At 36.1% G+C, this 576,716-nt stretch overlaps 11 protein-coding genes, 4 long non-coding RNA genes and 8 pseudogenes across 18 annotated transcripts in view; 8 read left to right on the forward strand and 15 right to left on the reverse strand.

Annotated features, from left to right (window-relative positions):
- Positions 1-31,753: 31,753 nt before the first annotated feature.
- LOC147908989 (uncharacterized) lies at positions 31,754-52,834 on the reverse strand. Of its 2 annotated transcripts, none has more exons than XR_015545666.1 (5): positions 50,596-52,834; positions 50,082-50,364; positions 43,035-43,210; positions 42,808-42,942; positions 31,754-31,852 (listed from the first exon to the last, which is right to left on the reverse strand). It is a non-coding gene; the product is annotated as an uncharacterized LOC147908989 (long non-coding RNA). The 2 variants fall into 2 exon arrangements; XR_015545667.1 differs by having other exon boundaries at positions 43,114-43,210; positions 50,596-52,832.
- Positions 52,835-70,144: 17,310 nt separating this feature from the next.
- LOC147908990 (uncharacterized) lies at positions 70,145-210,462 on the forward strand. 2 transcript variants are annotated; one of them, XR_015545790.1, is made up of 4 exons: positions 70,145-70,233; positions 207,299-208,122; positions 208,252-208,894; positions 209,245-210,462. It is a non-coding gene; the product is annotated as an uncharacterized LOC147908990 (long non-coding RNA). The 2 variants fall into 2 exon arrangements; XR_015545789.1 differs by having other exon boundaries at positions 207,299-208,894.
- On the reverse strand, positions 85,888-94,503 carry LOC147908991 (uncharacterized; annotated as a pseudogene).
- On the reverse strand, positions 143,904-174,111 carry LOC147908992 (putative gustatory receptor 28a). The gene is made up of 2 exons (XM_087408236.1): positions 170,891-174,111; positions 143,904-150,390 (listed from the first exon to the last, which is right to left on the reverse strand). Exons 1-2 carry the CDS (start codon positions 171,008-171,010, stop codon positions 150,241-150,243), a joined length of 270 nt encoding a protein of 89 aa, XP_087264362.1. The 5' UTR covers positions 171,011-174,111; the 3' UTR covers positions 143,904-150,240.
- Positions 183,917-191,847, reverse strand: LOC147908993 (uncharacterized; annotated as a pseudogene).
- A 2,117-nt stretch (positions 210,463-212,579) lies between the features above and the next one.
- On the reverse strand, positions 212,580-318,100 carry LOC105152752 (Gustatory receptor 43a). 2 transcript variants are annotated; one of them, XM_087408233.1, is made up of 3 exons: positions 317,727-318,100; positions 249,912-250,245; positions 212,580-217,175 (listed from the first exon to the last, which is right to left on the reverse strand). In XM_087408233.1, exons 1-3 carry the CDS (start codon positions 317,814-317,816, stop codon positions 216,892-216,894), a joined length of 708 nt encoding a protein of 235 aa, XP_087264359.1. In that variant the 5' UTR covers positions 317,817-318,100; the 3' UTR covers positions 212,580-216,891. The 2 variants fall into 2 exon arrangements, with proteins under 2 accessions (XP_087264359.1, XP_087264360.1); XM_087408234.1 differs by lacking the exon at positions 212,580-217,175 and adding an exon at positions 248,619-249,598 and having other exon boundaries at positions 317,727-318,086.
- Positions 282,657-283,836, forward strand: LOC147908994 (uncharacterized; annotated as a pseudogene).
- On the forward strand, positions 283,864-285,755 carry LOC147908995 (uncharacterized). The gene has a single exon (XM_087408235.1). The coding sequence runs from the start codon at positions 285,098-285,100 to the stop codon at positions 285,743-285,745; it is 648 nt and encodes a 215-aa protein (XP_087264361.1). The 5' UTR covers positions 283,864-285,097; the 3' UTR covers positions 285,746-285,755.
- A 10,259-nt stretch (positions 318,101-328,359) lies between the features above and the next one.
- LOC105154225 (uncharacterized) lies at positions 328,360-328,847 on the forward strand. Its single transcript, XM_011069586.2, has 2 exons — positions 328,360-328,627; positions 328,675-328,847. The coding sequence occupies exons 1-2, from the start codon at positions 328,360-328,362 to the stop codon at positions 328,845-328,847; spliced, it is 441 nt and encodes a 146-aa protein (XP_011067888.2).
- Positions 328,848-371,370: 42,523 nt separating this feature from the next.
- On the forward strand, positions 371,371-388,019 carry LOC147908996 (uncharacterized). Its single transcript, XM_087407888.1, has 2 exons — positions 371,371-371,631; positions 387,360-388,019. Exons 1-2 carry the CDS (start codon positions 371,380-371,382, stop codon positions 388,017-388,019), a joined length of 912 nt encoding a protein of 303 aa, XP_087264014.1. The 5' UTR covers positions 371,371-371,379.
- Positions 388,020-405,428: 17,409 nt separating this feature from the next.
- On the reverse strand, positions 405,429-410,888 carry LOC147908997 (uncharacterized; annotated as a pseudogene).
- Positions 410,889-416,949: 6,061 nt separating this feature from the next.
- On the reverse strand, positions 416,950-418,940 carry LOC147908998 (uncharacterized). The gene has a single exon (XM_087407638.1). It carries the CDS (start codon positions 418,938-418,940, stop codon positions 418,386-418,388), a length of 555 nt encoding a protein of 184 aa, XP_087263764.1. The 3' UTR covers positions 416,950-418,385.
- A 63-nt stretch (positions 418,941-419,003) lies between these two features.
- Positions 419,004-420,203, reverse strand: LOC147908999 (uncharacterized). The gene has a single exon (XM_087407634.1). The coding sequence runs from the start codon at positions 420,201-420,203 to the stop codon at positions 419,004-419,006; it is 1,200 nt and encodes a 399-aa protein (XP_087263760.1).
- Positions 420,204-421,631: 1,428 nt separating this feature from the next.
- On the reverse strand, positions 421,632-422,307 carry LOC147909000 (uncharacterized). Its single transcript, XM_087407637.1, has one exon. The coding sequence runs from the start codon at positions 422,301-422,303 to the stop codon at positions 421,632-421,634; it is 672 nt and encodes a 223-aa protein (XP_087263763.1). The 5' UTR covers positions 422,304-422,307.
- A 1,049-nt stretch (positions 422,308-423,356) lies between these two features.
- LOC147909001 (uncharacterized) lies at positions 423,357-424,545 on the forward strand. The gene has a single exon (XM_087407636.1). It carries the CDS (start codon positions 423,362-423,364, stop codon positions 424,442-424,444), a length of 1,083 nt encoding a protein of 360 aa, XP_087263762.1. The 5' UTR covers positions 423,357-423,361; the 3' UTR covers positions 424,445-424,545.
- A 1,185-nt stretch (positions 424,546-425,730) lies between these two features.
- On the reverse strand, positions 425,731-428,503 carry LOC147909002 (uncharacterized). Its single transcript, XM_087407633.1, has one exon. The coding sequence runs from the start codon at positions 428,501-428,503 to the stop codon at positions 425,876-425,878; it is 2,628 nt and encodes an 875-aa protein (XP_087263759.1). The 3' UTR covers positions 425,731-425,875.
- LOC147909003 (uncharacterized) lies at positions 428,258-432,072 on the reverse strand. Its single transcript, XM_087407635.1, has one exon. The coding sequence runs from the start codon at positions 429,663-429,665 to the stop codon at positions 428,550-428,552; it is 1,116 nt and encodes a 371-aa protein (XP_087263761.1). The 5' UTR covers positions 429,666-432,072; the 3' UTR covers positions 428,258-428,549.
- A 34,769-nt stretch (positions 432,073-466,841) lies between these two features.
- Positions 466,842-468,622, forward strand: LOC147909004 (uncharacterized). Its single transcript, XR_015545747.1, has 2 exons — positions 466,842-468,114; positions 468,466-468,622. It is a non-coding gene; the product is annotated as an uncharacterized LOC147909004 (long non-coding RNA).
- A 31,969-nt stretch (positions 468,623-500,591) lies between these two features.
- LOC147909005 (uncharacterized) lies at positions 500,592-502,040 on the reverse strand (annotated as a pseudogene).
- Positions 502,041-518,260: 16,220 nt separating this feature from the next.
- Positions 518,261-519,354, forward strand: LOC147909006 (uncharacterized; annotated as a pseudogene).
- Positions 519,355-520,733: 1,379 nt separating this feature from the next.
- Positions 520,734-521,957, reverse strand: LOC147909007 (uncharacterized; annotated as a pseudogene).
- Positions 521,958-523,291: 1,334 nt separating this feature from the next.
- LOC147909008 (uncharacterized) lies at positions 523,292-525,205 on the reverse strand (annotated as a pseudogene).
- Positions 525,206-576,662: 51,457 nt separating this feature from the next.
- The window catches only part of LOC147909009 (uncharacterized), a 6,701-nt gene continuing 6,647 nt past the window's right edge, over positions 576,663-576,716 (reverse strand). The window contains exon 3 of the long non-coding RNA XR_015545668.1: positions 576,663-576,716. This exon is cut by the window's right edge and continues 70 nt beyond it. This is a non-coding gene — a long non-coding RNA (uncharacterized LOC147909009).

Consider the following 576,716-nt stretch of genomic DNA (forward strand, 5'->3'; position numbering starts at 1 on the left):
TGCGGTAATATGTATTATAGAGTAAGTAAACGTATATTCAGCGCACTCACTAATTCAAGTGATCATCTAAATATAAGCTGTAACCGTTATATTTGAATCCTGATATTTCAAAATTTCTGCTTAAATAAAAATTTACAAATAACTTTTTAACTTAATTTTTCGAGATCTTTCTTGCTATATAATACTTTGATTCGAATTTCAGAACACCCTATATATGTGTATATGTATGTATATGTACATATACAGGTTATAAACTGAAATAACACCCTATTAATCATATAGTGTTATTTCTATAAAAAACTGAGTCCTCTACCATTTTGCAATTTTTTCAATATGAGCAAAATGTCTAAAATCGTATAATAAAACAGTCTAAAATATTAATAATATAAAAATATACATAATAAAGCAGCATTTATGTACAATAATAAATCTAATATGATATCTAATATATTTTAAGATGACACTGTATGATTTAACAAAATATTCAGAACTGCACAGATTTGGAAATAATAACGTTTATTAAAGCATAGCTTGTTAGAAGTGAGGATTAATAATAATAATAAAATACTAAAATATATAGCTGAGAAAATATAATACCTAATAATAAAGAAAATCTGTACAAGGCCCGCAGCGTGAAATTAATTCACAAATCTTTGTGAAAGGAAATTTGCATTGAAAGTGACTCGATTAAAAATCCAGACGTTTGTAATATATTACTCCATTGATATTAGTGTGTCAGTTATTTAACTTTGAACTGTAATGTTAAAAAATATACCAAAGATTACGTCAGTCTGACAGACCACTGTCATATTTCTGCTAATTTTGTAAGTCCTTGAATGTACGCTATGTGTAGTATGTACGTACGTACGTTTTACATACGAGTGACGCGATGTTTAATCATACTCGGGTCAATTTCGGACATCTTGTCGACGTTGATATGGTTCTATTCGTTGAACACGATACATGGCGGTACCGTTCGACGACTGTTGGTTCAAAGAAAAAGAAAAGAAATACGAAAAAATCTCGATTTAGAAATTGAAGTTGAGGTTTCTGGGAACTCAGTGTGTATAGTTAGGATTAAAAGTGGTGCGATAGACATTCAATAACGGTTCGATAGATGTTTGACATTAATTTGAAAGATGTTTTTGACAGTGATTCGATAGACATTCGACGATGGTTTAATCTGTTTGATATTGTCTAAATGTTTTGTTGTATTTCCCTATACTATCACCAGTTTTAGTGGGTACACGATACAATAGTAAAGCATGTTTCGGTGATAATTTAAGTTTAACAATAAAGTGCTAAATTCTTCTCGGTGAAACGTCGATTTACTGCAGTTGTGCCCACGTTAGATACGATTTGGCATAAGTGTAATATAAAATTTTTTTTTACGAAAAATCGATGATCTCAAAATGTTTTGCGGTAAGATTACGCTGTTGGATACGTAAACACAATTTGTTGGCCAGTTTTCCGCAAAATCAAGCGTGCCGCTTCAGCAAACTTGTCGCCAATGATTAATAAATAAAGTGAACATTCGTTTTGATCACCAACTAATGATCGTGATCAACAACTAATGAATATCGTTTTTAGGGAACATGTATGAACACAAATTGTAATAACTAATTTATAATACCTGTAGTTCCATCCCTGATTGCGTTTCAAAGATTGAAAGGACTTATTGCGTGGCTTAAGAATTGTCCTATGTACGTATGTAATAAATTCAAACCGAAATATTTAGGAATAAGATCAGCTTTGATCGGAATATAGGAGTTTTTTTACTTAGATTTAATGAATAAAAATTTATTGATGCTGTCGTGTATGTCAAGGACGCGAGAAACGAACGTGGCTGCGGACTTGCTTCCTGGTGAATAGCGAGAATTTACCTTGAACCCTGGATGCCGTTTACGACAGAACAACATGGAATCTTTATCTGAATCTAGATGTTACTAATATTATACGATTTGGACAACATGTTAAGAATTGCGCGTTACAAAATGTATTGAAAATCATAACGGTTGGTTGCAAAAGAATTTTTAAATAAACATAGTTAACTTTTATTATGTACTCTTTTCTCTTCCTTTGTAATGTATAAACTATGTATAAACGTAGGGTATAAACGTACTATGTGCGTATAAACGTATGTATCAACATATGTATGTATGGTATAAACGATGTAATAAACGTATGTACGTATGTATAAACGTATGTATGTATAAACAAATTGTCCGTATGTACGTAGTAATAAACGTATGTACGTATGTAAACGGTATGTACGGTATGTACGTATGTATGGTACAGTATGTACGTATGTACGTGTATAAACGTATGTAATAAACTTTGTATGTGTGTATAAACGTTGTATACACGTGTACGTCATGTATAAACGTATGTAAATAAACTTTGTATAAACGTATGTATAACATATGTACGTAATGTAAAAACGTATTATAAACTTATGTATAAACGTATGTATAAACGTATATATAAACGATGTACAAATGTATGTACTAATGTTACGTAATGTAGTGTGTATACACGATGTATAAACGTACGTATTGTTGGTATAAACGTATGTATAACGTATGTACTTAAGGTACGTGTGTATATGTATGTATAAAAACGGATGTTAAAATTCGTGACAAAGAAAATACGTAGAAGACTTGATAAAACGTGTCGCAACATATTCGAAATTCTTGGATAGAGGGGGAGGACCTGTCTTCTCTTATCGATTCCAGAAGTATTACTATTTACACGGATGCAATCAGTTTACGATACCGCTTGTACGAACGGCTGAAAAATGTATGCTAAAGAGAGCAGTGCATCGTACGATGTGAAGAAGGAATAACATGTAAGTTTCAACATTCTATGCACAAAAGAAACGTTTTTAAACATATGTATGTAACAGTACGGAACACTCGTGCGGGCGTTTACTGAGGCAGACGTTACGATCTGACGAATACGGGCTACAAATTTTGGAAATGGAATCAACGTTGGCCCACCGAGTTACGTGGAGATCGCCCTGGAGATCATCGCGGACACGAAACTATCGCTGTCTCTCGAAACGTGGAAGAGCCTCTACGAGCAGGAGGAAATCTTACAAGCTGTTTCGAAACGAATACGAGATAATTTTATAAGCGTTGGACCGCTAACCGTCAGTGTTTTCATGCTGAACTATACTACGGTCGTACGTCTCGATTCTTCAATCCGTACGCATTATGAGACCGAAAACGACGCTACGCCGTATGTTTGACTTTACGGGTGTATCGATGTAACGTTCGAACGATTAGCTCCGACTCGTCGATACGGTAGATACCAAGTATACGCGATTGTCCACATCGCATCTGAGAACATTATTGTGATAGCGACATCTTCAATGGACATCAGCTCATCGATTGCGAACTATTAGCTTTAATTTTTAATAAGTACGAAAACCGATGTAATAAGATGTAATAAAACATTTTTTGTTCGCCTTATTTCATGTGTATTGTCTTTTACTTCCCATCCTTTGCCTCGACGCGCCAGGTAAAACCATAAAAATTGAAAAAAACTGTATCATACAAAGAAACTCGTACTCTATAATTCTTCCATCCTTTCTTCACTCGTAGCACGCGCGCTCTATCTTTCTCTAACACGCAGGCCTTTATTATAAGCGATTCTCCAACATCGCATCTGAGAACATTATATGTGATAGCGACATCTTCAATGGACATCAGCTCATCGATTGCGAACTATTAGCTTTAGTTTTTAATAAGTACGAAAACCGATGTAATAAGATGTAAATAAAACATTTTTGTTCGCCTTATTTCATGTGTATTGTCTTTTACTTCCCATCCTTTGCCTCGACGCGCCAGGAAAAACCATAAAAATTGAAAAACTGTATCATACAAAGAAACTCATACTCTATTAATTCTTCCATCCTTTCTTCACTCGTAGCACGCGCGCTCTATCTTTCTCTAACATGCAAGCCTTTATTATCGATACATTTTTAAAGAAAGAAAAATATGTCATGGTCAAATTCAAACCTTTATTATCAATGCATTTTTAAAGAAAAACATGGTCTAATTTTGATAACAAAAAAAGGAGTCCTATTGTGTAGGAGCCTTATTGTGTAGGAGATTAGACCTTTCCCCCTCTTTCCCCCGCGTTAGGTATTCCCCGCGCCTACAAGTACTTCCCCGCACCCCGCATTCCCCTCTAGCCCCATGGCTTAGAACCCGCCTAGTATTCTACTTACATATGGCATAGGATAGATTTAATGGGAAATAAAGAAAGTACATATAATGAACAAAAAAATTTTTATTCACATATTATTACATTATTTTTTTCGATTGATGTATTAAAAACTAAAGCCAATAGCTCGCAATCGACGAGCTGATGTCCATTAAAGATGTCGCTATCGCGTATAGCATTTTTGGACGCGATGTTGGAGAATCGCGTATATCTGACATTGACCGTATCGACGAGTTGGGCTAATCATTCGAACGTTACAACGATCCGTCAAACTCAAACATACAGAGTAGCGTCGTTTCGGTCATCATTATGCGGACGAAGAATCGAGATGTACGAGCATAGCATCGTTTAGCGTGCAAACTCTGATGATTAGCGGTCCAACACTTATAAAATATCTTTGTATTCGTTTCGCAGCACCTTGTAATTCCATTGCTGCTCGTAGAGACCCTTCTACGTTTCGAGAGATAGCGACAGTTGATGTCCGCGATGATTCTCAGGGCGATCTCCACGTAACTCGATGGATCAGCATTGATTCCAATTTCCAAAAATTTGTAGCCAGATAACGTCTGCTCAGTAAACGCACCGCGCGATGCTGTGTACGTACATAATATTAAAAAACGTTTCTTTTGTAGATATGAACGTTGGAAACTTACATATTACTGCAATCATTTTTCGTTTCGTACGATACGTTGCGGTCTTTAGTACATTTTTTAACCGTTCGTACAAACAGGTATCGCAAAACTGATTGCATCCACGTAAATTGCGATGTATATGGTAAATAACATTACAATCCGAAGCGCCACTACGGTCTAAGTATTAAGATGTTGAACTAATATATATATATTCAAACGAATGAATTAATTTAGAAATAATAATTACGTGTCGATATGGTTTGTCGACAATTACGGCAATTAATCTGAATGTAATAAAGGGATTATTACATTTCAGATTAATTGCGTTAATGTCGACAACCATATCGACACGTAATTTATTATTCTGAAATTAATTCATTCGTTTGAATAATATATATTTAGTTCAACATCTTAATACTTAGACCGTAGTGGCGCTTCGGATTGTAATGTTATTTAATATAAACGGCTTGTTTCCTATTATTGTTTTATAAACGCGCGCTGAAATAATGCGTTCTCTCGATACATATCGGTTATTGCGAAAAATATTGCTAGGTCTCGGTAGTCTAAAGGCTCAGGACGGCTCGCACGGAATGCAGATATCCGGTTCGACTCCCGGCCGAGGCAATATTTTTTTCGCAATAAGTTATTACAGTTTTTTAAGATTAATTTGGGAATTTTGGGGGGATTATTACATTTCAGATTAATTGCGTTAATGTCGACAACCTATCGACACGTACTTATTATTCTGAAATTAATTCATTCGTTTGAATAATATATATATTAGTTCAACATCTTAATACTTAGACCGTAGTGGCGCTTCGGATTGTAATGTTATTTATATAAACGGTCTTGTTTCCTATCTTATTGTATCTGGTAAACTTTTAGAATCGAGAGGGAGTAACCTTCCCTCTTTCAAGAATTGCGAACGTGTCGCGACACGTTTTATCGCGTTTTTTTCCTTGTTCGTAAGTTTATCAATGTTGTATCATATCTTTCTATGTATTTTCTTTGTTCGTGAGTTATCAATGTTTACTACTTTATGATTTATATTCGATAGCATCGATGATGTTGATGCTTTTTCCTTAGGACATTCCAATATCTTGCTTTTTTCCTTCGATAGCGGTGGACTTGATGGACTTGGCGACAACGAATGATATCCCTTTCGCTCGATCGATTTTCGGTGTATATATTCTTTTACTCGGTCTATGTCTTAACGCTCATAACTAAAGCTTACGATTGAATGAAAAAAGTCTTATACATTAGCTATATACATTGCATATATGTACTGTCAGATCGGACATGTCGCGATGTGTTTAATAGAAGCGTCGATGTTTTTGGATACATACATACATACATACATACATACATACGTATGTACATACATATACGTCCATATATATATGTTGATACATATATATATATATATGTGTGTATGTATATATTGAACATACTGTATCAACGTAATATATATATATATATGTATATATATATATATATATATATACATATACGTTGATACATGTACGTTCATATATACGTACATACATATACGTCCATATATATATGTTGATACATATACGTTCATATATACGCACATACATATACATTTCTNCATNCATATTTGTATATGTTCATACATATATGTTCATACATACGTACCAGTGTAGAATATTAAACCGGAATTTTTTGTAAAAATTACACATCAGTTGTTTGAAAATGATAAAAATTTTTTATTCAAAATAATCTCCATTGCTATTTATACATTTCTCCCCACCTCTCCGGCAATGTATGAATGCCACGCCAAAAAAACAGTTCTTCTTTTGAAGCGAACTAGTTATCGAGCCATTTTCGTACATTTTCATACGAATTGAAGTGTTGTTCAGCGAGAGCATGTCCCAGTGATGCGAAGATGATAATCGGACGGATCCAAGTCTGGAGAATAAGCCGCATGCGCTAATATCTCCCAACTGAACGCCTCGATCGTTTCCCTGACCCGTTTTGCGTGTGTGATGGAGCATTATCATGAAGCAAAATGATTTTGTGTTGCCTTTTCCATATTCCGGTCGTTTTTCATGTAATCCTCTATTTAAATCGATCATTTGCTGTTGGTAGCGATTAGTGTTAACGGTTTCACCAGGTTTTAACAGCTCATAATAGATTACACCCTTCTGATCTCACCAAACACAGAGCATTGTCTTCTTTCCAAAGCGATTTGGTCTTGCAGTGGATGTCGATGGATGGTTCGCCTGGATTCACCCATGATTTACGACGCTTAGGATTCTCAAAATATATCCATTTTTCATCACCTGTGACGATTCGATGGAGAAATGACTTTCTTTTGTATCTGTCGAGCAGCATTTCACAAGTGGTTTTTCGATTTTCTTGCTGTCTTTCATTCAGTTCATGCGGAACCCATTTTCACACTTTCTTCTGAATCTTGCCCATAGCTTTCAACGAATGGAGATGGCTTTCTGCGTTACATTCAATTGATCCGCGAGTTCTTGTTGAGTTTGAGTATCATCTTCATCCAATAAGGCTTACAATTCGTTGTCTGTGAACTTTTTCGGTGGTTTCCCACGCTCTTCGTTTCTCACGTCAAAATCACCACTTTTGAATTTTTTGAACCACTCGAAACCGTGTTTTACCAAGAGCATGTTTACCGTAAGCTTCGACAAGCATTCGATGCGATTCTGCAGCAGTTTTTCTTCAAATGATAACAGAAAACCAATGCTGTCCGCAAATCATAGTAGGCACAAAACTCGACATGTTTAAGGTTAGAAAAAAATATACCGGTGTATGGAACTTGAGTTGTTGTATGTTGGAAATCTTTCGTCAGCTGTTAGAAGAGATGATGGCGCTGCAGATGCGGTCTTGTGGTCCTTAACTGATAGCTAGTGCCATATATAGGGAAATTTCGGTTTCATACTTCTACCCTGGTACATACATATGCGTTCATACATATACGTTCTACATAACATTCATATATACTGGGTGTCTCAGAGCACCCGTACCACCCTTTTAAAAAAGGGGGGGGGTTTGTACAAAAAAAGGGTTTTAAAAAAAATTTTCAGGTTTTGGGGGGATCTTTGTTTTGGGGGCCTTAAAAATTTTTGGGGGGGGGGCCTTTTGGGCAAAAAACCAAAAAGGGGCCCCAAGGGAAAATTTTGGGCAAAAAAAGGTCAAAGACCAAATTTTTTAAAAAAAAAACCCCTTTTTTCTGACATCACAAATGAAAAAAGCGGAAAATTTTTTTTCCGAATACGGGTTTTCCCGGTCAAAAAAATTCCCCCTTTAAGGGGCCTGGGGGGTCAAGTTTTTTTGGAAAAAGTCCCCAAAATTTAAAAAAATAAAGGATGTTTTTGTACAAAAAATTTTCAAAAAAATTAAAAATTACAAACTAGAGCACCATTGCGGGGAAATTTTTAAAAATTACCTTTTTGATTTTTTTGTGCGTGTTAAATTTTAAAAAATTTTCCCAAAACAAGATTTTGGGAACCCTCGAGGGGCCCCCTGTGTTTACCTTTTTCCCCCGGTACCCCGGGAGGTTAAAAAATGGATTACAACCCCGTGGGGGGGGGTTTTTAAAGGGGGTTTCCCCCCGCCGTCACCTTTTTTGTACGCTTTTGGTTTAAAATTTGATTTTCGAAGGGCCTCCAGGGGGATGAGGGGGGTTTTTCTTCGTTGAAAAACCCCCCCGACAATTTCCAAAAAGGGTTAGAACTGAATGGTTTTCCAAAATTTTGTTTCATGTTTTTGGGGAATGTAGGCTTGGGGTATCCGGGGGCTTTTTTCTTCCCCCCAAAAAAAAACCCAAAAAAATTTGGGAAGATCCGGTGTCGTGGGGGGCCCCTTTGGGCCAATTTCCATCCAGGCCGCAAAATATGCCCGGGTTTGTTGTTGCGAGCAAGGGCAAAGGGGGGGAAATTTCCCCCCCTGTGAAACCCAATTTGACGATTTAAGTGGGGAAATCTTTAAGAAAAAGGGTTCTTTTTGGTAATCGCCCAAAAGGAAAAAGGGTTTGATTTTTTCAAAAAAAAAAAGGTCCGGGCATACGTATCAAAAATTTTCCCCCAAACATTTATTTTCCCGATACTTTATGACGTTTTTCTCCCCAAAAAGGGGGTTTTTTGCCCCAATAAGGAGATTAGGTTTTCCCTTTTGCCGTCCTTTTTGGAAAGGGCATCATAAAAAAAAAATTTCTGGAAAAAAGGGGAAAATTTTGAGTAACCCCCAATTTCAAAATTCTCTTGTTATGATGCCAAAGTGGGGGCCCGGTGAATCATTTGATTGGAAAAAATAAAATTTTTCCCCCAAAAAATTTTAAAAGAAAAGGTTTTATTTTTCCACAAATTTTTCCGGGGCTTTTTAAAAAACGGTAGGTTTTTAAAAAGCAGAAAAAAATTTAAACAGGTGCCCCTATGCACAAAACGGCGATTTGCTTTCCCCTTTTTTAAAAAACCTTGGGGCCCTTTTTAAAAATTTTCCCCCCGTTGGAAAAAGACCGAAAAACCAAATTTGGGGAATGCGGGTAGGGGGGGTTTTCATTTCGCCCTTTTTCAGCTTCGCGAAAAAATTCCCGCCTTTTCTCAAAACCCCCCCAAAAAATTTTCGCAGCTTCTTCCCTTTAGAAGAAATTACCCCCAAAAAAATAAAATTTCCCCCCCTATTAAAAACCCAATACCCCTCCTAGGTAAAAACCCAAAAAAAAAAACCCCAAGTTTTTAAAACTTAAGGAGCAAAAAGGAGAAAAGCAAAAAAAAAAAGTTTTTCGGTTTAGTTTTTTGAGTTCAGTTCGTCAGTTTGTTTGTTTTGTGAGTTTTTCTTTTTCGATTTATCGGAAAAAACCCCCCCGTTTACTTTAAATTTCCCCTTAAATACGTTAAAAATTTTTCCAAAGGATGGATGCCAGGCCCACGCTTTTTTTTTTTTGTCCAAAAAAGAAAAGAAAAATTTCCCCCGGGGGCCCCCGGTAGGGGAAAAAAAGGGGCCCCAAAAAATGGCCCCCCGATTTCCCCGGGTTTTAAATTTTTTTTTGGGTTTTTTTTTTTGTGGGGGAAAAAAAAGACCCCGTATCCGCGAAAGCCCACGCTTTAAAGCATGAAGAAAAAAAACGAAAAAGCCTTCCTTTTAGATCCTGTCAAATTTTGGTTGGGGGGGGCGGAGTTTTAAAAAAAAATAAAAACCCCCTCCTGCAGTTTGGGGGGGCACTTTTAAAACTAGATGAACCATGGTACAAAAAAAAGGTGGAAAAAAGGGGAACCCCTTAAAAAAAGACCCCCAAAGAGGGTTAAGGTTTCCCCCTTGGCCCCCCCCCTTTGGGGGAAATTTGGGGGGAACCGAACAGGCGGCAAGACTGTTTAAAATTTAAAAAATTTGGGGAACTTTAAAAAAATTTTAAGATACAAATAACTAAAGGAAATTTAAATTTACCCGGGTGGACTTTTAGTATGTAAAACCCAGTATTTTTTTAACTATTTTTTTCCAAAAACAAACCCCAAATTTTTGAAGGGACGGGGGTTTTAAAAATAATTTCCCCCCAACCCAAAAGGGAAAATTTTTAAAACCAAAGGGGGGTTTAAAAAATTTGGGGCGAAATTTTTTCCCCCATTTTTTTTGTGAGTAGAAAAGGGGTTTTTTTTTGTAAAAAAGGGCTTTGCCTTGATTTCCCAAAGGGGGGGCCCCAAGGTCAAAATTTTTGGGCCCATAATAACCCCGAAACCTGCAAAATTTTTTTGAACCTTTTTTTTACAAAAACCCTCCCCCCCTTTTAAAAAGGGGGGAGGGGCCCGGACACCCCCGGGTTTTTTTTTATAATATAATTTTTATAATAAAATAAATTTTGTTCATAAATAGGGCAATAGGTTAAAAAAAAACCCCTTTTTTTTCAAAAAAGGCTTTAGAACGTATTCGTCTACGCGGGAACCCCAAAAAAAAACTATTTAAAAAAAAAAGATTTTTTTTTAAAATAATATAAATTTTTTTTCCTAACATACATACCATTAAAATTCATTTTACGTTTAACATAAAAAAATTTATACAACAAAAACGTCATAATACGGAAAAATTTTCAAAAGGGAAAAGGGGAAAAAAAAATACGTAAAAAAAAACGTAAAAGTATTTTTTTTAAAAAATTTTTTTAACCCCAGGTTTTACACAAAATTTTTAATACCTTGTGGGAAAGGCCTTTTAAAAAATTTTTTCCCCCACAGTTTTCAAAACCAATTTGTTAAAGATTTTCCCGTTTGTAAACTCATCGGTTTTGATTAAAGGGTGCAAAAAACAAAAACCCCAGCAAAATTCCCGTTGGCTCGCATCCTTTAAAGGCAGGGTGCATAAAAATTTAAACAGCGTTGGGGACCCGACGTTTGCCCCCGTTTTGGACTTACCCCCGGGAAAACCCTGGGAAAAAAAACCCCAAAAAACGCAAGGGGGTTTGGGTTTATCAAAAAATTTTTGGCCCGGGGCCGTAAAAAGGAATTGGGAAAGATCTCCTTTTTAGCTCGATTCCCTTTTCCATAAATTTTTTTAATTTATGAAACCTTGCAGATCCCAAAAATTTTTGGAGGTTTTTGGGGAGAAGACTGCGACAATTGCGGTTTGTTTTGGGCGATTTTAGTTTTTAAAGGGCAGAGAGCCCTTTGAGGGTTTTGGGGCACAACATTTGGGCAAGGATTTTACTGAACCAGGGGAAAGATTTAGGGAAAAGAATGTTTTTTTGGTTTTCCTTACATTTAAAAACTAACGCCCCGTCCCCGGTTTTCCCCTCTTAAATTTGTTCTGTCGGGGGGAGCAATCGATGATCTCAAAGGGCTATTAGTAAAAAAGTTATGAAGGGGGAAAAAGGCTCGAAATACTCAGATCCGTAAGCCCCTTTGCAGAAATGGCATAAAGTCGTAAAAATCGAAAAATCTGTTTTTATCAAATCCGATTCAAGTCATCGTACCGATAACATTCCGAATTCAGGTAGAGTTTCGCAGGGGTTAATGGCTGTTTGCAGTCGTCGAATCGACTTATAGTCCTCGGATATAACGTTTTTCAATTTGTTTGCATAGCGAAAATGACGCAGCGCGGCTTCTCGAACTAATTGGCCATCTTGGCCACGATGGCCCACGAATGTTGGTTGTGCTTTGCAAGAGCGGAAACTCGTACAGATCCCACGAGTGAAAATCTATGCTCAGATATCATACCACTTTCCAAAGAGCAGCATCGACAGCTTATTTATCTCATTCAATAATACGGCATTTGCCACTGTACTTTGAATAATTCGAGCGTTGGTTCTGTCGCTGGATCTCCCGTCAGACAATTGTCGTTGCGCGCTCGTATTAAAATCAACTCGTGACGAGTGTTGATCATCACGCGTTTGTAATCTTCGCAAAATCCAACAGTACGTAGAGCGTTACACAGAAATTAATGTATCCAGCCGCAGTAGTCTGACATCTCAATCGCCCAATCGCGATATTCCGCAGAATCACGCTTCTGTCGGATGACACTGTTACATAGTTTTTTGAGCTAATTATGCCCACATTTCTATTACGGTCAATCTCTACTCCATTGAGTTCATATCGAATCTCATCGAATATGAACGCGACATAATCTCAATGCCACGCCATCTGGGCCACTTTTTCTTCTTCAGTTTTCCATCGACGTACAGAAAGCTTTCGTATGGCAGTGTGTACAGATCCTGTTGCTGTATTGGTATTCTTATTTCGTTGCTGTACCCGAACGTTGTATTGGCGAACGGGCTGTACGTTTGAGTCTCAATCTTGTCGATGCGATCGTCGAAGATCGGCTGTTCTTTAATGTTTAGGATATCACTTATATCAAATGTTGCGCACTGCGAATCCCAAAGACTTTGAAAATGTAACGTTCGACGTGCTAGCTTTTTCCTCCTGCAACTGATGAGCGAATTATCGAGTTATGACGTCATCGGCCTTGTAAAGAATGTTATCTCTCTGCTCCGTTCCGTTCGCACGCTCATTGTCACCGTTGTACGTGCAATCTAACGGATTGATCTCTTCTCCTCGAAAATCGAGCAATCGTCCGTTCTGGTCGACAATGCGTATCGTTAGATCCGTAATTTCCGTATGATGATCGGCAGATAATGATGTGCGCCGATCTCTCCGATATCTCTAAAAAGCGCGCACACGATACATAATTTCGTTAAATGTGTTGCAGGATATAAGAGATATCCTGGCGACACGCTTTGACGAAAATTATATGTACCGTGTCACGCTTTTACACTCTACGCGGATAACGTTTACGTTCATTATGTTGATCGACACGTCCGATTTGTGCAATCTTCGCGACCGCAGTATACGCTTTGAGAATCCCACAGCGATCCAATGCTGTAGGGCATTGCCAAAGTTTATTCTGTATGCATCTAACTCGCATCTCATGGTGTTATAATTTGCGCAGAGCGTATATCGGATATTCTCTACCCTCACCATTATCGTCTCGGTGCCCTGGTTGTTATTTGTCTCCACGCACTACGTCACGGTTTCTAGTGCGTCGCGTGTGAGGACGTTTCCGTAAAATCACGCGTTTCAAAAATTCATTTATGTCTCGCACTTTGTACGACCCTCGGGAATTGTAATTTCCGAATCGTCTTTGGCGAAATAAAATTTGTTTGTTCGATTCGTTCACGATCGTATCGTGTGATAGTCTTAAAAATCGCCAGACCGAACTCGTAATCTCCGTCAATCAATCTATGGCGGGAAAGTACTTCTTAGTACTTCTAAGTAAGTCTTTCGCCGCGAGGACGTTGCTCTTCCCCCTCAGGGTAAACTCAACGACATGACGAAAAAAGCGTCGCTAATACTAAGATTTCACAGTACCTCGTCGAGCTTTTAATTCACGCGAGTCTACCGTTTTGTAGAAACCGCAGACACATCTGTCCGCAAAAGTTCTGATCATACGTCTGATCATACGTGCTCTATCGTCATAACTCGTTCCCGAAATTCGCATCAGTTCCTTGGGCGATTGAAGATTTCCGAAAATGTCAAAGTACACGATGCGGTTGTTCCTCTACGCTACCCAGTGAGTACTGAGCCTCCGTCGCATCGTCCAGAATTCATCGCTTTCGTTTTGGCGAGCGCCGCTCGTCAGTAACATGTTACGCATAAAAGAACGCCTCTAAAATATCGTGTACGTATGGTGCGCTTTCGCGACTCATTCATTGCACATTGCGCCAGACGGCATATTTATCGTCTTTTAGCGTTTTTTTTTCTTTGCGTTTGTACGGGCCGAGATACAGTCCGCGTCCATATTTGTACAAGCGAGATACAACCCGCGCCCCTTTTTTATCGCGCGGGTCGTGACGTTGCAGCTCTTCGAGCTGATTGCCCCAACTTTGCTATCTTTTAAACCGCTTTCCGCCACACTGGTCGCTCCCGCCGATTAAGGCCCCCGAGGGGCGCCCAAAAAAACCGGTAACGCACGGCCTCGTTTGGGGCTGCGAAAGTACATTTTTCACCCCAACCTTTTTCCCCCCCCCGTCTTTCTTTTTTCTTGGGGTTTTATGCCCATCCCCGGGGGATTTTTTTTTTTTGGTTTTCATCTTTCCCCCAAACCGGCAGCAGGGGCGGCTCTCTCGCTCAACCCGGGAATCTCTCGCGACACGTCCTAGCGCAAAAACGGCGAGTCCCCTTTTGGTCCCCCCAACGTATCTATGGTGGATCATTGCCCCCCCGGGATATGAAATTTTGTCGTGTTTTTGGGCCAACCGGCTTGGGGACAAAGGGGAATTTTATGCTCGCCTTTTTGGCAAATCCCCTTTGTAAACCGAGCGCCCCCGGACAAAACTTACCCAAAGAAAATGTAACCCCCAAAAAGGAAGCCTTTTATCGCTTGATTCGGACCCCCCAGGCTTCCTATTTTCCTTTATTTTTGGGGACCGCCCGATTTTGCGTCCCGGGCCAGGGCCCTTGAAAGTGTTTTCCCAGCGCAAAGGCTGAACCCCCCAAATTTTCCTTCCCCTTTTTCGGAAGCTTTCCCAAGGTGTTGTTTGTAGTCCCGGGGGGGGGGTTACACGCGTAAAAGTACACCTTCGGTATACTTTGCAACTGCTGGGGCGCTCAAGTCTCGAATATCGGAAGGATAACGCGAGAGCTACATTTTGTTACTCGCGATTCGCGGGTTTGCGCAATTTGATATACTAGGCGGGGGTTTTAAGCCATTTGGGGTAGAGGGGAATGCGGGGGCGGGGGAATTTCTTGAGGGGCGGGGGGAAAACCTAACGCGGGGAAAGGAGCGAAAGGTCTAATCCCCATCCTACACAATAGGGCTCCTACACAAAAGGGCTTTTCCTTTTTTTTTATCAAAATTGACCATATTTTTCTTTTAAAAAAGCATTGATAAAAAAGGTTTGAATTTGACCAAAGACATATTTTCTTTTCTTTAAAATGTTCGATAATAAAGGCTTGCATGTTGAGAAAGATAGAGCGCGCTTTCTACGAGGAAGAAAGGAAAGGAAGAATTAAAAGAGTACGAGTTTCTTTTTTTATGATTTCAGTTTTATTTTATCCGTACGATTACTTTAATCGTAGATTTATTACAAAACAGATGCGGACCGTTCTGTATTAATTTGTACCGCCGCCGTTCTGCAAGGTGCTACTAACGGAGCCGAGTCGCACCTTTACACCTTGTTTTACGTACTTTTCCCTTCGTGATCATTGATCTGCCTTGCGCGAAACGATCCTCATATGCACCGTGGACGTGCTATTAGACTTTGAATGTAAAAGGATGTACCTGCAAATAACACCCATTGTCTCAATCAACCATACAAGGATCGCATTCTTCATGTTATAATCCTTTACCAACGTTGTTGCGGCAAAATCACCTAAGTGCACCTCCTAACACGATTAGCAATTACTACGATACGTGGACGTCTCAATCGACCGCAATCGACTTCATCTTCTCTCTGACAACCATTCTCGGATCAAATGTTCGTGGATCTGCAAGGATTCATCGTTAATAAGAAATTTATCGTGAACGAAGTGGCGGTGCTGAAACAGGGGACCGTTCTCACGCATTACATTTTTACGAGTCCCGTGCCATGGAAATTTTTGACAAGATCCGACATTTTGCGCCTTCTGGTTGATTGCTTATCACCATGGATTGCAATGGGAGGACGGGACGATCCCGTACAATGAGGCAAAACGTCTAATTACGATGGCTGTATTTGAAGATGATGCTGTCGTGTATGTCAAGGGACGCGAGAAATGAACGTGGCTGCGGAACTTGCTTCTGGGCGATGAGCGAGAACGCATTTACATTGAGACCCTGGATGCAGTTTACGAAGACATGGAATCTTTATCTAATCTAGATGTTACTAATATTATACGATGTGGACAACATGTTAAGAATTGCGCGTTACAAAATGTATTGAAAATATATAAATGGTGGTTGCAAAAGAATTTTTTAAATAAAAATACATTAACGTATTTATTATGTATTTCTTTTCCCTTCCTTTGTAATATATAAACGTATGTATAAACGTATGTATAAACGTACGTATGTGCGTATAAACGTATGTATGAACGTATATATAAACGTATGTATTATGTATGTACGTATGTATAAATGTATGTACGTATGTACGTGTGTATAAACGTATGTATAAACGTATGTATAAATTCGTGACAAAGAAAATACGTAGAAAGACTTGATAAAACGTGTCGCAACATGTTCGAAATTCTTGGAAAGAAGGGGGAGGATCTGTCTTCTCTCATCGATTCCAGAAGAAGTATTACCATTTACACGGATGCAATCAGTCTTACGATACCCGCTTGTACGAACGGTTGAAAAAATGTACGCTAAAGAGAGCAGTGCGTACGATGTGAAGAAGGAATATAACATGTAAGTTTCAACGTTCTATACACACAAGAAACGTTTTTTAACATTATGTATGTACACAGTACGGAGCATCGTGCGGTGCGTTTACTGAGCAGACTTTACGATCTGACGAATACGGGCTACAAATTTTTGGAAATTGGAATCAACGTTGACCCACCGAGTTACGTGGAGATCGCCCTTGGAGATCATCGCGGACACGAACTATCGCTGTCTCTCGAAACGTGGAAGAGCCTTTACGAGCAGCGAGGAAATATTTACAAGCTGTTTCGAAACGAATACAAGGATAATTTTATAAGCGTTGGATCGCTAACCGTCAATGTTTTCATGCTGAACTATGCTACGGTCGTACGTCTCGATTCTTCATCCGTACGCATTATGATGACCGAAACGACGCTACGCCGTATGTTTGACTTTAACGGGTGTATCGATGTAACGTTCGAACGATTAGCTCGACTCGTCAATACGGTAGATACCAAGTATACGCGATTCTCCAACATTGCATCTGAGAACATTATACGTAATAGCGACATCTTCAATGGACATCAGCTCGTCGATTGCGAACTATTAGCTTTAGTTTTTAATAAGTACGAAAACCGGTGTAATAAGATGTAAATAAAACATTTTTGTTTGCATTATTTCATGTGTATAGTCTTTTACTTCCCATCCTTTGCCTCGACGCGCCAGGAAAAACCATAAAAATTGAAAAAACTGTATCGTACAAAAGAAACTCGTACTCTATTAATTCTTCCATCCTTTTTTCACTCATAGCACGTTACGCGATATCTTTCTCTAACATGTAAGCCTTTATTATCGATGCATTTTTAAAGAAAAATATATCATGGTCCAATTCAAACCTTTATCGATTCATTTTTAAAGAAAAACATGGTCAAATTTTGATAACAAAAAAAAGGGGCCCTATTGTGTAGGAGCCCAGACCTTTCCCCCTCTTTCCCCCGCGTTAGGTATCCCCCGCGCCAACGAGTATTTCCCCGCACTCCGCGTTTCCCTCTAGCCCCTGGATTAGAACCCGCCTTCCTTTACTATTAACTTTACAAATTTATAATTTAAATGAGCATATCCATTTACAAGAACATATCCATTTCAAGAACATATCCATTTTTCTCTAAATTAAATCATTATATTGTATTAGCAAATCCAATAATTCCGTATCATTTTGCATATTAGGTCCATTTTTTTTGTTTTTTTATATGAATCGCTTCCGAAATTAATCTTTTATTTAACCCTTGTTCTTTATTTAAGATTTTGATATCATTCCAATCAAAATCATGATTGTGCTCAATTCTATGTCATGTTATTACAAAGTGTTGTGTGGTGTTCCTATTTATGTGATTCCAATGTTCTTTGATAACGTGTCTTCAATAACCATTTCGTTTGGCCTACATAGGAAGTACCACAATTTTGACAATTAATTTTGTATACTACATTACAATGTAGTAGTGACGGTAATTTGTCCTTTTGTGCTCTTATGAATGTATTAATGAATTTATTAATTCCTACGTAAGCCAAACGAACCACTCTGTTATTTTTCAAAAATCTTTTGAATTTCTCTGTTATTGAAGGCACGTAGGATAAAGTATGTAATTAAATTGTTGTCATTTTCTTTCATTGTATGTTCTTGTTAAATTGTTCGAATTTAGTATGTAGCCTTTCTTGCAGCTCGACATCTTCAAATTTTTTCGGCTGTCCTGGACGTTCTTTGTCTCTCACGTCAAAATCACCGTTTCAGTGTTGAAACCAAATTCTACATGTTCTTTTTGATGGAGTTTCATCATCATACACTTCAGATAATAAACGATGCACTTCAGTTGCGGTTTTCTTGAGGTCGAAGAAGCACATGCCGGAAAAACAGCGGTCAACAATCGATTGAAAAATCTCTTTGACATCGAGAAATGTAACCTGAGAATTGAATTACTTTCAGCGATTTTAAACTATAAAAGACATATGACTTCACTGTCGAAACTCGCTAGCGTGAGCCAGTACCTTCTAGCAGTGAGCGGCAGGAATTAAGTTCACCACCTAATATTATCACATCCAACTTTTTATGAAAAAAACTTTAAGTTCATTATTAACATCTTACTAACTGTTACTCTTTAAAATTGATTTTTAAAAGCATTAGAAAAGGGTTACACACTAAATTCGAACAACTTAACAAGAACATATAATGAAAGAAAATGATAACAATTTAATTACATACTTTACTGTATCCTACGTGCCTTCAACCGAGAAATTCAAAAGATTTTTAAAAAATAACAGAGTGGTTTGGCTTACGTAGGAATTAATAAACTTCATTAATACATTCATAAGAGCACAAAAGGACAAATTGCCGTCACTATTACATTGCAATGTGGTACACAAAATTAATTGTCAAAATTGTGATACTTCCTATGTGGGCCAAACGAAACGATTATTGAAGACACGTATCAAAGAACATTGGAGTCACATAAATAGGAACACCATACAACACTTTGTAATAACATGACATAGAATTGAGCACAATCATGATATTGATTGGAATGATATCAAAATCTTAAATAAAGAACCAGGGTTAAATAAAAGATTAGTTTCGAAAGCGATTCATATAAAAAATAAAAAAATGGACTAACATGCAAAATGATACAGAATGTTGGATTTGCTAATACAATATATAATACAATATAATGATTTAATTTAGAGAAAATGGATATCTTCTTGTTTTAAATTATAAATTTATAAAGTTAATCTTGGTATTCATTTGTTTCCATATTTTATAAGTTATAAATGTGTATCGTCGAGATTGCGTTGGTATTTATTCTGTTTAACTTTCATACTTATAATTGCGTATGTGAAACGTCTTCTCGCACGTTCTCAAGACTTCGTTATAATTACATCGCGCACATATAATTATAACAGATCATTGTTATGCTGAATACGATGTAAGTTTCATCCATTTGATGCAATCAATTTTAATACTTTGACGATTAAAATTCACAAATTTCATACATTAACTCGATTTTAGTTAAATGACTGAATTCTAGTTTGGGTATAGTATAACAAATAAAGTTCTTAATTTTGGATAACAGCCTAACAATGATTCATTGACTGCATTTACCTTATTGTGATGCAACGCATTAATTTTGATTCCGATGAATAATTATTGTTACACTGAAGATAACCTAATCCTATGGTCGAAACGTTTGTAATTGGTGATTGAGATATACATTATTTTTGACTACACACCTACAACTGTGTCGGCTCTCAGTGGCTTTACCATATTCCTTTATAGATAGTATATATATATATATAATTCACATTGAATTATTTGAGCATTAAAGATCCTGCTTCGATTAGTATAGGCTTCTAGTTTATCGATTGTGTTCTAAGATGGTAAAATATGGCATAGCATTATTAAAAATATAAAATTTTCCTTCTATGTTATCGGGTTCCGTTATAATTTATCAATTTCTGCATTATCGACAAGCTGAACGTTGTATGCGCGCGACGCGTCCTTTGTATTACTGCGCGCCTTCTTCTCAGTTCTTTCTGTGCATCTTGTCCGCAGAACTCTACTAACGTGTACGCTACCGCCAACATCTGAGCTGTACAACTAGTCGTGAATACAAAGTAGCGTTTAACGAAACATATTTGTAAAACTGAATCGCTATTCGGCAAGTGAATAAAGAATAATTAAACTAAAAGATTCATGTTGTCTTGATTACGCCACTTTCGAGAAACCATGCCGTAAGTACTATATGAAACGGGCTCTGATCGCGGTCCATTGATGAAGTGCTACATATATGCATATTCATTCGAGCCAAGGTGTACATCCCTTCACATTCATAAACAATTTTGGTCCTTCGAGCCGGATATTTGCAATTGCTCTTCGGCAATTTGCTCTTCACCAATTATGTGTCGAGCTATCGCTTCAAATAAGCGTAGTTTTCTAAGACGCCATTTTCTAAGATATAAAGCCATTGTCTTTATCTGCACTCATCCTGTCCTTTTTCCACGCCGTGTGAGCGAGATGATCTCAGCGGATCAGCTTTAATCCAGTGCTCTCAGCAGCCGATATATTTCGCATCCTGCCTCTGGATCAATCCAACGCGAGAAACATCGACAGCCGTATCATGAGTCGTTGGTGCTATTTCCGCGATAATAAGGACGCAACGCCATGCATTTCTAGCGCATCATATTAGTATAATTGTAGTATTTTGATAAGGAAATCCATTACTTTATCCGCTGATCGGAGTGTTACTGCTTATTTGTTAGATATATACATAACCTCAATAATGAATCTAGATATTACCGCTCTTGAAGCGTCAATCTACCATTAAGGCCTCCTGTACGCGAATAAGAAATTAAGTAGAAAGCATTCAATCTTCCGTAAATCTGTCGGAATTTGACCGTAAATTAAAGTTAGACCAGTATTGGTTCGAGTATAATATTAGAGGTACAAATAAGTTCGTGCGGTTTTTTCTCGAAATTTGGGGTTTTATTGTGAAAAACCGGTTACAATGTAATCAGAGTCACTTCCAATGATAATGCAAGCTCTTCTTGCGTTTGACATGGATCTTCATCGAGTAATGCCTCTAATTCTGCGTCTTCAAACTTTCTTGGACATCCAGCACGGTCTTGGTCTTCCAAGTCAAAGTCACCACTCTTAAACCGTGCAAACCACTTCTGACACGTTCGCTCAGATAGAGCATGGTCACCATAAACTTCCACTAAAATACGATGACTTTCGGCAGCACTTTTCTTCATATTGAAGTAATGCAGTAAAACTCCCCGCAAAAACACTTTATTTGGTACAAAGTTCGACATATTTGACGAAGTAAAAATATTGTTGTTTACAATTCGAACAAATGACACATACTGAACTTAATACCTACTAATGACAGCTATCCAACGCATACTTAGAAATACGGAACGGTGGAATGAAACAGTAGTTACGCCATCTCTTTCAAAACCGCACGAACTTATTTGTACCCATAATAATGTTCAAATGCAGATTAAATTGCAAGATGACGCCGAGAGAATCATGTTCGAAGAAGCTTTTTCAACCTAGCGGCAAGTATACGGGATTTGACGCGAGACACGCTTGCCCATCGTATTCGACAAGGGCTTTACCAACATCATCGAGGGACTCGGAAGTACCCGGAATCGCTCCTTAATATCACATTATTTAAACTTGACTTCCCCAAATTTTCTGGGACAATGAGTAATTTCCTTTTCATGATACCTTTCACGCTATTAGACATTCGAATACATCACTCAGTAACATTCATAAGTTACAATATTTGAAAATCGCTCTTGTTGATGCAAGAAAGGTAAACTCCTTCGAAATATCAGATGCAAACTGCAAAGTTGCGTGGAATTTTTTAAAAGGTACGAGCGAGTTATCATTCAAATTCATCTCTGACACATTCTCGAGTTACCAGTTATGACGAAAGAGAATGCTTTAGAGTTGCAACATATCGCAATAGTGCCATGCGGCATATTCACGCGTTAAAAGCGTTAAAACGTCCTGGTAATCTAAAGACTAATGAATTTAAACGCTTATTCGCGACATCATTCGAATAACAAGAAGAAAATTTCATGTAATGCGTTTGTCAATATAAAATGTTATTATTGTCATAACATTCTACTTACAAATGCAAACAATTTCTAGCCTTATCGATTCTCAAACGAATGGCGAAGCTTCGTGCATGGAAGGTTTGTTTGAATTGTCTTTGATAACTGTCCATGCTGCCAACAAGTGTCCATCAGGAAATTGAAGAACTTGTTCTTGTAAATATAACACATTGTTGCACATTTTAACGTCATCTACCTAAATTTGGTGAAGCCGACAAACAAGAATCTTCTGCGCGTGAGTCAGCTTCTACTGATGCCTTGAATACAATCAACAGTCGTTCATGCCTCAAATATTATTAACAACGAGCATATATTTCTTTTTACTGCTATTGCATTCATTATAAAGACAGTTCGCTATCGGTCTTATCTAGTCTTGTTAGATTCTGGCTCCCAAACTAATTTTATCTCGCATGATTATTTAAATTCTTTAGGATTAGAATCACGTCCAGTGAACATTACCATTTCAGGCATAAACGACATTATCACCAAGCAAATAAAATTAAGTTCGAGAGTGAGCTCTTATTCAGCCGCTATTGATTGCATTGTTACTAACCGCGTATCAGAGGATCTTCCGGTTTTTACTATGGCACGATCAGCTTTTAAATTATAAAACGTTCAATTAGCCGATCCTGATTTTTATGTGTCTTCAAAAATCGATATATTAGTCGGTGCGGAGATTTTTTGAAATCTCATATGTACAGGTCAGATCAATCCTTCTAATGAGTATCCGATACTGTACAAAAGTCAAGATTCGGCTGGATTTTGGCTGAATTTTTTCGAATTTTTTGCAATTCGTTCAAGCAAAAGTGTAATCACTTCATACTTTAATAAGCAATCTCGAGCTGCATAATCAGATCGCTAAATTTTGGCAATTAGATGACATTAACGCCTCCGTTCCATATACAAGCGAGCAGAAATTTTGCGAGGAACGTTTCCTGGAAATGATTAAGGTAGATACATAGTCAAATTGCCTCTCAAGCAAGATGTGTTAGACAATCTTGGTGACTCCGTCGCGTTAAAACGATTTTAGCACTAGAAAGACGTTTTGACCGCGATACGGGCTTAAAGAAACAATATTCCGAATTAATGGCCGAGTACGTTACATTAGGACACATGAAATTAATAACTGAGCAGCTATCAAACGAATTCGAATCTTATTATCTACTTATCATCATTGTATTTAAGAATTCTCCCGCGAGTCCTAAACTTTGCGTTGTATTTGACAGAACTTTTAAAACCGAAACCGGGTTATCATTGATCGACATCATCTTAATAGATCCGGTTATTTAAGATTTCACGCCAATACTCATTCAGTTCCATATCTTCAAATACGTAATAGTAGCCGATATAATTAAAATGTATCGCCAAATTGCAATACATCTCTCACAAAATCGATACCAGAGAGTTTTTTAGCACAATGATGATGACTCCAATCTCGAAGTACACGAATTGACAACCGTTACGTACGGTACATCCGCCTCACCCTACCTTTCTACAAGATGCCTCAAGCATTTAACCGATCTATGCGCGGATAGTTATCCAATAAATTCGTTGCATGTCAGTCATGATTCCTACGTAGACCTATTAATGATGGCTAACACATTGTCAGATACGGCAACCATTCGCGATCAAGTAATTCAATTACTCGAGCAAGGTTAATTCAAGCTTAATAAGTGGGCATCTAATTTTCCTACATTGTTAAGTAGCGTGAGTGATCAAAACGAGGCATTTTTAGCACGTTTCGACTAGAGCATTGCTTTCGTGTTTTAGATATACTTTGCAATAAAGACGATGACACATTCCGATTTTCGTACGAACATAGTCATCTTTCGGAAAACATAATGAAATGTTCAATGCTTCCAAACTATTTGATCATAAGGTGATTCTTCTTTGTTCAATTATAGTAGTCACTAAATTAACAGTACAAGATTTGTGACAATCAGGAGTAAATTGGGACGGATCAATCTCACAAAATATCTACACAAGCTAATTTTAATTCAAGTTGCAACTATCGACCTTGAGTCTGCAAATTCCTCGTTGCGTCGGAGCTTTAGCGAAAGATCCTGATATCGTTCAAATTCATGCGAATGTTCGTTCATTCGACGTTAGCCAGCGCGCCTACAGCGCATGTATTGACCTTTATACTAAGATCGATTATCAAGATTACCATTCAAATTTAATCTGTTCTAAGTCCCGAGTTGCTCCGCTTAAAACTGTGTTTTTGCCACGCTTAGAATTGTCTGCCGCATTTTTATTAGCACAATTAAACGACAAACTTAAATCTTAATGTTCGTTAAATCGAACGACGATTTAAGTTTGTCGTTTAATTGTGCTAATAAAAATGCAGCAGACAATTCTAAGCGTGGCAAAGACACAGTTTAATTTTCTGTGTCTCAGATTCCACTATAATTTTAAACTTGATAGTTTCATCGTCGCACAAATGGTCTGTATTTGTGATGAATCACGTTGGAGAAATCCAACGTCTAATCGAATTGGCGTCATGTAACCTTGTGCGACAATTCAGCGGACATACTTTCCCGGGGACTACTTCCTAATGAATTGATAGAATCTTCTTTATGGTGGCACAGTCCTTCATTCTTAATAACGCAAATAGATGGCCAAGCGGCAAATTTACTATTAATCCTGATGAGATTCCTGAACAAAAACGAATCTTCGCTACCATTACACTAATCAATTGCAGCATTATTAATGATTTACTCAACAAATTTTATAATCTATATAAGGCTTGTTGAATCTTAGTTTATTACCTTCTCGAATCTTTCGCTTTCGACACCATTAACCGTTACGATATCTTCTGAAGAAGTTTCAAATTCTTTACGCGTCATGTGCAGAGTCGTCAAAACCCAAGCCTTTTTAAATGAATACAATGCCTTGAGCAAGCGAATCAACATTAGCTGCTCTAGCGATCTGCTTTCGTTATCTTCGTTCATGGGCGATGACAAATTGATTAGAATCGGCGGAAAATTGAAGAATTCGGCTTTATCATTCGACGTACGTCATCAAATACTTTTGCCGCGAAATGTTTTAACTAAACGAATAATTGAATTCGAGTTCCTGCGCAATATACACTCTGGTGTACATTATGGCCGCAGTCAAGCAACGATTTTGGCCACTTTCATTACGTTTAACCATTCATAAAATAATTAAGAATTGTATAATTTGTTTTAAGGCCAAGCTAGTTTTTTCTGAAGCATTAATGGGCTCGTTGCCTACGCCTAGAGTTAATATTTCATGTTCATTCTCTCACTGTGATATCGATTACGGCGATTCTGTGGCTGCACGAGATGAGATAAACGACATAATTCACGAACCCGTAAGACTTATGTAGCCATTTTTGAATGTTTCGCCATAAAGACGATACATTTTGAACTCGTAAATGGTCTTACTAGTGATGCGTTTATCGCGACTCTTAAGAGACTTATCTCGCGTCGTACCCCAATGTATGTACTCCGATAATGCAACTACATTTGTCGGAGCACAAAAACAAATTAAAGAATTTTGCGACTTTCTTAGAGACGATAAAGCATAGAACTCTCTAAATAATTTCTTATACGACCAACATATTACGTGGATATTTATCCCACCTAATGCCCATCATTTTGGCGGCCTTTGGGAGGCAGCCGTCAAATCGGCTAAGATTCGTCTCGTATCGTAAGCACGATAAATTTTATTTTTGAGGAATTTCAAACGATTCTCTGCGAGATTGAAGCTATTCTAAACTCAAGACCTTTCGTTCCCCTTAGTTCAGACGTTAATGATTTAGCTTTTCTGTGCTCAGGGCACTTTCTGATCACTGCTAAATGCCAATCAAAATTTAAATGGTATAAACACGAACACACTCACACTCTGACAACTGATCGAGCAAAAACGCCAGCATTTCTGACAAAGATGAGTATCTCAATTCCTTGCACCAGAGACACAAATAGAAGACATACAGGGATCAGCAGCTTCAGCTCGACCAGCTAGTCTTGATCAAATAACAAGCTTAGCTCCTTCTCAATGAACTGAGAGAGTTGAAACCATGCAAATAGGATCCGACGGTGTGGCATGCTCGGCCACAATTAAAACGGTGAAAGATTCTTACGTTAGACCGCTGTCAAAACTAGTTATATTATCTTTGTAAATCTGTCATTGCATTACTCACTTATACTTTATTTAATTTTAATTCTAGTTGCAGTACTCTTATTATTACAATTTTCTATTAATTTTCACATTTAATAAGTAGATTAAGTGTAATTAGATTTAGTTCACAACAATATTCACATCCTCATTTAATTAACAATATAATTTGTTTTCATTTGCGAGCCACGTCAATCATTATCTTAAGTTTTTTGTAATTCCAGTTTTTCATTGCTAGTAAATTAAAGAAATTAATTGAAGGGCAGTCCCTTTAAGATGGGCGGTTTGTTAGGGATATAAAAATTTCCTTCTATGTTTATCCGTTACTATGGACTCCATTACGATTCATCAATTTCTGCATTTATCGACAAGATGAACGTTGTATATGCGCGACGCGTCCTTTATATTATTGCGCGTGTTCTCTTGTATTATTGCGCGCCTTCTTCTCGATTCTCTCTGTACGTCTTGTCCATAGAACTATACTAACCGTGTACAGCTAGTCATGGATACAAAATATCATTTAACGAAGCATATTTGTAAAACTGAGTCGCTATTCGGAAAATAAATAAAGAATAATTAAACTAAAAGACTTGTGTTGTTTTGATCACGCCACTTCCAAAAAACTACACCAATAAGCATTGCGTGAAATAGGCTCTGATTGCGGTCTATTGGCGAAGTGCGACATATATGCACATTCGTTCGAGCCAAGGTGGACATCCTTCCACATTCATAAATAGCATTCTTAAATGGCTGCTGCAATCAATTAAAAATTCTATGCCATATTCAGTCAATTTTTTCTTAGAGCACATTACTGTGAATACGCTATCATGGTTACCATATTTTCCTGCTGTCAACGTTACTTAAGATCAACGATGCTGAGAGCAGGAAAATATACATGGTTTCAATATTTTACCTTCCGGAGCCACACTATGAGATACTTCAGATTGATATAATGACCTTAGAAAGTATATAATTATAACTATAATTATGATCGTAAATGTAATTATAATTAAAAGTAATAAAAAAGGCTCTGTACTAATAAGCAAAAGGTAGTATAAAAGAAGGGCAAAGAGCCAATGACGTATATAAAAAAATTATAATTTAGATAAGCAAACTTAATTACAAAACAATTAAAATACAATAAAATAAAACAAACGTTTCAACTCCAATTGAGTCATTTTCAATGCTATCATACAATAATATAAATGTCGTTCTAAATTAAAAATTCGTACATAATCTTACAATATTCTTACAATTCCTTAACAAAAAATTCTTTCTTCTTTCTGTGTAATACGCTATGAGTCATTTTTATCAAGAATTATCAAAGTCATAAGAAAGTTCTGGAAAAGTAACCGTAAACAAAAAGAATTAATATTAATCACATAAAAATTAAAAATATGATGATATACCTTAGTAAATCTGTTAAGAGTCCAATAATACACAACGAGAAAAAAATGTAAAATGTAGTCCATTTCGGGTAATAATAAAAGTCTTTTTAATTTAATAGGTTATTATAAGCAAATTCGCAAAGGTAAGGTAAGGAGCTTCTGACTTAAACGATGTCACAAAACGAAATGTCAAACAGAAAAATTATAATAATATAAATTAAAATTATAATTATCGAGAACGGAAAACGGAAAAATAGGAGGAAAAGGATAGAAGATGTTAGAAAGGAGAAAGAAAATGTATAATGTCAGAATACAAATCCGGCAAAGACTCCGTGTCATTTTGTCTATTAATCCCATGCTTCTGTTTTTTAATATGGACCATTTCTGATATCAATCTTTTGTTGTATGAAGGCTCTATATCTAATATTTCCACTTTATCCCATTTAAAATTATGATTCTCCACCATACGATGGTTGGAAATCACTGATGGAGATTTTGAACTTATATTGATATCAGAAACATGTTCATGCAATCTGATTTTTAATTGTCTTTTAATTTGGCCAACGTAACTGGCATCAATCCTCACAGGATATTCTATAAACCACATTTTGATTCTGAACGTGTTCCAAATCATCCTTTCCTCTCCTTATAAAACTTCTCAATGTGTTAGGAATAGTAAAAGCCAATTTACAGTTACACATATTAACAATAGGTATAAATCTTTCGGATATCGTATTAACATATGGAATCGTAAAGAACCTCCTCCCAGTCATCCCAGTGCCATCCCAGTGTCATCCTTATTCTTATTTAAATTATTAAATTTATTAATGTGATATTTTATTCTATTATGAATAGTCGAAAAAATAAAACTTAACGGATATTCATTCTGTAAAAAAATCTTAATAGCGTCAATCAAATTATTTTGTTGGAATTTCGGCTGACACAAACAAAAAATCTTATCTACGACACCATAAATCACACCTCTTTTATGACAAAGTGGGTGGTGTGAATGGAAATTAAGAAATCTGCCGGAAAAGATTGCTTTACGGTATACATCAAAAATGAGATTCCGTTCATCGATAATTAACATCGTATCTAAGAAACTTATTTTTCCATCACCTATCTCCATGGTGAACTGTAATCTAGTATGTAATGAATTAAAAACATTCAAAATATCATAAATTCTTTCAGAAGGAGCGGCTAAGATAATATCATCGACGTATCGATAGTAAAACAACAGACGACAAGGCAGCATTCCAATAGCCATCTTTTCAAAATCCTGCATAACAATACTTGCAACAACCGGTGACAAAGGTGAACCCATGGAGATCCCAAAAATCTGTTTATATATTTTTTTATTGAAAATGAAAACTGTCGAATTCAGAACCATACGAAAGGCTATCAGAAACTCGTTCAAAGGAATCTTAGTTTTCTTAGATATAGCATCCCACCTCACAACCACACTATCAGATGCCAAATCTATAGGTATGTTAGTGAATAGGGACTACATCCAAGGAAACCAAAATGGAATCTGATTCCAGCCTTACATTTTTAAGTTTATTAATCAAGTCATAGCTGTTTTTTATGAAACTAGGCGTCTCCGGTATAGAATCTGCAATAATGTTATGCAAAAATAATGACAAATTATATAATTGGCTGTTTAACGATGAGACAATAATTCTCAACGGATAGTTTTGTTTGTGTATCTTCGTCAAACCATAAGCCCTAGGAATGACCCCATCAGTCGTACGCAACTTCCGATACGTCAAGTCATTTATTAATCCTTTTCCTTTCCACCTACCATGCAAGTTACGTAAATCACCCGTAAGTTTTTTAGTAGGATCTTTAGTTATTAATTCATATGTATTTTTATCCGAAAGTATCAATTCCATCTTGGATATGTACTCTAATTTATTTTGAGCAACGGTGACATTACCCTTATCAGCTTTGGAAATTAATATTTCAGGATGATCTTTTACAAATAATTTCGTTGTCCTGACCCAATCGAACAACAACTTGTCAATCGAGCCGTTCCTAGGAAAATCATTCCGAAACTTATCCATAATTGAAACACTATTGTTTCTAACAAAATTAATTATATTCTTCCGACGGCCAATAATATTGTTCTCAATATTCTTAATAAATTCTATCAATTTTCTATCAAAATTATGTTTGTTAATAGGAAGATCAAAGCCTTTCCCCAACTGAAACAAACATTGGACCTATAATTGTTAATTATAATTGGTAATTATAATTGTTATAATTATAATTTACATTTATTATAAATATTATATTGTTACGTCCAAACCCTTGAAAATTTGGTCAAGGAGACAATAAGGGAGAATGGAGAGGGTATGGAAGGACAGTCAGACTCAATCTCACAGGTATACGCGCGGAGGCCAACATCTATGAGTCAAATGCACCTTTTCAGTCCCGGAATATGGGTCAACGTCCGAAGGGACGCTATGACACCTGTTCCGCTGGACAGTGCGAACGTCAGTCCTATCTTTTCGGTCAAGGAACTTAATCCCTTTGACCCGGGATTGGACCTCGTGCGATCTCAGATATTCGAGGGAAGTGAATGCGAGGGGTGATATCAATAATAGACAAAGAAACATCTTAAGTTACATTTATTAATAAAATGAAAAATAATAATAAACAAAGAATTTTCTACATTATAAACTTCTCTTTACCTAAAAAACATATACTATCTATAGAAAAAATATATACTATCTTGAGGATGAATGCGTGTATGTGCGTGCGTGCGTGCGTGCGTGCGTGCATGCGTGCGTACGTGTGCAATGAATGTGTTTTTCCATGAGAAACGCGAGAGTGAACTGTAAATAATTATGACTTACTTAGTAGTTGTCTTCAAGATATCGGGTAGGTTCTAGGTGAGTGGCCAAGGAGATCCGTTGTCAGTGAAGAGGCAGTCGCCGTGGCGTATGGCTAACTTCAGTTGCGATTTTACAAGTTCGCACTCGGACGGGATCGCGAACTGACATGATTAGCGCGGGTTATAATGATTTTCGGACTGTCCGAGACAATGAGTAACTAAGTGCGAACTCCACTGACGTGGACTGAATGGTTTAAAATTCTGTACTGACGTGAACCGGGTGCTTCAAGATTTCGTACTGACACTCTGCGCTTCCGCGGGATCTCTATTTATACCCCGAAAAAAGGGTATTGAGCCCTTTGTCTAGGATGCAAAAGTTAGTTGCAATGTCATTCGGGATTTACGATTTTTATAACGTTCTATCGTTGTTGATCTAAAGTACATAGAGTAGTTTCGAGAAGAAGAGAAAGTGATTTATGGTTTTCCTTAAAGAGCCAAGATTGCTCCGAGACGGATGACGAATTCTGTTATTCTCGCGGAAAATATGGCTAGATAAACAGATGGTTACTGTGCACAAAGGTTTATGTGCAGGGCTACCATTGTCTGCTTTTAGATAAAAAATCGTAAACGCATAGGATAACGCTCCCGTGGAAGTTATCCTATGCGTTTACGATTTTTTAAGTGCAACGTAGCGCCTGTTTTTTAAAATGAAATTGTTAGTCAGTCTCGGATGACAAAGCCTAGATTTTTACTATTGCGTGATTTCGGTATATTTATAATATCTTTGCAATCTTGTCTCTTTTCGGGCCTACATTAAGGTTGTTATTCTTTCCGGGTTGATTGGCATTTACGAGTTTTCGCGGCGCCTGTCTGGTTCCTTTTTCAATTCTGTCAGATCGTTATCAGAAGGCGCCAAGTCTCGCAGACGCCAACCATAGTCGCGACGTGGAACCGAAGAAAAAAATCGTGGCGTCTGTGGGACGTAACAATATATTATAATTATTATTATATTTATTGTAATTATTATCATTATAACTATTTAACTCACATATTTATAGTAGAAACACAGCTCTAAAGAGTCGATAATAATTCGTATGTAGTGCACATCGCATTTTCGGCAGAAGATACTTTGACCATTTATATGTCTGAAATTAGCCATGGGATCAAGTTATGTCTATTGAGACATTTGTTCAGAATGACGAAAACTACAACATATCACAAATTCATCCAATTCGAAAGCATTTTTCCATATGATTTGTAACCTCTGTGAAGTTGGAACCTCATTTTTCAAGAAATGAAATTTTGGTCACAAGTTCCGAATGTATTCCGAAGATTTCTGGAGTTTGTATCCAAAATTAAGAATAGTTCCGGCGAATTAATATAAAAAAAAATTGAAAATTTGGGGTATTAACTTCACAAAACGCAGAAAAATCGCGATATCTTCTAAACCATTAATCCTAGCTCTTTAAATGATGATAACTTTTGATAGAACTCTGGAGTGCTATCCAGACCTGTTAACAGAACTGCTGTAATGTTAAAAAAATTTTTGTCCCTCAAATGTGAGAGAATCAGATATTCAAAAAATTACGATATTTCTTAAACCATTAGTCCTAGCGTTCCGAGCGTTCATAACATTCGTTAGAACTCGTGAGGTGTTAGAAGTGTCATCAGAAATGCCGAAATTTACATATTTTTTATCTCTATGATGTTGAAAGATTTTTCTATCGAACGTAAAATTGTTACCGCATTTTTTCCGTGCACGAGTTTTCATGAACCACTACGTGTTTGTGTGTATCCTGCTCTCGGCGGAATTTGATCCCGTGTGCGTGCGCATGTATGTGCGTGTATGTGTGTGAGCGCGCGCGTGCGTGCATGTGTTTATTTGACATCATCGAATATGTCTGATGAATTGTGATTTTGGTTAATGTAATTGAAATCATTAATCGATAACTAGTATATAGAGTTTGTTAAAAATGTTTTTAACTGTCTTTATATATAATAGTTTCAATTCTGCGTACCTACCATGGTACATACGATTAAATGTGGTGCTACTTCTTCATCACCTGATGCTATTTTCTGCTTTTATCATATTATTATATAAATACCAGTATCATATACGAATGCTGTATAATGCTTGTTATTTCTGTGGCTGGCGAATTAATGATATGATACTGTACCAACTATAATGTAATTCTTATCATTCATAATCAATTTTTTGTATAGATCCAAATGCCGCACTCTTTCTCTCAATACCAATGGAAGCAGCATATTGTCCACCCGTGAAGACACTACAATCTACAAGTAAATGCGATTGAAAGGTATACTTTTCGAGAACACTTTCATGGCACTTCTCGCATGTTGAGACTATCGTAATTAGTATCCAGTATAGCGTGTCGCAGTACCGTTTTGTAAAATTATGTTAATGTTAATACTTATTACTAAAAGTTTTCGCAAATGTTCATGATTATAACGATGACACTTTTTACTTATAATTGAACTGAGAAAATTTATGAATAACTGTTCCGCTAGATGCGCGACACTGTAATTGACATTTAAATTCGTTACATTTGTTCGGTAAGTAATTTTAAATATTGGTATACTACTAAGGATTTTCGCGCATTCTTAATAAATATTTTTCATAATTTTAGTACTATATATCGTTGAAATATTTTTAACGAAATTATAAAAATTGTTTTGATCATTAATAGTATAAGTTCCATTGGTTATTATTGCGTTGGTTATTATTTGCTTTAACGAATCAAATGCACATGTTTCGCGAATCACGATAAAATTATCATCTCATCGGAATGCTTTAAGTAAGCTGCCGTTTTTTAATACCGATATAGTAATCTGCTGTAAAATCTTCATATTATCCCAATCTGGACAATCGTCAAGGTAAATAAGTTTTTGTTTTTTATTTAACTTTGAACCAATTTCATCGATATTCAATTCTTTTTTAGCGGTAAAACCCGGCCAATTTTCTACAACATCCCACATATTTTCTTTACTATTCATCGTATCTTGTTCTTTGCATGCTATATTCGTTGGCCAATGATTTACCTTGCAAGAAATTGATATGTATGACGATGAATTTATCGATTCGCATTTGGTAATTCGCCTTTAAATAATCTGTGTTTCAGGTCGGCGAATAATGTTTCAAGCTGAGGACGTAGCTACTATTTCACAATGAAAGTGAGAGCGCATGATACCTGTCCACAAAGGTAAGGAGAAAATTAGATTTTTTAATTTTAATGCAAGTTGTGAATTATAAAACGTATTTACCACAAAACCTGAGACAGATTTCGCTGCAATATTCTCTGCTGATTCATAAATAAATTTCCCGTCCATCCATTTTCAATTAGAATTATCGTAAAGTGTTTCCTCAATGATTTCTTCCTCATAAGTAGCATCTTCAATCGATGATCCTTTGATAACATCATTCACCGATCTTAAATGATGTTCTGAAAAAAGAAGATCAGAATTCTCGTCACTGTCTGTGTCTTTATTTAATGCGACAATGATTATGGATATTAATAACGATTTTATATTTTGTATTTCGCTCATTTTATAAATGTGGCTGATATTTTTTAGATAAAATTATCGAACTTTTGCTACTTCATCGCGAAGACAGTCCCATTTTGAAATCATGCAAATATTAAGAGTACAAATTAGTTCGGTCCGTTTTACAAAAGATGGCTCCGGCTGTTGTGAATGGTTCATAGTGACAGCTGATTTTGGCGTTTTCAGAGAGGTTAGACATCTGCTAATAATATTCAGTTTATATCGCTTTGAGTTTCATACAAAAACCTTGATTTTTACTGTGTTTGAAATGTCGAATTTTGTGTTAACCAAGCAGCATTTGCGGAAGATTTTAATTTTCTGTTTTAATTGGAAGAAAAGTGCAGCTGAAGCCCATCGAATGCTTGTCGAAGTTTATGGTGGCACTGCTCCAACTGTAATAAATCATGTAGGGAATGGTTTCGATGTTTCAAGGATGGAGATTTCAGCATTGAAGACAAGTCTCGCTCTGGACAGCCAAAAAATTCGAAGACAAAGAATTAGAGGCATTATCGAAGAAGATCAGAGTCAAACGAAGAGCTTGCAGAATCATTGGGAGTAACTCAACAAGCCGTTTCTGCACGATCGAGAGCTATGGGAATAATTCAAAAACAAGGAAATTGGGTGCCTTATGTATTGAAACCGAGAGACGTTGAAAGGCGATGTAGGGTTGTATTTCTCATTTTATAAATGTGGCCGATACTTCCTAAATAAAATTGTCGAACTTTTGCTACTTCATCGCGAAGACAGTCCCATTTTGAAATCATGCAAATGTAATGGTTCACATCCAATCTGATGTAGCAATTTGGCAATTTTTCTTGTTTCTCGAAAATGACAATATCATATAATGTTTGCACGTAAGAATGTGTATCCGCGCAATTTGCGAATACTTTCGACACTGCCATAAGAAGAGCCTTGCTAAAGTCTTTTAAAGTTACTTCGAAGTGAAGGTGTAATCAGCTTAAATTGCAAATAGAAAATATGTAATCATTGAAGCATCTTGCTTAAATAACACCATTTGAAGTGCTAATTGTTTCCGCTAATTGTTACTAGCACGCACTGATAAGTATGAAGGCTTTTTTCTTTATTAACGAGCTTTAATTTCTTCGCAAAACTTTCCGTGGCATCAAGTGTTAAAAACCTATTATGATTTTTATTCATAAGTCTTGTAAAATATTTTCTGCTGTTCTATCCAATACATACAGAAGAATGAATATATAAATCGGCGAGTCCTATGTCTCACATTACCTTGACCATCGCGCTGAGCTATATACAGGGCTGGTCAGCTCTGTATATATATATATATATATATATATATATATATATATATATATATATATATAATAACTCTATATATATATATCTTTATTTATATAACACTCTATATTGTATATATATAGTGTTCCACGTAATTGCGATTATGATTTTTCCGGCACTTCCGATGATCTGACAAAAATTAGTTAGGATAAAAGTTAATCAGTTTTGAATCGGCTACAAATCACAATATTAAAAATTTGCTAAATATTCTTTTTTAGAAAAAAAGCAAGATTACCCTAATTTTTTTAAATGGCATTAAATATTTTTTACTTCTTAAGTTATATAATATATTGACGCAAATTTTTCTTCTTTCTAAAAAAGAAAAAAGTACATTATGTACGATCGCGAAAAATTAATGGAAACTTTGGCAAAAGTCAAGAGCTCCTGATGAGAAGGGTAAACCGTTTCCACCATCTAATAGCGTTTATGAAATAGTTTCAGATTACATGCATACTCAAGGTTCTAGTATTAGTACGCCAAAACATATATATATATATACATATATACAGGGTGCGTCAGGCATGTGAGGACATATTGACTATAAAACCAAAATGCGTATATTTCTTAGAAAACTTATTGTATTTTATTGACTTTTTTACAGCAAAGTAAGTAACTCGTAGGCAATACAATTATTCGATAAAATCACCTTCAGCAGCAATAACAGCTTCAATTCTCTGCCGAAAACGTTTGCATGCTCGAATCAAAGGAGCCTTGTCCATATGTGTCATTACTCTGGCAATAGCTGCTCTGAGAGAATCAAGCGTGTTATGGGGATGTTTATTGTTCTCCCGTTCTACAACGCCCCATACATAGTAATCTAAAGGATTAAGATCAGGGGAGCTAGGTGGCCACATGTTTGGGGTTATGTGATTTAGGGGGCAATAATGCCCTGGACTTGCTGCACAAACTGTGATGTTCTAACTGTGTCTGAACGTGCTTTATGTGTTTTGCGCTTGGCAACACTTTGAACATTGCCATTAGATACTTCTAACTCTCGACGAACTTTGTGAACAAACGATCGGGCGAGATTCAAAAATTCGAAGATTTCAAGATCGCTGTGATTCGCGTATATAGCGACGATAACAGCGTGTCTTTTCATTTCATGAGTTAGCTTATTGCCATCCATTTATGATCTGAAAGGAAAAAAGAAAGAAAAATATTGCTGCGAAGTGACAAGCACATATGTGAGTGTCCTCAAATACCTGACGCACCCTGTGTATATATAATATATATATATATATATATATATGTGTGTGTGTGTGTGTGTGTGTGTGTGTGTGTGTGTGTGTGTGTGTGTGTGTTTTTAATTACTATTATTTAATTTAATATATATATATATATAATATTAAATGAAAATAGATCCGGTATGAAAGATTACGTATGTGTATTACATATTTTTAATATTAACGAAGCCGGAGAATCGAAATCAGAAGCAGTAGACGATAGTCCGTTTAATCTGTCTAATATATCAACGACTGAAAATGTAATATTTTCACTCGTTATTTCTAACGATGTATGGAAAGATATTAAATCTATAAGAAAAACATATTGTAATGGTAAGTATGTTTTGCTTCAGTCAGGAAAATGGACTCACGTATTTGCGGCTAAAATATAGAAGCAGAAAAAATTTGTGCGTTTAAGTATGCTAAAGTTTTTAAAAGTAGCGACGCTAAGTACTATGCATGTTTTATAGCTGTATGTACTGAGTGCAAAGCAAAACTCTTCGGGCATTTATTGCAAAAGCCAAAAAAGGATGCAGGCATAATATTCGAATGTAGATTGAAGAATTATCAGTCAACATTTTGGCACAAAAAGAGCGTCAATTAAAAGGACATCTGCGTCAAAAAATGGCGTCACATTTATTGGACGATAAACAAGACGCTAGTACATGGAGAATGAATGAAGCAAAATGCTTAATGGATAATGGCGATCCGATTCTGCCAATGTTATACAGGGTGGGCCATCTATTGGTACGTTTTTAAAAATGCGATCAAATGAGCATACATTGATATTTTTTATTAATTTTTTTTTTGTTGTGAAGCTAAAAGTATCCGCGTCAAGAATGAAAAACGATTTCGTTCATGTGGCTCCCTCTACTGGCCTTACAGTATGCCATTCGGTCACCCCAATTATTAATGACATTTTGGACTACCTCGGCGCCAATTTCACTCAAAACAGTCGTAATATAATGTCATCCACTAACATCCCTTTCTCACGAACTTTCCTCACCAATTTGCGTATAGCTCCTTCGGTGGGTGCTCTATCACGACCCATATTTCTTTTCAAAATTCGTACAGTTTCGGCGACACAGCACTGACTTTGAAAATAAGTTTTTAAAATTTCAAAACGCTCTTCAAGAGAAAACATGTTGTTTCGTGCCGCGGACGGTATGACTAATAAACTGTCAAAATTTCGGGTCTGTAGCTCGTTCGGTGTTGCCATACGACGAAATTCAAAAACGTACCAATAGATGGCCCACCCTGTATAATGCTATAGTGCTACGAAAAGCCAAGCAACAAGAAATAGATCATTGTTTTGAATTAAAGCATTGCGATCCAATTCTAAATTTAAATGTAGCAAAGTATGAATCCTTTGCGGGCATTATACGCAATATAGGTCTTGATCCATTCTTCTGTATGTATTGGATAGAACAGCAGAAAATATTTTACAAGACTGTTATGAATAGAAATTATAGTAGGTTTTTAACACTTGATGCCACGGAAAATTATCAGCACGCATATTTATCAATGCGTGCTAGTAACGGAAACAATTAGCTCTTCAAAGGATGTCAACTAAGCAAGATGCTTCAATGATTACATATTTTCTACTTGCAATTTTAGCGGATTGTGCACCTTCACCGCGAAGTAACAGACTTTAGCAAGACTCTCCTTATGGCAGTGTCGAAAGCATTTGCAAATTGCGTGAATACATATTCTTATGTGCAAACATTATATGATATTGTCATTTTGCAGAAGCAAGAGAAATTGTCAAATTGCTACATCAGATTGGATGTGAACCATTTTGTTGGGAATACAAATTAGTTCGGTTCGTTTTTTTTGTGTTCAAATGCATTTATTTCAAAACAAAATGAATGAACAGATTAATTAAAGTATTGTCCATCGCTAGCTACTACTTTTTCCCAAGGCAATTTTCGAATTCCATCTCGAAAAAATGACTCGTCTTTGGAAGCGATTCAATTTTGGAGCCAATTTTCGATTTCTGCGAAAGAAGTGAACCAGTGATTTGTCAAATCGTGCTGCATCCTTCGGAACAACTAATCAGAAGGAACAATGTCCGGAGAATACGACGGGTACGGTAAAACATCCCATTTGAGCGTTTCCAAATATCTTTTTACGACTTTTGCGACCGAGCGTTGTCATGAAGAAAAATAACTTTATCATGTCTTTGCTCATATTCCGGCCATTTTTCTCGCAATGTACGGCTCAAACAAATCAATTGTAACCGATACCGATCGCCCGTAATGGAATCGCCAGGGTTCAGCAGCTCATAGTAAACAACACCCTTTTGGTCCCACCAGATACAGAGAATGATCTACGAACCATGAATGTTCGGCTTTGGTGTTGATGTTGAGGTCGATGGCAACGATTGATCGAGCTTAGCATAATATTTTTTCTTCTTGTCGTAGAATATCCACTTTTCATCTCCAGTCACAATCCGATGCAAAAAATCTTTTCTTTGTTGTCTTTGAATCAGCTGTTCGCAAGTGAAAAATCGCCTTTCAACGTCTCTCGGTTTCAGTTCATAAGGCATCCAATTTCCTTATTTTTGAATTATTCCCATAGCTCTCAATCGTGCAGAAACGGCTTGTTGAGTTACTCCCAATGATTCTGCAAGTTCTTCGTTTGACTCTGATCTTCTTCGATAATGCCTCTAATTTTTCTTTGTCTTCGAATTTTTTGGCTGTCCAGAGCGAGACTTGTCTTCAATGCTGAAATCTCCATCCTTGAAACGTCGAAACCATTCCCTACATGATTTATTACAGTTGGAGCAGTGCCACCATAAACTTCGATAAGCATTCGATGGGCTTCAGCTGCACTTTTCTTCCAATTAAAACAGAAAATTAAAATCTTCCGCAAATGCTACTTGGTTAACACAAAATTCGACATTTCAAACACAGTAAAAATCAAGGTTTTTGTATGAAACTCAAAGCGATATAAACTGAATATTATTAGCAGATGTCTAACCTCTCTGAAAACGCCAAAATCAGCTGTCACTATGAACCATTCACAACAGCCGGAGCCATCTTTTGTAAAACGGACCGAATAATTTGTACTCCTAATATTTGCATGATTTCAAAATGGGACTGTCTTCGCGATGAAGTAGCAAAAGTTCGATAATTTTATTTAAGAAGTATCGGCCACATTTATAAAATGAGCGAAATACAAAATATAAAATCTTTATTAATATCCATAATGATTGTCGCATTAAATAAAGACATAGACAGTGACGAGAATTCTGATCTTCTTCTTTCAGAACATCATTTAAGATCGGTGAATGATGTTATCAAAGGATCATTGATTGAAGATGCTACTTATGAAAGGAAGAGATCATTGAGGAAACACTTTTGGAAAATTCTAATTGAAAATGCCAATGGATGGACGGGAAATTTATTTATGAATCAGCAGAGAACTTGCATTAAAATTAAAAAATCTAATTTTCTCCTTACCTTTGTGGACAGGTATCATGCGCTCTTACTTTCATTGTGATAAAATAGTAGCTACGTCCTCAGCTTGTAGCATCATGCGCAGACCTGAAACACAGATTATTTAAAGGCGAATTACCAAATGCGAATCGATAAAGTCATCGTCATACATATCAATTTCTTGCAAGGTAAATCATTGGCCAACGAATATAGCATGCAAAGAACAAGATACGATGAATAGTAAAGAAAATATGTGGGAAATTGTAGAAAATCAGCCAGGTTTAACCGCTAAAAAAGAATCAAATATCGATGAAATTGATTCAAAGTTAAATAAAAAACAAAAACTTATTTACCTTGACGATTGTCCAGATTGGAATAATATGAAGACCTTACAGCAGATTACTATATTGGTATTAAAAAACGGCAGCTTACTTAAAGCATCCCGATGAGATGATAATTTTATCATGGTTCGCGAAACATGTGCATTTGATTCGTTAAAGCAAATAATAACCAACGCAATAGTAACCAATGGAACTTATACTATTAATGATCAAAACAATATTTGTAATTTCACTAAAAATATTTCAATGATAAATAATACTAAAATTATGGAAACTATTTATCAAGAACGCGCGAAAATCCCTAGTATACCAATATTTGAAATTACACCTTATCGAACAAATGTAAATGTGAATTTAAATGTCAATTGCAATGTCGAGCATCTAGCGGAACAGTTATACATAAATTTTCCCAGTTCAATTATAAATAAAAAGTGTCATCGTTGTAATCATGAACATTTGCGAAAAATTTCAGTAATAAGTATTAACATTAACATAATTTTACAAAACGGCACTGCGACACGCTACACTGGATACTAATTACGATAAAGCCTCAACATGCGAGAAGTGCCATGCACGAAACTGTTCTCGAAAAGTATACCTTTCAATCATATGTACTTGTAAATTGCAGTGTCTTTACGGATGGACAATATGCTGCTTCTATTGGTATCGAAAAAAAGAGTGCGGCACTTGAATTTATACACAAAAAAAATTGAATGTGAATGATAAGAATTACATTATAGCTAGTGGAGTATCATACCATTAATACGCCAGCGACAGAAATAACGAGCATTATACAACATTCATATATGATACCACTGGTATTTATGACAATATGATGAAGCGGGAAATAGCATCAAATGTGAAGAAGTAACACCACATTTAATCGTATATGCCATGGTAGGTACACAGAATTGAAACTAGAAAGATAGTTAAAAACATTTTTAATTAACTCTATATACTAGTTATTGATCAATGATTTCAATCACATTAACCAAAATCACAATTTATCTGACACATTCGATTATGTCAAATGAACACGCGCGCGCGCGCTCACACACACGTACACGCACGCATGCACACACGCTCGCTCGCACGCGCGCACGCACACGGGATCAAATTCCGCCGAGAGCAGGACACACACAAACACATACACTGGCAAAAAAATAAAAATACACATTAACGTGTAGGGGTCCATGAAAATTCATGAAAAGAAAAAATATAGCAACAATTTTAGTATTCGATAGAAAAATCTTTCAACATCTTAGAAATAAAAGGTACAGGGTGGGCCATTTATTGGTACGTTTTTAAAAATGCGATCAAATGAGCATACATTGATATTTTTTATTAATTTTTTTTTTGTTGTGAAGCTAAAAGTATCCGCGTCAAGAATGAAAAACGATTTCGTTCATGTGGCTCCCTCTACTGGCCTTACAGTATGCCATTCGGTCACCCCAATTATTAATGACATTTTGGACTACCTCGGCGCCAATTTCACTCAAAACAGTCGTAATATAATGTCATCCACTAACATCCCTTTCTCACGAACTTTCCTCACCAATTTGCGTATAGCTCCTTCGGTGGGTGCTCTATCACGACCCATATTTCTTTTCAAAATTCGTACAGTTTCAGCGACACAGCACTGACTTTGAAAATAAGTTTTTAAAATTTCAAAACGCTCTTCAAGAGAAAACATGTTGTTTCGTGCCGCGGACGGTATGACTAATAAACTGTCAAAATTTCGGGTCTGTAGCTCGTTCGGTGTTGCCATACGACGAAATTCAAAAACGTACCAATAGATGGCCCACCCTGTATATAAGTTTCGACATTTCTGATAACACTTCTTCCCACGAGTTCTAACGAAAGTTATGAACGCTCGGAGCGCTAGAACTAACGGTTTAAGAGAGATATCGTAATTTTTTGAATATCTGATTCTCTCACATCTGACACAAGAAATTTTGTATAGTAGTTCTGTTGACAATTCTGGATAGCATCCCAAAAGTTTTATGAAAAATTATTATTTAAAGCGCTATAATATCTTAATTTTTTCTTAACTGCAAGTAAAAAACTATTGTAAAAAAATAAATTTATTTAATCATAAGATCATTTATGTCAAACCATTTCCAATATAGTTTGAAAATATTCCGTATGCCTTTAAAAAAATGAATAAATCAGGTGTATCAATGAAATATATTATATTGCGTATCAATAAAATCTTACATACTATCACATGAAGCAGAAAGGCATCTCTTCAGATGTATTTGCTTTATTTTGTCCTCAGAATTAAGTTTCTGTACTTGACGAGATGGGATTAAATGGACTCAATGTGAACTCAAATAAAGAGCAGCAGTAAAATATTCTGCAATAGACGAAAGAAAAATTGATACTGTAAGTACATGAAACACAATTGCAACACACTTTTTTGCATTCTTTAATTTTACTTCTATTTACTTATTTTTAAAAAATATCATCTTTCAGTTTTTTCAATTTTTTTTTCTTTAATTGTTTTTTTTCCATAAGAATCATTTACTTTTATTTCTTGAAGTTATTTAAGAAGGTAATTGAATGTTTCCCATTCCAAAAGAAGTGCTAAATCCTTGAACATTTTTTTTTAAATCACGATCAAGCTGGAAAATAAAAGTATTTATTTTTGAAAAATAATGCCAGATAATATAGATTATTAACATTAAACTTTTAACGTTGATATCTTAACCCGTTATCGTGCAAATGAGAGCAATTTTTATTAATACAAATTTTATTAATAAAATGAGTATGAGATTACGGATAAGATGAATTCTTTTTAAATCAATGTCATTTTTTCTTTACGAATACTTATAAGTTTCAAACTGAGATTTCATATTGAATAAATTCATCATTTCATTTTTAGAAATTTTTTAAAATCATTACAAACGGTTGAAAAAATGAACAGATCCGAAATACTCTGACTAGTGTAATACATCATAATTTTAGAACTAGATCTACATCCAAAAAATATTTTATACATAAAAAATATTTATTATAATAACTCATATAAGATGTACAAATATTGTTTATACTTTGCAAATAAAACCTCGTGCTAGTGCATTGTCGCGGCAATAACGAAATTGTAAAATACTAGCACACTTGAAAAACGACTGCATATGTCGGCGAAACTCATACAGGTACACTTGTACGCAAAAATTTAAACAAGGTGCAGAATCATAATGCCAATGAATTTTCTCTTATAAAAATTTTTCACTATTTTTAGTCCGTTTTTAACTCGCGCGCACAGTTAGTTTTTGAGTGGAAAACGTACATTTCATTCAATGAGAATAATTTCATTTTTAGGTTGCAAACAGGAACTTTTCCGTAAAAATGAGTTGTTTAAACGTTATTTAGTAAAGATAACGTGATTTAGTAAAGCGTAACCAATAATATGAGAAAATTTGCTCGCTTCTGCCAGGATTCGAACCGAGGCCTAATCTTTAAAGTCTGTGCTACGAAACTGCCACTCTGCTACTGAGCCACAATTTCTATGTCGATATTTGCTTACTTATGTACCGCTTATACAAAAAATTATAATCATTATACAAATTGATTTGGAACAACTCAGGTATCCCTGAAGAGACGTATTCCTGATCTAATTCTAGGACGATTTTTCTTTTACGAAAATTTTGTCCGAAACTTAGTTTTCAAGTTACAGAAGGAAATAGTGTATCACAGGCCACGTAGAAAAGATGAGCAGGAGCGGCGCTCATGGTTATACGCGCGGGATGTATACTGATCGGACGCATTCACACGTTTATAAAAACACGTTCGTGCTCACCTTTCCCCTTTGTCACATTACCCTCTTTATCTTTTACATACTTTAAATATGCTGATTGTATTAATTACACTGATGAAATTGTTACAGAAATGTTGTAAAACGAAATTAGGTAATAATTATGTGCGATAAGCACATTATAAAACCATTATTGACATACAAAATGATTTCGAACAATTATTTCAGTATTGAATTCTAAGAGCATTTTTTACAATTCGATGTGCTGAAATACTTGTTAGACCTAATTATATGTCAATAGGCATTACAATACTTATACAATAATTAGTGTTAAATTAGACAATAATTGCGTGCGACGTATAAATACTATTGCATGCAATGATTGTCTAATTTCACACTTTTACGACAATTTTTCTAACCTTTCATCTGCGCTATTGCGCTAGTAGCATTTATTACTTATGGTGTTATGAGAAATGCGATCGCGCCCTTTTTGGCACCCAAAGAGTTATGAATGTTTAAAAAAAAAACGTAAGCCACATACATTTTAAAAGCTTAATTATAAAAATTATCATTATCTTGTAGGTTCAATGAAACAGACTTCTATTTGACTCTAGCTTCTTGAAACAGACGAAGGAATAAGTTTGGACGCACCCTACATTGCTCGACATAAATGTTCACTGTAATTTACTTTCATCACTCTTAAATATTAAATGTCTTTAAAGTATATAGATACTAAGGATATAGTCAACGCGATGTTGCAAACGTTTTGAAGCGTTTTTTAATTGGTTAGTTTGTAAAATTCTTTCTTCTAATTGGTCCATCAAAAACACTTCAAAACATTTGTAGCAAGACTTTGACCACAGTCCAAATCACACGTTTCCAGTGAGATTCTTCTTTTATAAATTGTATCACGTTTCAACATTGATTACTCAACTATTTGATTACATTCATTTGACAAAACGAGGAATTTATTAATCGATTTATCAGTTAATTATTAACAATCACAAACTATTGATTATTCGACTGAAAATTATGCGTAGAAAGAAACACGTCTGTAAGTCCGTACAACACAGTATACGTTTACGTGTATCAAGCAGCTAGCTGACTTTTGCTGATTTTCTTGATTATTGGTACAGATGATGCAATGAGGGAACTGTATCCACTGGACCCATAACTAAGAAAATAAGTTGTTTACCACAAATAGGGCTGCCATCTGTAAAATCACTAACCTAGGATAATGAGTTTTAAATTCCTGGTTTTTACAGCTAAAATCCTAACATTTTTTTTAATGTTGATATTAATTTTCTCGTAAATTTTGATTATTTAGTACAATATTTAATATTTTTGTATCTAAAAGTACTTTCACAAATAAAATGAAGGTTCAAATAATTATGAAGTATATTTATTAACAATTTTTTGTATTTATTAACTTTAATATGATATTAACAATATCAAGCACTCAACTCTTGTAACGAAAATTGTATTCGCGTCGCAACGCTTGTACCTGCTCGCATGCTCGTTACAATAGTATATCTAACTAGATCTACATTGATCGTTCTAGATATACTATTGTTTACGCTTGCTATTGACGACTGACATGCTAAGTTAATCGAACAGTTATTAAGCCTCGTCTACAACAGTCACACAGGTTGTGTCGCATGTCGCGAGTAGTAGCAGCGAGTTCGCAAGAAAATTTGTCGCATGCCGGAAAAATGTCGTTAAATGAGTGTCTACAATAGTTACAACGATTGTTTTCATACAATTCGACAACAAATTTTGAACGTCAACTGCTGTGCTGTGATTGGCTGAGCTCATGCGACACGCCTGTCGCAGTCGCAGAAAGTTGAAGTTGGTTCAATTCCGTACAAGAGCTCTTGCGACTATATGCGACACTTCTGCGACATTTCATACGACACAGCTTGTGACTGTTGTAGACCTTGTCTACAACAGTTGTTATTCAATAAAAATCACAAACGATTGATTCAATAACAATCACAAACAATTTATTGTATTCGTATCATTTTTATTGTTGTAGACCTTGTCTATGACAATTGTTATTCAATAAAAATGATACGAATACAATAAAAAACCATACAAAATCCGAACCGCATCGAAAAATCCGCCCGAACGTTCCCCGCTTTCAAAACAAGGACAAATCCGGGAAAATCCGGACGGATGGCAGTCTTACAAGTAAACACGTGTTGTATACGGACAAACAGACATTACGATATTTCTTTCTTTGCGTCACCGAATATTCAATTTTCAGTCGCCGAATAATCAATCGTTTGTGATTGTTAGTGATTAACTGATAAATCGATTAAAAAATTCCTCGTTTTGTTAAGTGTAATCGAAAAATGTCGATGTTGAAACAAAACATAATTTATAAAAGAAGAATCACATCAAGGATATGTGTAACTTCCCATAAATAATGAATACTACTAGCGCGATAGCGCAGATTGTTAGAAAAATTATCGTAAAAGTGTGAAATTAGACAATAACTGCATGCGACAAATATTATAATGCCTATTGACATGCGATTAAGTCTATCAAGTATTTTAGTACGTTGAATTGTAAGAAACGCTCTTAGAATTTGATATACTGAAATAATTGTCTGATTTGTATGTCAATAATTTTATAATGCTTATCGCACATAATTATTGTCTAATTTCGTTTATTTACTATATTTCTCTAACAACTTTATCAGTATAATTAAAAAAACAATCAGATATTCAAAAAGTTCAATATTCATTTCAATTTTATTATTCTAATTTATAATTTAACGAAATTAGCATATGTAAAAGATAAAGAGGGTAATGTGACAGAGGGGAAAATGAGAATGAACGTATTTTTATAAACATGTGAATACATCCGATTAGTGCGTCCTGCGCATAATGCGCCCCGCGCGTCTAACCGTCAGCGCCGCTCCTGACCGTCTCCTTTACTCGGTCCGTAATACGCTAATTATTCCTTTTTGTAATTTGAAAACTAAGCTTCGGACAAAATTTTCGTAAACGAAAAATCGTCTTAGAATTAGGTTAGGAATATGTCTTCTCAGGGACATCTGAGTTGTTCTGAATCATCCTGTATATCTTGTTATGTGCGATTACGGTGGCTATATGGTGAGCACTATTATTGTATTTGTTCAAAAATGTTTTCAACTCTTCATCCACTTTAATATGTGGCCATGTTTAAAATCTTTTGTTAATTTTTTAGTCTAAGGCTGACAATCAAACTTTCACTCAGCTTTGCAACTGGTTGGCACAACATGATGGAGATTTTCACTGCATCGTAGCTGTAATCTTGTAATGGTGAATGCGTTTCGACGATATTAGATTTATGTCATTATTTATTAATTTCACGCTCAAAACGTTTTAACATTTTCGCTTTGTTAATATAAGTTTTGCGTAATCGATTTCCAGCGCTGTCTCCTAACACTCATAGTTGTATATATGTTGTTATGATTTATTATTAAGTAAAGGAATCTTTATTAATTGATTCATTGAATTATTATATTATATTTAATCCTAATATACTTTTATCGTAATATAGTAAACAATGTAAAGTTTTCATTCAATTATTTTAAGCATAGTAAATAGTGTAAAGTTTAATTCAATTATCTTAAGCACAGTAAATAATACTTGACAAGTTAAATTTTTGATTGATATGATATATGTGTACCGGAGTTATACTAATTTTAAAACTTTATCTTCTATTTTAATAAAATATTGAAAATGAACTAATAAAAGGTCGAAACATTTATCATTATTATAAAAAATTATTTTACAAAAATCGCTTTCGCTATAAGGCTTTGTGTAGGCCTTCATGCTCCTTATTTAGCAAATTTGATTTATTCATTATAAAAATTAAAATAAATAATGTCAGCTGTTGAATAAATGAAATTTATTCAACAGCTGATATTATATACTATAATTTAATCTACTTTGAATCAACCATTTTGAAGTTATTGATATATTATGGTAAGATTGGTGATTATAGACTAATCAAATAAAATTTTATTATTTTGCTTTATGTCCTACATGTTTTGTTTAGCAGATTATAAGCTATAAATCCGATATATTGATTTTTCTCTAGAAAATTAGTTGATTTCAACGAAAGCTAATTTCAGATATAATTAGTATGAGGTTTTTTTTTAAAGTTTTATAGTCAACATAAAATATGTAAATAAGAAATTCAAGTTTCCCTGAGAAGAAGCATCTCTGATTTGCTGTCTTTTCAGTATTGTATATTTTTCACAAACGCTGAATTTTTCTACAGTGACGATTATGATTAAATATTTAATAATATTTAAGGTACAACTGATGCTTGTACTATTAACGTTAACATATTAAATCTGTACTTGTAAAAATTGGAACAAACAAATTTTTCAATTTTATTTTTAAGAATAAATCGCACAGTAATGTTACTATAATTCTTATTCTTACGGAGAGAGGATCCCTTTTCATTCTTATGAGAAAGTTTCATTCTGTGAGTTAATTTTTAACTGTGATGAGAAAGAGAGAGAGAGAGAGAGAGAGAGATCGCGTCGTCATTCTGAATAAATATCTCAATGGGCACAACTTAATCCTATAGATTGTTTTTGCGTTACATGCCTTGAAAAGTCCGGATTTAATATATAAAAATACAAGTTTCTCGACTCGACATATGTGATCTCTTGATCAAATATGCGTGCGTACGTGCGCATGTGTTAGCACAAGTAAGGCTCCCATGGTTCGTCACTTTCGTAGTATTTGATGCCAAACCCTCTCTGTTGTGTGCATGAGTACACATCTGTATAACATCATGTATTTATAAAATAAGCTATATTTAAATATTCCTGCTTGTATAGCTGTTACAGAGAATACAAAGACAAATACATAGAAAATTACTTTTTAAAAGTAGCTAAAGTAGGAAAAATTTTAATATTTTAGCATTATTTAATTAAGGCATCTATTAGCAGCAACCAAATATTTCGATTATACATACATTAGATGAGTTACACTAATAGAATATTTACAGAATTAAATTAAATAGAAGTTGCATATAAATCTCAGCTTGAATTGATTTAAACTCAATTTAAATAAATTAAATATGCTTTTAAATGAAATTGTATGATTTCTTTTATAAAATATTATTCCCTTAGTTATTCTGCATAAAAAAGTATTAAGATTATCAAAAAATCAATATTTTACAAGATACATTACATTTTTCTGAAACATTTTGACATAAAACATAAAATATTAAACATCTCATAAACTATTAATTCTTTTACAACTATACTCTAATACTTTTGTATACACAGAATAGCAAGATGAATTAATTGGTGTGGAGAAAACACGCAGTTGCTATTAACAAAAATACATAGTTGCACTTTGTAAATTGCATAATTTTAACAGCCACCGTGTGTTCTCTCCACTATTGACTCATCTTATTATTCTGTGTATAAAAGTATTAAGTCACCACAAACATTAATACTTTCCGAGATATTTTATGTTTCATGTAAAAATGTATCAGAATTAGTGTAAAATATCTGATAAACTATTGATTTTTTGATAACTTTTCCTTATACTTTTTATTCAGAATAATAAAGGAAATAATATCTGTTAAGTTTTTCTTAAAGGTCTTATTGAAAATTAAACAGGGAATGCTGATAACACGTATATTTATATTTTTATTAACGTGCAACACCACTAGAATACAGCGATCGTCCGATCGAGAGAGCCTTCTTTCGAAGTACGCACAAGCATATGTCGAAGCTCGGAGCAGAGTCGAGCCTGCGCATTCTCGCGTACACTAATTATCCGGAAACGCTGTGTAACGACGCTATAATGGCGCTACATATGAACCGAATACATAACAATATTCTTCAAATTTTTTTCATTCTCTTATATCTTTTTCTTCCTTATACCTCTTTCCCTTTCTTTCCCATAAATTTTTCAAATTCAATTGTAAATATGAAATAACAGATTAAAATAGTTTGATGGATTTGGATTTTTTCTGTTTTCTGCCTTCCTCTTGGTCACACTGTAATACAAAAAGTAAGTAAATTACTAACACAATTTATGCAATATTTATATTTATATCAAGAGACACAGTAATGTATCGTACTAAATGAACGCGAGACCATGTCTTCACGCGAGTCGGCAAGTTGCAATTTTATATTACTTAATGTTTATGTAATAAATATATGTCTAAACACTTATTTATTTATAGCTAACGCTTAGCTTATTTATAACTAACTTATTTATAGCTTACGCAGATTTGAAGAACAGAAAGAAGAAGCATCATTCTTCGGAAACAGTGGTAATGACGATGACAGCGGTGTCCTTCCATGAGAGGCCGGCAGTGTTATCTTTCGGAGGACCGACAATGGCGGTGGCGACTTTTGAAGGACCAGTAGTGACTTTCAAAGGAACAGCAGTGATTTTTAAAGAGTCAGCGGCATTTTTTGAAGGAATGGCAATGGTGTTATCCTTTCGTTATCCTGGAAGGCCAGTGGTGATGGACTTGATAGACCAGCGGCATCCTTAGGATGAATGGCGGTGATATTCTTCATAGGATTTGCGAAGTCAGTGATGGATAATTTTTAACCTGATTGGTCCAATACTTGTGTAAAAAAATTGCTAAGATCTACATTAAATTTTTTCATAATGACTTGAAATTTTAATATAATATATTATAATTATAAATAAGAATAAACCAAGAACATAATTAATACTTATGTTACGTCTACAGACGCCACGATTCTTTTTTTTCGAAAGAATCGGCTCCGTCGCGACTATGGTTGGCGTCTACGAGACTCTTCTAATAACGATCTGACAGAACTGAAAAAAGGGACCGGACAAGCTCCGCGACCGGACAAACTCGTAAACACCAATCAACCCTGAAAGAATAACAACCTTAATGCAGATCCGAAAAGTGACAAGATTGCAAAAGACATTATAAATGCACTATAAATGCATTATAAATGCACCAAAGTCTCGCAATAGTAAAAATCCGAGCTTTGTCATTAGCCTCCCAACGTCATGCGCCGTTGAGAAAAAGGACATCTAAACAGGCCTTATGTATGAAGCGCCAATCAGCGAAGCGAGTGAAGCTGCGGCCGCGGATAAAATGATTGCTCACTCAGCTCCGCGACGACACCTCGAAGACCTTATCCAGGTTTGCTAAGCAACCTACATGCGTAGTGCTCTGCTACAGCTGAACGCAACCGATTCACCACCTGACCGCGCGCTTCAGGCGGAATCTTAATCGCTGTCCCCCTGGGCCCTCGACACTCCAACGTCATCTCCTCCGCCTCTTATCCTTCCATCCAGCGAACCGGATAGGAAGGAGGCGATATCCTCGCAACTAGGAGCATGACCGATCCTGCGCCCAACCACTCCCCTCAACGATTCCCACGCCAACTCCCTCACAGCGCCATCGCGCACCATTAACATACGATACGCGTGGACAACCGTGAGGACGTCGACGAGGTCAGCGAGCGGCAGGACATCATCCACATCCCCCCCAACGGGGCGGCATGTAGACTCTCTCCGCGCTTGCTCGCTAAGGGAGGTTAAATCAGGATTTAACATGCCTACGGATGTTAAGGTCCTCGGCCGTGAGGGGATCCTTGAACACTCTGGCTCCCCGGAAAGTCAAGCCTGGATAGGATGAAGGTCCCCAGCATCTCTATCTTCTGCCACGGGGCAAGGAGTGAGCAGTTGATAGCGCGCAGGTCCTGACGCACGCCAAGCGTGCTAAGCGTCAGGCGGTCGTCGCGTGGCTGGACCTGTCCAATGCGATTGGATCGATCCCGCACGCGACGATTCGCCGCGCGCTTATAAGATCCGCGGTACCACGGAGTCTCCTAGCGATATGGGACTCCATGATTGTTGCACGATGAAAGTGCGAACCGCCAAGGGTCATACAGCACCCATCCCCATCCGGTCGATGAGGATGGGTGCTGTATGACCTCCTGCAGGACGAAGTTATGCTCATAGCACCCCTCGTCCAGAGCAGAGCTTCCCGCGGGTGACCGCCCAGTCGGTCAATCGGTCGGCCGAGAGCGCGGCGAAGGGTTTGGGGACGGTGTCCTCCAGAGCGAGAGAGCGCCAGTTCTCCAACATGCCCCAGTCTCTTTTTTTGTGTATTAACACAGTGTTGGAGGTCTTCAAGGATGCGGGGACTGCCTCGAGCCGCAGACAGATGTTGTAGAGCGCCGTGAGGAGCCGCACTCCCCGGTCCACCCTACGGAGGTCACGATAGGATACACCGTCGGGATCCGCAGAGTTATTCATACGCCGGAGCCGACAGTCCACCTCTCGCTCCGCGAGCGGACCTAGGACCGCAGATACCTCACGCGGACTCGAGGGGTCAGGGCGTTCGGCTTCCGATGGCAGCCAGGTCTTCCCCACCGCTGTACAACCGCTCGAAGTACTCCTGGACCTGACGTTTAGGCACTTGGCACTGATCGGCAGGTCTCTGGAGCACCTCTTGCACTGCCTTGCGGCGGTTCGCCTTGTACAGCGCAAGCGTTTGGCCTCACGCACCCAGTCCCCGCGTGCTTCTCTCGACGCTCCGGGGTCAGCCGGCACTTACCCCGGTCTACCGGCGACCTCTCTCTCCGGACGTTCACCTCCCCTCACCCCCCCCCCCCGACGCGCATCCGCCTCCTATGAGCGTACCGAACGATCGCGAGCGCGGGCTGCAGCACCAATGCATCTTCCCCGAAGAACGCCGCGACCAAAGCCGCGAACGTCTCCAGATCTGCAATCGTAGCGTATCCTTAGCTTGATCAAGCAGCGCGTCGCGGGCGGCCACCCGCTCACGCCTACGCTGCTTCGTGACAGTCGCAGGCGCCGGGTGATCCCGCGACGGCTGACCGACAGGAGCGTCCGGACGCCGTCAACTTTGATGCTGCCGACCGCCCTCCCCACGATTGGTTCGCGGTGGCACGATGAATGACGCGGTTACTCTTCCTCGAAACATCACATCACGGACATTTACGGGAGTACTCGGATGTTCGACTTACCTTTCCAGCACCATAATCGATGTCTCCCTCCATGCGATCCTGTAGCGATGTCTCGCGACGTGCCTACCAACAAAATGTTACGGGAGTTCGGTCCATGCAAATATTGCCGTTCGTGCAATTGAGATTCAAGCTGGTCTCAAGGCGGCTCGTCGACGCCGCTATCAGCGCAGATAGTGGGGCTATGCGCGGCAAACGCGATGATCGAGGGGCCGGTTGGGGACTCGGAGTTGGAAGGGGATGTAATTTTCCGTTGCTGCCTTCTCGCTCTTCTCCTCACGCTTACCGTCCACTGACCATCCCACTGTTTGTCCCCCTCGACGACGGGTGTGGTAGGTGGCTGCGCCGTGCCTTCTAGCTGCCGCTCCTCTTGTCCCCGCTCAGACTCCGGTGTCGTTGGCCTTGGTAGGGTGAGCGGAGACGCGCTCCTGCCGTCTAAAGATGGTGATGTGACGACCGCCACGCACGGTGACGTTGCTTTCTCCCCGATGGTCGGGAGGATGTTCATTTGGGGGAAACTCGGTGGCGTTATCAGCCTCCCCACGCCACCTGTGAAGCCCGTGGATACTTCCACAGGTCATCGTCACCGTGCAAGTGGTGAGCGTTGCCGGTAGCGACGTCGCAGGCTAGATGAGTGTACGTATCTCGCCTAGGCTCCCCGATGAACTGCCTCTGGTGGTCGGAGACAGGCTGGGAAGCCTCGCAGGGGGCGTCCTCTCCGGTTGGCCTCTATTGATGTAAAGGCCTCCTGTGATTTGCGACGTCGGGTTGCCTGCCGCTCTGGACGATGTCCGGTCCAGAGCCGTCAGGCGTGCATCCAAGGCACTCTTCTCGACGGGAGCGCTGGTAAACCGCCTGGCTCTTGTGACCACTCCCTCTTAGGTATCATTTTTAGGGGTGGTCCGGTCACTTTTTTCCTCCTTAGTCTGAGTCTCCCCACACCGCCGGGCTGACGTGCTCTCCTCCTCCGATGTCGATGATAATATGATATTAATTCCTTTAAGAGGAGGGTGTGGGGAGACGCGCCCCCGTCTTGCCGTGCCTTCGCTCTTCTCAACCGGCACGCTAGTTGCCCGCCTCGTCGTGGTTGAAATTGAATTTCCGCTGTTTGCGGGTAACTTCTTGTATGCTCCCTCTCCGCATTTCTCCTTTGCGCCCGTTGTTCTTGGACCCCCCGCCTCCGGTGATGTTCTCTGCGGGGGGGGGGGGCAAGAGGGAGCGCGCGCCGGTTTGGCCGCGTTTTGCACGTCTACTCATTGAATATCGTCAACAGACAACCTCACAACTTCCACCAACAATACACGCGGTTTACTCACCGTGGCGGTCGTAGGCGGCCTCCTCGTTGCGGCAACCTCACCGAATCTCTTGGCCGTTGTCGTCGTCGTTGTCATTGTATTAGGCGCCTTTTACGACAGTCTTATTTCGGGCTGTGGTGGAAGTTGTTGTGGTCCTCATCGATGGCGGGTCCGCAGTGACTGCCGCATATGAGAGGGACCTTCTCGTCGGTGTTATTGACGTTCTTCTTGGGCCCTTGCCTCATTAGCTGCTTTGGATGGCGATGGGGTGGCTCTGAACGGAAGCGTGAGTTGCCGCGATCCCGATGTCGCGGCATGGCGTTTATCCGTACCCTCAATCGTCTCCGCCAATCGCGTGGTCGCTTTAGCCGCGCGGCTGGCTGTCGATTGACTCGCACAACTGCACTCATCGAGGCTGCCGCGAGTACTTGGACCCGCCGCACTGCGGGAGACACATGGCACTCGGTGTAGTGTGTACACTCGACTTAACATCTCTAAGGGGGTATTTACCGGTCCCCCTTAGCAAATGGAACATTTATAATTTAATGTATCTCCCGGGTGGCACTTTTTCAGATGTTTTGCTAAATGCGGCGGGTCGCTGTATTCGCCCTTTACTTTGCCTGCCCCCTCAGCACCGAAACATTTTACGCATTTGACTCTAGGGGGCAGCGGATAGTCTATGTAATGCATTTGTGGAACTGCCATGACGAGTGTACTACGGGCTTAGTCTGACTAAAAGGGCCTTTAGATCACTTGGCCCCTCGACCAATCACGACGAGCCGCGATTGGCTGGCCCGTATCCTCCAATTATAGTTTAATAAAAAATTAATAAATTTATTTAAAATTAAGTGCATTCGCGATAACAGATCCACTGGGTGAATACAGTATAATTTTCACTAACAGTAACAGTTTAAATAGTTAATTGCACTCGCGGCAGTGTATCAACCAATGATATTACTTGTACGTGGCTGTCTGGTTTTCGGAACGAGTACCAGAGTGGTTTTACGAATGAGCTTTAACAGATGATTTTTGGAACGCACTCCCGATTACGATAGATTTAGAAACTTTAATGAAATTTAACGGAAATTTGAACTTGTAGAATCTTCGAGAATCTTCGCGATGACAGCCACGTACACTGCACACCTAACTTATAAACGCGGCGCATATCACTTAACGAAAATCACTTCTCGACAAAATGCAAACACTCACACTCGAAATAAATAAATTAATTAATTAATTAATCTATAAAATCTCCGACCTAGATCGCGTATGCAGCCGCCGTGACAGCCCATATGCTCCGGCACACGTATGATGCATCCATTGTGTACCATGGGGCGTCTTTATCGCTATTGAAGGGACTTTTGATAGCATTTCAATCTCGTCGATGAAAGATGTCATGGTAAGACACAAAATTCCAGGTGCACTTGTGGGCTGGATTCAAAACAAACTGGAGGAAAACTGACCGTCAGTCATGGTAATATCACTGTTGAGGAGAGCATCAGACTGCTTGCAGGGGAGGGTTGTCTAATGCCTGGTAGTGGACGACGGTAGTGGACGTTTCTCATAAAACTGAAGAAGAAGTCTAGTTTTCAGGTCTAAGGTTATGCAAATTACATGAGATTATGCATGACCATAGATACCAAAAGCAACTTTCTCACTACCTTCAAGGAACGCATGGACGAAGTTTTGATAATCGTGCAAAACTGGTGCTGAACAAAGGAACTGATAGTAAATCCGGAGAAAACTCGGCCATGATTTTCACGAAAAAATGCAAGTCTGAACTAATAAAGTTCTAGGCATAATTATAAACTTTTGAGGCATTGAGGAAAGGAAATAAATTATACCAGCTCAATGATATATCTAAGAGTATATCTGGATCCAAACCTGAGCTGAAAATCACACTTCGAAGAAAAGAGGAAAAAGCTCTACACCTCCATGTGTAGAAGAATCATGGGCAAGAACTAGGGAATAAACTCCAGGGTTACCCTGTGGCTTTACAAAATAATTCTATTACTAAGACTAACATATGCTGCGATTGTCTGGTGGCCAAGAGTGGAGGAAGTGGGGGCGAGACCTGCTCAAAAGCCTTTAGAGGGATACTGCGGCAGAAGCCATGAAAACCACATCAACCGAAACACTAGAAGTGGCACTTAGTTGTCAGCCTTTGAACCTAATGATCATCAGTATAGCAAGTCAAGCAGCATGCAGAATGAAGTGTTAGGAGGAGTAGAAGGAAATCAGGCTTGGCTACACTAAGCAGGATCTGTCCGACAGGCTCCCCTTCACACTGAAGCAAAACAGGATCTCCGATCTTGTCTTGCTTCCCAGAAAACACCGACCGGAGAAGACCTTTAAGGTTCTGATACCGGCTAGGGAGGACTGACAAAATTCCAACTTCTTAACCAATTAAAACGTAGACATATGGTACAATCGGAATACAGGGTCCATTATGAAAGTAATGCGCATAATTTTATTGTGACGCGAATATCCATCGCAGTGGGGTCGGGAAATGTGGTGGAGGAGTCTGCCCTTCCAAGGCAGCCGGTCGCCAGTTTGCTCCGAGCAGTTTGAGTGGAAAGACGTGCCTCCGCGTGAAGTGTCGACTTTGTAACACGGCGCGATGGAGCGTTCGCTTGAACAGCGATACGCCATCAAGTTTTGCGTGCGACTTGGAAAGAATGCAACCGAAACATTCCAGATGCTTCAAGAGGTCTTCAAGGACGATTGCATTTCAAGGTCATAGTCTGGGAAGTGACACAAGGCGTTCAAGGAGGACCGGGAGGAGGTCGCCAACGAACCCCATTCTGGACGCCCAACAACGGCCAGAACCGACGAAAACGTGAATCGTGTGTGCGAAGTTTTGCATTCCGACCGTCGATTGAGCATCCAGTACATCGCTGACACCCTAAACATGTCCACATTTGCGGTACATGGGACAGTGACGGAGAATCTGCAAATGCGCAAGGTCTGCGCGAAGCTTGTGCCGAAAGTGTTGACGGAAGAATTTCGAGTTTCGCGCTGTCATCAATTATTGGATTTGATTCAAAATGAGTGATAATTCCTTAACTCTGTCGTAACCGGAGACGAATCTTGGATGTTCGAGTACGACCCAGAATCGAAAAGGCAGAGCAGCGAGTGGCACTCAAAATCATCCCCCCGCCCCAAGAAAGCGCGAATGAGCAAGTCTCGCATCAAAACGATGCACATTGTCTTTTTTTATGTCCGAGGAATCGTCCATTTCGAGTTTGTACCGCAGGGAGAAACTGTCAACTCAGCCTTCTATCTGGAGATGCTCAAGAAATTGAAACGCCGGGTCGCGCGCGTGAGGGCTGACATCAAAGATGCGATCAAACTCCACCATGACAATGCCCCCAGCCACATGGCCTTCATTGTTGCCAACTACCTGGCCCGGAGCAACACTCCAGTGGTCCCCCAGCCCCCTTACAGTCCCGACTTGCGACTGTGCGACTTTTTTTTGTTTCCCCGTCTGAAGAGAGAGCTGAAAGGAAAGCATTGGGAGTCCGTGGAAAACATCCAAAAGCATGTTACAACGTTCCTAAGAGACATTCCCGTCGAGGAGTTTCAGCGTGCCTTCCAGGCGTGGCAGACACGTCTCCGCAAGTGTATTGATTCAGGGGGAGAATATTTTGAAGAATTTTGAGCATTTGTACCGCTATGATCAATAAATCTATTTTTTCCAGAAAATGCGCATTACTTTTATAATGGACCCTGTATGCGGGACATATCCGTGGCCTTGCTTAGTGGATCAAGATATTTTGTATTATTTAAAGACGAATTCACTGGTTATCGTATGATGAACACTTTACGACACAAATCTGAGATTCCTGACTTATGGAAACGTTTTATTGCGATAGCTGAACGAGAAACCGGATTCAAGATAAAGGTTATCAGATCGGACAATGGCTTCAAATATAATAATCACATCATGAGGGAAATTAATCAAGAACGCGGAATCAGACATAAATTTTCGGCGCCATAATTCCTGAATCAAACGACAGAGCAGAACGAAAAGTTAAAACACTCGTTGAATGCGCAAGGATAATGCTAATCGACAATGATTTACCAGAGGAATTAATTAGAATTTTGTCGTGACATTATGTGTTGTTATTTTATCAAAATTCTAATTGTGTAAAAGAAATACTTGAGATTCATCGTTTGGTTTTTTTGCTGTAAAACAGAATCTGGAAATTCTTGTTCTACACTTTTCTTGATATGACAACTGGCGTTGTAACATTACTGTATGAAGCATCTTCACATATAAAAGAACATGTTTATTTAATTACAACTCTCGACTGTTGAATTTAATGTCAACTAGAAGTAACTCTGTTTTAAGAATATTATTGAATTACTGAAGATGGCCAGATTGTGGCCGAAACGTTTAACGTTTTAATTAATGTAATAATAATTAAATATCACGAACTATAATATTGTGCTATGGTTTTTTATGCTCTTATTTTTTGTATATTTTAATATTAGAACCACGTTAGTTTTCAAGATATAATCTAATTTTTCTTAAAATGAGATTAAATATACAGATTACAATACAGATATACTACAATACAGATTATTAAGTAAATTAAATTTTTAATTTTTTTATTTTGTAATATAATTTAATAAACATAGACTATGACTGCGTAGACTATTAAACGCTGATGTGCTTAAACCATGAGTGTTAATAGCTTCGGCATTAGCACCAGCGCGATTTGCGACTTGCAAATAGCCAAATAGGTTTTTAAGTTTTTACTTTTTAACAAGTCTTAAGTCATAAGAAATTGATTACCAATTACAATCGAATGCGAGAAGAATATTTGACTGTAATTGATCAATTTCTTATGACTTAAGGCTTAAAACATCTATTATAGATCCGGACTAAGGTTTATAGCATAAGGCATAACTCCATAAACCAATCAGAGGGCTGTATTAGCATCTTAAGAAATTACTTAAGATGGCTTAAGATTTGATCAGATTACGAATATACACTCTTAGTCTTATTATATCTTATAATATTATTTTTCTAAGATATTTAAAAAAGATAAAAAAATTTTTTAACTTAAAAAAAAGTTAAAACGTTAACGTTTAAAAGTAACTTAGTTAAGTTAAAATTTAATGCATTTAAAATTAATTAAGTTAAGTTAAAAGTTACTAACTTTTTAATTTTTTTTTAACTTTTAATATTTTAACTAATTATTACTCAAAAAATTTATTAGGTGTACAAATAAGTTTCCGCCGTTTTTTATCAAAAATTAAGCATTTATTGTGAAAGAACGATACGTGTTTTATTGATGTAAGTCAAAATGTAAGTACAAGTTCTTTTTGCGTTTGACATGAATCTTCATTCAATAATGCTTCCAATTCCGCGTCTTCGTACAATTTCGCTACGTTCTTTGTCTTCGACGTCAAATTCACCGTTCTTAAATTTTTGAAACTATTCACGAACTTCTCTCACTTAAGGCAGCCTCACCATATGCTCTACAAGCAATCGATGAGCCTCAGCTGCAGCTTTCTTCAAGAAGTAAATCAAAAGTTCCCGCAAATGACGTTTATTCGGCTCAAAACTCATTTTCGCACAAAAAAAATATATGATGCTGATACAAAATCGCTAGTATTTCAAGGTTATGTTGTTGATAGATGTCCAACCTTACGATATAATGTTTTACAGACAATTTTAACCATAGCTTGCTAGTGGCACCGTCTTTTGTCAAACGGCGGAAACTTATTTGTACACCTAATAATTTATTGTGAAAAATACAAATAATTAAATTTAATTAGAAGATACAAAGAACTTACTTTTTTCGCAATAAGTTTATTACAGTTTTTTAAGATTAATTTGAGGAATTTTGGAGGAATTATTAACATTTTCAGATCAATTGCGTTAATGTCGACAACTATATCGACACGTAATTATCATTTTTGAAATTAATTCATTCGTTTGAAAAATATATATATTAGTTCAACATCTTAATACATAGACCGTAGTGGCGCTTCGGATTTAAAGTAATGTTATTTAACAAAAACGGTCTTGTTTCCTATCTTATTGTTTATAAACGCGCGCTGAAATAATGCGTTACTCTCGATACATATCGGTTATTGCGAAGAATTATTGCTAAGGTCTCGGTAGTCTAAAGGCTCAGGACGCTAGCACGAAATGCAAGAGATCCGGGTTCGACTCCCGGCCGAGGCAATATTTTTTCGCAATAAGTTTATTACAGTTTTTTAAGATTAATTTGGGGAATTTTGGGGGGATTATTAACATTTTCAGATCAATTGCGTTAATGTTGTGTCGACAACCATATCGACACGTAATTATCATTTCTGAAATTAATTCATTCGTTTGAAAAATATATATATTAGTTCAACATCTTAATACTTAGATCGTAGTGGCGCTTCGGATTTAAAGTAATGTTATTTAACAAAGAACTTAATTTTTTACTTTCAATGTTTTTATTTTTTCCAATATTAAAATTTTTTTGTATTTTAACCGTTTAATTTTTTTGCTTTTTTTATTTTATTACACATAACTATTCATGTTTGTGTACGTGTGTATATATTGTATAATAATAATTTCTTTTTGTTTAAAAATGTTTTATTAAAAAGATTTACTGTATATATGTATATATTTCTGGTAATTATTTCTGTGAATTTCAAAATTATAATTCTAGAAAATTAATTTACTCGAGACAAGTAATTTTTTTCCCGTGTAGATATTCATGGTTTTGTTTTACATTTTCTTTGTACCTATTATATTGAATTTATTTATTTGTAATTTTTAATTTAAAAATTTCTCACTAATAATACAATTTTCAATCAGTAATAATGTAGGAATGACTTGCTAAACACGATTTGTTTCGTGATTCATTTAAATATTTTTTTAATTTGTTTACCTGTTATTATGAATTTGATTTTCAGGCAATTTGATTGTTGAAAATTAATAATTCTGGAAACTTCCAGTTTTCACTTTTAACAAAAAAACATAGTTTCACAACAATTAAAGTTCTATGGCCGAGTTTTATCATTTCGGACTATACTTCGAGCCACTACGCAAGTCAGGTTATAAAATTTGCGCACATAAAAATATCTTTTTTTCGAAAAAGGGCAAAAAGGGGTAAAATCACAATGAACAGATAGTTTTCTAAGAAGTTCCTTTGTACATTGAAAAAAAATTTTTTGGAACTCTATGGAACTTTTTTTATATGCCTTACTTTAGATGGATTTTTTACTTCAAAAAAGTGTTTAGAAAGCATTAAATTTTTTTATTTTAATGGAACAAATTTTAAATAATAATAGTAATTTTCTATAACTTTTGAAACAAAAACAAATGCAATAAAAAAGAAACATTGCAATATAAGCATTTATACAGGGTGTCATGAATATACGGCCTCACTCATTCCGAGCAGGTAAAGCAGACTAAACAGAGTAGAAAAGTTCTCTACCATTTTGCAATGCTCGCAATAATTAACAAAATATTAACGTTTAAAGATAGCGCGTCCACTCGAGATGCACCGCGCCGTTCGAGCTTAGAGGTTCACGGCCGTGAGTGAGGCACGCCTGCTAGGCCATCCACGCTCCTCGCGGCCCGCGTGTCATGCACTTGATGGGCCGTACCTTCGGTAATAGTAGATGGACGCGCATATTCGGCTATCTTTAAACGTTGATATCTTGTTAATTATTTCGAGCATTGCAAAATGGTAGAGGATTTTTCTCAGTTTAGTCCACTGTACCTGCTCGGGACGAGTGGGGCCGTATATTCATGACATGTATATGAATATACATTAATTCTCCACAACTTCTAAGTCTACACATTGTTAATGCTCATATAAACAATAAACATTCTTGGTTCTTTATACATTTATACTTGAAATTAAGTTGAAGCAAGCTTTAAACAATAATTAGAACCAATTTTGAAGAAGCTTTTTGCAACAAAAAAATAATTTTACTCTATGTCCCGATTTTATTATGTTTCGACCCACTGTACGGTGGGCTCACTTTTATTTCCTGCCACGTTAATAGACCCAACATAACTTATGCAATCGAACAAGTTAGCAGATATTTATCGCATTTCGACCATTCTTACTGGTCGGATGTTAAACGTATTATGCACACACATGGGAACTATAGATTGTTCCCTGACATACTCCAGTGAAAATAATAATACACAGATATACTGATGCAGATTTTGCAGGTTGCAACGATACATGTACTCAGATAGCACAGGATATTTTATAGACATACATTTCACAAGTTCAGTTTGTGTCCATACGTTCATGGACATAAATAGAAGTTAAATTGGATGTAAAACTTCCAACAGTTGCAAAATAAACAAATATATTATATATACATATATATATATATATATATTATTTGGTGTGTGTGTGTGTGTGTGTCTATATATATATATATATATATATATATATATATATAATATATATACAGGATATCTTTTAAGACAGGGTTGGAACGACATTGGGGGGTGGAGAATGAATCAAAGAGAACAAAAAATTCTTATACTATTTTGAGATCTCGCTGTAGTTTTCGAATTAGAAAAAGAAATGTCTAAGCCAATATGCGATTAAGCCGCGCCGCACGAATTCGTAGAACGGACCACACTCGAGCGGCGGCAGCGGCGGCGCGCAGGGAAGGAGAAGGAGCGCTTCATCGTTTATACTTCTCGTTTGAATTTTTATGTTTTAAAATATTTCGTTATATTTGGCTCTTATGTGTTCTGTACACTCTCCTTAATGTTTTAAAAAAAAATGTATAATATATATGATATTTAAATATATGTACAGGGTGGGCCATCTATTGGTACGTTTTTGAATTTCGTCGTATGGCAACACCGAACGAGCTACAGACCCGAAATTTTGACAGTTTATTAGTCATACCGTCCGCGGCACGAAACAACATGTTTTCTCTTGAAGAGCGTTTTGAAATTTTAAAAACTTATTTTCAAAGTCAGTGCTGTGTCGCCGAAACTGTACGAATTTTGAAAAGAAATATGGGTCGTGATAGAGCACCCACCGAAGGAGCTATACGCAAATTGGTGAGGAAAGTTCGTGAGAAAGGGATGTTAGTGGATGACATTATATTACGACTGTTTTGAGTGAAATTGGCGCCGAGGTAGTCCAAAATGTCATTAATAATTGGGGTGACCGAATGGCATACTGTAAGGCCAGTAGAGGGAGCCACATGAACGAAATCGTTTTTCATTCTTGACGCGGATACTTTTAGCTTCACAACAAAAAAAAATTAATAAAAAATATCAATGTATGCTCATTTGATCGCATTTTTAAAAACGTACCAATAGATGGCCCACCCTGTATTACTCAATTTTTTAATTATTTTCACTCTTTTTTTCCTTGTCTCTATTCGGCGATTTAGAATTATATATGATAAGAAGGCGTGCGGGTTTTCCTCAAATAAGTTAATCAAATTATTAAAATAAAAATTGAATAATAAAAAATTATAATTCTAATCCCCTGAAAAAATGTCTCTGAAAATTTTGTTGTAAATACCTGAAAATGTTTTTCAGGGATTTTCAATAACATTCAAAGCTTTATTCAAGGAATTTCAAGAATTATCAATGATTTCTCTAAAAATTATTTTCGAATGTCTGAAAGACATTCCGCTCTCCGAATTCCACAAAAACTTGAGAATTCAATTATGTCTCTAAAGATAGAATTTTTAATTTTTAATTTTTCACATATTTTCAGCGAATTTTTTGACGATCACTTCTAAATGTCTGAAAATATCTAAATTTCGTTGAAATTCGGAAATTCAATAATGTCTCTGAAAATAGAATTTTAATAGTATCTTACTTTTCAGAGACTTTCAGAAGATTCCTTTGTAATTTCATTTTCAAGGATCTGAAAGTTCCTAAATTTCAAGGAAATTTAATGATGCGTCTGAAACTTAAATAAATAATAAACAATACGCTTATCAATTGAAGAAATAATGTAGCACGTAACGTAGGAAACTCATAATCCACAGATTCCAGATTCGAATTCTACGTCTGTTTTTCAAAATAATTTCAGGTAAAATCATTACATATATCTTGTATGGAACAACTGTTACATAAAGAAATAAAATTTGTTTTAAAATTTATATGATTTAAAATATGAATTTTTTTTCAAGTATTGCATTCAAAATTTTTGTAAATCTCTAACAAATTCTGAAAGTTTATGAATATACTATACAAAATTTTATGAAAACCTATAAAAATCACACACACACACACACACACACACACACGCACGCACGCACGCACGCACACACGCACGCACACATACATTGAAATATTCTGACAAATATTTGAAATTATACCGATAAATTCTCTGAAAAGCTCTGCAACGTATTCGAAAATATGAACATTTTCACGAAAATTTTAAGACTTTTTTCAGAGAAATTCAAAGAAATTTTTTCACCAGGGTTTTTATTTCTTTCTAGGTTTTTTCAACAATTCTAAATTTTTTTTCTCTCGCTTCTACACATCATCACGTAACTTCGAGATCTACATGTTCGTTTTTCCTTACTAGGAACGGAGTGGGAACGAGTCTTCCCCTTTTCCTGCAATTAAGAATCTATCAAAAATGAGTTGTTCAATAGTAGTATGTATACAGTTCAATTAGTGTTTGATAGCTACTCAATAATAGTTTAATAATGATTCGATAACACAAGCCCACAAAAAAAGCACCCTGTGCTGGGGTGGAGATCCAGCTATTCTTATGTATTTTGAGTTGCTGAATATGAATCTGACATCAAAATAGAACCATCCAGGAAAAATTTTCAATTTAGAATGAAAAAATGGGAAAAAGTGGGTAATTGCTCTAGATTTTTTTACTCTAGATTGAAAATTTACCTTGGATGATCCTCTTTTGATTTGTATTCAGCGACTCAAAATACATAAGAAGAGCTGGTCTCCACCTCAGCACAGGGTGTTTTTTTTTGTGGGCCTGTATAATTAAGAACGCTCAACTATTTGTAGTATATACTATTTTCTAAAAAATATTATTAGGTGTTGGAATTAATTCGTAGCGTTTTTTAATGAAAGAATGTTATTTATTTCACATGAGCATTAAAAAATACATTAATGAAAGTACTTCCCATCACTTGTAAAACGCTACGAATTAATTCCAACACCTAATAATTACTAAATTAAAATTATTGCTAAGTCATATCATTAAAAAAAATCATAAAACAAATCCCATATCTGTTTAATAAAATTGTGAGCATAAAGAAAAGAGAACGTGAAAGTTGGAGAGAGAACGCAATGGGAGAAAGAGAAAGCGCGAATACTATGGTATAGGATCGCAACAGGTGGAACACGCAACAATGGGGAGAGAGAACAACGGGTTAGAAAGAGAACGCAACGGATTAGAGGGAGGGAAGAGGGGAGAGCGAAGGAGAGAGAGAGGGTAGAGGGAGAAGGGGGTAGATGGGAGAGGGAGGGGAGAGAGAGAAGGAGCAGAATCCCCTTTCCCCTCTAACACGGACCCCAATGACGCGCATCTCTCTCCCTCGGATCTAGCGTTTGTAACGCATTTCTCCCTCTCTGATCCCTCACAAGTGCATATATACTGTACATAATATTGTTTTGCCGACACCCATGTTGTAGTAAAGAGCACGCGTTGTCAAAATGATTAGGCATTCGTCTATCTGACAAGATCGTCAGATTTGAATGTGAGCTGTCGGCGCGTACGGACGTATCTCTTGATTGCTCCACCTAACATTTTCCGCGGTGTTTTCTATATTCTTCATTAATAAAACACTTTTTGTTCTTCTTCTTAATATTCGTATTATTCATTTCGACGATTCGGGAGTGTGTGTGCACGCGCCCGCGAGCGCGATCTCGTGAATCAGCCGCACGGGCGTAACATGTGTATACGTATATACACATTACAGAGTGAATTAGAATCGGTGTAGTTTTTCTACAGTTTCTTAAAGTTTGCACAATTTTCCGGTTTCAAAGTGATTCCCTAATTGTTGTGCGCAGTGTAGATCATAAAAAAATATCGAAAGAAAGAATATAGATTTATTATATTCTTTGTAAAATTTCCATAACTATTGCATACTTTTCCATAACTTTCCTTATTATGCACAGAAAGAGATAAATAGATTGGAGTAAAGAAAACCATAAATTAATAGTTTTGCCGATGAATTTCAATGCGCCTATTTTGAAAAAAAAAAAAGAATTTTTCGAGGTCGTTCATATAGGTCTCATCAGTTTTTAAGTAGAAAAATTTTTGAATTAGTAAAGTAAATACATATCAACATTAGTTTGTTATTTGCTATAACATTCACAATCTAATCTAATCTAATGTAATCTTTTCACAATGTGTCAGATTAAGACATAAATTATCAGTATTGTTATTCGTATCAAAATTTCCTTCAATCATACGGCTTGTTTCTCTATGTACAACTTACTATTTTCTCAAGAAAACTTTTTCTAATTGTAGGATTATAATATATAAGACGACGGGAGTGATGGTGGGACTCTTTTATATCTGGATTTTATATAGGATGTACAATTTTTTTAGGAAAGCATGTTACACGATGCAAAAATATATGGATAAACTGTTTATAAGAAGACGTATACTACTACAAAATGCGTGATATCAGTACAAACACATCTTTTTATCAAAAAGGTAAAAAAAGGCGCTAAGAATATATACGTGTTTCTTGAATAAAACTTAAATGATACATTACGTATCCTTTTAGGTAATTATGTAGTATAGGGAAACATTTTCTGATGATCTTGACTTTGACATCTGTGATTAAGGTCGTGATCCCGAGCGATCTTCGAAAGGTTTCAGCTCGCGGTCGTTCTTCGTTAAAAAGTTGTTAACAAAAAAATTTTTTTAAATAACGTATTATTTTTACTATACATACAATATTAAATAAAGGGTGTCTCAAAATGACCTGACATTTTAATGTATTAATAAAACATATTATTTATTTGAAAAGTACATGTTTTTAATTTAATATAAAGTACAAACATGGAAGTTATATGTGGAACACAATATCCGATAAATGGCTGCCTCGACTCTGTTTGCAAACGTTCATTCTTTTGACAAAATTTTCAATGACATTTTTAATTGCGGACTAATTTCATTAATGGTACGTCTAATTTCTTCCTTCAACTCCGGAATGGTCTGTGGATCATTGGCATACACTTTTCCTTTCAGAAAACCCCAAAGAAAGAAGTCCAATGGCGTCAAATCGCACGATCTTGGTGGCCAATTCACATCGCCGCGGCGCGAAATAACACGACCATGAAACTTCGTCTGCAATAACTGCATTGTTTCTATGCGTTGCTCGATCGTGTAATTCTCCATGACTAAACCTCAATACTTCCTGATGCCAGTTGTTAAAGGTTAGTACGTTACGTTCGCTGCAAAAAAAATGGCGCGCAATTTAAAATGTCAGATCATTTTGAGACACCCTTTACTATTCTATATAGATTTTGACTTTCCACAAAATGACTCACTCTTCTTCCCCCCTTCCTCCCCCGCAGTTTAAGATGCGCGCGATTTTCATATAATTATACTATTGCGCATAGGTTTCGACTTTCCACGCAAAGCGACTGTCACCCCCCCCCCTCCCCCTTGCTTAGAGTGCACGACTTCCATAATTGTTACACGTGGGTTTCAACGTATTACAATTATGAAATTGCAACAATACAATTATGAAAGTTGTGCGCCTCTTAAGCAGGGGGAGGAGGGGAAGTGAGAGTCGCTTTGCGTGGAATATATCATATAACAGCGCAAAATATTTTCTTTTGATATTTATTATTTTATAATTAGCAATTTTGATTGTTAATAATTTTTTAACGAAGGACGACCACGGACTAAAACCTTTTGAAGATCACTCGGTCTTAACCACATATGTCAAGATCAAGATCATCGAAAAATGCTCCCCTACATAATTACTTTCTTTTATTATTCCAAACCAAGTAACAGCAGTTTTAATACTTTGCCAAAGATAATATTTTCCAAAGATATTCTTATTCCAACCCAAGTAATGCTTTAATTCTCTCTCGAAAATTATTACTTTAAAAAAAAACTATTGTAGCAAATTAAAACCCAAATGATATAGTCTTAACTGATCAAGTTAAATTATATCAAATTAAATTAATAAAACCTAGTAATATTATATCTTTATCATTTACTTGAATCTAATGGTATACATCATTCGTGTAAAAGATTTGATACCAACAACTGATGCAAAGTTAAATTTCACAAAATTTTATGTATTATTCATATAACAGATTTGATATCAACAACAAGCGTTAACAATAAGTTATATTCCATACCAAATTAAATAAAAAACATAATCTAAGTGGTACTGTCTTTAACTTTTTTGTAGAATGAAACCTAAGTATATATATATATATATATATATATATATATATATATATATATATATATATATTTGTATTTCTATTGAAGGATTTTCCTATTCTGATCCAAATGAATTTCATTCTTTTTATATGAAATTTTTATATCGCAATTCATTCAAAAACATTTTCTCTTCGAACCAAAGTTGTAGTTATTTAATTCTCTTTCAAAACATTATTTAAAACGTTATCACAAAATTGCATTATATAGTCTATTCAAGTATTACTACAAAGAATTAAACACACAAGACGTACACGTACTCATGCATATGAACGCACGCATGCATATGCACAAGCGCACGCATATACAGTAACACACTTATACACACGCGCGCTCACGCATATTTGATCGAGAAATTACATATACAGAAAGAATCATGTATTCAAAAATTAGCCACATCAAAAAGACTTTCCCATAAGAATGCGGTTTCCAATAATATATTTTGAATATCTGTGAAAAAATAATAAATTTTCATAGATTACCACTTTATAAAAATCTTAGAAAAACATCTATGTCATATTGTAATTTCTCGCTATATTTGTGAGTTGCAAGAAAATACTTTTTTGTTAGAAAACTTCAAACTGAGATATCGTTGAAATTATCTATCAATGTTCTCGATACATTCAACACAATGGATTTACAACTAATAATACCAAGTCAGAAAGTGATTTTATGTTCCTCGAATCCTTCAAACTATTATTAAAGGTTTGTGACTTGCATTAATGTTACCTTGAAGTATATATAACTTTTCATTGCATGTCATTCGCATTATACTTATCGTCTATCAAAGGTTTGGAAAATAAATCTAAGCTTATGGCCAATTTAACATGCCATTCGATGGAAATGGACCATAGATAGATTGCGTTTGTTATAGACAAGATGCAGACATACATAGACTATAGACAAACATATACGGAAAATTTCACTTCAAAGAGAATAGCAAGATGTACATACCTTGTATAGATTGTATTGCGAAGCAGGCAGATTTATAATTCTCTTTTCTTATATGAGACAAAGTCTGTATGCTATTGATCGTAATATTGTCCATATACTGTTGTTAACTATGTGCACGCGAATGGAAGAGTATTATACGTAAGGCTTTGGTAGCGTAAAGATGTAAGCAGTTTAAATGTAAAAAAAAGAGGAGTGCCGTTCAGTCATTATGTTCTCGCAGGTAAGTATATATAATATAATGGTACATTAATACATTTTCCTTTTTATCCTCAATTGCTATTATTACATACTTATATTTTAAAATAAAAGAAAGGCTCACTATGAAAAGAATTGAATTTATAAAAATATGTATAAAGACTAGGTAGCCGGGCAAGATGTTAATGTTTATATATGATATACAGGGTGATTCAGAACAACCCAAGTGTCCCTCAAAAGAATTTCTGATCAAATTCTAAAACCTATTTTAAACGATTTTTCCTTTACGAAAATTTTTCTTTACGAAGCTTAGCTTATAAGAAAAAATAGTTAGACGGGCAGGAGTGGCGCTCATGATTAGATGCGAGCGCTTTGCGCACATCGGAAGCATTCACACGTTTATTCTCTTTCTCCTGTCACACTATCTCTTTGTCTTTTACATACTTTAAATGTGCTAATTTCTTAAAATTATATATTAGAATGATGAAATTGAAATAAATATTGAACCCTTTGAGTATCTAATTGTTTTCAAATTATGCTGATAAAATTATTAGAGAAATATCTAATTGTTTTTAAATTACACTGATAAAATTATTAGAGAAATATTCTAAAAGAGCGAAATTAAACAATAATTACTAATATAAAATTATTATTGATATACAAATTATGCAATTATTTCATTATGTTAAATTCTAAGTGTTTCTTACAATTCGACGTACTTGTTAGAATTAATTGTATGTCAATAGGCATTATAATATTGTACTTGTCGCATGCAATGGTGTAATTTATGTTGTAATTTCTTACTTTTATAAAAATTTCTCTAACAATTTTATTTGCGTTATCGCACTCGTAACATTTATTACTTACGAGAAGTCTTAAAAGAAACGCGTTCGTGTATCTTATTCAAATAAATATTTAAAAAAAAACGTAAGCCAAATACATATACTTGAAAAGCTTATTATTACTTTAATTATAAAAACTGTTATTACTTTGTGGATGTTCAATGATTCCATTTTGCTCCAACTTTTTGAAACAAACGGAAGAATAAATTTGGATGCACCATAATAGTGCTCAACTTTTTACTGTAAATTGATTTTCATCACTCAAATATTAAATGTCTTTTAAGTAGATATCAAGTCAAACGTTGAGATTCTTCTTTTATAAATTGTATTATGTTTCAACAGTGACATACTTCGATCTTCACTTGATAAAACGAGGAATTTATTTATCAATTTATCAGTTAATCACTAACAGTCACAGACAATTTATTATTTGACGACTGAAAATCACACGAAAAAAGAAACGTGTCTATAAATCAGTACACAGCACGTGTTTACGTGTAGTAAATAATTGACTGACTTTCTTGGTTATGAATGCAATGAGTTCATGTGAAACAAATATAAAGATATAATAAATGTAAAATATAATAAATATAAAAATTCATAATAAATGTGAAAAATATAATAAATGTAAAATATACAATTATAGCATAAAAAATATTCAAGATGAATAGTAGAATATATACAATATATATAGGGATTCTAAGACATTGATCTACAAGAGGAAGCGGGGCGCGAAGAATTTTTCATAGCCGTAGGAGGAGTAGTGCGGGGAAGATCTCCCGTCGACGGTATCATTGTTACGTAAATATTTACGTAAACCGCGATACCTTTGATGCGTACTCCCATGTTGTGACGTCACACATCGTGTTCTCTTGAAGGAGGAGGGAGTGCGGGGTGGAATTTTTCGCGAGCCGCCATATGGTATATTTTTTACCTTTGAAGGTGAGTGGGGGTCCTTTCGCGGACCGCCGGCGCCCTCCCCCCCCCCCCCCGCCCCACCGTGCTATCATGTATATTAGAGTGGATATAAAGAGAGTGGCACTGATGCATGTGCCTAATACTGATTAGCTCTGCTATTAAGTATCTTAATGGTTACTTTTAATTAGAAAGAAGAGGTAAAGATTAAAGAAACATTAAAGAAAGAAGAGGTAAAGATGAGAAATTGCGTCATATAGATAGTAAGACACCAAATGGCGACTAATTGATGTCAGTCTCTTTATATCATTCTAATGTATACTTATTGGTTGCGTTCAGCGAAAAAAGCAGCTTAATAAACGGTAACTATAAACGCAAAATATTCCTAGAATGTTATATGGTTATTATTAAAAAATTAAAATAAGTTATTATAATATTTCGAAAATAATATTTTTTAATATTATGAGAGCATTCTATAGAGGTTATGTGTCCACTTATATAATATCCTGGGTATTATATCTTAATTTCCCTGAAATATTAAAATATTTATAAATATTAATTATTCTTAATTTAATGCAATTTGAATTCACAATCCAGTAACGAAAAGTTCTTATCAGTTTATTTTGTTAAAAAAACGTTTTCGCATGATTTTAAGTACATGTCCAGTTCTACAATTGCGTGCTTAAATTATTTTCAGTCTTTAAACGTCTTTTACTTATACTAAATAGTTTTACAAATTAAAGTAAATTATGTGTAACGTCCAGCTGTTAAAAACTGACAAACCGGCCGTCTCTAGAGCACATACTATAGCTGAGAACATCACGGCTTATACCTGCACAGTTGATCGAACCGCGAGCACAATCCTTTCACCACTGATCACGCCAACCGCGTGAACCGTTATTACCACTCTTGCTATTATAACATATTATCTTTTAAATAAGCAGTTAAAGAAAAGAAACCGCATTCATTTCAAAAACACAACATTACAATAAGGAGGGAGGACCTCTCTTTAACCACCAAATAATAATAGTTAAAGGCAACTGGTTATTATAAGAGTCACATAACTACGCCATAAAACACTCCATAAAATACACGCAGGATTTCCACAAATTAATCGTTGAGATTGAGCTAAAACACCGAAACAGCTAACGACGTCTTGCATTAATTATAGTCACCAATTATCAGAATTGAGTACGGAATATTCAGAATCTCACTAGCAATTCAACTTATCGAATAGATACGCGAAACGTGTATATAAAAACAACAAACTCTACAGCCGACAGTTGCAAGTGCATTTCGATTGTTATAAGGACATCAAGCGACGAAGTCAAACACAGGGATTCACTCGTGCCCATGGAATAGCGATATTGTTAAAATGTAGTGAGTAATTGGCAAACGAAAATCTGTAGAATATTCTAGAATTATGAAATTACCCCTCTTACCGCGAGACGCCACCTCTTTAAAGTATATAAACCGATGCTGCGAGGACTCTTATTTCGTTTATTCTTAGCCCAGAGCGTCAGCTCATTCTGTTCATTCTGTTATTCTCGATTCAATTATCCCTAGCTTATTTTTCCAGCAGTAGTAAGCACAACACGTTCCGACACTTGAAAATTTTCGATCTTAGTAGCCCAGTGGCTAAGTTCCAACGGGGACTTAGAATTTTCATGACACCGCAGTCTCCATACTTATAAAATTCTTATTACTTATATTTCGCTATACTTATAATTTTGCGTAATTTACAATTACTTGTATTTATAATCTTATATATAATTTCGGTATTTGTAAATTCTTCATACTTATAGTTCCATACTTGTAATTTTCGCGCTAAGCGCAATTTCTCTATACTTTTAATTTTTATTGATAATTCGATTCTGCCCTTCAAACTCCGGAAGAGTTGCTCTTGCGTTCTTTTTCGTAACAATAAACAATAACGTTATTACATTTAACAATTTAGTCAATCTTCTCTGTCAATCTTCATCTAGAGCCCGATCCTATCGCGAAAAAAAAAATGGTTGTCGTGCTGCCGAGTGCTGAATCCTCTCTCGAACAGTTCAACCCAGCACGTATCTAGTCTAAAGAATCTCTCGATGTAGGTCGCTCTCCACAGGGTGCCCTGCGCCTTCCTTTCTTCCGCCTTGGCGTGCCTTCAACTCAGGGCTGTTCCAGAGCATCTCCTTAATTATCAGACCTGGGCGCTTGCCTTCGGGCGTCCTTTCCTCTTTATTCCTATCGCAACTACCCTCGTGCCCCCCGCGGATAGAAACATTTCCCTCGCCAATAAAGAAGAAGTCCGTTTCGCCCCTTACTCCGCAGCCTATATTTAATTACATTGTTTTATTTTACGTTAATTATCGAATTCAATTATTTTACGCTAAGTATCGAAGCTACCGAATAAAAAATAAAGATCGTAAGGCAAATCATCGCCTTCTTCTCTTTTTTTTTATTCCTTCCCGGTTCCTCCAAAAAGCTCTAAAGGATGACAACGCTCGCACTAGCGAGGGCGTCTTTGATTCCTAAAGGAACTCGGAAGCGATCGCGCAATATTCGCGAACCCCTTTCGGCCCCCGCGGCAACTATACAGCGGAGCTGAGGCTTCATCTCGCGCGTCCCTCTCCTCTTCGCGGGCCCCCGCTCGATCTTCGGTTCCCGTCCGCTAAATTATGGCAGGACGTGACATTATGTTATAATACTTTTTAATGTTTATACAATATTGCAGTACCATTAAATAAAAGTAACTACTAAATAGTTACTTTTAATAATCATGCAATATCATCAGGAGTGGACATAGAACTTTCCATTAATATTTTGAGAATATTACTTAATATTATATAATTTTATACAATATTCTTAAAATGTTATATTTAATATTCTAAAAAAATATGTAATATTTTTTTCTAAAATATTACTTAATATCAAATAATATTATGCGCTTATATGGATGTGCTGCGCTGCCAGCAGCTTATGATTTCTGCTGAACGGACTTTCCATTTGGTATCATATGTATTGTGATATATATTATATTACATAACCTCCGAACTGAGGTATTCCGTGAGACACCTTAAGATAATTTGAGGTAATTATTTAGATAGAATACGGACTGTGCACTTCCAAAATTAAGCTCATTCGACGCGCAATGGATGCAGAAATGTTATTTGCTTTGGATGATAGCCCTGATATAATAAATATAATTGGAAATACAATAGAAGATTTAGACCAATGGGATAGACGTAACGCAAGGCCTCATAATGAAAATCATTTTGAAATCACAATTCCGCGATTCAGTGATATGTAATTTATCGAACATTTTGGAATGTCGCGACGAACATTTGAGATAAGTATATTGCATATATATATATATATATATATTAGGTGTTGGAATTAATTCGTAGCGTTTTACAAGTGATGGGAAGTACTTTCATTAATGTATTTTTTAATGCTCATGTGAAATAAATAACATTCTTTCATTAAAAAACGCTACGAATTAATTCCAACACCCAATATATATATATATATATATATATATATATATATATATAGAGAGAGAGAGAGAGAGAGAGAGAGACAAATAAGTTTCCGCCGTTTTTTATAAAAAATTAAGCATTTATTGTGAAAGAACGGTAATGTTTTATTGAAAGAATATAATGTTTTATTGAAAGTATTGTTCATCGCTAGCTTACTTTTTCCCATCTTTCTGATAGCATACGGATACCGCTTTGGAAGAACGCTTCATCTTTTAAGGCTATTCAATTATCGATCTAATTTTTGGTATCTTCATATGAAGTGCTGCTCAGACAGGCCATGCGTCATCGATCGAAATAGATGGTAATCGGAAGGAGCAATGTCTGGTGAATACGGCGGGTGAGGTAGAACTTCCCAATTGAGTGTTTCCATGTAGGTTTTGACCGACGCCGCAATATGTGATCGAGCATTATCATGCAGGAGAATAATTTTGTCATACCTGGAGTAGTAGTGGCGCGTTTTTCCTTGGCTCAATCTCATCAATTATATTCGGTAGAGAGCCCCAGTAACGATTTCGTTCGGTTTGAGCAACTCATAATATACGACACCAAGCTGATCCCACCAAATACACAACATGAGGTTTTTTCCATGAATATTCGGCTTGACTGTCGATGTTGAAGCATGGCCAGATGATCCCCATGATTTCCTCTTCTTTAGGTTATCATAGTGGATCCATTTTTCATCACCAGTGACTATACGATGCAAAAAATTCTTTCGTTTATGCCTGACAAGCAGCATTTCACATATGGAAAATCGGTGTTCAACGTTTCTCGGTTTCAGTTCATATGGAATCCAATTCCCTTGCTTTTGAATCATTCCCAATGATTTCAAACGATGTGAAATTGCTTGTTGAGTCGCTCCTAATATAAGTGCAAGTTCTTTTTGCGTTTGGCACGAATCTTCATCCAATAATGCTTCCAATTCCGCGTCTTCGTACACTTTCGGCCATCGCTACGTTCTTTGTCTTCGACGTCAAATTCACCGTTCTTAAATTTTTGAAACCACTCACGACAACTTCTCTCACTTAAGGCAGCCTCACCATATCCTTCTACAAGCAATCGATGAGCCCTAGCTGCAGATTTCTTCAAATTAAAGAAGTAAATCAAAAGCAATGACGCTTATTTGGTTCAAAACTCGGCATTTTCGCATAAAAAAAATATATGATGCTGATACAAAATCACTAGTATTTCAAGGTTATGTTGTTGACAGATGTCCAATCTTACGATATAACGATTTTACATCAGACAATTTTAACCATAACTTGCTAGTGGCACCGTCTTTTTTGTCAAACGGTGGAAACTTATTTGTACTCCCAATATTTGAGATTGGGAAATCATTTTATAGAAATATTGCGTTACTATTATCATTACTTTTTTTTTATTATAAAAAGTATAATTTATTATTTTTTATAATTACTTCATATTTTAGGAATTACTTCATATAATAACTTCATTTGTAAGTGAGCAACAAAATAGAAATGTGTGCATATCAAAACAATTACTATTTTCAATTTGACTATTAGCAAAACCAGAAAGCTTTTTATTAATTGATGTTCGAGAGCGAGACAAAGCGAGAGTGAGAGAGAATTTGAGCGAGAAGACGTTTTCTAGCGAAAGTTCGATCTATGCGAATCTTCACGTAACAGATCACAATCGAACGCGGCGGTTTTCTTGCGGCGGAGCGTCTCAAAGGCGATTGAGCTGAATTGCGAAGTGTTAACTGCGACTGGAAAAGCGAAGAAGAAGGATCACTGTTTCAACCTTTTATCTATTTGATTAAATAAAGGCTTCTTTCTTCAATCGCCTATGAGATTCTCTAAAAATTATAAATTTTGAGATGACCCCATGATTCAGGCAGCGATTGATAATTTTCGATGACGATGGCCAAGCGGTACGCTATTGCCATGCGCGCCCACCAAATCAGCAGTTCTGGGATGTTAACGAGTTATGCGTCACACGAGCGCGCGTGCACTGTAATCGATCCGAATTTTAATTGCTATTTTAGCAGTTGGTTTTTTGTGTACGACATGCGGCTTTGATTATATTTTTAACTTTACCAACGAGAGGTGATTGTCAAGTTTATTTTGGAAACTTCTAGAAACGCTCGTTTGAAATTGTTTTAGAAACTTCCAATCCACATGCGGCACATATATCGATTCCGTGAAATCAATTTTACGGATGCATCTCGAACATCCCGCTCGCCTTGTCACGCAGTGACGAAATTAATACTCACACTCGACAAGCGTACAGATGTCGCGAGTTCGACTAATTATTTGAGAAATCGCGGCGCTTCGGTGGCGCAGACCAATAATACTTGCGCGTGCAGCACACGATATCGCGGAAGCCTGTGTTTACACATGACAGGAGACGTTTTTTAAAGTTTAAAAACAATAAGAAATTATTTGAGAAATATAATGACGTAGACGCGTTCATGTGATCTAGCTATAATATTAATTGAAAAGAATTAGCGGATAATCTTGATTACAAAGTCTTTGCGCAACAGTTGAGAACGTAATCAGAATATTTTCAAAACTAAAACTCGAAAATGTAATACATTGCATTAAGAGTTAAATATATTATTACAAAGAAAATTGTTAAATTTATTGCATTCGTATCATCGAAAATTGCGAAAGGTAGATGGAATTAACGCGAATATTACCGCGATTACACGCGCGTTGACTGATGCGAATACATTGAATAAGATCGCACGGTCTAATACAATATGCGATTTTTATTGCTCTTGCGAGTCCGCGTGTAGAGTGGTCGAGGAAGTGAGTCCATGCAGCATCACTAATTTTACTAGAGGTCGGATGAGCTCGGAAGAGACTGTGCGAACAATTGTTACTCGGATCACACTGTCCTCTCCTGGATGCAGTTTTGTGATGCGAGCTAGAGGCCATCTGCTTGATGGTGATGTCTCTGAAATTATGAGGCACAATGAGCCAATCTGAGAAGCAGTGCTTACCTTGCACCACTTCGAGCGTGAGGTCAAGGAATGAAGGTACTCGTGTGACCACCTTTCCCAAAAATGATCAGCATTTTTTGAAGATGCTGCCAACGAAAGAGAGAGATAGAGAGATAGAGAGGAGAGAGAGAGAGAAAGAGAGAGAGAGAGAGAGAGAGAAAGAGAGAGAGAGAGAGAGAGAGAGAGAGAGAGAGAGAGAGAGAGCTTGTTGCCTTCTCTGTAAGCGACAGTTCTGGAATGGCTAGCAGCAGGGCTCCGATAAGCAGATGTCCTGGAGTGAGCACGGAGAGATCGTCGGGGTCATCAGATAACGCCAGCAAATTCAGGCCTCTACCTGAGCTAAGAGAGTGCTCATCTCCTCGTGGGTGAGTGTGGTGTGGCCGATTACTCTTCGAAGATGGTACTTCGTCGACTTTACTGCTGCTTCCCAGAGACCTCCGAAGTGAGGTGCGGAAGCTGGGTTGAAGTGCCGGATTCCTTCTATGATAACAGCATGCGGCTGACGTTAACGGAAGATGCACGAAGAAGCTCTCGTATCTGTCAGTCGGCGCCAATGAAGTTCGTGCCACAGTCGGAGTAGATATCCGAGCATAGTCCTCTACGTAACGTAAACCGACGAAGTGCGGCCAGGAATGCATCCGTCGTGAAACGGAAACGACTTTAAGATGCGTCGCTTTAGAGCAGAGACACACAAAAATTGCGATGAAGGTTTTCGGACCGGTGCCCACGTCCTCGATTCGTGCGAATGAGTATCGGCCCGGCATAATCGATGCCGGTTCTGAAGAATGGACATGCAGGAGTTACACGTCCTTGAGGAAGATTACTCATTGGCGGCTGTGACTCCTCTCCATCTGGTACACGTGGCGCACTTATGCAACCAGTATTTTACCATGACTCGCTCTTGAGGGATATCATAGTCGCAACAGGCCCGGAGTCAACTGCACTCCTCCATGGAGTGTTCGGCGGTGACATGACGATATCAAGAGGCGTGTGAGATGTGAGTGCAGCGGATGATCATCGGATGCCGCTCGTCTGGAGAGAGAACTGTGTGCTTCAGGCGATCTCCGACTCTCAGTACTCCCAGACTCATCGATGAAGGGATTTAAGGCCCGTAATTGGCTGCGAGTTGCCATCGGGCATCTTTTGCGGTCTTTTGCAATGACCTCGTGCGCATAATGCAGCGCCTGGACTGATCGGATCCATCGTCCAAATGCGGCGTCGAGCTCGTCGAGTGTCAACGTCGACTCCGGACTTCCTTCCGTCGTTGACATCTCTCTTAACCGCAGCCAACACAGACACGCTATGACCCTCAGAAGCTGGTGTAGTGAGGAGAATCGGAGGAGGAGCTCCGGTTTCGTGACAACTTTTGACGTGATAGTGCGAAAGTAGACACGTTGCTCGAGCTATTCCTTCAGTGGAGCTTGAGGTTGTGCGCTGGGCCAGATGGAGTTGTCCTTGAGCAGCCAAGAAGGGCCTGACCACCAGAGTGGATGATCAAAGCTCGCCTGATATTATCCCTCGAGAGGCGCAGTCGGTCGGGTTGTCCTTTCTGGGAACATGATGCCATTATCCTTCTGGAAGCGCCTCCTGTATCATGGACACGCGGTTGGCCACATAAGTCTTCCATCGAGAGACGTAATCCTGAATCTAGTATAGAGTAACCTTGGACCAGACAGTGACTGGAGCTGTGGACGGACTTAAAACAGTGCGCGTATATGCGACTAATTTTGTAATTTTAGCATGGCGGCGGCGCACAGTTCCAATCGCGGCAAGGACACTTGTCTTGATCGGAGCGATCTTGCTCTTTGCCGCTAGAGAACGTTGACACTGTTAGTACTGATGACACGAAGATATACTACGGCTGCATGCCCTCGTGTCGGTGAATCTGTGGAGCTCTACTCTCGTGTTCTCGGCACCCGTGTTTAACCAGCGGTTGATTCAAAGATGTTCAAGCTTTGGGAGTTCCTCTAGGAAGCAACTCCACTGGCAGACGTCTACTTGAGGGAGCGGGGCGTCCCAGTCCAGCCTTTTCAACCACGCTGACTGAAGCAGGATTTTGACACGGATCACTACCGGTGTGAACCATCCAAGCGGATCAAACAAACGCGCGGTCCGAAAGAACCTTCCTTTTGATGAAATTTTCAACGGTACGGCTTCGAATTGAGAATGTGAAAATCGACCGGCTGCCACTGCAAGCCCAGCGTTGCGTGACTCTCGTCCGCGAATCCGCGAGACAATGATCCGCAGGAATACTGAAGAGAATTTCAGGATGGTTGGCGCCCATTTTTTTAGCGAGAACCCGCCCGCCATGCACAGCTGACGGAGCTCGGTTTGTATCTCGATTGCCTCATCTTTAGTGTACGCTCCGGTCACGATGTCGTCGACGTAGCAGTCGTATCTCAGTACGGCGGAAATCTTGCGTCTTCATCATCGGCGAGCTAGCGAAGTGTGCGGATGGCGAGAAATGGCGCGCACGACAGACCATATGTCACTGTATCTAACCGATACTCGCGAACCGAATCGCTGACTGAGTGATGCCAGAGAATGCGTTGATAATCTCTATCCTCAGACGCCACAAGAATTTGGCAGTACATTTTTTCAATGTCCGTCACGATCGCGGATCGATGCCACCGCCACTGGGTTAACACATCGGCAAGCGATGGCAACAAGTTAGCGCCGACTAACAGCTGAGTATTCAGTGACTGCGCCTTGATACAGCGAAAGACGTGATAGGATGAAAGCAACAGCGATAACTCGAGCTCCATTGATCCTAGATGTAAGACTAAGAGACACTTTTTCGCGACAGGAACCCGAGGGTGAGCCGTCGATTCCAAAGATTGAGATTGCCGCGGGATCGCGGCAGGTGTAAGCGCTGGACTAGCGCCTCGGAAATGAAGGATACTTCCGATCCTTGATCGATTAAGACTCTAACCGGGTGTAGATCCCCGTGGCGGTCAGCGACAGTAATTCTTGCGGTATCGAACAGAATGACCTTGCATTTTTCGTCTTGGCGTACAGCAATCAACGTGCTTACGTCGGCAGGCTTCGGAGTGACGCTTCGTGAAGGAGCGAATGTCTCGCCTTACACGTAAAGCATGTCTTTGTTGACTGACACTTCGCGATTGGAAGCGAGACAGTTGTAACACAACCAGTGTGTTTCCGCGATGAACTTTCGTTCGAATACGGATTTCACCTTGAATTGTTCGCACATCATTACATTATGCCTACACAGAACACAGCCGGGAGCGTCGACTGTACGTTTAGCGACGTGCGATTTCGCGATTCGCGGTGGATCTCCAAAGACCTTTGATTTTGCGGCCTTGAGAGTCAGAGTTCGCTTGGTAATGAAGTCCATCAATGTATCGTGATCTGGCAAATCCGTGGAATTACTCGTGTGAGATTCCCACTCTAGGCGAAGAGCTCGATGATAAAGTGATTGAAGAAGTTGAAGCCATGTGAATTAAGTGGTCTTCCTATGCTTTCTTGACCGTTCACGGCACTGTAAATTGGCGGCATTGTAAATGCATTGTAAGCTCCTCAGCGGTATCGCTTTTCATCTTCTACATTGCGGTAAACGTGCAAAAATTGGAGCGCAACAATTCCTTTTTGTTCTCATAATGTTTACACAACAGCGCTCACGCACGAGAATAATTATCTCCGGTTACGGCTAACAGACGTATCAATGCTTCAGCGGACTCTTCTAGGCAATGCGTCAAGATGGAACTTCTCTACGTTTGAGATAGACGGATTATTACCGACGATGGACAAGAATATGTCTCGAAATGATGGCCAGTCTTCAAACGCGCCCGAAAATGATCGGATTTTCAGACGCGGCAGCGCCGATTTGAAGAAATCGTTTCCCGATTAATTCGCAGGAGCTGTATTTGACTGCTCAGCCTTAAACTTTGTCAGGTAGTCGTTCAACAGGCTATGCTGCTACACGTAAGTAATTTCAACGGAATCGGCGAATTGAGACGTACTGTACTCACTTTCATGGAAGGCTTCCTTATAATATGCTCGTATAAGTTCATGCTGTCTTTCGAACTTCGTCCATAGTACTTGATCGAGAAGCGCTAAGCGGGTTTCGATGGCGTGGAGAGTGATGTTGGCCATATCCATCTTCTTTAAATTTGCCACTGATCTGGTCATGCAACCGTGGATGTCACTTTGAGCGGTCAGCAAGGTATTTATTTCCCCACTTATGATTCACTCACTTACGTTCTCTCTTTGTTCTTTTAGATATTACGCGCACTGAACGCGACAACGGTATTCCCGAAAGCAATAATCGGCGAAGGCGAATCCGGCTCGAAGGACCAACAATGTTCGAGAGACAAAGCGAGAACGAGAGAGAGAGAGTTTGAGCGAGAAGATGTTTTCTAGCGAAAGTTCGATCTATTCGAATCTTCACGTAACAGATCACAAGTCGAACGCGGCGGTTTTCTTGCGGCGGAGCGTCTCAAAGGTGATTAAGCTGAATTGCGGAGCGTTAACTGCGACTGGAAAAGCGAAGAAGAAGGATCATTGCTTGTTTCAGACTTTTATCTATTTGATCGAACAAAGGCTTCTTTCTTCAATCGCCTATGAGATTCTTTTCAAAATTCTAAATTTTGACCTCATGATTCGGGCAGCGACTGGCAATTTTCGATGACGATGGCCAAGCGGTATACTATTGCCATGCGCGCCCGTTAAATCAGCAGTTCTGATTGGGATGTTAACGAGTTACGCGTTTCGCGTCACGCGAGCGCGTGTGCGCTATAATCGATCCGAATTTTAATTGCCGTTTTAACAGTTGATTTTTTGTGTAGGTATGACATGCGGCTTTGATTATATTTTTGACTTTACCAACGAGAGGTGATTGTTAAATTTATTTTGGAAACTTCTAGAAACGCTCGTTTGAAATTCTAGAAACTTCTAACCTACATGCCGCACATATACCGATTCCGTGAAATCAGTTTTACGGATGCATCTCGAACAGTTGATGATAGATTTTATTTGTCAAAAAATACAGAACATCAAATTTTTAAGAATATTTTTAATATGTTTTTGGCATAGTTTTAGTATGTCACAATATATAAGATGAACAAATGTAGCACAATGTCAATGTCTAACGTTTGTATTTTAATTGAATTTTCTATATTTATATACAGAATTATAATTAAAATTATAATTCTTCCTGGGAGTAATCGGTGCCATAGATGACTGTCATATTCCTTGTAAAGCTCCAGTAATGAATGCAAACGATTTTTATAATCCAAAAAAGGGTTTCACTCAATTCTTCTTCAAAAGACTTCTAATTTCGCATAATATGCATCTAATAGGAGACTCAGCATATCCCTTATTGTGTTCTTTACGCTTAGACACCATTTCGAGACAATAGGCACTTGACACGTCATCACATCACTTCACAAATTACATATAATATAAAATTCTATCAGATCAATTATTAAAAGAGTTTTTGCTCTACTAAAAAATTGAATTTAGGAGGTTAAAATATTTAGACATAGGAGATTTTGAATTGGAAATTCAATTGGAGATTTTGGATTGGGAAATGATAGCAGCAGCATTTAAAATTATGTTACATAATTTCAAAAAACATAAAGACAAAGAATTATGAGCCGAAGATTAATCATTATAAAATAAAAATTTTTTAGATCGTTAATAAATAAACATGTCATCTAGTTAAAGTGTAAACTTTAATTTGTCGGTAACAAACAAAACAAAACGTTTCGATTCCTGTTGAATCATTATCAATGTAAACAAAAATGCTGAATATTACATAGCTAAGATATATAAAAATTAAAATTCGATCTCGATTGCAGTATTAATAATTAATCTCGCTCAATGTAAAATAAATGTTACAGGAATGTTGTAATCGATAACCATGTATTCCTCTGGATTGTGTATGTAGATTATAGACAAACGTAACATGTTTCTATACACATATATATATATATATATATATTTTATATATATATATATTAGGTGTTGGAATTAATTCGTAGCGTTTTTTTAATGAAAGAATGTTATTTATTTCACATGAGCATTAAAAAATACATTAATGAAAGTACTTCCCATCACTTTCTACTACTTTTGACCATCTTTCGGGCAGTGAATAAATACCGCGTCGGAAGAACTGTTCATCTTTAGATGAAATCCAGGAATCGAACCATTTTGTACAATCTTCGTAAGATGTGAACTTCTGCTCGCACAAGCTATGAGCTAATGATCGAAACAAGTGGTAGTCGCTAGGTGCAATATCAGGAGAATACGGCGGGTGCGGTAGCACTTCCCATTTAAGTGTTTCCAGGTATGTTTTTACCGGTTTTGCAACGTGTGGGCGAGCATTGTCGTGCAGCAAGATGACTTTATCGTGTCTTTCGAAGTATTCCGACCGTTTTTGCTTCAATGCACGGCTCAAGCGCATCAGTTGCCGTCGGTAGAGATCTCCAGTAACGGTTTCATGCGGTTTTAGCAGTTCGTAGTATATGACACCCTTCTGATCCCACCAAATACAGAGCAGGAGCTTTGAGCCATGGATATTGGGCTTTGCCACTGATGTTGATGGTTCGCCGGGCTTAACCCATGACTTTCTGCGCTTTGGATTGTCATAATGGATCCACTTTTCGTCACCGGTAACAATCCGATGCAAAAAACCTTTTCTTTTCTGCCGTTGAAGCAGTTCGCACGTGAGAAAACGTCTCTCAATATCCCTTGGTTTCAATTCATATGGGACCCAATGTCCTTCCTTCTGGATCATGCCCAAACTTTTAAGACGTTTTCCTATTGTTGAGAAGTCAACTTCCAATGACGTAGATAATTCTTTAAGTGTTTGACATGAGTTTTCATTGAGCAGTGCCTGCAAATCGTTATCTTCAAATTTTTTCGGCTGACCAGGTCGCTCCTTGTCATCCAAGTCGAAATCACCAGCTTTAAAACGTGCAAACCACTTCCTACACGTTTGCTCAGCCAGAGCATGTTCACTATACACATCCACTAAAATACGATGAGCTTCAGCTGCACTTTTGTTCATATTAAAGTAATGAAGCAAAACTCCCCGCAAAAACACTTTATCTGGCACAAATTTTGACATATTCAATGAATTATACAGTATTGTTATTTATGATTTCAAGAAAGGTTATGTACGGCAAATGACGTCCTATGATAGATGTTTACAATGTATACAGAACTATAGGTAACAACGAAATAGTGTACTGCTTGTGCCATCTCTTGTAAAACGCTACGAATTAATTCCAACACCTAATATATATGTAAATATATTATAATACAAGTATATATAATACATTATTTACAATATTTTATCATATTGTTATTATAAATATGTATTTATAATAAATAAATATGTGATATTCACCAAAAGTAATGTTTTAGTACTATTTTTTAGAATCATTTATAATATGATACAAAAAAATATATCCGTAATATCTCGCAAGTAAGTATCTGAATACGATTATTAACTGCAACATTTCAAAAATATTTTCTGCGTGTATCGGATTACATCATGTTTACATGAGTAACGTTTACGAAAAGTGTTTAACGTATTTATAATATTAATAATAGGTAATTACTCAGAATAGGGGAGGCAGCTCCGATGACTTTGACTTTGACATATGTTGTCAAAATCATGACCCTGAGTGACCTCCAACAAATTTCAGTCGTCGCTCATCTTTCGTTCAAAAATTATTGTTTGAGATCGGTAATTCGAAAGAAAAGCAAGAATTCTTTCAGTCGACCGACATTAATTGTCATTGAATGCATGCATAAATTGAGCTCGTGATTTCATCTCGAGCATGATCTTAATCCTCGTTAAAATCATCGAATTCGTCGTTCTTTGTTCTTTTTAAAAACAATTCGTTACACGCAAACAAGTTGTCGTTACCGGCAACGGACAATCGAAAGTTCTAGAACGATTCAATTCGCGCACGCGAGCGCCGCGCTCCGACGAATACGTCACGCGCTGTCACCAATCCCACGCACGGATTTTCTGTCGCGCATGACTGTTACGTTGAACGTCGCTAGAAAAGAATCCAAAGCGCCAATCAATTTCGTACACCTAATGCCACGTAATAATTACGATTGTGGCAAATTTTTATTGGATTTTTCCCAAAAAAGAAAGCTCAGGCCGAAAGCAATAAATGCTTCGATCTCGCCGTCCTCCTTCTTACTTGTACAAGTTCTTAGAGTCTAACAGTTCTTAGAGTTCTTAGAATCATAATCTCGCTTCGTAAAATCGCCGTGCCAACCGCTTAGTGAAACCGCTATAAAACGAATCTTTCGAGAAGTGCCGAGAAAAATCGCCGAGATTTTTCATCACCGCGATTCCAAATACAATTTTGGAAAAGGTGACCGCATTTGATATTTTGTTAATCTAATATTTAATTAATTATATTTTTTGACTCTGTAACTGATTATATTAAAGAAAATTCTTTTGTTAAATTACAAAGAAACTGAGTTCTCTTTACTGTCGTGCATCATACCAGCCGTGCGCCGGTCTCTCATTCGAATCTTTCCGCGCGGTGCGCTCTCGCACAATTATAAACAAAAAAAATTTTTTAAATAATATTTAAAAGTTTTATTTCTACTGTACATATACAGTATTAACTATTTTATTCTTTCATTTAATGGATATATAACCTAACCCTAACCCAACTCATTTTGTATTTTCGCGTGGAAAGTTGTACATTCAAGAAATTTTACTAGGTTACAACTTTTCGCACGAAATGAGGGCCACCTCGCATCAAAAATGAGTTGGATTAGATTTTTTTAACGCGAAACGACTTTATAATATTATGATAAAATACACTTGATGTTGTTGTATTAGAATAACATTTATTGAAAATTTCAAATGAACTTAATTACTATTTTCTTTCATCTAATTAATGAAATTACTGAACTTTTTGGAAATTGAAATGTTAAATCAAATTTTGATAAATAATAGAAAAATATCATTTTAAACGTAAAAAAACGTAATATTTCATGAAATTAAAATATTAGGCCATATATATTTAAATTAATCTTACATTTTGTGTTCATGCGTGCAGGCATGTCTATTGGTATATATGTATATGTGAATGCTCGCATATACATAAAAAATAAAACAATTAAATTATTAACCTCATAAACTGTATCATCTCATATCACATACACATTAGAGTGGTTCTTAATATATGATAAAAAAAAATTCAAAAATATGAACTGCTCACCCTCTTAGTTTGTTACATTATTTAAGTAAGAGATTATTTTGTGCCAAAACTGGATAATTTAGTGCAATATTTAGAGATCGCGCAGGGCAGACAAAAATAGTCGAATAGCAGGTTAAATTTATTAGTATATTTATTTGCGTGCAAACGGCAAATTTCTGTTTATAAAAATAGTAACAGACTTATATTCAAATTAAAATTCTTGTTGAAGAACATCTTTCTTACAATTGGTAAAGCGTTTTCTGTGTTCATTAACAACTTGCAGGAGATACTGAAATTGCTCCTCCTTTCTTGTTATGATCTTATTAAATTCTCCAATCAGAGCTACACCTTTCTCGGCATTATCGTTAATTACTTTGAGACTATTGACCATATCAGCACCTCTTACATAGTCGTAATTTTCTTTTCAAACACTGGGGTCGTCTTTTAAAAAAAAGTACTTATATTCAATTTCAAGAAAAATAATGGTATTCTGTGTAACCAATTGATTTACGATTGTTTCAGATCATTTTATAGATTCTTTGAAAATTTGTCGTCTTTTTTCAAATTCACCAGTTCTAGGATTCTCTTTTAGAGCCATTTTCTTTTTTAATTCTAATGAGAGATTTTTGTCAAAAAACGATTAGTTCTTCTGACAGATACCAGAGATGATTCAAAAATTTCTTTTTCGTTACTTTTGAAACAGTAACGTATCTTCTAATTTCTATAAGTTTGCTAGAAATTCCAAATTGGTTGCAGGGGCACATGCAGCTTTAGTAAGCGAAAACCATGCTTTAATATGGACGCGAATTAAAAACAGACATACTTCTTGAAGGTCTTTCTTTTCTGCGGCTGTCAGTTTAAACTGTTGTTTAAACATGTATATTTTCAATGAATAAATTTTCAATGGCTTTTGCCATCCATCTGGCATGATGCACCGGTCCTGGTGTCTTAAATACAATATAAAACCAGTAGGTTCTTCTCTCAGAAAAACAACAGCCAGGGATTCTAGGAATTTTCGGTAATCGGATCGTGGCTGGGAATCTTCTTCTAGTTGTTTTAAATAAAATTCTAGAACGTCGGACATCAGAATATACAACTGAATATGGCATCTTCATTTATAGATGTTAAAAATTGGATTTTGTCGAAAAAAGACCAGACTGTTTGAAATCGTTTGAAAATAGCAATATCTGGTCTAGAAGTAGGAACTTTCATGGCTGCCTCATAGATTGATTTTAAAATGATTTCAAATATATGATGATGACAAGCTAGATATAAAAGGCAATTTCCAATTTTTGTTCCAATATAGGACAAATTCCTTGTAATCACCCGGTATTACTCGAAGTGATATCAAAACACACTCCACTGACTTTGTTACAAATATTCTATTTGGTCAATAAACCGACTATAGCTATCACTCTCCTGTTCCAGAAGATAGTTTTGATTTAGAACTGGGGAAAATGTGAATCAACTTCTAAAAGTTGATCCACATTTTCCCTAGTTACTATTATAGGTAGGCGATCAACAATCTCTTTCCCATTAATGTCTTCTAATAGTTTTCTATCCCAATGCACCACAAGGAAATTTAATGCAGTAAACTTGTCTTTTATTTGTTTTGATAACGGTTTACGTATAATAAAACGACGACATTGGATAGACGATCGATTGAAGTTAATATCTGCGATATCATGTCCTACACTTTGAGCTGCAGCAGTAAGAACAAATGTGGCTTTTCTATTATTCACTTTTGTTCGATCTAGCGCAGCTGCAAGTTTTGAAGTTACAATATCAATCTTATAGCTCTTTTTTTAATTTGTGTAGAAGTAGATGCAATAGATACTTTAAATAAATCAGTGTCATCATCTTTACTATTAATTGCGCTAGAATCAGAATCACTGATGTCACTATTGTTACATAGGCAACTTTATCTATGGGAGTACAAATTAATTCGGTCCGTTCTCCAAAAGATGGCTCCGGCTGTTGTGAATGATTCATAGTGACAACTAATTTTGGCGTTTTCAGAGAGGTTAGACATCTGCTAATAATATTCAGTTTATATCGCTTTGAGTTTCATACAAAAACCTTGATTTTTACTGTGTTTGAAATGTCGAATTTTGTGTTAACCAAGCAGCATTTGCGGGAGGTTCTAATTTTTTGCTTTAATTGGAAGAAAAGTGCAGTTGAAGCCCATCGAATGCTTGTCGAAGTTTATGGTGGCACTGCTCCAACTGTAATAAATCATGTAGGGAATGGTTTCGACGTTTCAAGGATGGAGATTTCAGCGTTGAAGACAACCCTCGCTCTGGATAGCCAAAAAAATTCGAAGACAAAGAATTAGAAGCATTACTCGAAGAAGATCAGAGTCAAACGCAAGAGGAACTTGCAGAATCATTGGGATTAACTCAACAAGTTTCTGCACGATTGAGTCATATTATGGGGAATGATTCAAAAACAAGGAAATTGGGTGCCTTATGAACTGAAACCGAGAGACGTTGAAAGGCGATTTTTCACTTGCGAACAACTGATTCAAAGACAACAAAGAAAAAGTTTTTTGCATCGGATTGTGACTAGCAATGAGAAATGGATATTCTACGACAACCCCAAGAAGAAAAAATACTACGCTAAGCTCGGTCAATCGTTGCCATCGACCTCAACATCGAAACACCAAAACCGAACATTCATGGTTCGAAGATCATGCTCTGTATCTGATGTGACCAAAAGGGTGTTATTTACTAGCTGCTGAACCTGGCGATTCCATTACGGGCGATCGATATCAGCTACAATTGATTCGTTTGAGCCATTGTGAGAAAAACGGCCGGAATACGAGCAAAGACATGATAAAGTTATTTTTCTTCATGACAACGCTCGGCCTCGCAAAAGTTGTAAAAACATATTTGGAAACGATCAAATGGGACCGCATCCGTCATATTCTCCGGACATTGCTCCTTCTGATTACTGGTTGTTCCGAAGGTTGCACACGATTTGGCAAGTCACCGGTTCACTTCTCCAAAATTGAATCGCCTCCAAAGACGAGTCATTTTTTCGAGATGGAATTCGAAAATTGCCTGAGAGATGGGAAAAAGTAGTAGCCAGCGATGGACAATACTTTAATTAATCTGTTCATTCATTTTGTTTTGAAATAAATGCATTTTTGAACACAAAAAAACGGACCGAACTAATTTGTACTCATAATAAAATAGATATAAAATACAATATTCTACTGTGTCAATTGACGGATTTCTTACCTAAAGTTTTGTGTTTTTCCTGATATCTCTCTTTGCGCTTCTGTAAAATTTTATTTACATCTTTTTACATTTCCACCTTAAATTTCTATCTTCTCCAACCATACTACGTCTACGGTCGGGTTCTCTTTGTAATAGCAAAAAGGCCTGTCTGGCCTCTTCGTTTTTGATTAGTTTTAATGCGTCTCGATGTGCAATATCCCAGATCATCTTAGACATGTTGGTACATTTTCGATTTGTGTTTTCTTCTTTTGGAATTTTTTTTTAATTTAATCCATTTATTTTCTTCTAATTTAAAAATTAGATATTGATCAGATTGCAAGGATATTAGCTTTATCTCAGAAAATTTTTGTCTTGGCTATTACAAATCTTGCACTTTCCCTGATAGTGTTTATGAGAATCTTATGATGATAAAAAAACACTTAAATAAAACTCTTAGATAAAACTTATTTCACGGAAGGCAATTTATTTTCAGTTATTGCCTGCTCTTCATGTCCTATTAAATACACAGCAGTTTTTTGTCTTGTTGAAGAACTCATTATAAAGCAGTACACGTACAGGAGCACGACCATCTATCTACTTTAACTGTTTATAACTAGCCATCAAACAATCGAATATCGAACTAGGAAGTTATAGACAAAACTCAACGCATAGTCAGTTTGATAAATAACAACTAAATTTCTGTTACCGACATTATCCGTACCATCTAACAATGTTTATGTTTACACCGTGCATTTAGGCCGCGGCCTATACACTAGATGTTCTTGTTTATCCTGTGGATTAAACAAAGACATTCATCGTATAGGTTTGCGGACTAAGCGCATGGTATAAGCCTTTGAACTCGCTGCGCGACCTTTAATTGTTTTGCTATTTCTTGAACTTGTGCGGGAGTTTTTTTTTGTAGCTAATAATATTTTAGAGGGGTAAGAGCTTAACATTTCGAAACTAAAATAAGGGTCATTCTAATACACATACAAGTATACACATTATCTTTAAATACACATACAGAGTATTTATTTTAAGATTCATTTCAAAAATAAAATTGTAAAAATATGACAAGAGAGAATAGAAGGCAGAAATTAGAAATGTCGATATAAAATAAAAATGTTGATAATAAATAAATTCAGTAATTGAAAAACTATTTGTATGCATTCTGAATATGAATGTGTATACGAATATATCGAATATGATTGTAAGCATCTATTCATTATTCGATATATTTAAAAATGTGTTAATTAATGTCATTGAATATATTCATCAACAATATCGAATATATTTATCAATGAATATGAAATATATTTAAAATCGATATTTCTAGTCGAAATAAATCTCATAAGTTTTATTTTTGGCCTATAAAGTAAAACGATTTTTTATTTCATATTATTGTTGTTATTGTTATTATTATTATTATTATTATTATTATTATTGTTTATAGCGTTGTAATTTTTTGCATTTTCATGGATTAGTCGCAGATTTGCTTGTTTAAATCAAGTTTTAAAAATTTCTTCAAATTTAGCTTCTGTAACTGTGAGACAAGTTTTCCTTATAGAAACCGAAATATAACAATAAAATTTAAAAAATAATAGACTATAATTGGAATATGGATAAAATAAATATCAAATAATAATATTGCAATTGTTTGAGATCGGTAATTCGAAAAAAAAAGGTAAGAATTCCTTCGATCGATCGACAGGAATTGTTATTGAACGCACGCACAAGGCGAGCTCGTGATTTCATCTCGAGCCTGACATTAAGCCTCGTCAAAGTCAGGGATTCATTGTTCTTTAGTCTTTTCAAAACAATTCGGTACACGCAAACAGGCACCGGCAACGGACCATCGAAAGTTCTAGAACAATTCAATTCGCGCACGCGAGCGCCGCGCTCCGACGAATACGTCACGCACTGTCACCAATCCCGCGTACGGATTTTCTGTCGCGCATGACTGTTACGTTGAACGTCGTTAGAAAAGAATCGAAAGCGCCAATCAATTTTGTACAACTAATGTCACGTGATAATTACGATTGTGGCAAAATTTAATTGGATTTCTCCCAAGAAGAAAGCCCAGACCGAAAGCAATAAATGCTTCGATCTCGCCGTTCCTCCCGAGCAGATTGCTTAGATAGTTTACACCGCTTAGACCGTTTACACCGCTTAGAATTCTTAGATTTCTTAGAGTTCTCACTTCTAAAAGTTCTTCGAGTTCTTAGAGTTATAGTCTCGCTACTATAGCGCTTCGTAAAACCGCCGTGCTAACCGCTTAGTGAAAACCGCTATAAAACGAATCTTTTCAAAAGTGCCGAGAAAATCGCCGAGATTTTCCATCACCGCGATTCCAAATACAATTTTGGAAAAGGTGACCGCATTTGATATTCTGTTAATCTAATATTTAATTAATTATATTTTTTGACTCTGTAACTGATCATATTAAAGAAAATTCTTTTGTTAAATTAAAAGGAAACGAAATTCTCTTTACTGTCGTGTATCATATCAACCGTGTGCCGTTCTCTCACTCGAACCTTTCCGCGTGGTGCATTCTCGCACAGCAATAAATATCAAATAATAATATTGCAACTTACTTTTTATGCAAGCAATAATTTTTAAATCTTTTAATTTAAAATTTTATTTAGTCCAAGAGCATTTGGAAGCAAGAGTATTTGTAAATAATTTCTGCGACATTCTTTTCATTGCATCTTTTGTTGAAGTATCTGATTATATAACTAACATATTAAACTACAATAATATAAATATTAATAACATTATTAACATAAATGTTTTTATGAACTGTATGTATATAGAGTACTCCCATTTATATGGCCCTTTATTACTCATAAATTTATAAAGATGAATCTAATAAATACAGTCTCAAATTAAAGAACCGTATTAGTCGCCCATAAAACTGTACACCAAAATAATTTATATAATTTGTAATATGATTTTGTTATATCATACATTGTTGAACTTTTACATCGTAATATTTACTTTATCATGTAAAAATTATGTACATCTCTCCGTTTCTCATAAATAATTATTATCAATAATTACTGTAAAGCTTACAATAAAGCATTAATAATTTTTCTCAATAATTACTATTTACAATAAAGTAAATTTAAAACATATAATTTGAAACATATTTATTAAGTCTATCTCTCTTTGTTACTGTACGAGAAAAAAGAATGGTCTCCGGTCATTTATATGAGAGCTTTGCATGCACGCGCGCGTGTTCTTAATATAAAATTGATAAAACTTAAGGTAGTATAAAAGAAGGGCAAAGAGCCAATGACGTAAATAAAAAATTATAATTCAGATAAGAAAACTCAATACAAAAACAATAAAAATACAATAAAATAAAACAAACGTTTCAACTCTAATTGAGTCATTTTCAATGCCATCATACAATAATATAAATGTCGTTCTAAATTAAAAATTAATACATAATCTTACAATATTCTTAAAATTCCTTAACAAAAAATTCTTTCCTCTTTCTGTGTAATACACTGTGAGTCATTTTTATCAAGAATTAACAAAGTCATAAGAAAGTTCTGGAAAAGTAACCGTAAACAAAAAGAATCAATATTAATCACATAAAAATTAAAAATATGATGATATACCTTAGTAAATCTGTTAAAAGTTCCATAATACACAACGAGAAAAAAATGTTGTCCATTTTGTGGTACAGTAAAAAAGTCTTTTTAATTTAATAGGTTATTAAAGCAAATTCGCAAAGGTAACGAGCATCTGACTTAAACGATGTCACAAAACGAAATGTCAAACAGAAAAAACATTATCGAGAACGGAAACCGGAAAAATAGGAGGAAAAGGATAGAAGATGTTAGAAAGGAGAAAGAGAATGTATAATGTCAGAATACAAATCCGGCAAAGACTCCGTGTGATTTTGTCTATTAATCCCATGCTTCTGTTTTTTAATATGAATCATTTCTGATATCAACCTTTTGTTGTATGAAGGCTCTATATCCAATATTTCCACTTTATCCCATTTAAAATTATGATTCTCCACCATACGATGGTTGGAAATCACTGATGGAGATTTTGAACTTATATTGATATCAGAAACATGTTCATGCAATCTGGTCTTCAATTGTCTTTTAGTTTGGCCAACATAACTGGCATCACAATCCTCACAGGATATTCTATAAACCACATTTTGACTCTGAACGTGTTCCAAATCATCCTTTCCTCTCCTTATAAAACTTCTCAATGTGTTAGGAATAGTAAAAGCCAATTTACAATTAAGCATATTGACAATAGGTATAAATCTTTCGGATATCGTATTAACATATGGAATCGTAAAGAATCTTCTCCCAGTGTCATCCTTATTCTTATTTAAATTATTAAACTTATTAATGTGATATTTTATTCTATTATGAATGGTCGAAAAAATAAAACTTAACGGATATCCATTCTGTAAAAAAATCTTAATAGCGTCAATCAAATTATTTTGTTGGAATTTCGGATGACACAAACAAAATATCTTATCCACGACTCCATAAATCACACCTCTTTTATGACAAAGTGGGTGGTGTGAGTGGAAATTAAGAAATCTGCCGGAAAAGGTTGCTTTACGGTATACATCAAAAATGAGATTCCGTTCATCGATAATTACCATCGTATCTAAATAACTTATTCTACTTCATCACCTATCTCCATGGTGAACTGTAATCTAGTATGTAATGAATTGAAAACATCCAAAATATCACAAATACTTTCAGAAGGAGCAGCTAAGATAATATCATCGACGTATCGGTAGTAAAACAACAGACGACAAGGCAGCATTCCAATAGCCATCTTCTCGAAATCCTACATAACAATACTTGCAACAACCGGTGACAAAGGTGAACCCATGGGGGTCCCAAAAATCTGTTTATATATTTTTTTATTAAACATGAAAAATGTCGAATTCAGAACCAAAAAACAGAAGCATGGGATTAATAGACAAAATGACACGGAGTCTTTGCCGGATTTGTATTCTGACATTATACATTTTCTTTCTCCTTTCTAATATCTTCTATCCTTTTCCTCCTATTTTTCCGTTTTCCGTTCTCGATAATTATAATTTTAATTTATATTATTATAATTTTTCTGTTTGACATTTCGTTTTGTGACATCGTTTAAGTCAGAAGCTCGTTACCTTTGCGAATTTGCTTATAATAACCTATTAAATTAAAAAGACTTTTATTATTACCCGAAATGGACTACATTTTATATTTTTTTCTCGTTGTGTATTATTGGACTCTTAACAGATTTACTAAGGTATATCATCATATTTTTAATTTTTATGTGATTAATATTAATTCTTTTTGTTTACGGTTACTTTTCCAGAACTTTCTTATGACTTTGTTAATTCTTGATAAAAATGACTCACAGCGTATTACACAGAAAGAGGAAAGAATTTTTTGTTAAGGAATTTTAAGAATATTGTAAGATTATGTATTAATTTTTAATTTAGAACGACATTTATATTATTGTATGATGGCATTGAAAATGACTCAATTGGAGTTGAAACGTTTGTTTTATTTTATTATATTTTTATTGTTTTTGTATTGAGTTTTCTTATTTGAATTATAATTTTTTATTTACGTCATTGGCTCTTTGCCCTTCTTTTATACTACCTTTTGCTTATTACTACAGAGCCTTTTATATTACTTTTAATGATAAAACTTACTAATAGAAAAAATAACTCCATTTCAATAACATTGACATTGACAATTTATTTAGTAATAATTCAAACAATGACTTGTGAGTATGAGAAGAGCCACTATAACGATTTAAGTTAGCTGTTGATATAAGATATGAGAGCAAGTCAATAAATTCTTAAAAAATTTGTCAGAGGGCACCCGCAGTGTTATGTCACATTACTTTTTGACAAATAGCATCTTTCAGCTGATTACTCAAATTTTGAACGGAATTCATCGCGTGGTTTCATTTCTGTAGACGATTAAAGCGAACAATCTTTGTATTTTTTGCAAAATGGAAAAACGAGTTTCGTGATCAAACGTCTATATATGAAAGGTTTAACGTCGAAAGAAATCCAAAGCCGAGTTGGATAAGGTTCATAGCATATCTGCACTAGTGTTTGCGACTGTACAATTGGGTGAATGAATTTAAACGTCGTACATCTACATGTGATGCACCTCGTTCGGGACGTCCAATTAAGACTGCTACGCCAGAAATCATTAAAAAGGTCCACGATATTGTTTTGACTGATCGACGAGTAAAAGTGCGAACTTGTTGTGGCCACAGGCATATCACATGGCACAATGATTTCAATTTCGCACGAACAATTGGATATGAAAAAGCTAGCTCTCGGCAAGATGGGTGCCGCGTTTGCTCACTATGGACCATAAGTGCGACCGTGTGACGATTTCAAAACAATGTTTGGAGATGTTCCAACGTAATTCAGATGAATTTCTGCGTCGATTCGTACTGTGGACAAAACATAGATCCATTATTTCACACCGAGACGAAGGAACAGTCAAACAATGGACTTCACCGAATGAAGAACCAGCTCCGAAGAAGGCAAAGACCGTGAAGTCGGCCGGAAAGATGATGGCCACAGTTTTTTGGGATGCACGAGGTATAATTCATATCGATTACCTTCTCGAAGCAAACACGAGATCAATGGCGATTACTATGCAGCTTTATTGGACCGTTTCAACAACATTTTAAAGAAAAAATGTCCCTATTGGCAAAGAAGAAAATGCTCTTCCATCAAGACAATGCATGGGTTCACACATGTCCGGCACTGATGGCCAAATTCAACGAATTCCACTACGAATTGCTTCCCCATCCAGCATATTCGACAGATTTAGCCCCCTGCGACTATTTCCTGTTTCCAAACCTGAAGATATGGTTCGGAGGAAAGAGATTTACCACCAGAGAACAGCTCATCGCTGAAACAAAGGCTTATTTTGAAGAGTTGGACAAATCATATTATTCGGACGGCTTGAAAAAGTTGGAGAATTGTTGGATCAAGTGTATCAAGCTGAAAGGAGACTATGTTGAAAAATAAAAATGAATCGATAAAAAAAAATGTGTTACTATGTTTTTCTAAAAACTTATTAACTTGTCTTCGTACATCCATTTCATTTTATGGGGATTTCAAGCAACGCGATTTAATACGTAGTCTGCTGAAAAAGTTTCAATCTAATACTTCCAGTGGCGCCAACATTCTGCTACTATCATATCCGTAAAATTAGACGTTTTTAACCTATAATTCGGTCGACAGTTTGTACCCAAGCCAATTAGTTTTGTTTGTATAATATTTTAAAAGAAGTTATTTTGTGAGAAAATGGAAATTTCACGTGAAAATTTTCGGGCAATGATTTTTTACGATTACAAATGTATTATAATCTAACTACGAAACAATGCATTGATCGACTTCATTTGGCTTTTGGGGATGAACTCATCATCCAATAGGACTGTTTATAATTGATTTTTATGACATATATTATAATTATTTTTTATTGGTTGTATCTATTTTCTCGACGTCAATGTCAGGAGTTGCTAGAAAATGTACAGCTATTGATAGTTTTATAAAATGATTACGTTAAGATTTATTTGATTATCTTACGTAGTACTATGAGTCCAATATATAATAAAAATTAGCGATATTTAGTGGCTTTCATGAGATCAAGCTCATCCAAAGCTCTAGGTCGATACACTTGATCCAATGATTTTCCAACTTTTTCAAGCCGTCCGAATAATATGATTTGTCCAACTCTTCAAAAGCCTCTGTTATGGCGATGAGCTGCTCTCTGGTGAATCTCTTTCCTCCGAACCATATCTTCAGGTTTGGAAACAGAAAATAGTCGCAAGGGGTTAAATCTGACGAATATGCTGGATGGAGAAGCAATTCGTAGCGGAATTCGTTGAATTTGGCCATCAGTGTCGGGCACGTGTAAACCCATGCATTGTCTTGATGAAAGAGCACTTTCTTCTTCGTCAAATGGGGACATTTTTTCTTTAAAATGTTATTGAAACGGTCCAATAAAGCTACGTAGTAATCGCCATTGATCGTTTGCTTCGATGGAAGGTACTCGATATGAATTATACCGCATGCATCCCAAAGTCTTCGCCTTCTTCGGAGCTGGTTCACTCAGTGAAGTCCATTGTTTTGACTGTTCCTTCGTCTCGAGTGTGAAGTAATGGATCCATGTTTCGTCCACAGTAATGAATCGACGCAGAAATTTATTTGGATTACGTTGAAACATCTCCAAACATCGTTTTGAAATCGTCACACGATCGCGCTTATGATCCATAGTGAGCAAACGCGGCACCCATCTTGCCGAGAGCTAGCTTTTTCATATCCAATTGTTCGTGCGAAATTGAAATCATTGTACTATGTGATATGCCTGTGGCCACAACAAGTTCGTACTTTCACTAGCGATCAGTCAAAACAATATCGTGGACTTTATCGATGATTTCTGGCAGCCTCAATTGGACGTCCTGAACGAGGTGCATCACATGTGGATGTACGACCACGTTTAAATTCAATTGTATATAATCGCAAACACTGGTGCAGATGTACTATGAACATTATCCAACTTGGCTTTGATTTCTTTCGGCATTACACCTTTCATATGTAGATGTTGTTAGTTTGATCACTGCTCGTTTTTTTCTATTTTGCACAAAATATAAAGCTTGTCCGCTTTAATCGTCTACAGAAATGAAACCACGCGACGAATTCCGCTCAAAATTTAACAGTAATCAGCTGAAAGATACTACTTGTCAAAAATGTGACATTGTGGCTATGTTGCGGCTGCTGTGCCTAATGGCACCGAGCATGTCTGGGCGCCGAGGATGGACAACTAACGGCGAAGGATAATTCCGGCGGGAAATCGTTAGGTTTGCGAATGAATGTTACTCATTGATTCTGACTCATATGCCATAAGGGGGTTTAATACAAACTTGAATAATTATTTAGCAAATGTAGATTACAAAGATAGAGACGTGATTGCGTGCGTAAGGTGGTTCGGATATCGGCATTGCATTGCTAGGTTAGAATGCGGGAAATTAAGAAAATATACACTATGAATATTTATCCAATGACGCTACAATTACCGAAAGACGTGAGCAATGATCTCGCAGTGAACACAAAGTGATTTCGAACTTTACCGAGTCTTAACTTACTAACTATCGCAGAGGCTTACACGAGGTCCGCACGCAGAACGCTATGACACCAGAGAGAGCGAAAGAAGGGACAGCCGGAAAGAAGAACCAATTCCAGCGCCACGCTCACAGTGCCGCAAGTAGCGCTCGCAACGCCGCAACATGTGGCGTTGCGAGCGTTAGTCGCGGCGCTGCGAGCGCCAGTGACGGCGCTGCGAGCGTCAGTGGCGGCGCTGCATGCGTCCGTCGCGGCGCTGATGCGGTCGTTCTTTCCGTTTCTTCTTCCGTTCACTCTCTATGGTGTCATGGCGTGCCGCGTGCGGACCTCGTGTAAGTCTCTGCGATAGTCAGTAAGTTAGAATTCAGAAGTTGAGGTTCCGAATTACTTTGTGTATTCCGCGAGACCGATACCGATCACTGTTCATGTTTGTGATAATTGTTAGCGTCATCAGATAATTTCTTAGAGTGTATTTCCATAGTTCTTGTATTGTAACTCCGCGACACAATGTCGGTATCCGAGCCGTCTTATACGCGCAATCACGTCTCTATTTTCTAATCCATATTTGTATTTAGTATTTAGTTATTTTAATATTAAGTTTGTATTAAATCGCCTTATGGCATAAAAATCAGAAGCAGTGAGTAGCACTCATTCTCAACTTAACGATTTCCCGCCAATTGTCCTTCGCCTTTGGTTGGTAATCATCGGCGCCATATTGCATAGCAGTCGCTCCAATAGCCACAAACATGACACTGCGAGTGCCCTCTGACAGATTTTCTAAGAACTTATTGAGTTGCCCTCGTATATATTGAAATATGATGTATATCACACATATATATAATATTTTAACTTTTTTGTAGAATATGTTTATGAAGTCAGTTGAAAATATTAATTTATCACAATAATAAAATGTAAATAGTCCATCTAATGGACGTTCATCGTTGATTTTACTGGATCATCTATATATCGTAAATCTTTAATGAACATCTATTATAGATCTCTAATGGACATCTATGTAACTTTCATCATAGAGATTGATGTCACATGAAGTTATAGAGGTTATGTGAACGTCTAATAATGTGCTCCGTGTGGGATCTTAGAATCTGATTTCTCTTCTAACGAAGGCTCAAAAGCTTTGATCCAAATGTTTGAAGGAATTCTTTTCCGAAAACTCTCCAAAAATCCAGAAATTAAATTTCCGTTGACGAAAATCACGTCGAAATTACCAATTAAGGTCACTTTGTTTTTGATATCTATAGTAAAATTGATCTAAGCAAAAGTCAAAAATATCGATATAATGTAATCGATCGAGTAAGAATGTAAAAATGTAGAAGTTTCGATATAATAACGCCACTAAGAAATTCTTTATCATAAGTATTATAATTCTTTAGAGTTTTATTTAATTTCTTAGAAAAGGATGCAATGGGTTTATTGACATTATCAATAAACTTGTTCTGCCCTGCCGAAAACCGATTAAAACCGATTAAAACAAAAGTAATCTATATTGATCTTGCACTGAGAATAGGATATTGAAACCGATTGAAAATAAATAAATCGGATTTAATGCGCTTCATACGGATTATAATTAGATCATATGAATCTGTTTCAATCATAAATTCCCCTATTCCATGAATGAAAACGAAATCATATTTAATACAATCTGAATCCAATTTCGTTGTGATCAACGAAAGTAATTTGATTCAATCAGAATTTATCCGATTTTGCAGATATTGAAATCAGTTTTAATGAAATGATAATCCGATTTTCTCGCAACCGGCAAAAGTAATCCTATTTAATCGGAATTTCTCCGATTTTGGATAATAATGAAATCGGTTTTAATGTAACGAGAATCTGATTTTACCGTGATCTGCAAAAATTATCCGATTTAGTCGGAATTTCTCCCAATTAATGGTTGAAAATTAAATCGGATTTAATGCAACGTAAATCCGATTTTGTCATGACAGACAAAAACAGTTCGATTCAATTAGAATTTTTCCGATTTTTCGATAAAAATTAAATTGTCAATATACGTATTTTTATTTGTAAAATTTTATTTTCATCGTTACAAGTACATCTAATAAAAACAAAAATTAAATTATGTCTCCAATAAACAAAGAAATGCTATTAGTCTAAAATAATTCGACCAAGAATCATTTTCAACTTTAATGATTCCAAAATTATTTATATATTCCATTTCTTACAAAGTACGCGATAAAAATACTTAATATTATGAACATATGTTATTTGGCTATTTGGAAACGAGTGTAAGTCGACTTTTATTGCGGATACCAAAAAAATTGATCCCGTTGCATTAAAACAGATTTCAATATCGCCCATAAAATCAGAAAAGTTTTGATTGAATCTGATTACTTTTGCTGGTAAGAGGCAAATTTAATTACATTTTACTTATGATTACATAATTATGTATTAATGATCCTTAGATCCGAGTTTATTTTCATCTCCGAAATCGGAGAACTTCGAATTCAACCGGATTAATGTCGTCTTTCCTAGCAAATAGAATTAAAACCAATTGAATCGGTGTTTCTGTAATTGAAATGGATTGAGCCATTACAAGAAAAATATGCGATTCGAGCGATCATTTTGGATTACATATTCATCCGATTAGTTGAATTTGTTTGGATTGATAACAATATGAATTAGAACGTAATGAATTCGGATCGGAAACAATCCGCGAACGTGATATGAAAACCGATTATTATTCTTCCGGAATTGGAACCGATTATTTTTTAATCCGAGTGCGGATTGAACCGATTAAAACTGATTACAACCGATTAAAACGGATTACATTTTAATCGGTTTTAATCGGCCGTTTTCGGCAGGGTAGTGATGCGCCAACTGCAAACTCAGAAGCATCACAAGTTAATACCAAAGGGACTTGTGGAGCAGGATGTGAAAGGGAAATTACACGAAGAAGTTTTCTTTACAATTCAGAAAAAGTGGCTCCGATTCCTTAGTCCAAGGAATAAGTCTTCGGTCTCTTCGCGAATTGTTTTTTAAAAATTCCGTAAGTAACTCTTGACGACTTGCATTCTTAAGACTACGACGATAATAATTAATAATTCCGATAAATCATCATAAGTCATAAATCGTCTTAGGCTTTGGATAATCAATGATTGATTTTAACTTTATCAATTAATGATTCCGATAAATCATCGTAAGTCACAAATCGTCTTAGGTTTTGGATAATCAATGATTGATTTTAACTTTATCAGCAATATGCTTGATGCCTTGATTTGACACAAGGTAGCGAGAAAAGAAATCTCTTTATGACCGAAAATACATTTAGCGACGTTACTTGACATTCCAGCTTGTAACAGACGAGTGAAAATGCGTAAATGGACAAAATGTTCTTTTTCATCTTTGGAGGCTATAAGAATGTCATCCAGATAACAAAATGCGAAATCTAAGTCATTGAGAAGTGAATTTATTAAGCGCTGAAAAGCGCTTTGAGCGGCGTTACGTAAACCGAACGGCATAACTGAAAATTCAAATAATCCAAATGGTAAACCAGTCGTAACCGCTGTCTTCACAGGAACCTGGTAAAACTTTGACCAAATCAATCTTGGAAAAGATTTTCCTACCATGAAGCGCTGAAGTAAAGTCCTGAATATAAGGAATAACGATTAGGAACAATAATAGAGCACAATAATCACCGCAAAATCTCCAGGTATTCTGTTTTTTTTTTTACGTATTATATGTAAAGGTGCCGCCCAAGAATTGTTTGAAGATCTGCAAATCCCGAGCTCTATCAAAAACTTGAACATGTAAACCTTCCTTGACAAACTTAAGTTTCTCAGAAATGAATAACAGAAGGGCTAAGAGCCAAATTTTTCATATATTTAAATTTTTAAAAACACATACATTTCGCTCTATTTGTCAGGTCAGCAATTTGTCCATAATGATAATAAAATTAATTGAACATGTAGAATAATTTCATAAAATTGTGCAAGCCCACATTCTCAATATGAAGCGATGTGTTCTTATTACGGACAAATTATGACGAATAGAAGAATGTAACTACGAAGATGACTGAAAGCATTGCATTTTTGCGATTGAAAATAGATATGAAGAAATAGGGCCACCATTTTGCGTAATTATAATTTGCAGAAATTGTATTTAACCGTTTTATGATTTTTATTAAATTTACGTTAATTTATCGACATGTATACACTGAGGATGATCTAACAAATAGGTCGGAACGTATATATTTTTAAGAATTTAAATATACGAAAAATTTGGCTAATTTTACCGAGGCAAGTGGAATAAAATGAGTAGTCTTGGAAATTTAGCTAATAATTTATGGTATGATGAATTAGGAGAAGTGAAGCAAATTGATAACTGCGTAACTTCTTAAACTTTACCAAAATTCTTCAGACTTGTGGAGTCAATCAAATGTCTGTTCTTTTTGGTCTTCGTTCATGCTTCAAAGAAGATTTGAAAGCTTCCCCTGCTGAATTCCACTCTGCGGATATCTGATGAATTTTTCATTGAAGACAATTTTCATGCTGATCCTGAAATCTTCTAGAAAAAACATAGAATCCACATGACAGGAATATCAGAGCTATTCCTGTCACCGCTACAAGAAATCACCTTTTATCCATAAAAATCTTTACAACTATACTCATGCATGGATTCGCGAAGATGCTGTCAAGAAATCTCTTCAATCATCTTATATTGAACCTTTTCCTGTCATTAAGTGTTTCCAATCATTTATTTGCTATTAATGTTTCAGGAAAGGTTATCAATATTTCTACAGGACATTTGAAGTCGGCTTTTCTTCGAGATAGATCCTTCGGTCGCACCAGTTACTACGGTCATATCAGTTCCTTCTACTATGTCGGATTTATCAATTCCTTCTACTTCCTTCTACTTCTTTTGAAAGACCTCTACATACTTATTCCGCGAAGAGGAAAGTACAATTAAAACTTAGCACTGATCACTGACAGTGATCTATTCGTTACTTCGCAAGAATTAACTTGATGATTTTGCTTAGGAGGCGAAGGGGGAGTATTGTGCCGTTACTAAACTTACGCTTCTACACTTTCACACTCTTACTCTATTGATTATATTAACGACTCTATTGATTATTATATCGACTTTTGATTTTTGTTTGTCAGATCAATTTTACCATAGAAACCAAAAACAATAAAATAACATCTTTTATATCATTCATTTTTTTTTACTTACTTTCTGTCCATCATCGAAATAACATGGTCAATAAAAGAGTTTGTCAATTTCAAAGGAATCGATATTATTTGCGGATATCTATATAGAGCGAATGCTACAAAGTATGTACATTAGAGGTATGTACATCTCATTGCAACTTCTACATGAAAAGATGGATCACATAAGTGCTGAAAAGATGGTGAAGAATAAAATTGTAACAGGCATTAAACTAAGTGATCTTGACAGATTCGAATATGAGGCTTACGAACGGAAAACAATCAAGAAGGACTTTTCCGTCTGTTGCACTTCGGAAATTAGAGGTAGGAGATCTGGTGCACACAGATATGAGTGACCCACACGAATCAATGGAGCACGATGATTCATGATTTTCTAGGATGACACTAGCGAGCTACATACGTTTTAAAAATATATTTAAAACGTACATGTTGGACGTATTGAAAACATCCAGATTAGATGGATATTTTAAAACCGTTTTAAAGACATCCAGTGTTACCATTTTGGATTTTTTAAAAACGTCCATTTTAGGTTCCCATGGACTGAAATTGGACTTAAATTAATATATTAAACAAATTTTAGACACAATCAAGACAAAATGATTCTTATATGGGTATAATTATTAATTAATATTTTATTTCAAAATACACATAATAAAATTATGATCAAAAAAAGTTTTTCCTTAAATTCGGGAATTAATTTTATAGTGTTTCGAAACGGTCACCTATTCGGTTGCATACTGTCATCCACTATCCTTGATTTCTGAAATCACTGCATTTCGATGATCCACACTTATATAAACATGGATGTGTAGTTATAATACATCTGTTCAATATGATCTTAATAGAAATTAATTATCAGTTCAACTGAACATCCAATCAGTTACTGTCTAATATTTAAATCTTAATGTTACAATGACTATTTTCAGATTAGGAAATCATACGCTGTACTTTCACAGTACTAGTTATTAGGTTGGTGCATATGAAATGTCGGATTTTCTTTATATGAACGTTTGTCTCCCTGTTTTCGTTATGTTTTTGTTTTTGGCATAACCTCGTTTATAGTCGGTTATTGTCCATTGCCAGAATCACATTTCAACAAAGAAGATTTTCTCAAAAGTGTTCCACTTTGTTATTTGTTTTGAATTTCGTAAGGATATGAATTCAACCGATATTCATGTAATTTTTTTATATGAATATAAACTTGGTAATAATGCTGCAAAAGCTGCACGCAATATAAACCAGGCATTTGGAGAAAATATTGTTAACGATCAAAAAGTGCAGCGTTGGTGTGAAAAATTTCGGTCTGGTGATTTTTCCCTACAAAATGAACCGCGTAGAAGACCCAAAACATCTGTGAAAAATAATGCTCTGAAAGCATTGGTGGAAACGAATCCAACTGTATCTACAAAGGAACTTGCTACCAGAATGAAAGTTAATCATACAACGATATTGCGACACCTTTCTGAAATTGGCAAGGTGAAAAAAATGGATAAATGGGTACCGCACGAACTAACCGAGCGAAATAAGCTGGATCGATTGAACGCATGCTCATCATTACTAACCTGATTTCATCGAGAGCCATTTTTCGATCGGATTATTACTTGTGAAGAAAAATGGATTCTTTATGACAATAGGAAAAGGTAGCTTAATAGGAATGAGGCTTCTGCTCATACTCCAAGGCCATCACTTCATCCACGGAAAATTTTAATAACAGTTTGGTGGAATGTGACTGGAGTAATTCATTACTCATTCCTTCGAATTGGGGAGACAATTACAGCCGAAAAGTACTGCCAGTACATTGATGAAATGCATGAAAAATTGAAAATTATACGCCCATCACTTGTTAATCGGCATGGTCCAATACTTCTCCACGACAACGCTCGGCCGCATATGTCATACAAAACAATTGCGAAAAAAATGAATTAAATGAATTAAAATATGAAATTTTACAGCACCCAGCTTATTCACCGGATGTTTCGCCAATCGACTTTCATTTTTTTAAACATTTAGAACAGTTTTTATGGGCTAAACAGTATGAAAATGAAGACAGAAAATGAAGACTGAAAAATTCCATATCAGAGTTTATTGATTCTAAAGATCAGAATTTCTTTAAGACAGGCATCTATGCATTAAAATCTCGTTGAGAAAAGTTGTATTGAAACAAATGGAGCATATTTTGATTAAATAAATAGCTTTTGAAAAAATATATGCAATTTTATATATTCACTTAAAAATCCGACATTTCATACGCACCAACCCAATATCATGTATATCCTCTTCGACTAGAGATTTCCACAGTTTCTCTCCTGTCGATACGCCGTATTGAAGTACAGGTTATGTACTATAATGTACCTAAACAGTATACAGGGTTGACCATATTCGACGGAAAGATCTGGCAAACACTGTAACTTTTGACAGAGATGTTAGATCGAGTAACGACGTTTCCCATGATTGAAAAAAAAAACATCTTTCTTACAGTATAGATTTTTGTCCTTGAAAATTTTCAACACAACACAGATGTCCTAGGGACGTCCATGAGACGTTCAAAAGACGTACAAACATATTAACAAAAGTGAAACTGCTCGTGCGATTTTAAAAAAATTTTCACTTGTCAGCGAAAACAACGTCGCGAACAGATTTAGAAAATTTTTTGCATGAGATAAACATTTTTTAAATATCCAAATGTGATATATTTTGTACGCTGAATAACATACGTTTTTAAAACATTCGTACTAAGTCCATGGACATTCGTACTAAATAAAAATCAGATTTTGCCGTCCAATGGACGTTGCGTGCTGTCTGGTACATGGTCTATAGTACATGCTTTAAGAAGCGAAGAAGAGGCTTACAGAAAAGTACTTGATTATTGTGTCTATGTTAGAACTCATTTTAAAAGAGAAGTTAAGTTCGTAAAATGCAACAAAATGATCGCAAGTTTGTTAATGAAAAACTCAAGAATGTCTTAACTAGTGCAACCGCACTCACGAGCGTGGCGCAACTTGTCGCACATTCGCAGCTAAGGTTTTCGTAGGTAATCGGATGACAGGTGGCGTTAAACGAAACGTGACAGAAATGCGTCTTCCCGCGGCCGCTCTTAAGGGCGGCACATAATCACAAAACAATAGTTGCGCGCCAGGCACAAGCGAACGTGCCACTCTTTCTAGAAATTACGCGATATTCTCTTTATGCCGTTTTTAATGAGCTGCGAATGTCGACGGGCTCTCAACCGGTAGCTCAGCCTCGAAAATGGTAGAAGGGGCGGTTCGTGGTCGAGGATAGCAGATCATTTGGAGGAGCGAATAGGAGCGAGAATAAAGTACACACGAATTAACAGTAACAAAAATAACAAATATATTAGATGTTGGAATTAATTCGTAGCGTTTTTTAATGAAAGAATGTTATTTATTTCACATGAGCATTAAAAAATACATTAATGAAAGTTCTTCTCATCACTTGTAAAACGTTACGAATTAATTCCAACACCTAATATTAAATGAGTCTTCGACTCACATTTACATCTGGCGATACAATCGAGATAAGCTCTACTTGAGCGCGATAACTGGTTTACATAGGCCCCGAGGTTTTACGCTAGGCGTATCAACTTCGTTAAATTCTCGCGACACGAGCTCACGCCACACAGGAGTACTTTCGCGAATTATACGAACCATACTTCATCGCCTCGCAAGTACTAAGGAATTCGGCAACGATTGTAGCGTGGACACGGCGTGACCTCGTGCGCGCTCGCGGGGCCTCGCGCCGCTCAGCTGAGATGCAGAGAAGGCTCGAATACGTGCAAACTCGACACTACGCAGTCTCGATACGACAGAATACGCACAATTATCAATTGCTATTATAAATTGTTGTTAATGGTTATGACACAGAGGACCGAATAAACATGCAAATCTTACGCTACAGACGCTCGAGACGACACGATACGCGATAATACTACGGCACGTATAATACGGCAACTTCGACGCAATATGATCCGCGATAAAAAGAAACCGACAACGAGTGATGAGGCTATGACCTTGGCGGACGCCTTAGAATTATTCCGACGACAAGGACCGTTCCGGGAGGCGACACGCGTACTTGAAATCCCCGAAAGTCTACCGCACGGCAATGCCACGTGCATTCAATATCATACACCCGACAGAATCCCGATAAAACGACGCCTCCCGGACGCGGCAACCGGCGACTTTACAGGGGTTCGCGGACGTCCTGCATCCTCTCGCGTGCTTTCGCCAAGCGGGCCACAGCTCAAGTGTCGGGCGCTAATCCTCCCGGGCGCACGCAGAGTTCGTTATCTCCGCGAAGGAGCCTTATCGTGCCTGATTGGCGCGTAGCTCCGCGGCTCCGCTAATCGCGGGAACCGCGTCATGCCCGTCGCATGTCCTGGCGCGCGAAATTCGAGAGATCGCGAGTCTTTTTCAGGTCGCCTCGTGGCCTCGAGGTGCCTATCCGGGGCTCTCGCCGTCCTTGGGGCGTAGAGTGGCCTTCCCCATCATGCCATACCAACTCTCGATCCGCTTTGCGCCTGGAAGTGCGATAAGAAATGCCTTGTGATAACCAAAAGGACGTAACAATGAAGAAAGGATATCACCTGCGTGCACCGGGGTCAGGTGTCATGCACCCCCGGCGGGTCTGTCAGCAGCGGTCGTCTCTTGACTCCCAATCCTGGTCGTTCTTCCTCCTCTTCTCTCCGGTGAGGTGGCGTCATTCAAGGTCGCGGGAGTCGCCGGCCTCTGTAACTCTCGGTACGGGAATACAGAAACGGGAAAACGAAAACGACAGCGCGGAATGTAAGGTATACAAACGACGTCGCGGGAAAAGCGCAGGTGCGTCCGTCCCCAAAATGTGAGAGGACTCAGGACGCTATACTGCACTGTTCGGTTAGGCCATGCGGCCCTTGTGACGGACGTAAAACATCACAACTAGAAATGGAACGGTTGTGGAATTAACTGCCTTATAATCCAGAACAGAACAGCAAAGCAGAACGCGAGGTTCAAACTTTCACAAAGATAATCCGGTCAATGTGGATGTTGACTATCAAAAACACTATAAGATGAAACGATGAATACAGCAAGGATATCTCAGAAATATGCTTGCACATTGAAGAATAGTAATCAAACACCTTTATATAGTGTTACGTTTTGATGACTACACGATTCTTTTCTTTCATGGAGAAAATATGTTTTTCTCTCAAATGCGAATAACGAGGTCAATAGCATGGCGGATCGAATATTAATTTTTGGAAAATAATGATTAGCGTTCCATTGAAAGCACGTGCAGTAACCTTATGACTCACAGATAAGCCTGATCACATATATTCTGACTCATATATAAAACGAAAACGCTCTAATCATTTCCTATTCTTTCGAAATAATTAGAAACCTTTGAAAAAAGAGATGAATCACTCATCTAAAGTCCATGTACCGATATATATATATATATATATATATATATCGGGATGTAATGCAATTCGATACATGGACTTTGGATTTATATATATATTAGGTGTTGGAATTAATTTGTAGCGTTTTTTAATGAAAGAATGTTATTTATTTCACATGAGCATTAAAAAATACATTAATGAAAGTACTTCCCATCACTTGTAAAACGCTACGAATTAATTCCAACACCTAATATATATATGAGACTCTTCGGAAAAACGCAGTCAGTCAGTCACTCAGTGATACATCACTGAGTTCCGATGTAATTCCGAAACCATAGTGCGTGAAGATCGACCGTAATAAACATCTTTCTTAAGCCGGTCTCCTTCAACCTTCAAGACCAACTTCATCGGGGGCCAGCACTACCAACCCGTTTTTCGATTCGAAAGATTCATTGTCGTTGCCCTTTTGTTTAACCACATAGATGAGTAATTAATTCCTCAATACATCGGAAACATTTTTAGTACGAAACGAACCATCACAGAAATTTCTGTTTTTCTACTCCCATCCATTTCCTATCTCTCCCATAAAACCATTCTTTTCCATTTCATATTTGTTCGAAATGATTAATTATATTACTGGAACGTTTCGAGCAGGCTATACTCATTTCATCTGATTACATGAACCGGTAAAACGCTTCTCATAATTCTCTTTGGACGTAACAGAACAATGAAAATTGGGAGTTTGTCCGGGACGTAAAGCGGTCTTCGGAAAGGGTAAGGAACACGAATTCTTCAGACGATAAATCTATAGAAGAGAGAGAGAGTGAGAGAGAAAGAGAGAGAGAGAAAGAGAGAGAGAGAGAGAGAGAGAGAGTATTTAACATGTGATACTTGCATTTAAGCTTACCTCACACAGCTCCCATGAGCGTAGGATTGGAATACGTCTAATCAGCGCGTCACGGCTATGGCGAGACTCCTAGTCGCGCTCGCGGGATATAGGTCCTAACAAGCAACTCATTGGTTAGAACGAGCGACTATCCACGCTCTACCAGTTATGCAGGCTGGTTCCCGAGCATGTTACACAGGTCATCCGTCGGGGTCAGAGGCCCCTACTCAGCATGTAGCTACCAACCACTACTACCCCTCGAATCCTATCCATGATTGGGTGCGGGAAATTGCCACAGTCCCCACGGTACCAATCTAGATCATCGGTCGAATTGTCATAGCCTAGGCTATTCCCAATTTGCGTCGTCTACACGCGCGATACTGGTCGGCTAGCGCTTCGGGTGCCGCTGCGGGGAACGCTACTTCCCGGAGACGCTCCACAGGAATCGCTCAGCAACTCGACCCCGGGCCTAACCTCGAGATAGGTAACCGCTGAGCTTTCAACTGATCAGCATCCTCCCTGCGTAACGATAAGTCTATAGGAAACCTTTATAAAACTGCCTCGGTGACTCAATTGAATCCAAATCAAATTCACAAGACACAGTATACACTTCCTCTCCTTTTTTTTTTTTGATAACGGAGGGGAAGTGTCTGACGCATACCCCGGACCTCGGGGGAGAGCCCGGGGTTATGTGGGGCTTGCACCCAGAAACCCCTCCGGGTGTCTTTAATTGGCCATAGCTGAGGGGCTCCCAGGAACGCGTGCAGCATACTTCTGGGAGCCCCTCTGGCCGGTCGGCTTAGGTGCCGACATCCTTACCCGCCCGGGGATTTTTATCGAAACGCCGACCCCGGGCGTTGCGAGGCACTGACTGCCCCGGACGCTAGGGGGGACACCACCCCAGCGCCCGCCGTCCCGTTTGTTGTTGGAGGGCGGAAGTTGGAGATCCCGGCCCCCGCCAGGATCCCCAGTCTCCCAAGGGGCGCCAATCTTGAGAGTTTGGCGCCCCTCATGCCTTGGCGCCGCAAGAGACACTCCCGCGGCGCACCCCCCGCGCGCGGCGGTGCAGGGCCACTGGCCCGGGCGTGCATTCGACGCGGCCGGGGGATGATGAGCCACTACACCCCCCGCGCAGGGGGTTAACTAATGTCCGGCGGCGATGCGACCCTAGGGTCGGCAATTCGCCGCCGCTTCACAGCGCCCCGCGTCCGAGACGCGGGGCCGTTGTTGATGATGGGGGTGGAGGAGGAGGGACCGTCAGCCCCCCCCCCACATACACCCCCGTCATCTTCCTCCTCGTTCACTCAGGTATGGGGGGAGGAGGTCGCCGCCGTTCTCGCCCCGTGAGGCGGTCCCGGCAACGAGTATGTGCGAGCGACCCGACTGAAGCCGGCGCCCGCGTTTTCCTCCAATACCATCGTCTCGCCCATCTCCCCGCCCCCTTCGTCGCCTCCGCCGCCCGGGGGCGGTGGAGGAGGGCTACGGCCACCCGGGGCCCGCTCTCTCGTTCTTTCTGCCTCCTCCTTCTGCGACATCACTCGTTCGCAGAAGGAGGAGAACGCCTTCCATGCCCTCTCCCCACCGACTATCGCTCTGACGACAGCCGGCAGGGAGAGATCCCCTCAATCTCCTGGACCAAGACACCGCGCTCGGCCGCCCATGCCGGGCAGGCTTCGAGCGTATGCTGCGCGGTGTCCCGGTCCCCGTCGCAGTGGTGACAACGTGCGGTCGGCTCCTTACCAATGCGATGCAGGTACTCCCCGAAACATCCGTGTCCGGTGAGCACCTTTTTTTTTTTTTTTTGATAACGGAGGGGAAATGCCTGACGCATACCCCGAGCCTCGGGGGAGAGCCTGGGGTTATGTGGGGCTTGCACCCACTAAAACCCCTCCGAGTGTCCTTACCTGGCCTTGCATGAGAGACTCCCAGGAACGCGTGCAGCATACTTCTGGGAGTCCCTCAGGCCAGTCGGCTTATTGCTGACTTCTATTCCCGCCCGGGGATTTTTATGGCGTCGTCTGAGAGACGACGTGACCCCGGGCGGTGCTTGGCACCTTCGACTTTATTCGGGCGCTGGGGGGACACCACCCCCTGCGCCCGCCGCCCCATTGGTTGGTGTTGGGGGGCGGGAGTTGGGGATCACGGCCCCCGCCGCGATCCCCAGCCCCCCGAGGGGCGCCAATCAGAAGTTTGGCGCCCCTCATGCTTCGGCGCCGCGAGAGGAAATCTCGCGGCGCACCCCCCGCGCGCGGCGGCGCAGGGCTCCCCACCCGGTCGCGCATTCGACGCGGCCGGAGGATGATGAGCCACTGCACCCCGCGCACGCGGAGGGTCATCCTGTTTCCGGCGGCGGATCGACCCTAGGGTCGGCGATCCGCCGCCGCTTCACTGCGCCCCGCGTCCGAGACGCGGGGCCGTCACTGATGATGGTGGCGGCGGAGGTGGAGGGTTCACTGACCCCGACACTCCCGCACACCACCCCACCGTCCTCCTCTTCACTCCTCTCATCTATGGGGGAAGGAGGTCGCCGTCGTTCTCGCCCCGTGGGGCGGTCCCGGCGGCGGGTACGCGCGAGGGGTGACCCGGGGCGCGAGCGATCCGGTTGGAGCCGGCGCCCGCGTTGACCCCCAACGCCACCACCCCTCGCATCTCCTTCCCACCCGGAGGCGGCGGGGGCGGGAGAAGGCCCCGACCTCCCGGTGCCCTCTCCCTCTGCCTCTCAGCCTCCTCCTTCTGCGACATCACCCGATCGCAGAAGGAGGAGAAGGCCCTCCAAGCACTCTCCCTGCCGACTATCTCCTTCACGACAGCCGGCAGGGAGAGATCCTCCCCTATCTCACGGACCAGGACACCGCGCTCGCCTGCCCAAGCCGAGCAGGTCTCCAGCGTATGCTGCGCGGTGTCCCGGTCCCCGTCGCAGTGGTGACAACAAGTGGTCGGCTCCTTACCTATGCGACACAGGTACTCCCCGAAACATCCGTGTCCGGTGAGCACCTGCGTCGCGTGGAACGATAGTCCGCCCCATCCCCTGCCTACCCATTCCTCGAGGCAGGGGAGGATGGCCTCCACGGTCCGAGCGCCCGTTGTTGGCGGGTCGTTTTCGAGAGTGGAGCGCCACTCTTCGAAGACCCGCCGACGGGCGTTCCTTCTCAGTCGGTCAGTGGTCCTCGGGGTAACGATCCCCCCTCGAAGCCGAATGGCCTTCACCCCGGCGAAGGGGGGATCCCCGCGAGGACCATGGCGGCGGCGTACGACACCGTCCTGTAGGCCCTACAGATGCGCAAGGCCAGCCGCCGTTGCACGCTGTGCAACTTCTGCTTTATTCGGCGGCTGGCCAGGGCCTTCCCACTCCATACCGGGGCCCCGTAAAGGGCCCCGGACAGGACGGCGTGCATATAAGCCCGCCTGACCGACCCGTTCGGACCGTGGAGGTTGGGCATGAGGCCGAGCAGAGCGTCTGCTCGGCGGCCCAACCGCGGGGCTAGCTCGTCGAAGTGTTCGACGAAGCCCCAGCGACTATCCACGGTGAGGCCCAGATATTTGATCGTTGGCCTCACCGGGACGCGGACATCGTCCACCACTATATGTGCCTGAGGGGGCACCCCGCTCTTTCCATCGTGGAAGAAAAGAGCTTCCGATTTAGCGGGGGCCACCCTCAGGCCCAACTCCTTAATGGAGCCGACCACGCACGCCACTGCGACGTTTGCCGTACCGACGGCTCTCCCCCAGGTCGTGGCCCCGACCACCACCAACGTGTCGTCCGCGTAACAAACGTGGCAGCCGGGGGGTAGGGCCGCGCGGAGAACGTAGTCGTATGCGACGTTCCAGAGTAGGGGTCCCAACACGGACCCCTGTGGAACGCCGCACGACACATCCCTCCGCTGCTGAAGTCCCGTTTTGTTATGGAACTCCAGCTGCCTGTCCCGGAAATAGTCCTCTATAATAGCGACCAGGTAGGGGGGCAAGAGGTGATGTCCTCTCATCGCCCCCACTACCCGGCCCCATGGGATGCTATTAAAGGCGTTGGCGATGTCAAGGGATACCGCCAACGCCACCTCCCCTCCCGCGGTCATCTGCTCCGTGAGGGCCCTGACTTGCCTGACGGCGTCGATAGTCGATAGACCATCCCGGAAGCCATACTGATCGCGGGATAGATTGGGACCATCCCGGGACAGGTGCCGGACGATGCGGGCAGCGATGACTCGCTCCAGCAATTTCCCCGCATCGTCCAACAGGCATAACGGCCTATAAGCGGAGGGACTCTCCGCTGGCTTGCCCTCTTTACGGAGGAGGACAAGCCTGGCCCTTTTCCACGGCCTGGGAAATATGCCGTCTCTGAGGCAGCTCGTGAAGAGCCGCCTCAGACGGCTGCTCACTATGAGAGCCGCGGCGAGCCAGACCCTTCCGTGTACACCAGAGGGTCCGGGCGCCCGCGGCTCCCCTTGAGGCGGGCGAAGGCCATCACCATCTCCTCCCGGGTGACGCCCAGCTCCTCCGTCCATTCGGACGGGGGGCCGACCCTCTCCGGTATTTCCCTTTCCTTATTGGGAAAGAGGGCGGCCACCACATCCTCCAGGAACTGAGTGTCCAGGGTTTCCGTTATCGGGGGGGCCCACGGACGAAATTGCTTCGTCACAATTTTATAGGGCCTCCCCCACGGATCCCTGTCAAGGGAGGAGACGAGGTCGCGCCATGCGTCGGCCTTCGCCCTCCTAATGGCCGCTCTAAGGGCGCTCCTAGCTTCACGGAGCGCCTCGGCGGCCACTTCCACCTCCTCGTCGGTGCCCCGTCGTCTGCGGCGGGTGAACCTCCGTCGGGCAGCTACGGCGGCCCGTCGTAGCTCAGCTATCTCCTGGGACCACCAGTAGACTGCCCTCCTCGCCACAGGATGGCAGAGGGGCATCGACGCGTCGCACGCGCGCGACATGGCGTCCCCGAGCCATTCGGCCTCCTCCTCCACCGAGCGGGCCTGGTTGGGTTCCGGCCACGTGGAGGAGAGGAGGCTCACCTCGAGGGCGCCGGGGTCCAACTTGCGCAGGGCCCATCGACGTTCCTTCTCATGTAGGCGGCGTCTTATCGACACCTCCGTGAGGGTGGACACCTGCTCCATGCGGATCAGACGATGATCCGACAATTCTCCTAAGGAGCTGGCGTCCACGTGCCAACCACGTATCCTGGCGGCAGCCGCGGGGGTCGCCCACGTCAGATCGACAATGGACTCCCCCCGGGCCCCCACGAAGGTACTGGCACGGCCTCTATTCAACAAGACTAGGCCGTGCCTCGCCGCCCACAGCAGGGTGATGTCGCCCCTGGAGTCGGTGGATGGGGAACCCCACTCTAACGCATGGGCGTTGAAGTCCCCACCCACCAGTACTGACCTGGGGGAGCGTCGTCTGATGTGCTCCCCCAGAGACTCCAGGGCGTCCTCATATTCCCTCCTCGTTAGTCGAGGAGGGAAGTAGCACCCCGCTACATCGATGGGCCCCCACTCTACCAGAGCGAACCCCTTCGCCGCCGACATTGGAATCATCGGCGGGGTGTCGCGCGCGTGCCGGCTGACCACCGCCACCCGTCCCAGGGAGTCCCCCGCCCAGTTGGGGTGACTCTCCGGGATATGGTATGGGTCTGCGGCAATGGCCAGTCCACCCCCCCACTCGGCGAGGCACTGCATTAGCATGCTTTGCGCCCCGGCCGAGTGATTGAGGTTAACCTGAGCGAGGACGAGGGACATTAATTGTTGTTACCTCGTTCCTCGCCCCCACCGACGTTGGATTTGTCGGCCACGTCTGCGACCGCCGTGGGGGGTGACTCCTCCACGACGGCCATCTCAATGTCGGCCACTGTTACGGCCGACGTTGTCTCTGCGGTGGTCGCTGCCGCCGCGGGGGGCTGTCCCGCAACGGCAGTGAGAGGGCCACTGGGCTTCTCCCCCCCCCTTCTTGCCCTTCGCTTTAGCGGCGGCGCATCCGGTGCCGCCGATGCGGTGCCCCGAGGGGCGGCCGAGCTCGCGGCACGCGGGGCAATCGACCTTAGCGCGGCACTCTCTCGTCGCGTGGCCGATGCCCCCACACCGGTAGCAGCACCCGGAGCGATCCACGGTGCTTGTGCATTTGGCCTGGACATGGCCAGCTTCCAAGCACCGGAAGCATTGGAGGCTCCGGGCCGGCAGACTCCCACCGGAATTTAAGATGGGAGAAGTCAGCAGGGCCACCCTGCAGCTCGACCACCCCACCTTGACTCGTGAGGCGGCCACTAATTGTTTGGCCGCCTCTACGGGGCACCGCACCCAGCAGGTGCCCAGCCCGTTGGGGGCCCTGCTGACTTCTCCCACCTTAAATTCCGGTGGGAGTCGCTTGCAGGCCCTCGCCAGATCCTGTGCCACCTCAGTGAGAGTGGCCGAATCATCGAGTCCGGTGACCCGGATCTCGGCCGTCTTCGATGGGCGGGACACCCTCACGTCGTCCCTGTTTGCGAAGACGGCCGTCAGCCTCTCGGCCAGCGCGTTCGCCTTGACTCGACTCTCCGGGCCCCGGACCTCCCAAATAAGGGCCCCTGTGATGGCCCTCCTGGGAGGACGGAGATCCTCGATCCCCACGTCCTTGAGAGAGATCGAGGTTCTTGCCTTCCCTACCACCTCTTGGTAGGAGGTAGGGTCGGCGCAGGTCACCACTATGGCCGCTGAACTTGGCGGCCTCAATTTCGGGAGCGGAGCCTTCTTGCCGGAGGCTGGAGGCCTCGCGGCAGTGCTCCCCTTCATCGCCGTCCCGCCCTTTTTCCCACCGTTCCCCTTTTTATTGGGAGCGGGGGCCACGGGCGCCCCGGCGCTCTTCGCGCTCTTGGGGAAGGGCCGGGGCGGCTCCGCTTCCGCCTTCTTCGCCTTGGCGGCCGCTCTCTTTGCCCCCCTCGAAACGACCTGCGCCCAGGTCGCCTCGTTCGCGTCCGTCTCCGTCCCCCCGTCCACAAATGTTTTGGGGACAGCCGGGGGCGGTAGATTCGCCTTAGCGGCGGGGGGAGGCGCGTTGGCTGCGCTCTCTCCCGTCTTAGGAGCGGCCTTGGCGGCCCTCTTCGCCGGTGTGGCAGCGGCCAGACCGCTCCGCGGCTTTGTTGACGGCGCCGTCATCGGGGCGATCCCCATCTCCCGCAGGAGACGGGGCAGGAGCCGCTCGATGCGGCCCTCCTCATCATCGACCCTGTCGGCATTCTCCCTCCTTTTATTTTTCGATGGGGGTGTCTTGCCGACAGGGGCGGTCCTGTCCGCGACGGCCGCCATGGGGTCCAGCTGCTTGCTAACCCCCTGCAGAGGAGGCCTGAAACATGGGGATCTCAGGTCCTCCTCCGTGACCGTCACGCGCGGCCTCTCCGCGGGAGCAGTCCTTCCTCTAGTCCTAATTGGACTGCGGTCGCCAGCCAGGCTATCGGGACCCGACCACTCCATGATCGAGTCCCATTCCATCCCCGGCACCCTATCCCTGCCGGACGTGCGGCGGGAGGTGGACCTCCCCCGGCCGTGTTCCAGTACCGCGACCCTGGAGCGGAGGAACACCAACTCTTCATTCAGCCGGCGTCTCTCCTTCACCCAGGCGGGTCTGGAGCATTCCTCCGTCTGATCTACGTTCGCGGCCAGGCTGCTATCACCCGCCCTCGTAAAGACTGACGTGAGGGCTGCGGACAGCTTGGTGTATGCTGTCCACATATCCCTCACTATGTCGCCCCTGATGTTCTTTGATCGCTCAACCGACTTAGCAATGGTCGCCAGTTCGCGTGTTGCGACCGCGGCGACTGCGCAAATCGGTTATTCGTCGAACTCGAGGGCGAGTTCGAAAGCCTTCTCTTTGGCCTTCCTGGCCGATGTGGAGGACGGCTCAACTTCCGGATCTAAAATCGTCCGGTGGTCCTTTCTTAGCTGCCGGGCTTTAGCCTTTTCGGCCTTCTTTGCCATTGCCTCGGCAGTATATTTCCCGACATGTTCGGGATTTAGAGCTGGCCTCCCCCTGGACCTTTTTGTTGACTCCCCATCGGAATCCGAGGAGGAGACAACACATTCAGCCGGCCGTTTTCGGCTGTCTCCTCCAAGGGAGCTCAGCGAGAGGACCGTAGAACCGGCCCTCGACAGCGCTCCCTCGTAGGCGACCGCCTCGGCGCGCGCCCCGACCCTGCTGCTCGCAGGGCCGGGACGTTGTTTGCGAGAACTGTCGCTCATAGTTGAGCGAGCGTCCGCCTCTACACTCTGAAGCGAGCGTTCTCCCTCCACATTATGTTGAGAATTTATATTGTCCATTAGATTGATGCCCACGGCCCGCAGCGGCTCCGCCAGCCAGGGTGTACCCTCATCCCTCCCCCGAAGAATCAGGAGAGGGGGCCCCGAGTTCCCCCGGGGGGCTAGCTCGGGTCCCCGGAATGTATCATCGGGGACACTGGCCTCCGGCCCCTTACTCCCCGTGAGCGGATGTGGTGCGAGCCCACTCGCGAGTTTCAGGGGTCCCTCGTCTCCGATGTCGAGGGCACCGCTGCGGGTGGCGCCACCCGGGGCGGCTCCACGGACGGTTCAGGTCACGGAAGCAGCGCCCCTTCCGGACCCTAGCCGCCGTGGCGACCAGCGTTGTTTGCGCTGCCCGGTGTCCCGCTTCGGAAGGGACGCCGCGGACGATCGCGGAGACACCGGGCACAATACTCGACGCCCCCCCCCCCGGCCCCGACCTCGGAATACGTCCGAGCGGCCCGGAGAGGGCGGGAGTCGCGCGCCCTGCCTCGGAATACGTCCGAGCGGCCGCGCGACCCCCCACCAGGAGAGACGGGTGGTTCCGCGACAGACCGAAGTCCGCGCGGCCCCGTCCTCCCCTACGGACAGAGTCCGCACCTCTCGAGGCGGGAGAAGTCCCCGGTGCAATGAGCCGAGGCTCTCGGAGACCCCATCCCCCTCAGTGGCATGAGCCAGCCCGCAGCCAGGAGCACCCAGCATACGGGCCGTCTCGCCTGTGGGAGCACCCGCGTCGACCCTTTTGCACGCAAATCCCAAAGGAACCACCCCACCTCACAGGAAGGAGGGGAGGGCCCCACGGGGGTCTACGTGCAGTGGGGGTCGAAATCCCACATCACGCACGGGAAGGGAGCAATCCTCCCCCTGACGGTACCGTGCCACCGGGCGATTGAAGTCAGGGCCGCCAACCCCTACCGGCACACTGGGGACCCGTCCCGAAGGACGAGACCCCCAGGAGTCCCTCCCACGAGGAGAGGAGACCCCCTTGGGGTGCCGGACCCGGTGTACAGACTCCCCCCGTGAGGAGGGAGTCCGTACAGGTCCGGTGAGCACCTGCGTCGCGTGGAACGATAGTCCGCCCCATCCCCTGCCTACCCATTCCTCGAGGCAGGGGAGGAGGGGGAATGCAGACCCCTGCTGGCCGGTGTGTGTCGTCGGATTCCCGAAGGAAGAGCCGCGACGATCCACCTCCCCTACCCGTGTTCCTGCATCTGAGTTTTTAAGCTGGGGGGAATGCAGACCCCTGCTGGCCGACGAGTGTCACCGGATACTCGGCTGAGCGTATAGCGAACACCTACGCACGCTCATCACCACCGAGCAGGGCCGCGACTATCCGTCTCCACCTACCCGGCTACCTCCGGTTTTATATTAAGCAGAGGCGAGGTACCTCCTCTGCGTCGGGCCTGCAAGTCCCTCGTACGCCACGAGAACCGTAGGTACTAAGGCGACTCCGGCCCCGCTCCCTACGCGCCGTCCCTCTAATCAATCCCAGCCAGACCCTCGCACCTCAGTTTCCTCCACTACGCCTCCGTTATTTATGCAGGGGGAGTAAGACCCCTGTTGGCGGTGTGTGGCGCCGGCCCGGGTCCTTTGAGATGAACCCGTGCCTCGCCGATCCTGCCCCTACCCGTGTCCCTGCATCCGAGTTTTCAGGCTAGGGGGAATGCAGACCCCTGCTGGCCGGTGTGTGTCAACTGCAGCCCACGGTAGGGCCGGTGACGAACCACCTCCCCCTACCCGTGTCCCCGTCTCCGTTTTATATAGGGGGAGACGGACCCCTGTTACTACCGGCGCGCACGATAACTATGGAGAAGCGTATCTCCCTTTGCTCGGGTACTCGGAATACGTCCGAGCGGTCGCGCGACCCCCCCACCAGGAGAGACGGGTGATTCCGCGACGGACCGAAGTCCGAGCGGCCCCGCCCTCCCCTACGGACAAGTCCGTACCTCTCGAGGCGGGAGGAGTCCCCGGTGCAATGAGCCGAAGCTCTCGGAGACCCCCTCCCTCTCAGTGGCATGAGCCAGCCCGCAGCCAGGAGCACCCAGCATACGGGCCGGCTCGCCTGCGGGAGCACCCGCGTCGACCCTTTTGCACGCAAACCCCAAGGGAACCACTCCACCCCACAGGGAGGAGGGGAGGGCCCCACGGGGTCCACGCGCAGTGGGGGTCGAAACCCCACATCACGCACGGGAAGGGAGCAATCCTCCCCCTGTCGGTGCCGTGCCACCGGGCGATTGAAGTCGGGGCCGCCAACCCCTACCGGCACATTGGGGACCGTCCTGAAAAGGACGAGACCCCCAGGGGTTCCTCCCACGAGGAGAGGGCCCCCCTTGGGGTGCCGGACCCGGTGTACAGACTCCCCCCGTGAGGAAGGAGTACAGGCTGCTCTTAGTGCCGCAAGCGACCCGTGGGGGAGCCCCCTCACCACGACAAGGTGGCAGCCCGCGAGGGGGACACTTCCTCTCCTTTTTTTTTTTTTTTTTTATAACGGAGGGGAAATGCCTAACGCATACCCCGGGTCTCGGGGGAGAGCCCAGGGTATGTGGTACTTGCACTCACTAAAACCCCTCCGAGTGTCCTTACCTGGCCTTGCATGAGGGACTCCCAGGAACGCGTGCAGCATACTTCTGGGAGTCCCTCAGGCCAGTCGGCTTATTGCCGACTTCTATTCCCGCCCGGGGATTTTTATGGCGTCGTCTGAAAGACGACGTGATCCCGGGCGGTGCTTGGCATCTTCGACTTTTTTCGGGCGTTGGGGGGACACCACCCCCTGCGCCCGCCTCCCCGGTTGGTGTTGGGGGATGGGAGTTGGGGATCACGGCCCCCGCCGCGATCACCAGCCCCCCTAGGAGTGCCAGACGTGTGTTTGGCGCCCCTCATTCTTCGGCGCCGCGAGAGGAAGTCTCGCGGCGCACCCCCCGCGCGCGGCGGTGCAGGGCTCCCGGCCCGGTCGCGCATTTGACGCGGCCAGAGGATGATGAGCCACTGCACCCCGCGCGCGCGGAGGGTCATCCTGTTTCCGGCGGCGGATCGACCCTAGGGTCGGCGATCCGCCGTCGCTGATGATGGTGGCGGCGGAGGTGGAGGGGGACACTTCCTCTCTTGCCAAACCCTCTCAATCCACTACTGGGGACGTTCATCTAGATTTTAATAAAATCGATATTACACAAGATATTTCAACAAATTTCTCCAAACTTGTTGTGCTCGATTTCTCCTCTTCTTACGATTTCAGATGAAACAATTCAAACCAAGGTTTAGTGTTATGACTATCCCTAAAATAGAGAGACCTAACGGAATAATGACGCACTAACTTATTCGTTACATTAAAATATGCTGTCGAAGCCGTATCTTTTTCGATGATAAAAACATCCCTTTAAATTATTAGGTGTTGGAATTAATTCGTAGCGTTTTTTAATGAAAGAATGTTATTTATTTCACATGAGCATTAAAAAATACATTAATGAAAGTACTTCCCATCACTTGTAAAACGCTACGAATTAATTCCAACACCTAATACTTTATCGAGGGATGCGAGGAAGCAAAATCCATGTTGAAGCTGAACCGCAATTCACAAAAATCATAAGAACGAGAATTGTAAATGAAGCGCGCCATACTATACAAGACCAAGACTTTAACAGCGTGACACAATTAACCAAATATCTAAAACAGATTTACGGCACTTCAAAAAATATATATCAATTGCAAGAGGGGTTAGGCTGCGTTTATTAAAAGAATGAGGAAGACATAAACACATACGCGAATCGGGTGAAGATTTTAAAACAAATAATGGAGGCCTATAAAATTTCGGGAAATGCCTTTTGCGATCAAAATATTAAAGTATCTTTAAAAAAGGACATATGTAAGTGTTTTATTAGGGGATTAAAACCAGAAATTGAGCAAAGGATGGCAAGAAATTTAGGTGTTCAAGAAAGTAGCTGATGCATTGCGGATAGAAAGGGAGTTCCATTCGATGACAGATTTATGATGAAATCAAGAAAGTACATCGAGTAAAGCACCAAATATTAATAAATCACGAGAAACTTGTCAGATTTGTTATAAAGGACATTTGGCTTCAAACTATAGAAAATTGACTAATTTTGGAACAGAGATTTTAGTATGTCAAATCTGTAAAAAACGCGAACATAACACTGATAAATGTTAATCCTCAAGTACCCTTCGCGACCCTCAAGCACGACAATCCATTAACATTCTGCAAGGAAATAATATTATTTGTCAATTATGTTCTAAATCAGATCATAATGCTAAAAGTCAAACAAATAATAACAGTAATCAGAGTAAGTCCCCTTTAAATTTTCAGTGGTTTGGTAAACCCGGTCATTCAGCCGACTGCTGGAAGAAACAAAATGAACGTAATTCAGAAACTAAAACAAAAATCGTTTGTCAAATTTGTAATAATTTTGGACATATTGCTAAAAATTGGTGATCTAAGATAGGGCTAAATGCGACACCCTCAGACTCATTATTTTGCCGATACTGACAAGGGCATCTCTTCGAAAGTGAGCTAAGAAACGCAATCAAAGGAAAATGAATGAACAGGGAAACTCCAATGGCCCCTCGAAGCCGGATGTGCCACAGAGGACTGAGCGAGTCTCACATCCATTGACATTAAAGAAAGCTCAGTAGGCAAAAACACGTTAGAAATACGACTTGTAACCGTAACCCTTGACAAACACAGCCGCGTATCTGTTTAAGTAAATCTTTGTAAATCAGAATTCACATTATTTTTATGCTAGATACCGATTCCGGGCCAAATATAATTAAGGAAAATTTTGTTCGCAAAAACAGTATTATTAATTACAGTAGCCAATTAAAATTAAACAGTATAAACGAATACTCCATCTATACTCTTGGAGAAATCTTCCTATCCTTTTTGGGAAATAAAGTAGCCTTTCATATTGTAGCAAGCGATTTTCCTATTTTGCAATCCGGAATATTACAGGGTGGGCCATCTATTGGTACGTTTTTGAATTTCGTCGTATGGCAACACCGAACGAGCTACAGACCCGAAATTTTGACAGTTTATTAGTCATACCGTCCGCGGCACGAAACAACATGTTTTCTCTTGAAGAGCGTTTTGAAATTTTAAAAACTTATTTTCAAAGTCAGTGCTGTGTCGCCGAAACTGTACGAATTTTGAAAAGAAATATGGGTCGTGATAGAGCACCCACCGAAGGAGCTATACGCAAATTGGTGAGGAAAGTTCGTGAGAAAGGGATGTTAGTGGATGACATTATATTACGACTGTTTTGAGTGAAATTGGCGCCGAGGTAGTCCAAAATGTCATTAATAATTGGGGTGACCGAATGGCATACTGTAAGGCCAGTAGAGGGAGCCACATGAACGAAATCGTTTTTCATTCTTGACGCGGATACTTTTAGCTTCACAACAAAAAAAAAATTAATAAAAAATATCAATGTATGCTCATTTGATCGCATTTTTAAAAACGTACCAATAGATGGCCCACCCTGTAGGTAACGATTTTTTCAAATAGACTTCCTCAAAAATTGATTACGCGAAGGGATATATCAGGAATTAATATACCTTTCTTTTCTATAGAAACTACCACGATCAGAATCTTTATTTTATGTGAGAATAAAAAATCCAGAGATAAAAATAAAATATATACTAAAATTAAAAATAGCACACGGAATTTACCTAGGAGATACTATAGTAGAGAATGCCTCTGGAAAGGCATATTTGAACGAAGCACATTAGACGAAGAAGTTGAAGTGTAAGTACTAACCTTATGCCTTAAACCTCTAAATGAATTATTCGACAACGATCAAGCATTAAAATACAAGATGATTAAAGAGAAATTGCAAACATGCCAATTTGTTTTATTCATCCAAAAGATATTCAAAATCTCAAAGACATTAGTAACGACAGTTAGTTCAAATGATAACAACAACGAAATTATGAATGAAAACGAAGTTTTCACTAAGACAAAAAGAAAGAATGACAGAAAAATAAAAGGAAAAAATGAAGTATTTAAAGAAAAGAATGAGAATAAATTAATGAGAGGAATTAAAGAATCAAGTCAAAATTCTACACTAAATATTCATTGAGAGGAGGATTTCCACATCTCCGAAATTTAAAAATCTTAATAAAATCCTTGGAGAAGGAAGTTATCAAATCTCTTCTGAAAATTTGAATAATTCTAAAATTCTTGGAGAGGGAAGTTATCAAACCTCTCCTGAAAATTTGAATAATTCTAAAATCTTTGGAGAGGGAAGTTACCAAACCTCTCCTGAAAATTTCAATAATTCTAAAAACCTTGGAGAGGGAAATTACCAAATCCCTCCTGAAAATTCAAACAATTTTAGAATTTCAGAGGAAAATTTCCGTACCTCCCTGGTTCTATTCCTGTCGACTGCAAGGAAGTAACCAAACTTACAAAAAACCTTACTATACAATACGATTCGACTTTATTAAAGGGAGTCAAAAGAAAAGAGCTCCTCTCTCGAAAAAATTAAATTATCAAGGGTTGAAATACTCGCAAAAAATGATATTCATTAAAATGATTCCTTTCACATTACTATCGGTAAACTTCTAGAAAGGATGCAACCATACAATCCTTATGTAAATGTTCGTAATTTCAAAAGAAACAAACCATCTTTTAAAATCCTAACGCACAAAATCAATCCCACAAAAAAGAATGGAAAAAATTATTCGCAAACGCATGTCGAATCACAAGGAGGGAACTAATCAGTAACCTAGAAACGAAAATATGAAGATAATTTCACGCGAATGCTTAGTAATGTCAGAAGAAACTGCAAAGGATAGATTCACGGAAATTACAGAATTGTTGCGTTTAGAACACTTAAATCCTCAGAAAGAAACAAGTATAATGAAATTTGTAACTGACAGCCAGGACAGATTTCACATCCCTGGAGAAAAGTTGACAGCAACAAATATTATAACATCAAATACCTACAACGGATGACTGACCTATAAATACGCGACAATATAGATTCCCGCAAATTCATAAAGAAGAAATAAATATGCAGGTAGAAGAACTGTTAGAAGGAGGCATTGTAAAACCTTCTCAGTCACTATACAATACATCTGGATTGTGTCAAAAAAGGAAGATTCAAAAAGGAAATGTTGAAGAATGATTCTGAACTTCTGGGCATTGAATGATAAGACTATTGGCAATGCCTATCCTGTTCCTAATATCGTCGATATTTTAAATCAGCTAGATGGAGCGCAATACTTTTCGGTATGTGACTTAGCCTCCGAATTCCAGGACCAAATAAAAATGGATCCTGCATATAGCCATAAAACAGCATTCGTAACTCCATTCGCTCACTACGAATAACCGGATGCCTTTTGAATTAAAAAACGTTCCCGCTACCTTCCAGCGAATGGATTTGATATTAACAGGGAGAAGAGCTATTCGTTTATATGGACGACATTGTCATCTATGCCGCCTCATTAGAAGAATACGAAAGAAAATCTAATTTGCTAATAAAACAGTTACGTAAAGCTGATTTAGAATTACAAATGCAAGTTCTTGAAAACTGAAGTTACTTACTAAGGATATGTAATTAGTAACGATGGAGTTAAACTCGACCCAAAGAAATTAGAGGCTGTATGACAATTTTCAAGGCCAAAACACCAAAAAATATCAAACAATTTCTTGAATTAGCCAGATATTACCAAAGATTTATATCAAATTTTTCGAAATTAACCAAACCTCTTACCAATTTATTTAAAAAAATGACATCAAATTGGAATGGACGTTAGATCAAGAAGACTCCTTCCAAGCATTAAAAGAGAAATTGTACGAAGAACCTACAATATCCCCACTTTTCCAAACTTTTTATCCTAACTACTGGTGCTTCCGAAATAGCAATTGGATGCATCCTATCATAAGGAGCAGTAAATAAAGATCAATCGATAGCATACGCTTCGCGAGCTCTAACCGAAACCGACATAAAATACGATACTGAGAAAATACGATACTGAGAAAGAAGCATTAGCCATAGTATACTGCGTCAAATATTTCAGACCTTATTTATACAGACGGAAATTTACTCTAGTTACAGATTACAAACCCCTTCTTTGGTTTAAAAATGCACAGGATGCAAACATGCGAATACTTCGCTGAAGGTTAAAATTAGCAGAATACGACTACGACGTAGTATATGGTACAAAGCGGGAAAAACTAATGTAAATGCGCCGACGCATTATCAAGAAATCTTGTAGGTTTCAGTGAAGCAAATTGCAATATAATTAGTCACAATAAACCTTTAAACCCTAATAACTCTGAAGATGCAGAAACAATTTCTAAAATGCTGGAAGACTCCGACGAAGAAGACGAGGATTACACGCTATACCTTTCAGATGATGAGGAGAAAGATCTGACCTACCGATCAATGACGAACAGCCTGAGGAAGATTTAGAACCTCCCTCTAACCAAAAAGACGTGTGAAGAAACCAACAAAATTAAAGGGGAAAACGATAATGTAAAATCTCTCTAACGATATTAGCTAACAAACTCGAAGTCAAACAAGAAGCAATAAAATACAACAGGAAAAACCACAGAAGTTACAGCAATATGAATTACAGAAATCGGAAGAAATTAAGTAGAAAATAGAAACGACTCCCCAGACAAAATAAGCAGTAAAGAAGAAAAACCGGAAAAAGAAGAAAAAGACGAAGAAATGAGAGACGAAAACAAGGACGGAAAATCAAAAAAGAAGGAAAAACCTACTCATTAACCACCAAGTAATAAATAGAATAATATTGGATTCACGCAACTTATTATTTTTGCGAAAGGATAATGTAGCGTATTTCATAAAAACTAACGGAAAAACCTTTAGACTCCGGTTCACAGAAGTTATCTGAAAGAAATGAATTCTATTTAGGAAATCTCGCCTCAGGTAAAGCTTAGGCCATAAAATATAAAAAATACTATCATATAGCATTGCCTGTCAGTAAAGGACAACGCGAAGAACCAACTATGACTCTCACCCAGATTTCTGCAGCAATCAAAGACTTATGGATTGCCGCGGAACTTAAAAACTCTTAGAATTGCGAAAACAGATTATGTTAATAACCCTGAAACAATATTAAAACCTTTGCCGATTCACCGATCAAATTAATTATAAGCAAGTTAAATATTCACCAAAAGATCTTCGTTCTAAGATCTTCGATAATTGGAGAAATTCATTGTTTATCTACGGGTGGACACAAAGGTGTTACAAAAACATGTAACAGAATAAAACATAAGTACTATTGGAAAAATTTGAAATCCGACGTTCAACGCTACATACAGCAATGTTTGCAATGCCAATTAAAAAAATTAATACGAGTAAAAACCAAATAACCTATGATGATTACTGACACAGGGATCTTCATTCGATAAGGTAGTCATGGATATTGTGGCTCTATCTAAAACCGAGAAAGGAAATAAATATATATTAACGTTACAAGATCAGCTAACTAAATTTTGCATGGGTATATCCTTGCCGCTGAAACTGTAGCAGAAGCCTTTTGATTTGTTAATAGATTTATTTGCATATAGGAATACCCAAGGCGATATTGACAAATCAAGGAAGAAATTTTATTAGCGAGTTAATGAAGAAAATTGCAAAGTAATTCAGGATTAGTAAATTGCGCCTTCTACCCTCAATCAAATGGATCATTGGAAACATTTCATCATGCGTTAGGCAAATATTTAAAACAATATGCCAATGATCAAAAACAATGAGATAAGCTTAGCAATATTTAATTATAACACCAGCATCCATAAAGCCATCAAACATACTCCTTATGAATTAATATTCGGCAAAATAGCAAGAACGCCGTCAAATGAATTGTTAGGCCTCGAAGAACAAATTGGCAAGTTATGACGAATATTTGATAAATCTAGTTACGCAGTTTCACACCATCTAAGGAAACGCTCGTGAAAATGTAGTAGCAGCCAAAATTAAATCCAAAAAACATTATGATAAGAAGATTAATCCGAAAATATTTAAACCAGGAAATTATGTTTTCCTATTAAAAGGACCAAAACTGGGAAAATTCGGGGATCAATATACAGGACCTCACGAAGCGATAGAAATATTAAATCGGAATAACATAAAAATTAGAATAAAGAAAAACAATCGAATAGTACATCCTAATAGATTGCGAACCTCTCACATAAAATCGGCTCTCAATAATTAATTCAAAATAATAATAACAAAATAAAATTTCAGATAGATTCCCGGATGATTGGACGAATTACGACAATAGCATTATTAATAAGTTGGACTCAAGGAACTTACGGGATAATAGGGTACGATTGTGGATCACCATTAGCAAACATAATTACAATGTCATTACTTAATCGAAGAGTGTAATATACCACCGCAAAGGATGAACAAGACCCTAAAATATATACAACTCATCCAAATTAACGAATTCAAATCCGTGAGAATAATCCAATGTAAAATAGAGATAAAAAAATGTGAAATGTTCTCACACTATGGATGTAACATGTTGTGCGAGAGCGAATCAGAGCGAGAGCGCTGACGTGAAATTTTTAAAGTGATGCGGCGTTTGTCTAACAATATTTCTTGCGACTCAGATCCGGCTCGAAGGACCAAAAAATGTGCGGGAGTGCATCGCGCGGAAAGATTCGAGTGAGAGAACGGTACAAGGTGATATGATACGCGACAGTAAAGAGAACTCCGTTTCTTTGTAATTTAACAAAAGAATTTTCTTTAATATGCACAGTTACAAATTCAGAAAATATAATTAATTAAATATTAGATTAACAGAATATTAAATGCGGCCATCTTTTCCAAATTGTAGTTGGAATCGCGGTGATGGAAAATCTCGGCGATTTTCTCGGCAATTCTCGAAAAGATTCAATTTATAGCGATTTTCACTAAGCGGTTAGCACGGCGGTTTTACGAAGCGATATAGTAGCGAGACTATGACTCTAAGAACTCTAAGAAGTCTAAGAACTTTAAGAAGTAAGACCTCTAAGTTTCACTAAACGGTTAGCACGGCGGTTTTTACGAAGTGATACAGTAGCGAGACTATGACTCTAAGAACTCTAAGAACTTTTTTGACTCTAAAAAGGAGGACGGCGAGATCGAAGCATTTATTGCTTTCGGCCTGGGCTTTCTTCTTGGGAAAAATCCAATAAAATTTTGCCACAATCGTAATTATTACGTGGCATTAGGTGTACAAAATTGATTGGCGCTTTGGATTCTTTTCTAACGACGTTCAACGTAACAGTCATGCGCGACAGAAAATCCGTGCGTGGGATTGGTGACAGCGCGTGACGTATTCGTCGGAGCGCGGCGCTCGCGTGCGACAATTGAATTGTTCTAGAACTTTCGATTGTCCGTTGCCGGAGCTTGTTTGCGTGTACCGAATTGTTTTTAAAAGAACAAAGAATGCCAAATCGATGATTTTAACGAGGATTAAGATCATGCTCGAGATGAAATCACGAGCTCACTTTATGCGTGCGTTCAATGACAATTACTGTCGGTCGATTGAAAGAATTCTTGCTTTTCCCGAATTAACGATCTCAAACATTCCCGCCCGCCTCGTTATCTCCGTGACGATATATGTATAGAAGTTACCTCGGGCGATGCTTGTTCAATCGAAAGTGATTACTAGCTGCAAATTTCTTTTAAGAGGGCGAACATTTGATTTACGCGGTAAATAATTTCGTTGTACTTGCTGTTCCGGACTTTCAACCTGAGGACACGTGTATGACACAGCACGTCGGAGCACACGTACTTGCGTAGGTACTTGCGATGCGATGAACGCATTGAGATTACAATAAAAAAAAACAGTAAACGCGTACATAAAACAAGCGATACAATACAATGATTCCGTGGAAGAGCTTGAACTGTAAACGAGAGTTATATGACAAATAACATTGAAGCAATGATTTACACGCGAAGGTACACGCGATCAATTCAAGCTCTCCTTTACATTTGATGCATTAGCGTACGAGATAAATGCGTTAGCATCCTCTGGCAATAAAACTAATTTGACCAAAGGATGAGTTAATTCGGATGAAGCGGTTTTGACTGTGACCACTCGCACTACGCCGTCGTCTCCAGGATGTAGCTGCGTGATCCGTGCAAATGGCCACTTATTTGGCGGTGAGAGCTCGGAACGAATGATGCATAGCGATCCAATGCGTGGTGGCAAAGCGTCCTTGGTCCATTTCGGTCTGTGTAAGCCGGAGTGTGTAAGTACTCGCGTGACCATCTCTGCCAGAAGTGGTCTCGCATTCGCTGGATAAGTTGCCACTTGGAAAGCAAATTTTCCTTCTTGTCCGACAGGAAAGGAAGGCTCAGGAATGGCCAGCAGTGGTGCCCCGATGAGCAGGTGACCTGGTGTCAGAGCCGTGAGGTCGTCGGAGTCGTCTGAGAGAGCATGCATGGGTCGAGAGTTCAGGCATGCCTCCACCTGTGCGAGCAGGGTGCTCATTTCCTCGAAGGTGAGCCTGGTTTCGCCGATGGTTCGGCGCAGGTGATACTTAGCAGATTTTACTGCCGCCTCCCAGAGTCCACCAAAATGTGGTGCCGAAGGGGGGTTAAAATGCCAATGGATCCCCTCTGATGTAGCGACGTGTGCGATCTTTCGTCCTTCTGACGAGGAGGCTCGGAGCATCTCTCGAAGTTGCCGGTCGGCGCCCGAAAAATTGGTGCCGCAATCGGAGTAGATGTCCGTGCACAGTCCTCGGCGAGATGTGAATCGACGGAGAGCAGCCAGAAAGGCGTCGGTGGTGTAAGCTGATACAGCCTCGAGGTGAACGGCCTTGGAGCTAAAACAAATGAAAACCGCGATGAACGCTTTGTGAGCGCTGTGCCCACGCCCTTTGCTCGTCCTGATGAAGATAGGCCCGGCAGATAGTCGATGCCACGTGAAGAAATGGTCGTGCAGGAGTCACTCTTCCTGGAGGAAGGTTTCCTATTTTCGGTTGCGGAGTGGCAGCCCTCCACCGAGTGCATGTCACGCACTGATGCAGCCATCGCTTGACCACCGCTCGGCCTTGTGGAATCCAGAACCGGAGGCGAAGCAATCCCAGGGTCATCTGAATTCCTCCGTGGAGAGTACGGCGATGGTAGGCTTCTACCAGCAGGTGAGTGAGCCATGACCTTGGAGATGATATAGGATGTCGCTCGTCGAAAGACAGCGCTGCGTGCTTGAGGCGTCCTCCGACTCGTAGGACTCCGTGTTCGTCCAAGTACGGGCTGAGGGTTCGCAGATGGCTGGATCTCGCAAGATCGCGTTTGTTTCCGATAGCAGTCATCTCCTCCTGATAATGCCGTGACTGCCATACGCGAATCCATTGAAGGAGTGCTGCGTCGAGTTCGGCTAGGAGAAGCGCTGACCCGTGGAGCTGATTGTCCATAGATCCGACTGAGCGACTGCGGTGACGCCAACGCAAGCACCTCAGGAAGTCACTCTCAGCAATTGGTGTAGTGACGAGAACCTGAGGAGTTCTTCCGGCTCGTGGTTGCTCCTGATGACTGCTTCGAGTGTGGTGGCCCGTTGCTCCGGTACGTCCTCGATGGGCTCCAGATCGATGCTTGGCCATTGCGTCGGATTCCCGCATAACCATGCGGGACCCGTCCACCACAAGGGATGGCTGAGGAGCTCGCGTGGTGTCAGTCCCCGGGAGGCACAGTCGGCAGGGTTGTCCTTGCCCGGGACGTGACGCCATTGAGCCTCTGGAAGTTGCTGATGGATTCGTGATACTCGGTTGGCCACGTAAGTTTTCCAGCGAGAGGCGTGACCTCGAATCCAGTGGAGCGTGACCTTGGAGTCTGACCACAAGATCACTGGCGATGCAGCTAAGTTTAGCACAGAGCGCGTGTGCACGAGTACACTTGAAAGTAAGGCGGCGGCGCAGAGTTCGAGTCGCGGGAGAGAAACAAGTTTGATCGCGACCTTGCTTTTGGCTGTCAATAATCGAGTTTTTGTTTGGTTGTTTGCGGTGATGCGGAGGTACACCACAGCAGCGTAACCTCTTTCGGACGCGTCTGCGAAGCCGTGTAATTCAAGCTGAGAGCTCGTGTCGCCGGTGCTGAGCCAGCGGCCGACTCTGAGCGTCTCAAGCAGTGGAAGTTCTTCCCAGAGCCGCTTCTACTTTCCAGTGATGGTTGATGGCAATGGTGCGTCCCAATCTAGCTGTTGCAGCCAGGCCGATTGAATTAGAATTTTTGCTTGAATGGTTACTGGAGCCAGCCATCCGAACGGGTCGAAGAGTCGAGCGGTCTCCGACAGCAGACTTCTCTTGGTAAACGCGACGACGGAACAGAGAATTCGTCCCTGGTTGGATACCAGCGCAATCCCAGCGTTGAGTGGTTCTCTTGTTCCCACGACCGCGAGTCTCTGGTGAGGCAGTACTCTGGCGGAATGTCGCGAAGAAGCTCCTGGCAGTTGGCGGCCCACTTTTGGAGAGAGAACCCGCCCGCCATGCAGAGGTTGCGGAGCTCGACTTGGAGAGCGATAGCATCGGCTTTGTTATGCGCTCCGGTTACGACATCGTCGACCTAGCAGTCGTGTCGTAACGCATCTGCGCCTCGAGGGAAACGCGATCCGTCGTCATCGGCGACCATCAGCGTGATCGGCGGTTGAGCGGTGCACAAGTTCGGCTAGCTCATGATCTGCGGTGCACTGAAGCGAGTGGCGCTGTGCTGAGTTGGTTATTTGGTCGCAACCTCCCGATAAGATCCAGCCGAGCAGTGTCTTTTGAGCGATAGGCGCTTGGGGGCCTCCCTTGCGGAGACCATCCTGGAGAATGATTGAGCATACTTCCGCTCCAAAAAGTAGCTCAATAGAGTCGTTTGCTGCGTAGTCCGGATCAGCCAATTGGAGCCCCTTTAACTGTGGCCACTCCATTCTGATCCTTGCGTGAGAGCCTTGGTAAAGCGAAAGACGCGGCAGAATAAAGGCTCCGACGGTGAAGTCGGTCCCTGTTGTTAACGAGGTCACCTTGAGCGTCACCTTTCCCCTGCTGGGCTCTGAGCTTTTGCCGCTGATGCCGATGACTTCGATTGCGGATCGAGAGCGTGGCAGGCGTAGGCGCTGGACCAGAGCCTCGGAAATCAGAGAAATTTCCGAACCTTGGTCGATGAGCACGCGTGTGGTATGCCGATTGCCGTGACGATCAGCGATGGAAACTCGCGCAGTTGCGAGCAAAATAGCCTTGTGATCGTTGTCGCGGCGCACTGCCGACAGTGAGCTGACCTCTTGAGGTTTCGGTGAAACGTACGCGTCGTGTAACATTGAGTGGTGACGAGATTTGCACGTGGAACACGTCCTCGTCGACTGGCATTTTGCGAATGTATGAGAGCCGAGGCAGTTGAAGCACAGCCTGTGAGTTTCGGCGACGGCCTTGCGGTCGACCGCGGATTTTTTCTTGAATTCTTCACACACCATCATGTGGTGTTTATCCTTGCATAGAACGCATTGAGAAGATTCGGTGTATTTTTTGACGTGATGCGACTTGGCAGATCGCGACGGGTTGTCGGAGATCTTGAGCGATTTTGGTTTGGCGGCTTGGAGAGTAACATATACGCACCCAAATAAGCCAATTATACCGAAGTGTACTTCAACAACAGTGTAATCTCGAACAGAAAATATTAAAAAACGCTCTAGCTCTCGCCACTCATTCACCAGATGCTTTCGCTTATCACATAATGCAAGGACCTGGCTTTATTGGCCGGAGAAGTAATACATAGGGCCCGTTGAGGTAAAATTCGCCTCAACTCAAAAATGTTATGATCAATTATCCGTGATTAGAAATAACGAAACAGTTTCTAACACCACAAACTCACATCCTGATGCGACAAGGAACGCAGGAAGGACTTGTACCTGCCATGTATCTTCTAGGAGATTCATGGTATCGGTTTACGCTTCGGACAGTAGAAACTTTACCACCTGTCGTACTCAAATCAATGACCAAATCAACTTGGAAATATATCAGCCTCGGATCGCTCGCCACAAGCGGTATATATTCAGATAATGACCTTACGAGATCACATAATGTTTCCAGCCGAACGACCATCTGTACTCAATATCATAGTACGAGGAATGATGGGACAACCAGGATTTGTGAATAGAGGTTCGTTCTCTAACTTATTAGATGAAGCATCAATAGAAAAGATAGCCATGTCTGCCTGGAAAAAATTTTGGAACAAGTGTTTTGGAAACGTTAGCGCTGGAATAATAGAAATATATATAAGTACAAGAATCATAAAACTAGTATTAGATACAATCGTACATGGATATTCTCTGCATACTGTATACGGATGGTCAATGTTCTTAAGGAGCCATGTAGGATTCACTTAGCAATCTTTTACTATACCTAGGAAAGGAAAAATGTACAAACTGAAGAACATAACTGCTTTAGCTCCCGTCGGAATCTAAAGGAATAAAAAATTCTGAAGTACGAGATGATACGAAAACAGAATCCAACTATCCCCCTTTTTCCCAAAGAAGCCTTCACCTATATCCTTGAGCTAAAAAAGTAAAATAAAGGGAAATCTCCTCTGCCTATTAAACTTCTTCTGTCTCTCCTCTCTAAAATAAAAAAAAAACAAAAAAACTGCCCAAATTATAATTCTTTTATAAATAATAATGGAGATTACCTGCATAAACATACGACTTCTAACACGTAGCACATTGAAAGCATATAATAAAAGTGGATTCACCCACAAAATTTTGGGTTCAACTCCATAATAATCACGAGGACTTCAAGGAGCTAATGAAAGAACTTACTCGTCCGATGACGCAATGTAGCCAATCCCTGTCCTTATTACCCAATCACCCTGGACGAGATGGTTGTGGTCCAAGAAGGACGAAAGTGGAAAAGAGATGTCCTCATCCAAATTCGAATGAAATAGCAGTTATCGCTCTAAGAGCCTGGGGGCGCATTATCGCGATCCTGTCACGATCTTTGCATACTTGAGGATAAATTCCGCAATCTAGAATGGCAAGCAATTCTCTGCGCACTCGCTTACACCTGACCTGACCTTGCAAAAAGGACGTAGTTCCGACGAATAAGGCAGCTGATCCAATTTCTAATGGAGCGGCGCGAAGGATGGATCAGCATCGTGGGAGATATAAACAAAGAGGCTGCACTTGTAAAACTAGAAATAAGAAACGAGTGTGACAGAGAAATAAAAAATGTTATGGACATTTTAATAAGTCTAGGTCATACACAGTGAGAAAATGCTAAAAACTCTACAGCCCTCTGAATCGACTATATTAAGAAGAAACTAAAAATACTTTTATCCACGACCGTTCAAAATGTACAAATTATTATAATACACGTATTAACAGAATAACACAAACAAACCCCTAAAAAAAAAAAATATAATATATATATATATATTTATATGGTACATATATATATACATATACATGTATATAAGTATATATATATATATATATATATACACACAGTGCGACAAATATGTTCCCGGACACGAACCACATCTCAGCAACCAGTGGCGACATCTGTGAGTTCAAACATGCATTTTAAAGGTTGAACATTTTGCTATCATCTGTCAAAGTTTTATTCATTTTGGTTGACATATAATGAAGATATGACAGTTCATGTTAAACAAGATTTTGGTCGAGGTAGAAATTTTAATATGGAACAAAGAGCAGTGATTAAATTTAACGCAAAATTTGGTAAAAGTGCATCAGAAACATTCCGATCGATACAACAAGTTTACGGCAGGTCAATGTCTAGGTCATACAGTTGTTTTTGAGTGGCATAAGCGTTTTTTGGAACGCAGAGAGACCCTTGAAGATGATAAAAAATCAGGACGGCCAATTTTGGTTCGAATATCCAAAATGATCGAAAAAATACGTGATTTTGTTGCAAACGATCGCAATGCATCACTAAAAATGATGGAGGAGGCTTTAAATATCAGTAGAGAAACGATTCGAACCATATTACATGAAGATTTGAGTAAAACGAAGGTTTGTGCGAAGTTTGTTCCACACGCATTAAGAAGCGATCAAAAATCAGCGAGAATCGTTCCAGAGACATCGTTGCAGCAAATAAGCCCCAGAAAATAATCCAAACTTCCTAAAATCAATTGTTACGGGTGATGAAACATGGTGCTTTCAATATGATCCAGAAACTAAGCGTCAAAGTGCGGAATGGAAGTCAAAAAATTCACCACAAGCAAAAAAAGTACGAAAAGTTCCATCAAAAATCAAGACAATGCTCATCACATTCTTTGATAGCAAAGGTATTATCCACAAAGAGTTTGTTCCAACTGGCCAAACAATTACTGGTGCATATTATCTCGAAGTTTTAAAGCGATTGATGGGCAGAATTCATCATATTCACTCCGAATATCGTGATCCAGAAAATTGGTCTTTGTTGCATGATAATGCACCGAGTCACACTTCATTGATTGTCCGTCAACGTTGGCTCGAAATCGTGTCTGTGTTAAACCATCCACTGTATTCATATGATTTGGCCCCCTGCGACTTCTCATTATTCCCAAAATTGAAATTGAAAGGACGCTTTTTTGATGACATTCCGACCATCCAATCAGCTTCTACACAGGCACTAGAGGCAATTCCGCAAACTGAGCTAGAACATGCATTTGAATCACTATTGAATCGCTGTAACAAGTGTATTGAAGCCAGAGGAGAATATTTTGAATAATAAAACCAAAAAATATGCATATTGTTGTTTCAATTATGATTTTCAGGCCTTGTCCGGGAACATATTTGTCGCACTGTGTATATATAATAATAAAGTTTAATTAGTAGGAAAAAGAATACATAGTATATATATATATATATATATATATATACATGTATATATATATATATATAATAACAACATAAGTTTTATATTATATATTAGAAAAATATATATTAATGATAGTCTTAATTAGTATTAGTTATTGAAAACATTTTTTTTTATAGTACTAATTATTGAAAAATAAAAAAAATAATAACAATATCAAGTTTATAAAGCAGTTAGCTATGTAAGAAATAATAAATATAATTGTAGTATACAGGGTTGGCCATATTCGACGGAAAGATGTTTTTTTTTTCAATCATGGGAAAAAAACACAATTTTTACAAGTTAAATTTTTTAAAAGTTACAGTGTTGCCAGATCTTTCTGTCGAATATGGCCAACCCTGTATATTGTATATATATGGATATAATTCAAAGTCACTTTTTCAAAAAAAAACTATATATATATATGAATAATATTCATATAAACGCTTATGCGCCTATGCGTTACCTTTTCCAAAATTGAAATTATCAGGTTAAATTACAGTACATGAAATGCCTGCATATCTCTACTTCTGTTGCATCTTTGGTCAATGAGAAGAAAAGTTACCTGTATCAACCAGAGAAGAGGATCAATGGGACGCCTATCGATATTTGATGAAACTCCGGTACGTTACTGCAATGGTAAGGCATGTATACCAACACACCGACGCCTTCTTTAAAATTTATTGCTACTGCTATGAAAATATGGTGGTCGGAAAAATCAATTCCTGTCTTTGCACACATGATAATTCACGAGGATTCTATACATAACCAGACAAACGACCTACGGTACAACTATTATACAGCTACAGCCTGCAGAAGAATGCCCCAGCTGTCATCAAGATTTACACATACTGATAAGGCACAATTGAATGGGGAATACCAACGGTATCCCCACACATGATCTTTGGGCGGCTCCTAATCTAATGTAAGCATTTCATCTAGGCTTTGATCAAATAGTCTTCCCGCCCAGCGGGATTTCTGTAATCTCACGAGAAACCACACATCATACATGCACACGCACACATGCATACATATATTCACATATGTATATATATATATATATATATTTATATATATTTATATATATATATATATATATATATATATATATATACATGGTGCATTATGAAAGTAATGTGCATGATTTTATTGTGACGCGAATATCCATCGCAGCGGGGTAAAGTGGGTCGGGAAATGTGGTGGGGGGTCTGCCCTTCCAAGCCAGCCGGTCGCCAGTTTGTTCCGAGCAGTCTGAATGGAAATACGTGCCTCCGCGTGAAGTGTGTTTTTCGACTTTGGAACATGGCGCGATGGAGCGTTCGCTTGAACAGCGATACGCCATCAAGTTTTGCGTGCGACTTGGAAAGAATGCAATCGAAACATTCCAGATGCTTCAAGAGGCCTTCAAGGACGACTGCATTTCAAAGTCACAGTCCGGGAGGTGGCACAAGGCGTTCAAGGAGGGCCGGGAGGAGGTCGCCGACGAACCCCGTTCTGGACGCCCAACAACGGCCAGAACCGACGAAAACGTGAATCGTGTGTGCGAAGTTTTCCGATCGTCGATTGAACATCCAGTACATCGCTGACACCCTAAACATGTCCACATTTGCGGTACATGGGATAGTGACGGAGAATCTGACATCAAAGACGCGATCAAGCTCCACCATGACAATGCCCCCAGCCACACGGCCTTCATCGTTGCCAACTACCTGGTCCGGAGCAACACCCCGGTAGTCCCCCAGCCCCCTTACAGTCCCGATTTGCTCCGTGCGACTTTTTTTTGTTTCCCCGTCTGAAGAGAGAGCTGAAAGGAAAGCATTGGGAATCCGTGGAAAACATCCAAAAGCAACGTTCCTAAGAGACATTCCCGTCGAGGAGTTTCAGCGTGCCTTCCAGGCGTGACAGACACGTCTCCGCAAGTGTATTGATTCAGGGGGAGAGTATTTTGAAAAATTTTGAGCATTTGTACCGCTACGATCAATAAATCTATTTTTCCCAGAAAATGCGCATTACTTTTAGAATGCACCATGTATATAAATGTCTACAAATAAACGTAACTAATTATCTTTTATTGACAGTGATTATCATTTATTTCGCCGCTCTTTCGATTCACTGCTTGACAAAGATCGTACAGGTCCAATCCCTGGTCGAAAGGATTAAGTTCCTTGACCTAAAAGGACCGACGGATGCACAATCTCAAGTTGGGTTGCATATCAGTAGCGTCGCATATCAACGTTGATCCATACGTGGTACATAATCAAATGCGTCCGACTTGTGGCACCCGCTTCAGAGCGATAACTACAAGAGCAGTGTTAGTTGCGTCCTTCCTTAGTCCCCTCCTAACTCCTTCTTCTAATCGAAATAAAAGAATCTTGAGACCTGGACGTAACAATGGTTTAATAAGACTCTTAATCTATCAAAACTAGAAATATTTTACTCTGATTGTTATGAAAATATTTCAAAAGTTAAGCGTCGGAAATGGTGGAAAAAGAGTGGAAACACGAATTTTCGTCGGCTATCAAGGTAGCAATAATTTTATTTACGGTATTTACGATCCGATTAAATTTAAAGTAGGAGTAGCGACAACGATGACATTTAGTCACAAGGAAGAAGGTTTCGGTTTCACAAACATGAAGTCAGTAAATAAAGCGAATGGTAATACTAATCCAATAGCTCACCATGGAATGAATGAAGAAGAATCAACTCTTAAAGAATCAGTAGAAGCAGGCAGAAAAACGGAAAAATTGTCCAAGATGTCAAAAGACATAGATATCACAATGGAACTTTGAGACCAAAGTACTTTTAAGAAACTTGACAGATATGCGTGTAGTATCGGTTGCAGAGCCAACCATTTACGCTGAGGCAATAAGAGGACCAGATACAAATAAATGGAAACAGGTTATCTATAAAGAGATCGAAGCTCTCAAGAAGAACTCGACGTGGAAAATCGATGGAAATTCAAAAGTTCAGGGGCCTATAAATTGCAAATAGGTGTTTTAGATTAAGCAAACGTCAGAAGAAGAAGATTGTATTAAAGTAAGGTTAGTGGCCAGAAGCTTTACACAGTGAGTTGATATTCACTACGAGGAGACGTACGCTCTGTAATAAAGTAAATATCGATGTATTTAAATATTCTTTATTGTATCATCAATACGTTCTCTTCCAACATACTTAACCTACAAGCTCTGCTTTCCCTCGCTTCGCTTCTCTTCTCCTACCATATCGTTCTCTACCACTCAACTAACTCTCCTACATTTCTTCCTTCAAACAAACAAAAAACAAGAAAGACTATCTATATCTCATTACAAAAATTCGTCATATGGTTTTGGACGATTTCTTATCCTCGTTGATTTTCTGACTCCCCTCCTTTTTTTTGGTCTCTGTGCCGTTCTTGTCCCCTTGGTATTTCTTTTTGATCTTCTCACCCTTCTATATATATTGAACTTATACAGAGTGTCTCAGACCACTCGTCCACCGTTTCTATTATATCTCCGCAGGATAAGATCCAATAAAAAATATGTTCAAATCAAAATGGGGTTTAAAAAGATCTATTTATTGATCATAGCAATTTGACCTTGGGTGATTTTGCCAAGATCAGATCAAAGTCACATCGATTTTTTAAAATGAAATATCCTACTTTTTATTCTAGAATCTAATAGCCGATGTCAAGAGTTTTCCCTAAAACCCTATAATAAAGTATCTTTTGATTAAGTAAATCTTGAGTTATGAAGATTAAAAGTTACAGTACCGCCGGCATTAGCATTACCCAAGGAGGTACCCCGTGGAGGTTGCATGATAGGATTTACACCTTTTGTGTATGTGTGTGTGTGTGTGTGTGTGTGTGTGTGTGTGTGTGTGTGTGTGTGTTCTCGCGCGCGCATTTACATGCGTGTACTTGCATATGTTGGTGTTTCTGAATAAGTAAATGTTTACTTGTTTATGAGAGATGTTCAAAATGACCACCGTTTTCTTACTAAAGTTCACTGCGCGACAGCTTTGTTGCTTTAATAAGCACCCGATTTATTCACACGCAACCGCTCTCCGCGCACAATCTGTTGGGACCGAACTCAAACATTCGGACTCTAGTAATAAATATTGAACCTTAGAAGAGACTTTCCTATGTTGTTATAAAAATGAATCACAGATAAATAAATATTCACTATTTCGTTTTACTTCTCGAAGTTTTCATAAATTTATCCAGCTATGTCTTATTCAAATGAAGAAGCATATGATATGTTGCTAATTTTTGGTGAATGTCGAGGTTCATTTGCTGCTGTTGAAAGATTATGGCGATAGTGTTTTTCTAATCGGAATCCTCACTCGCGGAAAGTCTTTCCACGATTGGCTAATTGAATCAGAATTAGTGATGTCGTTCAGCCTCAACATAATAAAAGTAGACAGATCCGCCGTCCAATTAGAAATGAAAGAACAGCAGAATGCATCAGCAGAATTGAACCCTCATGATTCTTTAAGACGTCGAGAAAGGGATTCTGGTATTAATCGTAACATTATCTGACTCATTTGAGAAGAAAACAAATTAAAATCTTACAGAATATCTGTTCAATCATTGATTCATGATGATTTTGAATAGAGACTTGCATTTTGCAACTGGATAAGAGAGCAACCACCAGATTTTTACCTCAAAATTTTATTTTCTGACGAATGTACATTCAAAAGTGATGGATCTGTCAATAAAATTGCATTCTTATTGATCAGAAGATAATCCCAGCTGGTTAAGACAAATAGATCATCAACATATTTGAAAAGTTAATGTTTGGTGCGGCATTATTGGAAGTCAGATCATAAGTCCTACTTTCTTTTAAAACAAGACAATAATAGATATTCAGTTTTGTTAGAAACAGAACTTCCTGTCTTATTAGAAAATTTTTCATTGAGATTACGCCTAGACATATAGTTTCAACAAGATGGATGTCCACCACTTACATCAAGAATTGCCCGTGCAGTATTAAACACTATGTTTCCGAACAAATGGATAGACAAATGGTTCGATCAATTATCCTCGATTATCGTTCTTGATTATTATTTATGGGAAAGGATAAAAGACTTGGTATACCGTGAACGTCCAACTATTAGAGATACATTCTGTCAAAAAAGTACTGGGAATTGGTCAATAAAACACAAAATAGTTATTATTCATTCAAATTTCTTGTATCGCCTTCAAAGTAGGCTCCTTTCGAGATAATACATTTATGCCAACGAATAATCCAATCATCAAAACATTTTTTTAACGCATTTTCCGGAATCGACTTCAGTTCTCGCCGCGAATTCTCTTTTATGTCTTCTATCGACTGAAAACGAGTGCCTCGAAGTGGTAATTTGAGTTTTGGAAAGAGAAAAAAGTCAGCCGGAGCCATATCTGGTGAATACGGTGGTTGTTCGATGATATTTGTTGAGTTTTTGGTCAGAAATTCGTTCACAATGATAGCCTTGTGAGATGGTGCGTTATCATGGTGCAAAATCCATGAGTTTGTTTTCCACAAATCTGGCCTTTTTCGACGAATTTGCTCTCTCAAACGCCGCATAACGCCCAGATAATATTCTTTATTTACCGTCTGACCTTCTGGCAAAAATTCCGAGTGCACAACACCACGATAATCAAAGAAAACAGTTAACATCACTTTGACTTTTGATCGACTTTGACGTGGTTTCTCACCACATCTCGACCGCTTTTCAATGCACTGTACCATTCATATGCACGTGTTTTTGATAAAGTCGATTCACCGTAAGCCTTCTGTAACATCTTCAGCGATTCGGCACACGAAATTCCATTTGCAATACAAAATTTGAGACAAATTCTTTGTTCGATCTTTTCATTCATTGTAAAAATCGCAAAACACACTTGAGATGAACTGATAAAATCGAGCACTATAATCACATTAAATGACAAATGGCACTCCAACTCCGCGTCAGTATAGAGAACAGTTATGCCAACTTAGCGACAAAAAGAATTTTGACAATTCCTTTAAGCGGGTTTTTTAAATGATCAATTCCCGGTACTTTTTTGACAGAATGTATAATTCGTAGAATAACTGAAGCAATTCGATCCTTGGATGCTAATGAAATTTTACATGCAACTAATTCCTTCCAAAGCAGAGTAGATGCTTGCATCATAGAAAACGGTGGTCATTTTGAACATCTCTCATAAACAAGTAAACATTTACTTATCAGAAATACCAATATGTGCAAGTACACGTATGCACATAGTGTGCGAACGCGCGCGCGCACGCACACACGCACGCATGCACGCACGCACGCGCACACACACACACACACACACACACACATACACACACACACATACACACACAAGGTGTAAATTCGATCGGGCAACCTCCACGCGATATACTTTGGATAATGCTAATGCCGGTGGTACTGTAACTTTTAATCTTCATAACTCGAGATTTACTTAATCAAAAGATACGTTATTATAAGGATTTGGAAATCTCTTGATATCGGCTATTAGATTTTAAAATAAAAAATAAGATGTTTCTTTAAAAAAAAATCGATGTGACCATGATCTGACCTTGGCAAAGTCATCCAAGGTCAAATGATCAATAAATAGATCTTTTTACACCCCACAACTTTGGTTTGAACATATTTTTGATTGGATATTATCCTGTGGACATAAGAAGGGTGAACGGGTCGTCTGAGACACCTTGTGTACACTATACTAATATTTATACATGTACATCCTTTATGTATCATTTTATATTATTTAAATAATAAAATTTTATTTATTAATTGTAAATTTAAAATATGCATAAATTTTTCAAAAATGTCGACTTTCGATAGTTCAAATAATTATACTTTTTTGAGTGAATCATATTGTAGTCCTTTTTTTTGTTAGTCCAAAGGTTCAATTAAAAAATTCTTACGGATTTTTGCTTGAATATTAAATTTAAAAATTTGAAAATTTTTTACCCAAAGTAGTCATTTTTTTGCTAATTTTTCCAATAAAATTTCTATGAAGCATTGTAATTAATTAAAAATAAAATATTGTTACGTCCTACAGACGCCATGATTTTTTTTTCTCTTCGCCGCGACTATGGTTGGCGTCTGCGAGACCCGAGCGGGGCCTTCTGATAACGGATTGATAAAATTGAAAAAGAACCGGACAGGCGCCGCAAAAACTCGTAAACGTCAATCAACCTAGAAAGAATAATAACCTTAATGTAGGCTCGAAAAGAGACAAGATTGCTAAGACATTATAAATGTACCGAAGTCACGCAATAGTAAAAATCTAGGCTTTATCATCCGAGACTGATTAACAATTTTATCTTTCTTAAAAAAAAAATAGGCGTCATATCGCACTTAAAAAGGAAAAAAAAAACATAAACGCATAGAATAACTTCCAATAGGAGCGTTATCCAGACTCGGAACTGACAATGATAGCATGGTAACCATCTGCTTATCTAGTCACATTTTCCGCGAGAGTAACAGAATTCGTCATCCGTCTCGGAGCAATCTTGGTTTTTTAAAAAAGAAAAAACTATAAATCACTTTCTCTTCTCAAAACTACTCTATGTACTTTAGATCAACTACGATAAAACGTTATAAAAAATCATAAATCTCGCGTGACATTTACAACTAACTTTAGCATCCTAGACAAAGGCTCAACACCCTTTTTTCGGGGTATAAATAGAGGTCCCGCGGAAGCACAGAGTCAGTACCAAATTTTAAAGCATCCGGTTCACTTCAGTATAACTCGCGTCAACCAGGAATCGCCAGTTGAGATTCCGTCCGAGTGCAAATTAATCGTAACTGAAGTTAACCATACGCTACGGCAACTGCCCATCGGACGCTCTTCGCGGACGCCGGATCTCGTTGGGCTCGCACATAGACTCTCTACTCGATATCTTGGGGCAGCTAAATAGTAAGTTGTAATTATTTATAGTTCACCCCGCGTTTCCCCGCATGGAAAGACTCAATTATTGAGCATTAATGTACATACGCGTATTCCAATTTTAATTCGTCGGTTCATAGTGCGAACCAGCAAGAAACGCGGACGACTCCCCTATAACCGAAGGAGTAGGCGGAACCGCTCCCCAGGGCCACCCACAATCGCGCCGGCACAATCGACTGTCGAACAATCAACAGAAATCTCTTACTCGCCAACGCAACCGTTGGACTTCACCTCTTCTCCTGTAATCGACCTCGATATCCAAGAAATCCTTGGTTATTCTCCTCCTCCTCTCGAGGAACGATTCCCTCCTCCTCCTCCTCTCGAACAACGATTCCCTCCTCCTCCTCCTCTCGAGCAACGATTCCCTCCTCCTCCTCCTCTCGAACAACGATTCCCTCCTCCTCCTCCTCTCGAGCAACGATTCCCTCCTCCTCCTCCTCTCGAGCAACGATTCCCTCCTCCTCCTCCTTTCGAGGAACGATTTCCTCCCCCTCCTCCTCTCGAGCAACGATTCCCTCCTCTTTCTCCTCTCGAGGAACGCTTCCCTCCCTCTCCTCTTTACGAACAATGATTCCCACTCCCTCTCCCTCTTTCAGATCAACTCCCGCCCCTCCATTTCGGCTAAGTTCCGAGCCGATCAACAGGAATCGGATGTTCCAGTTCTATACGCCCCCCTCCCACGAAGGGGACAGACTAGTAACCGTGTATATCCCCGGAAATTCCGCACCTTACACCGTGTTGTTTAAACACCTCATCCCGATGTGCTCCTGTAATATGCTTCTCGCTGCCCGTACCCTCTAACCCTTTCTCATCCACACACACACACACACACACACACACACACACACACACACACACTTATACGCATTCACAATGTATGTATAATATGTATTTTTCTTTGTAAAAATGTAATAATGTACAAAACTCTTTGGTTATTATTTTAATAAATGTAACCTAAGGTATTCTTCTGTTTTTATTAAAAATCACTCCTCGTATTCACTTCCCTCGAATACTTGAGATCGCACGAGGTCCAGTCCCGGGTCAAAGGGACTAAGTTCCTTGACCGAAAAGATAGAACCGACGTTCGCACTGTCCAGTGGAACAGGCGTCATAGCGTCCCTTCGGACATTGACCCACATTCCGGGACTTAAAAGGTGCGTACGACTCACAGGTGTTCGCCTCCGTGCGTATACCTGTGAGATTGAGTCTGACCGTCCTTCCATACCCTCTCCATTCTCTCTCATTATCTCCTTGACCAAATTATCAAGGGTTTGGACGTAACAATATTATTTATTTGATTCACATTTATTTATTTTTGTCTGACTTGAGGGTCTGACTTAATTGTTTACGTTTAGAAAATTATAGTATTCGCAACATGTCGCTGAATAAGTTCGAAGTAAACGTTATAATGAAGATACTGATACTTTTTAAATTTTTTATTGGAAGGTGAACTTAGAAATGGCAACTTGTACAAAATCGACAAGATAAAAATGATGTCACAATAAATCATACTCAATTCAGGTTAATCTCTTCATATCGCTATTATTTTTTTAGAATTCTAATATTAATATTACATGAAATATATTTAATATTACACGGAAAAGATGATTTAGAAATAACAAGCTCAATTTTTATACAAAGAAGAATGGATATATCAGGATACGAATAATATCCTTGTGATGCCCTTCATGATGCTCTTACAAGGACGGACATTGACCTATCTACGAAAAAATTTCTCCACAGTCACTTCATCTCATCTACTTTAAGATACCGTAATAATTGAATATAAATTTGAATGTTGGTTTTTGGCCACTTTTTCTGTGCTCCTGATCCACTGTGCACCGGTTACGACGAGGCGTGAACATGTTCATTTCTGTTTTACCTCCTCATTTCAGATAAAGAATTTCATATACTGTCTTAAATAACAGGAAAGATAAACAATGAAAAAGAGTGATGTATTAAATAAGATATCCTAATAAGAAGAGGTGTATTAAATCTCTTTAATATACCTAATCCGAAACTTTGGAGATGTAGAGACGCGAGAAAAAGCGACAGACAGGTCATATATTCTACCTAATATTTTATGTCTGTTTTTCATACTTTTTCCCTCCCCGCGACGAAGAATGTTTCGGTCCCAATTTCCCTCGATTTTTTCATCCACAATTTCAGACTAACATCCTCCATATCGTCAACCCTCTCTCCCCACAATACTGTCTTTTTTGCTCGCCAATCATAGCGTGAGCTAGTATAGAATGAACTAATCAACGAATGGATAATTATGAAGTGGGCTAAAAAATGCACTGTTCAATTACTTCCCATCTTTCACCACTGATAAATCAGATCATTTTTCTAGTTCATCTATGCCACGCCTTTGACACTAAAGGTGTAGTGGAGGGAGTCTTTTCACGCCTCATTGCTGCTCACATACTACTTGTATACATTGATAAAACTGGGAGAACGATCGATGTGTGCATGAAAGAATATTAATGGGATATCAGATAAACATGATGAAACATGTCACATAATCAGCATTGGTAAAATACAGCATGAATTAAAACACTAAATATTGGATGAAATTATCTTAGCTACAACGTCATCATATTTTTCAAGGGAGTACAGCGTGTCTCTAAAATTTACAAATATCCATACTTAAACAGAAATATATAACGTAAGTAAAATGTGGAAGACCGCTTTTCTTCCTCTCCTTTAACGGCATTTATATAAAGATAGTTCTCCGGAGAAACAGCTCATTATCAGCGCGTGTCTCATTCTGATGGAGTAAATGGTAATGTTTATGAAACGTTGGCATTAATTTTTATATGCTTATATGCGCGTTACATTGTGCACTATTTTAATATCGACTTGTATTTAAAACGGGATTACAGATCTTTGTACTGATGATGGCTGGCCTTTCATGTTAATCTCTTTATCATTTGATCATGTTGTGTAACATCTTCCTAGACTTATCGAAAAACTCGTCCATTATTTTAATAAAATGACAAGTTTATAATTTTGCTCGATTTTGATGAAATAATCCAACAATTTTATTATGTGTCAGTAAGGATTGCTGTAATCAGTTATAATATTTTGTTTTTTTAATATTATCGCTATACTAAACTACATCTTTCGCGTTAAGGATGGAGGACTAGAAAAAAACAGAACAATTGTAAAAACGTCTGTACTATGTGTAATTTTTAAATAGCAAACTTTATTTTTTGCACACTAACATTAGCGTGCGTTTTTAACAGCTATTTAATATTTTCTTAATAGATTTATTTAGAGATTTTTATTTTGTTTCTCTTTCATATTTATCATTGTATTATTCTTTTGCGTAAAGCATATAGTCACTTAAGAAATTAGTACGTAGTAAGCATGTTATACATATATATTAGGTGTTGGAATTAATTCGTAGCGTTTTTTAATGAAAGAATGTTATTTATTTCACATGAGCATTAAAAAATACATTAATGAAAGTACTTCCCATCACTTGTAAAACGCTACGAATTAATTCCAACACCTAATACATACATATTTATATTCTTTATTTTATTATTTTGATTTTCTGATATCAACCTTCCTTTTTGATACAGCGTTAGACATTTATCTCTTAATTAATTAACATTCTTTCAATCATGAATATTTTTTAAATAAATGGGCGGCACGTATTAACTTTTAGGAAACTTTATTATAAAATCAAGAAACATAAAGAAACAAGAATAAAAAAGAAGCTGTTTGTCCCAATTTAGGAGGATATCCTATCTTCCTGCCGAGAAGTTATGAAGCGTCGAGGCATTCTTCAGCATTTGCGTGGCGTTCTTTAAGATGTTGTCGAAATTATCTTTCGTATCATCCTCTTTTTGGAACTGTATAAGTATTACAAGATATGTTGTAACGGCACCAGCTATCTAAAATAATTATATTGTTATTCATTTATATCTTAAAATTAGCCCGAGTGGAAATTATGACTTGGTGCTGTATGAGCCTCATCTAGTTTTCCATGAGTTAATGTAGGCGCTATATGTTGGAAGGCTAGCCTGGGCTATACTGAGATGTAATAGCAATAATAGCCAGTCCCAATATTAAAAACTATCTAAGCCCTGATTCGCGATACAGTGTAGCCTCAATGTTGAAAAATTATCTAGGTCCTGACTCACAAGATGGTACTGCTGAAATTTGAGAAAACTGTCTAAGTCTTGGCTCGCAGGGCAGTGTTGCTTCAAGATATTAAATCTGTCTAGTCTCTTTCTAGGAAAAGACAGGGTAACTTAATTAGATGTAAAATTAATAAAAACAAAGGTGTAATTTCGAATGACCCCCGCTCGCAATTGATCTAAAATATTACATATAAGTTGTTTTTGATATAAGAAATAAAAAACCTATATTTTCAATTTCAGGAAATGAAAAATAATTTTTTTTATACGACAATATTTTTTTACTAAAATCCGAACCGATTAAGGAATACTTTCACGCGAAACGATTCCGACCACTACTCCATGCGGAGCGATTCCCTATCTTCTCCCCTGCTTAGGGGCGTATGACTTTCCACACGCTACACAAGATCTATGAATAGTCGTAAAATAAAAAAATTTTTTTTTCATTTCTCGAAGTTGAGAATATGTACTTTTTATCTCTCAAATTGAGAAGAATTTATGTATTAACTTAAAAAAATTTCAAGTTACTCGTGAGCGTGAATCATTCGGAAATATATTCAAAACGAATACCAATTTAAGATGATTGTCAAATTTTTAACATAAGATAGAATCGGGTATCATGAGCAGGTAATATAAGCACCCTTTATATTTCTGTAACGGTTGATGCTAGTAGTCCCAAAAGATGCATATGTCTTTGCAACATTCTAATATGCTGCAAAGTCTGGTCTAAATTTATATATGTCGGATATTTATCACATTAAACAAGTTGATACCTTATTTTTTTATTTCTTATGATTTTTCCTCTAACTTTATAAAGTTCCCAATCTCATTGAGAAAAAATATTTTGTTCTGCATGTTACTATTGGGTCATCTAAAAAATATCCGCGATTTTTTGTCACTAGATGTGTTGACCATCAACACCATCTAGTGACAAAAAACCGCGGATACTTTTTAGATGACCCAATATTTGTAAAGTAAACAATATTGAGCCATTCTTACTTCATAAAGTCCCGAGATTATTGATTTGTTAGACACGGAAGTTTTTACACGGGAGTTAGACATGGGATATCCAATCAAAAGATAATGTTTCTGAAAAAGTTTTTAAAAATATTTAAAAAATATTTTTAAAACCGTTAAAAATAATGTTATTGGGAGTTAAAAGGGGGTTAAGCATCCCTTTTTTTATTAAAAAAACATTTATTTGTAACGTTTGAAGAAGCATTTTTTAACGTTTAAACATTAACTTAATGTTTGAAAAAATATTTCTTTAACATTAAAAAAACGTTTTTTAATGTTAAAATTATTTGAACAAAATTAGAAAAAATAACAATGTAGAATTATTTCTAATTTATTTTTTTTTTATTGACAGTGTCTAAACATTAGACAATTAATTTTATTAATTAATTTTAAATCCGTATAACAAATCAAACTAACCAAGACTCCTTATAAACCAAAGAAACTGGAAAGAACACGGGCAATAGGAATCAAGCGCAGAAGATCGTCGCGCAAATAATATACTTATAAAGTGTGAAATTTCTTTATTCACTAAAACGCGCTTACATGTTTCGGTTCACTTGTAAGACTTCTTCAGAGACAACATAAATTAAAATATATAAAATCTGTGAATAAAAGTTATTCTGTCATGATGAGCTCTTCTATATCGAGAATTTTAATATCAGAATTAAAATCAAAAAGAGTGAAAGAAAAAGGAAAAGAAAAGAAAAAAGAAAAAAAATTAGGAAATATCGTAAAATAAAATATAGAAGAGAACTATTTTATCAAACAATTTTAAGATTACAATTAATTATCTAGCAAATATAAGAACGTTTACCATGCTCACAAAGCCCATATCGCAAATATACTATAAACATAATTCAAGAATCCTTCACCTCCTGATAATGTTGGCCAATCAGTATCAGATACAGTGAGTCACTTTTTGTACAAGTAGACGTGTTCCGGATATGGTTATTATGCATCGTGATTCTTAATCTCAGCTGTCTACACGTCTGTCCCATATAACTTGCATCGCAACTCTTACACGAGATCTTATAAACAACATTCAACTTCTTGTCACGCGGTAAAGAGTCCTTATGCACCCTAAATAAATTCTTGCAATTTATTAGTATTATAAAATTCATACGCTCGCTATTCTCGCTAATCTACTAAACTTCTCAGTAATACCATGAACAAAAGGAACAGTGAACCACGAAGGCTGCACTTAAACCCTATTATCATTAACAACATTCTTCCTATTACTAGCCATAATAATTTTCTTTGAACGATTGTTAATATTCTCAAATATAAAATTCAATGAATAATCATTCTCTAACAATATTTTAATAACGAAATACAAATTATGGAAATTTAGAATTCGAAAGCAAAACTACCCTATCAACTAATCTCGCGATTGTATCTATTTTTTGAGAAACCGGGTGCTGTAACCAAAAATTCAAATATCTACCCGAAAAAGCTTGTGATATCAATTGAACTCTATCAACTCATTATTCCTAATCACTGTAACATCCAAAAAATTCAATCTATCACCTCCTTCCTCCATAATGAACTGAAGCTTAAGATGCTGAGAATTAAAAATATCAAGAATGGAACTAACCGAAGACGCAGGTGCCGCCAATAATATGTCATCAACAAACCTACAGTAAAAGAGCAACGGAAACCGAATCAAAGACAAAATTCTAATCTCCAGCTTTCGCATAACTAGATCCGCGATGACGGGAGACAACGGAGAACCCATAGGAGTCCCGTAATTCTGCCTATAAATAACACTATATAAAAACAAAGAAAGTAGAATTTAAATCAAACTGAACCGCTTTAATGAATTTCTTCTTCGATAAATAACAATCCCTAGAAATAAATCGCCAATGGTCTTTAATACAGTCCATCGCATAATCAATGGGGATGTTAGTGAAGAAGCTCACAATATCCAGTGACTAACTGAAATTCATCACTTAAACGTCTACCCTCAAGCTCCTTAACAAGTTTAAAAATATTTTCGATGACTATCCTTAGAAATCATTTTAATGATAATATTATGAAGAAACACTGCTAACAAATACAAAGGGCTATTTATCGAAGAAACTATTATACGAAAGTCCTGCTTATATATCTTCGGAAAAGCGTAGGAAGAACTCCGTCATTACATAACAAACTTCTATATGTGGAATTATATATACTTTTTTCCTTCGAACTAACTAATAAAGCGCGTAAGCCCATTACCCTCCTCTTCGTCGGATTCCTTTCAACTACCTCATAAGTATACACATCCTGAAATATCTCATTTACCTTGGAAATGTACACCTATCTATCCAATGCTATCATCACATTCCCCTTATCTGCACGATTCAAAATAATCCTATCATTCTATGTCTGACACTGACTAGCCAACATTATCAAGAGCCGGTTCTTGAATTATTTTTATAGTAATGTTTGCTTTGTGAGCATGGTAAGCGTTCTTATAATTGTTGGATAATTAATTATAATCTTAAAGTTGTTTGATAAATTAGTTCTCTATATTTTATTTTACGATATTTCCTAATTTCTTTTCTTTTTTTTTCTTTTTCCTTTTTCTTTGGCTCTTCAAAAACATGTAAGCGCATTTTAGTGAATAAAAAAATTTCACACTTTATAAGTATATTATTTGCACGACATCTTCTGCGCTTGACTCTTACTGCCCGTATCCTTTTCAGTTCTTCGAATTAATTTTAATTTTTAATTATATTTTAATCTTTTTCACTTACAGGGCGGTTTTGAACCTGAGAGTTATGAGTCTCGAATCTTAGTCGCCACTTATAACTATCGATGCATACAATTCTTATTGTATATATATATAGTACACTTAACGCAATTATATTGTATTAACTTCTGTTCCATGATTATTTTATCATTCCGATTCGTTTTTTATTAATTTGGATTTTAGAAAATAATACTTTTTATATATTTATAGTAAACGTCAGATAAATGTTAAATAAATGTTTTTTTAATTATATTTTAAATAAATAAATAACAAAAAATAAATATTTATTAAACGTCACATAAACTTTTAAAAAAATTTAATAAATATTAAATAAATGTTTCTTTAAACCATCATTTCGAACAAAGAATTGATGTGAAACGAATATTTACTAAATGTTAAATAAACGTGAAATAAATGTTTCTTATACGGGAAATGTTTTGACTGTTCCTTCGTCTCGAGTGTGAAGTAATGGATCCATGTTTCGTCCACAATAATGAATCGCAGAAATTCTGGATTACGTTGAAACATTTCCAAATATTGTTTTAAAATCGTCACATGGTCGCGCTTATGATCCACAGTGAGCAAACGCAGCACCCATCTTGCCGATAGCTTTTTCATACCCAATTGTTCGTACAAAATTGAAATCACTGTGCCATGTGGCCTCAACAAGCTCGCGCACTTTCACTCGTCAATCAGTCAAAACAATATCGTGGACTTTATCGATGATTTCTGGCAGCCTCAATTGGATGTCCCGAACTAGCTGCATCACATGTGGATGTACGACCATGTTTAAATTTTATTAATATTCACCTAATTGTATACAGTCGCAAACGCTGGTGCAGATGTGCTATGAACATTATTCAACTCGGCTTTGATTTCTTTCAATATTAAATTTTGCATATGTAGATGCTTGATCATTGCACGAAACTCGTTTTTTTCCATTTTGCAAAAAATACAAAGGTTGTTCACTTTAATCGTCTACAGAAATGAAACCACGCGATGAATTCCGTTCAAAATTTGACAGTAATCAGCTGAAAGATGCTACTGTCAAAAAGTAATGACATGACACTGCGAGTGTCCTCCAGATTTTCTAAGAATTTATTGATTTGCCCTCGTGTGTGTGTGTATATATATATATATATATATATAAAAAATATAATCATATATATATAATATAATTATATATATATATATATATTTCAATTTTACATTTCTGCATAATTTCTTATAAGAAATTTTCTGTTCTCATATTATCCTTATGGATGCTCATACAGGGTGGGCCATCTATTGGTACGTTTTTGAATTTCGTCGTATGGCAACACCGAACGAGCTACAGACCCGAAATTTTGACAGTTTATTAGTCATACCGTCCGCGGCACGAAACAACATGTTTTCTCTTGAAGAGCGTTTTGAAATTTTAAAAACTTATTTTCAAAGTCAGTGCTGTGTCGCCGAAACTGTACGAATTTTGAAAAGAAATATGGGTCGTGATAGAGCACCCACCGAAGGAGCTATACGCAAATTGGTGAGGAAAGTTCGTGAGAAAGGGATGTTAGTGGATGACATTATATTACGACTGTTTTGAGTGAAATTGGCGCCGAGGTAGTCCAAAATGTCATTAATAATTGGGGTGACCGAATGGCATACTGTAAGGCCAGTAGAGGGAGCCACATGAACGAAATCGTTTTTCATTCTTGACGCGGATACTTTTAGCTTCACAACAAAAAAAAAATTAATAAAAAATATCAATGTATGCTCATTTGATCGCATTTTTAAAAACGTACCAATAGATGGCCCACCCTGTATTAACCTACTCAAAAGGTAATATAAGTACTGTGCAGGTAATAAGAGCACCTGCCACCATTTCAACATTTGCATTAAAATAATCAATTTCAATACTAATAGAATAAGATACATAAAACATCAACAAATCTATCAAATGATATGTATAAGATTGTTTTTTTTTTCATTATGCTAGATATATCATAATGTTTCCTTAAGGTGCTCATAATACACGATCCTATCTTATAAATATATATACAAGGTATCTCACAATTCGTGACCGAAACTTTAGTAACATATTCCTGACTTAAAAATTGAATTGATTAATTCATATACATACTATTTATAAGAAGACATTGAACAGACGTTAAACTACAAAATGCATGAAATATCAATATAAATTTGCCTTTTTAAAAAAACATAAAAATGCGTTGTGAATGTGTGCTTTTCAAAAAAATTTTATTAAATTAAAGAATAAATCTAAGTTCCAAGTAATAATATTTTTATTAATTTATATATGATGAAACTTAAGTGATACGTATTTTTGCATCTTTGTCATCAAGTTAAAATCTCATAAATACGAATTCTACTTGATTTAAACGTATCAGGTATATAAAAGATTTGATATGAATAATGGGCCAAATTATAATTTTAAAAAATTGTTATCTCACTCAATCCAAATCATATATGAACCTTGAACAAAATTCAGATGTATAAAATTAAAAAATGCAATTCAAATTGCGTTATTGTACTCAACCCAAGAATTATCGCAAAGAATTAAGGACGTACATTACAAAATAAAAAATTTTTAATTAAATAAAAAACTTTTATTTAACAAATTGGAAAAATAAGGAAAACCATTGTGAGTTAAAATAATATCACTCCATACATACGCTCGCCCTCGCGCGCGCACACACACATGCTCGCGTAGTGTATTCCTTGATAACCACAGGGTAAATTATATTGCATGATTTCAATTATGCATAAAAAAATAGGGATTTGTATATGTACGAAGGAGTCATAATCGTGCGGATTAAAATTAAATGTATATCATATTGAGATTTAGTTTATTTTTGGTATTTAAATTTGTTTGCGTAATATAAAGCTATACTCCTGTAATCTTTATATGAAACAATATAATTTGTTTTATAAGTCTAACTTTTAGATTAAATTGCTGATTTTCCTAACTTAGTCGAGCAGCGCCAAACTTTTTGCAGTATAAAAGTATTTTTATTTCATTAAAATTTTTTTTATTTTGTACTATTACATCCTTAATTATTTGTGATAACTCTTGGGTTGAGTAAGGTAATGCAATTTGGATTTCATTTTTTTAATTTTGTACAACAGAATTTTGTGTTCAAGGTTCATATATGGATTGAATGAGGTAACAATTTTTAATAATTACAATTATAATAACCTTTTCAACAAGTAAACGTGTAATGGTAAAGAGTTATTTTTCAAAATGATTTTTATAAGCTTATCACAAAATTAGTCAGTTATCATGGCAATCATAAGAAAACTGCAACATTGTTAGCAAGTCATTTCTATAAACGATTGTAACGATAAAATTTACGGCGTTACTTTACTTCTATCCCTGCATTTTTTATACAAATATATTTCTATAAAATATTTCTCTTCAATTATTTATTCATTCAGATGATTCATACAATATAAATCATAGAAAAATTCTTAATTGTAGAAATTTAAACTTTGGGTTGCCTGTTTATCAGTATTTTAGATATAACGCGGAAGTATTGATCAATAAAATAATTTGTAAAGCACGAGCATGAAATTCAATTTAAAGGAGTCATAAAGCCTAACTATGAGTACAAATATAAGTTACAGTTAGAATTATTTTTTTCGTTAACTTTTAATTAATTTTATTCCTTTTTTCAATCTGTAATTATTACTAAACATAGATCTGTGGCATACGATACTTGTTTCCCTGCTTTTCCCAACATTTTTTGCAATTTTCGGAAAGTTCAGCAGTCATCCATTACACCCATCCTTATTAAAAATGAAATAAGGAATTCAACTGCAATGATGCTTTAACATTTATTGTCAAGGTTATGTCCCTGAGACCATCGGACAGTTTCAGCAATTCATTATTTATTAAGAAGATATTAAAATTAAAATGAACAATTCACCTCCGATGACCTTGACCCACTCATACATTATGAAGGTCATCACACCGAACAATCTTCGAAAGGTTGTAACAGAAATCTACGTTACAAAGTTATTAAAACAAATAGAATGATCTTGTGTACTATCATGATCCTGAATGACCATTTTAGCAGTCAGTTTTAGCAGTCGATTAAAGAGTTATTAAAAAGTAAAGTAAAAAGATTGAGATTGCCATCTGTCGATGAAGTTCGAGACGTAAATCCATGGGCCAGATGACGACGATAATGGCAATGTTCACGTTTCTTAAATTTTGAACAAAATTTTCAACATGTTGCAATATCTCCGCTCGTAAGATAAATAGAAAAAAATGCACTTTCATTATACAGTTTGAGTACTACCGATTGACCATACATAGAATTTGATTGGTACGGCCATTATTGAGATGTAATAATCGAGATCTCAGAAAACTCATTGTTCCGCGTAAAGATACCCGATACTGTCTTGCGCTAAAATGCTACACGGCGAGACACTACCGTGTCTCTGGGTAAGGCAAAAATCCTAATACCAACATGTCAAGATTATAATAGTTTTTAAATTAATTCGTTATATTTATTATTTTTAATATCCTATAATATTTTTATGTTATATGCGTTGCATATTTAATTATTTCCTATGCTTAAACATGATTAGTGAAATATTTCAACATAATTGTATACGTTATTACTTCAATCCAAACATGAGTTGAACGTAGGTGTAGGAACATTCGCTTGTGTGATGTATCGTCCCTGAGCACGCGAAATATCAGCTTTGTGATCAGTTAACTTTAACCGTTATTAATTTAAAACCTATTACAGCCACGATAATTAGATATTAGGATTTTTTTTGTCTTATTTTTAAGTCAGGAGTGTTATTAAAATTTTGATCGCGAATTGTGTGGGACACCATATATATATGTAGTTATATATTAGTTTTCATTTTCCATACATTATACGTACAAAAAGTAATAAAACAAACTAAGATTAAAAGTTACACTTTATTGAATTACAAAGTAATAATGAATTATATTTAATAATATGTATTTAATAATATAAAATATTCAATATGAGTAATTATTTAAGGGAATCCTAAAGTCACCTGCATTACCGACTAAACAATCATATAATTTTTGTATAACAATTACTTTTTTCCTCTTTTGTTGATTCGAAGATCCATTTTCAAGATTAAATCGTATTCATCAATACGTGTTTGTGAGGAGTCTATGCTGAGAACGATAAAATATTTCGAAATTGAAATTTCTTAATCCAATATAGCGCTTTAGAGCTATCACATCGTGTCAACATTTGTTTCGTATAAGAGCTGTGCAACTCTGCATTGTGTAATTTTGTACAGATTAGAATATTATAGCATGAAAAAACAACTTTGGAAATTCTTGAAATTCTTAAAATTAAATTTTAGACGTCTTATTAAAACGTTATAGTTATACGAAAATTTATTTGTGTGTGCAGCATGCGTGAGTGAAATATTGATGTAGTGATTTGTCAATGATACATAAATCATCTGCGTGTAAATGCTATTTATAGTAATCGTCTTTAGGATCCCTTCCACAGTTGATCTAATCGCCATTTGTTTTTCTTTTATCGATATAACTGATGATTATTCCAGTCCTTTATTAAAGTAATGCCTATAACTAAAAATATTTCCTTTTGAGTAATACGTTTCCTATGCTAACTTTACATTTTATTATACTCATAGATTATTTAGTGAAGGTAAATCAAATATAAATCGGAATTATTTTTCTGCGCGCCGTGAGATGAATGAAAAAAGGTATCTTCTAAACATTACAGTTAAGGATACCTGATGAAGGTCCTTCTCCCGTAGAGGGACCTTCATCCTACATTATCGTTCCTTTAGTCAGTCAGTATCACGATGTCAGTGCAAGAAGTACTCTCATCTGTTACACAACGGATTATTATCAAATTTCTTACGACAGAGAGCGTAAAACCGTTCAAAATTTTGAGAAGGCACAGTTCAAGGACAACACCCTTAAGAAGACTCAAGTGTACGCGTGGCACAAACAATTTTTAGAAGGACGAAAAGCAGTTGAAAATGAAGGTAATCGACGTCCGTTTCAGTTGGAAAGGTTATTGCTGTATTTTTTTATTTCAAAGGAGTTTTGTACATTGACTTTCTTCATAAATGTCATACTGTGAACGCTACTGCCAATATTTGGACTTCGTAATACTATTAGGTTGTTAACTTAATTCCTGCCGCTCACTATTTGGGGATATCGGATCCAATCCTTATAAAAATTTTCTATAATTTTTAGACCTCATATGGGTTACTTTTAGCTGGTTTTTAGCCCGTTCCTGCCCTTTTCTTACATTCACAAGCACTCGCGATGTATCGCGAGGAAAGATAACGAGTATAAACGCTATGCATATGAGTATTTTTAAGAAAATTGCCCGTTTTCAAAATTGCTCGTTTTTCCGCTATGAATATTTTTAAGTGGATTATTCATTTTCAATACTCATTTTCCCGTTGGAAATATTGTATCCACTAACGTGTCCATGGAAGCATTGTCTAAACAGCAATGGGAGGCGTACCGTCGCCCGACGCGATGTCACATCTGCGAGAAACCATTCGCGCCGGACGATACGCGGGTCCGCGATCATTGCCACCTCACCGGGCGATACCGCGGTCCAGCAAATTGTAATCTGAATTATAAAAATTCGTTCTATACTCGGATTGCATTTCACAATTTGTCGGGCTACGACGCGCATTTTATAATTAAAGAAATTGCAGCATATGACGGACACATAGATCTCTTTCCTATAACAAAAGAAAAATACATTTCGTTTACGAAACATGTTCAAGATACTATCGAAAAAGAACCTCGAAATTGCGTGAAATTACGATTTATCGATTTGTACAAGTTTCTAAGTACAAACCCCGATAAATTGTATCTTTATCGTATCTCGATAAAGATAAATTAAAAATTGTACATTCCGAATTTTCAAGCTCAGCGCGGAAAATTTTGATCTTTTCATACGAAAAGATGTCTTTCCGTACGAGTACGTTGACTGCGTCGAAAAATTGGATGAGCGATGTTTGTCACCTCGCGAATTATTTTATAGCTCGCTGACAGGCGATACTGAATCCGAGAGCGATTACGCTCACGCAGCGAACGTCTGAAAGCAATTCTCCATTCGAACGCTCGGCGAGTACAGTGACCTGCACTTGAAAACCGATGTCTTGTTATTGGTCAACATTTTCGGAAATTTCCGCATAGTTGTGTCGCGTATTGCAGTCTCGATCCCGCGCATTACTACACATTACCGAATTTCAGTAGTGCTGAAACATACGCGCATAAGATTTGAATTGTTCACTGACATTGATATGGTCATATTCATCGAGCACGGTATACGCGGTGGTTTCAGTCAATGTCCCGTGTAGATACGCGCAGGCTAATAACAAGTACATACATTCGTACGACTCATCGAAACCGTCGTCGTACTCGACGTACTACAACGTTAACAATTTATACGGGTGGGCAACGTGTTAACCATTGCCATAATTTCTCGATACGCCGAATTTCCTGTAGGGAAATACCCTCTTTGCCATAAAATAGACATTATCTATAGTTTTATAGATTGTATTTTCGCTGGTCATGAGAACGAAAAATATAATCGACACGTTGTCTTAGTTACCTCACATGATGTTCTATTATGTAAATTTATCAGTTATTATGTACTCTATACACGTCTGTTCATTTAAGTTCAATTAATTGTTATAATTATTATTGTTTGAGTATTGTTTAGTTTTTGACTGCGTCCATCATAGTCAAGTTAATAAGTTTTTAAAAAAACATATAGTAAATATATAATAGTAAAACACATATTTTTGGTCGATTCATTTTTATTTCTCAACATAGTCTCCTTTCAGCTCGATACATTTGATCCAACGATTCTCCAACTTTTTCAAGCCGTTCGAATAATATGATTTGTCCAATCCTTCAAAATAAGCCTCTGTTTCGGCGATGAGCTGCTCTCTTTCCTCCGAATCATTTCTTCAGGTTTGGAAACAGAAAATAGTCGCAGGGGGTTAAATCTGACAAATATGCTGGATGGAGAAGCAATTCGTAGCGGAATTCGTTGAATTTGGCCATCAGTGTCGAGCACGTGTAAACCCATGCATTGTCTTGATGGAAGAGCACTTTTTTCTTCGCCAAATAGGGATGTTTTTTCTTTAAAATGTTGTTGAAACGGTCCAATAAGGCTGCGTAATAATCGCCATTGATCGTTTGCTTCGACGGAAGGTAATCGATATGAATTATACCGCGTGCATTCCAAAAAACTGTGGCCATCACCTTTCCGTTCGGCTTCACGGTCTTCGCCTTCTTCGGAGCTAGTTCACTCGGTGAAGTCCATTGTTTTGACTGTTCCTTCGTCTCGGGTGTGAAGCAATGGATCCATGTTTTGTCCACAGTACGAATCGACGCAGAAATTTATCTGGATTACGTTGAAACATCTCCAAACATTGTTTTGAAATCGTCACACGATCGCGTTTATGGTCCGCGCACAGTAAGCAAACGCGGCACCCATCTTGCCGATAGTTTTTTCATACCCAATTGTTCGTGCAAAATTGAAATCATTGTGTCATGTGATATGCCTGTGGCCTCAACAAGCTCGTAGCAGCGTAGCAGCATTAATTGGACGTCCCGAATGAGGTGCATTACATGTGGACGACCACGTTTAAATTCATTCACCCAATTGTATACAGTCGCAAACGCTGGTGCAGATGTGCTATGAACATTATTCAACTCGGCTTTGATTTCTATCGGCGTTAAACCTTTCATGTATAGATATTTGATCACTGCACGAAACTCCATTTTTTCCATTTTGCACAAAAATACAAAGATTGTTCGCTTTAATCATCTACAGAAATGAAATCACACGATGAATTTCACTCAAAATTTGATAGTAATCAGCTGAAAATGCTACTTGTCAAATAGTAATGTGACACGATACTACAAGTGCCCTCTGACAGATTTTCTAAAAACTTATTGATTTGCCCTCGTATGAGTGCGAAAAATAGAACCTATTTTTTCTTTGAATGACTTGTCTTGACGTTTTATCATGTAAGTCTAATTATTAATTTATTATTTATTTTGTATATCTATGCAATTCGGTTTTTATAATTTAATACAGTTTGGTTGGTAATTATTTTGAAAATACGCTTGGACTACATAATTTCTTATAACTACACACAAGACACGGCCACATGTCTTTTCGATTTTATAATTGCAAGTTTAAATGTTTATTATCAACGTTTTTAATTGTATATTAATTTAATGTGATTGCGATATTGAGAAGGATTCGCAGTAGGATCAAAACATCTGTATATTATGTATTAATTAAATAAATTCTTGATGTTTTTGGAGGGTGAATCGGAAACGGACAAACGAAGAAAACAATATCTCAGCACTTCAGATAATGAAAAAGATATTATAAGAAACTTTATTGTGGATAGACGAGTTATAACTTTTTATCATTGAGTATATGTATAATAAGATGAATGCCATGTACAGAAAGAAAGAAAGTATTGCCCTCTCTCTTGCGCTAAGCGCGCCATCCAACATCACTCCCACTTGCGCGTAAGAACCTGCAAAATATCTGTTATGTCAAGTTTATTTCATAAATAATGGTACTATTCCTTTGCCAATGCTTTAGTCATTAGCAACATTCTCTTTTGAAGGAACGTATTGTATTTTATGTCTCCTTGCTGAATCTTCTTGCGGATAAAATGAAATCTGATATTGATATTTTACAATACAATGATACTCAGGGTTTGATGATAATTTCTGAGCTTGATTGTCGACGTACACCTGCATAGGCTGCTTGATTGTCGATGTACACCTGCGTTGAACTTCGTTCAACATTTTTGTGAGCCAGATCGCTTCCTTCGTACATATGCTAGAGCAATATACTCTGCTTTCATGATGCTTAATGCTACAATTGGTTAACGTTGGCTCATCCATGTTATTGCTGCTCCATTTAGTTTAAACACGAATCCTAATGTAGAATATCGTATCTTTATGTCGCCGGCATAATTGGCATCTGTGTAGCCGATTATATTGAGGCTTTTTTTATTATCGAGAACTAATCCAAAGTCTCTTGGTCTGCTTAAATAACGCATTATATGTTTTACTACCTTTCAGTGTTTTTTATTGAAGACTGAGATATAAAGCTCATTAGACTGACTGCGAAAGCAATATTGGGACGATTAACTACTGTTGCGAACATTAGAGATCCGGTGACTTCGGCTTGTCATAGCTTTCCTTGTTCATTTCATATGTTAGTTGCAAACCAGTCGTGGGTGTTGCAGAGGCTCTTGCGTTACTCATTTAAAATGTGTTGGATATATCTTCCTTATGATGAGACGTTGATCCCTATTTCTTTTGATTTACATGCCGACGAAAGTGGTCACTTCTTTGTATTTAAAGGCTTTATTAAGTTTGTCAATTATTCTTGCAAGTATTTCTTTTGACGACGACATTATCGGTCGTCTACATAGATCATTATATAAACGATTTCGCCGCGACTATATTTAGCAATGAATACGCAGGGGTTAACTTCGCATTACCTTGAATCCAAATGATTGTAGTATTTCGCAAATTTGCAATTCCATCATCGTCCGGTTGTTTGAATCCATAAAAGGATTTTCTAAACTTGCAGATTTTCTAAATTTTATCAGGGTGCGAATACTTCTTGGTAATCAATCCCTTTTTGTTGTCGAAAACCGGGCGCTATGAAGCAGGCTTTATAGTATTCGATCTCGCCATTCGATTCTGTCTTTATTGTATATACCCATTTGTTATCGATTATTTGTGTTCCCTTGAAAAAATCGACCAATTCCCATATTCCGTTTTCTAGAAGTGCATTCATTTCTTCATCTATTGCTTGATACCATTTGACCGAATGCTCCGAGGCAATTGCTTCTTCAAAATTGACTAGTGCATTAGCATATGCGTTATATAATGAGAGTTGTCCAATTCGCGTGTTCTGATTCTTCTTGTTGCGACTTATCTCTTATTTTCTTCGGTAGTATTACTTGTCCTTAGCGGCCGTATTCAACTGGTGTTGAGCGATCCCTCTCATCTAGTGCTATTGATTCGAGAAGCCCTGTCCTACGGTTTATTCTTTGATCGATAACGAAGTAACACATTATTTATCTCTGTCATTTCTTTGTGTTCCGGTATTGCAGTTGTCCCTATATTCGTTTCACTATATTCTCCATCTCCTCTTCTTTGTGGTGTCTGAATGATGTCCATCAAAATCTTCTTCGTGGGCGGAGTCATAGAGGTCCTCATCATCTTCGTCGCTGTTATTCGGACATTCCGTAATGATGTTCGATGTAACCCAGAAATCGTTTTAATAATAGCTCATGTATATCTTACAACATGATGCCATCACATATGTATATGTTATTTGCTATTACTCACATCGAGCGACATCTCATAGGCGATATATTTTTTATTCTTCTACTATAACAGTTTTGACACACTTCGGTTCCAGTTTGAATTGATTGACTTTTGGCATTTGAACAAAAGCGATTGATCGAAATATACGATGATTTATTATATTTCTGGTTTCTTGTTATACCCTGCTTCAAAAGATGTTTTCAACTTCTGATGCTTATTAGTTGTAAAAGATATGCCGCACATATAACAGTTCCTATCCACATTTCCTCATCCAAACCATAGTGATAATTTTTTATGTCGGATCCCCTTTGAATCATTAAATTCCTTCATCGCTGCATTTATGAATTCGATGCCGTAGTCTGAGCGCAGCGCTTTGACTCGATGACCTATCTCGCATCGTTGAATAAATTTCTTCCATGATTCGAACATATCGCTTTTATGTCGAATTGGCTAAATCACTCGGAATCCTGTGTGGTCATCTTTGAATATGACGAAATATCTTGAGCCTCGTGGTGACGGCTTGGGGAATGGCCCGTATACATCTGTGGATCAATTCGCCCGGTTGTGATGCTCTTTTATTGTCCGATGAGAAGTATGGACATTTCGCCTGTTTACTCTGTTCACAGATATCATAAAAAGGATTAATGATATTTGTGTCATTTACCTTAATATCGTCCACGGCGCCACTTTTGATGGTGTTTATTACAGCATTCATGTGAAAGTGACCAAAATGTTGGTAGCAAATATACAAATCATCCGTTTGTGCGCTATATCCTGACGTGATTTTGGCTACAACAAACTGTATTATGTAGAAATTGCCATCAAATATTGCTGAGACGTTAGTTCTACCGTTCTTTGTAAAATGGATAGTATCCGCTGGTTTATCCACCGAATATCCTTGACGTGTCATTGCTGTCAGTGAAAATAAATTTTTATCCAGCTCCGGCAATATAGTACATGTTTAATTTAGCATCCACCATTTACATGGGTTCGAATGTCAATGCGGCCTTGACCAGTTGACCAGATATTTGTCTTGTCTGCGATGATGATTCTTTGTCGCTCCATTGATTTGAACCTTATTCTCGCTTATTTGTCATTTGCATTGACGCATCGCTATCACAGATTCAATAATCCATGTTCATATTGCTGGCTTTTACGACTGTGCTTATAAAGGCTGCTTTCGTGTGTTTCCATTTGCATCTGATTATTCTTCTTTGGATCCCTTGTTTTTGTATTTTGGACACGCTTGAAATGATCATGCTCATCACAAATCCAACATGTTCGGTCTGGTTTCTGATTGGATGAATCATATTTCTTATTTTTATTATCATAATTACTGCGTTCTCTGACCGCTATTCTTTTTTCTCTGCCCCTGTGCTCTATATGCTGCACATGCATCATCGCGCATTGCCATCGTTGCATCTTCCTGTAGAAGCAGTTAATGTCGTCATTGTTTTGCGATTTGCTTCCATTAAATTCCATACCATCATAAAGCCACGATATTTGTTTGGCAAATTACATAGTACCTGTGTAATGACACAATTATCAGTAATTGTTTCACCCAAATCTTTTAATTGTTTTATTATAAGTTCAATATTTGATATGTGAGTTGCTATAGTCATAACGTGTGACCTTGAACAAATTCTAGCCGTCACTCGTTAAAAAGTTGTTAATAAAAAAAGTTCATAAAAAAAATGTTGTTTTAAAGCAAAGAATTTGTGTAAAGCAGACATTTCTAGAAAAAGAAATAAATATATATTATCACACACAGAAGTTAACTAGACTAACTTTTGTAGAGAGGTAATTCATGTAATTTAAATTCTCTACTTTTAAAAACACAAATTCCCTGCTTTAAAAGCACAAAGTTATATAAGAAATTATATAAAAAAATATTTTGCGCTATTAAAGCAGGGAATTTATTTCATTGGAACGCAGTCGTATACAAAAGTTAGGTTTTATTGATAAACTTTTTTTGTAATAACTTTTTAAGGAATAACGAGCGATAGCTAAAATTTGTTCAAGGTCACTCGGAGTCATGATCTTGATAACGTATGTAAAGGTCAAGATCATTGGAGACTAGTCCTCTATAGTAAATAATTACTCCATGTTCTATTAAAAAATATTATGAATAAGATTAAATTAAATAAATTTAATAATAGTGCTAACATACCTATGATCAGGCAAAGTAATGCGAGATGTAATGACGAGGAGAGAGAACATTTTTGTTTGAAATAATTATAATGTCTGTCATCATTAGTCTATCATTAGTTGTAGATATATTTATACTTATGAAGAAGACAAAGAAAAAAAAGGTGGTAGGAGAAGAATTATATAAGGGGGGATGATGACACAAAATCGATAAGTAACTAGCCGGCAATCGCTCCGTGTCGTTTTGTTTTAATACCGAACGATCGTTTTTTTATGTAAATTATTTCAGAGACCGATCTTTTAAGAAAGGCTCAGAATCGAGAATCATAACGTTACCCCAATCCATGATATGGTCATTATCTAGTTGGTGCCGTGACACCACTGAACATGATTCTATAGACTTTTTTATATCAGCTTTATGTTCTTTTAACGGGTCTTAAGTTTTCTTTTTGTTCAACCTACATATGAGGCGTTGCAATCAAGGCAATTTATTTATATTAAATTTTAATGTTCTTCCTTGTTCAGTGCGTCTTTACCAGTTTTAATAAATCTATTTAAAAAATTGTTCGGTTTGTAAGCAATTTTAAAATCAAATTTGTTAAAAACGGTTTTAAATTTTAAATTTTCCTGATACGCCTCTAAAATAAGGAATTGTAAAATATCTTTTTATTTCGTCAAGAAAATTATTTTTGTTGCTGTTATATTTTTTTCTCTCTGAGGATCTCAGAGAGAGAGTTTTTATATGATTGTTAATTGTTGCAAAAATCATGTCAATAAGATATCCATTATTCAGGAATATTTGGATCATGGAATGTATGTTTTTTTCCTGAATTTTAAGATGAAATAAAAAGATTATTCAGTCAAATTGTCCAATGATTACTTCTTTTTTGTGCTCGATAGGGTGGTTTGAATTGAAATTAATATTTTAAAAAAACTTAAGACCCGTTCAAAAGAACCTAAAACTAATATAAAAAAGCCCATAGAATATTCAATGGTGTCACAGCATTAATTAGATAAGGACCATATCATGGATCGGAATAACATTGTGATTCTTGATTCTAAACCGACCTTTTTTAAAAGATCGGTTTATGAAATGATTCACATAAAAAAATGATTGTTCGGTATTAACAAGCAAAGCGACACAAAGCAATTGCCGGCTTATTACTCACCGATTTTATACCATCATCTCCCTTATACAATCCTTCTCCTACCACTTTTTTTTCTCTGTCTTCTTCATAAGTATAAATATATTTACAACTAATGACACAGACAGATATTATAATTATTTTAAACAAAAATGTTCTCTCTCCTCGTCCTTACATCTCGCACTACTTTGCCTATCGTAGGTATGTTAGCACTATTATTAAATTTATTCAATTTAATTTTATTCATACGTCTTAATAGAACAGGGAAATTTTGTGATATACAGCAATCGTTACTAGACCAAATACACGAGGATTAACTCGACGAATTAATCGATCGACATTGGCTCAACTCTTGTTAGAAAATCTAATATTGTATGATATGCGTTCATTTTTGTAATTATTTTTATCTTGTTAAAAATTGTATCGATCTTGTTATTTTATTTATTTAATTATTTTACATACTAAAGATGACCACATCTTGGCCGAAACATTTATATTTATTTATGCTATTAGGTGTTGGAATTAATTCGTAGCGTTTTTTAATGAAAGAATGTTATTTATTTCACATGAGCATTAAAAAATACATTAATGAAAGTACTTCCCATCACTTGTAAAACGCTACGAATTAATTCCAACACCTAATAACTTGATGAATTTTTAAATATATGACTTTCGCTAACGAAATTCGGCGTTTGGCTTTTTTATTCTTTTATTTATATATTGTATATTTGAGTCACGTTTAGTAAATTTAAATTAAAATATCTGTTAAATAACAATATGACTACACATAATACTCTTGTTGAACCTAAAGAAAATACTGGTTTCCTTCTTTCTTTATCAATCTCATTCTCCAAACGACAATTGATGTAATTCTTACAAAAATTTAATTAAACTCCGTCGCATATTTGCTTATATATATTTCTCAATACTTATATCTTTTTTATATAAAGAAATATTTCTTCTAACTGATTCATCATTATAGATTGATTACTAAATTAATTTGCTTGACTCAAATTAATCAAAGTACTTATATAAATTATTTATTGTTTTCATTTTCACAATCACGTTATTTAAAAAAAATGACAATTATTTATATATTATATATATAACATCAATTTATACATATTTATACGACTACATTTTCCAACAGAATTTTATAAATATAATGTCTGATACTTGTCACGATAACGAATATCTACTATTATAATGAATTTTTATTAAGGTGGCCTGTTACTGCGTTACCTTACTGTGCCTTTCTGAATCTACGAAGGACATTTAACATCTGCAATTTTGTTAAAATTTATAACTAATGCCTATTTTTAAATAACTGACTATTATTGCATTAAATTATAAAGTTTCAATTAATGTTGATAATGACCCGATCGGAACCAAAACATATATCTTTTTGTTTTTGTTTTTGTATGTACTATTATTACATGTCATTAAAATTTTAAAATTTTAAAATATTCGTTAGGCTCCTAGCCTTTTTCGTTCTTATTATATAATATAATTTTAAAGGAAATTACTTTGATTAAGATATTTATTTATCTTCCCTCCAAAACAAATCAATTTTGGAGAAGGAACGACAGGAATTAAATTAACCACCTAATAGTTACATTAAAATATTACTATTATTATCCTGGCTAGCGATAGATAGGTAATTTTCATCTTGGCACAATTCTATCTAGTGCCTAAATACTAGATAGTGCCCGGCTAGATTTCTGATATTGCATGCTACAATATTCCTTACGGAATCTAATATACAAATCGTCCAAACACATTTCCACCCGGGAATATGCAGAAGAATGATATATTATTTCTTACTGATGTTATAAGAGTTCGATCCAGAGTGAAAAGTCCACACGCTGAGAATTCTAACGGACGGTGTAGGAGCTGAAGTGAAAATATCTCTAATTGTTTCCTGCTTTCTTTGTCGCAACTCATTGACAGTAGCTGGCTGATTAAAACGGCTGTTTTTTTTCCCTGAAGATGTATTAACCATATATAAAGATGTATTAACCATATATAAACTTATGGAATTGTAATTATAAAAACAAACTGTATATGCTCAAGATACATTGGATAATTTTAACTTAATATTGTTAAATCATGTTGAATATACCCAGATAGCACAAGATATTCAATGAATATCCATTATTGATTCAGGATGTACATAAAATATAATATGTATGTCCATTAACGAACAAAAGTATATTCGTGTAATAGACATATATGAACATTCTATGAATATCTATAATATATCCATGTATACGAAATCTACCAAAAAGACATTAATGCCATAAAAAAAGAAGTGAAATCAAAATAATATTTTAAGTATATCTATTTAAAAAGTCCCATAGAACACAATTCTCCGAGCGGCATCTTGAAGGCATCCATGATGTAGACGTCCTTTGAACATCTTTTAAGGCAATGTTGTATAGAATAATTTCTCATAATTATAATATACTATATAAAGTACAAATGACATTTGAAGTATATTAAGTATAACAACAAATTAAAATCAAAGAATGAAATGCAATAGATAGTGTTATGAGAGGCGCAGAAACTGAAAAGGGATTTTTATATCGATAACAAGTAGAAAATTGTGGACATAAAAATAAAAAATGAACAAGATCTCTAGCAGCAACAGCATACTTGATGCGCCTGTCTTATTCATAATTCAATTCATGCAAATAATTCAATAAATATTTTATTATAATTATAAACTATTTTTCGCAAATTAAAGAAATTTTACGTACGTGTATATTCAAATTATTATTTTAGTATTGATAAATTTCATATTATTATTAAATTTCATATTATTATTTAACAGATACACATATTTTTCTATAAGATAAAAAAAAATTTTTAATACATTTTAATACTAAATTTTTAACTTTTAAGAGTCGACAGGAGAAACTCGTGGAGATTTCTAGTCAAAGATGAATTTTTTTATACCGAAATTACGGTTAAAAATATTGGATGGATCGCGTTTTAATTGGGATATTCATAATCAGAAAAGCTCCTGAAGATTCGTACAAAGCTGTTTTTTTGTAAATAGAAAAATAAAAATAAAAATTTGTAAAAATAATAAAGAGAAAAATAAAAATTTGTTCTGATATTTCACTCGATGTGTACTATAGTGCAGTTGAGATGTATATGATCTAATTAATAAAAATTTTCAAGAATCAATTTGCAAAATCTGACTCTGTACGAGCCTTCCCAGCAATATAACAAAGAAATTTTAACAGGTTTCATAAGGAAATATTATTTCTTCGAGAAAAAAAATGAGTATAATCTAGATCACTAGAACTGCACGTTCTACTACAGCTGATTGCTAATCATAAGGAAATTCTTGAACATTGAATTGAACAAAGAAAGGTAATAGGTTTCCTTGTTTTTCTTGATGACATTGACAATTCTCGTCATCGGCGTGCCGAGAATGGCCGAGAACGAATTATACAGCATGAGACAATCTGTTGAAAAAAAAAACTCTCTTTCGATCTGTCATGCTTGGTAGAAATGATCGAAGACTGAAATGTTTTTTCAATGATTTTTTCAATCTCGGCCGCTCGGTGTATATCAGTATAAGGGCATTCGAAATAAAGAGTATAAGTTTTAATAAATTTTAGTAATTATATACTTTTCCCATTAATGTATAATAGCAAAAATGATTTCAAAACGCAATAGTTTATGAGATATTAATTATTTACGATTTTTTATAGGAGTTATATACTGCGTTTATAAACAGACTCTGGAAGAGAATTTCATGTGATTCTGTGCGTAAGATGCGAGATCAGTATGCTGAAGATCCCATGTTCTAATCCTACGTTTTTTCTCTTTTTTCACATATTTTTTCTGAAATAAAGTTATTAATAAACATATTAGGGTGAGCATATTTTCATATAATTATTGAATTTATTCGTACTTACTTTTAAAAGTTTTAAATCAATCAAATATAGTCAACAACCAAAATATAGTCAAACGTTAGAAAGAATATAGATAAAATTATTAAAATCATATCAGAAGTTGGACACAATATAAATAAATTAATTTATTAAATCTTCATTATGTATCAGTGAGTAGTAAAAAGTTCAAATCAGATATATCGGACTTATACTTTGTTGAAAAGCGAGAAAAATTGGAATCATGAGTTAAAGTATTTATAATTACGTTATATGAAGTTAGATGATGAAATCAACTACTTTATTTTATCTCTTTCCCGGCATGTTATTCTTGTTTTACATCTAATAAACAGAAGATGGAATAACAGAAATAGCGATAATGTCTTCCTGAACGCATTCGTCAATTTCAATTTCTGTTTAAAACTTGTTCTGTCTGTGAAAATAATTTCAGTATCAAGAGAATGGCTTTTTATCTCAACACATAAATAAAAGCACGTGTACGAGATAAAAAGCTAATATTTTACAATGAAAGTAATAAACTAAACACATAAACTAAACACAATAAAAGTAATAAACTAAACACATAAACTAAACACAGTATAAACTAAATTACATATTGAATTAATTAATCAACATTTGATTATATAATGTATGAAGAGAAATTATTGTTTAATTATTAAAACAGGTTTTAATTAAAAATATTTTTTGCATTAATGCACTAAGATCCGATTGCACCAACGTTATTTTAAGCAAAACTTAAAACTCTTTGTTTGCAGTGCAATAACCTTAATATCACACTGTAGTTTCGATTTGAAAAAAAATTGTTTATTGTCTATGTACAATATTTTGTTTATCTTACAATTTCTCAGTTACTTATCACTTAGTTATTGTTAATATTATTTCGAATACGCCTAAGGGCTGTCACTCTGAGTCGCCTAGTCGGATACTTTTGCGCATACGCCTGGGGGCTAAAGCCCTAGTTCATGATACCTTGCAACGATGCCTAAGGGAAAACCCCGAGTCACGAGGATAATACTTGCGGACACTAAGATCGGACTGACTGGAAATCACTTCAGCATCTTAAACGTATGGACTCGTGTTCAATTGTCAGAGTTACTACCTCTTCGTGTTCTCTCGAAAGACTGACTTCTCCAAATTTCATATGATCCTCCTCGTATTTATCTATTAGGGGTACAAATAAGTTCGTGCGGTTTTTTCTCGAAATTTGGGGCTTTATTGTGAAAAACCGGTTACAATGTAATCAGAGTCACTTCCAATGATAATGCAAGCTCTTCTTGCGTTTGACATGGATCTTCATCGAGTAATGCCTCTAATTCTGCGTCTTCAAACTTTCTTGGACATCCGGCACGCTCTTGGTCTTCCAAGTCAAAGTCACCACTCTTAAACCGTGCAAACTTCTGACACGTTCGCTCAGATAGAGCATGGTCACCATAAACTTCTACTAAAATACGATGACTTTCGGCAGCACTTTTCTTCATATTGAAGTAATGCAGTAAAACTCCCCGCAAAAACACTTTATTTGGTACAAAGTTCGACATATTTGACGAAGTAAAAATATTGTTGTTTACAATTCGAAGAAATGACACATACTGAACTTAATACCTACTAATGACAGCTATCCAACGCATACTTAGAAATACGGAACGGTGGAATGAAACAGTAGTTACGCCATCTCTTTCAAAACCGCACGAACTTATTTGTACCCCTAATACGATTGGTGGATTTCGACCAATCAAAAGCGATGGCGGATCGGCAACTCGCGACAAACGCGATAAAGGATCACAGACGCCGCGATCTACTTAATCTTCGTCGCGTGGTGTCACGTTTGTCCATCGCGCTAGCCGATGATATATGACCATTATTTAAGACTCTAAATAATCTTTGAAGTGTTCGACCTCTTTGGCGGGAAGAATCGCATGGTCGTGCATGGCAATAATTTCGTATTACTCAACATACTCCCCCCGTTGGGAGGGTACCGAGCAACATACGCAGATCTAAATCTTATAATTTATACGCTTGGCTTTGTAAATGAGTCTTTTGTCGCTACGCTTTTGACTATATAGTTTAACGCATTACAATAGCATAGTACTTTTCTACGATATACATAAATTATTGCTCAACTGGTAATAAGCACAAACAATTTGAAGCTCTTTTCACTTTTCTAGTGGCCGTCTTGAGAGTGACCGCTCGTATTACACCGTCGTCGCCTGGATGCAATTTTGTGACTCGTCCTAACACCCATTGTGAACAGGGCAGATTTTTGTCCTTTATTAGAATGATGCTTCCGGCAGTGATTTCCGGACCATCCTTGTTCCATTAATTTTCATTTGGAGTTCGTTTAAGTATTCGAGACTCCAGCATGCCCAGAAGTCTTGTCGCTCCTTTGTAATATTGCCATGTAGACAATCTGTTAGCTGGAACAGACGACAAGTCGCCCTCCGGCAAGGTGGTTGATGGTTTGCCAATCAAATAATGCGATGGAGTCAATACCAGCATGTCATTGGGATCGGAGGATAGGGAGATAATGGGTCTCGAATTAAGGATTCCCTCGACTTCAATTGTGAAGATGTTCAGTTCTTCAAACGTAAATAAGCTATCTCCGATTATGTGTTTGAAATGATGTTTAAAACGTTTTACTGTGGCCTCCCATAGTCCACCAAAATGTGGAACTGTTGGTGGGATAAAGTGCCACACGATACAACTCTAGCGGATTTGCTCATCACAGCATTATGCTCTTTGGAATTAAGTAATATGTATATCTCTTTCAACTGATTGTTAGCCCCCACGAAATTTGTACCATTGTCGGAATAAACGTGTTCCGGCATCCCTCGCTTCGCGATGAAGCGCCGCATTACTGCCAAAAAACTTTCCGAGGTCAAGTCGCTAACAATCGATGTGCACTGCCTTTATGGCCATACATACGAATTTGCACACGTATACTTTTATTCGTGCTCGATTGCGATATTTCCTTTGTTTGATGTGAAACGGAATTCACCACAGAACTCGATCTCGGTATTCGTAAATGGTATTGCTACGTGCACTCGGACGGCTGGAAGATTTCTCATTTTATATTTAATGATGTTGGCATTAGTTCAGAAACAACGTATGCACGCGCGTATAATTCTCCTTACTTGATTGCGACCGTCAATTAGCCAAAATTTGTGTCGTGTGAATAAAAAGCGTAGTCTAAACGCCTGCATGGAAATATTTTTCATATGCTTCGCGTATTGATCAAATAATATCTACTCGGAAGCAAGATTGGATGTTTTTGAGAAAACGTTTCGATTTTTATAGACGTTCACCAACTCGAATTAATCCGTTTTCATCTATGAATGGACTTAAGTTCATGAATTTGCCTTTGCCCGTCCTTTGTTTTTAAATCCCTTAAGTTCGCTCGAGAAATGTACGGATTAAATGATCTTTAATATTCGTACTTTAGTCTCATTGATTTCCTTTCCGCATAGCGGCCCTTATACTTATTATTGAGTCGAAAACGAAGACAGTACGCAACAACTCTAAGTAATTTAGAATACGACGAATATTTTTCGAACATTCACAAGATCATTATGTGTTGCTATTAAGCACGTATTTCCTTTCAGTTCAGAACTCTCGACCATTCGCATAATCTCGTTAGGCCATTCATCTTCGTTCATACTCAACCACGATAGTCCCGTGAACCATGTGCTATTTTGTGCAAGAGTTTTAGGTAGTTGGCTCCTTGATAAGGCATCTACTGGATCATCTTCTGACCTTATATGCTGTCATTCATTCAATCCAATACGCTCTTGAATTTCCGATATTCGATTGGCCGCGTAAGTTTTGAGAAGATGAGGTGCAGTTTTCAACCAATGTAAAACGATAATTGAATCGGACCAAAAAACTATCTTATTTGACATTATCTGCAGTGCATCGCTTGCTTCACAATACAGACGTGCTAATAACAACGCGTCGCACAATTCAAGTCGCGGTATTGTAACAACCTTTAACGGTGCGACTTGTGATTTGGAGCATACTAATCTCATGATTATGATTCCGTTTTTAACGCACGAGCGAATACAGACATGCACCATATCCGATATTATTGGCGTCGCAAACCCGTGAATTTGGATGTCGTAGTAGTCTTCTATCAATACCTTGCGATCGAATGAAATTTGTTTAATAATTCTAGCTGCCTGTTAAACTCTAGCCATTCTGAATATATATCTTGTGGCATGGATTCGTCCCAATGTAAGTTACGCCGTCATATATCCTGCATCAATTTCTTAATGCATAAGATGACCGGACCCAACAGTCCCAAATACTTTTAGTAGTAAAGCAAGACGGGTTCTAACCCACGGGGCTAGAAGGGAGTGCGGGCGCGGGGGGTACTCGTAACACGGGGAAGGAGGGAGAAAGGTCCCGGCGCTATTGATGTTACGTAAACATAGAACCCCGGTCCTTATTTTTGTCGTCACCCGCCGCTCTCTTTTCAAAAATGCATCGGTAATAAAGGCTTGCATTTAGAGAAAGATAGAGAGCGCGAGGAAGCGTGTAACGTGCTATGAATGAAGAAAGGATGGTAGAATCAATAGAATACAAATTTCTTTTTTTTTTTACGACACAGTTTTTTCAATACAGTTTTTCCTGGCGCGTTGAGACAAAGAATGAAAAGTAAAAAAAAAATATATATGTAACAATGCGAACAAAAATTTTTTATTCACATCTTATTACACTGGTTTTCGTACTTATTAAAAACTAAAGCTAATAGTTCGCAATCGACGAATCCAATCAATGATGTCCATTGAAGAATGTCGCTATCACGTATAATGTTCTCAGATGCGATGTTAGAGAATCGCGTATATACTTGTATCTACCGTATCGACGAGACGAGCTAATCGTTCGAACGTTATATCGATACATCCGTTAAAGTCAAACATAACGTCGTTTCGGTCATAGATGAAAAATTGAGACGTACGAGCGTAGCATCGTTCAGCAAGCAAACACTGACGGTTAGCGGTCGAACGCTTATAAAATTATCCTTGTATACGTTTCGAAATATCTTGTAAATATTTCCTCGCTGCTCGTAGAAACTCTTCCACGTTTCGAGAGACAGCGATAGTTCGTGTCCGCAATGATTTCCAAGAGCAACCTCCACTCGGTGGACCAACGTTGATTCCAATTTCCAAAAATTTGTAGCCCGTATTCGTCAGACGTAACGTCTGCTCAGTAAACGCACCGCACGATGCTCCGTACTGTGTACATACATAATGTTTCTCTATACACAAAACATTTCTTTTGTGTACAGAAATAGAACGTTGAAACTTACATGTTATATTCTTTCTTTACATTGCACTGCTCTCTTTAGTGAAGTACATTTTTTCAGCCGTTCGTACAAGCGGGTATCACAAGACTGATTGCATCCGTAAATTGGGACATATATGGTAATACTTCTGAAATCGATGAGAGAAGGAAGGTCCTTCTCCTCTTTCCAAGAATTTCGAACATGTCGCGACACATTTTATCACGTCTTTCTACGTATTTCCTTTGTCACGAATTTATACATACATTTTATACAAACGTTCATACATACGTTCATACATACGTACGTTCATACAAACGTTTATACACTACAAAGGAAGGGAAAAGAAATACATTAATAAATACGTTAACGTAATTTTATTTTAAAAATTCTTTTGCAACCACCAGTTACATATTTTCAATACATTTTATAACGCGCAATTCTTAACATGTTGTCCGCATTGTATAGTATTAACAACATCTAATCTAGATTAGATAAAGATTCCATGTCTTCGTAAATTGTATCCAAGGTCTCGATGTATATGCGTTCTCACTCATCGTCCAGAAGCAAGTTCTACGTTCGTTTCTCGCGTCCCTTGACATACACGACAGCATCATCTTCAAATACAGCCATCGTAATTAGGCGTTTCGCCTCGTTGTACGAGACCATCCCGTCCTCCTATTGCAATCCATGGTGATAAGCAATCAACCAGAAAGCGCAAGACTTGTCGGATCTGGTTAAAAATTTCCATGGCACGGGATTCGTAAAAATGTAATGCGTGAGAACGGTCCTCTGTTTCAACACCGCCACTTCCTCCACGATAAATTTCTTGTTAACGATGAATTGTTGCAGATCCACGAACACTGGCATGGGCATGTTGTCGAGAAGATTGCGACGTATCGTAGATTTTATATCGTGTCAGAGATGCATTTAGGTGATTTTGCGCATAACGTTGGTCAATGGATTATACTGAGCTACACGATCGTGTGTGATGAGACAATAGGCTTGTATTTGCGGGCAAATTCTCCTTGCAGTCAAATTCTATGCGTATGTCCACAGTGGCACTCTTGACGGATTCGTTTTGTCGCGAGCAATCAATGATCACAAAAGGTCCTTTCTCGATAAATGAGAGCATTGAGTAGCGTTTCGAAGCAATCGATTCCATAATGTGCTCTACGAAAACGCGCGTACATATCCAAATAGAATGGCGTATCTCGTTTTGGCAAAATCCAGATTTAAATCGTCGTACGGATAAAACGCCGAATTTAGATAAAGTTTCACGACGGAAAATCCGTCGCTGGAGCGTTCTATGAGTACGAATTGCATCGCGCTATTCATCCGGACTTGTATCTCGTGGAGAAAGTACTGTACAGGAAGGGAAACAAGGTATACATTGTTACATCCCGATAAAATTCTCTTATTCTTTATAGATATTCGTCATAGATATACGATTTATACTTTACTTTTTATCTTATCGCTAAGTTAATATTTCCCTATTTTATCTTTATTTCGAAACCGAAAATTCCTTTTCTCTTTTATAAGAGAGTATATTTAGTTTCTTTATTTAAACAACTAACAGATAGATCACGTTATATACTTTTATGCGTCATACAAATTATCTACAGATTATTCTAAAGAATGTCTAAGAATATCACACGATCTTTCTCAAAGAAGCCCTCCTATAAAATAAATATAAAAGCGTACATTAACATTAATAATAATGTATATTATATTAGCGTTTAACGATTAAGTAATTAGCAGTAAAATAGAAATCTTCCTGAATACAAGAACGAATATCTTTTTTTTCCCTTTTTCTTTTTCTAATAAAGTTAAATTAATTTTAAACATATGAATGTAGTGAATTCGCCTCGCATAAAGGATATTAAGGAAAACCGAATTTTTATTACTACAAATTGTTAAAACTCAACTATATCTTATTAAGAATAAACTTGTAGAGTGGGGAGTAGGGCTTACGCGGAGCCTTGCTGCCTTATCTCAAGGAAAGCGCGAGTATAGGTTCTACCAAATTTTGAAGAATTTCGATTGATTCTGAAAGAACACTCCCACACTCATTTTCAGAATATAAAAGGAGCTGTCAAAGACAGAAACTCTCTCTTCCTTTTTTCCGGTAAATTTATCAGTCACCCAGCCAGTCAGTCAGTCGATTATTCAGACAGTCAGTCAGTTAGTTACTTAGTTACAGTTACAGCTACAGTTATAGTTATACAATCAAGGTGAGAACTATCCTCGCGCTTCATCAGAACCTCACTTTTCTTTTTTATTGTTTTGCTTATAACATTTACTTATTTCAATAAACGAAAATATTGAATCGAATTTATCGACGGACTCTCTAAATCTCTAATCGGTTATATACAAGTACACATACATATATGAATCTTCTCAGTGAACCGCATCCTTATCCGCACAACTTAATCTCCGATCCCCGAGTAAAGTGCTTAAATACATTGACTCAAAAACGGAGAAAATCTCAACAACATTAGACGTAACAACATCAAATGGCTGGGATTCGATAGATCGCACAATTCATGGATACACAAAAACAATGTTATTTGATAAAATTTTGATTCATATATTTTATTTCTATATATAAAAAATCAATATAAGCATATAAACATATATTTTTTATTACTTCCCATTCCCCTTCGTTTTGCAATATACAGATATAAAATACGTATATAAATGTATGATACATGAAATGAAAATATTAGTAATACTTAATAAATGATACTACATAAAACATAATAGCAATATTTATATATATGTAAAAAATATACATTACGTGTAAATTATAATAATAGTACATAATAGTAACATGTACACTGTATAAAAATATTTAAAAATGTAGAAAAAACATACACGAAGTGTATTAAATTAAGATAATACATAAAGCATAATAGTAATACATATATACTGTATGAAAATATAAAAAAAAATGTAAAAAGCATAATAGTAATATAAATGTTGATACATATATATATATATATATATATATATATATATATGTATATATTACAAAGGTATCCGCCAATGCCTCCACGATAACGTCTCCGTCGAGTCCGGTACGACGTATCGTTTGTCGTCATATGGACTCAGAACGATTTTTTATTCGGATATCGTGTACTCGTGCAGTTTAGATCGTATACACGACGATTAGCGACGAATCATTTCGATCTCTTCGTTCAAACACCGCGTGTAATCGTCGAACGTTATCGTTCGCGCTACGACGTTACTCTTTACGCCTTTCGCTTTTTTAGTTTCTCTCTTGCCGTTCATCCTCACCACGTACATCTTCGCTCTGAGACTAACGAATTTAATCATTATCACACCGTTATTTTCGTCCTTCATCAGACCGGGTACTTTTTTGTTCGCGAGAGGCGTACCGTACGCGTTGTCCATCGGATAATCGCTCGTGTCGAATCTAGCGATATCGCGTTTCATAGTCTCATAAACGTCTTCGCACTCGACGCGGTATACAAGACTGTCCGTGTCGGTGTACATAATTTTACATTTGTCGCGAAACAGTGATAACATATACTCGTGATGAAATTCGTACAAGCAGACTTTCGATATGTCGAGTATACACATACCCACGTAAATCGGCTTGTTGAACTTCATCTCGAGTCTGCGCAGTTCGACGGCGATCAAATTTTCCGCAAAGATGGTACGGCTGTGGAAATTCGGTTTTACGATCATCATTGCCTTCGCGCCGTACCGTCCGTCCCATTTTGTTAATATGTAATATTACGTCAATGTGGTTGCGCACATTCTCCATAGTTTTACCCAATACCGCGTTGTTCATTAATTTATATAAATTGTTCTCAAAATCGTTTTTAGTGCGAGTTCTGAAATTTGTATTGAGTTCAATATAATCGCGAAGCCATGGAGATTGCGCGAATTGTAGTACTCGATGAATCTTTGTTACGAGAAGACCGAGTACATTGCTGTAGATTGCGGTAGTGGATGATGTAACGCTGTTTATCGTACAGCGTCGCTAGAAGTTTAGCCTCGCGCTTATCGCGCGTCGGACAGAACGACAGATCAGTGTAGATGTTGGTCGTGTAGATGTTGTGGATACTCGAGATCGACTTCGAGAATGTAACCGATGGGTGAATCCAAAGCAACCGTACTCACGTCAAAGTTCGCAGCGTCTTCGACCCATCGAAATTCGGTGTATGGCAATGATTGACACATCGCCCACCCATATAATTTGTTAACATCGTAATATATCAAGTACGACAACGGTTTCGGTGAGTCGTACGAACGCATGTACTTGTTATTAACCTGCGCATATCTGCTTGAACATTGACTAAGGCCGCGTATACCGCTCGATGAATATGATCATGTCGATGAGTAACTCAAATTTTATACGCGTTTGATTTAACATCACGTCCCACGTAAAATCAGGCAATGTATAGTAATGCGTAGGATCGAGACCGTAATTCGCGACTAACTTTCGCGGAAATTTTCGAAAATATCGGCCAATAACAAGACATCGGGTTTCAAGTACAGATCACTGTACTCGCCGAGCGTTTGAATGGAGAATTGCTTCCAGACGTTCGCGGCGTGAGCGTAATCGTTCTCGGATACTGTATCCGTTAACGAACTGAAAATGATTCGCGGTAGTAATCGCGTGTCCCGTAATTTTTTGACGCAGTCGTATTTCAACGCAACGTATTCGTACGGAAAGACACCTTTACGAGTCAGTAATTCAAATTCTTCATCCATAGTGTTGAAAATTTGGAACGTATGATTTTTAATTTGTCTCTGCTTAGAAACGATGCCAATTTATCGAGGCTTGCAATTAAAAATTTGAAAGAATCAATGAACCGTAATTTTATGCATTTTCGCAAGTCTGCTCTCTCGGCGGTATCTTGAACATTGTTTAGTGAACGAAATATATTTTTCTTTGGTTATCGATAACACATCATCCTTCGTACGCGGTAGTAATTTCTTTATTTATAAAGTGTGCGTCGTAGCCCGATAAATTGTGAAAAACGATCGGAATATAAAAATTTTTATAATTAAGATTGCAATTTGCATGCGCTGGATCATAGTATCTACCGGTGAGATGACAATGATCGCGAACCCGCGCATCGTCCGGCGCGAACGGTTTCTCGCAAATATGACAACGCATCGCGCTACGATACGCCTCCATTGTTCTTTCGACAATCTTTCCATGGGCACGTTGGCGGATACGATATTTTTCACTCGATGCACCAAATCGTTGAGTTGTCGCGCGAATCACGCTATACAGTCTTTATCGCGACGGAATCGATATGACGATAACGTCGTTGTACGAACATCATAGTCATCATCTTATATAGAACATCTTATATTAAATCGCAGTACCTTATACTAAATACCTCATGCCGTTGATACATGTACGACGCAAGTCCTTACTTGTCAAGTTCCATCTTCCGTAGAACGCACTCCAAGTCAGCGTAGATGATGAATGGGACGCGCTGCTTATTGCAGTGGTTCTCAAATTCGAGTCATTTGTCGTTCCACGTTCGGCAGTCGGATAGTGGAGTTGTTGATCTTCTCGCAGTCCATTACGTGCGACTCCAATTTTTCGTACTGAAGTATCTGAAAAAAAAAATTATTATTATTATCATTATTTTATTAGTAAGACGGAAAATTATAATAATTTTTTCATGTATACTTACCGATCGCAGAAAAATTTCTTATTCTTTTTCCCACTAATCTGTGAGCTCACGAGACGGGATAGATTTTTCATCCACGCAAAATGTCCAACACCGTCATTGCGTGGATCTTGCACATACATTACGTTGACATGTTTCTCCTTTTCATTTGTGAGTCGCAGAGGAAGAATCTGTTTATTCTCGATCATATACGTTGATTGAGCCGCGTTCAATCATTCGAATTTAGAAATGTCTTTTACATTAGAAACTCAATGTTTGTGAGATTCAATACTGTCGTGTTGCGGATACGTAATGCGGATACGACGATTCGTTATACTTTTTAGCCGACACAGCGCGATGCCCACCGACCACGCAAAGCACGCATTGTCCGTCGTACGCACACTGATCACCGCTCGTTTCGTCGCTATTTCCCACGGCACTTTGGTGTGACATCTCGCGCGCATGGGATTTAATTTGTTCACATTGAAAGTCAAATTCAATATACGTGACAATGCCCACCCGCTGTCGTGTTCCTGGAATTCTTCGAGCGATGCTAGGATAGGCTCGATGACACGCCGCTCGTACCACTCGCGCAAATCGGTGTATCAGTATATCTCGCTGTTTTTTGTAATTGTTCTTATTAGCACGTTTATCCTTCGTACCGAACTCATCATTGAACGCGGTGTTCACTTTTACACTACCGTGTCTTTCTATAGTGTCTCGCACACGCTCGAGCACTATTTCTCTCGCGTCTTCCAAAAACCGCCGCGGCTCAATATGATTAGAGTTTATCACAGCACCTGTCAATATATGGCTTTCAAACGCGATGTCGATCTCTCAGACGAGAGATCTTTCGTCGCGACTCGCGTACTCGCCACTCGTGTACTCGCCACCAACGTGTACGAAACGTCGCTCCAATTGCAATTTTGCACCCGCGAGTCGCGCGACCCTCGCCACCACGGATTGTCTGCGTCCAACGGTGAGATGTGGACGCTTGGCACGACAAAGTTCTTCGAGCTGCTCGATGCACTCGTCGCATCGTTGCCACGCGAAACACTCCACCAGAGTAGCGACCTGGCCGCACTGCTCCAGCAATTCGCATTTCACTCGCTTATGATTTTCCATGTCTTTTTTTACAATCTTTAGATCACGTTACACTCTTCCACGGAGCACTTGCACGTAACTCGTTCACACACGTTACAGCACCGTGACATATCTAGAATGTCATAACGTTCTAATACCTTTTCATTATGTTTGTTTGCGAAAGTGCACTGTTCACATTCAAAACATTAATCGTCGCATCGATCGAAAAACAGTTTTAGCGCAAGATCGCGATCACAAAACTCCATCCATATATTGTTAATAATCAGTAGTTCGATGCTCTTTTCATTACCCGCGGGAATCTTAGTGCATATGCACCAATCTTGGCTCTTATCTGCGATTTTCTTCGCTCAATAATAATCGTTCTTTTTTACATTGACATTTCTATTTCACCAATGTCTCTTTTCATACTCATCGTCCTTGTAACATTTGTCTCATAACCGTGGGTACACTTTCTGTCGCGCGAGTAAAGACTAGTCAGAAACGGGCTCTCTCATAACTATTCCATGTTTTCCACGTATATCTATTCTCGATCGCATAAGAATTGCACCGGCGATATATATTCGCACACCTATGTCTCTTTTTTGCAGATGTCGAGAACATATAGCACATCATCTACATTACAGTCTTCCCACTTTTTTTCCAGGGTTGTGTTTCGCTCACAATACTATTCGCAATAGTTTTTTTTTTTCAGTGTGTGCAGTGTGAGCACTTGTTGCACGGAAATATAAATGTACATTGGCACTCTGCAAGACCGACCGCTTAGCGCATCAATATAACCGATATCGTGCTTCCTTACAAGATATATTCCCACAACATCGGTGTCAGCCAAATGGATGCATACTGCACATACAGTTAAAGCACCACCCGTTGTATAGCACTGGATCGTGCATTTAGTACGGCCGTTCAGTGCACGGATTTTTGAAAACGGCACAAATTTCTCTGCGTAATCCGTATCGTGCTCGCTCAAATCACTAGCATAGCCATCGTCTGATAACATTTCTTCAGAATCTTGGTCCATTATTTTTTCAAAATCCATTTCTTCGAGCACTTCGAACACTTCGTCTCTATTATTCGCGAACTATTCCGGATCTACGTTTCGAATATACTCGATTACGTTGGTTATGTTCGCACGATGGTTAGCCATACTTATGCTTATTGTCAATAACCGAAGTGACCGATTCGTTCGTCTTCCAGGATACCAACTGTGCTGTCGAGCACTTGTGATCTATTATATAATATATTACATATTTTATTACGTGAACTCCAAGATTTCTCCGTTTCGTGAAAATTTCGGCAAAAAGACAGTACAAAGTATCAACATAAAACTTGAGCTTTAAGTCATCGATCGGCGAGCGTGATAATATTCAAAAAACGTGCCATTAGAAAATCTTTCCAACGATATTGGAAACATAAACAAAAACATAGATCCTTAGAATCGCGGCAATAAAATTTACGACAAAGATTACAAACCATATAGAGAAAATCCTATTTATACACGATCGGTTCAGTAAGTACAAAATCTAAATGAATCTTCTGTAGATAAAGACTCATATTTCCAAACGTGTAAAAGCAAGTTGAAGAGTGTTTTCTCGTCAACAACAGGAAGTTGGTAAAATAAATGAGAAATCACAAAGCGTAGCTTTTAGTTTTTTAGATTATCGATCGTAAAATTTAAGTAAATATTTTCTAGACGAGAGAACGCAAGTTCAAGTAATAAAAGAGAAATCGATGACAAAAAAAAAGATGCGTTCGACTTGAAGTACTCGCGAATACCTGTACATCCTGTCATTTACCGCAGAAGAGTTATGTTTTTTATTTAGCAGCCGAAAAACATTAACGCGTGGAGACATGTCACTGATCTGATAGTATAAACAGTATATATTGCTTTTTTCGTTCAATAGTAGATATTAGTTACGAGCGATAAGATATAGATCGAGTAAAAAAATATATACGTCGAAAATCGACCGAGCGCAAAGGGCCGTTCCTTGTCCGCCAAGTCCACTATCGAGGCAAAAAGCGAGATATTGGGAATGTCCTGGTAAAAAAGCATCAAAATCGTGTTGCTTATCATCAACGTCATCAATGTCATCAAAATATAAGCCATAAGGTATCTTATTTAGAGTGACTAATACTGATGCACTTTGTTCTCTTCTGAAAAAAGCGAATAGTGATTAAAAAAATTTTTCGTTCTCTTTTTCCAGAAAGCGCTGCTAGCGATGTTTGACCCACCGATCGCATTCGCACGCTGTGGACCACAAAAAAAATATAATAAAAAATGAGAAAAAATCAGTGTAATAAGTGTGAATAAAAAATTTTTGTTCGCATTATTATATATTATTATGTATTTTCTGTTACTCCTTTGTCTCGACGCGCTAGGAAAAACTTTATTAAAAAAACTGTGTCGAAAAAACTGTGTTGAAAAAAAAAGGATACTTGTACTCTATTGATTCCTTTCTTCCATCTTTTCTCTAACATGATCTTAAGTGTTTCATGTGCAGCGCAAATGATAGCCTCGTTATGACAAAGAATGCTTCTCAGCGTCAGTCTTTGCTGAATCTTGTCCGCGCGCAAGACTAACAGAAGAGTTTAATATATTGCAACATGAGTGATTTTTTCCCCAACGTGCAAAAGTATTTTACCATTAATGCTAAATAGTAAAATACTTTTGCATGTTTAAGTGATTGGGTGATAGTGAAAGTGATAATATTGTGATTTAAAAAAAAAATTTCGTCAAATTTTCCAGGATATTTTTCATAACAACGATAAGTAATTTACAGGATTTGATTAGGATCCGTTACGAGTATCTCGTTGAAGGAATAAGTTTTTTTCTTTTTATTTGTATCAAATATTTTAGTGCTTCTAACGTCTTTTTACTTTTCTTTTTTCCAGTACCTTATGATCGATAACGAGCCGCAGATCCGGCTACAGTTGCGAAACGAGGTAGGGGTGCAAATTATCCTCTCAGTAAGTATAATAAATAGATTTATTTTCTAATTCACTTTTTATAATACTTCTTTTAAATTCACTTTGTCCATTTTTCAGAGTGTACCTCGTTATTATATTCAAATAAAAGGATTTATCAATATCGTCGCATGGCAAATGGTACGAGCTGACAGACAGCGGGACCGGGAGGAACAAGTTAACATATGGGAGGAAGATGACTTCTTCCTAGCTCAACTGTTCAGCCTCCGACCGTACAAGCCCGATCCGGAACCGAAAGATTGGAATTGTAAGTATTATAAATTTATATTATATGTGAATTTCTCTTCTTATATGTTGCATGCTAATGTAACACTTTTTGTTTTACAGAAACGATGACGTCTCAACACCATATGTTTAAAAAATTTTTCATTTTTATTTTTATTTTTCTTTAAATTAACATTTTTTTAATTTTTTATTTTCATTAAAAAAAAATTTTTTTTTAATTAAAATTTTTTTATTTGTTATAATAAAATTTTTATGTGGTGTGAAAAAAATATATGTAAATTATATTACTCGGATTTCGCATCTGTTTATTTCCTTCTTTCCTTCTTATTTCCGTACTGCTAAATTACGCACGACGGCATCTTCGCACTAGACGGTACTGTCACGACCGTATTAAGCGTTCTCTTTTTAAATTATTAAATAAAAATGTATGATAAAATATTTTCGCGTGCAAGAAGATATAAAGAGAGACAACGCGGCGGCGAGAAAGATGACGAAATATAAAAAAAGAGAGATGGTATATGCGGTAAGCGTATGCAAGCCTTTGTTACCGATGCATTTTTGGAGAGAGAGCGGCGTTACGAGTATCTCCCGCACCTACGAGTATCTCCCGCGCCCCACGCTCCCCTCTAGCCCCATTAGAATTCGCCTTGCTTTACTACTACTTTTGCGATCTCAGACAGTATGATTCGTTTCGTTAACCCTTCGGTAATCTCAACATGTCGAATAGCGTATTGTATCATCCGGTGTATTCCACGAAATGCCTAAGGTCTTCAACGAACGATCTGTCTCAAATTTTGCGTGGAGCACGCTAGTTGCTAAATCTTTAATGATTCGCTAGTCATTAGAAGCTCACTGCCTTATAGTAAAGCCTCCCCGAGATAATAAAGCGATTATTTCGTTTCTACGGACTTCATTTCACGGATTTCATCACTAGTGTTTGCTCCAGTCAGCAAGTCATCCACATATAAATGCTCTTTAATGATTTCGATCGCCCTAGAGTAGGCGTGACGTTCGTCGTCAGCGAGTCTCTGAATAACATGGAGAAAAGGTGATGAAGAAATACCAAACGCGAGTATGTCAAGCTGCAACGTTTCAATCCGATTATTTCTGCGAATCCGCTGATATCAACATCCTCATGTCGATAATAATATCTGAAGATATATTTTTTCGATATCAGCGGTGATGACCTATTTGTATACGTGAAATCGAACTAAATGTCCAAACAACTTGTTCTGAATTGTGGGCCCGACTAAAAGCATATCGTTTAATGATACGCTGCTACTCGTCTTAGCTGAAGGCCGTGAGGCGTCGAATACTACACGAACCTTAGTCGAACTTGTTTCCTTAATGACCGCGTGATGAGGCATATAATAATCGTCATTCTTCGGATCTTTAACTATATATAGTTCTCCTTTAAGTATCCGTCCAATATTCGTATATTCATATTTTAAATTTGGATTTGCGTCGAATTTACGTTCTAATGAGCATCAAGCGTTTAAATGTCATGCTTCGCGATTCGCCGAGTCGGTTTGTCGGATTTACGAAATGGCAATCGAACTATATATCGTCCTTCACTGTCGCAAGAAACAGTCTTTATAAAATGATCTTCATATTCGGTCTGTTCCAGAGATTGTGATTTATTTATTACGTTAACTTCTTCGATCGTCCAGAACTTCGCTATTTGATTCTCGTCAAACTGCACGTTTCTCCTCCGTTTTAGAATTGCGATGGCGTTTCGCCGGCAACCAACGTTGACGCGTGAGACGCGTTTTTTGAAGGTATAATTCTCTTCTTTCGCATGATAAATTAATTTAACCAATTGAGAATAAAGTTAATGCAGCAGCGGAACCGATTATTAAGTCGATAGAACAAATGGAATTCCGGATTCGCCAGCCTTATATTTGCAGATATTTTTATCAAATTGGAAAGATTTCGGATAGCTAAATCGGTTATGGTTGGTATTGTCAAGCAAGATAGATTTTTGCAAAAATTATTGCGTATTGATCGTACTGTGACTACAATGCCCCTTGATTCGGTGCTTATACTATTTATAGCTCCTATCGAGAACGAATGCGTGGGAACCGGCATGTCTAAATATCTTACAATAGATTCGGAGATAAAATTTGCAGTGGCGCAAATATCTAACAGAGCTCAACATTTTATGAGTTTGTTCTTACGGTCAGTAACATACACCATCGCTCGTCAATAGCTGCGATGTAAACACGTATGAAAGAGTCGCGAAACTCGTCTCCTTATTGCCGTACGAATGTATAATATTAGTCATTCGGCCTTATTAGTAGTGTTGTTTGATTTTGCTGCAGTCGATTTATTCACCGTCGTATAATTATTTGTGCGCAATAATGTGTTATGCTGTTTTTGATAAATCTTACAGTTAAAAAATTTGCATGGACTGTCGCGATGAGAACGTAGACAATTATAGCACAACTTCGCGTTTTTTACCGCTTCGATACGTTTCTGTACGGATAGTTGTTTAAACGGTCGCATAAGTAAAGTGGATAGCGTTTAAACTTACATATTACGATTTCGTATTTATCATGAATGTATGATTCGTGGAGTGATTTCGCCTTTTTTTGCGGGAGATTCGCCCTTGGCCCTTTCCATATCTGTTGCCTTCACCTTGTCGCGTCTTGATGCATAAACGGCGGTTCTATATACAAACTCATACATTTCCTCGATCTTCGGAAATTTGTCTCTCTCAAGTGTTGCCTCCTACCTTCTTAACGTCTCTTTCGGCAATTTATTTTCCAACAAATGGATCAACATCTCCGACCCAACGGAAACTCCCAAAATATTTAACGCGACATGTTGCTGCATATCGTCAACCAAACGAGTTAAGCACGTCGTATTCTCTCTTTCTAGTACCGTAGATATCGTAGTATATCATTTAATATTAACGAAAGGTGCGAAATCAAAATCCGTTTTACTTCATATAATCTTTCTAATAATTCCCACGCTTTAATGTAATTTATTCCGTCGATTTCAAAAATTCTTATTTTATTAGCTGCTTCATCTTTCAATGCTGATTTCAAGTAATGAAACTTATCGACATCGGATAAATCTAATTGTGAGCCTATATTAAGGAATGAAATTTTAAACGATAACCAGTTCTCGAATTTTCCATCAAAAGTGGGAAGCGTCGCCTCAGGCTTGATTCGCCGTTTCCTTGCAATCACTCTATTTTCTGAATCATCGACCCAAGTTTCGTCACTGATGCCATTGTTCGAAGTGTTCGAGACGTTTATAAGATTTTCGACTTTACTTGCGATAGCATAAAACCGTTCTTGAATACTTAAGAACTCTTCTTGATGCGAATCATTCAGATCCGTCACCGCGAGCTCGTTAAATTCCTTGAACGCATGGTACAAATGCGATTCGCATTATTTATTGCGTCGCGTTATCTACTTTGCCCTTGAGGTTTGTAAGGAAGGTAATTTGACTTTTCAAGGATGTTCGTTTCTGAACGAATAACTTCTCTCGGCCATTATCACGTGTGATTTGACATAAAAATGAATGACTTATGTTAGCGACAGGACTCTTTACGTATAGGCACCGCAATCGAATCTCGCTTGCTAGTAAACCGTGTCACCGATGTTAGCTACTATCCGGCTCGAAGGACCAATGTTTGCGTCAGTGCAATCTTAATATGACACTGTAATTTCGATTTGAAAAAAAACTATTTATTGTCTATGTACACTGTTCTGTTTATCTTACAGTTTCTCAGTTAGTTATCACTTAGTTATTGTTAATATTATTTCGAATGCGCCTAGGGGCTGTCACCCTGAATTGCCTAGTCGGACACTTTCGCGCATACGCCTGGGGGCTAAAGCCCTGGTTCACGATAACTTTGCGACGATGCCTAGAGGAAAACCCTGAGTCACGAGGATAATACTTGTGGACATTAAAATCGGATTGACTGGAAATGACTTTAGTACCTTAAACGTACGGACTCGCGTTCAATCGACAGAGTTACTACCTCTTCGTGTTCTCTCGAAAGACTGACTTCTCCAAATTCCGTGTGATCCGATCCTCCTCATATTCATCTACGATTGATGACATTAGAAAATAATAACACATAATGTCACGACAAAATTCTAATTGTGCAAAAGAAGTACTTGAGATTCATCGTTTAGGTTTTTTGCTGTAAAACAGAATCTGGAAATTCTTGTTCTACACTTTTCTTGATATGACAACTGGCGTTGTAACATTATTGTATGAAGCATCTTCACATAGAAAAGAACATGTTTATTTAATTACAACTCCCGACTGTTGAATTTAATGTCAACTAGATGTAACTCTGCGTTTTTAAGAATATTATTGAATTACTGAAGATGGCCAGATTGTGGCCGAAACGTTTAATGTTTTAATTAATATAATAATAATTAAATATCACAAACTATAACTTGTGCTGTGGTTTTTTATGCTCTTATTTTTTATATGTTTTAATTATTTTAATATTAATATTTATTTTAAGAGTTTATTTAACTAGTTCAGCCAGTACAGAATATTTATAAAATATTTTATAATAATATTCTATGAACATTCCATCTGATGAATTTATTTTCATTGTAAAATTCATATTCTCTCTCTCTTTCTCTCTCTCTCTCTCTCTCTCTCTCTCTCTCTCTCTCTCTCTCTCTCTCTCTCTCTCTACTTATTTTACTATAATACTATAAAACATCATTTTACTATAAAACATCAAAAGCTTTAAATTTGAAATTACTCTGACACAAAGCATTTTTACTGTTTGGTCTATTTGAATATAATCTTTTCATAAAATCTGTTATTAAATTGAATTTTCTTATAATTAATTTATTTTTATATGTATACATAGATGTACTTCAGAACATTCAATTTTGGCTAAGATACATTAATCATTTGATTTTATATAACGTAATTATAAAAACTTTAACTCATGATTTCATTTTTTTTTTGCATTTGAACAAAGAAATAGTTTGAATTTTTTACTATTCACTCACACAATGAAGATTTAATTTGTTTATAATATTTATTTATATTGTGTCCAACCTCTGATATGAGTTTAGTAATTTTATTTATATTCTAATGTTTGACTATATTTTGTTTTTGTTTGACTATATTTTGGTTGCTGGTTTAAAACTTTTAAAGTGCACGTAAATTTAATAATTATATAAAAATATGTTTGCTCTAATATGTTTATTATTAATTTTATTTTAGAAAATATATATGAAAAAAAAAAAGAAAAAAAAGAACGTAGGATTTAACCGTGGGATCTCCAGTTTACTGATCTTGCACCTTACGCGCACGACCACGCAGAGTTCTTACACATTGCGTTTATGAACGTGGTATATACCACGCATGGCAAATTATAAATAATTAATATCTTGTAAACTATCGCGTTTTGAAATCAATTTTGCTATTATACAATAATGAGAAAGGTATATAATTACTAAAATTTATTAAAACTTATATGTTATCTCGAATGTCATTATACTGATATACACCGAGATTGCTGAGAAAGCATTTTTGGTCTTCGATCGCTTGTACAGCGACCAGAGCGAGAACATCGGGCTTTCGCTCTCTTTCGCTGTCTCGTTCGCTCTCGCCAGGAGTCACATTAGTGTTCGTACGTATATGAATACACAACCGCATAAGAAGATGGAGATTATACTTTCTGAAGTTGGCAGCCTTGAATCCAGAGCTTCAGGGTTCTACTACATGAGGTCTCCAAAATCAAATCGGACTTGGCTCGTTATTCCTGTCGACCCTTAAAGTTTTTTATTGCAGTAATAGAATTTGAAATTTAATACATTAGTATTAGCAGTTATTATTCGACATGATATTACTGGTCTTTGATTAAATTATACCTGATTCTCATGAAAATAGAAATCTGAAAATTATATTTTGTCTTAATAAAAATTTTTTAGAAATAGTGCACAACTCATTTGCGGATTAGCGATTTTATTACCAAATATAAATTTAAAAGCGAGTTATACATGAAATTGGGACTTATATGTATTCCTTGTAACATATTTCGAAATTATATTGTCTATGTGGTAATATCTTTTTATAAGTAGATTGAATTAGAATGAATGTCATCCATACTTTAGTATTTTATAATTATAAAAAATTCTATATTGTCTTAAAGAATGTCCAAAGAATGTCTACATCAGAAGCACACGCCATCAAAATGTCGTTCGGAGAACTGTTCTATAGGACTTTTTAAATAGATATACTTAATATTTTGGATAAATATATAGTTTAGGGGAGCCTCTTCAATAACCTTGACCTTGACATATGTTGTCAAGGTCATGACCCTGAATGATCTTGAGAAAGTTTTAACCGTCGGACGTCACTTGTTAAAAAGTTATAAACAAAAGAAATTTAAGAAATAACGTATATAATATCTCTTTTCTACCATATAAAATACAAATATTCTGCTTTAAAGTATATTTTACAACTTTTCATGCAAAGTGACTCCCACCCCACCTTCCCCCCAGTTTGAGCGCATTCGACTTTCACCTGAAGCGATTCCCACCCCATTTCCCCGCTCTGCTTGGGGACTCACAATTTTCATCTGAAGAAAATATAGGCGAAAGTCGTGCGCCCCCAAGCAGGGAGGAAGGTGAGGGAGGAGTCAAAATTTTCATTTTACATAGTAAATATGTGACGTTATTTTTTAAACTTCTTCTGTTTATAACTTAACGAGTGATGTCCGACGGTTAAAACTTTCTCAAGGTCACTTAGAATCATGACCTTGACAACATATGGACAAGGTTATTGGGGAGGAGCCTCCCCTAAACTACATATGTATCTTATTTTGATTTCTTTTTTTATGACACTACCTTTGATATCTTTTTTTCTGCAAAATAAACTTGTCGCCTTTTTTTACATTTTTAATGTCTTTTCCAGATTTCACAAATTTTTGCTATGTATTATTAGGTGTTGGAATTAATTCGTAGCGTTTTACAAGTGATGGGAAGTACTTTCATTAATGTATTTTTTAATGCTCATGTGAAATAAATAACATTCTTTCATTAAAAAACGCTACGAATTAATTCCAACACCTAATATTTTCATTATCATTTTCATATATTTATAAAATGATTTGATATAAAAATATTGCAAAATATACACGATATCTTTTTTTACATTTTTAATGTTTTTCTATTTAATATTAATTTCACGAATTTTTGTTAAATTCTTGTTATAATACACTTCGCAGTAATAATACACTTTATATTCATATTTAAATGATAATATTATAATAATAACAACGATAAGAGTAATAATAAAAATAAAAATATTTGAAAATAATTAAGAAAATTATGTCTTTTTAGTAAGTATAATATTTATCTCACTATAATATAATATAATATTTGTCTCACTTATTGTTACTTACTTTTCCACGTAGATTAAAAATATTTGTTGTATATTGATCAATCTCTATTAACTCATTGCGCTCTCATTCGATCTATACAAATACTACGTGAAGTTTGCGAGATAGCCACTTTCTTTTTTTATTCTCGTTCTCTTGAATATTTTTTAGTGACAACTTCGACAGTAATTAACACGAAGTGCTATCGCACGTTTTAAACGTTATAACATTTTTAATGCAATTTTTCCGTATTTGTTGTGCAATGTAAAACAGATGTGAAAAGGTGTAGAAAAGGTGCGAAAAAGATGTCAAAAGTGTGGGAAAATGAATAGATAACATAGACAAATAGATAGATAATGTAGGTAGGTGATAAATACCATAAATACCCAAATAAATAACATAGATAGATGAATAAATAACATCAGGAGGTGGATAGATAACATCGATAAGTGGATAGATATTATAACATCGACAGGTCGATAGATAATGTAGATATATAAGTAGATATATAAATAAATAATGTACACAGATGAGATGTGAAAAAAAGTGCGGAAGAGTTGCAGAAGACGTTGTGAAGACGTGCGGAATAAATGCAAAAAAAGTAATAAATGCCGATAAGGTTGGTGCGGAAATGGTACTTAAAAGGTGCAGAAAAGATGTAGGAGAATTGCAAAAGAGGTGCAGAACAAATGCAGAAAAGATGCAGAAGAGATGTAGAAGTGGTGCGGAAAAAGTGCAGGAGAGGTAAAAAAAGTTGCTGAAACGGTGAGAAGAGATACGGAGAAGTGCAAAATTAATACGAGATGAGTGTAAAAAAGATATGGTAGAGATGTAGACAAAGTGCAGAAAAGGACATAAAAGATGCGGAAGAGATGCGAGAAAGGTACGAGAGGAAAAACGTGTAGAAAAGGTACAATAAAAGTGTAGAAAAGATGTAAAAAATATGTGGAAAATGTGTTGAAAAAGTATAGAAAAGATGTAAAAAAAGTATAGAAAAAGCGCAGAAAAAAGTGTAAAAAAGTGCAGAAGAGATGTAGAAAAAATACAGAAAATTGCAGAAAGTGCAGAAAAAAGGTGCAGTAAAAAGGGACAAGATTTTGCGAAAACGACGATGACACTGTTATCTTAATTGTAAAAATCTATGTTTTTTTCCAATGTATGCATTTTTTTATAACATCAATTTGTTTAAACAAAACAATAATTTTTAATTATATAAGCGAGTTCTTTCCTGTAAAGGATACGCTGTAGCATTTTTTTCATGACATAGTATTATCCCCTTCATATATATCTATCTTCCTACGATTTATTCTTTGAAGCCTTCAGTTAAGATTGAGAACATATTTTTGTAATAGGTACATTTTATATATATATATATATATATATATATATATATATATATAAAAATCGCGGATACTTTTTAGATGACCCAATATATATAATATTGGGTCATCTAAAAAGTATCCGCGATTTTTTGTCACTAGATGGTATTGACCATTAACACTATCTAGTAACAAAAAACCGCGGATACTTTTTAGATGACCCAATATAATGGACAAAAGTCTCTAAATTTTGCATGATTAAATCAGCTGAAATGGAAGATAACGGAGATTCCATTGGGACACCAAAGGACTGTTTGTAGAATTTGCTATTAAAGCTGTAGTATGTGGAGTTAACCAAAATGATTGCATTGAAAAATTCATCTTTTGATAAATTAATTTTCATTAAGAAAATGCCAATGATTAACATTTTTGATCACTAGGTCTACATGTATGTTTGTAAAAAGTAAGACGATATCCAAATCATGATATCAACACCAAGTCATTAGATAAAAAATCTCGCACAAAATCATAGGATGTTGACACTCGGTGAAATTGGCTGAAATTTGAGTATGTTATTGTTATGCTCGTGTTTTGCCGACGCCCATGGTATAGCGAAGAGCACGCGTTGCCGAGATGATTAGACATTCATCTGTCTGACAACAAGATTGTCAGATTTGGATGTGAGTCGACGCGTACGGATGTATTTCTTGATGACTCCATCTAACATCTTTTGGTGATCTGTTCTGCATTAATAAACACTTCTTGTTCTACTTTTTAACATTTGTTTTTAACTGTTGATTTTGGCGGTTCCGGAATGCGTCCGCGAGCGCGATCTCGTAAATCGACCGCGCGGGTGTAATATTTTGGGGCTTATCCGGGATCGAGAATCTCGACAGCGATTAATGTTCCATTCACCAGTAAATACGCGGAGCCGAGCGCACATGAAGGATTCGGAGAAAAAGACAGAAGCGACAACTCCGCAGACTATCCGACGTAAACCCGAAAACGCCGGAGACGACTCTGCAAGCCGTTCTCCGTGAAATACAGCAACTATGTGAGGAACAGAGACGCAAACAGGCGAAACTTGTGGCGGTTTTACATCGACAGGAGGTTTTACATGCGGAGATTCGTTCGCAGGAGAGCTTACGAGCAGCGTCCGCAACAAATAATCAGATAAGTCCCTTCATTCTTAACGGGCTCGCGAATTCATGTACTACTTCTTGCCGCCGGCGGAGACCGCTCCATTTTCGCGCGTGAATATTGTGATGTGCGTACTCCGTCTCGAGAAAAAATGGGTTTCAAGTTAAAACCAGATACGTTAGTGTGCCTTTACACGAATTCTTTTCTCAATTCAATTTGATCGCGCGTGCGAACGATTGGTCTGAAGAGACAAAAACTGTCATCTTAGTGTCGTATCTGAGGGGAAAAGCGCATGCGATTTTAGAAAATGTAGAGAATCTAGAAATTTTAGAAATTTTGCCGAACTAAAATAAAAATTAGAGTTGCGTTTCGGATAGAGTCAATTGGCACAGAACTATTATTCACAGTTTATGAATAGAAAGCAGAAATTCGACAAAAATCTGGCTATGTTGGGCGCGGATATTGAAAGATTGTCGCAGTTCGTCTATTCGGAGTGTGCACATCCGATTCGGGATAAAATTGTTTGTGCCCAATTTGTCTCCGCCTTATCGAATAACTTCATGAAAAGAACCCTCCAGTTGGAGGAAATGGAGGAATCTCTTAGACTAGCGGTTAAAAGGGCTGTAAAATTAATTCATGAAAATAATTTTGGCAATAAGAGAAAATATTTCAACGAAAAAAAAAGAGAACAAATTAAAGATAGTAAAGAAAAAAGGACAGAGAAAATAATAACAGGAATTTGTTTAAAACCAAAAACGATACGAAAGTCAGTAATAAGAGGGAATGTTGGGAATGTAGTAAGGAGGGTCACTTTTGCTCTGAGTGTCCGGGCAAGACGAAGACAAGGAATAGTCGAGCTGGTCGGGGCAAGCTCGACTAAAGTAGAAATAACTCTGAAAAATAATTATTTTATGGTTAACCAATGTTCTTGTAATGTTACTGACAATGTATGTATTAATGATTATTCTTTCAGGTTTAATAAAATTTAAAATAAAAATGATTGTGCTAACGATCAATATTCTTTGATTAATAATTTGTATGCTAATCTATGTCTTTTCAGGATGAATAGAATTAAGCACAATTTACGGGAATTTTGCTGTAAGAATGAGGCAAATAAACCTTGTATTTTTAGAATCGATATGGGCTCCGATATTTCCATAATAAATCAAAGCTATCGAATCGGATGTATTAAGATTAGAAATAAATAATTGCAATATCAAGGACTCCATGGGAAAACAGATTATAGTCAAATATAAAACTATAGTCAAAGTTCGACTTGCGAAATATTTCCTGGAAGTTTCAATGTTAATTGCTAAAATAAATGATGATTGTATTTTAGGAATCAATTTTCTCAAATTATTTAATTTGTAAAATATCTTTGATCCCATTTTTCTCAATTTCATTTGATGAAATTGATGCTAATTTTGATTGTTACCGCATTGAACATGTTGTGACGAGTTTAATGTCTTTATTTAAAGAAAACTTTCATTATTTAAATGAATCTGAAAGAAAAAGCTTTGCCAAATTTCTAAATGAATTTCATTATTTGCTAATGAGATTTTTGTAGAAAATTGTAAGTTCGGGGAGCACATAATAAACATGTAAGATCTTTTCCCCATAAAGCAGGCTTCTCAACGTAATCCAATGAGAGGGGAAATGAATAAAATTATTTCGGAAATGAAAGATCAAAGAGTTATTGAAGAATCTAATAGGATATCATTAGTGATGTTAGTTAAAAAAAAGGAAGGAACAATAAGGTTTTTTGTGAACTATCACAAGATAAATGCAATAATCATAAATGTGATTCCTACTCATTATCCAGTATAGACGATATCCTCAATCAATTAGCAGGTAACGTTTGGTTCACTATTTTAGATTTAAAAAGTGAATATTGGCAAATAAAAGTTCGTCTGGAAAATAAAGAGAAAACAACATTTTCGGTAACGGTTTATGGCAATTTAGAGTTATGCCTTTTGGATTATGTAATGCTCCTGCAACATTTGAAAGAGTAATGGAACAGATTTTCTGGAAGAGAATTTCTTTATAAAATTTATTTAGTTTATCTCGAAGATATAATTATTTTTGAAAAAAACTTTGAGGAAATGTTATTAAATTGTAGACAGATTTTTCTCCGGTTAAAAGAGGTAAATTTGAAAGTAAATCCAAAGGAATTTTCTTTAAGTAAGGAAATTAAATACTTAGATCATGTAATATCAACAGAAGGGATCACTACGGATCCAAAGAAGATACGTGCCATCTTGGACTATTTGACAAAGTTTGTTTCTGAGAATTAGGAGGATTGAGACTGAAGTTGTACAATATAAGCTGCGCGATAATGACTTTTTCAATTACACAGAGAGAATCCGAGAGAGAGAGAGAGAGAGAGAGAGAGAGAGAGAGAGAGTGATCTTGAGATGGATTCGTGCGAGCGATAAGGAGGAAAGAGAATCGGAGGACCTACATCGAGAAGAAGTTCGTCGGCGATCCTCAGAAATGAGAAATCTCAACGGTGGCTTCGCGACGAAGGCGGGTAAAGGAAAATTAGAATTTTTTTTTTAAGAAGACCGCCCCTCTCGCGGTTTTTGAACCATGGTTTTTCCGCGGTAGGCAAATGCCGAGGCGGGATTGGGGGTAGAGGTACTGCGGTACAGTCGGATCTCTCCCCTATCCAAAAAAAAGAAGAACCAAGTACTCAAGGCTTCAAGAGAAAAGGCAAAAGGATCCTAGAATTTCCTTTACGAAGATGAAGGGTTCCGTTTCTCCGGAGGATTAGCTATCCTTTCATTGATCAATGCGTAAAAATCGACGTTTCATATGTGTCTGTTTGTATATCAATGGTACATTTATGATTTTAGTTTTTCGCCCTTTCTCAGAGTTACCCGAAATGAACGACGTGGATGTAACGGGCGTTTCATTCCTTTAAGGTGCTTGATTTTTGTGAATTCTCTTGCTTCTCACATTTGGGGTGCTTGATATTTTTTTGTACATGGAACTTCACACGAGGAAATAAACATTCGGGTCGTAATAATCAAGCACTTCGCACATGAAAGGTAAATGAAATCATGCATTTCAAATGATACGCATGAGAGGAGTCGTAAAAATCTAGCAAAATCTAAATACATAATAAAAATGAGTGCATAAAATAAAATTATAAACGGCTATAACAAAAAAACTGGTCATTTTCAAACTTTATGCTTATGAACACTTTTGATCAGTGAGAACTATAACATACTAAAATTTCAGCCAATTTCATCGAGGGCCAAAATCCTATGATTTTGTGCGGGGTTCTTTAGTAAGATTATTCACAAGTAGAAAGCTGTTTTTTATGTAATCGTAAGATTTTTCTAAGTTAGCATCCAAAATTTTATATAAAAAGTCGCAAGATTATGTAAGGGATTCCTCTATAGGCAGTCTCATATTTTTAAATAAAGAAGCATTTTAGACTAAGAAAAGAATTACAACAAACGATTAATCTCAGAGTCTATTTATATTAAAGAATAGGAAAATGGTTTAAATTTACAAGAGTATACTGAAATGTTAGATTCTTTATACCCTGATTTATTTTAAAAAGAAGATTTTTTTCAAGTTTTATAGTTAATAATTTGTTTTTATAATTGTTTGACTTTTTTCGTTTTCCTTTTATTTATTGTATTATTCCTCAAGTTAGTAACGACAATTTCGTTTTGATCTCTTCACACACTTTTGAAATTACTTGTCTTATCTGACCATCGTCAATATGTAATGTAAGTTTATCCAATTTCTTTAATATTTTTTGTGTTAGTATTTTATGTCCTTTATTTTTTATGTTATTGTATTGTAGATAATGTAATTCGTTTGAGTATTCAGTTAAATACGACAGAAAAGTTCTATATTTATTATATTTGACGAAATAGTAAGCGGTCTGAACTTATTTAAATTTACACAATGAAATTTTTTCAAAAACTACATTGAAGATGATTCAATAATAAGGATCGAAATGTAATTCTATTTCATTCTGAAATATATGGTATTCTTGCACATCAACAACCTGTGCTGGCTTGCATTGGCTTTCTACCTTCCTACAAAAATATACTTGACGGGAAATGCTACCACGACTCCTGATAAATATACAAATAAAGGATATATAAGTAGATGAATGTTATGCTGTATTAATTTATATACATCAATTGATATTTAGAAATGTGCTCTTGATGTATATCGGATGAACAAACATTTATGGATCTGCCAAGTACATTTACTGACGGATATGGTATATACACTGTACGTTCACGTACATATCGGAATGTCCATATGTGCTCTTATATGTACATTGTACATACATTTCGAAATATGAATAAATCGCTTTGTCATTATCATTTCCTAGCTTATTTAACAAATATCAACGCATGATTTTAACTTTTTCTAATCTTGTTTCTAATCTTCTTATGATTCGCAGCGATGATCATTTAACTATTCAACTAAGTGACGATGATGCTTCGCAAGTTTGAATTTGAAGAGGTTCCCGTAGCTGCGGACTTAGATCTTATTCAATGTGAATAATTTTTAATTTTATGTGGACATCGCTGAGAATGGCTTGAACTGAAGCTGAAACGTTTGATTTCATCATATTTATTGTAAGGTCTTCGAAATACATTATTAACGTACAACGCTTTAATTACTGCGTCTTAATTTTTGTTCTCAATTGTTTGTCTGTTAATATATGTCATTGCTTAATCTCTTTATGTATTAATAATATGTTAGTAAAGGCACAAAATTAAGAATAGTTATTGTAGTAGTATAGCGTTGACGATGACTTGCTCACATGCGTGCGATTAGCTCAACGTTAGTGTATTAAACTATTGTTCTAGGGATCATAGGTTCAAATCTCACCGATGATGTGTCTTCAAAAATTAATTGTAATTAATAAAACGTATAGGATATATATAAAATAATAAAGATAAATTAAATCAGAAAATTAATAATCACCATGTAATAATATTAAAAAATTATTTTTTTACTAAGATAAAATATATTACCAGATAGCGTACAAATATATACTGCATACACATGTAAACATAGTGAATATCAAATGGATATTCACAAGAACTTAAATACTACCAACTGCGCTGATTAGTCTGCGACTCTCATTACCCTTTTATTTTTAGCCCTCAATTTTATTGTTATTTATTATTTTAAAGTTTGAAAGTCCGATTTATATAATATTTTTCGTAATTTATATTAAGAAAATTTTGAAATAGTTTGGATATTAGTTTGGCTAATTTAATTGATATTCATAACAAACGTGGTTTATAAATCAAAACATACAAAAAGAGGAGCAGAGAAACAAAACCACAGCACTAAATATTGTTTGTGAAATTTAATAAATCATTACATTAATAAAAAATCTTTAGACGTTTTGGCCACAATCTGGCCATCTTCAATAAAATATCAGTAAAACGCAGAATTTACATACATCTGACATTAAATTCAGCCGTCAAAAATATAAATGTGAATAAATGTGTTCTTTCATCTTGTGAAGGTACATCATACAACATGGTTGCAGCGCCAATTATCATATTGCAAGTTATGTAGAACAAGAATTTTCAGATTCTAATTTAAAAATTAAACTATTATTGATACCTTCTAGTCAATTTTATGAGGATTAACAAATCGTTACCTATTTTACAGACAAAATGATGAATCTTAAGCACTTTCCTCACGCAGATGGAAATTCGTCATGACATTGTGTATTATTATTTGTCCATATCGTCATATGTTACCGCTATTTATATGTATGTAAAATAAATAAATAGTAATAAGTCTCTGTACGTATAAAACAATATAGTACACAAGAAGGGCAAAGAGCCAGTAATGTATAAAAGAATTTTAATTAGCATTAAAAATTCATATAAACAATTAACAACAAACGTTTCGACTTCAATCGAGTCATTTTCAATATAGTCTTGATATATCAACATCTTTCTAAATCAAAAATATGCACATGCTATTACAATATTATTATAATTTTTAAATATCAAATTTTTCATTACGTGTAGTATGCTGCCAGTCATTTTTATCAAGAATCAAAGTAATCACAAGAAAATTCTGGAAAAGTAACAGTGAACAAAAAGAATTAATATTAACTACATAAAAATGAGTAATAATTAGTATAATAATGTATTTTGTCAGTGATATCGGTAATGTGTTAAGAGTCCATTAATAAAAAAAGAGAAAAAAACGCAAGTAGATTGTAGTCCATTTCGTGGTACAATATAATAGTTTTTTTATTCTATAAATTATTTTAAGCAAATTTGCAAAGGTAACGAACATCTAACTTTCAGATAACGAAATGTCAAGAAAAAAAACATTTATCGAGAACGGAAACCGGCAAAATAGGGGGGAAAAGGAAAGAAGATATTAGGAAGGAGAAAGAGAATGTATAATGTTAGAATACAATTTAGGCAAAGACTATGTGTCATTTTGTCTGTTTATTCTATGTTTCTGTTTTTTAATATGGACCATTTCAGATAACTTTTTATTATATGAAGGCTCTATATCTAATATGTCCAGTTTATCCCATTTAAAGTTATGATTCTCCTCAATACGGTGGTTAAAAATCACTGATGGAGATTTCGAACTTATATCTAAAACATGTTCATGCAATTTGGTCTTTAATTGTCTTTTTGTCTGGCCAACGTAACTAACATCACAATCCTCACAAGATATTCTGTAGACTACATTTTGATTATGAAAGTGTCCCAACTCATCCTTTCCTCTCTTTATGAAATTTCTTAATGTGTTAGGAATGGTAAAAGCCAATTTACAATTAAACATGTTAACAATAGGTGTAAATCTTTCAGATATTATATTGACATATGGAATCGTAAAAAATCTTTTTGTGTCATCCTTATTCTTATTCAAACTACTATTAGGTGTTGGAATTAATTCGTAGCGTTTTTTAATGAAAGAATGTTATTTATTTCACATGAGCATTAAAAAATACATTAATGAAAGTACTTCCCATCACTTGTAAAACGCTACGAATTAATTCCAACACCTAATAATATTGTCAATATGATATTTAATTCTATTATGACTAGTCGAGAAAATAAAACGTAAAGGATATCCATTCTGTAAAAAAATATTAATAGCGTCAATCAAATTATTTTATTGGAATTTCGGATGACACAAACAAAAAATCTTATCCACAACTCCATAAATTACACCTCTTTTATAACAAAGTGGATGGTGTGAATGAAAATTAAGAAATCTACCGGAAAAAGTTGCTTTACGGTATATATAAAAAATAAGATTCCGTTCTTCAATAATCAATATGGTATCCAAAAAACTTACTTTTCCATCAATGCCACTCTCCATAGTGAACTGCAGTCTAGTGTGCAACGAATTAAAAATATCCAAAATATCATTAATACTCTCAGAGGGAGCAGCTAAGATAATATCGTCAACGTATTGATAATAAAATAACAGTCGATAGGGCAGCATTCCGATAGCCATTTTTTCAAAGTCCTGCATAACCATATTTGCAACCACAGGTAACAAGAGTGATCCCATAGGGCCAAATAGAAGAATTTAAAATTTTCTTTTCGAGTATGCTGCCATTATAGCAAACTATTCGATTATTCGCACAAAGTGCGTGAAGTGAGGTGATAGTGAACTATGACAAGAAACGATCTCTCTGTTACTATAAACGAAAAGATCTGACAGACAAATCCGGCAATTTTGGCGCTCAATAATAGCTTATGCTTTGCCTAATGGCAATAACATAGAGTAGTTACGTTGGTTAAAATTTTAACTAATTTTTTATAAAATACAATATATCGATTATTCTAATGGAGATGCCGAAAAAATTATGAAGCGATATCCACGATATTAGAAATCGGTCCGAGACCTCGGATGAAGAAAGAATTGACCAATCGCATTAGTCATGTAACCAATTTGTTCAAATGTAATTTGTTAATTCTTTCTCTGTCTGAGATTTTGGATCGATTTCTAGCATCATAGATAATTTTAATAATCAGGAAAACGTATGAATAAGAAAATAGAAAATTACTTCAAAAAGTAAGAGTTAGATTCTTATTTGGACATATTCAAAAGTAAGTGATGCAAATGCAAATATGAAATTGGCAAAATAATATATCATTGGGAGGCGCAAACAAAAACGCGACCGCATATTGTACATGTATAGTTGCAATAATTGCATAATCTCATTCTCTTTCTTTTCCTTGTAAACTCAGAAATTGACGAAGAAGCTTTCTTGCTCTTAGAAGATATAAATAACTTGATAACAAAAGGTTATGCGTTTTGCGTAAAAGAAAGGTTATGCGTTTTGCGAGTTTCCAGATCCATTCTTGGAATGTCAAAGTTTCGTGAACCTTGCAGTCCACTTCATCAGGGCGAGAAGCAGCCTGATACTGAGCTGTTCCTCCGGGCCGTTCCTTCTTTCATATTACACTACTTGTTGGAGTGGTAAAGGGAAAGAAGAGAATTGTGTGTGGACGGGGGAGGGGAAGAATTGGGGGAAATTGGTCGATCTTCAATAACTGGAAGAACGGTTTTCCATATTTTATTTATATTGTAGCCATTATCTCTATTTAGATTGTTAAGTTTACAACATAAATAGAATACGGAAAATCATTCTCTCGGTTATTGAAGACCCACAAATTTCCCCCTCCTCTCTCCCCCAACTCACAATTCTCTTCTTTCCCCCCATCACTCCATCAAGTAGTGTAATATAAAAGGGACGGCCCGGAAGAACAGCTTAGTATCAGGCTGCTCCTCGCCCTGATGAAGTGGACTGCAAGGTTCAGGAAACGTTGGCATTCCAAGAATGGATCTGGACACGGAGGAAACTCGCGAAATGCATAATTTTTATATAGAAAGCACCCGTGGAAGTCTCAAGAATACTTATTAATAGAATTTTTTTCCTGCTGACTGTTCTAGGTAATTGTTTCTCAATTGAATAATGCCTCTTTGCCTCTTTAAGCTCTATTCCTTTTAATACGGAGACTGTGTTTAATTTAGAATTTCAGTCTCTTATTAATAAACTAAGCACTTCTACTTTACAATTTTCACACATCTCCTGTTCACCTTCCCATAAAATATCCAAAGTGTGAGTTGTATTTTCCAACGTGCATATAGTATAATATGCTTATGCTGTCTTCACATCTTAAAAATTATAAATTTTATTTAAAAAATGATGTACTTTTGTTATTTTGAACAGTATATTGAATAAGTAAGGAAGGTAATGTATCTGAAAAAGTCCAAAGAATGATCTGAGGCAAAAAGACAAACTGAGACTTGCGGAAGAAATTATGAATTTACTGGAGATGTATAATATATGTAAGTACAATTTAATAAGTCTGACTTTTTAAACATTATTTATAATCAATATTTTAATGTTTTGTTAAACGTGTATAATCTGTAAATTTTTTCCCTTTATCTCTGTTCAGAATAACTCCAGCTCGGTTTATATAAATTCGAACAGAGATTGAGAAAAAGTTTTCTGGTGAAAGTGGATGGAAGTTATTGTTTTCTATTTTCAAGTGAATTTGGAAATATCTTTCTTTTTTATTAAATTTACAGAATGTTTAGTATATATCATATTCTAAAGAATCGAAAAGAGGTTCTCTAGGCTTTGTATGACAAACATTGTTTATTAAATAGACTATTAGTAAAAAATAGCCTAAGAGCAAGTCAAATAGGCTCTAAGCCAGCTGAAATATCAAATCAATTTGAAGATAAGTGTTAAAGGAAAGTATAATAAATGAAAAGCATGTAAAATTTGTTTGCTCAGGTTGCTTTTATTGTTGTTTTATGTAAATCGTTCTATGTAATAACAATGTGTAACATGTGTTATTAGTCACCGAAAAAATGCAGGAAGTGAATGCAAAATCGAATTCAACCTTAGAAATATTATTGTTGTAAAGTGGACTTTAACTTATCAAATTAGACATAAGACTTTAAAATCTGCCACCGCTTTAGACCAAATAGCTAATTATTTTAACAAATAATAAAGTTTTGAAACAGCCTCTAAATTATATCTTGGTAAGTGATTTTTTTCGTATGAAAATCTTTGTGTCCGATATGTGCATGGCCACTACATAAACAGGATCCCATTTTAAAGGATCCACTCAAATATTTCAGAAACACCATGTTAAATTAAGAATGTTTCAGACAAAAGTCATATCCTAAAGGAAGCAAAGAAGTATCTTCCCGAACATCGAAACCACGTAAAAGACATTTCCACGGTAATCAATTCACAATAAGCAAGGCGAAACAGTTGAAGCAAGTGCAAGTGCAAGAAAACTCAATAGCACCAGCAGTGATCGTTTGGAATCCTTACAGATTGATTACTATAAATTTACTGTATTCACGGTTCTCTCAGATCTCGTAATTTGTTCTGAATGTAAAAAAAAGTGAAGTTTGAGAAAGCTTTGAGCAAAGGGAAAAGAAGAATCGGGACCTCGGATTCAAGCTTGTGATATTGTGCCGTTGTGGTCACCGAGATATAAATTCCGGACCGTTGATCAATACTGGATATGAATTAAATCGTATTTGTTATACGTCTCTTAGGTACTGGTAGGGAAGGGATTAATTTATTCTGTAAGCTCATGGATATTTGTGACGGATTATCTAAAAGTTCATACAACAACATTATAAAACATATGTACATTGCTACAAAAACAGGCAAGAGCAGCGCAGCTTGGATAGCACTAAAGAGGCTCGTATAGCCCGAAAGGAACAACTTTTGCAGTAAAATGAGTTTTATGAAGAAGCAGAAGGACTATTGTATGAGCCTGGGATTGCTGACTAGCCAGTAAGTTGATGAAAACCTTTCTACTACTCGAAACACTTTAAACTCATTTTTCTCAAAACTATTTTTTCAAAATTAATGGGAAATCTCATTCAAAAATTATTGCACTAATCACTTTGAAATTAAGCACACATTTTAATAATATTTATAATTCCTAGTTAAACCTAAAAGTATCACAAAATAATTATTTTAAAGTACTTTTTCAAAGCAAAATTGAGCAAAAATTTTGCTAAAAATTTCTTTTTTTTCACAAACGTGTAATTTCTTCAATTTTCAATTTTTTTCACTTTTTTTAGGTTTAACGAGAAATTATAAATGTTAGTAACAATACCTCTTTTGTGTTTTTGTTTCAGACCATCACAAAAAATTGGAGAAATCCCGCCATTTGACAATTCGTTTCGCGACCTTCGGCACAGACTATACTGTAATTCCGCCATTTTTTAATTTTTTCCAAAAAAAAACGTTAATGTAGAAAGTAACAATAAACTGTATCTTAAATTTCAAAATAATCGGATGATCTTTTCTTTAAAAAAAAATTCACTAAGTTGCCTCGTTTTCATTTGCCTAAATGAATTTTCCCTCTCAATCACCAGATAGAGTCGTTCTTTGGTTCTTACGCGAACAATTGCATATGAGCAAATGGGATCGAATCCGGATCCACAGATCGAGTCAACCGCAACAAATCACTCAGCGCTCGACCTATAACAGTTGACGATCGAGCAATATCGATATAATAATTAGTATGTAAGTTTCACGGCAATGACTGCCATGCACCGTGTCCGTAACCGTTCAATCGGCACAGCATAGCGCGGCGTTACGCGAATGATTGTTATTTGTACTACGTTTCACCAATCAATTTAAAAAAATTATATGTTAAAGTAGAAAATCTCAAAATATTTTCGTGAAAATATAAAGGTGGTCACTAAAATACAATTAAAAGTAATAAAAAAGGCTCTGTATTAATAAACAAAAGGTAGTATAAAAGAAGGGCAAAGAGCCAATAACGTATAAAAGAATTATAATTTAGATAAGCAAACCTAATACATAAAATAAAACAAAACGTATAATAAATAAAACAATTAAAATACAATAAAATAAAACAAACGTTTCAACTCCAATTGAGTCATTTTCAATGCAATCTTACAATAATATAAATATCGTTCTAAATTAAAAATTCGTACATAATCTTACAATATTCTTACAATTCCTTAACAAAAAATTTCTTCTTTCTGTGTAATACGCTGTGAGTCATTTTTATCAAGAATTAACAAAGTCATAAGAAAGTTCTGGAAAAGTAACCGTAAACAAAAAGAATTAATATTAATCACATAAAAATTAAAAATATGATAATATACCTTAGTAAATCTGTTAAGAGTCCAATAATACACAACGAGAAAAAAATGTAAAATGTGGTCCATTTCGTGGTACAATAAAAAAGTCTTTTTCATTTAATAGGTTATTATAAGCAATTTCGCAAAGGTAACGAGCATCTGACTTAAACGATGTCACAAAACGAAATGTCAAACAGAAAAACATTATCGAGAACGGAAAACGGAAAAATAGGAGGAAAAGTATAGAAGATGTTAGAAAGGAGAAAGAGAATGTATAATGTCAAAATACAAATCCGGCAAAGACTCCGTGTCATTTTGTCTATTAATCCCATGCTTCTGTTTTTTAATCTGGATCATTTCAAATATCAACCTTTTGTTGTATGAAAGCTCTATATCTAATATTTCCACTTTATCCCATTTAAAGTTATGATTCTCCACCATACGATGGTTGGAAATCACTGATGGAGATTTTGAACTTATATTGATATCAGAAACATGTTCATGCAATCTGGTCTTTAATTGTCTTTTAGTTTGGCCAACGTAACTGGCATCACAATCCTCACAGGATATTCTGTAAACCACATTTTGATTCTGAACGTGTTCCAAATCATCCTTTCCTCTCCTTATAAAACTTCTCAATGTGTTAGGAATAGTAAAAGCCAATTTCCAATTAAACATATTAACAATAGGTATAAATCTTTCGGATATCGTATTAACATATGGAATCGTAAAAAACCTCCTTCCAGTGTCATCCTTATTCTTATTCAAATTATTAAACTTATTAATGTGATATTTTATTCTATTATGAATGGTCGAAAAAATAAAACGTAACGGATACCCATTCTGTAAAAAAATCTTAATAGCGTCAATCAAATTATTTTGTTGGAATTTCGGATGACATAAACAAAAAATCTTATCCACGACTCCATAAATCACACCTCTTTTATGACAAAGTGGGTGGTGTGAATGGAAATTAAGAAATCTACCGGAAAAGGTTGCTTTACGGTATATATCAAAAATGAGATTCCGTTCATCGATAATCAACATCATATCTAAAAAACTTATTTTTCCATCACCATGGTGAGCCTATCTCCATGGTGAACTGCAATCTAGTATGTAACGAATTAAAAACATCCAAAATATCATAAATACTTTCAGAAGGAGCGGCTAAGATAATATCATCGACGTATGGGTAGTAAAACAGCAGACGACAAGGCAGCATTCTAATAGCCATCTTTTCAAAATCCTGCATGACAATATTTGCAACAGGTGACAAAGGTGAACCCATGGGGGTCCCAAAAATCTGCTTATATATTTTTTTTATTAAAAATGAAAACTGTCGAATTCAGAACCATACGAAAGGCTATCAAAAACTCGTCCAAAGGAATCTTAGTCTTCTTAGATATAGCATCCCACCTCACAACCACACTATCAGATGCCAAATCTATAGGTATATTAGTGAATACATCCAAGGAAACAAAACAGAATCTGATTCCAGCTTTACATTCAAATCATAGCTGGTTTTTATGAAAGTAGGCGTCTCCCGTATAAAATCTGCAATAATGTTATGTAAAAATAATGACAAATTATATAATAGGCTATTTAACGATGAGACAATAATTCTCAACGGATAGTTTTGTTTGTGTATCTTCGTCAAACCATAAGCTCTAGGAATGACCCCATCGTCGTACGCATCCTCCGATACGTCAAGTCATCTATTAACCCTTTTCCTTTCCACCTACTAAGCAAGTTACGTAAATCACCCGTAAGTTTTTTAGTAGGATCTTTAGTTATTAATTCATATGTATTTTTATCCGAAAGTATCAATTCCATCTTGGATATGTACTTTAATTTATTTTGAGCAACGGTGACATTGATAGAATTGAGAGATGGAATTGAGAGAGCTGTCCACCTGTTGTTGCAAATATTGTTATGCAGGATTTTGAAAAGATGGCTATTAGAATGCTGCCTTGTCGTCTGCTGTTTTACTACCCATACGTCGATGATATTATCTTAGCCGCTCCTTCTGAAAGTATTTATGATATTTTGGATGTTTTAATTCGTTACATACTAGATTGCAGTTCACCATGGAGATAGGCTCACCATGGTGATGGAAAAATAAGTTTTTTAGATATGATGTTGATTATCGATGAACGGAATCTCATTTTTGATATATACCGTAAAGCAACCTTTTCCGGTAGATTTCTTAATTTCCATTCACACCACCCACTTTGTCATAAAAGAGGTGTGATTTATGGAGTCGTGGATAAGATTTTTTGTTTATGTCATCCGAAATTCCAACAAAATAATTTGATTGACGCTATTAAGATTTTTTTACAGAATGGGTATCCGTTACGTTTTATTTTTTCGACCATTCATAATAGAATAAAATATCACATTAATAAGTTTAATAATTTGAATAAGAATAAGAATGACACTGGAAGGAGGTTTTTTACGATTCCATATGTTAATACGATATCCGAAAGATTTATACCTATTGTTAATATGTTTAATTGGAAATTGGCTTTTACTATTCCTAACACATTGAGAAGTTTTATAAGGAGAGGAAAGGATGATTTGGAACACGTTCAGAATCAAAATGTGGTTTACAGAATATCCTGTGAGGATTGTGATGCCAGTTACGTTGGCCAAACTAAAAGACAATTAAAGACCAGATTGCATGAACATGTTTCTGATATCAATATAAGTTCAAAATCTCCATCAGTGATTTCCAACCATCGTATGGTGGAGAATCATAACTTTAAATGGGATAAAGTGGAAATATTAGATATAGAGCTTTCATACAACAAAAGGTTGATATCTGAAATGATCCAGATTAAAAAACAGAAGCATGGGATTAATAGACAAAATGACACGGAGTCTTTGCCGGATTTGTATTTTGACATTATACATTCTCTTTCTCCTTTCTAACATCTTCTATACTTTTCCTCCTATTTTTCCGTTTTCCGTTCTCGATAATGTTTTTCTGTTTGACATTTCGTTTTGTGACATCGTTTAAGTCAGATGCTCGTTACCTTTGCGAAATTGCTTATAATAACCTATTAAATGAAAAAGACTTTTTTATTGTACCACGAAATGGACCACATTTTACATTTTTTTCTCGTTGTGTATTATTGGACTCTTAACAGATTTACTAAGGTATATTATCATATTTTTAATTTTTATGTGATTAATATTAATTCTTTTTGTTTACGGTTACTTTTCCAGAACTTTCTTATGACTTTGTTAATTCTTGATAAAAATGACTCACAGCGTATTACACAGAAAGAAGAAATTTTTTGTTAAGGAATTGTAAGAATATTGTAAGATTATGTACGAATTTTTAATTTAGAACGATATTTATATTATTGTAAGATTGCATTGAAAATGACTCAATTGGAGTTGAAACGTTTGTTTTATTTTATTGTATTTTAATTGTTTTATTTATTATACGTTTTGTTTTATTTTATGTATTAGGTTTGCTTATCTAAATTATAATTCTTTTATACGTTATTGGCTCCTTGCCCTTCTTTTATACTACCTTTGTTCACTAAAATACATATATAGTCAAAAAAATTCATAGAAAAGTCAAAAATTTTTTTACCGGTTTTTTTATTTATCACAAAAATCACAAAAAATTTTGTTACAGTTACTTTTTCTTCTATGTTTACCTTCAATATTTATATCATATATTTTTTTCATTAAAATCGGTCCAGCCGTTTTCGAGAGAAATCACTATTTTTAGTTTGCTTTTCCCTTCCATAACTCTCACAAAAATGCAATTTCAACTTTTGAGGGAATTTTACATCTCATAGGTGTCTACATTAATTTGAGCTCAATTGGTACGGGGCAGATTTCACATACTTATTCCGCTATACTCTTTTGATTATTTATTTTTTGATAAATAAATATTTTTTGATAAATGTAAAACATTAATAATTAGAAACGAGACCACTTATGTATGTACACCGGTTAACTACGAGAAACGCCACTTTCGGTCAAAGTTAAATATCGAACTAATTAATATGTTACGTCCAGACTGCACAGTTCTTTTCTTCGACTAGAATTTTCGTCATCACCATAAAAGTTATTAACAAGTAACACCATCTGTTTCTATCATAGGGAGTTACAATAGTGGCGAGTCGAATAACATTCGCCTTTTTAAGACTAATAATCCACTCGGGACGAAGTTGTTGGGTTAAAAATTTGAACCAAGTGCCGAATAGACGGACTTTATTCCGAGGGACAGAAGAAGTAAATAGATTAAGAATTACAAGCAGTTGTCGATAATAAATTACACATGTGGCTCTAAACTATTGAACATCCGTCAAATGATCGATGACGAAAGTTGTCTTAGACATATATGCCAGTATCGCATTTCACAACCGATATCCTTAATCCTAGATTAGACCAGTATCATATACGAGGCCTGCACTCGGCACCACTAGCTTGCAAATATAAAAAGAAGGCTTTTTATAGATAGACAGCTCCATCTTCGACACGAAACTCTGTCAGTTCGTGATTATACAAATCATCCAGCTAGCCGACACTCTGCCGGTCCGCAACCACTACACCGATCTTGGCGAGCCGCGATCAATTCGAGCGATCTTATTCGTTTACTTCGTGACTCAAGTAACCGAAGTTACTCTCCAAACCGCTGGATCAACTCTCCCCTTGGACAATTACAGAGACCTTTGACAGTCATTCTCAAAAGCGTAACCTTGCAGAGCAGCAGTAAGTCCCATCTCGACATATATATATATATATATCCGTATACTCATCACGAAACCTAACCCACGCTAAACCATAGTGCCATGCTTAAACCGTTCCTACAAAAGTTGGCTTAGAAGCCGGGCCTCCGTGAAGCGGGGACCAACTCTTGAACCAAGCATACCAGGAGCACCTTGAGAGCTCTCGAGATCGGAGTTGCCTAGCCGAGGACGCATTGCCTCCACCAACTTCGCCACCACTGGCTTCGCCGGCTATACCTGCTCACTTAAACGCGTTAGAGGTGATACCTCCTCCTTCTCCTTCACCTCCCTCTCGAACTCCTTCACCTCCTCTTCGATCTCCGTCACCCGCGTTTTCGGACACTCTAACAGAACGAATTTTCCCCGACATCCTCCGGTAACACCTGATTCATCTGTCATTTCCATCCCACTTTCCCTCAGAGGAACTCCGTCTCCGACGACAGCGTTCCTAGAAGAAATTCTTCCTTCTAGATCCTATTTCCATCCAAGAGAGTGACTCGTTTGAGTCACTCATCAGACAATTTTCGCACCTATTGCCGCACCTATTGCCGAGGGAACTTTTACGGTCGGTCCTCATTATTTCGATGCAGACGAAATCCAGCATGGAATTACCGATCAATCTTCTCTGTATTCCAATCTTCCTGTATTCCAGTATGTATTCCAGTATTTATTCCGGATTCCGCCAACCCTTATTTAGTCCCGGTGGAATTCTTTTATAATCTCTTTCCTTCTTCTTTCGTTATTATCCAAGAAATAGAATGAACAAAAACCAATGTACTCTGTTTCCCCTGAATTCTCATTCTCTAATGATTTAATCCAACTAACGTAATAAAATTTTAAATAATTGTTAAATAGTCGTCAAATGTTAATTAGTAAAGATTATTGCATCGATTTGTAATATGTAAATTAGTTGTAATAAATAAACTTATTGAGGTATAACCTTGTTTTTTATCTTCTGTTTGATTGACAATGATCAGGAACAATAAACATTACTAATAATTTTATATCTTTCTCTCGTTCTTTAATTTTAAAATCCTAAAAACATCATAGTCGTTTAATCTTGTCCTTTTCAGAGATCGCACGTGGTCCATTCCCGAGTTAAAGGAATTAGATTCCTCGAAATTCTGACCGACGATCACACCGCTCGTAGAAAACAGATGTCAGCGTCTTTTCGGGACGTTGACCCATATTCCGGAAGCGAACACAAAAAAGGTGCGTTCGACTCGCTTCTGTGCGGATATCTGTGAGACAAGAGTCTGACCGCGTCCTACCAGATACCCTTACCATTCTCGCTCCTCTTCTCTCCAGTAGGATCATAAAATTAAAATCTCTACGGGTTTGAACGTAATAGATATATATTCTTTAAATTAATTTATCTTAGAAGTGTAACCATGCCAATTACAATTGGACTTTCAACGCAATCAATCTAAAAATATTAATGATCTCCCATATTTAATTAGAAATATCTTAAAATCTTTGTAAAGAATATATTGCAAAAAACATTATCTTGGCCAAGGATCTAATCCGGATCTCCAATATTCCGTGTGATCGTTTTCATCGTTGGTCATGAAGGCTTAAGTAATATTGTTCGCAATAACCAATATATATATAATAATTAATTCATTATTTCAACGTTATTTTTACGTTAGCTTATTGTATAAATTTATTGATTCTGCGCAGTAATTTTCATGCCTATCTCCTTATTATGTATCCATTTTTATCTTGTATTTATTTAAATTATCAGTAATCTGTTATTAATTTTATTTATAAAATATTTAAATTATTTTCCTTTCAGAAAATAGAAAATATCTGTCGATTTTTAAACTATGAAATTTCATTTTTAACTGTAATATTTTTAATTACTTTTAACCGTTGTAAATTGTAATTTTAATTGATTTATTTACAATATTTATTTAAATTATGAACCGACCTGTGTTGTAGCAGCATACGTAGGCTGTACGATCATGTATAATCTCCAGATATGAAAGATGCACCATAATCCTTGTACCGCAAGAAAAAATGGTTCACGTCTACCATAAGCTTCCATTATTAAAAAATACGGTGTAATGATTAAATGTATTAGGCAGGTGATTGTAATCATAAGCGCAACAACACCATAAGCAGTGTTTATGAGCATCACTATGTCACATAATGATGCATGCACTGTCATCAATTGGGAGATGTCCATGAAACTTTTGCCATCTAGAAAAAAAAATTACTTTAAAGAAACATTCTAGTTTAAAGGCTTCACTTTTAAGATTACTTCTGAATCAAAATAAAAAAATTATCAATGCTATAATATAGACGAATCGAAATCATTATATCACTTCGTTTTTGAACTACGTTTTTTAAACAAAAGCTAAAAATAAAATATTGAGAATATAAATATAAACTAGAAAATGTTTTCAGATAACATGACAGTTTCTATAATGCTGTTTGAAATTTCATTTTTTAAGGCTTATCTCAGCCATATTGAATCGTGACATCATAAGCAAAAAATGCGACACACATTCAATTTTTTGCATAACATTTCTAAACAAAGAGAATTTAGTTGAAACAAAATGTTGAGAGTGCTTTAAAAATTGGTCGAGGGTATCCTTATCTCTACTAGTAGTCAGTAATAATCATAAAAAGCACGTAAAATATGATTACTGGTTTCTACTCAATGCGTATTCGTAGCCTATTATTTTTAGGAGCCTTTCCTTGACTATTTATTAATTGTTAGGGAAGTTAAGGGGATGTCGGATCGACGGCTAAATTTGATCGAGGTCGACAGACTTTTTTAAATTCCAAATTTGATAATAGTGACATTTTTCATTTATTTCTTATACTTATTATATATTATTGTATCTCGCTCAAACGCATCTATCCTTATCTAACATATTGCAACGCTATCTCTTAGAAAATCGAACACCTACTGTTAGACACAATTATTGCTTTGCTTACTATTCCGAGAATTTATTCAGCATTCGTATATACGTCATTTGAATATGATATAAATCTTACTATTAAGCTGGACCTTCCCATCAATGCAAATTGAATTCAGACATAGTTAAAAATTTAGTATTATTTTGTTGCTAATTAGTTGCTCTAGAGCGAATTATGTTGTCCCAATCATTTAGCAGTAAAAAAAAATGGGTGGGTCCATCTTAATGACAAACTATACCTCCCATAATAAAAAAATATATACAGAGCTATAATATCAAAAAAACAAATACATCAAATTTTGTTGCTTTTTCAAAAACTACAGAGTTTGTTACTCACATGTTTTGGTACTAAAATGTTCCTTGTAACATATACTATCAAAATATGATCATTTTCAATTTTGTTGCTAACCATGGCACACGAAAAATAATTATGTGAAAACATGTGAGCAGCTAACTCTGTACATGTAGTTTTTAATCATAACGCTGCTACGCATGACAATGCAGTTTTGATTATTTATCGATATTTGTTTAATGTAATTTTTTTGATATTTCTTTGCAGTATCTTGGAGCAAAAAAGCAACAAAATCTGTTGTACCTTTTTTTGATATTACAGCTCTGTATATGTATATTTTTTAATATGGGGGAATCCAGGTTGCTATTATGTTAGACCCATCCATTTTTTTTATTGCTAAACGGTTGAAGCAACAAAATTTACTCTAGAGCAACTAATTAGCAATAAGATACCACTAAATTTTTTACTATGCCCGAACTCAATTTGCGCTGGAGGATAGTCCAACTTAATAGAGGTATAAATCTTTCTTTTGAAACTTTAAACCTTACAAGTGAACACAACGAAAGATCCCTCTCTGATTTAAATGAGGTTTTAGTATGTTTTATGGATAAAAATAAGAGATACGTATTTTTTTTATACCGGCTGAGCATCTTAAATGGGAGGAAACCTTGAAAAAGATCGGTCTTTTTCTTTCAAAGCGAATATTTTCGAAACTATACGAGATAGAAAAAATTTTTTGAATAAAAATTGAATAATTTTAAGAATACTTTATAACTACAATAAACAAATTTTTTAAAATTATTTATTTAATGCTTACTCCCACCTCCATCCTTGTTTTCAAAAATTTTTTAATTTTTACATATCGGAAATGAAAGAGCATCGTTAAAAATAACGATGTATTAAAATCTAGTTCCGAAAAGTAATTTTTCAGATATGAACAAAATTGCCTCTATATACGCGCTCCATATTCGACTTATACCGCGTTGGCTGCGCGTGATATCGACGAAGGCAAATATAACACAATTCGTCATAGTGCAGTATCAGTACAGCAATGTCTATTGAAATAAGTTTTTTAAATAATAATAATAATAATAATAATAATAATAATAATAATACCAACAATAGCGACTCTGTTAAATTGTTAAAATCAGTCAAATACTTTTGAAAATATATAAAAGAATGTACGAAATATTATGGGCAAAACTAAGCAGAAATAAAGAAATTATTACGCTTATAAAATTTTATTCATTTCATTTTTATCGTAGAGCAACTAATTTTAGTGATCAATGTTGACATGAATAATGTATTAATAAGGCGATGCTATGCAGAAAATAGATTTGCTGATTTTTGTCTGCGTACGTTGTTGATACATAAGTATAAAAAGGAGCAAATCGTTGCAATGAAATTCCATGCTTGATTTCGAATAAGTATACTGATTGCGGATGGCACTACGCTAGTAAGTATACAGTATCTATTTTTGAAGTTGTTCGCGTCGAATTGACAGGGAGCGAGGAAATTTAACAGCACAATTTAGTTCGTCTTAAAGAGATCAAGTAATGTAATTCAGACAACATTTTTTATTTAAACATCTCCAGATACAGACAAGGATCTGATTGCGCATTAAATCACACTAAAGAGACGTCGACGAAAATTACTTATTCGCGATTGTGAGACGAGCTTCTGCTAATATACGAGGCGAGAACAAAGAGCAAGAGCTCGCTTCGCTCGCGCTAATGTATAGACAATAGCCTTTCTAGAAGGGTCTGAAGGATTACGCGGCGAAATAACAATTTTCGTTTTTACTCGATCTTTCTAGAAAAGTCATGCTTTTACAGTTTAAATTATTTGGCTGCTTTGCCTGTTTAACCGCAACGCGGCGACTGACAATTGGTTCTGAGAGGCCTCGCCGTCACCGTTCATTAGAGCACTGTATCGATTGATGAAGTCGATTCCGCATGTCATAGACGTTGGTTCGCATAGAGCACGGTAATTTTAAGTGCGATGATCATTCTTCTTTCGACATCTCACCCGCCTCGTCCGATGCCTCCTTACACTCAACGAATTTATGCGATCCGCACACAACTTCAGTGTCGCATGTCACTGGACTCTGCAAACGAATGACGGCGCGGTAATCGGTGAAACTACAGTCACGCACGAGCACGTGGACAATGATTGAATTGTCTAGTCAGCAAATGAGATTGCTAGAATTTCGCTCTCAATACGGATCGAGTGCCTCGTGAGTGTGGTCGGACCGCAACGAAAATGCCTTCAGACGAGAGAGCCGTGTGACTGGTGATTGACACCAGTCTAGTGTGTTGTGTTAACATGACGAGCGATAAAGGAAGATTTCGCGAAGAATAATCGCGACTTGTTGACAGCCTGTGTTCGCGATTGATCTCAATTTAAAGGAACCCTACGATTATTCTTTTTCATTGACACTATGCAAAGGATGGCCGTTAAGCTACTTGAGTATGAGTCTCTACTTTACAAATGAAGATTTTTAACAATATTAACGTACATAGGTATACTACTTCTGGATCAATTCGTGTTAATGCATATACATATATGCGGTATGTATGTATGTGTATGAGAGGGTCCGAGAGTGAGGGGAAATACGTTGCTAGACGTGATGTTCAAGGAAGGGAATCTGACGCCATATGGCGAGGGGACCGAGAAAGAGGGAATCGATGTCACTGAGCGAGGAAACCGTGGGAGAAAGACAGGAGACTGTTGTTATTCTCTCTCTTTCACCCCATTATAAGGTCCCCCTTCAACTCGTTGTGGCCCTATACTTACTCTCTACATGCTTTCTCTTTCTTTTCCTCCTGTTGCAGTCCCATACCTACCACATTATTCGCGCGTTCTCTTTTTCCCGTTGCAGTGCTTTTTCCCTATACCTACCGTCTTACTCATGCTCTCTCGCTTCCTCTCGTTGCAGTCTATTCGCGCTCTCTCTTCTTCCCTCGTTGTATTCTTCCCCTCGTTGTCTTTTCTTCTCGATTTTATTAAGATGTATTCATTTAATGATTTTTAAATAATATGACTTAGCGTCTAAATGTAATCATTATTTTTTTTATTAGGTGTTGGAATTAATTCGTAGCGTTTTACAAGTGATGGGAAGTACTTTCATTAATGTATTTTTTAATGCTCATGTGAAATAAATAACATTCTTTCATTAAAAAACGCTACGAATTAATTCCAACACCTAATAGTTGTGAGCTCCTTATCAACTAATATACGGAGTATGACGAAGGAATGATGTAGGGACAAAGGAATAATTTTATACATAGAGTAATATTTATTAATATTTATTTCAATAGTCACATTTTTTTATTCGTGTAACGTAAATGGTACACAATTTAATCCAAAGCTACCAATTCACATTCTATAAGGGAACTTTTATCACAAATATTGTGCAACATATTTAACATCGCGTTTATTAGTAACACATTCTTGATGTAAATATGAAATAAAATATTTAAATTTCTCATTCGTGTTATACACATTCTGAGATAGTCTTAAATATATATGCTCGACACAATGTTCGCGATCAAGCATGAAAAGTGAGGTTAATGGCATCATATACGAGGGCAAATCAATAAGTACCCGTGTTTCAAGACAGGCGACATTGCAAGTTGGTACTATATACTACCATCTTTCAAACGACGCCACAAAATTTCAGAGTGATTCATGCAATAGTCTTGATTTGACAGCAATTCATAGTGAGCGTGTTTGATGTTTCCCGATACAATGGAAAAAAAGCAATATCGATCTGTAATTCGTTTCTTATTTTCGGATCGAAAAACGTGCAAAGAAATAAAAAGTTGGATGCCGTCTATGGGAACTCTTCCATCTATGACAACCGTCAGGTATTGGTTCAACAAATTCAAACGTGATCGTTCGTCTGTTTTTGATGAGGAGCGCCCAGGCCGTCCGGCAGACGTGGTTATTGAGGAAATCGTTGAGAAAGTCCATGATTTTCGCTGATCGCCGAACGAAAATGCATGAAGTAGCAGAGGCTAGTATCATACGGAACGGTATTTAATATTTTGCATGATAACTTGAGAATGAAAAAGCTGTCGGCCCGATGGGTGCTGCGATTGTTCCGGCAATGCACCGGCTCACTCCTCCGCAGTCGCCACAGCCAAATTGGTCGAATTGAGCTACGAATTGCTGTCACATTCACCGTACTCTCCGGATTTAGCTCCCTGTGACTTCTTCTTGTTTCCAAACTTAAAAAAAATGGCTCGATGGAAAGAAATTCATATCCAATGAGGAGGTCACCGCCGAAACAGAGGCCTATTTTACAGAGTTCGACAAATCGTATTTTTCTTAGGGGTTAAAAAAATGGCAGAAGCGTTGGGAAAAGTGTATCTTCCTAAAAGGAGTTGATGTTGAAAAATAAAAACAATTTTTGTGAAAAGCTTGCGTCTTCATTACTAACACAGATACTTATTGATTTCCCCTTGTACAAACATTTATCGCATAATGATAATTTTACTTTGTATGTACAATTTACAAAATTCCACATTCAGACCTTGAATAGTTAAGGATGATGACGTAATTACAGATCGCAAGAGCTGCTCAATATCCTCGCGTCTGTCGATGCCTTCCATGTTGCGTGAGGCAGGATTATCCAGTTATCTCGAGTATCACCAATTGCAATTTCCACATGGGATACAAGTCCTACGCTGATTCCTATGTTTAAATATTTATAAGCCGCAGGCGTTAATGAGTATCTCCTTCCCAAGATGTAAGGGATATAGCGAGGTTTCAAATGAGAAGATACACTGTAAAAAGAAATAGAAAATAAGCGATACGCAGAAAAATATATAATATATAAAATGTGTGCACAAAATTTTTTATGTAATTGAACACAAACTTACTGTCACCTGCATGCTTCATTCTGTTGAATCGGAACGTAATAGTTCATAGCTTGAGATTTTTTTCTCGGAGAACTTAACGATAACTGTCCGCCTGAGAGACTGATGCGATAATATTGTCCTTCTTTTAAATAGTACTCCACATTTTTTTACATATCCCAAAATGGGGACTTTTTTTTTTAGATACTTCGAAGAACTCCATTGGAGTGGCACGTATCATAAGAATGAACTCTGATCATATCGAACCTTGTTTGTCTAAAGTGATCATATCAATCTTTCTAATCGAACCTTTTTATCGAACCTTTTTTTATTATGCCAACAATATAACAAATAACGTACATCTCACTCTACGTTCCCACACTCTTTTTAAATAAAAATTTTTAGCGTATCGCTGCAATTGCAAAAAATTGCCCTTCGAAAACGTTCAAACACTTTAAAAATACGTTAAGACACGCAGCATATTAAAGAAATAATGCGACAATCATAGTATATAAAAACGAAAAGATACACTCAGCAATCGAGTTTGAAGTTTCTTTGGTGTTATATCGGTATTATATGTTTGTGTATGTTTAATGAAAAAACGAATTTCGCACCTCATGAGAATGAAGTGATGAAAGAAGAAATAAATGATCAACATGAAGAAATGTCTGACCAGGAAATGTCCGATGAAGATCATGTTCTGTCAAATGATTCGTGTTGTCGTTTCGGCAGTGACATGGAGAACGATGATGATACAATTGAAATAATATATCAAGATTTAAATCGAGCTCAAGTAAATACCTTACGTCCTGTGAAAAAGATATGCTACATTGATGGTCATGGAAGATATTGCTCATCATGCATCGTAAGAATATATGATATCAATTTTCACATCTTTATGCCGTTCGAAAACATAATACCGACGTATGTGTGATTTTCGAAGATTATTCCTGTTTGGAATGCAAAGATTTTTTTTAAATGATGCCATGTAACATCCTATTTGCACACAGTGATACAAGATGTTGTAAAAGTTTTGTCAAAGATACAAAAATAGATTAAAAAAATATACATTTTTCTCAAAAACTTTTTTAATGAAAAGACTGTGAAAAAAAGGATATTATAATATGGAGCAAACGGAGCGTAACAAACCACTCAGTTGAATACGCGAGAAAAATTTCTTGCGTGAGAACAACGATGCAACGATTTCATCGACGGAGGAACATAGCAGCATTAAACATCCGCGGTTACCGATCGTTGATTGCTCGTATCGCGCGACTCGAAAGTTTAAAGGATTCGGTGCGTGGACGTTTCATGCAAGTGGGTGCCGGATACAGCGCGGGACTCAAATGGCGCGAGATAGATATCGCGTTCGAAATCCGTATACTGATCGGCGCGATAATAAACTTTGGACACATCGAACCTCGCCAGTTTCTTGAAGACGCGAAAAAAATTGTGCTTGATCGTGTGCAAATTGTTATGCAGAAACATAACAATATTAAAGTAAACATCGTGTTTAATGATAAATTTATATCAGGTGATAAACGCGCAAATAAACATATCAGTATGAAAAACTATGAACTCTTTAAATCGTTCGATTTACAAGAATGGTACGCGTCGCGCATTGTCGAGCCCATCTCTAGCATCTCTCGAGGAATTTCAGGAGCGCGATAGCGGGTGGACGCTGCCGCGTATCTTAAATTTGACTATTAACATAAATAAGTACAATCCATTGCATGCGGGATGCCACATTGAGTTACCGAGGGAAATTAAAATGAAGAAAGCGATAATCAACGTGCAATCTTTAGACAATGCGTATTTTGCCTGGTCGGTGATAGCCGCTCTCACTCGGCTCAAAGTAATACAAATCGAGAGTTATCCATATTATACGATGGTATTAAGACATCCAGTTTCCAATAATATTGAGTCAAATTAAAAAATTTGAAAATCTCAATGACATTTCCATCAACGTGTATGACTTCGAGAAGCAAAAAGAAATAACGATTCTTCCTTTACTGCTCACCGATATGAAGAAAGACAAGTACGTCAATTTGTTTTACATGCAGGATCCACAGAACAATAACGCGGAGCATTTTGCATGGATCTGTCTCGCCTTGCGAACTTGCAACTCAGCAAGAAAGAGCGTAAGAAGTATTTTTGCGATCGGTATGTATATATATATATATATAATTTTTAAATATATATATATATATATATATATATATATTTAAAAATTACATAAAAATTTTTTATAATACAAAATGTTCTTTGAAAAAATAATAATTATACGTTCTTTTTTTCAGATGTTTACACTATTTTAGCTCGAATGCAAAATTGGAGATCCACGCAATAGACTGCAAAAAACTAAACAACATTTATGTGCCATTAGATTACGAAGCGAAGGCGACAAGTGGTTGAGCTTCGGCAACTATATCAGGAAGGAACGTATCCTGTTCATAGCCTATCTACGCCTTGGAATGCATCCTGGAGAAGTCAGAGAGGGATATCGAAACGTCTAGCTACACGTACCAGCATTATCGGGTATTTAATTTAGCATATTATGTTTGCTGTTCATATGACGATTCGTTGTGTATATATAAGTTCTGTCGCGGAACGATTGCGTCGCGTGGTTCGCCGAGGAATTTAAAAACTTAGCACATAAAATAATGACTATCTTGTTCACTAACGTTCCCATGGCAGATTTTACGCGATGATATGATAAATTTTAACAATGCTACGCAATGCCATATGTGTGAAAAACCGTTCCATTAGATGACACGCGTGTACGCGATCATTGCCACTTGACCGGGCGATACAGAGGTATCGGACATTCAAAAATTGCAACTTGAATTACAGAAATTTATATTGCATTCCCAGTTTTTCATAATTTATCGGGATAAACGACACGCGTTTTATTATCAAGGATATATAGTCAGATTATTATCAAGGATATATACACTGTCGCGTATAAAGGACGAGTAGATATACTTCTTATAACGAAAGAAAAATAGATTTCCTTCACAAAATGTCGACGACACTGCAAATAATAAGAAAAAATGTATAAATTTTACTGATTCTTATAAATTTCTCAGTACTAGTTTAGAAAAATTGGCATCCTATCTCGATAAAGATAAATTGAAAATTACACGGTTAGAATTTTTCAACCTCAGCGCGAAGGATTTCTTCTCACATAAAGGCATATATATTTCCGTACGAGTACATTGACTGCGGCAAAAAGTTAGAGGAAACCGAGTTACCATCGCGCGAATTATTTTATAGTTCGTTGACAGATGATACCATATCCGAGAGCGATTACGCGCACGCTGTCAACGTGTGGCAGCGGTTCTACATTCGAACGCTCGGTGAATATAGCAATCCGTATTTAAAGACAGACATTTTGTTGTTAGCCGACGTTTTTCAAAATTTCCGTAACAGTTGCATCGCGAGTTACAGGCATCCCGCGTATTATTATACACTACCGGGCTTTACATAGGATGCGATGTTAAAACATACATGTATAAAATTCGAACTTCTTACGAACATCATGTTCATTGAACGTAGTATACGTGGAGGTCTGAGTTAATGTTCAAACAGATATGCACGGGCTAACAATAAATACATGCAATCGTATGATCTATTGAAACCGTCAACGTATCTTATGTACGAGGGGTATCCAGAAAATAAGTTCTGTTTGTATTATACGTTTAGTAAGGTCGATGTATGAGCGAGCTGGCAACACAGCATTAAAGAGGGGAAGCTACCGAATAGAATGAGCGGTGTTCGGCGTCAGTAGCTCGTGAAACACGGTCAGGAGAGGTTATCAAAATGGAGTCCTCCACTTCGCGTCCCGCCACCTCCATTCCGATTCCTTCTCGAGTTGTTTTGCGCGGCATCATTCAGTTTCTTTTTGCTCAAGATTTTAAATCGGTTGATATTCACAAACAGCTTGTTTCTGTATATGGAGAGAGTGTGATGAGTGAATCTATGGTGCGGAGATGGGTCCGAGAATTTAATTAAACGCTTCCAAAGCGACGAGGAAGTTCAGACAGCTGTAACTAACTGGACTAAAGAACTGGCGGGAAGTTTCTATGCAGAAGGGATTTCGAAGCTTGTTTCCAGATATACAAAATGTATTGAGATTGACGGGAATTATGTAGAAAAAGACTAGAAGTTGTCAAGTATTATCCATGTAAATTTTAGATTTTTTCAATAAAAACTTTATTTGTAAAAAAAAAACGGAACTTATTTTCTGGATACCCCTCGTACTTTGACGTTAACAATCTGTACGGTTGGGCAATGTGTCAACTATTACCATACGCCGATAAGTCGATGTAGAAAATTTTGATGTTACGGCCGTCGCGACAGAATCACCAACAGATTATGTTCTCGAGGTACGCTTAGAGTATCCGCAACATCTTCACGACGTTCACACAGACTTACCATTCTGTCCGACGCGCGAGAAACCATCCGACAAGCGAGAGAAGAAGCTTCTCGCTACGTTGTATGATAAGAAGCATTACGTAATTCATTATCAATCTACAATAATGTATTCGTCACGGCCTCAAAATTGTAAAAATTTACGCGTACTGCAATTCGCACAATCTCCATGGCTTCGCGAATACATCGAACTCAATATGAATTTTAGAACTCTTGCCAACAACGAGTTTGAAAAAAATTTATATAAATTAATGAATAATGCTATATTTGGTAAAATCATGGAGAATGTGTGCAACCACGTCGATATGCGACTCGTAACACGTTGGGACAAGAGATACGATGTGGAGGCAATAATCGCGAAACTAAACTTTCATAGTAGAAGCGTTTTTTTCGAGAATCTAGTCGCTATAGAAATGCGTAAACTCGAGATGAAATTCGACAAACCGATATATTGTACATGGGTATGTATATCCTCAATCCAAGACATGTTTGTACGAATTTCACCACGAGTACATGGTACTGCTGTTTCGTGAAAATTGTAAAGTTATGTACACTGATACGGATAGTTTCATTTACTACAAGTACGACAACGTCTACGATATTATGAAACGTAATATCAACAGATTCGACGCTAGCGATTATGCGACAATGCGTATTGTATTCCGCTATCTAATAAAAAATTCCGGACTTAATAAAAGATGAAAACAACAGCACGATCATGACCGAATTCGTCGGGCTTAGAGCAAAAATGTACGCTATGCGCATCGATGGGAAGAAGGATACAAAGAAGGCAAAAGGAGTCAAAAGTAACGTTATAGCGAGATCAATAACATTTGATGATTACATGCAATGTCTAAATAACGAAATCGAAATGAAGCACAGGCAATTATGCATAAGATCGAAATTACACGAAGTATAAACGATATCGGAAACGAAAATTGCTCTAAGTCCGAACGATGACAAGCGACATTGTGCCAGATTCTACAGACACACTGCAATGGGGATATTATAAAATATTACTATATAAAAGAAAATAGAAATAAGTAAAATGAGTCTTATTTTTTTTATACATTTATGCATTTGTAATAAAAAACTTGTTTTTCATATGTTTATATTATGTATTTTTTAATTTAAAAAATCTCAATTATATATTTGCATATTATAATAAATACTGATATATAATTCGTAGAAATACATTTATTTATAACACATTGTCTTTATGTATCCATGAATTGTGCGAATTATCAAATCCCATTTCACGTAAACGTCATTCCCCTTTTTGTGCTACACTTTTTCAACTAGATATATGGGATTAGCGACGCGAATTCATACTCGTAGAATACCCTAGCGATCGGTTTTCCGCGACAATCTTCCAAAAGTACGTCATGAGATTAGTTTTCTATACTTTGACGATTCTAAACACCTCCAATTTAGCGGTGTTATAACCTTTCTCAAAGATCGTTTTGAATTTGCTCACACGTACCGAGTCATCCACTTTGAATCGCGGAAGTGTGACGGTCTTTACATTACTGTACATCATGTTTAAAAGTTTGTTGGCGATTGTGGGAGTCACATCAATAGGTCGCATACAGATAGTTCGATGTTTTCGTGCATTGTACTTTGACACGAGACGCGGCAGCAAATCGATCCATTTGTAATTTCCATTGTACGTAAATTGTTTCCATATGGTTTTACAATGTACAATTGAACCATTCGTCGACCGACGTCTTCATTATGGAATATGTTGAATAATGATTTATGTTGTGTTTTTGTGTTGTAAAATTCTTTTGCCATATCGGTTTGCAAATTTTTCGGGCATCTTCTATCGTCTCGAATTATCTCAGCTATCATTGTATCTCATTTCCATTCTTTGTTTTGAGCGGTACGGCCCATGCATGCTTACTCAACACATCGATAACGGTAAGAATGTAGTGGTAACCTTTGTTGAATCGTGTGTAAGAGCGCATTTCGACCACATCAGCCTGCCACAAGTCATCGTATTCATAAATAACTATGACACGTCTGCGTGGAAAATTTTTTCTCGTTGGAGCGTGCAATTCTTCTATCAGTCGCCAATTTTCAAGACAGGTGTTTGGCATTCCGATGGGTTCACCGTTATCTCCGATAATCGCCGACATTGTAATGCAGGATCTAGAAGAAACAGCACTTAAAAAATTGTCAGCACCTTTGTTCTATTTTAGAAATGTAGACGATATTCTGCTCGCGCTTCCATCTGATACTGTCGATGACACTTTGAACATTTTTAACTCTTTACGAGATTGCAACCTTGGAAGTTGGTACAAGTGGCAGATTGAATTTTCTTGATTTAATGCTTGTTATAGATAATCAGAGAATTATATTTGACATTTATCATAAAAAGACGTTTTCCGAAAGGTTTCTTAATTTCCATTCAAATCATCCTCTGTGCCATAAAAAAGGTACCACCATCAGTTTCATTGATAAAATTATCTTATTATCATATCCATGGTTCCAACAAAAAAATTTGATAGATGCTATTCATATTTTCTTAAATAATTGTTATCCTCTTTCCTTTATTTTCTCTACAATTGAACGCAGATTAAAGTTTCACAAATATAACAAAGATACTACACATTATTCACGTAATAAAGACAAATATTTTACGATTCCTTATGGTAAATCTATTTCTGAAAGTTTCCTTCCCATCTCTAGTATGTTTCATTGTAAATTAGATTTTTCTATTCCCAACACATTAAAGAGCTTCATAAAGAGAGGAAAAGACAAGCTTGATTTCCTATCCAATCTAATGTTGTTTACAAGACCTCATGTGATGATTGTGAGGCGAGTTATGTTGGTCAGACAAAAAGAAAATTGAGCACGAGACTACACGAACATATCTCTGACATTAAAAAGAATACAGGTTCTCCTACTGTCATAATTGATCATCGAATCAATTTTGATCATAATTTCAAATGGAATGATGTGAGAATTTTGGACTGCGAATCTTCTTACAATAAGAGATTGATGTCTGAAATGATTCATATTAAAAGACAGAAACAAGGCCTTAATAGGCAAAATGATACCGAATCTTTATCTGATACTTATTCACAGATCATCCAATCTCTTTCTCCTTTTTAACTGCTTTCCCTTTCCTATCCATTTCTTCTCTCCCTACTTTCTCTCCCTTCCACTTTATTCTCTCCTTCTTATGTTCCCCTTCTTTTTCCTTTCAACCTTCCTGTCTTTATATATCGTATTTTATCTCTTAGCTTCCTAGAGAAATAATTAATTTTGATTTCCCATCGCATTGCTTAATCGATAACACATCATTTTGACACACAAGGTATTTATTATAAATTTATTTGTTCTAAACTCATTATACATATACAACGAACGTCGGCATTTTACTCTTTTTCTATCATCATTATTATTTCTTATGTGCTTGTCTTATAATATCAAAGATAATTTTTGCCTCTTTCTTTTAATTTTAACTTATTACTTATGACTTGTTTTGTACTTTTCTTTTTATTGTTTGCGACTCGATTTGTACTTTTCTTATTATTTTTATTTACTTCCGTCGTTAATTTATTATTATAATTTATACTTGCTAACAGAAACATGTTCGTCTTTATACGCACACACACACACGGTTCGGAGGAGCACATTTGTGTCAACTATAATCGTTTGTTTGATTTCCTCTCAATTTGGAACGAGTTTTATAGTTAATATTGCATCTGAATGCGAATTTTATTTAATTTCTTATGTTTTATCTACGTTACAACTCTATTATTAATTTATTTGTCACATTGAAAGTGATCCAACAAGGATCGAAACGTTTGTTTTGTTCACCTTCTGATTGTCAAATTATAATTTACGTTTTTAATTTCATGACATGTTTTATTTTATTTTTTAACTATTTATACAGTTTGTCATTTTATGTTGATTGTTTTTAGGCTCGTAGCTCTTTTTCCTTTTACTTATTTCAAGATTTTTCTTCTCAGACATTTTTTTTGTCGTGATATACAATGTAAAAAAATGTTACAAAAATCTTACGCAAACGTTATTGATCAATGTTTCAACGTCGATTAAAATTATTGCGTATTCCCCGTTTCAATTTATAATAAGGCCAGCTTCACGAAGCTCCTCGATAATAGATAAGATTTCGTTATCATGGGCATTGTGACCTGCCTGACGCATGGGCATTGCGAAGCCTCAAGCAACCGAAGACGATCCACAAGTTCGTTAGGATCGTCCCAATAAATATAATCGATTTTATTTTCATTTAGGGCCATGATGCGTGGTATTGTACCTTTTCCTACTTTTTTACCTAACTTATTGTTTAATTTCTTGACGCGTGGCATGCCTATTCCAACTTGTATTTTATCTAACACCGTGTTTTATCTAACAAGCGTGTTATTATATTCTTATATTTGTACTTTTTGCTACCCATTATTGAATTATCCGCTTTATGACTGCGGCTAAGAGCATTCGTTGCAGTATATTTTTATATGCTAATTTATAATTCTCTGTGAAATTAACCGCTATAGAGTTGAAATATATACCGAAAATTATTTTGTTACAAAAATTTAACAATTACATAAATCAACTGTAGGACAGATTACCTGAGCATATAAAAGAGAAGTTGAAAAGCTTCAGAAGTTCAGCAACATCGTCGGTGCTTCAAACATTATAATTTGCCTTGTCATCGCATATCGATGGTCCGACACCATTTATAAAATTTGCTGCGAATATCAACTACAACAAAAGGCTGCGGCTTTTTAAATCACGCGATAAACGCACTTTTATTCGAATTACATATCCCCGGATATCAATTTTGCGGTCCAGGAACGCATTTAGAAAAGCGACTGATTAGAGGCGATCGAGGCATTAATCCGTTAGCATGTCGCGAACATAACATAGCTTATTCACGGAACAAAGATCTCGCGAAACAACACGTAAACTGATAAAATACTCACCGAGAAGACACGGAAACGTTACTGCGACAGATTCGACTCTCGGAAAGAGAGCTGCTGCAACTGCTGTTTGGGCAGTTATGAAAGCCAAGAGGAAAATCGATATAGGTTTGAAAACAAAGAAGAAATCAACGAAAAAGCGAATATTTCCGATAGCGAAACGCGGAGGTTTCTTATCTATTTTACCGCTGCTAGGAGTCGTCGGCTCGCTGGTTGGCGGTGCGGCAGGAGTTGCAAAAGCAATAAACAATAATAAAGCCGCGCAACATCAATTAGAAGAATTGAAACATCATAATCATGTCATGGAAGGTCATGAAGTTTACTTTGCTCTGTACAAGCGTGAACAAGGAATCTCAACAGAGAAAACTAAGAAAATTAGTAAAAAAAAATAAAAGAAACGATAAAAATGCCTAAGGGTACAACTACCAACGTAGAATTGCAACAACTGGCAAAACTTATGCGCATTCCATATTTTAGAGGTATTTTTATGCGTACTACCTTACCAACGGGCGGAGTATACTGAACGAAAGCAGTATCGTAAATTTGGATAATGCCGAGGGACCAGGTACTCATTGGGTGACGTACGCGAAGTGAAGAGGTGCTGTTTACTTTGATAGTTTCGGCAATCTTTGAAGGAATTGTTGCGATATTTGGACGTAATGCAAATCGAATATATTCGCACGCGTTATCAACATTACGATTAAAGTAATTGTGGACAACTGTGTCGGCAATTTTTACAGACGGTTGACAGTTGATCAATTTAAGAATTGACATTGCACTTTTTCAATTCAATATTCATTCAAACATGTCACTGATATTTATGCTTACCAATAAAAGTAGCATCCTCGCGGCCTGCTACTTTCCGGCCGTAGATTTGAGTGATGGCGATTACGAGCTTGATCTGACGGACTTTGAAACTTATCATACGATATCTAATGTAAATTCATTGAATAATAAATTTTACTTTGATGATGACGACAAGGTAATTGTCATTCCGGAAAGATCATACGAAATATGTGATATAAATGAGTACCTAAAACATGCAATTTTACAATCTCGTCCCAACAATACTGCGAGAGAGAGAGAGAAAACGCTTCACAAAGAGGATGAAGAATATCTATTGATTATCCGCGCTAATAACAATACAATGAAGAGCAAAATCAAATTTTCATCAAATCTCACAATGTTGGATCACTGTTTTCATCGAATTGAGTGTTGGATTTTCATCAAATCGAGTGTTAGAACCACGTCTGTGGCATGAATCGGATGAATCGACAAATATCATCAACGTAAACATCATTCGCATTGAATGCAATGTGACCGCGGATACATACAGCAACGATAAGTGTGTGCACGTGATAACGAGTTTTCTCCAAGCGTGCCGCCAGGATAAGGGAGACCGGGGCTAATAGATTTTTCGAATTTTTACAGACAAAATTAAGAGACTTATCGAAAAAATGAATTCTATACCAGATGCTACATATATTTGACTATCTAATATTTTAATAACAAGAGGAAACTGATAAATAATATGAGAAAAAAATGCATTTTTCTAATGCATTCCATTTGATTCAACTAGCCCTGGGACCGAGGTAATTCGATTAAGATTATTAAAATAAAGATTAATGTATTTTAAGCTACATCTTTGGCTATATATTAATAAAACTTTTATAAAAATATATTTTAAACACAAACATTCACTTCGCAGGGCAAACAATACTTCTTTTTGCAAAATTTGTTCATTTCGTGCAAAAACACGTCGAATAAGCCTAGTTTTCGAGATTAGACATGAGGGAATTAAACTTATAACATTTACCACTGAGAAAAATCTCTTTAAAGGAATAAAATTTTGAGTAAGTATTATAAGAGTCGTCACTAAATGAGTTATACAGTTCCATGCTGTGGTTAATCTACTTCCCATCCGTTCATTTTTTAAAAACATTAACAATATACTGTTACGTCATATAAATACTACTGTGGGCAAAAAGTATCGATAATTTCAAATTTAAATTTCCCGGGGTTTCCGATAGGGACAACCGAATTTATTTTGAAGTTGGCAATTCTGTCAGTGACAGCTGCGCCAAGGTACACGTCAAAATAGTCATTAGTGTTTGAGATAAGCGTCTGTTTGTAAGCACGTAAAAAGTGATTTGTCGTTTTTTGAAATGTCTGAAATTATGGAACAACGAAGTGCGATAAAATTTTGTGTCCGGAATGGAATTTCTGCAGCCGAAACGTTGAGAATGTGTCAGAAGGCGTACGGTGATGGCGCTTTGTCACAAGCAAGAGTTTTTGCATGGCACAGAATGTTTAAAGAGGGCCGAGAGAGCGTTCAAGACGAGCCACGACTATCGTGGTGTGGTTCACTTTGAATATCTTCCGACCGGCCAAACTGTCAACAGCCAATACTATTTGGGTGTTATGCGTCGTTTGCGTGATGCCGTGCGCCGAAAAAGACCAGAATTGTGGGCCGACAACTCTTGGCTCCTTCACCACGATAATGCGCCGTCGCACACATCACTCGTAGTTCGTGACCATTTCGCCAAAAACTCAACTCATATCATTCCACAACCACCGTATTCGCCTGACTTAGCACCATCTGACTTCTGGCTGTTCTCAAAACTCAAAAGGCCACTCCGTGGACACCGTTTCGAGACGATTGAAGAGATAAAAGAAAAAACGACGAGTGAGCTGCGGGCCATACCTACAGACGACTATGCGGCATGTTTCGAAAATTGGAAAAAGCGTTGGCACAGTTGCATTGCAACCGGGGGGGACTACTTTGAGGGGGATGATACGAATGTGGATGAATAAATAAAGAATTTTTGAAAAACAAACAAATTATCGATACTTTTTGCCCACAGTAGTACCACGATTCTTTTCTTCGGCTCCACGTCGCGACTATGGTTGGCGTCTGCGAGACTCGAGCGGAGCCTTCTGATAACGGTCTGACAGAACTGAAAAGAGGGACCGGACAGGCTCCGTGAAAACTCGGAAAAGCCAATCAGCCCGGAAGGAATAACAATCTTAATGTAGGCCCTAAAAGAGACAAGATTGCAAAAGACATTATAAATGTACCGAGGTCACGCAATAGAAAATCTAGGCTTTGTCATCCGAGACTGATTAACAATTTCATTTTAGAAAACAGGCGCCACGTTGCACTTAAAAAATCATAAAACGCATAGGATAACTTTCCATGGGAGCGTTATCTAAAATCAGGCAATGGTAGCCCTGCACGTAAACCTATTTGTGCACGGTAACCATCTGTTTATCTAGCCGTGTTTATTTTCCGTGAGAATAACAGAATTCGTCATCCGTCTGGAGCAATCTTGGCTCTTTAAAGAAAAACGTAACTTCTTTTCTTCTCGAAACTCCTCTAACGATATACTTTAGATTAACAACGATAGAACGCTATAAAAATCTCGCGTGACATTGCAACTAACTTTTGCATCCTAGACAAAGGGTATAACGCTCTTTTTTCGGAGTATAAATAGAGGTCCCGCGGAAGCGCAGAGCGTCAGTACAAAATTCTAAACCACCCGGTCAGTGAAGTTCGCGAATTAACCTATTGTCGCGGGCAGTGCGAAAATTATCAAAACCCGCGCTAATCATACTAGTTCGCGGTTTCATACGAGTGCGAAGTTGTGGGCAAATCGTCACTGGAATCACTGCGACTGCCTTCTGACGCTCTCCACGGACGACGGACTTCCTCGGTCACCTATTGGAAGCTACCCAATATCTTGTGGACAGCCAGCTAACAGTAAGTAGCCATTCCTTCCGGTTCATCCCCTCGTCGCCCCGCATGGAAACACATTTATATTCACTTATCCGCGTTTCCGACGAAACATACACATATTTAATTTTAACCTTTCGATTTGTAATGCGTACTAGTACCATTAAAAAACAGAGACAAATCCCTTATGTCCGGAGGAGTAGGCGGAACCGTCCCCTTGGCCAATCCACAATCGCGCCACCACAACTGATGATCAATTTGGCAAGGTCTCCTACTCAACGTTAGAACCGACACAACCCTTAGATCTCACTTCTTCTCCTGTCATCGATCCTGCTATTCGGGAAATCCTAAATTATTCCCCTCCTTCTCTCGAGGGACGATTTCCTCTCCCTCCTTCTATTGAAGAAGGATTTCCTCTTCCTCCTCCCTTGGATAGCTTCCAACCCTTCCTTTTCAAGTGAATCCCGAGCCGATCGACTGGGATCGGTTATTCAGGCTATATTCGTCTCCCTCCAATGAAGGGGATAGATTAGTCATAGTTTACATTCCCCATCCCTTACACTCATCCCGATGTGCTCCTGCAACACTTTCCTCGCCTCCCATACTCATTAATCCTTTCCTCTTTTCCACACACACACACACACACACACACACACACACACACACACACACACACACACACACACACACACACACACACACACACACATGCGCACGCGCATACCTCCATAATGTATTAAGTATATTCTTATGTAAAAAAAAAGGAAGGAGAAGTTTATCATGTGTAAAATTTTTTTTAAATTCCTTCTTTTTATTATTAATAAATGTAATTTAGTATATTTCCATATCTTTTATTGAAATTACCTCTCGCATTCACTTCCATTTAATACCTGAAATCGCACGAGGTCCAATCCCGAGTCTAAAAGATTAAGTTCCTTGACCCAAAAAGTAGGACTGACTGTCCATCGGAACAGGTGTCATAGCGTTCCTTTGGACGTTGATCCATATTCCGGGACTGAAAAGATGTGTACGACTCACAGGTGCTCGCCTCTGCGCGTATATTTGTGAAATTGAGTCTAATCGTCCTTCCATACCCTCTCCCTCATTGTCTGCTTGATCAAATTTCCAAGGGTTTGGACGTAATAATACGATAACAGAGACACATAAACAAAAAAAATCTATTGGACTTTATTAAATAAGAACTACCTTATTATCTAAGTAGAAATCAAATATCTCAAACAATCATATAGGATAGTAAAACGAAAACTTTAAGAATAAAAATATTTACTTAGGTGTACGATTTTTTAAAATTGTGGCATAACTTCTATCATAGATGTGTTCGCAATAAGATATTACAGCAGACTTAGTGGCAGTCGCTGCTCAGACACGTTTCCGCATGTCTCGAGTGTTTTATTTTTAATGTAGATTATTCTACTTACCCCCTATATTCAACTAACCCCGGTCTCCGCTATAAGATATCAGAAAGACCTACGCAGATCATTTATCTTCCGATCATTGTACGGATCATTACGAATCTAATGCTTCGCATTGTGGATCGGCCGATTGTTCGATTTTCGAGGAGAGGAGATCACCGTTAGATTGCATATACAAGCATCTCACATTATCGTTGTCATATCAACATCGATAAAGTGATATGATAACGATAACGTGAGATGCTTGTTCTAAACGAGCAGGCGAAACAAACTTGAGACATATTTTTATATGGCCAGAGAGACAATTCAATAGACGGCAGCGATCAAAAACATTCGATCGTTCGATAGAAAAAAACTCACTTCACTTTGCTTCCGCTGTTTTTTTTCCGAAATTCGAGGATTTATTGTAAAACTGGTTATACATTTATGATTCAAAGTATTGTCTATCGCTGGCCATTACTTTCTCCCATCTTTCGGGCAGCGTACGAATCCCGCGTCGAAAAAACTGGTCATCTTTTGAGGCGATCCACGAATCGATCCAATTTTTTACTTCTTCATAAGACCGGAAGTGCTGGTCAGCCAGGCCGTGTGCCATTGATCGAAACAAGTGATAGTCAGAGGGAGCAACGTCTGGAAAATACGGCAGGTGGGGTAGGACTTCCCATTTCAACGTTTCCAAGTATGTCTTGACCACTTTCACAACATGGGATCGAGCATTGTCATGCTACAAAATCACTTTATCGTGTCTCTCATTGTATTGCGGCCGTTTGTCTTTCAATGCTCAAACGCATCAATTGCGTTCGATATTGATCGCCTGTGATTGTTTCAGTCGATTTTAACAACTCATAATACACTACGCCGAGCTGGTCCCACCAAATACAGAGCCGTGAATATTCGGTTTAGCCGTCGATAGAAGCATGGCCGAGAACTCCCCATGATTTTCTGCGCTTGGGGTTATAATGAACCCATTTTTCGTCCCCAGTCACAATGGGGAAATCCCTTCCGTCTTTGCCTTTCAAGCAGCTGTTCACAAGCAAACGAACGCCGTTCAACATCTCTCGGCTTCAACTTGTACGGCACCCAATTTTCTTGCTTCTGAATCATTCCCATGACTTTGAGGCGTTTTGAAATGGCTTGTTGAGTCACTCCCAATGATCGTGCCAATTCTTCTTGATTTTGACACAAGTCTTGATCAAGTAATGCCTCCAATTCTGCATCTTCGAAAACTTTCTCTCTTCCACCGCTATGCCGGTCTTCGACATCAAAATCACCGTTTCTTGAAACGTTGAAACCACTCACGACACGTTCTTTCACTATAGCAGCCTCACCATAAGTATTTGAGAGCATTCGATGAGCCTCAGCCGCAGATTTCTATTGAAGCAGAAAATTAAAACCTCCCGCAAATGACGAGAATTTGGCTCGTAAACTGACATTTTCAATCGAGAATAACTTTATGATGCAGACACAAATCGACTAATGTTTCTGTGGGGTTATGTTGACAGATGCCCAAGTTTATCGTATGCTGTCTATAATCTATTTATTACGATCACTTACCGCTAAAGCCATCTATAGGAAAAATATAGGCGGAAGCAAAGTTGTACACCTAATAAATTTTTATAATTATTGAGCTTTGTCGTACGAAATATCTAAGATATCTTGAATATTGAAGGCGAACCGATCTTTGATGATCGCATCGTCAAGTTCGAGTTCACACGTACAATCCGTACGTCAATACAACGTTTGGACGAGCTAAGGATATCCATACAACAGTAAGATTTATACACGTTACCATGTGAAAGCATTCTCTACGTCGAAGGTAGATTCAAAGGAAGAAAATATATAAAACCAACCAAAGCTTGGATGTAATTGCGTGGCGTTCATGTTTGATGAAATTCGATATGAACTCAACGGTATGGAGATCGACCGTAGCAGAAACGTTGGAATGACTAATCTTATGAAAGGTTATACAACATTTTCTAGTGAAATTACATATAGTTTACATAATGCGGAATTTCTTGGCTTTAGTGATACCGCGAAAAGTCTAATGACAATGGATACTTTAATTTTTTGTGTGTTGCTCAGCTTGTGCTGTTGTTGAGCTTTTGCAAAGATTACAAACATGTGGTAATTAACGCTTGTCTTGAATTGATTTTGATACGAGCGCGCAATAACAATTACATAGTGGGAGATTCAGCGACAGAGCCGACACTTGAATTATTCAAAATACAAGTAGCGAATGCCTCACGTTGCGTTGAATGAAGTTAATAAACTATCCATGTTCCTTGGAAAGTGAATGATATTTAAATATGAGTTTCCGTTCTTGGTACTATGAGTATCCCCTATTATCGAATACGAAACATTCCTGGGCCATCAAGATTGCGACTCAGCTGGAGAAACCATGATACGTTATATTTGATCTACAAACTGATAAAAAAAATATCATGACAGCACATAAAACTTACTTCGACACCTATAAATTACGTTTACTTTTCATACATGTTAAAGGACATCAAAAACGTAAATGATTGGCTGATATACTCAATAGTGACGACATGACTATTGAAACCTTGAATTGATTACGAAGATACAGAATCTTTGAATAATAAGTATTACTAATAATATGCATTGTGGAAAACATGCTAAGGATTATGCGTTAGAGAATGTATTTAAAATATGCAACTGGCGGTCGCAACGTCAAAAAGAATTGTATCAATTTGGAAAAAATAAAGTATGAGATTTTTTTAAATACCTTTTAATTTCTTTCCCCTTTGCCAGTAATTAAGAATCAATTAATAATATAATAACTATTCGGTAGTACGATTCAATAAATATTCAAGTTAGCGAATAAGAAAGCGCGTATCACGTTTCGCCATTTGTCTTATACTATTAAAAATTAATTTTTTGACTGAGATATATAATTCTAACAATAATTTTAAAATTATTTTTTTCTATAAATGATATCTTGCAAAAAAATGTTTGTTTTTCATCGTGCTTTCGGATGTGGTACTTTTTTCATATACTTTTGATCGAGAGGCAATGCTAAGGATTCTTTTCGAATGATATCAGATATCCAGAAATCAACTATTTCGATTGAATCAACTAAAAAATCCTTCGAATATGGATAAGCAAATCTTGGGTTAATGCTATAAAACAGATCTTTCAATGCACCTAAGTCACGTACAATTTTTTTGCTATACCTACATTTTCTCGTGCAATCCTTAGCAGTCAGTCGGTTAGTGTGTCAGTATGTCAGAAGATTCTACCGCTGCAGCACTTCGAAACTGTAAAATTATATATTGTGAAAAATATGTAACTTGCAAGAAATACTAGAAACACCCAATTATATACGAACACCCGGTTCGGGGGGTGAGTCTTAGATATATATGTGATTTTTTTCAGTGTGATTTTTTTACTTTTAGTATAATTTTTGATTCTTTTTAATTTAAGGTGCTAATGATTGACAATGAGCCTGTTAAATGGCTACACCTAAAAAATGAATTAGGGATACAAATAGTGCCTCTGGTAAGTAAAACTGTGCATTTATGTACACCATTTTTTTATATAAATGTAATTTTTTTAATTAATGATATATATTTACTTTTATCAGGACATTCAGCCTTCGGGACATAAAAATACGAGGATTCATTAACATAGATCACCGGCGAAGTGTTCGATTGTCGAGATTTTTTGACAAGCAAGTACTTGACGAGCTCTAAGAGGAGTACCCAGAAGATAATTTAAATTAGGTACCTTTCGACGTATTTGATCTCCATTACTTATCGGACTTCGTCCATATGAAGTCGATGAGCCCGAGGAAATGTGAGATTAACGATAAATATCTTATTTTCATTATTATATTTAAAATATTGTATTTAAAATATTATATTTAAATATAAATTAAATAATATTATATTTAAATATATTGTGAGTACAAATTAATTCAGTCCGTTTTCCAAAAGATGACTCCGGCTGTTGTGAATGATTCATAGTGACAGCTGATTTTGGCGTTTTCAGAGAGATTAGACATCTGCTAATAATATTCAGTTTATATCGCTTTGAGTTTCATACAAAAACCTTGATTTTTACTGTGTTTGAAATGTCGAATTTTGTGTTAATCAAGCAGCATTTGCGGGAGGTTCTAATTTTCTGCTTTAATTGGAAGAAAAGTGTGCAGTTGAAACCTATCGAATGCTTGTCGAAGTTTATGGTGACACTGCTCCAACTGATAAATCATGTAGGGAATGGTTTCGACGTTTCAAGGATGGAGATTTCAGCGTTGAAGACAAGCCTCGCTCTGGACAGCCAAAAAAATTAGAGGTACTACTCGAAGAAGATCAGAGTCAAACGCAAGAGGAGCTTGCAGAATCATTGGGAGTAACTCAACAAGCTGTTTCTGCACGATTGAGAGCCATGGGAATAATTCAAAAATAAGGAAATTGGGTGCCTTATGAACTGAAACCGAGAGACGTTGAAAGGCGATTTTTCATTTGCGAACAGCTGATTCAAAGACAACAAAGATAAGGTTTTTTGCATTGGATTGTGACTGGAGATGAGAAGTGGATATTCTACGACAACCCTAAGAAGAAAAAATACTACGCTAAGCCCGGTCAATCGTTGCCATCAACCTCAACATCAACATCAAAGCCGAACATTCATGATTCGAAGATCATGCTCTGTATCTGGTCCAAAGGGCCAAAAGGGTGTTGTTTACTATGAGCTGCTGAAACCTGGCGATTCCATTACGGGCGATCGGTATCGACTACAATTGATTCGTTTGAGCCGTGCATTGCGAGAAAAACGGTTGGAATACGAGCAAAGATATGATAAAGTTATTTTTCTTCATGACAACGCTCGCCCTCATGTCGCAAAAGTCGTAAAAAAATATTTGAAAACGCTCAAATGGGATGTTTTACCGCACCCGCCGTATTCTCCGGACATTGCTCCTTCTGATTACTGGTTGTTCCGAAGGATGCAGCACGAACAAGAATTCAAGAATAGAACAAGAATTTCCAGATTCTAATTTAAAAAATTAACCTATCATTAATATCTTCTAATTGTATCGAATTGTGTCGAATTGTATGAGAATTGAATCGTTACCTGTTTTACAGAAAAAATGAATCTTAAGCACTTCCTTTACACAGACGGAAATTCGTCGTGACATTGTGTATTACTATTTATCATATCATATATGTTACCACTATTTATATATATATGTGTCAAAAGTTTAGATTGTTCTAGAATTATTTATTAAGTGTGAGAGAGATCTTTCTTTAGAAAAGGCAGATAAACATCGGGCAAACCTTCACTTTGCTTATTGATTTATTTGGCTTTTTATATACATCATTTCAGAAATTCTTCTTTTCAGTAATGATTGTTCTGTATCTAAAATTCTGATATTATCCCAATCCAATTCGTGCATCTCATTCAATTGGTGACGTGAAATCACGAGGTGGATTTTCTTATGTTAGTCTTATGTTCTTTCATTCGAGTTTTTAATTTCTTTTTTGTTTGGCTTACATAAGAAGATGCACAATTTAAACAATTTATTTCATAAACTACTCCGCAATGGTTCCTCTTTATACAAAGGATCTTTTCCAGTTTAATAAATCTATTCAATTTATTTATAGGTTTGTAAGCAATATTAAAGCCCTGAATATGTGATAGTTTTTTAAATTTTCCGATACTTTACTTAAATATGGTATTATAAAAAACTTTTTCTTTAAATTAGAATTAGAATCGCTTTCATTATTGTTATACTCACTATTTTTATCTGAATTCGTTCTATTTTCTAAAATTTTAATTCCGTTTTTTATTGTTGAAAAGATGAATTTAAGAGGATAACCATTCATTTTATCTCATCCAAAATTTTAAGAAAAAGACATCTCTGACTTAGTTCACACTCTATTAATGAATGGTTATCCTCTTGCAACATTGTTGTACGATGCACCTTCACAAGATGAAAGAACACGTTTATACATAGTTATATTACATGACGGCTGAATTAATATCAGATATATGTAATTCTGCGTTTTAAGAATATTTGTGAATTTATTGAAGATGCCCAGATTGTGGCCGAAACGTCTAATGTTTTATTAATGATAATTAAATATCACAAACAATATCTTGTGCTGTGGTTTTATACTCTTCTTTTCATAAGTTTTCAAATAAGAAACGCACAGTTGTTGGTTTCATGTACAAACATATGCTATTTAATGTTAATTTTACGTTATTCGAATCATATAGTTTAATAAGTTTCACATTTAGATCTTGAATCGGTGATGAGACTGTTGATTGCATTAATCGCTCGATATCTGCATGTCTCTCGATAACCGTCTTCCACGTAGCATGAGGTATGAACATGCGGTTGAACATAATACGTATAAGCAAAATATTTTATAAAATTAAATGAACTTACTATCTCTTTCACGCCTCATCCTGTTGGAATTAGAACATAATAGTTCATGGCTTGAGATTATTTTATTTTCTCGGAAAATTTATAATTAACAATAGCTGTCTTAACTCTGTTGGAGCTATCTGAACGACTAATGCGATAACGTTGCCCAGATCTCTTCCTTTCCACATTTTTTTTACACACTCTAAAATGGAGATTTTTTTTATATACATTATAGTTTGAAGAACAATTGCGACGTGGTCGAAGGGTACCAAATTGACACATATCATAAGAATGCACTCTAACAGTATTGAATCTCTTTTATCTAAGGGATCGGCGCCAACGACAATAAAGTCTTTCTGCTCTTATTCTCTTTTCAAAAATGAATTTCGAGAAAAGAAATCGAAATATTTAAAAAGAAATCTTATACTTTATTTTTTAAACTTGATACATTTCTTTCAGACATTGCGACCACAAGTTGTATATTTTAAACATATTTTGTAACGCACAATTCTTAACATGTTTTTCACAATATTAGTAATATACAGATTAAATAAAAAATCTACATCTTCGTAATCAGCATCCAAGATTTCAATGATCAAGTTGTCGCTATTGAGTATATCAGTCGGCTATTCGCGTTTTTTAAATCCTTTAACGTATACGAGAGCCTTATTGTCATCATTCTCTTCCACATCAATTACAGTCATTATAATCAAGCGTTTCACCATGCTGTACGAAATCATCCTGTCTTCTCATTGAAATCCATGGTGACAAGCATTCACAAGCCAGGAAGCGCAGTTCTTTTCGGATTTTGTCAAGAAATTTCATGGCATGGGACATGTAAAAATGTAATGAGAGACATGTAAAAATGTAATGAGAGGCTCCGTATATTCTACTAGAGTTTCTCAACATCGTCACTTTCTTCACGATATATTTCCTTCCAACGACAAATCCTTGGAACAAACAATCAAATTAGGCATGCATTAAGAAAGCGCGTTTTTCTTATGTTATTGTGTTTAACGATATTTCAAAGAGAGATTTTAAATCGATTCCAAACACATATCCCTTTGTTATACGTTATGTATTTTAAGATCTATTTACATGTTTTCTTTTTTTTTTTCAAAGCGCATTTTCTCAAACAGTCGTCTAGTACATCTTCGAAACCTCGTTACATACCTCGTATCTTGATGAGGAAATATGCATTGACATCATACAAATTCCTGGATATTGGGATTGTTGTAGGATCTATATCTCATGCGCAAATTGCGATTGGTGATAATCGAGGCAACCGCATGTTCATGTTATGTGGAAAACATTTATTGAGAAATATCTTACAGATATCGAGCGATTAATACAATCAATATAGTCCCATCATCATCACCGATTCAAGATCTAAATGTGGAACTTGTTAAAGTACATGATATGAATAACGTGAAGTTAACATTAAACACATATTTGTACATGAAACCAACAAATGTGCTTTTCTTATTTGAGCTTGAGCAATGTGTTGAACATATATTCTACGAACTGAGTCAATACGCACGCATATTAGTAAGAAATTCTAATATTTTGTATCATTTTTGAGACAAAATTTTGTTACTAATAAAAGCGATGCTGCAAACACTTTACAAAATTTATGATAAAAATTCTATTATAGAACATGAACTAATAGTCTATGGTTTAGATTATATTGTACATACTGCATTACATAATAAATAAATGTATGTTAAAATATACATTCTTTTTTTCTAAAATTATTTTATCCTTAGTATCTTTGCCACTTCTTTGTATCTTTGTAATAGTAGTATTGAATTAGTTAATAAGAAAGCACTCTTGGTCATTTGTATTACAATGATAAAAAAAGAATATTATTGTAATTATTGTTACTAGGTTATATTATTAAAAATTCATAAAAATATTATCATAATTAGTTTTTAAGTCGTATCATTAAAAATCATAAATACCATCTATTTAATTAAATCACGTGCAAGAAAAAAAGACAACGTGGGAGAGAGAGAGGACAATAGATTAGAGAGAGAAAGAACGAAACTCCCTTCCCCCTCTAACACGGACTTCCGGTGACGCGTTTCCCTTCTCCCTCGGACCCAGCGTCTGTGTGGCACTTCCTCTTCCCTGACTCCCACACACACACACACACACACATACACACACACACACACACACGTATACGTATACGTATACGCGTCTAACACATAGTGAGTTAGAATCTATAGTTATCCTACTCAGGTTATCACATTGTATGTAATTGTATTTTAAATTATTTTACTGAGGAGGATCTTATTAAAGGTTGAAACGTTTGTTATAATACATTATATTTGTGAAAGAAGTTTGTAATGTAAGAATTGGCATAAGCGAACTAGTTAGGCTCGAATAGCTCCTAATAATTTATATTCAATTTAAATTATATTTAATTGAGCCAATAAATATAAGAATTTAATATTCTGATTATTAATTGCTGTATGTAATTTCTTTCTTGGATGTAATTCTCAGTCATTAAATAATTAATCAGTAATGATTAATAATAACGAACTGATAAATTGGTTTGTACATTAATCAAGTATGCGTGAAACGTATGTTAATTATAAATTATAATTAATGTAAAAAATATAATTAATGTGAAATACAAAAATTCGCGTAAATGTAATCATGAAACGCATCAATAAAATTGATGCGGAAAACAAAAACTTATTGTTTTTGGTGTGGACTTATGAGAATTCACGATTACGAAATTATCCTGCCTTTTTCCAGCTCAGCTGCGGTATAAAAACATCTTTACAAGGTAGATAAAAAAAAAGTAAAAGGGGGCGCAAAGAAGAGGAAATATAGTACGTGCGCGTATCATCATGTTACGCGTTTTACGCAGCTAATCGGAACTAAGCGCCGCCTCTGCCTTCTGTACGCGATCCGTAATTCTCGTTCACCATTTCTGTTTATAATTCAAAAACTGAGCTACGCATAGAATTTTAGTAAAGGAAAAATTGTCTTAGCATTATGTTAGGAATACGTCATTTTAAGGACAATAAGGTTGTTTTAGGGCACCCTGTATATCTTCAAAAGTATTTGAGTAATTTTAGCAATTTAACAAAATCATTATTGTTGTTGGTACTATTATTATTTAAAAAACTTATTTTAATAGTCATTTCTATAGTGATACAGTGTACACTGTGACGAATTGTGTTGTATTTGTCTTCGTCGCTATTTCGCGCAGCCAACACGGTATGAGACAAATACATATGGAGACGATTTCGTTCGTATATGAAAATGATTTTTGAAACGTGATTTTAATACATATCATTATTTTCATCGTAAAATGCTCTTTAATTTTTTATATGTAGAAATATAAAAATTAAACAATAAGTAATTAAAAAAAAATTTTTTTTATTAAAATTATAAAATACTCTTAAAATCATTTAATTTTTATTGTAGAAATTTTTTTTCTATCTCTTATAGTTTCGAAGATATTCGTTTCGAAAGAAAAAGACCGATTTTTTTCAAGAGAGGTTTTCTGTCCCTTTAAAGTACGACTCAGCCGATATAAAAAAATACGCATCTCATATTTTTGTCCATAGAACAACATACTAAAAATTCAAATCGATGAATACTTAAATCGAAGGGGGACTGTTAGTTGTGTTTCCATGTTAAATCCGAAAGAAAAACTCTTATTGAAATATTATTTTGATTTTATACTTTACACTTTATATGACTTTCAATATAATGACAGCAACAATTAAGGAAGAAAATTACGTGACAACTTTCGACAATGCTTTACGTCCATAATTAACAACTCACCGACTTATGTAAATCTAGTTTTATCATGTTTTATTATCTTAATTAATTGAAGACCGGTATTCCAAAACGAACATGTATTTTTGAAATAGATATACAAATCATTTCTTATTTGGTTTAATTGTGTGTAGTATCCTTCAACTTAAAAAGGCTCGATTATTGACCTTGTTTATATGTAATTGTCAACTTTCACATAATACGAGCTTCTTCAAATAAAATAGAGACATTTTTATTATATAATGGGACTCCGTGTTATTAATTGAGCCTGTTAAAAATTTTGTCCACCTAGCCGTTTTTTAGATATGAACATAATGTTTCTGGCCAACTCGATGGTTCAAAAGATACATTATAGTATCTCCTGCGTCCAGTACGAACCCGTATACTTGGCACGAGAAACTATCTATCTTTTGATAAAGAAAAAAATAAATAAATAAAGATGTAAGTTAGATATTTAACTACAATATGTTAAGACATTTCAGAGTTTATTGAGATTCTTGAAGTAAGGATTGATAATAGAGGGCAGTGAGGACAGATAATAATTCATAAATGAGTAAGGATGCGTTAAGTTGTGTTTAAAAAAACTGGGACGTTTCGAGATGTGATTATGATATTTAAAATAGTGGTAGGGGTTGGGAATAGAGGGATGGGATAGGGGGTGTATATATGGATGTGATAAGAGTATTGTAAGCCATACCGGGAAGTGTCAACGTATTTTGAAATTTCTGTAGTAGATGAGAGAGTAGAAGAAATTCGGATAAATAACGAAAATGTTGAATATGAGTATGGAGGGTGCATGGGAGTATGTGTGGATGTATTCGAGTAATAATTATCTGAAGAAGTGATGTCCGCGAACACCTTGAAGACGGTTCTTAATTTTAATTTTACTCAATTTTTATATAAAAACTGAAATATCTCCCTTAATATCATCGCAAAAAAAGATAGACACTTTCATTATACAATTTCAATCCTCAAGCTGTAGATCGAGCCTATTAAAAATTTTATCTACCCAATCCTTTCTTTGATATGACAATAGTGTTTCCATCTTGACGAGTCGGGTAAAGATACACTGTAATGTCTCCTGCGCCCAAAGGACGTGAGGCATTACCGTGTCTCTTGATAAGTAGAAAAAGTTATGATTTATGAAATCGGATGAATAATTTCCAGAACAATAAATTTCTCACATACAGTTAAAAGACTGTGTGAAGAGAATTTCTAGATATTACAATAGAAGTGTAACCTAAATTCATTATGATCAAAACAGAGAGCTAAATAAGCAATTTTACTACTCTGACAAAAACTCACTGAAGTGACTCAAGATTTTTTCTCCCAAAATTCAGGTACCCAAACATTTGAGACCTGCTCATCTCGATTCGATCTGTATTTTCGGATACCCACACACTAATTTGATAAAATACATGTACGGGCGAAAAAGGAGCTTCTTTCTAAAAAGGAAAAATTTATCCATTTCTTATTTAAAATTATAATTAGGTGTCTGTGTTAGGTTATATTATATTTTTTCGAGATAGGATACAGGAATAAGGGTTCCATTCACGCATTTACTAAAATATGCAAATATTTAAGTAATATGATACTTTCATTACGTAAAATTCAAATTACAAAGTAAAATACGTACATACTTTTATATTCATAGCTTTATTTGTTAATAACTTTTTAACAATGAGCGACAGATAAAATTTTATGATTGTTGCTCGGAGTCATGACAACATAATCAAGTTGATCAGTTGATTGTATCTGTTAATATAAATAATTACGGAAAAATATTCCAAAACGTTCCTATAAAAAATTTTTGAAGATTATACATAACTCTGTCCTCTACATTCTTTTTTCAAAGAAAATATGTTATTGCTAAAGCAAAATATGCAATAATACTAAAATAAAAAATGTTTAACGTTCTTAAGCTTAGCAAACATTTCTAAATTACAATGTTTCTAACTACAGTATTCTCAAATCTTTTGGCATATTAAAAAATTGTTTTGTATGATACACAATTTATTTTGTGTTCAATTGTTGTATCTGTTGAGCTTTCTTTTTATTTGTTTTGAAAAATAATTTTGAATAGATAATCATAATAATGAGTAATGCGCACCTAATCCAAGATCCTTTTTAAATTGATCTGTGATCCTGCCACTGTTAAAGATGTTCTCAAGGTTTTTATTAAGTCTGCAGAATCTCTGGCTCACATTGTAGACAACAACGGCGTATTGAACTTCCATCATGATGATGACTATGTACATAAAGTACAAGGGAACATAATTGATTGGACCTTTGTCGTTCAGTTTCCTGTTTAGTTTTGTTTCATAATTCCATATGTAGATATCGAGGCATGAGTTGATGATAGAATAGAGAAGACTGCAGAGTGTCAACAGGATTGTATATCGTCGGATCTTTTTCGGCGAAACAATTCCTAGCTTCTCATCGCACTTTATCGGACGAATTGAATATCCATACGACATAAAATATTGAGAATGTTTTAAGAAAAATATTTTTTTAAATATCACAAGTATTATTTTAAAATGTTTTGAAGATTTGAAAACATTTTTAAATTGTTTTAAAACATTTTGTGGTGATATTTAAAAACATTTTAAAAACGTGTTAGAAACTTTTTAAAAAATTATTTTTTTATCACTTAGAAAACGTTTATAAAAATATTAATAATATAATCTAAAATATTAAAACAATTTCAAAAATTTTAATCAAATTTTTTAATTACTTGATTTCTTACGGCATGAAGCTAATTACTACGAGTGCGTTCCGTTTCCAAGGCTGTACTCCAAAATTTACTGTCAGTACTGAATGAAAATCTTTTTAATTTATAATCTAATTTACGTTACTTGAGACATATATTGAATCGTGACGTCATAAGTGAGAAATGACACATTAATTTTTCTTGCATACCATTTGTAAATATAATAAAAAGAATTTAGATTAAACGAAATGACAAGGTCGCTTTAAAATACTTGTAAAAATGAGCAAAGATTCTCCTTATCTTCCTTGATAATCAATAAAGAATCGAAAAAAACTTATGAAGTGAAAATAGGCTACGTATGCGCACTGAGTAAAAACTAGTAAACGCATTTTACTTGCCTTTTTACGATTATTTATTGACTGTCAAGGAAGATAAAAATAATCTTCGAAATAATAATATTAAGGGGATTCTGGGACACAGAAACCAGCAAGTAACGCTTGCGTCACAGAGATGACGGGCGCAGGGGCCTACTCATTGTCCAATAAGAAAGCGTGACAAGTTTCCGCCATCTTATAAAATATTAGCGGGTATTTGAAGCAAGTTGAACAAATTCTTAAAAAATGTATATATAAATGTATTATAAATGTATTTTGATAATATAAACATAAATGTAAACAGACAAAAGTAACAAACAATAAATATATATACAAAAAAATATAAATATATATTAAAATTATTTGATAGTAACTCTACGGTTTGTAAATGTACATTTTTTTGTTATACTTTCTTTTGTGATTTTCGGCCGAAATTTGTTTGTAATATTTAATAAATCATTACATTAATAAAAAATTTTTAGACGTTTCGGCCACAATCTGGTCATCTTCAGTAAAATAACAAATATCAGTAAAACGCAGATTTACATAAATCTGACATTAAATTCAGCAATCAAAAATATAAATATGTATAAACGTATTCTTTCATCTTGTAAAGGTGCATCATAAAACGTGATTGCAGCGCCAATTATCATATTGCAAATTATGCAGAACAAGAATTTCCAGATTTCTAATTTAAAAATTAAATTATCGTTAAATTATCGTTAATATCTTCTATTTTATAAGGATTAACAATTCATTACCTGTTTTACAGACAAAATGATGAATCTTAAGCACTTTCCTCACGCAGATGGAAATTCGTCGTGACATTGTGTATTATTATTTATCCATATCGTCATATGCTATTTATATGTATGTCAAAAGTTTAGATTATTCTAGAATTATTTTTAAGTGTAAGAGAGAGATTTTTCTTTAGAAAATGCAGATAAACATCAGGCAAACCTTCAGTCTCTTTGCTTATTAATACTACTTATTTGGTTTTTTATGTATATCATTTCAGAAATTCTTCTTTTGAATAATGATTATTCTGTATCTAAAATTCTAATATCATCCCAATCCAATTCATGCTCAATTCAATCTCATTCACTTGATGGCGTGAAACCACTGTCTTATCGGAGGTGGACCTTCTTATGTCAATCTTATGTTCTTTGATTCGAGTTTTTAATTTCCTTTTTGTTTGGCCAATATAAAAAGACTCACAATTCAAACAATTTATCTTATAAACCACTCCACAATAGTCCTCTTTACATACACGATCGTTTTCTGTTTTAATAAATCTATTAAGTTTATTTATAGGTTTGTAAGCAATATTAAAGCCCTGATTATGTGATAATTTTTTAAATTTTTCCGATACTTTACTTAAATATGATATTACAAAAAACTTTTTTCTTAAATTAGAATTAGAATCGTTTTCATTATTATTACAATCATTATTTTTATCTAAATTAATTCGCCGTCCGATACATACAATTTTTTATACATATTTTCGATGTATCCCTTGTTTTTTCAATTTTTTAATAAATTACTAATTTCCGTTGTAATTTTGTTAATGGGATCTTTATTTACTAAAATGTATGTGCTCTGGTCATTCATTAAGAATGTCATATATTTTGCTTCTATAAATTTCGCGATTCATAATTACTGTTGTGTTACCTTTATTCGCTCTAGTAACTAGAATTTCAATTCAACAATTATTGTAGTTTAACATCTAAAGAATTAATGCCAAAAATGGCATTAATTTTTTAGATGTTAAATTAATGAGACAAGAAGGAAGAATTATCTTCGATATTTATAAAAAAATCAACTAATTCAAGGAGATATCTTAATTATTATTCGAATCATCCATTAGTGCATAAAAGAGGTGTAATCATCAGAAAATTAAACAGAATATTGTTGTCCCATCAGAAATTTCATGAAAAAAATATTTCAGACTTAGTTCACACTCTGTTAATGAATGGTTATCCTCTTGAATTCATCTTTTTAACAATTACAAATAGAATAAAAGAAAATAGAATTAAAATTTAGAATTTAGAAAATAGAATTAATTTAGATAAAAATAGTAATTGTAATAATAATGAAAACGATTCTAATTCTAATTTAAGAAAAAAATTTTTTGTAATACTATATTTAAGTAAAGTATCGGAAAAATTTTTAAAATTATCACATAGTCAGAGCTTTAATGTTGCTTACAAGCCTATAAATAAACTTAATATTAGATGTATAAATAAATTTCCGCTGTTTTTAATCAAAAATTAAGCATTTATTGTGAAAGAACGATACATAATGTTTTATTGAAAGTATTGTCCATTGCTAGCCACTACTTTTTCCCATCTTTCTGGTAGCATATGGATACTGCGTTGGAAGAACGCTTCATCTTTTGAGGTTATCCAATTATCGAATTTTTGATATCTTCATATGATGTGAAGTGCTGCTCAGACAGGCCATGCGCCATCGATCGAAATAGATGGTAATCGGAAGGGGCAATGTCTAGTGAATACGGCGGGGTAGAACTTCCCAATTAAGTGTTTCCATGTGGGTTTTGACCGGCGCCGCAACATGTGGTCGAGCATTATCATGCAAGAGAATAATTTTGTCATGGCTGGAGAAGTAGTGGGCGCATTTTTCCTTGAGTGCTCGGCTCAATCTCATCAACTGTGTTCAGTAGAGAGCCCCAGTAACCATTTCGTTCGGTTTGAGCAACTCATAACACGACATCAAACTGATCCCACCAAATACACAACATGAGTTTTTTTCCATGAATATTCGGCTTGGCTGTCAATGTTGAAGCATGGCCAGGTGATCCCCATGATTTCCTCTTCTTTAGGTTATCGTAGTGGATCCATTTTTCATTACCAATAACTGTACGATGTAAAAAACCCTTTCGTTTATGCCTGACAAGCAGTATTTCACATATTGAAAATCGGCGTTCAACATTTCTCGGCATCAGTTCATATGGAACTCAATTCCCTTGCTTTTGAATTATTCCCAATGATTTCAAACGAAAATTGAAATTGCTTGTTGAGTCGCTCCTAATGTAAGTAAAAGTTCTTTTTGCGTTTGGCACGAATATTCATTCAATAATGCTTCCAATTCCGCGTCTTCGTACACTTTCGGCCTTCCGCTACGTTTTTTGTCTTCGACGTCAAATTCACCGTTTTCTTAAATTTTTGAAACCATTCACGACAACTTCTCTCACTTAAGGCAGCCTCACCATATGCTTCTACAAGCAATCGATGAGCCTCAGCTGCAGATTTCTTCAAATTAAAGAAGTAAATCAAAAGTTCCCGCAAATAACGCTTATTCGGCTCAAAACTCGGCATTTCTGCACAAAAAAAATATATGATGCTGATACAAAATTGCTAGTATTTCAAAGTTGTTGACAGATGTCCAACTTTACGATATAATGTATTGCATCAGACAATTTTAACCATAGCTTGCTAGTGGCGCCATCTTTTGTCAAACGGCGGAAACTTATTTGTATACCTAATAGATTTATTAAAACAGGAAACGATGTATATGTAAAGAGGATCATTGTGCAGTTTATAAGATAAATTGTCTGGATTGTGAGTCTTCTTATGTTGGCCAAACAAAAAAGAAATTAAAAACTCAAAAAATATAAGGTTGACATAAAAAGATTCACTTCCGATATGTCAATGTTTTCACGCCATCAAGTGAATGAGATGCATGAATTGGATTGGGATAATATTAGAATTTTAGATACAAACTAATCATTATTCAAAAGAAGAATTTCTGAAATGATATACATAAAAAACCAAATAAGTTGTATTAATAAGCAAAGAGACTGAAGGTTTGCCTGATGTTTATCTGCATTTTCTAAAGAAAAATCTCTCTCTTACACTTAAAAATAATTCTAGAATAATCTAAACTTTTGACATACATATAAATAGCATATGACGATATGGACATATAATAATACACAATGTCACGACGAATTTCCATCTGCGTGAGGAAAGTGCTTAAGATTCATCATTTTGTCTGTAAAACAGGTAATGAATTGTTAATCCTTATAAAAATTGAAGATATTAACGATAATTTAATTTTTAAATTAGAAATCTGGAAATTTTTGTTCTACATAATTTACAATATGATAATTGGCGCTGCAACCATGTTTTATGATGCACCTTTACAAGATGAAAGAATACGTTTATACATATTTATATTTTTGACTGCTGAATTTAATGTCAGATTTATGTAAATCTGCGTTTTACTGATATTTGTTATTTTACTGAAGATGGCCAGATTGTGACCGAAGGGTCTAAAAATTTTTTATTAATGTAATGATTTATTAAATATCATAAATAATATCTTATGGTTTTATGCTCTTTTTTTCGTAAGTTTTGATTTATAAATCACGTTTGTTACAATTACATTGTTTGTTAATTATTCGTATTCTTGATGTAAGTTCGCGTACAAATTAAACATAATGATACTTCTCGTGGTATTGTCATATTTGTTATTTTTTCTTCTACTTTATGTGCAATTATTTTAAAAATTCTTGGACTCTTCTAAGTGAAGTTCCCATGATAATTTTGAAATTCTTTGTTCATTATTTTTGCTATTTCCAATAATTCAGAAAAAGGACTTATTAATCTTCCTTTTGAAATGTAGTTAATCCAATCATTTTGTGGATTAACTATCATTTCGAAGTGCCTAAATGATTGTACTTGTTTGCAAATCTAGATGCCGCGTAACCGACAATATATTTAAGTCTCTCTTCTTGAATAATGTCAATAGCATTTCCTTCTTCAACTTGATTTAATAATGCCAATTCTTGTAATGTAGGGGAATAAGTAAATGAATTAATATCTGTAACAAATAAAGTGTTGCATGCATAAATATAAAATCGTAAGAACTTCTCTCGATACTAATTTATTCAATTATTTTTACAGTTAATGAATCTAAAATATAAAGTGTAAATACAGAATAGATTGAATTACACTACTTAATATGTTATTATAAATAATTAACGATAATGATTAATATTTATAGTTGTTACAAGATAAATTTAATTATGACTATAAACGTTCTCATGAATATCTACAATGTAATTACACTACCGCTAAAATTAAATATATAATTTATTTTCAATAAAATAATAGCACATTTGAAACCTGACATTACGAATTAATTACAATTATATATTTTACTAAATTAATGTACAATCATATTATTAAAATGTATAAAAGTAATTAATTATATTTAAATTTCCTCGAATTAATAAATATATTTATCATTAAGAACAAATAATCTCACCATAAGCAGTATTTTCTTTAAAAGAAGTATTTATTTCATCATCATGAGGTGAATAATCTTCAAAATTAGTTACATGTTCAATACTGAACTCGACATCATCGTCAATCAGCATTTCATTTAAATCGTCAGTAATATTACTAGTGAGACACATTTCGTCTGTGGCAGAGTCATGTGATTGCTTCCCTCAGTGAAAAAGTCTGTAGAATGTTTCCCTAAAATATATCACCGGAGTCTATATCGAATATCTACCGTCGGCTTATCGTTCGCTGCTCCCATATATTGCTCGTATATAAGAGAACATATTTTCTACAACATCTTGATTCAACTGGTTAGTTACTATATCTGCGAATCATTTGCGAATGAATCTTCCTTGAATCTCTTATTTAAATTACAATAGAGATTTTGTAATGAGTTACATATAAGAATTTTTTTTTGAAAAGAAAGCAGAGTCTATCGACTACCAACTCTGATGACTTTCACTGTTGACGTGACTTCAGCAAGAGTATTATTCTGTTGCACAATATTAACGCCATATCCATTTAGTTCAGAGTGATTTCCATATTTGCAAACATTAAAAATGTCAAACCAATCATTAAAAAGCTTTAAAAATTTGGCTGTTACAGTCTATTCTAGACAATTGCTCGTGAGTCCTTGCGAACCGCACCACTCAATTGCAGCTGCATTTATAGCAGAAAAAAGTATGTGTGACGAGCTTAACGTTCTGGCGTTGTGTTCCTTAGACATCTAAATGATTTCGACTTAAACGCAATTTTTAAGTCGCCTGTTTATCTGTAATAATCTTTCCAAAGATTCTAAAGTAATGAAATGTCCATTTACATGCAATCCAGATGAAATGATTTCTTAGTAATTTCAATAGGTGAGGAACGTCAAGGAAATGAATCTTTACATTTTCGTCGCACGGATATTGAAAATACGTGTCCTCTTTTTCTCCATCCATTTTTAATTTTTTTAATAAATTGTAATTTGATGGTCCTAAATCACAAGTCATTGTCAAAGACAGTTTAGCCACCATTATGAAATTGAGTGATTATTTCTAATAATATTTCTTTCGTAAGATCTTGATCGAAAGTATAAAAGATAGGCTGTTTCCATTTTTTAAACAATCCTCGAGCCACAACGACACGGCATTTTTTATGAGGTCCAATTACTCTCTCTTATTTTCTTTCAATAGCTATTATTTTAGTTTGATAAATAAACTTTATCGAAACAAATCATCATTGCTTTCGCCATATCTATCATACTTTGATTTTTGCATTTCATTATTTGCAATACGTCTTTCAAAATACCTTCGCCAATGTTAAAATTTGCTACCCATCTCCGAAGAGTTGACAATGCCGGAAGAGGAATTTTTTTCGTTTTCTTCAAATATCTAAGCTTTCGGATCTACACTTCTTAAGGATATTGCAGCCGCGATATCTTCCAAAGACCGAGTCATTTTTTGCGTAGGATTCAAGATCATCTTGATTTATCCTGACGTGAAGAAAGGGCTTAACATTATCTTGGAACTTTTTCTTCATCTCTTTTTTAAAAAGTTTATTCTTCCGAGCCAGTTGTTGTTGAAAAACTTTATTATTTAAAAGTAACTCTGCATTTTCCTGCATCAGCTGTTGTATTTTAGCATTGTCATAAGAAACTTGCGATGAACCTTTACGATAGAGAAATATTAGAAAATTAATTATTACAATTAGGTATATTCACAATATTAAAAAATTAATGTTTAAAATAATGTTTATAATAATAATATTTGTCCAGAAATTTAAAGTACTTAGGTATATAATATATCTGCGTGGAAAGTATAAATTTGAATTTCAACATTATTTATTATATAATATATAAATTATTGATTATTACAAAATATGTAATTTTTGGAATGTTTTGAAACTTTAATCAAAATGTAGCTAAATAACATAAAACGAAAAAAAAGAAAAAAAAAAAATATATATATATATTATATATATATAAAACATAAGAAAAAAAACATACCAAAATTATCGTCGTTTCTAGAGCAATGCAATTGAACTTGAAGAGCATAATATTATTTCACTTATAGAGTACGATGATGCAACAAAACTCTCTGACTTCGACGCAACTGGACTCACAGAGCTCAATGTAGCACAATCTACAATAACTTGTACAATGTGTGGCAACATCTGTTCCTTTAAGCGTATTCAATATGTTATTATGTAGAACACACAATATTCTTTAAAAGTGAATCAATGACTAGTGCCACATATATATAAATACCCAAATCATTCTCCACAATTGCCTGAGCCTCCTCTATAAATTCCATTCGAATTGCATCTGGTTTTAGTTTCCTACTTTTCACAGGGCTATAAGCAGGCAATATCCTATATATATTTACGAAGTATCCTTATATTGCGAGGAATCAAAGTGTTTGGAATTATATAAATAAATTATAAATAATGTATTTTTTTAATTCTGTATTTTATTCATCTATTATTTTCTATAAAGAACATGAAAACCTGGATGAGAACCTGAAAACAGGATCTTTATGTGAAAATATTCAGTTCAATAGTTCTATTCTGTAACTCCTACAAGTTTCGTTATTGTTTACCATGATAAAAAATCTGCGCAGCAGTATCATAACGGTGTCAAAATTTGCCTTACGAGTTACAGAATAGCCAATTTCGACAATCAACTTCATATGAGTGTGATTTTGACTTCTAAAATATGCGAAGAAAGCATGAGAGAATTAATTTTAATTTTATAAGAGACATATTATAAGAGATATCAATTTGAAATAATTTTAATTTGTATATCTTGAAAACTAACGTGGTTATAATATTAAAACATATAAAAAATAAGAGCATAAAAAACCACAGCACAAGTTATAGTTTGTGATATAATATTTAATTATTATTACATTAATTAAAACATTAAACGTTTCGGCCACAATCTGGCCATCTTCAGTAATTCAATAATATTCTTAAAAACGCAGAGTTACATCTAGTTGACATTAAATTCAACAATCGGGAATTGTAATTAAATAAACATGTTCTTTTCTATGTGAAGATGCTTCATACAATAATGTTACAACGCCAGTTGTCATATCAAGAAAAGTGTAGAACAAGAATTTCCAGATTCTAATTTAAATAAAATTGTATATATTAATATCTTCTAGTCGTAATATAAAGAAATAGAATCATTACCTGTTTTACAGCAAAAGAACTAAACGATGAATCTCAAGTACTTCTTTTGCACAATTAGAATTCTGTCGTGACATTATGTGTTGTTATTTGTCCTATCATGTATTTTACCACTATTTATATATCTGAGTCAACAGTTTAGAAAGTTCTAGAATTATTTATTAAAGGAAAGAGAGATCCTTCTTTACAAGAAGAAAATAAACATCAGGCAAACCTTCCGTGTCACTTTGCTTATTGATACCACTTGTTTGTCTTTTTATATGTATCATTTCCGAAATTCTTCTTTTCATTAACGATTGTTCTATATCTAAAATTCTTATTAGGTGTTGGAATTAATTCGTAGCGTTTTACAAGTGATGGGAAGTACTTTCATTAATGTATTTTTTAATGCTCATGTGAAATAAATAACATTCTTTCATTAAAAAACGCTACGAATTAATTCCAACACCTAATATATTATCCCAATCTAATTCGTGCATCTCAGTCAAACGGTGACGTGAAACCACTGAAATTTCGGAAGAAGGTTTTTTTATGTCGGCCTTATGTTCTTTAATCCGAGTTTTTAATTTCCTTTTAGTAACTCTGCGTTTTTAAGAATATTATTGAATTACTGAAGATGGCCAGATTGTGACCGAAATGTTTAATGTTTTAATTAATGTAATAATAATTAAATATCACAAACTATAACTTGTGCTGTGGTTTTTTATGCTCTTATTTTTTATATGTTTTAATTTGAATTTGTATTGTAAAGATATTAAAGATCGATGACCTAACAGAAGGTCAAAACGTCTATATGTATATTATGTTTTGTTATTAAAAGATATTGTTTTTATCGGATGTTTTCACATTAAGATCCTATGTACTTTCATGCTTCTTATAGAAAATAATTAATTTGTTCATAAAGTAATTTTATTTCATATTTTATTAATCTGTAGATATTAATACTAATACATACCGATTTTTGTCTACGTTTTCCTTATACAACACTTTCCATTTTTCTATCATTTCATCTTTTTTTGGAAATGAAAAAATACCTTATACCGATATTTTTGGTATTTCGCGAATTGTTTTTGCACTTTTTTACTGCACACGACAGCATTTTAACATACTATAAAAGCTCCGAAACACTACAAAGACTGCTCCGAAACATATAACCTCTGCATGGTACTTTCAATTATCAAGTTGTTAATGAACCAATGGTAATTTTAAAGATGGCGGAATCTTGTCATGCATCTCCTCCTGCGCAAAACGTGCGCAGACGAAAATGCGTTCGAGGAATGAACACATCTTACATCATGACCTACTCAACTTTATCCTCTTTCTCCTTTCGAATAATCTACGACTCATTTACCATTTGGGATGACGTTACCGCTATGACTCATCTCATTTACCAATTGACTTACATGGACGCGTCTTCCTCAGCTTCCTCGGCGAGAGCGTCTTCATTCTTGATCTCTTCCGCGGGAACATCCTTGTCGTCATCATCCTCCTCTTCTATCATCACCACTACTTCCATTATAAATTTTTAAAGTTCGATTGAAGATATTTAATAATAATTATTGGTTTGTTCTTGCACTAGACTGCTAGAACTTTCTTTCTTACTTTCAATAAATATCGAACATAAATTTATCTTCTTTAAATACCAAAAGTGTACACTAATTGAACGACAGAGAAACCAGATCTTATAATAGAATACAAAAAACAAGACTGAAGCCGAGAAATATCTTTCGCTGTAGCGAGGCTGCCCAGAGTTTATCTACAAGCAGCCATTATATATAAAACAAGTTAAAAGTGCCGCCACGAGAAGATCGGTGTTGGTTCAGAGGCAATTGCCTTTATGTATAAAGCATCCAGCTATCAAATGGCGTCTTTAAATATATTGTTTTTAGGGAATTGGCGCCGACGCTGTGCGTGTTATCTCATACTTATCATTTTTTCTCTCGATACATTGCCATCTTATCCTATTTCCATTTTTCTTTCCTAAATCATTTAACATGTTACGTATCCGGGCGATGACATCATCAGTACAATTTAATATAACAGAGAAGAATGCAACGTTTGCAATTTCACAAGCACTGTTTTTTCATGAGCATTCGACATGTCGCGACATGTTATGAAATGTCCGGGCGATGACATCATCAATGTAATTTCGATGTAATTGCAACGTTGCCAAATAGTGCGCATAATGAGATACATCCCATCCGTTTTGCTCCTATACTCGCCAAAGTATTGACGGTCTCTCTCCTACTATTGGAGTCCTATACTCACCACAATATTCTCTTTTCTTCTCGTTATATTCTCTCCCACGTTCTCTTTTCTTCTTGCTCACAATTTTATTAAATAAATATGGTATTTGATTTACAATTTTTTAATGATATGATATAGCAATGATTTTAATTTAGTAACTAATTATAATTATATCTTTAGTAATGTAATACAAATAGCTGAGCGTTCCTAATTATCAAACTATTATTATATAAACTATTATTCAATAGCTATTGAACACTTATTGTACTACTGAACAACTATTATATTGTATTACTAATTGATTCTTAACTATAGAGAAAAAAGACTCGTTTCCATTCACGATAAAGAGAAACAGGCGGTTCTAACCCAGGTCCTCTGAGGAGGGCGCGGGGCGCGGGGGATATTCATAGGCGCGGGGGAGTAGGCGCGGGGAGTACTGATAGGCGCGGGGAAGAGAGGGGAGGCGCGGGAAGTCCCGGCGCTATCGGTGTTTACTGATATGATGAGTTCCAGCGCTATCAGTGTTTACTGATATGATGATACGTATCGCCATGTTGTGATGTCACGTATTATTGGGACCGCCGCCACCCAACACCCTATCGCCGCAGGCATCAGTGCCACCACCGCCGCCGCGTGGACCCCGCGTCCACCCTAAAGTGCGTTTCGAACTGTCGAAAAAAAAAAATGCGTTGCGCCATCACCCCAACACCTTACCCCAACATTCACCCTAAAAAATGCGTCCACTATAACGTGGACTTTTGTCTAGAAGATCGGTGGCACATCATCGATGTATCGGCTGCTACACAAAGCGCCTTCAATGAGGGATAGATGATGAAATCATACTGCATTCTTATAGTTCTTTCTTTCAAGAAAGTCAGAAATGTTGATAATGATATTTATCTAGGAAGAACCGTGAGATCGGGTGACAAGTCGCGATGCGTTAAAAGAGAGAAACTGATAACGATATTTTTTGTAAGAAGAGATCGGTGACACGTCGCCGATGCTGCAACCCAATAGGGAGGGTAGACAAAAGGACAAAGAAGTCGCAAATAGAATATATAATGGGTCATAAGCGCGCGGCATCTCAGTTGACATTTTTAAAAATTACCGAATCGCAATAAGTGTAATGCGAAAAGTATGGCTGATATGATACAAACGAGGACATGGATGATGTAAATGCAAAAAAGTTATTTGAAGCATTGGAAATAGAATTTGAGGACATAATGGACGATGTAGAGTTCGAGAATATCGGTAACATTGAGGAGAGAATCGACGTAGCAGAATATATTAGAAATGTGGATGAGGAACAGTTCGCGAATATTAGAGACGAAGTGTTTGATGAAGTGGAAGTAGACTTTGAGAATATAATGAACCAAGAGTCGTCCGACGAAGAAATACTATCTGACGATAATGGATATGCTAGTGATATCAGCGAATATGAAATGGATCACGTAGAAAAATTCGTGTCGTCTCCATAAATTCGTACATTGAATGCTCGAACTAAGCATTGTGTAATCCACAATTATTATACAACGGGTGGTTCTTTAACCATATGCACATCATGCATGATTCGTATAGCTGACATTAACGATGGAGGAATGTATCACGTCAGGGTGCATGAGACCGGTTCTTTCGGTAGGCTAGACGGCAGGTCGTGCACAAATTGCAGATTACCTTTGTACATTATATTCTCGTGCAGCATATGTCCACTTTGCACACATTAAAAAAAAAACATGGAAAACCACGAGCGAGTGGAACGCGAACTGCTGGAACAGTGCAACCAGGTCGTTACTCTGACGGAGTGTTTCTCATGGCTGCAACAGTGCGACGAATACATCAAGCAGCTCGAAGAACTTTGTCGTGCCAAGCGTCCGCGCCTCACCATTGGATACAGACAATCCGCGGTGGCGAGGATCGTGCGAGTCGCGGGTGCAAAGTTAGAATTGGAGCGACGTTTCGTACACATTGGTGGCGAGTACGCGAGTGGCGAATATGCGAGTGGCAACGAACGATCTCTTATCTGGCGAGAGATCGATGCCGCGTTTGAGAGCCGTATATTGACAGGTGCGGTGATAAACTCTAATCACATCGAGCCGCGGCGGTTTTTAGAAGACGCTGGCGATGTAGTGCTCGAGCGAGTGCGAGACGCTGTAGAAAGACACGGCAGTAGATATACTAGGCGGGTTCTAAGCCATGGGGCTAGAGGGGAATGCGGGGTGCGGGGAAGTACTTGTAGGCGCGGGGAATACCTAACGCGGGGGAAAGAGGGGGAAAGGTCTAATCTCCTACACAATAAGGCTCCTACACAATAGGACTCCTTTTTTTGTTATCAAAATTAGACCATGTTTTTCTTTAAAAATGCATTGATAATAAAGGTTTGAATTTGACCATGACATATTTTTCTTTTCTTTAAAAATGTATCGATAATAAAGGCATGTTAGAGAAAGATAGAGCGCGCGTGCTACGAGTGAAGAAAGGATGGAAGAATTAATAGAGTATGAGTTTCTTTTGTATGATACAGTTTTTTCAATTTTTATGGTTTTTCCTGGCGCGTCGAGGCAAAGGATGGGAAGTAAAAGACAATACACATGAAATAAGGCGAACAAAAATGTTTTATTTACATCTTATTACATCGGTTTTCGTACTTATTAAAAACTAAAGCTAATAGTTCGCAATCGATGAGCTGATGTCCATTGAAGATGTCGCTATCACATATAATGTTCTCAGATGCGATGTTGGAGAATCGCTTATAATAAAGGCCTGCATGTTAGAGAAAGATAGAGCGCGCGTGCTACGAGTGAAGAAAGGATGGAAGAATTAATAGAGTATGAGTTTCTTTTGTATGATACAGTTTTTTCAATTTTTATGGTTTTTCCTGGCGCGTCGAGGCAAAGGATAGGAAGTAAAAGACAATACACATGAAATAAGGCGAACAAAAATGTTTTATTTACATCTTATTACATCGGTTTTCGTACTTATTAAAAACTAAAGCTAATAGTTCGCAATCGATGAGCTGATGTCCATTGAAGATGTCGCTATCACATATAATGTTCTCAGATGCGATGTTGGAGAATCGCTTATAATAAAGGCCTGCATGTTAGAGAAAGATAGAGCGCGCGTGCTACGAGTGAAGAAAGGATGGAAGAATTAATAGAGTACGAGTTTCTTTTGTATGATACAGTTTTTTCAATTTTTATGGTTTTACCTGGCGCGTCGAGGCAAAGGATGGGAAGTAAAAGACAATACACATGAAATAAGGCGAACAAAAAAATGTTTTATTTACATCTTATTACATCGGTTTTCGTACTTATTAAAAATTAAAGCTAATAGTTCGCAATCGATGAGCTGATGTCCATTGAAGATGTCGCTATCACATATAATGTTCTCAGATGCGATGTTGGAAAATCGCGTATACTTGGTATCTACCGTATCGACGAGTCGAGCTAATCGTTCGAACGTTACATCGATACACCCGTTAAAGTCAAACATACGGCGTAGCGTCGTTTCGGTCATCATAATGCGTACGGATGAAGAATCGAGACGTACGACCGTAGTATAGTTCAGCATGAAAACACTGACGGTTAGCGGTCCAACACTTATAAAATTATTCTCGTATTCGTTTCGAAACAGCTTGTAAATATTTCCTCACTGCTCGTAGAGGCTCTTCCACGTTTCGAGAGACAGCGATAGTTCGTGTCCGCGATGATCTCCAAGGGCGATCTCCACGTAACTCGGTGGGCCAACGTTGATTCCAATTTCCAAAAATTTGTAGCCCGTATTCGTCTGATCGTAACGTCTGCGTCAGTAAACGCACCGCACGATGTTCCGTACTGTGTACATACATAATGTTAAAAAACGTTTCTTTTGTGCATAGAATGTTGAAACTTACATGTTATATTCCTTCTTCACATCGTACGATGCACTGCTCTCTTTAGCATACATTTTTTCAGCCGTTCGTACAAGCGGGTATCGTAAACTGATTGCATCCGTGTAAATAGTAATACTTCTGGAATCGATAAGAAAAGACAGGTCCTCCCCCTCCCCCCAAAAAAATTTTCGAAATTTTGCGAACGTTTTATCAAGTTTTTACGTATTTTTTGGTACAAATTTTAAAAAACTTTATCATATTTTACAACGTACAAGAAATACTTTTTATAAATCTTTAAAAACCCCCCTAGTCTTTATAAAACTTTTTACACAGTAACTAAAAGTACATACATTTGTACTATTTTAAATGGGATCATACGTTTATAAACGTTTATACTACGTTTAAATACGTACATAGTTTATCATACGTTTATAAATACTTTTAAAGGGGGTTTATACAAGGGTTTTTTTAATAAAACCCCAAATACAACTTTTAAAATTTAACACGTAATATTTAATAAACGACATACTATATAGAATTTTAAAAAAGGGTACCCTTTTTAAAAAAAGTACTACGACATGTACATTGTTTATAAAACATACTTTTAACTACGTCAATTTTTAAAACATACTTTTACATACAAAACAACTTTTTATACAAAGTTTATACGCACATCGTCTTTTAAAAATTTTTAAAAAAACTTTTTAAAAATTTAAAAAGGAAAAAAAAAATAAAAAAAAAATTTTGTTAATTTTTTATTTTAAAAATCTTTTGAAACCCCCCGGGTTATATTTTAATATTTTTGAAAGCGCAATTCAACATGTTGCCCACACTTTAAAAATTTAAAAATCTTTTTTAATAAAGTTTCCATGTTTTCTGTCGAAACGCATCCGGGGTAAAAATGCATGTTTTTCCGCTCTCATCCAGAAGCAAGTTCCCCCACCCGGGTTTTTTTTTTTTTCGCGCCCCTTGCCCATACACACGCTCAAAAATTTTTATTTCATTAAAAGTAAAAAAATTTCCCATATTCGATCAAAGCTGATCTTATTTCCTAAAATTTTGGGTTTTAAAATTTTTTTTACAACGACAAGACAATTTATAAGACGCAAAAAAAGTCCCTTTTAAAATTTTAAAAAAAATCATGGTGGAACTACAGGGGGATTATAAAAAAAATGTATTCCCCTTTTGGGGTTTTTAAAGTTCCCAAAAAAGATTTATGTTTTTACACGATTATTATTTTTTTAAAAGGGGGTTCATTTTTTTTAAAAAATTTTGGGACAAGTATTTTGAAATCGGAAAGTTATTTTGCAAAAAACCCAAAAATTTTTTTTACGTACCAAAAGGTAATTTTCCCCCCAAACTGTTGAGTTTTATCGTTTTTTTGTGAAAAAAATTTTTTTATTACCTTAGGGAAAAGTATCTAACGTTGGGCAAACTGCCAAATCGACGTTTAACCGGAAGAATTTTTGCATTCCCCTTTTAAAAAAAAATTTCAACCAAAAAAAATTTACTATTGTTCGGTCCCACTAAACAGTTTAAAAATTTTTAACTAACCCCTCAAAAATTTATGAAAAAATTTTAAAAAATTTTAAAAATCGAAGTCATCGAACCTGTCAAAAACATTTTTAAAAATTAAAATTTTTTAAAATTTATCGAAGTTATTGGGTCTTTTCGCCCCCCTTTTAACCCCAATTAAAACCCCATGATTTTTTCCCAAAAAACCCCAATTTAAAAATTTAAATCAGATTTTTTGTTTTTTCTTTTTTTTTTCTTTGAAAACCCAAAATCGTCAAGGGGACCCCCCCATGAAACGGTTTTAACAAAAAGAACCCCTTCAAGCCAAAAGATGCCCAAAAATTTCCCCAGTAAGATAAACACGCGACCCCTTTTGTAAAAGTCGTACGAAATATACAATAGGACTTCTTCATTTTAAAAGGGCACAAATTACAGAAATTTCGGGGGTTGTGACGACGAAAATTTTTTGGGATTTTTTTTAAAATTATTTTAAATTTTAAATTACCCCTAATATCAAGGATAATATATTTCAACTTGGGTTTTTTTAACGAGCACTTTAATTTAAATTTTTTTCCCTTTTTTAAAAAAATTGTAAAAAAAATTTTACGCTGCGGGCCCCTTTTCGATTTTCTTTTTTTATTGGGGGGTTTTTTTTTCCGCTATATTTTTGGGATTTTTATTATTTAATTTAAAACCCACTTTAAAACTATGTTTTTAATAAGGTTTTTATTTTCCAAAACGGATTTTTTGAATTTTTTTGTTAAAAACATCCCGGGGCATCAAAAAAATTTTAGATTCATATTAGATTTTTTTTTAAAAAAAGCGCTTTTATTATTTATTTTTTTTTAAAAATTTTTTAAAGTTTTATAAAATTTTTAAAACTTTTTGTTTTTTGGTAACTAAAAAAATTTGAAAAAATTGCAAAATGCTAGGGGACCAGTTTTTTTTAAAATAACACTATATAAATTAAAAAAAGGGGGTTTTTTCAATTTTTTAAAAACCCGTTTTAGTACATTTTTATCATATAACATATATGGGGGGTTTTTGAATTCGAATCAAAGTTTTTTTAAACAAGAAAGATCTCAAAAAAATTAATTTTAAAAATTTTTTGTAAATTTTTTTTTAAAAAAAAATTTTTTGAAATACGGGGTAAAAAATAACGATTTTCGCTTTTTTTGATGAAACTTGAATTAGTGGGGGCGCGAAATTTAAAATTTTTATTTATTTTAAATACTATTACCGCATTTGCAACTACGGAGGTAGCCCTCTAAGATACCCTGTAATTAACCTTTTTTAAAACCCCTTTTTAAAAAAAAATTTTGAAAAAAAAAAATTACAAACTTTTTTTTTTAAAATCTTTCGAGAATTTCTTGCTGTGTACAGGCTGGGAAAATTTTCCCCGCAAACATATAAAAAAAAACAAAAAAAATTCTAAATGGTTTTATTTTTTTTGTGTTTTGTTTTTTAAAATTTTGCCTTAGATCGCTTTTTTGCATGGGGGCCAAAAACCCCAAATTTTAAAAGTTTTTTTTCATTGAGACGAACCCGAACGGAAAAATTTTTAAAACATGTTTTGGGACTGGCGACTAAACGTCCCAAAAGCATCTTTTTTTTAGGTTTTGAAAAAAAAAAAAATTAAAAAGTAAAAAATAAAACAAAAAATAATAAAATGCCTTTTTAGGGATAAAAAAAACATTTAAACGTGTTTGGGAAAGCTGGCATGTCATGATGAAGGATAAAGTGATGTTTTCGGTTTTTTTAGAAAATTCTTTTATGTTTGAAAAACAAATTTTTGTTACTAACGTTTTTACAGCCTTGACCAAAAAATTTCCGATTGCCACCCCCCGGGGAAACTGAGAAACAGCAACCGGGGGTTGCACACTGCGGAACAAAATTTTGGGGGGGGTTTTGATTCTTTTTGAAATACCCCAAAGTGGTTTGGGTTTTTTATTTGGGCCAACAACCCAAAAGGTTTTTTTTTTCCCCATAACGTTTTGTAAAAACCAAATTTATCGACCCCCGGTTTTGAATTTTTGAGTTTTTTTGCTCCTTTAAAAACCCGGGCCCCTTTTTTGAGCTTCGTAAAAATTGTGGGGATCCAACATTGAATTTTTTCCGTAGCTGCAAGTGCCCCAAAAAAAATCGAAATTATTGTCTGTCAATAAAAAGGAGCCTGTTTGCAGTTTTAAAATCCGGTCTGCCAATCATTTCACCACAGCATAAACATTAAGGGCAAAAACAGACGGGGAGACGCCTTCAGGATCGTTAAAAAAAGGTTCCGGGAATTCAAAAAACCAAAATTTTAAAAAACCCCCTTTGGGGGGGGGTTTTTCCCCCCCAAAAAACCCAAAGGGAAGCAAAAATGCTTTTTTTCGGAGTTAGATTAAAATTTTAAAAAACTTGCCCGTTTTTTTACAAAAAATTTTTCCATTTTCCACAAAAAATTTCTTTAAAATACATGAAAAAAAAATATTTTTTTTGGGGTTTAAAAAACTGCAATTTTTTAAAAAGAAAAAATTTTTTAAATTTTTAAGGGGTGTTGGGGCAGAACTTTGGGGCCCCACTGGAAAAATTAGTTGCAGAAACTTTTCCACCCGTTACATTTTTGATTCGCGAACCCTGTAAATTAGAAAAATTATTTTTATAGTTAAACGGGCCAAAAAATTTTTAATTTATCTTTTATATTAAAAAAAATAAATAAATAATACCCAATTTTTGGGTTAAAAAAAAAAACCATTTTTAATAGATGTTTTAAAGTAATCGGGTTCACGCGGTGTACAGATTACTAAAGCCTCTTTTGGGAAAATAATTTTTTTTTTTTTTATACCCCTTATAGGGATATTTTATTTTTTTTTTTAAATAAATAGTAAAAATTTTGTAGTGCATGAAATTTTTTTAAAAAAATTTTTTAATCATACATTTTATCCCCGGGTGTCCCCCGAATCGAATATGTAAAATTTGGGGGAAAAAAGTTTCTGAAATTAATACTTCCAGTGGCCCAATTTTTGTACTATACACCCGAAAAATTAGCTTTTAATTTAAATTTTTTTGACATTTTTGTCCCCGCCAACTGTTTTTGCATATTTTTTAAAAAGAAGTTATTTTTGGGGAAAAGGGGGAAATTTCGAAAAAAAAATTTTAAAAATTTTTTTTTTAAAAATTACTAACTCCGAAACAATGCTTTAAACGACTTCATTTTTTTTTGGGGGATAAACCCCATCCGGATTTTTAAAAAATTTTTGGGAAAAATTTCCAGCGGAACCTTTTTTTGAAAAAAAATTCCCCGGGGAAGGTCGTTACCACGCTTTTTGCCTTTAATGTTGTTTGCGGGGCGTAAAATTTAAACGAGACCGGATATAACATATGCGGATTCGGGCCCCCTTTTGGGCTTGAATGAGAAACATACGTTTTTGCTGACACTTGGGGTCAAAATTTGCAATCGGGCCCCCAATTTGACCGAAGCCAAAAAAGGGGGGGTTTTAAAAAGGAAAAAAAAGAAAGCCCCAAGAAAAAAAACCCCGGGGGCAAAAAAAATTTTTTAAAAAATTATTTTACGGGGAAAAAACAGGATTTTGGATTTTTGAGCCCAAAAGTAAACAACAATCCAGGGGGGGGTTTTTCCCAAAATGAAAAAAAACCCCCAACCAAATTTTTTTTTTTCCCCATGCTGTCAAAAAGGGTGCTTTTTTTCTTTTTTTTAATACCGGCAGTGGCAACGGATTTTAGAGGAAAAAAGGGACTGTAAATACAGTTTAGTAAAAAACTTTTTTGTCGAAATCTAAAAATTGCGAAAACAAACCGAATAAAAAAATTTTACCTTCATCAGACAACCCCTGTCACACAGCACGTCAAACTGTTGTTTTTAAAAAACCCCAAAAAAATGTGCTTTGAGATTTTTTTCGTTTTCCCATTTATCATTTGATTTCTTTTTGTTCTCAAACATAAAGAAATGCGGGGTTGGCGATTTGGTCCCAGTCCCCGAAGCAGGGTTTAAAATTTTTTTTCACGTTTCTGAGGTTACAGCTCAAGGAAAAAAATGCTTTGAAAATTGGTTCGAGCGTATGAAAAAAAGTCGATCAAAGGCAAAACTTCTAAAAACAAACTACTAAAACAAAAACCCTTTTTTGAATTTTAATGTTTTTTTTTTTGTTTGCAAAAAATTTGCCACCCCCAAACTACGCAAAAAATTTCGAAAGTTTAAAAAGGAAAAAAATTTTTTAAAATTTTTTATTTTTAAAATAATTTTTTTAAATAATAAAGGTTAAATTGGTTAATTAAGACTATGTTAGGGGCTACCTACCGTGATTTTAAAACGGTAAATTTTATTTTTAGAGTAAAAAAAAATATTTTTTGCGAAACTCACTAATTAAAATGATCATTAAATATAAGCTGAAAATTTGTTATTTTGAACCTGATTTTTCCCAAAATTTTTTTAAAATAAAAATTTAAAAAAAACTTTTTAATTTAAATTTTTTTCGGATTTCTTGCTATTAATACTTTGTTTTAAATTTTGAACCCTTATAGGGGATATGTTAAAAATTAAAAACAGGTTAAAAAAAAGAAAAAAAAACCCAATCAATGGTTATTTCTATAAAAAAATGAGTCCCCTAGCTTTGAAATTTTTTTTAAATCTTTTTAGTTTTCAATGAGAAAAAAGCTAAATCGTAAAAAACTTTTTAAAATTTTTAAAATAAAAAAATTCCATAAAAAGCAAAAATTTAGTCAAAATAAATCTAATAGATATTAAAAATTTTTTAAAATGACATGTATGTTTAACAAAAATATTCAGAACGCACAGTTTTTGGGAAAAAAAAAACTTTATTAAAGCATAGTTTGGTTAGAAGTGAGGATTTAAAAATAATAATAAAAAATAAAATATATGCTGAAAAATTAAAAAAATAATTAAAGAAAAAAAATTTAAAAAGGCCCGCAGGGGGAAAATTTAAAAACCCCAAACCCCTTTTTGGGAAAAGGGAAAAAAAACATTTAAAATGCCGATTAAAATCCAGCGTTTTTAAATATTCCCATTTTAATTTTGTCCCTTTTTTAACTTTGAACGTAATGGGTTAAAAAAAAAACCCCAAAATTCGTCAGTCGACGACCCCGTATTTTCGCAATTTTTTAAGTCCCAAAATGAGAAAGACCCAGTGTAGTATGTAGTACGTACGTTTTTTACGATTTCGCGATGTTTTTAAAACCGGGTCAATTTTGGGGGTTTGCGCCCTTTAATGGTTTTTTATTGGGTTTAAACGATACATGGCGGTACCCTTTTTAAAACTGTTTTGGGGTTTTTAAAAAAAAGAAAAAATACGAAAAGTCTCGTTAAAATTGGGAATTTAGGTTTTTGGGGGGGGAATTGTTATTGATTAAAAATGGGGCGATGACATTCAATAACGGGCGATAGATGTTTGCATAATTTGAAAGATTTTTTTGCATGTTTGTAGAATTTGAGATGGTTTTAAAAACTGTTTGATAATTGCATAAAAATTTTTTTTTTGTTATATCCTAAAATGTGTTAGGGGTCCCCGTACAAAATAAACATTTTTTTGGTTGATTTTAAGTTAAAAATGAAAAAAACATAAAAAATTTTCTCGGGAAACGCGATGTAGGCTGTGACCCTTTAAAAAGATTTTAAGGGGGAAAAAAAAATTTTTTTTACGAAAAAAAAAATGATTCAAAAATTTTTTTTGGAAGTTATCTGTTGGGGGCGTTTAAACACAATTTTGAGTTTTGCTAAAAAAAAACGTGCCCCTTTACAATACTTTTGCCCAAGTTTAAAAAAGTGAAACCCCCCTTTCCCCCAACAGAATTGACAAAAATAAGATATTTTTTTGGGCATGATGAAAAAAAATGTTCATAATTTATTACCCTGTATTTTCCCCCCCCGTTTGGGTTTTGTTTAAAAAGGGCTTTATTTCGGGTTATGAATTTTCTTTAAGTTTTATATAAATTTTAAAGAAAATTTTGAAAAAAATCAGCTTTTTCGAATAAGGATTTTTTTATTAAGAAAAAAAATTTTTGGGTTGTTTTCCGGGCCGGGAAAAGCGTGGTGCGGAAAGCTTTGGATGATGGCGAGAAGCTGGAATTTAGACCCGGATGGTTTCGAAGAAACTGGAAAAATTTTCTATTAAATTTCTTTTTAAAGGGGGCCGTTTAAAAAATTTTTGGGTTCAAAAGATTGAAAAAATAATGGGTTGCAAAAGAATTTTTTAAAAAAAATACGTTACTATTTTTTGTTTTTTTTTTTCCTTTTTAAGGGTTTCCTATTTAAAAAGATGATAAATCGTTGTTGGGGTTTTTAAAAAGTATAAACTTGTTGTTTTTAACGAGTTAAAAGTTGTGTATTTAAAATTTGGGTTTTTTAACCCTTGGGAGTATCGTTGGTAGGGTTTAAATTTGTAGATGTTAACGTTTTTAGTAGTCTTTTTTGTCGTATGTTTCGTATGTCGTGTTAAAGTTGTATTATGTTGTGTGTATCGTATGTAAAATATGTCTTTTATCCCTAGTTCTTTTTTCCCCCTGTTAAAAAAATGTCGTTTAAAACATGTTAAGTAGTTAAAATATTTAAACTTATATTATTACCCGTAAAGGGGGTATGTACGTTGGGTTTTTGTTAAACGTTGTTAAACGGGTTTTTGGGATAAAAAAAATTTTTAAAAAGAGTTGTACGTGGTAAAAATTTTGTAAACGAGGATAAATTTTGGACGAAAATACGTAGAAAGACTGTAAAGTGGCGCAACATACGAAATTCTTGGTGGGGGGGGGGACCGTCCTTTTTTATCGTTCCGGGGTTTTTATTTTCACGGTGCCCCCAAAAGTTTTGTACCCGGACGAGGTGAAAAAAAGTTGGGGAGCTGATCGCGAAATTGGGGAAAAGGTATAACGGATTTCCCTTCTTGCCCCCAAAAAAAAAGTTTTTAACATTAGTTTTAACAACGGAAAATGTGCCCGGGGGGTTTCTGGCAGACGGTCGCGAAAGGGGTCAAATTTTTTTAAAAGGAAAACCCTTGGCCCCCGAGTTGTGGGGGCGCCCCCCCAGATCATCGCGGGGGGAAAAAATCGCTGTCTCTTTAAAAAGGAAAAGGGCCCTACGACAGGGGGGGGAAAAATTTACAAGGTTTTGAAACGAAAAAGGAAAATTTTTAATGTTTGGGCCGCTAACCGTCGTGGGTTTTATGGAATATATACGGGTAGTTTCCCCATTTTTTTCCGTACCTTTTGATACCCAAACGGGTTTTGCCGTAGGGTTTTTCTTTTTTGGGTGAAAGAGTAACGGTTTGAACGATTTTTTCGACTGTCGATCGGTAGTCCAAAAACCCATTTTCCCCAAAAAGCACTGAGAACAAAGTGTGCGAATCTTAGGGGGTCGTCCGTTGGAACTATTGCTTTTTTTTAAAAAAAACAAAAACCGGTAAAAGAGTAAATAAAACCCCCTTTTTTTTCGCCAAATTTATGTTAAATTTTCTTTACTTTCCCCCTTTCCTCGACGCGCCAGGGAAAAAAAAAAATTTTTAAAAAAAATGTACAAAAAAGAAATCGCCCCCATAATTTTTCCTTTCTTCACTCTTGCACGCGCGCTCTATCTTTCTCAAAATGCAGGCCTTTTTTAAGCATTTTCCAAAATCGGCTTGAGAAAAATATATTTTGGGGAAAAAAATCTTCAATGGAATGTCTCGAGCGAACTTTATTTTAGTTTTTAAAAGTCGAAAACCGGTAATAAAAATTTTAAAAATTTTTTTTGCCTTTTTATGTGTATTTTCCCCTTTTTTTCCCCTTTTTTTCCTCGACGCGCCCGGAAAAACCATAAAAATTTAAAAACTGATCATAAAAAAAAACCAAACCCCCAATTATTCTTCCCCCTTTTTACCGAGCACCGCCTCTCCCTTTCCCTAACTGGGTTTTTGCGTTCCCACCCGCATTTAAAAATTTATATAGCGTCTTAAAGGACTCACTATCATTCGAAATTTTTAAATTTTTAAAGCCCAAAAAGTGAAAAGTGTAAAAAACATTTTTTTGGGGCCCTTATTTAGTGTTTGGGGGTTTTTTTTCCCCCCCTTGCCCGACGCGCCGGGGAAAACCCTTTTAAAAAAAAAAATGTTAAAAAAAAACTCTCTCTTTAAATTTCCCCTTTCCACTCGTAGCACGCGCGCCCCTATCTTTTTTAAAAAGCCCTTTTACGATAAATTTTTAAAGAAAGAAAAAAGTTTAGGTCCCAAACAAACTTTATTTCAAGCATTTTTTAAAAAAAAAATGGTCCCAATTTTGATAACAAAAAAAAAGGGGGTATTGGTGGACCTTTTGGTAGGAAAACCTTTTTTCCCCCCTTTTTTCCCCCGGGATTCCCCGGCCCAAGTTTGACCCCCTTCCCCTTAGCCCCCTGGTTAGAACCCCCAGATATCACCAGGCCCTGAAAATGAAACCGCGTTCAGGCGGTTTTCGCGAAAGGGTAAATGCTAATAAAAAATAATTTCAAAGAACAGCGAGATATATCGTTTTAAAACCCCCTGGAGTGGTCAGCGGGACGGTCGAGCCTATCCCAGCATCGCTCGAAGAATTGGAACGCGCGCGGGGGTTTGGGGTTTTCGCAAAACCCCATTTATATGATTTTTAAAAAGCATAACCAATGCAGGGATGTCCAAAAAAAATCCCGGAAAAAAAGGGCGAAAGAGCGGTGGTCAGGTTTTTTCGCGGAAAGCATGTTTGCGGGTGGTGGTCGCCGCTCGTACCCCCCGAAAGACAGTAAAACCCGGGGAAATAACCCCAAATTCAACCCCAGTATTAAATCTTTTGGGGGGGGCGAATTTTCCCCGACATTAAAAGACTTCCAAAAATTTTTAAAGGTTTAACGCGAATCGCAAGTCTACGCATCGAAAAAAAAAGGTTTTTCCCTGAGCTATAAGGGCAAGAAAAGAAGCATTTTAAACTCCTGTTAAATTTCAAATTCCCCCAACAAACATTAAAACTTTTCGTGGGAAAAAATCCCGCCCTTTTTTGATCCCCAAAAAAAAGGAAAGAAAAGCAGGAAAAATTTTTTTGATCGGTAAGTATATAAAAAAAAAAAACCCTAAAAAAAAAAGTAAAAAAAAAAATGAAAAATTTTTTTTTATGTAGGGTTATTACTTCGTTTTTTTCAAAAAAATTTGGGTTTTTTGAATTTGGGTGCCCAAGATCAAAAAAAGCGGCCCCCCGAATGCCGAGCGAGGGGGGGGAGGGGCCGAATTTTTAAAAATAAACAAAAAAGAACGAGTACCCTTTGTCTCGCCGATTGGAATGGTCTTTTGAAAAAGAATCCCACAAGGAAAAATGCATCGTCGTACCGTATCAACAGGGTTTTGTATAGGTACTACGTGCGAGTGCGACGATGGGGATCGTCGTTCAAATTCCGTCCGATGAAACGTTAGGTGGGGTTTACGCGAAAATCAACGATTTGGCCCCATCGGGGGAAAAATATCTATCCGCCAAAGTGCCATGGAAAACCCTATCTAAACAGCAAGGGGGATTTTGTTTGCGACGCGTTTCACATCGGGAGAAAACCGTTTTCCCCCGGGGAAAGCGGGGTTTTTCCCAATTTTTTTTCAAACTCACCGGTTTTTGTGGTTTCCCCCCCCCATTCGAAAATTTTAATTTTTAAATTTTTAAAAAAATTGTTTTATTTTAGTGTATTTTTTAATTTTTTGGCTCCGACATTTTATAATTTTAAGGGGGAAAATTTTAAAACCCCTTTTTTGGGGGCAGTAGATTTTACCCATAACTAAAAAAAAATTTCATTTACTAACTGTCGATGCACCAAAAACAAAAAAAGAAATTTTTGAAAAATTTCAAAAATTAAGATTCAGATTTTTTTCAAATTTTAAAAAAAATCTGATAAAAGGCGTCGTATCTCGACAAAAATAATTAAAAAAATTTTACGTTCCCAATTTCCCAAAATCAAAAGGGAAATTTAAACCACACGAAAAGGTGTCTTTCCCTAATTTCATTGATTGGTCAAAAATTTCAGGAACGCGCTTCCACCCCCGCGAATTTTTTTCAGTTGTTTCCCGGGAACGTACCCAGAGCGATACTTCACGTCGCCCAACCCGGAAAAAGGGTTCCCATTCGAAATCGCGAGACAGTGAAACTGTACTTTTTAAATGGTCGTTTTGCAGCATTTTTGAAATTTCCGCAAAAGCCAAACCCCGAGTTACTTTTTGATCCCGGCTTATTTTACTTGCCCGGGTTTTTCCCCCGGGGCGCTGCGAAATTAAAAGCCAAAGATTTGAGTTTTCCACCGACATTTATATGGGGTTTGTTCATCGAGCGCGGGTACGCGGGGGCCCCCTCCCAAAAATCCGCAGATAGGGCAGGCTAATAAACCCAAAAAGTATTTTTTTTACCATCGAAACCGTCGTCGTCTTATGTACTACGTGTGGGGAAAATCTGTATGATGGGCGTGTGTAAATTTCCAACAAACCCCCTTTCGGTGGGGGAAAACGCTGCGAACTTTGGGGTGGGCGATCGTCCGGATTCAACCGGGGTTTATTCCGGGCGACCCCGAATATCCGCAGCATCTACAGACCGACACAAAATTTTTAAAAAATTAAAACAAAAGGGCGGACGAGGCGCGGAGGAAAAGATGGGGGGGGGGGAAACGAATTTCAAGCTGCACTTTTGGGGAAAAATTTTTGATTCTGCAAAAGCGCAAATCGGGGGGAAAAATTTAAAAACCGTTTGGGGGTATGTGCTACCAATCGAAAGTTTTTTTGTACAATTTTTACGGACAGTCCCGATTTCGCGACAAGCAAGATGTCCCGCCCGGTGTCCTTTTTCTTATAAAATGCGCAAGTTAGGAAAAATAAAACGCGATTCGCAGTTTGAAGAGCGTTTCCCGGCGAAAAAAAGCGTAAAATGCCCTCCGAAAAAAAGTACCGGGCCCCCGAAAAAAGGGGGGAAAACAAGGGGTTTTATGACCAAATTTTGGGGGTTTAAAACGAAAGACGCGGGGGAGTGGTGGCAAGGATTTTAAAAGGGAAAGGGAAAAAGAATAAGTGTAGCGCGAACGATAAGATTTTACGCGGTGTTTTTAAGAAGAGTTTTTAAAAGATCGCCCTCTCGGTTTCGATCTAAATTTCCGAGGTGCAGTATCTGCGAAAATTTTCCCTTTAGCCCAAAAAACAAAACGATTTGTACGGGGCCAGTGGTTTTCCAGGGGGGGTTGGGGATACTTTTAATACAAAAATGTATTTAAAGGGGGGCCCTTTTGGTACTTTTTTAAAAAGCATAAAGGCATCATTGATTTTTTTATTAATTTTTTTTTTTTGGGAAACTAAAAAAATACCGCGTCAAGAATGAAAACCATTGTTTTGTGGGGCCCCCCCGGCCTCATATGCCTTCGGTACCCCAATTTTAAGAATTTTTTAATACCCGGCGCCAATTTCACCAAAAAAGTCGAATTAATTTCCCCCAAAAACCCTTTTTTTCCCGAATTTCCCCCAAATTTTTGGAAGTCCCGGGGTCTCTTCACGACCCATATTTTTTTCAAAATTTCATTGGGGCCCAAAAAGCATGATTTGAAAAAATTTTTTAAAATTTTAAAACGCTTTCAAAAAAAACTGTTGTTTCGTGCCGCGGGGAAAAACAATAAACGGGAAAATTGGGGGGCTGTAGCCGTTCGGTTTGCCCCGCAAATTAAAAAAAAAAACCAATAGAGGCCCCCCCCGTAGAACGAAAAGTTTTATGTGGGTAAAAAAAAAAAAAAGGGGTTTTTATATTTTTCTTTTTAATTTTATTGGAAAAAAATCCGGGGAAAAATTTTACAAAAAAATTTTTTTTTGCATGGGAAATTTTGCACACAGAATTGGGGATTAGTATTTGTATTGTTTTCCCCGTCCAAAAAACCCCACTCTGTGAAGATCTTGTGTTTTTGCGCTTCGCGCCCATGCTTTGATTGGGGCATTTTCGGGTTTAAAAAGGGGGGGGGAATTCTCAAAAAAATTCTCGTTAAAAGCCCCGGGGGAAGGGGGGGTTTTCCCGGGGTTTGCCGCCTCGAAATTAGTTCCCTCATCCGTCCAAAAAATTTTTTTGCCAAACATAAAACCATTTTAGTAGGAAAAACCCCTATACATAACTTTCCACTCTTCTTTTACCCCGCGCCCCCTCAGGAACCTGGTACTTTTTATCTGAGCCCCAAAAACCCGGTTTTCAACGCCCCCGACCCTTCCCACTTTGGGGCCGATTTTAAACCCCTTTTTTGGGTTTTAGCGAGTCTCCGCGTTTCAAAACGTTTTTCAAAAGCTATGTGGTCTCGCCCGGGAGTGGGGTTATCGCGTACCGTGTGCGACGTCAAAATTTTTCCAAGCCGGGGGAAAGCTCAACGTCTTTCTCGTTTTTTCCCCCCCTTTCCCCTCCTCCTTTCCCTTTTCCTCTTTTTTTCCCTTTCCCCTTTTTGGGTAGCCCTCATCATCGCGAAAAACGCGCCGGGGTGTAAACACGGGGGGAGCGGTTTGATAATAGTTAAAAGGGCTGTTCAATCCCCTTCCCCTCGATTTTATCGTTTTAGGCGCGATTTTTTTTTGGGGTGTCGCCCTTTTCCCTCCCCTGCGTTTTTTCCGTCGGTACTCAGCCGGGTTCGTCTGGGGCGAAGTACAAAAACACTAGCAGCAAGTACCCAAAAAACTCGTTAAATTTTTTTTGGGGATCCCCTTTTAAAAGCACTTTTGGTCTATTACAAAAACCATTTTTTTTTTTGCCAACAGTCAGACCCGCAAAAATTTCTTGTAAAAAAGTCGGTTTCAAATGACTTAAAAACGTGTTTTAAAAGTTGAAAAAACCTGTTTTTGAACGGGACAGCAGATTGCTTTTTTTTTTCCCCGATTTTAGGATCCTCGGTACTCTGACGGGATAAGAGTCAAATTCGGGGCCATCAAAATTTCTTCACCGCATCCTGTTTTTTGCGCAATTCATCAAAAAAAAATAGATTTGGGCGCGCCTCGTTCGAGGAACGATTCGCTATTTTGGGAAAAAAACGAAAAAACTTTTTCATCGATGAGAAAAATTTTAAAGAATCGAATTTTGGGTGTTCAAATTTGGGAAAAACGTACCTTCTCGAAAGTACCCTTGGACCCCAAAAGAAAATTTTAGGAAACTTTGGTTTTCCAAATAAAAGGGCCAATGACCGGTATGATTGGAAAAGCTTTCGCCGGCTTGGCTTTCCAAAATAATCCCAATTTTTTGGGATTTAACCACAGTTTGTGACACTTTCTTTCGGTTGCAGCAAAAAAATTTTGCTCCAAAAAACTACGCCCCCCGGGGAAACAAATTTTTAAAAAAGCGTGCAACCGCAATCCCCCCGAAAAATGATCTCGCGCTGTTTCCCTTTCCCAAAATATCAATTTTGGCCCCCGGCAGTTACAATATATACGGGGGGTATTTTCCCGGGGGGAGGGAAACACGAAACGTTGGGCCCCAAGGGGTTTCCGGAAAAACACGGAAGCAATTCGGGGGTTCGACAAACGTTTATCGTCGCGCGACGAACACTACAATCACCTGGGAGGGGGCGCCCCACAAAAGGCCCCCCCAAAAAGATAAAAAATTTTTAGGATTTTCGACCCCGGCAGTCTGCAAAACGAGGGGGTTAAATTTTTTAAACCTTGGGGTCGGGTTACGGTTACCAGTTTTGCGGTGGGCACTTCGACTTACGAAACAGTAAACAGAGAAACGCGGGCATAAACCGGGACGCGACCCGTGTCGGGGGAACATGGTATTGGTATTCTCGAAGCAATGATCTCCCCGGGTAATAAACGGCGGACAAGGTACTCGACGTTTAAAAGGCTGGGACGCGTCGTCGCGGAGATTCGGCTCTGGGCGAGAGAGGCCGCTTGGGGAGCTACCGTTGGGCAGCGATAAAGCCAAAACCAAGAAACGGCCAAATTATGGGCATGGAAAAAAGAAGAAAAAAAAAACGACCGGAAAGAAAAAGGTGGGCGAAAAAGGGATACTTCCGATGGCGAAAAAGAGCGGTGCGTTTTCCGTTTTTACCAAGTTAGGCGCACCGGATCCTGATCCGGGGGCAGCCCGCGTGTCGAAAGCGGGTAAACGAAGCAAAAAAACCCTGCGACGTCAGCTGAAGAGGGGTGCAAGTCATGACGCGCGAGGAAAAAGGGTCGGGGACTTTTTTTTTTTTCCCCGTACTAAAAATATGACGCGGACTGTATCTCGCTCCTATAAAACCTGGACAGGGCGTAGCTGCACGAAAAAAAACGTCAAAATCAAAAAACGGCTAATAAAATGCCGTCTGGCGCAACTACCAATGTACAATTGAACGAGCTCGCGAAACGTATGCGTGTACCATACTTTAGAGGCGTTTTCATGCGTAACACGTTACTGACGAGTGGTGTGCGCCGAAACGAAAGCGATATCGTGAATCTGAACGATGCGACGGGGCCTGGTACTCACTGGGTAGCGTACGCGAAGAGGAACAATCGTGTATTTTGACAGTTTCGGCAATCTTCGACCGCCTAAGGAACTGGTACGATATTTCGAGAACGGTGCTACGACGATAGAGTACAATCGCACGTCTTATCAGACGTACGATCAAAGTTTCTGCGGACAGATGTGTCTGCGGTTTCTACAAAGACGAGCGTGAATTTAAAAAGCTCGACGAGGCGCTATGAAATCTTAGTATTAGTCGAACGCTTTTTTCTGTCATGTCGTTGACGCTTACGCTGAGCGGAAAGAGCACCATCCTCGTGGCGAATTACTTTCCCGCTATAGATTTGAGTGATGGAGATTACGAGCTCGGTTTGGCGATTTTTGAGACTTATCACACGATACCGAACGTGAACGAATCGAACAACAAATTTTATTTCGTCAAAGACGACGCGGAAATTACAATTCCCGAAGGTTCGTACGAAGTGCGAGATATAAATGAATTTCTGAAACGCGTGATTTTACGAAAACGTCCACAATGCGACGCACTTGAAACCGTTGATGTAGTGCGTGGTGACAATAACAATAACACTGATGATAATGATGATGATGATGATAATGATGAGGGTGGAGAATACCCGATTACGCTTCGCGCAAACTACAACACGATGAAATGTGGGATTAGATGTGCGTACAGAATAAACTTTGACAAGTCCAACAGCATTGGATCGCTGCTGGGATTCTCGTCGAAGCGTATACTGCAGCCGCGAAGGTGGCACGAATCGGACGTGTCGATCAACATAATGAATGTACGTTATCCGCGTAGAGTGTAACGTGACCGCAGCATACAGCAACGGCAAAAGCGCGCACACAATACATGAATTTTCGCCGAGCGTGGCGCCAGGATATAAGATATCGGAGAGGCCGACGCAAATCATTTACCTGCCGATCATCGCACGGAGCATTACAGATCTAACGATACGCATCGTCGATCAGAACGGATTGTTCGATTTTCGAGGAGAAGAGATCACCGTTAGATTGCACGTACGACGGCGACAGTAATAACGTGAGCGTGAGATGCTCGTGCTGAACGGAACGGAGCGAGATATAACGCAGAGAGATAACGCATCCTTTACAAGGTCGGTGACGCCACAGCTCGACAATACTCGCTCCAGTTGCATCAGGAAAAAGAAGAAACTCAGCGCGACAAACGTTACATTTTTAAAGTCTTTGGGATTCGCGGTGCGCAACATTTGAGATGACTGATATCTTAAACATTAAAGACGAGCCGATCTTCGATGATCGCATCGTCAAGATTGAGACTCACACGTACAGCCCGTTCGCCAACAGCACGTTTGGATACAGCGACCAAATAAGAATACCCATACAGCAACAAGATCTGTACACACTGCCGTACGAAAGCTTTCTATATGTCGAGGGAAAACTGACGAAGAACAAAGTGGTCCAGGGTGCTCATGTGGCATTGGGAAATAATTGCGTCGCGTTCATTTTCGATGAGATTCGATATGAACTCAATGGTGTGGAGATTGATCGTAATAGAAATGTGGGTATAACTAGCACGCTCAAAAACTATGTAACAGTGTCATCCGACAGAAGCGTGATTCTACGGAATGCCGGCTGGGATGCGCAGACTACTGCAGCCGGATATTTTAATTTCTGTGTACCGCTCTACGTACTACTGGGATTTTGCGAAGATTACAAACGCGTGGTGATCAACGCTCGTCACGAGTTGATTTTAATACGAGCGCGCAACGACAACAATTGTCTGACGGGAGATCCGGCGATAGAGCCAACGCTCGAATTATTCAAAGTACAGTGGAGAATGCCGCACGTGTTATTGAGCGAGATAAATAAGCTGTCGATGCTGCGCGCTTTGGAGAGCGGACGATATCTGAGCATGGCTTTTCGCTCGTGGGATTTGTACGAATTTCCACTCTTGCAGAGCACAACCAAGCATTCGTGGGCCATCAAGACGGCTACTCAACTCGAGAAGCCGCGCTACGTTATTTTCGCTATGCAAACAGGTCGAAAAAATGTCATGTCCGAGGATGTAAGTCGATTCGACGACTGCAAATTAACCAAATTAACTAATGCGAAACTTTACACGAATTCGGAATGTTATCCGTACGATGACTTGAATCTGGATTTTGACAAAAACAGATGTGCGATTCTGTACGACTTGTACGTGCGTTTCTGTAAGGGCTACTACGGATACGAGTATCTCGAGCCGAGTCTCACCTTTACAACTTTTTTATGTAATGGCCCATTCGTGATCATCGATTGCTCTCGACAGAACGAATCAGTCAAGAGTGGCACCGTGGACGTGCAATTAGACTTTGAATGTAAAGAGAATGTACCCGCAAATATAACAGCCTATTGTCTCATCATACACGATCGCGTGGTTCAGTATAATCCATTGACCAATATTGTGCGCAAAATCATCTAAGATGCACCTCTAACACGATATAAAATCTACGATACATCGCAATCGACCGCAGTCTTCTCGACAACATGCTCGTGCCAACGTTCGTGGATCTGCAAGGATTCATCGTTAACAAGAAATTTATCGTGAAGGAAGTGGCGGTGCTGAAACAGAGGATCGTTCTCACACATTACATTTTTACGAGTTCCGTGCCATGGAAATTTTTGACAAGATCCGACAGGTCTTGCGCTTCCTGGTTGACTGCTTATCACCATGGATTGCGATAGGAGGACGGGATGGTCCCGTACAACGAGGTGAAACGTCTGATCACAGCAGCTATATTTGAAGATGATGCATGCTATCGTGAACGTTAAGGGACGCGAAAAACGAACGTGGCTGTGGAACTTGCTTTTGGACGATGAGCGAGAACGCATGTGCATCGAGACCTTGTAGTTTACGAAGACCTGGAATCTTTAACCAAGCTGGATGTTGCTAATACTATGCGATGTGGACAACATGTTCAGAATTGCGCGTTACAAAATGTATTGAAAATATATATCTGGTGGTTGCAAAAGAATTTTTTAAATAAAAATACGTTAACGTATTTATTACGTATTTCTTTTTTCTGTTCCTTTGTAATACATGTACTCGTATGAATGAACGTATATGTATGAACGTATATGTATGAACGCATATGTATGTATGTATCCAAAAACATCAATGCTTCTGTTAAACGTGTCGCGACATGTCCGATCTGACAGTAGTACATCTGACAGTACATATAATGTACATAGGCAGTATATTAGACTTTTTTCATTCAATCGTAAGCTTTAGTTATGAGCGTTAAGACATGCATCGAATAAAAGAATATATACGTCGAAAATCAATCGAGCGAAAGGGATACTGTCCATTGTCGCCAAGTCCACCAAATCCACCGCCTTCGAAGGAAAAAGCGAGATATTGGGAATATCCTGGAGAAAAGGCGTCAAAGTCGCCAACGTGCTCATCACCAACGTCATCGATGCCATCGAAATATAAATCATAAAGTATAAGCATTGATAAACTCGCGAACAAAAATAAAAAATAAAAAAAAACATAGAAAGACTCGATAAAACGTGTTGCGACAGGTTCGCAATTCTTAGAAAAAGAGGGGAGAGTTACCCCCTCTTCGATTCTAGAAGTTTTATATATATCGCAATTTACGCGGGTGCAATTAGTCTTGCGATACTCGCTTGTACGAACGATTGAAAAAAAAAATGTACTTCGCTAAAGACAGCAACACATCGTACGAAACGGAGAAGAACTGCAATAACATGTTAGTTTTAACATTCTATACACAAAAGAAAGAAGTTTTTAACATTATGTATTCTATACACAGCATGGAGCATCGCAAAATGCGTTTATTGGGCAGACGTTACGATCTGACGACTACGGGCTACAAATTTTTGAAAATTGGAATCAACGTTGGTCCACCGAGTTACGTGGAGATCGCCCTGGGAGATCATCGCGGACATGAACTGCTGCTGTCTCTCGAAATGTGGAAGGATCTCTACGAGCAGCGATGGAATGTTTACAAGATGCTGAGAAACGAATACAAGGACAATTTTATAAGTGTTGGACCGCTAACTGTCAGCGTTTGCATGCTGAACGATGCTACGCTCGTACGTTTCAATTCTTCGTCCGTACGCATGATGATGACCGAAACGACGCTACGACGTATGTTTGAGTTTGACGAATATATCGATGTAACGTTCGAACGATTAACTCGACTCGTCGATACGGTTGATGTCAAGTATACGCGATTCTCCAACATCGCGTCCAAAAACGCTATACGCGATAGTGATATCTTTAACAAACATCAGCTCGTCGATTGTGAGCTATTGGCTTTAGTTTTTAATACGTAAAAAAAAGAAATGATGTAATAATATGTGAATAAAAAATTTTTTTTGTTCATATCATTATATATATGTACTTTCTTTACTTCTCATCCGTCTATCTATCCATCCATCCATTCATCCTATATCTCGACGCGCTATAGCGATAACTTTTCGTGACGGCACTTATGATCTAAAGTGTTTTATATACAACTGCCCCCCTATAGATCCTAGGCAGGCTCGCTTCTCAACGGCGAAGATCGATTCTCAACGTCAGTCTTTGTTCTGCTTTGTCCGCGCGCAAGACGTGTTAAGACGTGAGTGATATTTTTTTTTCCCCAATGTGCAACAATATTCTATTATTTTAGCGTTAATGATAGAATATTGTTGCACATTTTCTGTGATTAAGTGAAATGATAATTTTTTTATTGTGCAGTTATAACATGCAAAAACAACAAAAAGTTGAGGAAACTGCCTCCTCCTCCTCCTCCTCCTCCTCTTTCTTAGAGGATATTCAGAATAATATCACAGTTGATCTCACCGAATTAAATGTAGATCAATTAGGAGTGTTCAATCGCCTCATTGCCAAGGTGGATGATCTCAGGCATATGTGCATCAATAGAGTTGCGGTCAAACACCTCATCGGCAATCTCGATAAGGCTGTGAAGGAAGAGGAAATGGAAAAGGAAATGAAAGAGGAAGTAGAAGAAGAAATTAAAGAGGAAGTGGAAGAAGAAACTAAAGAGGAGAGCGTTTCCTCCTCCTCTTTCTCAGAGGAGAGTCAGAGTGATATCATAGATCTCACTCAACTACACGTAGATCAGTTAGAACTGTTCCATCGCATCATTGAGATTGCCGATGAGGTGGACGATCTCAGGCATGTGCGCATTAATAAAATTGCGCTCAAACACCTCTTCGACAATCTCGATGAGGCTGTGGAAGAAGAAGAGGAAGTGAAAGAAGAGGAAGTGGAAGAAGAGGAAGTGGAAGAGGAAGAGGAAGTGGAAGAGGAAGAAGGAGAAACTGAAGAAGAGAGCGTCTCCTCCTATTTCTTAGAGGAGATTCATGATAATATCATAATTGATCTCACTCGAATACGCGTAGATGAATTAGGACTGTTCTATCGCATCATGGAGATTGCCGATGAGACGGACAATCTTAAGCACGTGAGCATTAATAGAACTGCGTTCAATTGTCTCATCTACAATTTCGATGAGGGTTTGGACGAAGAGGAAGAGGAATAAGAATTCAGCGGAAGATGAGGAGGAGGAGGAAGAGGAGGAGGAGGAATAAGAGGAGGAGGAATAAGAGGAGGAAGAAGAGGAAGAGGAAAAGGCGGTGGAGGAAGAAGAGAAGGAGGAGAAGACGGTGGAGGAAGAAGAAGAGGAAGAGGAAGAGTACTAAGAATTCAGCGGAGGATGAGGAGGAGGACGGAAAGGAAGAGGGTGTGGAGAAAGTAAGAATTTTTTTTTTTATTATATAGGTTTTTTTCTTTCTTTTTTTCTTTAATATTTCTTGTTCGCGTTATAATATTGCTACGCATTTAGGGAGTGGACTCCGCAGTGACTGCCTGAAACGCATTTTTGGGATAGACGCGAGGTCTGCGATGATGGCCCGAAACGCACTTTAGGATGGACGCGGGGTCTGCGGCGGCAGCGGTCCCAATAGTACGTGACACAACATGGCGATACGTATCATCATATCAGTAAACACTGATAGCGCTGGGACTCATCATATCAGTAAACATTGATAGAGCCGGGACTTCCCGCGCCTCCCCTCCCTTCCCCGCGTCTACCAGTACTCCCCGCGCCTACTCCCCCGCGTCTATGAGTATCCCCGCGCCCCGCGCCCCCCTCAGAGGACCTGGGTTAGAACCGCCACTATTATACTATTAATGTGCAGATTTCAAAGTTATCGTGACAAGCAGATGATGTCATAGAAGAGAGCGAAAAAAAAAGTTTTAGGATTGTGGAGAAAAAAGAAATAGAGAATAGAATTACAATCTTATTATATTTCATATTAATATTTAATTCAATTTTTATTTTAATAATTTGATTAACTTATTTGAGGAAAAGTTGCGCGCCTTCTTATCACGTATAATTCTAAACCACTGAATAGAGGCAGGGAAAAAAAAAACTGAATTTTAAAAATTCAGTAATATATTTAAGTATCATATTATACATTTTTTTACAAAACATTAATTTATTTCTTACTTTAAATGTAACGCAGTGTATACAATTTTCTTCTGAAACGCACATTACTAATTCACACTCCATGACTGACGTTTTATTATAAACTTCACGCTATCTCTTAAGGCATCACATTTGTTGTTACAATAATATAATTTTGGCGTATAGTAGTCAAATTGTTGAAATATATTTTCTCATACTCAATTTTATTAAAAAGATATGGTATTTATTTTAGGACCTTTATAATGCGATTTTACAATAGAATGATACAAGCACAAATTTTATAATATTTTAATGGTATAAGCCGAACGCGCTTTCTTATTAATTTAATATCAAGAAGATATGGAGAAAGAATGATGAAGAGTTTAGGAAGAAGATAAATTTTCAAAGAAACATATTTTTTAATATAGATTTATTTATCTAATATTTAATGCAGCATGTACAATATAATTTAAACCATAGATTACTAGTTCAGATTCTATAATAAAAATTTTATCAAAAATTTTGTGCAAAGTGTTTTGAACGCATCGCGTTAATAATACAATTTTGTCTTGTTCTACCATTAATTATTACAAAATCCTTTCTCTTAATTGTGTTTATGGATTCAAAAGTACTTTCCCATAATTAAAATATCGACAACAACGCAATTCGCCAGCTACAATAGAATATGAAAAACAAAAAAAATGGAAGACTTACAATTTTGTTATCGGCTTCTAGTCAACACGTCACAATATGTGCTGCATAAAATAGTTTCAGACCTTGCACGTTCATAAAAAGTAGTTGGCGAATTGTAGAAAATTTGAAAGAACAATGCTTTTAGAAACGAGGTAGGGGTTTTAGTATATGAAAAAAACATCGTCGAAAATTTCGTTTGTATATTACGAGTGAAATTGATGTGAAGCCATGAAACCGAGCAGTATTTTAGTTCCGCGATATTCCGACAGCTTTTGTTTTTTCTCTGTCTCACTCTGTCGTACTTCTGTTTCGATAATTCGTTCTGTAATTCAAGAATGTGATTTCTATCTATTCTAGGGCATTTTATCCAATCAAAAGCTACCACAATTAAGACTATCTTCGTCTTCAGGAATCAGAAGACGAAGATAGTCTTAGCCTTGGTTATACAACGAAAAAGCGCCACTGGTTTGGCATCATCGCCGATGCGGTAAGAACTCACAATTCCTTTTCTAAACAACGATTCTGATATATATTCTTACATATGTTATATATTCCTATATATGTATGCAAAAATATGTTATTATAATATTATGGCGTTTTCAGCTGATAATTTATTGCTGGTTTATACAATGATTCAATCCATTTCTGTAGTTGAATAGCGTACTTCGTTTGCATCCGATAAAAGGAATAGCGCTTCTTACTAAGTCGACATTTCGATATTTCCGAATCGAGTATATAATAATTTCAGACCTTGCATATTTAAAATAAGTAGCTGCCGATTTACTTAAAACCTCAAAGAACAATACTATGCTTGCAGAAACGAGTTATGAACTTTAGTATAAGAGTAATGAGTATTCGAAAATTTCATTTATGCTACGTCTGCTACGAGATTGCCGCTTGCCATTCCGACATCCGAGCAGAAATGAAGCTCAGCCGAAACATCGCGTTCCGAGCCCTGATATATCTGTATGTATATGTAAACAAAGTTATTTGGAAAGTTTAGATACGTATTGTATATATATACACGCATGCACGCACGCGCGCACGTACACATACATGCACTCATATATGTGCGCGCGTGCGTATGTGTGTTTATCATATATATATATATATATATATATATATATATATATATATATATATATATATATATATACTATATATATAAACATACATATGCATATATATGTATTTTATATATATATATGCATATGTGTATCAATAATTTACTAAATAAAATGTAAAAGATCTTCATTTGCATATGTAAATAACATGATACGTTTTTTGTTTATGAAGAAATTATTTCATTAAAATTGAAATAACTAATATCATATTTATTTTACTATTATTTTTCCTCTCAAAAGAAAAAACTTTGACTTGAGCGTAAGAACGTTTTTTGATATGAGCCTGAGTAGATCGATAATTCAGATCATTTCTATGATTCAGCGACGCACTTTTCATGACAGCGCAAAAGAGAAGCAAAAAAGAATAGAAGTTTCGGTTGTAATCGGTGAGGCTCCGCACGTGAAGATGAGCTCGTCGAACAAAACAGCGAGTTTGTCCTTCAGAGTCTGTCTCTCTCTCTATGGTCGAAAATGCTTTCTGGAAATTTCGGCCGCTTAACATGTTTATTAAGAGGAGAAGGAACATTATAGATAACGTATAAGTTTTAATAAATTATACTAATCCTATATCCCTCCAATATATGTATAATACCAAAAATAATTTCAAGACACGATAATTTACGAGATATTGACATTTCCATGATTTTTCATGAGCGTTATATATCACGTTCATAGAAGTGGTTTGCAAGACTTCAACATGATCTCGCGCGTAGGGTGCGAGATCTGAATATTAGAGATCCCACGATCGATTCCTTATTTCTTTTTTCGTAATTTTTTTTTTAAATAAGTGACATTGTTAATAAACACATATTACAGGTCAAATATATTTTTATTTAATTATTGAAATTATATGTGTATTTCTAAAAGTTTTAAACCGACAATTATAGCAAAAATAATTCGACGTAGCATGCGTCGAATAGATAAAAAACCAGTATTTTTATATATAAATGAAATCTTTACTATTATATCTATCTACCTTTAGAAAAAATCCGAAAAGAAATTTTGTTTCTGTAATAATGTTACGTTTGATGTCGATCAGTACTTTCTGTAAAATGTTTTTGAATAAACTTCCGAAAACGTCCAACGCCTGATTATTATGAAATTTGGCAGAAATACTCCATGACGTCAAATGAATGCCTCTAAATGGATTTTCATTGACAAAAAGGTTTAATGTAAAAAATGTTTAAATAAAGTTATATACGTATACCACCTAAATGCATTACCGTTACATAGCTCGCTGTAATAGGGCTTATAATAGGAAGTAGGGGGAAAGAAAGATGAGAGTCGGAGGTGAGAATCGTGCGCCTCTTTGCAGGGGGGAGAAAGGATGAGAGTCGAAGATGAGAGTCGTACGCCCCTGAAACAGGGGGACGGGGAGGTGAGAGTCGTGCGCCCCTGAAGCAGGAAAGGAGGAGGGATGAGAGTCGAAGATGAGAGTCGAAGATGAGAGTCATGCGCCTCTGAAGTAAGGGGGACGGAAAGAAGAATCGAAGGGGAGAGTCGAAGATGAGAGTCATGCGTCCCTTTGCAGACAGGAAGGGCAGATGGAAGTTGCTTCACAGCGAGCTATGTAACGGTAATGCATTTAGGTAGTATATAACTTTACTTAAACATTTTGTCGATGAAAATCCATTTAAGGGGATTCATTTAAATTGGAGTTTTTCTACAATTTTATGACAATCTGGCGTTGGACATTTTCGGAAGTTCACCCATGTTTTTTTTATAACTATCAACCGAATGTATGAAAATTCTGATAATAAATCAAAGCGCAAAAGTGCGATGATTAATATAATTATAAGGATAATATCAATATAATTTTATAATTTACTATCAAAAAGCCTTTACATTTGCATTATACAAACAATTTATTATTTATCTATTGAAGTGATTCGATAATTTTTCTATAGTTGTTGGAGTACGTATTAAATTTTCGGTCGGAACAAAATGTGCAACTATTTTCGGTGCTCGGAAATAAAAGTTAAACATTTTGGGCCGACTTTTGAAACGTCACCTTTTTTTCCCCCGCCGTCATCGCTTAACGCTCGACGGCTGAGCCGTTGCACTGAATCGCACGCGGATGTGTATCTCAGGAGCATTGCACTATAAGAAATATGCTGCGACCGTAACTTCCAGCAAATTATCAATCCTTTCCTTAGTCGTGATGTCTTCTTTATTTAACATGCCTTCTTTATTCACACGTTGAATAAAAAAGACATCGCGGAGTTATTGGAGATAAGTTATCATTCCAGTTTAAAATTACGCATCTCGTTCTGTGTGTCGACTCTTATTAGCCTTAACGGGATTCTGGAGCGACGGCTAAACTTAATCAAAGTCGATATTACAAGTTTTCATTTCCAATGTATAAGATGCTTATGCCCTCTGAGTTAATATGATACATGCAGGAAATTTGATCGATTATTGACATTTTTATTCGATTTCCTACATTACCATCTTAGCAGAAACGAAAACATACATTAGGCACAGTCCCACAAATGTAAAATTTATTTTATTTTGGAAAATTTTCCAATTTTAGAATTGAGAAAAAAATAAACCGGAATTGAAGTTAATCTTATATTTGTAGAATTGGGCCTTAGAAATACAATTGTATTATGTACACATGCAATGTAGACCGTTTCCAATATATACCACCAATACTAAAAGTCTGTAATATATAGTACATAAAGTACAGATTTTTAATTAATAGATATATCGATACGAAATCGTAGTAGCACTTTTTTCTTACATCCAATGCCATTTTAGATTACGATAATATATTATCAATAAATGAATACGACATTGCACATAATGTAACTCTTTTTGCTCTGTCTAATAAAAAGAGATAAATACTTATAGTACTTACATGTCGACTTATATATCTAATTTAGAAAATTATATATATATATATATATATATATATATATATATATATTATACTATGATAATTCTAACATTGTTGTAACATAACATTGTAAAAAAACATTATTAATGAATGTAAATTATAATTATATTTTATATGTATTATGATGTATATATACAAAATAATGTACTCAAAATATAATTTTAATATTGCATATATAATTAATTCACTAACATGTTTATATGTTTTCACTAATATGTCAACAATAGAATAATATTTTTTGTGTCATTGTGTGTGTACACATACATTATAATACACATAAAATGTAATTGTAATTCGTATTCATGAATGTCTTTTTATATACAACATTAGAATTGAATTTTATATATCATTATACACATTATCATATTATATATCATTATATTATTATACATTATAATATAAAATTTTAATATTGCATAAAAATGAATATAGACAATATCTGCATGAATATCCATATATATATATATATATATATATACATATATTGTCGATATATACATATATCGTGCAACACGAGTCCATGTATTGACTATAATACATGTTACATCTTGACTAAATCCTAAAATTATATTGATCATAGGAAAAAGATACTACGATTATACCGATATTGATTGCGAGTACTGAAAATACATAACTATAGATTTTCAGTATTGACAGTGTACATTGACACATGATCCTAATAGCATTTTTCCTGTTGTACAATGTCATTTTAGGTCAGGATGTAACATGTATTAGCTATACATAGATATATTACATATACAATATACGTAGCTATTCCATTTCTTGCTACGTTTAATAAAAAGATGTAGAAGTTAATCATGTTAAAACATTAGTAGTGTGTACTTAAATATAATACACATATAGGCAATATTACACAATATATGTATACTATAATGTGGAAATATACATATGTTGTAAATAGAAGTTATCAATGCAAAACTATTTATGCATTCTCTATGTTTAAATATGCAGTATTAAAATTGTATACATATAATATATATATATATATATACACACACACACACACACACACACACACACACATATATATATATATTAGGTGTTGGAATTAATTCGTAGCGTTTTACAAGTGATGGGAAGTACTTTCATTAATGTATTTTTTAATGCTCATGTGAAATAAATAACATTCTTTCATTAAAAAACGCTACGAATTAATTCCAACACCTAATATATATAATGCGTATATATGTACATAAATTGAAGACTTATCAGAGGATTCGTAATTTAATTATTTTTTTTAAGATGTTACGTCTGATCATCTGCGTTTGACTCTCTTAGCTTTGATTTATGTTAGTTGTATGTATATTCTGATATTAAAAATATAAAAGCATAAATCACTAACATCTATACATTTGACCATAAAAAAATATATCTCTTTTTATTAAACGTAGAAAAAAGAGAACATCAGTACACCTTTTTGTTACACGTAACAAAAAGAGAAGTAGTTACATACGAATGTGAATATGAATTAGAAATTATATTTTATATTTTGTAATGCGTGTACACCATAATGCACATAAAATATAATTCTAATATTCACTAATATGTCTATATTATATCTGCATGAAAAACTAAGTATGAGTAACTTCTATCTCCTTTTATTATGGGCCTTCTATAATAAGTTACCATTAGTTACAAATCAGAAGTTAGAAGCAAAAAATTGATCAATCACAATCGTCAATTTTTAGCGTCTGACTTCTGATTTATGACTGATTTATGGCTTATTATTGTAAAAGGCCCATTAAACATAACAAAAAGAAATGGAATAGCTACATATGTATGTGCAATGTATTTATGTACTGATAATACATGTTACATCTTAAGTTAAAATGGAATTGTGAACAAAGGAAAAAGTGCTATACATTTCACATTTCTTGTATACATGTATTTCAAATACATGTTTGCATTCGAAGATATATCTGTATCACAGTGTTCATTTAGTAAAAATATATTTATTGTAACTTGCTGTTAGTCAACGTATATATTGATCTATCTAAGTGTGTACATTTTCTAAAGCACTTTGAATATGATATACTTTTTATAATCGTACAGCGTCATATGAAAATTATGATTATTGACTGTGAAATGTATATATAATATATATATATATATATATATATACATTTCACAGTCAATATATATATATATAAATATATATATAGCACATATATATATATATATATAGCACATATATATATATATATATTAGGTGTTGGAATTAATTCGTAGCGTTTTTAATGAAAGAATGTTATTTATTTCACATGAGCATTAAAAAATACATTAATGAAAGTACTTCCCATCACTTGTAAAACGCTACGAATTAATTCCAACACCTAATATATATGTATAACTTATATACAATATTATATAAGGTATCCAAAAAGACTCCGGATTTATGAGTTGAACATAAAGATGACTATAATATGATAGTGAAGGAATATGAATTGTACTTGTATCGGCATACATAGTACGCCAAAATGTAATACGTTGACCTGTGACTATGATTTACGTTTTACGATTCAATTACGGCCATCCTTGTGCTATAAAGTCCTTACATAAGACTTACATAAGTTTTTGAAAAAAGTTTCAGACAAAAGTTGTAAGATTTTAAAGAAGCTATTTACTGATATTCAATTCTTTTTTCTTCATTAGTTTCTCTGTTTCGATCGTGTCAGCAATCAGTTTTTGATTCCATCATGAAAATGCATCTATTCACATTTCTTTAATTGCAGACGCAAAATTCTATAAATTGATTCCGCAATTGTATTTCACCAAATTTGATACTCGAAATGCTTCTGCCAGCAAATTAAAAATAGTCAGCCAACGATGAACGCCTCTGACATTGGATCATAATTAGGCAAAGCACAATTTATTGTTATAATATTTAATAACATTACCATCCGAAGCGCCACTACGTTCTAAGTATTAAGATATTGAACTAATATATATATTATTCAAACGAATGAATTAATTTCAGAAATAATAATTACGTGTCGATATGGTTGTCGACATTAACGCAATTAATCTGAAATGTAATAATCCCCCCAAAATTCTCCAAATTAATCTTAAAAAACTGTGATAAACTTATTACGAAAAAATATTGCCTCGGCCGGGAGTCGAACCCGGATCTCTTGCATTCCGTGCGAGAGTCCTGAGCCTTTAGACTACCGAGACATTTTTTCGCAATAAGTTTATTACAGTTTTTTAAGATTAATTTGGGGAATTTTGGGGGGATTATTACATTTCAGATTAATTGCATTAATGTCGACAACCATATCGACACGTAATTATTATTTCTGAAATTAATTCATTCGTTTGAATAATATATATATTAGTTCAACATCTTAATACTTAGACCGTAGTGGCGCTTCGGATGGTAATGTTATTTAATATAAACGGTCTTGTTTCCTATCTTATTGTTTATAATATTTAATCATATTACTTGTATGATAAATAAAAGTGATATTTTCACGGACATAAAGATACAGGGTGGGCCATCTATTGGTACGTTTTTGAATTTCGTCGTATGGCAACACCGAACGAGCTACAGACCCGAAATTTTGACAGTTTATTAGTCATACCGTCCGCGGCACGAAACAACATGTTTTCTCTTGAAGAGCGTTTTGAAATTTTAAAAACTTATTTTCAAAGTCAGTGCTGTGTCGCCGAAACTGTACGAATTTTGAAAAGAAATATGGGTCGTGATAGAGCACCCACCGAAGGAGCTATACGCAAATTGGTGAGGAAAGTTCGTGAGAAAGGGATGTTAGTGGATGACATTATATTACGACTGTTTTGAGTGAAATTGGCGCCGAGGTAGTCCAAAATGTCATTAATAATTGGGGTGACCGAATGGCATACTGTAAGGCCAGTAGAGGGAGCCACATGAACGAAATCGTTTTTCATTCTTGACGCGGATACTTTTAGCTTCACAACAAAAAAAAAATTAATAAAAAATATCAATGTATGCTCATTTGATCGCATTTTTAAAAACGTACCAATAGATGGCCCACCCTGTACTAACCTTTCCCATTCTAGATTTATAGCGTGCCTTCTAACAAGAAACACATATCACAATAACCAATTTTGGCCTTATAGATTGCCTTCCAACAAGAGACACAGTGTGACACGATGCATCATTATAGTTTTGTTCGCCAATACAAGGATGAGATAATCACTGTGTTGTACTGAGTAAGTCGCTTAGAAAGCATCCGTAACCTTCTCTTACCAAAGGCAGACAATTTTCTGCTACTATATTTTTTCTATTTTATGAATACAAAATATTATATAAATATATATATACATATATATACATATATATGGATGTGTAGAACACTACTACACTACACTGAATTGTCAGTACTGTTGCGCGGCAACGATACTGTGTACGCGGTCATACTGGTTACAGCTGATTAACTCGTATAACGTCGTTGTTTTCTACGCGTACAGCGTCACGCAAAATGATACATGTATGTATACATATACACATACATATAACAAATTTTTACTTTTCATCTTAAGAAAAAAGATACATAATCGATATCATGGTCACATTATCTTCTTCTTAACGATTAATTACGAAAAGGCGTTCACCGTATCTAAAACTACGTTATTGCAAATACTCTCTATTATCTTTGAAGTTCTATTATTGATACGTCATTTAAGTGCATTCTCCAGGTTTATTCCACCAAAAAAATACAAATAGATGACAACCAGATTTATGACGCGGTAAAGTATTGTAAAATTCTATATTACATTCTGTGGCACAAAAACGTGCTCAGTAGCTCTTTGAAACTGAATGTATCATAAAAATAATAAATTAATATTTTAAGAGTACATTACATTCAATAAAATGCATTTAGTTATTACTATAATGTTCAATCACCATTATTAAGAAAATATTATGTAGGAAGGAAAATATTTGAATGACAATTTGTTGGAAAGTATGGTCGCAGCATGTTTTTTATATGTACTATGACGCTCTTGAGATGCACGTTCGCGCGTGAGCGGTATGTGAGCGGTTCGGCCGTCATTGCCGTCAAGCGTCGAGCGGTTGTGAAGGAAAAGTAGGCAGCACTTCAGAAATCAACTCGAAATACGCAACTAATTTCGAGCATATTGAAGTACATGTATTAGGTGTTGGAATTAATTCGTAGCGTTTTTTAATGAAAGAATGTTATTTATTTCATATGAGCATTAAAAAATACATTAATGAAAGTACTTCCCATCACTTGTAAAACGCTACGAATTAATTCCAACACCTAATATATAATTTCTATAATTTTATAAAAAATATATTTGGAGTAATATGTTTATTAATAACATTATTTATTAAAAAAAATTATGATAAAAGGAAAAAGCAGGATTACTTGATCATAAGATCTTCAATATTCTGATTTTGCATCCAACGCCTGAGACTTCGCTAAGTTCTTCACCTCGACGAACGCGGTACATACAACACGAAAAGTCGTAAACTACCATATATCTCATCAATATTTATGTTTTGAAATCATTTTTGCTATTATACGTTAATGAGAAAGATACGATTAATATAATTTAATAAAAAGAAAATGAAAGAAGTTTAAATCACAAACTCGGTTGCCATTTTTCCGTTTTTTTTTTTGCCAGACTTCGATTGCTTGATCTAATATTCAATACTCCAGCAGACGACAAAAATTGGGGATTTTCACATCTGCTGGAGTATCGAATTATTATATATTAGTCCAAGAAATCGAAATCTGTCCAAAAAAAAGAACTGGCAACAGTATTTGTCATTTTAAATTCTTTCAATTTCTGTTGTTTCGAGAGCAAGACAGAAAAATAATAAAAACGGTTAGAAACTCCGATTGTAATCGGTGAGTCTCTGCGCGGATATGCCGAACTGGGCTCATCTAAAGCAAAACAATAAGTCTGTCTCTGTCCTTATCTCTATGGTCGCTTGTTTCTAACGAACGAAAATACTTTCGGAGATCTCGGCTGCTTGGCGTGTATCATAAGGGGGAAAGAGACATTCTATATAATACATAATTTTTATTAAATTATATCCCTTTGTCCTACGATTTAAGTTTACAATGGCCACAATTAACAGCCTAGAACGTTTACGTTTGACCCGATAGACGTATCACAGCTCTTACCAATGATACTCATGTTTGACCCGATTTCTTTATCATGAGTCTCACACGATATAGTAAGTGAAAAGATTAATCATATACCTTTCTCATTAACGTATAATAGCAAAAATGATTTCAAAACGTGATAGTTGACGAGATACAGTTTATGATTTTCCGTGTATTTTATGTACCGCGTTCATAGAAGCGATTCGCAAAAACTCAGCGTGGTCTCAGGCGTTAGATGCGAGATCAGAATGTTGAGGATGTTCGATCCTGCTTTTTCCTTTTTTCCATAATTTTTTTAAAATAAATAACGTTATTAATAAATATATTACTCCAAATATATTTTTATAAAATTATAGAAATTATATGTGTACTTTAGTGTGCTCAGAACTAGTTACACATTTCGAGCCAATTTCTGAAGTGCTGCCTATTTTTCCTTTACAACCGCTCAACGGTCGACGGCTGAACCGCTGGATCGCGCGCGAACATGCATTTCAGAAGTGTCACAGTATAAGAAACATGCTGCGACCATACCTTCTAGCATGAAAATTATCATGATAACATGACAACATTTTAGCTTGAAAATTATCATGAAAATATTTTCCTTTCTACATAATTGTTATTTTCTTAATAACATAGTGATTGAATATCATATTAATAAGAAAATACATTTTACTAAATATAATGTATAATACTTTTAAAATATTACTTTATTATTTTTATATTCAGTTTTCTTTCAAAGAGCTACTGACCACTCTTATGTGCCACAAAATGTAATATATTTTAATATAGAATATTGATAATATCAATTTAAAGGTTCGACATAGAACGAGATGCGTTATTTTAAACTGGAATTATGACTTAACTCCAAAAATTCCACGTCTTCTTCAATATGTGAATAAAGAAGGCATGTTGAATAAAGATGACATCACAGAAGACTAAGGAAAGTAACGGATTGATAATTTGTTGGAAGGTACGGTCACAGCATACTTCTTAGTGCAACACTCTTGAAGCTCAGCCATCGAGTATTGAGCGACGAGCATTGAGCGACGGGGAAAAAGAAAGCTTCAAGAGTGCAACATTTAACACTCCAATAGCTATAAGAAGAATACTGAATCACTTCAATAGATAAATAAAAAATTATTTGTATATTGCATATAAAGGCACATATAAAGGTTTTTTGATTTGTTAATTATAAAATTATATTGACATCATCATTATAATTATCTTAATCATCGCACTTTTGCGATTTGATTCATTATCAGAATTTTCATACATTTGAATGATAGTTATAAAAAAATCATTTCACAGAAAATAGTGATCGATATCAAACGTAACATTATTACAGAAACATGATTTCAGTTTGGATTTTTTCTAAAGGAAAACAGACCTCATTTACATATAACAATATTCATTTATTTGATGTATACTACGTCGAATTATTTTTTGCTATAATTGCCACTTTAAAACTTATAGAAATACAATATTGTATAATTTCAATAATTAAATAAAAATATATTTAGTCCCTAATATGTGTTTATTAACAATGTCATATATTAAAAAAAAAAAAATTACGAAAAAAGGAAAAAGAAATCGATCGTGGGATTTGTAACATTCAGATCTCGCACCTGACGCGCGAGACCACGCCGATGTCTTGCAAATCACTTCTATGAACGTGATACATAACGCTCATAGAAATTCATGGAAGTATCAATATCTCGTAAATTATCATATTTTGAAATTATTTTTGCTATTTACATAAATTGGAGGGATATAGGATTAGTATTAGGTGTTGGAATTAATTCGTAGCGTTTTTAATGAAAGAATGTTATTTATTTCACATGAGCATTAAAAAATACATTAATGAAAGTACTTCCCATCTCTTGTAAAACGCTACGAATTAATTCCAACACCTAATACAATTTATTAAAACTTATATGTTATCTATGATGTTCCTTCTCCTCTTAATTATACACGTTGAGCAGCCAAAATTTCCCAGAAAGCATTTTTGGTCGCTCGAAACAAGCGACCGTAGAGAGAGAGGGGATGGTGGAGAGGGGAGAGAGAGAGAGGGAAGGAAGGAGGGAGAGAGAGGGGAGAGAGAGGGGAGAGAGAGAGAGAGAGAGAGAGAAACTCTGAAGGATAGATTCGCTGTTTTGTTCGACGAGCCCAACTCGGCGTGCGGAGCCTCACCGATTAAAATCGGAGATTTTATCCTTTTTTGTTTTTTCTCTGTCTCACTCTATTGTACTATTTCAATAATTCATTCTCCAATTCAAGAATGTGATTTCTATCGATTCTGGTTTGGCATCATCGCAGTAAAGATGTATGATTCTTTTCTAAACAACGATCCCGATATATATTTCTATATATACAAAAATATGTTATTATTGTAGCGTTTCCAGCCGATAATATATTGTTGGTTTATACAATGATTCAATCCATTTCTGTAGTTAAATAGCGATACTTTACTTGCACGCGATAAGAGGAATGGCGCTTCTTATTAAATCGACATTTTGACATCCGAGTCGAATAAAAAATGTGCTGTATACAATAACTTCAGACCTTGCACGTTTAAAATAAGTAGCTGGTGATTTACAGAAAACCTCAAAGAACAATATTATGCTTGCAGAAACGAGTTATGAGCTATAATATAAGAGCAATGAGTATTCGAAAATTCCATTTATATGCTACGAGATTGCCGCTTGTCGTTTCGACATCTGAGTCGAGTAAAAAATGTGCTGTATACATTAATTTCAAACTTTGCACGTCTAAAATAAGTAGTTGGCGATGTACAGAAAATCTCAAAGAACAATACTATGCCTGCAGAAACGAGTTATAAACTTTATATAGATATATAAACTTTAGTATAAGAGCAATGAGTATTCGAAAATTTCATTTATACGCTGCTACGAGACGCTTGTCGTTCCGACATTCGAGCAGAATCGAAGCTCAACCGAAATATACATCGCGTTCTGTGCCTTTATATATGTATGTGTAAATATTTCATATGTGTAAATAAAGTTTAGACATGTGTTGTACACATACTCACACACACCCACACACACACACACACACACGCGCGCGCGCGCGCGCACGCACGCACGCACGCACGCACACGCGTGTATGTATATATACGTAGGCTGCTGCAAAAGTTTCTACAAACAATATAAAAAAAAACATGTAAAATTCGGTAAATGGCTTTATTGTTTTTCAAAGTATTCGCCTTTAAGATCGATATATTTTTGCATACGCTCGAACTAATTTTCGAAACATTTTTCCACTCTGAGGCTGTAACCTCAGAAATCAGTATACGAAATGTTTCAACAACTGCTTCAGGCGACTTAAATCGCTTACCATGTATCTTCTTTTTAATGTTTGGAAAACAAAAAGACGAAGATTAGGTGATAAATCAGGTGAATACGGACAATGAGTCATCAATTCGACATTTTTACTGGATAAAAAATCAACGGTTTGACATGCTGTGTGACAGCTGGTGTTGTCATGATGAAGGATGATGCGACGATTTCGGTTTGTTTTACGCAATTCATTTATGACTTCTGGCAAACAAATTGTTATATACCAATCAATATTTACAGTCCTTCGATCCTCTAAAGCCACGGTTGCCACATGTCCGGTATAACTGAAGAAACAAGCAATCATTTGCTTGGCAGCACTGCATGAACGAACAACTTTTGTTGGTTTCGGTTCATTTTGAAATACCTAAACAGTGGATTGTTGTTTACTTTCGGGCTCATACGAATAGATCCATGTTTCGTCCCCACGATAACGATGTTGTAGACCAAATTTGACCGATCTCGGTTGAATTTCTTGAGCATTTCTTTGCTCCATTTACACGAGCCTGTTTTTGAGGTCAAATTGTGTGGGATCCAACAATTGCAAAGTTTCCATACGATCAAATGATCATGCAAAATCGTATGTATTGCTTTCATGTCAATGCCTAAGGATGCCTGAATCTCGCGGTATGTCATATGCCGGTCTCGTTCAATCATTTCACGCACAGTATCAACATTAGTGATAACAACAGACGTGGATGGACGACTTTCATGGAATTCGTCACAAAGAAAGGTACGTCCACGCTGGAATTCGGCAAACCAATTATAAACAGTCCTATTGGATGGTGCTTCATCCCCAAAAGTCAAATGAAGTCGATCGATGCATTGTTTCGCAGTTAGATTACATTTGTAATCGTAAAGAATCATTGCCCGAAAATTTTCATGCGAAATTTCCATTTTCTCACAAAATAACTTCTTTTAAAATACTATACGAACAAAACTAGTTGGTTTGGATATAAACTGAATTATAGGTTAAAAACGTCTAATTTTACGGATATGACAGTAGTAGAACATTGGCGCCACTAGAAGATTGCAGAAACTTTTTCAGCAGCCTACGTATACATATACATATATACATATACTTATATACATACATATACTTATATATATACATATACATGTTATTTTATATATATGCATCAATAATTTATTAAATAATATGTATGTAAAAGACAAAATAGTGCAATTAGAATAATTATCTTCATTTGTGTTCATATGTAAATAATATGGTACGTTTTTTATTTATAAAAAAATTATTTCAACAAAATTGAAATAACTAATATCATATTTATTTTATTATTATTTTTCCTCTCAAAAGAAAAAATTTTGACTAGGGTATGTAAGAACATTTATTGATATGGGCCTGAGTAGGTCGATAATTCAAATCATTTCTATGATTCAGCGACGCACTTTTCATGACAGCGCCGCTGTCGGAATATCGAGGAACTAAAATACTGCTCGGCTTACGTCAATTTCATTCGTAATATACAAACGAAATTTTCGGATACTCTTTTCTCTTATATTAAAACCCCTACCTCGTTTCTAAAAGCATAGGATTGTTCTTTCAGGTTTTCTGCAATTCGCCAACTACTTTTTATGAACGTGCAAGATCTGAAACTCTTATATGCAACACATATTGTGACGTGTTGACTACAGAAGCCAATAACAAAACCGACAACAAAATCTTCAATTTTCTTTTTCGTATTCAAATGTAGCTGGCGAATTACATTGTTGTCGATACTTTAATTGTGGAGAAGGATTTTTCGATCTATAAACACAATTTAGAGAAAAGAGTTTTTAATAATTAATGGTAAAATAGGACATTCCAGCATCCCCTTAAATTGATATTATTAGTATTTTATATTAAAAGATATTACAATCTGTGGCACATAATCGTGGTCAGTAGCTCTTTGAAAGAAAACCGAATGTATAAAAATAATAAAGTAATATTTTGAAAGTATATTACATTCAGTGAAATGTATTTACTTATTAATATGATCTTCAATCATTATTATTAAGAAAATAACAATTATGTAGGAAACAAAATATTTTCATGATAATTTTTATGCTAAAATGTTGTCATGTTATCATGATAATTTTTATCTGGAAGGTATGATCGCAGCATGTTTCTTATGATGTTTCTATTGTGACGCTCTTGAGATGCACGTCCGCACGTGATCTAGCGGTTCGGCCGTCGAGCGTTAAGCGGTTGTAAGAGAAAAGTAGGCAGCACTTCAGAAATTAGTTAGAAATGTGCAACTAATTCCGAGCACACTGAAGTACACATATAATTTCTATAATTTTATAAAAATATAACATTACAATCCGAAGCGCCACTACGGTCTAAGTATTAAGATGTTGAACTAATATATATATTATTCAAACGAATGAATTAATTTCAGAAATAATAATTACGTGTCGATATGGTTGTCGACATTAACGCAATTAATCTGAAATGTAATAATCCCCCCAAAATTCCCCAAATTAATCTTAAAAAACTGTAATAAACGATGATTAATTGTAATAATGATTAATTGCGTTAATGTCGACAACCATATCGACACGTAATTATTATTTCTGAAATTAATTCATTCGTTTGAATAATATATATATTAGTTCAACATCTTAATACTTAGACCGTAGTGGCGCTTCGGATTGTAATGTTATTTAATATAAACGGTCTTGTTTCCTATCTTATTGTTTATAAACGCGCGCTGAAATAATGCGTTACTCTCGATACATATCGGTTATTGCGAAAAATTATTGCTAAGGTCTCGGTAGTCTAAAGGCTCAGGACGCTCGCACGGAATGCAAGAGATCCGGGTTCGATTCCCGGCCGAGGCAATATTTTTTCGCAATAAGTTTATTACAGTTTTTTAAGATTAATTTGGGGAATTTTGGGGGGATTATTACATTTCAGATTAATTGCGTTAATGTCGACAACCATATCGACACGTAATTATTATTTCTGAAATTAATTCATTCGTTTGAATAATATATATATTAGTTCAACATCTTAATACTTAGACCGTAGTGGCGCTTCGGATTGTAATGTTATTTAATATAAACGGTCTTGTTTCCTATCTTATTGGTTATAAAAATATATTTGGAGTAATATGTTCATTAATAACGTTATTTAAAAAAAAAATTAAAAAGCAGGAAAAAGGAACAAGCAGGATCGAACATAGGATTCATTTTAATCTCGCAGCTAACGCTCGAGACCACATTGAGTTTTTACGGATTATCTCTACGAATTATATTACGATTATAATCGGAGCTTCTATCCATTTTTGTTTTTTCTCTGTCTCGCTTTATTGAGACAATGGGAATGAAAGAATTTTATATCACAAACACGGTTACCAATTCTCCGTTTTTTCTTTTTTGACAGAGACTTCGGTTTCTTGGACTAATATTCGATACTTCAGCAGACGTGAAAATCTCCAATTTTTGTAAACTTTTCACATCTGCTGGAATATCGAATATTAGTTCAAAAAACCGAAGTCTTACAAAAAAAAACGGAAAACTGGCAACTGTGTTTGTGATTAAAATTCTTTTATTTTTCTTTTATTAAATTATATTAATCATATATCTTTCTTATTAATGTATAATAGCAGAAATGATTTCAAAACATAATAATTAATGAGATATAGTTTACGACTTTCCATGCGCTATGTACTACGTTAGTAGAGATGATCCGCAAGATCTCAATGTGATCTCGGGCGTTAAGTACAATCAGAATGTTGAAGATCTTATGTTCAATCCTGCTTTTTCTTTTTTTCATAATTTTTTTTTAATAAATAATGTTATTAATAAATATATTATTTCAAATATAATTTTTATAAAATTATAGAAATTATGTATGTGTACTTCAATGTACTCGAAATTAATTGTGCATTTCGGGTTTTTTCTGAAGTGTTGCCTACTTTTCTTTCACAACCGCTCAACACTTGATGGCCGAATTGCTGGATCGCACGCGGACGTGCATTTCAAGAGCGTCGCAGTATAAGAAACATGGTGCTGCGACCATATCTTCCAGCAAATTATCATGAAAGTATTTTCCTTCCTACATAATTGTTATTTTCTTAATAATGGTGATTGAACATCATATTTATAAGTAAATGTATTTTACTGAATGTAATGTACTTTTAAAATATTACTTTATATTTTTATGATACTTTCGGTTTCTTTCAAAGAGCTATTGATCATGCTTTTGTGCTACAGAATGTAATATAGAATTTTGTTTTACCGCGTCATATAATTGGTCATCTGTTTGTATTTTTTTAGTGGAATAAAACTGGAGAATGCACTTAAATGACGTATCAATAAGAGAACTTCAAAGATAATAGAGAGTTTTTACAATAACGTGGATCCAGATACGGTGAACGTCTTTTCTTAATTAGTCGCTAAGGAGAAGATAATGTGACAATGATATCAATTATGTATCTTTTTTCCTATAGTAAAAACGTGAAAAGTGAAAATTTTTTGTATGTTGTGTATATGCATATACATATATATATATCACATATACATATATATATATATATATATATATATATATATCGTTTTGCGTGACACTATACGCGTAGAAAACAATGGCGTTATACGAGTCAATCAGCTATAATCAGTATAATCCACGTTCACAGTATCGTCGCGCAACAGTACTGTCAATTCAGTGTAGTGCAGTAGTGTTCTACACACACACACCTATATACATGTGTGTGTGTGTATATATACGTAGGTAAATCAATAAATACCTATGTTTCAAGACAGGCGACGTTGCTGATGCAAATTGGCATTACTATCGTGTACTACCATCTTTCAAACGATGCCATACAAAATTTCAGAGTGATTCATTCAATATTTTGCATAATAACTTGGGAATGAAGAAGCTGTCGGCCCGATGCCGCGATTGCTCACAATGCCTCGGCTCACTCCTCCGCAGTCGCCACAGCCAAATTGGTCGAATTACACTACGAATTGCTGCCGCATCCACCGTACTCTCCGGATTTAGCCCCCTGTGATTTCTTCTTGTTCCCAAACTTGAAAAAATGGCTCGGTGGAAAGAAATTCACGTCGAATGAGCAGGTCATCGCCGAAACAGAGGCCTATTTTGCAGAGTTCGATAAATCGTATTTTTCTGAGGGGTTACAAAAATGGCAGAAGCGTTGGGAAAAGTGTATCCTCCTAAAAGGAGATTACGTTGAAAAATAAAAAAAATTTTCGTGAAAAACTTGCTTCTTCATTACTAACACGAGTACTTATTGATTTGCTCTCGTATACATAGGGTGCCACTTAAGATGAGACGGGGCTACATTGGGAATAGAGAATAGATCAAAGGAAACAAAGAATTCTTACACCATTTTAAGATACTCGCTGTAATTTTCGAATTAGAAAAGGAAACGTCTAAGCCAATATGCGGTTAAGTCACGCTGCGCGAATTCGTAGGACGGTCCACATTCGAGCGGCGGCTGCGGCAACGGTGCGCAAGAAAGGGGAAAAAGCACCATCCTACGAATTCGCACGACGCGGCTTAATCGCATATTGGCTTAGACATTTTCTTTTCTAATTCGAAAACTACAGCGAATATTACAAACTGATATAAGAATTTTTTGTTCCATTTGATCCATTCTCCGCTCCCAATTTGGCCCCGACCCATCTTAAGAGACACCCTATATATATGTGTATATATATATATGTATATATATATATATATATATATATATATATATATATATACATATTGGGTCATCTAAAAACCGTGGATACTTTTTAGATGACCCAATATATTTATATAGTGTTTTGTGTTCACAAAATAGAAAAACTATAGTAGCAGAAAATTGTCTGCCTTTGGTAAGGGAAGGTTATGGGTTTCTAATAAGCGACTCACTCAGTACAACGTAATAATTATCTCATCCTTGTTGTATTGGACAACAAGATTGTAATGATGCACCGTGTCATACCGTGTCACACTGTGTCTCTTGTTGGAAGACACTCTATAAAGTCAAAATTGATTAAAAAGTTACTGTGATTGGTATATTTCTTGTTGGAAGGCAGCTCTATAAAACCAGAATGGGAAAGGTTCATATCTTTATGTGAAAATATCACTTTTATTTATCACTATCATATGCAAGTGATATGGTTAAATGTTATAACAATAAATTGTGCTTTGCCTAATTATGATTCAATATCAGAGGCGTTCATCGTGGGCTGACTATTTTTAATTTACTGCCAGAGGCGTTAATCATGGGCTATAACAAAATGCTACAGCCGTAAATCGTGTTTTGGCTATTTAGATAAATGTTAGAGCGTTCATCGTGGGCTGACTATTTTTAATTTACTGGCAGAAGCATTTCGATTATCAAATTTGATGAAATATGATTGCGGAACCAATTTGTAGAATTTTACGTTTGTAATTAAAGAAATATGAATAGATACATTGTTATGATGGAATCAAAAGCTGATTGCTTGACACGATCGAAACAGAGAAACTAATGAAGAAAAAAGAACTGAATATCAGTGAATAGCTTCTTTAAATTCTTATAATTTTTGTCTGAAATTATTTCCCAAAACATTATGTAAAGGCCTTATAGCACAAGGATGATCATAATTGAGTCGTAGAAACGTGAATCATAATCATAGGTTAACCGATTATATTTTGGCGTACTATGTATGCCGATACAAGTACATTTCACATTCCTTCACGATTAGTTATAGTCACCTTTATGTTCAGCTCCTAAATAAGGGGTTTTTTTGGACACCCTATATAATATGTATGTTAATACATATATATATATGTGCTATACATATATACAACATACGTTACACAGTCACATGCATAATTTTCATATGACGCTGTACGATTATGAAATATCATATTCAAAGTGCTTTAGCAAATGTACACACTTATAGATCAATATATACGTTGATTAACAGCAAGTTACAATAAGTATATTTTTACTAAATGAACACTTTGACTGTGATATAGATATATCTTCGAATGCAAACATGTATTTAAAATACACGTGTAATGTAATAGTACTTTTTCCTTTGTTCCTAATGCCATTTTAACTTAGGATGTAACATGTATTGTCATAAATACATTGCACATACATATGTGTATGTAGCTATCCATCTCTTTTTATTATGTTTAATGAGTCTTTTACAATAATAAGCCATAAATCAATCATAAATCAGAAGTCAGATGCTAAAAGTTGACGACTGTGATTGGTCAATTTTTAGCTTCTGACTTCTGATTTGTAACTAATGATTTATTGTAGAAGGCCCGTAGTAAAAAGAGATAGAAGTTACTCATACTTAGCTTTTCATGCAGATATAGACACATTAATGAATATTAGAATTATATTTTATGTGCATTATGATGTATACACATTACAAAACATAAAATATATTTCTAATTAATATTCATATACATGTGTAGCTACTTCATCTCTTTTTGTTACATGTAATACATAGATTTAAAGTCTTCTATATAATAATTGTTTTTCTCAATATTAGAATACTGCATGTGTGTGTACTATGATGTGTGAATATCTACATGAATTAGAGCTAGAAGTAATTTATACTGAGGTATTCATGCGATATTCCTTATGTTTATTTATACAAAATATTGCAATTAAATTTTATGTGTACATATATACATATTATATTATATATGTATACATATAATTTTAATATTGCATATTTAAACATAAATAACTTTCATAAATAACTTAGCATTGATAACTTCTATCTGCAACATGTATATATTCACACATTATAGTATACACATATGCAATATTGTATAATATTGCCTATATGTGTATTATATTTAAATATACACACCACTAATATCTGTATATTTTATCATGATTAACTTCTATATCTTTTTATTAAACGTAGCAAAAAATGGAATATCTATGTATATTATATGTAATATATCTATGTATAGCTAATACATGGTATATCCTGACCTAAAATGACATTGTATGACAGGAAAAATGCTGTTAGGACCATATGTCATGTACACTGTCAATACTGAACATCTAGTTACTGATCATATAGTTACGTATATTACATATTTTCAGTACTCCTAGTCTATATTGATACACAGTCGTAGTATCACTTTTTCCTATGATCAATATCATTTTAAGTCAAGGTGTAACATGTATTATTGTCAATGTATGGACGTGTTGTATATATTAGGTGTTGGAATTAATTCGTAGCGTTTTTTAATGAAAGAATGTTATTTATTTCACATGAGCATTAAAAAATACATTAATGAAAGTACTTCCCATCACTTGTAAAACGCTACGAATTAATTCCAACACCTAATATATGCATATATATATAATATATATATACATATATATATATCTATATAATATATATATATATATATATGCATATATATATATATATATATATATATACATATATATATATATATATATATATACATCTGGATATTTATGCAGATATTCTCTATGTCCATTTTTATGCAATATTAAAATTTTATATTATAATATATAATGTGTATAATGATATATAAATTTAATTCTAACGTTGTATATAAAAAGACATTCATGAATATGAATTACAATTACATTTTATGTGTATTATAATGTGTGCACACACAATGACACAAAAAATGTTATTCTACAATATTATTGACATATTAATGAAGACATATAAACATGTTAGTGATATGTGCAATATTAAAATTATACTTTGGGTACATTATTGTGTATATGTACATTATAATACATATAAATTATAATTATAATTTATATTCACTAATAATGTTTTTTTATATGTTACAACAATGTTAGAATTATCATAGTATAATATACATACAATTTTCTATATTGGATATATAAGTCGACATGTTAGTAATATAAGTACTATAAATATCTATCTCTTTTTATTAGACAGAGCAAAAAGAGTTATATTATGTATGTGCAATGTTGTATTCATTTATTGATAATATATTATCATAATCTAAAATGATGTTGGACGTAAAAAAAAAGTGCTACGGTTTCGTATCGATATAACTATTAATTAAAAATCTGTACTTTATGTATATTACAGACTTTTAGTACTGGTGGTATATATTGGAAACGGCCTACATTGCATATGTACATAATACAACTGTATTTCTAAGGCTCAATTCTACAAATATAAGATTAATTTCAATTCCGGTTTATTTTTTTCTCAATTCTAAAATTGGAAAATTTTCCAAATAAAATAAATTTTTGTGGGACCGTGCCTAATGTATGTTTTTGTTCCTGCTAAGATGGTAATGTAGGAAATCGAATAAAAATGTCAATAATCGATCAAATTTCCTGCATGTATCATATTAACTCAGAGAGCGTAAGCATCTTATACATTGGAAATGAAAACCTGTAATATCCTTGATTAAGTTTAGCCGTCGCTCCAACATCCCCTTAAAAATGATACAAAATTTGGAATTTTTCACTATGCGAACAATAACTTACTTTATTAGTTTATAATACAGATATCGATATATTGCTCGAGCTCAAATAAGAAGAGTAGGGTTGTTGATTTGATGTATTATACAACAAGCATGTATTATACAATAACAATTTTACGTTTTTCGTATCACATACTCTAACATATTCTACATTCAGATCTTGAATCGGTGGTGAAGATGTATGAAAAGTTGTATGAGAAGATGCGCTATAGAAAAAAGAAAACATAATAGTAATAAGTATATATAATAAGTAGACTTTAGAAAAATATATAACATATAATCTTCTTGATGCTTCCATGGGTGCTTTCTATATAACTAATCTGTGCTTCGCGGGATTTTTCCATGTCTTGGTCCATTCTTGATGTGCCAACGTTTCGTGGGCCTTGCAGTCCACTTCATCAGGGCGAGGAGCAGCCTGATACTCGTATCCCTGATGAAGTGGACTGCAAGGCCCACGAAACGTTGGCACATCAAGAATGGACCAAGACATGGAGAAAACCCGCGAAGCACAGATTAGTTATATATAACATATAAATTATATAAGCAAAATTTTATAAAAGTTAAATAAACTTACCTTTCGCATGCCTTCTCTCGCATGCCTCATCCTGTTGAATTGGAATGTAATAGTTCATAGCGTGAGACATTTCAAAGATATACCCTGATACAGTAGAAGCAATATGCTCTATGTAGTAGGAGAAGTCCATTGATTGAGCGATTGATGTAATAAGACTTACGTATCATAAGTCTCTTTCTTTAAAAACTTTTTTTAAATAGTAATCTCCATCACAAAATTTTAGAAGCTTTGCATTCGACTGAACCTTCAGCGTATGAATCAATAATTTCAGCTGACTGAATCAATAATGTCGTCATAAGTCCTTCTCATTAGTTCTCACCATTTCACATTTTCCAGCAATATATCCAAGCAATATATTATCATTAAAAATAATTATTTTCGCATCAAAAGTTATTTCAATTTCGCTTCTATGTGTGTGCGATTACACAGATATCATAATTATATTTTATGACGTCAAAGTAACATATGTTCCACAACGTCTATGTGTGGATGAGCTGTATGTTCCAGTAACACTATGAATCGTTCAATGACATGTAGGAAAATTTAAATTTACGTAAACATCAAACTTTGAATCACACTCATTGATATGATATTTTTATTTTTTTTACTTTTTATTCATTTATTTTTTCTTACGGACGATGTATTCAATATGAAATTTTACAAATATAATGTTAAGTATTCAATGTAATGTTATAATGAGTAATATGTTTTCATACAGACGTACGCCACCGTTATCCAAGTTATCTTAATTGCAAAGAATTCGTTACTCGCATATCTTTAATGTTAAAAACATTATATTTTTTTAAAGGTATAACAAAAAACCACATTGTTGATCAACTGATCTCTTAGATAAAAATAAATACTTTATTTCTTTGAATGTTTGCATAGTAAATAACGAGCGACGGCTAAAACTTGGAGGTCACTCAGGATGACCTTGACAAGTGATGGCGAGATTAAGGTTATCGAAGAATGCTCCCCTATTCGGCATATTTACCAAAATATTTATTATGATAAAATAAGTAAATTTTAATTCCATTAATTAGATAAATGAAATCCTATAATCGACCAAAGCTGATCTTATTCTCCTAAATATTTCAGTATGAATTTATACAAGCACTAGAAAATTCTATAAATTGTGCAATAAAATCCTCTCCAATCTTGAAACGCAGTCATAGCTAGAACTATAATAGTATTAATAGTATTATGTTAAATAAAATATATTACAATATAATTGTGTATTATAAAATTATATTGTGTATTTTCATAAATATCTCCTTGAATAATGATGCTCACTCAACAGTTGGTTTTCAATATTATTTAAAGCGCGAACTATTTACATTTTATAATAAGAGCTTTATCATAAATTTTGTGAAAACTATCTCCAACACTTTACTGATGATACAATTTTTGACGTAAAAAATAATTTAATTTCTTCATTCATATTGACACAGTTCAAAGTAATCGTAGTCCACGCAATGTTTCAGTTCGAATATAAAAAACGTAATAGTACGTACGTACGTACGTACGTATTTAATGTGCATACGTGCACATTGAATATATTTTGCTGGATCTCTTATGGTCGCAGACGTTCTCTCTCGCATCTGTGTCGTCTCTCAACCTTCTCGCACTGCTATTGTATGCTACCGATTTGCTACTTGTCCACTACTATTGTATTCGGTCTTCAATTTTCATTATTAATATAGTTCAAATTTATGCTATGTTATGTTATGTTACGTTTGTATTCTGCAGCCCAACATTCGTACTATATTATAAATTTGTTTTATGTTCGCTTTTGCACTTTTTATACTATAATTACTCTCATTACTCTCGTTTTTAATAGGCGTTAGAATAGCACACTTAGCTAATGCCTTATCATTTTGTAAACCTGTCGCTTAATTTTTCTCTTTTAATTATGTAGTTATCATGTTTTTTTGTTATTTTATAAATAATGCACAAATAAATTAAATTAAAAATTAAATTAAATTAAATACAATATTTACAAACGTACGCAAACACGTACATATTGTATGAACGTATTAATGAATGTATCAATTTTTTTAACATACCGTTCGAAAGTGAATAATTAAAATACCATTAACACTTGAGTATTACAAACATCTGGATCTTAATCGGATCACTTTCAATACAAATATAAATTATGATGTTATATATTATTTCTTGTTACAAACTATAAGATACGAATCTGGCAATGATTGTATCATATTGTTTATTTAATCCCTGCAATTACTTTTTTCACGTGGATCTTTGAAATCTTTTTGATTACAGATCTTGTTACAATACGCGTTGCATATAATGCAAAATTGTCAACTTGGTACATGTCTGTACATGAAGCCGTTAACTGTGTTTCTTATATTCGAATTGAAACATTGCATGGTATATTTTGCATGTATATTTTGAATTGTGTCAGTATAAAATTAAATAATTTTTTATGCCAAAATTGTGTTATCAGTAAATTCAGTGTTATAAGTGCTTTTCACAAAATTTATGACAAAGCTTCTATTATAAAATGTGAATAATTCGGGCTTTAAATGATATTGAAAATCAACAACTGGTGAGTGAGCATCGTTTTTCAAGGAGACATTTATGAAAACACAATTATAATATAACATTTTATTTAACATAATACTATTAATACTATTATATTCTAGCTATGACTGCGTTTCAAGATTGGAGAGGATTTTATTGCACAGTTTATAGAATTGTCTAATGTATTTGTATAAATTCGTACTGAAATATTTAGTTAATAGATCAGCTTTGGTCAATCATAGAATTTCATTTGTCTATAATAATTGAAGTAATTAAAATTTATTAATTTTTAAAAAAATATCTTAATAAAAAATATCTTATACGATTTATAGCATATACATATGCATACATATATTATTTCTTGATAAAGTTTATTTATAAGCATGTCAAATCAAAGACAAAAATCTTTTATAAAAAAATTAATATTTTCTGTAATTAAAATAATTAAATTTTATTATAAGATACACGTAAAACAAAAAATGAAGAGAATAAAAAAAGGGATTAATAATGTATAACTGTATGAAATATATTTAAAAACAATATAGCTAATGTCACGAATTTACAGTTATATCAGTACATAGAAAGTTTATGATTGATCACAATAATGAGACAGAAACCATATTGCGATAATTTAATTAATTCTGTTATAATAATAAATGATTGTCCTTATTAAGCAATTATTTGATATTGTAGCATTTTGAACATAGACCGTTCAAACATTCAAACAAAGTATTTATTTTTATCTAAGAGATCAGTTGACCAACAATGTTGACTTTTATATATAGATGACATTTGATAGCTGGATGCTCTATACACAAAGGCAATTTTTTCTGAACTAATGACATCGATCTTCTCGTGGCGGCACTTTTGACTTTACTTGTTTTATATATAACGGCCGCTTGTAGATAAACCTCGGACAGCTTCGCTACAGCGAAAGATGCTTCTCGGCTCCAATCTTGTTTGAGTGCACGAGGTGGTGTGGTTTTTTGTAACTTTTGAAACTTAAAGAAGATAGGTCTATGTTCGATATTTATTGAAAGTAAGAAAGGAAGTTTTAGTGCAAGAACAGACCAATAGTTATTATTAAATATCTTCAATTGTTGAACTTTAAAAAATTTATGATAAAAGTAATGGTGATAAAAGAGGAGGAGGATAATGGCAAAGATGCTCCTGCTAAGGAGGTCAAAGATGAAGACGTTCTTGCCGAGGAAGCTGAGAAAAACGCCTCCATGGAGGTCGATCCATTGACGTCAACCCAAATGGTAAATGAAATGAGTCGTAAATTATTTGAAAGGAGAAAGAGGGGAGTTGAGTAGTTGGGTAGGCCCCTGCGTAACGTAATCCCCGCGTTGCGAATGCCACCTACTAGTTACTGTATCCGTGTCCCAGAACCTTCCTAATATTACTACTTTTCGACTATTTTTACAAGTGTTTTAAAGCGATCTCATTATTTCATTTTATTCAAATTGTCTTTGTTTACAAATACAATTATACATACAAGAAATACATAGCATACAAATACATAGCATACAAGAAAAATCAACGTGTCACTTATGACACATTTCTCACTTATTACTCAGTATAGAGTGATTACTCAGGAGTCTTAAGTATTTTGTTTTATATTTTTGAAAATTGTTTCTTAATTTTAAAAACAGATTTTATATTTTGTTAATAAAATAAATTTAGTTCTTCTAATATTTTCTATATTAATAGAAATTTTATACATGTATTATGTATATAATAAATAAAAGTAAGCGCAATTACAAATTTTGTATTTTTTATTTTACAATACTATTTTAATAATAAAACTAAGTAAGTAACATTTCTAAAAAATTTCACAAATATTATTGAATATATTTGAATGAAAATTTTTAAAAATATTTTTAAAAATATTTTTTTTATATGATTTAGCGGACACAGAAGTATTTTTAAATATTTTTTTATTTATTTTAAAGTACTTTAACCTTTCTAAAAAATATTTTGAAAATATTTTGAAAATATTTTGTGCTGCATGAGTATGAACATCAATTGCAATAACAATCCTAATGAAAAATTGTGAAAATTTGGCTGCAAATGACTGAAAGCATTTTTCAGGTATTTTTAGTAATATTGAAAGACTTTCTCAAGAAAACTCAGGAATTGTCAACGAATTCTCAAAAAGTCATTTTTAAATGTCAAAAAATATCTAAATTTCATTGAAATTCGGAAATTTAGTGATGTCTCTGAAAATAGAATTTTAATTTTTTTTATTTTTTAGAGATTTTCAGAGAATTCTCTAAAAAAATCATTTCCGCGTGCCCAAAAATCTTTTAATTTCGCTGAAATCAAGAAATTCAGTGACTCGGGAATTCAGTGACGTCTCTAAAAATTGAATTTTCATGATTTCACTTTTTAAAAACTTTCAGCGCGTTCTCTGAAAATCATTTCCAAGTATCTGAAATTCCCTGAATTTTGCTGAAATTGGGGAATTTAATTATATATCTAAAGAAAATTTTCATAATTGTTCACTTTTTAGAGACTTTCAGTAAATTCTCTGAAAATTATTTCTAAGTATCTGAAATTTCGTGAGATATTTCTGAAACTTATATAGACAATAAATAACACACTTGTCAATTGAAGAAGTGATATAATACAGGAAACTCATAATCGAGAGATTCCAAATTCGAATCCCACTAGGTAAATGTATATTTCAAAATAATTTTAGATGAAATCATTACATATATCTTGTATGGAACAACTTCTATTAAAAAAGAAATAAAATTTATAAATCTTAAAATATGAATTTTTATCGAGTATTGAAAATCTGAAAATCTCTGACAAATTCTGGAAGTCTTTGTATTGTAAAAAATTTTATGAAAGTCTTTTTTAAATATCACTGAAACATTTTGACAAATCTTTAAAATTATACTAAAAAATTCTCTGAAAAACTCTGCCATGTGTCCGAAAATATGAACATTTTCAAAAAAATTTTCATACTCTTCAGAGAAATTTTTTCAGCAGAGAATTAATTAAAAATGACTTACATCAACTAGTTTATCAATAATAGTTTGCACGTGTTTCCAGCATAGAATTGAACCGATGATAGAAGCGGCTGTCAGACTCATTATACCCATTACATCGCTGGTAGTAATAATTATCGCATTCTGTGACTTAAGCCGAGTGCTATGCTCCCATCCATCTCTTAAATCGCGCCAGAAACCCCAGATCTCGGCACTGATTAGACATACCAACAGGCACACACTGCAACGTATTATTCTTATTATTTTACTTATCCATATAAATTAACCAAAATAATTCAAAAATCCATATAAAATAACTTTAGAAAAATTAATTTAAATGCAGGAGAATCGTTGTATCGATCTCGACTGAGATCTTGCATGATGAGAGGATTAGCTAATGGGATTGGTAGAACAATAAAATACTATACTATTGTATCTTTCAGTGCAACAAAGGAAAAGTTCTTTTTGCTTAAAATGTTAGATGGACGAGAAGCGCTCCGAGAAGAAAATGGAATTACACGAAAGACTTTGAAAAACAAACACTTTTAGTAATAAAAACAAATATAGACTCAAATGAATATTACTTATAACTCTAATGAATAACTAAAAGAAATCACTTATAACTCAAATGAATTAAGATGCACATTCTATGTTTCCGTTTTTGCTTAATATATCGATTTCTTAATGCGTCAGTCATGTACTGAGGATAAAACTGAGGTCGAAATTTCGGAATCTACGGAATTTTTTGAATAAAATATTTTTACACATCCTATGTTGATTCATATTACATTTATTAATACATTTGATTAACCCACCTTCAAAAATTTTTAACATTTTATTAGATACTAAATAATTGAGCAAATATATATACACTTTAGATTACTTACTAATTTAAGTGTCTTTAAGATATGTTGTACGGTAGAATGTCCTGAATGATTTCCCACAAAAATTAAGTAGGGGACTGCATTGGTTTAGGAGATACAGTTCCATAATATCTAGAGGATGATATTAGTATTAGAGATACATTACGAATAATGAAGTTTGTATATGTCATTCTAATCTCTTGACGAATGTAAACGAAATCAGAATATCACAGAAAGTCATAGGTATTTTGTAAACATAATTCTCATAGTTAATTAACAGCTTTTAATATGAGACTATACAAATTTCTAGATCTTGTTAATGATGAAAATAAATAGTAGTCTTTGTTCCGCGTTATAAAGTGTATGCATGGAGGCGGTACGTGCCGTCTACATTTTTAATCTTGTACCACCAAAAATTGGCGGTACACGTTGAAATAAAAACCCCACGTAAATTACGAGGTGATACGTAAATACCACCGAGTATAAGAGTTAAAATGGTATCTCGAATTCAAGAGATATCTATTGTGAGGAGATAATTATGCGGTACAAATGTTCTAGATGATTTGGAGGTACAAATGAAGAGCATATATGTACCTGAAATATTCCAACTCTTTCTTTTCTCTCCCAATCCGCTTTTGTTCTTTTAAAACGGCTGATGATACAGAGAATGAAATATAATTGTCACAAATCGTGGATATAAAGTAAAGCAGAAAAATCGTATCTAAACGTAATCGTATCTAATCGTATCCATATATCAGCCTTAAATTTTTCTCTGCATTTTCTTATCACCATGACTTAAGACTTATGTTTCTCTACGTTATCAGCTGTTTTGAAAGGACAAAAAAAGTCCTCCTATAAAAATATTTCCTATTAATGTGGTAATAATTCGATGTAACTCGAAATGTCATTTTTAAATGATATTTCAAATTACACGGAATTATTACCACATTAATAGGAAATATTCTTTTCTATATAATGGGAAGTATTTTTCCCGGTAAATTCGCTGGAAGTACAAAAATTTGTACCTCGAATTTAGAAGTACTACGCGATACAAGATTAAGAGTGTATTGCGGCATTATACAGCTCTCGCTTTGTATATACTTTACAATGCAAAATGAGGACTACCCAATACTAAAATATGAGATGGATAAGGTTATATTTTTTTACGGGCAGTGTCACTCGTAGGGGGGCACGTACTGCCAACACGTATATATTTTTTAACGCGACACGAAATCCACCTAATCTCTCCTTTGCTAAGGGGCGTATGAGCGTATCTTTTTACACGAAGCGAAGTCTACCCTCTCTCTGTCTAGGAATGTACGACTTGTTACGCGTTCATAATAGTATATTTTCTATTCTAATAATGTCACCTACATATTACATGAAACTTTAATTTATCATATCTCCTAAACTAATGCAGTCCTCATTTAATTCTTATGGGAAATCACTCTGTGCACTCTCCCCCGCAAACATATCTAAAGGATATTTAAATTGGGGTGAGGTATACTCAAAGTATACATTTATCAGTAGTAAGTAGGAAGATAAGTAACACACATGTCAAAACAAATCCCCTCCATGTCTCCCATAGATGTAGCCTAGATGGGTCCGTTTGGAAAAATGGCATGCTCTGATTAATCGGTTGATGAAGGGTGATAGTAATAGGATAATTAAATAATGCGTTCTAATTGGTTCGTTCTAATTAACAAAGATCTGATTGGCTTGCTCCATACCTTCGCACGAGGTGATTAAAGAAGAAAGTGGTAGAAGACTTCCGACAAAATGAAAGGTGAAGTCCGAAAAGATAGCGAGTGAAGATTGGGACCGCAATATTTTTCATCATGGGGAAGGAGTACAAGATACGAACAACTGAGATAGCAGGTAGTTTTATAGTAATTATTTTTTGTTGGCACGACTCAAATGTCTCCGACGTATTAACGTTTTAATGAAAGTGTTTTTATTATTTATGAGAACTTTTATAAAAATTTTTGAGTCTGGAAGACTCTTATTTTTGCTTGGAAGAAAGTAAAACAGGCACGAACATATTCAACTGATATGACGCGACATCTTTAAGCATTACTTTAAAAAAATTCTTTTTATGCCATATGTATTTAAAGTACGTTATTTAAGTCTAAAATATGTGAGAAAATGTGTCTATTATAAAAGGAAGTGAGGTGAGGAGTAAGAAACAAACAAAATTTACAAGTGCAAAACGTTTATTTAAAAAAAAAAGAAAGGTATATTACATGATATAGCTAATTTATTGTCACTAGATACCAAGATTACTTATTCTTCCCCGATATATATCGGGGATACTAAGTTCCGTACTGTTTTCTCTTACAAACTTTTCTCTATCAAAGCTTATAATTCCTTTCCAGATTCAATAAAATCTCTCTATCCTCCTTTCGTTCCGCTGCCTCCCGTTTCATTGCGACATTCACAGCGATATTCAAACGAGACTGATGTAATTGGTGTTTGCGGGTATGCGTGTATATGTGGGTGAGTGTATGTGTGTGTGTATGTTTTCAACTATTAGTTTACCTCTTATTGTTGTCTTATTCTGGTTTTGTGTTACTAATAAGCTTTGTAACAGCAATTTTGCCTAACCATTTGCAAGCTACTATTGTCTATGGTATTTAATGTTTATGTTAACTATAGTCTATTGTATCATACTTTATGTCTATTACTTTATTAACATGTAGTCTTTTTCATATAGCTTTGCAATAAACTAAATTAAATTAAATTAAATTAAATTATTAGGAGTACAAATTAGTTCGGTTCATTTTTTTGTGTTCAAAAATGCATTTATTTCAAAACAAAATGAATGAACAGATTAATTAAAGTATTGTCCATTGCTGGCTACTACTTTTTCCCATCTCTCAGGCAATTTTCGAATTCCATCTCGAAAAAATGACTCGTCTTTGAAGGCGATCCAATTTTGGAGCCAATTTTCGATTTCTGCGAAAGAAGTGAACCGATGACTTGCCAAATCGTGCTGCATCCTTCGGAATAACCAGTAATCAGAAGGAGCAATGTCCGGAGAATACGGCGGGTGCGGTAAAACATCCCATTTGAGCGTTTCCAAATATTTTTTTACGACTTTAGCGACATGAGGCTGAGCGTTGTCATGAAGAAAAATAACTTTATCATGTCTTTGCTCGTATTCCGGCTGTTTTTCTCGCAATGCACGGTTTAAACGAATCAATTGTAGCCGATACCGATCGCCCGTAATGAAATCGCCAGGTTTCAGTAGCTCATAGTAAACAACACCCTTTTGGTCCCATCAGATACAGAGCATGATCTTCGAACCATGAATGTTCGGCTTTGTTGATGTTGAGGTCGATGGCAACGATTGACCGGGCTTAGCGTCATATTTTTTCTTCTTGGGGTTGTCGTAGAATATCCACTTCTCATCTCCAGTCACAATCCGATGCAAAAAACCTTTTCTTTGTTGTCTTTGAATCAGCTGTTCGCAAGTGAAAAATCGCCTTTCAATGTCTCTCGGTTTCAGTTCATAAGGCACCCAATTTCCTTGTTTTTCAATTATTCCTATGGCTCTCAATCGTGCAGAAACGGCTTGTTGAGTTACTTCCAATGATTCTGCAAGCTCCTCTTGCGTTTGACTCTGATCTTCTTCGAGTAATGCCTCTAATTCTTTGTCTTCGAATTTTTTTGGCTGTCCAGAGCGAGGCTTGTCTTCAACGCTGAAATCTCCATCCTTGAAACGTCGAAACCATTCCTTACATGATTTATCAATTGGAGCAGTGTCACCATAAACTTCGACAAGCATTCGATGGGCTTCAGCTACACTTTTCTTCCAATTAAAGCAAAAAATTAGAACCTCCCGCAAATGCTGCTTCGTTAACACAAAAAAGTCGACATTTCAAACACAGTAAAAATCAAAGTTTTTGTATGAAACTCAAAGCGATATAAACTGAATATTATTAGCAGATGTCTAACCTCTCTGAAAACGCCAAAATCAGTTGTCACTATGAACCATTCACAACAGCCAGAGCCAGCTTTTGGAAAATTAACCGAACTAATTTGTACTCCCAATAACTTTTTTAAAAGAATACATGATTGAACATGACAGCATACAGCATGAGAATTTACAAATTTACGTTTACAATAAGAAAACAGTTTTATGAAATAACTGTACGGTTATTGCGTTTATAATCAAAGAAATAGACTAACAATAAGAAAGGCTAAGATTATAACCGTTACACATAAAATGTAGAAATATACAGCAGTATTGCCTACAAGTTTGACAAAATTCTTTATAACATCGTCATATTCCAATGATACGTATAGGAGTTTTGGGGCAGGCGTAAGAGAAATCTTGAATTTAAGGGCAGCATGCCGTAGCTATCGAAATATTCCTGTTCTGTGTTTATCGATCAGTAGAAGGCGATCAGTGTTGGCTAGGTCGATCGTAATAGTCCATGTTAGCGACAATGAGAGTCGATCTTGTCCATACTCTCGGCAGTCAGTCGAAAGGATAGATCCTCGCATGTCGGACACTGAGATGATGTAATGCGTTTAAAAGTTCCAGCAAATACATAATATCATCGTAGTAGAGCGTGAGAGAAGAAATGTGAATAAATTCAAAATTTATCTCTTTTGCCGGCGTGTGCGATGTGAAATTCTCAAAAATAATCGACAATTGCAAGACACTAGTGTTAGTTTTATCTCTATTAGTCAACGGGTCGAATTTTGAAAGATCTTTTTTCTCGTCCTCTATCGCTTGTCTCTTTTTTCTCCTCGTTCTCGCTTTAGTTCGCGTTATCTTTCCTTCACTCTTCAATGTTGCAGATTATATTATGTTTCTGATTTTTGAATTGAAAAATTTTTGCTACCTTTTTTTTGCTGTTGACGTCGCTCTCGCTCCAATTTTCTGAGAGAAGACTATCGTAACTTGAATTGCTGCTATTTCATATAGTTAATCAATGTTTCAATCTATAAGCGTTGCATAAGGCACAATGTAACGTTGGTTCGAAATCCGTGATGCGTACAACGTTGTCTTCGACATTCGAAATCTGGTAGATTTTTAAAAGCCGGAAAAGTTCCTTCCGGATTATATATATAATACGTGCCTCCTCTTGTTCTCTACTATAAATGTAGCGTGCATGTCGTGTAACGTTTCGCAAATGTATCGTAAAGTATTTACGATTGACATCTCCGTCGAACCATTCGATTCCGTGTAAGCCAGTTGTTTTCTCGTCTTACTCTCTCGGGTAAATCGCCAAAAGGATAAAGTGAAATCATAATCCAGTGTCTGGTAATCCTCACATTAATCGCAAGAACCGCGACTTCTTTCGGAATAAAATTTTCTTCGGCATCGCGAAAATCTTCTATGTCGATGACTATATCCATTATGATATTCGAATTTTCGCTACGCTTTTTACGTCACGAAATGTCAGCGTCGGTGTTACGAGCAAGACTGAAGCTTTTTTCGTCATCTTGTGTACAATCAGATGAGAAAAAAGAATGTGTAGTCGAGCAGAAATTTTCTCGAAAGACATAGGATTAACTGGAAAAGTTGACAATGACTTGACGCGAGGATTCGATTTCTAAAACATTATTAAACTCGGCATAGACGATATACAATTAACAATTACGGAAAGAGTCTTTTCGAATCTCACTTCTAATCGTAAGCTTCCGTGATTCACGAGATCTCTGCGCAATTAGCGGATAGATCTGGAGTAAGATCGAAAACAAAAAGAGTGTAACCATTGGCGTAAGCGTCTGTACTTATAGAATTATCCTCGTTCAAAAAGTGAATACGGTTCCGGAGAATAAGGTGTGATAAGCTGCAATGCAGAGCGATTCGTCTTTCGAAAAGTTTGGCTGTAATGATCTACTGGGAATTTGCATACCGTCGACGTACAGCGAAAAGAAATTTATTCCGTAATTTTTGAAATAAAACGGATTTAATTTTCTATCGCTGTTAAACTCCTTATTATCGATAAATCCGATTATTCGTTTCGGCAGCTGTCCGAGTATTGCATTGTCGATTCCCCTACGATGCTGGCGTATTGTGAATGTTTTAACTTCGACTCTCATAAGGGGATACTTGGAGGTAGTTTTACTCAGAATTCTAGCGTGTGCAAGTAACACATCCGGACTTATTTTTGCTTTTCTTACTAGTAGACTGGCAGCAAGAATGCATATTTTTTGTATCGTTTTATTCTCCATAAGGGAAAACGAATCTTTCGAGTAAACGAATTTTATTCTAACTTCCATTCCATTAATTAAAAATTTATCTTGATTGAAAACGTCGCAGTAAAGGTGGTTCATGAGACATAGCGTATGATTTCCTTGAATGCATTGCGCGCGTCTCTTAAACGAATATTTAGATTTGACGAGTTTAACGTACCATGTAACCGGAAATATCCATGTTCCATAAGCAACAGATCAAGTGAGAAGTTTTTGAGGGTGCAGCATAATTTAATAACGTATCGATGTACGCACGATAAGCGTAAGTGTTTGGTGGCACGAGCTTTTGATTGAAATATATGTCGGTTTGGTGAAACATGGAATGCAATAAATGATTTACGGATCCTATCTTCACCACGTCGTCAGGTGCGACCGATGTGCTCTCCCAGCATTCATTTTCTACACGTATGCGAAAGCTCAATATGATGTGAGTGAGATCCAGATAGTCTTCACGTCCGGGTATGACAAATTCTATCGCGGGCGAGTTACGGGTTTGTAATAAATCTATTGCGAGCTCTCAATGCTGGTTTGTGTAGGAGGCAGAGAGAAAAGTTCGAGTTCACTCCTTATACACTCGCTTGAGTGAGTATGAAGAAAAGACATACTTTTTCTCCAGTCGCGAATTCCTATCTCAATTAAGAGACTATGTCGGATACATTACATTTATATTCAATGTTTTCTAGCGAATAATTTTTTGGTTTTTCTTCCTACACCATGAATTTTCTTTTTCTTCGTCATTTTATTGCTTTTCTTCCTTGTGGTACTTCTTGATGATTTTCTTTTGACCGCCCGACGTCGTTTACGATGTACAACTATTTCCGAGTGGAAACTAAAGTGACGCGGATTTCGCGGATATTTTATATCTCTTCATCAGGAAACTTATTTTTTCTTTGGTTTTTCTCTTCAGATTATCTCCCGAAACGGCTTATTATTTCGACGTCTTCTATTATATTAATTCCCACACGTAAAGCTTCTTTTTCGACAGCACGTGCACCTTTATTTAGGTAAGATAGATATTTTTCTGAACAATTCACCGAGAAAACTTCCGATTTCATGTCTGCATTGGTAGGGCGAACCGACGTGGAATTCCTTCTCGGCTACCGGTGCCGCGTATCAAAATTCTCCTCATATTCCATTGCGAATTTCTAATTAAAGATTGCCACTATCGACAAGCTCACGTACACGAAAGAAAGTTATTGCTTACGTTTAAATTGCAGCGTCACTATCAGCGTTCTGAATTGGAATGGAATTTTTTTCCAACATGATCTCTTATATCTATAATACTTCAATCGTTCTGAAATTCGTTTTTCGCAGTGATATCGATATAATTTGAAAATAAGAAATGCTTCACTAAATTCGCACTATGTAATTATAACTGCGTATCTTGATTGGTATTACTCTGATAAGAGAATGCTGCTGAGTACTATACGCGCGATCATTTGCGGTCCGTCGAATTGTGATAAAACCAACATTTTCATAAGCTTACTTGACGTTTTCATAAAGGGGAGCGCAAAATAAAGAAAGCGGTATAGATCACAAGTACGGCGTTTACCTACATAAGGATAGGCTAATGTTTGGCAATAAACGTGGATGACGTGGACAACATAATTATCGACGGCGTACGATACGCCGGTACACCTGGTCTACGAGTTGATTTTCAAGAGAATTCTCGACGATGCTTTCTACACAGAAAACGATATGCACAAGAGCATGCTGTTGGAGACGAACGCGCAAAAACACAAGTACTATACTTCGCAGGATCGATTATTGAGTAACAGGGAATATAAATACAAACACGTAATCACGCCGTTGATGTCGATCACACCCAAGAAACAGAAGAAGAAATCTGGAAAGTAATTACCTCATGCAATGAACGACAACGCGATCGATTACGTGCACTGGGATGATCTCAACGAGCTGGTGGACTGTCTACAATTGCTCGACACTTCGCACCGAACAGGCAATAATGCTCATGACAACGAGATGTCGATCATCGAGGAACTTTGCGAAGCTGATTATTATAAATTAAATCGCGTATCCATGAAACGATTTAGTCGAGTAAGAAAAACCAGTAAGAAAAAATACATTATTTTCTTGCACTTGTTGTGTGTATTAAGTGTCGAATCATGAAAAAGAAATCTAAGAAAAAGAGAGAGAAAATTAGCTCCGAGAGACGCCAACTCGTCGAGGAATTGCGCGCTCCTGCGAGAAGAAATTTTCCGCGAAGGCGCATCATAGTCCGGGGATACGATGATCTGTGGCAGGCTGATATCGTTGAGATGCGCCCGTACTCGGGCTTCAACAGAGGCCACCACTACATATTCACCGTCATCGATGTGTTCAGCAAATACGCGTGGGCCATACCATTCAAGAGCAAGAGTGGAAGCAAAACAGCTGACGCTATCGCTGAGATCGTTCGAAAGAGCAGAAAATGTCCGAAAAATTTACAAACGAATATAGGGAAAGAGTTTTACAACGCTGATATGAAGAAAATTTTGAAAAAGCACGATGTGTCAATTGTGCGAGAGCGAACCAGAGCAAGAGCGCTGATCGTGAAATTTTTAAAGTGATGCGGCGTTTGTCTTTCTCGCTACTTTAAATCCGGCTCGAAGGACCAGAAAATGTGCGAGAATGCACCGCGCGGAAAGATTCGAGTGAGAGAACGGCACAAGGTGATGTGATGCACGACAGTGAAGAGAACTCCGTTTCATTTAATTTAACAAAAGAATTTTCTTTAATATAATCAGTTACAGAGTCAAAAAAATACAATTAATTAAATATTAGATTAACAAAATATCAAATGCAGCCACCGTTTCCAAAATTGTATTCGGAATCGCGGTGATGGAAAATCTCGGCGATTTTCTCGGAAAGATTCGTTTTATCGCGATTTCACTAAGCGGTTAGCACGGCGATTTAACGAAGCGGTATAGTAGCGAGATTATGATTCTAAGAACTCGAAGAACTTTTAGAAGTAAGAACTCTAAGAAGTCTAAGAACTCTAAGCGGTGTAGACGGTATAAGCGGTGTAAACTATTTAAGCAATCTGCCCAATCTGCTCTGAGGACCGGCGAGATCGAAGCATTTATTGTTTCCGGTCCGGGCTTTCTTCTTGGGAGAAATCCAATTAAATATTACCACAATCACGTGGCATTGGTTGTACAAAATTGATTGGCGCTTTCGATTCTTTTCTAGCGACGTTCAACGTAACAGTCATGCGCGACAGAAAATCCGTACGCGGGATTGGTGACAGCGCGTGACGTATTCGTCGGAGCGCGGCGCTCGCGTGCGCGAATCGAATTGTTCTAGAACTTTCGATGTTCCGTTGCCGGTGCCTGTTTGCGTGTACCGAATTGTTTTGAAAAGGCTAAAGAACAATGAATCCCTGACTTTGACGAGGCTTAATGTCAGGCTCGAGATGAAATCACGAGCTCGCCTTATGCGTGCGTTCAATAACAATTACTGTTGGTCGACCGAAGGAATTCTTACCTTTTTTTTTCGAATTACCGATCTCGAACATAATCATTATTCCACATATTCGACGTTGAAATCGTCAGTCGAGCGGTTCAATTGCACGCTCAAGAATGACATATGGAAGATGTTTATGTTCAACAGCAATTATATTGGCAATTAAGTGGGTCGACGAGCTGCCGCGTCTCGTGTCAGATTACATCGCGCGCAAGCATCGGCATGTGACCCGTCGACGTAACTCCCGCGATCGCCATAAGATTCTTGGACACAGTGCGATAAAGATCGCGGGTTCTGCAAAATTCAAAGTAGGCGATTCGATACGCGTGAGCAAGTACAAGACGATTTTTGAGAAATTTGGTTACGCCAAATTGGACCACCGAGGTGTTTACAATCGTTAAGATACCAATCCTGTAACCTATTTACTCGAGGATTATCGCGGAAAATCGTCGCTGTAGCGTTCTACGAGTTGCATCGTGCTACTCATCCGGATGTGTATCTCATGGAGAAAGTATTGCGCAGGAAGGAAGACAAGGTGTACATCAAGTGGCTGGAATTCGATGGATCACACAATTCATGGATACACAAAAACAATGTTATGTGATAAAATTTTGATTCATATATTTTATTTCTACATATAAAAAATATATCAATATAAGTATATAAGTATATAAACGTATATTTTTATTACCATTCATCTATGTTTTACAGTGTACAAATATAAAATACGTATATAAATGTACGATACATGAAATGTAAATAATAATAATACATAATAAATAGTACTACATAAAACATAATAAATGTTGACACACACACACACACACACACACACACACATATTACAGGTATCCACCAATGCCCTCACGGTAACGTCTCCATCGAGTCCGGTACGACGTATTGTTTGTCGTCGTATGGATTCAGAGCGATTTTTGATTCGGATATCGTGTACACCTCGTGCAGTTTAGATTGTATACACGATTGACGACGAGTCATTTCGATCTCTTCATTCGAACACCGCGTGTAATCATTAAACATTATCGTTCGCTACGACGTTACTCTTTACGCCTTTTGGCTTTTTAGTTTCTTTCTTACCGTGCACCCTCACCGCTTTGAGATCAACGAATTCGGTCATTATTACACCATTATTTTCATCCTTCATTAGACAGGGTACTTTCTTGTTCGCGAGAGGCATATCGTACGCGTTGTCCATCGTTCGTGTCGTATCTAGCGATACTGCGTTTCATAGTCTCATCCTGGCCCTCGACACGGTATACAAGACTGTCCATGTCGGTGTACATAATTTTACATTTATCGCGAAATAGTGGTAACATATACTCGTGAAGAAATTCGTACAAACAGACTTTCGATATGTCGAGTATACATATACCCACGTAAATTGGCTTGTTGAACTTCACCTCGAATTTGCGCAGTTCGACGGCAATCAAATTTTCCGTAAAGACGCTACGACTGTGGAAATTCGATTTTGCGATCATTGCCTCGGCGCCGTATTGTCCGTCCTATTTTGTTAATAACTTTACGTCAACGTGGTTGCGCACATTCTCCATAGTTTTACCAAATACCGCGTTGTTCATTAATTTATATAAATTTTTCTCGAAATCGTTTTTAGCGCGAGTTCTGAAATTTGAATTGAGTTGTGCGAGAATGCACCGCGCGGAAAGATTCGAGTGAGAGAACGGCACAAGGTTGATATGATGCACGACAGTAAAGAGAACTCCGTTTCTTTTAATTTAACAAAAGAATTTTCTTTAATATAATCAGTTACAGAGTCAAAGAATATAATTAATTAAAAATTAGATTAACAAAATATCAAATGCGATCACCTTTTCCAAAATTATATTTGGAATCGCGGTGATGGAAAATCTCGGCGATTTTCTCGGAAAGAGTCGTTTTATCGCGATTTCACTAAGCGGTTAGCGCGGCGATTTAACGAAGCGGTATAGTAGCGAGACTATGATTCTAAGAACTCGAAGAACTTTTAGAAATAAGAACTCTAAGAAGTCTAAGAATTCTAAGCGGTGTAGACGGTATAAGTGGTGTAGACTATTTTAGCAATCTGCGCAATCTGCCCTGAGGACCGGCGAGATCGAAGCATTTATTACTTCCGGTCCGGGCTTTCTTCTTGGGAGAAATCCAATTAAATTTAGCCACAATCGTAATTATCACGTGGCATTGGTTGTACAAAATTGATTGGCGCTTTCGATTCTTTTCTAGCGACGTTCAACGTAACAGTCATGCGCGACAGAAAATCCGTACGCGGGATTGGTGACAGCGCGTGACGTATTCGTCGGAGCGCGGCGCTCGCGTGCGCGAATCGAATTGTTCTAGAACTTTCGATGTTCCGTTGCCGGTGCCTGTTTGCGTGTACCGAATTGTTTTGAAAAGGCTAAAGAACAATGAATCCCTGACTTTGACGAGGCTTAAAGTCAGGCTCGAGATGAAATCACGAGCTCGCCTTGTGCGTGCGTTCAATAACAATTACTGTCGGTCGACCGAAGGAATTCTTACCTTTTTTTTGAATTACCGATCTCGAACAGAGTTCAATATAATCGCCATGGAAATTGTGTGAATTGTAGTACTCGATGAAATCTTTGTTACGCGAAAACCGTACGCGTGACGAGTACAGTGCTGCAGATTGTGGTAGTGAATGACGTAACGCTGTTTATCGTACAGCGTCGCTAGAAGTTAATTAGCCTCGCGCTTACCGGAAATTTATCGCGCGTCGGACAGAACGGCAGGTCAGTGTATTGATCGTGTAGATATTGTAGATACTTGAGATCGAGAATGTAACCGGTGGGTGAATCCAGAGCGATCGCGCTCATGTCAAAGTTCACAGCGTCTTCGATCCATCGAAATTCGGCGTATGGTAATGATTGACACATCGCCTATCTGTATACAGGATCCATTATAAAAGTAATGCGCATTTTCTGGGAAAAATAGATTTATTGATCGTAGCGGTACAAATGCTCAAAATTCTTCAAAATACTCTCCTCCTGAATCAATACACTTGCGGAGACGTGTCTGCCACGCCTGGATGGCACGCTGAAACTCCTCGTCGGGAATGTCTCTTAGGAATGTTGTAACATGCTTTTGGATGTTTTCCACGGACTCCCAATGCTTTCCTTTCAGCTCTCTCTTCAGACGGGGAAACAAAAAAAAGTCGCACGGAGCCAAGTCGGGACTGTAAGGGGGCTGGGGGACCACCGGGGTGTTGCTCCGGGCCAGGTAGTTGGCAACGATGAAGGCCGTGTGGCTAGGGGCATTGTCATGGTAGATCTTGATCGCGTCTTTGATGTCAGCCCTCACGCGCGACCCGGCGTTTTAATCTCTTGAGCACCTCCAGGTAGAAGGCTGAGTTGACAGTTTCTCCCTGCGGTGCAAACTCAAAATGGACGATTCCTCGGATGTCAAAAAAGACAATGAGCATTGTTTTGATGCGAGACTTGCTCATTCGCGCTTTCTTGGGGCGGGGGGATGATTTTGAGTGCCACTCGCTGCTCTGCCTTTTCGATTCTGGGTCGTACTCGAACATCCAAGATTCGTCTCCGGTTACGACAGAGTTAAGAAAGTCCGGCTCATTTTGAATCAAATCCAACAATTCTTGACAGCGCGAAACTCGAAGTTCTTTCTGGTCTTCCGTCAACACTTTCGGCACAAGCTTCGCGTAGACCTTGCGCATTTGCAGATTCTCCGTCACTATCCCATGTACCGCAAATGTGGACATGTTTAGGGTGTCAGCGATGTACTGGATGCTCAATCGACGGTCAGAATACTTCGCACACACGATTCACGTTTTCGTCGGTTCTGGCCGTTGTTGGGCGTCCAGAACGGGGTTCGTCGTCGGCGACGGCCCTCCTTGAACGCCTTGTGCCACCTCCCGGACTGTGACCTTGAAATGCAGTCGTCCTTGAAGGCCTCTTGAAGCATCTGGAATGTTTCGGTTGCATTCTTTCCAAGTCGCACGCAAAACTTGATGGCGTATCGCTGTTCAAGCGAACGCTCCATCGCGCCGTGTTACAAAGTCGAAAAACACACTTCACGCGGAGGCACGTCTTTCCACTCAGACTGCTCGGAGCAAACTGGCTGCCTTGGAAGGGTAGACCCCCCCCACCACATTTCCCGACCCATTTTACCCCGCTGCGATGGATATTCGCGTCACAATAAAATCATGCGCACTACTTTCATAATGGACCCTGTAAATTATTAACATCGTAGTACATCAAGTACGACGACGGTTTCGATGAGTCATATGAACACATGTACTTGTTATTAGTCTGCGCGTATCTGCTTGAACATTGACTAAGGCCGCTCGAACATGATCATATCGATGTCGGTGAGTAACTTAAATCTTATACGCGTATGTTTTAGCATCGCGTCCCACGTGAAACGAAGCAATGTATAGTAATGCGTGGAATCGAGACCGTAACGACACAACTTTCGCGAAAATTTTCGAAAATGTCGGCTTATAACAAGACATCGGTTTTCAAGTACAGATCACTGTACTATACTCGCCGAGCGTTTAAATAGAGAATCGCTTCCAGACATTCGCAGCTCTCGGATACTGTATCGCCCGTTAACAAATTGAAAAATGATTCGCGCGATGGTAAGCGCGTGTCCTGCAATTTTTCGATGCAGTCAACGTATTCGTACAGAAAGATACTTTATGAGTTAATAATTCAAATTCTTCATCCGATAGTGTTGAAAATTTGGAACATACGATTTTTAATTTGTCTTTGCTTAGAAACAACGCCAATTTATCGAGGCTTGCATTTAGAAATTTGAAAGAATCGAAGAACTGTAATTTTATGCATTTTCGCGAGTCTGCTCTCTCGGCGGTACCTTATACATGTTTAGTGAACGAAATATTTTTCTTTGGTTAACGGTAACACATCTACATGTCCTTCGTACGCGGTAGCAATTTCTTTAATTATAAAATGCGCGTCTTTACTGTATGCGCTACTTTAATTATAAAATAGCCCGATAAATTGTGGAAAACGATCGGAATATAAAACAAATTTTTATAATTAAGATTGCAATTTTTGCATGCGCTGGACCATGGTATCTATCTCTACCGGTGAGATGACAATGATTGCGGACCCGCGTATCGTCCAGCGCGAACGATTTCTCGCAAATGTGACAACGCGTCGCGCTTCGGTACGCCTCCCATTGTTTTTTCAACAACGTTTCCATAGGCATGTTGGCGGATATTTTTCACTCGATGCGCCAAATCGTTGAGTTGTCACACGAATCACGCTATACAGTCTTCATCGCGATGGAACCAATATAATAATAACTCGTCATCGTACAAACATCGCATGTAATATACTATATTAAATACCTCGTGTCGTTGATACGTGTACGACGACGCATCTTCCCTGTCCATCTTCCGTAGAACGCACTCCAAGTCAGCATAAACGATGAATGGGACACGCTCCTTATTGCAATAGTTCTCAAATTCGAACCACTTGTCTCTCGGCAGTCGGATAGCGGAGTCGTTGATCTTCTGCAGTCCATTACGTGCGACTGCAATTTTTCGTTCATAAAATAACAAGTATCTGAAAAAAACAAAAAATTATAACTGTTATCATTATTTTATTAGTAAGACGGAAAATTATAATAATTTTTTCATGTATACTTACCGATCGCAGAAAAGTTTCTTGTTCTTTTTCCTAATCTGCGAGCTTACGAGACAGGATAGATTTTTTATCCATGCAAAATGTCCAACACCGTCATTGAGTGAATCTTGCATGTATAGCACGTTGACATGTTTCTCCTTCTTTTCATTGGTGAGCCGCAGAGGAAGGCTGTTTATTCTCGATGCTATACACGTTAATCGACACCGCGTTCAATCATTCGAATTTAGAAATGTCTTTTAAAGTTATTGGAAACTCAATGTTTGTGAGATTCAATACTGTAGTATAATGCGGATACGACGATTCCCGATCCGTATACTTTTCAGCCGGGTACAGCGCGACGACCATCGACCACGCGAAGCACGCATTATCCGTCGTACGTATACTGATCACCGCTCGTTTCGTCGCTATTTCCTACGGCACTTTGATATGACATCCCGCGCGCATAGGATTTAATTTATTCACATTGATAGTCAAATTCAATATTCATTCAATTCAATATTCATATACGTAACAATGCCCACCCGCTATCTCGTTCCTGGAACTCTTCGAGCAATGCTAGGATAGGCTCGATGACGTGCTGCTCGTGCCACTCGCGCAAATCTGTGTATTGGTATGTCTATTGGTATGTTCTTTGTAATTATGCTCTTATTAGCACATTTATCCTTCGTCGCGAACGCGGTGTTCACTTTTACACTACCGTGTCTTTCTACAGCGTCTTGCACACGCTCGAACACTATTTGTTCGCGTCTTTCAAAAACCGCCGCGGCTCAATGTGATTAGAGTTTATCACAGCACCTGTTAATATACGGCTTTCAAACGCGGCGTCGATCTCTCGCCAGACGATGTTTCGTCGCGACTCGCGTACCCGCCACCAACATGCACGAAACGTCGCTCCAATTGCAATTTTGCACTCGCGAGTCGCACGATTCTCGCCATCACGGATTGTCTGTGTTCAACGGCAAGACATGGACGCTTGGAACGACAAAGTTCTTCGAGCCGCCCGATGCACTCGTCGCATCGTTGTAGCCACGAAAAACATTCCACCAGAATAGTGACGTGGCCGCACTGTTCCAGCAATTCGCGTTCCATTCGCTCATGATTTTCCATGTTTTTTTTTTTAATCTTTAGATCACGTCATAGTGCTCTTCCACGGAGCAACTTGCGTGACTCTTTCACACACGTTGCAACATATCGCGACATATCTAAAATGTCATAACGTTTTAACATTTTTTCGTTATGTTTGTTTGCGAAAGTACACTGTTCATACTCAAAGCATCTATCAGAAAACAGTTTTAGCACAAGATTCTTATCGCGATCACGAAACTCCATCCATATATTGTCAACAATCAGCAGTTTGACGCACTTTTCATTACCCGTGGGAATCTTAATGCATATGCACCAACCTTGGCTGCGATTTTCTTCGACCAATAATAATCGTTCTTTATTACATTGACATTTCTATTTCACCAATGTCTTTTTTCATACCCATCCTCGTAACATTTGTCTCGTAACCGTGGGTGGGAACACTTCCTCTCTAATATTCGCGAACTGTTCCGGATCCACATTTTTAATATACTATGTTAACTATATTCTCAACATTCACATGATGGTTAGACATATTTATTCTTATTATCAATAACTGAAGCGACCGATTTGTTTGTCTTCCAGGACACCAACTGTGGTGTCGAGCTCTTATGATCTATTATATATTTCATTACGTCCAGTGGACTCCAAGATTTTTTCTGTTTTGTGAAAATTTCGGCAAAAAATAGTCGTTAGTACAAAGCGTGAGCATAAAACTCGAGCGCTAACGGTCACTGATCGGCGAGCGTGACAATCGTTCAAGAAACATGTCATTAGAAAATCTTCCTAACGATATTGGAAACATAAGCAAAAAATATAGATCCTTAAAATAAAATTTATCAGATCCACAGCAATAAAATTTACGACAAAGGTTTCTCTACAAACCATGTAGATAAAATCCTATTTATACACGATCGGTTCAGTAAATACAAAATCTAAATGTGGATCCTATATAGATAAAGACTCATATTTTCAAACACGTAAAAGCAAGTTGAAGGGCATTTTCTTGTCAACAACAAGAAGTTGGTAATATAAATGAGGGATCACAAAGCGTAGCTTTTAATTTTTTAGATTGTCGATCGTAAAATTTCAGTAAATACTTTCTAGACGAGAGAACGCATGTTCAAGTAATAAAAAAGAAATCAACGATGAAAAAAGAGTGCGTTCGACTTTGCCCTTGAAAGGGAATACTCACCTTTGTGCGAATACCTGCACATCCTGCCTTCCACATTTACTGCAAAAGAACTATGTTCTTTGTTTAGCAGCCGAAAAACATCGGCGCTTCTCTTAACGTGTGGCGACATGTTACTGATCTGACAGTATATAAACAGAGTAAATAGCTTTTTTTCATTCAATAGTAAATTTTAGTTAGGAGTGGTAAGACATTGGATCGAGAATAAAAAAATATATACGTCGAAAATCGATTGCAGCGCAAGGGGTACCATCTCTTGTCACCAGGTTCGCCAAATCCACTACCATCGAGGGAAAAAGCGAGATATTGGGAATATCATAGTGAAGAAGCATCAAAATCGCCAATGTGTTCCTCATCATCAACGTCACCAATGTCATCAAAATATAAGGTATAGCATTTAGAGTAACTAATACTAATGCATTTTATTCTCTGCTGAAAAAGCGAATAGTGGTGAAAAAAATTTTTCGTTCTCTTTTTCCAGAAAGCGCTGCTAGCAATGTTCGAGCCACCGATCGCATTCGAACGCTTTCGATCGCGAAAAAATATAATAAAAAAATGAGAAAAAAATCAGTATAATAAGTGTAATGTGAATAAAAAATTTTTGTTTACTACATATGTATTGTATTTTCTTTTACTCCCCATCCTTTGCCTCGACGCGCTAGGAAAAACTGTATTGAAAAAACTGTGTTGTAAAAAATAAAGGAGATTTGTATTCTATTGATTCATTTCTTCCATCCTTTCTTCACTTATAGCACGTTACACGCTCCGTCACGCGCTCTATCTTTCTCTAACAGAGAGCCTTCGTTACCGAAGCATTTTTGAGGAGAGCGACGGCGGATGGCGGTGGGTGACGACAAAAAATAACCCGGGGTCCTATGTTTACGTAACATCGAGCCGGGACCTTTCCCTCTTTCCCCGCATCTACGAGTACCCCCCGCTCCCCGCGCTCCCCTCTGTATATACAAACACATAATTACAACATTTTAGTTTAATTATATGTAAATTTTTCGTCATCATTTTTATTGTAATAAGAACCCCATGGGTTAGAACCCGCCTTGCTTTACTACTAATATTTAATAGCATCTGCTCACAGTAATTTGTGTTCTGTAAATATTATATTATTAATAGATATTATGTTTAATATTTTTTAAGAAACTGGAAGTTAATTAATTATTCTAATAGAATAACTGATCAAAAGTTCTCATAATTCTAGTTTTATGTATGTATTAATATACGTACATGTCCTGCAAAAGAGCTCATATCATAGCTATGAGTATTTTATTAACAATATAACCTTATGTTATAACAATATAACCTTTTACCTGATGCATTCGCTCATTAACAAATTTTTGTCACGAGAGATATCGATACATCTATATGTAACGGAAGTAAATCCCTTAATATACGTACAACGTATTAAAAAATATTTATAATCAAATTAAATAAATAAGTAGTATATTTAACAGAAATTATCGATTCTTATTACAATAAAAATGATGACGAAATATTTACATATAATAGTAAACTAAAATGTTGTAATTATGTGTTTGTGTATACAGAAATTGAGATTAATGAAGATTTTAAGACTAATTTGTAATTTAAATTAATCGATTAAAGTAGATTACTAGTAATATATAGTTTAGCATATATAGATAGTAATGTACGCTTAAACAGAAATTTTACGAGCTCTTATTACAGTAATAATGATGATAATTAGATCATGCTTTATATTAGAAGTAAAAGTATATTGTTTCGGACAAAAGTATATCTCCAAAAGATTCCACGAAGAAGTTTCAACATTTTATCAGTTATAATTAGATCATCAATTATAATTAGATCATTATAATCAATATCAGCAGCAAAAGTACAATGCTTCGGGTGAAGTGTATATCTCAGTCAAAATTGTACCAGAAGACGTCGCGCTCAAAAGATTCCACTTTAATATTTTTATCTGTTGTCCGTGTATCATTGACACGCAATTAAACGTATATCATATTATGGCCAAACGGTGGTATATCGATAGTGCAAATATAAAAGGAACAATCTACAAACCTGGCAGCAACACTGTGCAATGAAACCGCGCCGCGCGAATTCGTAGCATGGCCCATCGCGCCTCACTCCATGGCAATAGCGCGCAGGGGGGGGGGGGAGCGAGGAAAAGGATAGCGGCGCGGCTGCACCGTACATTGGCTTAGATATTTTCTTTTTTAATTCGAAAATTATAGTGAATATCTTAAAATGTTATAAAACTTTTTTGTTCCTCTTGACCCATTTACTGTTGGTGTCTTAAGCATGAGGAACCGGAAGAACTTCATAAAAAAAAGCGCATGAGATGCTGTTTTGACAATATACAACTAAAGTCCTAGTAAAGTTAAATAACATTTACAATACTTTAGTTGTAATTTAAAAAAAAAGATTAAAAAAATAAATCATATATATAAAATTATAAATCTGAAGAAATTTAAAAAGCAATAAAAATAATGTAGATAATAAAAACAATAAAAAAATAGAAACAATAGAAAAAATAAAAATAAAATATATAAAATAAAAAAAGGAGTGTAATGTAGACTGCCTCCACGTGGTGCACTCTGGGAAACATAGAAAAATTATAAAATTGCTCTTTTTATGGCTAAATGATCTACAGACATAAAAAACAGAATGCAGGACCTTCTCTACTCAATTAACAATTTTTTTATTTAATTTAAATTTGAAATTTTTTTTTAATGTTTAAAATTCTAAAATTAATATCGTAAACAATATTTTTTTAATTAAAGCGCAAATAACAAATTTTAGTGATAAAAATTTTTCCGCCATATTGGATTCTCCATTATGGATTTCGAAAATTTGACTTCGGATTCGGATTTAGTAACCTTAAAAACTTTACTACTAATGTCATCACAGTTCTTAAACTTTTTCGTCAAAACATTTTTGGCACAAAACGTTTTTGTTTGTGACTACGCAGAGATTATCTTGGTAAAAAAAACATACGGCATTAAAAAAAATATATTTTAAAGATAAAAGTTTTTAGATTGTCGTAAACGAAAGTAGAAAAAAAATTTACTTCGCTAGCAAAAAAATCACAAATATGTCAAAAAACATCAATTTTGACACTTTTAGCTCTTTTTGCAAAAACCTAACATGATAGAGCAGTTTCATTGCCGAATTTGTATTCAACGCGCGAAAATTCATCGGAAATGGTATCTTTTATTCAAACAGCAAAAATCATGTCGATCAATGTAATTGGATATTTTCGGTTAGCCATTTTATACAGGCTGATTTTGCGCATAAAATTCTCGCGAATATTTACATTTCTGGTCAATGACATTAAAATCTAAGCGTTAGATTTTTATAATAAAAGATTTTTAGACATATCCAATGATGACATTGATGTAATCTGATATCACAAATTGCAGCGTCTGCAAATTTGCAAATTTCAATATGAGTTTGTCATCGTAATATAAAAAATTTTTTCGAGAACATTTGACATGTTTTGCGATGACAATGATTAATATAATATAATACAAATGCAACATTGCCAAATAATAATACATATAATATGATGTAATTGAGATGCGACGTTGCCAAATAATATATATTATATATAATGTGATATGATGCAACGTTGCCGAATAATGAAACATTTGCTAATATACAGCTGCTTTTTTAGCGTAATTAAAGATTTTTTCAAGGATAACAATCATTAATGAAGTTCAAGATTTTATCTGAAGACACTGTTATATATAGTGTCTCGGCGCTAAGCTACGCATAGCGACACTGTCATGGCTATTTTACGCGAGATCGAGATTATTGGATTTCAATAAGGGCTAAACCGATCAAATTCTAAATGTGCTCAATCGATTGCAATCGATCAGGATTTATAATGAAAGTGTTTTTATTTTTTCTCTATGTGCTCTACGAGCGGAGATATTGCGACGCAAAATACAAATTTGAAACTTTTATTAAGAAGTCGTCGTCATCGCTACGGAGTGGGGGTAATGTCCTTTTGGAATTTTTGGCACAAGAGGCAAATGTGACACTAGCAATGCATTGTCATCATACATGATCAGCGAGCGTTGTAGCTGCGACAATTCTGCACATTTTACACATTCAACACTCTGCAGAGATTAGAAGTTGAAATTATTGTTACGGTCATGCGATCGGGGAAGAGTTGAATAAGTGCGATTGTGGCTAAAGCTATATTATATTGGGTTCCGGTTACCTCAAATATTGATAAAAATACTTTTAGTTGATGTATTTTCGCGTAATTAAATGTCTAAGTTATCCAAATAATATCAAGATTGTCATTGAAGAACTGTGACCACATTTGTACGACACTCTTAATTGGGTTTAATAATAGATGAAAACACATCCAATCGATGCATTTTCGCATAAAAGTAAGTAAAAGTTTGACAAAAAAGTGTTGCTCTGCCTCCGTGAACCGTGGTTAGTCATTGAAATCGATGATTATTATTCAGATTAAGAAGTTGGTCACACCGATAAAATATTGCGATATAAACATACACTGCAGACACTGCAGTACAATTTTCATTCCTCTGCTTTATTTAGATCTACCGGAATAGCGGCTCACATTAATTCCGCATCCGCAAGTTCCGCTCAATGAGACATTGGAAAATGAATTCCTGCGGATCGGAAATCACATATACATACAAAGATATTGCTGACTATGTTTTGTGTACTAATTTTAATTTTGATTTGTATTTTCGTCTTTCTGTATACTATGTATACGACACTCATGTTCTGATCATATTGACCTTCATATTTATTTGGAGACTTAATTAATTACCTTTAGGATAATATTCAGATTCCCACCTGAGTGCTACCCAGGTCACTTTATTATTGTTCATCACTTTATTATTGTTATTTATATCACTTTATTATTGTTATTTATCGAAAAACAAGGATAACATAACACCCGGAACATATCCAAATGGGAATCCGAGCATACAACATGTTGATTAAAACCCTGCGCACAATAGAAAGAATAAGGAATTAGGAATAAACGATTTCAACCTATCAGAATTCCGATGAATCCTATTTTTGATAGGTTGAAATTATTTATTCTTTATTCCTAATTTCTTATTTCTTGTATTGTGCGCAGGTCCTAACTATGTGCTTGTAGGAGATAGCTTTCTCCGTTTAAATCAATTTAACAAGGTTAATTTTTATGTTGTACATGTACTCTCTGAGTGATTGATTTATAAATAAGAACCAATCGCTCGATAAACAAGCTGCATTCCGAAACCCATCGAAAAAAAAATGTTGCAACCTTTCTGTGACCAGCTGTACACAGAAGCATCGACGGAATCTGCAAAAGAAATAAGGCCGCAGCACAGACTTTTGCATAATGCATAAACGAATCAACTAATCAGAACCTTTCCTTTCCTCCCATTTTATGGAAAAGAAGAATTTCACAATTGGTTGATTCCTTTATGCACTATGTATTATGCATTATGCAAGAGTTTGTACTACGATCAATAAATTTGAGCAACAGAAAACAGCAAAATCGACGAAATAAAGCCACGATCAATTACAAACGTTCTGCAGTTTTGTATCTCATGGGAGCGCACTCTGAGGATGCGGTTCCATGGTGCCGAATTGGAAGAACGCTCGTGATTGATCGTGACTTCATTCATTTCCGTCGATTTCCTTCCGCTAAAATGTGTTTTCCAATATCCCACAGCGGAATTTCCGGAATGCGCAATTAACGCTGACCAATCACAAGAGCCTTCCCGTAGATCGCTTACATTAGATACACCGGAATAACGTTTGTCATTAAATTGACTCGCATTGATTGCACATTTGCAAGTTCCATGGGAGTTCTATGGGACATAGGAAAACTCCTGCGGGTCGGAAATCACACATATATATAAGAACATTGCCCTATCTTCATTTTGTGTACCCATTTTCATTTTGATTTACATTTTCGCTTTTCTATATACTGTATATACGAGATTCGTGTTCTGATCATATTGATCTTCGTATTTATCTGGAGACTTAATTACCTTCAAAGTTATGTTTAGATTCCACCTGAGTGCTACCCAGGAGTATCACTCCATTCTTGTTATTTATCGAATGTTAAATAAGAATGACATAACATTCGGAGAACATCTAGGTGGGAAACATGCCTCAGCATGTTGATTAATCATACGCTTGTAGGAGATAGTTTTCTCCATTAAATCAGCTTAACGAGATTAGTTTTTATAAGTATACATATACAAGTAGTACATGTACAAGCACACTTGCAGACATCGGCGGAATCCGCAAAAGAAATAAATTTGCATAACAGAAAATGGCGAAATCGGCGGAATGAAGTCACGACCAATCACGACCGTTTCGTCAATTCCGCATTGCGCCAATTCCGCATTACGCCAATTCCGCACTATGGGACCGCACTCTGAGACTATCAATTACGGTCAAAGTTAGTTCACTCTATGTAATTTTATTTATGGTTGACACCAAAAAGTTCGTTTCTTTCTAGCGCTGGCGGGTCACGATTAAGCTTGATCGGCGTTGATTGGCCATTAAAAATTCACTGCTAATGCAAAGAATTGTGTTTAAAGCAGTGAATTTAGTTTATTTTTGTTTTCAAAGTAACCCATCAAACGAGAATGGATTGAAATGGATTCAAATGAATTCAGATTTTCAGAATACGGATTCATGAATGTTAAAATATATCCCTTTCAATCCTGAATGCATTTTTATTCATTTACAGGAATTGCATAAAATAAATGTCTATGCCTTTCAATCCAAAAATAATATTAGCATTTTCTGTGCATCGTGAATATTACTCAATTCAGAATTGTGAATAGAAAGTATAGTTTTGTTAATTCAGTTAAATTCAAAAATAATATCAGCAATTTCTGTTCAACGTGAAAATTGTTCAATTCAATATTCTGAAATGCAGTTTTTCAATCTAATTGAATAAAAGAAGTTTGTATTTAAAAATAGACCATAAGTGCTACTTAAATTATTTAAAATTATAAGTAAGAAATTTTTCGTTTTAATCCAACTAAGTTCAAAAAAATTATAACATAAAAATAATTGAGCTATGTTCATTTATTTATCTTTGATTAGAAGTAAAATGAATGATCGATGAATGAACACTCGCAAACCTTCGAACACTGCCTGAATATTAGGCTAATCACGCGACATCGGCGAAGCGAGATTAGATTATTCGACACTTACCCAATATTGTCTCATAGTAATATAAATTGTTTATATTTTATTATATCTGTTAAATGATGATATTTTTATTATATCCATATAATTTCGTTACTAGTTTAGCTGAAGCTTGTAATTGAAGTAGAGAATAACATATTTACCAATTGAAGAAGTGGTGAAGCGGGTAACATAGAAGATTCACATAATCCAGAGGTCTCAGATTTGAATCCTACTAAGATACTGACTGATTTTTTAATATCAATTTGAAGTAGTTAATTTCAAATACAATTATTATAAATGTCTTAGGAATAAAATTTGTAACCCTTAAAGATGAACGTTTTTTTCCGAATATTAAATTAGTGTCAGCTCGGATCCAATCCATTTCAATCTATTTTCGTGGATTTAAAGTATGCATTAAAAAAATTTTAATCCATTTAATCCATTCTCGTTTGCTGGGAATGAATTTTGTAAAGCAGTGATTAAACAAGTGAATGTGTTTTTAAAGCAGTGAATTTGTATGAGTTGTATTGAATTTTAATCGCTCTTCTGTGGTGATTTTGAGAAGGTCTTCATTAATAAAAAGTACTCCAATATATGTCTTCGTAAATGTTTTATGTTAAATTTGATTATATAGTTTCTTAAAAAGAGTGACCGCGAAAATCACCCGTTTTTGTTTGGCACTCAATTTTGGAACTGAACTGTCCAGTCAGAAATAATTCCTCGAAAAGACATCGTTTCGATGGAAAAGTTGTTGATTCGAAACTTGCATCGAAATTTCAACATTTTCGAGTAAAAAATAAAAAATTATATAGAGAGTGCAATGAGAATTTGATACATTTTTAATATTTTTAATATAAATATGTGATACATAATCTTATATTTTGAATATTTCCGTTCAAAGATTGAATCGACATTTTTTTCGATTTCATTTCAACAATTGCAATATCGCTTTAATCATAAAAGCTTTCTTAAAATTTTTCAGAATTTATAAATAATTTTATAACTTTTTAGAAAATTCTGGAATTTTTTTATACGAATCGGAACGTTTTTTACAACTGTCGATAAAGTTTACATCTTTTTTTCTAATAATTCTTTGTATCTTATTTTATTGTTCTACTGCTGAATAACATTATTTTTATTTGTACTTCGTAATTTATTTAATATAATCTTAATACGTCACTTTTGTATTGAGGAATTTTAGGGAATAATATCTCTTACCATAAATGCTGACAATCTATTAACTGTTTCTTACCATAAATGAGCACGAAATCAAGGGAAAATATTATTGATTCTATCAAAATCTAGCTAAACTAATTCTAGCTCAAATCGATATCGAAATGATCTCGATTTTAAAATTAATGAAATTTAAATGTTGGTCTATCATACAAATTTCCAATATCATTTGGAAGTATAAAAATACTACTAGTGTCATTGCTACTGCAGTAGTATTACTACTGATACGCAATAGTGTCAAAGCTGAGCTAATAGTGTTACTACTGTAGTAATATACGACGACATATGACGTAACATAGAACTAGTTCCAGTAATTGTAATATTATTTGGTATAAAAAATTTATTAGAGTAAAAAATACACACATATGTATATATATCATTTAGAGCAATTAGTGTTACTTCAGCTAATAAAAATAATATTTTACAGTATTATTGAAAATAAGTTATTATTATCATAGATATCATCATTTGTACATTACTACTATATTTAACATTAATTATATTTTTTTTGTCCACCTCTTTCACAACATCTTTGAACAGATATGTTACAACTATACATCCATTAGCATTATAAGTGTTTATAGTTCCTCGAAGGACTTCTTCTAGTTCCCATACGATCACAGAAATGAAGTATAGTAAGCGGAAGTTCGGATTCTGATGGGTGACCGCGCATGCTGAGTGCACCATAAAATTAGTTCTCGAATTCATAAAATAAATTTCTTTTTATTATAATTTTGTCATGTATTCTCTGAAATATGATACTAATCAATGATACTTATTTTATAAAATAAATATAAATAAAATTTCAATGAAACTAATGAAATTTTCTCCATCACTATTACGCTATTAGCGACACTACTTGTCGAATTTACTGATTGCATTAGTGACTAGTATTATATTTATATGCTGACTAGATCAATTCAAGATTTTATTTCCAACTCAATTGAAACCAAAAATCCATCGAAATCAATAGAAATTTCGAAAACTTTCGATTTTTATTTCGACATCGAAATGACCTCTTTTCGAGAAATTATTTCTGACTGGGTGTATGCCACAAATTTTACCTTATATTCAGACATTAATCACAGAGAGATTTAAAAATGAGGTAAAATATATTATCAGAGCAGAGAGGGGTGGAATCAAACGGATTTTCGCATAGACGTAATATATGACTTTCCTCTCCAGATATGATAACGATTGTTACCTGAAACTTCTTTGTAATTAATATCTCATTGCAGAATAGTATTTGTCACACAATTCAAAAACTTGAGGGCTTAAAAAACAGGCGAAAAGAACCTCTTTTTTTAGGTCACTTTTTATATTTGTATTTGTAAAGGTTAAGTTCAGATTGCTATTTTAATATGTTTATGATGTTATAATTTTATTATTCCAACCTAAGTAATAGCAACTTTAATTCTCTGTCCACTTAGTTGACACCGATTCGGCTTAATCGAGTTGGTGAAACCGATCCTTTGTATATAATACTAAGTATCCAACTCAATTAATAGCAGTTTTAACTTTTTTTCAAGGATATTTTTATTGAAGGTCTCTTTATTCCTATTCCCTTCAATCCTAAATAATGGTAACTTTAATTCTCTGTCAAAAATTATTATTCTTCGAAAAAAATTAATGTGAAATCAAATGAAAAATTAAAATTCAGATGCTGCAATCATAACTGAAGTTAAATTCTATTAAATTAAAAAGTAAAACACAAATGATACTGTTTCTTGTTATTTACTTAACTCTAATGATATGTATCACTCATATAAAAGATTTGATATCAACAAAATTGGCGCCAAGTGAAATTCCTCAAAATTTTATTTATTATTCATAAAAAAGATTTGATATCAACAATTGGCGCCAAGTTAAATTCCATGTATTTCGGATACTTATATAAATAATATTAATGATATTTCTATAAAAGATTTGATATCAAGAACTGACGCAAAGTTAAATCCTATTTCTTTATATCATTATGCCAAATTAAATAAATAATGAATATTAATGTAATGATATGTATCATCAATGATATGTATTGGGAATACAAATTAGTTTGGTCCGTTTTTTTGTGTTCAAAAATGCATTTATTTCAAAACAAAATGAATGAACAGATTAATTAAAGTATTGTCCATTGCTGGCTAGTACTTTTTCCCCATCTCTCAGGCAATTTTCGAATTCCATCTCGAAAAAATGACTCGTCTTTGGAGGCGATCCAATTTTGGAGAAGTGAACCGGTGACTTGTCAAATCGTGCTGCATCTTTCGGAATAATCAGTAATCAAAAGGAGCAATGTCCGGAGAATACGGCAGGTGCGGTAAAACATCCCATTTGAGCGTTTCCAAATATTTTTTTACAACTTTTGCGACATGAGGCCGAGCTGTCATGAAGAAAAATAACTTTATCATGTCTTTGCTCGTATTCCGACCGTTTTTCTCACAATTCACGGCTCAAACGAATCAATTGTAGTCGATACCAATCGCCCGTAATGGAATCGCCAGATTTCAGCAGCTAATAGTAAACAACACCCTTTTGGTCCCACCAGATATAGAGCATGATCTTCGAACCATGAATGTTCGGCTTTGGTGTCAACGGCAACGATTGACCGGGCTTAGCGTAGTATTTTTTCTTCTCGGGGTTGTCGTAGAATATCCATTTCTCATCTCTAGTCACAATCCGATGCAAAAAACCTTTTCTTTGTTGTCTTTGAATCAGCTGTTCGCAAATGAAAAATCGCCTTTCAACGTCTCTCGGTTTCAGTTCATAAGGTACCCAATTTCTTTGTTTTTGAATTATCCCCATGGCTCTCAATCGTGCAGAAACGGCTTGTTGAGTTACTTCCAATGATTCTGCAAGCTCCTTTTGCGTTTGACTCTGATCTTCTTCGAGTAATGCCTCTAATTCTTTGTCTTCGAATTTTTTTGGCTGTCCAGAGGCTTGTCTTTAACGCTGAAATCTCCATCCTTGAAACGTCGAAACCATTCCCTACATGATTTATCAGTTGGAGCAGTGTCACCATAAACTTTGATGGGTTTCTGGTTTTCTTCCAATTAAAGCAGAAAATTAGAACCTCCCACAAATGCTGCTTGGTTAACACAAAATTCGACATTTCAAACACAGTAAAAATCAAAGTTTTCATATGAAACTCAAAGCGATATAAACTGAATATTATTAGCAAATGTTTAACCTTTTTGAAAACGCCAAAATCAGCTGTCACTATGAACCATTCACAATAGCCGGAGCCATCTTTTGGAAAACGGACCAAACTAATTTGTACTCCTAATATATAAACGTATTGATATCAACAACTGTGACGCCAAATTAAATTTTACTACTAAAATAAAAAGTAAAACCCAAGTACTATCTTTATTATTATTTACTTAATCCAAATGGTATTATCTTCAATTTTTGAAATGAAATCTAAGTATACGTATATCTTATTGAAGGATCTTTCTATTCCAATCTAAATGATTTAAATTCCTCTTAAATGAAATTATTATGTCATAATACATTCAAAGACATTTTCTCTTTCAACTGAAGTAGAGATTATTTAATTTTCCTTCAAAATATTATACAAAACATTATCACAAAATTGCGTTACTTTGCTCAATTTCAGTATTATTACAAAAAATTAAAGCGTTAACCGAATAAAATGAAAAAATTTAATTTAAATAGAAAAATTTAAGATGTAAAAACACTTGGCGTTGCTCGATCTCGATATAATAACATAGTAAAATATGAATGTGATATTTAGAAAAATAAGAAGCATTCCTAATAAGAGTTAAAGCATCTAACGTGTGTACATATGCGAATGAGATATACAGTCGTATAAATTATGAACGTTATGAATATTAAATTTAAGTCTAAGAAAAATAAATTTCGATTTGTAAGGCGTTATGAAAGAGAAATAAATAGTAAACTTTATTCTTATTTAGTGTAAAATTCAGATTACATTTATTATTACTTTTATTATTACTTTTAAATTATAATTATTTTTCATTATATAAATTTATTTTTATTAATTACCATTCTAATTTTAAATTGTTTTTATAGTTTTTCTTATTCAATCTAGCAGCGCCAAGTATTTTTATATAAAAAATTTTATTATTCAAATTAAATTTTTTTATTTTATACGGTTAACGCTTACAGATGATACATATCATTAGATTAATATTCATTATTTATTTAATTTGGCATGGTACAAAAAAATGAGATTTAACTTTGTGCCAGTTCTTAATATCAAATCTTTTATAGAAATATCATTAAAGTTAATATTATTTATATAATTTGCTATCTGAATTACATAGAATTTAACTTGGCGTCAATTGTTGATATTAAATCTTTTTTACGAATAATACATAAAATTTTGTGGAATTTCACTTGGCGCCAACTTTGATGATCAAATCTTTTATACGAATGATACATATTGTTACGTCCTATAGACGCCACGATTCTTTTCTTTCGAAATAATCGGCTCCACGTCGCGACTACGGTTGGCGTCTACAAGATTCGAACAGAATCTTCTGATAACGGTCTGACAGAACTGAAAAGAGGGACTGGATAAGCTCCGCGAAAACTCATAAACGCCGATCAATCCGGAAGGAATAACAACTTTAATGCAGGCCCGAAAAGTGATAAGATTGCAAAAGACATTATAAATGCATCGAAGTCACGCAATAATAAAAATCCAAGTTTTGTCGTCCCAGACTGATCAACAATTTTATTTTAAGAAAACAGGCGCTTAAAAAATCATAAAACGCATGGGATAATTTCCCATGGTAGCGTTATCTAAGATCAGACTCGCGGCTGACAATGGTTGTCCTGCACGCAAAACTAGTTGTGCACGGTAATCATTTGTTTACCTAGCCACATTTTCCGCGAAGATAACAGAATTCGTCATCCGTCTGGAGCAATCTTGCCTCTAAAGAAAAACAAATAAATCATTTCTTTTCTTCTCGAAACTCCTCTAAATACGTTACTCGCGATAAGTAGCCACCAATGGATGCCCCCGAAACGGAGTGTTTTTTTTTGGCGTTATCCAATTACACTTTTGCACCCGCGAGTCGCGCGATCCTCGCCACCATGGATTGTCTGTGTCCAACAGCGAGACGCGGACGCTTAGCACGACAAAGTTCTTCAAGCTGCTCGATGCACTCGTCGCATCGTTGCAACCACGCGAAATATTCCACCAGAGTAGCGACCTGGCCGCACTGTTCTAACAATTCGCGTACCACTTGCTCGTGATTTTCCATGTCTTTTTTTTTACAGTCTTTAGATCATACTCTTCTATGGAGCACTTGCACGTGATTCATTCACAATACTATTCGCAATAGTTTTTTCAATGTGTGCACTGTGGGCACTTGTTGCACGGAAATATAACGTATGTTGGTAGTTTGCAATTTATGCAAGACTGACCACTTAGCGCGTAAATATGTCTAATATCATGCTTCCTTACGAGATACAATCCTGCGATATCAGTCTCATTCAAACGAATCATGCATTCTGCACATATACGTAAAGCACCACCCGTCGTCGTCGTATAATAACAATGGATTATACAATGTTTAGTACGGCTGTAGTGCATTGGATTTCTGATGATGGCACAAATCTTTGTACGTAATCTGTATCACGCTCGCTCAAATCGTTAGTATAGCCAGCGTCGTCCGATAATGTTTCTTCGTCGGAATCGATTTCTTGATCCATTAGTTTTTCGACGTTCACTTCTTCGAGCACTTCGAACACTTCGTCTCTGATATGTGCGAACGGATCTGCGTCTCTGATATGTTCCGGATCTGCGTTTCGAACATATTCGACTGCGTTGGCTATGTTCGCATGATGGTAGCCATATTATGCTTATCGTCAATAACTGAAGCGACTGATTCCTTGGTCTTCCAGGACATCACTGTAGTACATCGAGCACTTATGCCCTTTTATATATTTCATTACATCCAATGGACTCCAAGATTTCTCCGTTTCATGAAAATTTCAACAAAAAAAAAAGGAAAAAAACAATCGTTAGTACAAAGCATGAATATAAAACTCGAGCTTTAACGGTCACCGATCGGTGAGTGATAATATTCAAGAAACATGCCATTAGAAAACTTTCCAACGATATTGGAAACATAAACAAAAAAAAAACATAGATCCTCAGAATCGTCAGATCTACGACAAAATTTACGACAAAGGTTACAAATCATGTAGAAAAAATCCTATTTACATAGGATCCACATTTAGATTTTGTACTTACTGAACCGATCGTGTATAAATAAAGACTCATATTTCCAAACGTGTAAAAGCAAGTTGAAGGGCATCAACAATAGGAAGTTGGTAAAATAAATGAGGAATCACAAAGCGTAGCTTTTAATTTTTTAGATTGTTGATCGTAAAATTTAGGTAAATATTTTCTAAATGAGAGAACACAACTAATAAAAGAAAAATCGATGACAAAAAAGGGTGCGTTCGACTTGGAGTACTCGCCTTTGTGTGAATACTTGCACATCCTGTCTTCCACATTTACGTGGAAGAGTTGTGTTTTCTTTTGGTTTTTTTTTTCTTTTTTGTTTTTTGTTTAGCAGCCGAAAAACATTGGCGCTTCTATTAACGTGGCGACATATCACCGATCTGATAGTATATATATATATATATATATATATATATATATATATATATATATATATATGCCTTGACGCGCCAGGAAAAACCATAAAAATTGAAAAAACTGTATCGTACAAAAGAAATTCGTACTCTATTAATTCTTCCATCCTTTTTTCACTCATAGCACGTTACGCGCGCTCTATCTTTCTCTAACATGCAAGCCTTTATTATCGATGCATTTTTAAAGAAAAATATCATGGTCAAATTCAAATCTTTATTATGCATTTTTAAAGAAAAACATGTTCAAATTTTGATAACAAAAAAAAAGGGGCCCTATTGTATAGGAGCCCAGACCTTTCCCCTCTTTCCCCCGCGTTAGGTATCCCCCGCGCCAACGAGTATTTCCCCGCACCCCGCGTTCCCCTCTAGCCCCTGGGTTAGAACCCGCCTTCCTTTACTACTAAAGTTAATCTTGGTATTCATTTGTTTCCATATTTTATAAGTTATAAATGTGTATCGTCGAGATTGCGTTGGTATTTATTCTGTTTAACTTTTGTACTTATAAACATTGCGTATGTGAAACGTCCTCTCGCACGTTCTCAAGACTTCGTTATAATTACATCGCGCATATATAATTATAACAGATCATTGTTATGCTAAATACGATGTAAGTTTTATCCATTTGATGCAATTAATTTTAATACTTTGAATACGATTAAAAATTCATAAATTTCATACATTAACTCGATTTTAGTTAAATGACTGAATTCTTGTTTGGGTATCCAGCTAAGTACAACAAATAAAGTTCTTAATTTTGGACAACAGCCTAACAATGATTCATTGACAGCATTTACCTTATTGTGATACAATGCATGTGATACAATGCATTAATTTTGATTCCGATAAATAATTGTTACACTGAAGATGACTTAATCCTGTGGTTGAAACGTTTGTAATTGGTGATTGACATTATTTTTGACTACACATACAACTGTGTCGGCTCTTAGTGGCTTTATATTTCTTTAGATTTAATCTTTGGAGTCTTGTTTAATTTTAATTTTAATTATATATATATATACTATTATATATATGCATATATATCATTTTTATAATCTTCGAACTACGTGCCGAATTTTCCGGACTTATAAACACAATTAAACTGCTATAATAATATCATGAATTAAATTAACAAGCAATTCTTAATAATTAGATTCAATCAGACATCATATTAGAAAGATGTTAATGTGTTGAAAAACTGTAAATTAATTTTTTGCGAAAAATTGATTTATAGCGAATTATTGCAAAAATTCGGAAAACCAATTCGGCGTGCAGTTCAAATAACTACAAATATAGTATATATTCATGTACATGTATAATATATGTACATGTATAATATATACTGGGTATATATCCCAAAATTATCGCCAAATATTTAATGAGCAGATAAAGCGGACTAAACTGAATCGAAAAATCCCGTACCATTTTGCAATATTTCCCCAATAGTTAATAAGATATTAATCCTTAAAGTTAACTAAATACACATGCCCGCCCACTACTGCGAAGTATAGACGGTTACCGATCGCTTGGCGTGGACCGTGGGGAGCGGGGACTCCCTGGCAAGAGCCGTGCTGCGCACATCGTCGCGAGCCACCATAATTCGGATGGCTTGCCAGGTTATCCCCACTCTTCACGGTCCGCGCCAAGCGATCGGTAACCGTCTATACTTCGCAGTAGCGGGCATGTGTATTTAGTTAACTTTAAGGATTAATATCTTATTAACTATTGGGGAAATATTGCAAAATGGTACAGGACTTTTCGACTCAGTTTAGTCCGCTTTATCTGCTCATTAAATATTTGGCGATAATTTTGGGATATATACCCAGTATATATTATACATGTACATATATTATACAATCGGTAAGCGTATACACTTCGGACGTTTAGGATATCCTATTTTGTTGCGACAAAATTTTGATCACTTATATTGATAAATTGCATTTTTCAATTTTCGACACATGTGTGTTATATAAATACATTTATGTATTTTACGTATATTATAGAGACATATTTTTGCAATTTAATGATTAATTTTTTAATAATGTTTACATAAATATTACACACAGCATACTACCCTTTGTTTCGGAAAGAATTTAATCATATTTACCTTTATATGTTATTAATTTGACAGTTGCTGCTATAGCTTATTTTGTTTTTTGTTTTACATAATTTATTTTTAAATAGGTATATAGGTTATTTATTAATTGACAAAACAAAAGGAGTTTTTGATATGTTTTACAAAATCGGTTTTATTGATTGTAAGTACTATTTTAATGAAGATTTTTTTATTTTACTAATTAAACTAACTATGAATTATTCTATTTAAAAAAAGTACTTTCAGAGACTCCATGAACATACTCTGATCAAACTAAGAGTAAGTGAAGAACTCTATTCGCATATGCTCTTTATAGGGATTCACGTCATTTTTTCCTTACGAAACCGATACTGCGTACTACGCCACTTGTCTAGTAGAATATACGTATGCTACAGGGCCTCAACATGATCATAACCGAGTCGCGAATCATGAATTATAGTTGTATGTCAACGCACAATGTTTTGGCGTATTTGTATGCCGTATCGATCACATTATGTGTCGATCTTTTGTGATCGATACAGATAAGCCAAAACATTGTGCGTTGACATACGATTACGACTCACAATTCGCGACTCGGTTACGATCATTATTGTGCTAAGATCCACAACCGGCGTACGTATATTACGAGTGCCGCCAAGCAAGCAGCGAAGTATGCAGCGAGATGGACTCGTTTTCCGTAAAGAGAAAATGATGCGAATCTATAAAGAGATGTATGCGAATGGAATGCATCACTTATTCTTAGCTTGATTAGAGTGTGCTCTAGAGCCTCTGAAAATACTTTTTTTGAATAGAGTTATTTATGAACAATTTTATTTAACTAATGTTAGTTTCATGTAATGCATTTCATGTAATTCATTTTCTGCATTTTGTATCATACCGAGGCGCGGATATACCCTTGTAAAAAAAGTACTACTGTACATTGCGCAGTAGTGCTCAGTAGTATTTTTCTACAAGAGTTTAACATTCTAAAAGACATTTTAGAATATCTTAACATTCTAAAAGACATTTTAGAATATTTTAGGATATCCACTGGATAAAGACAGGATGAAATTTTTTATCCAGAAACATCCTAATAATGATATTTAAACAATGATGTTCTATGAACGTACGTATAGAATAAGCGGATATATAAACATCCTCAATTTATCCTAAATACTTCCTAAGTTTCTTCAGGTACGTACTTTAGATATTTGAAAATCTCTCGACATACATCTATAGGATGTATCTAGGATCAAGTTTTGCTGTTTGGGATATGATTCTTGTTTACAATCTAATTTGCTACAGCAGCTAATCATTTTTTCCAGAGTATCTAGCACTTCATCTTTTATTATTTTGGGTATATTTAATATATCATTTTAATTGACTGAATTCTTATGAAAGATTGACAAAAGCAAATGAACTGAAAAGCGTTATTATCAACTTCAGTTACGCACGTCCGCATACACACGCACGCAAGCATGCACACGCAAATCAGATATCCTGCCACGTGCACATCGTTGATCCAAAGTAACGCTGAAAGTATGAAAATATATATAGTTTCAATATTTTACCTTCCTGAGTCATATGAACCTTTAGATTGATACAGTGACTTTAGAAAAATATACAATTATAATTATGATCATAATGTAATTACAATTGTAATTATATTTATTATAATTATTATTATATATATCTTAAATAAAAGTGGTTATAATTTTAAAAATTAGAAAACAAGGAACATAAAAAACCACAGTACAGGTTGTCGGTTGTGATAATCAAACTTACATCATCTTACAACGCTAGTTTTCATATCCGGACAATGTAGAACAAGAATTTCCAGATTCTAATCAGAACAAAATTGTATATCGTTAATCTCTTATACTCGAAACATAAAGCATAGACGCGTTACCTGTTTTACAGCCAAAATAGTTTTTTGGCTGTAAAACAGGTAACGCGTCTATGCTTTATGTTTCGAGTATAAGAGATTAACGATATACAATTTTGTTCTGATTAGAATCTGGAAATTCTTGTTCTACATTGTCCGGATATGAAAACTGGCGTTGTAAGATTACCGTACGATGCATCTTCACATAAATAAGAACACTTTTATTTTATTTTAACAACCGACTGTTGTATTTAACTCAACTAAATGTAAATTTGCGTCTTAAGAAGATTTTTAATTACTGAAGATGGCCAGATTGTGGCCGAAACGTTTAATTGTTTATTGATTGATATGTTGTATTGATACGCGCTTAAAAAATTTTTTTCATTGATGTAAGTTTAATTATCATAACCGACAATCTGTACTGTGGTTTTTTATATTCCTTGTTTTCTAATTTTTATTATTATATATATTATATAATAATTCTTGTATTTATTATAATTATTATTATTATAACTATTTAACTCATATATATTAGAAACAAAACTCAAAGGAGTCGATAATGATGCGCATGTAGTGCATATTTTCGATAGGAAATATTTTAATTGCTTATATCTCTGAAACTAGCTATAGGATCAAGTCATGCCCATTCGAGACATTTGTTTAGAGATACAAGAACTACAACATTTTTTATAAAAAAAAATCAAAAGCACTTTTTGACCAAAAGCACTTTTTATGATTTGTGCGGGGCCCTTTCATTTTATTTATATATTATATAATTTATATATATAATTTATATATTATATAATTTTGACCTCAATATATCTTTCTTTTTTTCTCAATGCTTATTTCATACAGATTACAACGAAGATAGATTGCTTTCTTTCTCGCTTTGAAATGAAGTTGTCAATCATGTTTAAGTTTTTTGAATCTCTTGTAAAATTGAATGTATTCCCTTGTAAAATATATTAAAAATTTTATATCTTATTTTTTTAGGTGCTAGGAAATATTGACCCAGCTATTCAATAAAGGCGTGTTGTGACTTTAAAACTTAAAAGTAGGATTCAACCCTTTATTGTTCTCGGACTCTATCATAGAACAAAGCTTGTTATCTGATTATTGATGACATGAAATATCAATTTAATAATGTGTTGAAGGCCTTCGGTCAGTGTTTCAAGGCAATACAGATTTTAATGACCGAATATTTATATGAAGCAAGAGATGTACGGCTTTTTATTCAATAAGCTCTGTATCGTATCTCCATAAGGTATGATAAAAAAATTCAGTCAGTGCACTTGTCAAAATCTTTGAAACTCTTCAAACAAGAATTTTAAATTGAACAAAAATGTAACTAAAGCCTATTGTTTCAATTAAAGTTCAATTTAAATTTGTAATTCTATGTTTATAATTCTTAATGTTAGAAAAAAAATCTGTCTGTGATTATAAGATCATTTTGTAATTGATTACGTGAAAGTGACTTTTACATACAAAACAATATTTCCATTATGAACAATAAAATTAACACACAAATTTGAGTTTATATATATCACGTAATCAATTACAAAATGATCCACACATCTCTTACTTCATATATATAAATATTCGGTCATTAAAATTTGTATTGCCTTGAAACACTAATCGAAGGCCTTCAACACATTATTAAATTGATATTTCACGTTTTATAACAATAAAGTGCATCTTAGAATAAATGAGTAATTTAAATCTCTGATCGCACATATCAAAGTTTAGAATGTTTAGTATGAGTTTAGCATGAGTATAGAAGCTCATATTGCTCTAAGATGTTCTGCATCTTATTGTTATAAAACTTATTCTTCCTTACGTGCATTCAAAAGACATTTACTTAAATGTTCTTTCTTACAAAGAATTGAGTAACCTTAAAAATTGTTCACAAAAGCAAATTCTTTTGATACTTTTCATATTAAAGCAGAACAGTTATTCAAATTTCAGATGTCGATATGCATTAACATGTTTTTGAATCTAATCCAGAAAGTAATTCAATTTCAGTTTGTGATGTCAAAAAAGCTTTAAGGGGATGCTGGAGCGAAGGCTAAACTTAATAAAGGTCAATATTACAAGTTTCCAATGTATAAAATGCTTACGCCCTCTGAGTTAATATGATCATGCAGGACATTCGATCGATTAATTATCGATATTTTTTTTCTGTTTCCTATATTTCATCTTAGCAGGAACGAAAACATGTATTAGGCTCGGTTCCACAAATGTAAGATTTATTTTATTTTGGAAAATTATCCAATTTTAGAATTGAGGAAAAAATAAACCAGAATTGAAATTAAGGAGTCGACTCCTGGCCGAGGCAATATTTTTCGCAATAAGTTTATTACAGTTTTTTAAATTTGAAAAATTTGGGGGGATTATTAATATTTCATTGATTGATTGCGTTGAAAATCCGACAACCATATCGGCAAGCAATTATCACAATTTCTGAAATTAATTCATTTATATGAATATATATAATAGTTCAACATCTTAACCGTAATGGCACTTCGTATTTAAAGTAATGTATTTGGCAGAATTCCATCTAAAATTCCAAAGATATTCTCGGGAGTTCTACATGCGCAGGAATATCTGCATAAAAAATTATACTTCGATTATATTGCTAACTTTAAATTATACTTCCAAACTAATATTAAGTATAGTAAAAAGAAATCTTGTCTACGCGTGATACAGATTACTAAAGCCATCTATTGGAAAAATAATGGATTTCTTTTTACTATACCTAATATAATATATACCTGTAATTATATACTCTCCTATCCTTTTGGCCAGTATACTGTGATCCTAGATATGATAACAATGAGATGGATAGATGAAAGCCATCACTAACAAAAACATATGAGAAATTTTGCGCAATGCCAGGAAGAGGTGATGCTGCAGGTAATCCTAATTGGCCTAATTGGCTGAATCTAAATGAGCTTTTAAAGAGCTTGTTTCACTCTAGAGCACTGATATGACTGATATACTATTAATGTCAATATCAACATATATGAATCTTAAATTTGCATCTACAACATTCATAAGCACTATACTAAATGTAATGCCTTTGTAATTATAATAATAGGATCCTGATCATAAAGGGGGATCAATTATCACATGTTTTCATCTATTGCGTCAATGCAATTAAGGAAATTCCACTTATTTTCAAAATCTTGAGCTATCATTTTCCATTTCAGTTCATTGGATGGAACTCTCAGGAATCCATCTTTAAGTACAGTCATAGGCAGAAAGGCAGATGATTTTTTGTAGATGATTTTTTGAACGCAGAAATTTTCATAGTGCAATTCATCATTTATCGATGCATGTAATGAGTAATTATGATAGTTATTAAAGTCATATAGAATTGAAGTATACGTAAAATCAAGGACGTATTTTGTATGCCGCGAAAAAATACTAATTGGATATCACCAGATAAGTTTATAAAAATAAACCAATTAGATAAATTTACTTTGTAAATTTATTTACATTTTTTACGCGAGTTTAACATTAAAAATTAATATTATAAATTAACATGTAATGAAATAATAACATATACATAATATAATTATATATCATATAATAATTTTGTATGCAAAATGTAACTGTTCGGAATTCTGAATACAGAATAGTATTTTCATTTATAGGACATTTTTGTGAATAATATATAGAGATGGCCAATTTGACTGAGTTTCATCCTTATTTGTTTTCTCATAAATCTTCCTGTTTCAAAAGTTTACGTATAAATCAAGCGTCTTTATATTTAAATTATATGTTAATGTAATAATTATAATTTTTTTACGTTTATAATAATTAACAATATTTTTATAATTAATTAAAAATATTATAGTATTTATTATTGAAATATTATTGATTAATATAAAATATAAACCTAGAAAAATTATAATTATTATATTATAATTATAATCATTATATATTCCGAGTGGATGCAATCGATTGATCATACTTAGAACTTGATCGGTTCAGCCTTTTTTCATTATTGGGATCCAATAATCTTGATCCTTCACAACTCGCTCGCTCGCGTAAAGGAGGCACAGTAGTGTCGCTGCGCTTAACTTAGTGCCAAATACTGCTTTCCTTTTGGCGGGTGATATCCACGGTCGTCATTCTTGCTTCCGATAACTTTTGTTCTCCGCCAGAAGAAAATGCGTCTCAAGCATGGCGTTCCTTTCTCCCATGATGCTTCTGTAATTATGTTACGATAATTACAGAGCTCTAACGACATCGTAACAAAAGAAATACAGAAGAACATTATCTGCGTATACTGGATCCCAGATGAAGCGTTTTCAAAACAGTAGCGGTTCTTCTCTCTTCTCTCTAATAGTAGATCCTCCTTCGCTCATTGGTGATAAGACGACGGAAACAAAAAAAATGATACAATCACCGATTACTGTTCCTTATCGCGAAGAAAAATCTAGATTCAGAACAAATTAGAAGAGTATTTTATAATAAGCAATCAATCAATAAAAATAAGCAAGCAAGCTCGCTTGTGCGCTCACCCTTTGAGTCGGGAGAATGGCGGTGTTTCCGTAAGATCCTAGCGAAAATACCAATAGTAACAGACAAAAATTGTCATGTTACAATAAATACATATATTATGATAGCTAAAAATACAATTATATTTTAACTTTCATACATATATGTCCTACTTGTACATATATATTCTAATTAAGGAAAAAATTATAAAATTTTAGTAGTAGTAATAGTAATAGTAGTTTAATGTTCTAGTATAACAGTTCTAGTAGTAAGTTTAATAATAGTTTTCATATTGAGAAACAATAAATAATTCAAGGTTATTAATTAATTGTTATTTACTCGACTATCCTTTGTTTCATTCAACATTATTGAAGATCGCACCGGTCCGATCTATGGTTAAAAGGATTTAGTTCCTTGACCTAAAAAAAGGATCGATAGATACACTGCTTCAAATGGGATAATAGCGTCTCTATCGATGTTGATCTACATCTGAGATTCATTCAGGTGCTTCCGACTCATAACACGTCTCAGAGCGATAACTACAGGAGCGGTATCAGTTACATCCTTTCATATCTCCTTTTAACTCCTTTGTTTCCCATAAAATAAAGAACCTTAGGATTTGGACGTAACTGATATGAGTCTAATTTTTTTGCATTGATGAGTTTGAGTTTTGGATAGGAACTCAAATTTGACAGGCCTGAATTAGAGAGTGGCAAACTCAAATTCCAACGGAGCATTTGTGGACAAACAATGAACAAACGTTTGCAAGAATGATTGAGATTTTTCAATATTGGCTAATGAAGTTGGCTCCCTAAAATTGAATTTTCTGTAATTTTTAAGAGAAAAGCAAACGAAAATTCAAACGGGGCATTCGTGGTCAAATGATGGGCAAACGTTTGCAGCAAAAAGGAAATTATGGATTTTCCAATATTAGAGAGCTAATTACATCAGGTTATGTTTAATTGTGTTTATGTTGCATCATTTTCAAGCGTATATTCTGCTTTGTTAAATATAATTATGTCTTAATATTAAGTGATTAATTGTTATCATTACTAGTGAATATGGAAGTGGAATAATTCAGAGCAATTTTTTATAAAAGTTCTCATTGAGCTTTAAAGAAACAGAAATGTGTAGAAAAATCAATAAAATGTTTATTCAGGAAACTACAAACAAACGGAGTATAATGATTTTAAGAATTTTGTAAGGAGATGGAAGTCTTAAAAATGAGAATGTCCGATGGCTTGCAGTCATTGATAATTATCTTGAAGACAATTATTAAAGCGGATTCATTAAGAACTCAAAAAATTGCACAGGAACTAATTAATCAATAATTTTTGATCAATTAATATTTGTTTGTCATTTGAACCAATTCAGAAAAGTAAAAAACCAACATTGTTTTTGCAACCTAATATATTTTTATCATCTTAATACAAATGTATATGCATACTATAGTCAACCCTCCAGTAATACGATTGATTTGTACTGTGTTGTATCGAAACCGTGCTAAGGGAAATTTAAAAGTGATGTAGATCGAGGAAATGAATTCCATGCTATACCTAAACTGCAGCAAAATAATATTCGAATTAGCAAAATAATATTCGATTTTGATGACCAAATCAAATTCATAAAAAACAGCTATGATTTGATTAATAAACTTAAAAATGTAAGGCTGGAATCAGATTCCATTTTGGTTTCCTTGGATGTAGTATCCCTATTCACTAATATACCTATAGATTTGGCATCTGATAGTGTGGTTGTGAGATGGGATGCTATATCTAAGAGAACTAAGATTCCTTTGGACGAGTTTTTGATAGCCTTTCGTATGGTTCTGAATTCGACATTTTTCATTTTTAATAAAAAAATATATAAACAGATTTTTGGGATCCCCATGGGTTCACCTTTGTCACCGGTTGTTGCAAGTATTGTTATGCAGGATTTTGAGAAGATGGCTATTGGAATGCTGCCTTGTCGTCTGTTGTTTTACTACCGATACGTCGATGATATTATCTTAGCCGCTTCTGAAAGTATTTATGATATTTTGGATGTTTTCAATTCATTACATACTAGATTACAGTTCACCATGGAGATAGGTGATGGAAGAATAAGTTATTTAGATACGATGTTAATTATCGATGAACAGAATCTCATTTTTGATGTATACTGTAAAGCAACCTTTTCTGGCAGATTTCTTAATTTCCATTCACACCACCCACTTTGTCATAAAAGAGGTGTGATTTATGGAGTCGTGGATAAGATATTTTGTTATTGTTATCCGAAATTCCAACAAAATAATTTGATTGACGCTATTAAGATTTTTTTACAGAATGGATATCCGTTAAGTTTTATTTTTTCGACTATTCATAATAGAATAAAATATCACATTAATAAGTTTAATAATTTAAATAAGAATAAGGATGACACTGGGAGAAGGTTCTTTACGATTCCATATGTTAATACGATATCCGAAAGATTTATACCTATTGTCAATACGTTTAATTGTAAATTGGCTTTTACTATTCCTAACACACTAAGAAGTTTTATAAGGAGAGGAAAGGATGATTTGGAACACGTTCAGAATCAAAATGTGGTTTATAGAATATCCTGTGAGGATTGTGATGCCAGTTACGTTGGCCAAATTAAAAGACAATTAAAGACCAGATTGCATGAACATGTTTCTGATATCAATATAAGTTCAAAATCTCCATCAGTGATTTCCAACCATCGTATGGTGGAGAATCATAACTTTAAATGGGATAAAGTGGAAATATTAGATATAGAGCCTTCATACAACAAAAGGTTGATATCAGAAATGGTCCATATTAAAAAACAGAAGCATGGGATTAATAGACAAAATGACACGGAGTCTTTGCCGGATTTGTATTCTGGCATTATACATTCTCTTTCTCCTTTCTAACATCTTCTATCCTTTTCCTCCTATTTTTCCGTTTTCCGTTCTCGATGTTTTTCTGTTTGACATTTCGTTTTGTGACATCGTTTAAGTCAGATGCTCGTTACCTTTGCGAATTTGCTTATAATAACCTATTAAATTAAAAAGACTTTTTTATGGTACCACGAAATGGATTTTACATTTTTTTTCTCGTTGTGTATTATGAGACTCTTAACAGATTTACTAAGGTATATCATCATATTTTTAATTTTTATGTGATTAATATTAATTCTTTATGTTTACGGTTACTTTTCCAGAACTGTCTTATGACTTTGTTAATTCTTGATAAAAATGATTCACAGCGTATTACACAGAGAGAAGAAAGAATTTTTTGTTAAGGAATTTTAAGAATATTGTAAGATTATGTATGAATTTTTAATTTAGAATGACATTTATATTATTGTATTATGGCATTGAAAATGACTCAATTGGAGTTGAAACGTTTGTTTTATTTTATTGTATTTTAATTGTTTTTGTATTAAGTTTGCTTATCTAAATTATAATTTTTTTATATACGTCATTGGCTCTTTGCCCTTTTTTTATACTACCTTTTGCTTATTAGTACAGAGCCTTTTTTATTACTTTTAATCAAATACATAAATTACTATATGAAATATTCTCGGAAGACTGTATTGTACGAGATCTGTCGCAATTTTTGCACCGTGTTACATCGAAACCGTATTCTTGGAATACCGTGTTATAAGAGGGTTGACTGTATAGGTGTCCCATTTTAATGTTCCACTCCAAATAACTTTTTTATTTTTGATTTTAGAAAAAAATGTTTCGGACAAAAGTTGTATGTATGGTTTTGAGAAGAACGATAAGATGATATCATTAGTTTAATTTTGAATAATTGCTTGAAGGTCATGTGTAAATTACCTTCAATTTCTTACATGGAACTATTTTTTTTATTGCACATTCTTGTAGATCATATCGCGAACTTTTCAAAACACTATAATCAAGTTCATTTTTATTAAGTACTTTTTGAGTTACAAGACTTGCAAGTTAATATCGCCAGCATTAGCATTACGCAAAGTGTCTAACCGATGACTAACCTCTTAAAATGTCCCAATATTTGAATAAGCATATAAGCCAACGCTGGTTTTTATTGCGAATACTTAGTATTATTTATTCACATCATAATATAATAAGATCTAAACATTTCGACCATTATTAGATCTTCAATAGTTTTTTTATTATAAATACAATGTTTATCTAATTCGTTAACTTTCTTGTCATTCTTTTCTCTCTCTCTCTCTCTCTCTCTCTCTCTCTCTCTCTCTCTCTCTTTCTGTCTTATAAATAATTTTCCTAAGTCTTAAACTCTAACTACATTTACATTAAAAAAATTATAGCAAGTATAAATTATAATTGCGAATAACAATTGCGAATATTAATTAAGATTTCTTGATTTGTACTCGCCGTTTATCTTCGCACAAGTATGCTTCACTGACAGTATATTATTCAGCTTAATTTATAGATAGTTTGATGTTGTCATAAAATGGTGTTATACATTAGTATTTTATTTATACGTGTGTACAACAAATTCATGCACTGAATTTTATTTTGCCAACGTGGTGATGTTGTAAGCTTATACAGTGATGCAACGCGTCGGGAGAAGTCATATGTCCTTAGTAAAAATTAGATCACGGGTGAGATCACGAGAGAGATCTCTGTTTTTCGTGTCTGTTTTTATTAATGTACTTTTAGTCGTGTGTTGGCGGAATGGAGCGAGACGTTTTAACCGACTAAAGAACCATCAAATTTCTTGTAAAACTTAGCAAAACGACCAGGAAATTCTTCAAATGTTGGAAATATGAATCTGCCATGAAGAATAGAACTGTGTATAAATGGGTGGACCGGTCAAGGAGAGAAGGGAGAGCGTCGATGACGACGCACGGGCGGAGCGTCTTTCAACATCACGTGTCGATAAGAACATTCAACGTGTTCACGATTTGGTGAAGACAGACCGTCGAATTATCACTAAAATGATTGCAGAAAAATTTGGAATAAGTAACGGTAGTGTTCAGATAATTTTAAAAGAAGATTTAAACATGTGAAAGTTATGTGCAAAAATTGTTCCGAAAGTTTTGACTAACGAGCAAAACAAAGACGTGTTGACTGTTACAATGACTGGATCAAAAATGCTCAAGATTCAAATTTTCTCAAAAGGGTGATAACTGGAGACGAATCCTGGATTTACGAGTATGATCTTGAAACAAACAGGCAGAAGAGTGGAAGTATCGTGATTCGCCTCGCACTAAAAAAGCGCGCAAGAATCGCTCGAAAATTAAACTATGCTCATAGTTTTTTTCGATATTTATCATGAATATGTTCTAGAAGGTGAATCTGTTAATGCAAAATTCTATGTTGAAGTCTTAAAGCATCTACGTGAATGTGTGCGACGTACACGACCCGAATTGTGGGCGGAGAACGCATAAATTCTGCATCAAGACTGCACTTTCGCACACCGCGTTCGTTACGCGCCAGTTTTTGGCCAAAAGCAATATAACTACCATAAACCAACCTCCCTATTCACCTGATCTAGCATCCTGTGACTTCTACCTGTTCCCTAAAGTAAAAAATATCATGCGAGGTGAACATTTTGTGGCTGTTGATACTGTAAAACGAAAAACGATGAAGCTCCTGAAGGAACTGACAAAGGAAGACATGCAGCACTGCTTCCAGGAATAGGAGAAGCGTTGGCCCAAGTATATTCTGTCAAGGGGAGAGTACTTCGAGGGTGACCACATCTCCATTACAGAATAATTTAATTTGGATTTTTGATGAACCGAGTGCACGAACTTTTTGTACACACCTCGTATTGCAACAACCATGGTAATTCTTTACATAGAAATCGTCATTTCGGTAACATCACATTAAAACTTGAACCTTTGTCTATATTCTATTAAATCGTTATATTAATTTTTAATATGAAAATTTAATATGAAAATCAATAATATAATACAATAAAATTAGTTAAACTTAGATTAATATAATTTATATATAATAGAATTTTTATAAGAATGTTATTAAAGTTAAATTAATCAGTTAGTCAATTTTAAATATTAAAAGGACAAACTTAAAAGAAAAAACAGTCATTATTAATTTGAAAAAATATTATAATATATAATCATTAAAATGAAAACCTAATTGTAAAATAATAACTTAAAATAGTTGTTTATAACATACCCGTATAACCTGATCAACATTATTGCCTATCTATAAATTTCTTCGTTAAACTCGCAAAATTGTAACGAAGAGCAGCACAATGTTGACAGCAAAACGACTCGATTACATATGTATCGTTGACAATACGCAAAGACAAATCATCCTGTCATCCCCCACAATTATCATTGAAGAGGGATGTATCTTCCAATATTGGAAGATAGATATTTGGAAACTTCTCCGTATCACTCTATTTAAACTATCTGCTTTTTTATATGTATTTGCTAATATTATATGCATTTTTGCTAATAGTTTTTTACAATAAAATAGTTTCTTATCTAATATTTCTATTGCTTTCCATTTAAAGTCATAGTTTTCTTCTAATCGATGTTCTGACCGATAAATTTCCAGTCGTTTTGTCATTAATGTCATTTTGATGTTCTTTAATGCGAATTTTTAAATTCCTTTTTGTTTGTTCAACATAAATGCATTCACAGTCTCTACAATTTATTTTATTGTATATACAACATTATTAAATGAAAGCGGTTCTAATTTATCTTTATCTGTTCTAATGAATTTAGTTAATGAATTTATCGGTTTGAAAGCTACATTGAAATTATGCTTTTTACTTATATATCTAAAATTATCAGAAATGTTATAATGGGGGATTGTGAAATATTTTTTTGGAATTATGTTATTATCCTCGTTGTTATTATGATCTTTTATAAATATGATTTTTAATTGTATTGTTAATGACATCAAATATAAATTCCAAAAAACAATTCCATTGTTCAAAAGAATGAAAATGATTCTTTCAAGTTTTTTCATGGAATTTTGGTTTCGATAGAAACAAAACTCTATCAAGCAGACATGATAATCCTCCTTATACGCAATAGGATAATCAAAATGATAGTATAAATATCTCTCAGAATTCGTTGATTTTCTGTACATATCAAACATAATCCTTTCTTCCTCAATTTTATGTTAAGGAAACTAATCTCGTCATCCCTACCTATCTTTATAGTGAATTGCAATCTTATGTGAATAGAATTAAATAGATAATTTCGTCAATTTCAGTTGTTGGTGTAGTAAATAAAATATCATTTACATATCTAAAATAAAAAGGGAGATAAGTTAAATGGATGACATTTATTTTTACGTAAAAATGAATTCTTGGTGCAAAAATGAAAATAAGAGAAACAAATGACCTTGATCTTAACGAATGTTATTTAGGACATGATTCTGAACAACATTTAAAAAATTTTAAGAGTCATTGGTCAAATACCTTGGATAATGCTAACGGCGATGCTGTAACTTGCACATCTTATAATTCAAAAAATACTTAATGAAAATAAACTTAATTATAATGTTTTGGAAAGCTCTCGAGATGATCTACAAGAATGTGTAATAAAAAGTAGGAGGTTCAATTCAAGAAATTGAGGATAACCTTCATGTGATCTTAAAGCAACTATTCAAGGTTAAACTAATGACACCATCTTATATCCCCCTCAAAATTATACAATTTTTGTCTAAAACATTTTTTTCTAAGAAAAAAATAAGAAAGTTATTTGAGATGGGACATTAAAAGGACTTTTATAATTTTTTTATTTATATTCTTGTAAAATCTTTTTATTTACTTGTTACGTCCAAGCCCTTGAAAATTTGGTCAAGGAGACAATGAGGGAGAATGGAGAAGGTATGGAAGGACGGTTAGACTGAATCTCACAGGCATACGCGCGGAGGCGAACATCTGTGAGTCGTATGCACCTTTTAAGTCCCGGAATGTGGGTCAACGTCCGAAGGGACGCTATGACATTTGTTCCGCTGGACAATGCGAACGTCGGTCCTACTTTTTCGATCAAGAAACTTAATCTTTGACCCGGGACCTCGTGCGATCTCAGGTATTCGAGGGAAGTGAATGAGAGGGATGATGTCAATAAAAGACAGGGGAATACCTTAAATTACATTTATTAATAAAATGAAATATAGTGGAACAAAGGAATTTTATACATTATAAGGCTTTTCTTTACAAAAAAATATACATACTATAGCTTGTGGATGAATGTGTGTGTGTGTGTGTGTGAGGGGGGGGGGGGGGAAAGGGTTAGCGGGTATGGGCGGCAAAGAAAGTGTTGCAGGAACACATCGGGATGAAGTGCTTAAAGGACGGTGTAAGGTGCGGGATTTCCGGGGATATACACGGTGACTAATCTATCCCCTTTGTCGGAGGGGGACGTATAGAACCGGAACATCCGATCCCAGTCGATCGGCTCGGGATTTAATCTAAATGAGAGGGGCAGGAGTTAGGAGCTAGAGGAGGAGGGGGAAGGAATCGTTGCTCGAGAGGAGGAGGGGGAAGGAATCATTGCTCGAGAGGAGGAGGGGGAGGAAATCGTTTCTCGAGAGAAGGAGAGGAATAACCAAGGATTTCTTGGATGTCGAGGTCGATAACAGGAGAAGAGGTGAGGTCCAACGGTTGTGTTGGTGAGTAGGAGATTTCTGCGAATTGTTCGCCAGTCGATTGTGGGGGCGTGATTGTGGGTGGCCCTGGGGAACGGTTCCGCCTACTCCTCCGGTTATAGGGGGATCGCCCGCGTTTCTTGATGGTACGCACTACGAACTGACGAGTTAAAATTGAAGTACGTTCGTTGGAAACGCGTGCATATGTATTCATGCACAATGAATGGGTTTTTTCATGCGGGAAACGCGGGGTGGACTGTAAATAATTACGACTTACTTAGTAGCTGTCCCCAAGATATCGGGTAGGTTCTAAGCGAATGGCCAAGGAGATCTGTCGTCAGCGAAGAGTGTCCGAAGGGCAGTCGCCGTAGCGTATGGCTGGTAACTTCAGTTGCGATTTGGTTACAAGTTTGCACTCGGACGGGATCGCGAACTGGCGTGATTAGCGCGGGTTATAATAATTTTCGGACTGCCCGAGACAATGAGTAACTGAGCGCGAACTCCACTGACGTGGACCGAATGATTTAAAATTCCGTACTGACGCTCTGCGCTTCCGCGGACCTCTATTTATACCCCGAAAAAAGGGCGTTGTGTCCTTTGTCTAGGATGCAAAAGTTAGTTGCTAAAAAAAGTTAGTTGTCACGCGGGATTTATGATTTTTATAACGTTCTATCGTTGTTGATCTAAAGTACATAGTTTCGAAAAGAAGAGAAAGTGATTTACGGTTTTCCTTAAAGAGCCAAGATTGCTCCGACGGATTCTGACGGATGATTATTCTCGCGGAAAATATGGCTAGATAAACAGATGGTTACCGTGCACAAATAGGTTTACGTGCAGGGCTACCATTGCCTGATTTTAGATAACGCTCCCATGGAAAGTTATCCTATGCGTTTTATGATTTTTTAAGTGCAACGTGGCGCCTGTTTTCTAAAATGAAATTGTTAATCAGTCTCGGATGACAAAGCCTAGATTTTCTATTGCGTGACCTCGGTACTTATAAATACCTCGGTATTTATAATGTCTTTTGCAATCTTGTCTCTTTTAGGGCCTACATTAAGATTGTTATTCCTTCCGGATTGATTGGCATTTACAACTTTTCGCGGAGCCTGTCCGGTCTTTCTTTTCAATTCTGTCACACCGTTATCAGAAGGCTCCGCTCGAGTCTCGCAGACGCCAACCATAGTCGCGATGTGAAGTCGAAGAAAAAAAATCGTGATGTCTGTAGGACATAACATACTTATACATCTAATTATTCATTTAGACAATAATTAGTCGTTTTTAGGATTTTGTGTAGTAATAATTATCAGAATAATTAATTTTGAATTTTATCTTGTCTATAAGAAAGTAAAAGAAATCAAAATAATTTATAAAAATTAAATATTTTACAAACAGCCATTTACGAAATATGAGCCATATTTTAAATTATAAACTTATAAAGGTTTTTTTCTAATAAATGTCAAATGAAGCTGTTGAACTTCTACGCATAACTGCATTTTTTATAATTTACATAAAATAGATAATGTCATTTTGTATTTACGATTATAAATCAGTAAGCCAGGAAATTAATTGGCAGGCTGCATGCGATCCGCGAGTCATAAGTAGCGCATTTCTACTATAGCCAATCAAAAATACAAAAATCTTTTTTTGCTCTAAATCTTAAAGTATTTCTCCAGCTACAATCACGCTTTAATCGCATACAACCTACGAACATGCCTCTCTGCGTATGCTCTTTGAAGAGAGAAACTTTTGAGACGAGCATACACACGCATAAATGTCGTATATGTGTGCACGAACACTGGTCCGCACTCTAAAGACAGTTGAAATGTGGCAACATGTCGGCGTGCGAGCAAGAAAATTCTATTATAAATTTAAACTACTCTAATTCAGAAACGGCTTCCCCATTTTTTTTTTATAAGGTTCCTATAATATTTCTACAGTACATATTTATTTTTATAAAAAATTTGTAGAAGATTTTCGTAAAGTATTAAAACATCACTTCGACAAAGCTTGATATAGAAGTTATGTGTTAAAAGAAGAAACTTTGAAGGTGAATATCTCCATTTGGGCACCACTAGATCTTTGAAATTTTAACTATATGTAAAAAAATTAATATGTAATAAAATTATTAATTATACACTTTAAGAGATACTGCGTCGATGACCTTGACATATATTGTTAAAATCATAATTCTGAGTGACCTCCATCAGGTTTTAGGTGGTCGTCCTTCGTTAAAAGTTATTAACAAAAGAAGTTCGAAAAATAGTGCCTCTTTTTTATATGAAACAAAAATTTTCTGCTTTAAAACTTATTTTATGACTTTCGACGCGAAGCAACTTTTACACTACCTCCTCCTTTGCTTCAGGGGCGCACGATTATCACGTGAAGCAACTTTCATTCTATCCTTCAAAGGGCGTACAACTTTTCACGCTTCCTTTAGCAGAGGGGAAGGTGAGGTAGGAGTCGTTTCGCGACATAGAACGTCATGCGCTCCTAAAATAGGGAAGGAGAGGTAGGGTGAAAGTCGCTTCGCATAGAAGTCGTGCGCTCTTAAAGGGTTAGGGGAAGTGAAAGTCATTTCGCGTAGAAAGTCATAAAATATATTTTAAAGCAGAAAATTTTTTATACAAATAGAAAGACTTATACAAATTAGACTAACTTCTAAATATCTCAGAAGCTAGTAGCTTTTAATACTATAAGTGGCAGAAATGAACTATTATTTCTCAAAAAAAAGTTTTTTGTTAATAAATTTTTAACAAAGAACGACCACCACTTAAAACCTGTTGAAGGTCACTCAGAGTCATGACCTTGATAACATATGTCGAGGTCAAATCATTAGCGCATCCCTTAAAGTGCACAATTATCAATTAATTTAAACATAAAATCCAAATTTTAAAAAACTGTGGAAACTCAATATCTCGAAGAAATACCTTAAATGTTTTGTTTAGCAAGTTATGAGAAAATCAGCTGATTCATTAAAAGCCAATTTCATGTAAGTTCAGGGTTCATGTTACTTTATTCTTTCCTTCTTATTTAAGAAAATCAATTTGTTTTAGATTTAAAGCCTTTTGACAAGATCTCTTTGAAATATTCAATGCAATAAGATGATTGACAAACAATTACAAGCATATCGCACATACCAACGTTTCCTCCAAACTCTACTCAGCATTTGTGGTTGTTGGTACATGCCTACAAAATCTGGCAAGTCTACATATTACTGGTCAATTTGTACGCTTTTAGCGATGATCACATATACGATAACAAACTTAAATATGAGCTATAATCTTAGACATGATTTGAGAAATATGATGAAAGCCATAGGTATAACAACAGCTGGAGTTAGCGCCATTCTCAAGGTATGATAAGAGGAATTTGCTATTTATTATTTCAAATTTACTACATAAGAAAGTATTATATAAGTATAGAAAAACATTTATATTTGTATTTATATTTGTACAATAAGTCACACATACATAGGGGAGACCAGGACTATAGGAGTAGGTAGACTTTTTTTCCTGGATAAGGATAATCTTCATAGACGCCTTCATCCCATCCTCGCACTATGAAGGGGAAAACACCCCTCAGGAATTGACTTAATCCGAGACTAATGTGGGATTTAGTACATTTTATATCTCCCGAAAGGAGTGGCAAGGCGACCATCTACTCGTTAAAAACCCAACTGCGACCGTCCTTTGACCCGTATTTGGAAAGGAATTGGGAATCACCAGTGATATATAATATTTCCGATCCCCCTTCCAACGCAAGAGCGTTCCGTTATTTTTTTCCTTCCTTTTTCCTTTTTCTTTTTTTTCCCTCTCAGAGACGAAGAGGTGAAGGGGAGTGAAGGGAGCGCCCTCTTCACTTACGTTATGAGTGAGGAGAGCAAGGCAAGAAGTCCCGCTCCACAGTGGAGCGAAATGTAAAATTCCCGGACATAGCCTGAAAAAAAATTTTTTTATTTCGAATATTTCATCATTAAAAATATTTACTAAAATGATTCTATTTTTCATTCCTATATTGAAATTGACATTACAAAAAAAAACCGATAGATAAATAAAATTAACACAATGTCATGGCTTATTTCGAGCTATAATTAAATTAACTTTAAATTAATATAATTAACAAATATAATTAACGGACATTTTGGCTTACAAAGCCTTCTTCAGTGTTACAACGCAGAAATACAATCTTACATTAACGAATAAAGAATAACGGATACAAAATTTAAAAACCCTCAATGAAGTGTCAAAATATAAAAAAATATAAAAGAATATACAAAAATATAAAAAAATATACAAAAATTCGAATGTCAATAAGTATCCCGCCAGATGACAAAAAGAAACATTTGGATACTTCAGTCAACAGTAGATTAATTATGTTCATCGATAAAATAGATTTGCCAAATTTCTCGGTTGAGATCGAGTTTGTCACAGACTTGTATCACGATTTGAGAATTCTTTACGAGAGAATTACGAGTATTTTATAATATTCTGTAGAATAAATAGATTTAAGATAATATATTATTAGTGAGAAAAAGAGGTACAGAATCAAATAATAATTTATGGTAATTTGTATAAAATACTGTAATCTAAACTCTCCATCAAAGATGGTTAAGTACAATAAATTCTTTACAATTTCGGATTTCTGCATATTTTATGTTGATGATGTCTTTATGATTGCACTTAAAGATAAGGTCACTCAAATTTTAAATTCATTCAATAATCAGCATGATAAACTTAAATTCACTATTGAATAAGAAAATCATTGTCTAAATTTTTTCGATTTGTTGGTTATCAATAAAGACAATACTATTATTTTAGATTGGTACCATAAGAAAACATTCTCGGGTAGATATTTATCGTTCTATTCGAATCATCCCGCATGTCATAAAATAGGGACTATATATAACTTAGTTGATAAAGCGATCTTATTGTCAAATTCTATATTCTATAATAAGAACATATAATAGAATTTATAATAGAGAATTTGAAGGATAACGGTTATCCCCTAGAAATGATTTTTTATTATATTAACAAAAGGATAAAAAGTCTGGCTTGTAAAAAATCGATGGTTAATAACACGATGGTTAATAACACGATTTCAGATAACGTTGAAACTGATGGAGTTTTGAGAGAGATAATGGTTTTCCCATATATAAGATCTATTTCTAATAAAATTACTAAGTCTATTAACAAATCCAAAAATATGATTGGCTATAGGTACTTAAACAAGCTTAATAAATTTATTAAAGTTCATAAGAACAAAAATCAACATGATAAAAATAATAATGTCATATAAAGTAAGTTGTAATAACTGCGATGTATCGTATGTTGGCCAAACGAAGAGACAATTGCAGATCAAAATTAAAGAACATCGCAATAATATAAAATTAGACCGGTCCAAGTACTTAGTAATCTCGAAACATATCACAGAAACTAATCACGACTTTAATTGGAAGAAAGTTAGTATTCTTGATTTTGAAAAAGAATTATCGCAAAAGAAATATTTCTCAAATGATACACATTAAAGAACAAAAAAATGGTTTAAATTTAATGGAAGATAATGAGTTATTGGATATTTATCTTTGGATATTTATCTCTTATTTTAACATACTTGACGATATACGAGAACATGAATGATCATAGTTTTGAACAGACTTGTTTTTATATTCGATTTTATTGACTTACTTTTATTTGACCTACACTTCACATTAGTTAATTTTCAAACGAGCAACAGTCAATATCTTTATTGTACTTAACCGAATCTTTGGAGAGTTTAGATTACAGTATTTTATATAAATTACCGTAAGTTATTATTTGATTCTGTATCTCTTTTTCACACTAATAATATATTATCTTAAATCTATTTGCTCTACAGAATATCATAAAATATTCGTAATTAAAAAATTTTCAAATCGTTTGATATAAGTCTGTGACAAACTGGATTTTCGATCTCAAAATTCATAAAAATAAATTATTAAACATTTTATCGATTTGATCAAGAGATGTGGACCTGATTCAATTATAAGATAATTATATAAATAGATTTACCTCGCAATTTAGGCTATATTATCAGATTAGTATTACTATATTAAATAATTTTTCTATATAGTTTATAAAAAATATTTTTTTTTATGTTTCATTGTCCTCTATTGAAAATTTTAGTCATTTATTACAATATTTAACAAAGGTTTTAAAAAAATTCCTGAGCTTGCCCGTTCTATACTCCAAATTTTAGATGAAAGTATACTTCTAAAGTATACTTCTAAAAGTGTGTATACATGGTAAATTTAGATGCATTTAGATTCATGTTTACAAAATACACTACCGTTCATCAAACGTGTTTACATAATTATCTTATAATTGAATCAGGTACCACATCTTTCTACTAAATTGATAAAATGCTTAATAATTTATTTTTATGAATTGTAATTATTTACCGGTTTTTTGTAATGTCAGTTTTAATCAGAACATTTTAGTAAATATTTTTAATGATAAATTAATTGTTCAAAATAAAAAAATTTTTTTCGGGCTATGTCCGGAAATTTTACGTTTTGCTCCACTGTGTGCTCCCTCCTCCTATTACTCTCACCATGGACGGGCTGAGCGCCGGCGCCTTCTTTTGGGGGACGGCCGAAGCCGTCTGAGATCTTCGTGAGAGGGAAATTACATCCTTCCTTCTTATTCGTTCCGCCTTCTCCTTTTGCACCTTCATTAATCGAGTGCAGAAAGAGAGAGATCGCATTCCACGTTTCGTCCTTCTCGACCATTTTAACGATGGCCGGAAGGAGTAAACATGAACAATTATGTCAATTCATGGTGCTTTCCACATTCTAGGCTAAGTATTCGGCCAAAGTGTGGTGCGCCGTGTCCTCCGCTAGGTGACAGTAGAAGCACACTACAGTATGCTCCTTAATCCAGTGCAGCCATGCTCCGTGAGAACCTGCACTAAATGATAGGACAGCTCGCCCTGTTCACCCAACTCTTTAGACAGAGCTAGATGGTCCCGGTGGTCTCGCGGTCGAAGGAAGATTCATTGAGGAGCCGTTCCTCTCAGTTCCTTAGCGTCCTCCCCTTCTTACGTTCTCTTATCATTTCAATAACTTTATCCAGATTAATTCTCCCCCTCCTCCTAATTTAAACCTATAAATACAGATCTCGGTGCGTTCAAAAGCCACCAGATCAACTGAGTCATGACACACAAGGGCTGTGACTGCGACACGGTACGGTAGACCCGGATTATCCGCGCGGCGATTCGTATAGAATAAACTAAACACTTAATGTGCGCATTTCCCTCCATATCCTGAGCCCACACCGGGACCATATATAAGATCACCGACATCATGTTGCAAACAGACGCTTTATCTTGGCGTCTAGACCACCGTGAATGGGCAGGAGACGAGCTAGCGCGACCACTATCTTGCCTGCTCTAGAGATTATCTTTTCGAAGTGTTTCAAAAATCCCTATAGCCCATCCAATATGAATTCCAAGTACTTTACTTTAACTGGCGGCTCACCTCAATGCGGGCTGTCCCAATTTGTACCTCCGTTACAGCTTCTATGGCCTGTTTTCTGAGGAGCTACCCACAACCCTGCTTTGATCCGCACTATCTTTGATCATCCTGCAACCGCAACTTCTGTCGCAGCTCCTAGTCCTTTCAACCAAGTGCCGTCTGCGTAGATAAGGTTGCAATCAATAAGAATGGGGTGCGGAGGATCGACTCCTTCGGAACTCCGGAGGATAGTACCTTGTCCCCTGTCTACCCCAGCCGATCGGTGTAGATAACCTTTCTGTTTCAAAAATAGTTTCAGAAAATCCCTCTGAAGTAGTCGGGAAGGCCATAATACTTAGCAGTTCTCCCGACCACTTCCGAAGGGATGGAGTTGAACGCATTGACTATGTCGAACGAAACATCATCCTCCTCGGCAATCTGTTCCGCGAAGGAATGGACCTGCAGAATCGCATCTGCAGTGGACCGTCCCTCACGAAACTCAAACTGGTTTTTCCTGAAAATCAGGACTCTCCCAGGATATATGTTGAATGATTCGGAAAGCAATTATTTCTGAACTTTTTCCCTACTTCGTCCAGCAGGCAGATCGGTCTGTGGGCAGACAGGGAGTCTGCTGGCTTTTTTGTGCAAGAGAAACAACGAGGACCTCTTCCATTCGGAGGGGAGCGACCCGACTTAAGGAAGCTTGTAAATAAAGTCCGAAGGCGCGGACTGATTTCATTCATAGTCAACTTCCAGATTCTTCCCGAAACTCTATCCGACCTGAAAGCTTTGAAACTGCCTCCTCGCGGTCTTCATCTCAGCTACCGTCACCCCGCATTCCTCCCTCCACCCCGGGGGTGGGCTTGTATAGAGAGAAACACACTCTCTCCTCGTAGGGAACAAGATGTTTACTATCTGCTGGAAAAACACGGATAGGAATAGGTAGACTAATCGAGACTACATACAAAATAAAACTAGATACGCGTAAACGTGTCTGAGCACGCAGTAGCGATTGCAGTAGCTCAGTTTGTTCCGATATCTCGTTGCGTATGCATCTGTGGCAGAAATATTCCCAATTTTGAACAATTGTACAGGTAAGTAAATATTTTCATTCTTAAAGTTTTTTTGTTTTATAATCATATGTAGTTGTCTGAAATATTTGATTTCTGTTTAGATAATGAGAGTAATACACTTAATACAGTGCAACAGATTATTTTTGTTTATCTGTTTTTGTTATGGTGTACTATTAATTGTTATCGTATACTGTTAAAAGTTTTTAAGAAAAGAACGGATGGGGCTAGTAGATTAATCATACCATGGGGCTATATATTCATTTGATGATTTTTATAATGACTACTTTCAAACATTTTGGAATGAAATCTTATTCTAAAAGAAGGAAAATACACCCAATTTAAAAAAAAAGTGAATATATAATATTTTATTTTTTGATAAAGAATAACAGCATTTCATTTGTTTAAAGAAATTTATCTCATTATCAATAGTAAATATTATTTGTTCAGTCTCCTTACGTCCAATCTCGATAAAACTACGCTCATTCGATGCATTTTTGCATGAAATGAATGAATCTAGCAAAAAGAAGCATTGCTCTTCCCCGAAGAGCGATATTAATCGTTAAATTTGACCAATGTTAAGATAAACAATCAATCATTCGCTGCGATCTCATATGAGCTATAGTCTCTCGTTGCGAATTCAACACGTGCGATGCTCCCGATCCTGCAATGTTGGGGATTGGTAGCCTTATAATCTTTTGACGCTTATCTCATCAGTACGTCCTTCTCAGTCTTACCGTCCTTCGATCTATGTTATTCTTATTCTTCTTCTTCTTTCTTCTTCTTATGTTAGAACTATTACCTGTGTCTATTGTTCTGCCTTTGTTACATCTTTTATAAGTGTAATGTCCAATTCTCGTACCAGTGTTTGGATGGTAGATAAATTCTGCTTGATCTGTGCACCTTTACCCATTCCGCTCTGGGTTCCCATTTTCTCTAGGTCTATTCCGTCAATGTGGTCTCTCCATTGGAGTCGCTTTCGTCCACCTCACTATATCTTGGATTTCATATTCCTTGCTTATTGTTTTGTTTCTTATCTATTCTCTAAGGATTACGCTTTTAATAGTCCTCAGTATTTTCATCTCGGTTGTTTTTATTATTTTTTTAGTCTTTGATGTTTCTACTTTTGTTTCGGCTGCATAGGTAAAGATCAACTTTACACAGATCTTATATAGATTCTAACTTTGCTCCGTGCAATCATATACTGATTTCGCCATATAATGTTCCTGAGGCAGATATCCTTGCAACTTTATCGGTCTGCATTCGTCTCTCTCAGTAATATTCTATGCCGTTTCTACTCCTAGGTAGTTGAATTTCGTGACTTATTGGGATGATATTATCATCAGCTATTACCTTGTATCGCACGGATCTTTTGCGATCGTCATTGCTTGGGTTTTTTCGATTGATATAGTCATGTTAAATTTCTCTGCTGTCAGTTTAAATCTGCACAGGAGTCGCTGTAGGTCGTTCATCGTTTTTGTCAAAAGTATGGCGTCATCCATGTAGCACAATATTCTCTGCGTGCGATCCTCCATTCTGTATACTCAGCCTACTTCGTTGACGCTTCGGATAATTTTGTCTATGATCAAGTTAAAGAATGTGGGTTAGGCTGTCGTCTTGTCTGATGTCTGTTTGGTGACCGAAACTTCTTTCGTTAACTCATGATCTGTCTTTATCTTTGTTTTGTTGCTGGTGTTGAGCTCCTTGATTATGTCTAGATAGTTAATTTTCCTTTATCTTAGGATAGCGATTACATTCCGTAGTCTTATTCTGTTAAATACTTGTTTTAGTTCCATGAAGAATACAAACATTGACTTGTTGAATTCCACTTTTCGATTAGTTGCCGTAATATAAAATTATATATAGTGTTGATCTGTTCGGCCTGAATCCTTACTGCCTTCACAAGTACTTTATTAGTAACTTTTTTCATTAAGATTTTTGTGGGAAGTTTTACTACAGAACTTAATAGCATTATGCCTCTGTAGTTTACGGGATTTACACTTCATGCCCTTTTTAAATACTGGCACCGTAATGCTGGTTTCCATTCCTTTGAAGTCAGGCATGTATCCTTGATGATCCGGAACAAATGCGCTATCTGAATCGCTAGCCGTCATACCTAAAAACGTAAATCACCAGGCATTAACAACATCGCAATTTCATTGATGATTTACGTTTTTCAGCTTATAGTTGCTTCCTCTGATGTGATCATATCAATGTCGATATAATCTTCCGTATCGTTCGTAGTTTCCTCTGGCTCCTTTCCAATACCCTCTTGCTGGTAGAGATTTTCAAAGTGATCTAGGTTTCTGGTTTGATGGAGGTTACGTTTCATCATTCAGCCCTTTGTTTCGTCCATTGCTGAAAATAGGCTTCCTCTAATGTTCGTCATCTTTTCCTATCCTGCGCCGTGCCAATCCAATTTGTTACTATTCTTATCGGGTCGACGGTCCATCGAGTTGATAATCTTCTTACACTTCGCTTGTCCATTCTCGGTCTCTATTTCAAGAGTCTTTTCGTCCATCGTCAATCTTTTATTCTCGCTACGTGTCCAGCCTATCTCTATTTTTGTTTTATTATATACTTTATAATATCTCTAATCTTAGTTCTTTTTTTATCATATAATTGATTTATCTTTTATACAGATACATATTTAAATCAACCGTTTATGCGTGTGCGTGTGCGTGTGCGTGTGCGTGTGCGTGTGCGTGTGCGTGTGCGTGTGCGTGTGCGTGTGCGTGTGCGTGTGCGTGTGCGTGTGCGTGCGCGTGTGCGTGTGCGCGCGTAAAGTAAACTGCAATTTCGTATGTAAAGAATTAAAAATATTTAAAACGTCATTGATAGTATCAGATGGAAGTGCAAGAATGACATCATTAACATATCTAAAGTAAAACAATAGTTGTACTGACAATTTTTTAAATGCTATTTCTTCCAGATCTTGCATTACATTGTCGGCGATTATCGACGATAAACCCATGTACCGAATACTTGTTTGTAAATTCTGTTATTAAAAGCAAAAAGTGTTGAATCTAAAATAAATCTAACTGCAATAATAAATTCGTTTTTTGAGATATTTGTCTTCGCCGAAATGTAAACCCATCTCCTATCGATGCTATTTAATGCTAGCTCAACAGAAATATTATTAAAAAAAGATACTACATTTAACAAAATCAAAATATATTCAAAATCAAAAACAGTTTCTATTTCCGAAAGTTTCCATTTCCTTCAAGTCTCTATTTCCGAAAATTTTCTTCCTATTTCCAGTATCTATTCCATTGTAAACTTTTCTATCCCTAACTCATTAAAAAGTTTCGTAAAAAGAGAAAAAGAGAAGCTTGATTTTCTATCCAATCAAAATGTAGTTTATAAGATTTCATGTGACAATTGTGAAATGTCACATTTCGTTATTTGACATCGTGAAAGTTAGATACTTGTTACTTTTGCAAATTTGCTTAAAATAATTTATAGAATAAAAAGACTATTATATTGTATCATGAAATGGACTACAATCTACCTGCGTTTTTTCTCTCTTTTTATCAATGTACTCTTAATACATTTATTGATATCACTGACAAGAATTTTCTTGACTACTTTAATTCTTGATAAAGATCACTCGCAGCGTACTACACAGAATGAAAAATTTAATATTATATAAGATATTTTAATATTATATAAGATATTAAAGAATTATAATAATATTGTAAGATCATATGCATATTTTTGATTCAGGGCGATGTTGATATTTTAAGACTACATTGAAAATGATTCGATTGGAGTCGAAACGTTTGTTAATTGTAATTGTTTTGTATGAATTTTGCTAATTTAAATTAAAATTATTTTATACATTATTGGCTCTTTGCCCTTCTTGTGTACTACATTGTTTTATACGTATAGAGTCTTATTAATATTTTTTAATTTTTTATTTTATTTTTATTACTTGCGACTCATTTTGTACTTTTCTTTTTACTACTTGCGACTCGTTTTGTATTTTTTTTAATTATTTTTGATTTCTTATTCCTGCGAAATTTTACATTACATTTTGTACTTTCTAACTGAAACATGTTCGTCCTTAATTTACATACACAATCCAGAGGAATACATTGTTGTCGATTACAACTTTCTTATAATTTTCATTTTATGTTGGAGGGAGATTTATATTTAATACTGCGATCGAGAGCGAAATTTTATTTTTATTTATCTTATCTATCTATAATAATATTTCCACTGTTATTTTTGTTCACATTGAAAATGATCCAACAGGGATCGAAACGTTTGTTTTGTTTTACTTGTTACCGGTCAAATTAAAGTTTATATTTTAACTTGATGACATATTTTATTTATTAATTGTTCAAAAAAATTTTTTTAATATGATAATTGTTTTAGGCTCATAGCCCTTTGTCTTTCTGTTTATATACCTTATAATTTTATTCTTAGAGTTCACCCAATAATAGTAAATTTAAATATTTACTATTAATTAAAAATTTTTAATGTGATTTAATGTGGCTGATCACTTAGTATAATCGAAACGTTCCATGTTATTTATACGACATTCAATATTAATTTGTGATGTAAAGAAACATTATATATATTTTTTAAATTAGATCTTTCTTTTATTCGTTTTTTAATTTATCTATTATCTTTCTCTTTTACTTATCTTTCTCTTTAACTTATCTCAATATCTTTTTAATCTTAGTTCTTTGTCTCAGATCTTCATTTTTCACTCTGTCCTGCATAGTTATTCCTAATATTGAGCGTTCCATTCTACGTTGTGTGATTTTTAATTTAGTTGCCGATGATTTAGTATCAGAGTTTTTGCTCCGTATGTTAGCAATGGCATTGATCAAACATTTTTCTTTTCAAACATACCGATAATTTGCTTTTAAACGTTTTTCTATGCTTTCCATATGCTACTCAGCCCAAAGATATTCTTCTCTGCAATTCGCATGTTTGATTGTCTCTGCTGATTTTGATTTCGTGACCAAGATATATATATATATATATATATATATATATATATATATACATTTTGCAACTATTTCTATTTCTTGTTATTTAATGGTGATATTATAACTAGGAACTAGGTTAGTCATTATTTTTGTTTTGCCAGTACTTATATTTGAGTCAACTTTTTCTGCTGTTGCTTAGAGCTCCATAGTCATTTCTCTTGCTTTTCCCAAATCATCGGCTATAATAAGAATATCGTCGATGAAGCGGAAGTTGCTTAAATATTCTCCATCGATTTTTTCTTTTTATATCAATTATTCCTTTATTATGTCACTCTAGTGTTTTAAATGCGTATTCCAGAATGATGTTGAATAATTTAGGTGACATTGGATTGGCCTGTCTAACTCTTCGTCCAATTTTTATGTGTTTATTGGTGTGTAATTTTGCTGTTGTTGCTTGTTGATAAATATTATGGATAATTTTTGTATATCGATAGATTTGACATTCCTTTAATGTTTTAATGTTTTTAATATTTATTTTGTTCTATTGTATTGAAGGTTTTCTGAAAATTTACGAATAACAACACCAATGGTCTATTATACTCCATTGATTTTTCTATTAATACCTTAAAATTATAACAAGTTATAAGACAACAAGTATGGAGAACAAATTAGATTTATACCAGTCAAGAGAGCAAGCTGGATTCCGTTCAAATTTTGGAACCAATGACTTTCAGACTCTAGATAGATCGTAGATGATCGTTGATTCCAAAATTTGAATGGAATCCAGCTTACTCTCTTGACTGGTATAAATCTAATTTGTTCTCCATTCTTGTTGTTATAATTTTAGTAAAAAGTTTATAAAGATGGTTCAATAGGCTAATCGACCGATAATTCTCTAAATTTGTTTTATCGTGTTTTTTATGGAGTAGGATCATCACCGCATTATTTCACTTACAAGGAATGATGGTATTCTGGAGACATAGGTTAAAAAGTGCTTCTATTTTTTTGTAGCTATTTTGATAGCCTCTATGACGATCTTATCATCGCTGGTGACTTATTATTGTTCATTTTTTCTAAGAGCATGCTAGATTTCTCCCCTAATTATTTCGGGTCTTCGAATCCCAACACTCCTCTTTTTGTTGTTATGGGTAGTGTTGAGTTTTCGTTTCTGCGATTTTTATACAATTCTTCATAGAATTTCTCCACTATTTCAAATAATTTGTTCCTTTGTTTGTGTTGTTGTGTTCTATTTCATTATTTCTGTTCTGGAGCCTCACTACTTCAGTTTTGCCCTTAGCCAGATTTTTTTTTAATACTTCGAAACTTCTGTTCTTTTCTTTAGTTTGTCTGATTTTTTCTAGTCTATATTGTCGAAAATCCTCCCCTTTGGTTGTTCTTTTATTTATCTCTTTGAGTTCTATTTTGCTTCTTTATTATTCCTCAGAAGTTTTTTTTTTCTATAAGCTTTTGTGTGTTCTTATTTTCTATTCTCCTTTCTTTCCTGGACAGTATTCCTTTTGAGTTTCTTGTATGGTTTTCCTTAGTGTATTATTTGGTGTATCTATACTATAACTTCTCCTGTTAGTTTGTTCTCTAATGTTGTATTGATATAATTTTGGAACTTTTCTATATTTTGTGAGATCTTCTATTTATTTTTTGTATCATTTGTTTTTTATATCTTTTTCCCTAATCGTATATTTAATGTAGCTCTTACCATTCTATGGTCGCCGCTCGTAGCAAACTGATTTAATACTGTAACGTCTTGAAATATTTCTTTTTTGTCAGTGATAAAATAATCTATTTCATTTTTTATTATTCCGTTTGGGTTTTCCTTTATTTGTGTTTTTTCTTGGAGAAAAAACTATACATTTAGTATTGTCCATTTTCCAATAGGAATTCTAATAATTGTTTACCTCTTTCGTTTTTACCTTCTGTCTCGAAGTTTCTTAATGCTGTTTCCATTGAGTCTGTTTTTAAATCAATTTTCGCATTGAAATCACCGTACGTAATTGTGAAATGACTAGATTCTTTTTCCATTGCTTTTAATATATCATCGTAAAAAAACCTCTACTTCTTCGTCTGTGTGTCCGTAGGACATACGCAATGATTTTCAAATTATATCTGCTATTTAGTTTTAAAATCAAGTATGCAACTCTGGTAAAAACATGTTTTATGGTTGATATATTATCTGAAAATCTCTTATGAATAAAGAAGCCTACTCCTTCTACTGATTCGTTTTCCTCCCCTGTATGATAGAATTTGTGGTCCAATCTTAATGTTATCAGGTTTTGTTTCCTCACCTCGCTAATTCCAATGTCCCATTTGATCTTTGACAGTTCCATTCTTCCTCTTTGAATCTTTTCTCTGAGACCAGTGATCTAATTTATATATTGTATGTTACAATCTTTAGGTTGATAGTCCTCTTGTTTTTAGGGAGTTTTTTGACAATAATCAAGTTTTTGTCCCCCCCCCCCTCCGTCCCCCAGAATTGGATAGACTGAATAATCAGTGTGAGATGGATTCTTTATCCTACTCACCTAAGATAATTTTGTTCTTGAACTTGACATCTTCATTAGTGGGGTTTTGGCTATTTCTCGCCATGCTGGCCAGACGGATTGATGAGGGATAGAGGATATAGGGAGGGATGTGTGATTTATATATATGTGTATATATATATAATTTAAGTGTGTTATATATATGTGTATACATATATATATAATTTAAATGAGAACTCGCTGCTATTCAGTGAGTTTTAACTTTTAGAGATGATCGTTAGAGGTCCGATTTTAATTGTAAGTGGATGTCCTGTGGCTAATTGGACCCAAAGTGGGCTTGACCAAGCGATTTAGAGACACTGGATTTCGATCGAATGACTCGAGCGTATCACAATTAAGGGAGAGAGGGGAGAGTTGAGAGATCTGATCGCGGATCATAATTAAAATCAGTTGAAAAATTTGGTCGCGGACCGGCAGAGTCGGCTGATAAAGTAACTTTGACTAGTATCGAACTGACAGAGTTTCTTGGTTAAATTTTGACTGACTAGTCGCGGACCGGCAAAGTGACCTTCCGTAGCTGAATTTTGGCTGAATCCGCATTCGCGAAGGGCCTGCTTTTATATTCGCGAGTTAGTAGTGCCATGTGCAGGCCTCGCGTATGTTAATGATCTAATTTAGGATTAAGATTAAATGTGTCGGTTGTGAATTGGATACTGGGATATATTATAAGTGTTTAAAATGAGTTAGCCTTTTCCGTCATTTTCGATCATTTGCCAAATGTTCAATTAAATTTAGAGCCAAATGTGTCATTTATTACAGACAATCGCTGTTTCAGTTTGTAAATCTCTAATCTATTTACTTCTTTTGTTTCTCGGGATAAAGTTCTTTTATTTGACACCTAATGCAAATATTTAATTCAATGACTTCCTCCCGGGTAAATTATTATTCTATAAAACCGATTATTATTTGGCTCGTCACTATTGCAACTTCCTATGGTAGAAACAGATCTACAGGTAATACTTATTAAGAACTTTTATGATGATGACGAAAATTCTCATCGAAGAAAACTATGAAGTTTGAACGTAACAATCGTATTATATAATATATCGATACAATATTGACGTATAATAATTATTCAATTCTGGATGCTTTTCATTGATTGCTCTTTTAAGTCCTATTGGGAACAGTATTGTTAAAATTAATCATTTGATTTTGCGGAAACAGTTCGTAATACACGATTTCTTTCCCATACCAAATACACAACATGATTTTTTTTGTATGGATGTTTTGCTTCGATATTTTGCGATGGTTCATTTCGCTTTCTCCATGATCTTTTGTGCTCTATATTATTACGACTTTTCGTCGCCCGTTCTGTTTTAAAAAATTGAAATGGAAAAGTGATTTTCATTGCATTTCAGTAATAAATCACTAATGGAGATGCGGTCCAATACATTTTCTTCGCTTAATTTGTGAGGTACTCAAATATCGTATCGAGATGTAGCCGAGCATGTGTAATTGATTCAACAACAACGGTCTTTTGAGATACATTGATCTGGTATCTCTTCTGCCGTATAACGTTGATTATTTTCAATTAATGTTTTGATTTGATCATCATTCACCACCAATGGCCTATCTTACCATCTTTACATGTATCACCATCATGAAATTTCGCAAACCAGTTTTGGCACAAGCGTTTACTTATAGCGTTTTCCCGTACACGATGCATTTTTTTGTTTGCGTCGCATTTTTCCCTTTGCGAAAATAGTAAAGCATTAAACATCGAAAATACTGCTTGTTTTGTTCCATATTTACAATGTTGCCAAATGAAAATTACTAAATAGATTTTGAGATAATTGACAGTTTAAGATATGCTGAAAACCAATTGTTTAGAAAAAAATGTGATATCAGATATGGAGTGAAGATAGTACTAAATATAAATAATTTCTTTCTAATGATATTTACAAAATACAAAACTACTTTTTACTCAATTATAAATTTGTTAATTATTAATTCATTATATATAAATTCATTATATATACAAAACAAAAAATATTTCAAAAGGAAATATTCGAAAAAACGAATTTTGTCAAAAAAGTGCCTACTTTGAAGCCTGATATCTCTAGAAGTATTAATCGTATTGAGTTGAATCTAATCCCATTTTTTTCAGAAAGGATGTCTACTTAATTTATCTTATGTCACTTTTTACTCTCCGATTCACTCAAAACGACGTAAAAGGCAATAACTGAAAAAGTGCCCATTTTTTGCCTTTTGTTCAAGAAATTTCACTCATCTTCAAACCTCTGTATCTTCAGACCTTATATTCATAGCACAAAGTTCGTTAACTTATTTTATAAAAAATTTTAGCAGCAATAAAAAAACTCTGTTGTCATTTTTTGATATCTTTTCTCGTTTAATCGAAAAATAAAAAAAAAGCTTTATTGATAAATTACTTCCAAGTGCCTCCCTTAACGTTGTAGCACTTTTAAATTTAATCGTTTTATACTTCGAACTGTTGATTAAAACATGAAAACACTTGTTTAGAATTTCTTCCTTTTTTAAAACCTCTGGCAACTGGCCGCGATGTGAGCGCGATTAGACACATTTCAGTTGAATACAAGCTACTCATAGTACTATAGTTCTATAGTTGGGACTATAGAAAGTTCCTAGGCACCCGGTTGCTATGATTAGTAATATCTAATCGCATCGAGATAGTATTGAGTCGCAGTGACTCAAAAACTTTTCTAATTATATAAGGCCTTTAAACATTACATTATAAAAAATTTTGATTTTTAACAATTAAATGTTCAATATCTTAAATGTCCAATTTATTTATTGAGATGATTCAACTTAAATATATTTTTAGATTTATATCGGTCTAATTTAATTGTGTATCTAAAAAGTCATTCCTTCCGTCTAAATATGATTTTAATAAATATCATTCCTTAGTAATGTTTCATAAAAAGGAAGAAGTTTTGATTTAAAATTTAAAGATTGTAATTTATAATATTAAACATAATACATCTTGTCTATCAAAAATCTTTGTTATTGCGCAGAGAAGAAATATGATTCTCTGATTTTTTTAAGGTGACAAGCTTCATGATACATCGCGGTTCTTTGATAAATTATCACCGGACACTGAATAATCTTTTTGAGGAGGAACTAATGCAAAATGAAAAAATCAGAATGATAATATTTTCGCCTTTGCGCACAATGTACACAATGGCATATGTATACTTCACCGTTATGACAGCATTGGTCTTGACACATTTTGCGCCTTCGTATATCATTATAATCCGCCACTTTCTTCTCCATTTTCATTTAACAACGAACTACACATTGCCATTGACTAAGGGATTTGGATATTTCTGGACAGTTCCCGATAACTTTTTGTATCATTTTCATCTGCTTTACGAGACAAGTATGGTAATACTCAGTTGTACGACGGCGACCAGTGTTGACAGCATGTTTGGCTTCTATGTTTATCAATTTACTTCGACGATAAGAGCTATGACATTCAAACTCACAAATCCACCGCTGACCGAGACGTTTTCGAACCTGTTGAGGATATGTGTGGCAAAGCATCAAAGGTTACTGCAATGCCGCCAAACGCTGGAATATGTCTATGGACCTATTATCTTTTGGCATATTATCATCAACGCAGTGCATCTCTGCGCTTTGATATACGACACAATGCTAGTATGTAAATATATTAGTTGTTATACAAGAATCGGTGTTAATAGTTAATCCACATTGTGCTATATATGATTACAATCGTTCGCAAGATATAATAAATATCACTAATATTACATTATAAGTGGTAATATTATATATTAGGGGATTGCATTAAAAGCCGCTGGTTTTTCTTTGTATTTGAGCACTTATTTCAATAACAAAATATATGAATACCTCAATCAAAGTATTTTCCCTCGTAAGCTATGACTTTTTGCTACTTTTCAGGCAAAAGTTGAATTCCACGACGAAAGAATGATCTGTCTTTTGAATCAATCCATTCAGCAACTCAATTTTCGACTTCGCTATAATTATGGAAGTGTATATCTTCCAGAGCATCGATCGGTACAGATGATAATCATTTGATGCTAAGTCCAGAGAATACGTGCGGGAGAACCTCCCATTCGAGATTCATCAGTGTTTGTTTCACGGCTATAGCAATATGCGGCCGAGTGTTATCATGAAGTAAAATCACCTTTCGACGATTTGATGCAATTGATGGTCGTTTTTGCATCAAATTATCATTTAAACGTTTCAATTGTTGTCGATAACGCTCGGCGATGATTGTTTCGTTCAGTTTAAGCAGCTCATAATACACGACACCCTCCATATCCCATCAAATACAGAGCATTGTTTTGTGACCGTGGATATTTCGCTTTGGAGTCGATATTGATGGTTGGCCAGGATCAACCCATGATTTTTTGCGTTTTGGGTTGTTGAAAAAGATCCATTTTTCATCGGTCACGATACGTCACAAGAAACTCTTCTTGTTATGCTTTGCAAGCAAAGAAATTGAGATGTTTAAACGGTTGGTAATGACATTTTCGGTCAATTCATGTTGCTGCCATTTTCCTTCTTTCTGAATCTTTCCCATAGCTTGTAAACGTCGTAAAATAGTTGATTTATTGACTTTGAGTTGTTGAGACAATTCTTTGAGTGTTTGAGCTGGATTTTCTTCCAATAGAGCTTGCAGTTGTTTATCTTCGAATTTTTTCGGTTGATCTGTTCGTTGTTTGTCGTGAACGTCACAATCACCACTTTTGAATCGTCGAAACCAGTCTCTACATAGTGTTTCCGATGGAGCAGATTCACCATAAATTTCCGCAAGCAATCGATGAATTTCAGCTGCACTTTTTCTCAAATCAAAATAGTGTAGAAGTGTACACATCGGAAAAACAACTTATCACGTTCCATTTTAATTCAGTTATAGAAAAGCACATATAAACAAGGATAATGTCTGTTGACTGAATTTTAGTAGGAAATGTTCACACTTCAAAATGATAAAAGTAGCAGATGTCTCTGACCATAGCATACGCAGCTACTGTCATCTAAACGTGAACAGTGGCTTTTAATGCAAACCCTAATATTACAATATTATAAGTGGTAATAAATATTACTATTATAAATAAGATTAGAAATAAGACCGTTTATTTGAGTACATCATCTAAATACGAGAAACGCCACTTGACGGTTGAATGTTAGATGTTGGACTAATACGTTCCTTAAATGAATTAATTTAATTCGTAATAAATAAATATGATTATGATTATCAAATAAATATGATTATTATTGGATTATTTTCAGCGTAATCCATCTGAAATGTTAGTAATGCCCCAAAATTTAATTACATACATATTAAAAACCTGTAAATGACTCATTGCAAGAAATATTATTTCGGCTGGGAGCCGAACCAGAATCTCTAACACTCCGTACGAACTTCATAAGCCTTTAGTCCACCGAGGTCTTAGCGATATCCTTCATAATAATCAATATATATAAAGAGTAATGCACTGAAAGGCAAGCGTGTATAAACAATAATAAGATTGGAAATAAGATCGTTTATGTGAATACATCTCCTAAATACGAAAAGTATTATTCAATGATCAAAGTTAGATGACCTAATACATATATATATTCTTTAAAAAAATTTGTTTAAGAAATATGATTGCACACCGTTACTATCGAACTTTCAACGCAATTAATCTGAAATATTAATAATCTACCTAAATTTTATTACATACATCTTAAAAATCCGTAAAGAACTTTTTATGATGCCTTTTAAGATGTAAGGCTTTAAGAGTACGTAATTATATTTGAAGGGTTTATTAATATTTCAGATGGATTACATTGGAAGTTTGATAGAATTTAGGAGATGTACTCACATGAATAATTTCATTTACAATATTATTATTGCTTACATACACTTGCTTTTCCGTGTATAACTTTCTATATATATTGGTTTTTGCAAAGAATATTGCTAACTCCTTGGTAGTCTAAATTGGCTTAGGATGCTCGCACGAAATGCTATAGAGATCCGGTTTTGACTCTCGGTCGAGGTAATATTTCTTGCAATAAGTTCTTCACAGGTTTTTAAGATGTATGTAATTGAATTTGGGGACATTATTAATATTACAATTCGATTGCGTTGAAAGTTTGACAGTAACAGCACGCAATCGTATTTCTGAGATAAATTCATTTAAAGAATACGTATATTAGTTTAACATCTAACTTTAACCGTCAAGTGAGACTTCTCGTATTTATATATTATTAATATTACTAATATTATAACTTATACCGTTGCATTATGCCAATGTGACATCATTCTATTCTAAATTTGGAGAACATATACAAATATCGAAGAAAGAAATGTCATAGATTTTTTGTGAAGTCTGTTATATAATTAACATTTTGACTGCCATATTACTCACATTTGAATAATATGTAAAATTCACGAGAGTCCTGGTCATTTTTTTCTGAGTGATAACAAGGAGAACATCAGATGACGATGTCGGAGATTTTGATGCGCTTTTTACAGGTTGTTCTTAAGCAAAAAGAAAATGATATGGCTTTTTCATTTGCTCATAGTTTTGAAAAAATTGATTTTTTAAGTAGGTTTTGTAGTAATTTGAAATACGTATTGTATAGAAATATCAATATTTTGTTAAATTTCATTTTACTTTATCAAATGTTAAGGATAAAATTACGTCTGGGTGGATGATTCCGAATCTCGGATGATGATCTGAACACTGTATAAATATCAATTATAAATATCAATTATTGTAATTTACTAGAATATGTAATTAGCGAAATAATTGCCAATCTGTATATATCAAATAATCTGTTCGCAAAAATGTATGCATTAGTGGAATTATTCATAAATTAACAAAAAGGAGAGCATAAAACCACAAGATAGCACAAGATATTCTTTATGATATTTAATACAATATAATTACGTTTATAAATTAAACGTTTCGGCCACAATCTGGCCATCTTCAGTAAAATTACAAATATATATAAAACACATAATTTACATAAATTTAACATTAAATTCAGCGTTCATAAATATAAATATACATCAACGCATTCTTCCTCTTGTAAGAGTACAACGTGAAGTAAGTGTAAAACGTGATTGCAGAGCCAATTATTATATTGCAAATTATGTAGAACAAGAATTGCCAGATTCTAATTTAAAAAATTATAATATCGTTAATATCTTCTAGTCAATTTGATAAGGATTAACAATTCGTTACCTGTTTTACAGACAAAATGAATCTTAAGCACTTTCTTTACTCAGATGGAAATTCGTCGTGACATTGTGTATTATTATTTGTCCATACCTTCATATATGTCCGCTATTTATATGTGCGTCAAAAGTTTAGATTATTCTAGAATTATTTTTAAGTGTGAGAGAGATCTTTCTTTAGAAAAAGCAGATAAACATTAAGCAAATCTTCAGTATCACTTTGTTTATTGATACTATTAGGTGTTGGAATTAATTCGTAGCGTTTTACAAGTGATGGGAAGTACTTTCATTAATGTATTTTTTAATGCTCATGTGAAATAAATAACATTCTTTCATTAAAAAACGCTACGAATTAATTCCAACACCTAATACTTATTTGGCTTTTTATATATATCATCTCAAAAATTCTTTTTTTGAATAATGATTTCTGTGTCTAATTCTAACATTATTCCAATCCAATTTATGTATCTCATTAACTTGGTGGCGTGAAACTACTGACATATCGGTGGTGGATCTTATGTCGACCTTATGTTCTTTAATTCGTGTTTTTAATTTCCTTTTTGTTTGGCCAACGTAAGAAGACTCCAGACAATTTATCTTATAAACCATCCCACAATGGTCCTCTTTACATAAGCGATCTTTTCCTGTTTTTATAAATCTATTAAGTTTATTTAGGTTTGTAAGCAATATTAAAGCTATGACTATGTGATAATTTATTAAATTTTATGCCAATACTTTACTTAAATATGGTATTACAAAAAACTTCTTTCTTAAATTAGAATTAGAGTTGTTTTCATTATTATTCCAATCATTATTTTTATTTAAATTGATTCTATTTTCTAAAGTTTTTATTCTATTTTTGAATGTTGGAAAAATGAATTCCAGAAGATAACAGAATTATTAATTAACAGAGTGTGAACTAAGAGTATAATTGCTTTTAAAAGCAGATTTTTGTTCGGAATTGTTTAATTCGTATCATGATAGGATAAGGTTCATAGTAGATTTTGACGACGAAAATGGCATTAATTTTTTAGACGTTAAACTAATGAAACGAGAAGAAAGAATTATCTTCGACATATATAAAAAACCAACTAATTCAGGGAGATGTTTGAATTTATTATTCGAATAGTGCATAAAAGGGGTGTACTCATCGGGCAATTAGACAGAATACTGTTTTTATCCCATCCGAAATTTCATAAAAAAAATATTTCAAACTTAGTTCGCACTCTGTTAATTAATAACTCTGTTATCCTCTGGAATTCATTTTTGCAACATTCAAAAATAGAATAAAAACTTCAGAAAATAGAATCAATATAGATAAAAATAGTGATTGGAATAATAATGAAAACCTCTCTAATTCTAATTTAAGAAAGAAGTTTTTTGTAATACCATATTTAAGTAATATATCGGTACAAAATTTAATAAATTATCACATAGTCATATTTAATATTGCTTACAAACCTATTAATAACCTTAATAGATTTATAAAAACAGGAAAAGATCGCTTATGTAAAGAGGACCATTGTGGGGAGATTTATAAGAAAAATTGTCTGGAGTCTTCTTACGTTGGCCAAACAAAAAGGAAATTAAAAACACGAATTAAAGAACATAAGGTTGACATAAGATCCATCACTGATATGTCAGTAGTTTCACGCCATGTTAATGAGATACATGAATTGGATTGGGATAATGTTAGAATTTCAGACACAGAACAATCATTATTCAAAAGAAGAATTTCTGAGATGATATATATAAAAAGCCAAATAAGTAGTATCAATGAGAAAAGTGACACTGAAGATTTGCCTAATGTTTATCTGTCTTTTCTAAAGAAAGATCTCTCTCACGCTTAAAAATAATTCTAGAATAATCTAAATTTTTGACGCACATATAAATAGCGGACACATATGAAGATATAGATAAATAATAATACATGTCACGATGAATTTCCATCTGCATGAAGAAAGTATTTAAGATTCATTTTGTCTGTAAAACAGGTAACGAATTGTTAATCCTTATCAAAGAATAGAAGATATTAATGATATTATGATTTTTAAAATTAGAATCTGACAATTCTTGTTCTATATAATTTGCAATATAATAATTGGCTCTGCAACCACGTTTTACGATGTACTGTTACAAAAGGAAGAATGCATTGATGTATATTTATATTTATGGACGCTGAATTTAATGTTAAATTTATGTAAATTCTGTGTTTTATGGATGTAATTTTACTGAAAGTGGCAGATTGTGGCCGAAATGTCTAATTTATAAATGTAATTATATATTAAATATCACAAAGAATATCTTGTGCTATAGTTTTATGCTCTTCTTTTTGTTAATTTTTCATTTATAAACCACGTTATAATTATAACGTTATAATTGTTATAATTATATATTATAAATTATTCATAATTAATAATTCAAAATACATTTTATTAATTATTGATAAATGAAATTAATTTTTAATTTCTTTAACGAATCATAATGTTATATTCATTACATTAAAATTAATTAATAATTTATATAATACAGAGTGCGTCATCAAAATCCGAACAAATCGAACAATTCCTTGTCGTGACAGCCTCAGAGAGCCTCTTTAATGTGTATGATTTGTATCGAAGGTCCTCCTCGGCAATTCGACGCATTGTTGGTTCGCTTACACCAACAATCGATGCTAATTTTCGCAACGATTGCCTTGGGTCATCCGAAATCAGTGTTTGAGCCCTTTCAACGACTGCAGGGATCCTCGCGGTGCGTTCTTTCGAGTGACTCTTCCTCGCTGGCATACTGGAACCTTCGTTGGACTGTTCTAAAGCTGTATATTTTGCCACAACGTCATAAACAGTGGATCTCGGGTATCCAAAGAACCGAATTATTTCCGTTGCTGAGCGGCCGGCGCGAAGGTCTTCGATGATCGCGGCTCTTCGATTATATTCCGCACTTGGTTGCAACATCGCGGCCATTTTGAGAATATGACTGTTTACTAGAAGCATCAGGCTTTCTTGGACGCCAATAACAATCTCTGGCGGAGGCACAGTATAGCGGAAAATTTGAATTGAAATTTGTCCGGATTTTGGCGCACCCTGTATATTTCAAATAATGTAATGTTAAATAAGCAATTATTATTTTCAGTAATAATTCATTAATTATCAATTGTCAATGTAATAAATTAGTAATAGAATATTAGAATTAATCGTATTAATATCTTCTTTTGTGATGCATTTTTCCAAAAGTAATTCTTCATCTGCTTCGAAATGAAAATCACGAATTATTTTTGTTACAAATTCTGCAATTTTCTTTCCAATAATCTCTGCTCTTTCACATAATTTGGAACTTTCCACTTTTTCAGCCAGTTGTAGTTTGTATAACATTTGACCACAAATTTTCAGCTCATCAATTATATTTTGTTTTAAGAATGACAAAGATGTTTTGTCTTGGCAATAATCGCATTTTCTACTCTATTAGCAAATGCGATTTTATCATGAACATTTATTCCATGATAATAAATTTTATTGAAATACTTCTTTAGTTCGAAAAATTGCTGCGCGCGCGAGTAAGTCGAATGCTTATTGAAGTGAGCAACATTTCGACTTACACACGGTCTACTTACCACGTTCAGAATCATCATCCGAAATTTAGAATTATCCACTCAGGTATAATTTTATTAATATTTAATGAAATAAAATGAAATTTGTAACGATAATAATATTTTTATATACAATACATTTTTCAAATTATTACAATAATTTAAAAAATCGATTTCTTCGAAACTATGAATCAATGGCTAAAATAGCCGGACACGTATAGTTTTTCTTCGCTCAAGAACAGCTCGTAAAAACACATCAAAATCCCCGACACCGTCACCTGGTGTGTTCCTCTTGTAAGTATTTAAAACATACTTAATCTAATAAGAACGATTTTACTAAAAATTTAAAACATTAAAGAAACAATAAAAGATAGGATAAGACTATCCAAGAGTACGCACTGCTTAAAAGTATGCATTAAACAATACCGCAACTGTTACATCACTGCAGTTGTAATACATATAATAGAACGTGTCTTTTTGGTAGCTAATTTGTGTATAAAAGATAACTATGCTGCATCGATAAAGAAGATATATTAAAATAAGGAAACAGATAAAGGGCTCAAATAATTAAAATTAAAATAAAGATATATTAAATTTGAGAAACTACCAAAGACTCCAATGAATCAATTTAAAATGTGAAGCCTCTTAAAGCCAGCATAGGATGTACAGTCAGCAACTAAAAAAGATTGCAACACATTATTTCCAATGAGCTTCGGAATGCAGCCTACTCATCGAGCGATTAATTATTACTTATGGTTTAATCAAGTAAAATAAGAACCAATCACTCAGTGAGTAGATTGCATTCCGAAACTTATTTAAATAAGAGTGTTGCAACCTTTTAGTTGCTGTACGAGTGCAAATTATATTTTATTTAAAATACATAAACATTTCGGTTTTTTTACATTAAATTTTGTAATTTTAACTATTTTCTTATTGTAGGGGAGACCGGAGCTGTGATATGGGGTTGATTGTCAAAATGCTTATAACTCAAACAGGATGTAGCAGAAAAATTTTTTAGATTGCTGATGTAATATTAATTTGTTGTGTAAAATGATTTGTACCACAAGCATTGTATATATTATATATAAAGATTTTTAATAAAATGAAATTGATGAGTAAATTTTTCTTATTTTGACATTATTAATCGTAATATCTGTATTCACAGAAAATTACATGCTTAAAAGATCTGTGCTACAATTAATTAATCATTATCCTGATAAAGTTTGTAAATACAATCTTTTCTATTAAAAATGGCAGTGAGGGGTAGATTAAAAACAAGATGAGGTAATTAATTTTAATATCTTTAGAGAACATAGGTGCGCAACTAAGTTCCCGCTGTTTGTCAACAGATGGCTCCAGCAGTAAGTGCTGATCGATTCTGACATAACCTAAACGTCATGAACCAAGCTTAGACATATGGTAAACAAACCGCTTTGAAACATTAGTGATTTTGTTTTTACGTCATATTCCTTTGGTTGTGTGAAAATGTCTGATTTTGTTCCAAATAATCGTCATATGCGGGAAGTATTGATTTTCTTCTTTCATTCGAAGAAAACGGCGGCTGAAGAGAGCTGCATAGAGAGCTCCAAAAAGTTTACGGAGATGCTGCTCTAAGTGAAACAACGTGCCGAGATTGGTTCCGTCGTTTCAAACGGTGATTTCGATGTTGACGACCGTCCGCGTGAAGGAAGGCCAAAAACCTTCGAAGATGCTGAATTGGAGGCATTGCTCGAGGATCCGTGCCAAATGCAAGAAGAGCTTGCTTCAGTATTAGGAGTTACCCGCCAAGCCATTTCCAAGCCATTTTTTCACAATAAAGTTGCATTTTCATCAAAATAACAGCGAGAATTTAGTTGCGCACCTAATATTTTTAGGGAATATACTTCCAAATATCTTATATTTCATATAATATACATATGATATACATATAGTTTTTTTATTTTTCATACAGAAACTATGTATAAAACTAGGTATAAAAATAAATTACATATTTTATAATTAAAATAATTATTCTATTTGGATTAATACCATAATTACTACTATTTCTCAAAATATAAAACTAATATTAAAATAAAAATTTTATTTTTTATGTGTTGTCCATAACAAATATGCTACTGTCAATCCTAGAACATGTGACAATCACCCCAGGACACGTGGTTAATTATCACATTTTTGCAGTTTCATTTAAAATTAAATAACATATTTTTACAATATGATGAATTTATGAGTAATATATTTTTAAATACCTAAAGAATGTACAGGTATACAGGTATTATAACGTACATAATACTTTAAAATCAGGCATCCCCTTTTTTTTTAAATCACTAATCAAAAACTGTAACAACCAGCCCTGGTTTCTCCTATTTGTCAAAAATATGTTGATCTATTTTTATATTAAATTGCTTTGTGAATCTGTATTATTTATGTTGTGTGCATACATGTCGGTTTTGTATTTAGTGATATTTACTTTAAGGAGATCAGATAATTCGGAGGATCACAAAATCGACGATTGTTCGTGAATTTTTTGTGAAAAAACAGTTACAAGTATCAATTTTACAATACAAACGATAAACTAGAAGCTTATACCGGTCGAAGCTGGATCTTTAATGCTTAAATAATTCAATATAAATAATATATTATAGAACCGTATGCGATAACACAAACATACGTTTGTGATAACACAAACTATAAAATTAAAATCTGTAACTAATTAATTCTTATTGCGAAAAATATTACCTCGGCCGGTAGTCGAACCCGGATCCCTTGCATTCCGTGCGAGTGTCCTAAGCTTTTAGACTACCTAGACCTTACAGATTTTAATATAGTAGTAATTTACAAATTTTAATGTTCAACATTATTAAGATCGTTTCGAAGATGCGAATAAGCATCAAAAATTTGTTAAATTGCTAGCCAATTTATCTCGTGATATTACTATGGTAGTTTAGTAGAGTTAACGTTTTCAAGACCGAAAAATTGTTTTGGTGCGCGTACATACGTAGTCCCCATATAATGTATTATATATTATATAAATATATTATATATTATATAATATATTATATAAATTCACACAAGAATCATACAAGCATTTAAGATCTAATTAAACCGTTTAAGGCTTTGATTTCTATAGTTTAAATAATTCAATGTGAATTATGCATAGGTATACTATATATGGGGCATTTCATAACTATGTGAAATTGGCTCCCCAACTTTTAAGAAAATTAATTTTTTATAGCTCATTCGATTGCTCGTCGGTTGCACATTTTGAATTTTCGTGTGCATACTTCTAGTTAATAAATTTTTTAAAAAACAATTTGGGGGGGGACTAACTTCACATTAGCCCCCTAATTTTGAGCAAATTGAATCGAAAAGATCTCAATCGATTGATTTTCGTTTGAACACTTGTAGTTTAAAAATTATATCAAAGTGTAATGATATTCATTTTATTACCAATTTAAACGTAATATTCCTGTTTCGAATTTATATAGCGAAGTCGAAACAATAATTGTCAATAACATTTATCTGAAAAATGTAATTTTTGCCGAGTGAACACTCAATTTGATACTCAACATTTTTTTTTAATAACTTTTAAAGCGTGCGAATGAAAAATAGACTAATTTCGGAATGTACAAATGAAAATCTATCTGATTCATGCCATTTTGAGCATAGTAGGTGCGATTTAAACTTATTTGTTGCTTTGAATCCTTCTCGAAATTTTAATTGTTAATAACTTTTTAAGTAAAGATGTGCAAACAAAAAATCTAATTGTTTCGGAATGTGCACGAAACGAAAACCTATTGATTAGTATTTTGAACTCCATTTTATTAAATTCAAACCGCGGAAACGAATTTTTACGTAGTATGAAGTTGGCCCTCCAACGCTCATTTGTTAATAACTTTTAAAATAAAGGTGTGCAAACGAAAAATCGACTTGTTTCGAAATGTGCAAACAAACATCTATTGATTGGAGATCTTTTCGATCCAATGTGCTCGAAGTTGGGGAACTAAAGTTAGCCTCCCAAAACTGTTTTTTTAATAACTTTCTTATTAGAAGTGTGCAAACGAAAATTCAAAGTGTACATAAATGTGTAAACGATGTGCAATCGAATAGCTATAGAAAATTAATTTTTTCAAAAGTTGGGGGGCCAGCTTCACATGGGTGCATATCATGTCAAGCCAGCCATCCATTTTACGAAATTTTATGGATTTCGTTCATATTGCTTGAGCTTGAACAATTTGATGAATAAAGACTCTATGTCGAATAATAGACCCTTAGGCTAACTGATTACCGAACTATAGGGCCATCAATTTTTGGAATTTTGCAGCGCTTTTTTCGCTTGTCGTTAGTGGGTATGAAAGACAAGTTTGAAAATGAAATATTGACATTTTTTTAGAAAATTGAATGCTTTTTCACGTGAAAATACTTTCTTTTTTTAATCAAACCTAATCAAACCGTTTTTGACGATTTCTGTCCGTTTTTAAGTTTTTAAAATGACGGTGTGATTAAAAGGTCAGTTTCGATTTTCTTTTAATATAACTTAAAATGTAGCTCCAGATCTCTATTTTGTTACTTCAAAAGGACGTAATGGGACACGCATTCGTTTGGGAGTAAGCGCTCGGAAAATGAGGCAATGTCGCTTCGTCACCCTGCCGGCGCGCCATTACACTCAGCCTAGCCGCTAGGCATGGGTCGCTGTTAGGTCCTTATCATATTTCTGTACATGCACATAAGTTTAAAAAACAATTGTTCTCTGCATTTAACAGGGTCGAGACTGTCTTTAAGGAATATCAGTAGGTATACTGTAGCGATTCTAACTACGGTCCTTTGAAGGAGTTGTGGGGCGCGGAGGGTACTCGATGACGCGAGAGGATACTCGTAGGGAAAGATCCCCGGTTGCCGACATCGCTATTTATATAAACAGTCATAACCAGAATCCTATGTTTATATAAACATAGGATTCCGATCGATGGATTACATAAACGTGACATGCGTGATGACGCTATGCGTTTCATATTTTCTTCGTCACCTGCTGCCGCCGCTCGCCGCCTTCCGTCAACTTCTCTAAAAATGCAAAGGTAACAAAAGCTTGCAAATACATACTTCATATACTTCCTATCTCTCTTCCTCTTATGTTTCATCATCTTTTCTGCCGCATTGTCGCTCCCATTGTATCTTGTTCTCGCAAAAATATTTTATCATACGTTTTTTATTTAATGAATTAAATAGAGAAAACGCTTAATATGGTCGTAATCGTTACAGTACAGTCGAACGCGAAAATGATAGCAGCGCGCGTAATATGATAGCGCTGCGAAAATAAAAAAGGATCGAATAATGTCATATACTCAGATATATAGTTTAAATATGCATTTATTTTTATATATAACGTAATTTTACAATATATAATTCTTACAATATTTATAAGCAGGAAATTAATTTAAGGACATTAATTTAATTTAATTTAGTTAATAATAAATCGAATTTTAAACACCTGCTTCCGACTAGCAATAAAATGTACATTTATTTTTCACACTGTTTACAATATTATCTAAAGCATAAACTATTAATTCACACTCTATATTTGATATTTATTATTTTTATTAAATTTTGCGCAAAAGATACAGCATCACATTTATATTCGATGGTACAATTTTCACATAAAAGTGTTACAAAATATTTAAATTTTTCATTGATGATATGCATATACTGGCACAGTTCAGAGTATACGTTCTCGACGCAATGTTAAAATTTGAATATTAAAAGCACGATTGACGGCTTCATATACAGACATGTATCGCGCAGTGTTAATTTGACCACATTCACACATTTTTACGATTTCTATCATAGATTTTGGACTGACAATGATGAAGGTTCGATTGATTGCACGAACTGCTCAATATCCGCGCATCTTTCGATGAAAGTTCGCTACATTGCACGAGACAAAATTATGTTGTAACCCTGGTTGTCGCTAATTGCAATTTCCACAAAATTTAAACATAGGTCTCATGACATCCAGGTATTTGTAAGCTGTAGGAGTCAGTGTAAATTTTCTTCCTAATGTATACGAGGTGTATGATAGGTGTATGATTATTACAAAAAGATGTTCTGCAGAAGAAATAATATGTATATAAAAACTTTCTTCTGCATCTTTATATATATATATATATATATATATATATATATACACATATATATATATATATACATGAGTTTAAAAACAATTGCTCTCTGCGTTTAACAGGATATATTGTAGCGGTTTTAACTGCGAGGGGTACTTTCCTCTGAACTAGGATACACGATGACGCGGGGGGTACTCGTAGGCGCGAAGACGTAGGTCCCCAGTCGACAGTGATGTTTGTATAAACATAGAACTCTGATCGATGGATTACATAAACATGATACGCGACATTCCGCTATGTATTCCGTATTTTTTTCATCACCCGCCGCTGCCACCCGCCGCCGCCCAACAACTTTTCCAAAAATCTATATCTATATAATAGAAAAAAAAGGAAAACAAATAAACAAACTGTAGAGAAAAGGTATAAAAAAAAATGTATAAAATAAAAACTTATTATTTATAAAACTCTTTAATAGGAACGTAAAATCTCAAGGAATCGTACATGCTTGGAAAGCGTTGCAGTAGCGATCCGTCTGAACGACTGATGCAGTAACATTCGCTCTTTCTAAGTTTCCCCTCCACCACATTTCTTCAGGAATGCATACGGAATTATTCAATCAACATAAGCGAGAGATAAAAAATGCAAGCACCTTCTAATAAAAGATTTTCTTTTAATGACATTCGACGTGTTAATACGACATGTTTCGCGATGATATCATGAATGTAATTTTGATACATTGCGACATTGTCAAATAGTATGCATAATGATATATAAAATTTATAGATCGAGATGCATTGCGACATTGCCAAATAGTGATGTCCCATCCGTTGTAGTCGTATAGTACTCGCCATAGTATTCGTGCTCTCTTTCTTACTCATTGTGGTTCTATACTTATAGTATTCGCGGTCTTTCTTCTTCCCGTTATTTTCTCTCCCACGTTCTTTTTCCTTCTTGCTCACAATTTTATTAAATAAATATGATATTTGTTTTACGATTTTTTTATGATATTACTTAATTTATTAGTTAGATTATTTTATATATAATTTAGCAACTAATTATATTGAGAGTACAAATAAGTTTCCGCCGTTTGACAAAACACGGCGCCACTAGCAAACTATGGTTAAAATTGTCTGATGTAAAACGTTATATCGTAAGGTTGGACATCTGTCAACAACATAACCTTGAAATACTAGCGATTTTATATCAGCATCATATATTTTCTTTTGTGCGAAAATGCCGAGTTTTGAGCCGAATAAGCGTCATTTGCGGGAACTTTTGATTTACTTCTTTAATTTGAAGAAATCTGCAGCTGAGGCTCGATTGCTTGTAGAAGCATATTGTGAGGCTGCCTTAAGTTGAGTGATTTCAAAAGTTTAAGAACGGTGAATTTGACGTCGAAGACAAAGAACGAAAGGCCAGAAGGCCGAAAGTGTACGAAGATGCGGAATTGGAAGCATTATTGGATAAAGATTCGTGCCAAACTCAAAAAGAACTTGCACTTACATTAGGAGTGACTCAACAAGCAATTTCACATCGTTTGAAATCATTGGGAATGATTCAAAAGCAAGGGAATTGGGTTCCATATGAACTGAAACCGAGAAACGTTGAACGCCGATTTTCCATATGTGAAATGCTGCTCAGGCATAAACGAAAGGGTTTTTTTGCATCGTATAGTAACTGAAAAATGAATCCACTACGATAACTCAAAGAAGAGGAAATCATGGGGATCACCTGGCCATGCTTCAACATTGACAGCTAAGCCGAATATTCATGGAAAAAAAACTCATGTTGTGTATTTGGTGGGATCAGCTTAGTGTCGTGTATTATGAGTTGCTCAAATCGAACGAAACTGTTACTGGGGTTCTCTACCGAACATAATTGATGAGATTGAGCCGAGCACTCAAGGAAAAACGTACCCACTACTACTCCAGGCATGACAAAATTATTCTCCTGCATGATAATGCTCGATCACATGTTGCGGCGGTCAAAACCTACATGTAAGCACTCAATTGGGAAGTTCTACCCCAACCTCCGTATTCATCAGACATTGCCCCTTCCGATTACCATCTATTTCGATCGATGACGCATGGCCTGTCTGAGCAGCACTTCACATCATATGAAGATACCAAAAATTGGATCGATAATTGGATAGCCTTAAAAGATGAAGCGTTCTTCCAACGCGGTATCCGTACGCTACCAGAAAGATGGGAAAAAGTAGTGGCTAGCGATAATACTTTCAATAAAACATTATGTACAGTTCTTTCACAATAAATGCTTAATTTTTGATAAAAAACGGAAACTTATTTGTATTCCAATAATAATATTTTTAGTAATGTATTAGGTGTTGGAATTAATTCGTAGCGTTTTTTAATGAAAGAATGTTATTTATTTCACATGAGCATTAAAAAATACATTAATGAAAGTACTTCCCATCACTTGTAAAACGCTACGAATTAATTCCAACACCTAATAATGTAATAACAAATAGCTGAGCATCCCTAATTATCAAATCATTTTAAACTATTATTGAGTAGTTATCGAACACTTATTGTACTACGTCGTCTTACTGAATAGCTATCATATTATTAATTAATTCTAAATAACTATAGAGAAAAAAGGTTTTTTTCTACTTGCGGTAAGGAGAAACAGGAATGTGCGGGTTTCAAAGTTACGTGATAAGCAGATGGTGTCATAGAAGTGAGTGAAAAATATATTTTAGAAAACCCAGAGAGAAATAGAGATTAAAATTATAATTTCTTATTATTCAATTTTTATTTTAATAATTTGATTAACTTATTTGAGGAAAAATTGGACGCTTTCTTACCGTATATAATTCTAAACTGCCGAATAGAGGCAGGGAAAAAGGAGATTGAAAATAATTTAAAAAGTTCAGTAATATAGAAGTATCATATTATACATTTTTTTTCTATAAAACATTAATTTATTGCTTACTTTAAATGTAACGCAGTGTATACAATTTCATCTGGAGCACACATTACTAATTCACACTCCATGATTGAAGTTTCATCATAAACTTCACGCAATCTTTTAATGCATCACATTTATTGTTATATAAATAATATAATTTTGGCATATAATAGTCACAAATTTTTCGTATATATTCTCTCGCACGATTTTATTAAAAAGATATGGTATTCATTTTATGATGCACTTTCATGATGCAATTTTACAATAGAATGATATGAGCACAATTTTAATAATATTTTAATGGTATAAGTCGATCAACTGGACGCGCTTTCTTATTAAGTAATTTATTTTTACAAAAATATAATGTTTGAGATCGGTAATTCGGAAAAAAAGTAAGAACTCTTTCGATCGACCGACAGTAATTGTTATTGAACGCACGCATAAGGTGAGCTCGTGATTTCATCTCGAGCCTGACCTTAATCCTCGTCAAAGTCAGGGATTCGTCGTTCTTTAGTCTTTTTAAAACAATTCGGTACACGCAAACAGGCACCGGCAACGGACAATCGAAAGTTCTAGAACAATTCAATTCGCGCACGCGAGCGCCGCGCTCCGACGAATACGTCACGCGCTGTCACCAATCCCACGTACGGATTTTCTGTCGCGCATGACTGTTACGTTGAACGTCGTTAGAAAAGAATCCAAAGCGCCAATCAATTTTGTACAACTAATGCCACGCAATAATTACGATTGTGGTAAAATTTTATTGGATTTTTCCCAAGAAGAAAGCCTAGGCCGAAAGCAATAAATGCGTCGATCTCGCCGTTCCTCCTGCTTAGAGTTCTTAGAGTCATAGTCTCGCTACTATATCGTTTCGTAAAACCGCCGTGCTAACCGCTTAGTGAAAACCGCTATAAGACAGATCTTTTCGAGAAGTGCCGAGAAAATCGCCGAGATTTTCCATCACCGCGATTCCAAATACAATTTGGAAAAGATGATCGCATTTAATATTCTGTTAATCTAATATTTAATTAATTATATTTTCTGAATTTGTAACTGTGCATATTAAAGAAAATTCTTTTGTTAAATTACAAAGAAACGGAGTTCTCTTTACTGTCGTGTATCATATCAACCGTGTGCCGTTCTCTCACTCGAATCTTTCCGCGCGGTGCATTCCCGCACATATAAAGAGGGAATGATGAAGAGATTAGGGAAAAGATAAATTTTCAAAGAAATATGTATATTTTTTAATATAGATTTATTTATCTGCGATTTGTTTATCTAATATTTAATGCAGCACGTATAATATAATTTAAACTATAGACTACTAGTTCACATCCTATAATATAATTTTTATCATAAATTTTGTGCAAAGTGTTTGCAGCATCGCGTTTATTAGTAATACAATTTTGTCTTAAAAATGATACAAAATATTTGAATTTTTTATTAACACCATGCGTACATTGACTTAGTTTATAGTACGCATGCTCGACACATTGCTCGAACTCAAATAAGAAGAGTACAGTTGTTGGTTTCATGTACAAGCATGTATCATACAATGACAATTTTACATTTTTCGTATCACATACTTTAACAAGATCTATATTCAGATCTTGAATCGATGATGATGATGATGGGACAATTGACTGCATTAATCGCTCAATATCTGCACGTCTCTCGATGAATGCCTTCCACATAGCATGGGGCAGAATTATGCGGTTGCCTCGATTGTCGCAGATCGCAATTTCTACATGAGACGTTCCACGACGATCCCGATGTCCAAGAACTTATACGCTGTCAATGTCAATGTATATCTCCTTATCAAGATGAGGTATGTAGCGAGGTTTCGAAGATATATGAGAAGATGTACTGTAGAAAATAGAAAAAATGTATGTAAATAGACCTTAGAAAAATACATAACGTATAAAATGTATAATCAAAATTTTATAAAAATTGAATAAACTACTGTTTCTCGCACACCTCATCCTGTTGAATTACGTAATATTTCATAACGTAAGACATTTTCAAGGGTAGTATATACTCTGATACAATAAAAGCAATCTGCTCTATGTAGTAGGAGCGATCCAAAGAGCGACTAATATAATAAGACTTATGTATCGTAAGTCTCTTTTTTTAAGTAGTGAGCCCCATCACGAATTTCTAGAAACTTCGCATTCCACAGAATCCTCAGCGTATGTAGTGAGCTAACTGACTGAATCAGTAATGTCACCATAAGTCTCACTAATTAGTGCTCATCGTTTCACATTTTCCAGCAACATTTTCCAAGTTATCATTAAAAATTATTATTTTATAACATTATATTTATTTTAAATTATTATTTTAATCAAAAGTTACTTCAATTTCGCCTCTATATGTGTCAAAAGTTACTTCAATTTCGCCTCTATACGATTTTACTTTAATATAGATATCATAATTACATTTTATGACATTGAAGTAATATATGTTCTACAATATCTATGTATGAATGAGCTTCGCTGTATGTTACATTAGTAACATCATGAATCGTACAATGACATGTAGGAAGATTTAAATTTACGTAATCAAACTTCGAATCACACACATTGATGTGTTTATATATCTGTTATGGCTTGGTACACCATGTATTACTGCGATTAAGCACGAAATCCAAGTTCTTTATACTGCGACTAAAATGCATGATCGTGGAGCAATATTGTTTATTAATTTCACACAGAATAACGTAAACGTACAATTCTTTTTTAACATTTAAAGTATATTAGGTATATAACTTTGCTTCCGCCGTTTTCCTATAGATGGCTTTAGCGGTAAGTGGTGTGTGGCGTTGCGAGCGTTAGTCGCGGCGCTGCGAGCGTTGGTCGCGGCGCTGCGAACGTTAGCTGCGGCGCTGCGAGCGCCAGTGGCGGCGCTGCATGCGTCCGTCGCGGCGCTGATGCGGTCGTTCTTTCCGTTACTTCTTCCTTTCGCTCTCTCTGGTGTCATGGCGTGCCGCGTGCAGACCTCGTGTAAGTCTCTGCAATAGTCAGTAAGTTAGAACTCGGAAGTTGAGGTTCCGAATTACTTTGTGTATTCCGCGAGACCGATACCGATCATTATTCATGTCTGTGATAATTGTTAGCGTCGTCAGATAAATTCTTAGAGTGTATTTTCATAGTTCTAGTATTGTCCGCGACACGATGCCGGTATCCGAGCCGTCTTACACGCGCAATCACATCTCTACTTTCTAATCTACATTTGTATTTAGTATTTAGTTAGTTAGATATTAAGTGTGTATTAAATCGCCTCATGGCATAAAAATCAGAAGCAGTGCGTAGCGCTCATTCTCAACCTAACGATTTCCCGCCATTTGTCCTTCGCCGTGGTTGGCAACCACCGGCGCCATTGCGTAGCACGTGATCCAATAGCCACAGGTGATCGAAATAAATAGATCATAGACATTATACAATAAACTTGATCATCTGTCAACATAACCCTATAGAAACATTAATCGATTTGTGTCTGCATCATAAAGTTATTCTTAATTGAAAATGTCAGTTTACGAATCAAATTCTCGTCATTTGCGGGAGGTTTTAATTTTCTGCTTCAATATGAAGAAATCTGTGACTGAGGCTCATCGAATGCTCTCAAATACTTATGGTGAGGCCGCTATTAGTAAAAGAACGTGTCGTGAGTGGTTTCAACGCTTCAAGAACGGTGATTTTGACGTCGAAGACTGGTATAGCGATGGAAGAGAGAAGGTTTTCGAAGAATTGGAGGCATTACTTGATCAAGACTCGTGTCAAAATCAAAAAGAATTGGCACGATTGGGAGTGACTCAACCAGCCATTTCAAAACGCCTCAAAGCCATGGGAATGATTCAGAAGCAAGGAAATTGGATTCCGTACGAGTTGAAGCCGAGAAATATTGAACGGCGTTTGTTTGCTTGTGAACAGCTGTTGAAAGGCAAAGACGGAAGGGATTTCTGCATCGCATTGTGACATTGGGGACGAAAAATGGGTTCATTACGATAACCCCAAGCGCAGAAAATCATAGGGAGTTCCCGGCCATCTTTCCACGTCGACGACCAAACCGAATATTCACGACTCCAAGGTCATGTTCTGTATTTGGCGATTTTAGAATTCACTTGTATGAAGAATTCTGAAAGAAGATGTAAACTTTTCGAATATTTCTTAGTATTTCTGAAAAATTCATATAAAAATTATGAGAAAAATTTTCACCAGGAAACTGTTCAATGTTTAAAATTCATTTGACAATAACTATTAGATGTAGAACTTTGCTTCCGCCGTTTTTTTTCCGAAATTCGAGGCTTTATTGTAAAAAACTGGTTATACATTTATGATTCAAAGTCCATCGCTGGCCACTTTTTCTCATCTTTCGGGCAGCATACGAATCCTGTGTCGAAAAAACTGATCATCTTTTGAGGCGATCTACGAATCGATCCAATTTTTTACTTCTTGATGAGACCGGAAGTGCTGGTCAGCCAGGCCGTGTGCCATTGATCGAAACAAGTGATGATCAGAGGGAGCAACGTCTGGAGAATATGGTGGGTAGGGTAGGACTTCCCATTTCAACGTTTCCAAATATGTTTTGACCACTTTCGCAACATGGGATCGAGCATTATCATACTGCAAAATCACTTTATCGTGTCTCTCGTTGTATATTGCGGCCGTTTGTCTTTCAATGCTCGGCTCAAATGCATCAATTGTGTTCGATACCAATCGCCTGTGATTGTTTCAGTTGGTTTTTAACAGCTCATAATACACTACGCCGAGCTGGTCCCACAAAATACAGAGCATGACCTTGGAGTCGTGAATATTCGGTTTGGCCGTCGACGTGGAAGGATGGCCGGGAACTCCTCATGATTTTCTGCGCTTGGGGTTATCGTAATGAACCCATTTTTCGTCCCCAATGTCACAATGCGATGCAGAAATCCCTTCCGTCTTTGCCTTTCAACAGCTGTTCACAAGCAAACAAACGCCGTTCAATATTTCTCGGCTTCAACTCGTACGGAATCCAATTTCCTTGCTTCTGAATCATTCCCATGGCTTTGAGGCGTTTTGAAATGGCTGGTTGAGTCACTCCTAATGATCGTGCCAATTCTTTTTGATTTTGACACGAGTCTTGATCAAGTAATGCTTCCAATTCTTCGAAAACTTTCTCTCTTCCATCGCTATACCAGTCTTCGACGTCAAAATCACCGTTCTTGAAGCGTTGAAACCACTCACGACACGTTCTTTTACTAATAGCGGCCTCACCATAAGTATTTGAGAGCATTCGATGAGCCTCAGCCGCAGATTTCTTCATATTGAAACAGAAAATTAAAACCTCCCGCAAATGACGAGAATTTGGCTCGTAAACTGACATTTTCAATCGAGAATAACTTTATGATGCAGACACAAATCGACTAATGTTTCTATAGGATTATGTTGACAGATACCCAAGTTTATTGTATAACGTCTATGATCTATTTATTTCGACCACTACTTATCGCTAAAGCCATCTATAGGAAAACGGCGGAAGCAAAGTTATACACCTAATAATATCCTCACAAATGTTTTTTGCGATGACTGCAGCGGTAACTATTCATTGAGCAATTGATGTATTAGATCTCTCTTTCCTTCATGCGTTTTCTATTTCATTATTTTCATATATCATTTATTTTTATGTTTTTATTTTTTTATACATTTATTTTTTCCTGTGGATCAATGTGGAATTTTACTTTACAAATATGCAAGTTAATTTTCAGTGTAATTACTTATATTAAACTATGCAATGACACACATATAAGAATGCACTTTGACGATATCGAATCTTTTTTTATATCTAAGGGATCAACGTCAGCGACAATAAAGTCTGTCTGTTCCCATTCTCTTTTCAAAAATGAGTTTAGGCAATGTATTAGTAGGTATTAGTAGATATATTAGTAGGTATATTAGTAGGCGGATTTTAACTGTGGTCCTCTAAGGGGGACCAGTATCGCTGTTTATGTAAACAATGATAACCAGGGTCCTATGTTTGTGTAAACATATCGACTTCGGTCGATAAATTATATAAACATGATACGCATGCTGACATTCCGCTATGCATTCCGTATTTTTTTCGTCCCCTAGCGCCATCCATTGCCGTCGTCTTCTTCAAAAATGCATCGGTAACAAAAGCTTGCATACACTTACTATCTATCTTCTTCTTATCTGTCATCATCTTTCCCACCGCGTTGTCGCTCCCGTTGTATTTTGTTCTCGCGTGCAAAAATATTTTATCATACTTTTTTTTATTTAATAATTTAAAGAGATCAAATGCTTAATACGGGCGTAACAGTACCATCGAGCGCGATGATGCTCGACGAGCATAATTTATTAGCGCGGAGATAAAAAAGAAGGAAAGAAACGAATAGATGCAAAGCATAAATAATGTAATTTACATATATTGCTTTCGCACTACATAAAATTTTATTATAATAAAAAAATGAAAAAAAATTAATTAAAAGAAAAAAAAATAAACATAAAAAATTTTAAAAATTTGTGGGGTTGACGCCATTGTTTCTGTAATGCAAAAAGCATTACATTAGCATGAAATATATATAAGAAGAGAAATTTACATATAAATTTATGATACTTATAATTCCAATTCTTTTCCACGCCTTCCACTTTCTTCTCTTCCTCTTCCTCATCCTCTTTTTCTGCCTCATATTTTTCCTCTTCCACAGCCTTTTCCTCTTCCTCTTTCACCACCTCTCCCATTCTGAGGAATGTCATAAATTCAGGAGGCAGTCTCCTCTTCCTCATCCTCTTCCTCTTCATCTTTTTTCTCCATAACCTCATCGAGATTGTCGAACTCAATTTTACTGATACATATTTGAGTGAGATCATCCACCTCATCGGCAATCTCGGGGGAATAATTCTATTTCATCGACAGGTAATCGAGTTAGATCAATTGTTATACTCTCATCATGTTGAATGATGGAACCCGTGGAAGAGGTGCAGGCAGTCGCCACAACTTTTTGTTATTGATCACCCATCATGTATAATATAACTGCACTGTAAAAATAATTTTTTTACTTAATCACGTAAACGTGCAAAAATATTCTATCATTAACGTTAAATAATAAAATACTTTTGCAAGTTTATAAAAAAAATTATTCACGGTGCAAACTCTTCATTATATTTAATATGCTCGCGCAGAGATTCGGCAATGACTGACGCTAAGAAGCATCCTTTGCCATAACGAGGCTATCTAGGATACATTTACATTTGCGCTGCATACGAAACATTTAAGATCATAATTGTTTGCAGAATATAGAACTATAGAACTTTAGACATAAAAAATGCGTAGGTAACAAGAGCTCGCATGTTAGAAAAAGATAGAGCGCGACGATGTCGGTGTGTGTAACGTGATATCGAAGAACGGACGGAAGAAATGAATTAATAGAGTAAAAGTCCTTTCTTTTATAACGCAGTTTTTTCAATACGGTTTTTTTATTAGTACATCGAGGCAAAGAATAAAATGGATGAGAAGTAAAAGAAAATAAATATGTATGTAGTGATGCAAACGAAAATTTTTTTATTCACATCTTGTTACACTGATTTTTTTGTACGTACTAAAAATTAAAGCTAATAGCTTGCAATCGATAAGCTGATGTCCATTGAAGATGTCGCTATCGCGTATAGCGTTCTCAGACACGATATTAGAGAATCGCGTATTTTTGACATCGACCATATCGATGAGTCTAATCGTTCGAATCGATATCCGTCAAAGTCAAACATACGGCATAGCGTTGTGGAAAAATCGAGACGTACGAGCGTAGCATCGTTCAGCATGCAAACACTGACGGTTAAGCGGTCCAACGCTTATAAAATTATCCTTGTATTCGTTTCGAAACATCTTGTAAATATTCCCTCGCTATTCGTAGAGGCTCTTCCACGTTTCGAGAGACAGCGATAGTTCGTGTCCGCTATGATCTTCAAGGGCGACCTCCACGTAACTCGGTGGGCCAACGTTGATTCCAATTTCTAAAAATTTGTAGTCCGTATTCGTCAGATCGTAACGTCTGTTCAGTAAATGCACCACACGATGCTCCGTACAGTGTACATACATAATGTTAAAGAACGTTACTTTTTGTGTATAGAACGTTGAAACTTACATGTTATATTCCTTCTTCACATCGTACGATGCACTGCTCTCTTTAGCGAAGAACATTTTTTCAACCGTTCATACAAGCGGGTATCGCAAGACTGATTGCATCTGCGTAAACTATGATGTATATGGTAATACTTTTGGAGTCGAAGAGGGGAGGCAGGCCTCTCCCTCTTTCTTAGAATTTCGAACGTGTCGTGACACGTTTTATCACGTCTTTTTACGAATTTTATTTGTCACGAGTTTATACATACGTTTATACATACGTTTATACATATGTTTATATATTTATTTGTACGTTCATACGTACGAATATACATATGTTCATGCATACATATGTTTAAACGTACGTTTATACGTACATACGTTAATACATATATACGTTCATACATTTATACATACGTATGTTCATACATACGTTTATGTGTACATACGTACGTTTATATATATGTTTATACGTACATACATACGTTTATACATACGTTCATACATGTATTACAAAGGAAGGGAAAAGAAATATATAATAAATACGTCAACGTATTTTTACTTAAAAAATTCTTTTGCAACTACCAGTTATATATTTTCAATATTTTGTAACGCTCAATTCTTAATATGTTTTCGTATAGTATTAGTAACATCTAGATTAGATAAAGATTCCATGTCTTTGTAAACTGCATCCAAAGTTTCGATGTACATGCATTCTCGCTCATCATCCAGAAGCAAGTTCTACAGCCACGTTCGTTTCTCGCGTCCTTTGACGTGTACGATAGCAGCATCTTCAAATACAAACTTCGTAATCAGGCGTTTCGCCTCGCTGTATGAGATCGTCCAATCCTCTCATCGCAATCCATGGTGATAAGCAATCAACCAGGAAGCCCAAGCCTGTCGGATCTTGTCAAAAATTTCCACGGCACGGGACTCGTAAATGTAATGCGTGAATACGGTTCTTTGTTTCAACACCATCTCTTCCTTTACGATAAGTTTTTTGTTAACGATGAATCCTTGAAGATCCACAAACGTCGCCATGACGAGCAATTTTTCGAGACTGCATATCACTCCAGTTTTTCTCTGTCTTTGAAATTCTAAATACATGTTGACGTTACAATTTACATGATCTTGCGCAATACATTGGTCAACGGATTATACTGAGCCACGCGATCGTGTATGATAAGACATTAAGCTGTTGTATTTGCGAGCACATTTTATTTGCAGTCAAATTCTATGCGTACGTCTACAATGGCACTCTTGACGGATTCATTCTGTCGCAAGCAATCAATGATCACAAAAGGTCTTTTCTCGATAAATGAGAGCACGTTGAGTAGCATTTTGAAGCAATCGATTCCAAATATTGTCTACGAAAACGCGCGTACATATCAAATAGGAGGGCCTATCTCTTTTTGAAAATCCAGATTTAAGTCGTCCTACGGATAATACTGAATTTAAATAAAATTTCACGTTACTCAAATTATAATCGTCGAACACATTAACATCTGACATGATATTCTTTTGACCGTCTGTCGAGCAAAGATAACGTATCATAGCTTCTCAAGCTGAGTCGCCGTTTTAATGGCCCATGAATAACTTAAAAAAACTAAAAATATTATTGTCATATTCTGTAACAGAGCTTACTCATACAGATCCCACGAGCGAAAACTCAGATAACGATAGCTTTCCAATGCTCGCAGTATTAATAATTTATTGATTTCGTTTAGCGCAACGTGAAACATCCACCGCTGTACTTCAAATAATTCGACCTCAAACGCCGTCACGAGATTTCCCACTAAGCAATTGTAATTGGGGGCTCGTATCAAAACCAATTCGTGATGAGTGTTGACAATCAGGCGTTTGTAATCTTCGCAAAAGACGTGCTGAGCGGCACGCAAAAATTAAAATGTCCTTCCTCCGTATCAGATCTAGAGTTACATTTATCCTTCAGTGCAATCAAAGCTTTGTCGTATGTCATCGACATGTAATTTTTGAGTGTGTTAGTTATGCTCACGTTTCTGTTGCGGTCAATCTCCACATCATTGAGTTCATCAAATTTCATTGAACATGAGCGCCACGCAATTATTTACAAGCGTCGTTGACATCTGATCGTTTTTTTTTTCACCGTCAATCTTCTTTCAACGTAAAGAAAACTTTCGCACAGCAACGGGTACAAATCCTGTTGCTGTATAGATTTTCTTATCTCGTCGTTGTACTTGAATGTTGTGTTGACGAACGGGTTGTATGTGTGAGTCTCAATCTTGACGATGCGATCATTAAAGATCGGCTCACCGATAATATTCAAAATATCAATCATCTCAAAAGTTGCGCACTGCGAATTCTAAAGATTGTAAAAATTTAACGTTCGACGTACTGAGCTTCTTTTTGCTGATGCAGCTAGATGAGTGAGTGTTATCGAGCGGCGATGTCATAATGGAGGCCTTATAAAGAATTTATTATCTCTCTGCGTGCTCTCCACTCCGTTCAATACGTGCATCTCACGCTCGCGTTATTGCTATCGTTATCACACGTGCAATCTGATGGTGATCTCTTCTCTGCGAAAATCGAGCAATCGTCCGTTCTGATCGACGACGCGTATCGTTAGATACATAATGCTCCGTGCGATGATCGGTAAGTAAATGATCTGCGCGGGTCTTTCCGACATTTTACATCCCTGTGTGGTACGCTCGACAAAAATTTGTGTGTATTGTGTATGCACCTTTGTCGTTACTATACGCATCCGGTCACGTTACACTCTACGCAGATAACAATTACGTTCATTATGTTGATCGGCACGTCTGATTTGTGCCATTTTCACGGTCGCAGTGTATGCTTCGACGAGAACTGCTATTAGCAAAGATTCAATTCTGTTAAGCTTGCTAAAACTTATTCTGTAGGCGCATCTAATCTCGCATTTCATCATGTTGTACTTTGCGCGGAGTATTATCGGGTATTCTCCACTCTCGTCATCGTCGTCATCAATGTTATTTTTGCTATTGTCATCACTATATCAATGATTTGAATTGCGTCGGGGCGCGAACGTTCCGTAAAATCGAATGTTTCAAAAATTCATATCTGTCTCGCACGAACCCTAGGGAATTATAATTTTTGTGTCGTCTTGTTCGTTTACATTCGATATCGTATGATAATCCCAAAAATTGTCAGGCCGAGCTCGTAATCGCCGTCACTCAAATATATGGCGGAGAGGTAGTTCGCCGCGAGGAGGCTGCTCTTCCTGCTTAATGTAAATGTCAACACGACATGATGGAAAAAGCGTTCAATCAATACTGAGATTTTATGGCATCTCGTCAAACTTTTTAAATTTACGCACGTCGATCGTTCGTAGAAACCGCAGACACATCTGTCCGCAGAAGCTCTCGTCTGATATGTGGGATCGTATCTCTATCGTCGTAACATCGTTTCCGAAATATTGCTCCTTCTTGGGCAGTCAAAGATTATTAAAACTGTCGAAGTATACGACGCGGTTGTTCCTTTTCGCGTACACTGCTCAATGAGTATTGGGTCCCATGGCATCGTTAAGATTCACGATACCGTTTTTGTCGCGCGCCGCTCGTCGGTAACGTGTTACGCATGAAAACACCTCTATAGTACGGTACGCGCATACGTCTCTCGAGCATGTCCAATTGCACGTTGGTAGTTGCATTCAAAGGTATTTTTTTTGTCTCTTTGGCGTTGTGTTTTCTTCGATGCTATGCCTTCTCCGCGTTTGTAGGGACTGAGATACAGTCCGCGGCCCTGTTTCATTGCGCGATCGTGACGTTGCAGCTGACGTCACATGGCTTTGCTATCGTTTACCGCTTTTGTTGCTCCGCGAATCAAGGACACGACCGCGCCCAACATTGGCAAAAACGGTAATGCGCTGCCTTGTTTCATCGTCGGTAGTATCCGTTTTTTCATTGTCTTTTTCCTCGTCGTCTTCTTTTTCGATGCTTTCATGCCCATGCCGATCTTAGTCTTGGCTGTCATCGCTGCCAGTAGATATACTAGGCGGGTTCTAAGCCATGGGGCTAGAGGGGAATGCGGGGTGCGGGGAAGTACTTGTAGGCGCGGGGAATACCTAACGCGGGGGAAAGAGGGGGAAAGGTCTAATCTCCTACACAATAGGGCTCCTACACAATAGGGCTCCTTTTTTTGTTATCAAAATTAGACCATGTTTTTCTTTAAAAATGCATTGATAATAAAGGTTTGAATTTGACCATGACATATTTTTCTTTTCTTTAAAAATGTATCGATAATAAAGGCTTGCATGTTAGAGAAAGATAGAGCGCGCGTGCTACGAGTGAAGAAAGGATGGAAGAATTAATAGAGTACGAGTTTCTTTTGTATGATACAGTTTTTCAATTTTTATGGTTTTTCCTGGCGCGTCGAGGCAAAGGATGGGAAGTAAAAGACAATACACATGAAATAAGGCGAACAAAAATGTTTTATTTACATCTTATTACATCGGTTTTCGTACTTATTAAAAACTAAAGCTAATAGTTCGCAATCGATGAAAGGCTTGCATGTTAGAGAAAGATAGAGCGCGCGTGCTACGAGTGAAGAAAGGATGGAAGAATTAATAGAGTATGAGTTTCTTTTGTATGATACAGTTTTTTCAATTTTTATGGTTTTTCCTGGCGCGTCGAGGCAAAGGATGGGAAGTAAAAGACAATACACATGAAATAAGGCGAACAAAAATGTTTTATTTACATCTTATTACATCGGTTTTCATACTTATTAAAAACTAAAGCTAATAGTTCGCAATCGATGAGCTGATGTCCATTGAAGATGTCGCTATTACATATAATGTTCTCAGATGCAATGTTGGAGAATCGCTTATAATAAAGGCTTGTATGTTAGAGAAAGATAGAGCGCGCGTGCTATGAGTGAAGAAAGGATGGAAGAATTAATAGAGTACGAGTTTCTTTTGTATGATACAGTTTTTTTCAATTTTTATGGTTTTTCCTGGCGCGTCGAGGCAAAGGATGGGAAGTAAAAGACAATACACATGAAATAAGGCTAACAAAAAATGTTTTATTTAGATTTTATTACATCGGTTTTCGTACTTATTAAAAACTAAAGCTAACAATTCACAATCAATGAGCTGCTGTCCATTGAAAATGTCGCTATCACATATAATGTTCTCAGATGCGATGTTGGAGAATCGCGTATACTTGGTATCTACCGTATCGATGAGTCGAGCTAATCGTTCGAATGTTACATCGACACACCCGTTAAAGTCAAACATACGGCGTAGCGTCGTTTCGGTCATCATAATGCGTACCGATGAAGAATCGAGACGTACGACCGTAGCATAGTTCAGCATGAAAACACTGATGATTAGCGGTCCAACGCTAATAAAATTATCCTTGTATTCATTTCGAAACAGCTTATAAATATTTCCTCGCTGCTCGTAGAGACTCTTCCATGTTTCGAGAGATAGCGATAATTCGTGTCCGCGATGATCTCCAAGGACGATCTCCACGTAACTCGGTGGGCCAACGTTGATTCCAATTTCTAAAAATTTGTAGCCCGTATTCGTCAGATCGTAACGTCTGCTCAGTAAACGCACTGCACGATGCTCCGTACTGTGTACATACAATAATGTTAAAAAACGTTTCTTTTATGTATAGAACGTTGGAACTTACATGTTATATTCCTTCTTCACATCACACGATGCACTGTTCTCTTTAGCGTACATTTTTTTTTTTTTTTTTTTTTCGACCGTTCGTATAAGCGGGTATCGTAAGACTGACTGCATCCGTGTAAATGGTAATACTTCTGGAATCGATGAGAGAAGATAGGTTCTCCCCCTCTTTTCCAAAAATTTCGAACATGTTGCGACACGTTTTATCAAGTCTTTCTACATATTTTCTTTATCACGAATTTATACATACATTTATACATACATTTATACACACGTACATACATACATACGTTTATACATATGTTTATACATACGTTTATACATATGTTTATACATACGTTTATACATACGTTTATACATACGTTTATACATACATACATACATACATACGTTTATACATACGTTTATACACACATACGTTTATACATACGTACATATGTTTATACACACATACGTACGTTTATACATACGTTTATACATTACAAAGGAAGGGAAAAGAAATACATAATAAATATGTTAATGTATTTTTATTAAAAAAATTCTTTTGCAACCACCAGTTATATATTTTCAAAACATTTTGTAACGCGCAATTCTTAACATGTTGTCCACATCGTATAATATTAGTAACATCTAGATTAGATAAAGATTCCATGTCTTCGTAAACTGCATCCAGGGTCTCAATGTAAATACGTTCTCGCTCATCGTCCAAAAGCAAGTTCCACAGCCACGTTCGTTTTTCGCGTCCCTTAACGTACACGATAGCATCATCTTCAAATACAGCTGCTGTGATCAGACGTTTCGCCTCGTTGTACGGGATCGTCCCGTCTTCCCATTGCAATCCATGGTGATAAGCAATCAACCAGGAGGCGCAAAACCTGTCGGATCTTGTCAAAAGTTTCCATGGCACAGGACTCGTAAAAATGTAATGCGTGAGAACGGTCCCCTGTTTTAGCACCGCCACTTCCTTCACGATAAATTTCTTATTAACGATGAATCCTTGCAGATCCACGAACGTTGGCATGAGCATGTTGTCGAGAAGACTGCAGTCGATTGTGGTCGTATCGTAGATCTTATCGTGTTAGAGGTGCACTTAGGTGATTTTGCGCACAACGTTGGTCAATGGATTATACTGAATCACGCGATCGTGTATGATGAGACAATAGGCTGTTGTATTTGCAGGTACATCCTCTTTACATTCAAAGTCTAATCGCACGTCCACGGTGCCACTCTTGATTGATTCGTTCTGTCGAGAGCAATCAATGATCACGAATGGACCATAACGTAAAAAAGTTGTAAAGGTGAGACTCGGCTCGAGATACTCGTATCCGTAGTAGCCCTTGCAGAAACGCGCGTACAATTCGTACAGAATCGCACATCTGTTTTTGTCAAAATCCAGATTCAAGTCATCGTACGGATAACATTCCGAATTCAGGTAAAGTTTCGCATTGGTTAATTTGCAGTCATCGAATCGACTTACATCCTCGGACATGATGTTTTTTCGACCTGTTTGCATAGCGAAAATAACGTAGCGCGGCTTCTCGAGCTGAGTAGCCGTCTTGATGGCCCACGAATGTTTGGTTGTGCTCTGCAAGAGTGGAAATTCGTACAAATCCCACGAGCGAAAAGCCATGCTCAGATATCGTCCGCTCTCCAAAGCGCGCAACATCGACAGCTTATTTATCTCGCTCAATAACACATGCGGCATTCGCCACTGTACTTTGAATAATTCGAGCGTTGGCTCTACCACCGGATCTCCCGTCAGACAATTGTTGTCGTTGCGCGCTCGTATTAAAATCAACTCATGACGAGCGTTAATCACCACGCGTTTGTAATCTTCGCAAAATCCCAGCAGTACGTAGAGCGGTACACAGAAATTAAAATATCCGGTTGCAGTAGTCTGCGCATCCCAGCCGGCATTCCGTAGAATCACGCTTCTGTCGGATGACACTGTTACATAGTTTTTGAGCGTGCTAGTTATACCCACATTTCTATTACGATCAATCTCCACACCATTGAGTTCATATCGAATCTCATCGAATATGAACGCGACACAATTATTTGCCAATGCCACATGAGCATCTTGGACAGCTTTGTTCTTCGTCAGTTTTCCCTCGACATATAGAAAGCTTTCGTACGGCAGTGTGTACAGATCCTGTTGCTGTATAGGTATTCTTATTTCGTCACTGTACCCAAATGTTGTATTAGCGAACGGATTGTACGTGTGAGTCTCAATCTTGACGATGCGATCGTCAAAGATCGGCTCATCTTTAATGTTTAAGATATCAGTCATCTTAAAAGTTGCGCACCACGAATCCCAAAGATTGTAAAAATTTAACGTTCGACGCACTGAGCTTCTTCTTGCTGACGCAGTTGGATGAGCAAGCGTTATCGAGCGGTGATGTTACCAGCTTTGTAAAGAATGCGTTATCTCTCTGCGTGCGCTCCGCTCCGTTCAATACGAGCATCTCACGCTCGCTGTCGCTGTCGCACGTGCAATCTGACGGTGATCTCCTCTCCGCGAAAATCGAGCAATCGTCCGTTCTGGTCGACGACGCGTATCGTTAAATCCGTAATGCTCCGTACCGTGATCGGCAGGTAAATGATCTGCGTAGGCCTCTCCGATATCTTATATCCTGGTGGCACGCTCGGTGAAAATTCGTGTATCGTGTGCGCGCTTTTGCCGTTGCTGTACGCGCCCGCGGTCACGTTACACTCTACGCGGATAACGTTTACATTCATTATGTTGATCGACATGTTCGATTCGTGCCATCTTCGCGGTTGCAGCATACGCTTCGACGAGAATCCCAGCAGCGATCCAATGCTGTTGGGCTTGCCAAAGTTTATTCTGTATGCACATTTAATCTCGCATCTCATCGTGTTGTAGTTTGCGCGGAGCGTAATCGGGTATTCTCCACCCTCACAATTATCATCAGTGTCATTGTTGTTGTTGCTGTTGTTGTTGCTGTTATTGTTGTTGTTGTTTTTGTTGTCATCATGCACTACGTCAATGGTTTCAAGTGCGTTGCGGTGCAAATGTCTCCGTAAAATCATACGTTTCAAAAATTCATTTATGTCTCGCACTTCGTACGAACCTTCGGGAATTGTAATTTTTGCATCGTCTTTGCCAAAATAAAATTTATTATTCGATTCGTTTACATTCGGTATCGTGTGATAAGTCTCAAAAATCACCAGACCGAGCTCGTAATCGCCGTCACTCAAATCTATGGAGGGAAAGTAGTTCGCCGCGAGGACGGTGCTCTTCCCGCTCAGCGTAAGTGTCAGCGACATGACGGAAACAGCGTTCGACTAATACTGAGATTTTACAGCACCTCGTCGAGCTTTTTAAATTCACGCGCGTCTACCGTTTGTAGAAACTGCAGACACATTTGACCGCAGAAGCTCTGATTGTACGTCTGATAGGACGTACGATTGTACTCTATCGTCGTAGCACCGTTCTCGAAATATCGCACTAGTTCCTTGGGCGGTCGAAGATTACCGAAACTGTCAAAGTATATGACGTGGTTGTTCCTCTTGGCGTATGCTACCCAGTGAGTACCCGGCCCGGTCGCATCGTCCAGATTCACAATACCGCTTTCGTTTCGGTGCACCCCGCTCGTCGGTAAAGCGTTACGCATGAAGACACCTCTAAAGTATGGTACGCGCATACGTCTCGCGAGCACGTCCAATTGCACGTTGGTAGTTGCACCCGAGGGCATTTTTATCGTCTTTTTGGCGTTTTTTTTTTTTTCTTCGCTGCTACACCCTGTCCGCGTTTATAGGGGCCGAGATATAGTCCGCGTCCATATTTGTACGGAGCGAGATACAGACCGCGGCCCTGTTCCATCGCGCGGTCGTGACGTTGCAGCTCCTCGAGCTGACGTCGCGCGGCTTTGCTATCGTTTACTGCTTTCGCCACGCTGGCCGCTCCACCAATCAAGGACCCGAGCGCGCCCAACATTGGTAGAAAAGGTAATGCACCACCTCGTTTTGCCGTTGGAAGTATCCGCTTTTTCGTTGTCTTCTTCCTCGTTGTCATCTTCTTTTTTGATTTCATGCCCATGCCGATCTTGGTCTTGGCTTTCATCGCTGCCCAAACGGCAGCAGCGGCAGCTCTCTCGCTCAGAGCCGAATCTCTCGCGGTGACACGTTTCCGCGCCTCCTTGGCGAGTACTTTGTCTGCCGCGTGTCTATCGGTGAGATCGTTGCTTCGAGAATATGCAATGTCGTGTTCTCGGCACGCCGCGTCCAGCGGATTTATGCCCACGTCACCTCTGGCTAATCGCTTCGTAAGCCGAGTGCCCGGGCCGCAAAACTGGTAGCCCGGAATATGTAACTCGAAAGGAAGCGCGTTTATCGTTCGATTCAACAGACTGCCGCCCGACGCTGACATTCGTTACAGTCCTTTATCTTAGGTGCGGGACCGTCGATGTGCGTCCTCTGCCACGGCTGATTGTAGTGCTCGTCGCAGCGACGATACGTTTGAACCTCCGAATCCGCCTTCACGTGTTCCGGAAGCTTGTCCCACACGTAGTCGATATAGTCACCGTACACGCGTAAGAGTACAACCTTCGGTATATACTGCAGCTGCTCAGCGTTCAAGTCCTGAATGTCGAAAGGATGACACAGCATGAGATACATTTTGCTACTGCGCGACTCGTAAATTCGCGCGCCTTTAAATAGTCGTTCGAGAGCGCGTAGCCTTAGTGTGAGCATGAAATTCGTGCCGCAACCGTTGTCGATACGCGTCACGAACTGTGACGTGAAATCGCAAATGATGGGAGGCAGCGTGGAGAAGCGCAAGCACGGCGAAATGCTGCCGAATACTATACGCGCGATCATTTGCGGCCCATCGAATTGTGGTAAAACCAACGTTCTCATAAGCTTACTCGAGAGCCCGAATGGCGTGCGTTTCGAAAACGTGTACGTCTACTCGAAATCGTTGCAACAGCCAAAGTATCGATATCTCGAAAATTTGTTTACGTCTATTGACGAAATCGGCTATTTTACGTTCTCAAACAACAGCGACATCGTTCCACCGAGCGAGGCGCATCCAAATTCTATCTTTATCTTTGATGACGTGGCATGTGACAAGCAGGATGCGGTGAGAGAATACTTTTCGATGGGTCGCCACGCGAACATCGACTGCTTCTATCTCTGTCAGACATACGCGAGGATACCTAAACATCTGATACGTGACAACGCGAACCTGCTGATCCTGTTCAAACAGGACGGTACCAACTTGAAACACGTTTACAATGATCATGTGAATACTGACATGTCGTACGATGAATTTTTCACGTTGTGCCGCGACTGTTGGCAACAAAAATATGGATTTCTAGTGATAGACAAAGACAGTAAGCTCACAAACGGACGATATAGAAAAGGATTTAACGAGTTCGCGATACCGTAACGTGACCAGTCGTTACCGATACTTAGCCAGAGACGAACATGGCGAATGTGCGCGAGCGTGAAAAAATCGCGAGGGAGATCGAGAAGACGAGTGAGTCGATCCGCAAGAAACATCGCGCTCTGAAAACCGGTAGAATCGAGGAGGGCATCGCGTTGGACAGACATTTTAAACCTCTTATCGAACCGCTGCGACTTTTCGTCGACAACCCCAGCATGCGCGCTACAAAAAGAGAGTCGCACGATGAAGATGCAACGTCTGCCTCTAAACGTGAGAGGAAGGATGAAGAGGAACAAGAGAAGGAGAAGGCAGAAGAAGCGAATGAGACGTTCGAGCGTTCCACGACTCTGCATAAATCCAATGATCGATCGCACGATCGCGCACAGTCGATAACCTCCACACCATGTGCCAAAATCGTACCGACGATAGAGTCGTTGGAGAATGTTTTCGAAACGACGGAAGACTCGCTAGCGACGAAGATTCAAAATCAGCTGCAAACGTCGGAAGGTCGAGAGGCGTTACGAGCCGGCTTGGGCCCACTGGGGCAAAAGTATGTCGAGGCTGCCCTGAGGGGAGTGCAAGATAAAGAGAGCGGTATAGATCACGTGTACGGCATTTACCTACACAAGGATGGATTGATGTTTGGCAATAAACGTTTCGATGTGGATGACGCGGACAACATAATTATCGATGGCGTACGATACGCCGGTACACCTGGTCTTTACGAGTTGATTTTCAAGAGAATTCCCGACGATACTCTCTACACGGAAGACGATATGCACAAGTACAAGAGCATGCTGTTGGTGACGAACGCGCACAAACACAAGTACCATTCGCAGGGTCGATTATTGAGCAACAGGGGATACAAGTACAAACATGTAATCGCACCGTTGATGTCGATCACACCCAAGAAACAGAAGAAGAAATCTGGAAAGGGATTACCTCATGCAATGATGACATTGAATGATAACGCGATCGATTACGAGCACTGGGATGATCCCAACGAGCTGGTGGATCGTCTACGATTGCTCGACGCTTCGCACCGAGCAGGCAACAACGCTCACAACAACGAGATGCTGTCGATCATCGAGGAACTTCGCGAAGCTGGTCTTATTATAAATTAAATCGCATAGCAATGAAACGATTCAGTTGAGTAACATCAGCGAGAAAAAATACATTATTTTCTCGTACTCAGTGTATTACACGTCGAATCATGAAAAAGAAATCTGAGAAAAAGAGAGAGAAAATTAGCTCCGAGAGACGTCAACTCGTTGAGGAATTGCACGCTCCTGCGAGAAAAAATTTTCCGCGTAGGCGCGTCATAGTTCGGGGATACGACGATCTGTGGCAGGCTGATGTCGTTGAGATGCGTCCGTACTCAGGTTTCAACAGAGGCCACCATTACATACTCACCGTCATCGATGTGTTGAGCAAATACGCGTGGGCCGTACCACTCAAGAGCAAGGGTGGAAGCGAGACGGCTAACGCTATCGCTGAGATCGTTCGAAAGAGTAGAAGATGTCCAAAAAATTTACAAACGGATATGGGGAAAGAGTTTTACAACGCTGATGTGCAGAAAATCTTGAAAAAGCACAATGTTAATCATTATTCCACGTATTCGACGTTGAAAGCGTCAGTAGTCGAGCGGTTCAATCGCACGCTTAAGAACGATATGTGGAAGATGTTTACGCTCAACGGTAATTATAAGTGGGTCGACGAGCTGCCGCGTCTCCTGTCAGATTACAACGCGCGCAAGCATCGCACCATCGGCATGCGACCCGCCGAAGTAACTCCCGCGATCGCCGAAAGGCTCTTGGACACGGTGTACAGCGCGATAAAGATCGCGGGTCCTGCAAAATTCAAAATAGGCGATTCGGTACGCGTGAGCAAGTACAAAACGATTTTTGAGAAGGGTTACACGTCAAATTGGACCACCGAAGTGTTTACGATCGTTAAGGTGCAGCGTACCAATCCTGTAACCTATTTACTCGAGGATTATTGTGGAAAATCCGTCGCTGGAGCGTTCTACGAGTATGAGTTGCATCGCGCTACTCATCCAGACGTGTATCTCGTGGAGAAAGTACTGCGCAGGAAGGGAGACAAGGTGTACGTCAAGTGGCTGGGATTCGATGAATCACACAATTCATGGATACACAAAAATAATGTTATTTGATAAAAATTTTGATTCATGTATTTTATTTCTACATATAAAAAATATCAATATAAGTATATAAACTAAGTATATTTTTTATTACTTCCCATTCATCTTCGTTTTTGCAGTATACAGATATAAAATACGTATATAAATGTATGATACATGAAAATGAAAATAATAGTAATACATAATAAATGATACTACATAAATCGTAATAGTAATACTTATATAAATGTAAAAAAAAAAAAATGCATTACGTGTAAATTATAATGATAATAGTAACATGTACACTGTATGAAAACGTAGAAAAAAACATAATAGTGATATAAATGTTGATACACACACACACACACACACACACACACACACACACACACACACACACACACACACACACATATTACAAAGGTATCCGCCAATGCCCCCACGGTAACGTCTCCGTCGAGTCTGGTACGATGTATCGTTTGTCATCGTATGGACTCAGAGCGATTTTCGATTCGGATATCGTGTACACATCGTGCAGTTTAGATCGTATACACGATTGACGACGAGTCATTTCAATCTCTTCATTCAAACACCGCGTGTAATCGTCGAACGTTATCGTTCGCGCTATGATGTTACCCTTTACGCCTTTCGCTTTTTTAGTTTCTCTCTTGCCATCCACCCTCACCGCGTACATCTTCGCTCTGAGACCAACGAATTCGGTCATTATCACACCGTTATTTTCGTCTTTCATCAGACCAGGTACTTTTTTGTTCGCGAGAGGCATACCGTACGCGTTGTCCATCGGATAATCACTCGTGTCGAATCTAGCGATATCACGTTTCATAGTCTCGTAAACGTTCTCGCACTCGATGTTGTATACAAGACTGTCCGTGTCGGTGTACATAATTTTACATTTGTCACGAAATAGTGGTAACATATACTCGTGATGAAATTCGTACAAGCAGACTTTCGATATGTCGAGTATACACATACCCACGTAAATCGGCTTGTTGAACTTCACCTCGAGTTTGCGCAGTTCGACGGCGATTAAATTTTCCGCAAAGATGCTACGGCTGTGGAAATTTGGTTTTGCGATCATTGTCTCCGCACCGTACCGTCCGTCCCATTTTGTTAATAATTTTACGTCAACGTGATTGCGCACATTCTCCATAGTTTTACCGAATACCGCGTTGTTCATTAATTTATATAAATTTTTCTCGAAATCATTTTTTGCGCGAATTCTGAAATTTGTATTGAGTTCAATATAATCGCGAAGCCATGGAGATTGCGCGAATTGTAGTACTCGATGAATCTTTGTTACGCGAAGACCGTGACGAGTACATTGCTGTAGGTTGCGGTAGTGGATGACGTAACGCTGTTTATCGTACAGCGTCGCTAAAAGTTTAGCCTCGCGCTTGCCGGGCGGCTTATCGCGCGTCGGACAAAACGGCAGGTCAGTGTGCAGATTGTGTAGATGTTGTGGATACTCGAGATCGACTTCGAGAATGTAACCGATGGATGAATCCAGAACAATCGCACTCACGTCAAAATTCGCAGCGTCTTCGACCCATCGAAATTCGGCGTATGGCAATGGTTGACACATCGCCCATCCGTATAAATTGTTAACATCGTAGTACATCAAGTACGACGATGGTTTCGATGAGTCGTACGAACGCATGTACTTGTTATTAGCCTGTGCGTATCTACTGGAACATTGACTGAGACCACCGCGTATACCGCGCTCAATGAACATTACCATATCGATGTCGGTGAGTAACTCGAATCTTATACGCGTATGTTTTAGCATCGCATCCCACGTGAAACCAGGCAATGTATAGTAATGCGCAGGATCGAGACCGTAACTCGCGACACAACTTTCGCGGAAATTTTCGAAAATGTCGGCCAATAACAAGACATCAGTTTTCAAGTACAGATCACTGTACTCACCGAGCGTTTGAATGGAGAATCGCTTCCAGACGTTCGCGGCGTGAGCGTAATCGCTCTCGGATACTGTATCGCCTGTCAACGAACTGAAAAATAATTCGCGCGGTGGTAAGCGCGTGTCCTGCAATTTTTCGACGCGATCAATGTACTCGTACGGAAAGACACCTTTTCGTGTGAGTAATTCAAATTCTTCATCTGATAATGTTGGAAATTCGGAACGTACAATTTTTAATTTGTCTCTGCTTAAAAACGATGTCAATTTATCGAGGCTTGCGTTTAGAAATTTTAAAGAATCGATAAATCGTAATTTTATGCAATTTTTCTGAAAATTCTTTTCATTTGTGTCTTTGGTGCTATCAACATTTTTAGTGAATGAAATATATTTTTCTTTAGTTATCGGTAATAAACTTACATGTCCTTCGAACGCGGTAGCAATTTCTTTAATTATAAAATGCGCGTCGTAGCCTGATAAATTGTGAAAAACGATCGGAATATAAAATGATTTTTTATAATTTAAATTACAATTTGCATGCGCTGGACCACGGAATCTACCGGTGAGATGGCAATGATCGCGGACCCGCGTATCGTCCGGCGCGAACGGTTTCTCGCAAATATGGCAACGCGTCGTGCTACAGTACGCTTCCAATTGTTCTTTCGACAACGTTTCCATGGGTACGTTGGTGGATACTATATTTTTAACTTGATGCGCCAAATCATTGAGTTGTCGCGCGAACCACGTTATGCAATCTTCATCGCGATGGAACCGATACAATGATAACGCGTCGTTGTATGAACATCGCACGTAGTATCCTATACTAAATACCTCGTGCTGTTGATGCGTGTACGACGACGACGATGCATTTTCCCTTTCAAGTTCCATCTTCCGTAGAACGCACTCCAAATCAGCGTAGACGATGAATGGGGCGCTCTGCTTATTGCAGTGGTTCCCAAATTCGAGCCACTTGTCGTCCACGCTCGGCAGTTTGATAGCGAAGTCGTTCATCTTTTCGCAGTCCATTACGTGCGACTGCAATTTTTCGTTGGTATTGAAGTAGTGCATGCATCTGAAAAAAGAAAAAAAAATTATAACTATTACCATTATTTTATTAATGAGACGGAAAATTATAATAATTTTTCATGTATATTTACCGATCGCAGAAAAATTTCTTGTTCTTTTTTCTACTAATCTGCGAACTCACGAGACGGGATAAGTTTTTTATCCATGCAAAATGCCCAATACCATCGTTGCGTGGATCTTGCACGTACAGCATGTTGACGTGTTTCTCCTTCTTTTCATTGGTGAGTCGCAAAGGAAGGACCTGTTTATTCTCGATGCCGTACACGTTGATCGACACCGCGTTCAACCGTTCGAATTTATAAATATCCTTTAAAGTGATTGGAAACTCAATGTTTGCGAGATTTAGTACTGTTGTATAATGTGGATATGACGATTCCCGATTTACATATGTTTCTGCAGGGTACAGAGCGGCGACCACCGACCACGCGAAACATGCATTGTCTGCCGAATGAACACTGATCACCGCCCGTTTCGTCACTATTTCTCGTGGCACTTCGATGTGACATCCCGCGTGCATTGGATTATGTTTATTTACATTCACTATTAAATTAAGGATTCGCGACAATGCCCACCCGCTGTCACGTTCCTGGAATTCTTCGAGCGATGCTAGGATAGGCTCAACGACGTGTCGCTCGTACCACTCGTGCATATCGGTGCAACGATATATTTCGCTGTTCTTTGTAATTATGCTCTTATTGGCACGTTTATCCTTCGTCGCAAACTCGCCATTGAACGCAGTATTCACTTTTGCGCTACCGTGTCTTTCTACTGCGTCTCGCACACGCTCGAACACTATTTCCTTCGCGTCTTCCAAAAACCGTCGCGGCTCAATGTGATTAGAGTTTATCACAGCACCTGTCGATACACGGTTTTCAAACGCGGCGTCGATCTCTCGCCAGATGAGAGATCTTTCGTCGCGATTCGCGTACTCGCCACTCGCGTAGTCGCCACCAATGTGCATGAAACGTTGCTCCAATTGCACTTTTGCACTCGCGAGTCGTGCGATCCTCGCCACCATGGATTGTCTGTGTCCAACGGCGAGACGTGGACGCTTGGCACGACAAAGTTCTTCAAGCTGCTCGATGCACTCGTCACATCGTTGCAGCCACGCGAAATATTCCACCAGAGTAGCGACCCGGCCGCACTGTTCCAACAATTCGCGTACTCGCTCGTGATTTTCCATGTCTTTTTTTTTTTTTTACAGTCTTTAGATCACACTCTTCTACGGAGCACTTGCATGTGATTCATTCACAATACTATTCGCAATAGTTTTTTTCAATGTGTGCACTGTGGGCACTTATTGCATGGAAATATAAGGTATGTTGGTAGTCTGCAATTTGTGCAAGACTGACCACTTAGCGCGTAAATATGTCCAACATCGTGCTTCCTTATGAGATACAATCTTGCGATATCAGTCTCATTCAAACGTATCATGCATTCTGCACATATACGTAAAGCACCATCCGTCGTTGTATAATAACAATGGATTATACAATGTTTTGTATGGTTGTTCAGTGCACGGATTTCTGATGATGACACAAATCTTTGTATATAATCTGTATCAATCTCGCTCAAATCGCTAGTATAGCCAGCGTCGTCCGATAATGTTTCTTCGTCGGAATCGATCTCTTGATCCATTAGTTCTTCGAAGTTCACTTCTTCGAGTACTTCGAACACTTCGTCTCTGATATGTGCGAACTGTTCCTGATCTGCGTTTCGAATATACTGGACTGCGTTGACTATGTTCACATGATTAACCATATTATGCTTATCAATAACTGAAGCATCAGTAACTGAAGCGACTGATTCCTTGGTCTTCCAGGACACCACTGTGGTACATCGAGCACTTATGCACTTTTATATATTTCATTATGTCCAATGGACTCCGTCCAAAATTTCTCCGTTTCATGAAAATTTCAACAAAGAAAGGAAAAAAAACAATCGTTAGTACAAAGCATGAACATAAAACTCAAACTTTAACGATCACTGATCTGTGAGTGATAATATTCAAGAAACTTGCCATTAGAAAATCTTCCCAATGATATGGGAAACATAAACAAAAACATAGATATCCTCAGAATCGTCAGATCTATGATAAAATTTATGAAAAAGATTACAAATCATGTAGAAAAAATCCTATTTACATAGGATCCACATTTAGATTTTGTATTTACTGAACCGATCGTGTATAAATAAAGACTCATATTTTCACTGTATTATACAAAAGAAACTCGTACTCTATTAATTCTTCCATCCTTTCTTCACTCGTAGCACGCGCGCTCTATCTTTCTCTAACATGCAAGCCTTTCATCGATTGCGAACTATTAGCTTTAGTTTTTAATAAGTACGAAAACCGATGTAATAAGATGTAAATAAAACATTTTTGTTCGCCTTATTTCATGTGTATTGTCTTTTACTTCCCATCCTTTGCCTCGACGCGCCAGGAAAAACCATAAAAATTGAAAAAACTGTATCATACAAAAGAAACTCATACTCTATTAATTCTTCCATCCTTTCTTCACTCGTAGCACGCGCGCTCTATCTTTCTCTAACATGCAAGCCTTTCATCGATTGCGAACTATTAGCTTTAGTTTTTAATAAGTACGAAAACCGATGTAATAAGATGTAAATAAAACATTTTTGTTCGCCTTATTTCATGTGTATTGTCTTTTACTTCCCATCCTTTGCCTCGACGCGCCAGGAAAAACCATAAAAATTGAAAAACTGTATCATACAAAAGAAACTCGTACTCTATTAATTCTTCCATCCTTTCTTCACTCGTAGCACGCGCGCTCTATCTTTCTCTAACATGCAAGCCTTTCATCGATTGCGAACTATTAGCTTTAGTTTTTAATAAGTACGAAAACCGATGTAATAAGATGTAAATAAAACATTTTTGTTCGCCTTATTTCATGTGTATTGTCTTTTACTTCCCATCCTTTGCCTCGACGCGCCAGGAAAAACCATAAAAATTGAAAAACTGTATCATACAAAAGAAACTCGTACTCTATTAATTCTCCCATCCTTTATTCACTCGTAGCACGCGCGCTCTATCTTTCTCTAACATGCAAGCCTTTCATCGATTGCGAACTATTAGCTTTAGTTTTTAATAAGTACGAAAACCGATGTAATAAGATGTAAATAAAACATTTTTGTTCGCCTTATTTCATGTGTATTGTCTTTTACTTCCCATCCTTTGCCTCGACGCGCCAGGAAAAACCATAAAAATTGAAAAACTGTATCATACAAAAGAAACTCGTACTCTATTAATTCTTCCATCCTTTCTTCACTCGTAGCACGCGCGCTCTATCTTTCTCTAACATGCAAGCCTTTATTATCGATACATTTTTAAAGAAAAGAAAAATATGTCATGGTCAAATTCAAACCTTTATTATCAATGCATTTTTAAAGAAAAACATGGTCTAATTTTGATAACAAAAAAAGGAGCCCTATTGTGTAGGAGCCCTATTGTGTAGGAGATTAGACCTTTCCCCCTCTTTCCCCCGCGTTAGGTATTCCCCGCGCCTACAAGTACTTCCCCGCACCCCGCATTCCCCTCTAGCCCCATGGCTTAGAACCCGCCTAGTATATCTACTGCTGCCCAAACGGCAGCAGCGGCGACTCTCCGCTCAGAGCCAAATCTCTCGCGGTGACGCATCCTAGCGCTTAGGCGACTATCTTATCCGTCGCGGTGAGATCGTTGCACCGAAAATACGCAATGTCGTGTTCTCGGCACGCCGCGTCCATGCTCGCATCACCTTTGGTTAATTGCTTTGTTAGTCGAGTGCCGCAAAACTAGTAATCCGGGATGTAACTCGAAAGGAAGCTCATTTATCGCTCGATTCAACAGACTGCCGCCCGACGCTGATATTCGCTACAGTTTATCTTCGGTGCCGGACCGTCGATGTGCATCCGCTGCCACGGCTGATTGTAGTGCTCATCGTAGCGATGACAGGTTCGAACTCCGGATCCGCCTTCATATGTTCCGGAAGCTTGTCCCACACACGGTCGATATAATTCACCATAAGAATGACCTTCAGTATATAACAACTGCTTGAAGCCTTGAATGTTGAAAAGATGGCACAGCGCGAGATACATTTTATTACTGTGCGACTCGCGGATTTGCACGCCTTTAAATAGGCGGTCGAGAGCGTACAGTAGTGCGAGCATGAAATTCGTGCTGCAATCGCTGACGATACGCGTCTCGAACTGCGATAGGAAATCGCGAATAATGGCAAGCGGCGTACAGTGATTCAGAAAGCATAAATTCTTGGACATTGAATGAAAAAAATCAAGTATATTAATCATTAAGGAGTCAAAATATTTATTTAGTTACGTATATATATATATATACCTATTTCACTTTTTTCAAAATTATATGGCATCTAATTGGAAGAAAAGTTAGTTGGAAACATCTAACTTCAAACATTTTTAAGTTTTTTTTAATTGAATAAAATGTGGAATATTGTTCAACATAAATTTATTACGAATATAGATTGTTTCCTAACAAATGTTATACCATTTTCTTCGTCTCATAGAATACCATACTTTCTTGTAGTACGAATTGAATATAATCACTTTTAGATATCTTACCTTATTTTAACCATGGTTTTAAAAAAAACGCCTAATGCTGAAGAAAATTAAAATTGGAAGATAAAGTACATGTTTTGAATAGAATAAATGCGTCGACATCAACTGCACTTAGGCGTTATCTAGAAAAACGCTTTTAAAGTTGCGACCTTGGCTTATAGATGACGCATGGCGGCGCGGGCGCGTCGTGCGATAGGCGTGAGCCACATTTATCGAAAAAGTCAGATGTCAGTTATTGCAATTTTTATAATTTTGTAAGTGGATGAGTGAGCATGAGTTTTTATTTTTTCCTAGGTTGATGTTGAAAAATTATGAATAAATCATAGGATTATATTACCTCTTTATGTTTGATGCAATATGTATTCTTTACTTTATTTGTACTACTTACAAATTAAGTTTAATTGTAAGCATTTTTTACTTTTTATTTACAAAAACCAAATTGATGTAATTTAAGACGATCTTAAAATAAGAACCAACTATGAATACCAGCAGCCTTAATCTACTTATTTATTTCTTTATAGATCTCATTTTAAAGATAGAGTTTTGTTTTTCACAATGGATTCCATACCTTATTTGGAGTTATTTCTTATGTTACAGGATAATAATACAAGACTGAATCATTATAAAGATCTGTTGAAACGTGTTTTAGTCAAAACAAATTTCAATTTTGCAGAAAATGCTGAAATATATTTGCAAGAGCCATTGCGGAAATTTTGTGTTCAATTATACAAGAAATGGACTACACCTCATCGTATTTACAATAAATTTGTAACAAATAATAAATCGTGGCTAACACACTCGTTTCAGTTACTGAGTAAAACATTAAAGTCAATTTCATCAGAAATGGAATTATGTGAACTCTTGACATCAATATCGACAACTGCTGCACCGCAACGTGTTAAACGATCACATAAAAAATTCTTTTTAGAACTGTGTAATAAGCAAAAAAAAGGTGTGCGGAAACATTACAAAAAGAGAATTCCGCAAATAAGTTGATGTTCGCAGCAAAAATGAAAATGCAAGTTCCTGAAAATCGAGATATTGTTAAAGTCATATTCCTCTTGGAAAATCCAGATCAAGCGTCAAAAATATGAGAATTTTGCGAAGGAAAATATATTGAAAGAAAACCTCTTTATTCTAAGAGGCGTCGGCAATAATGCTAGCACTGAAATTGTCTCAAAATATTGCATTAAGAAACCTATCAATAGAAGACGGGATGAATCGGTATCCTTCATATCATAAAGTTTTGTTGACGAAAAAAGATTGTTATACTCCACAAAAAGATATTACTGTTACGCACAAATTAAATTACAAGCTCTGTTAGATATGACCACTCAGAGATAAGCTTGTAATATTGAAAGGCATGAATTGCAAAATTTAATTTTAATATACTTGTATAAGTGGAGGTTTGACAGAGCAAGTGGTCAAAGTCTATAGGAGAGATCGGAGTCAGTTGAATATAGGGTAAATAGAATAATCGAGGCATACATTAAAAACAAAACACGCGAGACATACGTAAATCTGAGCACGCAATAGTGACTGCCGCTAAGTCTGCTGTAACATCTTGTTGCGAACACATCTATGAAAGAAGTTATGCCACAATTTTAAAAAATCGTACACCTAAGTAAATATTTTTATTTTAAAATTTTTGTTTTACTATTGTATATGATTGTCTGAGCTATTTGATTTCTATTTAAATAAGTGTAGTTTTTACTTAATAAAGTCCAACAGATTTTTTTGTTTATGTGTCTCTGTTATCGTATATTGTTAATGTTTTTAAAAAATGAACGGATGGGGATAGTAGACTAATCACACCATGGAACTATATGACTCATTTAGTGACGACTCTTATAATACTTACTCAAAATTTTATTCCTTTAAAGAGATTTTCCTCAGTGATAAATGTTATAAGTTTAGTTCTCTCATGTTCGAGTTCCAATCTCGAAAACTAGGCTTATTCAACGTGTTTTTGTTCGATGAAATGAATAAATTTTGCAAAAAGAAGTATTGTTTGCCCTGCGAAGCGAATGTTTGTGTTTAAAATATAATATATTTTTATTTAAAAGTTTTATTAATATGTAGCCAAAGATGTAGCTTAAAATACATTAATCTTTATTTTAATAATCTTAGTCGAATTACCCCAGTCCCGGGGCTAGTTGAATCAGATGGAATGCATTCGAAAAATGCATTTTTTTCATATTAGTTATCAGTTTCCCCTTATTATTAAAATATTATTAAGTAGTCAAATATATGTACAATAGTAACAGGGGTAGAATTAATTTTTTCGATAAGTTTCTAAATTTTGTCTGTAAAAATTCGAAACTGAAAAATGAGTTTATTAACTCCGGTCTTTCCTACAAACAAAAATTCACTGAGATATCATAACAACTATAGCAACAGACAGTTCAATTTTTATGTTCTGTTTAGTACCTTTGAGATTAGTTAATGATCAAAGTGTTCTTTGGGAAAAAATGCACAACCTTCATCGACGAAATATTGCCGATCAATTAAATTTCAATGTATTTCTGAAAATACCGCAATAATTAAGGCAGATATGATTGAATTCAGACAGAGATAACAAATTTAACTCCAATTCACATTGGCGAAAATATAAAAGTAAGCTATCAATTATTATTAACAATGGTTGATAATAAAATTTGCTCCACCTTAACAGAATCTTCTATGAAATGCTACATATGCGGTGCTATTCCTAAAGAGATGAATAACTTGCATCTCATTTCTAAAAAACTTTTGGAAACAAAACACTATAAGTTTGGCATGTCCTCTCTGCATGGATTAGGTGTATGGAGTTTTTGTTGAATATGGAGATGATCTTGATCTCTTGCGGATCAAGAAACATAGGGTTCTGAAGACCAATAGAATCGAAGAGGATATCGCGTTAGACAGACATTTTAAACCTCTTACCGAGTCGCTGCGATTTTTCATCGACAGCTCCGACGTACGCGCGACAAAAAGAGAGTCGCGCGACGATGATGTAGCGTCTGCCACTAAACGTTAGAGGAAGGACGAGGAAGAACAAGAGGAGGGAAAAGAAGCGAGCGAGACATTCGAGCATTCCATGGCTCTGCATAAGTTCAATGATTGATCGTGTACAACCGATAATCGTACCGATGATTTTGGCACGCGAATTGTTGGAGAACGTTTTCGAAATGATGGAAAACTCGTTAGCGACGAAGGTTCAAAATCAGCTGCAAACATCGGAAAGTCGAGAGGCGTTGCGACCGGTTTGAGTCCGCTGGGTCAAAAGTACGAGGTTGTCTTAAGGGGAACGCAAGATAAAAAGAGCGCTATAGATCACATGTATGATGTTTACAACTAATGTTCGGATGGACTAATGTTCGACTATAAATGTTTCGAGATAGATGACTCGAACAACATAATTATCGACGATGTACTATACACTCGGCCTTTACGAATTGATTTTCAAGAAAATTCCAACGATGCCCTCTACACGGATAACGATATGCATAAGTATAAAGCATGCTGTTGATGACGAACGAGCACAAACACAAGTACCATTCGTAGGATTGATTATTGAGTAATAAGGGATACAAGTACAAACACGTAATCGCGCCATGGATGTCGATCACACCCAAGAAACAAAAGAAAAAAATATGGAAAGGGATTACTTCGCGCAATGACGCTGAACGACAACGCGATTGATTACGTACATTGGGATAATTCCAGCGAGCTGGTGGATCGTCCACGATTGCTCGACACTCCGCACTGAACAGACAACAGCGCTCACGACAACGAGATGCTGCCGATCATTGATGAACTTCGCGAAGCCGGTTTTATTATTAATTGTGTATCGATGAAACGAGTCAGTCGAGTGACACCAGCGAGAAAAAATATATTATTTTCTTATGTCCTATGTATTACACGTCGAATCATAAAAAAAAAGTCTGACGAAAAGAGAAAAGTTAGTTCCGAAAGACATCGATTCGTTGAGGAATAGTACGCTCTTGCGAGAAGAAGTTTTCCGCAAAGTCGTGTCAAATTCTGGGTATACCACATCCTGTGGCAAGCTGATATCGTTGAGATGCATACTCGAGCTTCAACAAAGGCCATCACATATTCACCGTCATTGATATGTTGAGCAAATACGCGTGGGTCGTACTACTCAAGAGCAAGGGCGGAAATGAGATGGCTAGCGCTATCACTCAGATCGTTCGAGAGAGTAGAAGATGTCCGATAAATTTACAAACTGATATGGGGAAGGAGTTTTACAACGCTGATGAGCAAAAAAACTTGAAAAAACACGACGTAAATCACTATTCCACGTATTCGCGTCAGCGATTTAATCGCACGCTCAAGAACGACATGTGGAAATTGTTTACGGTAATTATAAGTGGGTCGACAAATTGCCATGTCTCAGATTACAACAATGCACAAGCATCAGCATGCCGTCGTAACTCTCGCGAAAGACTCTTGAGCACAGTGTACAACGCGATAAAGATCGCGGGTTCGGCAAAATTCAAAGTAGGCGATTTAGTACGCGCGTGAGCCAGTACAAGACTGTTTTTGAGAAGGGTTACACGCCAAATGGAACCACCGAGGTGTCTACGATTAAAGTGCAGCGTATCTATCCCGTAACCTATCTACTCGAGAAATATCGCAGAGAATTCATCACTGGAGAGTTCTATGAGCACGAGTTGTATCGCGCTACTCATCCAGACGTATATCTCATGAAGAAAGTACTATGCAGGAAGAGAAACAAGGTGGATGTCAAAGATTTGAAGAATCGCACAATTCATGGATACACAAAAACAATGTCATTTGATAAAATTTTGATTCATATTTTGTATATTTATAACAAATATATTAATATAAGTATATAAACATATAAAATATATTTTTTATTATTCCTTCCATCTCCGTTTTGGAGTATACGGATATAAAATACGGATATATAAATATACGATACATGAAATAAAAAATAACAGTAATACATAATGAATGGTACTATATAAAACATAATAGTAATATTTATATAAATGTAAGAAACATACATATTGCTTGTCGTTGTATAAACTCATAGCGATTTTTCGATTCGGATATTGTGTACACTTCAGTTAGATCATATACACGATTAACGACATTTCGATCTCTTCATTCAAACACCGCGTGTAATCATCGAATAATATCGTTCGCGCTACGTTTCTTTTTACGCCTTTCGCCTTTTTAGTGTCCTTTTTGCCATCCATCCTCACCGCGTACATCTTCGCCCTGAGTCCAACGAATTCCTTCATTATCACATGTTATTTACGTCCTTCATCAGACCGAGCACTTTTTTTTCTTCACGAGAGGCATATCGTATCCGTCGGATAATCGCTTGTATCAAGTCTCGCGTTTCACTGCCTCGTAAACATTGTTGCACTCGACGCGGTATATAAGACTGTCTGTGTCGGGGTACATAATTTTACATTTGTCGAGAAACAGTATATATTTCGTGATAAAATTCGTACTAGCAACATCGTGGCCATTTTGAGAATGTGACTGTTTACTAGAAGTATCATGTTTTCTCGGATGTCAACAACAATCTCTGGCGGAAGCACAATATAGCGGAAAATTTAAATTGAAATTTATCCGGATTTTGGTGACGCACCCTATACATTTCTATCGTAAGCGGTAGCAATTTCCTTAATTATGAAGTGCTCATTGTTGCCCGATAAATTATGAAAAACTATCAGAATATATAATGAATTTTTATAAATAAAATTACAGTTTTTGAATGCGCTGAACAACAGTATCTATTAGTGAAATGGCAATGATCGCGTACCCGCGTGTCCGGCGCGAACAGTTTCTCGTGATAACGCGTCGCGCTACGATACGCCTTCTATTGTTCTTTCGACAGCATTTCCATGCACGTTAGTGTATACGATATTTTTTACACGATATTTTTTGCGCTAATTTTTGGAGTTGTCGCGCGAACCACGCTATACAACCTTCATCGCGACAGAACTGATATGCTGATAATGTTTCGTTGTACGAACATCGCACGTAGAATCCTATATTAAATCTCGTGTCGTTGATACGTGTACAACGACGCATCTTTCCTGTCGGGGATGTTCCGTCTTCTGTATAACGCACTCCAAGTCAGGGTAGACTATAAACGGCACTCATTTCTTGTTACTATAGTTTCCAAACTCGAACTACTTCTCCTCGCTCGGTAGTCGGATGGCGCAGTCGTTCATTTTCCCGCAGTCCATTACGTGCGACTGTAATTTTTTATTCAAATTGAAATAATGAAGACATCTGAAAAAAACAAAAAAATTATAACTTGTTTAAGGAATCATGCGCTCAAGATGGAACGCGGGTCCTCTCGCGAATTGGGAGCGCTCCGAGCGCCAACTCTGCGTGACGTAACGGAGCATACAACGAATCTTGGAGCACCCCGCCAACGATGCTCCCAGACAATTCAAACTAGAGCGGCGGTGATCGCAACTTCACAAATCTAACGATGTCGACCTTCTCGAAAGATTATAATGACGACATATCGGGTGCTAGGAAAGTCTGGATCTTTTCAGAAGATCGACGCTTATAAAACACTGCGAAAACAGCCGCCTCCGCTCCAGTCGCACAGTGGTACTTGCTACCAAAGTCTCACTCCTTGCACTTCGCGTCTTTCCGTCTATATCTTTCTGTATACAGTTCTGAACATCGTCGGCGAACAAAAGTAAGTGTACGAGTTTATCGATGTGAAATAAAGTGCTCAGAGATCTCACGCAAATTCTCCCTTTATTGCGCCTCACGTCTCCTGACGCCAGGATTCCGATTCTTTTTATCGAATAACGAGTGCATACATTTTCTGGTCCTTCGAGCTGGATACGGTCGTAACCGGTCAGCATGCTCGTACGTTCGCGGTGTTGGTTCAATGCAGTGTTGATGTGTTTCGAAAGCTTGTGCCTAAAACGAAAAATGGAGAAGTTAATTGACGGACAACGAGAACTCCATGGACACATCGTATCGTATGCGCGTACATCCATGGACGCGCATACATATGAAAACCTGAAAAAAGCAGGCGTGGCCAAGATAACCGCTTTGCTGATCAGAGCTACCCTGAAAGTGTTGCCGACTCGATAGACTAACTTTGAGGCCCGCTATGAGAAGCTGATCGACGAGTTCAGTGCTGAGCTCAAGACGCACGAGTACCTAATAGCCGATTTCCCGATGATGGTTGAGACCGTCTACTACAGCGCACCAGACTAGAGGAGTCATTGATGAAGAAAACGTCCATCGAGAGGTCGCAGCCCCTGTCCGGATCGGGAGCGTTACGCAGTATGCTGCTTCGGATCCACTTGCCTCAGTTTTTTGGCAAGTTCGAGGATTGACTGGCTTGGCGAGACATATTCGTATCCATCGTGGTCAAGGAGCTACACTGTCTAAGGTAGAAAAGATGCATTACCCGAAGACGAGCGTGCGGTGGAATGCAGAGCATCTCGTACGTGATTTACTGTCCACAATTTTGACCGGGCGTAGTTCGCACTCACTGATCATTACAAGAACGCCTATTGGTTTGTCATTGTCTCTCTTCCTATCTATTCCAAAGATGAAGAGCGATTCATTGGCCGACTTGCGACGCGTCTTCCATGACATGGTGTCCGTAGTCGGAGCCCTGGAAGAAATTAAGAGACCCATTAGTGATTGTACTGACGTATTCGTGCATTTGGTGGCTGAGTTGTTTAACGCGAAAACTCGAAAGGAATGGAAGATTTCTTTGCGAAAATTTTCTAATCCGCCATCCTATGCGGATCTTCTTCCTATGAGGCTCTCCTCGACGCTAAGGGGGATCCCTCCTCAACTGGGAAACCGTCCGAGAAGACCGGCTGCGCCCACGCTCATCACGTCAAGAGGAGAGGTCCAAAATCGCGCCGCACTTGTCCTATCTGCCAGAAAGAGCATTTATTGTGGACCTGCTAGAAATACAAGCAAAAGTCAGCGAAGGAGCACAGAACGTTAGTGATATTCATAAGCTATGCTTCAACTGCCTTGGTCCATCGTCAAGTAGCAAGTGCTCTGCTCGGCATCATACCTCGCTGCACGAAGCGAGTGTGACCATTACACCGATGTCAAGCGAATCGACTCTACCCTTACGTCTAACGCGTCTCCGACAAAATGTGTGTCCGTGCTGTTGGCTATCGCCTATGTGATGGCTTCCAATCGGTTTGGCGCACACCATCCTGCGCGAACGCTGATCGATTCGAGTTCGGAGATCTCGCTCATAATTGAGTCCCTTGCGCAGCGTCTTCTCCTGTGTCGTACCGTCGCGACGGTCAAAATTTTCGGCGGACTTTTATCGGGAGCGTCGCGTGATCGTGTTACGTTGACGGTTTCTCCGTGTTTCGATGGTACCACGCTCCACATATTCACCCTCGTTCTACCGCGTCTTTCTATGTATGGAGAGCCGTTTGATGGCGGCTGGTCGCACATCGACGGACTCGAACTCGCGGGTCCGGAATTCGTCAAGCCTCGGAGTCGAAGTCTACGCACGCATTATCCAGCCTTGTTTACGGCAAGGAAGATCTCGTAAACCAGTCGCCCAGTAGATGCAGCTGGGGTGGCTAATTTTGGATTCCGTCGGATTTGAGCGTACCTCGTTTTTGGCGACGACACTGCAGTGCACCCCGCTCGACGAGTTAACGGCTCTGGTTCAATATTTCTGGGAGCAGAAGGAATCCACAAGGCCCGTCTTATCTCTTTCTCAGCAGAGGACTGCCGGTGTGAAGTGCACTTACACTCCTGATCCGAGCGGTCGCTACATAATGCGTTTTTCAGCACGTGACGAGATACCGAACCTGTTATCAACCCGGCGTTCAGCCTCCTGGATGATAGATGCCATGGGGCGGTGCTTCTAGCAAGACAGGGACTTCAAAGAACACTACGAAGCCTTCATGCGCGAATATCTCGCACTCGGACACATGTCCCCGGTCGGACCTCCTGCGACGAGCGATGATCGACGTCTGTTGCTACTTGCCGCATCACGGCGTCTTGAAGAGATCGGGCGACGCGACGAAGATTCATATCGTATTCAGGGATTGGCGCGTACCCCCATGACGACATCCTTGAACGACAACCTTCTGGTAGATCCAAATCTGCTACCAGCCCTCGAAAATGTGACACGTTGGCGATGTCACCGCTTCGTCATAGCCACCGACATTGAGAAAATGTACCGGCCAATCTTGATCTTTCCAGAAAGTCGGTGCTTATAAAATTCTGCGAAAACAGCCACTTCCGCTCCAGTCGCACAGTGGTACTTGCTACCAAAGTCTCGCTCCTCGCACTTCGCATTTTTCCATCTACATCTTTGTACAGTTCCGAACATCGTTCACAGCAAACAAAAGTAAATATACGATTTATCAGTGTGAAATAAAGTGCTCAGAAATTTTATGCAAACTCTCCCTTTATTGCGCCTCATTACATCTCCTGACTCCAGTACCCAATCCTTTCTACCGAATAACGAGTGCGAACACAACTGTTGCTATTATTTTATTAGTAAAACGAAAAGTTGTAACTTTTTTTATGTGTACTTACCGATCGCAGGAAGTTTCTTGTTCTTTTTTCTATTAAGTTGCGAGCTCACGGGACGGACAAATTTTTTTATCTACGCAAAGTGCCGAGACTGTGGTCGTGTTTATCTTACGTGTACAGCACGAGGAAGTATCTGTTTATTCTCGATGCCATACACGTTGATCGATACCGCGTTCAAATCTGGAAATGTTTTTTAAAGTCATTGGAAATTCAATGCCTGCGAGATTCAAAACTCGTATATCGTACAATATCGTGTAATACGAATACGATATGCGGATATTTCCACTTCGCATTTCTTTCTGTGGGTTACAGAGCGGCGATCACCATGCGAAGTATGAATTGTTCGTTGTACGCACACCGATCACTGCTCGTTTTGTCTATTTCTTGCGGCATTTCGATATGACATTCCGCACGCATAAGATTTAGTTTACATACATTAATAGTCAAATTCAATACGTGACAATGCCCACCCGCTGTTGCATTCTCGAAACACTTCGAGCAATGTCAACGTGGGCTCAATGACGTGCCGTTCATACCACTTGCGCAAATCGATGCATCAATATATCTCAATGTTCTTAGCGTTTATGCTTTTAATGTCACGTTTGTTGTTCGTCGTGAACTCGCCGTTGAACGCGGTGTTCACTTTCACACTATTTTCTATAAATAACGTCTCGCACACGTCCGAGTACTATTTCTCCCGAGCACTATTTGTCTTTCAGAAACTACTGCGACTCGATGTAATCCGCGTTGACCACCACACCGGTCAAAACATGATTCTCGAACGCGGTGTTAATCTCTCGCCAGATAAGAGATCTTTTGTTGTCATTCGCGTACCGACGAGTTATCAACGTGTACGAAACATCGCTCCAATTGCGTCTTTGCACCCGCTAGTCACGCCACCACGGATTATCTGTGTCCAACGGCGCGGATGCTTGGCACAACAAAATTCTTTGAGCCGCTCGAAGCATTCATCGCATCGTTGCAGCCACGCGAAACACTTCACCAGAGTAGCGATCTAATCGCACTGCTCCAGCAGTTCGCATTCCACTCGCTTGTGATTTTCTATGTCTTCAGATCACGTCGCACTCTTCCATGGAGCACATGACTCGTTTACACACGTTGTAAACGTGTTTTTACATCTAGAACGTCATAATGTTGTAACAACTCGGCATTATGTCTCTATGCAAAGATACATTGTTCATATTTAAGACATTGATCATCGATTTCGTCACGAAATAGATTTTTTAGAGAAGCTATCTGCACCCAAAAAATCTACAAACATAAATTGTCAATTATCAGCAGTTTAACACACTTGTCACTATCCGCGGAAATCTTAATGCATCTGCAACAACGCTCGCTCTTATTCACGATTTTCTTCGCCCAATAATATCCTTTATTACATAGAAATTTATATCCCGACAATATGTCGTTTCATAGTCATCGTCCTCGTAACATTCGTCTCGTAACTGCGTACACTCTATATCGCGCGAGTAAAGAGTCAGAAATGGAATCTCTGATAACGACTGTTTCTCTTCGCGTATATCTAATTCTCAATCGCGTAGAAACTTCACTGGAGATATTCGCACACTATTTATGTTTCTCTTTCGCTGATTACCGAGAACATACAGCACATCATCTACATTACAGTCTTCACACATATTTTCCACATTTCGCTCACAATACTATTTACAATAGTTTTTCAATGTGTGCAGTGTGAGCACTTGTTGCTCGAAAATATAGTGTACATGCACTCTGTAATTTGTGCAAGACCGACCGTCTAGAACATCAATATAATCGATATCGTGCTTCCTTAGCAAGATATATTCCCACAACGTCGGTATCAGCTAAACAGATCATGCACATACAGTTAAAGCACTACCCGTTGTATAGTAGCACCGGATCATGCAATGTTTATACGGCTGTTTAGTGCACAGATTTCTAGAGACAGTACAAATTTCTCTGCGTGATCCGTATCGTACTTGTTCGAATTATTAGCATAACCAGTATCGTCGGATAACATTTCTTCATCGGAATCTTGATCCATTATCAAAGTCTACTTCCAAGTCTTCTTGCATTTCTATTATAAACACTTCATCTCTAATATTCGTCAACTTTCGGATCCACGTTTCCAATATTTTCAACTACGTCGGCTATTTTCAATGTTCATACGATAATATATAACTATACTTTTCACACTGCTCTTATTGCGACCGATTCGTTCGTATTCCAAGACTCCAACTGTGAAATTAAACGCTTATAACCCATTATACGAGGGCAAATCAATAAGTTCTTAGAAAATCTGTCAGAGGGCACTCGCAGTGTCATGTCACATTATTTTTTGACAAGTAGCACCTTTCAGCTGATTACTGTTGTGCGAGAGCGCACCGCGCGGAAAAATTCGAGTGAGAGTTCGGCGCACGGCTGGTATGATGCACGACAGTAAAATCAACTCAGTTTCTTTGTAATTTAACAAAAGAATTTCTTTAATATATTCAGTTACAAAGTCAAAAGATATAATTAATTAAAGATCAGATTAACAGAATATTAAATGCGGTCACCTTTTCCAAATTGAGTTTGGAATCGCAGTGATGGAAAATCTCGGCGATTTTTCTCGGCACTTCTCGAAAGATTCGGTTTATAGCGATTTCACTAAACGGTTAGCACGGCGATTTTACGAAGCGAGATTATGACTCTAAGAACTCTAAGAACTTTTTGGAAGTAAGAAGGAGGACGGCAAGATCGAAGCATTTATTGCTTTCGGCCTGAGCTTTTCCTTTTGGGAAAAATCCAATAAAATTTTGCCACAATCGTAATTATTACGTGGCATTAGGTGTACAGAATTGATTGGCGCTTTGAATTCTTTTCTAGCGATGTTCAACGTAACAGTCATGCGCGGCAGAAAATCCGTGCGTGGGATTGGTGACAGCGCATGACGTATTCGTCAGCGCGCGGCGCTCGCGTGCGCGAATTGAATCGTTCTAGAACTTTCGATTGTCCGTTGCCGGTAACGACAGCTTGTTTGCGTGTAACGAATTGTTTTTAAAAAGAACAAAGAACGACGAATTCGATGATTTTTAATGAGGATTAAGATCATGCTCGAGATGAAATCACGAGCTCAATTTATGCATGCGTTCAATGACAATTAATGTCGGTCGACTGAAAGAATTCTTGCTTTTCTTTCGAATTACCGATCTCGAACAACTGTCAAATTTTGAGCGGAATTCATCGCGTGATTTTATTTCTGTAGATTAAAGCGAACAACCTTTGTATTTTTTTCAAAATGGAAAAAAATGAGTTTCGTGCAGTGATCAAACATCTACATATGAAAGGTTTAACGCCGAAAGAAATCAAAGCCGAGTTGGATAATGTTCATAGCACATCTGCACCAGCGTTTGTGACTATATACTTGGGTGAATGAATTTAAACGTTGTCATACATTCACATGTGGTGCACCTCATTTGGGACGTCCAATTGAGGCTGCTATGCTAGAAATCATCGATAAATCCACGATATTTTGACTGATTGACGAGTGAAAGTACGCGAGCTTGTTGAGGCCACAGGTATATCACGTGGCATAGTGATTTCAATTTTTTATGAACAATTGGGTATGAAAAAATTATCGACAAGATAAGTGCCACGTTTGCTCACTGTGAATCATAAGCGCGACGGTGTAACGAAAACGTTTCAAAACAATGTGGATGATTGGAGATGTTTCAACGTAATCCAGATAAATTTGTGCGTCGATTCATGTGGACGAAACATGGATCCATTCACACCCGAGAGGAAGGAACAGTCAAAACAATGGACTTCACCGAGTGAACCAGTTTCGAAGAAGATGAAGACCGTGAAGTCGACCGGAAAGGTGATGGCCACAGTTTTTTGGAATGCACGCGGTATAATTCATATCGATTACCTTCCGTCGAAGCAAACGATTAACGACGATTACTACGCAGCCTTATTGGACCGTTTCAACAACATTTTAAAGAATAAACGTCCACATTTGGCGAAGAAGAAAGTGCTCTTTCATCAAGACAATGCACGAGTTCACATGTGTCCGGCACCGATAATCAAATTCAACGAATTCCGCTACGAATTGCTTCCTCATCCAGCATATTCGTCAGATTTAGCCCCCTGAGACTATTTCCTGTTTCTATACCTGGTTCGGAGGAAAGAGATTCATCAGAGAGCAGCTCATCGCCAAAACAGAGGCTTATTTTGGACAAATCATATTATTCGGACGGCTTGAAAAAGTTAGAGAATCGTTGGATCAAGTGTATTGAGCTGAAAGGAGACTTTGTTGAGAAATAAAAATGAATCGATAAAACAAAATATGTTTTATTATGTTTTTCTAAAAACTTGACTTGCGCTCGTATATTTGATTTGTGACTTCTTTGTTCCTTTGCTTATTGAGCCACACTTTCTTTAAAAGTAAATAAGGCATCATCGCTAACGGTTCTAGTTCATATTTTTCATATTTCAGTATGTTTATATGAATAACATCAACGCTTCTCTTAATGCGTCACAACATGTATTCTTTTCCCAGAAAAAAATCGTTACCGACATTTTTTCGAAAAAATTTGAAGGCTGTGAGAACGCAATGTGATTTCATACCTTCTCACAGAAGTACCACTTTCATTTTACTGTAGAAGAGTTGTGTTTTGTTTAGCAAACCGAAACATCGGCGCTTTTTTTAACGTGTCGCGACATGTCACTGACCTGACAGTGTATATAAACATTATATAAAGCTTTTTTCATTCAATTGTAAACTTTGACTAGAAGACATGGATCGAGTAAAAGAATATACTTGTATATATAATAAGAATATATATGTCGAAAATCGATCGAGCGCAAAGAGTATTATCCTTTGTTACCAGGTCCGCCAAGTCCACCATCATCGAGGGAAAAAGCGAGATATTGGAAATGTTCTGGCGAAAAAGCATCAAAATCACCATCGTTCCTCATATCAATCTATATCTTATCAACGTCATCAATTCCACCAAAATATAAGCCATAAGATATCACATTTAGGGTGACTAGTGCTAAGAGCTGCCGCACACAAAATTCCATAACAGTAAATTGCATTTCAATCAGTTGAAACTCGCCTTATTGCGAGGTTATGGATAAGTTTACTGTTATTTCCATTTTCATTATATTACGTAATCTAAAGCAATATCCTGATTGGCTCATCGGCTTAAGTTTACGTATACTGTTACGGAATTTTGTTTGCAGCAGCCTTAATGCATTTTATTTTTTGCTGAAAAAGCGAATAGTGATCGAAAAAGCTTTTTGTTCTTTTTATCCAGAAAGCGCTGCTAGCAGTGTCCGAGCGATGTTCGAACGCTATCGATCACAAAAAAAATGTAATAAAAATGAGTAAAAAACTCGATGTAATAAAACTGTAATGTGAATTAAAAAATTTTCATCATTAAATATGTACTTTTTTTATTCCCGATTCTTTGCCTCGACGCACAAATAAAAAACCGTATTGTAAAAACTGCGTCATAAAAAAAGAGGAAGGAAAAAAAAGGACTTTTACTCTATTGATTCATTTCTTCCATTCTTTCTTCGATATCACATTACGCACTCCGATCGTCGCGCTCTATCTTTTTTCTAACATGCGAGCCCTTGTTACCTACGCATTTTTAGGGAGGACGATAGGACGATAGTGGCCCGCGGTGATAACAGCGAACGGTGGGTAGTGAGCGGTGGCGGGTGGCGGCTGTGAGCAGCGAGTGGCGGCGGGTGGCGGTAGGTGACGAAAAAAATACGGAACGCATAGCGGAATGTTAGCATGGATATTATGTTTATGTAATCTATGGACCTATCGTCCTGTTTACACAAACATAAGTCCTGGTTATCACATGTTTATATAAACAGCGATATCGGCGATCGGGGATTTTCTCCACGCCTATGAATACCCTCCGCGCCCCCCTCAGAAGACCACAGTTAAAATCCGTCTAATATACCTACTAATACATTGCTTAAACTCATTTTTGAAAAGAGAATGGGAACAGACAGACTTTATTGTCGCTGATGCTGATTTCTTAGATATAAAAAAAGATTCGATATCGTCAAAGTGGATTCTTATATATGTGTCATTGCATAGTTTAATATAGACAATTATATTGAAAATTAACTCGCATATTTGTAAAGGTAAATAAAATTCCACATTGAATACATCATCCGAAAGAAAAAAATAAATGTAATATATAATAAGATAGGAAACAAGACCGTTTATGTTAAATAACATTACTTTAAATCCGAAGCGTCACTACGGTCTAAGTATTAAGATGTTGAACTAATATATATATTTTTTTCCAACGAATGAATTAATTTCAGAAATTACGTGTCGATATGGTTGTCGACATTAACGCAATTGATCTGAAATATTAACAATCCCCCCAAAATTCCCCAAATTAATCTTAAAAAATTATAATAAACTTATTGGGAAAAAATAATTTAAAGTAATGTTATTTAAAGTAATGTTATTTAACATAAACGGTCTTGTTTCCTATCTTATTGTTTATAAACGCGCGCTGAAATAATGCGTTACTCTCGATACATATCGGTTATTGCGAAGAATTATTGCTAAGATCTCGGTAGTCTAAAGGCTCAGGACGCTCGCACGGAATGCAAGAGATCCGGGTTCGACTCCCGGCCGAGGCAATATTTTTTCGCAATAAGTTTATTACAGTTTTTTAAGATTAATTTGGGGAATTTTGGGGGGATTATTAACATTTCAGATCAATTGCGTTAATGTCGACAACCATATCGACACGTAATTATCATTTCTGAAATTAATTCATTCATTGGAAAAAATATATATATTAGTTCAACATCTTAATACTTAGACCGTAGTGGCGCTTCGGATTTAAAGTAATGTTATGTATAATAATATATAACTTTCTTCTGTAGAATATCTTTTTGTAATAAACTCTATCATACACCTCGTATATATTAGAAAAAAAATTTACACTGAATCCTTCAGCTTACAAATATCTGGATGTCGGAATCATCGTGAAACCTGTGTCTGAGTTTTGTGGAAATTGCAATTGGCGACAACCAGGACAACATAATTTTGCCAATATAACGAACTTTCATCAAAAGACGCGCGGATATTGAGAGATTCGTGCAATTAATCGCACTGTGGGGGATTCTTAATACCTCACTAGCGCAGCGAGTGTAGAAAGCTTAAGGATTTTGTAGGCAACGAGTTGCCTAGCAGCGTAAAAATAATAAAAGAAAAATTATAACAGATCGATTAAGGCGTTTCTGTACGGTCATATTAATTTGTGCTCGTATAATAAAGATTATTAGTTACCAGTTACAAGAAAAGTCTCGATCATTATTTCATATATCACATCACACGACAACTGTAGGCTTGTCTAGAGAATCTGACTTATCAATTGAGTCACATATTCCCACAGCACCTTCATCATTGTCGTCCAAGATCTTGTGATAGAAATCGTTAAAATACTTGATGTGAATGTGGTCAAATTAACACTGCGTGATATCGGTATATGAAGCCATTAAACTGTGCTCTTCATGTTCAAACTTGAACATTACGTCGAGAACGTAAACTATGAGCTGTGCCAGTATGTGCATATCGTCAATGAAAAGTTTAAATATTTTGTAACACTTTTATATGAAAATTGTACTATCGATAAATGTGATGCTGTATCTTTTGCTCAAAATGTAATAAAAATAATAAATATCAATATAGAGTGAGTTAATAGTTTATGCTTTAGATAATATTGTAAACAGTGTGAAAAATAAATGTACATTTTATTGCTAATCGGAAGTAGGTGTTTAAAATTCTATTTAAAATTAACTAAATTAAATTAAATTAATGTTTCTGTTATAAATATTGTAAGAACTATATATAAAATTATGTTATATTTAAAAATAAACGCATATTTAAATTATATATCTGGGTGTACATTATTCGTTTCTTTTTTATTATCACAGTGCTATCATATTACGCGCGCCGTCAGCATCTTTGTGCTCGACACTTTGACTGCGACAGACAAACCGTATTAAGTATTTTCTCTATTTAAATCATTAAATAAAACACATATGATAAAATATTTTTACGTGCGAGAAGAAGAAACAACGGGAACGACACGCGGCGGGAAAGATAATGAAACATAAGAGGAAAAGGAATGGTAAGTATATGCAGTAAGTATATATGTACAAGCCTTTGTTACCGATGCATTTTTGGAAAGGGTGGCGACGACGGCGGCGGATGACAAAAAAGATACGAAACGCATAGCGGAATGTCACGCGTATCCATCGATCGAAGTCCTATGTTTACATAAATATAGGACCCTGGTTATCACTGTTTATATAAACAGTGCCGGCACCGGGGACCTTCTCCGCTGTCGAGTACCTCCCTCGCCGAGTACTCTCCGCGCCTCCCTGGGTAGGGACTACAGTTACAACCGCTATATTATACCTGCTATTGTAATACCTTGCCCGCATTACAATTGTTTAATTTTTTTATTTTTTACTTTTTATTCATTTTGTTAGTTTTATTATTGTAGTTTTTTGTTATTTTTATATTTTGTTATTTTTTATTGTTTTTATTTTTTATTTTTTATTTCTTTTTTCTGGAATATTTTCATATTTTATCATTTATTATAACATATTATAATATAATACAATACAAGTAATTTTTAAGTGAACTAGTTTCAATTTTAACTCTGATCGCATTTGCTTCTTGCGAATTAATTTGACTTATTGTTTTAACTACTGGTTATATTCTTGTTAAACAGTCGCATTTGAGAATGTGTGTTGATACATTTTTATTGAGAAACTCAATATGTTTAAATAATTTTATCATTATGGACTAATTGCGACCAATATAAGGGAAGAATGTAACTGAGAATATTACAAGACTGAAAGCATTACATTATTACAACAAAAGATGGATATTGCAACAGAAGATAGTTATTGCAACAGAAGATAGGTATTACAACAGAAGATAGATATGAAGAAATGCTACCAACATTTTGCGTAACTATAATCTGTAAAAATTGTATCTAAGCGTTTTATTAATTTTGTTAAATTTGCGTTCTCTACATGTATATACTGAAGATGATCTAATAATAAGGTCGAAATGAATGTTCTAAAAATTCGAAATACATAAAAATCTAGCTTGTAACCCCTTCTTATTATGTTATTTATTGATTATAAATAAAAACAAAAAAAAAATAAACAACAAAAATAACAAAAAACTAATAAAATAACAAAAAGAATAAAAATTAAAAAATAAAACATTAAAGAAACAATTGTAATGCGAGCATTACGGTAATCTTTAAAGACAGTATCAACCCAGTTAAATGCAGAAAGCAATTGTTTTTAAACTTATGTGTATGTATAGAAATGTCATCAGGGCCTAACAGCGACCCATATGGGCGACTGGGTTGATGGCGCGTTGGCAGGGTGACAGAGCGATATTGCATCACTTTCCGAATTCTTATTCCCAAACGAATGCGTGTCCCATTACGTCCTTTTGAAATAACAAAGTAGAGACCTGAGTCTACACTTTGAGCTGTTAAAAGAAAATCGCGAGACTGGTTTTTTAATCATGCCGCCATTTAAAAAATTTAAAAACAAACAGAAATCGTCAAAAACGGTCTGACCGGAAAGAAAGTATTTTCATGTGAAAGAGCGCTCAATTCTTTATAAGAAAATGTCAATATTTCGTTTCCAAACTTGCTTCACTAACGACAGGTGAAAAGAGCGTTGCGACAAGATACTCCAAAAATTGACTGCTCTATAGTTCAGCAATCAATTAGCCTAAGGGTCCATTTTTCGGCATAGAGTCTGTATTCATCTCTTACGAAAAAAAATTCTCAATTTATTGTTATATATGTGTTATACATATTATATATGTGTTAACACTCAAATTTAGGTGTTTACCATCAAAGTTGAGTGTTGACGTCACTTTGGCGTCACTTAAGCGTTGAGCATCATTGTTGAATATTAGTTGAGAGTGATCATAAGTATTCGGTGTTGTCTTGGTATAGACACAATATTGAGTGTCAGTTAAGCATTGAGCATCAATGCTGAGTATCAATTGGATGTGTGACCATTAAATTCGGTGAATAGTTTGGTGCATACATCATAATATATATCGAATTTGATGGTAACATCCAATCGCGATTTACTCATGACACTCAATAGATGAGTGTAAATCTTAAATGGCTTAGTAATCTTTGAGTGTCATTTTCGAAATTGAATGTAAGTATTACTTGAATATTAATCTTTATGATATATTGAGAATTAACGTTGAAATGTTGAATATAGATGCGCCGCCAGATTCATTTATGAAAGAAATATATTTTAATACTATACGTATGAAATATCTTTTTGACAAACTTTATCTAGAATTCGAAATACAGGGTGCGGCAGAGAAACTTACTTTTTTTAAAGGTTAATAAAAACGAAACTATTGCAGATATCAGTATAATTCTTTTTTCCCCTTACAGATCACCTCATCAAATTTTTTTTCATGCACTTTTGAAAATTACATCTATCAAATGACGACCGCCGTTGTCTATGCACTGATTGAGTCGATTTCTGAAGTTTCGCGTCACTCTCTGAAGCATGTCCACCGGTATTTCGGCGATGGCGTTCCGAATGTTTGTCTTCAGGTGAGCTAGGATCTGTGGTCGATCGTTGTAAACGATAGACTTCAAATAACCCCATAGGAAGAAGTCGCATGGAGCCAAATCTGGAGAGCGCGCCGGCCAAGGGAGATTGCCTCTGAGAGAGATGAAACGGTCAGGGAAGTGTTCCCTCAACAATTCCATCGAGGCCCGTGCTGTGTGGGCTTCGTCTTGTTGAAACCACACATCCCCGACGTCCTTCCAGATGTGGAAGGAAAAATTCTTCGATCATCTCCCTGAATTGCATTCACCGTGACAGCGCGCTCGTTTTCCTCAAAAAAATAAGGACCAATGATCCCGACCGACGAAATTGCGCACCAAACGGTAACACGTTCACAATGGAGAGGGGTTTGGTGAAGTTCATGTGGATTTTCAGCACTCCAGTAGCGCATGTTCTGTTTGTTGACACAGCCGGAAAGGTGAAAGTGAGCCTCGTCGCTGAAGAACGTTACCGCGTCGTGGGGAAGGCTTTCAAGGAGAACTTCACATGCAGTTTGGCGGACCACGAAATCGCGGTCAGTCAACTCCTGCACAACAGTCAGTTTGTACGGATGAAATTGGAGTTCGTTGTGAAGGATTCGTCTCACAGTTCGATCCGAAAGCCTCAGAGCAGCCGCATGTTTGCTAGCAGAACGGCGGGGGGACTGCAAAAATGACTGTCTCACTCTCTCAACATTTTCCGGAGTCCTGGCCGTTCTTACAGCTCCTAACCTGCGTTTAACGACGCTGCCAGACTCCTGAAATGCGGTAACCCACGAAAGAATCGAATTCCGGCCGGGGATTGGACTGCGAGAAGGAATAATGAAGCGCGGTCGAAAGGCACGTTGAGTGGCGACAATGGAGCGGCCATTACCAAAGTATGTCTCGACGGCGAACGCGCGATGCTCTCTCGCCCAAAGCATGATCGAGATTGGCTCTGGGGGAACAAAAATTGAGGACCTATCCTCTCGGACGCACCCCCTCCCAGCCTCCATACCTCCCTACCTTCACCCCTTGCCGTTTGGCGCGTTTTTCAAAAAAGTAAGTTTCTCTGCCGCACCCTATATTATCCGAGTGCCCCCATGTATTGTTTTATCCTTGTTGTCCAATGTGAAACAAGGATAATATAAAACACAGCATCCAGATGATATTTCCAAATGCAGCCTAGATAAAGTTTGTCAAAAAGATGTTTTACGCAGTCCTAAAGATGAAGCCTTATTAAGATATATCACAGTTATATACTAACATTCAGTGTTCTTGGATCGAAACAACAGTTCCCATACTATTGCAGTGATCAAGCATCCTTGGATGGAGTACGATATTGGGTGACTGCTTAGAAAAATAAGGAAATTAATTCCCAAATGAGAGAGAGAGCTTTTCTTTTAATTATAATTTTAGTCGTGTGTATTTCGAAAAATATGTTGCAAATTAATAATATTATTTTAGAAATAAAACAGATTAAATTAATTTTTTATAAAGCCATTTATTTTGATGGTTTTCTTTGGATGTTAACCTTTAATTGGGTGTAACCTTCAGTTGACGGTCGAAAATTACATCCAAATTTGAGCGTTCTTTTTGAGTGTTTAACGCTCAAAATCGAGGGTATTTTTTCGTAAGAGATGTGATTAGATTGTAAATTTTCGGCGTTCTGGATATCCCTTTATTTTTTATTAAATATACGTTTACGAGTTTTGGATAGTATAAAAGCAAGTATACGAAAATATATAATTAAAAAAAATTATATTTCAATATAATAAATAGTAGAAATTTTATAATTTCAGTCTTCGAAAATCACTTGGCCGGGGCGGATTTATTGATTTAGAGCAGTGCTCAGCATTAAATGCATATTTCGGGCCGATTCTGGCGCGCGACCTTCACTATCGCTCGAGGCTCAGTGGCCAAGCCGTTGGGCGCTCACGTGATGTTCAGGCTTAGGAGCGTCTCTGTAGCTTAAACGTGCGGAAGTCGTACCTTATGTTATTAAAGAATATTTTTTTTGCAAAATAATTTTTATTTCTTAAAAAACTCAAACACTAAATTTTATAAAACACTTTGTCATAATAATTCTTGCCTACCAGAAACTATTCAATAATTGTTATAAATTTGCATCGAGAAGTTTTTCTATAACAGACTTGCGAAAATTGAAGGCAGGAAATACGTGAATCTGGAATTCTGTGTTTTCTATACAAAATTTCAGGTAACAAGGATTCTATATCGTAATAACTATTTTCTTCTATAAGCGAATATAATTTTATCATTTTAAATTCTTGAATAACGATTAATTTTTAACATTCTCTTTAATGTATGTAACACCGTCTTTATGTAATTGTTTAACATTCTTTTTATCTCGTCTACGCGTGATACAGATTACTAAAGCCATCTATTGGAAAAATAATGGATTTCTTTTTACTACACCTAATATTTATATGTATAATCATGTAATATGTATAATCATCAAATAATATCTTAAATATATAAATAAGTAAAAATGTTTGCATTCAAAAAGGTTAGAATAATAATTGTTCTAACAGAAATTAGAATAATAAACAGGTCAGAATTTGACCCAGAGAATATTGATTATCAAAATTTTTACAAACAATTTATACAATTTATACAAAATAACAACGTCAGAAATTCATAAAGAAAAGAGAAAAATGCGAATACTTCTAACGCAGAAATAAATATATATATCAAAGAAAAAAGTATATATTAGGTGTTGGAATTAATTCGTAGCGTTTTACAAGATGGGAAGTATTTTCATTAATGTATTTTTTAATGCTCATGTGAAATAAATAACATTTTTTCATTAAAAACGCTACGAATTAATTCCAACACCTAATATATATATAGTGTGTACAAAAAGTAACGAACTCATTAAATATCCTGAAAAGTAAATATTTCTGAGGAAAATGTTTTTTCATACAAAAGACGTAGGGTTTTAAATGATCTATTTATTGATTTTATCAGTTTAGCTTTGATGCTATCAAGATTAGGTTCGGGTTAAATCAATTTTTTAAGCGAAACATTCTATTTTTTATTTCAAAATCTAATAGCTGATGTCAAGTGCTTTTCAAAACATTATAATAAAGCCTCTCTTCAATCAGTACCTCAGATAATCAAACTTATCGAAAAGAGAGAATAGATCTTATAAATTTTTGCTGCAAACCTTATTAGCAAATGGGTTGGCACCAAGATTTAATATATCAAATAATGTCGGCAATCTATCAGCAAATATATAACAAAATTTGATGTCACAATTTGATAGCAAATTGAAAACAAAAAATATGAGCATATGTATTTATACAATTTGAAATAATAGTGTCTATGAAAGGGCAATGAGCTTAGCATGTGTTGACAATACAAATAAATCTTTACTTTCATTATTTGCAATATTGTAAAATAATTATTCAAACGTTTTGGTTCTGACAGATCCTCAGTGGACAAAAACTTATAAAAACATATATATACGCTATTCTATATATCTTTAATTTTTTTTTAGTTTTAGGTTACGTGCACTAAACGTGCTTCATTCCAACTTTGCACCCGCGAGTCGCGCGATCTCGTCACCGCAGATTGTCCTTTATCCCAATGGTGAGATGCGGACGCTTGGCACGACAAAGTTCTTCGAGCTGCTCGATGCATTCGTCGCATCGTTGCAGCCATGAGAAACACTCCACCAGAGTAGCGACCTGGCTGCACTGTTCCAACAGTTCGCGTTCTACTCGCTCATAGTTTTCCATGTTTTTTTTTAATGTGTGTAAAATGGACACATGCTGCATGAGAATATAAAAATTTTCCGAACTTTTTCAATAGGGATAGGTCGGGTGGCGCCATCCGTGTGTTCGATTGCGCGTTTGAAAGGTACATCCCTAGCTGACTTCCAGTAAAAATTTCATGACATTTGGTTCAGTGGAAACGAAGTTATGGCGTCTCAAGTGTCAGTATGTTGTATACATCGGTACGAGAATGAACTTCGAACAAAGAGCCAATATTAAGTTTTGTTTTAAACTTGGTAAAACATTTACCGAAACTCATAATTTGATGAAACAAGTTTATGGTGATAATTGTGTAGCCCGTGCCAGTGTTTATGAGTGGTATACGCGATTCAAGAACGGTCGTGAGGACATAAATGACGACGCACATACAGGTCGCCCAAAATCGACAATTAACGAAAATTCCATCGAAGTTTTTATGATTCCAAGGGTATTGTGCACAAAGAATTCGTTCCAGCAGGCCAAACAGTTAATGCTGTATTCTATGTAAGCGTTTTGAAGCGTTTGGTGCACCGCATTCGTCGTATTCGGCCAGAATATCGCGAAGGAGGAAGTTGGCGCTTGTTACACGATAATGCGCCATCTCACCGTTCGACACTTGTCACTGATTTTTTGACTAAAAATCACATTTTAACAATCAACCATTCCCCGTATTCGCCTGATATGGCACCTTGTGACTTCTACCTATTCGGCAAAATGCATTTGTCCATGAAAGGAAAGCGGTATGTGGACGTAGAAGACATCCAAAGGGCTTGTACCACTATTCTGAAGGACGTGCCTTTGAACGACATAAAACACTCATTTGAAATGCTTTTAGATCGTGCCAAACGTTGTATTGAGTCCGACGGGGACTACTTTGAATAAACAATTTGAATTTGAAAAAAAAAGTAAACCGTTGTTGTTTTATTTCAAAAGTTGGGAAAATTTTGGGACGCACCTTGTATATATATATATATATATATATATATAATATATATATATATATATTAAATACAATTACTAAATATATACTTTCTAACAATTCAATGTACTTTTAAATGCAACAATTTAAAAAAAAATTATTTTTTAAAGATTCAATCTTATATAATAATATATTATTATAAAAGAATAGATTTATAAATAAAATTATTTTTAATTTTTATTCATAAAATAATATATTAATAGATCAATTTTAGATCAAAGCAGAATTGTAAGATTCGTAACTTGTTTTCGTAAAACTCGTAAGAACTTATAACCAGTATTGTAATTTTATGCGTATATGGTATATCGTAAGATATAAGCTTATTCATAAATACAATATTTATTCGATTTCTTGTAAATCTTATGGCTGTTTAAGTAGAAAGCTGTTTGTAAAAATATATAAAGGTATAAACATTTCAAAATTCTTATAAATGTTACGAGAATATGTTATGAACCTTACAGTTTATTTAAAATTTAGGTATAAATGTCAAAGAAATAATAACAAAGTTAATATATATATTTTAAAAATATTATATATTTAGAAAATCTAAATGCATATATATATATATATATATATATATATATATATATATACATGTATATTTTGTACATAAAATTTAAATACATATATAATAAAGCATATAGAAAACTATACAAATTTTACTTAAGACATCTTTTCAAGTTTTCATGTATTTTACTGTTTCGACGACAATTACTTACATATGAGCATAGATTATACGGAAGTGTTAATAATTAATTTTTGAAAATGATATGTTGTAATATAACTTTATTACACATAATTGAATTCGTAAAAAAATAATCTTTAATTTGGTAAAAAAAATTTGAAAATTTAAGAAAATTATGGATAATGGGGATATTTTATTAAATAAAAAAATAAACAAAAATTTTTTTATCTCTAATTTTAAAGTACTCTTGAAACCATACAACTTTTGTTTAAAAAATTTTCTATCTTTTATACTTCCGACAATATTCGCTTTAAAAAAAATACCGTTTTTTTTTAAAGGATGTTTTACTCCTTAAACATGAATTAGCGCATGTATAAAAAAATACGTGTCTCTTAGATTTTTGTGTTTAACAACATATCTCATGGAGAATCAAATCGGTTCCGGACAATTGTGGATCTTCCCTTGTTAGAATGTTATTATATAATAAACTGGCCGAAAAATATATAATTTACCTATTTTTTTTAATTTACCACTTATTTTTAACCTATCTTCTATAGTGATTTATTCGACTTTCCAGGCAATGTGACTTCCACCTCACCTCCTCCCTGCTTAGAGACACGATTTTCCACGCAAAACGAGATCTATTCCTAGGCAAGAGGAAAAGTGGGATAGATTTCATTTCGCGCGCGGCTTGGAAAGTCGTGCGTTCCTAAGTAAGGAAGAGGAAAAGTGGGGTGAAAGTCGCTTTGCGTTGTAAAATGTATTATCCCCTAAAAATATAACCTAATCCTGAAACCGATTCTAAATTTCGTTTCATGCTTTAATTTGATTTCGCAGAAAATAGATAGCCAAATGGATAAGACAATTAAGCACCAATTGACCGTGACAATAGAAAAACTTCCGATACAAGATGTTAGTCGGACGAGCCGATTCAATCCGGTCAGGCTAGTATGGAAGAGAAATGACCACAGTTTTTCTCGACGGACGAATCGCAAAACGCGACGAAGAAGTGCCCACAATGAGCCAGTTAATTCAGCGGGAGAAAGTACAGCCAGTCGAGCCATCTAAGGCTTCATGCCAGGCTGAGCCAGATACTGAGACATCACAGAAGGCCAGCAACATTGTTGCGTAGTAACAGAGACATCAGGAGTCAATAAGCAAACCAGTAATTAAGTTTATATCTTGATTTATAGTTATTGTAATGGTATTTCCTTTGTATTTTATGGTTAACGGGGATCAAATAATAATACGCCATATTCGACTGTTTGCTCTAGCGTCTGCTTGTGTATCTGTGTCATCGTGCGTTAGATCCGCCTTGTCTCTCTCAGCCTGATCCGATCAACCTCCGAGACAGCGCACGTAACTTCTAACTCGAGTGGCATTTAGGTTACGTTCACACAACAATTATACTATTTGATATTTTATTTTAAGTTTTATATTTGTGGTTTACAATAGATTGAGCCAGTTCATTTGTTTGAGATGAACGTAAATAGCATGAAGTGTAAGAAATATTATTTATTTTATATTTTCTTTTATATTTTTTTGAAGAAAGCGAAAGTAATATATAGAAGATAGAATCATATGTTCTCTTTATTATTAGGTGTTGGAATTAATTCGTAGCGTTTTTTAATGAAAGAATGTTATTTATTTCACATGAGCATTAAAAAATACATTAATGAAAGTACTTCCCATCACTTGTAAAACGCTACGAATTAATTCCAACACCTAATAGATAAGATGTAAAGGTCAGAAGTGATTGATAGAGGTTAGAAGCCCTAGGTGACAGATCATAATTTGCGTTTACGTTTATAATGACTTTAATTTTAGATTTAAACTTAAGTCAAGGGACAGTTTTGTCGTATTTAAGGTCGATTGCATATTTAATTAAGGAAATAGCTTTTGTATTTCTTGTATTTTGACATTAACTGTCAAAATCCAGATAATATTAATCACAGGGTTTTATGTGAGAGATTTAATTTTAGTTAAGAGATTATAAAACCTTAATTATATTTTGTTGTAATAAACATGTATGATCATTTTATAGTTTATTTGCGTTTAATGTACTATTGATGGAAAAATTTTATATAATTTTATGTTTGGTATAAGATTACTTTCCTTTGCCTATTCCCATTTTAAATATTTAATAAAAGGATTTTAGATGACAGTAGAGAGTGATCGAAGAGTTGCTAATAAGATATGTGTTTTATTTTGAGTAGATTGAACCAGAGCAATTACGGTCCGTGTGAAAATAATTGTCATGTAGATAAGCGATCCAGACGACTAGAGGAATCGCCGTCATGATGCCCCAGTCAAAAAACATTTGGTTGAATTTGGATTAGTTGGATAAGTCACTAGATACTTAAGAGGGCAAGAAGGAGAAACACCCCAGCGTTTGAACGGCTATGACACGAGGAGTTCGTGAGCAGCGATCAAAGAATACGGATCGTTATGCATAAAAATTACGAATTCGGGCGTATTACGTAAATTTGCTATGTCTCAAGATCTCCATCGTCAATTATGACAAAATCGCGAATTATAATCGTTTCTGCGAGCATCGGAACAACACGAGAACACGACTTTCCACTCAAACGAATAAAATTACGAATATTGTGTCATTATGCGTAGTGAATATCGCGGACGTGCGGATATATCGACTCCCTGTTCGGCACACAAACATTGATTCTGTACACGATTATAAGTGTTAGAGCGATTCGGGCATAAACATCGAGCAATTAGTTCGAAGTTGGATTTATTAGTGACGAGGTTATATCCACGAACGTATATACACGAAGATATCGTACTGCCCGATTGCACGTATTTTTTATTATTCTTTCGAATGATCATATTCGTTATAGCTTAGTGACAGTTTTATGTTGAGTTTGAATAAGCAGACGTTAAGTGTATTTTTTTGGTGAAAGTTCTTCTGACACAAATCCTATATTCAATTCCCATAAGTGTAATAAATACAAGGGTAATTAAATGAAACTTGATGCTAAGCGAAATAAATTTATTAAATAAAATCCAACGTAGTGCCTGCATCCACACCAAAGTGTATCGTCGGATCAAGGATCCGGTTGAAGAGAGCAGTACTAGCATTCCATAGCAAGAGGGCAACTAGTTTATCAGAGGCGCAAAAATATAATTTCCAGGGCGCACAGCTTATTTACCTTTCTCGTAATAACGGAGAAACGGGATGGCGACCATTTACGTCAAGTTGAACCATTATGGTAAAATTTTAATCAAAAGTCCGGCTAGAATCCAACTCATATTTTAATATTGGGTGGCCCTCGCTTTGCGTTGTAAAGTGTACGCATGGGGAGGGGAAAGGAAAAATTATATATTTTTCGACTTCCTCTGATTTATTATTACTATCTAAGTCGTAACAAAAATATTATCAACATTGCAGCTGAAAAATGTCGAAATTCGGAAAAATCCCCATTCTATTTATATGGGAGTACAAATTAGTTCGGTCCGTTTTCTCCCAAAGATGACTCCGGCTGTTGTGAATGTGTTCATGCTGTTGATTCATAGTGACAGCTGATTTTGGCATTTTCAGAGAGATTAGACATCTGCTAATAATATTCAGTTTATATCGCTTTGAGTTTCATACAAAAACCTTGATTTTTACTGTGTTTGAAATGTCGAATTTTGTGTTAACCAAGCAGCATTTGCGGGAGGTTCTAATTTTCTGCTTTAATTGGAAGAAAAATGCAGCTGAAGCCCATCGAATGCTTGTCGAAGTTTATGGTACTGCTCCAACTGATAAATCATATAGGGAATGGTTTCGACGATTCAAGGATGGAGATTTCAGCGTTGAAGACAAGCCTCGCTCTGGACAGCCAAAAAAATTCGAAGACAAAGAATTAGAGGCATTACTCGAAGAAGATCAGAGTCAAACGCAAGAGGAGCTTGCAGAATCATTGGGAGTAATTCAACAAGCCGTTTCTGCACGATTGAAAGCCATAAGAATAGTTCAAAAACAAGGAAATTGGGTGCCTTATGAACTGAAACCGAGAGACGTTGAAAGGCCATTTTTCACTTGCGAACAGCTGATTCAAAGACAACAAAGAAAAGGTTTCTTGCATCGGATTGTGACTGGAGATGAGAAATGGATATTCTACGACAACCCCGAGAAGAAAAAATACTACGCTAAGCCCGGTCAATCGTTGCCATTGACCTCAACATCAACGCCAAAGCCGAACATTCATGGTTCGAAGATCATGCTCTGTATCTGGTGGGACCAAAAGGGTGTTGTTTACTATGAGCTGCTGAAACCTGGCGATTCCATTCAACGGGCGATCGGTATCGGCTACAATTGATTCGTTTGAGCCGTGCATTGCGAGAAAAACGGCCGGAATACGACGGCCGGAATACGAGCAAAGACATGATAAAGTTATTTTTCTTCATGACAACGCTCGGCCTCATGTCGCAAAAGTCCTAAAAAAATATTTGGAAACGCTCAAATGGGATGTTTTACCGCACCCGCCGTATTCTCTGGACATTGCTCCTTCTGATTACTGGTTGTTCCGAAGGATGCAGCACGATTTGGCAAGTCACCGGTTCACTTCTTTCGCAGAAATTGAAAATTGGCTCCAAAATTGGATCGCCTCCAAAGACGAGTCATTTTTTCGAGAATTCGAAAATTGCTTGAGAGATGAGAAAAAGTAATAGTCCAGCGATGGCCAATACTTTAATTATCTGTTAATAATAATCTGTTCATTCATTTTGTTTTGAAATAAATGCATTTTTGAACACAAAAAAACGGACCGAACTAATTTGTACTCCCAATATATAATTTTCAAGAATACTATTTATATAATATGTATAATATGATATATTAGAGAGAGAATTATATATGTATATTAGAATTTAAGGAACATTATTTTTGTTTTTCATATACTTATGTTCTTACTTGATTTGTGACAGCTAGACCTTCTCTTCCGATTGTTGCTCTTTGAGCGTCCTTACTACGTGGTCTTAAAAATCCCATATAAGTGATTCGTAAATACATCCAGGTGAGGAAGGAATTTACAACCATTTGAGGAAAAGACGCTATCATCCAACTTGTAAAACTAATTCCTTCAGCCTCTGGAAACGTACTTTCATAGATTCCTTTGAAAGTAAGATTTGTGCCAGTTCCCACTAATGTTCCTGTACCGCCAAATGTCGAACAGTAAGCCGCCGCCAATAAATACGCTTTTGTTATTTTCGTTGGTCTTATTTCACTAAAAAAAGACAGCTATATATTATAAAATGTTTATGTCTCCTTTTAGAAATGTCTTCTTTTAGAAGAATATTATTTCTAAAAACTTACTATTTTTTTATACTGCAAAAAATTATATTTATAAAATAAATCTTCACATTTCTAATATGGATAATACAGGTCTACAAAAAATTTCGTTTTTTGATCCAGAAACGACAGTATGCTAAAGACCTTCATGCTAAAAACTTTCACTACATATTGGATACCATACTGTCATTTCTGGGTCAAAAAAAGAAATTTTTTTGTAGACCTGTGTTATCTATATTAGAAATGTAAAGATTTATTTTATAAATATAATTTTTTTAGCATGCTAAAACTAAATCCGTAACCCAAATTGCTCCATTACGTCAGAATTCCGAAATATTCTAACCTAAATATACCAAAAGAGCATTTTTAGATTAAAGTTTGTTGTAAATGAGATATAATGGAGAAATAGGGGCTGGGGATTTGAATTCAATATGAAAAAAATCTACGAAAATTACTTATGATTATAAATGGGTCAACACGATAGAATGAAAAAAAGAAAGATATATTGCAAGTATGTTTATCGGCCTTAGGGAAGTATCAGACTACGCATTGATGATTACGATTGCTCGGTATTTCAATCAATTATGATGGACCTGCTACATTGTGATTAGTTGAAGTTTGACTGGGCAAACCGTTAATTGTAATCGTCAATACGTAGTTTGATACGGGCGCATTAAGGCGCTACGTATGACAACATTAGCAGATATTATACACATACATGACATATATAAAATTTGTAATGAATGTAGTCAATATTTAGCGAATGTGTGCCAAGTTGGCATATATAAATATCGTTTATATATGCCAACTTGGCACACATTCGCTAAATATTGACTACATTCATTATAAATTTTGTCATACGTTGACCACATCGTCTGGAGGCACTTTGAATGAAGGCCGGTGAATATATTCGCATTATATTTTTTTTTTATTTTACTGTGTTGGCTCATTTATATGATTTTCGTAGATTTTTTAATGCTAAATTCGAATTCGCAGCCCAGATTTCTCCATCACATTACTTTTACGAGAAATTTAAAAAATGTTCGAAGTAGGCCTTTTTAGCACTTTTAGGTTAACATATCTTGGAAATTTGACATGATGGAGTAATTTCGGCTATGGATTTGATTTTAGCATGACAAAAATCTTAGAGATTATATGCTGTTTTTGGATTAAAATTCATGTCGGTCTGTGTAATTCATTTATGTGTTTATATATTATAAAAAAGATGTTATTTTGTATATATAAAGCGTGTGTGTCCGATTTTTTCCCAAAAAGATATAAATAAAAGAAATTGTGTTTTTTATAAATTTTAACGACTTAGATAGGATAAAATTATTAAATAGTTCGTAGCGAATACGTTGAAAATTGAACATAATGAATTTATTCGATGCGCAGCATCCTAAAGTCGGGATCTATTCTTGTAGGTATGCCCGTGATATTGCACGCAATGATATTGTACAGACATACGGGAACTACAATTTAATGCTGGTTCCGAATGGTAGTACAAAAGGTTTTCTCGATAATAAACACCCTCAGTTTGCTGGAAAAGGAGCAACAAGCGCATGAAAATTTCTTGATTTGTTGAGAATTCGAATCCCCTAGTGGATTCGCACGCTGTCCATGCTACATTCATACTCGAATTCACATAACTCAATTTTTGAAGCATTCTCCAAACGTTACAAATAAACTTTTTTTTGTAACTTTACTGTAATCAAGAAGTTAAAATATAATCAAAAAATACTATTTTTTTATTTATAAATTTTGGGCAAAAATTAGCCATTTTTGAACATTCTCCTTTCTATTATTAATCAAACTTTAATTATTTTTATTTATATCAATTAACTACTACTTTGATTAAGAGACAAAGTTATGTTTCATTGACATTAAACGGCCAGACAAATTATATTTATGCAAAACAATTTAAGAATATTTTATCAATAAAACATTTGGATAAATCATTAAATCATATTTACAGTTAATCCAACTATTAGTGAAATATCTATTATATCATAAAAATTTTTTTTTTATGTATTCTGAAAACAGAGATATATTAAGTCCAAAAATTATGAAATTTTCATTTATGATAAAAATATTAGAAATTTGTGCGATTGTAAATTTTAATTATATTATTAAAAAAGCTTGCTATTAATATTGGATGCTTATTATTAATAATTATAAAAATTAAAATTTATGTAGACAAGATGAACATCAAACTCTTTGCTTTTTACTTAAAAAATATTTTGTTGATTTATTTCTTTATAAAGTCTTTTGCTAGAATATATCTAGTTATGTACGTCTTTAAAAATTTTTATAAAAGTACAATTTGTAATGTTATTTATCTTGGCTTCATATATCGTGATACAGTAGAGCTATATTATAATTTACTAAATAAACAATATTTTTAGTATAAAAAAATGATAACGAATGTATTATACAGTAAATGTAAATATTTATAAGAAATATACAATGAATATACAATCGTAAAACTGCTAAAAAACACCTCGTTATTAACACTTGTCGCAATTCACGAAAAGTCAAATATCTTAAAATGAAAAAATCACAGAGAAGCTTTTGTCCACCCATTTTATAATAAAGCGTAAAGATAGATCTTTACATCTGCATTTGTTTTTTTTCTGACAGAATTGATACTTCGCGCACATTTTTGTCTTACTTTCAGAGTTGCAGTTTGATCAATCATCATCAGATAAAATTAAATATAAAAGTATTTGGAAGGCTTAACTTCTGAGCTTAAAAAAATGTAATGATTTCTTGCAAAAATATCGAACTTTCTTATTATGTAAAATTTCATTGTATAGAAACTTACTTTTTCTAAAATGCTTTTTAATTTTAAAGTCAAGTCATTGTTATGGAAAAAAAATTGTAAAATGTTTGTTATAATGCGCTTGACTCAGAATAGAAAATTTTTCAAAATTTTTTTAAAAGCTTTCTCCGCGCGCAATTTCAAAAGTTTTCACAGAAAAAGAAGTTTTACATAAAACATGTTACGTCCAGGCGGTTATTTTTAATGAGAGACCGCTGTCAGTTACATAAGATATTCCTTATATTGGTGTCGCAGAGTTAAAACTTACCTTCCGTTTAAAATTAAGGGGGGAAACCACAGTAAAAGTTTGAAAAAATCGAAAAAATTTTTTTTCGCTCATAAGGTGCTTTAGGGTCTTAAGAATAACATACCAAAAGATGGAGTGCCGCAAAAATTTCGGAATACCCAAATTTTCCATTCTGCGGCAACGCCTCTCAGGTATGCTCCGAGCGCCTTTTGTGATTCCGACGCGCGCTGTAATTTATGAGTACGGGAGCAGGTATAATGGCAGTCGATGGAGAAGGAACTTCCCTCCGAAAAGTCTATAGTACTTAAGAATGCCTATAGGTATCACCATATGTAATATACATTCAAAGAACACGTGTGTAACGTTAGTAAACCGAATGTCAATTGTTGAAAATTGACATTCGAGAGGCAAACTGATCGACGAACTGTCAATATATTTCGGGTTAGCTATTCGTAGAAATTGCGAATCAGTCGAAAAAATGAAGACAGCTATATGGACCACATTACTTCACAAAATATCTACGGATAATCATCCCCAATACGACGATTGCCCGACTGGAGAAAATTCATGGTGCTCGTGGCAAAGGGCGAAATCTTCTAACACTTTGGCTACCTATACGCACAAATCACTAATGTCTGATATAGTTTATGAAGCAATTAAGCCGAACAATTCACTACGGATGATCTTCTCACTCGCTGCATCGGGGGTTTTACTCAAAACAGCAATGAGAGCTTCAACTCGACAGTGTGGGCGATGGCTCCGAAAACTACGAATTCCGGCAAAATAATCATCGACATTGCTACGAACATCGCTTCGTGTGTTTTTAATGACGGATTAATATCAATTTTACATATAATCCAGGTCATGGGCATGAAAATTGGCCCAAAAAGTCACGAACTATGCATGGACTTGGATGAGAAACGCATACAGAAAGCGGAACGATCTTTGAGTGAGGGCGCAAAACAGGCCCGCATCGATCTGAAAACAATTCGAAAGGCTAAACAAGAGCAGGAGATAGATGAAGAAGGCCAATTGTATGGCGCAGGCATCGCAGATTAGAGGTATATAAAAATATTATATGATTTTACAGTACTTAAAACTTTAAACGCGTTTTTCTCGAAACCACTTTTTTTAAACTGTGCGGACACATAACTCGAATAAATCTTTACAGTAATAAGAATAAATCTTGACAGTATATTCAGAATACCTTTCTCTATGGAAGTGCGTAGGATTTTTTTTTATATTACATGGTTTTTTTTATCAACAATTTTATGGCGTTTTTTTTTGTTAAATTTGCAAGTTTTCCTTAAAACGTGCACCATTTTGCGAAAAATTAATATATCGAAAAAATCCTACGTACTTCCATAGCTATTGATATATAGAACCTAAAAAACTGTCATTTTTTGTTCCAGGTCAAAAATTAAGGACTCTAGATGTCCGCCCATGGTCCCTCCTTCAAAAATAGGCGCCATCGCACAAGTGCGGCACAGCCGCCATTTTGTACCAAAAATGTATGAAAAAATTCTTATTTGTATTTCATTCATAATATTATAATGCTTATTTTACAAATTTTTGATTGATCATTTCATTGAGCCAAAAAAAATTCCCGAAAATATATTTACTTTTTCGTGCTCTACTGTGGTTTCCCCCCTTAAAATTTCGGAACATAGGAGTCACAAATTACAAGGAACGCGTCAATTTAAATGCCTTAGATTTGAATTAAATCGATAAATAAACATATTTCATGGATACCCTGTCAATAGTATAATAATGCTGTGGGAATTCTAACTCGGGAATTCCAAGGGAAATGCGAGACGCGGGGGATTCTTCGGAGGTGGGGGTATGATGTCATGCGGAGTGGCAGTAAGACATCACGGATTTTGGGGACTGCACGTACAAGACAACAAAAAACATTACAAAAAAAAGAATATTGCTATGAACCAAAAACAATATGAAAAACAAATAGTTGTAAAATGAAAAGTGTTACAAAGGCTATTCGCTGGTATATGCTCCAACCGTTTTTCGGCCAAGATATGGAATGTAATTTTTAATGTAATTTTTTTAGAAACAACATTTATTAATTATTTTAAATAAATACGACCAAGTTTCATAATTAATTGAGTGCCAACATCTGGCTGCTATCGAAATCGATGAATATTAAAACGCAATGTCTCCCTCCCTTAATAAAAGAGTCTCGATCGTTTATCCTTTTTTTTTTAAAGGAGATATGACAATCGAGTGATAAACGACTGCGCTATCCGACTACTGAGCGATGACGACAAGTGGTTGAGTTTTAACAACTATAATAGAAAGGAACAAGTTCCATTTGTCGTTTACGCTGATCTAGAATGCTCCTCGAGAAAACTGATAGCGATCAGGAAGCATCTACGCGCACGTATCAACATCATCAAGTATTTATTTAATATAGGATACTATGTGCGCTATTCGTACGATTCGCTATCAAAATATCGATTTCGTCGCAATCCGGATTGCGTTTCATGGTTCGACGAAAAATTGAGAAGTTTAGCACATTACGTAAAAAAAAATTTTAGCAGCTAATCCCCATGAAAACTTTATGAAGCGCAGAGGGAGACATTGCGTAGCGTGACGCATTGTTACGTGTGCGAAAAGCCTTTCGCGCTAGACGATAATTGAGTAAGCGATCATTGCCATTTAACCAGTCGTTACAGGGATCCCGCGCATTCAAAATGCAATTTAAATTATAAAAACTCATATTTTACTCCTATAATTTTCCACAATTTTTCAGGCTATGACTCACATTTTATTATCAAAGAAATAGCTACAGTATATGAAGGTAGTATAGATTTATTACCAATAACAAAAGAAAAATATATATCATTTACAAAAAATGTTAAAGATACCGCTGGAAGATCAGATTCGCGAAATAACATAAAATTACGGTTCATTGATTCTTATAAATTTTTAAGTACCAGTCTCGATAAAGTATCCTTCCTCAATAAAACTGAACTTCGAATGAATTACAACAATGAATTTCAAAATTTGTCCGAAAAAGACTTCGAGTTCCTGACACGAAAAGGGATTTTTCCATACGAATACATTGATTGTGCAAGCTGCAGGATATGCATTTATCACGCGCGAATCATTCTACAGTTCCTTGATACTATATCCGAAAACGATTACGCACGCCGTGAAAGTATGGCAAGTTTTCTGTTCAAACCTTGAGTGAATACAACAATCTATATTTAAAAATGGACGTGTTTCTGTTAGCCGACATATTTGAAAATTTTCGCGATAAATGTATTGGAAGTTACTTGTTTCGATCCTGCGTATTATTATACTTTATCAGGTTTTACGTGGAACGCTATGCTGAAATATACACGCATAAATTTCGAATTACTCCATATTGATATCGATATGGTGATGTTTATTGAGCGCGGTATACGCGACAGTCTTAGTCAATGTTCCAGCAGGTACGCGCGAGACAATAATAAATATATGCAGTCGTATGACCTGTCGCAACCTTCTACGTACTTCGATGTAAATAATCTATATGAATAGGTGATGTGTCAACCATTGCTATTTCCCAAATTTCGATGGGTCGAAAACGTCTTGGACTTTGACGTTAACGCGATTGCTCAAGATTCGTTCGCAGGTTATGTTCTTGAAGTCGACTTAGAATATCTGGACCATTTGCACGACGAGCACGTTGACCTGCCATTCTGTCCAATGCGTGATAAACCACCTGGCAAGCAGCAGGATAAACTTTTAACGACTGTGTATGACAAAAAACGTTACGCACATTATACATTATCGCAACTTGCAGCAGTGTATACGTCACGGTCTTCATGTTACAAAGATTCATCGCGTATTGCAATTTGCACAATCACTATGATTTCGCGATTACATAGAATTTGTGTATACTTGATATATCGAAGGTCTGTTTGTATGAATTTCACCACGAGTATATGTTACCACTGTATCGCAAAAAATATGAAATTATGTACACAGACACTGATAGCCTCATCGCATCGAGTGTGATAACGTTTATGAACAAATGAAGCGCGATATCACTAGATTAGACACGAGTGATTATTCTATCGATATTGTGTATAGTATACCACTTGCGAAAAAAGTGCCAGGCTTAATGAAAGATAAAAATAATGGCGCAATAATGACTGAATTCGTTGGACTCAGAGCGAAAATGTATGCGTTGAGAGTAGATGGTAAAAAGGACACTAAAAGGGTATCAAAGTAACATCATAGCGCGAACTATAACATTCGATGATTACACCCGATGTTTAAATGAAATTGAAATGACGCGTCAATAGTCATGTATAAGATCAAAATTACATTAAGTATATACGATATACGAAAATCGCTCTGTCCGTACGACGACAAATGATACGTCATACGAATTCAACCAAAACATTACCATGGGGACATTATCGAATACCTTTATAAAAAAAGTTGTGTATTATTGAAATGTATTATATTATTGAAATGTATAACCCTAAATAATTATTGTATATAGTATTACATTTATAGTAAAAAATAAAGATTTTTTTATATATTAAATTGAAAAAGATGGATATAAATAATAAACATTTTATACATCTTATGAATTTCATATATTTTTTATATATATTTTTATGTTTAAAATAAATACATTTTTAATGAAAATACAGTTTGTATGAATTAAACTATATTATCCTTGTGTATCCAAGAATTGTGCGATGCATCGAAGCCTAACCATTTTATGTAAACCTCGTCTCCTCTCCTGCGCAATATTTTCTCCACGAGACGTCCGGATAAGCTGCGAAATGTAACTCATATTTACAGAACGCTCCAGAGATAGATTTTCCGCGGTCCGCAGTAGATAGGTTATGGGATCAGTATGTAATTTTAAACACCTCAGTGGTTTAATTTGATGTCCTTCTCGAAGACGGTTTTATATTTGCTCACATGTACCGAATCAGCTATTTTGAATTTCGTCAGATCTTTACGTTGCTGTATATTGTGTCCAAGTGTTTTTGAACGATCGCGGGAGCAACGTCGACGGGTCGTTGTTCGACATATCAATCGTTCGCTTGCGCGTGTTATAATCTGATATAAGCTGCGATAGCGCATTAATCCACTCATAATTTTCGTTAAGTGTAAATATCTTCCACATATCGTTTTTTAATGTGCGATTGAATCGCTCGACGACTGATGCCTTCATTAATAAGTTGAATAATGATTGATGTTGTGTTTTTTCAAGAGCCGTTGCACGTCAACGTTGTAAAATTCTTTTCCCATATCAATCTATAGATTTTTTGGACATCTCTTTCGAATTATCTCAACGATTCAGCTTCAGCCATCTCGCTTCCACCTTTACTCTTGAGCGGTATGGCCCACGTGTTTGCTCAATATATCGATGACGGTGAATATGTAGTGATGATCTCTATTGAAACGTGAGTATGGATGCATCTCGACGATGTCAGCCTGCCACAGATAATTATATCCTCGGACTATGACGCGCTTTCGCGAAAAATTTCTTTTCGCTGGTACGTATAATTCCTCCGAGAGACGAGCCGACGTCTCTCGGAGCTAATTTTTTTCTCTCTTTTCATTGAATTTCTTTTTCTGATTCGGCGCGTAATACGCACGATACAAGAAACAAAAAAAATTTTTTTCTTAATGACAACTCGACTGACCCATTTCATGCATACGCAATTTAATTTATAATGAGATCGGTTTCCTGAAGTTCCTCGATGATCGACAGCATCTCGTTATCTTGAGCGTTGTTGCCCACTCGGTGTGAAACGTCGAGTAATCGTAGACGATCCACTAGCTCGTTAGGATCGTCCCAACGTAATCATACACGTAATCAATCGCGCTATCGTTCAGCGCCATTGCGTGAGATAATCCCTTTCCATATTTCTTCTGTTTCTTGATCGACATCAACGATGCGATTACATGTTTGTACTTGTATCCCCGTTGTTCAACCCTGCGAATGATGCTTGCGTTTGTGCGCGTTCGTCTCTAGTAGCATCCTCTTGTACTTATATATATCATCTTCCGTGTAAAGGAGATCGTCAGGAATTCTCTTGAAAATCAACTCGTAAAGATCACATATACCAGCGTATCGTACGTCATCGATAATTATGTTGTCCGTCTCATCCACATCGAAAAGTTTATTGCCAAACATCCATCCTTGTGTAAGTAAACACCATATACGTCATCTATATCGCCCTCTTTTCCTCGCGCTCTCCGCAGGATAGCCTCGACGTACTTTTAACCCAGCGGGCCCAAGCCGGCTCGCGACGCCTCTCGGCCTTCCGACGTTTGCAACCGATTTTGAACCTTCGTCGCTAGAGAGTCGTTCATCATTTCGAAAACGTTCTCGGACGACTCTACGTATGATTTTCGTACTCGGTATGGAGGTTATCGGCTGTATACGATCGTGCGATCGATTATCGAATTTATGCAAAGACGTAGAGGGTTCGAATGTTACGCTATTTTTCTTACCCTTTTCTTCGTTCTCTTCCTGCTCCTGCTCCTTCTCCTTCTCTTCCTTCCTCTCGCGCTTAGTGATAGAGACTGCGTCATTGTAGCGCAACTCTCTTTATCGCACACACGACGGGGCTGTGAACGATCTGTCGTAGCGGTTTGATAATAGGCTTAAAATGTCTGTCCAATGCAATGTCCTCCTCGATTCTATCGGTCTTTAGAGCGCGATATTTCTTGCGGATCGCTCGTCTTCTCGATTTCCTTCGCGATTTTTTCACACTTGCACACATTAACCACGTTCGTCTCTAGCGAAGTATCGACAACGATTGCCCACGTTATGGTATCGAAGTCGTTAAATTCTTTTCTCCCGTCACTGTCCTTGTCTATCATTAGAAATAGAATATTTTTGTCACCAACAGTCACAATGCGCAAAATTCATCGTACGACATATCGGTATTCACGTGATCATTGTAAATATGTTTCAAGTTGGTACCATCCTGTTTAAACAGGATTGGCAGATTCGCATTGTCGTATAGCAGATGTTTAGGTATCCTCGCATACGACAGAGATAGAAGCAATCGTGGTGACGCATCAAGAAGTATTCTCTCACCGTATCCCGCTTGTTACATGCCACGTCATCAAAGATAAAAATAGAATTTGGGCGCGCCTCTCTCAGTGGAACAATGTCGCTGTTGTTGGAGAACGTAAAGTCGATTTCGTCAATAGACGTAAACAAACTTTCGAGATACTTTGTTGCAGCGATTTTGAACACACGTTATCGAAACGTACGCCGTTCGGACTCTCGAGCAAGCTTATAAGAACGTTGTTTTACTACAATTCGGGCCGCAAATAATCGTACAGTACTTGGCAGCATTTCGTCGTGCTTGCGCTTCTCCACGCCGCCTCCCATCATTTGCGATTTTGCGTCGCAATTCGTGACGCATACTATTAGCGATTGCCATACGAATTTCATGCTCATACTACGGATTGTGCGCTCTCGACCGCCTATTTAAAGGCATGCGAATCTGTGAGTCGCACAGTAACAAAATGTATTTCGCGCTATCATCCTTTCGACATTCAGGACTTGAGTGCTGAGCAGTTGCAGTATGTACAGAAGATCGTACTCTTACGCATGTACGATGATTATGTCCACCGTTTGTAGGACACAGAAGCATACGAAACACGTGAAAGCGGATCCGGAGGAACCTATCGTTGCTGCGATGAACACTACAATCAGTCGCAGCAGTGGACGCATTGACGGTCCGGCACTGAAGATAAAGGAATGTAATGAATATCGGCGTCGCGCGGCGGTCTGCTAAATCGAGTGATAAACGCGCTTCCTTTTGAGTTACATATCCCAGGCTACCAGTTTTGCGATCCAGGCACTCGGATTACGAAGCAATTAGGAAAAGGTGACACTAGCATAAATCCGCTGGATGCGGCGTGCCGAGAACACAACATTGTGTATTTTCGGAGCAACGATAGACACGCGGCGGAGAAGGCGCTCGCCGATAAAGCGCTAGGTCGCGTCACAGCGAAAGATTCGACTCTGAGCGAGAGAGCCGCCATTGCTACTGTCTGAGCAGCGATGAAAGCCAAGACCAAGATCGGCATGGGAATGAAGAAGATCGAAGAATCGAAGAAGAAGACGACAAGGAAAAAGATAACGAAAAAGCGAACACTACCAATGGCGAAGCGGCGCGTTCCTGCCAATGTTGGGCGCGCTTGGGTCTTTGGTTGGCGAAGCGGCCAGCGTGGCGAAAGCTGTAAACGATAGCAAAACCGCGCGAAGTCAGCTCGAGGAGCTGCAATGTCACGATCGCGCTATGCGAAGGGCCGCGGACTGTATCTCGCTCCGCACAAATACGGAAGCGGACTGTATCTCAACCTCTATAAACGCGGACAGGGTGTAGCAGCGAAGAAAAAAAACGCCAAAGAGATGATAAAAATGCCCTCGGGTGCAACTAGCAACGTGCAATTGGATGTGTTCGCGAGACGTATGTGCGTACCGTACTTTAGAGGTATTTTCATGCGTAACGCTTTACCGACGAGCGATGCGCGTCGAAATGAAAGCGATATCGTCAATCTGGATGCGACAGGGCCAGATACTCATTCTGTAACGCGAAGAAGAACAACCGCGTGTACTTTGACAGTTTCATTTTAATTCTTCGGTAGTTGTTCGATTGCCTAAGGAACTGGTGTGATATTTCGGAAACTCTGTTACGACGATAGAGTACATCCTATCAGACGTACAATCAGAACTTCTGTGGACAGATGTGTTTGCGGTTTCTATGAACGATCGATGCGCACGAAATTATAAAACCTGACGAGGTGCCACGAAATCTCAGTATACATCAAACGCTTTTTCCGTAATGTCCTTGACACTTACGTTGAGTGGGAGGAGCAGTGTCCTCCCGGCAAACTACTTTCCTGCCATAGAGTTGTGTGACGATGACTACGAGGGATAGCTCTGATGATCTTTGAAACTTATCACACAGAACGTGAACAAATCGAACAATAAATTTTATTTTGGCAAGGACGACGCGAAAATTACAATTCCCAAGGGTTCGTACGAAGTGCGAGACATAAACGAATTTGAAATGTGCGATTTTATGGAAACGCCCACGCCGTGACGCACTTGAAATCGTTGACATAATATGTGATAACAATAGCAACAATGACACCAATGATGGTAAGGATGGAGAATACCCGATAACGCTCCGCGCAAATTACAACATGATGAGATGTGAGATTAGATGCGCCTACAGAATTAACAAGTCCAACAGCGTCGGATCGCTGGTAGGATTCTCGTCAAAGCGTATATTGCGACCACGAAGATGAAACGAATCGGATGTATCAATCAATATAATGAACGTAAACGCTATCCGCATAGAGTGTAATGTAATCGCGGGCGCGTACAGCAATGACAAAGGTGCATACACAATGCACGAATTTTCATCGAGCATGCCGCCGGGATATAAAATATTGGTAAGGCCTGCGCAAATCATTTACTTGCCGATCATCGTACGGATCATTACAGATCGATACGCGTTGTCGATCAAAACACACGATTGCACGATTTTCAAAGAGAAGAGATCACCGTCAGATTATAAATTCGACGACGACAGCGATAGCGCGAGCGTGGAATGCTCGTGTTGAATGGAGCGGAGTGCACGTAGAGAGATAACGCATTCTTTACTAGGCCGATAACGTCACCGCTCGACAACATTCACTCATCCAGCTGCATCTGAAAGATGAAGCTCAGCCGTCGAACGTTAAATTTTTTTAATCTTTGGGGTTCACGGTACGCAACTTTCGAGATGACTGATATTCTAAACATCCGAACTTCGACGATCGCATCGTAAAGTTTGAGACTCACACGTACAATCAGTTTGCCAATACAACGTTTGAGTACAACGATAAGATAAGAATACCTATACATCAACAGGATTTATACACGCTGCTATGCTGAAAGCTTTCTATATGTTGAAAGAAAACTGAGGAACAGAGAGAGGTCAGCGGTATTGGCAAATAATTGCGTTGTGCTTATATTTGATGAAATTCGATACGAACTCAACAGTGTGGAGATTGATCGCAACAGAAACGTTGGAGTTACCAATACCATCAAGAACTACTTGTCGCTGACATATGAAATCAAACCTTTGATTGTGCTGAACGCTGGATAGAACGCTAGACCCGACACAAAGGAAGGACATTTTATTTATTGCGTACCGCTCAACATGCTGTTGGACTTTTGCGAGAATTACAAATGCGTGGTCGTCAACGCTCGTCATGAGATGATATTGATAAGATCGCGCAACAATAACAATTGTCTGATTGGAGATCTAGCGACAAATCCGATACTTGAATTATTCAAAGTGCAATGGCGAATGCACTTTGTTATTGAGCGAGATAAAGAGATGTCGATGCTACGAACATTGGAAAGCGGTATCTGAAATCGTTATCTGAGAATGAGTTTTCGCTCGTGGGATTTGTACGAATATCCTCTATTACAAATACGACATTCATGGGCCGTCAAACGGTTACTCAGCTCGAGAAACCGTGATACGTTCTTTGCTCTGCAGACCGGTCGAAAGAACAACATATTTCAAGCTGACGAAATCGACTGCGAAACGCTACTCAATGTGCTCTCATTTCTTGAGAAAGGATTTTTTGCTGTCATTGACTGCTCGCGATAAAACGAATCCATTATGAGCGCCACCATGGATATATGCATAGACTTTGACAACAAAGAGAATGTGCTTGCAAATACTACAGCCTATTGTTTCATCATACACGATCGCGTAGTTCAGTATAATCCGTTAACCAACGTTATGCGCAAAATCACTTAACTGCATTCTCCAACACTATAAAATACGATTCATCGAAATTGATAACATCGAAATATGTAATAGGAGTTTCCATTTAAGATTTCAAGGTTGACCTTCACGGTGTCCTTCAAGGTCACATGAAAGTCATTTCAGTGTAACCACAAATATATTAATCATTTTTTCCCGTATGAGCTCTAATATTATATACAGAGTATACGATATTACAGATTCACAGCAAGGATGACTGTCAAATATAACCTGCACTGTCGTGGCCTGTGTAGTATTATGTGTAGAAATTGTCGCCATAAATCCGCAATGTTACGCACTCTGTGTATCATATCGGAGTTTTTGTTTGGGAGGTAATAACTTATGTACATCACCTCGGTGCGTGCTTTTCAAAGATATCACTTGCCAAGATAGGTGACTAGCAGTTGGTGAGTCTCCCATGTTAGATAATTTTTTAATATTGCGCGTTAAATTTAAACGAATTAGTTCATTGCGTTGAATATTGAATAAGATACCAAAAGTAAATTACTAATATGTAATTACGGATAGAAAAGTATTTAAAAAATTCAAAAACTTGATTGGACATCATTTCAATGAATAATTTTCAACATTTTTCAATAATTTTTCGTTTGCTGGGTAATTTAATTGCGTTTATAGTCCGGAAAAAACAATTCGGCGCGCAATTCGAAAGACTACAATATGATGTATATGCAAGTATTATACATATATGGTATATATAATAATTCAAGATTGAATTATTTAAGCAATAAAGATCCAGCTTCGACTATTGTAGGCCTTTTAATTTCTAGTATTGATTGTGCTCTCACATATGTGATCTAATATAAAGATTTTCAATATTGAGTTAATATAATCGTGCCGAAAATTGTCGCAATGACGTCAGGTGGGGTCAGGTGACTGCTGGGCGCGGTCCGCCGCCGGTCCTCGCCACCACTACCACCAGGCATGGTCCTTATCGCACCCTATACTTACCATGTATACATACCATTAATACTTATCATTTTTCCTCTTATGTGTCGTCATCTTATTTTTCTAGCATGTGGAATATTTTATTTATTTATTATATTATATTATATTTTATTTTTTATTTCATTTTAACGATTCGAAGAGTGCAAACGCACTATGCAATAAGCGCGGTTTGTCGGGCCCGATGTCGCGCGTAATACGATACTGCAGAGATAAGGTAAAAAAAAGGAAGAAATAATTACGGACATTGAAATATTTTTATTTTTATTTAGTTTCATATAATGCATTATATTATATAATACAATGTTATCTCTCTACAGCGTACACTTATCAATTCGCATTCAATATATGAATTTTTATCAAAAAATTTATAACATCTCAAAATATTTATAACATCATATTTATTATTTATACAGTTTTGACGTAAATAAGTCACGAAATATTTAAACTTTTCACTATTCATGTATTGGCATAGTTCACAATATACGTGTTCTACACATTGTTCAAATTCGAGCATGAAGAGCACGATCGATGGTTTCATATATAAACACTTATCACATAATGATAATTTCACATTGTCCACATCGCGTAATTTAACAAATTCAATTTGAAGCTCCTGAATCATTAACGATAATGGAGTAATCGACTGCACCAATCGCTCAATATCGTCCGTTTTTTGATGAATAACGTCCACGTAACATGAGGCAGGACGATGCGGTTACTTCGGATGTCGCCAATGGCTATTTCCACGTAGAAAATAGATCCCAATCTCTAGAAATTTATATGCTGTCGATGTCAATGCGAATATTCTTCTCAAAATTATACGAGAAGACGTGTTATAATGAAGAAGAACAAACAAATAAGCAATATACAGAGAAAAATTTTTTGTAAACAAATGTAATTGAAATACTTACTTGCTCTACTCGTATTGAACGTATGAATCCATAGCGCTGGAGATCACTGCAAAACAAATCTGAGCAACTGATGCAGTATCGACTCGTAAAAATTTCTGATACTATACAGTTGCTATCTTTTCAATTATAATCCTTATGCCCATCATATAGCACCGGTGATGACATTAATATAATCTAACACCGCAAATTGCATCAAATTTGCAAGTTTCAACGTGACTTTGTTAGCACAATATAAGAAATTTATTTCAAGAATATTTAACATGTTTCGCAATAACAATGTTTAATGTAATATAATATGATACAAATGCGACATTGCCAAATAATATATAATGTGATATAATTCAGATGCGATGTCGCCAAATAAGGCAACATTTGTTAGTTGCTTTGTTAGCTAATTTAAGATTTTTTCAAAAATGACAATCATTAATGTATATATATATATATATATATATATATATATATTATATAATTCAAGATTTATATTTTAATCAACTAATATGGGACTTGTTGGGTCAATATTTCATGTAACCTTATAAACTCAACTGCTTAAATGAAATCTGTCTTTATCAATGTTTTTATTCTGTGTTAACGATTAAACATGTTTTACATTTAATTATTATTATAAAGAGTTAAGATTTTAATTTTTCTGATTTTGTTAATTAAAGCATTTAAAAAGAATATTACAAATTATTATATAATATTTAAGATGAAAGTAATAAAAATATGAAATGATGATTTGATTAACATACACATGTTTTCATGTTTTTAATAATATGTAATCTCATTAAACAATTTTCATGATTCAACTTATCCTTCGAAAATGCACTACATGCCACTTGCATCCTTGTAATTAATGTAATCTTTTTCTTATTTACGAGATACATCAAAGATTTATAAGTACTCAATTTTATTAAGCCAGATGAACATACAATGTTTTAAAGCATTTACCATTAATCCATCTATAATTGTGTGAAGATTTATAATAATTTAAAGAAGAAGTGTCACAATACACACTAGCCTCACTCAACCCTACATCGAGACTTCGTAGATGATAACAATACTTCTTTTACCAAATTGCAGTTTACGCTATCACATAATGCTTCACATTAATATATATCAACTTACTTATATATAATACATAAACGTACTTACAATTTTCTTATCAGTTGACGCTCGTCTGCAATGTTAACGTCAATGGAAAAAGATTTTGATATATGATACAACGTTTGTTATTATTTTATGTATGTTATCGGTTATTTTGTCAGATTATCGTCAGATTATTTTGTCTATCAGACAATAGCAATAAATGTATTTGTATCTTGCAACATCTAACAAATCACTAATACATTCCATTATTATACGACTCACTAATAGCTATCTGACTGACCTACTGACTTGGAAATGACTGACAGCGGGGGCTGCGCGATATTTTATAGTAAAGATGTTCGTTGGAACATGATACCATTCCAAGGAAAAGAACAATGCCTCGGTCAAAAGTTTACACCTCAGCCGAAAAGTATATCACATGATCAAATGATATCACTAAAACATTCAGCATTTATCAGTCACAATTAGGTCATCAATTATAATTATTATAGATTATCACAATAAATATCAGCGATAAAATGTACAATGACTCGAGTAAAATCGTATACATCAGCCAAAAAATATTAGATGTACAAATAAGTTTTAAAACGTTTTTTAACGTGTAATTTAAATTTAGAATTTAAATATTTTCGCGCTCTTTTGATATGTAGTGGCGCTTAATGTGTACTATTAAAAAACATAATTGACTTCACAAAATTGGAAACTTAACTTCAAAATTAAATGGTTTTAAAATGGCGAGCGACAAGCAATTTATTCGACACTGCATTCGATACGAATTTCATCAAGGAAAAAGCGCTGCTAAAACATGTGAATCAATTTGTTTTGTTCTTGGAGTCAATGTTGTATCCAAAAGTACGTGTGAGTTTTGGCGATTTAAAGAGGATGATTTTGATGTTAGCGATAGAGAACGTAGTGGTGCTCCTCAGAAGGTTACAAACAATGAATTGCAAGCACTACTCGATCAAAACTCATGTCAAACACAAAACGAACTTGCACAGCAACTTGGAGTAACTCAAGATATTTCAATTCGTTTACGGCAGATGGGAAAGATTCTGAAGGAAGAAAAGTGAGTGCCGCATGCATTAAGTGAAAAAAAACAAAAATGTCTTGAGAAGTGTTTGCATCTGTACAATAAACAGCATAGAAAATATTTTTTGTGGAAAATCGTGACTGGTGATGAAAAGTGGATTTTTTACGATAATCCTAAAAAGAAAAAACATTATGTGGATCCAGGACAACCCACTACATCAACCAAAACGCAATATCCACAGCAGTAAAGTTATGCTATGCATCTGGTGGGACATGAAGGGTGTGCTATATTATGAACTGCTCCATCCGAATGAAACGGTTAACAGTGATCGCTACAGTCAACAATTGATCCGTTTAAATCAAGAAATCGAACGAAATCCATTTACTGGCAAAGGAAAACGTCCTGTGAAATTGCTTCATGACAACGCTAGGCCTCATGTTGGTAAACCTGTAAAGGAAACGTTGCTAGCTCTTGGTTGGGAAGTTCTGCCGCACCCGGCGTATAGCCCCTTCTGATTATCATTTATTCCGGTCAATGCAAAACGTCTTGTCCGGTGTACACTTTCGAGCATTTGAAGAAGTGCGAAAATGGGTGGATAATTTCATCGCATCAAAAGACGAAACCTTCTTCGCTTCTGGAATTCGCAAGCTGCCCGAAAGATGGCTAAAGGTCATAGATAATGATGGAGATTATTTTGATAATTAAGTGTGTTTTCGTTTCTAATAAATAAATATTAAATTTCATTAAAAACGCTTTAAAATTTATTTGTACACCTAATATATGAAAAGACGTCGCGCTAGAAAGAATTCACCTCAGCATTTTTATCACTTGCAGCGCTTCGCGTACCATTGAAGCGCAGTTAAACGTATATATCTATTGAACAATCAGACTAATACTTAACAGATATCAGACTAATATTTAATAGCTATAAACAGCTATCTATTTGACAATTATAAACAGCTTTTAAAGCTATCAGATCGTTATCGATCTATTTTCAACTCCATCTGCTATATATTTACTTAAATGTCTACTGGTCAGGGTAGCGGAAATAAAAAATATATTAATGTGAGATAACATGCAATGTTATGATTTCTGCAACGTTGCACGAACATATCATTGAAATATTGAAACTATTGCAGTTGTGTTGCGTAATGCCTCTGCAAAGTCCCTGCAAGATTGTAGCAATGTCAAAATGTTCCCTTCGGTCCACAAGAAACGTTTTTGAAATATTACGGAAATGTTTCTAAGACTTTTAGATTAGGTTGCAACAATATTCTTTTTAGTTTCATTTGCAATATTGCTGAAATATCAAAATATGTATATATGCAGGAATATTGTAAAATTAAAGAAATACTTTTATTAAATCACAATAGTTTCTTATTTTTATAAAATAGGTTTGTATTTTATATAACATTTCTATTATATGCTTCTATCATACAAGGTGCGTAACCAAAATCGGAACAAATTTCAATTCAAATTTTCCGCTATATTGCTCTCCCAGAGGTTATTGTTGGCGTCCGAGAAAGCCTAATGCTTCTAGTTAACAGTCATATTCTCAAAATGGCCGCGATGTTGAAACCAAGTGCGGAGTACAATCGAAGAGCGATCATCGAAGACTTTCACGCTGGACGTTCAGCAACGGAAGTAATTCGATTCTTTGAATACCCGAGATCAACCATTTACGTTGTGGCAAAATATATGGCTTTAGAAGAGTTCAACGTCAAATTCCAGTATGCCAGCGAGGAAGAGTCACTCGAAAGAATGCACCACGAGGACTCACGCAGTCGTTGAAAGGGCTGATTTTGGATGACCCAGGGCAATCATTGCTCGTTCTGATGGATGTAATGAAGCCGTGGATGGAAACTGTGACGTCCGGAAGGCCATATGTTTTTCAGCAAGACCTTGCATCGGCTCATACGAGTCATTTGATTCAAAATTCATTCTCAGACAACGTCAATATGTTTTGGTTCAAGGAATTCTGGCCTCCCAACAGTTCAAATTTAAATCCCTTGGATTACTACATATGGAGCATAATTGAAAGGGTTACAAACAAGTTTCGACATCCCAATTTGATGTCATTAAGGACCTCTATTGAGGCAGCATTCGTCGGCATGGCAGCATTTATCGGCTATATTACAGCGTGCGAACGCTTTAGACCGATGACGGCCTCTATTCTCGATAAGTGGTCAAAAGTCGCAGTATTCGATTCAGAAAGGTTATTATTGTTATCTAAAGGAATAAATGTACATTTCTGCAAAATTTCGGAATAATGCAATTATTAATTTTGTGTCTACATACGTTCTAATTTAGAAAGTTGACTATAATTGCCGATTGATCATTTTGACGCAAGTAGCATTCCTTGTATAATATATATTTATTCCTCAATGTTTTGAATGTTTCATAATTAAAATGTCCATGAAATATGTCTTAATTAATCGTAATCCGCAAGGAAGATAGATTTGTTTTTAAAAGTACGATTTAAAGCATGCAATATTTAATAAACACATGTATCAACATTAAACTATGTATCAATCAAAAATTTTCCGAACTTTCACAACGGAATCCGATTTTATAAATACTATTGTACTTCTATATTGATTGACTTTCGTATGTGCTGCCACCAGCTGCCCATTTCGATCCCAGGAAATAATAGGGGGCCAGGAGACCAGAAAAAGTGGTCAAAAGTGCTCCAATTGTTATTAAATTGAATATTCAGGTTTTTGAGGTCGCTGATTTCGAATCTGAACTTAAAATTTAGAAATTCAAAATGGTGGATCTAAAATGGCAGAATAAAATGTTAAAACAAATGTCAAACGTCAACACATGGCGCATACTCCTGGCACATATCCATGCTCTCTCACACAATAATTTTTAAATCTTTAAAACAATTTTTTTTCTTAAATGTACTTACTTAAAACTGACGTTTTTATACATCTACGTATATTGAGTGTCAAGCAAATTAGTTTAAAATGTAAAATTATTTTTTTTTAAATGATATAAATTATTATAATGAACAATAATAAATTCATAAGTAAATAATAAAGTAAATAATAAAGTAAATAATAAACGCACGCACGCACGCACGCACGCACGCACGCACATATATTGTACGTACATAAAATATAGTAATTTTTATTTTTTGTAATTTTATGAAATATTATTATATTTTTGTATGATTGTTAATAATTATTGCGTACAAATCTGTTATAAGCCTTACTATTATTATTAATAATTATTTAAAGAAATATAAATTATTTAAAATTAAATAATTTAATTTAAATGTATGCTAAAAATACTTATAGTATTAATTTTAATAAGTTTTACAATTCCGATACACTTATGTATCACGAAATAACCACTAAGATAAGTAAAAAGGAAAAAGGGCTACGAGCCTAAAACATAAATTGACAAACTGTATAAATAGTTAAAAATTGAAATAAAACTATGTCATAAAATTAAAAACGTAAAATATAATTTGACAATCAGAAGGTGAACAAAACAAACGTTTCGATCCTAGTTGGATCATTTTCAATGTGACAAATAAATTAGTGTGACAAATAAATTAACAACGGTAATTAACAATAGAGTTATAACGTAGATAAAAATATAAGAAATTAAATAAAATTCGCATTCGGACGCAAATTAACTATAAAGCTCGCTCCAAATTGAGAGGAAATCAAACAAACGATTATAGTTGACAAAAATGTGCTCCTCCGAACCGTATGTGTGTATAAGGACGAACATGTTTCTTATGTGTGTCGAAATGATGTATTAGGCAATGCGATTGGAATCGAAATTGATCGTCTCTCTAAGAAGCTAAGATATAAAGTCACTTTATATCTTCTTATATCTTATTCTTTATATCTATTATTACAATTTATACTTGCTAACAGAAACATGTTCGTCCTTATACATACATACAGTTCGGAAGAGCACATTTTTGTCAACTATAATCGTTTGTTTGATTTCCTCTCAATTTGGAGCGAGCTTTAGTTAATTTGCATCCGAATGCGAATTTTATTTAATTTCTTATGTTTTTATCTACGTTATAACTCTATTGTTAATTACCGTTGTTAATTTATTTATCACACTAATTTATTTGTCACATTGAAAATGATCCAACTAGGATCGAAACGTTTGTTTTGTTCACCTTCTGATTGTCAAATTATATTTTACATTTTTAATTTTATGACATAATTTTATTTCAATTTTTAACTATCTATACAGTTTGTCAATTTATGTTTTAAGCTCGTAGCCCTTTTTCCTTTTTACTTATTTTGATTTATTGAACCTTATTATTTTTATAATTTAACCACTAAGACTTTTACGCGCCCTACAGAGAGACTGAGAGATAATCGTTTTATAATTTATGATGATGTTACTTATTATAGTGACAAATCGATTCAAACTCACAATAATTTCATTAATATTGACAGTAAAAACTGAAATCATAACACAATACGAATGAAACATAAAAACATGTAACAGAGTAATTTCGGGAAAATTCCCCCTTCTCCATCTATTTTTTGTTTATTTCTGCGGCGCGCGGTTCGGCGTAAATCCCAACCGCGGACAGTGCGTGGAGTCATATGGTGCGTATTTGTCGGAGTTACTCTACATTACGACCGCGATTTTATAATCTATCGTCAAATTGTTGCAACTGATTTCTGGATTTCAGCCATGCCTCACAAATTGAAATATTTTTGAAATGATATTTAGTGTGCCTGAAGCTGACAGCATAAATTTTGTAGCAAATCATAGCAATCATTTCTTGCCTTACTTAATCTTCAAATTGATGATGTAGATACATCAAAGTTGAAAATGTTGAAAGGCAAACTCCACACTCTAAGTATAAGAACTAGAAAATGGGAAGCTGCAAAGAGATAGATTCGAGTCGAAGAACAAAGACTGGTTAGATTCTGAATTTCGTTTCTCAATTTCTAATGAAACTCAATCCCAAATTGTTCAAAGGAAAGGTCATTCACAACTTGATTTTGATAAAAAGTCCGACAGATCGAAAAGATGAGAAGTTGCAAAAATCAGCAATAAATGTCAAAATAATCCTGCTAAACTCTTGATAACTTATCAACATGCAACAAGAACTATGCAGAAGAGAGATTTATATGTCTTAAAAGAGCTTTATGGTAATTCAGATGTGCCTATAAAAATACGAAAACTAATGCAACAACTCCAAACTTCGATTGTAAAGATGCAACCAGAAGCATATTTGTTCGAATGCAACATGTCTAAAAGTGATTATAAAAGTATGCGATTACTTCTTAAGTTTAAAGGGAAAAGTCTAAAGGGAAAAAATATATTTCCATCAAATCACGTACGATGTAATAACTGTTAAATCACAGTATCGTTCAGATCCAGAGTGCAATTACTGAGGTTTCAGCTGAAGTATTATTACAGGGACTACTTAATCACACGTCGAAAAGGCTTCTGCAATTGCAGGAAAATTCTGTACGTCAGTTTATTAAAAAGTCCAATGCAAAAAAAAATGAAGATTGTGTTAATATGTTTTTGGGGTTTCGACGGCAGCTCTCGCCATTCAGCCTACAAACAAAGTTTTAAATATCTAGTTGACAATGACGAAAATATATTTGCGACTTCATTGATACCTTTACGACTTCGAACTTCTGATAACGTAATTCTATGGTCTAACAGAGCTTCTCCTAGATTTTGTCGTCCAATAAAATTGAAATTCAGAAAGGAATCAATTGACGTCATTAAAGCATTCAGTGCAAGAGCAAATAAATAATTTGGAGTACTTTCAAACTGTAATAAATGAATGTATTGTGCAGGTACATTTTTCTTTATTCCTCACTATTATAGACGATAAAGTGTTGAATGTTTTAACACGCAACAAATCGACACAGTATTACCATGTATGCAAAGCAAAGCCCTTGGAGTTTATTAACCTGTCGAATCCCTTTACACCTGTTCCGAATGCATTGCAATATGACTTAAGTCCATTGCATACTTGGATTCGGTTTCTGGAATGCAGTTTGTCTTATAAACTTGATATGAAGGTTTGGCAAGTAAGACGTTCCAAATACAAAATTGCATTCGCAGATCGCAAAAAAAAGATGCAAAATATTCTTTGGGAAAAGCTGGTACTGAGAGTAGATAAGCCAAAAGCGGGTGGAAGTGGCAACACGAATGACGGGAACACAGCTCGTAGAGCATTCGCGAAACTGGAAAAATTTGCTGAATATCTTGGTATTAAATCGCAACTCATGATCAATTTTCAAACAATTTTGATTGCTCTCTCCTGTCTCCATTGATCTTTCTCGCTTTGTAAATCTACTGCGCGCATTTTTGTAGATACTTATCCATGGTTTGTCATGCCTGCTTCAGTGCATAAAATTTTAATGCATAATATTATAAAAAACAGCATTCTGCCGATCGGAATGTTGGGAGAAGAAGCTTGCGAGGCCTGGAATAAAGACTATCGACGTTTCAGACGAGAGTATAGTAGGAAAAATAGCCGCATTGCAAATATAGAGGACATATTTTACAGAACAATGGATACATCTGATCCGATCATAAGTAGTAACACTAGGCGGGTTCTAACCCATGGGGTTAGAGGGGAGCGCGGGGCGCGGGAAGTACTCGTAGGCGCAGGGATACCTAACGCGGGGAAGGAAGGGGAAAGGTCCAGGCTCTTACGTAAACATAGGGTCCCGGTCCTTATTTTTTGTCGTCACTCGCCGCTCTCTCTCCAAAAATGCATCGGTAATAAAGGCTTGCATGTTAAAGAAAGATAGAGCGCGCGAGCGTAACGTGCTATGAGTGAAGAAAGGATAGATATACGGTACGAGTTGCATCGCGCTACTCACCCGGACGTGTATCTCATGGAGAAAATACTGCGCAGGAAGGGAAATAAGGTGTACGTCAAGTGTCTGGGATTCGATGGATCGCACAATTCATGGATACACAAAAACAATGTTATTTGATAAAATTTTGATTCATATATTTTATTTCTATATATAAAAAATATATCAATATAAGTATATAAACGTATATTTTTTATTATTGGGAGTACAAATAAGTTTCCGCCGTTTTTAATCAAAAATTAAGCATTTATTGTGAAAGAACGATACATAATGTTTTATTGAAAGTATTGTCCATCGCTAGCCACTACTTTTTCCCATCTTTCTGGTAGCATACGGATACCGCGTTGGAAGAACGCTTCATCTTTTAAGGCTATCCAATTATCGATCCAATTTTTGATATTTTCATATGATGTGAAGTGCTGCTCAGACAGACCATGCGTCATCGATCGAAATAGATAGTAATCGGAAGGGGCAATGCCTGGTGAATACGGCGGGTGGGATAGAATTTCCCAATTGAGTGTTTCCATGTAGGTTTTGACCGGAGCCGCAACATGTGATCGAGCATTATCATGCAGGAAAATAATTTTGCCTAGAGTAGTAGTGAACGCGTTTTTCCTTGAGTGCTCGGCTCAATCTCATCAATTGTGTTCGGTAGAGAGCCTCAGTAAGGTGTCGTTCGGTTTGAACAACTCATAATACACGACACCAAGTTGATCCCACCAAATACATGAGTTTTTTTCCATGAATATTCGGCTTGGCTGTCGATGTTGAAGTATGGCCAGGTGATCCCCATAATTTCCTCTTCTTTGGGTTATCGTAATGGATTCATTTTTCACCAGTGACTATACGATGCAAAAAATTCTTTCGTTTATGCCTGACAAGCAGCATTTCACATATGGAAAATCGGCGTTTCTCAACTTCAGTTCATATGGAACCCAATTCCCTTACTTTTGAATCATTCCCAATGATTTCAAACGATGAAATTGCTTGTTGAGTCGCTCCTAATGTAAGTGCAAGTTCTTTTTGCGTTTGGCACGAATCTTCATCCAATAATGCTTCCAATTCCGTGTCTTCGTACACTTTCGGCCTTCCGCTACGTTCTTTGTCTTCGACGTCAAATTCACCGTTCTTTTGAAACCACTCACGACAACTTCTCTCACCATATGCTTCTACAAGCAATCGATGAGCCTCAGCTGCAGATTTCTTCAAATTAAAGAAATAAATCAAAAGTTCCCGCTTATTCGGCTCAAAACTCGGCATTTTCGCATAAAAAAAAATATATGATGCTGATACAAAATCGCTAGTATTTCAAGGTTATGTTGTTGACAGATGTCCAACCTTACGATATAACGTTTTAGTTATCAGACAATTTTAACCATAACTTGCTAGTGGCGCCGTCTTTTCTCAAACGGCAGAAACTTAATTGTACTTCCCATTCATCTTCGTTTTGCAGTATACAGATATAAAATACGTATATAAATGTACGATACATGAAATGAAAATAATAGTAATACATAATAAATGGTACTACATAAAACATAATAGTAATACTTATATAAATGTAAAAAAATGCATTACGTGTAAATTATAATGACAATAGTACATAATAGTAACATGTACACTGTATGAAAATATTTTAAAATGTAAAAAAACATACACAAAGTTCAAATTAAGATAATACATAAAGCATAATAGTAATACATATATACTGTATGAAAATATAAAAAAATGTAAAAAACATAATAGTAATATAAATGTTAATACACACACACACACACACACACATATATATATATATATATTACAAAGGTATCCGCCAATGTCCCCAAGATAACATTTCCGTCGAGTGTCCGGTACGACGTATCGTTTGTCAATGACAAACAAATTGTCATCGTGTGGATCTCAGAGTGATTCTCAGAGTGATTTTCGATTCGAATATCGTACACATCGTGCAGTTTAGAACATATACACTATTGACGACGAGTCATTTCTTCGTTCAAACATCGCGTGTAATCGTCGAACGTTATCGTTCGCGCTACGACGTTACTCTTTACGCCTTTCGCTTTTTTAGTTTCTCTCTTGTCGTCCACCCTCACCGCGTACATTTTCGCTCTGAGACCAACGAATTCGGTCATTATCACACCGTTATTTTCATCCTTCATCAGACCGGGTACTTTTTTGTTCGCGAGAGGCATACCGTACGCGTTGTCCATCGGATAATCGCTCGTATAGAATCTAGCGATATTGCGTTTCATAGTCTCGTAAACAACGCATTCGACGCTGTATACAAGACTGTCCGTGTCGGTGTACATAATTTTACATGTGTCGCGAAACAGTGGTAATATATACTCGTGATGAAATTCGTACAAGTAGGCTTTCGATATGTCGAGTATACACATACCCACGTAAATCGGCTTCTTGAACTTCACCTCGAGTTTGCGCAGTTCGACGGCAATCAAATTTTTCACATGCTACGGCTGTGGAAATTCGGTTTCGCGATCATTGCCTCCACGCCGTATCGTCCATCCCATTTTGTTGATAATTTTACGTCAACGTGGTTGCGCACATTCTCCATAGTTTTACCGAATACCGCGTTGTTCATTAATTTATATAAATTTTTCTCTAAATCGTTTTTAGCGCGAGTTCTGAAATTTGTATTGAGTTCAATATAATCGCGAAGCCATGGAGATTGCGCGAATTGTAGTACTCGATGAATCTTTGTTACGCAAAGACCATGACGAGTACATTGCTGCAGGTTACGGTAGTGGATGACGTAACGCTGTTTATCGTACAGCGTCGTCAAAAGTTTAGCCTCGCGCTTGCCGGGCGGCTTATCGTGCGTCGGACAGAACGGCAGGTCAGTGTGTTGGTCGTGTAGATGTTGTGGATACTCGAGATCGACTTCGAGAATGTAACCGATGGGTGAATCTAGGACGATCGCGCTCACATCAAAGTCTTCGCAGCGTCTTCGACCCATCGAAATTCGGCATATGGCAATGGTTAACACATCGCCATAACACATCGCCACTCGTATAAATTGTTAACATCATAGTACATCAAATACGACGACGGTTTCGATGAGTCGTACGAACGCATACACTTGTTATTAGCCTGTGCGTATCTGCTTGAACATTGACTGAGACCGCCGCGTATACCGCGCTCGATGATCATATCAATGTCGATGAGTAACTCAAGTCTTATACGCGTATGTTTTAGCATCGCGTCCCACGTGAAACCAGGTAATGTATAGTAATGCGCAAGGGATCGAGACCGTAACTTGCGACACAACTTTCGCGGAAATTTTCGAAAATGTCGGCCAATAACAAGACATCGGTTTTCAAGTACAGATCACTGTATTCGCTGAGCGTTTGAATGGAGAATCCCTTCCAGACATTCGCGGCGTGAGTGTAATCGCTCTCGGATACTGTATCGCCCGTTAACGAACTGAAAAATGATTCGCTCGGTGGTAAGCGCGTGTCCTGCAATTTTTCGACGCAGTCAACGGAAACGTACTCGTATGGAAAGACGCCCTTTCGTCAAAAGATTAAAATTTTCTTCTAATAAATTGGAAAATTCGTGTTGCAGTATGCATAGCTTATCTTTACTGAGAAAAGACGCCAATTTATCGAGGCTTGCGTTTAGAAATTTGAAAGAATCGATGAATCGTAATTTTATGCATTTTCGCGAGTCTGCTCTCTCGGCGGTATCTTGATCATGTTTAGTGAACGAAATATATTTTTCTTTGGTTATCGGTAACACATCTACATATCCTTCGTACGCGCTAGCAATTTCTTTAATTATAAAATGAGCGTTGTAACCCGATAAATTGTGAAAAACGATCGGAATATAAAATGAATTTTTATAATTAAGATTGCAATTTGTATGCGCTGGACCATGGAATCTACCGGTGAGATAACAATGATCGCGGACCCGCGTATCATCCGGCGCAAACGGTTTCTCGCAAATATGACAACGCGTCGCGCTACGGTACATCTCTCTTTCGACAACTTTTCCATGGGTACGTTGGCGGATTATATTTTTCACTCGATGCGCCAAATCGTTGAGTTGTCGCGCGAACTACGCTATACAGTCTTTATCGCGACGAAACCGATATGATGATAACGCGTCATTGTACGAACATCGCACGTAGTACTCTATACTAAATACTTCGTGCCGTTGATACGTGTACGACGACGCATTTTCCCTGTCAAGTTCCATCTTCCATAGAACGCACTCCAAGTCAGCGTAGAACATGAATGGGGCGCTCTGCTTATTGCAATGGTTCTCAAATTCGAGCCACTTGTCGTCCACGCTCGGCAGTCGGATAGTGGAGTCGTTGATCTTCTCGCAGTCCATTACGTGCGAATGCAATTTTTCGTTGGTACTGAAGTAGTGCAAGCATTTGAAAAAAAGAAAAAAAATTATAACTATTACCATTATTTTATTAGTAAGACGGAAAATTATAATAATTTTTCATGTATACTTACCGAAAATGTATATACTTACTCGCAGAAAAATTTCTTATTCTTTTTCCCACTAATCTGCGAGTTCACGAGACGGGATAGGCTTTTTATCCACGCAAAATGTCCAATACCGTCGTTACGTAGATCTTGCACGTACAGCACGTTGACGTGTTTGTTCTTTTTTTCATTGGTGAGTCGCAGATGAAGGACCTGTTTATTCTCGATGCCGTGCACGTTGATCGACACCGCGTTCAACCGTTCGAATTTAGAAATGTTTTTTAAAGTCACTGGAAACTCAATGTTTGCGAGATTCAATACTGTCGTATAATGCGGATACGACGATTCCCGATCCGTATACTTTTCAGCCGGATACAGCGCGGCGACTACCGACCACGCGAAGCACGCATTGTCCATCATACGCACACTGATCACCGCTCGTTTCGTTGCAATTTCCCACGGCACTTTGATATGACATCCCGCGCGCGTAGGATTTAATTTGTTCACGTTGATAGTCAAATTCACTATACGTGACAATGCCCATCCGCTGTCGCGTTCCTGGAACTCTTCGAGCGATGCTAGGATAGGCTCGATGACACGCTTCGTATTACTCGCGTAAATCGGTGTATCGGTATATCTCGCTGTTCCTTGTAATTATGCTCTTATGAGCATGTTTATCCTTCGTCGCGAACTCACCGTTGAACGCGGTGTTCACTTTTACGCTACCGTGTCTTTCTACAGCGCTGTTCCAACAATTCGCGTACCACTCGCTCGTGATTTTCCATGTCTTTTTTTTACAGTCTTTAGATCACAGTCTTCTACGGAGCATTTGCACGTGACTCGTTCACAATACTATTCGCAATAGTTTTTTGTGTGCAATGTAGGCACTTGTTGCACGGAAATATAATGTATGTTGGTAGTCTGCAATTCGTGCAAGACCAACCGCTTAGCGCGTCAATATAACCGATATCGTGCTTCCTTACGAGATACAATCCTGCGATATCAGTATCAGTCAAACGGACCATGCAAGCTGCACATATACTTAAAGCACCACTCGTCGTATAATAACAATGGATTATACAGTGTTTAGTACGGCCATTCAGTGCACGGATTTCTAAAGATGGCACAAATCTTTCTACGTAATCTGTATCACGCTCGCTCAAATCGCTAGTATAGCCAGCGTCATCTGATAATATTTCTTCGTCGGAATCGATTTCTTGATTCATTATTTCTTCGAAATTCACTTCTTCGAGCACTTCGAACACTTTGTCTCTGATATTTGCGAACTGTTTCGGGTCCACGTTTCGAACATACTCGACTACGTTGACTATGTTCGCACGATGGTTAGCCATACTCATGCTTATCGTCAATAATTGAAGCGATCGATTCGTTCGTCTTCCAGGATACCACTGTCGAGCACTTATGCCCTATATTATATATTTTATTACGTCCAGTGGACTCCAAGATTTCTCCGTTTCGTGAAAATTTCGACAAAACAGTCGTTAGTACAAAGCGCGAACATAAAAGCTCGAGCTTTAACGGTCACCGATCGGTGAGCGTGACAATATTCAAGAAACGTGCCATTAGAAAATCTTTTCAACGATATTGGAAACATAAACAAAAACATAGATCCTCAGAATCGTCAGATCCATGGCAATAAAATTTACGACAAAGGTTACAAATCATGTAGAGAAAATCCTATTTATACACGATCGGTTCAGTAAGTATAAAATCTAAATGTGGATTCTGTGTAGATAAAGATTCATATTTCCAAACGTGTAATAGCAAGTTGAAGGGCGTTTTCTCGTCAACAACAGGAAGTCGGTAAAATAAATGAGGAATCACAAAGCGTAGTTTTTAATTTTTTAGATTGTCGATTGTAAAATTTAAATAAATATTTTCTAGACGAGAGAACACATGTTCAAGTAATAAAAGAGAAATCGATGACAAAAAAAAGTGCGTTCGACTTGGAGTACTCGCCTTTGTGCGAATACTTGCACATCCTGTCTTCCACATTTAATGTGGAAGAGTTATGTTTTTTTTATTTAGCAGCCGAAAAACATTGGCGCTTCTATTAACGCGTGACGACATGTCACCGATCTGATAGTATATGTATATATATATATATATATATATATATATATATGTATATATATAAACAGTATATAGCGCTTTTTTTATTCAATCGTAAATATTACGAGCGATAAGACATGGATCGAATAAAAGAATATATCAAAAATAGATCGAGCGCAAGGGGTACCGTCCCTTGTCACCAGATCCGCCAAGTCCACCACCATCGAGGGAAAAAGCGAGATATTGGAAATGTCCTGATGAAAAAGCATCAAAATCGTGTTGCTCATCATCAACGTCATCAATGTCATCAAAATATAAATCATAGGGTATCGTATTTAGAGTGACTAGTACTAATGCATTTTATTCTCTGCTAAAAAAGCGAATAGTGGTTAAAAAATTTTTTTCGTTCTCTTTTTCCAGAAAGGAAATGCTAGCGATGTTCGAGCCACCGTACGCATTATAATGACCGAAACGACGCTACGCCGTATGTTTGACTTTAACGGGTGTAACGTTCGAACGATTAGCTCGACTCCTCGATACGGTAGATACCAAGTATACGCGATTCTCCAACATCGCATCTGAGAACATTATACATGATAGCGACATCTTCAATGGACATCAGCTCGTCGATTGCGAACTATTAGCTTTAGTTTTTAATAAGTACGAAAACCGGTGTAATAAGATGTGAATAAAACATTTTTGTTCGCATTATTATGTATGTATTGTCTTTTACTTCCCATTCTTTGCATCAACGCGCCAGGAAAAACTATATTGAAAAAAACTGTGTCGTACAAAAGAAACTTGTACTCTATTGATTCTTCTATCCTTTCTTCACTCATAGCACGTTACGCTCTCCGTCGCGCGCTTTATCTTTCTTTAACATGCAAGCTTTTATTACCGATGCATTTTTGGAGAGAGAGCGGCGAGTGACGACAAAAAATAAGGATCGGGGCCCTATGTTTACGTAAGAGCCTGGACCTTTCCCCTTCCTTCCCCGCGTTAGGTATCCCTGCGCCTACGAGTACTCCCCGCGCCCCGCGCTCCCCTCTAACCCCATGGGTTAAAACCCGCCTAGTATTAGTACTATCATATCCAGTATTTATTTTCTCGGATTCTCGGATTTGCAAAGAAAGAAAATTGAAAAAAATATTGCTTTCTGAAGAAGTGCGAAATCTGCTTGCAATTCCTATTATTGAAACAGACATCACAAATTCAGATTCCAATGACGATATCACTGCTTGTACAATCTGAGACACTTCTTCTTAACATAGAACTTTCTGATGAATAGGCAGAGGAGCAATAATTGATAAATGAAAAAATAGTAAAACTTAAAATCTACGTAGGCGCAGGCGCAGTTGGAAAGTTCAAACTTACTTTTATCATCTTAAAATTTCTGATTTTAGTTATTATAGCGATATTAGTTATTGTAGTTTTTTGACGCTTTAAGTTTATATACTTAAAGAAATAATTCTCTTTAAATACAATAATATGTAACACAATGTCATATAATGCATTTACTCGTCTCCATGGTGTTAGGTAAATGCAAAATGACAAAATTATAATAAATATATTTTCTTTTTAATATACGAAATGTGTTTCATTACTTCTCTAATAAGCAACCTCGAAAACTGCCTTATGATTTTTGCCAAAATCTTTTAACATTCGAATCCGCTTTTTAAATCCGCCATTTTCTTTTCAATAATTTTGATTTATAATCAACGACTTCTAAAATCACAGTATTCTCTTTCATCAAGATTTAACATTTTATTTTAACATTCTATTCCGCCATTTTGGATCCGCCATTTATAACTTCTAAATTTTGAATTCAGATTCAAAATTAGCGATCATAAAAGCCCCTAAGTAGCAAATTTGACAGCAATTGAAGCATTTTTAGCATTCTCGTCCATCATTTTGGATCTGCCATTTTGAATTTCGAAATTTTTAGTTCGAATTCGAAATCAGTTACCTCATAAAACCTTAGATACCGAGTTTTATGCCAATCTATCAACATTTTGAATTTTGGCCAAGATTTCGGGTCTGACCCACTGTGCGTCCGAGACTTGCGGCGGTGTGCGCGGCGCGAGCGAAATCCCCAACTCCTCGCGCGGCAAGCCATCGCAATGGCGAATATTCGGCGCTTCAGAAATTAATATTTCGAAAATCGGGAAATGATCAAAATCTTTTTGAGAACTCAATTTAGTTCGCTCTAAAGCGTACGCATGTACAGAAAAATGTTACATATGTGTATAAATACGACTTGTTTTAAATAAATAATGAATGTATTTTGAAGAAGTATTTGATAATTTTACCGATAACGTTCGTGAATAAGATAGAACGGATTAAACTGAGTCAAAAAGTCCTTTACCATTTGGTAATTTTCGTAATAGTTAACAAGATATTAATTATTAAAATATTAGTTTTCAAGAATTTTTTACTCAAGTACTATCAACTTTACAAAAAAAAATAGGAAGAGACAAAAATTGTTTATTTTGTTCTCATAAAGCTCTTTTTAAAATTTTTTAATAAATCAACCTTTTAGTCCTGTATTTTTTTATTAACAACTACATTTGCCAAAATGAGAAAATACGGTACTAAAAGATTCTGAAAAAATTCCTAGAACTTTATGAAAAGAAAATGAACAATATTTGTTTTTTGCTCTATTTCTGTAAAGTTAGTATGAATAAAAAATTCTTGAAAACCAATATTTTAATAATTAATATCTTGTTAATTATTGCGAAAATTACAAAAGGGTAAGGCCTTTTCGACTCAATTTAGTCCGCTTTATCTTATTCACGAACATTGTCGATAAAATTATCAAATATTTTAAAATAAATTTATTATTTATTTAAAATAAGTCATATTTATACACACACATATGTAACATTTTTTCTGTATGTACACGTGTATGCTTTAGAGCGAACTAAATTGAGTTCTCAAAAATATTTCGATCATTTCCCGATTTTCGAAATATTAATTTCTGAAGCGCCATCGTAATGGCTTGCGTGAGGAGTTGGGGATTGGCTGGCAGCAACCTGCGCCGCGCATATCGCCACAAGCCTCCATAGCTCGAACGGCGCGCTTGCCAGGCGCGCTATCCCCGCTCCCCACGACCCGCGCGCCAAGCGATTAGTAGGCATAAACACTTCGCAGTAGAAGGTCGGGCAGGCGCGCGTATTCTGCTATCTTTAAGGATTAATATCTCGTTAACTATTAGGGAAACTTATAAAATGGTAAAGAACTTTTCGATTGAGTTTAGTCCGCTCTACCTGCCCATGTATATGGCGATTATTTGCAGACACCCTGTATAAACCTTTTTTAACTTTATAATATATTATATTAAAAATATAATTATATTATAAAAATAAATTTCTTTTTTGAGTGTTCTTTTTTCTCTTTTCTCTATCTGAACACTTCATTTATTTACTTATAAAGAACTAAATTGTGCGGGAATGCACCGCGTGGAAAGATTCGAGTGAGAGAACGGCACACGGTTGATATGCTACACGACAGTAAAGAGAATTCCGTTTCTTTGTAGTTTAATAAAAGAATTTTCTTTAATATGCACAGTTACAAATTCAGAAAATATAATTAATTAAATATTAGATTAACAGAATATTAAATGCGGTCACCCTTTCCAAATTGTATTTGGAATCGCGGTGATAGAAAATCTCGGCGATTTTCTCGGCACTTCTCGAAAAGATCTTTCTTAGCGGTTTTCACTAAGCGGTTAGCACGGCGATTTTTACGAAACGATATAGTAGCAAGATTATGACTCTAAGAACTCTGAGAACCTTTTAGACTCTAAAAAAGAGGACGGCGAGATCGAAGCATTTATTGCTTTCGGCCTGGGCTTTCTTCTTGGGAAAAATCCAATAAAATTTTGCCACAATCGTAATTATTACGTGGCATTAGTTGTACAAAATTGATTGGCGCTTTGGATTCTTTTCTAACGACGTTCAACGTAACAGTCATGCGCGACAGAAAATCCGTACGTGGGATTGGTGACAGCGCGTGACGTATTCGTCGGAGCGCGGCGCTCGCGTGCGCGAATTGAATTGTTCTAGAACTTTCGATTGTCCGTTGCCGGAGCTTGTTTGCGTGTACCGAATTGGTTTAAAAAGAACAAAGAATGCCAAATCGATGATTTTAACGAGGATTAAGATCATGCTCGAGATGAAATCACGAGCTCAATTTATGCGTGCGTTCAATGACAATTACTGTCGGTCGACTGAAAGAATTCTTGCTTTTCCCGAATTAACGATCTCAAACATTCAACAGCTAAATAATAAAATTAACATTCAATCTATGACGATGCATCAACTTTCGCTGTCTTCTGAAGTTTACTGAAAATAAAAATATAAATGTTATAAAAAACAAAATAGCATATTACTTGTTTATAAATCAATTAGAGCAAACTAAATGAAAAAACTTTTAGAAAAATATTAAAATATTTTTCCTTTTTTACTTTTTTAAGATTTTTAAAATAATTATTAACAAAAAGATGTAATAAATACTTTTTGTTTTTGTGATAATTTTGATTGATGTTTTAATTAAAAATGTATTTCTTCATTTTGCTAGTTTTATCATTTTCACATTTTTCGATCAATATACTCGACATATACATAATTTTCAGATAATTGTAAAATTTATTTTATACCATGGCTAAAATAATTTCCTCTGAATTTTAAATGTATATAAAAAACAAAAATATGACATGATCTCATGAAACCAAATGTACTTCTATGATAGATTTTGTTTCTAATTTAACAGACATCAATTTTTTTTGTATGTGAAAAATATCGCATAATGTAATTCAATAAAATTTAATATTAAGAAAATTAATATTTTATTATTCAATATTTTTTTGTAATATCTATTAATGAAACAATTTTGACGCACGCATGCACGCACGCACGCACGCACGCACGCACGCAGAGAGAGAGCAAGAGAGAGAGAAAGAGAGAGAGAGAGAGAGAGAGAGAGAGAGAAAAAGAGAAACGTACTTTTTTATTCAAGACTTCCTTTCTTAAAGTGGCTTAAACTAGATACTTTGAAATATAATTTATCATTTCTTTCTCGGTCACTTTGTCATCTGTTACACGTACAGTTTCTAAAACATTAATTAAAATTTATGTGTTTAATAATTATCATATATTATTAAAATTAAAAAATATATTAGGTGTTGGAATTAATTCGTAGCGTTTTTAAATGAAAGAATGTTATTTATTTCACATGAGCATTAAAAAATACATTAATGAAAGTACTTCCCATCACTTGTAAAACGCTACGAATTAATTCCAACACCTAATAATACTAAAAATTATATCTCAAAACTTATGTATAATGCACTTCGCGAGTAAATCTTGGAACCATTGACCATTTTTTTTAGTTTTCTAGCTCAGCTGTACTGTACTGCTATTTCATTTGTGATTGTTCTTTCCAAAATGTTTATGATCTCGACTATCACGTTCGCCAATTCTATTAAACGAAATGGTTTATAAAAATGATAATTTATTACAATTATCTATATTGCACATATAAGATGATGTATTTTAAAATTTATATAAAAAAATATTTACCATTTTTTCTTTGTTTTTAAGATCTATCTCGAAGTTCTCTTTCTTTTGTAGTTCTTCATTAGTTTTCAAGAGTAAAGCTATAAAATCATGCAATACTTCTGATATTCCTAATTTATTCTTTTGAATATTATTTTGATTTTCTTCTAGTTTGTCGATCATTTATTAAATTTACTTTCACTAATATTTGATTTAGTCGTCTCAATATTTCAAGCAGTATATCCATAAAAAAATAGAATGTATATGCATACTCTCTCGGACACATATAAATTGTTATGTTAATATAAAAATAAGTAATTATTTGTATTAATTTAATGTACATGAAATATATAATTTTGTAATATTTGTATTGCTGATGCAAGTTGACATTACCATCGTGTACTACCATCTACCAAACGACGCCATACAAAATTTCAGAGTGATTCATGCAATAGTCTTGATTTGACAGTAGTGAGCGTGTTTGATGTTTTCCGATACAATGGAAAAAGAATAATATTGATCCATGATTCATTTCTTATTTTTGGATGGAAAAACATACGAAGAAATAAAAACGAAGTTGAATGCCGTTGTATGGGAACTCTTCACCATCTATGACAACCGTCAGATATTGGTTCAACAAATTCAAATGTGGTCGTTTGTCTGTTTTTGATGAGGGCCGGCCGGCAGACGTGGTTATTGAGAAAATCGTTGAAAAAGTCCACGACATGATTCTCGCTGATCGAAAGTGTACTAAGTAGCAGAGGCCGTAGGCGTGTCGTACGGAATGGCATTCAATATTTTGCATGATAACTTGGGAATGAAAAAGCTGTCGGCCCAATGGGTACCGCGATTGCTCACGGTGGACAACAAGCGAATGCGGTTATCAATTTCAAATTTCAGCCAAATTGGTCAAATTGCACTACGAATTGCTGCCGCATCCACTGTACTCTCCAAAATAGCCCCCTATAATTTCTTCTTGTTTCCAAATTTGAAAAAATGGCTCGGTGGAAAGAAATTCACATCGAATGAGGAGGTCATCGCCGAAACAGAGGCCTATTTTACAGACAAATCGTATTTTTCTGAAGGGTTGAAAAAATGGCAGAAGCGTTGGGAAAAGTGTATCCTCTTAAAAGGGGATTATGTTAAAAAATAAAAAAAATTTTTGTGAAAAGCTTACGTCTTCATTACTAACACGGGCACTTATTGATTTGCCCTCGTACAGTTCCTATCTTGTGATATGCGGGATAATTCGAATAGAACGATAAATGCCGAGAACGTCTTTTTATGGTACCAATCTAAAATAATAGTATTGTCTTTATTGATGACCAACAGATTCAAAAAATTCAAACAATAGTCTTTCTCATATTCAATAGTGAGTTTAAGTCTATCATGCTGTTCATTAAATGAATTTAAAGGATTGCATTGAAATTCACTATTCACGTCTAGATGGCTCTGCATATGCCGTGGACCTGAGACTCTTACTTATATTTTTTGAAAAGTGTGAACATTTTCCACTAAAATACAATCAACAAACGCCATCCTTTGTTTACACATTTTCTGTCATCGAATTAAAGTGGAACTTGATAAGTTGTTTTTCCGATGTATATACTTTGTAACGTTTTTCCGTCAGTTACAAAGATCGTATGACCCGATTGGAAAAGGCGTTCTGCGTCTTTCTGTTTTTAAGAGGCGTATTTGGGCATCCTTTTTAAACATTGTTCTGTCTATTTCGTGTCTATTTCGTGTGTTTATGCATCTTGCAGATTTTCTGTATCTGTTTTTGTCTTTTTTTTCCGTGCGCTGTCATATTGCAAGTTTTTACAGAATAATTGGCGACCCATTGTGATTTTGTAATTTTGCATCGTCTCACGAGCCCACGAGTGAAGAACGAAGACCACTAGGACCAGAAGAGAGAGAGAGATAGAGGACGAATTATTGAAGACATCTAGCAGTCTATAAGAAGGTGCGCAAGTGATATCGCTCCATATTTAATATTTCCGTTCCGTTTTGGAACTTGTCATCCTATCGCAAAATTTATAAGCGTTACAAAGAAGTAACGAAGGCAGTGAGAAGGGATGGCTACTCTATGTTAATGTGCCGGCGAGAAACCCTAATGAAGTTCAGTAATGAAGTTCATAGAGACACTCTAGAAAGGACGGATCCACGACCGGAAGCGGAGACGACCGGTTACTGAAATGCTTCCATTGAGATGTGAGTGTCCCACATAGAGAAGATCAGAGAGTCTCTTTAGTAGCCAAATTGAAATCCCGCGCGTAAGGACACAAGATGCGCGATTGACTCGCACTATTCGCGGAGCACGCGAGGTCGCAAGTCAATTATGCTACGATATGGCCCCCCCCATGGGAAATTGTAATCGCTTGCGTGCTCTCGGAAATATCAATGTCTGATACTTGTGCTATGGTGATCGAAGCGAGCGTACGGGGGACCCAAGACGCAAAAGAGAAGGACTTTGTCGTGTCGAGAATCTTTCGGGAAATTTTCTGTGGTGAGGCAAACGCCTCTAAACCGTAAAGTCGCCAATTTCCACGTTAGGAAATAAATGTTGTTGTCGGGTCTCGTTTGTAAGACGTACATGATGTTGTAATTGCGTCGGATTTTAATGTATAAGCGCGCTGTCTCCTTCGACTGTACGTTATGACGTTTTTGAGATAACACTTCGCGCTCGCCGAAGCCACAGCTAGTTACTTTCTTTGGGTATTGTCGTGTTATTAGTCTTGTTTGTATCGAAATTCTACATAGTAGCGTTCTCGCGTTCCCTATTAATTATTTTCCGAAATTCTGTTAAGGTGGTTCGAAATCTTCGTGGACAAGCTCGAGGTCATACCATGTTTACTGCAATGTAATAGCCATTTTCTTATTTCGATGATTATTCAAATTATCGAACTGCCGCTTGTACGAGATTGTAAGAATCGCTCTTTCGTGACATGAGCTCGTACTGCCGAGAACTTTCTGTATTCATTATCGCGTTATCGAGAACTTAACAAAGAAATCGTGTGAGACTACTCTAATGCACTTCTATCGCGCATTATTATTACTGCGATCTTAGCGAACGGGTATAAATGAATCTCTGAGAATATATCTATAATTTTATTCTATCTTTAATAGAATACATCTATTATTTTATGTTACTAAGTACTGTGTCATTTATTGCAGTCAGCCCCTATTCGTTTTTCCAAAATCTCTGTTATCGGTCACGAACCCCTTTTATCATTACCGAGACTGAGCAGTCGGTTACTAGAGCCGTCGGCGTTCGTAATTCGTTAGAGCATCTTTTGAGTAATATTTTGATTAATTCCAAGAAAGAGTGGCACGCTCACTTAGAGCAACTTCCTAATATAGGATAAATCCGGATCATAGGCCCCGTCGAGTCATAAGCCCCATCTTCCTTATTTTGTGTGTTAGCCGGTTGTTTACAGCGCCATTCTGTTCAGAGCAATGTTGTGACACGTGTTGGACGAAGCAAGTGCAAAAAGTTATTTCTCGTTCGTATGTTGTAAATTAAATACGTTTATTTGTATGTAGTAGTCTTTGACGACCCAAAAAATTTTCAGCGCCATTTTCTTGTTCAATTTGTTTTCCATAAATTTTGAGTTATTTCTGGAGATACGTTATTACATCTAATCATGGGAACGTTTTAGAAGACATTTGTGTTAGACACAATATTTCAAATTAACCTTCAAAAACTACAAGGCTCCGCTTTCTTTTGTCCGGGACATAAGCTCTACCAAAGTTACAAGTTGTGGCGAGCTCACTCATTGTAGGTACTTTCTAAATCTGATCTCTAAATCTGAAAGTGGATAATCACTAATATCAGTGCCAAACATGACACTGTAATCAGTGAATGTGAGATCCCTAACCTAGCTAACCTTTATTATATGAACGAATTAATCTTATTTTAGTGTGTAAATTCAATGAATGTGGTATTAAAGATTGAAATTAACGCAAATATCAATATTTTAAGTATACAATGCTTAAACTATCTTTCTTTCTTAATGTGCCTTCCAACAAACAATACAATACGACATAATGATCATCTCATCCTTGCGAATAATAAGGATATTGTAGCGATACACTATTATCTGTGTCACTTGTTGAAAGGCACACTTTGTTGAACTTCGCTGATTATCCAGTGCCAAGTATACTACTAAGTAATTAGTGACTATCCACTGAAAAAATAAAAGTTCTTACATTTTTTCTTTTTTATAGCGATTATTCTTAAAGAAATACTTTTTGTGTAATTTCCCACAAAGAAAATAAATAATTATATTCCTTAAATGAGTTTTTAATAATAAATAAAGTATAAAAAAAGATATAAAAAGTGATTTCTTTGCATTTCTGTAACATGGGGCTTATGTCCCGCACAATTTCACGAAGTCATTTTCTTACATTTTCTTTGGAAATTTCTAGTTATGTTGTTTCTAGTTATATTTTTATTAAAAAACCTATGTGAAATTATTGTAGGGAAGTCAAATAATACATTACACTGTTTGTTTCGTTAATCTTCGGGAAGTTGTGCCAATTTTAAAAAACGTGGGGCCTATGACCTGGATTTCTCTATCATGTTAAATATCCAAGATATATTTAAATTCTGCATGACAAAACTATAACATTTATAATATCTTTGTTTAAGATATTTAGTATATTATTTCTATATTTCTTGACTTCGTAATAGCGATAAAAACGTATCAAAATTTGTAACTGCTTGATTTTCACGCGGGAATAGCTCGTCGGTCAGAACACAAAAGAAATTCATGCAGGTTATGAAATACAGCAATAACGGACAAGATATTGATTATAATAAGTGAATAATGTTTATTATAATTACAAAATAATAAAATATACAATATCAATTTTTGATAACACGTAGTAATATATTCGTGTGTGCTCGCGCGCGCGTGTGTGCGTGCGTGCTCGTGTTGTGTATGGCAATTTCACGATAATACGAGACAATGTGTATAGGTATGTGTTTTTTTCGCGTGATTCTTGATATTATCACATTGCAGTCTTGTTCGTTGTCGTCGCAGATGGCTTTTTCTAAGCACGAGGTAATCGCGAGTCGTGTGGAGTGTGAGACGACAATCAGCTGTGTAGTTTGACGCACAGGTAATTAATTCACGAGAATATAGATATATATCTACGCGGTCGCGGCGCGATATGTTAACGAGCGTCTTTCCCAATGCAATGGGGATAAAAACCGCAGAAATGCAATACATAGCGCTCGACGGCCGAACAGTGACGCGAATTACGCAGCGATGCAAATTCCGGCCCGCTTGCAGCAGGCAGCCTAGCGCAATCTGTAGCAACATAAGCACAGTTTGTTTGATAATTAGAAGCATGCAGACTACACCTCTTTGACCTTTTCATATTATGCTCTTATTGTTTGCCTTATCGGTGCACTGAGAGCGGGAGAGAGTCTGTCCTCGCATAGCTTCACTCAAACACCGACGAGATACTAGATCCTCGGTCCTAGGCAAATTTTCGTGATTATCAATGGGGCCCGGAGATAATTGAAGAATGATAAGGTTACCGACAATTAAAAATATTTATGATTATTAACATAAATATTTCGATGACACGTTATTAAATTCGTGATATTTTTATTATATAAAAGCTATATAAATAAGCATGCATACAAGTAGGAATAATAGGCGGGTTCTAACTCAGGTCCTCTGAGGGGAGCGCGGGGCGCGGGGATACTCATAGGCGCGGGGGAGTAGGCGCGGGGAGTACTGGTAGACGCGGGGAAGGGAGGGGAGGCGCTGGAAGTCCCGGCGCTATCGATGTTTACGTCCCGGTGCTATCGATGTTTACTGATATGTCGCCATGTGCGGTGTCACGTATTATTGGGACCGCCGCCACCCATCATCGCAGACGCTGCCGCCACCCCGCCGCAGGCACCATTGCCACCACCACCGCCGCGTCCCCAAATTAAAAAAATGATAGCCGTCGTTTCTGTAAAACAAAAGCGTTACATTAGCATGTAACATATAAGAAGAGAAATTCACATATATAAATTTATGATACTTACAATTCCAGTCTTCCGGCTCAGGATCAGGCTCGTACGTCGGAGACCAAATAATTCTGCTAGAAAGAAATCCCTTTCTTCCCACATGTCGACTTGATTCTCCCAGTCGCATTCTCTTTCGTTTCTTCTTATTCGCCAAGGCTATATTAATGAAGCCTCAGATCTGGATAAAAGATCGAGATACAGGCTGAAAAATGAACAAAATGAATTTAAAAGGAAAAAAAGAAAAAAAAAATAAAATAAATCTATTTGTTATACTTACTGAGGGGATAATTTGCACCCCCACCTCGTCCCGTAATTGTAGCCGGACTTGCGGCTCGTTGTCGACCATAAGGTATTGAAAAGTAAAAAGATGCAAAATCACTAAAATGAAGTGCAAAAAATCACTAAAATGTTTGATAAAAAAAACAACTTACTCCTTCCATGGGATACTCGTATCTAATTCGAATTAAATCTTGCAAGTTGCTCATCGTTGAAAAATAATCTTAAAAAAATCGACAAAAAAAATTTTTTTTAAAAATTCACAATATTATCACTTAATACTTTTACACTTTGGGGAAAAAAAATCACTCACGTTATACCGGGTGTCCCAGAGCACCCGTACCACCCTTTTAAAAGGTAGGAATGTGTTTGTACAAAAAAATGGTTCAGACAAAATTTGCAGGATTTCGGGAGATCTATCTGATGGTGACCTTGAATTTGACCTTGAGGTCCACCTTGGGCATAACTCAAGGTCAAAGTACCGTTTTACAAATGTAAACCCTTATTCATGACATCACAAATGAAAATAGCGGAAAATTTTACGTCCGAATACGTTATCAAGCCTAGGTCAAAATTACCCTTAGAGGTCATGTGGAGGTCAAGTTACTTTTAGAGCACCCGTACCAACCTTCTAAAAGATATGGATGTGTTTGTACAAAAAATAGTTCAAGCAATACTAGGTATTTACATAGCTATGATGCATCCATCTGCTGGTGAATTTGAATTCTATCTTTAGATTCATTTGTAGTCGTGTACATCGATTTTTAAAGATTCCTAATTATCAAGATCTTGAACAGTCGATGCCGCCTGTGTCAGCGTTACCCAAGATGTACCACGTGGAGGTCACAAGGTCGGACTTACACCTCGTCGGGGTGCTTTTTTAAGGTGGTTCCCCTTGCCGTCACCTTTGTTCGTACGCATGTGTTCAGTCTAGATTTTCGAAGTGTCCTCCACGTGCATGTATGCAGGCTGTTATTCTTCGTTAAAAATCATCCGTCACCCGACGAATTTCGACAGGATCTAGAGACTGAATGGCTTCTCGAATTCTGTTCTTCATGTCTTCTGAAGTCGTAGGTCGTTCGCGGTATACGAGGTCTTTTATTCTTCCCCACAAATAAAAATCCAAAATTGTAAGATCCGGTGATCGTGGTGGCCAGTTATGTGGACCATATTTACCTATCCATTGGCCGCGAAATATGCGGTTCAGTTGTTTACGAGCAATGACAGACGTGTGGGCTGGACATCCATCCTGTTGAAACCACATATTTAGACGTAGTTGAAGTGGAATATCTTCAAGTAAAGTGGGAGTTCGTTTTCGAGTAAATCGACATACAGAAAACGGTTTAGATTTTCTTCAAAGAAAAATGGTCCGACGATATGCGTATCAACAATTCCGCACAAAACATTGACTTTCCAGATACGTTGATGATCGATTTCTCGATACCAATGTGGATTCTTTTGCGCCCAATAACGGAGATTATGTGTGTTCACTTCGCCGTCACTTTTGAAGGTGCACTCATCAGAAAACAAGATACTTCTATGGAAAGTAGGTAATTGTTGAGTAATCCAATTACAGAATATCAGTCTTTGTTTATGATCGTCCAATGTCATGGCCTGGTGAAGTGACATTCGATATGGATGAAATGAATTTTCTCGCAAAATTCTATTGATAGTGCTTCTACTTATTCCACTATCTCTTTCTCGTCTTCTTAAAGAATCGGTAGGATTTACAAGAGCAGAAGCAATTATATCAGGTGCCCGTACTGCACAAAGCGGACGAATTTGCATTCCTTTATTATAATCCGGTTGGACGATACCTTTTTGAATTATCCGCCGTTGCAAACGACTGAAAACATTGCGCGAATGCGGTGTACGATCGGAATATTCATTTCGCCACATTCTTTCAGCTTCGCGAAAACTTCCAGCCCTACCCAAAACCGACAACATTAACGCAGCTTCTTCGCTTGAGTAAGACATATCTACCTATAAATGAATAATAATCCCCGAATATTGAAGTACCTAAGTACCTAGGTATAAAACGCACCTAAAAAAAAAACCGACAGTTTATAAAACTCTTAAGCGAGCAAAGGGAGAAAAGCAAAACAAACAAGTAAGTTTAGTTCAGTTCAGTTTAGTTGAGTTCAGTTCAGTTCAGTTTAATTTAGTTTAGTGTAGTTTAATTCAGTTTAGTCGATTTACTCGAAAACGAACTCCCACTTTACTTGAAGATATTCCACTTCAACTACGTCTAAATATGTGGTTTCAACAGGATGGATGTCCAGCCCACACGTCTGTCATTGCTCGTAAACAACTGAACCGCATATTTCGCGGCCAATGGATAGGTAAATATGGTCCACATAACTGGCCACCACGATCACCGGATCTTACAATTAAGAATAAAAGACCTCGTATACCGCGAACGACCTACGACTTCAGAAGACATGAAGAACAGAATTCGAGAAGCCATTCAGTCTCTAGATCCTGTCGAAATTCGTCGGGTGACGGATGATTTTTAACGAAGAATAACAGCCTGCATACATGCACGTGAAGGACACTTCGAAAATCTAGACTGAACACATGCGTACGAACAAAGGTGACGGCAAGGGGAACCACCTTAAAAAAGCACCCCGACGAGGTGTAAGTCCGACCTTGTGACCTCCACGTGGTACATCTTGGGTAACGCTGACACAGGCGGCATCGACTGTTCAAGATCTTGATAATTAGGAATCTTTAAAAATCGATGTACACGACTACAAATGAATCTAAAGATAGAATTCAAATTCACCAGCAGATGGATGCATCATAGCTATGTAAATACCTAGTATTGCTTGAACTATTTTTTGTACAAACACATCCATATCTTTTAGAAGGTTGGTACGGGTGCTCTAAAAGCCTCCACATGACCTCTAAGGGTAATTTTGACCTAGGCTTGATAACGTATTCGGACGTAAAATTTTCCGCTATTTTCATTTGTGATGTCATGAATAAGGGTTTACATTTGTAAAACGGTACTTTGACCTTGAGTTATGCCCAAGGTCGACCTCAAGGTCAAATTCAAGGTCACCATCAGATAGATCTCCCGAAATCCTGCAAATTTTGTCTGAACCATTTTTTTGTACAAACACATTCCTACCTTTTAAAAGGGTGGTACGGGTGCTCTGAGACACCCGGTATATTATCACGTTAAAACTTTCACTCGCATGCAAATTCAGCAAAAGACTGACGCTGAAAATCGATCTTCGGTGTGGTGTGGTGTCATGTACTATTGGGACCGCCGCCGCCGCAGACCCCGCGTCCATCCTAAAGTGCTGTTGTGGTGTCATGTACTATTGGGACCGCAGCCTCCGCAGACCCCGCGTCTATCCCAAAAAAATGCGTTTCAGGCAGTCACTGCAATATTATAACGCGAACAAGAAATATTAAAGAAAAAAAAGGAAGAAAAAAAATCTATATAATAAAAAAATTCTTACCTTCTCCACACCCTCTCCCTCTCCGTCCTCCTCCTCATCCTCCGCTGAATTCTTAGTCCTCTTCCTCTTCCTCTTCTTCTTCCTCCACCGTCTTCTCCTCCTTCTCTTCTTCCTCCACCGCCTTTTCCTCCTCCTCTTCTTCCTCCTCTTCCTCCTCCTCCTCCTCATCTTCCGTTGAATTCTTATTCCTCTTCCTCTTCGTCCAAACCCTCATCGAAATTGTAGATGAGACAATTGAACGCAGTTCTATTAATGCTTACTCGCTTGAGATCGTCCGTCTCATCAGCAGCCTCGATGAGGCGATAGAACAGTCCTAATTCATCTACGCGTATTCGAGTGAGATCAATTGTAATATTATCATGAATCTCCTCTAAGAAATAGGAGGAGACGCTCTCTTCTTCAGTTTCTCCTTCTTCCTCTTCCACTTCCACTTCCTCTTCCACTTCCTCTTCTTCCACTTCCTCTTCTTTCACTTCCTCTTCTTCTTCCACAGCCTCATCGAGATTGTCGAAGAGGTATTTTAGAAGAGCGCAATTTTATTAACGCGCACATGCCTGAGATCGTCTACCTCATCGGCAATTTCAATGATCCGATGGAACAGTTCTAATTGATGTACGTGTAGTTGAGTGAGATCTATGATATCACTCTGACTCTCCTCTGAGAAAAAGGAGGAGGAGGAGGAAACGCTCTCCTCTTTAGTTTCTTCTTTTACTTTCTCTTTCATTTCCTCTTCCTTCACAGCCTTATCGAGATTGTCGATGAGGTGTTTGAACGCAACTCTATTGATGCACACATGCCTGTGATCATCCACCTTGGCAATGAGGCGATTGAACACTCCTAATTGATCTATATTTAATTTAGTGAGATCAACTGTGATATTATTCTCAATATCCTCTAAGAAAGAGGAGGAGGAGGAGGAGGCAGTTTCCTCAACTTTTTGTTGTTGTTTTTGCATGTTATAACTGCACAATAAAAAATTATCATTTCACTTAATCACAGAAAATGTGCAACAATATTCTATTATTAACGCTAAAATAGTAGAATGTTGTTGCACATTGGGGAAAAAAAAAATATCACTCACGTCTTAACACGTCTTGCGCGCGGACAAAGCAGAATAAAGACTGACGTTGAGAATCGATCTTCGCCGTTGAGAAGCGAGCCTGCCTAGGATCTATAGAGGGTGGGAGGCAGTTGTATATAAAACACTTTAGATCATAAGTGCCGTCACGAAAAGTTATCGCTATAGCGCGTCGAAATAAAGGATGAATGGATGGATGGATGGATAGACGGATGGAAAGTAAAGAAAGTATATATATATAATGATATGAACAAAAAAATTTTTTATTCACATATTATTACATCATTTCTTTTTTTTACGTATTAAAAACTAAAGCCAATAGCTCGCAATCGACGAGCTGATGTTTGTTAAAAATATCACTATCGCGTATAGCGTTTTTGGACGCGATGTTGGAAAATCGCCTATATTTGACATCAACCGTATCGACGAGTCGGGTTAATCGTTACATCGATACATTCGTCAAACTCAAACATACGTCGTAACGTCGTTTCGGTCATCATTATGCGTACGGACGAAGAATTGAGACGTACGAGCGTAGCATCGTTCAGCATGCAAACGCTGACGGTTAACGGTCCAACACTTATAAAATTGTTTTTATATTCGTTTCGCAGCATCTTGTAAACATTCCATCGCTGCTCGTAGAAACCTTTCCACGTTTCGAGACACAGTTCATGTCCGCGATGATCTCCCAGGGTGATCTCCACGTAACTCGGTGGACCAACGTTGATTCCAATTTCCAAAAATTTATAGCCCGTAGTCGTCAGATTGTAACGTCTACCCAATAAACGCATCTTGCGATGCTCCATGCTGTGTATATATATATATATATACATAATGTTAAAAAAAAAAAACGTTTCTCTTGCATATAGAATGTTAAAACTTACATGTTACTGCAGTTCTTTTTCGTTTCGTACGATGCATTGCTGTCTTCAGCGTAGTACATTTTTCAACCGTTCGTACAAGCGAGTATCGCAAGACTAATTGCACCCGCGTAAATTGCGATATAAAACTTCTAGAATCGAAGAGGGGATAACTCTCCCCTCTTTTTCTAAGAATTGCGAACCTGTTGCAACACGTTTTATCGAGTCTTTCTACGTCTTTTTTTATTTTTTATTTTTTGTTCGCGAGTTTATCAATGCTTATACTTTATGATTTATATTTCGATGGCATCGATGACGTTGGTGATGAGCACGTTGGTGACTTTGACACCTTTTCTCCAGGATATTCCCAATATCTCGCTTTTTCCTCCGAAGGCGGTGGACTTGGCGGACTTGGCGACAATGGACAGTACCCCTTTCGCTCGATTGATTTTCAACGTATATATTCCTTTATTCGGTCCATGTCTTAACGCTCGTAACTGAGGCTTACGATTGAATGAAAAAAAAAGTCTAATATATACATTGCCTATATACATTGCATATATGTACTGTCAGATGTACTGTCTGATCGGACACGTCGCGACACGTTTTATCAAGTTTTATATTTTTATGTATTTTTCTTTGTCACAAATTTATACATACGTTTATATATACATTTATACATACGTACATACGTTTATACATACGTTTATACATACGTACATACGTTTATACATACATACATACATACATACATATGTACATACATACGTACTACGTACATACGTTTTACATACGTTTATACATTACAAAGGAAGGGAAAAGAAATACATAATAAATACGTTAACGTACTTTTATTTAAAAAAATTCTTTTGCAACCACCAGTTATATATTTTCAATACATTTTGTAACGCACAATTCTTAACATGTTGTCCACATCGTATAATATTAGTAACATCATAAAGATTCCATGTCTTCGTAAACTGCGTCCAAGGCCTCGATGTACATGCGTTCTCGCTCATCGTTCAGAAGCAAGTTCTGCAGCCACGTTCGTTTCTCGCGTCCCTTGACATACACGACAGCATCATCTTCAAATACAGCCATCGTAATTAGACGTTTCGCCTCGTTGTACGGGATCGTCCTGTCCTCCCATTGCAATACATGGTGATAAGCAATCAATCAGGAGGCGCAAGACCTGTCGGATCTTGTCAAAAATTTCCATGGCATGGGGCTCGTAAAAATGTAATGCGTGAGAACGGTCCTCTGTTTCAACACCGCTACTTCCTTCACGATAAATTTCTTGTTAACGATGAATCTTTGCAGATCCACGAACGTTGGCACGAGCATGTTGTCGAGAAGACTGCGGTCGATTGCGGTCGATTGCGACGTATCGTAGATCTTATATCGTGTCAGAGGTGCATCTTAGGTGATTTTGCGCACAACATTGTTCAATGGATTATACTGAACCACGCGATCGTGTATGATGAGACAATAGGCTGTTGTATTTGCGGGTACATCCTCTTTACATTCAAAGTCTAATCGCACGTCCACGGTGCCACTCTTGACTGATTCGTTCTGTCGAGAGCAATCGATGATCACGAATGGACCATTACGTAAAAAAGTTGTAAAGGTGAGACTCGGCACGAGATACTCGTATCCATAGCCCTTGCAGAAACGCGCGTACAAGTCGTACAGAATCGCACATCTGTTTTTGTCAAAATCCAGATTCAAGTCATCGTACGGATAACATTCCGAATTCAGGTAAAGTTTCGCATTGGTTAATTTGCAGTCGTCGAATCGACTTACATCCTCGGACATGACGTTTTTTCGATCTGTTTGCATAGCGAAAATAACGTAGCGCGGCTTCTCAAGCTGAGTAGCCGTCTTGATGGCTCACAAATGCTTGGTTGTGCTCTGCAAGAGCGGAAATTCGTACAGATCCCACGAACGAAAAGCCATGCTCAGATATCATCCGTTCTCCAAAGCGCGCAGCATCGACAGCTTATTTATCTCGCTCAATAACACGTGCGGCATTCGCCACTGTACTTTGAATAATTCGAGCGTTGGCTCTATCGCCGGATCTCCCGTCAGACAATTGTTGTCGTTGCACGCTCGTATTAAAATCAACTCGTGACGAGCGTTGATCACCACGCGTTTGTAATCTTCGCAAAATCCCAGCAGTACGTAGAGCGGTACACAGAAATTAAAATATCCGGCTGCAGTAGTCTGCGCATCCCAGCTGACATTCCGTAGAATCACGCTTCTGTCGGACACTGTTACATAGTTTTTGAGCGTGCTAGTTATACCCACATTTCTATTACGGTCAATCTCACCATTGAGTTCATATCGAATCTCATCGAATATGAACGCGACGCAATTATTTCCCAATGTCACATGAGCACCCTGGACCACTTTGTTCTTCGTCAGTTTTCCCTCGACATATAGAAAGCTTTCGTAAGATCCTGTTGCTGTATGGGTATTCTTATTTCGTCGCTGTACCCAAACGTGGTGTTGGCGAACGGGTTGTACGTGTGAGTCTCAATCTTGACGATGCGATCATCGAAGATCGGCTCGTCTTTAATGTTTAAGATATCAGTCATCTCAAATGTTGCGCACCGCGAATCCCAAAGACTTTAAAAATGTAACGTTCGTCGCGTTGAGTTTCTTCTTCCTGATGCAGCTGGATGAGCGAGCATTATCGAGCTGTGGCGTCACCGACCTTGTAAAGGATACGTTATCTCTCTGCGTATGCTCCGTTCCGTTCAGCACGAGCATTTCACGCTCACGTTATTACTGTCGCCGTCGTATGTGCAATCTAACGGTGATCTCTTCTCCTCGAAAATCGAGCAATCGTCCGTTTTGATCGACGATGCGTATCGTTAGATCTGTAATGCTCCGTGCGATCGGCAGGTAAATGATTTGCGTCGGCCTCTCCGATATCTTATATCCTGGCGCCACGCTCGGCGAAAATTCATGTATCGTGTGCACGCTTTTGCCGTTGCTGTATGCACCCGCGGTCACGTTGCACTCTACGCGGATAACGTTTACATTCATTATGTTGATCGACACGTCCGATTCGTGCCACCTTCGCGGCTGCAGTATACGCTTCGACGAGAATCCCAGCAGCGATCCAATGCTGTTGGACTTGTCAAAGTTTATTCTGTACGCACATCTAATCTCACATTTCATCGTGTTGTAGTTTGCGCGGAGCGTAATCGGGTATTCTTCACCCTCATCATTATCATCATCATCAGTGTTATTGTTATTGTCATCACCCACTACATCAACGGTTTCAAGTGCGTCGCGGTGCGGGCGTTTTCGTAAAATCGCGCGTTTCAGAAATTCATTTATATCTCGCACTTCGTACGAACCCTCGGGAATTGTAATTACCACGTCGTCTTTGGTGAAATAAAATTTGTTGTTCGATTCGTTCACGTTCGGTATCGTGTGATAAGTCTCAAAAATCGCCAAACCGAGCTCGTAATCTCCGTCACTCAAATCTATGGCGGGGAAGTAATTCGCCGCGAGGACGGTGCTCTTTCCGCTCAGCGTAAGCGTCAACGACATGATGGAAAAAGTGTTCGACTAATACTAAGATTTCATAGCACCTCGTCGAGCTTTTTAAATTCACGCGCGTCTACCGTTTGCAGAAACCGCAGACACATCTGTCCGCAGAAACTCTAATCGTACGTCTGATAAGACGTGCGATTGTACTCTATCGCCATAGCGTCGTTCTCGAAATATCGCACCAGTTCCTTAGGCGGTCGAAGATTACCGAAATTGTCAAAATACATGACGCGATTGTTCCTCTTCGCGTACGCTACCCAGTGAGTACTAGGTCCCGTCGCATCGTCCAGATTCATGATACCGCTTTCGTTTCGGCGCACACCGCTCGTCGGTAACGCGTTACGCATGAAAACGCCTCTAAAGTATGGTACACGCATACGTCTCGCGAGCTCGTTCAATTGTACATTGATAGTTGCGCCAGACGGCATTTTTATCGTCTTTTTGATGTTTTTTTTTCTTTGCAGCTACGCCCTGTCCATGTTTGTATGGACCGAGATACAGTCCGCGTCCATATTTGTACGGAGCGAGATACAGTCCGCGACCCTGTTCCATCGCGCGATCGTGACGTTGCAGCTCTTCGAGCTGACGTCGCGCGGTTTTGCTATCGTTTACCGCTTTCGCCACGCTGACTGCACCGCCGATCAAGGACCCGAGTGCACCCAACATTGGTAGAAACGGTAACGCACTGCCTCGTTTCGCCGTCGGAAGTATCCGCTTTTTCGCCGCCTTTTTTTTCGTCGTTTTCTTCTTCGGTTTTATGCCCATGCCGATCTTGGTCTTGGCTTTCATCGCTGCCCAGACGGCAGCTGTGGCGGCTCTCTCGCTCAGAACCGAATCTCTCGCGATGACGCGTCCTAGCGCTTTATCGGCGAGTACCTTGTCCGCCGTGTGTCTATCGGTGAGATCGTTACTTCGAGAATACGTAATGTCGTGTTCTCGGCACGCCGCGTCCAGCGGATTTATACCCGCGTCACCTCTGATTAATCGTTTCGTAAGTCGAGTGCCCGGACCGCAAAACTGATAACCCGGAATATGTAACTCGAAAGGAAGCGCGTTTATCGCTCGATTTAGCAGACTGCCGCGCGACGCCGACATTCGCTACAATCCTTTATCTTCGGTGTAGGGCCGTCGATATGCGTCCGCTGCCACGGCTGATTGTAGTGTTCGTCGCAGCGACGATAAGTTCGAATCTCCGAATCTGCCTTCACGTGTTCCGGAAGCTTGTCCCAGACGTGTTCGATATATTCACCGTACACGCGTAAGAGTACGACCTTCGGTATATATTGTAACTGCTCGGCGCTCAAATCTCAAATATCGGAAGGATGACACGGGGCGAGATACATTTTGCTACTGCGCGATTCGCGGATTCGCGCACCTTTAAAATAATCGTTTGAGAGCGCGTAATCTTTAGTGTGAGCATGAAATTCGTACTGCAATCGCTGACGATACGTGTCACAAACTGTGACGTGAAATCGCAAATGATGGGAGGCAGTGCGGAGAAGCGTAAGCACGGCGAAATGCTGCCGAGTACTATACGCGCGATCATTTGCGGCCCGTCGAATTGTGGTAAAACCAACGTTCTCATAAGTTTGCTCGAGAGTCCAAATGGCGTACGTTTCGAGAACGTGTACGTCTACTCGAAATCACTGCAACAGCCAAAGTATCGATATCTCGAAAATTTATTTACATCTATCGATGAAATCGGCTACTTTACGTTTTCCAACAATAGCGACATCGTTCCACCGAACGAGGCGCGCCCAAATTCTATTTCTATCTTTGATGACGTGGCATGCGACAAGCAGGATGCGGTGAGAGAATATTTTTCGATGGGTCGCCACGCGAACGTTGACTGCTTCTATCTTTATCAGACGTACGCGAGGATACCTAAACATCTGATACGCGACAACGCGAACCTGCTGATCCTGTTCAAACAAGATTGTACCAACTTGAAACACGTTTACAATGATCACGTGAACACCGACATGTCTTACGACAAATTTTGCATGTTGTGCAGTGACTGTTGGCAAAAAAAATATGGATTTTTAGTAATAGACAAGGATAGTGCGCTTAAAGACGGGAGATACAGAAAGGGATTTAACGAGTTCGCAATACTGTAACGTGACTAGTCGTTGTTGATACTTCGCCAGAGACGAACATGGCTGATGTGCGCGAGCGTGAAAAAATCGCGAGAGAGATCGAGAAGACGAGCGAGTCGATCCGCAAGAAACATCGCACTCTGAAAACCGGTAGAATCGAGGAAGACATGGCATTGGACAGACATTTTAAGCCTATTATCAAACCGCTGCGACAAATCGTTAACAGCCCCGGTGTGCACGCGATAAAGAGACAGTCGCGCGACGATGACACAGGGTCTGCCTCCAAACGCGAGAGGAAGGAAGAAGAAGAAGAGGAGAAGGAGGAGGAAGAGAGAGAGAAAGAGAGTGAGACGTTCGAGCGTTCCGCGATTTCGGATAAATCCGATGATCGATCGCACGATCGTACAGCCGATAACCTCCACTCCGCGTACGATAATCGTACCGACGATAGAATCGTTGGATAATGTTTTCGAAACGACGGACGACTCGCTAGCAACAAAGGTTCAAAATCAGTTGCAAACGTCGGAAGGTCGAGAGGCGTTGCAAGCCGGCTTGGGTCCGCTGGGTCAAAAGTACGTCGAGGCTGTCCTGAGGGGAGCGCGAGATAAACAGAAGAGTGGTATAGATTATGTATACGGCGTTTACCTACACAAGGATGGATTGATGTTTGGCAATAAACGTTTCGACGTGGATGATGCTGACAACATAATTATCGACGGCGTACGATATGCTGGTTCGCCCGGTCTTTACGAGTTAATTTTCAAGAGAATTCCCGACGATCTCTTTTACACGGAAGACGATATGAACAAATGCAAGAGCATGCTGCTGGCGACGAATGCGCACAAACACAAGCATCATTCACAGGGCCGATTATTGAGCAACAGGGGATACAAGTACAAATACGTAATCGCGCCGTTGATGTCGATCACACCCAAGAAACAGAAGAAGAAATCTGGAAAGGGATTACCTCACGCAATGAGATTAAATGACAATGCGATCGATTACGTGCACTGGGACGATCCCAACGAGCTGGTGGATCGTCTACGATTGCTCGACGCTTCGCACCGAGCGGGCAACAACGCTCACGACAACGAGATGCTGTCGATTATCGAAGAACTTCGCGAAGCCGGTCTTATTATAAATTAAATTGTGTATCGACGAAACGAGTCAGTCGAGTGGCGTCAGCGAGAAAAAAAAAACTTTTGGTCTTTGTATTACACGTCGAATCATGAAAAAGAAATCCAGCGAAAAGAGAAAAATTCGGAGAGACGTCGACTCGTCGAGGAATTGCACGCTCCGGCGAGAAGAAATTTTCCATGAAGACGCGTCATAGTTCGAGGATACGACGATTTATGGCAGGCTGATATTGTCGAGATGCATCCGTACTCGAGTTTCAACAGAGGCCACCACTATATATTCACCGTCATCGATGTGTTGAGTAAGTACGCGTGGGCCGTACCGCTCAAGAGCAAGGATGGAAGCGAGACGGCTGATGCTATTGTTGAGATAATTCGAGCAAGTGGAAGATGTCCTAAAAATTTACAAACGGATATGGGGAAGGAGTTTTACAACGTTGGTGTGCAGAAAATCTTGAAAAAACACAACGTTAATTACTATTCCACGTATTCGACATTGAAAGCGTCGGAGCGGTTCAATCGTACGCTTAAAAGTGACATGTGGAAGATGTTTACACTCAACGGCAATTACAAGTGGATCGACGAGCTGCCGCGTCTCGTATCAGATTACAATGCGCGCAAGCATCGCACTATCGGCATAACTCCCGCGATCGCCGAAAGACTCTTGGACACGGTGTACAGCGTGATAAAAATTGCTGGTCCAGCAAAATTCAAAGTGGACGATTCGGTACGCGTGAGAAAGTACAAGACGATTTTTGAGAAGGGTTATACACCAAATTGGACCACCGAGGTGTTTACGATCGTTAAGGTGCAGCCTACCAATCCCATAACCTATCTACTCGCAGACTATCGCGGAAAATCTGTCGCTGGTGCGTTCTACGAGCACGAGTTGCATCGCGCTACTCATCCGGACGTGTATCTCGTGGAGAAAGTACTGCGCAGGAAGGGAGACAAGGTGTACATCAAGTGGCTGGGATTGGGGGGGGTGGCTTCGATGGATCGCACAATTCATGGATACACAAAAACAATGTCATTTGATAAAATTTTTTTTTCACATATTTTTTCTACATGTAAAAAAAATATATCAATATAAGTATATAAAAAATATAAGTATATAAACGTTTTTTTATTACTTCCCATTCATCATCATCATCTTCGTTTTGGAGTATACAAAATGTATCATTATTTGTAACAATTTATGTATGGAGCAGCATAAATGATAAAAAAATAACACATAAAATAAGTAAAGTAAATTAGAATACTAGTATATAATACGTATATAAATGTTAAAAAACATGCGATATATATTATATGAAAGTACAATAATCGTAATACATAAAAAATTATACTTGTATAAATGTAAAAAAAAGGTGTAAAGTACAATAGCAATACATATAATAGCAACATATAATATACACAATACATATATTGCATTACAAAGGTATCCGCCAATGTCCCCATGGTAACGTCTCCGTCGAGTCCGGTACGACATATCGTTTGTCGTCGTATGGACTCAGAGCGATTTTCGATTCGGATATCGTGTACACCTCGTATAATTTAGATCGTATACACGATTGACGGCGAGTCATTTCAATCTCTTCGTTCAAACATCGCGTGTAATCGTCGAACGTTATCGTTCGCGCTACGACTTACGCCTTTCGCTTTTTTAATGTCCTTCTTGCCATCCACTCTCGCCGCGTACATCTTCGCTCTAAGTCTAACAAATTCGGTCATTAATACACCGTTGTTTTCATCCTTCATCAGGCCGAGTACTTTTTTGTTCGCGAGAGGCATATCGTACACGTTGTCTGCCGGGTAATCGCTCGTGTCGAATCTAGCGATATCACGTTTCATAGTCTCGTAAACATTGTCGCATTCTATATAGTAAATGAGACTATCCGTGTCGGTGTACATGATCTTGCATTTGTCGCGATACATCGGTGACATGTATCTCGTGATGAAATTCGTACAAATAGACTTTCGATATGTCAAGTATGCACATACCATACGTAAATCGGCTTGTTGAATTTTATCTCGAGTTTGCGCATTTCAACGGCAATCAAATTTTCCGCAAAGACGCTGCAGCTGTGAAAATTCGGTTTCGCGATCATTGCCTCCGCGCCGTACCGTCCGTCCCATTTTGTTATTATTATAATTTGACATCAACGTGGTTGCGCACATTCTCCATAGTTTTGCCGAATACTGCGTTGTTCATTAGTTTATATAAATTTTTTTCGAAATCGTTTTTCGCGGACGTTCTAAATTGTGTATTGAGTTTAATATAATCGTGAAGCCATGGAGATTGCGCGAATTGTAGTATTCGATGGATCTTTATTACGCGAAGATCGTGACGAGTACATTGCTGCAGGTTGCGGTAATGGATGACGTAACGCTGCTTATCGTACAACGTCGCTAGAAGTTTATCTTCGCGCTTGCCAGGCGGTTTATCGCGCGTTGGACAGAAAGGTAGGTCAGTGTGTCGGTCGTGTAGATGCTGCGGATATTCGAGATCAACCTCGAGAATATAACCGGTAGGTGAATCCGGAGCGATCGCGCTCACGTTAAAGTTCGCAACGTCTTCGACCCACCGAAATTCGGTGTATGGTAAAGGTTGACACATTGCTCATCCGTACAGATTATTCACATCGTAGTACATCAAGTACGACGACGGATCGAACGAACACTTGTTATTAGCCTGCGCGTATCTGCCGGAGCATTGACTGAGGCCACCGCGTATACCGCGCTCGATGAACATGACCATATCAATGTCAGTGAGCAACTCGAATCTTATGCGTGTAAATTTCAGCATGGCGTCCCACGTGAAACCTGGCAATGTATAGTAATGCGCGGGATCGAGACAGTAACTCGCGATGCAGCTATTGCGGAAATTTTCGAAAATGTCTGCTAATAACAAGACATCAGTTTTCAAGTACAGATCACTGTACTCGCCGAGCGTTCGAATGGAGAATCGCTTCCAGATGTTCACGACGTGAGCGTAATCGCTCTCGGATACTGTATCGCCTGTCAACGAACTGAAAAATAATTCGTGCGGTGATAAGCGCGTGTCCTGCAATTTTTCAACACAATCAATGTACTCTTACGGAAAGACACCTTTTCGTGTGAGTAATTCAAATTCTTCATCCGATAATGTTGGAAATTCGGAACGTACAATTTTTAATTTATCTTTATCGAGATACGACGCCAATTTATCAAGGCTTGCATTGAAAAATTTGAAAGAATCAATGAATCTTAATTTTATGCAATTTTTCTGAAAATTCTTTTCATTTGCGTCTTTGGTGCTATCGACATGTTTAGTGAATGAAATATATTTTTCTTTAGTTATCGGTAGTATATCTACACGTCCATCGTACGCGGCAACAATTTCCTTAATTATGAAATGTGCGTCGTAGCCCGATAAATTGTGAAAAACGGTCGGAATATAAAATGAATTTTTATAATTTAAATTACAATTCGAATGCGCTGGACCACGATATCTACCGGTGAGATGACAATGATTGCGGACCCTCGTATAGTCCGGCGCGAACGGTTTCTCACAAATATGACAACGCGTCGCGCTACGGTATGCCTCCAATTGTTCTTTCGATAACGTTTCCATGGGTACGTTGGCGGATACTATATTTTTCACTCGATGCGCCAAATCGTTGAGTTGTCGCGTGAACCACGCTATACAGTCTTCATCGCGATGGAAGTGATACGACGATAACGCGTCATCGTACGCACATCGCACATAGTAGCCTATGTTAAACTCGTCATGCTGTTGATACGCGTACGATGATGCGTCTTCCTTGTCGGATTTCATCTTGCGTAAGCATTCCAGATCGGCGTAGACGATGACGGCACTCGTTCTCGATTGTTATAGTTGTCGAATTCGAACCACCTGTCGTCCTCGCTCGGCAGTCGGATAGCGGAGTCGTTCATCTTCTCGCAGTCCATTACGTGCGACTGCAATTTTTCGTTGGCACTGAAATAGTGCAAGCATCTGAAAAAAGAAAAAATTATAACTATTATCGTTATTTTATTAGTAAGATGGAAAATTATAATAATTTTTTTTCATGTATACTTACCGATCGCAGAAAAATTTCCTGTTCTTTTACCCACTAATCTGCGAGCTCACGAGACGGGATAGGTTTTTTATCCACGCAAAATGTCCAACACCGTTGCGTGGATCTTGCACGTACAACACGTTGACGTGTTTCTTCTTTTTTTCATTGGTGAGTCGCAGAGGAAGAATCTGTTTATTCTCGATGCCGTACACGTTGATCGACACCGCGTTTAACCGTTCAAATTTATAAATATCTTTTAAAGTCACTGGAAACTCAATGTTTGCGAGATTCAGTACTGTCGTATAATGCGGATACGACGATTCCCGATCCGTATTCTTTTCAGCCGGATACAGCGCGGCGACCACCGACCACGCGAAGCACGCATTGCCCGTTGAACGCACACTGATCACCGCTCGTTTCGTCGCTATTTCTCGTGGCACTTTGATGTGACATCCCGCGTGCATTGGATTATGCTTATTCACATTCACTATCAAATTGAGGATTCGCGACAATGCCCATCCGCTGTCACGTTCCTGGAATTCTTCGAGCAATGCTAGGATAGGCTCGATGACACGCTGCTCGTACCACTCGCGCAAATCGATGTATCGGTATATCTCTTGTTCTTTGTAATTATGCTCTTATGAGCACGTTTATCCTTCGTCGCGAACTCACCGTTGAACGCGGTGTTCACTTTTACGCTACCGTGTCTTTCTACAGCGTCTCGTACACGCTCGAACACTATTTCTCTCGCGTCTTCCAAAAACCGCCGCGGCTCAATGTGATTAGAGTTTATCACAGCACCTGTCGATATACGGCTTTCAAACGCGGCGTCGATCTCTCGCCAGACGAGAGATCTTTCGTCGCGACTCGCGTACTCGCCACTCGCGTACTCGCCACCAACGTGCACGAAACGTCGCTTCAATTCCAACTTTGCACACACGAGTCGCGCGATTCTCGTCACCGCAGATTGTCTGTATCCAATGGTGAGACGTGGACGCTTGGCACGACAAAGCAGCTCTTCGAGCTGCTCGATGCATTCGTCGCATCGTTGCAACCATGAGAAACACTCCACCAGAGTAGCGAGCTGGCTACACTGTTCCAACAGTTCGCGTTCTACTCGCTCGTAGTTTTCCATGTTTTTTTTTTTAATGTGTGCAAAGTGGACACATGCTGCATGAGGTTATAATGTACAAAGGTAGTCTGCAATTGGTGCACGACCAGCCGTCTAGCCTACCGAAAGAACCGATCTCATGCACCCTGACGTGACGACACAAATTTTTCTATGCGATCCATTTCATACTCGCTCATATCACTAGTACATCCACTATCGTCGGACAGTATTTCTTCATCGGATGACTCTTGGTTCATTATATTCTCAAACGTGTTGCAACAGGTTCGCAATTATTAGAAAAAGAGGGGAGAGTTATCCCCTCTTCGATTCTAGAAGTTATATATATATATATATCGCAATTTACGCGGGTGCAATTAGTCTTGCGATACTCACTTACGTACGAACGGTTGAAAAATGTATTACGCTGAAGACAGCAATGCATTGTACGAAACGAAGAAGAACTGCAGTAACACGTAAGTTTTAACATTCTATATGCAAAAGAAATGTTTTTTTAACATTATGTATATATACACAGCATGGAGCATCGCAAGATGCGTTTATCCTCTGAGGGGAGCGCGGGACGCGGGGGGTACTCAGTGGCGCGGGGAGTACTGGTAGGCGCGGAGAAGGGGCGCGGAAAGTCCCGGCGCTATCAGTGTTTACTACCGCCTATTATTCCTACTCATACATTTAATGATATACAATAATATCTTATATATTGCCGAAAAATTACAATTTTTCTTCTGCAGTTATCACGTCTATTGAATCAAACTCGGATGATATCATTAAAATAACAGTTTTAAATAAAAATCGAGTATTATTATTAAGCTTTAAACAAATGTACATGTTTACAAAACTAATAATTTATAAAATTAGTACCGTATTACTAATTTATTATTTTTAATCAATTAAATTTTGACAGGTACGCGAATTTTTATAAACGCCCAACGTCTTTGAGTATCTCGTCGGTGATTCAAGCAAGCGTTAAGTGACCGGAAAATGTTTTCTTGGCCGCTCGGCGTATATCAAGAGACATGGGGACATTCTAGATAACATAACTTTCAATAAATTATATTTATATATCTCATTAATCAATATTATAATTCATGTCAAAACATGTGATAGTTAACGAGAGATTAATTATTTATGATTTTTGAAGCGTAGCCGAAAAAAATTAAATTTTTTTTGCTTTTCGGCAGCAAAATTGCCATAAAAGATTTGTTTGCAGGAAGCTGTTTCGAAATGACATATTATAAGGCATATTAAAAGTCCTGACAGCCAGTGAACTTGAAAGATTTTCCAGATTCAAAAAACTGATTAAAAAAATGCAATTTTTCAAAAATATCTTAGAAAGTATTTATTTTATTGAAATAAAAGTCATTATTAAAAAAAAAGCGATAAAATTAGAAACAATTTTTTTTTTAATCGTACGATCAACAATACTTTCCACGATAGAATTTTTTAAAGAATGTTGTATTTTTGGTCATTTCGAGTTACGTTCTATAGACGCCACGATTCTTTCTTTTGTAAGAGTCGGCTCCACGTCGCAAGTACGGCGTCAATGAGATTCGAATGGAGTCTCCTCTGATAATGATCTGAAAGAACTGAAAAGAGGGACCGGTTCCGCGAAAATTCGTAAACGCCAATCAATCCAAAAGGAATAACAACATTAATGCAAGCCTGAAAAGTGGCAAGATTGCAAGAGACATTCTAAACTGGACTTAGTCATGCAATAGTAAAAAGCCAAGCTGTCGTCCGAAGCTGACCAACAATTTCATCTTAAGAGAAACAGGCGCCACGTCGCATCAAAGAATCATAAAAAGCATGGGATAACTTCCCATGATAACGTTATCTAAGATCGAACTCACTGACAATGACTGTATACGGCAATCGCCTGTTTATCTAGTTATATTTTTCGCGAGGGTAACAGAATTCGTCATCTGCCTGGAGCAATCTTACTTTTTAAAGAAAATCGTAAATTATTTCTTTTCTTCTCGAAATCCCTCTAACGATGCACTTTAGATTAACAATGATAGGACGTTATACAAATCGTAAATCTCACGCAACATTGTAACTAACTATTGCATCTTGGACAAAGGAGACGCCCTCTTTTCGAAGTATAAATAGAGGTCCCGAAAGCGCAGTACCCAAGTAAAATTCACCCTGATCGTATCAGTTCGCGCAAAACCAGTGCCTTGGTTCGTCGCTTATCTCAGTACTCATTTACGCCGTGTGCTCTCTGATACCATTCAGTCTTCGTTCACTGGACTATTCTTCTGGTGCTCTTGCGCGGACAGCGGGCCTTCTTGCCATTAAAGCAAATATCCATTCAAGGTTTTGTGGATTAGTAATCCCACGCAGCTAAACAGTAAGTTAGTTTGTCATTCCATCCATTTATCCATACATGTCCCGTATGGATACACACACACACACACACACACACACACACACACGTATATATATATATGTGTGTGTGCGTATGTACATATATGTTTGTATATAAATATACATATACATGTATATTTATATATAAATATGTACATACATTCATACGTATTTAACGAACACATATATATATTTAACCCTTCGGTTCGATTACAGTGCGCGCTCGTACTACAAAAAAAAACATGGGGACGAAACCTGCGCACGCACGCACGCATGCACGCACGCACGCACGCACGCACGCACGCACGCACATAACTTCATTAGGTTAGACAAATTATTGTAATTAATATTAAATATAAATGATTGTAATGAAACTTAGTAATAATAATTTTTTTTAATGAAGCTTTATATTTTAAATGAAGATCTTTCCAGCTTATTTCGAGGATTTTAGTAACGATGTCACTTCAAATAATAATAATGACGGAATTACGAACGGAGACGTAGTCATTATGATAGGAGACAACAGAAAAATAAATGAAAAATTTGTGATATTTAACTGTGAGAATAAATTAATGAAAGGAATAATTAGAAAAAATTCTCTAATAAAAATGTGGTATATAAAATCTCTTGTAAAGATTGCGATGCGTCAAATATACGTTGGTCAAACAGGTCGGAAATTATCCACGAGAATATCCGAGCATCACATATCAACAGCATTAACAAGAACCAATCAGTGATTACAGACCACCGACTTGGTTTTTTAATCATGAATTTGATTGGAAGAATGTTCAAATTCTTGATAAGGAAAGATTTCTCAATAAAGGTTTAAATTCAGAAATGCTTCATATATACATGCAGAACAATGGACTTAATTTAAAAACAGACGCAGAATGTTTGCATTACTCGTATGCTTCCTTATTAGATACATTAAAATAATAGTGAGATTTAAAATGATAATAGGTTGATTCTCTTATTATTTATTGTCATTGCTTGTTTATAAGTCCTCTTATCACTTAGTAATATTCAATTTTAACACGTCAAGATGAACTGACACGACATTTATTTGAGGAACAATTTGTGTTAATTTATATCTATGAAAATTGCGAATCAATGTTTGTGAACTTCTTTGTTTTCCCGTTGAGGTGAGTCACACGATTATTAAGTATTGATTTTAAGTATTGAACTAACAATAAAATGTTAATAATTTATATATTATAGCATATTGATTACTGCATTTCTGCCAATCTGACTTACTTTCAACGTGGTATTATATTCTATTTTTTCGAAGAAGACTCTAAAGTGAAACGAAACGTTCGATATAATAAATGAAAACAATCTCCAACACTTGAATATTATCTACATCTCTTAACTCTTCGCTGTTACGACAGCTTTAGACTATCATTAGCCTTGTGGGAAATCTGACTCAATGGATAAGTCAGAGTTCTTTTGACAAGCCCACGCTTGTCGTGTGATGTGATAAAGAAATTTACAATCGAGACTTAATTTGTAACTGTAAATATAATATTTATTTCACGAGTACAATTTTATACGAACGTACAGGACGAACACCTCTATTGATCTGTTAATATAATATTTCTTTTTTTATTATTTTTTTACGCTGCTAGGCAACTCGTTACCAACACAATCCTTAAGCTTACTACGCTCGCTGCGCTAGTGAGGCATTAAGAATTCCCCACAGCCTCGTTCTAATTTTTTTCTAATTATTGTTTTTAAGATTGAGAGTCCTTATTTATATTTTTATATATTTATGTAATTAATGAAAGGAATTAAAGAATCAAGAAAAAATTCTACTCTAAATATTCATGGAGGGGAAGATTTCTACATCTCCTCTGAACCCGAAATTCTAGAATCCAAAATCCTTAGAGAGGTAAGTTATCAAACCCTTCCTGAAGAATTAAATGATTCTATTACAGAAGAAAGTTTCCATACTTCCCTGTTAAATTCTACTCTTGTTGATTGCAACGAGGTAAATAACTAAATCTCGCTATGCAATGCGACTCAATTCTATCAAAAGGAGTCAAAAGAAAAGAGCTCCACTGTCGAAAAAAATTAAATTATCAAGAATTAGAATACTGCAAAAAATGATAAATCATTAAAATGATTCCTCTTATGTTACTATCGATTAACTTCTATAAAGAATGTAATCATATAGTCTTTATATAAATGTTCGTAATTCCAAAGAAAATAAACCATCTTCTAAAATTCTAGCGTCTACACAAAATCAATCTCAAAAAATGATAGACAAATGCGCAAGTCAAAACACCAGGAAGGAATTGAATAAGAACGTCGAAACGAAGCTACGAAAAATATTTCATGCTTAGTAGTATTGAAAGAAATCGGAAAAGATAGACTCACAGAAATTACTGACTTGCTACGTTTAGAGCAAGTTTTCAGGAAAAAACAAGTATTACGAAACTTATAATTGACAGACAGGACAGATTTCAAATCCTTGAAGAGAAGTTGTCAGCAACAAATATTATATATTACAATATCAAATATCTACAACGGATGATTGATCTATAAATAAGCGATAATACAGATTTCCGCAAATTCATAAAGAAGAAATAAATAGATAGATAGAAGAACTGTTAGAAGGAGGCATCGTAAAACTTTCAACAATCATCGTATAATACGCCTACATGGATAGTTCCCAAAAAGGAAGACTCAAAGAGAAATAAATGATGGAGAATGGCATTAGATTTCCGAGCCTTAAACGAAAAAACTATTGGAGACGCATATCCGTTACTTAACATTATCATTTTGCATCAATTAGGCAGAGCACAATACTTTTCAGTGTGCGACTTAGCATCCGAATTTCATCAAATAAAAATGGATCCTGAAGATAGTCATAAAACTGCATTTACAACTCCTTTCGGTCATTATGAATTTGATCAAACGCCTTTCGAATTAAAAAATGTACTCGCTACCTTTTAACGCTTAATGGATTTAATATTATCAGGATTGCAAGGCGGAAGAATTATTTGTGTATATGGATGACATTGTCATCTACGCTCCCTTATTAGAAGAACAAAACGAAAGGAAGTATAATATAATTGTTGATAGAATGGTTACGTAAAGCTGATTTAAAATTGCAGCCCGACAAATACGAATTCTTGAAAACTGAGTCACTTACTTAGGGCGTGTAATTAGTAAAGATGGAATTAAAAACACGTTCCAAAAAAATTAGAAGCTGTAAGGCCTAAAACGCCAAAAAATATCAAACAATTTCTTGAATCAGTCGGATATTACCGAAGATTTATACCAAATTTTTCGAAATTAACCTCTCACCAGCTTCAAAAATGACACTAAATTTGAATGCATAATAGATCAAGAAGACTCCAAGCATTAAAAGAGAAATTGTGCGAAGAACAATATCCCGACTGTCTTGCAATATCCCGACTTTTCCAAACCTTTTATATTAACTACTAATGCTTCCGGAGTAGCAATTAAAGGCATCCTATCACAAGAAGAGATAAATAAAGATCAACCGATAGCATATGCTTCGCGAATTCTAACCGAAAACGAAATAAAATACGATACTTATAAGAAAGTTTTAGCCATAGTGTATTGTGTCAAGCATTTTAGACTTTATTATATAAATGGAAATTTACCTTAGTTATAAAACTTCTTCTCTGGTTTAAAAATGCACAGGACGCAAATATGCGAATTATTACGATGAATATTAAAATTAGCTGAACGTCTATGTCCGGTAGATCTTGAAGAAGCGAACTGCAATATAATTAATCACCACAAGCCCTAATGAACCCCTTTTGAACCCTAATAATCCAAAGGATGCAGAAATGATTTCTAAAATGCTAGAGAAATCAGATGAGGAGGACGAAGAGCACGAGGATTTTAAATTATATTTGACAGAAGACGAACTACTTGAAAACTTATTACTAGATGATCATTCACCTGAAGAGAGTACGAATTCAACAATTCTTATACAGAAGAAGACAGAAAAGTCACAAGAACTACGAGCTATGGAAAAGGCTATAACACTCGATATTCTTCGAAATAATAGAATGCAGACTCGAAGCCAAACAGCAAAAAATAGGGATGCTCAGCAGGATAAGTTATCCAGAGATTTCTCATAACAAGAGAACGAAACTGAAAGAATAGAAGACAGAAATGACTCATTGAATGGAGAAGGCGATGCAGAAAGTGACAATGAAGAAGAAAATCAAAAAAAGAAAAAATTTGGAAGAACATAAAATACAGAAATTAAAAGGAAAAACAGAGCCTATTATTATTAACGACCAAATAATTAAAAACAATATCTTTTCCAAAGCAAAACTCCCTCCACAAACATCACTAGACAAGAACGATTGGCCCTCCAAGACCTAAACAGGGACATAGACATCATCGTGCTTCCAGCCGACAATACAACAGTAGTCATGAACACATCAGACTATAAGAAAAAGATAAAGAACCTTCTCTCGAACAAAGCATACAAAAAGCTTAACAAAGATCCAACTAATACAATTACACACAGAACACTAAGATCCTAGTGAAAAAAAGCAACATTCCTAATAAAATCAAATCAATATTAAAACCTACAAATTGTCTCCCACCAAGACTATATGGACTACCAAATGTCAAATCGATCCCCCTCAAACCGATTGACAGCGCTACACACTCCCCGATATAGAACTTATCCCGCTTCCTAGCACAAACACTACAATTCCTCACTGGAAAATTCGAATCACAATACCATCACATAACCAATTCAATGGACTTCATACAAAAAATCCGACAACGTCTCACAGACCTGCTTGTAAGTTTCGATGTAAAATCTCTTTTCACACAAGTCTCAATAAAAGACATTGAACATAATAAAGACCTCACATAAAGTCTCCTCCGACCTCATCCCGCTAATAGAGCACTGCTTAACAACTACTTACTTCTCCTATAACAACCAATTTTATGAACAAACTTCAGGAGCAGCAACTGGACTTTCCTATTTCTCCTGTCGCCAACATTTTCATGGAGCATATTGAGAAAGAGGTCCTTAGAAAAACAGAAGTTTGGTTAAATTTCCGTTATGTAGACGACACATTTCGTGATATGAAGACACGATAGAACTGAACGCCGTAAATTCTCTATTTTCTTCAACAATCAACATCCAAATATTCACTTCACTATAGACTTAGAGAAAAACAAAAAACTCCTCTTCCTAGATGTTCTTGTCTCTAAGAAAGCTGACGGTTAAACCAGAGCCTTTCAAATGATCACGTGATCGTGTCCCCACCAAGATTTCAACGGTAAGTCTTTTCAGTTTTACTCCCTCCAACGCTACCTTCAGTCTTTCCGCCACATGCCTTTAAAATTGTCGCAAGCAAGTATGCAAGTATGCAAATATAATTCTTAGGATTAATAGAGATCCCAAACGAAAATAAAATAAGTTATAAATATGGCTCTTTTTGCTTTTATTACTTTTTCGGTATGTATTTATCTTTCAATGAAACCGCGCTTGACTACTATACGAAATGATATGCCATGTCATCGCGCCGATGCATAGCTACGAATAGAGGAAAAGCATTGGATTCATGAGGACAAGCACGAGTGAGCGAGAGATAAGGGGATTAAGGACCCGCAGTGCCCGATTTGGAAGGCTCTGCCTTAGGCCATCAAGTGTACAGAAAATCAGCACACACAGATAAATAGATGCCGATATGCTGAGTCGCTCCATCACCCAGCACAAACAGTCTGCAATCAACTCACTTAGAGCTTTCACCATTTCTGACAAAAAACATCTACAGACAGAACTCAATCATTTAAAATTAGCCTTATAGAAAAATGGACATGACAAAAAAAAACATATCAATAAACAATCAATAAACATGCAAACAAGACAACGGTCTCTGACACATAATCAGATGAAAGATTCTATCTATTTTCCCATATATCAAAGGAACAACAGATCGGATTGGCAAGATATTAAACAAACACGATATTAAATATTCAAACCTCTTTAAACCATACTCAAAAAGATAGGACAAATCTTAAGAAATTCTAAAGATCAAAGATCTCTGCTCAGCTCCGCAGAAATATACAAAATAGCGTGTTCCTGCGGACAAATATATATAGGAGAAACTGGAAGAATGGCCAACCTATGGATAAAAGAACAGCAATGTGAAGTCAGGCCAAAACATGTCACGCAATCAGCATTATCAGAACACAACATCGAAAACAGAACATCAAATGTTTGACAAAATGACCACAATAACCAATATTACGTCATACTTTCCAAGAAAATATAGAGAAGTCATAGAAGTACAAAAACACCCTAACAATCTAAATAGAGATAATAGCTACAACATAAATAAACTAATTTTTCCCAGTTATTGAAGACTGGCCAATTTTCCTCCCCCCACCCGCAATTCTCTTCTTTCCCCCCACTAATCCAACAAGTAACGCAATATAAAAAGAAACAGCCCAGAAGAACAACTCAGTACCTGTTCTTACCGGATCAGAAACAATAACAGAAGTTTTTGTTGACAGATTTATTTGCGTTTTGGGAGCCTAAAGCTATATTAACAGATCAAGGGAAAAACTTTATCAGTGAATTAATGAAGAAGATAGCAAAAATATTTAGAATCTGTAAATTCCGTACAACTGCATTTCACCCTCAGTCGAATGGATTCCTAGAACGATCACATCACGCATTAAGAGAATACTTGAAACAATACGCAAATGAGCAGAAACAATGAGACAGATGGATCGGCTTATCCATGTTTAATTATAACATCAGTATCTATGAGGCCACGAAACATACTCCATACAAATTAATGTTCTTAAAATAGTAAGAGTACCGAATGAGCTCTTAAACCCTGAAGACAAATTAGCTAATTACGATGATTATCAAATAAATTTAGTTGTACAACTCCATGCAATCCAAATAAATGCTCGTGAAAACATCGTAGAAGCTAAAATTAAATCGGAAAAATATTACGATAAAAAAATTAATCCACAGAAATTCAAGCCTGGAGATCATGTATTTTTACGAAAAGAGCCAAAATCTGAAAAATTTGGAGACCAATATATTTGCCCTCTTGGAAATATTAAACAGAAATAATGTTAAAATTAAGATAAAGAAAAATAGTCGCATTGTTCATCCCTACCGCTTGCGAATTTCTCACAGAATTTCTCTTAGACCAGTTCACAATAATTAAACAAATCAAATCGATATTTCAGATGATAGATTGCATTAAAGGAATAACCGTCATATTTATATTAATAATGTGGACTTAAGAAACTTACGGAATAATAGGATATGACTGTGGCTCCGCAGCAGTGAATTTCACTACGTTATCACTAATAAACGTCGAAGGGTGTGATATTCCCTTATAGAATGTAAACTTTAGCAAAGTCTATATACAAGTACTTCAACTCAATGATTTAAATCTGTGAAAATAATACAGTGTAAAATCGAGATAGATCGTAAAAAGATGTGAGATATTTTCACATGGACGTATATAACGGGCAATTCTCACACATAACCGATGTATCTCGAGATGCATGTCGACGCATACATACCTATGAAAGCATACATACTTATGAAAGCTTCAAAATAGCCGGAACTCACAGATCTGCTATCTAACCAGACTGCATCACGTCCAATAGTTAGCCGGGCATGTTGACAATGACGGCACACGTACCAGCAGTGTCTATTCCGATCCTTATGGAAATTGGGAAAATGTCATTGTATTAGACAACCTCAAAATTATTGACGTTCGGATAAACACAAACCGTGTACACCTCAGGTCAGAAGTAATCTGTAAAACTAGTTCGACTTATTGCACTAATATAGAGGGTGGAAATACTTTTTGGATTCCGTACCTGTCGATCATTGCAGAGCTTTCGATTATGGCGTATTATATAATGGATACGCTAATAAAATACTACCAATGAACGATCTCAAAGTCTACTCAATAACCGTTACAAATGTGATTCTCTCTTTAACTAGCACTGGAACATATACCACTTGTGGACATATACTTACCAGAACCGAACATCTAAAAATTAATAATTTTCAAAACGACGTTTTACCGAAAAGCTTTGGCTTTATAGCAGTAAATCGATATTTTCACATACGTAAATTCAAAATTCGTATACGTAGAAAGACACGTTCTCAAATTAATCAATTATACAGAAATATATTATTGCAACAATGTCAACTTGAATATCGTATGATGCAGAATGCATTAGCTATATCCGTTAGAACCCTGACGTCTTCACTTATCATTTTATAAAGGGACCTGGATATATGGCACTTTTGGCAGAAGAAATAATTCACATGGTAAAATATGTACCGGTCGAAGTAAAATTAGATTGTACCACAGAATGTTACGAGCAACTTCCAGTAAGACGAGGAAACGAAATATATTTTCTTATCTTGCAAACGCATGTATTAACACGCCACGAAACTCAGATTACTTGTAATTCTTTTACACCTATCATGTACCTTTTAGGAGACTCATGGTATAAAATTATGCCTAAACCGTTGGAGACATTATCACCCATCATTATAAAGCTTTCAATTAAACTATCATAGAAATACATCAGCTCAGGAGCACTAGCGACCAGTGAAATATATTCACAAACCGATTTGGAAGAACTTAAGGATCACATAATGTTGCTCGCGGAGCGACCTGCAATACCATGACAAGAGACATATTAGAGCGCTAGAACCGTAATAATGGATGGAGGATCACCCTCTAATCTCATAGACGAAGCATCGATAGAAAGAATTACTATCTCTGCTTGAAAAATTTTGGAATAAATTTTTAATCTTTGACAATATCAGCGTTAGATTAATCGGGATATATCTAATTGCTACAGTTATCAAATTGCTAGACACACATTCGTACATGGATACGCCCTATATACTGTGTAAGGTTGATCGATGTACCTATTGGGAGCCGTACAGGATTCACTTAATCAATTTTTATTACATTTAGGAAGGAATAAAACTAAAGATGCAAACCTTAACATTCCAGATCTCGAATTATAGGAAAATAACGAAACTGAGACTAAATTAGAACCTATTTATCCTCTCCTTCCCCCGAGGGAAGAATCCACATATACCCTTGAATTAAAAGACTGAACGATTAAAAGGAAAATCCGACACGCCACAATTTTTTTTCTCTCTCAATACATGCATATGAATAAATAAATAAATAAATAAATAAGATATATGTATATATATAGATAGATAGATACAGGTTTCTCAGACCATTCTTTTTATCTCCACAGATAAGATTCAATCAAAAATATGTTCAGACCAAAATTGTGGGAGTGTTGATGTGAAAAAGATCTATTTATTGATCATATTAGTTTGAGAGGCTTTGCCAAAGATCAAGGTCACATCGATTTTTTAAAAATAAAACATCCTACTTTTTATTCCAGAATCTAATAGCCAATGTGAAGAGCTTTCCAAAAAACCCTATAATAAAATATCTTTTAATTATGTAAATCTCGAGTTATGAATATTAAAAGTTACAGTACTGCCTGCAGTAGCATTACCCAAGGTATACCGCGTGGAGATTACTCATTCGAATTTACACCTTTTATGTGTGCGTGCGTGCGTGCGTGCGTGCGTGCGTGCATGCGCGCGCGCGCGCGTGTGTATGTGAAAGACTTTCTGCGATTAAGGAATTCGATTAGGAAAACGCTGTCGCCACAATTTTTTAGCATCAGCAAATGAACGACACTCGCCCAAAATTAGCAACATATCGTATGCTTCTTTATTTGAATAAGACATGGCTGGAATAAATTTATGAAAACTTTGAGAAGTAAAACAAAATAGTGAATATTTATTTATTTTTGATTCATTTTTATAGTAACATAGGAAAGTCTCTACTGAGGTTGAATATTTATTATTAGGACCCGGACGTTTCCCGGCTCGCTCCCAACGGGCTGCGCGCGGAGAGCCGTGCAAATGAGTCAAGTGCTTATTAAAGCGAAAAAGCAATAAAGTTATCGCGCGGTCAGCTAGTAAGAAAACGTGATCATTTTGAACATCTCTCGTAAACAAATAAATATTTACTTATTCAGAAATACCAACATATGCAAGTACGTATGTAGATGCGCGTGCGCACGCACACACATACATACACACACACACACACACACACACAGCAGAGAGGATTTGGAGTCAAAAAATATTACGGGCGTAACGAACCGTGGGGTCCTTATCTTTGCTGCGACACACACACACACACACACACACACACACACACACACTGACCGGGTAAACTCCACGCGGTACACCTTGGGTAATGCTACTGCCGGCAGTACTGTAACTTTTAATCTTCATAACTTGAGATTTACTTAATCAAAAGATACTTTATTATAGAGGAAAGCTCTTGACATCGGCTATTAGATTCTAGAATAAAAAGTAGGATATTCCATTAAAAAATTGATCTGACCTTGGCAAAGCCTCTCAAAATCAAACTGATATGATCAATAAATAGATTTTTTAAACCCCACAACTTTGGTCTGAACATATTTTTGATTGGATCTTATCCTGCGGAGATAAAAAGAGTGGATGGAATGCCCTTATCAAGGTGTTAATTAAGTATGTTGTCATACTCAACAGAATGATTCTTTGATTTATTTCAAGTAAAAAAAGTCCATATAAATATGTATCCTAAACGGCTTAGTTTCCGAAATAAAAAAATTTAAACGTATAGTAATAATCTGTTTATGTGAGAAAGAAATACAGCTTGAACTAGTCAAAAACTAGTCAAAAACAGAAAAACAAAAATAGGCTTCAATTCTTCTGATGAAATAAAACATTAATTAGATGAATTGTTGAAAATGTTCACTTTGCACCATGATACATCCATCGGGCCTTCTTCTCAAAGATTGACATACACGCTCAAAGATACCAGGTGTGTTGCCTCGCATGAAGCAACTATTTGATTCCTCAAATCATTCTCATTCTCAATTGAGGTGATATAAACCAATGATTTCATATAATATATATATATTATAATAAACGAAGTTTTTTGGGATAAAATTTTTCGAGAATCACTATGCTAGACAAAACTAGCAAAAGATTTATAATTGATTCTTGCTAGAATAAGATTAATTAAGAACAATATTTTCTTTTTATTCTTAGACAAATTGTCCTACTTTCCTTTTCCCTCTTAAAAAGATTTTTTTTTTGCCATTTTTTTTATGTATGCAAAGTTGATCGTCAATCACAATATATAACTTGCAAGTACACTATCACCAGATCACTAGATCGTATAAAGATCTTCATACTCCAATTAAATGGAAAGATTGAGTTGACAGTTTTCGATATTTGATCGAAACCCCAGTGCGTTACGTCACTAAGAGAACACCGAGTTTATTAAAACATCTCGATAAAATCTGTGATCATTGCCATGCAGAAATCTCAAACAAAGTATGTTACACGGTTCTTGCCTCGTTCATAGAGAGTCTGTGGATGACTGCAAAAATTGTTCAACCTGCGATAAAACGATAATAAATGTCAAGTCCGCAGAATAAATGTCGAAGCCGCATCAAAAGATTTCGGCACACACTTTTGATCGGAGATGGGGAGTACCTCTTATCATTGCTCTGATCGATGCAATAAACCTTGTTTTGGTTGGAGATTTTTAGGTAATCATTTTTTTAAATATTCTTAATCATCAACATTCACTTATAAATATTAAAAGAAGAAGAAAAAGAAAAAGAACAACATAACATTAAAATAGATATATATATACTAGGTGTAGAAGTATGAAACCGGAATTTCCCTATATATGGCACTAGCTATCAGTTTAAGGACCACAAGACCGCATCTGCAGCGCCATCATCTCTCTCTAATAGCTGATGAAGATTTCCAACATACAACAACCCAAGTTCCATACACTGGTATATTTTTTTCTAACTTTAAACATGTCGAGTTTTGTGCCTACGAACTACGATTTGCGGACAGCATTGGTTTTCTGTTATCATTTGAAGAAAACTGCAGAATCGCATCGAATGCTTGTCGAAGCTTACGGTGAACATGCTCTTGGTAAAACACAGTGTTTCGAGTGGTTCAAAGAATTCAAAAGTGGTGATTTTGACGTGAGAAACGAAGAGCGTGGGAAACCACCGAAAAAGTTCACAGACAACGAATTGCAAGCCTTACTGGATTAAGATGATGCTCAAACTCAACAAGAACTCGCGGATCAATTGAATTTAACGCAGAAAGCCATCTCCATTTGTTTGAAAGCTATGGGCAAGATTCAGAAAGTGGGAAAATGGGTTCCGCATGAACTGAATGAAAGACAGCAAGAAAATCGAAAAACCACTTGTGAAATGCTGCTCGACAGATACAAAAGAAAGTCATTTCTCTATCGAATCGTCACAGGTGATGAAAAATGGATATATTTTGAGAATCCTAAGTGTCGTAATGGGTGAATCATCCAGGCGAACCATCGACATCCACTGCAAGACCAAATCGCTTTGGAAAGAAGACAATGCTCTGTGTTTGGTGGGATCAGAAGGGTGTAATCTATTATAAGCTGCTAAAACCTGGTGAAACCGTTAACCGACAGCAAATGATCGATTTAAATAGAGCATTACTTGAAAAACCGGAATATGGAAAAAGGCAACACAAAGTAATTTTGCTTCATGATAATGCTTCATCACACACAGCAAAACGAGTCAGGGAAACGATCGAGGCGTTCAGTTGAGAGATATTAGCGCATGCGGCTTATTCTCCAGACTTGGCTCCGTCCGATTATCATCTACCATACATATATTTATATCGATCCTAGTTGCGTATCACTTTCCAAAATTTATTTTTGGAAAAACATCTTCGAAAGGATTATCTTTTTTCAATATTTTTTTAAAAAACGTATTGTCTGTTACTTTTGAGAAAAAAACGAATATTATTTTTTCCAATATGATTATGTATCTGCATTGATAAATAAACTCATATTTTAACATAAACTGAAGATCTCATAATATCTTTGAAACACTGTATCTCGGGAATTATTGATCGTATCAAAAAGAAAAGCATTTACAAACTAATTTCATAAGTTTTAACTGTTTATGTACATTTTTCACATACGATAAGTAAGTTTTACAAGTAAGTTCATTAAAATGTATTACAATTTGAAAAAACTTATTTATATATCAGTAACTATTCATCGTACGAGGTACGATGTAACATTTTTATTTGATAAAAAACGATTTTGTAGGAAATTTATAAATCTTTTTGATTTGATAATAAGTACTTTTTACATGTAGTCAAATCCGAGATATTTACATAAAACTTTAAAGAAAAAGTTTAGTTTAAAAATAAAAGAAAACATTCTTAAAATCGTATCTCGGAAACTATAAGTCATACAAGAACAAATAAAAAATAATTTTGTAGAGAATTCAGTAACTTACAATTTTTATAAGAATTATTTTGTATGTAAGGTAGCCAGATCCGAGATATTTATGCCAAAGTGTGCAAAATCGCTTCATTTTCGAAAAATGATCAAAAATACAACATTCTTTAAAAAATTCTATCACGGAAAGTATTAATTATCTTAAAAAAAAAAACGAAATTGTTTCTAATTTTATTACTTTCTTTTGATAATGACTTTTATTTTGATAAAATAAATACTTTCTGAGATATTTTTGAAAAACCGCATTATTTAATTAGTTTTTTGAAGCTGAAAAGTCTTCCAAATTCGCTGGCTTAGCATTTTTTTTTAATATGCTGTATAATATTATACATCATTTCAAACGACTTCCCACAAACAAATCTTTTATGGCAATTTTATCTCCGAAAAGCAAAAAAAGTTTAATTTTCCTCGGATACGCTTGGAAAATCATAAACAATTAATCTCTCGTTAACTATCACGTTTTGACATGATTTAATATTCTGAATTAATGGGAGGATTATATAAATATTACAATTTATTAAAAGTTATATGTTATCTAGAATATTCCCATATCTGTTGATATACGTCAAGCAGCCGAAAAAACATTTTTCGGTCGCTTGCTTCATTAAAGCTATGAGAGCCAGGATAGACTCTCTTTCGCTCTCAGCGCGCCGACAAGGCAAGGAATGAGAACTTAATGCGAAAAAGTCAGATCGATATAATCAACATGCTTCTAACTATCAAGTCACATAGACTCGTGCTTGTGTTGCTATCGGTTGCGCCAGGTCGCCAACTCGCGTGTTACTGATCGCGTGCTGCAAGCAGTCCGGAATTCGCATCGCTGCAGCTGAGAATACTTAGCAGAGGCAGAAAAGTCTCTATCTTCTCCGAATTTTTGTCAAGATCGGTGCGATGGCAGTAGTTGCTGCAACCGATTTTCGAGAAAATTCGACAATAATAGAGCACTCTCTATCCGCTGTTCTTGTTAGTGCAACTGGCGCAACCGGCTGAGAACGCTCGGCGGGACAATGTACGCTCTTCCCCAGAGATTCCTGTCGACGCAGGAATATAGGAAAGTCGCTGTCGAGAACGCTCGACAGTGGCAAAGCACACTTCGCCACCTTTTCGCATTACTGGTTCGATTTTTTTATAGAGTGGAGTCGGATTCAAAGAGAGTTGGATTAAAATAGACGGCAAGAGCGGAATAGACATTTTTTATGCAAAACCGGCTTTCATAAGGCATTGTTGTTCCTGTTCGATTTGTTTCCTCAGCGATCAACAATTCCCGCTGATCGATATCATGAGCGGGGAAGGTTTGACCGGTAGTACTCGCGCCCTTATAGCTACAGCAGCTAAAAGTTACTGTAGCGTCTTCCGGTTGGTTATTCTGTCAGGAACGATGTGAATAAGAGGCGCATCGTTACAAATTTGTTAACTTTATACTTGTATAAATTTCTTGGAGACATAATATTTTAAACAACAGCTTATAAAATAAGTTTTATGTCTTTAAGTTGCAAAAATTTTGTGTTTTTAATTTATATGTACGTAGGTATATGTAAAAAAGATATATATTTTTTTCATTTCTCATAACTATTTTTACGGCATAATTTTATTCTTTAATTTATCGCTTGGATATACATCCAATCCAGTTGATTTCTAAAGTGATACCCATGTTCCCACTTTATACATGTTCAGTGTCCCACTATTGATCAATAGCCGAGCTGCCGATATCGCATGCGCATATGACGCTGCCAGAGCGCTCCATATTCGAAATAATATTTTCAATCTTTTATAGCTAAAAGACAAGCTATTGAAGTAAAAAAAAATTTAATTTGTAGAAAATAAATAATACATTCATGACTTCTGATTGCAATTTAAAGGTTATGTTAACTTTCTTTATAAAAGAATTTTCAAGTATCGCTAAACAAGTATTTTAATCTCAATTATCTTGGAAATCTGACATGCTAGAATTTTTGCTTGCAACATCGTTTTCAGCATTCAAAAATCTAGATCCATCAATGAGACACGTAGTCTGGTCTAAAGTAATTAAAAAAAACAATTTTTAAATTAGCGTTATCTAACTGCTAACAATCGTTTGACCACGTTGCAATTGATCACAAATCACTCATAACGCTCATCCATTGGAAAAATTCAAGGCACCAATCGCTATAAGTGGTTATAGTCAATCGCTATTGTGGTTAAATGTGACGCTTTCTGGTAATCATGCAGTACAGTGAAAACAGCCCCGATGACGTATGCCGTAAGGTTATGATCCTAAACAACAGTTAGAAGGTTTTAGTGATTGTTTAAAGAATAACATTTGATTTTTTTATATGTTATTAAGACTACACTATGCTTCCTCTCTGCCAAGGATCATCTGACTTTCTATGCGAAGCGTTCATCCTACTTTTCTTCTTGTTAGAAAGCGTTCAATTTTCCATACGAAGCGAAGTTTACCTCACCTCCCTCCCTCCTTGCCTAAATAAATCTGACTTTCTAGGTGGAGACTGTAAGGGAGATGTAAAATCGAATGCTCCTAGATAGAGGGAAATGTGTAAACCTCGCTACGCGTGAAAAATCGCTCCGAAGTAAAGAGGAACCTCACTTTGTGTGGAATACCTGCTTTATCCCGTTTTGCCATACATAAATGATGTTATGTAAATGATATAATAGAATAGATGTAAGATTTATAGTAAAATATATATCTTGTGTTCAAAAATTACATTCTATTTGTAAAAATCGTTTTGTTTTAATAACATTTTAATAAACAACGAGCTAAACCTATCGGAGATCACTCAGGAATATCTTGACAACATAATCAAGGTCAAGGTCATCGGTTCCTCTGTACTGCATAATTATATGCTCCCTCTCTAATTATATTATTTTCAAATATTTTTGAAAAAACATTGTTTTACTTACGGCGGTGCGTCTGGTCTTTCTACATCAACTTTTGTTCTGAACAATGCACCCAATCCAGCCTATAAAAATTCAATAAAATATATATATATATATATTACAAATACACAAACCTAAACGTAAACTATTATATACATAAGAGTGATTCGTTTTAATTTTACAAATATTTCAAAAAATATGGAAGATATGAAAAAACATTTCCGAAAAAAAGTGGAATGATCTTCATGTATTTTGATCATGTTATTTTTTTTTTGGTGCAGGTAAAAAGTCAAGAAGGTCATTCCATTCCTTTTTAAATGAAATTATACGATTTATTTTACTCTTAACATGATCTTCGAATTATTCTACATATAAAAAGGTTAAGGAAAAGATATCAATATAACATATGAAGTATTTAATATCTTATGCTGGCACATATTGACAGAAAATATTGAATATCTTGTAAACTATTAATTCTTTGATAACTTTTTGTACTATAATACTTTTATAAACAGACTGACGAAATGAATCAATTGATGTAAAAAAGACATGTATTTGCTTTAAATATATGAGTAAAATGGCTAATTGTTTAAATAAGGAGTAAACCGAGGAGTAAACCGTTGATCAAAATCCTGTACACCAATGCCTAGTAATGTCTAATTCCTGGGCATTATTGCCAAAATTTTATGTAATGAATAAATCGTACAAACAAACGTATAAATTTAACAAATATAAAAAGAGGAGCATAAGGAACCACAGCACAAGTTGTAGTTTGTGATATTTAATTATTATTAAAACATTATCAAAACATGATTATTACATTAAAACATTAAACGTTTCGGCTACAATCTGGCCATCTTCAGTAAATTAATAGTGTGCGAGAGCGCACCGCGCGGAAAAATTCGAGTGAGAGTTCGGCGCACGGCTGGTATGATGCACGACAGTAAAGAGAACTCAGTTTCTTTGTAATTTAACAAAAGAATTTCTTTAATATATTCAGTTACAAAGTCAAAAAATATAATTAATTAAATTTAAATTAACAGAATATTAAATGCGGTCACCTTTTCCAAATTGAGTTTGGAATCGCGGTGATGGAAAATCTCGGCGATTTTTCTCGGCACTTCTCGAAAGATTCGGTTTATAGCGATTTCACCAAACGGTTAGCACGGCGATTTTACGGAGCGAGATTATGACTCTAAGAACTCTAAGAACTTTTTGGAAGTAAGAAGGAGGACGGCGAGATCGAAGCATTTATTGCTTTCGGCCTGAGCTTTCCCTTTTGAGAAAAATCCAATAAAAATTTGCCACAATCGTAATTATTACGTGGCATTTGGTGTACAGAATTGATTGGCGCTTTGAATTCTTTTCTAGCGACGTTCAACGTAACAGTCATGCGCGGCAGAAAATCCGTGCGTGAGATTGGTGACAGCGCGTGATGTATTCGTCGGAGCGCGGCGCTCGCGTGCGCGAATTGAATCGTTCTAGAACTTTCGATTGTCCGTTGCCGGTAACGACAGCTTGTTTGCGTGTAACGAATTGTTTTTAAAAAGAACAAAGAACGACGAATTCGATGATTTTAACGAGGATTAAGATCATGCTCGAGATGAAATCACGAGCTCAATTTATGCATGCGTTCAATGACAATTAATGTCGGTCGACTGAAAGAATTCTTGCTTTTCTTGCGAATTACCGATCTCGAACAAATAGTATTCTTAAGACGCAGAGTTACATCCAGTTGGCATAAAATTCAACCGTCGTGTGTTATAATTATATAAACGTGTTCATTTCTATGAGAAGCTGCTTCGTGTATTAATGTTAGAACGTCAAAAGTGATATCACGAAAAGTGTAAAACGAGAATTTCCAGATTCTAATTTAAAATAAATTTGTATATCATTAATATCTTCTAATCGGAATGTAAAGGAATAGAATCGTTACCTGTTTTACAGCAAAAAATATAACGATGAATCTCAAGTACATCCTTTGCACAGATAAAATTGTCGTGACATTGTGTATTATTATTAGTCATACCGTATATTTTACCACTATTTATATATATGAGTCAAAAGTTCTATTTATTAAGTGAATTATTTATTAAGTGAGAGAGAGATCTTTTTTTAGAAGAGGCAGATAAACATCAGGCAAACCTTCAGTGTCACTTTGCTTATTGATACCACTTATTTGACCTTTAATGTATATCATTTCAGAAATTCTTCTTTTCATTAATGATTGTTCTGTGTCTAAAATTCTTATGTTATCCCAATCCAATTCTTATGTTATCCCAATCTCATTCAACTGATGACGTGAAACCACTGACATCTTGGAAGTGGATCTTCTTATGTCAGCCTTATGTTCCTTTATACGAGTTTTTAATTTCCTTTTTGTTTGGCCAACATAAGAAGATTCACAATTTAAACAATTTATCTTGTAGACTACTCCACGATGATCATCCTTAAGCAAAGGATCTTTTCCAGTTTTTATAAATATATTCATTTCATAGGTTTATAAGCTATATTAAAGCCATGAATATGTGAAAGTTTTTTTAAATTTTTCAGATGCTTTGCTTAAATATGTAATGTGAAAAACATTTTCTTTGAATTAGAATTAGCGTCACTTTAGTTATTATTGTCCTCACGATTTTGATCTAAATTAGTTCTACTTTTCAAGGTTTTTATTCTATTTTTTATTGTTGAGAATAAGAGGATAACCATTCATTAAAATAGTGTGAATTAAATCAGGGATGTTTTTTTCATGAAATTTTGGAAGGATAAAAGCAAAATTCTATCTGCCTATTATCATTATCTGCTTATATAATTCTAATTGCCCGATGATTACGCCCCTTTTACTAACGGATGATTCGAAAAATAATTTAAATAACTCTCAGTATTAGTAGGTCTTTGTAAATATCGAAGATGATTCTTCCTTCTTGTCTCATTAATTTTACGTATAAAAAATTTATGCGGTTTTCATCGCCAAAGTTAACAGTGAATCTAAGCCTTTCATGATATGAGTTAAACAATTCCAGAACTCCCTCAACCTTGTCTTTATGCACCGCTAACACAATGTTATCCACATAACGGAAATAAAAAGACGAGATAATATTATTAGCAATAATAATTTCTTGTTCTAAGTCTTGTAGAACTATGTTCGTTAATATAGGGGACAAAGGAGAGCCCATTGGCATGACAAAAATCTGTCTAAATATTTTTTTGTCGAATTTAAAAAATGTAGAGTTAATTATAATCATAATTGCTTTAATAAACTCATGTAAAGGAATCGAAGTCTTATTTTCAATCAAGTCTATCTAAATAGAATAAAAACCTTGAAAAGTAGAACTAATTTAGATCAAAATCGTGAGGACAATAATAACTAAAGTGACGTTAATTCTAATTCAAAGAAAATGTTTTTCACATTACATATTTAAGCAAAGCATCTGAAAAATTTAAAAAAACTTTCACATATTCATGGCTTTAATATAGCTTATAAACCTATGAAATGAATATATTTATAAAAACTGGAAAAGATCCTTTGCTTAAGGATGATCATCGTGGAGTAGTCTACAAGATAAATTGTTTAAATTGTGAATCTTCTTATGTTGGCCAAACAAAAAGGAAATTAAAAACTCGTATAAAGGAACATAAGGCTGACATAAGAAGATCCACTTCCGAGATGTCAGTGATTTCACGTCATCAGTTGAATGAGATTGGGATAACATAAGAATTGGATTGGGATAACATAAGAATTTTAGACACAGAACAATCATTAATGAAAAGAAGAATTTCTGAAATGATATACATTAAAGGCCAAATAAGTGGTATCAATAAGCAAAGTGACACTGATGGTTTGCCTGATGTTTATCTGCCTTTTCTTAAGAAAGATCTCTCTCACTTAATAAATAATTCTAGAACTTTCTAAACTTTTGACTTATACATATAAGTAGTGGTAACATATATGATATGACAACGAATAACACACAATGTCACGATAAATTTCCATCTGTGCAAAGGATGTACTTGAGATTCATTATTATTTTGTTGCTATAAAATACGTAACGATTCTATTCTCACACATTTCGATTAGAAGATATTAATGATACGCAAATTTGTTAAATTAGAATTTGGAAATTCTCGTTCTACACTTTTCATGATATAACAATTGGCGATGTAACATTATTGTACGAGGCACCTTCACATATGAAAGAACATGTTTATATATACACATAATTATATCATACGACGGTTAAATTTAATGTCAGCTATATGTAACTCTGCGTTTTAAGAATATTGTGAATTTACTAAGGATGGCCAGATTGTGGCCGAAACGTCTAATGTTGTTATTAATGTAATTATAATTAAATATCAGAAAATATAACTTGTGCGGTGGTTTTTTATGCTGTTCTTTTCATACGTTTATAATATAGTATTAGATACCGCGAAAAGTTCGTGCAAGTTTTTTAAAAGATGTTTATACGGGAAAAACGAACTTTCCGCGGTACCTAATATAAAGTAACAAACAAATAAATCTAAAATTTTCAGTGTTTTATTAATTTACTTTTTATATATAGCCGCTAAATCAGAATGTTTTAACATAAAAGGTCTAGTTCCTACTAATTCAATTGGATAGAAAATATATTTCTTTTCAACAAACATCACATCTTCATCGTGTGGCCAAATAAAAAAATTGAATTCAGATTAAAACAATTTTATTTTTACTTTATTGTCACAATTATCAATAACTCGGCCAATATAGTAGTTGTCATCATAAAAAAATAGCATAATACTTTTCAGATACTCTCGCGTTACAGACTTTAGGATTCTTTTCAAGGAAACATTCTTCTTTTGAATCATTTTTTTGTTCAGAAAAACTAGAAACTTGAAAACATTTTTGCTTCTTTTCAGGATGCATTTTTGTACAATTTTTCATTTTTTTATTTATTTTATTACTTGTAATAAATCTTCGTAATCTATCTGCACTGACTTTACCTTTACATTCATTAAGAAGATAACAATAAGAAGATTTTTTAACAATCATAATTTTGTCATTTACTTTAATCTCTATGAAAATGGTGAATCTCCTGTTATTGATTTCTGTGATACTTGCTTTGAAAAATCTTTTAATTCTAAACTCTCTAATTTGAAATTGTCAGGATTATCAAATAAAATTGAGTTGTTAACATCCTTGAAAATTTATGCTTCCAATGTTTATAAAGGAACCATTACCGATTTCATGTTCTATATGATCGAATTTATTATCATCTACAATTTGCAAAGGGATATTAATAAATTTCCAGTCTGTATCATTTCCAATTTTCATATCTAATTTTTTGGTGTTTTCAATAGCATTTTTCAAAGTTAGCTCAATAATTTCTTTGATATTTAAGTTTTCTATAATTTCATATATTAAGATATTTTCTATTTCTTAACACTTTTTAATTTTCTCTGGAAAATTTAAATACTCCTGAAAGATTATTCATTATAGCATTTGTCTGTTTAAACCTATCAATACGATATATTAAATTATAAAAATAATAAGACTCAATAAATCAAAATAAGTAAAAAAGGAAAAAGAGCTACGAGCCTAAAACATAAATTGACAAACTGTATAAGTAGTTAAAAAATTTTTTGAAATAAAACTATGTCATAAAATTGAAAACGTAAAATATAATTTGACAATCAGAAGGTGAACAAAACAAACGTTTCGATCCTAGTTGGATCATTTTCAATGTGACAAATAAATTAGTGTGACAAAATAAATTAACAACGGTAATTAACAATAGAGTTATAACGTAGATAAAAACATAAGAAATCAAGTAAAATTCGCATTCGGACGCAAATTAACTATAAAGCTCGCTCCAAATTGAGAGGAAATCAAACAAACGATTATAGTTGACAAAAATGTGCTCCTCCGAACCGTATGTATGTATAAGGACGAACATGTTTCTGTTAGCAAGTATAAATTGTAATAATAAATTAACGGTAGAAGTAAATAAAAATAATAAGAATAATAAGAAAAGTTCAAATTAAGTCGTAAACAGTAAAAAGAAAAGTACAAATAAGTCGTAAATAATAAGTCAAAATTAAAAGAAAGAAGCAAAAATTATCTTTGATATTATAAGACAAGCACATAAGAAAAAAAGAGTAAATTGCCGACATGCATTGTATATGTATATGTATGATGAGTTTAGAAATTTATAATAAATACCTTATGTGTGTGTCGAAATGATGTATTATAGATTAGGCAATGCGATTGGAATCAAAATTGATCGCCTCTCTAAGAAGCTAAGATATAAAGTACGACATATAAAGACAAGAAGGTTGAAATAGAAAACTAGAAAGGGAAGGGAGAAAAAAAATAATAAGAAGGAAAGAATAAAGTGGAAGGGAGAGAAAGTAGGGAGAGAAGAGAAGGATAGGGAAGGGAAAGCAATCAAGAGGGAGAAAGAGACTGGATGATCTGTGAATAAGTATCGGTAACGTTTTGTCTATTAAGGCCTTGTTTCTGTCTTTTAATATGAATCATTTCAGACACCAATCTCTTATTGTAAGAAGATTCGCAGTCCAAAATTCACATTCATTCCATTTGAAATTATGATCAAAATTGATTCGATGCTATTCATATTTTCTTAAATAACTGTTATCCTCTTCCCTTTATTCATCAGTTATGACAGTAGGAGAACCTGTATTCTTTTTGATGTCAGAGATATGTTCGTGTAGTCTCGTGCTCAATTTTCTCTTTGTCTGACCAACATAACTCGCCTCACAATCATCACATGAGATCTTGTAGATAACATTCTGATTGGATAGGAAGTTAAGTTCGTCTTTTCCTCTCTTTATGAAGCTTTTTAACGTGTTAGGAATAGAAAAGGCCAATTTACAATGAAACATACTAGAGATTGGAAGGAAACTTTCGGAAATAGATTTAACATAAGGAATCGTAAAATATTTGTCTTTATTGCGTGAATAGTATGTAGTATCTTTGTTATATTTATGAAATTTTAATCTGCGTTCTATTGTAGAGAAAATAAAGGGAAGAGGATAACAGTTATTTAAGAAAATATGAATAGCATCTATCAAATTTTTTTGTTGGAATCGTGGATGTGATAATAAGATAATTTTGTCAAAAAACTGATGATGGTACCTTTTTTATGGCACAGAGGATGATTTGAATGGAAATTAAGGAACCTTCCAGAAAATGTCTTTTTATGGTAAATGTCAAATATAATTTTTTGGTTATCTATAATCAGTATTGTATCGAGAAAACTCAATCTGCCATTTGCACCAACCTTCAAGGTAAACTGTAATCTCGTATGTAAGGAATTGAAAATGTTCAAAGTGTCATTGACAATGTCAGATGGAAGCGCGAGCAAAATATCATCAACATATCTAAAATAGAACAATGGTTGTGCTGACAGTTTTTTTAGTGCTATTTCTTCTAGATCCTGCATTACAATGTCCGCGATTATTGGAGATAATGGTGAACCCATTGGAGTGTCGAACACCTGTCTGTAAGTTCTATTGTTAAAAGTAAAAAAGGTAGAGTTTAAAATGAATCTGACAGCAATAATGAACTCATTTTTTGATATGTTTGTCTTCGCCGAGATGTAAACCCATCTCCTGTCGATGCTATTTAATGCTAGTTCAACAGGAATGTTAGTAAAAAGAAATATTACATTCAACGAAGCCAAAACATAATTAGAATCAAACACAGAACCATTTAACTGCTCAACTAAATGGAAACTGTCTTTAATATAGCTGGGAGCTTTTGGAATACTGTCACTAATTAAATTATGTAGAAAGAGTGAAAAGTTATATAATGGACTGTTTATACAAGAAACAATAACTCTCAATGGATAACCTTCTTTATGTATCTTAGTTAGGCCATAAGCTCTATAGGTATAACATCATCAGATGTCAGTCTACGGTATGTCAACTCGTCGATAAATTGATCCCGCCTCCATCTCACTAAAAAAGCGCGTAAGTCTCGCGTTAATTTCTTACTAGGATCTTTATTAACTAAAGCGTAAGTACTCGTGTCCGAGAGAATCTCCTCCATCCTCGAAACGTAGGTGTCTTTGTCTAGAGCAACAGTGACGTTACCCTTATCGGCGTTAGTAATTAGTATATTGGGGTGGTCATTGATAAACCTCTTGGTAGTGCGCAACCAGTTCAAAATTAATTTGTCGGTGGATGTAGGAGAAGGAAAATTATTTTGGAATCTATTAAGGATTGGAAGGGAATTATGTCTGACAGAATTAATAATGTTATTTGGACGACCAGTGATATTATTTTCTATATATTTGATGAATTCGATTATGGTACTGTCTTTATTGTACTTGTTGACAGGAAGTCCGAATTTTTCGCCAAGTTGCAAGAGGTAACGAACCTCTAAGGGAACGTCAATGTCGCTCAAATTGACAAACCATTTTTCTCGTAACAAGTCTAAAGGAGAAGCCCCATCAAAACCGTCGGGAGCAATATCAATTCTCTCGAAAATGGGTACGTCTATTGTACGATCGCCTATCAACAACAAGTTGAACACTAGGAGGATAATTTGTGTCTTTGGTAACATTGTAAGAAATAGGTTTAATTTTTGAGTTTAATAATTTTAATTTTTTCTGTCCTAGCCAATTTATTTTTTTATTTATTCTAAACATTTGTTTAGAGAAATGGAAACTGTTAATTTTATCTAAATATTTGAAAAATTGTTACAAGGAATGGTAAATTGTGAAAAGTTTTATTGGAAAGTAAAAAGATATTATTTCTAGTTGAGTGCAAATGGCAGTAAGCGTCCCTCAACTCCAATCGCATAATTGCCTTTACATTACTAAGTTGTATCTTTTCGAGTCTTTTGTAACAAGTATTGTTGTGTAACAAAATTCCATTGAATTTGGAAAACTTATATAGATGCGGCGGAATTAACTCTAATTTCAAGCATGAATTAATGAATTTGATACGAGTCCTAATATTCACACTCAATTTGACGAGATTGCATAATTGTTTTAGTAAGTTACAGATATGACAACCAAATCGGTTTTTTATGAAAGCGAAGGTGAACGGAAAATATTCATGTTGAGAACGCATAATTTCGCCCGCGTGAATTAAATTATAAAAATAATAAATAATATTCCGCCGCATCTATATAAGTTTTCCAAATCCAATGGAATTTGGAGCGAGCTTTATAGTTAATTTGCGTCCGAATGCGAATTTTACTTGATTTCTTATGTTTTTATCTACGTTATAACTCTATTGTTAATTACCATTGTTAATTTATTTTGTCACACTAATTTATTTGTCACATTGAAAATGATCCAACTAGGATCGAAACGTTTGTTTTGTTCACCTTCTGATTGTCAAATTATATTTTACGTTTTCAATTTTATGACATAGTTTTATTTCAAAAAATTTTTTAACTACTTATACAGTTTGTCAATTTATGTTTTAGGCTCGTAGCCCTTTTTCCTTTTTTACTTATTACGGTATATTAAATTCTTAATACTAAAATAACAGTAGAAATTAATAACAGTAGAATAAGTGGAAGTCATAGACTGAGTTGTTCGAAAAAACTTTTCGCACATTTGGCTACTAAACATAGTCGGGCGAAACAGTTCTGGCGTTAGAGATTACCTATTATCTTTAAATTATATAATCAGCTAAATTATGAACATTTAATTTTATATACAAATGACAATTGTTAGTTAAAAAATTATTTTTTATAGTATATTATTTATTTGTTTTTCTCAATAAATCGCCATATTTTCAGAAAGAAGACTAAATATTACATATAATAAACTCGATCGACTTAAAGATGTAGATTCATTTAAGAAAAATATTATTATATATTTCATTATGTTTAAATAAGCAATTGTATCGTCAGTATTAGCAATTTGTTTTAAATTATTAATTATAACATTACTTTAAATACAAAGCGCCACTACGATCTGAATGTTCAGATGTTGAACTAATATATATTCATATAAATGAATTAATTTCCGAAATAATAATTGCGCGCCGATATGATTGTAGGACTTTCAACGCAATCAATCTGAATTATTAATAATCCTTCCAAACTTCCCCAATTTAATCTTAAAAAACTGTAATAAACTTATTGCGAAAAATATTGCCTCGGCCGGGAGTCGAACCTGGATCTCTTGCATTCCGTGCGAGTGTCCTGAGCCTTTAGACTACCGAGACCTTAGCAATATTTTTCGCAATAACCGATATGTATAGAGAATTACGCATTGTACACGCGTTTATTGTTTATACACGCGCGCTTACAAGTATCTCTCGTACGCATATTAGTTATAATGTGCGTTATATTCTATATATAACATTCTTCTACTTTATTCATATCTATTCGGCTCAGCGATATACCATCCTTCTCGTGTTCGACAACTTTTGGCTGCATCGAGTACAAGTGAGACAGAGAGATACGTTTGTTCTTCTCGCTGGTTGCTTATTTCTCGCCCTTCACCTTCAATTTCAATGAAATTATGCTCATTTGTGTTTTGAAACGAAAGAATCTGGCAGTAAAATGTTGTGCCTAATCCCACGAACTAAGATATCAAATGTTAAAGTTAACGACTATTGAGGTTAGGAAATCTGTCATTCCTTCCCCTGCCAAGGAGCGCACGATTTCTTTACTTCAGCCGAAAGTTGTCGAAAGTTGCTAAACGCAAGAAGAACAGATGTATATCGCACTGAGCCGAATTTTTCCGAACGAGCGTTCCAAAATTGTAATTATTATTAAGCAGAACTGCCTCGCAAACCTAAGATAAGACAAGTGCTAGCTGATTGCATTACTATAGCAGTACTGAACAATAGCAACAATGTTATCCATAGGGTATTATCTATCGTATCCCATGGATCACATTGTGAAAAAAAGAGCGCGCAATCTGTATAATTTATTTAATATTCAAATTTTTATGTATTATTATATATAAATATGTTTGACATAAAATATTGGTCAGTTTAAAAATAAAACATAATAGTGTTCAGTGATTTAATAATTTCCATTATAATATGCCCCACTAATGCTTACTAGTAATGCCTACTAATGCCCACTAATGCCCCAATAATGCTCAGTAATGCCCAGTAATGCCCCAAATGCGTACACCGTAATGCCCTCAGTGGTTTACCTCTCGTAAGTAACTATGTTTTCTTTACACAACTTGATTCATCTCATTGTTCTACTCATTCAAATGTGTTGAGGTATGATTATCAAAAAGTTTATAATTTACGAGATATTTAATATTTTATATCAATATATGTCAGAATAAAATACAAAATATCTTATAAATATTATTGATTTTTTAAAATTTCTGCTTTAATAAATTTATATGTGTAATAATTAGAGGAATTATATTAAGTAAAAGAATCATCATATATATTACATTTGTAAAAAATAGAATAATCTTCGCATTTTTACTATCCTTCCATCCAGAAAGAATAACGTGACCATCTCCGTCAAAATCGTCCCTAATGAAAATATCCACATAATATATACACATAGGAACCTTTGCGAATTTATCATGGAAATTATCATGGTAATCTTCATGGTAAATTCGGACAGGTTCTTATACATACACTCAAGGACTGCGATTCTTTCCTTCGAAAATTTTCACAAACTGAGAAGTAACAACCTTTCTACATTAATGCTCATAGTCTGTGCATGATTAATACCTTATATCCGCTTACAACTACGGATCTGAGCACAAGGATTGTCTTAACACTTAGAGACTTAAATTGTAAGTAACACAAGCTTTGGCGTTTTTTAGAGACCTGAAGTTTTAAATAAGTAACCTGCCGTGCACTTTACGGCAAAATCCGTATATCTTATTATCTATACTAAAGTATTTTTATTTCATATCTCCATGGAAAAAACGGATAATAAGATATACGGATTTTGCCGTGAAGTGTGAGAAAGCCTGAATATTCAGCAAGTCTTTAAGAGATTAACATTATGGCATTTCTGATAATTTTCTTTTTTCTACAAATTTTACAAATTTTACAAATTTCATTTAATAAAAAACAATTGCTTTGTGGATTTTTATTACATTTTTTAGGTATTAAAACCTAGAATAAACGCATTACCGTGAAAATGCACGAAAGGCAGCGTTACATTATCGACTAAACCCATCCTCCGACAGATTCGTCTATTGGCTGGGCTATGTCGTAAGGACGAAAGTCGACAACCGAGAAGATCTATAAGCCAAGGAGTCAGGCTAGAATACTCACAGCGAATATTCAATTTTTCGTCAGTTTTCTGGTAGATATAATCAATGGAATTGTCTGTACGGACAACACAATCGTCGCAAAGTCTCATCACAGTTAACAAGCATATTTCATTGAGTTTCAACTCGATAGATCGTATTAGACCGATAATTATCTATTATAATAGGTATGCATTCACGAAATAATGTTAATTATTTATAAAAACGTTAGTATATACTCGTACATATATTACTCAACAAAAAATAAGGAACATTATAGAACACGCTCAAAATTGCGCAATATTCAGAAATCCGTAACTCGGTGAAAAATTATCGCCGACAAAACATCGAAAAGCATTTGAAAGTTTAAAATTTCTATTACAAATTGGTAATTGATATTTCAATTTAATTGATTGTTTACGGAGATATTGACACAAATGAATACCCGTCAAATCTGAAAAATTTTTACAAACTTTACAAAAATCTACGGCGTGAAGTAAAATTTACACAAAAATGCAATTTACGGCAGTCGAAAGAGTGAACTTTTACATTCAATTTAATTATTTGTTGAGTGCCATACGATTTTTCTTCTTTGAGTAATTAAACGTTGAACACACAGAAGTGATCATTTTTGCTTTAACATCCAATAACTCACTGAAAAAAAAATCATATAGCACTCAATAAAAAAGCAAATTGAAGAGAAGTAAAGATTCAGTCTTTCGACTGCTTTAATCCACACTTTTGTGATTTTTATTTCATGCCATAGACCTTTATAAAGTTTATATAAAATTTTCAGATTTGACAGGTGTACCATTTGCGTCCGTATAGCTCCGTAAAAGATCAGTCGGATTGAAATATCTATTACAGATTCAAAAGTAAAGAGTTTAATCTTTAAAATGCTTTTTTAAAAATTTCGATCATTTTTGACAAAGTTATTTTATCTTGAAGTTAAAGATCATTTAGAATTAGTGTTAAAAAATCCAAAATCAAGGTTTATGCAAAATACTCTGCGAAAAATGATCACAAAACGATGTTAGAAATAACCGTTTTGAAGCTTAAAGTCATAACTTTCGAATGTTTCAAATCATGTTTCTATTTAAAAATTGTATTATACTAACAATGCTAATTTGAAGTTGATCTTTATAAAATTAGAAAATAAGTTTCAACTTTGATGACGTACACAGAATAAAAAAATCTTCTTAGATCTGTGTTCTATAAATAAGAGAACAATATCTTTCTAAAATGACGTATCTTTGATACTCTATAAAATAAACAGGTTTTTTTGAAAAATTTAATATAAATGTCTAATACTAAAAAACACTTTCTGTAAAAAAATCTCTTACATTATTATGTCGTTTTTTGATAAGGATTTTTAAAATGTTCTTATCATTTCTTGAAAATTAATTTTTATCGCCTACATTAGAGTTACCCGATGTATATCACATTGGAATTTGCACAGCGTGCGTGCGTGCATGCGTGCGCGTGTGCGTGTGTGCGCACGGGCGGGCGGACGGGCATGTGCAAGATAGACGTATGTGTACGCGGATATATTCGCGGCGTCTTAATCGTCTTTCATCCTAAATGTGTTCGGATTCAAATCCGGCTATTAGCGGGATGATGAAGTAATGCCCCTTCAAAAAATACTGCGTTATTTGGAACGACAATTAAGACACTACAAAGAACAATTACAAAACTTGTACAAGCTAGGAGAAGCGCTTAGGTAGATTTGAAATAAAATTCCAAAATAATTTTAATCCAGAGATGCATAAACATATGCGACAACTAGAAGCGGCGATTAATCAGAGAGAAGGAAACACACAATATTAAATACACCCACGTACGCATACCCCTCTACGCACGCACGCACACACGCACACACATATGCACGATATGCAAATTCTGACCGGCAATTCTTCTTAACGTGATGCACATTGGGTAACGGTAATGTAGGCGCTAAAACGTTATATTTCAAGAAATGGTAAAAGCACTTCAAAAATCCCTATCAAAAAAATATGACATAATATAAAAAAGATCTTTTTTTACACAAAAGTGTTACTTTTAGACATTAATTTTGTATTACATTTTTTGGAGAAAAATCTTTTCATTTTATAGAGTGTCAAAGATATATCATTTCAGAAAGCAAAATATTGTTCTCTTATTAAGAACACAGAACTGAAAAGATTTTCTTGTTCCGTGCATGTCATCAAAGTTGAAGTTGATTTTATAATTTTAAAAGATCAACTTCAAATTAGCATTGTTAGTATAATACAATTTTTAAATAGAAACATGATTTGAAACATTCGAAAGTTATGGTTTAAAATAGTTATTTCAAACATCGTAATCATTTTTCGCAGAGATACGTAAATCTTCATTCCTTTTCAATTCTAAATGATTCTTTAAGTTCAAGATAGAATAACTTCGTTAAAAATGATCGTAATGAAATTTTTTAAAAAGCATCTTAAAAGTGAAATTCTTTACTTCTGAATCGGTAATAGACATTTCAATCCGACTAATCTTTTACGGAGCTATACGGGTGCAAATGGATACCTGTCAAATCTGAAAATTTTGTAAACTTTATAAAGGTCTATGGCATGAAATAAAAATCACACAAAAGTGTGATTTAAAGCAGTCGAAAGACTGAATCTTTACTTCTCTTCAATTTGCTTTTTTATTGAGTGCTATACGATTTTTTTTCAGTGAGTTATTGAACGTTGAAGCAAAAATGATCACTTTTGTGTGTTCAACGTAATTAATTACTCAGAGAAGAAAAATCGTATGACACTCAACAAATAACTATATTGAATGTAAAGTTCACTCTTTTGACTGTCGTAAATCGCATTTTTATGTAAATTTTATTTTACGCCACAGACCTTCGTAAAGTTTGTAGAAATTTTTCAGATTGAATTGATTTGATGGGTGTATTTGTGTTCGTATATCTCCGTAAACAATCATTCATATTAAAATGTCAATTACCGATTTCGAAAGCAGAGATTTCAAACTATCAAATGTTTTTTCGATTTTATGTTTGTGATAATTTTTTACCGAGTTAAGGTGTTTTGAACATTGAGCAACTTTGAGCGTGTTTTAAAGTGTTCCCTATTTTTTATTTGTTGAGTAGTGTGTATGTATTAGGTGTTGGAATTAATTCGTAGCGTTTTACAAGTGATGGGAAGTACTTTCATTAATGTATTTTTTAATGCTCATGTGAAATAAATAACATTCTTTCATTAAAAACGCTACGAATTAATTCCAACACCTAATATATATATATATATATATATATATATATATATATATATATATATATATACGAGGTCTGTCCCAAAAGTATCCGACCTGCATTTATATCTTCGCGCCAAAGTGTTCTAGCGACCTCTACCGGGCAGGCACGTCAACAGTAGGACCTTACGAACTTATCGGTTGGTCGCCGACACTAGTAGGACGTATAGTTCATACGCAGTGTGTATTTGTTTACAGTGTCTTTTTCACGTTCGTCGGATTTTTAAGTAGCTAAAAATGACCGAAAAAGTTGAGCAACGAATTTGCATCAAGTTTTGCTTTAAACTTGAAAAAACTTGTGCAGAAACTATTGAAATGTTGCAAAAGGCCTTTGGAGACGAGTGTATGGGCAAAACACAAATAAAAGAGTGGTATAAGCGGTTTAAAAATGGCCGCACGTCTGTTGACAGTGATTCTCGTTCTGGTCGACCTGCGACGGGAAAAACATCGGATAATATTGAGCGTGTGCGAGTATATAAACATAATATATATTAACGTTATATATACGTTTATATACACTAACGTTATATAAATATATATAAATTAACTGTATATAAATATAAATATATACAAACATGTTTAAATTTCCACAAGCGGATATAATTATATATGAATGTGCTATTCGTATAGATAATTCCGATGATCACATGTACTAAAAGACAAACGAAGAATTGAATATTTCCCGTGAGTATCCTAGCCTGATTCCTTGGCTTATAGATCTTCTCGGTTGTCTTTCGTCCTTGTGACATAGCCAATAGACGAGTATGTCAGAGGGTGCATTTAGTCCGTACTATATCACTACGTAAATCTTTTGTGCGTTTTCACGGTAATGCGTTTTTTTATTCTAGATTTTAATACCTAAAAAATGTAATAAAAATCTACAAAGCAATTGTTTTTTATTTAGTAGAATTCGTGGATCTTATAAGGAAAAGAAAACTTATCTGAAATGCTATAATGTTAACCTTCTAGAGACTTGATAAATAATATTCATGCGCTTTCTCGCATTTCAGGTCAAGATCCGTATATCCTATTATCACCATCTTTTCCACGGAGATGGAATAAAAATACTAAAGTTATTATTTAAAACTTCCGAAAATTCAAGATATTTTTATTATGTCAAATTTATTTGTAAGCGGACGTAAGGTTTAGTCGTCCTTAATCGCGCACGGACTATGGACATTAATGTAGAAAGATGGTTACTTCTCAATTTATAAAAATTTCCTTTAGGGAATGAATCGAAGTCCTTGGATGTACATATGGACATTTGCAGCAGAGTTTTCACTTTCGTCTGAAACGTTTCTTTATTTTTCATATTTATCGAAATGTATATCTATAATAAAGCTAAATATACCAAAGTAATCCAAAAGTCCTTCATTTTCGATTCATTAATCATTTCATATACTGATAATACTAAACGCTTATTGGACTACTGGTCCAAAATGGCAATTAAAATAACCAATGGGAGAGTTTTTATTTCGAGTCAAATAAAAGGACTACTTTGCGCTACTTTGGAGAGTTTTCGTCTGTAAACATTAAGGGTCGACAGGAGAGATCTCTAGTCGAAGATGAATTTTTTTATATCGAAATTACGGTTAAAAATACTGGATGGATCGCATTTTAATTACAATATTCATAATTAAGAAAGACTCCTGAAGGCTTGTACAGAGCGATTTTTTTTAAAAAGAGAAAAATAAAAATTTGTTCTGATATCTCACTCGATGTGTATTATAGTGCAGTTGATGTTACATGATTAATAAAAATTTTCAGAATCAATTTGTAAAATCTGGCTGTACAAGCCTTCCCAACAATATAACAAAGAAATCCCAACAGGGAAATTTCATAAATAAATAATATTTCTTCGAGAAGAAAAATGAGTATAACTTAGGTCACCAGAATTGCAGAATTCTGTTACAGCTGATTGAATCATAGGAAAATTCTTCACATTGAGTTGAACAAAGAAAGGTAATAGGTTTCTTTATCTTTCTTGATGGCATTGACAATTCTTTGGTGTGCCGAGAGTGGCCGAAAGTGGCCGAGAGCGAACTAGACAGCATGAGACAACCTGTTGAAAAAAACCCTCTTTCGATTTGTCGTTTGATAGAAACAATCGAAGATCGAAAATGCTTTCTCAGCGATTTCGGCCGCTTGGCGTGTATCAATATAAAAGAGCGGAAGGCATTCGAGATAACATATATGTTTTAATACATTTTAAGTAATCATATTCTCCCTCCCATTAACATATAATAGAAAAATGATTTTAAAACGCAATAGTTTATGAGATATTAATTATTTATGATTTTTTATGAGTTATATACTGCGTTTATAAAGTCTATAAGACTTCCACAGTCTATAAGAATTCCATGTAGTCGTGTGCGTAAAGTCAGTATGCTGGAGATCTCACGTTCTATCCTATGTTTAATCCTATGTTTTTTTCCTTTTTTCACATATATTTTCTGAAATAAAATTATTAATAAACATAATAAAATTATTAATATTAGGGTAAGCATATTTTTATATAATTATTGAATTTATACGTGTACTTTTAAAAGTTTTAAACCAATAATCAAAATATAGTCAAACATTAGAAAGAATATAGATAAAATTATTAAAACCATATTAGAGATTGGAAACAATATATTAGGTGTACAAATAAGTTTCCGCCGTTTTTTATCAAAAATTAAGCATTTATTGTGAAAGAACATATGAAACGATACATAATGTTTTATTGATGTAAGTCAAAATGTAAGTGCAAGTTCTTTTTGCGTTTGGCACGAATCTTCATTCAATAATGCTTCCAATTCCGCGTCTTCGTACACTTTCGGCCTTCCGCTACATTCTTTGTCTTCGATGTCAAATTCACCGTTCTTAAATTTTTGAAACCATTCACGACAATTTCTCTCACTTAAGGCAGCCTCACCATATGCTTCTACAAGCAATCGATGAGCCTCAGCTGCAGATTTCTTCAAATTAAAGAAGTAAATCAAAAGTTCCCGCAAATGACGCTTATTCGGCTCAAAACTCGGTATTTCCGCACAAAAAAAAATATATGATGCTGATACAAAATCGCTAGTATTTCAAGGTTATGTTGTTGACAGATGTCCAACCTTACGATATAATGTTTTACATCAGACAATTTTAACCATAGCTTGCTAGTGGCACCGTCTTTTGTCAAACGGCGGAAACTTATTTGTACACCTAATAAATAAATTAATATATTAAATCTTCATTATGTCAATGAGTAGTAAAAAGTTTAAATCGGACCTACACTTTGTTGAAAAGCGAGAAAAATTGGAATCATAAGTTAAAGTATTTATAATTACGTTATATGAAGTTAGATGATGAAATCAACTACTTTATTTTATCTCTTTCCCGGCATACATTCTTGTTTTATATCTAGTAAACAACGAAGATGGAATAACAGAAACAGCGATAATAATATCTTCCGAAACGCATTAGTCAATTTAAATTTTTATTTAAAAATTGTTTTGTTTGTGAAAATAATTTCAGTATTAGGAGAGTGATTTTTTATCTCAACACATAAATAAAAGCACATGTAGCGAGATAAAAAGCTAATATTTCACAATGAAAACACAGTATAAACTAAATTAAACATTGAATTACTTAAACATTTGTGTACGTAATGTAAGAAGAGAAGTTATTATTAAATTAGTAAATTATTAAAACAGGTTTAATTAAAAATATTTTTTGCATTAATGTACTAAAGAGTTTATTTAATCCTAAAATTTTATTACTTTATATATGAATATATAATAATACAATATATTTATTTTTGTATATTTATATAATATATTTATTTTTTGTATCAAAATTGAAGAGAAAACCATAGGAGAAAGAGAGAATAATTCTATTATTATTTTAATATTAATATTTATAATATTATTCCTTAAAAAATGTGTAGGAGTGTGTATGTGTGTGCATGCATCTAAAAACATTAAGTTCCTTGTAAAGACAAATAAAGAATATTTAAAATATCAATATTTTAATATATTTTAATATTTTAATATATTTGGAGGAGATCATGGCCATGAAAAAATAATTTATTTGCTGTAGAAGAATCTGAAACGTCCATTTATTTTTTTAAAATAAACATTTAATACTCTATAATTATAATTTCCTTTAAAGCTCGATTATACGCTATCGTACTTAATTGCTTGAAAATATTAATATTAGATTATATTGCTATTATTAATTTATTACAAGAAACATTAATTTGTTCATAGAATATTTTTTTATACATATGTATTTACAATGCGTAGTTATAAAATAACATTTACATATACGCAAATATGTACGTATACAAAAATTCACAATTCGCAGTGGCGCCTATTAACCTTGTTCCTTATTGTTTTATGCTACAAAAGGCCAGAAAGGATTTTCAGACCAAATCTTGAGTAGATATATGGTGTGATAGTGTATCATTACATCCTTGTTATTCAACAAGGATAACATGATCACTGTGTCTTGCACTGTGTCACTTGTAGGAAGACACACGACGATTTATTGCAATACAAAGTATAAAAATCAGGACTAGAATTATTATATTGAAAAGAAAACGAGCATTCCATCTGATGAATTTATTTTCATTGTAAAATTCACATTATTTCTCTCTCTCTCTCTCTTTCTCTTCTACTTATTTTACTACTAAGATCCTAAGGGCCGGTTGTTCCGGTTTACTTTTGATAAATTTTATCTGTGAGGTAAATGATAATCCATGCATGTGATTAAATAATCTTGTTACTTACTCAACAGGTAAAATTTACCAAAAAATGGAACAATCGGCTCTAAGAGCTTTAAATTTAGAATTACTCTGACACGCATTTTTACTGTTTAATCTATTTGAATATAATCTTTTCATAGAATTTGTTATTAAATTGAATTTTCTTATAATTAATTTATTTTTGATATGTATACATAGATGTATTTCAGGGCATTCAATTTTGGCGAAGGTACATCAATTATTTGACTTTATATAACGTAATTATAAAATCTTTAATTCATGATTCCATTTTTTTTGCATTTGAACAAAGAAGTAGTTTTAGTTTGAATTTTTTACTATTCACTGACACAATGAAAATTTAATTTATTTATAATATTTATTTATATTGTGTACAAGCTCTAATATGTATTTCAGTAATTTTATTTATATTCATTCTAATATTTGACTATATTTTGTTTTTGTTTGACTATATTTTCGTTGTTGGTTTAAAATTTTTAAAGTGCACGTATAAATTTAATAATTATATAAAAATATGTTTGCCCTGATATGTTAATAATAATGTAATAATTTTATTTTAGAAAAAGTATGTGAAAAAAAGAAAAAAAACGTAGAATTTAAACATGGGATCTTAAAGTTTACTGATCTCGCACGACCAGAGTTCTTACATATTGTGTTTATGAACGTGGTATATACCGCGCATGGGAAATTGTAAATAATTAATATCTCGTAAACTATCGCGTTTTGAAATCAATTTTGCTATTATACATTAATGGGAAAGGTATATGATTACTAAAATTTATCAAAACTAATATGTTATCTCGAATCCCTTACACTGATATACACTGAGCGGCCGAGATCGGTGAGAAAGCATTTTCAGTCTTTGTACAGCACTTAAACATCGGGCTCTCGCTCTCTTTTGCTGTCTCGTTCGCTCTCGACAGGAATCATATTAGTGTTCGTACGTATCTGAATACACAACCACATAAGAAGATGCATTATATTATCTGCAGTTGGCAGCCCTGAATCCAGAGCTTCAAGATCCTACCACGTGAGACGTTTACTATTGTAAACCGTATTCATATTAATAATGACATCTTACCTTTTATATGTGTAAATTACGTGTGCGCTCATAGAAATGTCATACTAGCAACTAAGAATTTGATGACAAGGTGAGTTTTTCAACTTAAGACTGCAAAATATTGAGAAAAATAAGCACAATACAAAAAAAAATGTATAAATCCTCAATATTTTCGAAGGAGTAATTCTATCACACAAAAGTTTGTTACCTCCCATTACCCCTGGGGATAACTTTGAAATCTTAAATGGGAACTCCTACTTTTATTGCAGATTCGAATTCTATGTCCAAAAACACGTATATTTTGTCTAAACTTTTTTCTCGATTTCTGATAGATGGCGCTGCATTCGTCGAAAATTGATTAACCTTCCTTTGTCTCAAGGGGAATTCTTATATTTTACTGCATGATAATACTATGCTGAAGAAAAATAACTTTTCCTGAAACATGTTTTTCGAATTATCGTATATGTCTACGATAATTTTTTATCCGTTTCTTAGCTGTACCTAGGATTAACGACATGGACGTGACGGAAATTAGTAATTCCTTTGCTTGTTTATTGTGAGTTCCCTTATTTCTTATCACACAATTCAATAAATATTCGAAATGATGATTTTTAACTTGGATGAATTTATCAATCCGCAATGATCATACACAACTTAAAAGTGTGTCCGCTTCAATTTATGCTCAAGCATTCCTGATTCAAAATAAATAACAATAAATAAAGGACAAAATAAGAGTCAAACACATTTTAAATTGTAACATAATTAAATACACAATAAATTACAAATAAAAAAGAATAAAAATAAAGAAAACAGTTTAAATTCGAATGTAAAACATTACAAGTTTCGGCTACCGGATTGAGCCCTCTTTAGACATTTACTTATCATAAGGTTCGCTATACAAAATTAGTTATGGTTAGAAAATGCCCGCATATTCCTTATAATAATAGCTTAAGTGAGTCTTGATGTAGAACTCGACATTATTTGCATACGATTGGACAGTCAAATGTGTTTCATATTTCTTGGAAAAAAAATCTAATCGATAAAAAAGATAAAAAAAGTCTTTTTACGAAATACTAAATCAGATCAAAGTAACGTACTAGAATTCTAACAAGTAAAAACTTATCAAAAGCCATGTGTAAATTATTCAAATAAATACGTTCATATAAGTATTAAAATATATACAGTTTAATGGAACGCAGTTATGTAAGACGGACATAGTGTGTCGATTACAATGTACGCTCGCTTATACGGATCAACACGGACTGAGAGAGGAAACAGACTGTCAGTATCGAAAAATCAAACTTTATTTACAATAAGTATATATGCCTTGTGGAGATCTTCAGTGTCAGTTCGTAAATTTAGACTAGAAATTTTTTTGCTTTTTAATATTGAGCATCTCAGAAATTAAGCGTTTCCTAAAGCAAAGCTCTTCATCCAAAATTTTAACGTTGTCCCATTGGAAATCATGATCATACTGCAGCCTGTGCTCCGTTATGACAGAACGGACAGAAGTGTTATGTCTAATATGATTACGATGTTCTGTAATTCTGATTTTCAGTTGCCTGCACGTCTGTACAACGTACGACGCATCACAATTATTACATGAAATCTTACAAACTACATTATTCTTAGATGTATGGGGACAAATATCCTCTTGTACTTTTACCCATTTTATTAGGACTATGAAAAGATGTTACCTCGATGTTATTTTTATTGAACCTTTTAAATTTCTCTGTGCGAAAAGGAATAAATGGTACCGTAAGCCAAAATGCAGATTCATTCGCACAGACATTGTCAACTAAATCTTTATGTGCTATATGTTTATTTTTAAATAAATTTTTTATTCATTACTTAACTGTATCAAAAATAAAAGTTAATGGATAATCATTATTTAATAAAATGTTAATAAGTGTCAAATTTTAAGTGTGAAAATAAAGTCAGAAAGTAAAAAAGTTCTGTCAACTAAAATAAAGTTGTACCTTTCTTTTATGCAATTGGATGATTTGAGTAGAAATTTAAAAATCTTCCTGAAAAAGTAGGTTTACGATACCAATCAAAAACAAATCGATTATTACTAATAAATATTGTATCCAAAAAATCTATAATAATTTTTCTCTATTTCTATAATAAATTGAAGACGTAGATAGAATGAATTAAACATTGTAGAAGAATATCAATTTTTGAGAGAGAAACTGCAGTACAAATGTCATCTACATATCTATCGTAAAATAGAATCATCTTCAACGACATCAGGGACACCGCCTCCAATCTCCTCATTACCAGGTCCATTACAGATGATAAAGGAGAGTCCATGGGAGTGCCGAAGCTTTGCTTATAAATTTTTTATAAATGAAAAAAAGTGGAATTTAAAACAAACCGCTCCCAGAAACTCATTCTTAGGCAGAGAGCATACCTTAGAAATGAAACTCCATTGTTCATTCACGTAATCAACCGCTATCTATTGGAACATTCGTAAAAAGTGAGATAACAAGAAAATTAATTTATTCATCTGTAATATACTACATGGGCTGAAAAGTCCCGGGATTTTTCAATAGGTGGTGCCATTAGAAAATGAACATGATTCATTTCGAGAGATTCATCTGTCACTAGTTTATGTATGAAGTTTCATGACATTTCGTTCATTCGTTTACAAGCTACAGTCGTTTAAGTGGCGTTACTTTCGCCTTCGTAAAAAAAATTGAAAAACAGGAATATCGCATCTTGATCAAACATTGTTTTTTGATGGGAAAAACTTCTGAACAATCATTGAAATGGTTGCAGAAATGTTATCCCACATCTGCTCCTTCGAGAACAACAGTTTATCGGTGGTTTAGTGAATTTAAAATGGATCGTACAAGCACTGAAGATCTCGCTCTGGAAGGCCAAAAGAGGTTACGAATGCGGAAATCGCAAAGCAAGTGCATCGAATCGTTTTGAGTGATCGTAAAGTGAAGTTGCGCGAGTTAACTGAGGCCGTGGGCATCTCAAAAAAACGGGCGGGATACATTTTGCACGATGTTTTGGAGATGAAAAAGCTATCGGCACGATGGGTGCCGCGTTTGCTGACCATCGATCAAAAACAGCAGCGCGTTGATGATTCAACGATCGGTTTGGCGTTATTGCATAATCGAGCGAACTTTTTTCGACGTTTTGTGACGATGGATGAAACGTGGGTCCATTACCATATGCCTGAGTCCAATAGGCAGTCTGCAGAGTGGCTGGAAAGCCACGAAAGCCGGCCAAAGCGGCCAAAAGACCAACGCTCGGCCGGGAAGTTTATGGTCTCGGTTTTTTGGGATGCGCATGGCATAATCTTCATCGATTACTTGCAGAAGGGAAGAACAATTACGGGAGAGTATTATGCAGCGTTATTGGACAAACTGAACGACGAAATAAAGAAAAAACGGCCCCATATGGCGAAGAAAAAAGTTCTGTACCATCACGATAACGCACCGTCACACACGTCCTTGAAAGCGATGGTCAAATTGGACCAATTACGATTCAAATTGATTGCTCACCCACCGTATTCTCCAGACTTGGCCCCAAACGACTATTATCTGTTCTCAAACCTCAAGCGGTGGCTCCAGGGAAAGAGATTCACATCGAATGAGGAAGTCATCGCGGAAACCGAGGCGTATTTCGAAGGCTTGGACGTTTCGTACTACAGAAAGGGCATCGAAATGTTGGAAAATCGCTATACCAAGTGTATCGCCCTCGAAGGCAACTATGTTGAGGAATAAATATAACTTTGCACAAAAAACGCTTGTTTTCATTAAAAATTCCGGGACTTTTCAGCCCATGTAGTATATTAGTAGAATAGCTATAGGGATTCTAACTCACGGATACAACCAGCAGATGGCTCTAGTGTCGCGCGGGTGAGGCGGGCGAAGTCACAGATGCTAGGTTCAAAGGAGGGGGAAGCGCGTCATCGGGGTCCGTGTTAGAGGGGAAGAGGGGGTTTGTTCCTTCTCTCTTTCATCCGTTGTGTTCTCTCTTTAAACTATTATCCTCTCTGTCCTATCTATTGTAGGATGCAATTCTCTCTCTTCCACCCGTTGCAGTTTTATATTTATTATTTGCGCTCTCTCTTCTTCCCGTTGCGCTCTCTTTTCTTTTCGTCTTTTGCATACGATTTTATTAAATAGATATGGTATTTACGATTTTTTTAATAATATCGGCAACAATTTTAATTTAGCAACTGATAATATGTTTAGTAATACAAATGGCCAAGCGTTCCTCATTATCGAGTCATTATTAAAACTGTTATTGAATAACTATCGAATACTTAAATTATATACATACTACTGAACAACTATCATTATTGATAGATTTTTAATTATAGGAATAGGGGAAAAAAATTAAAATGCATTTTAAAAAATCTCATATTTTATTTTTTAAACTTGATATATTTTTTTTCTAGCGTTGCGAACACCAGTTGTATATTTTAAATACATTCTGTAACGCACAATTCTTAACATGTTTTCCACATCACACAGTATTAGTAACATTTAGATTATGTAAAGAATCTCTATATCTTCGTAATTAGCATCCAGAATCTCAAGTGTTGAGTCGTCGCTATCGAGTCAGCCATTCACGTTTTTTATGCCCTTAAACATATACAAGAGCTTTATTGTCGTCATTCTCTTCCGCACCACAGCACCTATTGTAATCAGGCGTTTCGCTATGCTGTACGGAATCATCCCGTCTTCCCATTGCAATCCATGGTAATAAGCACTCAGCCAGGAAGCGCAATACTTTTCTGACTTTGTCAAGAAGTTCCATGGCATGGGACACGTAAAAATATAATGAGAGAGAATAGCTTCTTCTCAACACCGCCACTTTTTTCAGAACAAATTTCTTTCCAACAATAAATCCTTGCAGATCTACAAACGTTTTGGTATAGTCATGGTGAACGATTTTTTGAAACTGTGCTTGACCACAAAGGATCTTGGATTTTATCTCATATATTAAAAAGAGGAGGAGAGTATTTTTTTGGTGATGATAATTAACGTAATCTTGCGTACTACATTTGACATTGGATTATATTCGATCACGCGGTCATGATAAGGCCATAGGTGATTGTATGTGTCATAGGTTATTGTATTCACATTTTCTTTGAATTTAAATTCTAATCGTACATCCGATGTCACTCTTGATTTTTGTCGCGAAGTCAATAATTACTAGAATAAAACTTTTCAAAAAGGAGTGTAATTAGAATGATGGTTCATTTTTTTTATGAGGGATTTAATAGTAAGACGTACTGAAACGTAAATAAAAATAGCGGCTCTGCCAAACTCTAGATTTAGATCATAGTACAGATAAAATTCAGAATTTAGATAAAGTTTCACAATGGTTAAATTACAGATGTCGAAGTAAGTTTTACGTGCTGTCATGATATTTTTTTATCAGTCTGTAGACCAAAGATAACGTATCGTGGTTTTTCCAGTTGAGTCGCAGTGGCCCTGGAATGCTTCGTTGTACTCGCCAATAGAGGGTACTCATACAAATCCCACGAACGAAAACTCATACTCAGATATCGTCCGCTCTCTAAAGCGCGCAGCATGGATAGTTTATTAGTTCATTCAATGCAACGTGAGGCCACTGTACTTTGAATAATTCAAGCGTCGGCTCTGTCGCTGGATCTCCCACTAATTGTTACCATTGCGTGCTCATATCAAAATTAATTCGTGACGAGCGTTAATTATCACAATTGTATTACCACATTTGTAATCTTCGCAAAAGTCCAACAATATGCTGAGTGGTACAAAAATTAAAGTATCCATCGTCTGTCATTAGGCTTTTCGCGGTATCATTAGAGCCGATAAATCCAGCATTATGCAAACTACATGCAATTTCATTAGAAAACATTGCATAACCCTTCATTAGTTATTCCAACGTTTCTGCTGCGATCAATCTCCATATCGTTCATACCGAATTTCATCGAATATGAACGCCACACAATTACATCCAAGATTTGGTTGCTTTTGTACATTTTTTTCCTTTGAAGTCAATCTACTTTCGACTAGAGAATGCTTTCTCGTAGAGAATGCTTTCACACGATAACGTGTAAAGCCTGCTGTTATATAAGTATCCTTATCTTGTCGCTATGTCCAAACGTCGTATTGACGTACATGGATTCGTGGATTGTACATGTCAAACTCGAATTTAACGATGCGATCGTCAAAGATTGATTCGCCTCCAATATTCAAGATATCAACCATCTTAGATATTTCGTACAACAAAGCCCAATGATTGTAAAAATTTAACATTCGACGCAGTGAGTTTCTTTCTACTGGACGCTCGAATATTTTTGATCGTTCCTCTGACAAAAGTTAGTGGCCCCTATCTGTTTCGTCTATTCGTTCAAAACAAGCATCGTTGTCATATTTCTTTATCGCTGTCGCTTCTGTACATGCAATCTAATGGTGATTTCTTCTCCGCGAAAATCGAATAATCGTCCGTCTTGATCTATAACACGAATCGTCAGAACCGTAATGCTCCGTACAATGATCGGAAGGTAAATGATCTATGTCGGTCTTTCCGATATTTTATATCCTGGTGACATGTTCGGTGAAAATTCATATTCGTGTGAACGGACTTATCGTTACTGTATGCGCCCGTGGTCACATTGCATTCAATACGAATGATATTTTCGTTGATGATATTTATCGATATGTCTGATTCGTGCCACTGTTGCGACTTCAGCACGCGATTCGATGAAAATCCCAATAGCGATAAAATGTGAGGTTTGATGAAATTTACTTGATAAGCGCATTTGATCTCACTCTTCATTATATTGTTATTGACATGAATAGTCAATGGGGATTATTCATCCTCTTTGCGAAGCGTTTTCTCTCTCGCAACATCATTAGGATAAAATTGTAGAATTGCACGTTTTAGATACTTGTTTATGTCACATATTTCATACGATCTTTCGGGAATGACAATTTCTTTGTCATCTTTGTCAAAGTAAAACTTATTATTCAATGAATTTACATTAGATATCATATGGTAGGTTTCAAAGTTCGTCAAACCTAGTTCGTAATCGTCATCGCTCAAATTTACGACCGGAAAGTAGCAGACCGCAAGGACGCTACTCTTACTGGTGAGCGTAAATGTCAGTGACATATTTAAATGAATATTGAGTTGAAAGAATGCAATGTCAATTCTTAAATCGATTGTCAATCGTCTGTAAAAACTGTAGACATAGTTGTCCACAGTTGCTTTGATCGTAATGTTGATAAAGCGTGCGATTATATTCGATTTGCGTTACGTCCAAATATTGCATCAATTCCTTTGGTGGTCGAAGATTGCCGAAACTATCAAAATAAACAGTACGATCTTCTCGCTTCGCGATTTACTCCAGCCAATGAGTACCTGGTCCATCAACATTATTTAAATTTATGATACTGCTCTCATTTCGATATACTCTCCCTGTTGGTAAAGTAATACACATAAAAATACCTCTAAAATGGAATACGCATATGTTTTGCCAGTTGTTGCAGTTACGTTGGTAATTACACCCTTCGGCATTTTTAGCAACTATTTAGCGTTTTTTTTTAAGTCTTCTTTATTTTTTCCGTTGTGACTCTTCATCCACGCTTGTATGGAGTGAGGTAAACTCCATGACCTTCTATAACGCGGTTATGACGTTTCAGTTCTTTCAACTGACGTTACGCGGCTTTATTATCGTTTACAACTTTTACGACTCCTGCCGCGCCGCTGACCAACGAGTCAAAATCTGCCAATAGCGGTAGAATAGGTAACATACCGCGTTTTGCCATTGGCAATATTTGTTTTTTTTGTCGGCTTTTTCTTCTTCGTTTTCATGCCTATGCCAATTTTCGGCTTTCATAGCCGCCCAAACAGCTGTGGCAACAGTTCTCTTTTTCCAAGAGTCGAATCTTTCGCGGTAATTCGTTTCCGCGCCTCCTCAGCGAGTATTTTGTCAGCTACGTGTCGTTTCGTGAGATCTCTGCTCCGCAAAAAATCTACGTCGTGTTCGCGACACACCGCGTCCAACGGATTAATGCCTCGATCGCCTCTAGCCAATCGCTTTTCTAAATGCGTACCTGGACTATAAAATTGATATCCGGGGATATGCAACGATCGGAAGTACGTTTATCGCGTTTAAAAAACCGCAGCCTTTTGTTGTAGTTGTTAACATTTGCTACAATTTCTTATAAACGGCGCTGGCCATCCATATGCGATCGATGGCAGGACAAATTATAATGTTTCAAGCACCGATGATGTTGCTGAACCTCTGAATCAGCCTTTATATGCTTGAGTAATCCCACAGTTGATCTATGTAATTCTTAAATTCTCGTAGCAAAATAATTGTCGGTATATATTCCAACTGTTTGGCGGTTAAACTATGTACATCACACATTGTCTGACACGATAAAAAGCATTTTGAATACTGAGCGGTTTCGCTTTGCGAGCTACTCGAAATACATCCGCTCTCGATGTTTTTTCAATATTATCAGTGTTGTAAAGGGAGAAGATATGAAGTTCATGTGACAATCGCAGACGAGCAAAATGATTAATGTTGACAATAACGTACAGACTGAAAAAGAAATACGCAAGCACAGGAAACATGCTGCCGATTTCTATACGCAGAATCATCTGCGGTCCAACTACGGCAAAACAAACGTGTTGATAAGTTTGCTGGAAAGTCCACATGGTATACGTTTTGAGAACGTGTACATATACTCGAAGTCGTTGCAAAGTCAAAATATCGATACTTGGAGAATTTATTAGTATCGATTGAAGAAATTGGTTATTTTACATTCTCCAATAATAGCAATGTATTATCACTGAACGAGGCGCTTTCAAATTCCATTTTTGTCTTCGATGTGGTATACGATAAACAAGACACGATCAGAAAGTATTTTGCGATATGCGACGTTGACTGCTTTTATCTGTGTCAGATATACGCAAAGATACTGAAACATCTTATACGCGATAAGACAAATCTGTTGATCCTGTTTAAATAAGACGGTACCAATCTAAAACATGTATACAATGATTATATAAACACTGATATGTCTTACGAGAATTTCTGCGAACTGTGTCGTTGGACCAACAAAAGTATGGATTTGTAGTCATAGATAAAGATAGTGCGCTTACGCATGGACGATACAGAAAAAGATTTAATGAGTATGTGATACTTTAACGTGGTTAGTCGTTGTCAATACGTCAACTACATAACATTTCCTTTCGAGCAACATGGATAACAACAAAGAACTTAAAGATCGCGAGAGGATAGCGAAATAAATTGCGAAAACGAATGAATTAATTCGTAAAAAAATATCGCGCTTTAAAAACCAGCAAAATAGAAGAAGATATAGCATTGGAGAAACACTTTAAGCCTATCATATAATCTTTGAAACAGATTGTCGAGAACACCGCTCATGATGAATCTCAACCAATTAAGAAAGAAGTTAACATTGTGTAAAGGATAAAAATATTAAGAAAAGAAAACCTGAAGATATTCATGATGATGAAGATGATAATGATAATGATGATCTCTGGATGGATAATTCATGGCTTCAAGTAACACCGTCTAAAAAGCAATGAGCACAAAAGAATCGAACATTACGTCGAATTTCAATTATGCGTCGCCTGATCCACACGAATTATCGTACGTTCGCACAGTTCCTCAATCGAAGACGTTTATGAAACGCGTGAAACGTTAATTAAACAATCATTGCAAACGCGAAAAGTTCGTAAAGAGTTGCATAATTAATTGAGAGTACTTGGACAAAAATATGTAAACATGGTTCTCGATGTCAGAGAAAAGGCAATTGAATGCAACGTAATCGCAACGTAATCGATATCGGGAATATGCAAATGGCTCAACTTGTTACCGCGTCTAGTGTCGGAATACAACGCGTGAAAACATTGAACATATCGATGCAGCCCATCGATGTGACTTCCACGAACGCCAATAAACTCTTAAACACGGTTTACAGTAGCGTGAACGCCGTCGCACTCTCGTGATTCAATGTGAGTGACTCGGTACGTGTAAGTAAATTCAAGACAATCTTTGAGAAAGGTTACACTAAATTGGACCATGGAGGTGTTTAGAATCGTCAAAGTACAGAAAATTAATCCTGTGATGTATCTACTGGAAGAAGCGGAAAATCAGCCGTTGGAGTTCTATCAGTATGAGTTACATCGCGTCGTTAATCCCGACGTATATCTAGTTGAAAAGGTGTTGCGTAAAAAAAGAGACAAAGTTTACGTGAAATGGCTCGGATTTGATAATTCGCACAACTCTTGGATACACAAAGCGTTATAAAAATAAAATTTATTATAAAGTGTATGTGTGTGTGTGTATAATTTTTTTTTTCCCTATGTAAATATATATTAAATATAAACGCATTATACATGTTATATACATTACACATATTACAGATATATATGTATATACATACATATTGATACGATATATAAGTATGTACATACATACGTACAACATACATACATACCATGCATATTATATATAATATACATAATATACATATTAAATATATTATACATATACAAGTATGTTTTTATTAATAAAAAATACATAAATACGAAATAAAAAAGAAATGAATTTTTTTGTAATAATATTTTATAATGTTCCTATGGCAGCGTGCCGGTAGAATCTGGAACAATGTACCGCTTATCATCGTAAGAGCGATTTTCGTTTCGGATATGGTGTATACTTGAATTGATGAAATTTTGATCTTATGCATGACTGCCTGCGCGTCATTTCAATTGTGTCATTGAGACACTGCGTATAATTATTGAACGTTATGGATCTCACTATAACATTGCTCTTGATGTCCTTTGCCTTCTTAATATTTTTTTTACCATCAACGCGTACATTTTCACTCTAAGTCCGATGAATTTGATCGCACCATTGTTTTCATCTTTCATTAAACTTTTGGGAACTTTTTTATTTACTAGCGGAATGTCGTAAGCATTGTCGATCGCGTAATCGCTTGTATTGATATCACATTTCATAACAACGTAAACATCGTTGTACTCGATATGATAAATAAGGCTGTCCGTGTCGGTATACATAATTTTACATTTTTCATGAAAGAGCGGAACATGTACTCGTGGCCAGATTCGTATAAACATGTTTTAGGATGCACATACCCACATATTGGTTTATCGAACTTCACCTCGTTTCTGTATTTCTATCGCGACCAGGTTCTCGGAAAAAATGCTTCTACTGTGAAAGTTTGGTTTCACGATCATTGCCTCTACACCGTGTCTCCCATCCCAACGCATTACGAGTTGAACATTAATTAACATGGTTACGCACATTCTCCATGATCTAACCGAAAACCGCGTTGTTCATTATTTTGAATAAGTTTTTTTCGAACTCCTTCTTTTTTAAAGTTCTAAAATTTGTATTGAATTCGATGTACTCGCGATACCATGGAAATTGCGCGAATTGCAGTATACGATGGATCTGTAATGCGGAGACTGTGAGTACATTGCTGCAGATTGTGATTATGATGCTTTTTATCATACAATGTCGCGAGGAACTTTTCCTCTCGCTTGCCGGGTGATTTCTCGCGCGTTGGAAAACGGTAGATCGGAGTGCGCATCATGGACATATGGACTCCAAGTCAACCTCGAGAACGTAACTCGTCAGTGAATCTAACGCGACATTCATAACATCAAAATTATCTATGTCATCGACCCAGCGAAAATCAGCGTATTGCATGATTGACACATTATCCAATAGGTTGTTGACGTCATAGTACATCAGGTACTTCGATGATTTCGATGGATCGTACGAAGTAGTAAAGCAAGGCGGGTTCTAACCCATGGGGCTAGAAGGGAGCGCGGAGCGCGGGGAGTACTCGACGGCGTGGGGGGTATTCGTAGACGCGGGGAAAGAGGAGGAAAGTCCTGGCGCTATCGATATTTATTATACGTAAACATAGGACCCCGAATGTCGAGTGATTATGTAAACATGACATTCCGCTATGCGTTCCTTATTTTTTTCGTTACCCGCCGCCCCGCCGCCGCGGATCGCTACCGGCGACCATCGCCACCGTCGCCGTCGTCCTTTCAAAAAATGCATAGATAACAAGAACTCACGTTTTTATTAGCACGTCGAGGCAAAGGATGGGGAATAAAAGAAAATACATATGTAGTAATGCGAACAAAAATTTTTTATTCACATTACACTTATTACATCGATTTTTTT

Source organism: Acromyrmex echinatior, chromosome 7, assembly GCF_024713525.1.
Source record: "Acromyrmex echinatior isolate Ae372 chromosome 7, ASM2471352v2, whole genome shotgun sequence".
Taxonomy (NCBI): Eukaryota; Metazoa; Arthropoda; class Insecta; order Hymenoptera; family Formicidae; genus Acromyrmex; species Acromyrmex echinatior.

What these genes read in the sequence shown, in the direction of transcription:
- LOC147908992 (XM_087408236.1), bottom strand. Translation starts at nt 171,010, where the DNA reads ATGAGTTGCGACAAAGAAAGCAGGAAACAATTAGAGATATTTTCACTT. An exon ending in ATCGAACTCTTATAACATCA is followed by an intron (nt 150,391 to 170,890) that starts GTAAGAAATAAT and finishes TAATTATTTTAG; the next exon opens with ATAGCTGGTGCCGTTACAAC.
- LOC147908995 (XM_087408235.1), top strand. Translation starts at nt 285,098, where the DNA reads ATGTACTTCGCTAAAGACAGCAACACATCGTACGAAACGGAGAAGAAC.
- LOC105152752 (XM_087408233.1), bottom strand. Translation starts at nt 317,816, where the DNA reads ATGGGTATAATGAGTCTGACAGCCGCTTCTATCATCGGTTCAATTCTA. An exon ending in TTATTGATAAACTAGTTGAT is followed by an intron (nt 250,246 to 317,726) that starts GTAAGTCATTTT and finishes CGTCCGATAAAG; the next exon opens with TGCGATGAGAAGCTAGGAAT. An exon ending in TAAAAAGGATCTTGGATTAG is followed by an intron (nt 217,176 to 249,911) that starts GTGCGCATTACT and finishes TTTTTTTTCTAG; the next exon opens with ATGGCAAAAGTTTCATGGAC.
- LOC105154225 (XM_011069586.2), top strand. Translation starts at nt 328,360, where the DNA reads ATGACATATGGAAGATGTTTATGTTCAACAGCAATTATATTGGCAATT. An exon ending in CGCCAAATTGGACCACCGAG is followed by an intron (nt 328,628 to 328,674) that starts GTGTTTACAATC and finishes TATTTACTCGAG; the next exon opens with GATTATCGCGGAAAATCGTC.
- LOC147908996 (XM_087407888.1), top strand. Translation starts at nt 371,380, where the DNA reads ATGATTGACAAACAATTACAAGCATATCGCACATACCAACGTTTCCTC. An exon ending in GAGTTAGCGCCATTCTCAAG is followed by an intron (nt 371,632 to 387,359) that starts GTATGATAAGAG and finishes GATTTTTTTAAG; the next exon opens with GTGACAAGCTTCATGATACA.
- LOC147908998 (XM_087407638.1), bottom strand. Translation starts at nt 418,940, where the DNA reads ATGCTCATGCCAACGTTCGTGGATCTGCAAGGATTCATCGTTAATAAG.
- LOC147908999 (XM_087407634.1), bottom strand. Translation starts at nt 420,203, where the DNA reads ATGACTGATATCTTAAACATTAAAGATGAGCCGATCTTTGACGATCGC.
- LOC147909000 (XM_087407637.1), bottom strand. Translation starts at nt 422,303, where the DNA reads ATGTCAGCGTCGGGCGGCAGTCTGTTGAATCGAACGATAAACGCGCTT.
- LOC147909001 (XM_087407636.1), top strand. Translation starts at nt 423,362, where the DNA reads ATGGCGAATGTGCGCGAGCGTGAAAAAATCGCGAGGGAGATCGAGAAG.
- LOC147909002 (XM_087407633.1), bottom strand. Translation starts at nt 428,503, where the DNA reads ATGGTAATAGTTATAATTTTTTTTTCTTTTTTCAGATGCATGCACTAC.
- LOC147909003 (XM_087407635.1), bottom strand. Translation starts at nt 429,665, where the DNA reads ATGGAAAATCACGAGCGAGTACGCGAATTGTTGGAACAGTGCGGCCGG.